At 48.3% G+C, this 572,139-nt stretch overlaps 11 protein-coding genes and 2 non-coding genes across 33 annotated transcripts; 5 read left to right on the top strand and 8 right to left on the bottom strand.

Moving 5' to 3' along the window:
• Positions 1-156: 156 nt before the first annotated feature.
• SLC6A7 (solute carrier family 6 member 7) lies at positions 157-17,178 on the bottom strand. The gene is made up of 14 exons (XM_008152209.3): positions 17,146-17,178; positions 12,310-12,493; positions 10,549-10,680; positions 10,158-10,392; positions 8,484-8,622; positions 6,746-6,880; positions 5,771-5,874; positions 5,527-5,651; positions 4,745-4,857; positions 4,264-4,395; positions 3,685-3,784; positions 3,393-3,493; positions 2,662-2,829; positions 157-479 (listed from the first exon to the last, which is right to left on the bottom strand). Exons 1-14 carry the CDS (start codon positions 17,176-17,178, stop codon positions 270-272), a joined length of 1,911 nt encoding a protein of 636 aa, XP_008150431.1. The 3' UTR covers positions 157-269.
• A 6,638-nt stretch (positions 17,179-23,816) lies between these two features.
• Positions 23,817-39,180, bottom strand: CDX1 (caudal type homeobox 1). The gene is made up of 3 exons (XM_008152208.3): positions 38,742-39,180; positions 24,583-24,728; positions 23,817-24,029 (listed from the first exon to the last, which is right to left on the bottom strand). Exons 1-3 carry the CDS (start codon positions 39,178-39,180, stop codon positions 23,817-23,819), a joined length of 798 nt encoding a protein of 265 aa, XP_008150430.1.
• A 10,780-nt stretch (positions 39,181-49,960) lies between these two features.
• Positions 49,961-87,377, top strand: PDGFRB (platelet derived growth factor receptor beta). The gene is made up of 23 exons (XM_028161557.2): positions 49,961-50,419; positions 65,748-65,793; positions 66,881-67,204; positions 67,723-67,989; positions 68,673-68,800; positions 68,917-69,082; positions 69,642-69,834; positions 70,535-70,650; positions 72,221-72,344; positions 72,706-72,917; positions 73,752-73,846; positions 74,776-74,908; positions 75,406-75,510; positions 75,864-75,974; positions 77,960-78,119; positions 78,938-79,095; positions 79,653-79,771; positions 80,297-80,419; positions 81,173-81,284; positions 81,716-81,815; positions 82,387-82,492; positions 83,594-83,826; positions 85,446-87,377. The coding sequence occupies exons 2-23, from the start codon at positions 65,754-65,756 to the stop codon at positions 85,627-85,629; spliced, it is 3,309 nt and encodes a 1,102-aa protein (XP_028017358.2). The 5' UTR covers positions 49,961-50,419; positions 65,748-65,753; the 3' UTR covers positions 85,630-87,377.
• A 17,344-nt stretch (positions 87,378-104,721) lies between these two features.
• CSF1R (colony stimulating factor 1 receptor) lies at positions 104,722-130,670 on the top strand. Its single transcript, XM_008152205.3, has 21 exons — positions 104,722-104,908; positions 108,432-108,692; positions 109,130-109,414; positions 111,149-111,285; positions 111,966-112,125; positions 113,458-113,644; positions 116,315-116,430; positions 116,568-116,688; positions 116,772-116,962; positions 118,523-118,638; positions 123,128-123,254; positions 123,365-123,469; positions 123,970-124,080; positions 124,621-124,771; positions 126,735-126,826; positions 126,908-127,002; positions 127,938-128,060; positions 128,138-128,249; positions 128,739-128,838; positions 129,572-129,680; positions 129,775-130,670. Exons 1-21 carry the CDS (start codon positions 104,860-104,862, stop codon positions 129,898-129,900), a joined length of 2,874 nt encoding a protein of 957 aa, XP_008150427.2. The 5' UTR covers positions 104,722-104,859; the 3' UTR covers positions 129,901-130,670.
• A 139-nt stretch (positions 130,671-130,809) lies between these two features.
• Positions 130,810-175,428, bottom strand: HMGXB3 (HMG-box containing 3). 2 transcript variants are annotated; one of them, XM_028161546.2, is made up of 21 exons: positions 175,121-175,165; positions 172,524-172,662; positions 171,309-171,483; positions 166,944-167,441; positions 165,794-165,892; positions 164,084-164,215; positions 159,451-159,597; positions 159,182-159,354; positions 157,364-157,539; positions 157,115-157,212; positions 155,053-155,151; positions 153,362-153,511; positions 149,201-149,502; positions 148,549-148,676; positions 142,346-142,477; positions 141,294-141,478; positions 137,499-137,718; positions 136,029-136,162; positions 134,897-135,013; positions 133,128-133,337; positions 130,810-132,170 (listed from the first exon to the last, which is right to left on the bottom strand). In XM_028161546.2, the coding sequence occupies exons 2-21, from the start codon at positions 172,658-172,660 to the stop codon at positions 131,703-131,705; spliced, it is 3,780 nt and encodes a 1,259-aa protein (XP_028017347.2). In that variant the 5' UTR covers positions 172,661-172,662; positions 175,121-175,165; the 3' UTR covers positions 130,810-131,702. The 2 variants fall into 2 exon arrangements, with proteins under 2 accessions (XP_028017347.2, XP_008150425.2); XM_008152203.3 differs by having other exon boundaries at positions 159,182-159,597; positions 175,121-175,428.
• A 321-nt stretch (positions 175,429-175,749) lies between these two features.
• On the top strand, positions 175,750-194,977 carry LOC103295788 (ferritin light chain-like). Of its 4 annotated transcripts, XR_008556405.1 has the most exons (3): positions 175,750-175,858; positions 179,117-179,369; positions 181,599-183,041. XR_008556405.1 is itself a non-coding variant. In XM_054718037.1 (2 exons), the coding sequence occupies exon 2, from the start codon at positions 194,317-194,319 to the stop codon at positions 194,836-194,838; it is 522 nt and encodes a 173-aa protein (XP_054574012.1). In that variant the 5' UTR covers positions 175,750-175,858; positions 194,229-194,316; the 3' UTR covers positions 194,839-194,977. The 4 variants fall into 4 exon arrangements, 2 of the variants coding, with proteins under 2 accessions (XP_054574012.1, XP_054574013.1); XR_008556406.1 differs by lacking the exon at positions 179,117-179,369; XM_054718037.1 differs by lacking the exons at positions 179,117-179,369; positions 181,599-183,041 and adding an exon at positions 194,229-194,977.
• LOC114235384 (small nucleolar RNA SNORA71) lies at positions 193,873-194,008 on the bottom strand. Its single transcript, XR_003621590.1, has one exon. It is a non-coding gene; the product is annotated as a small nucleolar RNA SNORA71 (small nucleolar RNA).
• Positions 194,978-199,263: 4,286 nt separating the features above from the next.
• Positions 199,264-210,019, bottom strand: SLC26A2 (solute carrier family 26 member 2). Its single transcript, XM_028161553.2, has 4 exons — positions 209,938-210,019; positions 205,924-206,101; positions 203,507-204,236; positions 199,264-202,470 (listed from the first exon to the last, which is right to left on the bottom strand). The coding sequence occupies exons 3-4, from the start codon at positions 204,209-204,211 to the stop codon at positions 200,941-200,943; spliced, it is 2,235 nt and encodes a 744-aa protein (XP_028017354.2). The 5' UTR covers positions 204,212-204,236; positions 205,924-206,101; positions 209,938-210,019; the 3' UTR covers positions 199,264-200,940.
• Positions 210,020-222,434: 12,415 nt separating this feature from the next.
• On the top strand, positions 222,435-273,333 carry PDE6A (phosphodiesterase 6A). The gene is made up of 22 exons (XM_008152199.3): positions 222,435-222,911; positions 228,907-229,059; positions 229,725-229,814; positions 230,451-230,591; positions 233,243-233,317; positions 238,323-238,387; positions 243,009-243,075; positions 244,318-244,365; positions 247,611-247,760; positions 248,341-248,484; positions 249,490-249,555; positions 249,788-249,934; positions 250,796-250,903; positions 252,886-252,995; positions 254,973-255,060; positions 255,239-255,339; positions 255,747-255,854; positions 268,103-268,166; positions 268,461-268,535; positions 270,178-270,261; positions 271,222-271,369; positions 273,019-273,333. Exons 1-22 carry the CDS (start codon positions 222,435-222,437, stop codon positions 273,096-273,098), a joined length of 2,589 nt encoding a protein of 862 aa, XP_008150421.2. The 3' UTR covers positions 273,099-273,333.
• Positions 273,334-283,737: 10,404 nt separating this feature from the next.
• On the bottom strand, positions 283,738-381,578 carry PPARGC1B (PPARG coactivator 1 beta). Of its 2 annotated transcripts, XM_008152197.3 has the most exons (12): positions 381,470-381,578; positions 308,878-309,051; positions 302,238-302,453; positions 298,680-298,796; positions 295,944-297,078; positions 294,991-295,027; positions 294,325-294,389; positions 292,466-293,252; positions 289,604-289,679; positions 287,618-287,739; positions 284,713-284,867; positions 283,738-283,838 (listed from the first exon to the last, which is right to left on the bottom strand). In XM_008152197.3, exons 1-12 carry the CDS (start codon positions 381,545-381,547, stop codon positions 283,738-283,740), a joined length of 3,063 nt encoding a protein of 1,020 aa, XP_008150419.2. In that variant the 5' UTR covers positions 381,548-381,578. The 2 variants fall into 2 exon arrangements, with proteins under 2 accessions (XP_008150419.2, XP_054573004.1); XM_054717029.1 differs by lacking the exon at positions 298,680-298,796.
• MIR378 (microRNA mir-378) lies at positions 378,913-378,994 on the bottom strand. The gene has a single exon (NR_128927.2). It is a non-coding gene; the product is annotated as a microRNA mir-378 (primary transcript).
• A 70,786-nt stretch (positions 381,579-452,364) lies between the features above and the next one.
• ARHGEF37 (Rho guanine nucleotide exchange factor 37) lies at positions 452,365-487,796 on the bottom strand. Of its 3 annotated transcripts, none has more exons than XM_054718036.1 (13): positions 487,525-487,796; positions 476,685-476,881; positions 474,710-474,833; positions 472,689-472,836; positions 469,576-469,775; positions 468,099-468,229; positions 467,314-467,418; positions 465,026-465,136; positions 463,705-464,034; positions 462,146-462,274; positions 457,953-458,148; positions 456,358-456,515; positions 452,365-455,683 (listed from the first exon to the last, which is right to left on the bottom strand). In XM_054718036.1, the coding sequence occupies exons 2-13, from the start codon at positions 476,868-476,870 to the stop codon at positions 455,474-455,476; spliced, it is 2,028 nt and encodes a 675-aa protein (XP_054574011.1). In that variant the 5' UTR covers positions 476,871-476,881; positions 487,525-487,796; the 3' UTR covers positions 452,365-455,473. The 3 variants fall into 3 exon arrangements, with proteins under 3 accessions (XP_054574011.1, XP_054574009.1, XP_054574010.1); XM_054718034.1 differs by lacking the exon at positions 487,525-487,796 and adding an exon at positions 478,914-479,010; XM_054718035.1 differs by lacking the exon at positions 487,525-487,796 and adding an exon at positions 478,914-479,010 and having other exon boundaries at positions 463,705-464,031.
• A 25,272-nt stretch (positions 487,797-513,068) lies between these two features.
• Positions 513,069-551,318, top strand: CSNK1A1 (casein kinase 1 alpha 1). Of its 14 annotated transcripts, none has more exons than XM_028161537.2 (12): positions 513,071-513,792; positions 514,415-514,521; positions 528,082-528,208; positions 530,914-531,012; positions 533,318-533,401; positions 537,331-537,470; positions 538,690-538,768; positions 540,016-540,090; positions 542,474-542,580; positions 543,525-543,673; positions 545,378-545,407; positions 550,111-551,318. In XM_028161537.2, exons 1-12 carry the CDS (start codon positions 513,670-513,672, stop codon positions 550,116-550,118), a joined length of 1,128 nt encoding a protein of 375 aa, XP_028017338.1. In that variant the 5' UTR covers positions 513,071-513,669; the 3' UTR covers positions 550,119-551,318. The 14 variants fall into 14 exon arrangements, with proteins under 14 accessions (XP_054574008.1, XP_054574007.1, XP_028017338.1 ...); XM_054718026.1 differs by having other exon boundaries at positions 545,378-545,411; XM_028161538.2 differs by having other exon boundaries at positions 513,072-513,792; positions 543,525-543,637.
• The last annotated feature ends 20,821 nt before the right edge of the window (positions 551,319-572,139 follow it).

Here is a 572,139-nt window from a genome sequence, read left to right as displayed (position 1 = left end):
CCTCGGTTTATCCATCTGTGAAGTGAGGGCCAAGCTAGATCATTCTCAGCTTGGAGAGTGTGTGTGTGTGTGTGCGTGTGTGTGTGTGTGTGTGTGTGTGTGTAGGGGGTAGATAGAGGTTTCAGGAGAGGCAGAGACCACAAAGAAGGACTTGCATTGAGGACTGGCATCACCATGGCAACCTCCCACAGCCTCAGGCCTCCCAGAACCCCAGAGGTCGCAGCTGCCTTTGCACTGGGGCAGGACCTCCGGTCCACCCGCTTCCTGCCTCACATCATAGACTCCTCCTCCTCGGCAATCTCTCGGTCCACCTCGATGGCCGTGTTCTCGAAGCTGGTAATGCCCCCGTACTTGCGCATGTGCACCATCAGCGGCTTGGGCGACTGGCTACCTGCCAGCGTGGCCACGTACATGCCTGTCCGGTTCTCCTCCAACGATGGGCCCCAGTCCATGGCGGGCCGGCTGGCCTGCTGGAGCCTCTGCAGCAGAGCAAAGACAGCGGTGGAAACAGTCCGAGCTCGAGCAGTGCTTCCTGGGGCCCAGCACCCAGCACCCGGCACCCAGCACCCAGCACCCAGCAAAGACCTTCCACATCACCTGGGTTAGTCCTTGCCACTTGGAGAACTGAGGCAGGAATTAGCTCTGACCTTCCAAGTATCGGGCATTCGGCCTCATTCTGACTCTGATGTCTGACCTTTCCCTCTCCGAGGCCCCACTTCCATGGAAGGAGGAAGCTGACTAAGAGGATGAGTAAGCCTGGACATTCTAGGTTCCTTCTTCCTCAAACCACATTTCTGAAGCCCTCTGCCCTGCCAGGAAAAGGGCCCCAGACTCTCCAAGGAGGAAAGACAACCGACAGTAAGTGGAGCCCAGGGGGTGAAGGTTCAGGGGCGAGAATGTATGCCATGCCCTTAGCCCAGGGCCTAGCCTGGCTCTGCACTCAAACATGGCGACCCTTATTAAAATCTATGGAGAGCATGTCACCCCGCTGCTCAGAAACCTGTCACTGGCTTGGCACCTCACTTGGAACGAAATCCTAAGTGCTCAGCACGGCCTCCGTGTCCTGGCCCTGGTCTTCCTCCCTGACTTGGCTCCTGCCACTCTCCCTCTCCCCTCTCTGATCCAGTCACACTGACCTCCTTGCTGTCCCCAAACATGCCAGCCCCTCCTGCCTCTGGGCCTTTGCACTAATTGTTTTTCTGCCTGGAACGCTCTCCCCCTTATCTTCCATACCGATCACCTTGTCAAGTTAGTCAGGTGTCTGTCAGGGCTAGAAGCCCTGGTCTCTGAAGGTGTCACTCTGGAGCTGGACAATGACTCCTCTGCAGTGCTACCCGCCCCCTCGCCCCCGCCCCCAAGACATGCCTCTCCAACCAGCTGTGAGCAGGGCAGCAGAGCAAGGCTTGGGAACCATAATCTTCCAGGGGGACTGGAGCCCTTCACCTGAGCAACCCCTCTTCCTCCTTCCCTTTACAGACACCCTGGCTCTCAAGCAAGAAGACGCGTTTTCTGTAGTAGCATGAGTGGGGCTCCCGAGGTTCAGAGAAGGCAAGGGGTTTGCCCCCAGTCACACAGCAGCTGGACTCCAGGACCCCTGTGGTCTGGGCAGAGTGGCCACAACCCACTTCTGCCAGGAAAGGGCTCTGAGCCCTCTGAGGACAGCGGAAGGGCAGTGCAGCTGTATGGGGAGTGGGGAGGAGTGTGCTGGTAAGCAGGCTGCGGAGGAGGGTGAAGGGTACAGGAGGCCTGATGGGTAGCCAGGTTCCGTGGTGCAAATATCCCCACCAGTGTCCTCAAGCTATCAATGGTTTGACAAGCGGCTAACGGCATCCCCGAATATTTCACAACTGGCTATCATGAGGCAGTGCTAGCTGGATCCACACATCTTTGATGGGGGTAGGAGGTGGGGTCCCCTGGCTCTCTCTGCTCGCCTGCAGGCTGGTTCAGCTCTGCTCCCAATGACAGCCTCTTGCTACCAGAGGACTCCACACCCATGGCCTCAGAGGTGAAGGGCTCAGTACAAAGAGGGCACCCTGAGGCTCAGAGAGGGGCAGGATCTCTCCGTGACCACACAGCATCACAGCAAGCCCACGTGCCCACAAAGGGTCACTACTCCCCTCTTCTGAGGTTTGCAGATCCCCGTGGGTCTCTCCACTAAGCCCTCGCCATGAGGAGGGCTCCCGCCATCATCCCTTTCCCAGGAGCCCCACTGCAGGGCTCCTGGACACAGGAGGAAGGAGACAGTCCCTTCCCACCCCGGGGTCCTTCAATGTTGCCTTCTGCCCCTGAGTCCCATAGGGAAGCTCTAGGCTGGTGACCAGAGTTCAAGTCCTGACCCTGCCTGACTCACTGTGGGGCCAGTCCCTTGTCCTCTCTGCAAGACAAGCAGTCGTTGGCTGACATTGGTGGTCTTTGGATTGTGGCCCCCAGAGTCCCTGTGTGATATGAGGGGCCACAGGGCAGGCCTGCAAGCCTACCTCAGCCCAAATAGGTTTGAGCTGATTCATAGCTCAGGGTACGGGTTAGAAAAACTGCTCTTAAAAGAAGCCTGCAAAGCCCTGGATAAGCTATTGGTGCAAGTCTTTTCTGTTTTAGCAGGTGAGCCAGGGCCTGGCCACAGGTCGGGAAGGCTGGGGGTAGGCAAGGTTGCGGCCGACTCACCTCCCAGAGTGAGCCCTCCTCTCGAAGCACAGCCACCAGCATGCCGGCTGGGATCAGGAGGCAGGACAGCAGGCCCATCAGGATGCCCAGCAGCTCTGCCCAGGCTGGGAAGCGGTAGGTGCCGTACTCTGAGGGTTGGTACTTGACGATGCTATACACCAGCAGGGCCTGCAGGGAGGGGGCTCCCAGCATCACAGTGCGCCTTCTGGCCCCAGGACTTAGGATAGCCCAGGGCGGAGCTACCTTAAGGCCCGAGGAAGCCCATCCCAGGGCCATCCCAGGGCCTGAGACAGCCCAGCCGAGACACCCAGTGTCTGAGATAGCCCAGGCCTAAGTGGTTCCAGAAACCGCGATTGTCCGTCTTTGTTCTGGAGCCGGAGCTAGCTCTGCTCAAGCTCACCCAATGGCCAGGCCTGAGACAGCCCAGCTCTGAAGAACCCTAATTTCTGAGATGGTCTGTCCCTGGCCTGCTTCCACCCCAAAGCTGAGAAAGGAGAGTCTCAAGGCCCAGCCGTAAGGCCCAGAGGCCTGAGAAAGCCGCATTCATTTTGCCAACCAAACTGAGGACGAGGCCCAGCACAGACACAAAGGCTGGCAGCATCTCGGGGGAGGGGAGTAGACCTGATCCCGGTGCCCAGCCCACCCCTCGGCCCTACCAGACTGAATGCTCAGAGGGGCCCTGCTCTCAGCCCTGGGCCCCAGCCAGCAGCCCTCCCACCCACCCCAGTTACCAGGAGGGTGGCCGGGGTCAGGAACAGCCAGCAGGCCCTGAAGTAGAGGCCCGGCTTGAAGCCCAGCATCATATGGATGTCCCGGCAGAACCTCTGGATGCCTGTACCGGGAGGAGAGGAGCATGGCCTCACCCACAGGTCCCTCCCACAGGCCCACAAGTGCCAGCAGCCCCTCCTCCACCCAATGGCCTCCACCCAACACCCTGGCCCTTGGGAACAGGGACTCAGTTGCCGGGGGACTCCCATCTCCCACCGGGGGAGCCTCAACTCCACCTCTCCCGGCCCCTCTCACCGTACACCCGGGTGACAGCGAGGCATGTGGTGATCACCACCACCATGAGGCCGAAGCTGGCGCTGTAATCGTCTAGAAGGACCAGCCAGTACATGCCCCCCTAGAATACAAGTCACAGCTCTGGGGTCCCCTCACCACGGCCAGGCTCCCTGCTGCAGCCCCTTCTCCAGGCAGGAAGCAGCCAGGCTGGGGAGGGGGGCGACGAGGGTGGGGGAAAGCCAGCTGATGTCAGCATACCCCTGTCCACCCGCCACGCCTATTTGAGTCTGACAGCAGCCTTAGATGCAGGCCCCCGTTTAACTGATGGGAAAACAGACGCAGGGAGGTGAAGCCACTTGTCCTGAGTTCACTCAGCAAGTGCAGGAGCGAGGCTTGAACCAGATCATTCACACTCCAAAGCCAAGACTCTGGGTCATAGGCCAAGGTGCCCCTTGGGAGAGAGGGTCTGGGGTGGTCTAGGTTCCTCCCAAAGAGGTCAAGAAAGTGGGTGGTTCAAGGGGTGCACGGCCTGGCCACAGACATTGCCAGCGGCGTCCTCCCAGCCTCGCCCACCAGCCACCGGCCCCCAAAGCCACTCACGTCAGTGGTGAGGACCAGCCCCATCAGGTACATGGCCACGCAGATGAGCCCTGAGAACACGACCTTCTTGGGTCGCAGGTAGTAGGGGAACTCATCCGTCACAGCTGTCACAATGGTCTCCAGAAAGGCAAACTGGGGGGGAGGAAGGGGGGTTTCAGAGTTCCGTCTCCACCACACACATACACTCACACAGATACGGACACACACCACACAGACACACACATATACTACACTCCAGACACATTACACATAGACACACACAAACATCACACACATCAAAGACACACACAGAGACACAGACACACATGTCACACCCACAGACATCACAGACACACAGAGACACAGACACACATGTCACACCCACAGACATCACAGACACACACAGATCACAAACAGATCACACACAGTCACACATCTCACGCACACACAGACACACACAGCGCACGTGCATGAGGCACCTGTTGGAATGGACAAGGCTCACCTGACTGTCCAAACCGAGAGTCAGCAGCATGAAGAAGAAGAGAAAGGACCAGAAGGGCGACAGAGGCAGCATGGTCATGGCCTGCGGGTAGACGACAAAGGCCAGGCCGGGGCCTGGGCCAAGGGCACACGGGGTCAGCAGCCTGGGGCACGTGGCAGGCCCCCACAGCCATACTCACACACTCATGGTCGCTTACACCCACCTGAGCAAACCCAAAGATGTCCACTAACTGCACACTTCTGATACTTTATTAACTCCTAGGACACATGCCAGCACATTGTCAGTGCTCAGTAAACACAAGTTGATAAAATAAATGAATTAGTAATGAATAATGAGTAAATTAGTAATACCTCGTTTGAACACACTTATGTACACAACCATTTGCACAAACAATCCCACTAACACACATGCTTAAACATGTCCCGTGGTACAAGACACGGATTCCCAAGATCACTCACAACATCAATTCACTTGCACACAGACATCTCAATACAGGATATGACTCATTTGGACAAGCAAAGAGAGTTACTAATGTGACAAATATAAGACAGCCTCATACAGAAGTTCCTTCATCTCCGGACACAGGTTAATGCACACTCACTTGTACATGGCCACCCAGAGACCAGCCGAGACAGGTTCATCTGTGCGTACATGCATGCATGTGTGTACACACACTCAGCACGCCCATCTACAACCTTGCTGGTCCACACTCAGGCTCACTTTCCAGACCCAGCTGTGCCCAACACACACCCTGGCCTACCAGGGCCGGGCAGCCTGCCCACCTGCTTTGGCAACTTGGTCCACAGGCACATCCAGCTCCTGAGACATGTAGCCCAGCACGGAGAAGATGGCGAAGCCAGCCAGGATGCTGGTGATGGCGTTGCCCAGAGTGACGATGAAGGTGTCTCTGCCAGGAGAAGTCCAGGCGCAGGCCGGGTGAACCTCACCGGAGAAGTCCTCCCCGCCCACCCCGCCCCGCCCCTCTCCTCCCAGCTCCCGCCCTGGGGTCCAGGAGGCTGCACTGACCGATAGATGTTCTGGTGAAACGTGTTGTAGGAGGCAAAGGTGAGGAGACCCCCGAAGCCCACACCCAGGGAGTAGAAGATCTGAAGGGCAGCTTCGATCCACACCTGTGGCGAGAAGGATGCGGACGGAGGACAAAGAGAAGCAGCTGGCACACCGTGGTGTCAGAGCGCCAAGGAAACAGGAGGAAGGAGGTGGGGAGAGAGCCAGTCCATAGGTCCAGGGATGGCGTGGGCAAGGGCCTGGCTCACAAGTGACTTGGGCTGGGAGCAAACTCAGCTTCAACACTTAGACTGTGCCTCTCAGGGCCTCAGTTTCCCCACGCAGGATCTAGAAGGCAATCTCCAAGTTTGGTCTGGTCTGAAGGAAGTAGTTCTTTATGTAAAATTTTCAGGAAATTCAGGTGGACAACAAGCCCATGTAACCCTTAATCTTCCTTCCTGGAGTCAGAGGGACCTGGGTTTGGACCCAGCTCTACCACTCTCTGGCTGTATAGCATGGGAAAGCCACATCACCTCTTCCCTCTGCAATAAGGGGATGGGAGTAGGGTGGTGATGAGGATTAAATGACTACATATATGCAAAGTGCTGAGAGTGTCGTTAGGCACAGTCACTTGTTAATAAATAAGAAATGATAGCCATCATTGACTAATACTACTAATGCCCTCCGTGGGGTTTGGAATCAAACAGATCTAGGTTAGAATCCCAGCTTTGCCACTCCCTATGTAACCGTAAGCTGATCACTGACTCTTTCAGGCCTCAGTTTTTTCTTCCATGAAATGGGAGAATAATGTCTACTTCATAGAATTGTCGAGAACAATAAATGAAGAAGACAGGACTGAGCACAGTGCCTGGTACTGGAAGCTGACCTCATGAGGGATTCCTACCCCCTGGCCACTCTTTTCTCCAGGGATCCCTATTTCCACTTCCCAGGTCAGGCCTGACACTTCCCTCCGCACCCTAGTCCCAATGGCCTCACCTTGGAAGACAACAGGTAGTGGAACTGGGGGGTGAGATAGAACTGGATGCCCTTCCAGGCCCCTGGGAGAGTGACTCCGCGGATCAGCAGCATGACCAGAATGAGGTAGGGGAACGTGGCCGTGAAATACACCACCTGAGAGGCGGCAAGTGGGAATGGAAGGCAGGGTGACTTCTTCTGCCCTGCTCCTCTTCTAGAAACCCCCATCTTATTCCCAAGATGGGAAACAGCCATCAATCTATGATGCTTTTTTCCCCTCCCTCCCTCCCTCCTTCCCTCCTTCCCTCCCTCCCTCCCTCCCTCCCTCCCTCCCTCCCTCCCTCCCTCCCTCCCTCCCTCCCTCTTTTCCCCTCTCCCTTCCTCCCTCCCTCCTCACACCGATCCCATCAACAAAGTCCTGTCACTGCTTCCCAAGGCTGTCCCAAATCCATCCACCCCCTCCGGCTCCACTGTGGCCCAGTCCAGGCCACCATCACCCCGCCCCTGAAGGTCAGAAGAGCCTCCTGCCCCCCGGCAAACCCACCCCATGTGGTCATCGGCCAGCATGATCACCAGACTGGAATTCCCAGACTCCCCGCTGCCCTGTCTCCGCCCTCAGCAGACACCATCGAGTCCCAGGCTCCCCGCTGTCTCGGCTTGCACCACGATGACCTCTCCTCTCTTTCTATAGGCTTTCTTCTCTGGCTTCCTAGTCTTTCTTTTAATGGTTCTCTTCCAAATGGACATCGCTTCTGAGTACTTTGCTGAGGGACAGTTCTGATTTATAAATGATTAAGTAAACCATTCAGGTTTCCAAGTCCTTCCAAACAGCTTTATGGCCTTCTCGCCCTTCATAACCTAAAGTGGACACCTGTGGCTTAGTCTGCCCAGCATCTCATTGACCTTCTTCAGATAACAGCCCCCTGACTTTCCCCAGCTGGGGCTGACTCCATTCCTGGCTCCTGGGGTGGGCACGTGATCCAGGCCCCGCACTCTACCCTCCTGGCCACAGTGACTGGTTCAGGGATGGGTGTGGCGATCAGCTTACCCAGTAAGACTCACTTCTAGGATTCTGCAAACTGGGGAAAGGGGGAACCCTTCACTAAACATGTAAAGTGTAGCCCAGAGCTGCTAGGCATCCGCATAAAGAATGAAGCCTGAGAACACGGCTGGGAGACGGGAGAACCACAGCCCTAATAACATTAATCGAACCCCTAGACCTCTTTCCTGCCGAGGCCCACTTGGCTACTTAAAACATCATTCGTAGGCCGTACAAGATTACCAACTTAAAATGAGCCTGCTCTATTTGGTCAAACATTTCATTAACTCACCCTAATGCTTTGGCAGGGCCAGACCAAATGATTTCTCGGGCCTTATGCGGCCCGTGGGCGGGATGTTCCCTCCACTTGCCTCCTAGGCCCAGTCATGCCTGAAGCACACACTCTGCATTTTCCAAATCTGGGTTCTGGCCACTTGCATCTCAAAGGGCTCTGATTCACAGCCACCCTCCGAGCTTTCAAGAAACACTGGCGGAGCCTCTTCAGAGTGCCAGCACTGGGTCAGGACACAAACCTGAATAACAAATAGGTCCTGCCCTTGGCAAGTTCCTAGTCTAGTCAACCAACCTAGCCACTGCCCGTCCTTACCTCCACATCTTCCCCAGCTCCATGCCCTTCCTCTTCCCCTCACACTCTTAGGTTCAGTCCATGCCCTGCCTCCTCCCGGAAGCCCTCACCCCTCCCCGCCCCTCGGGCCTCACCTTGCCTGAGGACTTCACACCCTTGAGGATACAGAGGAACACGATGACCCAGGCGAGCAGCAGGCAGAGGCAGAGGTTCCAGCGGATCCCCCCGGGGCTGCCGATGCCCTGGCTGCCTTGGATGTGGAGAACGTAGCGGCTGTGGGAGACGAAGGTCTGAGTGTCCGCTGGTCACGCTCCACTGACATGGAGGAAAGCCGTGGCCAGCCTGCGAGGCGATCCTGGCTAGCTTCCGCTTGATTTGGTCTGTCCTTAGACCAGCTCTGCACCTGGAGGCTGCCTCTACAGACCACATCGCCCAGGCTGCCATCCCCTTTGATTTCCACTTGGATTTGGCTAGTGGGAGGCAACAGTAGGAGACTGGAGGGTGGGAGGAGTGAGGGGTTGGGGTATTTGCACACACACGTGTGCACATGCTTACACATGCATGCACGCACACACGCATCAGAAGGCCTGGCTGTGACTGCCTTCTTCCATAGCAAGCTCTGGTTGGGCAGCCTTTCCTCCAAGGCTCCAGATCTCCCTGGCTCCAGTTCCCTGGGTCCCTCCGCTTGCTCCTTGGCTCAGGGGTGTTACAGCCAACCCCCTTGCTAGTTCCTGGTGCCTCACCATCCCATGTGGATTCCCTCACACTGTCACCTCCCTCCACTGAACTCCTTTTGCTAAAGTCTTGGGAGAGTGCTGTCTGCTTTCTGCCTGCACGTCCCCTGACGCAGTGGGTCACGGTGCTTCCATGGAGACCCCAGCAGCTGCTGGACCCCCACGCCACACTTTGGCTTTAAGCTGCAGACCCAAGCTTCACCTTTCCCACTGGCCAGACATACATACTCCTCAGCAGGTGCACACGCTCTGGGTGGACTTGACACGGACAAACGGGGGAGCTGCATAACAAATCTAGGTTGGAGACCAAAATATTTCAAGACATGGGGTCCATCTGGGGGAAGAGTCCTAAGAGCAGCCCTTGGCAGATGAAGGGTAGGGGTACCTGGTCTGTGTCCTCTGGTCAGCCAATGGATGACATCCTATGGAGGAGGCACTATTCTCATCCCAAACCTTTACAGAGGCAGAAACTAAGGCCCCAAAAGGTTACTGTCACTGTTAGTACCTTCACCATCGTCAGTATTATCAGCTAGCATTTATTGAGCACTTGCTATCCACCAGACTGGATGGCAAAATTTATATACCTTCCTTCCTTCCTTTACTCCTCGTGGCAACCCTCTGAAATACGATTATCATGCCCACTTTAAAGCTACAGCATCAGGCCCTAGCCAGCTTTTCTCAGTGGATAGAGCATTGGCCTGTGGACTGAAGGGTCCTGGGTTTGATTTCTGGTCAAGGACACATGCCTGGATTGCGAGCTTGATCCCCAGTAGGGAGCGTGCAGGAGGCAGCCAATCAATGATTCTCTCTCATCATTGATGTTTCTGTCTCTCCCTCTCCCTTCCTCTCTGAAATCAATTATATATATATATATTTTTTTCCCTTTTTTTTTAAGATAAAGCATCAGAAGCCAAATAAGTTGTTTAAGGCCACATAGCTGGTCAGGTGAATATCTGGGATTAGAATGCAGAGTCCACCAAATAATAGCATCTTTGAAGTGAACACTGGGCCCCTTGGGGACTCGGGCTCATCCCTGCCCTCCCCTGACCCCCCAGCGTGTGGGCCCCCCCAGACCTCCAGTACTCCTCGCTGGGGCTGACGGTGCTGGTGAGGTTGAGGGGCAGGGCCCCGTTGCCATCCTTGGAGCCTCTGTGCTCAAGGCAGAGGTCTGTGTTCCACCAGTTGCCACAGTGCTCCCAGGGCAGGTCGCTGGTGAGGGAGGCGAAGAGGTAGAAGAGGACGTAGGCGATGATCATATTGTAGTAGATGGCCACCAGGCCCACAATGAGCAGCATGGCCGCGCCGGCACCTGGCGTGGCGACAGGGGCTGCCCTTAGGCCATGCCGTCCTTGGGGCCGGCTGTGTTAACTCCCAGAAGCCCTCCCTTTCTGGAGGTTAAAGGGTAGGGGGCAATCACCTGGCCTCCCCCAGGTCCAGACCACTCCGGGGACCCCTGATGCCTCACCTTTGAAAAGGGGGCTGATTTTCCAGACGGCCAGGGGTCCCAGGCTGGAGAACTGGCCCAGAGAGAGTTCGAGGAAGAAGAGAGGGATGCCGCAGATGGCCAGCATGAGGAAGTAGGGCACGAGGAAGGCACCTGCGGGGAGGGGTGGAGGCAGGGTCGCAGGGGGTCAGCTCCCCTAAAGCCCAGCTCTAGCCCCGCCCCACCCCTGACCAGTGGACACCACCTGTGACCTGAGGGAACACTTCTCCTGTGGCTTGGGACTGTCTTCTTTTTTACCATCAATCACTGAGGGCCAAGGGGTGGACAGAGATTCGCTCACCTCTATAGCCCCAGTGCCTAGACCAGGGCTGGGCTCAGAGCAGACACTGAATGAACAAATACATGAATAAACGAGTGACTTCCCTGCCGAAGGAAGGGCAAACTCCTCAGGGCCGAAATCGAAATCGAGCCTCCCATCTACCTGCCCACCCCCCTCCTTTGCCACCTCAGATGCTCGTGGCTGCCACCTGTGGTCCCATGTGCCCAACATCTCTCCCCCATTTCTTCACATATTGGCAGCCAACTCCTTAGAGAACTTCCCACCACCATATGGCTCTGGAGGGGCTGCCAGTGACAGCAGCCAACCCCTGCCCACCTCCTCATGGGCACATATCCCAAGCCAGGCCAATTAGAGACCTTCTCTGCAATTCTATACAGATTCATTCGGATGGCACTTCTGAGGAGGAAGTCATTCCAGAGTTGTCTCTGGCCACCCAACAGCAAGGAGGAAGCCTGTCCCAGGAAAAAATGAGGCCAGCATACAGAGGGAAAAAGAGCCGGGAACCGGGGGATGGGGTGGGGGTAGGGGGGGCGTGCAGAGAGAACTGGGGATATTATGAAGTTCCTGGAGCTTCAGAGCCCAGCTCCAGACCTCCCCTTCCCAGTCATATCACTCATCTGTCGTTGCTTCGTGTACATTTATTTGGATTTCCATCGCCCTGACAATACGAGCTTCTCTGACAGGTTTGGTAGAGATGGGAGGAGATACGGATCGCTGGTGGGCGTGCATTGGCTCTGCAGAAGATTGTCCTGGGTGGGATGTTGGGTCGGCCACTGTGTGACCTTGGGCAAGGAACTGGCCTCTCCAAGCCCAGGCTTCCTCACCAGGACAAAGGTGCCCACCCAGGAGGGCTGTTGTCAGGGTTGAAGGAGACAGGCATGGAGAGCATCAAGCCCGGGGCTGGCAGATGGTGAGTGCTCAACCCCAGCTATTGTAATAAGACTTACAACAGTCACTTGATGGAGAAGGAGGGACAACAGATCATTTGTTTAAGATGGCAGAGACTCTGTGTTCGCAGTCAGAATGGAAGGAACCAGGAGAGGAAGAGAGATAGAGGATTCACGAGCAGGAATTATTGATATAAGGATCTGGAGGAGGTGGGGGGGGGGGATATTGAGAGTGCAGGGATCACTGACAGGCAGATACAGCTCTTCCTCATGAAGTAGAGGCAGCCCTCTGCCCATCACTCAGGGCCCAGGAAATGCCAAGGCTTAGGGCTTCCTGTGTCATACCCATGAGGGAGGGGGAAGAGGGGCCTGGGTGATGAAAGGGACAAGGCAGGCGACTCCCTCTTTCCAGTCCCAGGTTGCTATAAAACCACTTTCAACTAATTCTGCTCAAGGTCCAATAGGAGTCGGTAGCTAAGGCCACTTCAAACCTCAGTCCACCCGGAGCCTTGACCCATCACTCGGCCGCCCCTCAGGCAGACCTCAGGCCCATACCTCCTCCGTTGGTGTAGGCTCTATAGGGGAAACGCCAGACGTTCCCCAGGCCCACACAGTAGCCAATGCAGGACAGCAGGAAGTCCAGTTTGCCTGTCCAGTTCCCCCGGTCTGCGGCAAAGTCCACATCCAGGTCTACATCACCCTGGTCACTGGGGGTCATCAGCAGGTCTGGAGTGACGGGCTGCCAATAAGAGAAATCAAAAGGGTGAAAGAGAAAGGTGAGGCTAGATGGAACTGTGACCACCAATACAAGGATATAGACTAGAATAGGGCTCCAAGAAAGACATTCTGTTGGTTCAGATGATCAATTCCTCTCATCTGGACTAACATGGCCCATAAGCAGGAGCCCCTCGAGGTTTCCGGTGACTGCAAACTTATGAGACCAGCAGGGTTGCTCGGGCACTAAGAATGCCACCTTGATCTTCGTTTGGCTACCGCAGAGGTCAAATCAAGGGATGGTTCTATTTTGAAGATGACAACAAGGATGATAATGATGGTGATCTTACAAGAGTCACCGTGCATTGAGCACTTACTATGATTATGCACTAAACATTTTACTCCCATTACTTGATTTCATTCTCAAAACAACCCTGTGAGCTAAGTATTCATCTAAGCTCCATTTCAATGACGGGGAAAACTGAAGGTCAAAGAGGAGTCCTGCCATAGCTGAGGTTTTCACAAGGCTGGGGAGTGGGAGAGATTCCTGCAGTCCAAGCCCCTGTCTTCAAACACAGCGCTGAAGTTTAGCATTCTGGGCACCATATTTTAGAAAGACACAGGCAGTTTGGAGCGTGTCCAAAGGGCGGGTGGCCAGACTGGAGGTTGCTCAGGAAAAGCGGTTACTTGAGGACAAGAGGAAGGAACTGGGAACGCTGAGCACAGAAAGGAGAGGGCTTGGAGGGACCCTGAGCTCCCCTGAGGAAGGGAGTAGATTTACGCTCAAGGGGGCCTACAGAGGACTGTGAATTTTAGTTCACCAGCAGGAAGTCGCTATTTAGGCACCGATCTGTCTCAGAAGTCATAATCTTCTTGTCACTGGAGGGCAGATGTATACAGAGGGAATGGAGGCCAGCTGTCCCTAAGGGCCCCCTGGTGATTCAAGGAGGGCGGGAAGTCCACCGGCATTCTCCCTTCAGGCTGGGGCTAGGAGACGGATCAGCTGCTTGGAATCCTGACCCCAAGGGATGTGAGTTAGCACGTCCATGGACTGCCTGGGCTTCGGGCCTGGCATTAAGCCCAAAGATACCAGGATGACCTCCTAAAACCCAGAGAGCAGCTTCCATACGTGACTCCAGGAATGGGCCAGGAGAAAGGGGCGATCCTACCTTTCCTGCTTGCCTCTGAAAGTCTGACCTTATGGCGGGAAAAGATGGAGCTGCAAAGAAGGCCAGTTGTGAAAGACATCCATGGTTTTCAGAGAGAAAGAAGCCCCTGCTCCCCACTGAGGAATGGTTGTGGGGAAGCAGTGATGCCACTGAACTGGGAGTCAGGAGACCACAATTCTAGTCCGGGTCTGTGCCAATTCACCGTATGACTTTAGGGAAGAGTCTCCTGGGCCTCAGTTTCCCATCTGGACACTGGGGGGATTAGATAGGCGAGTGTTTCCAAAAACACATCCCTTGATAGTCAGTGGAACAAATGACTCTTGACTCAAAGGACTTGGGAAAAGCTGGGTTAACACAGGTAAGACAGGCTTCTTTTCACGGACTTGTCAGGTCCTTTAATGGACCAATAGGCACTGTGACTCTCCAAATAGGGGCTGGGATAGACAGTATTTCCCAATCCTACTTAAGAAAAGGGTTTCAAGGAGCTGGCCTGCCATGATATACTTGGGGAAATACAGGTCTAGACAATCTCTACCTAATAGTCTCTGGCTCTGATGTGTGAGGCAAGATTCTTCGCTGGAGACACCTGCAGTGGTCGAGGACCAGGCCAGATTCACACAGAGGGGCTCAGGAAAGAGCTACCAGTCAGGGTTGTGTTTTGCCCTAACATCGCCCTTCCTGCCACCAGACCAAGTAGGTGTCTACACACAAATCAGCTGGCGACGGAGGAGGCTTTGCTGGGGATTTGTCACATGAGCATTGCTGGGATGAGGAGTGCAAGTGTCAGAGGACTGGATGTGTCTGGCTGTGGTGACAGGGTTGGTGCAATAGGCTCGGGTGGCAGAAATGGGGTAACAGTGTTGGGTTGACTCTCAGTGATAGTGAGGAGCATGGGGGTGATCCTGCCTGAGGAAGGGTAGTGGTGACCGGGACAGCCTGGCGCGATTATGGGTGATGGTGACAATCAAGAAGAACATGAAAAGCTGCTTTTTAAGAAAATGGGCTCCCAGGGTTGAAATATATGCCTGGCGGTTCTTTAGCTGTGACCTCGGCTGGGGTTAGGGTAGCAGCAGCTCTCAGACCTATCTGAAAACTGCCCCTTCCCCCTGATGCCTTTTCCCTCACCACCTGGGTGAGCATCAGCCCTCCGGAACCACGCCCTCTTAGGTAAGCTCCAGGAGGGATGGGATAATGCCAGATGACACGGACGGTTACTGAGTGGTGAGGCAAGCCTGTCACCCTGAGAGCCCCCCCAACCCCATCCCGGCCAGCTGGCAGGAAGGCCCGATAATGAGGTTCCTCTGATCCCTTCTGAGAAGCTGCTGCCCTTTCTATGTTCACAGAGCGGCCCGGCTCTCTGTTTCCATGGTGACAAGAGTTCCAAGAGCTGGATGCTGCCAGCTCTCAATCCCTCTCTTCCCCCGATCAGAGGAGGCCTGTTTCTGCTCCAGGGGCAGGGAATGGGGTCCTCCATCGCTGGAGGAGCCCCCAACCCCACCATGGAGTGAATCCCAGGGGTTGGAACAGAGGATGGAACCAATTGGGAGACAGCGAGAAGCAACCACATCAATGGGGCAGGGCTGGAAGCTTAATGAGTCAGTTTACACTTCCACTGGGTGTGAGGCTCCCACTCCAGATTACCCCTCCCCTCCATTCCCCCCCCCACCCCCACCCAGAGTCAGAAGGAACACACCTGAGTTTGGCAGACCTCCACCTCCTCTTTTAGGGACCAGCAGATATAGGTCACCAGCAGCGCCAGGGGCTGGGAGAGGTAGGACCGCCTAAGCCAAGGCTCTCATACCTTTTTCAGGATGAGAGGCGATAGGAATCCCGAACCCACGTTCATCAGTGTGCTGATGAGTTTCAGGGAGGAGGAGGGATGAGCCCAAGGTCAAACAGCAAGTTAAGGGCAGAGCAAGACCAGGACCCAGATCCCTGACTCTCAGCCCAGTACTCATTTCTGAACATTGTTGCTCCTTTGCGGATACCTGGCATTTCCTGCCTCCCTGCCCCCTTCTCCTTCAGACCAAGGGAGGGGACCCTGAGGCTAGGTGGCCCCACCCCTGCTCTGCTGGTCCCAGGTTGCTCAGCCCACCTTCAGGAAAGCAGTAAGCTACACCCCTCTCTGCCGTGGCTTCCTTGTCTATTAAGTGGGGATAATAAGCTGTAGCTCCCAGAATTGTTGGGGGATTACAGGAGATAAGGCTTCACAAAACATGGCTATTTACATAATGTGTGGCCCGACAGCAAGGAGGGGAGGGATTCCTGTGGGGAGGGGAGGAAAAGGAAGAGAAGAGAAAATAGCCAGGCAGAACTCAAGACCCAAGAGACCCTCAAATGGCCCAAAGAAGTTACTCATGTCAGGAGGAAAAAGGACCCACTTATCGCCGTGGTCCCACGCGGCTGACCAAGGGCAGAGAGCTTGAATAAAATAGGGGAGAGCCTTGGAGGAAGGGAGTGGTCAATAACGCCAGCCTCGATGGACAATTGTCTGGCATCCACCAGCACCTGTGACAGGGGTCCTGCTTTGGTGCTGACACGGGGGATGGACAGGCAATGGTCCAGGTTAGAGAATGGACTTGCCCAAAGCCACAGGGTAAGGAGCATCTGCAGAAATAGTGCCCTGGAGTTCTGACTCCTTGGCTGGGACTGGTAGTTTTAAGCCCCAAGCCAGAAAACATGGCCAATACTCTCCCGCCCCAGGCCTGTGCCACTTGGCTGGGAGGTCCAACCCCACAGGACAAGGTGGGGAGGGGCTGAGGGCTGGGCCCAGGGCCCAGGAACACACAGATTTGGCCGCCTCTCTCATGCCAGCTCTCACCCCCATATCCCTTGGGTCTCCAAGTTCCTCACTCCTTGCCTTTGCCTCCTTCTGCCCTGCTGAGGGGCAGCCTGGGGTCTTAGCAGGGACACTAAGCTGCCTGGGGAAGGAAGGGAGTGGGGAGGAAGCAGGTGGTGGGCCCCGGCAGGCAGGAGCAGGGGCTGGATGGCAGAAGCTGCTTCAGCTCAGGGTGCACCGGGGAGGACCAGGCCCATGTCGGCACACCGCCCCCACCCCCATCCCCACCCCACCCCCACCCCCCCACCCCCCCGCCCCACCTCCCCTACCCCGAAATTAGTCCAGCTCAAGGCTGGTGCTCAGCAATTCTACCCACCCCCACCCCCACCCCCGCCGTCGTCCCCCGGGGGTTAGGGGGATTGGAGAGGGGTGGGTGCCTGGCCCTAGCCACCCCTACTTCCCGCCTCCTGGGCTGCAGACACCTGTTCCCAGGACCTGGCCCAGTGAACCCCAGGCCTAAACACACTACCTCCCGACCCTCAGAAGGGGTTGGGGTGGTATGGGGTGGCACAGGCCGTGACCCGTCCCTCCCTGCTGTCCAACTCAGCCCGGCCTTCCCCAGAGCTCGGAACTGGGTCCTGGTGCCCCCCTGCCTTCCCGGGGCCTCGCTGGGGGCGGGCCTCTGCACTCCCCTCTCAGGTGCGCCCCCAGCCCGCCCTGGTGCCCTACCTTTCGTAGTTGAGCTTCCTGGAGCTTCTTCATCTTGGAGGGCAGGTTGCCGGGGCTTCCCGGCTTGTCTTCCCTTCAGCGCAGAGCGCAGGGAGCGAGCGACAGAACGGGAGATGCGCCGCCGGCCAGCGCCGCGCCTGTGCCCCGGCGGCTCCGTGCACCGGCTTTGGGGGCGCGAGCGCAGGCGCTGCCGTCTGTCGGCTGCGGGTGTGGGGCGCAGAGCGGAGCTGCGAACGCCAGTCTCTACGCAGGGCCGGAGGCTGGGGAGGGGTGCACCGCTGCGCCCGCAAAGACACCCAAATGGACAGACAGCGGAGGGGTAGGGATGGGGGGATGCGCGTCCCCTCGCGCAGAGCTACGATTGGAGGGGCCAAGCGCGTAAGGTGGGGGTGTCTGCGATGGAAATCCTTGGAGGTCTGGAGGCCTCCGTCACAGTCTCCTGCGTGACCTTGGGCAAGTAACCTCCCCTCTCTGGGCCTCTCTTTCCTCAGCTGGGCACCAACAGTCCGTTGTGGGTTCCAGCATCCCAGTGCCTCCTCTTTTTGGCTGTGTGACCTTGCCCACATTGCTTAACTTCCCTGCACTGCCACTTCTGCATCTGGAAAATGGGAATAAGAATCTTATTTCCCTGCCCTAGCTGGTTTGGCTCAGTGGATAGAGCGTCAGCCTGCGGACTGAAGGGTCCTGGGTTCGATTCCTGTGAAGGGCACATGCCTGGATTGTGAGCTCCATCCCCAGGAGGGGGCGTGCAGGAGGCAGTCAATCTATGATTCTCTCTCATCATTGATGGTTCTATCTCTCCCTTCCTCTCTTAAGTCAATAAAAATAAAAAAAAATAAAAGAATCTTAGTTCCCTTATGAGGAATTCAGGGAGATGGTGCATGGAAAACATTTAGCATGGGGCCAGGGACATAGTAGGGGCTCAACATTTGTTGCCCACTCCTGCCATTGGTCAGGTACGTACCCAATCATCCAATCCACCAATATTTATTGAGTACCTAAAGTGCATCAGATCCTAGGCTAGGTCTTAGTTCATCGACACAGTGACCTGGGGCGGCAGATGGTATTATCCCTGTTTTACAAACGAGGAACCTGAAGCACAGAGAGGTTAAGTTTCTCACTCAAGGTCACACAGCTGGTGAATGACACCAGTGGCAGAGTCGGGCCTCACGGAGATTCCAGGCCAGTAGTGGTCCTGACCACTCCCTTTTCCCTTGGGATGAAAGTGAAACAGGGAGGTTTGGGCAAGAAGAAACAGCGCAAGCGCCACTGTGTCATTGTGATGGTTTGTGACGTAGATCATGAGCACCTGGGCTCCTGTCCACCACCAGCAGTATGACCAGGGCAATGTTATGATTGCACATCTGTCAAATGGGCCACCAACCAGCCCTCGCCTGGCTGACCTCATACAGCAGCGATTTTCAACCTTTCTTCATCTCCTGGCACACATAAACTCATTACTAAAAGTCTGCAGCACACCAAAAAATACATTATTTTTTGCCAATCTGACAAAAAAATAAGCATAATTTTGTCACATTCACATAAGATGGCTATTGTTGTGCTGGCTGTTGTCATTTTTTTATTTGACAATCTAAGGGAAAAGAGGTCAGTGCCCCTGACTAAATAGTCAGGTATTACATGTTTTAAAAATTCTTGCAGCACACCGGTTGGAGATTGCTGACTTAGAGTGTTGTAAGGTTCCAGAGAGCCTGTGGCTAGGATGGGAAATTATTAGCTAGAGTGATTATATGCATTGGTTTTGTGGGACTGAATCAGTAATGCCAGTGAACCTGGCATATGCATTAAAAATTGTTCCCCTTTCACTCTTTAAAAAAAATTTTTTTTTAATTGATTTCAGAGACGAAGGGAGAGGGGGAGAGAGGGAATCATTGACCGGCTGCCTCCTGCACATGCCACACTGGGGATGGAGCCTGCAACCTGGTCATGTGCCCTGACCGGGAATGGAAACGTGACCTCCTGATTCATAGGTCGATGTTCAACCACTGAGCCTTGCTGGCTGGGCCCCTTTCACCCTTAAAAGTGTCCCAGCTCAGACACTATTTCATAGGGTCATCCTACCATCAGCCAACATGGGGAGGCCTTGGAGGAGAGTGAAGATAGGAGCTGCTATCTACACCCCTGGAGCCTGGCAGGAGGTGGGAAGGGTTAAATCAAAGCAAGAGCTTGGGGAAAAGGCCTGGTCTGGTCCATCTCGGGCCCACCTCCCCTCCCCAAGTTCCACCAGCTGCTCCTTCCTTGAACCTGGCCCCCCAGGGCAGGCCGGGGGCTCTCCGGACCCAGGAGGAAGGAGCCCCTGGGCCATGAGTGTGAAGGGAAGGAGCATTCATCCAGCCCTGCTGTGTGTACTGGATGAACTCGTATCCGATATCGATTTTCGACTCTTTCTAGCAGCCTGGGAGGACAGGTTTGTGCAGCCCCATTTGGCACCTGAGAACACCGTCTCCGAGGCGTGAGGTCACTGAGCCTCTGAGTTTTGAGATAAAACAAGAGGGTCATGGGCTGTGCCTGGGGATCCCAAGGAGGCCTGGCCAGGACCCTCCTTCCTCCTCCCTCGACACAGCTTTACTGAACCACCCCCTCCCATTGGCACCCTGGTTTCGTTAGACCCCCATGGAAGGCACAGAGAACCATAGGAACAGGGAACAGAAGCAAGGCATTAGCTCCAGAGCCTCTTGTGGCCCCTTTCCAGCAGCACCTGCTCTCCCTAGATCCAGCCCTGGAGGGAGCCAGCCCTGGGGGACCGGGAGGGAACAGGGCCGGGGCTTCAGCCTTCCTGAAGCAAATGCATCATGGGGTGACTACTGAGCATCAGCCGAAGTCACAGGGCACACATGGTCCTGGGCCCACACCTTTCATGTGGGGAAACTGAGGCCCGGAAGAGGTAGGACTTCGCAAACTCACTCTGTGGAGTAGAGCAGGGTCAGGCCTGGAGTCTAGGGGTCCGGCCCCACCCAGGCTGTACCTTGAGATCACACCTTTCTGCTGTCCTCTCCCCACCACAGCTGCTGCGGGGAAAATCTGTACTTTATAAAACAAACAAAGCCCCAGCATTGGAAGACATGGTCCATATAAGTCAATCTACCCACTGAAGCCCCAGTTTTATGATCATACAACTGACCACGCAGTCAGCTACCAAGCATGGGGGACCATTGCTAGCATCCCAGAGGAAGTCGGGGTACTACTTGGCAAAGGAACTACTTAGGAAACCAAACCAGTGAGTGCTCAGTCTATCTCCCTCTTCCCCTCCCCTCCTCTCTCTCTTCTGGTCTCACATCAAAAGTGAGATGGAGATGTGTGCTAATTTAAGGAAAGTGCCAGATGAAAATGTACTTCCTGTTATTATATAGGGAGATATTTTTAAATGCACATAAATAAACATTTTTAATTTGCTTTAATGTTCAGACTTTATAGCTGTAGAGCATGTGTTTTGTTATACCCGTGAGTGGCGACTGTGAAAAATGAGGATCCAGATTGCTAGCCCATCTGGTGTGATTCTGAGGAAGTGGTTCCGGAGCAGCCATGCTAGGATAGGATTGCCCTCCAAAGCTGCCCTGTCCCAGGCCTGCTGTGCCCCAGGCTCTGCATTCCACTCGCTGGGCCTCTCAGCCACCCAGAGCCAGGTTGGTTTTCTTGGAGCCCCACAGTCCTCTGTCTCCCCATTGTAACCTGTTACACACACACACACACACACACACACACACACACACACACACACACGGGCTGCTGGAGACTTCCTGTGTGAGAACACGCCACTCCCAGCCCTGAGCTGGGTCCTTCCGAGAGCTGGGCTGTGACCGTCTCTGCTCAGCCCACACCAATCCTGGCAATCAGTGATGGCCTCCACTAGACTGATGTTCTCAGCATGGCATGAAGGGTCGAGAAGGGAAATCATGGTGCTGATGGGCATGTTTCTGGTTCAGTAGAAGCCGTGACCAGGCCCAGGGCCTTCAGGGGCCAGGCTAGGCCAGATCTGACTTTTGTCTGGACCCCGGGTCTCCAGTATCAATGCAGAGCCTGCCAACCGGCGGGAACATCCCTTAGCACGGGGGTCTATGAGGACATGAGAGGTCCCTTTCCTGAGTCTTACACCTGGTGGAACTCTCCAGGTGATGGGGAACGCACTACCTCACACGCCAGCCCGTGGCGCTGCTTGGAAGTTGTTTTAGAGAAGTTTCCTTTTTCACAGCATTCACACTACTTGGCAGGTGATCGCCAACCCAACCTGCGGGCCCCACCCAACCCCTGGTCTCCCATGTAGGTAGCAGCTGCGGCTCACCCAGCCTGCCAGGCCTGGCCACTGACCTCCTGCCAGGAAGGTCTTCCGGTAGCTGGGGACAGGCTCGTCCCGCCTCAGATCTTCCCAGCCGCCATCTGTCCTCAGCATTGGGGGTGGGGTAGTCAAAACATCAGTCAGGCCTGGCAGCCTGTCACACGGGGATGCAACAGCTCTATGAGCAGGTGGCAGAAACCCAGAACTTACTATGTGTGAGGCCCTGTTCTGAGGTAGGTTAGAGTATTTTTTTTTTCCTTCCATTTGACAAATGAGGAGGCTGTGGCTCAGAGAGGCTAAGGAACGTGCCTGAACTCTCACAGCTTGGACGTAGTTAGGCTGGAGCCCCGGCCACCTGGCAAAGCCTGCTACTAAACGCTGAATCACAGCTGAGGTGTGGCCCTCCAGCCCACGGAACCCCCACACTCCAGAGCGTAGGGTGTCCAGTGGGGCGCTGGCAGGTGCTCGTAGGGGGCCCCTGGGTAGTGAAGCATGGGGAATGCCGGACTGAAGAAGATTCAAGGGGTGTCTTTGCTGCGGGACTTGTCAGAGCCTTTGCTGTGCTGGTGCAGCACCGTGACTCGCCCAGAAGGGTCGAGTCTGCAGGACTTCCCAAACGTATTTGACCAGAGCTCCTTACTTTTAGTAAACCAGCTCCCCAGTTTTAGATGGGACACAAGGCCCCGAGAAGGGAAGTTGCCCCCCTCCCACCAACCCTCTTCTGCTCCTGGGACCCTGGTCCTTCCCCTGGCACACCTGGTTCCCCTGCTTTAGGTGCCCAGCACCTTCAGTGAGGCCACCTCTCCCAGGCCACCACCGGGAGGAGAGAGGAGTGCCTGCTGCCTTGCAGGGGCTTGTGTGTGGGAGGGATCCGCCTCGTGCCTTGTTGTCATGTGCCCCGGAGCAAAGGGCAGGCTGTGCACACCTTTTATGGCTGGGCCACCTCCCAGAACAGTAAACAGAGGGGCAGGCAGCTGGCACTGGAGCCCTCCAGGTAGCAGACTCCTGGCCACCTCTGAAAGGGAGTTGAGAACAGCAGCTTTCCTCAGGGGTTTAAAAAATTATACGTTAAGTTCATACAGCTCAGACTCTTTATTACCATTCCTCCCTTCTTGGCCTGACAGCACCCACTAGTCCTTTAGGCACCTGCTCAGACCTCACCTCCTCCAGGAAGCCTTCCGGACCCTCCAGGAGACGCTCAGTCCCTGAATCATGCTCTGCTCTCCGAAGCCCAGAGCATAACTCAGGCTGGGGACTTCTGGGGGGCACAGCCATGCCTGGCACGTGCGGGTGCCCAATGAATATTGTAAAATCCTGAGCTGAAAGTGTTTGAATAAATTCAGAAGACTGCTACATTGAGTCTGATGATTCTGCTTACAAAACAGACTTAAAATTTTACATGGTCTCATAGACTTACTCTAACAATGTCATGTTTTAATCGTTCGAATGCATTTTAAAGGTGACCTTGGTGTAGGCCGACGGAGACTGAAAGGGCTTATGCAAGTGTCAGGAAAGGGGGAGGATGACTTATACTTAACATGTCCTTTAATGCTACGTAAAATGATTTTGATGCATCTTTAAAAAGAGGAAAAAAGTTTATTCTTGAAGCTGTATCCAAGAGATTCCACTCTATGTACAACACTTGCCCAGCCGTGAGCTCTGCTTGGTCCAGAGAAAGTCCTGCGAGGGCCCACTGCGGCCGGGGCCCTGAGGGACAGCCTGAGGGACAGCCTGGTGAGGTGGGGCTTGGCAGGGCGGGCTCTGACCTCTGTCCCTCTCCAAGCCCCCACCCTGGAGCCCCATTGAAAGTACTAGTGAGGGGATCTGGCTCTGCAGCCCAGAGGGGACAATCAGCAGAGCCTCTCGGGCCCATTCCTGTGGGCTTTTGCTCTGCGTCAGCCTGCAGGGGTTCAGGGTGTGTTAGGATGGGGGCAGGTAGAGGCGAGGCTGCAGGACCAGGCAGGTAGGAGCTGGTCACATTCCTCCCCACAGGTCAACATTCCATCTTCCCTCAGCTCCATCTCCTTTCTCCAGGATCAGTCTAGTCCCTATAGCAGCCTTCTGCCCTTGAACCTACGGAGAAGGAGATAGGGATGGGGACTTATCTTGACTCCCTCACCCAGCCCTCTAGGGATTGAGACCTCCCACCCTGGGTTCCTTTATCCCCCTGAGGCCTAGGAAAGGAAAATGTCCTTATCCAAAGAGCTCACTGCACAGATTGGCCAAGGGCACACAGGGGCTGGGTGGGTGACTCGTCCAAGGTGACTCAGAAGGTCAGTGGCAGGGCTGGGACTCAGACCAGGCCTCCTGAGCCCCCACGGGAGCCACATTCCCAGCATCTGAGTCCCCAGGCCCCCAGCCCACAAGGCTGGGCAGGGGGCTAAGGCAGATACTCCTCCTTGACAGGCATTGGGGAGGAGGCGCCCAGGAGGCTAGCGGAGCTGGGGCACAGGCCCCCCAGGGGCGGCCCCGCTGCGGTGGGGGTGACTTCGTGGGCTGGCAGTGGTGGCTGTGGGGGCTGCTGCTGCTGCTGCTGTTTCTTCTTGTTCACTTTGCGCTCCTTTGCCCGCCGGTTTTGGAACCAGATCTTCACCTGTGGTTGGAGAACAGAGGTGGGTGGTGCGGAGACCCAGGGACAGTGAGAGGAAGAGAGGGAGGACAGCTGAGCTCTCACTTTTAGATGTGGTGTTTGTGGCCTCCCTCCTGCTCCCGCCACCCAGACCATTCGTGGACCCCGAACACATTTCCTTTCTAAAACATGCTCCCCGACTCTAATGACAAGCTTTCCTGTAGCCTTCTTCTTCCCCATCTCCCAAGGCCATACTCTGACACCCCTCCTCCAGGAAGCCCTCTTGTTCTGCCTGTGACCGCTCCCTTGTCTGTATTTAAACAGCACTGATCGTAGCCGGCTTTGGTCTATAGCTAATCAGATCCCCTATTTCCCTACTGGGAGTTAGGGATATTGGGTTTTGTTGAGGCAGGAGAGGATTTGGCAGTAGCTCAGTTTTTGCTGTGCTGTGTGACCATGGCCAGGAGGCTCAACCTTTCTGTTCTCCTCCTTTGACGGAGCTCTGTAATCTGCCTGACAGCCTGGAGGCCAGACTCCCAGAGCTGCTCCTGTGGCTGAGGTGGGGGGTCCCACACACCTGCCGTTCGGTTAGCCCCAGGTTGGCAGCCAGCTCCGATTTCCGCCGGATGGTGATGTAACGGCTGTAGTGGAACTCCTTTTCCAGCTCCAGGCGCTGGTGGTCGGTGTAAACCACGCGGTACTTGTCCTTGGTCCGGGTCTTTCCTGGGAAGCAGAGGGGCCCGGAGGAGAGGTGAGTGCGGAGGGGCAGCCTGCGAAAGGCACAGGCAGGGCCCCCAGCCCTTAGAAGAAGGACCCTGAGGTGGGGAGGGAGGTACACCCCTGCCCTGGGGGTGACAGTCATGCCCCCCAGGCTCAGGCTTGGAGACTTCCTGCGAGGCAAGCACTTTGGGGAGGTGCTGAGGCACAGAGAGGGAAAACAACGTTCTCGGGGTTACCCAGCGAGCTGCTGGTGGGGTTGGGTTTCAATCCTGGTCTCCTGACGCAGAGCCCTACTCTGATCACCAGCTCCCCCGGCTTTAACCCAGCCGCTTGTGGACGTGGCTGCGTGACAGAGAGTCCAGGAGCCTGTGGAAAGCAGCTTCCAGGGCATCCCTGGCCATGTGGGTCAGAACGCCTGGGCGTACAATCTGCATTTTTAGTATGTTCCCCAGGTGGTTCCATTGCAGGTGCCCAGACCACAGGTGTGAACACCAGTGAGATGGAGGGACATCTGGCAGGCAAGGGCAGGTGGAGACTAATGATGGCAGCTGTTCCTTTCTCCTGTGCAGAGAAGAGCAGGGAAGAGCCACTGTAGGCAGGGCGGACGCTTGCCGGACTGTCCTGGGGTGTTTGGCACCTCGATTCCTGTTGAATGTGGCTGCTGGTGACCCTTGAGGACCTAGAAGTTACCTTAAGAAGCCCTAGCCCTGAACACCAAGCCCTGAGCAAGGGGTGGATAGGGGCTGGTCTTCCTGAAGCCATCCACCCTTCTGCCTGTGCCTGGGCACATAGCAGGAATGACTGCTCAGCTCACAAATACTTACTGAGCCCCTGCTGTGAGACAGGCACTGGGGTACACCAGTAAAAGCAAAACGGAAAGATTCAGGGCTCCAGGCAGAGTGAACAGCACGTGCAAAGGCCCTGAGGCAGAAACATGCCAGACATCTGACATGTGTGAGAAACAGTGAGGCATGGCTGGAATGCACTGAGGAAGCGGGGAGGGGTGGCGGCCCAGAGCCTTACAGGCCATTGAAAGGACTCCGGGTTTTCCTCTGTCTGGGATGGGAACCATTGCAGCGTCCTGCGCAGAGGAGACACGAGGTCTGAAGTACGTGTCAATAGCTGATGCATGGAAAACAGATTGGCAAGAAGAAGCAGGAAGCACAGAGAGACCTGCAATAACCCAGGAGAGAGAAGGCGGTGGGTTGGCTTCTACATGGGGCTCAGCCTGGGGCCAGGAACTGGATTGGAGGGCCGACTGGGGTTAATGTCAGGGCTTATTTTGGGGCTGGGATCAGAGGTCTGTCTGGAGAGAATATTAAGAGTCATGCCTTTCTAGTGACCCTTTGTGAACTTCCCGATTGTGTAACACCGTATGTACAGTCCACTTTGGAACTCTTTTTATCACAGTGTTATTTATTGCTTTCTTTCAATAAAGCATTTCCCACTGCCAGTGGGCGTGGGTGGCCTGCCCTGTGCGCCTCAAAAAAAAAAAAAAAAAAAAAAAAAAAAAAAAAAAAAGAGTCATGCTTGGCCTGGCTGGTGTGGAGGCCTGACTAAACATGAGTTTTCTTTGTAAAAAGCTGAGCACATGGCTATAAATAGGAGGCACATGCAAGCACTTTCAGACCCACACATGCGTCCCACCAGGGCATGGTGGGTCTCTGAATCCCCATCAACCCCCTCCTGCCTCACCCAAGTGCCCCCACGACACCCTAGCCTTTGCCTCTGTCTGGGTCACAGCACCCCTGTCCTAACTACCCCGTACCCCGATCCAGCCCCCACCCCCTCCACCAAGCCCACGCAACTTGGCAGGGCAGCACTGGGCTCCTCAAGAGCCAAATGGTTTTGTGGAGAATGGGAGACAACAGATATTACTGGGCTCTTTTCCCTGGTTTCCTGCCAGAGCAGCGGAACCGCGCTGGACGCTCCCACATCCACGGCCCTCAGCTCCCTGCCCGACGCAGCACGGGACAGCCTCGGCTGGCCGCCAGGCCTGGCCCAGGAAAGGGACAAGGGAGTGGCTGCTAAGGCTTTGGTCCAGATGGAGCCCCTCCTTGGCCTAGAAAATTCAACGCCAGCGCAAAATCAGTTCTGCCTAATGCCACCACCGCCGGAGCCCAGAGCTCTGCCTCCTCGGCCCACTGGGCTCGCCGGGCTAAACCCAGAGGGGTCATGGGAGTTTAGTCTCCTCCCGTTTTATAAATGAAGAGACCGCGGTTCAGGATGGTTATACAGCTGCCAGGGATCCAAATAAGAGAGGCCTGGTGCGTCCTTCCAGTCCAGCCTCCCTGTGCAGTCAGGGTCACTGAAGGCCCTGGCAGTCGAACTCGCCCAAGACCACGTCCCGTGGCCTAGAGCTCTGGCTCTCCGTTCTCATTCACGACTCCCCGCCATGGAGTCCACCAGGTTTAGGGGCTGCAGAACTCGCCATGGAGCCCACCTAAGCGTGGGCAGCAGAAGCTCAAACAGCAGACCACCCATTTAACTTGTACTTCTGGGAAGGGAGGGGCCTGTCCATAGTGAAGGGAGACCCCTGAGAGCCCTGGGCTGCAGCCCGAGGGTCTAAAAGCTGGGGGCCTTGGAAATGCCCAGAAGACCCACAGCCTGAGGCTCCCTGCCCACCCAAACCTCAGCCTGAGATTCCAAGCAGTGGTTATACCGTTACCTGTCCCCCAAGACACCCAGCTCTCACTCCCCATCCTTTCTCGTGAGCAAGCAGGGATCCATCACACCCATTTCATGGATGGGGGAAACTGAGGCTTAGAAAGGGGCCCTTGCTTAGGGCTATTCTGCCTGGTAGTGGTATGAACCCGGGCTCAGGTGTCCCGACCTCTAGCCCAGCTCTCCCCAGAGTCCAGGTTGGGGGAAGGGGGTGGGACCAGTGGGGAGGTAGGACTCTATCTGCATAATTAGTCCTCTCTGTTCTAGCACGGCTGCCAGTGAAGACGCAGCCCATGGACCTGGTCTTCCCCATCCCCCTTCCCCCTCTGGGCCCGGGAGAGGGGCTGGTGGGCTCAGGAACCTACTGACCAACTTCTATTGATAGAGCTGCTCAAAGCACAGAGTTTCATTGCTAAGAAAATGGCTCTGCTAGAGAACAAAATGTTTGCTGTCACACCGTGTGGTCCAGGAGCCAGCGAGTCCCACAGGAGCCCAGCTTGGCGATGTGTAGCCTCATTGAGCATCGCATACCCCTTAGCCAATCATCCCACCTCCAGGAGCTGATCCCACAGAGAAATGTCCAGAGCTGTAGCTGTGTGAAGCGACATAAGACTAAAATCACCGTACATGCTACAAGTAGAGAACATGTTAAATAAAAGATGGCACATCCATGGAGACGAGCTTTATGCAATCATTCGAAAGAGACTGTAAAGCTCCATCTGTACCAATATGGAGCAATGCCTGAGATATTTTGTTGAGCAAAAATAAAAGCAAGATATTGAATGTTGTGAATAATGTTACTGGTTTCGTGTAAAAATGGGGATACACACTCACATATACCCCATCACGTTTGTGCACCCGTAGGGTTCTTTCTGAAAGAATGTACAAGAAGCCATTAGCAGGAGCTGCCTCTGGAGAGAGACCTGGGGAGCCCCAGGCAGGAGGGAGTTTCAGGGGGGCTTACATTTTTACCATGTGCAGATGTGAACTTGTGTTTTTAATGACAGGATCCCTGGGCTCCAGTCACAGCTCTGGGCCAGACCTCCTGAATGCCTGAAGCTACCCTTACTCCCTCCCCCCTCCTATGAGCACCTGTGCCACCCTGAAGCCCAGGAGGGAGGGAGCAGGGAGGTGCGTGAGAGTGGCGGGGCGGGGAGAGGGCCCAGGATCAATGATTTACAGGCCGCTGGGATGCTGGGGCTGAGGGGGAAGTCCAGGCTCCAGTAACAGGTGTCTGATGGGGGCCTCCGCGCCCAGCCACCTAATAAATAACCCTCTGGGCCAGATGCCAGTGTGAGTGGGCAGGGGGAGGGAGGGGGGAGCCCCCAGATCTTCAGGGGTGAGCATGGCAGGGAGAGCCTTGGGTAACTCACCCAACTGAGAGGCTCTCTCTTGCTGCCCTGGCTTTGGGACTTAAGGAATGGCCACCCATGTGCACCAGACTGCCGTGGAGGTCAAGTTCCCCATCCCCTCAGTGTGCACGGCAGAGGCCCTGGGAGCTCAGGCTAATGGCACAAACGCCTGAGCAGCAGCCTCAGAACTGGCTCGGGAGCTTTTTAAAAAAAAAATAATTTTATTGATTTTTTACAGAGAGGAAGGGAGTGGGATAGAGAGTTAGAAACATCGATGAGAGAGAAACATCGATCAGCTGCCTCCTGCACACCCCCTACTGGGATGTACCCGCAACCAAGGTACATTCCCTTGACTGGAATCGAACCTGGGACCCTTCAGTCCGCAGTCCGACGCTCTATCCACTGAGCCAAACCGGTCAGGGCTCGGGAGCTTTTGAGAAAGCACAGATTCTAGCCCAGAAATTCAGACTCAGTGGGGTTGAAACAGGGCTCAGGGATTTGATAGTTGAAGAGCTCTCTGGTGACCCTGCCACGTGGTTGTGCCTTACAGCTTCTCACTGGCTGGGTGATCCACAACAGTCACCCCACCTCTCTGAGCCTTACTTTCTTTACCTATAAAATGGGGATAACTATTATTCTAGTAAGGGCCAACATGTCCACGGGTCAGGCAGTCTGTATACGCCTCTCAACAACCTATGAAGTTGTGCAACTTTTATCCCTATTTTATAGATGGGGAAACTGAGGCTCAGAGAAGTCCTCACATCTGGCAGGTGGGATTTAAACGCAGGCCTGGCCCTAGCTGGTTTGGCTCCATGGATAGAGCGTCGGCCTGCAGACTGAAAGGTCCCAGGTTCGATTCTGGTCAAGGGCACATGCCCGGGTTGCAGGCTCGATCCCCAGTAGGGGGCGTCCAGGAGGCGGCTGATCAATGATTCTCTCTCATCACTGATGTTTCTATCTCTCTCTCCCTTCCTCTCTGAAGTCAATAAACGTATATTTAAACCCAGGTCTGTCCAGCCTCAGAGCAGCACTAGCACCTACCACAAAGTGTAAGTTCTCCTGTAGCCACCCAACCGTGGTATGTCCAGGGGATCACTTGAGATGGATGGAGGGTGCCTAGCACAGTCCCTGGCATGCAATGGGTGTGTGGGGAAGGACAGATCGCATTCATTTCCAATAGTGGCAGGACAACCATATGGCAGGAATGTTGGGGAATGATTTGTGCAATGGGTGGTGCGTTAGACGAGACTGTTTATTTATAAGGTCCCTTCCAACTTGGAAACGCGAAGCTCCCAATGTTTGTTGATTCTCTGATTGTGTTTGTTATTGTTGCTGAAAGAATTCTAAGACCGATTTCCCTGTCTGAGAGTCTAGATGCAGAGCCTCCCCAGCTGGAGGACAGGGGGCAGGAGCCGCACAGCCTTCAGCGGGGCCTCCGCATCCAGCCTGGGCCAGGGGAGGACAGAGTCCAGACTCTGCCTCAAGGGCGGGGTGGGGAGCTCCAGGAAAACCAAGTGGACTCTGGGTCAGCACTTCCTTTGCCCTCTTGTGGCCCTGAGGGATGACACTGCCAGCTCTGGCTCTCAGAGCCTGGGACACAAATCCAGCCCTAGACCCTCTGTCACCCCTCCCTGTGTGGTCCAGTCCTGGCTATGCACCCAAATTCCCCCCACACACAGGAGGTCCACCCCAGATCTCCTGCATCTGGACCATCAGCTGGAGTCAGCAGGGCCTCGTCCCAGTTCTGTGTCATCTGTATGGCCTTGAGTAAGTCCCTTTCCCTCTCTGGGCCTCAGTTTCTCTTGTGCATCAGAAGAGGGTTGGGGTGTCAGCTTTGAGGGCCCTGTAGTTTGAGGGCTCTGTGCAGCTCTGAGCCCTTTCATAAGCACCAGACATCCCTCCTCCCCCGCCCACCCCTCATGGGCAGCACCCACAGGGAGGGCATAGCCTGCACATCCTCCGGCCAAGTGCCTCAGACACATGAGGGGCAGGAGGCACCTGTCTGTAGCGCTGGTCTGGGGAGGACAAAGAGAAATGCAAGCTTTGGGACCTTTGGCAGGAGGGAGCTCGGGGAAGGGGGAAGGACGGGGTGGCGGTGGAATCCCACTGCCAGGAGTCCTGAAACTGGAGTGGGGAAGGAGAGCCGTACTTCACTGAAAGGGTGGTCAGTTTTCAGTATACGGAGGAGGAGGAAAGAATTACAAATATGTTGCGCATGCAAATAACTTTAATATAAAACACGAGAGGTGTTATCCAGATAACATATATACGAGGGCTGCAAAGGTGGCAGGGTAGCCCTGAGTGGTGGCGCTTCTGCAGAGGCCCTGATCCTAGCAGCTTTGCCACTGTCCTGAGATTTGGGGAAGGCTCCCTACACGGGAGTGGGCTGGGGGAGGGGGCAGGGACAGGGGGAGTGGTCCCCAGACCTGGCCCCTGTCTGACCACCCTTAGCTGAAGGAGTTGACAAGTGGCTGAACCTCTTTGGGCTTCCTTCCCCCTGGGGAACAGATGGATGTGGAAGCAGTTTGTAAAGGGCAAAGAGCTGTGGAGACGGCAAGGAGACCTGAGCTATTTGTAGAAGCGGATGTCGGAGGCTCCCCTGGGAGAGGGAGGAATGCCGCCTGATGGGGAGCAGCAGGGCAAAGAACACGCTGGCCTGGGTGTGGGGAGATCTGGCTGGGCCACCGGCTGCACATGTGATGTTCGGTTTGGGTCTGTTTCCTCATCTGTGCTGCCAGGGGTGGGACCTCTGCGGTGGCCGCCCGGACCCGGCCAGTTCCATGATGGATAGACATGTCTCGTGGGCCGTGAAGCTTTCTTTTGGGCTCTTGACTGGGTCCTTGTTCCTGCTCATTTGTGAGTCCTGGGATGCTCTATCACAGTTCCTCATTCAAGCCCTGGAGCAGGGGTGAGGCTGGTATGGGGTGGGGAGACATGGCCGGGCCAGCCACACCAGGATCCTGGCAGCCTCAGGCAAGATTCTCCTCCCCACTGTCACCCTCCTCCTCCCAGGCCACCTGTGTGTCACCCCTGCCCTGTCTTCTTCCTGGAGGCCCACAGCCTGACTTGGCTCTGGGGGGCAGCGAGGAGGACAGAGCCTTCAGAGCCAGACAGACCCGATGGCTCTCACCCCGCCCGGCCACGGGCCAGCGGTGTGAACCCAGGCAAGTCACCGGACCTCTCTGAATCCCAGTTTACTCATCTGTGAAGTGGGGACATGAATTCCTCCCTATACACCGCGGTTGCGGAGATTAGATGTGACAATCTACTTATCAGGTAATTACTGAAAGCTAGCTGTGATGAGGAAGATAACGATGAAGAGCACTTCGACACGGAAGAGGCCGGAGAGATTCCACGATGGAGAGTAAGGAGCCCATCTGGAGTGGATTACCACCCTCAGAACTCTTGAGAGGGACTTTCCCGCACTGTCCCCTGTGACAGCTACTAGCCACACGTGGCTATTTTATGCTTAAATTAATAAAACAGAATTGAAATTCAGGTCTTTGGTCATATCAGTCATATTTCAAGTGCTGGAATATGACACACGCAGCGAGTGGCTAGCATTCTGGACAGCACAGATAGATAGCATGTTCATCACACAGCAAGTTCTATTGGACAACCCTGCCCTTTTCTAGCTTATTTGTGACCTTGGCAAGCCCCCTCCCTCCCGGTGCCTGGCCCCTCCTATGCCCCATGAGGGCAGGCACCATGCCACCTTGCTCGCCCAGTCCGGTAACAATGGCTGGCACACTAGGAGTACTTGCTGGATCTCGTTGAATACAGAACACAAACCCGCTGACCTGGTCTTCCTGATCTAAGCCAATAGCCCCATCCTTCAGCCACGCAGGCCAAAAGCCTTGGCACTCCCCCACTCCCCACATCCAATCCATCAGCTGGTCAGCTCAACCTCCAAAGGACACCTGTCTGTCCACCTGCACTGCTCCCACAGCCGTCCTCAAAGCCACTAATCTAATGCACACATGCGCTGTTCTGGGGTCAGAAATACCTGCATTTGAAAAAATGCTGAGCAGTCGATAGATGCTAGTTCATATTATTACTATGGTAGATGCTTGGTATGTATTTGTTAAATAATTCATTCCCCTCTCTCACGGGGGGAGGGGGGGTGAGCGGCACTGATTAAAAACAAACAAATGAAATAATTACAAACTGATTAGTATGAAGGAAAGCAAGCATAGAGCTGAGAGCTAGGTTCAGTGGCGGGAGGTGGGAGGCATACTTTGTTTAGTGTGGGTGAGGTCTCCGGGAGGAGGCAACATTTAAGCCAAGACTTGAAGGTTGAGAAGGAGGTTTCCATGTCACCGATGGGGACGAATATTCTAGGAAGGGAGAAGAGTGTCTACAAAGGCCGCAAGGCAGAAATAAGCAGAGTCAGGGGCAGACAGTGCCAGCTCCCTGAGGGGACCCTGTCTGCCTTGTTCTGGATGGAATCCCCAGCACCTAGAAGAATGTTGGGCACAGAAGAGACACTTGGAGAATATTATTGCCCACAGGCCGGCCTGCCTGAATGAATGAATGAATGAATGAGGCACATAATGAGTCTGGAGAGGCTAGCAGAGCTGAGCCCTGGGATAAGGGGTTTGGATTTGATTTCAAGAGCAATGGGAAGTCACTGGAGGGTGTTGAGCCTGGAGCATCAGCCTGGGCTTTCGCTAACACCTGCTCCCTCTCCGTCATGCAGAGGGATCTAGACGCCCCTTTACAAACGTAAGGGGTGAGTGTGGAAAGCGGGTTTAGCTTGTTAACACAATGATGGACCTGACTCCAGATGCAATTGTTTCCAAATCCCAGGAGCTCCCAGACAGACATCTGAGGGGTCAGCCCATTAAGATAACTTCCTCCTGACAAGCCAGACACCGCTGCTAACAAAGCCGTTTTGGACCTTTGGAAAGACTCCCTCGGCTCTCAGCAGCAGTATCTGCCAAAACGGGGGCGAGGAAACACTCGACCAAAAACAGCCTTCTGCCACCTCTAACTGGGTCATCCCCCTTCCCAGCTCCATCTGAGAGACGAGGTGTCACATGGAGCTTCTGCCTTGAGAACCAGTTTTAAACAGCTCGGCCCCTGCTGTGCCCACCCTCCCCCTCCAGCCTCCACCGCTCTTCCCTGACTGGCCTCCTTTTCCCCACCTGGGCTGGGACGCACGTGAAGGGGGCTTGGGCTCCTGTGCCCGGGGTGCTGCTTTATTTGATAGATGCTCCTTAGGCTGCAGGGTCCGGGCTGGAACCCTGCGCTGCCCGTCTCAGCTGTGTGAGCTTGGCAAGCCACCTTACCCTCTCTGAGCCTCATTAACTTTATCTGTAAAATGAGGCTAGTAATAGAACCTCACACCTCTTAGGGTTGTTATGAGGCTTAGGTGGAATCACTCAGGCAAAGTTCTTGGCACAGTGCCTGGCACAGTCAAAACCACAGTTATCAGGTTTATCAATAGCTCCTACTATGGGCAAGGTATGGCGTGAAGGACGGAACTGATAAAGATAAATACAGTCGGTGGTAAATGTTGTTAATGCAAGGGCCTGATGAAGTGCCGGGGCGGGGGGGCCTCGGGGGGGAACCAAGGAGGGCTTACTGGAGGAGGTGACCTTGGAGAAGGAGCAGCATTTGAACAGGTGAAAATGTAGAAGAGGAAAGGGAGGGTAGTTCAGGTTGAGACACCTGCTAAGGACTAGAAGAGATGGTCAGAGGTACCGATGGTCACTGAGCACCTACTTTGCCAGGCTTGGGGATCTAGGTACCATTGCTTCAAGGTGCAATCCTATTGTTATCCTTATGTTACAGTGGGAGAATATGAAGCTCAGAGAAATGATCCAGATTAGCGTTCCCGATGCTCACACAGCTTCTAACAGAAATTCATTCACAGTTAAGGCCCAGATCTTAACTGTTGCAATTAAGCATCTCTTATCTAGACAAACCAGTGGGACAGTAGCTTCAATAGTGGGTTGGGGGCCAGTTCTCAAAAGGGCTTCAAATGCCACAAAAATGGGGCTGGATTTTATAGCAATGAAATGGCATAAAATGCAGTGGCGATTCCAGTGGGGAGCTATGCAATGCTCTTGAGCAGGGGGTGTGTCTGGAATAGGTAAATCTGTTAATGGTTTAGAAGACAGCTGGGGCGTCAGAGAGGCTGGAGTTGAGAGGCCAGTGTGGCTGTGGCAATGGGCCAAGGAGAGGGTCTGGAATGTGGTGGGGAAAGGAGTGGTTCATCCCTCCATGGGCCTCAGTTTCTCCATCTGAAAGCTGAAGGGGTTGGACCAAGATCTAAACCCTGTTACAGCCTTCTCATCATCTGAGTGAACATCTCCCTGGCTGTGTGGGACCTCAGCCACCCTAACGGGTCATTAACCTGTGAAGCCCTGTTTATCGACAGAAGGCTGATTTAGAACGCTCTTAATGAAAAGGCTGGTATGTATAGATGCAAAGGGGGAAGGCAAAAAAAGAGAACCCCTTGTAGTCACTTCCTACCCTGGCCTCAATCAAGTGACAATAATCACTTGGAACTGTTTAATATTTTGATCGTGGAATGAAGGGCAACAGCCTTGCCCTTATCTTCCCCATTTTCACTGGCACCTCCTTAGAATAAAGCCAGGACTTAGTCCCAGCCTTAGCCATGCCAATTCTCAGGTGAGGATGCCACCTCACTGTCCCAGCAGGGAGAGAGGAGCAACCTTTGGCATGAGCTGCTCGCCTGGACAGTCATAGGTCCCATCTCCAGGGTCGGGACCTCAGAAATCTATGTCAAAGCCAAGATTTCACACTTGCCCTGTTCATTTATTCAACAATATGCATTGAGCACCTGCTAAATGCCATACACCGAGCTGGGTGTCTGGAATGTAGTGACAGGCCAAATAAACATGGCTCTAGACCTCATAGGTGTTTACCTTGGTGGGTGGGTAGGGGAACAGACCACACACAAACACACAAATAAGTGAATAAATTGCAGTCAGGGTTAGTGCTCTACAGGAAATATGGTAAAGATTATTGGTGGGTATGGGGGGTGGGTGTCTTCCTTGAGAAATCATGGAGGACATCTCTGAGGAGGTGACCGTTAAGCTGAGACCTGAAGGGTGAGAAGTCCAGGAAAAGGTTTCTGGAAAGAAGGAACAACACATGCACAAGACCTGCAGTAGGACATGGCATATCTGAAAAGCTGAAGGAAGGCTGGAGTGGCTAGTTTGGTGGCCAAAGGGAGAGTGGCCGAGGATGAGGTCAGGAAGGCAGGAAGCTCTAGTCTCAGAGCTCTCAGAAAGGAGTGAAGATTTTGCCCTAAAAATGATGGAAAACCTTTGGAAAATTTTTAACTGACTCATCCAACATCTATTCTAGTCCAACTTCCACTTGTGTGAAACTAGAACATTCCTTCCAGACTCTGGGCTTCAGTTCTCCATCTGTATGTCTGGTCTCTAAATGTCCAGTGCAGATATTGTGAAGGCGAGAGCCTCACGAGGGAGGGAAAATGGGCTGGCCAAGACGGTACCAGGAGACATGGTGACCAGTGAGCCACATTTGCAGGAAATCCAGCCGGGGGGCGGGGGTGGGTGGCATGCACTGACCTTCCCTCTGCCATTTGAGACAACAGCGTGGACACAGCAAACACCCCTGAGAGAGCCTGTATCTTCCTTGCCCAGAAGGAAAAACTGAGGCCAAATAGGGCAGGGACTTGGCCTCTTTCTCAGGGAGGGTCTGTAACCCCACCCCAATTCTGCCTGAATCTCAGGAGCACTGGTCAAGAGCCAGCTGCCCCCTGGGCCCACGGGCAGCAGTGTCTAGCTTTCAGAAGGCCAAGGCTCTTGCCTCCTTGGCAGAACGGGTCCCACCTGACTCCTAGGGGCAGCCACTTTCCTCAGGAGGCCCCATGCCTCCCTTCGCCCTTTCGTCTCCTGTCTGGGAGTAAAGGGAGAAAGGTCTTTTGCCTTTAGGCAGAGTTACTCCTACGCCCTTTTTCTGCCTGAGAACAACATCGTCCAAATGACTTTTGAGGCCAGAGGGTGAGTTGGGCTCTCGGCTCCTGTGCTGAGAGAAGAGGTGATTTACCTGACTGACATCACACGGCCTGCAAGCTCCCCCAGGCCTCTGACCCCCACTGGCCCACTCTCTCTGCCTCACACAGTGAGGGCCTCTCTGCAAGTCCCGCCCCTAGGGAACCTCCCCATCCATCTCCAACGCCACCCAATCAGCAGGAAGCAACAACTGGAATCATGGAGCAGGAAATGCGGGCTTCCTTCTCCAGGGAAGGCACACAGAACTGCAGGACCCTAAGGGTGTGGCCCCACAACCCTCTCTCATATAATCTAATGCAAGGATCTCAACTGGGGTTTATGGATAAAGCTTCTGGGGCCCCTAGAACTCCTGAAATTGTCTACCGACTTTAGGCAAGACTCTTTTCTAGAGCTAAGATTTGTACTTTCCATTAATTTTTCAAAGGGGTCCTTTGGTAACTCAAACAAAGATATGAGACCCTTCCTTTCCTGTCAATGGTAAAACAGACTCAGAGAGAGATGACAGATTTAAGAGAAGCTGTTTAGAGAATTAGCCCAGAGGCTTGGGGGTCAGTCTGCCAGGTTTCAAGTCCCAGCCTCACCATTTGCTGGTTATACAGCTTTGTGCAAGTATTTAACCTCTCTATGCCATCATTTCTCCATCCCAACACTGGGGGTGACAACAGTACCTACTATAACATAAGAATTAAATGAGTTAACACATGCAAGGTCTTGGGTCAGTGCCTGGTCCATTAGTAAGGGTTCTGTAAATGTTAGCTGTCATAATTTAGCCAAGGCCACTGAAACAAGGGGCAAAACTGGGCCATAAGTCCCAGTCCTCTGAGGCCCCTGGGGGCAGTTAGGAGGTTATGTGTCCCTGAGCCTCCCAAGAAGGTGGTCTGATTGCAGCCAGACCTGTAGCTACTGATCAAGCCTTCCCCAGCATCTGTCCCTGGGTGAGCTGGGCATGTGTGGAGACATGGGGGTGAAGAGAGAGAGGAGGTGGGGAAGTCCCAGGCTCCCTCCCAGCTGGGGGAAGGGGAGGAGGGGCTGGACATCAAAGGGTGGGCAGGCCAACTTCCCGCCCACCAGGCCAGGTGGCCTTTGTCAGGACAGGCCGGACACAGTCAGGACAATGGGGTATCGTGTTCACTTTCCGGCCAACAGGAGTCACTGCCGAGCCAAGGCGCAGCCTGTTACATGACAAAGGGGGGACCTATAAAGGAGGTCAGGCCGCCCCTCATTAAAGCTGGGCCTTTGTCCTGCCCCCTCCCCTGCCTTTGAAGAGGGTGGATCAGAGAGGCCTGCCTGGGGGCAGGAGGTTCACAGGCTCAGGAGCCAAACAGCAGCCACCTTCCCAACTGCTCCTGCTTTCCCCTCCCCCAGGGTCAAGAGTTCAGGAAGGACCCTGGGATGGGAAGGTAGGGAGCCCCCCCAAGCGCCAATCTAACCAAAGAGACTCTTTTTCAGTCCAGATGATATGATCCACTGATCTCTTCACTGTGGGGGGTGGATTGGGACCGGGAAAGGAAAGTGCCCTGACCGCATCCGTACAATCAGGGCACCTTCCCTTCTGGGGTGGTGTGCAGCCTCCGCTTGGGGTTGGGATGGGGGTAGAAGAAACCGGTGAGGACCGGGGCCGGTGTGGCTAAAAGAGCCCTGGGATAAAAGTCTGGGGCCGCGTTCTGGTTCCAGCCGTGCCAGTACCCACACTGCAGGTATCTCTACTCCCCAGGGCTCAGTTTCCCTACCTAGACAGACAGACAGACAGACAGACAGACAGGCTGTGCTTCCGCAGGCTGGGATTCGGAAGGGGAAGCTGAGAACGCAGTGCCCAGGGCCAGAGTGGTGGGAGGCTGCACTCCAGGGACCCAAGCAGGGCCAGAGCAGAGGTCAGCTGGGGGCAGACAGGGGGTCAGACAGGGGGCAGCCGGGCCTCGCCCTAGCACCTGCCGGTGCCCAGGGGAACCGGAGGAGGCACACGGCCAGGGAGGGGGGGTCCTTACCGCTGCCACCGCTGCCTCCGGCCGCCACGCTGCGCCGCATCCACTCGTAGGGAGTCCGCCTTTGCGCTCCGGGCGAGGACGGTGCGCCCGGGCCGCCAAGGGGCTGCGCCAGGAGGCCCGGGCCCGGTCCAGGGGGCGCGGGCACCGCGCTAAAGTCCGGAGGGGCCCCGAATGCCAGCGGGACTGGGCTGGCAGCCGGGGCCGCGGGGCCCGGGCCATAGGCGGCGGCCCAGTCGTCCTTGGGCACCGAAAAGGGCGCGCTCCAGGCCGCAGGAGGCGCGGGGGCCGGCTCCACATGAGAGTAGCCGGTGAAGTCGGGGTACTGCGGGGGCCCCGGGGGCGGGGGCCCGTAGGCTTGCGGGCCCAGGCCGAGACTCGGGGGCCTGGCGGGGCCGGGGTACACGGGAGAGTCCTTGTCCAGCACATAGCCCACGTACATGGTGGCCGCAGGGACCCCCGCGCATGCTGGGCCCGGGAGCCGCCGCTGCGGGCCGCCCCGGCGAGCACAGCTCACCTGAACTCGCCGCCCGCGGCCGGCGCCCCACCCAGCCTTTTATAGCCCCGGGCCCGCGGCCCCAGCTGAGGCGGGTTTGCATTTCAAAGCGGGGGGAGCCTCAGGGCCGCGAATCAAAGGGGGAAACCCGTCGGGGGCGGGGGGTTCAAAAGGAGACAAATTGCCACCCCAAGTGGGAGGTGGACGGGCCGGGGCCTGAAGAGGTGGGGACGCGGAGGCGCCTCCCGGGCCCGCGTCGAGGCGCGCGAAGCGTCGGAGCCTCCGGAGAGGTCGGCGGCCTAGCGGCTGGCCTGGCACCTCCATCTCCCCGCGGAGGAAAGGGATCCGGGGCTGCACCGGGGCTCCAGGCCAGGGTCACACAGCCACCCGGCCTGCGGCACACTCCGCAGCGACCAGCTCCAGGGGAGGGCGCAGCCTGACTTCAAACAGGGTTCCTGTCTGGAAGGTAGAGGAATTCTTAATCTTTTGGGGGCAGGGGTCACGACCCTTCTGAGTCTCCGATGAAAGCTGTGGATGTTTTTACCGGGAAAATGCACATATGCACATACACAAGTTCTTTCAAGAGGTGGGGAGGGGCATCTTCGGGAGGGACATTCTAAGGAACTTCTCACAATTCTCTTGGCGATCCCCTGCCCCCTCTATTTTAATGAGAGGTTACACGAACGTAGAATTGTGTAGTGAATCGCTGTATACCCGTCACCCAGCTTCAGCCCTTATCAAGATTCCTTTCATCTCCTCCCCTCCTTTTTCTGCTAAAGTATTTTAAAACAAATTTTAAACAGCCTGTCATTTTACCCCCACATACTTCCGCCTGCAGCACGTGGGCATTTTCTTACATAATTTGCCATTGTCACATCTAATAAAATTAACACAAATTCCTGGGTATTACCTAGCACCCACCACTCCAAGACTGGCAAGCATTTCACTGCAACCCAAGTGGAGGGGCAGGTGGGCAGTTGAGGGGCCATGAGTGAGCTGGGAGTGGGATCCGAGGAAGAATTCCTGAAGGACAGGGCTTTGGGTCAGAAAGGCTGCGGAAGGAGGTTCAGAGCCAAGGAGCTGCTCAGAAGCCCCCTATGGGGTTGGACCTCTGACATTTCTTGGGGCCCCCAAATGTGCAGGGACATGTGGCCCCAGAAGTAGACAGAATGAGACAGATTCTTATCTATGCAGCCTGTCTCTCCCTTGAGTCACCACATTGGCCCGGGGCAGGTCAGCGTATCTCAGGGCTAGACAGGCGTGTCAGGATTAGGACACCATTGACGGGGCCCAGTGCAAAATGACAATGTGAGATCCCGCATTCAAAAATTACTAAGGGGGAGAGATCAGCCAAAGGACTTGTATGCATGTATATAAGCCTAACCAATGGACACAGACACCAGGGGGGTGAGGGCATGAGTGGGGGGTGGGGTGGGGAGGCAATGAGGAGGATAAGGACACATATGTAATACCTTAATCAATAAAGAAAAAAATTATTTAAAAAAAGAAAGAAAAAAATTATTAAGAATTTCAAAATGGCAACAGCAGAGAGTTCAACCAAGCATAGGGCCCTTCTAAACACGGGGCCCTGTATGACTGCACAGGTGACCCACCCATGAAGCTCGCCCCAGTCAGGATCTTATTTTTGGGGGGCTCTGATGGACACAGAGCAGGGACAGTAGGCCCAGGGCTCCCCTTCCTGCTCAGAGGAACTCTTCCCATTATACAGGTGGAAGCACTGAGGCCTAGAAAGGAAAGAGGCAGTGCCCAAGTTTATGCGATAAAACGAAGGCTGCTCTTGGAGAGGGGAGCAGAGACTGCCTGGGTTGTGGCTGACGTGGATGCAGACATGGCTGCCTCAGCAGGGAAGGCCCCCTTCCCGTGTCAGGAATTGGATGTGTTGGTAAAATTTTACTCAGAAGTCATGTAAAATCTTTCACAGGGTCCGTGAGAAACTGGAAAGGTACAGAGAGAGGAGGACGGGGCTCTACTCTCTGATCTGAGGTAACTGGGACTGCTCCGGCTGGAGGAAGAGAAAACCTGGAGTGGCACTTGAAGGTCTGAGTGTGGGGAATGGGACGGGGCAGAACTGGGACCTGAGAAAGAAAGAAAGCTGCAGGCACAGACATAGATTTCAACCCACCCACAATAAAGTGCTCTCTAAAGGGCCATCCATCAGGAAACGGGTTGTCATGAAAAAGAGTGAGCTCACCATCACTGGAGGTATGTAAGGGACTGCTGGAAGTCCCTGGTCAGGGATGCTGCAGAAGAGGCCTATCCTGGGGGGTGGGAGGTGGGGTGGGAAGGTCAGTGACCTCTGACTCCAAGAATATGCTAAATCAGATCTCAATGGAAGGCTTAAGGGTTGGGAAAAGGCATAGGTATTCATTTGTGTTCATTCATTTGACAACTATGTATTAACACTCCTCCTTCGTGCTGACACTTTTAGGTACAGGATGAGACCCTGCCTCAAGGTGCTTACAGAAATGGGAAAGGGAAATGCAGAGATGAATCAAATAACCACAAATAAAGGTAAAATTACATCTTGGTGAGGGCCAGGAATCCACAGATTTGGCCCAATTGGAGGAGACAGGAAAGTCTTGCAAGAGAAAGTGACATATGAGTCAAGGCCCTGGGAGTAGGGAAGGACATTGTGGGCAGAAGGACAGTGTTGAGGCCCAAGGGGACACATGGTCCCCTGGAACTGAAGCACCAGTTTGGTGTTAGTGATGGGGGCAGGAGATGAGGGGCAGGAGATGAGTCCGGAGAGGGGTGGGGCAAGGCCCAGCAGGCCAGGCATGATGAAGGATGTTATCAAGGGTGAGAGTGGGAAGATGGCTGTGGCTGGTGTGTGGAGAATGAGCCAGAGGAGTGAGGAAGATGGTGTCCAGGACTTGGGAAGTGGCTGAGAAATGGGGGACTTTTCAGCAAAGCAGGGTCTATTTCCCTGATCAGGGAGAGTGCAGAGCCAGGGAGCCCTGAGGTCTAGGGGAGCCATCCCAGTTGCTCCGTGGTCCCCTCAGTGCTGTCCTCCCCCAGGGTGAAATCTGGACTTGCCTCCTATTCCACACACACCCCTAGGGTGAGCCTCCCCAACCTGCTCTTTCCTGAGCCCTGGGTGTTGGGAAGGATGGGGCAAATTCATTCCATTTTCTGGGTGATGAAAGGAAGCACAGAGAGGTCCAGGTACTTGGCCAAGGTCACACAGGTGCAGGGCTGGGTACAGAAGCTGGGTTTCCTGACCTCACTGGCCGTTCTCAATGCCCAGATTACCCGAGGGGTCCTCAGCCCAGCCCTGCTGATCCTCCAGTCCACCTCGGGTAGCAGAGCAGGGGCGGCATGGATCCAGAGCATCCTGACCATGGAAGACCCTCAGAGAGCCAGCCTGCTCACATGACAGCAACATGAAGGCCCAGAGCTTACAGAACGAAGGTGGGGTTTTTCTATTCTATGATCCCACAGCAGGTCAGTGCTGTATTGGAAATAGACCCAGGTATTCTGACCCCCAGCACAGTGCCCCTTCACTGCATCTCTCTGAGATTGCAGAGTTGGACCCTTTGCCTCTCCTGGATAATAATAACAACAGAATGACTATTGAGCATCAGTAAGTGCCAGGCACCATGCCAAGTAGTTTGCATGTACAGGTATCCCCCACTTTTTGAAAGTTCACTTTATACCACTTTGCTTTTAGGAAAGACCTACATTAGTTCCTGTTTTTGTTAAGGGACAGATAGAGGATTTTCGCTTTTATGAAAAAGGCAAAGAATCAAGTAGCTTTCAGCATTTGTTTTGCCATGAGCCCTCAGAGAGGCAGTGTGTACCCTGAGCAGCGAGGGTGGCCTCGCCAAGCTCCTTCCCCAGGAGCTACGCTCAGCATCTCCGCATCAAGCCATCATAGCTTCGATCTGTGTCTGAAGTACCTGTGCTTCATCCCAATTTATTTTGTGCATCCGTTAGTAAGACGTGTCCTGAGGTTAATTGCTTCTCTGCTTTACGCTGTTTCCGCTTAAGAAATGTTTCATAGGAACATTCTACTTTCCGATGGGGGTGGGGACCTGATTATCTCATCCTCCATGAGGTAGAGTTGGATTGTTATCTCTCTTTTGCAGATGAAGCACCTGCAGCTCAGAGAAGTGAAGTCACCTGCCTGAGGCCACCCAGCAAGGCAGCGGCCTGCGCCTGCGTGGAAGTTCTTTGCTCTCCAGCTGAGCCAGCCTGGGAGGATAGTGAGCCTGTGTGTGCCTCACAGCACCCCCCACGCCCCAATCCCAGGGTTTTGCTTAAACAAATAGCTGGTTCTTCCTCTTTCTCTGGCTTCAACGTGCAAAAGACCCTCAGGAATCCCTTATGACCACCTCTGGGTGGACCACCCCCCATCGGAGACCTGAGCCAGCCTGGATGTGACACCCCCAGCTTCTTCCCAAGGACACTGTGACCTTGTTTGAAAGTCCCAGGCGGGGTGGCTGAAATGGCAGGTCCTCCCCTCTGACTTGCCCTTACCTCCCTGGGCCTCAGTGTTCCCAGGTGGCCACTAGGGACTGGGTGGTTTAGACGGGGGTCCAGCGATGGCGCCGTGACCGTGTGCGGGTGGAGAAGCACCACCCCCTCCGTCCACCACGTCTCGTTGGCGCAGCCTCTTCCTCTCTGACAGCCCCTTATCTCTGGGAGCGGCTGTTTATTGGACCGCTCCTTCCCGCTGGCTCCCCGGGAGGGCCCCTCTTCCCTCTGGAAGTCCTCCCTCTGGGCTGCTCCCACACCCCCCACCGGGGCCTCCTGGGTGGGGTGCAGAGAGGATGGCCTCATAAAGATCTGGGTGATAACCTGGTTTTTAAATCAGGTTTATGGCCCTGGGAGAGAAAAGGTTCTGGGCTCAGCTTTCTGTTGGAAGTGGTTTACTTAAGAGTAGCTGGTGGGCACCGGGGCCAGCATCAGGCCGACCTGGACTGTGGGCTCGTCCCAACCACGCCTCCACCTCACTCTGTGACCCTGGGCAAGGAAATCTCCCTCTCTCAGCTGTGCCTGAGGTGCCAGCAGGGGTGGTAATTCCCACCTTGTTCACCTTCAGGGGGCAGATGCGAGGCTCTCCGGTGGGTGCTGGGGCTTCTGTCAGGTGTCTTTGCAGCCCCTCCCTTCCCCTGGTAGTACCTTTCCTTTCCTCTTCCTGCCCCTCCAGAGGCTGGGGCGCCATCTGCTGGCACTGCCAGGTACTACTGAGGGGCTCACTGGCTGCCTGGTCTCAATCATGGTCCCAGCTTTGCTGATTCTCCTTCCTCTCCCTGTGGGGAAACAGTGCCCTGGAGGAGGGAGGCAGTCCCCCAGACCACTGCCACTTAGGGAGCAGAGGGGACAGAATGTCCTTATCCAAAGGAGCACTGTGTCTGACCCTCTGTTCAGAGGAGATAGAGAAGTCAGGGGAGGAAAGGAAGCTTCCAAGGTGAGTCCGTGGGCAAGCATGGACTGGGGCCCAGAAGTCCCAACTCCCTGTCAGGTGCATTCCTGCAGCCGCTCAGATGGTTGGGGGCAAGCAGTCAGCCCATGCTGGGCTTCAACAGCATCCCTGCTAGCCCACCCCCTCGCCTCTTGCCCCCATTAGCAAGCGCACTTCAGTGACCTGATCTCATTGGTCTCCTGTTTAAAATCCTGCAGTGGCCCCTCCTGACCTTCAGGATTAAAGTCAGACTCCTCTGGGGCCCAAAGGCCCTGACACCTGGCCCCTGACTACCTCTCTAGCCTATACCACCCCCCTCCCCCACCATGTCCTCTCTCTGGGTCTCAGCCATTCTTTTCTTTCTGTTCAAGGACTCCAAGCTCTTCCTGGCCTCTACACTTTTGCACATGTTTCCTCTACCTAGAACACGGTTCCTGTCCCTGCATTATGTGTGTCCTCTTGACCCCGGGTCTCCGTTGAAATATTTCTTCCCCAGGGAGGCCTTAATCTGCCTAAACAAGAACCCCCACCTATCCAGCCCATTATTCTCTCTCTTTCATCACACATCACAATTTGATATTATTAAGTTGTGGTTTCCTTGGTGTTATCTGGTGAGCTGTAGGAAGACAGGGCACACAGTAAGTGCTCAATTAACTTTGGTTGCATGGAGAAATGGTGAGAGGAATAGGATGGTCTTGGAGTCAGAGTCAGAGGCCCCATTCTAGACTTGCTGTGTGCCATTGGAGCAGGTTCTGGCCCTCTCTGGGACCCAGTGTGTCCGGTGCGGGGAGATTTGTGGCCTCTGAGGGTCCTGCTGTTCTGATGACCTTGAGACACCTGTGTAAGGCACACAGGACACACCCTTGTTCCCTGGGGCACGGGCTGAGGCTAGCTGGAGAGACTGAAGTAAGCAGGGTCTTTTATTTTTTTATTAAGTATATTTTTATTGATTTCAGAGAGGAAGGGAGAGGGAGAAAGAGAAATATCAATGATGAGAGAGAATTATTGATCGGCTTCCTCCTGCACACCACCCACTGGGGATTGAGCCTGTAACCTGGACATATATCCTGACCAGGAATCAAACCATGACCCCCTGGTTCATAGGTCGACACTCAACCACTGAGCCACACTAGCTTAGCAGCAGGTCTTGAAGCTCTTATATCCTGGGACCCTGTCAGGCCTTGGTGGCTACAGTTTGGCCCAGTAAGAGCAGTCCTAGGTGTCTGGGGTAGGAATGTGGCCTGAAGTCCCCACTGGTCCCTGTGCTCAACTAGACAGCCACTATGCTTAGTGTCCAGGAGGGAAAGGGGCAGTTGCCACTGCATGCCTCTTCTGGCTCCCCAGCTGCAGGGATGAGGACCTTCCTGCTCAGGGTGGGCAGCGGGGAAGCGCACTGAGCCAGAGGTCCGGTGTCCTGCATTCCAGGCCCTTTCTCTCTCTGCTAACCTCCTCCAAGTCCCCTGTGTGCTCTGGGCCCCAGTTCCCATGCCTGTACAATGGACTCACTCTTAGGACTCTTGGGGCCCTGATATCCATCCAAGATGACTGTGCTGATGCCTGGGACATGTGTGCTACTTCCTCGGCCCAGGAGGAGCCTGGGGTGGGGGGTGGGGGGCGCAGTGCTGGGAGCGTGGGAGAGCCAGATGTGGTGGCCGCTGGCCCTGCCTGAGTGAGTGCTGAGCGGCCTCCTGGGAAATCTCCCACTCAGGCGCCCTTTCCGGACCCCGTTCCCCCCACCCCTAAGCCCGCCCCACTGAGAACTGTGGCTTCCGGCTCTTACAAGGGTAGTTGGGGGGGCGGGGGAGATCGAGATGGGGGTCAGTTCAGCCTGGTTCCCTACTTCAGGGAAGAGCATGGGCCTGAGAGTATAGACAAAACACTCATTTCCAGTCCTGGTCACACACAGTCACTTGAGTCACTGGGCCCCCGTCATCCAGGCTGTAAAGCGAGGGGTTGTCCCAGCTTCCGGAGGACTTCTGTGACAGCAGCTCCCTGAGAATCTGTCACCTTTCGTGGATTTTTCTTGCTTTTCTCTGTTCCTTGCATAAAGTGCCTTCTATGCATCACTTATTCAGGCCTCTCAACAACTCTGTGAAGTAGGCACTTGTATCCCCATTTTACAGCTGAAAACACTGAGGCTGAGACAGCTCAGATCAGGTCATTTGTCCAGGGTCCCACGGCCAGGAAGAGGCAGAGCTGGATTGGAACTGCCCACATCAGAGCTCCCCTTGAGCGTGCCACCGTGCAGTGGGGAGGGGAAGTGCTGAACCCCAAAGCTCAGAGCTCCTTTCTCCCTCTCCTCCGCATCCCACTCCACCTTGGGAAGTGCTCCCCACACTCTGTGCTCACCCACTCTCAGCCCAGCTTCCCCCAAGGCAGGGCTCCCAGCATCTGGGCAGATGGGATACTACTAATGGCTCCTCCTGTTCACTGTGGGGCTGGGGCCATGCTGACCACTTCAGAATGTCAGTGTTGTATGGCCCATGGGCACTGCCCACTGCCCACCCTTCAGAGTGCACAGAGGAAACAGGCCCAGAGAAGGAGAGCTCAGCCCAGGGGCACACAGTGATGGGTTTCAGCCAGAATGAGGGAAACCCACTATCCCAATCGTAACACTTCCAGACACTGCGCTAAGCCCTTTAAGTGCATTGCTATTGCTTCACTCTCCAGAGGAGCAAACTAAATGACTCAGGAGTCTAAATGACTTGCCTAAGATCATGCAGCTTGGAACTGCAGAAGCTGGGATTTGAACCCAGCTCAATCTCTAGTTTCTGAACCTGCCCTGTCAGTCATGACCCTTCTGCCTCAACTGTCCAGCCCTCGGAGAGTGTCCTATGGTGTTCTGTGTGACTCTGCACCCCCGAACCCCATCCCAGCTGAGAGGAGGTGTAACAGCCCTGATGCCTGCCAAGGGTTAATGGTAATAGGGGCTAAGTGATTCCAGATGGGCCAGCCGGACGGCTGGGCTGGCCGGAAACTGGCGGCCGCCAGCTTCCCAGGGGAGGCACCACCAGCCACCCCCTCCCCTCTGTGCTGCATCTCTGGTCCCCAGCTGTCCCCTTGCCCTGGGGCCCACTAGCCTCCTCTCTTCAGCCAGAGTCCAACTCCAAGGAAGTTGCAGACAGAGCATCCCAGGGGCCTACCAGCACAGTGAGTCCCATGTACAGTTGGGGAAACTGAGGCTCAGGGAGGACAAGGTACAGGCCACATGACAAGTCCTCGGCTAGGTCTCCTGACTCCCAGACTAGTTTTGGGGGGACGAGGGATTGAAACACCTCCTTACTGGCCCTGAGCTAAGGTGTCCCAGCAGGTAGGCCAACACTTCAGAGGTGAATGACCAAGGCAAATGCCAGCAAGGGGGAGGGGGGTGGTTTGTAAAGACTGATGGAGTTTTGGGCACAAGAAATCCCTGTGCGGGCTGACCCTATGGTCTTTAAAGTGCCCTGTATTCCCCTATGACCCGCTGCCACAAAGCTGGGCCAGGCCCCTTCTCTTGGAGGCTGTCTTGGCCCCCGGCCTGGGGTCAGTCTGAGAACCCCTCTCCCTGTGTGGCCCAGCCCAGATGCTCTGCTGGGCAACCTCCACTGGGACAAGACCAAGAAATGACTGCAGGAGAGGTTCCTATGGTTGGCACAAAATCCCAGCTCAAGCAACCCCCTGCCCTGTGAGCAGGGCTCAGGAGGAGGGTAGACAGAGGAACAGGCTCTGTCTTGCGTGACCCGGGGACACTTTCTTCCCCTCTCCAGATTCAGTTCCCTTGTAGTAGTGGGGTAGGGGTGACTCAGATCAACCCTCTAAGCCCTTGTAAAATGGTGCCTGGCTGGCCGGCATGGCTCAGTGGTTGAGCGTCGACCTATGGACCAGGAGGTCACGGTTCGATTCCCAGTCAGGCCATATGCCCGGGTTTCGGGTTTGATCCCCAGTGAGGGGCGTTCAGGAGGCAGCCGATTAATGATTCTCTCTCATCATTGATGCTTTTATCTCTCTCGCCCTCTCTTCCTCTCTGAAATCAATAAAAATATATTAAAAAAAAATAAAATGATGCCCTTTGGCATCTAAGGGTCAGGCATTTGTGACTAGAGACATCTTGTCTGAGGAGATGAGGCTGGGAGAAGTGAGGGGACGAGGACCCAGCAGCAGTCCTGGAGGAGACGCTGGTGTGGGCGGCGGGGGGGGGGGGGGGGGGGGGCGGCGGGGAAGGCAGGAGGATGGAAATGGAATATAACAGGTACTCGACATACCTGTTGAGTGACTAATGAGAGACAGAGAAAGGGATAACCTAGAAAGAAGGCAGGACAGGAGAGCGGTTACCCTGCAGTGTGGGTCTTCCGCTGGGGTCAGGTCACCTGCGGCTGTTCCAGCGTATCACTCACGAGACCTGATTTTGCTCCAGTTCCACCATTGTGGTGTGAGATTGGGAAGCTCAAGTCTCTCCTCTGAGCTTCAGTTTCCTTGTCTATCAAATGGGGAAAGAATCCTTCCCTGGAACTCCAAGAGCTTTGACATAATAAAAAGAAATATGTCTTGAAATCTGAAGTATGCTGGTGACCTTAGTCAAGTATTTCCCCCTCTCTTCCCCGGTTCACCCCAGGGCCTTGGTTTCTTCTTTTGAGAAGTGATTGACCATCTTGGAAGGTCTTTTCATCTTTTCCAAGTCACCTCTTCTCAGAAGCCCTCTCTGATTTCCTCCAACCTCAGTTAGATGCCCCTCTCAGCCCCCTGCCCTCCCTTGGAGTACCTGCCTGTGCATTGTCTCTCTCCCACCAGCCTGGGCGCCCCTGAGGTCAAGGACTGTATCCTACTGGCTACTGCATTTCCAGCACTCAGCACAGTGTCTGGCACATAGTAGGTGTTCAACATACTTGTTCAATGAATGGATGTTGAGTGAATCAACTGTATAAGTGATCAGAGTTCTCTTTATAGATGGGGAAACTGAGGCACAGAGAAGGGACCCACGCCCAGGTGCTATGGCAAGCGGAGGCTGCCACCCGAGACAGGCATTAGGCTAGTGGGGCTGGGGCACTCTTTAATAAAAGTGACTCAGCGGCTGGCGTGGGCTGTGGAATTTCTAAACATCCCCTCACATCCTGAGAGAGCAGGCGACGGGAGGGAGCAAGCAGAGGGAAAGGAGGAAGAAAAACAAGAAACTTGGGGGAAAAGAAAGAGAGGAGGGAAAAAACTAAAATTGAAAACAGACACACGCGGCGTCCACCCTCCCAGCTCCACCACCCCCCCTTCTCCAGCTGGGCCAATCAGAGGCCGCCCTGCAGCCTTTCCCCCTAAGTGGGGGGGCAGGGAAGCCCACAATGGTGTGAGCTCCGGGGGCTGCCAGCCGCCCTGCAGTCCCCGGCCCGCCCCGTCTGGGACCCAGGATCGCTCAGTGCGGAACTTGGACCGGGAGAGGAAGAGGACAAGGAGAGAGCTGGGCCTTTCTGACCAGCACCCTCCGGGGCAGCTGCCTGTGTGGAGCGACACAGACAGCCAGACCCAGGGCGGCCCCTCCTGGCTACCCTGCTCCTCCCAAAGGATGCTTTGGGCGTGAGGCCACTCCTCACCCCGCAGCCCCCCACTCTCTCCCCTCTCCAGAGGCTCCCGCGGCCCACAGCGGGTCGTTCCTGCCCTCCTACCCAGCGGCTTCCCCGTTTCTGGCCAGCGAAGACTTTCTGATATCAGGAGAGGGCAGTGAGGAGGACTTCCTGGAAGGGGTGACAGCCCAGGGTCTGGACCTTGCCCACACCCGAAGGCATCAACAGCAAGGTAAGTGCTCGTACAGGGGGGAACCCCAGCTCCTTGTCCTGCCCCCCTACCCCAGCCTGTGCCTTCTCAAGTAGGTCAAAAAATGTAAAATATTTTTAACAAAACCAGATGGGAGGAGACTGGAGGCTGTGGGCAACACCAGGGATGGAGGAACCAGCTTTCTCCTCTCTCCTGCTTAGGCTGCATCTGGGGGAGAGTGGCCCAGGCCTCCTCAATCCTGCTATCCCCCGACCTCATCAAATAAACCCCAGAAGTTTCTGGGTGCCATGCTGAGTGGGGGTCTCCAAAGCACAGCAGCGCCTGTTGGAAGTGGGGACTGCGGGGAGGGGAGTGAGAAGGAAATTGGGAGATGGCAAGCAGGGCACACGGAAAGGGGTCCTGGCAGGGGAACAGGGGACCTCAAAGCCATAGCCCTGTCCCCAAGCCTTGTCCCTAAGAATCTGTTTGGCTTTAGGCCAGTAGGGCGCCAGGCAACCTCTGGGGATTTAAATGGATTTGCAAATTTTCCAGATTCCTAAGATGTCCTTCCAAACTCCCAGTGGCTGGGAGAGTTCGAAGGCGAGGGGGCTGGGGCTTGGCAGGCCATGTTCACGCAGCTGGGGCTGGGGGTCAGGGACCCGGCCCTCAGATCTGGGGGCCCCTCAGTGAAGAAGGGGGATCGGCTGCTGGGCCCTTTCCCCTGGTCCCAGGCCGCTGCTCAGGCCTCCGGGCCAGCTCCCTCCTTCCACTGCTTCTCCACTCTCTCCTAAAACAAAAACCGGACCACAATTCCGCGGTGCGTCTTCGTGTAGAAAGCCCAGCTCCTAAGCGTGCTTCCCCTGATGGTCACTCCCTGCAGTCCGGGACTATGTGGAGTGCTTTATAAGTGTGATCTCGTGTAATGCTGACCAGCAACTCCCGCCTTACGTGTGGGGAAACTGAGGCTCACAGCAGCAACACGACTGTACCACACAGCAAGTAAGTGGCAGAGCGCTGGTACACAGTAGGCTCCCTGCCCTGTCACTCCAAACTTGTTCCTGGTGTTCCCGTTCCTTCCAGTCAGACACCAGGATCCCCCCAAGGAATTGGCACAATCTTGCCTGTGGACACGTCCTGCACATTCCCTTCAAGGAGCCTGCCCACTCCACCTCCTCCAGGCAGCCTTCCCAGGTTCTTCCGGTCTTTCAAGTGCTCGCCATGCCCTGCTCACTGGTGACTTGTTGCTTGGCCCTTTCTTCCCCTTTGTGTTCTGTTTGCATATCACAGACCCTTCAGGCCCTGGGCTTCCCTGTCTTGTGTTGTGTCCCTCATGTCCTCCTATCGGCAGTGGGGCTAAGACCATGTCCTGGTGAAAGGGAGGAGGGACTGGCTGAAGAGCCTCTGCTCTCAGGTGTGAGACCAGAACCCCTTCGCTCAGGTAGCCCTCCAGAACACCGTGCTGTTCCTCCAGAAGTCTGCGTTTGTCTCTGTCAAACAGGGAGGGGGGGGTCCCTGCCTGCATCTGTGATCCCACAGTGCACAGAGGCCTCCAGCGACATCTTCTGAAGTCAGGTAGCCCTCCTTGCCTCCGAGCTGAGCCCACAGCACTCGGGGACAGGAGGACCATGTTGGTCACTGTCACTGAGCAATTCCAGGCACAGAGCAGGCCTTTGGGTCAGTTTTGCTCCCCCTGCTTTGCCGACAAGGGAGCCAAGGCTTAGAGAGGCTGAGTGACTTTCCCCGGGTCACACGTTAGAGTTGGTATTGGGACCACGGTCTGCCTGAATCCAAAGACTTAACCCCCACGCTACCCGGGTCGGAGGGGAGAGTCTCCATCTTCCCACAGAGCCTCTCCTGGCTCCAGCGCCAACAGCAGCAGAAAGTTCTGCATCGGGCCTGACCTGCTCCCAGGTCCACCTGGCCCTGGCTTGGTCCTGAATGAGGGCCATCTGGTCAACACCCTCCCTTCAGCAGTGCTCAGGCAGCCCTCCCTCCTCTGTGGGAAGAAGAGCTGAGACTTGTAATTGCCCACAGATGTGGGGCAGCGGAAACCACCATGGATCCAGAGTCAGGAGACCTGGCGCTTGCCCTGGCTCAACTCAGATCCATCGTGTGGCCAACCTCAGGCCCATGTCTTCTTTCTGGGCTGCGTCCGCACCTGGGAGGCAGTGGGCACCATGGGTAAACAGCGCCAGGTGTGGGCATCCGCTGACCATGCGTTACCCCCCATTCGGCTTCTGGCTGACTGCGTGACCCTGGGCCAGGGCTCTGCCCCTCTGGCATTGGTCCCCAACCAGTGTGTGAGCTCCACGAGCTAACGGCGCAGGTAAGACTGTCCGCACGGTCCCTGCACTTCGTGGGCTGGACCCGATGTCATTGTCTGGGCAAGGGCCACGCTCTCCTGCCTCCTGCACAGAACAACTTGGCTATGAATTTCATCTGCAGTCTGCAGAAAGCTGTGCCCGTGGGAGGGACCTGACCACCACTGGCATTCTAAAGGCCCACCGCCATCTTCCAGGCACGGTCTGCCTGAGACCAGCTGCTTCTCGGCTGAGGGAAGGGACTCGGGGTGTTTTGCTCAGGACAGGCAGCTGAGTGTGGTAAAGAGGAAGGAAGGAATGAGAGGGTCCCCAGACATCCCTGAAATACACCCCCTGCCTACCCCCCATTTTTTGCACATGGTTCAGACCCTGCAGTCAGTGGACCTGGGAAAGGGGGAGACCTTCCTCCACGGCTTTCTGCCATCCCCCACCCCCACACGCACCCCCAGGAGCCACCCCAGAGGCTCCTTGGCCGGAAAGCCGTGTGTACAGGATGATATAACGGACCAGCCCTTTCTGAGCGCTTCCATCGTGTTTTACATCCATTCCCTCGAAGCTCACTGCCGTATTTCTCAGCGCTTAGAACAGGTCAGCATTCAGTAAGTGCTCAAATATTTGCTGAACTAATTTAATCATTACATCAACCTCCAGGAGTAGATATAAATTCTCTCTGGGTTGCAGATGAGGACATGCCCAGAGAGGTTAAGTCAGTTGCCCAAAATCCCACAGCGAGGAAGTTGTGGAGCCAGGACTTGCACCTGGGTGTTTGTCACTCCAGCGCCCTGATGAGAGGCTGGGTGGGGCTTGGGTCCCCCCTACAGATCCAGCATAAACTCTGAGAATGTGCCTCAGCCGTGAGGGTGGTCCTGAGACCCTGAAACTCACCTTGGATGCCTGTGGGGGAGTCAGTCCCTCTCGGGGCCTTAGTTTTCCCATTAGCAAAATAAGGAAGTTGACCGAGACGATCTCTAAGCTCCTTCCAGCCCTAAAGCAATTCCAGGATTCCGGGCCGATGCAGCCCAGGTTGGCAGCCGCAGCAGCCCTGTTGTGTACTCAGGGATCATGCATATTTAACTTCACGGTGGAAGGGTTTTTTTCTTACCCTTTTTCTCCATGTTGCAGAAAGTGGTCGGGATCGATGACCACTAATGGAAAACTGTTACCTGCAATAACTAGGAGAACTTTCGGACAATGAAGAGCAGCCTGTCAATGCACTCCGTTTCTCAGGGAGCAGAGCCCGCGTGCCCGTTTTCCCGGGACACTGAGGAAGGAGGGTCGGGAGGTGCGCCTGTTAGGGTGTGTGTGTGATGCTGTGACCATTTAGGTCTTTTCCCATGCTGATTTTTTTTTTTTTTTTAACCTCCTATGCTCTGATTTCAAGAGGAAGTAAGGCTTTGGCCAGTGGTAGATGGGCACACGATGGGGTCCAGAGGCGAGGGAAGGGAGGCCGAGACGCACCTCTGCTGTGAGGGTTGCAGAACTCACACACTTGTTGATTCCAGGGCAGACGTCCACCTCACGTCTTGGGAGGTGGGGGCAGCAGAAGTCGCAGGCAAAGAGCTTCCTGAACCCTCAGGCCCAGGTCTCAGGCCTGTCCCCCCTTCCCAGATGTTTTCAGGGCACCCCGCCCCCAGTCTAACCATCGAAGTGTATTGCTTTAGCTGCATTGATGCCTTCTCCTCGCCTCACTTCAGATCAGCGCTATTTGATGTCTCAGGTGCCCGGAACCTTTCATCTGGAGGCTCCAGCTTCTCCGCCCTCTGATGGGAAGGGCTGTCCCTGGGGAGGTGGGGGCAGCAGGGCCAGGGGGTCAGACAGTTCCTGAAGGTCAGAGATGAAAAGGACGTTTGTGGTCACTGTTCACCTTCCTTATTGTATGGGTGGGAAACTGAAGCCCAGAGAGGGGGGATGTGCCTCGGGTTGTACGGATGACAGCGATAGCACTGTGCCCAGAACCCAGGCGGCAGGCATGGCCTTTGCTCTATGCCACCGAGAGTGCGCAGGCTGCAGCTCTCCCCGCGCGGGGGCCACAGGGCAGAGCTTGGGTTGAAGAGGAGCGAGGCCATCCTGACAAGTGGTGGGAATCCCGCTGGGTAGTGTTTGAGCCACGCAACCTTTGGTTCCGTGGCTTCTCCATTCTGGCCATAATTTCCTTTTATGTAAAATGGGGGGAGGGCCAGGGAGCAGCAAGGTGACCCTAGAGGTCCCATCCAGCTCTGCCCTTAGCCCCTGAGAACCCCTGGCGGGCACAGAGAGGGATAAGCAGACGGGCGGGTAGATGGAAGGGTGGACGGACAGATGGCCTTCCCTTTAGTCCAGGGAGCAGGGGTGACTTCATGAGCATCCCACCAGCGCAGTCACAGAGGCCTCCATGCTCAGAAGGGTCCTGCACGTGAAATCCTTCATCATTTTTTAACAAGGGGCCCTGCATTTTTGTTTTGCTCTTGGCCCCCACAAATTACATAGCTGGCCTTGCCAGGGAGTTCAGGCTGGGTCTGAGATGGCTTCATCCCCAAACTTGGTCTCACTGCCTCCTGCCCCCATTCTAATTCATGCCCTCTCACAAAATGCCAACCTGCGCCTGCCACTCTCCTAGTGGAGTCCCCCACCCTCCATAGTGCTTGGAGTTGCACCATCATGGCTGCCCAGCCAGCAGCTAGCCCCCACCCTCACTGTCAATGTTCTGAAAATTGGCTTCCTTGTACCTTCAGGCAAAGCCCAAATCCTGGCTTGGCACCCCAAATCTTGCCCAAAGTGACCTCTGTCCTCCTTCCCTGCCTGTCACCTACCTCTTCATGGAGGAGCCGCGGTTTCTAGCCTAACAGGTGCCTTTCTGCCATTTCTCCCAATTGACTTGAGATTGCCCACTTCCCTCACCCCTGTGGAATGCCCTTCCCTGGCATCATCCCCCAAAGACCCTAAACCTGAAGGCCACGCTCAAGGTCACCCCCCCATCTCCATTGGAGTCATCGTAATCATGCTAGTTACCATCTACTGAGCACCTGTTACGTGTCAGGAGCATTTCGTCATCATCTTTAGCTCTCACAGCAACGGAAAAGCAATCTCTTCTGCCATTTTCCGGGAAATTGGAACTCAGGGAAGTTAAAGTCAGAGGTCACACAGTTGTGAGGGAGCAGGACCGGCACTTGGTCCTGGATTAAGTGGCTTCAAGCTGGGACTGCTGCCCTGACCGGGCTGGGATCCCATGCACTTCAGTGTCCTGGGTGGCATCAGGCACAGCGTGCTGGCATCGGGGTTCCCTTTGTCTGTTCTGCCCCTTCACCAGCCTGTCCCATCACCTCCCTGGAGGAGGAGGGTCACCCTCACCTGCCCACCCCAGTTCCCCAGTCTGGTGAGTTCCGCCTGATCGGGGGCAGCTGAGGCCCCAGGCATGAGGACCAGAAGAGCTGACCCTACCTAGCCATTTGATCTTTCATGCTGTGTAAGCATCTATTGAGCACCTCCTGTAAGCCTAATCCCTGCTTAGGAACTTGGAGACATCCCAAAAAATTGTTAGGTAGGTTTCCTCATTTGTGGGAAAATCGAATGAAGGGACTAAGACGAAGGTACAGGAAAGAGCTTGCTGACAAACAGTGGGTTGGAAGGTCATTAGACGTGGGTTCTGGTCCTGGCCGGGTCTCTAAACCCCTGAATACCTGGGAGGAATACCCTGCCCCCACCCCAGCCGTGCCTGCTGACAACACCAATAACAGCAGCAGCGCCCCTTCCTGAGGAGCCCTTCTGGGGAGGGGGTTCCTGCGTCTCATTTATCACATGTATCCCTTTGCTGACAAGCCTAACCGGCAGGGTCTCGGCCGTGCACTCAATGCCAAGTGAGTGAGTGAGTGAGTGAGTGAGTGAGTGAGTGAGTGCGTCTCCCCTGAGTGAATAAAGAATAATAATATCATGACCACTGACTTTGCAGAGGGCTGTACGCCAGGCCCTGCTCTCAGCCTTTTACTTGTATTAACTCATGCGAGGCCTCCACGAGCTCCCACTTTCAGATCAGAAAACCGAGGCCCAGAGAGGCTGAGGAAGAGTAAATGGGCGAATTGGGGGTGAATGACTGAAGAACGGGTGCGGGTGCGGGAACAGAGGCAGAGACGGTGAGAAGGAAATGAAACATGGGAGCTTTCTCCCCTCCGGCTCTGCTGCCCAGGAGGGCGCTGAGGGGAATCTCAATGCTCTATAATTGGCACCAATTAATAGCTAGCTACCCGGGACCTTTTGGGGGCTCTGGGCTGGTGGGGGAAGGCCGCGTGCTGGCGGGTCAGTCCCAATGGCCTGAGGCCTGCCTGCCCCTGCCCACTTGGCTCTGAGAACCCATTCTATTTGTGGCCCCCACCCCTGCCCAGGGCTGATCCGGGGCTGGCAGCAGCCCGGGGAACAGAAGGTTTGCTTGTCTGTGCCTGCTGCACCCCCACCTCCTCCCCAGCCTCAGCCAGGGACCCCTCTCAGGGGCTCCTTTGGCTGCCAGGGCCTGGCGCTCTCCGTTGCCATGGCACCGCCGGAGATGAGGCTCTGGGGGTGGGGTGTGAGGCAGGGCAACCGAGGGATGGCAGAGGCCTGGAACTCTGGAGCTACAGAGAGAGGCCCCGGCCCCCTGTGAACAGTGGTAAGGAATGCTGGGGCCCAGCAGGGCCAGGCCTGGACCCCGGCACAGAGGGCCTATGGCAGAGCTGGCACACACCCAGCCCGACTGTGGGTGCTCCATCTCAGAGGCCCTTGGGACAGGCCTCAAGGCAGGCCAGGGCCCCACTGGGCACTGCCCCTGCCGCCCCAGGCTGTCCTCAGGAAGGCTCCTCGCTTGCACCCATGGCTGACCCTCAGGCTTTGCAGTGAAGTTGCAGAAAGATTCTGAGCTCTATCCCCAGCTTGACTTTCAAATTCCCTGGTGAGCTGGAGTAGGCCCCTTGTCACTCTGCACCGCAGTGAGGGGAGGGACAGCGCTCTGAACTCTGAGGGTCCTTCCATCCCTGAGAGCCTGGTTGAGGGTGAACCCACGTAGGAATGTTTCTCGGGGGACAGACCTGCTTCTGGGTGGGAGACAAGCAGGCTAGCATGGCAGTTAAGAATACAGGTTTGGAGTCAGACAGGCCTGAGTTTGCACCCCAGCTCCGTTGCTTGTTGGCCGTGTGACCTTGGGCAAGTTACCAGACCTTTCTGAGAGTCTGTTTCCTTCTCTGTGAAATGGGAATAAGGATCGTACCCACCCCACAGAATTGTTGTGAAGATAAAACAGAACCGATGGGTCATCTCATGTAGCAGAGTGCTTAGTACCAAATTAGTAGGGGCCTCTGTTTGTGTTCAGATTGTGGGGCATCAGGACAATGAATGAGAAGAAAGATGTCCTGGGTTGGTGGGGTGGTTGGTGGAAAGAAGCAGGACCCGTGAGTAGAAGATACAAGGAGACAAATTGTGCCCGATGTAATGAAAATTTCTGAATAGCCTAACATCTGAGGACCCTGAGCTGGCCAAGAATGGAATGGGGCTCAGGTGAGGGGGTGAGATCCCTGTCACAGGGAGGTGTGCAAGTGTAAGATGGACGACCTCTTTGTTTGCAGAGAGGGTGGGGGAGATGTGAATGGGGAGTATTTACGGCCCTCCCAATTCTAAGACTGTGGGGCTCTATGAAAGATGGCACGACTGTCTCCCCCCTTGCCTGCCAGCTGTAGCTTCACTCAGCTGAAAGGAGAGGCCAGGAAACAGGGTCAAAGAGCAGGGCTGCTGACTCATGTATTGAGCTGGTACTGTGTGCTGGTCATCTTCGCCTCCTGCCTTAGAGAGGCTGTCACCTGGCCGTTGAGCCTGTGTGGCTCTGAGGTCAGTCTGCTCAGGATTGAGCACTGGCTTCATCACTGGCCAGCTCCTCGACCTTGGGCGAGTGGTTTAACCTCTGGGTGCCTCACTTTCCTCATCTGTAAAATGGAGAAGCAACACTGACCTCATGGATTGCTCTGAGGTCATTCCCATAGAGGGCTCAGCCTAGGGGTGGACGAGAGGAACTAAATCAGTGGTAGCTGTTATTATTCTTGCCGTTATTGTCAAGGCCTTTAAGTCCTTGTTCTTTTTTGAAGGGCCTGTTGGGGGCCTCGTTGGGATCCAGAGGACTCCGACCCAGGGATCCACTGGGCCTGGGCCTAGCCAGGCCACACGGCCTGGAGGGTGGCTGCGGGGACGAGCAGGGAGGCCAGCGAGGCGCCTGAGGAGGCAGGAAGTGCTTGCTCTCCAGCAGGTGGACCGGGGCGTGCAGCTGGCCTCCCTTCCTCACAGACCTCCTTCTCAGGCTGGTTCCCAGCCTGTGTGGGAACCCAGGCCCCCTCCTCGGGGTCACCAGCGACCGTGAGGCACCCACTGAGTGCTTTCCCACGAACCGTTCCAAGTAGCAGGGGCCCCCACAGCTCCCCTACCCCCAAGCGCTCACACTCTAGCAGTTGAGGGGGTGTGCAGCAGCAGGAGGGGGGGCTCAGGCTGGGGGGATCAGTCCGTTCTTTATCAGCCTGGCTCCGATCCAGACAGATGTTTCATTTTATTCTGAACTCCCAGAAAATAGGTCATTTCTTTCCATTGTCTCCCTGGGGAGGCCTCCCGGGGAGAGGAGCACGGAGTGAGTGACGAGTGTGGGGGCCTCGCATGGGCCCTGGGGAGCTGGGAGGGCAGCACCCTCCCTCCCTCAGTCATGATGAGCTGTCTGCAGGGCCAGGGCGCAAGGGTTCTTCAAGGCTGGGCTAAGAAGCCGGCCTCTAGCAGTGGTCCCCCCGTATCCACGGGGGATGCATTCCAAGCCCTCAAGTGGATGCCCGAGACCCCAGAGAGTACCGAACCCTATATATGCTATGTTTTTCCCTGTACATATGTACCTATGAGAAGGTCATCGATCAATTAGGCACAGTAAGAGAGTGACAACAATAACTAATAATAAAGTAGAACAATTGTAATAACACACTGCAATGCAAGTTATGTGACCGTGGTCTCTCTCTGATAACTGATCTGATGATAACGGAGGCAGCTACTAAGTGACTAGTGGGCAGGGAGCATGCCCAGTGTGGATACGCTGGACAAAGGGATGATTCACGTCCTGAGTGGGATGGAGGGGGGAGGTGCGAGATTTCATCGTGTTACTCAGGACGGTGTGCAATTTAGAACTTAGGAATTGCTTATTTCTGGAATTTTTCATTGAATGTTTTCAGACTGTGGGTAACAAACCGCGGAAAGCCAAACTGCGAATAAGGGAGGCCAACTGCACCTAGGGGTGATGGAGAGCCGGGGGAGGGCCAGGGAGGGCATGGTCAGACGGGTGTTTCCGAGAGGCTGAGGTGTGAGAAGAGGAGGGAGGGGACAGACTGGAGGTGAGGAGAGGGGTGCAGTGGGGCAGAGGGGGTAAGGGTAGGGTTAAGGGGGTCAGAATGATGGTCCATGAAACTGGCACTGTTCTTGTACCCACTCGGACTTCCAGAACAGCTAGAGTCTGTGCCAGGCTCCAACTTACCAATTTCTGCTACTTTGTTTGGGGGACCTGGCAGGGACCGGGCAAACGCGAAGGGCCTCTGGTCCAGCCGCAGCACGGCGGGTCAGGCCTGGGTGACCGAGCTGCACCCCTGTGTGATTTGGGCCACGTTGCTCTCCCTCTCTGGCTTCAGTGTGATCCTGGGGCTTGTGGGGAGATTCATTGTGTGGATGGGATGCTGAGCCTTCCCTAACAGGTAGAAGTGGGGCATAGGATTGAGGGGGGCAGGTGGGAGCCCCACAGCCTCAGCCCCTTCCCAGGTTTCTACCTCCCACCTGTAACTGACCCTGCTCTCCTGCCTGGCTCCCGTGCTGCGGGCTCACACCTATATCTCAGCCCACTCCGGGTGAAGCCACATGGGCCACACGCTGCCACGTCCAGCCTGTGCCGCCATCACTGCCATCACTCTCGCACTCTCCCAGCTGCTGGCGGGAGGACTCGATCTCTGGCTCCAGATGCCTCTTGCCCCCACACACTCCCAGGCCTGGAGCTGGCTGCCTTCTCGGAGCTGAGTCATGACATCCTGGCTAGGGCCCCTCCCCAGCATCCCTCCCCCACCCTCACCCCAGCATTCCAACTCAGCACAGCTGCCTTCTAGAGCAGGGACCTGAGAAGGGCTCCCAGGACAGCCTGGCCCACCCCATGTACAGATAGGGAAACTGAGGCCCAGAGTGGGGCAGGTGGGTGACAGAGCAGAGACTAGAACCCACATCCTCTTACTCCCAGCCAGGGATCTGTCCCCTGAAGTTTGTCCCAGAGGCTGTGACGTGCCCCTGGCGTGGAGGAGAGAGCACTAGCCTGCTGGTCAGGAGACCGGAGTCTGTCCCGTTTCTGCCAGCATCTTAACAAGCCACTCCTCTGACACTGTCTCCAATCCCCGCTTGGCTGGGACGGTGCAGGAAACGTGACTTCGATATAAAGGTCTGTGTAGAGCAGAGGAGGGGGGATCCTGTGTGGAAGGAAGGGGCAGCTGCTGTCATCTGAACCCTGGGGCCTTGAGCCACCAGACTCACATCCGAGGCCCAGGCTGGAGGCAAGGGCTACCCAGTCAGGTGAGCTTCCGCTCCCCACTGGCCACCTGAGCCCAGTCAAAACGCTGGGACCTGCTGCTGTTCTGCTCTCAGGCTCAGTTTCCCCATCTGTACAATGGGGCTGAGGAAGGGGGTTGGATAGGTAGATGATCCCCGAGGGCCATGGAGCTCTGACATTCCAATACTAACCCCACGACCCCATGCCAGGCCTCCTCCTCCCTCTGGCATCTTATTTATTCAGAGCATCCCTGGCACCCCCTTCCTCCTCAAAGCAGGGCTCCCTCCCACCCCCATCTCAAAGCTATTTCTGCCCAGCCTGTTCCCTGCTGCCGGGCTGAGTGTCCCTCTGTCCCCTCAGGTGCCCACAGCCCCTCCATAACTTTAACCAGCTCAGTGGCAGCCCTTCATCCTGGTCCTCTGCTTCATTCTCATCTGAGCATTGCCCCAGTATGCACCCACCAAGCCAGAAGCAGGGGTGGGGCTCATTTATGACACCTCCCTTTAGCCCCCCAATATCTAATCAGCAGGTCCTGCCGTTGTCAGCTAGATGAACCTCAAACCCAATTGTTTCTATCAGTTTCACCACCCTCTCCCCGGCTCAAACCAAGTCAACAGAGAAATGCTGGTAGAGCTCTCACCCTGGCTCAGTCTCTGCTCTCTGTTCCTAGGCAAGTTCCTTAAGTGCTCCCTGCCTCAGTTTCCCATCTGAAACGGGAATGATCACTGTATCTATCTCATGGAGTCAGCTGAGGAGCAAGTGAGTCAAACGCATGTCGGGTGCAGCAAATTCACAACACCCTGGCTTTGTGGCCCGTCTGCACACATATGGATGTGTGTTCAGAGGAGTTTGGGGGTCCCATGAGCACATGTTCTGTGTGCATGTTGTACGTGCACAGGTTGTTTGTCCTGGGTACATATGTGAGGTGCCACACACGTGTGCACCTCATGTGGGCACTGTGAGAGCACACAGGCAGTAGTCTGCTGTGTGTGCATGTGTTGGGCACAGTGGGAGCTGTATGCATGCGTGTTTTGTGTGGACGTTGCGTGCACATGTTGAGGGTCTGCCTGAGGGCCGGCACACACATGGTCCGCCGCGCACGGATGTGTTTCTGAGGAGTGTGTGAACGAGTGCGTGGGCAGGAGTCTGTGCTGTGTGCGCACGTGCTCGCGGTGCGCAGGCCTCCGCCACTGGCAGCCGTGCAGGCCCCCCTCCCTGGCCTGCCTGTGTCGTGGGAGCCTCAGGACCCCGAGGGAGGGAAGCTGCTGTCGGCGGATGTGGCCAAGATGGACTGGATTTATTTAGATTAAGGCGGTGGGAAAGGAGTGGGGACTCGTGTGTGCAGGAAGGAAAGAAGGCTGGGGCTCTGAGAAAGGTTCCCCAAGCATGCTTGCTCCCCTGGACTTGGGGTCTTCACTCTGCTCCCCCAAGGGGTCCCTCTGATTCACTGTGAGGAGCTGGGCAATTGATTATTCCATCTTTGGACCTCTGTCCCCCAACCTGGCTAAAATAAAAGAAATCATGAGGGCTCCCTGGCACACGGCATTCTTCTCATGGGCAAAAGGGGACTCCCTCTCTCTGTTTCAGGGGCCTCCCTGGGCATGAGAGTACGGCAGGTAGGGGGATGTCTGTTCCCTGACTGGGACACCCACCTTGTGGGGAGTGCAGCCCTCCCCCTGAAGAAAGGAATTGTTGCAGGCAAGCCCCACTGTCCCTCAAATCAGCTGTCTGGCCCTCTCTGGGGTTGGCTGGACCCATGGCAGCCTCTGGGAAGCCCAAAGAGGTCCACAAAGCGTTGGGTGGACAGCTGGGGGTGTCGGGGGCTCATCCGAGATGGCCCAGGAGGTCATGTCCATGTGCCTCAGGCCACACTCTGGTCCTTCCCAGGCCTGTGGCCTGTTGTCCATGCCACCCTTCCCCTGCCGCCTCCTGGATTTCCATGTCACCGGTTTATCTGTCTGAAAGTCACCTGAAAAAATGAAGCCCAGAGAGGGAAACAACTTGTCAAACTTCACACAGCGAGCTTGTGACTGAGTGGTCGGGGAAATGCAGTCCATGAAATGAGATGGTTATGAATTCTCACATGACTCCAGCCTCAGAAATGCAGCCCCTCCTTCTCCTCAGCCCCCAAAACCACTCAGCAGCGGGAATAACAGTTGCGAGAGCCTTCTCCTGGCAGTTTTAGAGCAGGGATGGCTCTTTGAGATGGGCCTTTGTGAGGGCTGCTGGCTCCCTGTATGGATGGAGACACAGAGTCCCAGAGCGAGCTAGAGACTTGCTCAGTCTCATGGGGGGTCTGAGGCCCCTGTGACCAGAGCCAAATGCCCATTTCATAAAGAGAGAAGCCAGTCCCAGATCCCTGGGCCATCCACTCTCTCTAAGGTGTCAACACTTTCCCTGAGCTCCTCTGACCAGCCTATCTATCCTCTCCCCAGAGTCCGATTCTTCTGCCTTTTTGCTGTGTGACTGGGCCATGATTCTGTCCATCTCTGGGCCTCTGCTGCCGGTTCAAGAAGACCCCTCCCAGCTGAGAGTCTCAGAAACTCTAAGCCGCCCCCAGCTCAGGCCCAGCAGGAGAGGAGCCAGGGTCAGGGGCTGCTGGCCCAGGGGGCCCAGCCCACACAGCCCAGGCTTCCAGAGCCAGGCCAGCCCCAATTGCAGTGACCTCCCATCTCCAGGCCAGCCCACCGAATTCCTCCTTTAGAATAATAAACAGTGTGGCCAGCCAAGGAGGCTGAGAGGCGAGGGGCAGGGAGGCTGAAATGACCCCCTCCCCCAGCCGCGGCTGCTAATGATTTTCTTTGGCTGAGATCTCTGGCAGGAAGGGGGGGAGTCAGAGGGGCACCCACCGAGGGGCAGATGGGCCTCTGTGGGGGCTGCTGGCTCCACCATGGCGCTGCTCCCTCCCGTTGGAGGAGGCCTGGCATCCAGCTGAAGGGGCTGGGGTAGGAGGGAAGGGGGAAGGAGGGGGTGCATCAGAAGGGCTGGATTTTCAGCCTGGAACAATTGGGAGAGGGGAGTAATGAGGGGACCCTTAGGCAGGCTGCTCTGAAGGGATGGGGAGAAGGAGGAGAAGGGTAGACTCACTCAGAGAGCTTATCAGGGTACTGGGCAGAGCTGAGACTGGGGGTCCACAGGCCAGGATGCTTCCCTCTGTCCCAGCAATGAGTAAATGCAGCTTTGTAAGTGGTACACTCAGCACCATTTGAGAGCTGGAGACCGAGGCCACAGAGATAGTGATGGCACAGAAGGTAGCCCTGCTGGGGCTCAGGCCAGGACCCCAGCCTTGGACTGGAAACTAAAAGGGGTGAGGTTGGGGGTGCAGTGGGGGTGGACTGGGTGTGGGCTGAGGAGCAGGCCAGGCTGGGCAGCCACTCAGGGAAGTCAGCAGACCCACGGCACCGGGAGGCTCCTCGTTGCCTTGTCACGTGGCTACTGCCCACATTTCTTGCTGTGACTCCCATCTGCTTCTGGGCTCCTTCCCGCCCATGCTGCAGGCAGACCCTGGCCAGCCTGGCTCTTGGTGGTTGTTTGGGACCCTTGGATGCGGCGGCCACAGGAAGAGATAGAACAAAGACGCTCCCAATTCAGTCTGTCTTTCAGGGAGTGTCCCTGCTGTTGTCGCTTTCTGTCTCCATCACTGTCTCCCCTCTCTCCGTCTCTCTGTGTCTTCATCTCTCTCTACCTCTATCAGTCCAGGTCTCTCTGTCTCTCTCTCAGACAAGCTCTGCGGTGTAACCTCGGGCAAACTTCTTTTTCTCTCAGAGCCTCAGTTTCCCCATCTGGACACTAGGGGTGGGATGGGTTCAGCAGTCTCCACGGACCTCCCAAGGCTTGCTGTGCAGTGGGGCCTCCCCGGGGCCCAGCCCCCAGCCCCTCTCCCCTGGGCCTCCCTGTGCAGTTCAGGACGGAGGGAAGGGGGGCCAGGTGTGGGGGTACTCCCCCCACATTCCACAGCCCTGACTCCCCCGCTTCCCTTCCCACAGCCACCTCCACTTCCTGTTGTGCTTGTGGAGCTGTGGGAGTTCTCTGGGTTCTGGCTTACCCCCTCCTTCTCCTCCAGGCCTTTCATCACACTTTCCCAAATATTTGTCCTGGCAGATAAGAGCCTGGTATTGGAACTGTCACCCGGAGGACAGGCTGTTAGAGCTGGCGGGCCCCTGGACACCATCCAGTCCAAGCCCCCCGCCCCGCCCCCCGTGAATATAGAGAAACTAAGGCTCAAAGAGAGGGGCGGGGGGGCTCAGCCAGGGTCACCACGGAGCCAAAGAAAGGTCGGAGCCAAAGAAGGGTCCAGCTCCTCGAGGCTGCGCCTCGTGCAGCGGGAGGGGACCTGTGGGCCGGGGAGACCTCTCGGCCATGGGACACGGGTAGCGTTTGACTTCGGCGCCATGGACACGAAGGCTCGGTGGCCCAGGCTGGGGCTCACTCTGCAGGACCCAGGTGCGAAGATGGGCCCTGGCACTGCCTCTGCCCGCCCTGGGCCCTGACTGGTCCCTGTTTAACTCTGCAGGACACCATGCTGCTTCTGCATGCCATGCCAGCTCCTGTCCTCAAAGGTAGGTAGACGGGGGGGCCTGGGAGGGGCCCGGGGGAGTCGCTAAGCAGGACCCTGGAGCTGGCAGGGTGGAGCATCAGAGCCTGGGAACCCAGGGGCACTGCTGTGCTCCCAGCCTCCATGTCCTGCCGTTCCACTGCCCACCCCTCAGCTCACTAACCCCAGTGGGTGCCCTGCTTGCCCAGAGCCTTTGGCTCAAATCCTTTGCTCGGCCTTCCACCCCCATGCCCCTTCACCAGCTTTTCCACCCAACTCACTGAGAGTCACCCAGCCTCCCATCTCTTCTCAGCACTGGCTGGTATTGGTCTGGCATCGGTCTGGCCGGCCTGCTTCTGGTCTGGGACTCCCCACCCTGCCTGGCCATGCACTCATTGGCTGTGCACTCCCAAGTCCTCGCTGGGCTTCTCTCAGCACTCCCTCCCCTCACTCCTGCCTGGTACATGTACTCGGCTCTCCAGGGGCTGGGCAGCTGACCAGGCAATCAATGGTCATTGGCCATCGATGACTAGGTAAAGCTTACTAAGGATGGCTGACTGGCTGGGGGGGTGGGGGGTGGGGTGGCTGACAGAATCCTTCCCCCGGGGATGTCAGCATGGGAAGTGGAACCAGTCACTTGGCAACCCCCAACTCCCATCCGCCTGCGTTCCCAGAGGCCTCAGCATCTCTCCTGCCCCAGTCTGCCCCACTCTGAGCTACCTTGCCCCACCCTCCCCAAGCAGGGCCACCTCTGGGCTTCGGGCAGAACCTGGGCAGCGGAGGCAGCTGCAGGGAAGAGGCTCCGAAAGTGACCTGGGAAATGATGCAGGAACTGGAGGCTGGGAATGACTTCCCGAGGATTTCCTGCCGCCTTTGTGAGGACGGGCCACAGCCTGAGGCTGCTGCTGAAGGACTCCTAGGCTGGGGGTGGACAGGCACCGAGGTCCGGAGGCCAGGAGGCCCCGGGCCCTGGGCACTGAGCGAGCAGGCCTCCGCGCCGGGGGCTCCCGGCTGTGTTTGGATTAGGGAGGTGTGGTTCTGTGTGTCAGCTCTGGGAGAGGTGCGGAGGCTCCTGGCCTCTGGCACCTTATCGGACGCCTCCTCTCCCAAAGGCCAGGCGCTGTTGCTGCCCCTGCTGGTGTTGCTGGGACCACAGGCTTCCCGGGGTCTGGTCGTCATTCCTCCGGGGCCGGAGCTTGTCCTCAATGTCTCCAGCACCTTGGTTCTGACCTGCTCGGGTCCAGACCCGGTGGTGTGGAAACGGATGTCCAAGCAGCCTCCGCAAGAAATGGTCAGGACCCAGGATGGCAATTTCTCCAGCATCCTGACGCTGACCAATGTCACTGGGACAGACACGGGAGAATACTTCTGTGCCTATAATAACTCCCATGAGCTGGAGGCTGGTGAGCAAAAACGGCTCTACATCTTTGTGCCAGGTAAGGCCCCCGGCCTGTGCTCCCGCCCTTACTCCGCAACTGCAGGCATCTGGGGAAGCTCAGGGAGTGCTTTAGTGACGCGGTGAAATGCAGGCAGCTCAGAAATGCAGGCGAATCGTGGAATTCAGCCTGGCTCAGCCCAGGAGTATGTTCATTCCCACCCCTTGGTCTGAATATCCATCTGCTCCCTGCCAGCCCACCCCATTCCTGGCTCCCAAGAACTCTGCATTCTCAGCTGGTTCCAATACACTCCCTCTTGGCTTCTACGTCCCATCGTCCCCATTCTACACATGCCAGGTACCAGCTGCCCTTCAGCTGGGGGCTTCCCCACCCTGGTACTGTCTGCATGAAATGTTAAAGCTCAAAGGGACTTCTGAGAGCATCCTTATTCTGTAATGGGAAAACTGAGGGCCAGAAAGGGAAATAGGCCTGCTCAAGGTCACACAGCAATTCAGGGGCTAGCCAGAAGCCCAGCTCCCCCTGACCCTCATTTTTAACCCCACCCTCACCCCTGGCAGATCCCACCATGGGCTTCCTCCCGATCTTCCCCGAGGAATTTTTCATCTTCCTCACGGAAGTAACCGAGACCACAATTCCATGCCGAGTGACGGATCCACAACTGGTGGTGACACTGCATGAGAAGAAGGTGGATGACCCACTGCCCATCCCCTACGACCACCAACGTGGCTTCTCTGGGACCTTTGAGGACAAGACCTATGTCTGCAAAACCACCATTGGGGACAAGGAGGTGGATTCCGAGCCCTACTATGTCTACAGCCTCCAGGGTGAGCCCCCTCTCTGGCCTGATGCCCAGCAGAGGCAAGTAGGAGCGTTCACAGAGGTAGAGCCCTTTCCAGCGTGTGTGGCTCCATTTGTCACGGGATTATCATTACGGCCTTTGAAGGCAGCTCATGTTTCTCCATCTTACAGATGAGGAAAGTGAGGCTCAGAAAGAGGATGGAATTTGCCCAAGGTCACCGGGATGTGTTAGTGGCAGAGCTGGGTGGCATGTAGCAGTGGGCAAAGGCACAGGCTTTGGAGCCTGTGGGGTTTGAATCCCAGCTCTGCCACTTCCTGCCTCAGTGACTTTGCACAGAGCACACCATCTCTCCGAGCCTGCTTCTCTGCTGTAAAATGGGATTACTGGAAAGATGAAATAAAACAGAAGACGGAGGGGATCTGGTACGCAGTAAATTGCCTGAGAGTACTTTGATTTCCAGACTGTTATCCCTTCTGGAATGTCAGCTTCGCAAGGACAGAAATTTTGTCTGTTGTGTTTACTGCGAAAGCCCCAGTGCCTAGAATAGTACTTGGCATAGAGCAGATATTTAATAAATATTTGTTGAATAAATGAATCTTCCACATCAAATCATCCCTTCCCTCTCTGGACCCCGACCCCATCCCCAAGTTGAAGTGCTGGTAGCCAGCTGGTGGTGACTTCCTAACGAAGCCCGTCTCTCTCCACCAGCGTCATCCATCAACGTCTCAATGAACGCAGCGCAGACGGTGGTCCGCCAGGGTGAGAACATCACCATCACGTGCATTGTGACCGGGAACGAGGTGGTCAACTTCGAGTGGACATACCCCCGCGAGGAGGTAATGCTGGGCCAGGGGTTGAAGGGAGGGCCAGGCAGGGATGGCTAACTCGACTCGCAGCCTGCCTCCTTGGACGCTTCCTGATTTGGGGGGACTTGCCCTACCTGTCCCCACAGAGTGGGCGGCTAGTGGAGCCAGTGACCGACTTTGATATTCCCCACATCCGCTCCATCCTGCACATCCCCAGTGCCGAGCTGGGCGACTCGGGGACCTACATCTGCAATGTATCTGAGAGTGTGTACGACCATCAGGATGAAAAAGCCATCAATGTCACCGTGGTGGGTGCGTTCCTCGGGCTCAGCCCCAACCCTCGCTCTGAGCTGGATCCACACCCTGTCACAGCCCCGGGATACCTTCAGCCCAGCTCTAGCCACAGGGATACCTTCAGCCCAGCTCTAGCCACAGGGATACCTTCAGCCCAGCTCTAGCCACAGGGATACCTTCAGCCCAGCTCTAGCCACATTTCAAACCAGAGCTCCATGTCCTGGAGAAACCCAAACCAAGACACAGATCCAACCCTAATCCCATCTAGACTTTCCTCCTCGCTGAAGCCTGGCCCCACCCCAGTGTCCAATCCCAGACTCCATCCCAGGCCCAGGCAGCCCCATCCCTAAATTCAACCAGGCTGCAGCTCATCTCAGCCAACAGCCTGGGTGAGATCTACAACTCCAGCCTCCATCTTAAACCTGGTCTCCAAACCAATGTCAGCCCCAAATCTGGCTCAATTCCAGCCCCAGCCCCAACTTCAATCCCAGCTCAGGTAGTTCCTAAACCTGATGCCCTGCCTCCAGAAGCCCCGCCCCCAGAGGCACAGCCCCGCCCTGACAGCCGCCCCTTGCAGAGAGTGGCTACGTGCGCCTGCTGAGGGAGCTGGACGCTGTACAGTTTGCGGAACTGCACCGGAGCCGGACCCTGCAGGTGGTGTTCGAGGCCTACCCGCCGCCCACTGTCATGTGGTTCAAGGACAACCGCACCCTGGGCGACTCCAGCGCCGGCGAGATCGCCCTGTCCACGCGCAATGTGTCCGAGACTCGGTGAGCAGCCGCCTACCCGCTCCATTCTGGAAGTTAGGGTCTGCAGCTGCCAGGCAGCCCACAGCCTTCAGCTACTCCACAAACCTAGGCCCATCTTTCCTGAGAGCCCACTACGTGTCAGGCACCCTGCCGGGCGCTGTGCCAGGCCCTGGGGATGCTGCGGAGAACTGAACACACAGTTCCATGCCTCCTAGAGTTTCCTGTCTAGTGGGGAAGCAGACACTGGTCAGATGACCTCCCAGATGTTTAGTTGTCCTTGTGACGGGTGGAGCCGTCAGGAGGCAGCTGAGGAGAGAAAAAGCAGGATGACTGAGGAAGAGGGTGCCAGGCAGGCCCCTGCCACCCATGCATGGTGGGAGCCCTGAGGCTGGAGATCGGCAGGCTGGCCTGAGGTGCCAATGCTGGGATAAAGCAGTGTCAGGCCTTTCTGAAGGAGAAGAGATGCAGAGGAGGAGGGAAATGCTGCTAACCCTTCCTCCCCAGCCCTCCTACCCGCCCTCTTGGCGCAGTGGAACTGCCTACAGGTGGGGAGCCAGGAGACTAATTCTATGGGTGTGAGTCCGGGCCCTGCTACTGACACCTGTGTGACCTCGGCAAACCCCTTTCCCTCCCGGGCCATGTCTGTACAAGGAGGGTGGGGAGGGCTGTATGCGTTCTCCCAGCGCTGACAGTGGGCCTCCTGGCCTGGCCTGCTCCCCAGGTATGTGTCAGAACTGACCCTGGTGCGGGTGAAGGTGGCTGAGGCTGGTCACTACACCATGCTGGCCTTCCACGAGGACGCTGAGGCCCAGGTCTCCTTCCAGCTGCAAATCAACGGTGAGGAGCCCTCCACCCTGCTTTCCCTCCCCTGCCCTCCCACCCCCATTTCCTCTCCCTCCCTACACTGTCCACCCACCCCTAGGAGGAGCAGGAGAGGGAGCCCGGGACTCAGGAGACAGGGTTCCAGTCTTAGTGCCAACGCTGACCCACTGCTCTGTGCACAACCCCTCTCTGGGGCTCAGTTTCCCCAGCTGTACAAGTTGGCCATTGGGCTAGACTGGTGTTTCAAAACCTCAGGCATTCATGGGCCAATGCCATGATTTTCCCTTCTCACGTGCCACTTAAACTACACTACTCATTAAATAGGTATTTATTGAACAACTCCAGTATGCCGGTCTTTCTTGAGGCCCTGCCTTTATGTGGCTAGTGGGGGAAGACAAACATTCAACAGTAGGGCTAAAACCCCCAGCAAATTATGTAAGGTTAGAAGGTAACAAGTGCTGCCGAAACCGGTTTGGCTCAGTGGATAGAGCGTCAGCCTGTGGACTCAAAGGTCCTGGGTTCGATTCCGGTCAAGGGCATGTACCTTGGTTGCGGGCACATGCCCAGTAGGGGTTGTGCAGGAGGCAGCTGATTGATGTTTCTCTCTCATTGATGTTTCTAACTCTCTACCCCTCTCTCTTCCTCTCTGTAAAAAATCAATAAAATGTATTTTTTTAAAAAGGAAGGTAACAAGTGCTGAGAAAGAAAAAGCAAAAGCTGCCGGGAGGGATGTGGGGGAGGATGGAGAGCTCTGGGGGCAGGGACAGTGAGGGTTGCCCCTTTTACCAGTAAATGGCAGGGATGGGGTTGGCCTCACTGCGGTGACAGTTGCGTGAAGACCTGAAGAAGGTGAGGGCATTAGCCGAGTGGCTGTTTGAGGAAAGGGCATACCAGGCAGTGTAGACAGGAGTAACGTAGACAGGAGGCAGAAAGGCCTGAGCGGCCGGAGCAGTGTGATGGGGAGAGTGGTGGGAGACGAGGTCAGAGCTGGGACAGGGCAGTGGTGGGGTGGACGGGACAGATTGTGTAGGTCCTCGTGAGCTCTTGAGTGGACTGGGGCTTTTTCTGTGACTAAAATGAAGAGTCACTGCAGGGTTTTGAGCAGAGGAATGACATGATAGTGACGTAATGTTTTGTCCATTGACTTTCTAAAAATGTGTTTTGAAAGAGAATTTAACCTCTCAATTGTGGATGGAAAACGCTCTTAAGTGTCATAAACATAAAGCCCCACTAAATCGACGCCAAGACAACAAAGCAATGCTATTAAATTCGAGCTCCCTGCTCTTGCCTTCCCAGGGCCCTGATCCGGAGGCCTGCTCTCTCTTTGTTAAAAGGGAAGATTAGCAAGTCTCTGAGAGGTGTTAAAGACAGACTAGCACCCTGCCGGGGCTTCCCCTTTGAAGTACCCAGAAGGGGAATCCGCCGGTTTTCACACGGGGATTCCTAGTATTTATGTTCACCTGCAGTCTGCAGCTCCCCTCCCCCAGGGGAGACTCTGGACCTTGCCCTGCCTCCCTGAGGATCTTGCTCACTACCTGTCTGTTCTGACCTTCCCTCCGCCTGGCCCCATGCCTTCTCCATGCAGTGCCTGTCCATGTGCTGGAGCTGAGTGAGAGCCATCCTGCCAATGGGGAGCAGACAGTCCGCTGTCGCGGCCGGGGCATGCCTCAGCCGCACCTCACCTGGTCTATCTGCAGTGACCTCAAAAGGTGAGCAGAACAACTGCCTCAGTCTCCCAGGGAGCCCACAGCTGGCTGGAAGGACCCACTGAAGGTCATCTGGTCCAGCCCCTTCCTCTGGGCACATTGTTCCAGGCTAGAGTCACGTCCTAGAAAATGTGGCTTCGTGGAGATGCCCTGCATGACCTAAATTGCCCCCTTTTCCTTAACTTTATTCTGAGGGTCAAAGGAAGGGAATGGAATTTGTGAATTGGGCTTCTCAGTTCTGGGGTAGGAGCGCCCCCTGCTGGGCAGTCGAGGGACCGCAGAAGAATCCGCTCAGGGTCAGGAAGCGGGAAGTATAGTTGAGAGGGCAGGGCCTGGAAGCTGACCTGGCTGGCTCCCCTGGCAGATGTCCGCGCGAGCTGCCACCCACGCTGCTGGGGAACAGTTCCGAGGAAGAGAGCCAGCTGGAGACTAACGTGACGTACTGGGCGGAGGAGCAGGAGTTCGAGGTGGTGAGCACGCTGCGCCTGCGCCGCGTGGACCAGCCACTGTCTGTGCGCTGCACGCTGCGAAACCTGCTGGGCGATGATGTGAAGGAGGTCACCCTGGTGCCCCAGTGTGAGTCATCCAGCCCTACTGGCCCCCGATGACCCCTTACCCCCACCTCGAGCCTGCCATACTTGTGACTGTGCCAGTGTGCCAGAGTCAGCATGTCCATGGGCGCTCCGGAGCCCTGTGAAACTCACCAGAGCATGTCCCTACACTTACACAACAGCACAGTATTGCCACACGTGTACACCTACAAGCTTATGTCTGTAAACCATGGCTATGAATAGCACTATCTCCTTATGCCTAGTGTATGTACACTATGTGTGTGTCGTAAGCCATGCACATGAGCATGCCTGACCCTTAGACATGGGTACACACCCTCCAAATGTAGGTTTGTAAACATGTAATGAAGAATGCACTCAGATCCATGTGTAAACCCACGAGTGTTTGTCTATGCATGTACTTGTGGGTGCACAATCCCATACAAGTGTGTAAGCATGCATGTACAATTCCTGTGCATGTGGGCAGCTGGCATGGTGCATGTCTGTAAGCATGGAGAGGACCGGTGGGCCGCAGCTTGGCCGCCAGGAGCTTGCATCTGGTCTGGAGCCATGGCAGACAGGCCACACTGACCCCTGCAAGGGCTGAAGGGACGGGGAGGCCGATAGTGATCTGAGCAGCAGGTAGTTACTGCAGGGCATGGGTATTTATGGGAGAAGCTGAAGGTGTGGCCCAGAGGGAGAGGCTGAGGGTCTGACATTATAGCCTGTGGAAAGGAGTGAGAGGGGGCTTCTGTTCTGGGCAGGGTGGGCAGAGGGGGGTTTGTGGTACTAGAGGTGGGGTGAGAAAGGCAGCTGCCAAGTGCCCTGTTGGCTTATGGCCAGCTCTTGTCTCTGCCTCCAGCCCTGCCCTTCAAGGTGGTGGTGATCTCGGCCATCCTGGCCTTGGTGGTCCTCACGATCATCTCCCTCATCATCCTCATCATGCTCTGGCAGAAGGTAAGCCCCGCCCTTGCCTAAGGGATACAGACCAGCACACCATTGTATTATACGGACCACCCCCCCCACACACACACCCCGCCCCGTCCTTGAATCCCGCAGGATCTGGCCATGTCTGTGGCCCAGCATGGAGTTCAGGTGTAAAATGATAGAGTGATGCTGGATGTCTGAGCTACCTCCATCCGCAGCAGCCCGGTCTAGGCCATCAGGGTTCCCTGTCTCTATTGCTCCCCTGTCGGGTCCTGCTCAGACTTCACTCCTGCCCATCCCAGACACAGGGTATGGGACCTGCTGGGTAGACTACATGGGCCTCAGGATCCTTCCAACTCTTACCCACAGACTTCAGGATCCTGCTGAACCGCATTCTAATCCTGTTACTCTGTAATTTCCATGTTCTGTTCTGAGATTTCATCATCCTATGCTTCTGACATTTTAAGATTCCTGAATTAGGATGGCAGTACCGCACAGTCTTATCTTTCTAAGATTCCAGTCCAGTGATTCCAACACTTCATGGTTTCAAGATCCCACCGTTACGTCTTTCTGAGATCCCTGCTGTGACTGACCCAGCATGGAGAGGGGCTGTCCACACCCCGCAGAGTACCCCTGCCTGTGTCACGTTCTGGGGCTGTGTGCTCCTTTATTCCCATCTGAGGAGCAGCTGAGGCTCTGAGAGAAGCTGGGCAGGAGGTTCTGATGAGCTGGGCCCTTGGCTGTCAGCTACTCCTCAGCCACTTCTTAGCCCCTTGGCATCGGTTCCCACTGAACCCCTGAAGGCCTCGGCTCTATCCATAACTTGCTGTGTGACTTCAGCTGTGCCCCTGACCCTCTCTGGGCCTCTGGGTCTCCTGCCCCATCCGTTCCATAAGGGACTGGACCTAGTGGGCCTCAAGACCCCCTCTGATGACCCACCCCTGGTCTTGGTCCTGCAGAAGCCCCGCTATGAGATCCGATGGAAGGTGATTGAATCTGTGAGCTCCGATGGCCATGAGTACATCTACGTGGACCCTATGCAGCTGCCTTACGACTCCACCTGGGAGCTGCCCCGGGACCAGCTTGTGCTTGGTCAGTTCGAGGAGACCTCACGTGGCCGTGTGTGGACTTGAGGCGGGCGGGAAGATGATCTGAGGTCTGGTCCCAGCTTTGCTGTGACTAGCTTTGAGACTTAGGGCCGATGGATGTCTTGCCCTCTCTGGCCCTCAGTCTCCCCGTTTGTACAATGGGGACAAGACAATCCCCCAGGGACCATCCAGCATTGAGGTCCTATGATCCCATGACTGTGTGACGAGAAAGAAAGTGTTAATTGAGGACAGGGCTGTGCTTAGTCTGGCTGGGAGGCTGGGGGGTGCAGAGGAGCTGTGCTCCCCTCAGGGGAGGGAGGAAGGCTTCCATGGACCAAGATGGGCCAGAAAGCAGCTAGGACTTAGTGAGACACCAGGAAGGACTGTGAAGCGCTGTGATTTTAGGACCCTCATTGGGGGGAACACCTTAAGCCCAGGGTGGCTGAGGGCGGGGATGCAGCTTCCTGGTAGGTCAGGAGCTGATGGGTCATCTTTTCCCAGGACGTACCCTCGGCTCCGGGGCCTTTGGGCAGGTGGTGGAGGCCACGGCTCACGGCCTGAGCCATTCTCAGGCCACTATGAAAGTGGCCGTCAAGATGCTGAAATGTGAGTCCTGGGAGCATCCGAACCTCTCTCCTGCCCCTCCCCCCACACCCGGCACTCCCAGAGCAGGGCAGGCCTGTCTCGGATTTGGATTCGCTGTCACGAGGAGTACAGTCACTCTGGGGCCAGCCCCACTCTGAGGAAAGAGACTTCCAAACCTGCTCCCACCTCTGGCAGCCTCTCCCCTCCCCTGCTCCCCCCGCCCACCTCTTCCCCTCTCCTTGCATGTGGGTCCTTGCCACCCTTGGCCACCTGTGTCTTACAGCACAGACTTGGGCAGAGCCAGAATAGGCTCCAGTGGGGCCTCCGTGGGGCCTCAGTGATGGGCCAGGCCTGAGGCCCCCTCTCTTCCTCAGCCACAGCCCGCAGCAGTGAGAAGCAAGCCCTCATGTCAGAGCTGAAGATCATGAGTCACCTCGGGCCCCACCTGAACGTGGTCAATCTGCTGGGAGCCTGCACCAAAGGAGGTACAGACCCAATTGCCCAGAGGATTCTGGGAAATGCCAGTGGCCAAGGCCTGGCCCTCTCCACCGCTCCTCAGTCCAGGGACATGAGGACACTCCAGTTGGAGCATCCAATACCCTCACTTGACAGAGCCAGATGGATATGGGATTTAGAAACGCACAGCATCACAACACTGCCAAGGCCAGAGGACTGTTCAGGCCATCAGTCCATGGTTCCCAAATGAAGGGATCCTCTGACATTTTTAAATGTTCACAATATATTTTACTAGAGGCCCGATGCACGAAAATTCATGCAAGAGTAGGCCTTCCTTCCCCCGGCTGCCGGCACTGGCTTCCCTCCGGGACTGGCTTCCCTCCAGCACCCGGGATCAGGGCTTCCCTCCTCCGGCCGCCAGCAGGCACCTGGGACTCTAGCCAGCTTCCCTTGGGCCGCCCGCAGGCACTTGGGACTCAGGCTGGCTTCCCTCAGGCCACCCGTGGCTGGCTTCCCTCTGGCCCCAGCTTTGTCAGGAAGGATGTCCAGAATGATGTCCGGAAGATGTCCAGTCTAATTAGCATATTACCCTTTTATTATTATAGATAATTGAATTTATTGGGGTGACATCCATCTATATAAAACCCTAATATGCAAATCGATCGAACAGTGGAATAACCAGTCACTATGATGCGCACTGACCACCAGGGGGCAGATGCTCAACGCAGGAGCTGACCAGCGGCGGCGGGGGGCGGGACTGGCGAGTGGGCAGTGCCAGGCCAGCCAAGGCGGGTGCAAGCGGGCCACCACCCCCCCACCCGATCGCCCTGCCAGTCGCCCCACAGAGGGAGGTGACTGACAGTGGGGGACAGGGCCAGCAAGTGGGTGGCAGCAGGCCAGCCAAGGCAGGTGCAAGCAGGGGCCCTGATCACCCCACCGGTCACCCCACAGATCAGCCCTGATTGCCGGCCAGGCCTTGGGACCTTACCCATGCGTGAATTTCATGCACCGGGCCTGTAGTTGGTTAATAAAACCATACAGGTTTCAAGTGTGCAACTCAATGAAACATCATCTGCACACTGCATTGTATGCTCACCACCAAAGTCAAGTCTCTTTCCACCACTGTTTATCCCCCCTTTTCCCTCTTCCCCCTCCCCCTCCCCCCCTTTTCCCTCTGGCCATCACCATACTGTTTTCTGTGTCTTTTTTTTTTTTTTTTCTTGATACATTTTTAACAACTGTAATAAATGATAGCTCATGCGACACTGAGCTGAGTTGTGTCCCCACGACTGGAGACCACCAGCCTGCTAACTGGGAGCTGCCTTCATTCAGGTCATAGAATCAAGCCTTTCTGGCTAAGCATGTTTACTTGAAACCGTGATTACAAGTTAGGCTGCAAAAACAATGTTATTGCCATTTACAGTTGCTTATTGTGAGATCTGGGATTTTCCTCAACATTGCACAACCAAAATAAAATACAGAAGTACATGGCACACACAGGCCAGTTTATGTCTGTAGTGGTCACCCCATTTCACAATTTTTGCTCCTCCCATTAATATCTTCAAGTTCCCACGATTGACCTTAAGTAAACGTATCGTATTTGAATTTGAGCAGTAACCTGATGCTGAAGAATTGCCACTATTTGCTTTATAAACTGGTTCCAAAATAAGCTTCAGTTTGAAAACCTGTCAACAACAGCTAACACTGTGTGCTTGCTACGGACCAGGTACCGAGCTGAGCCGACAAAGGCATTATCCCGTCAACACTCACGACAACTCTTTGTGGTGGGTATGACTGGCCCCCTTTAACAGATGGGGAAAGCGAGGCTCAGGGAAACTCCGTACCTTGCTCATGGTTACAGAGGCAGGTGAAGAACCCAGGTTTGCCTGGAGCCAAAGCCTCTTCGCCTTTGTACCAAGCTGCCTCTCCCACGTGCAGCCTGTCACTACTCTCATGGCCCTTAATGGAAGCCGTGGCCTCCCTGGGGACCGTCCCTGAGCCTGTCCCTCCGCAGGACCCATCTACATCATCACCGAGTACTGCCGCTACGGGGACCTGGTGGACTACCTGCACCGCAACAAGCACACCTTCCTGCAGCACTGCTCCGACAAGCGCCGCCAGCCCGGCGCCGAGCTCTACAGCAACGCTCTGCCCGGCGGGCTCCCGCTGCCCAGGTACCTGGAGGGAGGTGGGGAGGCCCGAGGAGCACCTGCTTGCTCCCTCCTTGTCTAGTACAGGAAGCGGAGGCTGGGGAGGGTAGAGTGAACCTGGGGCTTGGCCACCCCAGAAGGCGTGACAGTCACGCTGATGATAACGGTGGGGTCTGCTGCCACCTACTGGCGGTCTGCAGTGTGCTAGGCCCTGTGCTAAACACTGCAGGTGGGACCCCCTGGTCCCTCCCCATGGTCCCCAGGCCTGACTCCACGCCCTACTCCTCGCTGGAGCTCCCGCGCCCTCTGCACACCAGCCTCTCGGTGCCCTGAGGTCAACCTAGCCCCTTCCTTCTTCTTTTCCAAAAATAACACAAAAGCAATATGCAGTTATTGCAGAGACAAGAGTAACGTTAGAAAAGCATTAAAAGACAGTAAAACTCATCCCGGTCCTCCCCAACACTTTGACCCATTTTCTTCCAGTCTTTTTTCTACCTATAGAGACACGTGTCTATAGTTCCACAGCTCTTCAAGGGGCTGATGCCGCAGGCAGAGGCTCCATTCAGATCATAGCTTGGCCTGAGCCCTCTGAGGACACACACTGGGTCTTATGTCATCTTGGCAGGCCCAGGGCCCGACTCAGGGCCCCACAGGTTGGTTGAAAGGGCTCTCGAGGTCATTCACATGACCGTGACAGACTGGAGGAGGATGACTGAGTGAGGGAGAGAAGAAACACCTGAGTGACGGGGCCTTGAGGCCCCAGCGGTGAGCAGAGGGGCAGGAGGGGGCCAAGAAGGGAAAGCCTGTGACCTCTCCTTCTGTGACGCTCCTCTCGTCCTCAGCCACGTGTCTCCCGGGGAGAGTGACGGTGGCTACATGGACATGAGCAAGGACGAATCGGTGGACTACGTGCCCATGCTGGACATGAAAGGAGACATCAAATATGCAGACATCGAGTCCTCCAACTACATGGCTCCTTACGATAACTACGTCCCCTCTGGTGGGTGCGCGGTGTCCTCTCACCTGTATGGCCCTCACACCTGCGCAGTGATGCCTTCTTTTCAAAGCCTTTCACATGTCCAGCTGGAGAACAACCCTGGGAGGAAGCTGGCCTTGTGCCCATTTCATAGATGCAGAAACTGAGGGCAGCCACCTGGCCAAAGCTGCTGTGGTGGAGCCTCAATACGAACCCCAGTTTCTGGGTCCAGACATATACATGCAGCCTACATGGAGGGGAAGCTAGGGTGGGGGAGTACCTGGCCTCCTGGGCCTTGGGGAAGGGTGATCAGCTCGGAGTGGGCCCCAGGCTGATCTGGTGCCCTGAAAAGGGCAGGCCAGGCTGAGTGGTCCAGGGCAAATGCTGACAGTTTTTCTGGACAAGAAAGGCTCCGGTAAAGTAGGAGAGGTTCCAGTTCGATATTTGGAAATTGCTTTCCTTTGGGGGAGATTTAGAGGATCAGTAGCCCCTGTCTTGGACAGTTAGCCTCCAGGAGCCAAAGAGCAGAGGACCATGGGCCATGGGAACACAAGACCTGCTGACCTTCTGCTCTCCTCTAGCTCCCGAGAGGACCTGTCGAGCGACCCTGATCAACGAGTCCCCAGTGCTTAGCTACACGGATCTTGTGGGCTTCAGCTACCAGGTGGCCAATGGCATGGAGTTCCTGGCCTCCAAGAACGTACGTGTGGTCCCAGTGGGCAGATCGAGGTCCTGGGGAGGTGGGTCACCCAGCCACCCAGGGTCCTCCAGGTACACCGCTCTACACAGTAGCTTCGCCCCGTCGGGTGGATGAGGACAGTGAATGCTCTCACCACGTGGCCCCTCTCACCTGTGTGGTCCCCCACACCACGTGGCCCCTCTCACCTTTGGGGTCCCTCACACCACGTGGCCCCTCTCACCTGTGTGGTCCGTCACACCACGTGGCCCCTCTCACCTGTGTGGTCCCCCACACCACGTGGCCCCTCTCACCTGTGTGGTCCCTCACACCACGTGGCCCCTCTCACCTGTGTGGTCCCCCACACCACGTGGCCCCTCTCACCTGTGTGGTCCCTCACACCACATGGCCCCTCTCACCTGTGTGGTCCGTCACACCACATGGCCCCTCTCACCTGGACAGTGATGCATTTTTCCCAAAGCACTTGACACAGAGGGTCTTTCTCCACAATTGCCCCAAGGCCTCAGCTCCCATCCTTCCCTCCCCCAGTGTGTCCACCGAGACCTGGCAGCCAGGAATGTGCTCATCTGTGAGGGCAAGCTGGTCAAAATCTGTGACTTCGGCCTTGCTCGTGACATCATGCGGGACTCGAACTACATCTCCAAAGGCAGCGTGAGTACCTTCCCCGCCCCTGTGCGTCTCTGCCCCTCCCGGTCAGCCTGGCTTCGGCTCAGAGGGGATCAGGTCAGGGCTTCTTGTGGTCTGACCTGCCCAGCAGTGACGGCTCTGCCCGCCCAGCCATGTGTGCAGCGACAGGAAGGGAGCCACGAGCTGTGCATGGGGTGGAGCGGGCGGAGATGCTGAGGCTTGCAGGGTGAGCTTGGGCTCAGATTTGCTGGTCATGACAGGGGGCCAGGGACCAGCTGTAATGGATCCTGGGGAGTTTGGTGGCAGGAGGCAGAGGAAGAAGCCGAGATGTCAGCTAAGACAGATGAGTAGGTGGCAGGCGGTATTTGGTTAAAATATGACCACCCTGCCTCCCATGCGTGTGCCCACTTTCTACATTGGGACAGTGAACCCCAGAGCTGGAGGGACCCTGGGCCCCAGAGATTGGAGGCAGCCAGGATCAGAGCTCTGCCCTGCTAGCTCAGTCAGGGGCTCTCCAGGTCAGGAAGGAAGCCTGTTCCCTGAGGAGCCTCAGACCCTGGGGTGACCATGACTGCAGCTGCGGGCAAAGAAACTCAGCCTCCTGACCCTCTGGCCAGCACTGGGATGGACATGGGAACCGTGTGCCAGCAGATAGGCCCTCAGGGACCAGGGAGGGACAGGAGCTGGGCTGGGAACTGCCAGGTCTCCCCGCCCCCGCCCAGGTGCAGGGTGGGGCTCGGCCCCTCCTCGCCCTCAGACGGACCCGCCCTCCCGCAGACCTTCCTGCCACTGAAGTGGATGGCCCCCGAGAGCATCTTCAACAGCCTCTACACCACCCTGAGCGACGTGTGGTCCTTTGGGATCCTGCTCTGGGAGATCTTCACCCTGGGTATGCCTCCTTCTCCCCACAGTCCTCAGCGGCCTGGCAGGGCACCCTCCCTGACCACTTACACCTCCAGCCTGGAGGGGCTGGGAACAGACTCTGGGTCAGTGATCGGGGCTCAGGTTCAAGTCCCTGCTCTGCTGCTTTCTTACTGCTGTGTGTCCTTGGCAAGGCTCTTGCCCTCTCTGGGCCTCTTTACCTCCCTATCTGAGCATCTAGGGGTTGGGACAGTGACATCAGAAAACCTGTTTGGCTCTGGTATTCTTTGGTTCTCTGATTCTGGGGAGGGTCGTAGTCTGTCCAGAGCCATGAAGGAGCCATCTTTCTCAGTCCCAAGGTCACCTTCCCTTCCACCCAGCCCTGGCACGAGGGTTTCTCACCACTTTTCAACACGCCTGAGCCCGTGTATCTTTTCTCTTGTCTTCGCTCCCTGGCAGGTGGCACCCCTTACCCGGAGCTGCCCATGAACGAGCAGTTTTACAATGCCATCAAGCGGGGTTACCGCATGGCCCAGCCTGCCCACGCCTCCGATGAGATGTGAGTGGCGCATTTGGGAGAACTTTTTGGGTGCAAACCATAGATACCCAACATTACCAGCTTAAGCCAACAATAGATTGATTGGTGCCTAGAAAAATCTAGGTCTGGCTGAATCCAGGTGTGCAGCTGAGGTCATCAGCGATCTCTCCTTCTACCCCGGGCTCCGCTCTCCTCGGCCCGGCCTCCTGTTCAGGCTGGCACTGCTCAGTGGCTGCGTCCTGCTGCTTTCACCCCAGTTCCAGCAAAAGACCCAGAGCTGATTGTCGTGGCTGAGCTGGGGTCATGTGCCCACCCAGAACCAGCCACTGAGCTGAGGGTATGCAAGCACCTACTGGCCAGACCCGGGTCACGTGCTCACCCAGGCGTGGTCAACCTCACTGAACCACTGAACCGGGGCCAGAGGGAGGGCTTCCCAAGGGGATATCCAGGTGCGACAAGGGAAAGCAACACCTATCCACCTCCCTTCCCCAAGTCCTTCATGGCTCCCCTTTCTGGGGTGGCAGCCCCCCCCTCCACCCCGGCCCCGCCGTGCCCTGTGTCAGAGACCCTGACCCCTTGCGCCTCTCCCCAGCTACGAGATCATGCAGAAGTGCTGGGAAGAGAAGTTTGAGATTCGCCCCCCCTTCTCCCAGCTGGTGCTGCTTCTGGAGAGGCTTCTGGGCGAGGGTTACAAAAAGGTATGTCGAGGCAGGGTCGGGGAGGGAACCGGAGTGTTCTGGTCCAGAAGTCAGACACTGGTACAAGGCTGGTATAACATGCCGGCATTTGGGGGACCACCCCGTACCCTCACCTGACCTCAGTTTCCCTTCTGGTACCAATAAGGGATGGGCTGGAGACGGGAGTTTATTTTAGCAGCACAGAGAGTTCTGAAATGAAACCCACATGGAAGCTGATGGGTTTGAAGTAGAGAAGGGAGCCTACAGCACCCGTCATCCTGCATCCTGCCTCACACCGTCTCACCTGGGCCCCAAATCTTGCGTCTCCTTTAGAGGCTTGAACTTCCTGAGGCTACATGACTGCTGAGGGCCTGGCCACTTGGGCCCCATCCAGGCTCCGACACGGCAGATGGAGCCAGCTGGGCCACGCCTCCCTGCCCACAGCAGGAACTAGAGGAAGGAGATGCCCGTCTCCTTTGGCCCAGACACAGCCCATTCCCTAGGCTCGTGGTCGGCAAACTGCGGCTTGTGAGCCACATGCGGCTTTTTGGCCCCTTGAGTGTGGCTCTTCCACAAAATACCACACCTGGGCGCGTCTATTTTGAAGAAGTGGCGTTAGAAGAAGTTTAAGTTTTAAAAATTTGGCTCTCAAAAGAAATTTCAATCATTGTACTGTTGATATTTGGCTGCAGTTGACTAATGAGTTGATATTTGGCTCTGTTGACTAATGAGTTTGCCGACCACTGCCCTAGGCCCATTCCTTACCCTGATCCCGCCCCGGGTCTGCTTATACTCAGGGACCAGTGATCCCCATTGGGAAGTTTGGGAAACAGGACCCACGGAAGGAGGTTGAGGCAGGATGAGACAGCACCTGTCTGGTCTGAAGTGGGTGACATGTTAGCATCTCGGGTGCTGGTCCACTGACTGCCCCCTCCCTGGGTGGCGCTAAGCTCACCTTGTCTTGTGTGACTTTGGACAACTGTCCTTCCCCTCTGAGCACCAGTTGCCTAATTTCCACAAGATGCGAGGGGCTGGGTCAGCATCTAACTGTTGGACGACCCCTAAAGGCTTTCCTGACCTGGCCTTCCCTGTCTCTTGGGTTCCCCCTGCCCCTCGGAGCAGAAGTACCAGCAGGTGGACGAGGAGTTTCTGAGGAGCGACCATCCCGCTGTCCTTCGGTCCCAAGCCCGCTTCCCTGGCTTCCATGGCCTCCGATCCCCCCTGGACACCAGCTCAGTCCTCTATACTGCTGTGCAGCCCAACGAGGGTGACAATGACTATATCATCCCCCTGCCCGACCCCAAACCTGAGGTTGCTGATGAGGGCCCATTGGAGGGGTCCCCCAGCCTTGCCAGGTAATCACTGTGGCCCAGGGTGTGCAATAATGTGCACAATGTGTGTGTGTGTGTGTGTGTGTGTGTGTGTGTGTGTGTGTGTGTGTGTCTATGGCATCAGGCTTGCCTTAGAAGTAAGTTACTAGAGTGAGCACTTATTCCTGCCAGTGAGTAGAAGAGAGAATTGAACTCATTTGACCTCTGATGCCCTCAAGTGGAAAGGGCAGGTTGGTGAGAGAAAGAATGGGCTGGGATTTATCTGCAATGTAGTTGTTTCCTTTAAAGGAGCCCTCCTAGGCCCGGCCAGCGTGGCTCAGTGGTTGAGTGTCAACCTATGAACCAGGAGGTCACAATGTGATTCTGGTCAGGGCACATGCCCGGGTTGCAGGCTCGATCCCGAGTGAGGGGCATGCAGGAGGCAGCCAATCAGTGATTCTCTCACATCATTGATGTTTCTCTCTCGTGCCCTTCCTCTCTGAAATCAATTAAAGTCTATTTTAAGTTGACTAATTGATTTCCGAGAGGAAGGGAGAGAGAGATAAACAGAACCTGCAACCTGAGCACGTGCCCTGACCAGGAATCAGACAGTGCCCTCCTGGTTCATAGGTCGATGCTCAACCAAGAAGCCACACCAGTCAGGCTCTCTCTATATTTAAAAAACAAATGAAGGAGCCCTCTGCTCTCTCATAGGCCATCTGCCCTCTCCCCTATAGGCCCTGTCCTAGCCATAATTAGCACCCCAGCTCCCAGGTGTTACGTGGGACATTGCCAGCCCCAGGCCTGAGGCCTGTCTTTAGAACCACGCCTTGGGGGCTCTGAGGAGCTGGTGTGGTGGTAGGAGGTGCCTACAGTTCAGGCCAGAATTCAGACTGGGAAGCAGATTCATGCTTTCCTTTGCCTCGGGATGTGGTGACATTAGAGTATGGGGAGGGCTTTGGAGGAAGTCCCAGCTATTGCCTGGACTTGCTGTCCAGACAGCGTCCTACCTTGGCTGGAGAGAAGGGTTCCCCATGAGGCCAGACCCCGACTCCCTCCAATCCAGACCCAGCCCACGGTGAAGTGGCAGGAGCCCCACCTGGGTCCCAGCTCTGCTTGGAGACCTGCTGGCGCCTGCTCTCTCTGAGTACCAGGAGCACACAGGACTTCGAAGGCCCCCGGCCTGTGGAAGCAGCTAATAGTCCAAGGCTCCGGTAGACAGCGTGCAGAGGACTTAAGCTCAGGGTTCAAACAGCTTAGGGTGTGAATGCTGCCCCGATTTGTGCCCTCGGGCAAGTTGCTTGCCCTCTCTGAACTTCAGTTTCCTCATCTGTAAAATAAAAACCATAAGCACTTCAGTTTGGAGGTTGTTGTGAGGGTTAAATGAGACAGCATATACCGTCAGGAGTGCAGGAGGTGGACACACTGAGGAGTGAGGAGTAAGCTTTGGAGCAGCCGGAGCGGCTATGAAGCTGTGTGGTGCCGGACAATGACAGAACCTCTCTGAGCTGCACTTTCCTCTCCGTGCCTGCCCTGCATAGTCCTTACAAGGACTCAATGAGCCAAAGTGCGTAACGTGCACAGTGCCGGGTCGGACACAGAAAGCTCTCGAATGCCGTGGTTGTTTTCCTTCAGCCTCTCACTCACTTGCCTTCTCCCTCCAGCTCGACCCTGAATGAAGTCAACACCTCCTCGACCATCTCCTGTGACAGCCCCCTGGAGCCCCAAGAGGATCCAGAACCCGAGCCCCAGCCTGAGTCCCAGGTGCAGCCAGAGGCAGAGCCGGAGTGGCTGCCGGATTCAAGCTGCCCCGGGCACCGGGCTGAGGCAGAGGACAGCTTCCTGTAGGGGGCTGGCCCCCACCCTGCCCTGCCCGAAGCTCCCCCTCTACCTCCCAGCACCCTGCGCCTCCTGGCCTGGCCTGTCGGGCCTCCCATCGCTGTCCTATCAGCTTTTGCTCCTGACATGTTGCACCCCAACCCCTGGGGCTGGCTTAGGAGGCCGGAGACCTGCAGTGGCCATGACCAGCCCTCTGTTCTGGGGAGGCCACGTGACTCTGAGCCAGAGTTCTCCCAAAGGACTCAGTTGGCCCATCTGTAAGATGGGGAAGTCGGACTTGGTGACCCACAATCTGGGATTCTCCCCCTGGCTGATGGGGGGTGGGGGTGGGGAAGCTGGAATCCCAGGAGATTCTCAAGGTTCATGAAGTGATAGGGGAACTTTTTTCTGTTCTGCCAGCTACCCCTCAAGGAGATCAGCTCTCTCCTTGTACTTTATCTGCCCCAACGCTGGGGAGGGGACCTGGTGTCCCTGGCTCCTGGCTTAGCTGGGGCCTGGCCTCGGACAGTGTTGCCTCCTCCCTCGATGCCAGTCTTCACTCTCCCAGGCCCAAGCTGGTCTGGGGCCGTCCATGCTTAATGAGAGGTAGGGGCTGAGCCAAAGCCAGGACATTCTGGCCTGTAGCCCCTGCGCCAGGCACACGGAGCCACCTCCCCATACAGAGTGCCCTGTCCATGCCTCCGGGCTCCTGCGTCCTGGAGTCTTTTCCCTCATCACTGCCAGTCTTATTCCAGGGCCGGACAGACCCACATCTGTGATGAGTGTGTGACGTGCTGTGCGAAGTGTCCACACGTGAGGACCAGTTTGTGGATCGTATGCGCACTGGACCCGCCGAGAGACCTTGCAGGAATCCCTGGCCCTCTCTGGGCCCATTTTCCCTGTTGACATGAGCAGGGTGGACTCACTGACTTCTGGTGCCTACCAGCATGAACATTCCTGGGGGTGCACACTTGCCCACCCCCCCACAAAGCCACACACCCCAAACCTCCATCCTGGGGGTCAGCTGGGATCTGAGATTCCAGTCCACATACCACACTCCAGGCATTCAGCAACCGTGCCCCTTCCCCAGGCCCCGGCAAGTCCCCAAAGGCCAGCTGCCCGGGCCTTGACTCGAGAGACAGCAGGGACCCGGGAAGACCATGGGAGCCCCTTCAGCACCCACAATGACCTCCGGAGCTGCCCGGGGCCAAGGAGGCGGAGAGGGCAAGTCAGAGCACCCGGTGCGCCTCCCGCTCCAACACTGCCGAAGCCTGCCAGGGCTGTGCCGGAGACAATGCACAGGTAGGGCCCCCGGGGGCCCTGGAAATGACAAGAAGTCTTGGAGGGGAGCCTGAGAAAGGGGTACAAGAGGTGGGTACCCTGAGCGTTGCCTTCTCACCTTCCAGCTGCCCCATCCCTGGGGTCTGGTTTGTCACTGCCCAGGCCCACTCACCTCAGTGTCTCTGCCAGCCCCCCAGCCCAGTGGGCATCGAAGTGCTCAAGGAGTGAGGGCTGTGGCCAAGACGGCAGGGGGTGAAGGGGGTGGCACCACCCCCTGTGCTGGTTGGCACCTCCCTGCCCCGGGCCCCCGAGGAGAGGGACTGGGCTCTCACTACGGTACCAAAGATGTAATCACCTAGGTTTACAAGTATTTTTAGGACTCACATTAACTCACATTTATACAACAGAAGTGCTGTTTTATACGCCATCAAAATTTCCTATCCGTGTACTATTTTGTAAGGGAAAGATTTTAATATTAAACTGGTGCTTCTCACAGACTTGGAGATCTCTGGCGGCTTTGGGTCCCTGCGTCTGGTTGGTGGCAGGAGTGGAATGGGGCCAACAGGCCTCACCCCAGCCACAGGGACCCCACGCAGGTCCCTTCAGCACTGAGTCCGGTTTCCAAGTAAGATGGGCATTTTCACAGCCCACCCCACCCCGTGCTAATAGCTGGGTGACCTGGACACTGGGCTTCGGTTTTCCAAGTTGGGAAATGAGGCTCCTCTGGCTCTGCAGGTGCCTGGCCTCGGGTGGGCAGGACTGTTCACAGGCTCAAACCTGAGCCCCTCCCGCCGCTCCACCCCACCCCACCCCACACCACCATGTGCTTTGGCTTTGGCTATTAAGCTTTCCCCCGCCCCGCCCTCCCCTTCCACTCTGCCTGGGGCCAGATTGCGTCCGCAGTGACTCCTGAGAGGCGGCCACTACAGCCCAGGATCCAGGCCCCGTGAGCAGTGGTGGGGTCCCAGGTAGGAGGAGGGCAGACAGAGCACCCAAGGGGACAGAGCAGGAAGAAGTGAGGAGACAGGGTGAAGGAGAGAGGAAGAGGAGCGAAGAAGGATGTTGGGGGCGTGCAGCCAGGGCGAGGCCAGGGGAGGGAGAGGGGCCTGGCTGTGGCTCTGAGGACAGGCTCGCCAGGCTGGGCAGAGGGGTGCACACCTGGTAGGCCCCCCGCCCCTCATGACTGCAGGAGTTCAGTGGTGTGGGGCTGCCGGGAGCCAGGCGTCCTGGTACCTGTTGGTCAGCTCAGTTCCTCCCATCGGCTCCACTGCCCAGCCCAACTGGGAGACCCTGGCAGGAGCAGGGGCCAGAGGCCATAGAGCTACCAGGAGCAGGGGGCCAAGTGCAGGGATCCTGGGCCCAGGTTGGACCTTCCTGGGCCTCCCACCTGGGCCGTTTGGGAGAAGTCACCTGAGGTGGAACCAGTTTGTGACCTTGGCCATCCCTTGCTCTCTCTCAGTTGGGGAGGGGCATCTTGTTGGGGGAGGGCACCTTGTTTTGGAACCTCTCCCTGGACTGCCTCCAGGAGTCTGGGGCTGGGGCTGCTCAGGGGAGAGGAAGGGAGACGGGGCAGCTCTGACTCACGTCCCAGCCCAGCCGCCAACTCAGGAGCAGCTGAGCCAGGCCAGGGAAACCCCGCCAGAGGCAGGGCCCAGCCAGACCAAGCCCACCCTCCCGGGGTCCTGACTTCAGAAAACACCAGAGCCCGTGACCCTTCTCTGCTGGCTGTGGTAGCTGATGAATAAGCCAATACCCGTATCCACCCTGTGACCCTGTGAAGAGAATAAACAAGCACATTCCAGACAGGGATTAACCTCCCTCATGGAAAAAGCCTCTGTCTGGAGGGCAGGAGGCCTTGCTCCTGCCGCCTCAGGCTGCTCCATACTGGACCTGGGCGGATCACCACAGCAGGCCTCCATTACCCCAGCAGTAAGTGGAGCTAATGATGCTATGCAGAGATCAGGGATGATAAAGCACAGCTGACCACTGCTGAGCAGTTACTATGTGCCAGGGCTGTCCTGCTTCATGCACGTTTTCTCATTTGACCCTCACAAGAACCCTATGAGCCAGGTACCACTATTACTCTCATACTAGTGACCCAGTGCATGGATTCGTGCACACTGAAAGGAAATTAGTTAGAAGAAATATTTTAATATTGCTTTTCGCCCTTTCTCTACAATAGAAGTGTCAACCAAATTCACGATTGACAATGACAGATGGAAACACATGTGTGCGATTGGCGCCAGTGAGAACTTTATACGTATCGCGCATGCATGAGTCAACTTAGCCTTTTATAGATATAGAATAAACTTGTTTAATTAGACCTGCTTTCTGATGTAGCTAAACTTTTTCCAGCCCAGTGAAGCACCCCAACTTCTCTTTCAGGTAATTGTCAGCAACACAGCAGTAAATAACACAAAGCACATTATTATTGTAGATCACACAGGGAGAACACAGGGTAAAATATCTAACTGCAGCAGTGTTTGACTATATTCTGTGCAGTGAGGACACCTGAAGTCATTTTCAAGATCTACCATTTCTTCTTTTCAGTCGGGTCAAGTTTCTAAACTTTAAATCTCCATTTTCTGGCTAATGAAAAGAAAATAGGATTCTACCGAGTCTCCTATCTACCTACTCCAGGATTTCTGTGAGGATCAAATAAGATGAGGCATGGAAAATGCTTCACAGACATTTAGTTAAAGTGTAAAATGTTTGCACCTGGCTATAAAGCAAGTTGTGTTCCTGGGCTGAAGAAACTGCAAAGGGGCTAGTCACTAGGGAGAGGAAGCTGGGCGTTGCTATGTGACGTCATTACCCAGTGCCCACAGCCACTGTTTCTGGGCTGGGCTGGGTTTGGGTAGCATTTTGCGCCATAGGGTCTCAGCAGCGTTGGCTCTGATTTGATGGGCTGTCACTCCAGGGTGGTGGTGGAACCTATGTCCCACTTGGGGGAAGCCAAGTGTTGCTTTGTGGGCGCCAGATCCACGGTGTTGTTTCTTTGTAAATGGCCAGTGCGCTTTATGGCAGCTCCTGCATTGAGCATCTGCCCCCTGGTGGTCAGTGGATGGTCAGAGGGACACTTAGCATATTAGCCTTTTATATACACTGAGTGGCCAGATTATTATGATCTCTGAATGCATAATAATCTGGCCACTCAGTGTATTTGTATCTCAAATGGGTACCAAAAGTATTCTAGACTTTTGCTGGAGATCAACCACCTATTTGCCCTGAGCTTTCTATCAGCCAGTGCAAAAGGGAAAACTGATCAGGTGCACGATTTATAGTATCTTTGATATCAAATAAATGAGGTACTCAAGAGAAGTACACTGAGTGGCCAGATTATTATGTGTTCAGAGATCATAATAATCTGGCCACTCAGTGTATATAGACTAGAGGTCCGGTGCATGAAATTCATGCAAGAGTAGGCCCTCAGAGCTGCAGCAGCTGCCTCAGCCCTCGCAGCCCCGGCTTCGTCCAGAAGATCGTTCGGACAGTCATTCCGCTGTTTGGCAGTTTGGTCGATTTGCATATTATGCTTTTATTATAGATTACAAAGGAGAAACCAGTTGAGGGAAGTTGTGAAGTGTCTTCCCAAGGTCATCTGGTCAATATGACAGGGATGGAACAGGGGCCTGGGCCTGGCCAAGTCCCACGTCATTGCTCAGGGAGGTAAAGCACCCAGCCAAGGTTATAGGGCTGGGGAGTGGGGAAGCCTGGGTCCCAACCTGTCTCCTGACTCCTGGCCTCCCTGGTGCTGTGTCCCCAAGAGAGAGGTAGGAACGTGCTGATAAGGGGAAGGAGCTAAGTGAATCTGAGGGCTAGATAAAAAAGAGTTTGCTGGTGGGCTTGGACCTCACAGTCCCCTGTGCAGAGGTGATGGGAGCCGGGGGAAGGGGTGTGGGAAGGGGAAGAGGTTACCCCAGGTCAGCCCCAGCTGGCTCCTGCCTCCCCACCTCGCCACTCAGGCAGGCCCAAGGGAATGGGTGAGCTGGCATTTTCCTCCCAGACAGATGAGCCACCTGAACTACACTGTTCTTCCGCCACCCTATTCACCCAGGGCCCTTGTTCCTGGAAAAAGAGGGAAAGAAACTGCTGCTCCTGGGCCTGACCTTCAGTGGATAAGGTGCCTTACAACCTCCCACTTATGTCCCTTCTTTGAATTAGGGCACTGTCTCTAAAAGTCCTCTTTTATTTTAGTTTCTTATCCAGCATCAAAATAATTAAACGTTACCTTTATAAAACATGCAGCATTTGCCTGCATTTAAAATATCCACTACCAAAATACATAATAGAGAAAGAGAAAGTCTGTATTTTATATTTTAGGCTCCAGTAACATTTCTAGTACTTGTCTTCCTTATTCAGCAACTCTGTGTGTAGGAATTTATCTAGGGAGACTCACTGGTAATTGTTTAGTTATATTCTTCCAGGTCCCCCATCCCTTATACCCATACTAATATTTGCATTTTGTGTCTATAGTTAGGTATATAGAGGCATAATGATAATTTAAAACACAATTAGCACTATCGTTCTGCTACTTTTTTATTTTCACTTAATACATCATGAACACACTCCCAGGTCAGTGGTACATACAGATATTCATTCATTCATCCTGAGAGCTGCATATAATTTAAAAACGTGCCTGGGCCATACAATATTTCACACACCCCCTACTGATGCAGTTTAGTGTTCCAAAGTTATCACTTAGGCTGGAATGGCCACTGTTTTTTTTTTTTTTTTTTAAATATATTTTATTGATTTTTCACAGAGAGAAAGGGAGAGGGATAGAGCTAGAAACATCGATGAGAGAGATACATCGACCAGCCGCCTCCTGCACATCCCCCACTGGGGACGTGCCCGCAACCAATGTACATGCCCTTGACCGGAATCGAACCCGGGACCCTTCAGTCCGCAGACCGACGCTCTATCCACTGAGCCAAACCGGTTTCGGCAGGAATGGCCACTGTTTATGAAGCACATTTATAATTGCACATTCTTTTCCCATGGGACAAATACCTGGACACAGAGTTGCTGAGTAAAGGGAATAGACATTGAAAATGGTACTGGAGCCTGAAAGTTCCCTTTTAAACACACACAAACTCATAGTTTCTGGGAGGCTAAGACAATCAAGCACAAAAATGATGAAAATGGCATTATTGAATTCTAGAGAGGTGCTGTGGCCTTCTGGAAAAGTCTGGAGCCTCTTCTGTCTGAAAACACACACACACACACACACACACACACACTCACACACACACACACACACACACACACACACAAAAAAAAAAAAAAAAAAAAAAAAAAAGAAAAAAACACCTGCAAACAAGGAAAGATGGAAGGGCACCTGGCAAAACCAGAGGGCTTCTGAGGCTTCAGAGGCGGGAGCTTTCCTGAGATTCAACTCTGGAAGGGGGGCTCCCAGCCCCATGCCCAGAGAGGGCATTGCACCCGCTGGGAAACCCAAAGTCCCCCCTCTGCCCTGGACCCTCACTGTTTAGAGAGTGTTTCTATTGATGGCCCAGGTGACGCGATAAACCTCCGAGACCAGCCACGGGGAGATCAGTTCCCCATCTGCGGTGAGGAGGCTGCGGCTCAGAGCCATGGCGTGCTGGCCCGCGGACACACACGGCCTGGTGTCCTGGCTACCGCCTCCCTTAGGGAGTCTCCAAGTCCAGTCCCTGGACTCAGCGGGAGCAGGCGGGGCCCTGGGGTCAGGGTGTCGGCTGCCCGCTCGGGGTGTGACTCCTGAATTCCTATGGGAGGGGGAGCTCCTCCTGGAAATAGGGCCCTGGGGTTTCTCTAAATTGTGACAAATCCCCACAGCTTAGAACCAATCTGCCCCTGCAGCACAGGGGCCTGATGAGGGGACACGGCCTAGGCCAGGGACTGTCTCTTCGCAGGATCCAGCAGAGACTCAGGGACATCACAGATGCCAGACGTCTCCCTGTGACCGCTTCCCACCGGCTCGGCCCCTGCCCTGCTCTCTGGGCCCCCTTTGCCTGCCCTGGCAAATGGTTCCCCTCGAGATCCTCTCCTCCTAGCGGCTTGGAGGTAGTTCCATAGTCTCTGGTTTGGGGTTTCAGGGTAATCACAGCAAGGAACTAAAAAAGACACCAGTGCAGGGAAGTAACAGCTTCTGTAAAATCACGGAGTTCTCAGAGGGCTCGTTCCCTTTCTGCGGGGACAAGATGGAAGCTCCCACACATGAGCGTTTCTCTTCTTTGTTTGCTGACCTTCCTGGAACAATCTATAATCTTGGCCCTCTTCTGCTCAAACCCCTTCAATGGCTTGCCATGGCCTAACAAAGTCCAGACTCCCTCCTGTGGTCTTCAGAGCCTTTCCTGACCTGACTCACACCTCTCCTGCTGCCTCTCCCATTGCCCTCCAAGGCCTGCCTCCCCCTGGTGGGCCACCAGCCTGCCAGCCCTCCAACAGAGCACAAGGGTCCGCTTCTCTCCACATCTCGCCAATCCTTGTCTGGTGGATGCAGCCGTCCTGACAGGTGTGAGGCGCTGTCTCATGGCGGTTTGGATTTGCATCTCCCCGATGCTGGGCATCTCTTCATGTACCTGTTGGCCATTTGCATATCTTCTTTGGAAAAATGTCTATTCAGTTCCTCTGTCCATGTTTAATTTGTTTGTTTTTTTGTTTTTTTTTGCTATCAAGTTGTATCAAGTTCCTTATATATTTTGGATATTAACCCCTTGTCAGATATATGATTTGCATATATTTTCTCCCATTCGGTAGGTTGCCTTTTCATTTTGTTGATCATTTCTCTGGCTGTGCAGAAGCCCTACCTCTGCACTTCCATTGGTGCTGTCGTCATTACTTAGAATGCCCGGCTATGGCTAAAGGGCAAACTCTTGCTCAAACTTCCAGGCCAGCACAAAGCCACCTCCTCCAAGAAGTCTTCCTGATCTCTCAGCTGGAACTGATTTCTCTTCCTAGTCCATTATTGGTGCCTTTGATGGGCCCTTTTGTTTGTTTGACATCCTCAATCCCTAGATGTCCTATGCACTCTCTCACCTCCAGGCTTCACCATGCGTCTCTCCTTCCTGGAATATCCCCCACTCCGCCCTGTACCTCCCCTCAACTCCTCATGCTCCAGTCTCAGCTTAGGCAGGCTCTTCCTTGTCTCCCCTCTTCAGTGCTCCAAGGATGTCCTGCATCTGCCCCTGTCCTGGCTCCTCTCCTGGCTCTGCCTCCAAGCTGTGAGCTCCAGAGGGGAGGGCCATGCCTGCCATGCTCACCACTGTGTTTCTCGGGCCAAGCACAGAGTAAATGCTCAATCAATGTTTGTTCGATGCATGTCACCTGCATTATTGTCTCACTGGAACTGAGTCAATAACCCCTCTCCCGTTTTACAGATGAAGAAACAGAGGCCAGGGACCTGGCTGGGGTCACACAGGTAGGAGTGGGGAATGCAATTCCTGGTCTGTCTGGCTCCAAAGCCCAGGCCATCCCTCTCTACCTTGACCTTTGAGAGTCCCGGCCATTGCCAAAGGCAAGGGTTTAAACACATTGGCTCTTGGACTGAGCTCCTGGATTCAAGTGCAGCTCTGTCACTTATCGGTTGTGTGGCCCTGAGCCTGTCTTTCATCACCTGGAGCATGGGATAATTGTAGTGTCCCCGAAGGTGAGAACCAAGCGAGAGGATTTGTACAAAGAGCGTAGTCCAGAGACTGGTGCAAAGAGAGTGCCCAATGGACAGGGTGACTCAGAATGGTCCCTCTTTAGGACCTGGAGTTAGTGCAATTATTAGTAGCATCCCTTTTGGTCTCAAAGGTCTCCAATGTAATGATAAATCATGTCCATATCAATCCATGTCAGAGTTATCACCTGCAATATAATCCCACCTCGGTGCCTGTCTTACCTCCCAGCAGGACGGTGAGGGCCCTGCCAGCAGGGAAGAGCCCTGAGCCTTCTCCTTCCTGGGCCCCAAACAGGGCCCAACCCACAGAGCATTTGCCCAATGTTTTCTGAGAGCAAAGAATTCCTTCTATTTGTTCATCCGTTTACCCACTTATTCATGTGTCCAGCACTGACCCGAGTTCCCATCTGCCAGGCATGGGCTGTCCCAGGGCAGGGGCTGGGGCTAAGGTTGAAGGATCAGAAGCATGGGCCGAAGCTGTCCCTGCCATGGGGTCTGGAGTTACCAGGAGCCAGGCAGGGAGGTGAGGGTCGGGCCTCAGTCTGGGCAAGAGCGTGACATGGCCCACACAGTCGCCTCGGGATTTCCTAATCCTTGGGCTGACATGCAAACCCTCTCAGACTTCCGCTGCCACAGGAAAGAGTGATGTCAATCTGGGGTCCCTGCTCGTCACCATCCCAACAGGATGGCTGTGGCTTCCTCAGCCAGGAGTCTCTAGCCCCAGGGCACTTGCACCCACGTCCCCTGGTGGTCGTCATGCTGCTGCTGGGGAAGACCCGGGGTCACCTGGGCAGCATGGTGGTGGTTAGCATAGGCCAGATCTTCATCTGCCAGCTCTGGGATTTGGGGCAAGTGGCCTAAGCTCCCTGAGCCTTGGTTTCCTCGTCTGCAAAATGGGATAATTAATAGAACCAGCTTCATGGTGGACAGAAGTAAAGGAGGTAAATATGCAGAGAGTCTGGCATGGTGCCTGGCTCAGAAGCAACACTTAGACAATGTTGAGCCTCCGAATGCCATATTCCCAGGAGGACCGAGTACCTTCCTGTTCGCAGAGCTTTGCAACACAGCATTCATTTGTTCATTCATTCATTCATTCATTTACTCATTCATCCTTCAGACAGCTAAAGTCAGTGGGTTAGAACAATCAGGTACACCACATGCTCAGGAGGCAGAAACACCCTCCCCACCTGTGTGATCTCAGGGAAGTGACTTAACGGCTCTGAGCCTTGGGATAATAACCACACATACCTCTAGGGTTGAGGATTCAATGAGAAATCTCCAAGGAGCGTTTGGCACACTGCGGGACACGAGTGAGGCTGTGATCAACCTTTGAGGCCTGCCGAGTGAGAAATGTACTGGAATAGGAGGCCTAGGGTGCACAGGAAGGACACCTGCCCACCTGCCAGGGGCAGGGAGGCCTCCTGGAGGTAGGGAGTCTGAGGAGCTCCAGGAGTTAGCTGGGTAGACAAGCATAACAGGGCGAACAGCTTCCTCTAATCTTGGGGACAAAGGTGGGTTCTGCTGAGGTGGCCTAGGCCCCCCCCTCAGGGCCACTGTGGCCTCCACCCACCTCTTCCAACCACATCCCTTCTTCACCTCAACACCCTCCACCTGAGAAGGAGCTCTGCCAGCCTGGGTCAGGGACTTTGTGAGAATCCCATGAAAGCCAAGCATCCTGTCCTGAGATCAGACACAAACCTCACCTACATGTTAGAGATGATCAGGTTTCCTCAGGGCCGTCGGTGAGCTTTTAAGGGCAATGGCCTCAGCTGAGAAATGAGCATCGGAATCCCCTAGAGCCCGTTACCTGTGCAGGTTCCCACCTTCCAGCCCTCATTCAGCAGGCCTGGAATCTGCATTTTAGCAGGTCCCCCTGTGATTCTGAGGCTGGAATCTCTGGACTATACTTGGAGGTCCCCCCTCTAGAAGCTCCTATTAAGAACCTCAGCCTACAGGATGCAGCCTGAGCTCCCAGCTAGGTGGAAGCCCTTGGAGCTCACCCCTTCTCACCTCCACTGCTGCTCCATTTCTCTGGCTGGCCACAGGGAGCCCTGACTCCTCACCTTCTCTTGTTTCCACTCCAGTCCCTCTGCTGGATTTCTTTTTAACTATAGGACTCAGCCAAGGCCCAGCTCTAAAGCTGCTGCTCTGAAGCCCTGGCAGACTGTCCATCCTCTGTTTCCCTGTGGCATCCAAATGTATCCCTGTCATCACATGAAGGGGCTCCCTTTAAATGGGTTGAACTTGAAATAGTGAATGTCACATTGATGAGCCTGCGCATGGCTGAAGATCTGATGAGAGTGATGATGACCAGATGTGTTTGGGAGACCATGTCCCAGGAGGACCTAAGAGATCAAAGTGCTCAACCTGGAGAGGTGGTGCCTCCTGGAACCACAGGGTGCCCCACATTGCTGGGGGCCTGTGGAGGGACAGGGAACAGAGTTGCCTGGGAGTCCAATGTGCAGCAGGCAGGTGCCCCAGGGAAGCAGATCTGTCCCCCGCAGGGAAACAAGGGCCCCAGCTCTCCAACAACAGGAGGCACGCAGGTGACCTGCCGGGAATGCTGTGGGGCTGTGGGGAATGGTATTGCCCAATGACCTGGGCAGCAGGAAGTAGTGACTTGGGTGTGAGACCCCAAGATTCCCAATTCCGGCTCTGAGTCTTCCCCAAAGTAGCTGTGTGACAAGGGATGTCACCCTCTCCGACCTTCCCTTTTCTTATCTCTACAGTGGAGACAATATGTACTTCACTGAGTCCCAGGCCCATATGAAAAAATCAAAATGAAAGTGCCGGGTAAACAATAAAGGGTTCACTCCTCCTAAGCCAGTCACGAAATTCAGAAGCCAGAAATGAAAAGACGACAGATTTGACTACTTGCAAAGAAAAATCTTCTGTGTAAATAAAGACACAGAAAAAGAAAGGTAAAAGAGAGGTCATAGGGTAATAGACATAATGCAGAATATAAAAGATCCCAACAAATCAATAAAAGACAAGAAACAAATAGAAAAATGGACATAGGATATCTGTAGAAGAAATCCAAATAGCCAATACACACATGAAAAAAAAAGTTCATTTCACCACTAATCCGGGAAATGCATTTGCAAAATCTCAATGAAATAAATTTTTTTCTATCAGTTTGGGAAATACTGTAAAGGTCAATAATATCTGATATCAGCAAGAATATAGTGAAGCTAGGTTTCCCACACACTGTCTACATTCATACCGTCTTATTTTTGGAGGGCAGTTTAACCATGTTCCGCATTTTAATGTACTGACCCCTTGACCCAGGACCCCCCACTGCTAGGGTTGGATCCTGCTCAAATGATGGCATATATGCACAGATTCATGTGTAAGGATGTTCACTGCAATATTGTTTACAAGGGGAGGAAATCTAAAGTAACAAAGGCATCCATTCAGTAGAGGAATAGTGAAATAAATTATGATAGCTTCATACCATGAATACAGTGCAGCAATTTTAAAAACAAGGTATATCTCTATGTACTGACATGAAAAGATTTCTAAGATGTGTTGGTAAGTGATAAAACCGAAGCCCCAATGCGACCAATAGCATATGATAAAGTATGGAGATGTGGGTGGATGGATGAATGCATGAATGGGTACATGGATGAGCCTGTGTATGCAGTGCAAATTTTGGGAAGGCTACATACATACTAGTAACTCCTCGCAATGGTTGTTGCTGGGAAAAGGGCTGTGGTTGGAATGAGAAGCATTTTGGGGGCGGGGACTTCCATTCGGGGGCCTAGATCCTATTTATATATGAGTATCTTTCAGTGAGCATTCATGTAAAAAAAAAGGGGGGGGAGGGGAATGTGAAAGCAAATAGTACTATAGAATGGTGTTTGCTGCTGCATCCTAAAAGAGTTTGTGTAGAATTGGTATTCTTTCTTTCTTAGCTATATGGTAAAATTCACCAGCAAAATCACTGGGCCTGGAATTTTGCAGGGTTATTTTTGTTAGAAGCTTTTTAATTATAACTTTGATTTCTTTAATAAATGTAGGACTATTCATGTTATCTGTTTCTTCTTGAGTGAGCTTTGGCAATTTGTATCTTTCAAGGGATTTGTCCATTTTATCAAACTTGTTGAATTAATTGGGCTAGAGTTCTTCATAGTATTTCCTTATTATTCTTTTAGTGTCGGTAGGTTTGGTAGTTGTTAGGGTCACAGAAGGAGGAATACATGAGGCCAAAAGGGGTAAAGAATTATGAATTTATTAGGTCATCTGAAAAATCAGGTTGGCTGAGCCCCAAACTGGCACCAGCACCCAGGCACAGGGAGTCAGAGATTTTAAAGGATTCTAGGCGGGCTTTTTCTGGGTAGAGAATTCTCTGGGCAGGTCTGCAGGGGGAAGATAATGGTCTTAGCAAGTGGAATGTGGTCTAAGCGAAAGGGAATGTCAGTTGTGAAGTGTTCTAAAGGTCAGTTCCCAGGGGAGGGGATATCAATTCAATTATTTGGATTCAGTTATTTGATCAGACCTAACAGTAGTGATGCCAATTCTTTCATTCTCAGTATTTGTAATTTGTGTCTTTTAAATTTTTTCTTAGGTATTTTCTTATGTTTTTTTTCAGTGAAACAGGTTTTAGTTTTTTTGATTTCTCTCTTTTTTTGTTTGTTCTGGATTTCATTAATTTCTGCTCTTATCTTTATTTCTTTCCTTATAGTGGCTTTGGGTTTAATTTGTTCTTCACTTTTCTAGTTTCTTCAAGTAAAACTCAGGTGATTACTTTTTCATTCAATTTAAAATGTTTTCTAATTTTCCCTGTGATTTCCTCTTTGACTCAAGGTTTATAAGTTTATTGTTTGTTCAATTTCCAAATATTTGAGATTTCTCAATATCTTTCTGTCAATAATTTCTATTATGGTACAAGAAATACTTTGTATAATTTAGTTATTTAAACTTTTTATGTTTTTTGGGTTGGCCCAGAAATGGTCTAGCTTGGTGAATGTCCATGTGTCCTTAATAAGAATGTGTATTCTGCAGTTGTTAAATGGAGTATTCTTTCCTAGAGCTTTCTCCTGTTCTTTTATTTGGGATATGTTTCTCTCTCTCCCCAGTTTGGCTGCCTCTCTCTATTTGTTTCTATGTATTAGGGAGATCTGCTATGTCTCCCAGTCTTGGCTTGGTGGCCTTATGTAGTGGGTATCCCGTGGGCCCCAGTGACACAATCACCATGATCACCGGAGCTGTGTGCTCCAGCAGTGTCTCTTGTGTGAGTGGCGTTTGCCCTCCTGTCATAGTTGACCTTTGATTGCTGTTGTCACATCGGTGAGTGGGACTGACTCTCAGGCTGACTGGCTATGAGGATTGGCCGTCACCACAGTGTATGGTCTGCTGTGGGGGCACAGACCCCATGGAGAGGGATTCGCCACGGCAGGGTCTGGTGCCGGCTGAGACTACCCTTTGGGTGTACTGCTTGTGGAGCTGGCCGGGTGGAGCTCTGTGGTGGTCTGAAGCTGGCCACCAGGGGTGTTGGTTTTGGGGGAACTCTTGCGGGGCTCCAGTGCAGTTCAGTGTGATATACTGCCTGTGACTGGTTTGGGGCCACCTGCTAGGAGCTACAAAGCGATGCATGGTTGGTCACTGCCTGTGCTGGGCCTGGACGTCCATGGAAGAGGCCATGTTGTGAACCAAGGCTGGCTGCCACCAGTACTGGGCCCGCAGCAGGTCAGCAAAAGGCCCAAGGCACTCCGAGAACTGCCACGACCAGCCAGCTGCCGGCAAAACTCAGCTGCCTGAAGAGTGTAATGTGTTACACAAGTTGAGTGAGGCAACATCTCAGGGAGTCGCCAGGGTGGGGTAATGGTGTTTACAAGGTTAATACAGATTTAAATGTGGCCCCAGTCCTGAGCCGGAGGCCACCCAGCAAAGGTCTCAGAGTACACTGCGCCCAGCCGCCACCAACGTGGGGCCAGCAGACCTTTGCAGTGGGTCAGTGTCTCAGGGAGTCATGAGGGCGGAGCGAGGGCAGCTCGCCAGGCTAAAGCAGAATCAGATTGAGTGTGTGGGAGGAGGGCTCCACACAGGGACCATGGCAGTTGTCCCTCCTGCTCTTGCCCTAAAGTCGCACAACTCAGTTTTCCCCTGTATGTTTCTGGATCCTCCACGCTTGACCAAAATTCCTTGAGATTTTTAAGAAAGATTGCAGAAATTCCTTGAGAGTTTTAAGAACGATGGCAACACAGGCCCAGGCTGATTGTCGCTGGAAGAGCCTTGGGTCGTGCAGGAGTAGTGACAGGTTTCAGATTTGGTCATGCGGAGGGAGGGCTCCACACAGGAAAACAGTGGTTATCCTTCCTGCCTCACGCTGAAGCCATACACCTCAGGTTCCCCCTCTATGCCTCTGGTGCCCCTGGAGCCACTGTTTCTCTGCTGGAGCCCAAGGTGAGTGCCTGCAAGTGAGAATGTGTGCACTGGCCTTTTAAGAAGATGCCTGAGTTTCCAGCAGCCTTCCACCTTACCGGGACAGGTGAAATACCTCTGATTTTCACAGCCAGTTGTTACGTGGGCTCCTCTTCCTGGCACTGGTGTTCCACGCTGGGGAGCCCGGCATGGGGCTGAGTCCCCTTGCTTCTAAGGAGGGACCACGGCAGCTGAGATACCCCTTCAGATTCTCAACTGCCACACATGGGTGTAGGGCCAGCTTGTTGTGCGTCTCAGCCCCCGCCCTACCAGTCTCTACCTGGCTTCTTTATATCCTTGTAAGTTATAGGACTTCTATTCAGCTAGTCTCCAGATAGTTATTCAGGTGATTGTTCTGTAATTTAGTTGTGATTTTGGTGTGGTCATGGGAGGAGGTGAGTACAGTGTCCATCACTCCACTGTCTTGACCAGAACCTTTTAACACCATTTGTTGAAAAGATGGTTCTTTTTACATTGAATGGTCTTGGCACCCTTGTTGAAATCAATTAACCATAGATATAAAGGTTTATTTCTGGACTTTCAATTTTATTTTGATGATCTATATATCTATCCTTATGCTGACACCACACTCTTGATTTCTGTAGTTCTGTAGTGAATTTTAAAATTGGAAAGTGTGACTCCAACTTTGTTCTTTTTCAAGATTGATTTGGTTATTTGGGGTCTCTTGAAATTTTATGTGTATTTGAGAATCAGCTTTTCCATTTTTCATTTTCTTTAAAAAGGCCACTGGGATTGCATTGACTCTGTAGATTACTTTGGGGAATATGCCATCTTTATAATATTAAATCTTCCATTCCATGAATATAAAATGTCTTTCCATTATTTAGTCTTCTTAATTTCTCTCAGCAGTGTTTTGGGTGTTCAGTGTATATGTCTTACATTTGTTTGGCTAAATTTATTCCCAAGTATTTTATTCATTTAGATGTTATGGCAAATAAAATATTAAAAAAAATTTTTTTGATTGCTCATTGCTAGTGTAAATACCACATGGTTTTTTTTTGTGTGTGTTGATATTGTATCCTGCAATTTTGCTGAATTTATTTATTAGCTCTAGTAGGTAGAGTTTTTCTGATAGACTAGAGGCCTGGGCCCTCTCGCAATCTGGGAACCCTCAGGGGATGCCCAACTGACGGCTTAGGCCCACTCCCTAAGCTGCAGTCTGGCCTCCCTCTGCAGGAGGCGACCAGTGAGCTGATCAGGGGGATGGCACTGGCCAGGAAGTGGCCAGCTCCACCCCCCATTGCCCTGCCATTGCCAGTTGCCACCCCCAATTTCCGTCCCCTCCCTCTGCCCACTGGCACCCACCTTGGCTGGCCTGGTGCCTCCTGCTCGCTGGCCTTGCCCCCCACCAACCAGTCATTCTGCTGTTTGGTCAATTTGCATATTAGGCTGTTATTATATAGGACTAGAGGCCCGGTGCACGAAATTCATGCATGGGGGGGGGTGTCCCTCAGCCCAGCCTGCACCCTCTCACAATCCAGGACCCCTTAGAGGATGTCCGACTGTCAGTTTAGACCCAATCCCTGTGTGTGTGATCGGGCCTAAACCAGCAGTCGGACATCTCTCTCACAATCTGGGACCGCTGGCTCCTAACTGCTCACTTGCCTGCCTGCCTGATTGCCCCTAACCACTCTGCCTGTCTGCCTCATCACCCCTAACCACTTGCCTGCCTGCCTGATTGCCCCTAACTACTCTGCCTGCCTGCCTGATCGCTCCTAACCACAGCATGATGCTGCTTCTCAAAGAAAATCAGATGCACAGACTCGAACTGGCCATGGGAGCAGGGCAGAAATGGGGAAGGGGGGCACGATCAGTGAGTGGGCACACCTGGGAAGGGGCTGCCAGTGCGGCTAAGGGAAGCCAACGGTTCATGGCCAGACCGCTGGTGGTGTCTTCTGGGGAGGCTGGGGTCATGGGTGGGCACTCTCACTAAGCCACTGTGTGCACTGCCTGCCTGATTGCCCCTAACTGCCTCTGCCTCGGCCCCGCCATGGCAGCTTCATCCAGAAGGTCATTCAGCTGTCCTGTCTAATTAGCATATTATGCTTTTATTATTATAGATTCTTTAGAATATAGAATCATGTCATCTATGAATAGAGATCGTTTACATTTTCCTTTTTAATTTGGATGCCTTTTATTTCTTTTTCATTGTGACTGCTCTGGCTAGAACTTCCAGTACAATGTTGAACAGAAGTGGTGAAAGTGTCTTCCTTGTCTTGTTTCTGACCTAAGGAGGGGAAGCTTTCTATCTTTCACCACTGAGTTAGCTGTGCATATTTTATGTATGCCCTTAATCATGTTAAGAATATTGCTCTTTATTCTTAGTGTGTTTGCTGTTTTATCATGAAATCATGTTAGAGCTTGTCAAAGACTTTTTTTGCATCAATTGAGATGCGCATACAGGATTTTTTTCATTCTACTAATTTGGTGTATTAAATTGATTTTCATGTGTTTGGCTATCTTTGCATTTCAGGGATAAATTCCAATTGGTCATATGTATAATCATTTTAATATGTTTTTGGATTTGGTTTGCTAATATTTTTGTCGAGTATGTTGCATCTATATTTAGAAGAAATATTGGTCTAGTTTTCTTTCCTGTGATGTTTTTGTCTGACTTTAGTGTCATGGTAATATTGGTCTCACACAATGAATTGAAAAGTAGTCCCTCACCTTCTATTTTTTGAAGGAGTTAGAAAATAATTGGGATTAATTCTTCTTTAATTGTTTGGTAGAACTCACCAATGAAGCTATCTAGTCCTGGGCTTTTCTTTCTTGGGAGGTTTTTGATGACTGATTTAATCTCTTTGCTAGTTTTAGATCTATTCCAATTTTCTATTTCTTCTTGAGTCAGTTTTGCTTGGTATTCATGATTACCAAAGGTTCAAAACACATTCTTGAAAAAAAAAAGTATATATAAAATACATTACATATATCTCAGTACATGGAAAGAATAATCATTTTCCTGAGTTAATGTTATATTGGGATTTTTTTAGTTTTGGGAAGTAACTTTACAACCATGTTATTTAGAAATAGGAAAGGAAATGCTAAGCAATCAACTAAAAGGGATAAAAGCAATTGTCTCCAGGAAAGGGAAGGGCAGAGGAATGCTATTTTTTCTTAAGAAATATAGCAGCACAATTAGACACTTTGTTAAAACAAGTAACTTTGTGCATCCGTGAAAAGGCAGTTCTACAACCAGGCTGCCTGGATCCAAATCTCACGTCCACCATTTGGAATTGTGTAATCACAGCAAGTTTCAAGTGTTTGGTCTCTCTGAACCTGTTTTTCCATCTGTGAAATGAGAACGATAACGGTACCGACCACACAGAGTTCTCGTGGGGACCGAAGGAGGTCATGACTGTAAAGGGCTTGGCTGACGAGTGTCTCGCAAATGGAAGCTTCTTGCTGCTATTATCAGTTTCTCCCAAACCAACCTCACCTCCCTTGTGTTTCAGCCAGAGCCACCTGGTCACCCTGGAAACACGTATCTGTGCTACTGACTGGCTGACTGCTTGACTTTGGGTGTATCTCCTCCGCCAGGGCCCTTTGAAGGTGACTTCAGAGGGCACCAACCTTCACCAGCTCCCTCAGACTCCGGCTGGCCCTGCCCCAGACTCCAACCCCTCCCCCTGGGGGTCATGGCTTTGTTTTCTTCTAAAGACCCAAGATTTCCAAACTCTGTGGTTGCCTTGCCTAGCTAAAAGGGGAAGAAAAGGATGAGCCCAGGAGGAGGAGGAGGAGGAAGAAGAGGGAAGCAAGACAAATAGCTGGTGCGTGAGAGGAACGTGTCCAGCCAGTGTTCCTGGTCCCTGCAGAGCTAGCAGCCGGGAGCCCAGGGCCTGCGCACCCCCAGCCCTGCGTCAGCCTGCCGCCTCCCCGCAGAAGCCATGGGCCCGGGGCCTCTGCTGGTCCTGTTGGTGGCCACAGCTTGGCATGGTAAGAGCAGAACTGAGGGCCCTGGGTGGGGGTTGGGGGCTGTGACAGAGAGGTTCCCTGCGGAAGGACTCTAACCCCCTGCCCCTCACTGGGTGTACCCACTCTGTGCTTCCATCTCCCCAGCCTGGGCTGCAGGTTCGGGGCTATTTGCTTTGGAAAGGTGCCGAAGGGGCGGAAGCAGCCTGGCCAGGACTGTGGATCAGTCCCAGCTCAGATGTTGACTCACTGTGTGACCCGAGCAAGCCCCTGATGCTTTCGGGGCTTCAGTGTCCACACCTATTGGATGGCAGGTGTCGGGGGTGGTGACGGACTAGACTAAAGCAAAGCGTTTCCAACGTCACTGTGCATACAAATCACCCGGGAATCTTGTTACAACGCAGATCTGACTCAGTAGGTTTCGGGTGCTGCCTGAGACCGCATTTCTACCAAGCTCCGAGGAGATGCCAGTGCTGCTGGGCCAGACCTACACTGAGTGGGAGGCCCTGCAGAGCCCTGAGGGCTCGGCCAGCTCTGCGGGCCTGCGGCTCACTGGCTGTAGGCAGGGCCTGAGTCGGAAAGGCCCAAAGAGGCAGGGGTCCTTCCTTGAGAGGCTTGGGAGACTGAAGAGGCGAGTGAGCAAGGCTGTGGGGTGCTACTGCGAGGGAGTCGGGGGACGGGGTCAGAGCACCCTAGATGGGGAGAGGCTTGCTATGACCCTGGGCTAGGGACGGTGTCCCAGGCCTTGGTGTGTAGTGTGTGTGTGTGTGTGTGTGTGTGTGTGTGTGTGTGTGTGTTGTGTTAGGGAGAAGAGTGAGGTCGAGGGACATCCTGGGAGCTGATGATGGAAGGGTCCTTCAAATAAGTGGGAGGAAGGGACGTTTGGGGCATGGGGAGGACGGAGAAGCTGAGAAAAGAGGGTAAAGCCTGGACAGGTGTAGAAGGGGGCCTCGGTCAGTGTTCACCCTGCCCAGTCTCCACCCTGGAGGACGGGGCCTGAGCAGGCCTTCCTTTCCCAGCTAAGCCAGCGGGAGGGAAACTGGGGCAGAGGCGAAGTGCCGGATGTCAGCCCTGTCCTGCGTGAATACCCAGGACAACAGGGCAGGACAAAACAGGACGGATGCCTCTGTCAGACCGCATTTCCAGGAGACCAAGGCGCCTGCTAGGCTAGCGGGACGGGGCAGGGGAGAGGGAGAGGGAGGCGCCTGTGAGACCAGATGAGATCACAGATCAGTCTGACTCTGACCTTTAAAGGCTGAAAACTTGAGACATCAGAATGTCAAGACCAGAAGGGAGGTTAGAAATGTAGCCATTGAGGCAGCACCCGGGGCAGGAGCTGTAGCTCACTGAATTGTCCCAGAGGACAGGGTGGCCCGAGGGGCAGACGGGGGATGGCACGTACCCAGCCCGTGAGGGAGGACCAAGTTTCCAACGCACACAGTGTAACCACAGTCCACGCTCTTCCCTGCAAGAAGCCGCCAGCCCGGGGCCTGCGTCGCTGCGGCTGCACCAGGGCAGCGCCAGCTCTGTGGGGGTCAGCGGACAGCCTGCCAGGAGTGACACTGCCGCCCTCCCCGCCCTGGTCACCCGGCACAGGAGGGCTGCTCCCCACCCCCACCCCATATTGGCCTTGGCAGTATCCACCGGTTCCTCACCCCCTTGTGCTGATCAGAAGCTCTGGCAGGCCCGAGCCGGTTTGACTCAGTGGGTAGAGCGTCGGCCTGCCGTCTGAAGGGTCCCGGGTTCGATTCTGGTCAGGGGCACATGCCTGGGTTGCAGGCTCGATCCCCAGTAGGGGGTGTGCAGGAGGTAGCCGATCAGTGATTCTCTCTCATCGTTGATGTTTTTGTCTCTCTCTCCCTCTCCCTTCCTCTCTGAAATCAATAAAAATATATAGGGGGGGGGAGGGGGAAGAAACTCGGGCAGGGAGGCTGCCCACCTCTGATGCATACAAACTCAAAATATAAATTAAATCTCCTGAAGTCATTTTTCAAAATCCTCACCTGAGAATATGTTTTTCATTGATTTTTGAGAGAGGAAGGGAGAGGGAGAGAGAGAGAGAAAAAAAAACATCAATCAGTTGCCTCCCACACATGCCCCAACCTGGTATGTGCCCTGACTGAGAATCATGCCCGTCACCTTTTGGTGCACAGACGACGTTCCAACCCACTGAGCCACACTGGCCAGGACCAGGGCCGTCTGCAGTCTTTGACAGAGAAGAAATTTCTGACTCTGGGATTGATGGCAGGGGTGGGGTGGGTAGATCCATTTACGATGCTTGTGGGAGGGACAGTGGGGACGCCCTGAATGCCCTCAGGGCTGAAGTGTCCGGCTCCCCACCATCAGAGCCAAGCGGTTGCACTCAACAGGGGCACCGGTGGGTCAGCGGCAGAGCCAGGCCCGAAGCCCCGGGTGCTCCGCCGCCCAGCAGGTGGCATTGCCTCTCCTGGGAGCCTCTGCCCCAGAGAGGGGTCAGTGGCCAGGAGGGTCAGGAAGCAGAAGTGAGAGCATCCCAGGGAGAAGGGCCACAGGTGGAGCGGAAACCGGGGGCCCGGCCGGGCGCCAGCAATGTGTTTCCGCCGGCGCAGGCCAGGGCGCCTGGCAGCCCCTCCGAGGCCTTAAATCAGCTCTCACTTCCCTCCGCCGCCCCTATTTTAGGCCCCGGAGAAATGCTGACACTGCAGAGGCAACGGGCCTTCTTCCCGGAGGGCCTGATACGGGTTTCAAGTTCTCTTTTCTCCTTCAAAAAAAGTTTCCTTAAAAGAGATTGGCTCTCCTGTGCACACAACAGTGCTAGGGGTCGGGCAGACCGGATCATAAACGCAATGCTCACTCGTACTGAGTACTCATTTGGTGACCTTCTAAAGGCTTTCTATGCATTTAAACCTCCCGGCATCCCAGAACGTGGGTACAAGTATTGTCCTCGTGTTAGAGGTGGGGAAACTGAGGCACAGAGCCTCTGAACCATCCCACTGTGCTGCGGACCAGATGTCCAGTGGTGGGAGTGGGCACACAGAAGAATTAAAACCTTTTAAATTCTGCTGGGCCAAGATCCTACACCTCTTCTCCTTCCCCATGTGAATTACGTGGGAGGACTTTGCCGTGAACTTCCCATCCATCTGTCGCCTCCTTTCCTGTTTGAGCGCCCGCTTTGAGCCAGGCCCTGCGTGTGGCACTGAGTGTGCAGCCCCCTTCAGGAGGCGGGAGGACGCTGCTCCTGGGAGAACGATGCAGTGGTAGCTGGGAAGTCCGAGCGAGGCAGGGGCTAGGGGCCCCCGAGGGGCAGCGGCTGGTGAAAGGCCGAGAAAGTTTCCAGCCCTTCTTTCTCAGAAGAGGGGCCTGCTGGGGGCCAGAGACGTCAGTCCACCCCGAGCTGGTTCGGGGCAGGGGTCTGAACAATGACCAGAGAGGGGCAGAGACTTGTTCAAGGTGATCCTGCAAGTCACAGCTGAACCCCTGCCCCAGCACCACCCACCTCAGAGGCAGGGAATGGCCCGGGGGCTGACACCTGAGGCCTCACTTCTGTCTGTTCTCTTCCCTCCACCAGCTCAAGGGGTCCCGGTGATAGAACCCAGTGTCCCTGAGCTGGTCGTGATGCCAGGCGCGACCGTGACCCTGCGGTGTGTGGGCAATGGCAGCGTGGAATGGGTCGGCCCCATCTCCTACCCCCACTGGACCCTGGACCCAGACGCCCCCAGCAGCATCCTGACCACAAACAATGCCACTTTCCAAAACACGGGGACCTATCGCTGCACGGAGCCTGGAGACGCCCTAGGGGGCAGCGCCAGCATTCACCTCTACGTCAAAGGTGAGGACCCGGGCCCATTCCCAAGAGGCCTGGCCTCGCAGCCCCAGCAGGAATGGGCAGGAGGGCTGGGCCTTAATGCTCCCAGTCATAAAACACCAGCTGCGCATTTATCCAGAGTCTGCCGCAAACGAGGACCGGTGGCAGTGCTTCTAATTCAACGTAGTCCTCACAATAACCCCGTGGGGTAGGTTCCACGTGATGCCCATGTTTCAGAGGCTCCGAGGGGCTGAGTAACGTGCGCGAGCTCACACAGCAGCAAGTCGTAGGGCTGGACTTGGCTCCGAAGCCCCCGCGCCTCAGCATCAGTGAGCTTCCCGGTATTGGGTGACCGCAGGCTAATGATCAGCGTCTCTGGGCCTCCCTGGCACCAAGGTCCAGAGACTGCTTGGCCTGGTGGAGGGAGGGCAGCCGTAACCCTGTATCCCGCTGTACCCCAGACCCTGCTCGGCCCTGGAATCTGCTGTCCCAGGAAGTGAAGGTGTTCGAGGGTCAGGATGCCTTGCTGCCCTGCCTGCTCACCGACCCGGCGCTGGAGGCAGGTGTCTCGCTGGTGCGGGTGCGTAACCGGCCTGTCTTGCGCCAAACCAACTACTCCTTCTCACCCCGACACGGCTTCACGATCCACAAGGCCAAGTTCGTCGAGGGTCAGTATTACCAATGCAGCGCTCGAGTAGCCGGCAGGATGATAACAACGCTCGCCATCCGTCTCAAAGTGCAGAAAGGTGCGTGGGCAGGGAGGGGCAGGCCAGGCCTGGAGGGCAGGGACAGAGGCTGGCCACCATGCTCGTGGCAGCTGGGCTGGGCCTGATGGGACATGCGGGTACCGCCCCTGTGGCACGTCTTCCTTCCAGTGGTGCCCCAGTCACCTAGGGGCCACCCAGTGGGGCGAGACAAGCAAGGTGTGCTGGGCGGGAGACGGACCACATGCAAGTAATTAACTCAGTGGGCAGAACCGGCTCAGTCCACGGAACATGCTAGGAAAGCCATGAACAAGGTGATGGAATCAGGTGTGTGGGGACGGGGGAGGGGAGCCTTGTTGAGAGAGTGACATTTCCTTTGAGCGGAAATGTGAATGATGAGAAGGAGGTGGCCCTCAAAGGTATAGCTCAGCAGAGGAAACAGCAGGCACAAAGTCACGAGGTGGGAAGACGCTCCGAACGTTCCAGGAACGGCAGGAGGGCCCGAAGCTCTCCCACACCCTCCGACGTGGATTTCCCACTCAGTGCCAGCCTGGTGCTGGGCACTGGGCAAATGAAGGAGGGGTGATGAGGGGGAGGTGGTGGTGGGCAGGTAGGACAGCTTGAACTGGGGGGGGGAGGGGTGGTGGGGGCAGTGGTGGTGCAGGCTCACTGTTTCCCTGCTGGGCTGGGGGACGAGATTCTAGTTTCTGGAAGGACTGTGAGGAAGGCGGCCCCGGGCTCAGGGTCAGAGCCGCACGGCCAGCCCAAGGCCCTGGGCTCAAGGCCACAAAACCTGCCCGGGAAGTCAAAGGACCCCGCTCTGCAGACGGAGGCCCTTAGGGTGCTTTCCCCAAACTTCATCTTGCAGAGCCCTGGGCTGCCCTGGACCCCGGTTCTGTCATGACCCCTTCAGGGACCTTGGAGGTGTCCTGTGGTATTTCTTAGGAAACTGGATTCGATCAACTTTCAACAACAGCCACAGATATTAATTCAGTGCCTGCTTTGTGCCAGGCACTGGGCTAGCGGCTGGGGATATCCACTAGAGAGAAAGTAAATAACGTACCAGTTGTGATGAACAAGAAACCCAGCTGGGGAAAGCTGGCTGGGGGGGGGGGGGGGGGGCGGGGGAAGAAGTGGGGGGCAGGTAGGGAAAGGTGTGAAGGCTAACTGGTCACACAAGTCCTTTCTGAGGAATTTTTGAGCTAAAGATCTGAAGGGTGGGAACAGGTGCCCATTCAGAGTGTGGGCGAGAGAGCATTCCAGGAGGGAGGGTCGGGCACCAGGGCTGCCGTGGGAAGGCCAGTGCGGCCGCAGTGGGAGCGCAGGGTGGCAGGTGGTCAGGAGCAGGGCCCGGGGGCCTGGGGATGTGGGAAGGACGTTGACTTTTATTCTGAGAGTGACAGGAAGCCACTGAATATTGGCACAGGAGAAAGGCCCGACCCAATTTCCGTCCTCAAGTGCTCACTTTGGCTGCTGTGAGGGTCCAGGTGGAGAGGGGTCGGAGGGGAAAGAGGGAGACCTTCCAGGTGGCTGCTCCAGGGGCCCAGAGCAGAGAGGGCGGTGAGGCTGGGGAGAGGTGGTGATGGAGGGAAGTGGACTTTTCAAAGTCTCTTTAGGAGATAAGACTTGGCGGCGGGGAAATTGAAGCATCAAGGGTGCCTCCCAGGATTCTGGATGGGAACGTGGTGGGGGTCCTGGCCAGCAGCCTGGCCCATGGCAGGGAGCAGAGCAACAGCTCTGGCCTGAGAGTTCATGGGTCCCTTCCCCTGGCCTCAGTTGTTCCAGGACCCCCGACTGTGACCCTGGAGCCTGCGGAGCTGGTGCGGATCCGAGGAGAGGCTGCCCAGATCGTGTGCTCAGCCAGTAACGTTGATATCAAGTTTGAAGTCTTCCTCCAACGCGGAAACACCACGGTCAGCCCCCCGGGGGGACAGCAGGGTGGAGCCTGACCATCTCCCCAGTACCAGGCCCTGCAGGATGTAGCCCAGCCCCACCCTTAGCTGGCCCTCTGGGCTGAGCATGTGGCCCAGGTCCGGAGAGGGGAGTGGACTCACCCAGCATGTCACTAGCGATCATCCAAAACCAGGACTCCGGCTCATGCCACTGAAGATTGTGGGGTGGCAGGGGAGGTGTTACTCTACTCCCTTGACCCATGACCTCTGCCCCAGCCTGTAGACAAGAGCCAGGTGTTGGTTCACTTCTGACTTAGCAAGGGGTTTCTGGGCCACCTGTGAAGCCCAGGGATATAAGGGCTACTTCAGAAAGACTTTCTTTGGGAGAGGGGGAGGAAAGGGAGTGTTCCCAGGGGAAAATGGCATTAGGCTGCTTCTGAGAACTCCCTCCCATCCCCCTGTGCCTACCATGTGTCTGGCTCGGACATTTGCATAGAACATCTATTTTCCTCCTCACTGCAGCCCTCGAAGCACGGGGCCAGTATTAGTCCCATTTTACACATGAAGAAACTGAGGCACAGAGTTCAGTCCCTTGCCCAAGGAAAGGAAGATAATAATACTTAAAGGATGAGGATTTGAACCCAAATCTTTCTAACCCCTGAACACCCTTGGTATACTATTTCCATTTCTTCTGGCTGCAGCTCAATATCTTTGAACACAACGACTTTCATGATGACCGTTACCAAAAAGTCCTGACCCTCAACCTCCATCAAGTAGACTTCGAAGATGCCGGCAACTACACCTGTGTGGCCACCAATGCCCAGGGCGTCCGCTCCACTTCCATGGTCTTCCGGGTGGTGGGTGAGCATCAGGATGGTGGGGGAGGGTTAGCAGGGATCCTGGGGTGAGGGAGGCACATCAGGGATTGAGGAGGGAGCTGATGGCAGAGAAGAAGAAGAAGAATATTGCTGCTAGAATCCCCTTACCTTAGGCCTGGGACACTCACGAAACATAAACATGTGAACGGACAATGCTCACCCAGTGTGATCATGGGGCAAGTGCAGGGTGTTCTACAACACCGAGGGGACTTAGGGCCTCTGGAGCTCCCTCCCTCTTCTGCTTCTTTCCTTCTCAGATTCCCAGAGTAGCTTGATTTTAATTTATGCAAGATTTAATTAGAAGAAACTAGTTGTGACTCTTTTAGGTACAGGTAACAGAAACCAACTCAAACAGGCCTATTCAAAGGAGTATATTATAGGCCTTATAGCTAAAAAGGCCATGGATATGAGCTTCAGGTACAGTTGGATCTAGGTGTTCAGATGATGTGGACAAAATTCTGTTCCTTCTCAACTCTCAGCTGTACACTTTTTTTTTGTAGAACCCCCAAAAAGCACCAGGGATGATAACCCCAGTAGAATGAGGTCTTCTCTTTTCCCAGAATCCCAACACACATCATGAAAATGAGTGTCACGAATTCATGGATTCACGTGCCTACCCCAAACCAATCAGTGGTCCAAAGGTGACACATTACTCTGATTGTCACCTTGCTCACTTTAGAGCTGGATATGAAAGCCGCATTGACTGAATTATTACCAGAAGAAGGGGAGATGGATGGGGGCATGTGAAAAAAACAGACTTTTTTTACTGCTATAATTTTTTTAAAAATATATATTTTTTTATTGATTTCAGAGAGGAAGGGAGAGAGAGATAGAGATAGAAACATTAATGATGAAAGAGAATCATTGATTGGCTGCCTCCTGCATGTCCCACACTGGGGATGGAGTCCGTAACCCAGTCATGTGCCCTGACCAGGAATCGAACTATGACCTCCTGGTTCAACCAATGAGCCACATCAGCTGGGCATTACTGCTACAATTTTTTTCAAAAAGCGATAGCCACAGATATATTCAAACTCTTAATTATGCAAATAAGGAGAGAGGATAGGAGTTTTCCCAGGGACTCAGGGAGAAGAAGAGTTTGGAGCCCTGGGCTTCTGTGGCGGGTGGTGGGTGGTGAGAAGAGAGATGTCAGAGGGCAAGCACTGGTTAGGGTTGGGGACTATGGGCCTGATATGTTGTAGGCACACAGGAGGTTCCAGCTGAATGACTGGATCAATGGGTGGATGACCAAATGAACAAGCAAACCAGGACATCATCCCACTAATGCCAGATCTCTGTGTGTTCTGCTTTCCAGAGAGTGCCTACTTGAACTTGACCTCTAAGCAGAACCTCCTACAGGAGGTGGCCTTGGGTGAGAAGCTCAATCTCCAAGTCACAGTGGAGGCCTACCCGGACCTACAAGGCTTTAACTGGACGTACGGGGGACCCTTCTCTGACCATCAGCCCAAGCTCAATTTTGTCACCACCAAGGAGACATACAGGTACCAACCACAGCTCCCATCTGCATAGCCCCACAGCTGGATGGGGAATACTTCAGCCAGGAGTCAGGACATTTGGGTCATGTCTCAACCTTGCTATGTGACCTGGAGTGAGTCCCTTCCCCTGTCTGTCACGTTCCCTGACTGTGTAGAAACTAAATCTCAGTCATCTGTGTTTGAGATTTAGATCAAATTTGCATACCCCTCTGCCCCACATCTTTGGGAAATGCCCTCAAGAATTCTACCATTTCTTGGGGATGTGCATTCTCATGGTTATGCAAGGACTCTCAGTCTCTTTCATCCTCCTCCTTTGTGGCTGATCCAAATGTAGAAGATAATACCCCTGATTTCCACTCCTTGACATGTTCCTAATAATGACTGCACAGGGTATCTGCTGGATGCACAGGTTTTGGGGTGGGGCAGAGGGAATTCACACCACCCAATCACAGATACATCTAAAGTTCTTTAAAGGCCTGTGGCTACCCAGCCCCGATAACTTCTCACAGGCCACTCCACAGCAGGCTCAAACTCTTCTCATAAAGTGCTATTTGACAGCATCTTCTCTTCTCCAAGAATCCTGCTCTTCCCACATGCACAACATTCTAGGAATCTATTTGTCCTGACTCTTTGCGGACTGTGTCCTCGGGTCTTATTTTCCCTCCCAAAGTGGTCTAACCAGGTAGCTTTCTAAACAAGTGTTTCCTCTGTAAGGGGAACACTAATACTCTTTAATGATAAAAAAAAAAAAAAGATTAAATCAGTATTTCTTTACCCTGATCTATTTGAATGAGAGAGTACAGTTCGATCAAGGACAACAAGTATGTAGTGTGTGTGTGATAACATCCCCTTTCATACTCATGACAGATGTCCCTAAGCCGCTGCCTGCAGAGTCTAGATGTAGCCTCAGAGTCCTCCTCAACAGTTTCCAGGCAGTATTTCCATCACGTTTGGCTCACGAGAGCAGGCCTGTTTGCTATCCCTGGGCTAGAGAATCCCTTAGACACCTTTCTAATCCCAAACTCTCTGGGGTTCTTTCTAGCTCCTGAAGCCCAGACCTCATTGGCTCCTGGACTCTTGCTTGTCAGTCCTTAGAATCTACAAGGATGTTCCCTTGTCCTCATCTTCTTCCTCCCAGTTCCTTTATCCTTTATGGCCAGAATTCCTAGCTTCCTCTCACCTAAAGCAGAAGTTCTGAATCTGGAGTCTGAAGAACCCTGAGAAGGGGGTTTATGGACAGATTTCAGGGATCCATATGCAACAGGAACATTGCAGAAAGGAACCAGGGGGAGCCCTCAAACACAGTAGTCTGCGGCCATTCATCGCAAGGCAGTCAAGCCTGCGCACCAAACAGCCACAGCACTAGGCTCATGTGATGGGTGTGTTCCTAATGGTGACTTTGAGTCATCCATAGAAGTTTAGTTCTTTCAGTTTAAGAGGTAAATATTAGTTATCACACAAAAATGACCCATGTAGAGAGGTTCAGCCAAAGGTCTGGGTGAGATTGTCCTTTGAATACCACCCTATATAATAATACTAAAAGTGTAATATGCTAAGTGTCCGACCAATCGTTGACCGTTCAGTCGACCCCTCAACCAGTCGCTATGACATGCACTGACCACCAGGGGGCATACAGTCCAACCGGTAGGTTAGGTTGCTGCTGGGGTCCGGCCGATTGGGACTGGACAAGAGGGCCCGACACGCCCTGGAGCCCTCTCACAGTCCCTCCCCAGCCAGCTAACCTCCCACGGTCCCTCCCTGGCCGGCTGGCTGGCCCCCATTGGCCCTGTCAGGACTGGGTGAGATGGCCCCAATGGGCCCTGATTGCCGGCCAGGCCGAGGGACCCCCACCTGTGCATGAATTTATGCACCCGGCCTCTAGTGTATTATAGTTTTGGTTCGTGGCTGTAGACATTTTATAAAGAAGAGCTGGTAATTTGCTATAATTTATTTTTTAAAACATTTTCATGGCCTAAACAATACATGCTCATTATGGATAAATTTTAAAATAGAGTAAGAAAAAAAAAATCACCTGGAATCAGCTGTTTAAATTTAGTGCATACAGTGAGTCAGTGTGTCAAGCACTCCGAATACATAGCTCTTTAATCCTCAGACCGAGTCTGTGAATTAATTTCCATCAGTGTTGCCTCACAGAAAAGGAAGAGAAGGATCAGAGAGGTTAAGTACTTGTCTAAGGTCACACAGCTGAGAACTGGCAACACCAGGATTTGGCCCCCGGTCTCTATAGCCCCATGACTACATCCTGCTTCTCATTCCTCTCCCAGTCCCTCCGGGCGGGGCTGGAGCTTCAGGGATGGCAGCTGGCCTGGTGCTCGCGTTTTCCGTGGCGATGGCTTAGCTCAGTGGTAGTGGCGGGAGCAGGTACACTCAGTGGGGCCTGTGATGTGCCTCCCAGGGTCGGCACTTTGCAGACCTCTCCTCTACTTAACCTCAGAATAAAACTGCTTTACAGATAAGAGAACCAATTAAGAAAATCGGGTTGATGGTTTTCCCATGTCTCCTGGCACCCAGCCTGGGTTCCTGGCTCAGCCAAGGCTTCTGTGCCCTGGACACTTCACCAAAAATAAAACAACGCCTGTTAGGGTGGTTGTCTGAGCCCGCTGTCCTGGCGGGGGCCACACTGGGCTCACCCAGACGTCTGCCCCTCTCATGCAGGTACACCTCCACCCTCTCCCTGCCTCGCCTGAAGCCCTCTGAGGCCGGCCGCTACTCCTTCCTGGCCAGGAACGCCGGAGGCGAGGATGCCCTGACCTTCGAGCTCACCCTTCTATGTGAGTGATGGAGTGGGGGCTGGGGACATGGGGTCCTGGAGAAACCAGCTGGGAGAGGAAGCTCAGTGCCAGGGGTCAGGCAACAGGACTTGGGGCTCTGGGCTGATCCCTCCCTCTTCCACTCCTTTCCTCCTCAGACCCCCCTGAGGTGAGGGTCACGTGGAGCCCTGTCAATGGCTCTGGTGCCATACTCTGTGACGCCTCTGGGTACCCCCAGCCCAACGTGACGTGGCTGCTGTGCAGGGGCCATATTGATAGGTAAGTGGACTCCTCTCGCCTTCTTCACCTGGAATGAGGGGCTGGGCACCCTGAAACCCTGAACCACACACTGCTCTTCCCAGATGCGATGAGGCCCAAGCGCTGCTGGTGTTCGAGGACCCACACACCAAGGTCCTGAGCCAGGAGCCCTTCCACAAGGTGACTGTCCAGAGCCTGCTGGCCATTGGGGCCTTGAAACACAACAGGACGTACGAGTGCAGGGCCCACAACAGTGCGGGGAACAGCTCTCACGCCTTCCAGCCCATCTCTGTAGGTGAGCCTTCGTCCACCCCTCCAGGCGGGACAGGAGCGGGGCCCAGGAAACTGCCCAGCTCAGGGAGCCAGAGTTCCAACATGGAGCTGGTCCCAGCCGAACCGAGTCTTACCTCTGTGGGTCCCACTCCAGGCCCCTCCTGAAACGGCCAGATGGGGAGTCCAGAACCCCCAGGACTGGAGGGAGGGGTAGAGGGGAGGGGAAGCAGATAGATGTCCCGAGAGACAGCAGCCTGAAGCCAGCACACCCTCACTGGCCCCTCTGCTCATGCCCTGCACTTGAACTCATGTATTACTTTGCGGGGGTATATTTGGCATCTGCTGCATCCCAGGCACTCACAAGGTGCAGGGGAGCGTGCCTCCATGCAGCGTCGAGTCTGGTGAGGGAGGCAGGCAATGGCAGGTGCACACAGTCCAAGCCCACCCCAGGCCAACCTTGGTGGCCTTCTCCATCCCTCCCCGAGCCCCTTCCTGCCAGACACTGTCCCATCCTTCGGGGCCACTGTCTGAGTGTGGGCTGTCCGCTGTCCAGCCCCGGCTGACGCAGGCTGCCCCTGTGGAGAGGAAGGGACGCCTTTCTCTGGGTTGCTCCAAGGCTCCATGTGGGTAGCTCTCCGATCTGTGCAGAGGCCCACAGCACCCTCGGCCTTCTGACAAGCAGGTCTTAGCACCCGTGTGCCAGGCCTAGCAAGCTCTCTGGGCCCAGAGAGGACAGAGCGGGAACCTCTGCCTGGCTCAGAGCTGGCCCCTGAGCAGGGCCGACTCCACACGCAGCTGCTGCGGCCGCCCTTCGTCTCCCTGTGCCAGGCATTGTGCTAAGCTCTCTGTAGGCATTGTCTCAGGAAATGAGACGATGCACTTGAGGCTTAGGGAGAAGTCACAAGTTCAATGTCACACACCGCTTACATAGCGGAGGTGAGATTTGGCTTCAGACCCATGCTGTTGATCTAGGCAAGGTGATGGAAATTACGTCTTTCGGAACATTGAGAGAACCTGGGTTACTGACCTGGGAAGAGGAGACCCAGGGGCCATGAGCCTGGCTTCCAGATCCTCAGAAGGGCCGCGTGGTTCCAAAGGGCACGCAGGGAAGCAGCAGGGGACAGCAGGAAGGTGGACTTCGGTCCAAAGTCTTGGTCTTTGTGTTCAAGCTGCCCAGAGGTGTAGGTGGTGAACCCTGTCAGGAGGGGAGGTGTGTGTGTGTGTGTGTGTGTGTGTGTGTGTGTGTGTGCAAGCCAAGGCTAGACACTAGGCCAGGCTACTGCAGAGGGGATCCTTGCCCTGGCGGAGGGTGGGGGGGTGTGGGGTGGGGGGGGGGAGGGGAAGGGCGGGGGAGGAGGGCACTGTGTGATAAGGGGCTCCCCCAGACATAAAAGGCTGTGACTCTGGGCATGAGCAGAGCTGGGGGCCCATCCTCCCTGCCCCTGGCTGGGGATGGTCTGAGAGGATACTTTGTTCAAAGCATTTACTGAGAACCGACTGTGTTCCAGGCCAGGCACTCACCTGTTCTCAGTGGAGTCAGGGGGTCACAGAGGCCCACTCACTCCTCTGCCCGCCCCCCCAGGTGCCAGCACGCAGCTCCTGGATGCGCCCCTCTTCACGCCTGTGCTGGTCGCCTGCATGTCCACCATGGCCTTGCTGCTGCTGCTGCTCTTGCTGCTCCTGTACAAGTACAAGCAGGTGAGTCTGTGCAGGGCGGGCAGCCAGGCCCCGAGTACGTGGGCCTGGGCAGCACCGCCAGGCCGCCCGCAGGCCGCCCGCGCCCCTTCAGCCCTGAGCACCCACTCATTTTGCCAGCCAGTCATTTAGCCAACAGCTCTTCAGTGGGTGCCTACTCTATACCAATGTGGGCTGGGTGCTGGGATCCTCTGCCCTCTTGGGGTTCACTGTCTAATGCAGGATGCGGTCAATAATCAATTCACCAGGACAGGGAGGACGAAAGATGCTCTGGGGAGAGGGACGGGTGCTGGGAAAGCGTCAGCACAGGATCCTGTCCCAGCCGGGAGCTCTCAGGCACACAGAGAGGGCTACAGGGCCAGGCCTGTGTCTCACCCTCAGGCGGCGGGAGGTCTAGTGGAGGAGGAAGGCCTGACCATCATCAGCCTCTTCGTTATTTAATATTATTATTCACAGCTGCTCTTTATCGCACGTTGACGTTTAGTGCACTGCCTGTCACTTTGAGTGCACCATCAGTAACAGTGCTTTCAGGGGCATTTTTTATGAAGTGTGTTACCTACACCCTCTCATTCAGTGCCCTCAGCAGCCACGGCGTGCAGATCGTATCACTAACCCCACTTTACAGTCGGAGGCTGAGGCTCCGAGAGGTTGAGACCGCTGCCCTGGTCTACTGCTGGTCAGTGGCAGAGTGGGGTCTGTAAAAAGCCAGTTAGCAACCATGATGTGAAACGTTGAGTCACCTTATTTTGTCCTCACAACACTTTACAATAAGGAAACCATTGAGGCTCAGGGAGGTTGAAGAACCCGCCCGAGGGGTTCCAGGCACCTCCCACACCAGCTCTGGGGCCTCGGCACCTGGCCTCCCTCCACAAAAGGTCCGGTGTGATCAGCCAGAGGTTGTGAATTGGATGGATCTGGGTCTGAATCCTCCTTCTGCCTGTGTCTCTGGCTGTGGGCCTTGGAAAAAGTGTTGTCTCTAAGCCTCTGCTTTCTCCATCTGTGAAATGGAGTCAATAACGGCAGCCACCCCACCAGCTGTCTCCGCAGGGACTCGATGGGGTGCTGGGCACAGACAGCGCTCAGCATGGAAGCTACATACCCTTGTCCCAGGAGGAAGTTGCCCGGGGGCCCAAGTGAGCTCATGCATCTGGGGATTGGAGGGGTGTCTGAGGTGGGGCATCTCCTTGACTACACACCCAAAGTGGTGTTGGGCCTGCTCGCCCACCTCCAGGGGCAGGACCTCACTCACTCTGTGGCCACCCGTTCCTTGTCTGAGCAGCTCTGACTTCAAAGTTCCTCCTTATATGGAACTGAAACTGCCTCCCAGTGCCCCACAGAGCATCCTCCTCTGCCCAGGGCAGCGGCAGAGATTCCAGAGAAGTGTCCAGTTCCCCTCCAGCCCTTTGTCCCCTCGGCTAGCCGTGGCTTAGGGACACGCTATCCTCTCTCTGTGGGACCATTTTTGGAACATGTAATCCCAGTCAGCTCATTTCCCATCCAGGAAATTAAACTGCCCCCTGAGCCCGCGCAAGGCCAAGGAGGGCATCCCATGGACAAGACCTCGAGGGGTCAGGATGGTCCATCCCCGTCTCGGGGCCTGCAGTCCAGTTCTCCTCGGTTTTGCCCCCTGGGGTTCTGAGACTTGCCCCTGCACTGGGGACTCAGCCCGGTCAGTCCTCACTGCCCAGGATGGGGGTGGGGGGTGGCCCCGTCTGGAGGAAGGGCTGTTTCTGCCTCAGGCTGAGTCATCGCCTTTCTGGCCCCCAGAGAGACCACAGGGTAGGAGGGCTAAGGGGGAAGAGAAAGGCAGGAGTCAGCAGGCAGGGAGGCGGGGCACAGGAGGAAAGGCGGAGGCAGGGAGGAGCGAAGGGGATGGGGAGGCTGCGGGAGAGGCCGGGATTCTGGGGGTCAGAACTGAGCTGTGGGGACCAGGGACAAACTGGGGTGAAAGGGGGGTCCTCTAGGTATCTGTGGGAATTACGAGGTCTCTACCTTCCTGAGACCGAGAACATCCACCCTCCCAGCACCAGCAGGCCTAGCGGGGAGGCCGTAGGTACTGCTGTGGCGGCAATGACCGCCACTGCTGGGAGGAATCTGGCCTCCCGTAAGGGTTCTCCCTCAGAGCAGAGGCCCCTCGGGGTGGAAGCCCTGGGAGGAGTCTGAGCCCTTTCCAGGGACAGCCTGCGTGGTATAGGGCAGAGCTGGGGCCGCCCACCAGGAAGAGGTGAGGAGGTGCGTGAGGCAGGTTGGAGGGCCTCCTCCTCCAGGTGTGGAGCCTGGCATCCAGGGACCTGAGATTCCAGCCAGACCTCTTCTTCCTCCCCCGCCCACCTCCTCCCCCAGGATCCCTGCCGGGCTGGGCAGCGGTGGGGAGGGGGCTGACTCAGGCCCAGCTGCGGGGGACAGAGGAAGGAGAAGTGGTGAGGAGACAAACAGGCCTTGGCCACAGAGGCTCCTGGAGATGGAAGTGGCCTGGGGAGGGGGTGGGGGCGGGTCAAAGACCCCCCTCCTGGCTCCCTCGCTGTCTTTTGGGTTGGAAAGGCACCATGTGCAAGGTTTGAGTCCTCTGAGATTCAAAAGTCCCTCCTTGCCCTGCCAAATAGCTCTGTTGGTTAGAGGGTCGACCCAATATGGCCAAGGTTGTGGGTTCGATCCCCGGTCAGGACACATTCAAGAACCAACCAATGAATGCATACATAAGTAGATAAACAAATAGATGTTTCTGTCTGTCTGTCTCTCCCTTCCTCTCTAAAAATAAGTCCCTCCTCTGTCCCATTTCAGACTTTCCTCCCAAGCCCCAGCATGGGAGCGTCTAAGTTCATCGGTGGTCTCCTTCCCGCCCCCGCCCCCACCCCCACCCCCGCAGAACCCGGAAGCTCTTCCTTACGTCTAAATGCACATTTCTTCCAAACTACCTCGGAAGTTCTTCCCCGGGGCTGTCTGGAGTCTTGCTTCTAACCCAGCGAGGCACACAGCCACAGGCCCCCTCCTCCCCAGCACCCACTCATTCGCCCTGTAGCTCCCGAGCTGGGTGCCCAGGAGGAAGCCCAGCTGCGCAGCACAGCCAGCTGGTCCCCGGGCCCAAGGGGACTGACAGGAAAGAGTGGGACTGCTGACCCGAGGCCTCCGTGTCCTCCACTGCCCCGGCCCAGCCTCCACTTTCCCCCGCACGCCATCTTCCATCAGCACTTCTCCTGGGCAGCCCCTGGCATGATGCCCCCAGCAGCTGCCACTCTGGGCAGGAAAGAGAGAGGCCTCCACTCCTCCTCCCCAGAAACAGCCCTGCGCCAGCTGGCGGTCGGCACAGCATGAAAAGCCCGAGACAGGGCCAGGTCCTCCAGACACTGTCTGTGGGCCGAGCCTCTCACCACAGACCTCAAGGCCTTCCTGACTCTGGAACCTTCCCCTGCTCCCCTCCAGCCACGTGGATGGGCACCTGGCAGGTGCTAGTCACTCAGACTTGCCGGGACCCTTCCCACCCCGGGCCTCCGTGTCTGTTCACTGAGCTCCCGCCCACGGCCACGCGGCTGGGCTGGCTCCTTCTCGGCTCCTCGGGCCTTCCCTGACCTACCTGTCACTCTCTACCCCGCTTCCCTGCTTTATTTTCCTCACAGCACTCTGAAAGCTTCCTACCGGTCTAGTTGTTTATTGGAAGTGAATGTCTGTCGTAGCCACTAGCAGGCAGACTCCGTGGGGGCAGGCACCTTGTCTTGCTCAACTCTGAATCCCAGTGCCGGGCACAGCGGGTGCTCAGTGAAGGCTTTGAAAGGACATGTTATTCAGATTGGAAAAGGAAGGACATTCGGTCCCAAGGTTCAGGGTGAACCTTGGAGATGTGCTAAGTGTCACACAAGCACAAATACTGCTTGGTTCCGCTTACATGAGGCACTGGAATGGTCAGAGCCCTGAGCTGAGTGGAAGGAATGGTGGGGGCCAGGGGCTGGGGCCGGGGCTGAGTTGTTTAGAGTGTGGAGTTTCAGTTTTGCGAGATGAAGAGTTCTGGACGTCGGTATGAATGTGAACGTACTTAACACTACTGAACTGCACCCTCAAAAGTGATCGAGGTGATAAATTTCACGTTATGTGTATCTTACTGCGATTAAAAAACAAAAACAAACAATATTTGGATGAGAGGATGGATGGGTGGATCTCGAGTTCCAACCTCCCTCCCAGCTCAGGAATTACCTAAATTATCAGATCCATCAAGGCCCTCGGAGGAGATCCCGTCCAAATCTTTGAATACACAGGTAGGGGAACTGAGGTTTGGGGAAGGGACGGTCACACGGTGAGGCCAAGCCAGGAAGGGTCTGGACTCTCAGTGCCATGGGCATGAGAAGACACGGCCACTCTCACCAGATATCTCGGGCCCCACGCTGCCTCCTCGTGCCGAAGGCCATGGGACTACCCACTCCCCCTGCCCTCAGGGGTCAGAATGAGATCCAAGATCCTGCCAGGTCTGGTTGCCACGTGCCTCCTCCCTCTCCCTCTGCAGAAGCCCAAGTACCAGGTGCGCTGGAAGATCATTGAGAGCTTCGAGGGCAACAATTACACGTTCATCGATCCCACCCAGCTGCCCTACAATGAGAAGTGGGAGTTCCCCCGAAACAACCTGCAGTTCGGTGAGATGGGATCTCCCGTCAGAGGGCAGCATGGGCTGCAGGAAGCCCGTGGCCCTTAGAGAAAGGGCCCTTCGGCGCCCAGGGACCTAAGGAGCCTGTATGTTCGGCAGGTAAGACCCTTGGAGCCGGCGCCTTTGGGAAGGTAGTAGAGGCCACAGCCTTTGGTCTGGGCAAGGAAGATGCTGTCCTGAAGGTGGCTGTGAAGATGCTGAAATGTGAGTAAGGGGAAGGGGCCCGGGGAATTTAGGGAGCCGGTGGGAGGTGCTGCAGGCTAGGGGAAGGGCTGCATGCCCTGTTGTCACAAGAGGGATCATGCACATTTTTGGCCTGTCAGAGCCCGGGGGACAGAACCTGGGGTTTGCAGTGAGGACTCCTGGGTTCCTTTGCAAGTTCCAGGCTCCCTCTAACTCCTGGGTGTGGGGGGCTTCTAAGCTGGGGTACATAGAGGCTGGGGTACACAGAGGCCAGCCTGGGCCATGGCCTGGCCACAGCTTGACTTCCTGCCACCTGAGAGCAGCTCAGTGACTGGCCATCTCTCCTCTCTCTCTCCCCAACACCCACCTGTGTGTCCGCATTTCTCCTCCCTCTTTTGGCTTCTGATTGCTTCGGTGCTCTGGGTACCCCTTCCTGCTCCCCTGCTGCCCCCTGTCTGTCTATGTGGCCCTCCATGTCCTGCTCTCTCCCCGTCTGTGGGACCTGTGGTCCCTCCTTGCAGCCACGGCTCATGCCGACGAGAAGGAGGCCCTCATGTCGGAACTGAAGATCATGAGTCACCTGGGCCAGCACGAGAACATAGTCAACCTTCTGGGAGCCTGTACCCACGGAGGTGAGGGGTCCTGGAGGGCATGGGGCCCGTGGGCTTGGGGCCTCCCAGGTGTCTGAGGGCCCCAGGGCACCTCAGTCCATCTTCCACTTCCCACTTCCTCCTAGTAAAGGTGGGACCCCTGCCTCAGCGTCCCGTAAATTCCAGACACCTGAGCTGGTCAAGCTGCTTGTGCAGGCAGGTGGCTCTGGGAGCTCTGAGCAGCGGCTCTCAGACCCAGTGTGCGTCAGTCACGTGGAGAGGGAGCTAACAGTGCAGATGCCTCGGCCCTGTGGGTCCAGAGTGAAGCCCCAGGGCCTGTCAGGACTCCATGTCCACCCCATCCTCTTCTAGAGGAGCTTTGACCTTTATGGAGCGGCCACAGATTGCCTTTGAGGGAAGAATTCTTTGACTATGGCTTTTTTTGTTCGTTTGTTTGGTTGTTGAGATTCCTCTGCTTTGGCCAGATGGGGCTCCTAAGTCCCAGTCCAGGGTGCCTCATTGCCCCTGCCCCATGGGGACTGTGTGAAGGGGTGCACTCACCCCACTTTCTTGGCTCTCTAGGCCCTGTCCTGGTCATCACTGAGTACTGTTGCTATGGAGACCTGCTCAACTTTCTGCGAAGGAAGGCTGAGGCCATGCTGGGGCCCAGCCTGAGTCCGGGCCAGGATCCCGGCTACAAGAACATCCACCTGGAAAAGAAATACGTCCGCAGGTAGGACCCTGGCTAAGGACAGGAAGGAGGCTACGACTGGGAGGTGGGGCCTCAGGTCTGTCCCCAACACCAGCTCAGGGTTGGGTAGCTAATGGCCCTCACATTCCCATCTGCACCATGGGGAGTAGTCATACCACATTAGATGGGCAAGTGTTCTTCCACTAATTACCTCCAATATTTGAGCACCTACTATGTTCTAGAAACATCGAGGCGAAGATAGGCAGCTCATAGTCTGGTGGAGACAGATGTTAATGAAATCCTCACTTTAACGTATGTAAAAGATCAGCCAAGACTGTCCGGGGCCCTAGCCAGAGACGGGCAGATCTTGGGGTAATTGCCCTGTTTCTCCCATAGATTGTGCTGCTGGGGGCGGCAGAGAACCCTTTGTACTAAGGAGTCGCCAGTGTCAGGTCCCCACATCACCACCAAGTGGGGACAGAGTCTGTGGGTTGTTGGGTGAAAGGGAATACTTGGGCCTCAGTTTCCCCAGGCGAGTCATCAGGAGGATGAACCTCTCAGGGTCTTTCCGGCCTTGTTGTTCTGTAATGCTGATATTCCTGGAAACCACGCAGAGGCAGATGGACAGAGCCACATGGGGAACCAGAGAGAGGAAGTGGTCAGTTTGTCACACATGAGTCAGAGGCAGAGGTGGAGCCTGGACCCCGTGCTGCTGTTTTGACTCCTGGTCTGTGCTACCTGAGCCACACTGCTCTCCTGGAAGTCTGTTTTGGGGCTTGTGGAGTCTCAGGACCTGGCTGTTTTGGGGCTGGGACAGGATCAAAATGAGAAGGATGTACACTGGGCCCCTAACCTAGCCACTGTCAGCTGCTAAGCCTGGGGAGGCAAAAGGGGAAGGAGGGTATTGCACCCATCCAGTGTCCTTGAATATGGGGGCTGGCTGGATCTACTTCCTCTTCTGATTCTCGAACACCCCTCTGACACTGGGCCTCTGCAGGCTGGAACCTCAGGCCAGATCAAATCAAAATGAGAACCAAAGTAAAGCATTATCTTCCATCCTCAAATCTGCAGGTGGGAAAAGGATTCACCGAGTGGGGTGATTATAGGGCAAATGGCATGTGAACCAATCTTGCCAATGGGATTCCAGGCTACAATAGAAGTATAGTTTCTAGACCAAGGGAGGGGATGCTTTTGCCAAGGTCAGCCCATAGATGAAAAATTAGGTTCTCTTTTGGGGAACACTAAAGCATGGACATTGTCAAGGCACACATCTCTAACTGCACAGGGGACAGGAGGGTGAGAGGCCCAGAACTCGATTGGTTGCTGTCTTAGAAGCAGTAGTGGCTATTCATTCTAGAGCAACGACTCTCAAACTTGCCTGCCCCCCAAAGCATGGGCTCATAGGCATCACCAGAGAGCTGTTAGAAATGCACACTCTCAGGCCCACCAGACCGGCTGAATCTCAACCTGCATTTAAATAAGACTCCCCAGGTGAGTCTATGCACATGAGTTAGTTTAAGAAGCAGGACTCTAGACCAGTGGGCCTCCGTCAGGCTGCACACTGGAATTGCCCGGAGGGAATGAAAAGACTGAATGACTGAGCTTTGCCCCTGGGCACACGAGTGTTTGAAGCTCCGCAGATGATTTTAATGTGAGGCCGGGGGTAAGAGCCACTGTCTAGACAGAGAGCGCTCACAGAAGCTCTAGACTGTCTCAGATCCCTGCAGGACTGTTGTGAGGAAGAGGGAGCCCACTTCTCTGTGTCCCTTAGGGCAGAGTAAGGACCAGGAGGAGGAAAATCCCAGGGGCCGACTGGCATTAGATGAAGAAATTTCTAACAGGTGGAGATGCCCAGAGAGAATAGGCTGTTCGCTCCCACATGATGGCCAAGCAGGGACCAGTGATCAGAATGTGGCAGTCTCTTCCCTGCTGAGTGGCTGGAGGCCAAGGCCCGAGCTAGGCAATGCGTAATGGGAACTGACTGCCCGTGGCCCTCTCTATGTAGGGACAGTGGCTTCTCCAGCCAGGGTGTGGACACCTATGTGGAGATGAGGCCCGTTTCTACTTCTTCTTCAGATGATTCCTTCTCTGAGCAAGGTGAGGAGGAAGAGGGAGAGGAGCTGCTGGGGGCTGGGCAGGGGGTGTGGTGGGCTGCCCTGATGCCTCTCCCCACACCAGACCTGGGCAAGGACGAGTGGCCCCTGGAACTGCGGGACCTGCTCCACTTCTCGTGCCAAGTGGCCCAGGGCATGGCCTTCCTCGCTTCCAAGAACGTGAGTTGGGGATCAGGTTCCCCATATGGTCACCCAGTGGGGTGGGGGGCCATGGAACCTCCATGCGTCTGGAGGGTGTGGGAGGAAAGTGAGCACGAAGGGGCAGGTTAGGAGCCAGAGTGCCAGAAGCAAATGGGCAGCGGCCACAGCATCTGGGCTGCAGCCTCAGGGCTTTGGGGGGTGGGGGGAGGTGGGATGGGAGGCTGTGCCAGAGCCCCCGCAGGGAGCCTGCGTGCAGCAGGCTGAGGCACACCCATTTTCAACAACAGGCTTTAGTTTTAGTCAACAGTGGAGATGTGACAACTGTTGTGTCAATGGTGTGAAGCACGGTCTCGGGATAACAGAACTCCCTGCATAGGTGTGGGCCACGAGATGATGTGCACAGTGCACTCCGGCCAGGAAGCCGTGCCTGGGAGTGGGAGCGGTGACCGTCCTCCTTAATTAGGAGCATGACTTGGACGTCGTTTAATGCTGGCCCTGCTACTTCCTGTATGACTTGGAGCAATGAGATTCTGAGCTTCTGCCTCTACATCCATTAAAATGGGCACCATCACAGGGTTGAGGTCAGAACGGTACAATGTGTGCAGATGCTTAGGGAAGGGCCTGGCAGGGTAGGACCCTGAAAATGGCAGCTGCTATTAGCTGATGTGGGCCAGCAAAGGTTTAGTGCCAGGGCTCACTGCTTCCGGGCACACCCAGCTCTAATCAGCTGTTGGTCAGGGCAAAAGGCCCCGAGTAATGGTGGTTTCTAAACACTGCATTGTCTGACCATGTAAAAGGTAGGGGCAGGAATCAAGGGCAGGGTCAGGACTAGGACTGATGCCCACTCCCTCACAGAGGAATCTGAGGCCTTCTAAGGCCTGGCTGCTCCTCCTGCACTGTGGGCTCAGAGAGGGGAGGGAGAGGCCAAGACTAATCCTGTCTCACTTCCCCAGTGCATCCATCGGGATGTGGCAGCCCGAAATGTGCTGCTGACCAGTGGGCGTGTGGCCAAGATTGGGGACTTTGGGCTGGCTAGAGACATCATGAATGACTCCAATTACATCGTCAAGGGCAACGTGAGTGCTGGGAGGGATGGACCCAGCTGGGGAGAGGGTGAGCCAGGGCCCAAGGTGACTGGGGTCTGCTGTGCCAGGCCCGCCTGCCCGTGAAGTGGATGGCGCCAGAGAGCATCTTCGACTGCGTCTACACGGTTCAGAGTGACGTCTGGTCCTACGGCATCCTCCTCTGGGAGATCTTCTCACTCGGTGAGCACTGGCCTGGTGCAGGCTCAGCCAGGGGCGTGTGTTTGGTTCCCTGCAGTGTCTTATGCCTCGAGGAGGCTGTTAGTCAAGGATGCTTGGGGCCCAGGGCAGACCCTCCATCCTGACAACAGGCATTCCGTCATCTGTCTGCTTGTGCCATTCTGCTTCTGAGAATGCGGTTTCCCCTCGTCCACAATATACATTACCTTGAAGACACAGCTCCCCAGTGCTCTGGAGTGCTCAGCACAGGGACTTGGGCTCAGCCCTTCAACACACTCCTCTAAGAGCCTCTTACTCCGAGGGCTGTGCTAGAATTGGGAAGTGTGATGGCTCCCGGCTTCCTAGAACCTAAGCCCTTTGCAGTGCCCAGCACATAGCACTCACTAAGAGAAGCTGCTGTCTTATCGTGGAACCCCAACCTCATCAAGATGTGTGGGGGATGGGGATGGGGATGGGGGAGTACTGAGCACGGTGTGATCTTGGCCTTTGCAGGGCTGAACCCCTACCCTGGCATCCTGGTGAACAGCAAGTTCTATAAACTGGTGAAGGATGGATACCAAATGGCCCAGCCTGCATTCGCACCAAAGAATATGTAAGGGAAGGGCCCCAGGGAGGGAGGACACCCTACTCTGGTTGAAGGGCATGGAAAGGCATGTGACCCAGCTTTCCCAGCCCAGTACTCCAGGGCCAGGCTTCGTCTCCCCACAGTGGACTACATAACAAGTCCCTGTTGAGTTCAGGGTTACCTCTGGTTTCCCAGGCAGCACAGGCCGGTCCTAACTCAGATAGTTTTTGAACTCAGACTCTGTTATTATGACCTCAAGGAAGACTCCCTCATTCTTTCTGTCCTGGTGATCTGTGGGGTAGTGATACCTCACCACAGCGGCCCACCATGGGGAAGCTGCTCACTGGCTCCCTGCATTCACCGCAAGCCCCCTGGCCATGAAGTCACCTGCTCCCTTTCTCCAGCCCCTCAGCACAGCCTCCCTTCTCTCTGCCAGGGTGGATTCATGCCGCTGGCAGCCCTCTCTCTCTTTAGTCTCTTGCTGCAGCCAAACAATTGCTCATTCTTTCAGACCACCTTTCACACCTGCTGGTCATAAGAGTAGCCCCTCTTGTTTTAGGAGCTTGAGCAACATGCATCTCTGAGCTTCTCCCCAACTGTCACAATGGGCATGATGAAGATGCCTTTCTCCAAGGGCTTAGCACAGGCCTCGTGCTAAGTTCATTTGACTAGGTTTTGAGACCTCCACTGGCAGGACTCTGTAGGGGACGTGCACGTGCAATGATCCCCAGACCCACAGGTGGCCTCTGTCCTGTCTCAGATACAGCATCATGCAGGCCTGCTGGTCCCTGGAGCCCACCCACAGACCCACCTTCCAGCAGATATGCTTCCTCCTTCAGGAGCAGGCCCAAGAGGACAGCAGAGAGCAGGTGAGTGCGGCCAGGCTCAGGGTGGGGCTGGCAATAGCAGGCCAGGCGGGGCTGTCCAGTCAGGACTGACCATCCCCGTCTCTCCTTCCCTCAGGGCTATGCCAACCTGCCCAGCAGCGGCAGCGAGCAGGAGGAAAGCTCTAGCGAGCAGCTGGCCTGCTGTGAGCAGGGGGATATTGCCCAGCCCCTGCTGCAGCCTAACAACTACCAGTTCTGCTGAGGTGACACCAGGGGGGCACTGCCTGTCCCCTCCTCCGAGCTTCAACTCCTCCGTGGATGGGGCGCCACAAAGAAGACATAGACTCTGTCTCTCTGGTCATTTCAACAGTCCAGCCCTGAAACTCAGGAATGTGGGACCCATGAGATATCAGAGGACCCGCTTTCAGGGCCTGGGTCATCACTGCCAGTCGGGCTGGGGCTGAGCCCCTCCCCTCCCTCTGTTCTCAACGCTGTGGCTGCATGTTCGCTATGCCAACTGGGAGAACCCTCAGCTCACCCACTTAACCTTAGTCCCATTTCCAGGAACTCCTTCCCTACCCTCTCCCGTCTCGATGGAAATGGACTGGTTTCGCACCTACGACATCCCCAGGAACTGTCCCAATACTGAGAAAACAAGGCTCCTGGGCCTCAGAGTGGAGGGACCCCTCTCTGAGTGGAGCAGCAAGAGCAGACAGCCGCTCAGAGGCTGCTAGGCTCAGACTCCTCGGAGCAGGGTGGCTCCTCTGTAAGAATCTAACTTACATGCCAGTCTCTCCCTCTGGTCTTCTTCCCACAGCCCCATCCCACCCTGGATCTGGTACTGCTGCAATGAGCCAGTTGGCAGCTAAAGTTTGGGGTGTTCTGCCCAGTCCTCCTGAGCTGGAAGACAGGCGACCCGTGTGGCTGGCCACACCAAGCAAGCAGCACGCACTTCCCCCGAGTTGACTCATCATAACTAACAGTCACGCTGCGGGATGCCGCCGTCAGCATTAAACTAACAGAATTAACACAGCTGGCCTCTGGTTCTCTGTGCCTCATGGGGGACTGCCCTGGGCCCTCCTACCATCCCTCCTTCATGTCAAGTGACCAGCTCAGCACTCCAAAGCTGAACCACTGTGCCCCCCACAATGAGCATGAAATTGACTCTTGCTTCACCAAAACCAGATAATTTAATAAACTTTATCCTTGCTGGGGAAAGAGGGAGGGGAAAAAAGCCACCTATTCCACTCCTCTCAATAAATTAAATAACACATGGCCAATTCCTGTGCCCTAAGCAAACCCTGGGCACTTGAGCCAGTCCCGCTATTTCCTTACAGCCCATCTGCTTCCCCTTCACAGAAGGGAGTTTTTCCTACTGCTGCCAGGTGATGTCAGGCCATGGCCACATCCCCTCTGTGGTGAGGGTCCAGTGGCAGGGAAAGGAGGAAGAGGACCCTCTTCCTCAAAGCTCGGGCAGAGGACAGTCCTGGAAGAGAGCTGTGGCTGTTTCTCCCTCCTCTGTCCCCCAGACCTGGGTGCAGGAAAAGCAGGAGGGAAGTGCGTGCGTCCTTCCTCTGGGAGAGCCCAAAGGAGTCCCTAGAGCTAAGGAGGCCCCCAAGGCCCTGAGTCAAAGGCAACAGGCTAAGGAGCTCATGTGGCTGTGGAGCAGGAAACAGCATTCCCAGAGGCGGGAAGGGCCACCTTAGCAACCTGCCCACCTAGTGCCGAACTCAGCCTTAGCCCATCCCGCGACCTCGGCCCTGACCCGCAGCAGGCCCCAGGCAGCCTTCCCTCGGCCTCCCTTCCCCTGTTGAATATACTATGTCCTCCAAGTGCTTTCTCGGGGCTGTAGCGTCCTGGTACCTCTCTCGACCCCCAGAAGGTGAGAACCAAGAACCCCAGGCCCCACTGTGCTCAGAAAATGGGAGCTCTTTGGTCAGTGCCAGCATCAGAGGCCCTCCCCACAGGTGAATGCTCCTGCCGGTCCCCTGGATGGATCTGCCTTGGGAAAGGGCATTGCTATGGCTTGAGAGAGATGGTGCGGTCCCTGTACAAAAGCCTGGCTTATTCTGTCACTGCGGCCACCTCCTCGTCCTCACCCTCCTCCTCTGTCTCCGTCTTGATCTGAGCAACCCCAAGGCGGTAAAGGGTGTCGCGGATGACCACCTCGCCAGGCTGGCAGCTCTGCACAATGTCGTGGATCTGCCGGTTGACAATCTCACGGCTGGTGAGGAAGTCCATGAGGCGGTTGTAGAGGTAATAGTGAGTGGCATTGTCAAAGGCAATGGGCCGCTGGCGGACACTGTTTGGTTTGCTGTCTGTGATAGAGGCCAGGATAGTTGCGTAGGGTGCCAACTCAGGACACAGGGCCAAAGAGTGGTGCCCAGCACTGGAGTCACCAGGACTGGGCTGTGTGCCTGCATGGACGATGCGCCGTGTGGCCGTCTTGGTGACCGGGTGCTGGACCGAGTGCTCGGCCTCCGTCATGTCCACAGTATAATGCTGATCCAGGAGTTCTGGGCAGGACACACTCTAGAAGAGAGATAAGCCACTCTGACATGAGGGAACGACAGGTGGGACCTGTGCGGTGGGTGAGAGTGAAGGCTGTGGGGTCATCAGCCCTGTCCAAATCCTCCCGTCAACACACACCGTGCCTCCTGGGGCAAGCCCCCTCTCCTCCATCTCTGTGCCTCCATTTCCTCATGTGAGAACGGGGACAGTAATCAGAGCAGATGTTGGATTACCTGAGCTGCTGTTGTTTACTGTAGTGCCTGGTCAACTGAGGCAGGGCTGCAAGGCAGTGGGGAGGGAGTGGCTCCCACTGAGGCTCAGACGTCTGCTGCAGTGCTCAGCACAAGCCCCCAGAGCCAGTGAGCCCCAGGGAATAAGGAAAAGGTGAGTGTGACAATGATGCCCCCTTTCTCCTATTGTCTGTACAGGGTTCAGCTGGCCTTGGAGGGCACATGCCTCTGGTAATAGCCATTGCTTGGTACAATGTACCAAGACACAGACACGGGCTCTGTCACGAACATGCTGTGTGACACTGGACAAGTCTATTTCCCACTCTGGGCCTTACTTCCCCCTTTAATAAAAGGAGAGGGTTGGATAAGGTGTTTTCTAAGCCATTGTGCCTCCAGATCATAAAAGACATGCCATGCAGTATATTCATGGTTAAATCCAAGACGGGGCTGATTGGGGCCTTCAGTATATCAGTGGCCATGATGACTATCAAAGGAGGCAATTTTCTAGGCTTATCAGGAAGGCAACCCTGACCCTAGGATAACTGTGGCACCTTAAGTGACATGTTGTGGCCACACACACACAGGGGCTGGTCAGTAAAATTTATGGAGTAAATAGTTCCAGAACATCAAGGCAAATACTGATGGAGGAAGGATGCTGGAGATAAGACCTTACCGAAGAACCAGGGGGGAGGGGGCGGGAGAGACATGACCTGCAGAATTTATTCCAGGTCCTCAGAAGAAAACTCACCACAGGCGGCTCCATGGGACTAGAGAAACAGCCCTGGTTCCTCCCCCACATCTGATTGGTCAGCTCTGGGTAGCAGAGGTCAGCACAAAGGGCCACTCGTGTGGCCATGTCCACCACATAGACAGGTGGCCAGTGGCGGGAAGAGGCCAGCAGATCCACATGGTCCCGGGCACTCTCGCCCCTCACAAGGTACTTGGAGCCACAGATCACCTACAGATAGATGGAGGGCACAGCACAGGACACAATGAGTGGAGTCCTCAATGGCTTCTTCCCAGGAAGATGAACAATCAGGTTTTGTGACTGAAGCCACAGCCATCCTGCCAGACAGAGCCCAAAACATTCTGCTTCTGTCTTCCTTCTGTCCCTAAATGAAGTCGCCAGCTCATCCCTGACCTCCTGAGAGGAGAGTTGGGAACGTCCGGTCCTCAGCTGAGGCTTAAAAACTCCCAGGTCATCTGCTCCAACCTCTCTCCCCACCCTGCCACCACATCACCCTACCCAGTACCAACACCTAGCCTAGTGCCTCCCTAACCCGGCTGCGTAGCACCGGCAGCAAGGAGCTGGTTAAAAATGAAGCTCCTGGGCTCTACCCCAAAACCAAGGCAGCTGTATTCTAAGCAGCTCCCCACCAGATCCTGATGCAAGCTAACACCTCCACTGACAGGGCCCCCAAGCGCCCCTCCACAGCCAGGCAGCTGTGTGTACACTGGAGAATTCTGCCTCTGCCTCCACCTTCACCTTCATATCCACCAGACCTGGCTGCCGCCTCCAAGTGATATGGCTCTTCCATCACAGCCCTGCGATCTCTAGCTCTCACATCTGTCCCTGTGTTGTCATGAGATGGCCTGAGGCACATGAACACACTCCTGGGAGCAGGCTCCACTCTGCCAGGCTGGAGGCATCCAGCGTCTCCCACAGACACAGCTTTGTTGAAGGAGTTGACGACTTGACTCTTTTGACAGCGAGGTCGCCCTGCCCACTCACACATCTCAGTGAACTGAAGCTCTGCCAGTCTCCACCGCCGCCCCCCACCCCTCACCCCCGCCCCGCTATGTAGTGCTTGTGCACGGGGTGTTATACCCTTGTGTTCCTGTGCCTACTCTGTCAAACTACACGACCTTTCCAGAGTGACCCCGGTGCCTGCCCTTTCCACACTCTACAGACAGACAGTGACCTCCCTAAAACCAAAACCAGGCCATGTCTATCCCATTTCCCATTCAAAACCATTCAGTGGGTCCATCATTGGTCTCAGAAAAAAAATCCAAACTGTTGCTCTGGCCTACAAGGCCTTACATGGCCCCTCAGCCTCCCTTCTCTTGGCTCACTAGGCTTCCCCACTGAGGGCTTAGTGGCTGCTCTTCCCTCTGCTGGAACATTCCTTCCTTCACTCATCACTGGGCCCTCAGCCTTCTCTGGCTGTCGCAAGGACAGGAAGTCCCTCACTGTCACTTCCTTTGTCCACAAGCTGTGGTGACTTTGTTTCCTCACTAAAATGAGGTCAACTAGGAAGGAAAGACATCGTTGCTCACCTCTGTACCCTCAACAGCTAAGGCGGGGGCCAGCACACGGTAGGGGGCTTGGTAAATACTCACTGATGATAACCCAGGCTCCCCGCTTGGCCGAAGTGTGGCACCTGACACACGTGGACTTACTCCCCAGGCTGCCCGTGAGCTAAGTGCCAGCTCCCACAGGACGAGCGGGCTCAGTCAGACTGTGGGCAATGTGTTATGAGCAAATTCACCCCAGGCTCCTCCTTGTTACCCTCTTACCTGATGGGGGCACACCTTGTAGATTTTACCCCCTGTGAGATGAGGCGGGGGCTGTCTGCTTCTGGCTCCATTCTGTACAGATTCATAGAGGGCCAACAAGGAGAAGCAGAGCTGGTCCTGGAGCAGAAGTCAAGATTAGAAACAGCAGTGAAGGCTAAGGACCAGGCCTGCGCCCAGCACCACACGCTCCCTTCAATACCCAACGCAAGAGAATCAACCGTCAAGGCCGCGGTGGGCCTTGGAGCCTTGCCAGCCCAACGTCCTCTAGGTAGAGATGAGGACCCCGAGGCCCAGAAAGGGTCACAGACAGAGACAGCCTGGCTGACGGAGCTGCCACTCTGAGGCTTGCGTTCCTACTTTTTACAGGGAAAGCTTCAAAGAGAAGCTAATATTTGAGTCTGAACTTGAAAGAAACATAAAATGTTCAACAGCTTTATCAGTATGAAGGGAAGTAAATAACGTATGAATAAAGCACTCCTACACACACACACTCTATGAACTGTCACAGCACGCACTCTTTAGGAGCCTGGATAGGTGACAACCAGGCACTATGCAAAGTGCCTGCCTTCCTGACGACAATCTCTCGAGGTCGGTATTTTAGTTACTTCCACTTTGCAAAATGAGAAAACCAAGGCTCAGGAATAGAAGGTGCTGTCCGGCTGGCATGGCTCAGTGATTGAGCGTCGACCTATGAACCAGGAGATCATGGTTCGATTCCCAGACAGGGCACATGCCCGGGTTGCAGGCTCGATCCCCAGTGTGGGGCATGCAAGAGGCAGCCAATGAATGATTCTCTCTCATCACCGATGTTTCCATCTCTCTCCCTCTCCCTTCCTCTCAGAAATATATATATGAAATATAAGGCGCTTACCCAAGGTCACACACAGTAGGCAGGAGACCAGGATGCCCAACCCCAGATTCTGAACCCACTACCATCAATAGATGAATGACTGGAGGGAAAGGCCTCACATGCATGTTACAATCGGACTGCTAACTACATCCCAGGCCTCCCTGACTGCCAGCATCCTCTGTCTAACACAGGTGCCCAGTCACAGGTGTTCATATTCCTGGCCAGAAGAATGGACCACCAGCCTGCTCCCAACGTCCCTGTCTACTGCTACCCAACACTCACCTTAGAGTCTTCTGCCCCAAAGGGGATGCCACATTGCCTAAGCAGCTGCTGCAGCTCCTCCTCGCTGTAGGAGCCCATCTCCTCCAGCTTGCAGGTGCCCTCCTGGAGCAGCCTCACCAAGGCACTGCCATTGCCTGCAAGAGACAACAGTGCTGAGCGGAGGGCACTGCCTCAGCCACAGAGGTCATGGGCAGCACCTGATGCGTGAGGATGAGAACAAGGGGGCGAGGCCTACAGTACAGCAAGGAGTGGAAGCAGGCTCTGCCCTGAGCACTGCCCTGGGTGCTGCGAGAGGTGGACTCAGGGCAGAGCTTATGACTTCTGCAGAGATCTGAAGTTTCTCAGACTGCTTTGTGCCCATGAACATCTAGGAGATCTGGCAGAGTGCCCTTGCAAAGAACTCCCAAATGGGCCAGCTTTAACCTGGTAAGGTTTTTCAGAATCTCAGATGCTTACCACAGCCACAGCAACAAGCAGCAGCAACTCCCATTTTAAAATGTTCTCTATACACTGTTCCTGAACCTGCCTCATCAACAGAAATATGTGGGGGCCTTAAAAAAACACTTTCTGGGCCTTGAAGCAGCAAATAGGAGGTGGGCCTCACATCTAATGTTAGGAAGCACTGTTTGAGAACCAGTGGATCACAACATGTTAAATACTGAGAAAAATTACTTCAGTGGGTCATATCCAAAATTTTAAAAGTGAAATAAAGTAGAAAACAAAGTATAATGCACTTGGCAAGAAAAAAACTGTTTAATGAAAGTTTTGCTTTAGTTACAGATACACACACATGTACCTACTTATGAGTATCATGCTGGGTCATGATACAGAACCTATTTCTTATTGTGAGTTGCAGTTTTTTTAAAAAAGTAGGAGGCTATCCTCTAATTAGATCACTTAATCTTCACAACAGCCCAGGAGATGGGTAACCATATCATGCCCCGTTTGTGAATGAAGCAACAGAGGCTCAAGGCAATGAAGGGACTTGATGGAGGTCACATGGCTACTAATGCTAAGTGGCATAGCTGGGACTCAAACTCTTGGTGTCAGAAACCTATGCTCTCAACAGCTAGTCCAGGGTGTCTCAATGTACGCCACAGGGCATCTGTAAAACTGTCTTAAGGACTGTTAAGAAAGCAGACTCCCTGGCCTCCCCGCAACCCCCACACTTATCAGTGAGAACCTTTGGGTTTGGAGCCTTATCAGCATTTCTCGGAGGACTTCCACTGTTCAGCGCAGTGCATCCCCGAAGGCTGACAATGGGCTATACAATATGGCTGGCAGCACTTCAAAACTCCACACCATGACTTTCATCTCTAGGGGATCTGTCACAGGTTGTTCTCTCTTTCCAGAAGGAGCCCAGGGTGGGCCTGGCCCCCGCTCTGCCATTTGTGCATCTTGCCATGGACAATGTTCTAGACTCTTGACTGGGCCCTTCCCTGACCCCAGTCAGCCACCAGGTGGCCTTACCAGGTACTGGCTGTACATCCAGGTTTTTGTCTTTCTCAGTGTTGACGACCACAGCTCCTCTCATGAGTGGTGGGAAGAAGGGGGCAATAACAGAGGCATCAAACTTGGTGATAGGGATGCTGGCAGGGAAGGCCACCTGCTCAATCACCTCTGTCTCCATCGTGGCCCAAAAGTCCTCCACGTTTACCTCACTAGAGCCCAAGAACTCAGGCCAGGTGAACTAAAAGGTCAGGATAAAAAAGGTCAAACTGTAGGAGCCACAGAATATTAGCAACACAAAAGCCTACCCTCTTGATACGCTCAGGGCAACCAAGGCTGGGGAGAGGGTTTACGACAGCCATGCACTGCTGGGATGCCCCCAAATCTGACATCTCAGTACCTAACTGTCCTTTGCCACATACAAGCCTGAGGTGTCTGAGTGAGACCACTGGAGCAAGATAGAACAGAATGCAAACAAAGGTCGAGTTCCAAAGCCCATGCCCTTAATGCCTATACTGGCTGGTAGGAATCATCAGAATAAAATGTAGTGATATTCTACCTACTTCCAAGGCCCTGTTGATCCCTGACCTCCTGTAGAAAGGTCTCCAGGCCTTGCCAGAACACAGCTATCTCCTCTACCTCATGCAGCACTTACTTACCTATTGTAGGCACCTCGTAGTTGAGTTACTCAGTTTTTCTCCTGGTATCCCCCTTATATGGTCCTCAAAGTGTGACCCAGATCCTATTACTTGGAGCAGTCATTTATGTTACTTATCAATGCTAATACCGGGGCACATGTCGATCTGTATGAACTATATTTATAAGTGTGCACTTTAAACAGATTCCCCATGTGCGCAGTTCTCAAAGTGTAGCCCCTGGACCAGCAGCAAGAGCATTAATCACCTGGGAACTTGTTAGAAAGGCAAATTCTCAGGTCCACTCCAGACCTACTAAATCAGAACCCTTGTGGGTAGGGTCAAGCAAGCCCTCCACACTAATAAGACTGAGAGCCACTGTCCAATGTAATTTCTGTGTCCACTAATCCTGAGGACCACTGCTCTACACAAGACATCTATCTCCCCATCTTACTCCCCTTTCCTTCCCCACCTCACAGGGCACGAGCGCATGCTGCGAGTACATGACAAAGTCTCCCACCATAATTTCATAAGGAACTCAACCCACCCTCTTCACCAAGAACAGGGGACAGGAAATGCCAACTAAGTATGCTGTGTGAGCAACTGACATGGCTGCTGTCATTAGTCCAGAGGGTCCTCCTCTATACAGTCCCTGAGGGAAGGGGCCAACCCGGCAGTCTCCTAATAGACAACTGCATATTTAAGCTTTGTCAGTAACTTCAGGACACCCCCTACCCCTTCTCCCCACATGCACCACACTGCTGTACATGCACAAAGGGGAGAAAATAAAGTAAGCCCTGGTCTCTAGAAAGAAATAACCAATGCCATGGAAGAGAAGACTCATACACACTAAGAATGAAGGGAACGCTTGAAGAAAGAAACCATGAAGAAAGAGCCCTGGTGGGACTAAGAGCAGTGAGCCTTGTGGGGAAGGGGGCTTCTGTCTATTCTGGAAACCTCTGCAGGCCAATGTGATTAGAAAAATCAGAGCTCAGAGACCCAGGAGGTACAGGTGAGCATGGCAGTCTTTACGAGCTCAGACTCTGGAGTCAGACAACCAGAATGAGGCCAAGTCCTGGCTGAATGAGCGTGGGCAAGCTCTGGGCTTCAATCCCTTCATCTACACAAATCTCACAGAATTGGGGTGAGAAGTCAGTATATATTAAAGCACTGAGCACAGAGTAAGAACTTGGCATATGTAATAAAATGCTCAATAAATCGTAGCTGCATTACTGTTAATATTACCATTAGGCAAGCAGATTTGAATGAATGAAGAAGAGCCTCTCGGTGAGATCACATACAGAAGCAAAATTTTTTTCCGTTCACTTTATCCACAAGAAACAAACTCCAGCATGCAGTATGCTTGTTTTCGTATGTCTTATTATATACTACCATTCTTCAAGTATAAATACTTGATCAACATATGAATATTTTTTAACTGGGAAGAAAAAAAGAATATGAACTAAATCTCAAATATGCTCCGCTGGCCAGGATAAAGGTTTTCTCGAAAGAGCCCACACCTCCCCTGGTGGTGAACAGGCAGAGCTACAGGCCTGGTGCCTTAAGAGTCACTTCCTGTTCCGGTCCTTGGGTCAGAGTTCAGAGATGGAAACTCAGAACATCTATGAACCCCAGAGCGACTATGTGCAGACTCAGACTAACGGCACATGATTGTGGGGAAGAGCTAATCAAACTATGGGATTTTTTTAAACCCCTGTACTAGGTTAAGGAAGATTCTCTATTATTTCCAGTTTGCTAGGAGATTTATCATAAACAGGTGTTGAGCAACACTGAAAGCCTCTTTTACATCTAATGAAATAACCATATGGCTTTTCTCCCTTAATCTGTTAAGGAGTGAATTACATTAGTGTATTTTCTAATATCGAAGCAATCTTCCTTTCCTGGAATAAACTTAGTCACAATGGATTACTTTATTTGTTGTTGAAGTTGATTTGCTATTATCTTATTCAAGACTTCAACATCTTGCCGAAACTGGTTTGGCTCAGTGGATAGAGCGTCAGTCTGCGGACTGAAGGGTCCCGGGTTCGATTCCGGTCAAGGGCATGTACATTGGTTGCGGGCACATCCCCGGTGGGGGGTGTGCAGGAGGCAGCTGGTCGATGTTTCTCTCTCATCAATGTTTCTAGCTCTCTATTCCTTCTCCCTTCCTCTCTGTAAAAAATCAATAAAATATATTTAAAAAAAAAAAAAAGACTTCACAACATCTATATTCATGAGTATAATCAGTCCCAATTTTTTCTATTATAGTAAACATCTGGTTTTGCTTTAAGGTTATATGGCCTTATACAATGAGTTGTATATTTGCTGTTCTTCTATGATTGGAATCAGAGGTTTCTTGGATATTTGTTAGAATTAATATGTAAACCTATCTGAGTTTGGTGTTAGGTTCTTAACTAAAAAATGTTCACACAAAGATAACAGATCAGATCAGATCCTCAAAACCCGTAAGAGACTCTCATTTCCCCCACAGCATATCCTCAAAATGGCCCACACGACCCCACAGAGTCCAGCCTCCTGAACCTCACTTATCCTACCACTTTCTCCATTGCCCACACACGCCAGCCACACCCTGGCCTCCTGGCTGTTCCTCAACCATGCCCCGCAAACCCACCTTAGACCCTTCCTGCTCCCTCTGCCTGGAATGTTCCTCCCCCAGAAGAGAACATGGGCTCCAATCTTTATTCAAACACCCTCCTATCAGAAAGGCCATCCTCGACTACCCTGTATAAAAGAGGAATTTCCTTTCCCACCACACCCTGGATTCACTGTTACCACGTTTCTTGTAATTTATTCTTTATAATATAGGCATATAATTTATTATTATAATAAATTGTTAATGTTTGTTTCCTGATTACCCAAACCAGAAGGTGAGCTCCATGAGCACAGAAACTCTGTGGGTTTTTTCTTAACTGCCATTTCCCAAGTGTCTAAAAAGTGTACCTAGTTCATGTTTGATAAATTTGTTGAGTGATAACAAATGCCTCTATTTCCATCTGATCTTCCTTAGATGAAATCCTGGGCAGTGCCAGGAAAAAGCCACTCTTCTCACACAGGACAGGACTGGAGTCGTCTGTCCCTGGGGACATACATCATGCAGAAGGTGGCAGCGAAGTGTGAGGACAGTTCTAAAGGTTACCCACGGTGACTGAGAGGCACTTACCTCCACACTCTTCAGTGCCAGCACGTTTTCTTCACTCCTCTGGGCCATTTCCACTTTGGGGGCCACACCACAGATGCCACAGATCATGTCATTGTAGTCTCGGACAGTGAGGCACTCAAAAGCCCAATAGCCATTGCACAGCAGCTCCTGCAGCTGGCTTAGCTCCTCTGAGGCCAGCGACTTCTCTAGAAGAGCAAGAGCTCTGAGTAGGTCACAGAAAAAGACCCCGAGGCCACTGGGGATGAGCTAATGGCCAGCAAGAACAGCAATTCTGCGATGGCTTCTCTTGCAGAACACCCAAGAGTACTAACCACTCCAAGGGTCAAGCACCCTGGCCTTCAAGTGCTCAGGTGGCAACCTGGAGGGCAATTCCAATCAGTTATGTCTGCCTGTACTACTAAGCACCTACTAGGCACTAGATAATGTGCAGAGCTTCAAATTTTCTCATTTAACTCATATCTTTCTGAATGAGGAGCTATTATTTTCCTCATTTTATAACTGGAGAAACTGAGGCACAGAGAAAATAACTTGGTTAAAATCACAGTGCCACTAAGTGGCAGAGCCAAGACTCAAACATAAGCCTGCCTGTCTGGCTCTAGCACCTTTGCTCTAATACCTCACAGCAGGAAAAATGCAGGAGGACTGGAGTCTATAAGAACGGGATGGTATGGTATGGGATGGGAAAAGAACAAACAGAAATAATTTCTAATAGTGAGGAGGGTGGTCCCTCAGCATGAGCCCTGGGACCTCCAGAAACTGTGTACTCAAAATGAGTCTGATTAACATGCAGTCTACCTATGACCAAAGGACGAACTTCTAAAGTCAGTTTAGCCTCATGCTGAGGGTCCCTGGATGCACGGATAGACTCACACTTTCTAAACTTAGTTTGGCATTTGTGAAATTCAAGAGGAGAAGTGTTAGGAGGCCAAAAATGTTTCCTTTTCAAAATATCAGCCTTGCCCCCAAGATGACTCTTTCAACCAAAGCCCATCACTGAAAATTCCCAGGGAGCTTAGACCTAACCTTGGGAAAGGGAGGGAGCCATCCTTTACCTGCCTGCTCCTGCACCGACTTCAGAACAGCGTTGACAGACACTCTGGGGTCCTCTCCCAGCTTAATCTGGTTTCGGATTGCAAAAAGCAAGTCCAGGCTCACTAGCACCTTGTTCCCCACATTAAAGAGACCTGAAGATTAAGAAAAGGCAACAGGGAAATTCACCATAACATCATCCACAATGGCAAAAAACTGGGAACTAAAAGCCCAATCGGGGAACAGTTAAATAAACTATGGTGCATTTATAAAATAGCAAACTCTGCATCATTACAAAGAATAAGGTAGACCTAAATGCTATGACATGAAGTTGTCCATAATACATTATTAAATGAAAAAAGCAAATAATAAAATAACACAAGAAAAAAAAGAAACATCTTCCTACCACCCAGTTCAGTCCTCACGACCTCGCACAGCTGCACCGTGGGGAAAGACCAGGGGTATCTTTTAACCCAGGGATGTGTAGAGAATGTGAAACAGGCTAAAAAACCACCCAAATTTTGAGTTAAAAGACTCAGAGAAATTTAAATGCAGTCAGTTTAAGACAAATAAAAGAGGGTGATTTTACATTTGCACAATACATAATGCACAAAAGCATACTATGGAATATAAGCTTGTATAAGGAATGGGGAAAGTATTACTCATGTCCCCTTTTCCCCCCCTTTCTAAGCATGATACATTTTGAAGCCATAAAAAAGATCAAAACAATGATTACATAAAAATTAAAACAGAAAGCAAAAAAATTACAATTTTAAAGACAACAGATAATGAGGAATCTCAGAGGGAAAGTGAGGGTGAGTGGATGGGTGGGAGGTAATCAATCAAAGACCTTGTATGCACATATGCATAACCCATGGACAGAGACAATAGGGTGCTGAGGCCTGGGGGGGGTGGGGGAGAGGGGGGCTGGGCTGGAGGGGGTCAATGGGGGAAAAAGGGGACATGTGTAATACTTTCAACAATAAAGATTAAAAAATAATAATAACGTTAGACTTGAACCAATTAAAATAAAAAAAGGATAACTGATAAACTGAAGAAGAGTTCTGTCAACAAAATAACCCAAAACAGAATGAAAATATTCACAAGAGAAATTCATGGAGGAGAAAACAGAAAACATACACCTAAGACAGACAATCTTCTTAGTAATCAAAGAAATTAAGAAACTATATACCAGCTTTTACCTATTAAATTGATAAATTTTAAAAACTATAATAATCTATAAAAAGTTACTACAAAAAATACTTAGGTATAAATCTAGCCCCGGCTGGTTTGGCTCAGTGGATAGAGCATCGGCCTGTGGACTGAAGGGTCCCAGGTTTGATTCTGGTTGAGGGCACATGCCTGAGTTGCGGGCTCGGTCCCCAGTGGGGGCGTGCAGGAGGCAGCTGATCGGTAATTCTCATAATTGATGTTTCTATCTCTCTCTCCCTCTCCCTTCCTCTCTGAAATCAATAAAAACATATTTTTAAAAAATAAATCTAACAAAACATGTGTGGACCTATATGCTGAAAAGTATAAAACACTGATAAAAAATAAATAAAAGAAAACCCAATAAAACAGAGAGGCAGACCATGTTCATAAATGGGACAATTAATATTTTTTAATCATGTCAAACTTCCCCAAATTGATGTATAGATTCCATACAATCCCAATTAAAATTCCAGCAAGATTCTGTAGACACTAACAAGCTGATTCTCAAGTTTATATTGAAACTAGAGGCCCAGTGCACGAAATTAGTGCACGGGGGAGGGGAGTCCCTCAGCCTGACCTGCACCTTCTCCAATCCGGGAATCCTCAGGGGATGTCCTACTAATGGCTTAGGCCCGCTCGGGCCTAAGCCGCAGTCTGGCCTCCCTCTGCAGGAGGCAACAGGGCTGATCACGGGAAGGCGCCGCACCCATCACCCCGCTGTTGCTGCCACTGCTGGCTGCCACAGCCACCAAGATGTTTTCATCAACACGGACTCCAGTCCCTTCACCAAGAAAAAATGACAACTTTCTTTAGGCATTTCAAGATGTCTCTTTCATATTTTCTTTCTTTCTTTCTTTTTTTATCCTCACCTTAGGATATTTTTCCATTGATTTTTAGAGAGCGTGGAAGAGAGCGGGAAAGACAGAAACATCAATGTGAGAGGGACACTTCGATTGGTTGCCTCCTGCATGAGCCCTGACCTGTGCCCTGGCCAGGGAGGATCCTGCAACCTAGGTACATGCCCTTGATCAGAATCGAACCTGGACCCTGCGGTCGGCAGGCCGAGGCTCTATCCACTGAACAAAACTGGCTAGGGCAGGATATGACATTTCTTAGCCCCTCCAGAAGTGGACCTTCATTTTTTCCTCCAGGAGTGAGGTGGAAAAACCCTAGATCACCTTCTTGGATTCTTATGACGCAAGTTACCAAGAACACTGCGAGTGGCATACCAGGAGCTTAGCCAATGAGCGGTCAGAAAAGGTGTTTCCTCTGCAGCTCACATGCAGAGGCGGGACTGCTGGTGCACCCCGGCTGGCAGACCCTGTTCTCTGCAGGCCTCCTCACCGCCGCCGAGGCTGGCAGGCCCTGCTCCCTGCTCTCTGCGGGCCTGCTCGCTGTGGCGGCGGCTGGCAGACCCTGCTCTCTGCAGGCCTGAGCCACCCGTAGCTTGCCTCACCATGCAGCAGTTCCCTCCCACCCACCTGCGCGCGCAGCCTCCTACTGAGTGGTCATGACTGTTACGGTGTCCTGGCTAATTTGCATATTACCTCTTTATCCATAGTAATCAAGAGAGTGTGATAGGGACAAAAGAATCTATACTAATAAAAGGATAATATGCTAATTAGACTGGGTCAACCGGCCATCTTCCAGACGTCTGACTTCCTTCCAGACAAAGCCATGGTGGTGGGGGCTGAGGCAGAGGCAATTAGGGGCGAGATCAGGCTGGCAGGAAGTTAGGGGCGAGATCAGGTTGGCAGGGGGTTAGGGGCGATCAGGCCAGCAGGGGAGGGCAGTTGGGGGCAAGATCAGACCGGCAGGGGAGGGCAATTGGGGGCATTAGGCAGGCAGGCAGGTGAGTGGTTAGGAGCCAGTGATCCTGTGAGAGGGAGTCCAACTGCTGGTTTAGGCCTGAATTGGCAGTCGGACATCCCCCAAGGGGTCCCAGATTCAAGAGGATGCAGGCTGGGCTGAGGGACACCCCCTCCCATGCACAAATTTCATGCACCAGGCCTCTAGTAAACAACATAAAGAAATGGAACAGAATAGAATGCATAAATAGACCCATATGTATATGATGATTTGATTTCAACAAAGAAATGAAGGTAATTCATTGAAGAAAGTACTACTTTTCAACAAATGGTGGTATTGGAGATCCACAGGCCAAAACAAAAATGAACTCGATCTGAGCCTCACACTTTTTACAAAAATTAATTCACAGACCTAAATGTAAACCACAAAATGATAAAACTATTAGAAGAAAATATTTATGACTCTCACCCAGGTAAAGAAATCTTAGATAGAACATCAAAAACATATTTCTATCCCTGGCCTGGTGGCTCAGTTGGTTGGAGCATCATCCTGTGCACCAAAAGAGTGCAGGTTCAATTCCCGGTCAGGGAACATACTTAGGATGCGGTTCCATCCCCAGTCAGGATGCATACAGGAGGCAACTGATCGATGTTTCTCTCTCTCCCTTCCTCTCTCTCTCAAATCACTAAAAGAAAAAATTGATAAAATAAAACAACAAAAATTTTGATGAATTGGTCTTTATCATAATTAAGAATGTTTGCTCTGTGAAAGATTCTGTTAAGAGAATGAAAAGACAAGCCAAAGATCCTAAGAAAATATCTGCAAATCACTTATCTGGCAAAGGACTTGTATCCAGAATATACAAAGAACTCTCAAAACTAAACAGGAAGAAAATGAACAACCCAATTCAATGGGCTAAAGATCAAACAGATACTTCACCAAAGAACAAATACAAATGGCAAATAAAACCCATGAAAATATCATCAACATTAATCATCAAGTCAATTCAAATTAAAACCACAATGAAATACCACTCACATACCTATTAGAATGGTTAAAATACAAAAACAAACAAAATATAGACAATACCAAGTGCTGGCAAGTGGAGCAAACCAGAACTCTCAGCCATAGTTGGAGCGCTTGCAAAATGGTACATACATATAATCAGGTAAATGGTTTGGAAAGTTCTTATAAAATTAAATATACATTTACCATATAGCCCAGCAATAATCTGACTCCTAGGTATTTACCAAAAAGAAACGAAAATTTATGTTCACACAAAAGCCTGCCCATGAATGTTTATTGCAGCTCTATTCATAACTGCCAAAACCTGGTAACAATCCAAATGTCCTTCAACTGCAATGAGTGAACAGATAAACAAATTGTGATACTGCTTACAATGCAAAACTACTCAACAATAAGAAGGAAAAAAACTATTGACACATTAAAAAATATGAGTGACTAAAAGGCCTTATGCTTGGTAATCAGACTAGAAATTCTACATTCTATGATTGGATTTATGACATTCTGGAAAGATGCAACTATAAAGATGAACAGCATATCAAATGGTTGCTAGATGTTAGGGGTAGAGAATGGGCTTGATCACAAAGAGAAAGTAGAAGACAGTATTTTGGGATGATGAAACTGTTCTATACACTGAGTGGCCAGATTATTATGATCTCTGAACGCATAATAATCTGGCCACTCAGTGTATATCCTATATAATAAAAGGCTAATATGCAAATTGTCCCCTCGACCAGGAGTTCAACCAACAGGCAGGCTGGCCAACTGCCCATGTCCCCTCCCCCTGGCCAGGCTGGCTGGACCCCACAGATATCATCATAATCTGGCCACTCAGTGTATACTGATTGGGGTGGCAGTTACACAACTCAGTGCATTTGTCACGACTCATAACTATACAATAACGAAGTAAATTTTACTATGTGTAAATTTAAAAAAAAAGTTAAAATTAGAAATATACATATATACATATATACATATACATATACATATACATATACATATACATATACATATACATATATATACATATACATATACATATACATATACATATACACATATATATATATATTCCTAAGGTACTACTGGCCTAGACAGAATGCAGGGAAATGGCATTCTTTTAATTGTGGGCAAGAGCATAAAATAGTACAAACTCAATCTGGCAATGCAAGACACTGAAAGTATGAATTCAAAATCAGGCACCATAAGGTTCTGAAGACAGAATAACAAATACTTTTTAATCTTCAGCACCCAATTCTACATATAAAACTCAAGATTCAAATTCTCACAATGGTTGGTACATAATGAATATTGAATAAATGTTTGATGTTGATGAACAGAGGAGAAATGGGTGAATACGCAGCAATTTCACTTTTGAGCATTTGCCCTAGGGAAATAAGTAAGGCTGTGTACACAAAGATTTAATTACAAAGAGGACTCTAAGTTGGAGTGCCACTTCTTTAAAATGTCCATGTATTTCTCCACTTCCTGGCACAAGAAGATGCCAATGATGTACTGCTAAATTTTAAAAAGCACATTCCAAAGCAACATCCAGCACAACCACATTTTTGTTGGAAGAAAAGCTATAAACCTATAAATCCTTCCACACTTTCTTATATTCTGCAGTGATGAATAACATTCCTGGAGTTAGAGGGCATAATGTTAAGTGTTTATCTCATGGTAGTATTAATACTGATTTTCAGTTTCCTCTTTCTACTTGTCAGCATTTTCAGTTTTTCTATAATCACGATCTATTATTTAAAAAGTAATTTTGCTTAAAGATCCTGAGCTCGGCTGGAGTGGCTCAGTTGTTGAGAGTCGACCTATGAACTGGGAGGTCACGGTTCAATCCCAGTCAGGGCACATGCCTGGGTTATGGGCTTGATCCCCAGTAGGGGGTGTGCAGGAGGAAGCAGATCAATGATTCTCTCTCATCATTGATGTTTCTATCTCTCTCTCTCCATCTCCCATCCTCTCTTAAATCAATAAAAAATATATTTTTTTAAAAATCCTGGATAATCCTAACACTTGAGAGATACACGTATACTGGGGCTGAGACATCCAGGAGGAAAAATCCCCATCTGAGAGAAGGTCTAGGGCTCACAGGACCAGAGTCTGACCCCAGGGGCTGTTCTCAAACCTGCTTTGGGGGCCCACTGAGGGAAGAAAGGCTGGCACCCACCTGTATAGATGTCCATGAAGCTATGCAGGGCCAGACAATGGGGATTCAGACACATCTTCACCTGGGCAGTCACCACCTGCAGCCGGTTGGCTGTCATCAGCCAGCACTCTTGGGGCCCAGCTGGGGAGCTAGTACCCAAAACATCACCAACAAAAACAGAAGGAATATCAACCTCTTAATAATTAATCAGTCTCCAAGACTCAGAGATGAATAGCAAAATTCTCAAGACTTTACTGCAATAGGAAAATGAAGGTGCTAGAGCTTGTGCCCCAAGTTTTTCTAGGTGAGTGTTCCACTTTGTTGGTACCTGGTCTGTGGAATCATCCTCAAATTTATTATAATTCTCAATTTGTTAACCAATTTAACCAATCCCACTGAACTCCCAAATCCAAGCATTATGCTGGGCAGTCCAGATGTAAACTAAATCTTAAATTGGTGACAATAACTTTTAGGCATTTTTCAATGGAAATAATAGATGACTACTAATTATTATTATTAATTAGCAATTGGAAAAGTAAGGGAAACCTAAGAAACACAGAGAATAACATGTTCAAAGGTTAGAGCTTGAACATTGTTTGAAGAAAGAAAGTTGTTTGTACAGGCCAAGTGACACGGAGCCGTTAGGGGCAGGAAATGTGAAAGGGCTGCTTACTTTTGTTCCCCTTTGAATAATGGGCTGCCACAGAGAAGGCACTGCGTGGATGGAGACTCATAATAATTTGACCAAGAGGTTTGCTCGATGGTGACTGTCTCCTCACTGACGCTGGACAGAATGAGTCGAGAGCTGTTGAGTTCGTGAATCAAGGCAAAGACCTCGGCCAGCTCAGACTCATTCTCAGGAATCTGCAGGACTTTGCGGAGCAGCTGCAACGTGGACTGGCGTTGGATCTCCCTCTGGGCCGCGCTCAGGGGCTCTGTGACACTCAGCCCATCTGGGAGTGCTGAGCTTGCCTCCTGGGAAGAGAGTGGATTGATCACCAAGCACCCAGGGCAAGAAGAGCCAGCTGTGGGCTACATCAGGAGAGGCTGTGAGTGACAGAGGGATGGGCGATGACAGAGGTGGGAAACCTAGGTTCCTAACCAGCTCAGCTAATAACTCACTTGTGACTTATGGCAGGAGCTTTCTCCCTCTGGCACTCAGTTTCTCTATCAATAAAATGAAAAAAACTATACACAATACACCTCTTAGTAAAGGTTTCAAGTGTCAGCTCCCATTCACCAGGTAGGGGATTTGGAGGATAACAGGCTGGTCTTCAGTTCTGCTTATGCTACTTAACAACTGTACAAGTGTGACCCAAAGCAACTTACTTAATCTTTCTAAGCTTTAATTTCCTTGTGAAATGGAGGATCAAAATACTAGTAATCTCCTAGAGTAGTTGTACAGAGTAAAGAAGATATTCTAAGTAAAGCACTTAGTACTGTGCCTGGGATGCAATGAAAACTCTATGAATGGTAGTTTTCATATATAAACAAATATCCATACTAAAGTATCTATCTATATATATAAAAGCCTAAGCGACCATTTGACCAGTACCTATGACGTGCACTGACCACCAGAGGGCAGATGCTCAATGCACAGGCATGGAGACATGAAACAGACTGATGAATCTCAGAGGAAGAGGTTAGGGGAGGCCAGGAAGAGATTAACCAAAGATCTTATATTCATACTAGAGGCCCGGTGCACAGGGTCCCTTGGCCTGGCCTGCGGGGATCGGGCAGAATCCATGCCCCGGCCTCCGACATCTCCCAAGGGGTCCTGGATTGCGAGAGGGCGCAGGCCAGGCCGAGGGACCCCACCAGTACACAAATCCGTGCACGGGGCCTCTAGTTTATCTTTAATGCTTTGTGGCTTCTAGGTATAAGAGGACTTTATATATAATCAGAGGCTTCCAGGAACAAGGTTCTGAAATGCTCATTAGGTTCCTTGTGCCAATGCAGCCTGAATACTCCCTTCTCCATGCTCCCAGAGTCCATTCCTTTATTGCAGAATGCACCGTCTCACAGTTGGTAAACCACTGTCCCCGCTCTTCAGTGAGTATAGGGTCCCTGCTTATTTACTAAGTCCCAATACCTGCATGAGGTCAGAGTACACAAAAGATACTAATTCATAGTTGCTGGACATAGTATACATTGCTTTATAGAAGTTACGTGCTTAATAAAAGAAGCTTTCTGCCGAAACCGGTTTGGCTCAGTGGATAGAGCGTCGGCCTGCGGACTCAAGGGTCCCAGGTTCGATTCCGGTCAAGGGCATGTACCTTGGTTGTGGGCACATCCCAGTAGGGGCTGTGCAAGAGGCAGCTGATCGATGTTTCTCTCTCATCGATGTTTCTAACTCTCTATCCCTCTCTCTTCCTCTCTGTAAAAAATCAATAAAATATTTTTTTTTTTAAAGAAGCTTTCTATTAACTCTACATCCTATAACAACTCGTCTCACTGTCTATAATAGTTTGGTTCCTTATCTTTCGCCTGCACTAGAGCATAAGCTCCTTAAGCAAAGGGACTATGTCCTACTCAGCTTTGTATCTCCAAAAGCCTGACCCATGGTAGGTATTCAGTATATGAAATGCCTGAAAGAATGAATGAAGAGCTGAGTAACACTAGAAATGCGTTGCCCTGGGAGGTGTGTGTTCCCCGTCATCACTATGTTGAACCATAGGCTGGCCTATTAAGTTGGCAGGAATACTATCCTTTGGCTCTGAGCCACAGCTGGAAGGTGGAAAGGAATGAGAACTGTTCCAGCCAAACATGTTGCAATCTTACAGTCCAAGAAAAATTGCATAGGAAATGTATGGCTGCCAGGAGGCTCCAAAGAGCAATACACGCCACGTTCCTAACTTTCTGACCTATGTATGTTTTATGTTGTGGAAAACCATAATGACATTTATTTCTCCTAAGGATTTTGGAGGGTAAGGGAATGGCTGAAGATGAGGGTTCTTGGCGTAGTCAGCTAATCAAAGACAGAAGAACATAAATGAGAGTGGAATTTGACATAAACTGGCAAGAGGTCCCTAGACAATTCCTGCCTGACCTGGAAAGTTAAGTGACCTCATCATCCAAGACCTAGAGACCAACACCCACTTCCATGATGCAAACCAATAACTATAGAAAGAGAAAGGAATGTTCAGAGCGTCTACCGACACAGAATGCAATTCCATCCCATAGTTACTGATCAATACATTATTGTATTGTGTACGCAAGCTCCAGGGTTAGAAGGTACGGGGGAAACAGATATACTTGGCCTAAAGGAGATTCTAGTCTCACAAGGAATTAAAAGAGGGAGTCAAACAGGGTGTGATCAACGCTAATGAAGAGGAACAAGTAAATACATGGAGAATTCGGGAAGAAAGCTCGCTGCCAGCAGAGGGCACCAGTGGAACAGCAGAATGTGATGGAAACTGTGGAGCCATTTACATGCTATTTCAGGGGGTTATACATTGCTTGATGCTCAATTCTGAGTCTTCCCTAGGGCTCATGGCCCTGAGAATAAAATGCCCAAATCTAATACACCTTGCCACCTTGCTTTATTGATGGGGAAAACAAAAGCTTCCAGCTCAGGGTCTCTTGGCTCCTAGTCCCAGTGTTTTTTTTTCCCACTAAGCCATGAACGTCCAGACTGTAGTTCCACTTCCCTTTCTCACAAAGACAGTAACCTCAGAATACCACCCCAAGCACAGAAACAGACCTAGAGACAAGGGGATGAGACTCGCCTGCTAGAAAGGACCCTCCCCATATGCAAAGAAACCTTGAAGCCTGAAGCAATTCTATCCACTTCTCAGTTCTATCCATACAGGTATCTCTCCTCACCTAACCTTCTTCTGGGCCTCTCTCTGGCTCAAGGACATTCAGTGGGACCCCAGGACTAAAAGACACACTGCCCAGTCTAGCATTAAAGATCTTCCATGATAGGGCCCTGACGTGCCTTTCCAGGCTATTTTTCATACTCCTCCCCATACACCCTCTCTTCTGGCCAAGTAAACACCCACCACCTCTCTGTCTCTTCATTTTTGCTCATGCTTGTCCGTGAGAACAGCACGCCTACCCCTTCCATCCAAATCCTGCCCATTTTGCAAGACCCAGCTTAGATGTGGAGTGGCCAGGCTCCAACTCAGACCCTGACCATGTGTCATCCTTCCCCTGCAAGGCAGATCAGTTGACATTCCTCTAATTACTCTCATCCTAGTCATTCTATTTGCTGCCAAAGATGTTGTCACTTCCTGTTCACTTAAGAAAACTCACATATGGAAATTCACAAGACCTCTGAAAAAGCCCATTTTTTCCTGGTTCTAATAATAAAAAGCAAGCCCTAAGGATACCAAGTGTTTTATTACTCAAATAGTTTGATTTAACTTCAGAGAGTAGGCTTGCTAACAAAGCTGCTAGAAGTAAAGCTTTGTGATTAGTCAAAGCTCTGCAAGGAACATAAGAGGCAGCAATCTAATCCAGTCTTAGGGTTGGCATTCTCTAATTACTAAAATATTATTAACAGGCCCTCTATCAGACCTCAGAGCTAAAAGAATGTAATCTTTCCATCTCTTCTTATGAATCCTATTTAAGGCCTGTGTTACCATTCTCTTTGGTTCGTGGGGCCAGAAGGGTCTCAGAGATCAAGGTATCTGGTCAATCCCCTCACCCTGGCAATGGTAAGGAGGTCCACAGAGAAGGCACTTGCCCAGGTTCGGAACCTATAACTTGTTTCCAGTTCTGGTGTTCTAGGTACTATCATGTACTAAGGAATCCTTTTATTTCTACTAAAACAGGTTCGTTAACAGAGCCCAACCCAAGGCCAAGGGATGTGTTTGGGGAAGGAACTCACGAGAGCCTTGGTGGTTTTCTCAGTCCGGTCTTTGGCAAGGTTAAAACCACAACTGGGGCAAATCCGTGGTTTATGCCGGTTGGTGTAGACATAACTACAAGAGGGATTCTTGCACTTTCCCCGGCCTCTTGATGTAGCCAGGCCCAAATCCTAAAAAAGTAAGACCAATGTTCAATTCTTCAAAAATTGAGTTATACCTGGACAGAGCCAAGAACCAGGATGACCAGCTATCAATAAATTAGAGAAGAAAGTGGCAAATGCAAAACCAGATTTAGACTAATTTCCAAAGAGGCTTGAAGCAAGATCCCTTTTCTGCATTTTCCCCTTTACTCTTAATACAGCCTGTATAATTTGGTCAAGTCCTTCTCCTGCTGTCAATCAAGTGAGTTGACTGTCAAAGGTCAGAGATTCAAATGCCTCCAAGGCTCAGGCAACTGGCAGAATGAAGCAGGCCTGTTCTAATGAAGAGTGTAAGAGATTGTGGTGTACTAAACACTTCCAGCCCTTCCTAAATACAAATTGTAACTTCTAAAATACTGAAGCTAAAAGCTCTAGCATTTAGTCTCCTATGACAAGATGCTATCTAATCAGTCAAGAGAGGGTCAGTCCTGGGCCGTTTGCACCAGATGGTAACCAGAGTGGCCAACTGTAGCCAAAAGGAGCGGGTGATGAGACTATGCATGGCATGCAGAAGGTAGTAATTAAGCCCTTGGAAAAAGAAAACTGAGATCTCGGGATAAGAGACACATTCTCCTTAAAGATCAGGCCAGACTACGTACTAACCTACCATCCTGTGCTGTCTTGTTCACTACTGAATCACCAGTACAAAGCCTGGCACAGAGCAGGTGCTCAATACATCTTTTTTTGAGTGAACGACTCTTTATCCGGTAAGAATTTATAAAAATGTAGCTGCTCTATCAAAAGTTATGTATCTTACTCAACTTAGCCAGAGAACCTGTCAAAGGTATTTGGCTGGTTGACATCATAAGGATCAACAAAATTAGAGAATGTTAAGAGCAAGAGAAACCAACGCAGCATGTTAAAGACAATAAAAACTGAGGACCAGAGAAGGAAAGAGCCTTGCCTAAGGTCAGAGAGCATGCTAGCAGCAGAGCCAGATCCACTTCTGGACTAGGATTTTTAAGTATCAAGTGTTTATTCCACTGTTCCACAATGCTCACCCTCCAAAAGAATGACCCCAGAGTCACACATCTGTGTTATGTTAAAAATAAAAAAGAGGGAAAGGGAAAACCTTGGTGGGAAATGCCAGGCTAAACAAAATAAGTTGCTTTACTAAAGTACTTTTCAAACCCTTTAAGATACTAGGATTGAATGTGATTCTATTTTGGGGAGGAAGAATTCATTTCCCAAACTTGTATATGGAACACACTTTTGAGGCTAAAAGGTCCAAAGATTGCTGAATGCTAAACTGGACTAGATTCTCATCTCCAACTACTTTCAGTGAGATACCCTGACCTCGGCTTTATAGATCTCTCCTGGGAAAAACAAATCTAGCTGATTCGCCCAGGAGCTATCATTTATATTAGTGACAGGGTTTCAGAATCAATGATCTATCCCTGACCCTCCTTTCACTCCTGACTACCACTACTTCCCACCCACCAGACTTCTACTCACCCTAAACCACAAAATCAAACCACCTCTGGGTCAACCCATCTCCTGGCTGCACTTACCAGTGTGACAGTGCAGCTGTACTTATATGGAGGAAACATATCAGGCTTGACTTCTACAACTTTCAACTGAGACGTCCTGTTGGCCAAGCCATTTGGTATCTGTGGATCAGAACAAATTATTTAGTGTGTCTGAACCTCAAACTCCTGAGGTCCTGTGTTTGAAAACAGCTTGAGGAAATAGTTCCCAAGGAAATTTGCAGAGCCATGCTCCAAATGAGCAGGTTCAAAGACTGCCACACTCTTCTGTGCAGCTTCTAACACTGCACATTAGAAACACTATGCATCAGATTTACAAATACTATCAAGTGAAAAAAAGCATATAATAGCTATGTGGTTGAATAATATTGGCATAGAAAGAAATCTGAAGGATTATTCACTAAAGTACTGGGGGTGAGAGAGTATCATGACTGTTTCCCTTTTGCCACTATAAAATGTCAAATGTTCTATACTGAATGTAGATGCTACTTATGTAATTAAAAAAGAAAAGATGAAGAAAGCATTCTAAAAAGTATTTTGTAATACTGAAATTAAGTTGATTTAAAGAACAAAAAATTTCATGTATTTAAAGTTTAAGACTAGAAAAAGGGCTTATTTTAACAAATAATTTTTTAAACCAAAGAAAGCTATTTACAGAGAAGACTAGAAGTTTACAAAGTAAAGGGACGAATCTAAGGGCTGGAAATCTACCAAGTGGTGCTCTCAGTGCTGACAACACCTGGATGACAAGCAGGTGAGCTTTCAAAGTAAAAGCCAGTTGATATTTTTGTTGTGGCAAATTCAGAACTATCAGACAAAGGAAGTTACCCAACAGTGCACATGGCAAGGGAGATGGTAGACCAATTTTCCTGTTTCAATTTGGTTCATGACAGGGTTTTCAAGCTATCAGACATAATCCACTGAGGGGTTGTGAAATTTAATGAGCTAAAATTAGCACTTTGAAAAAAGAAATGGAAAACACCTAAGTGACTGCGAACAATTAAGGGCATTGCTTCATTAAACTTTTTTTTTTTTTTGCTTCATTAAATTTCTAATGTGTGGCTGTATGTATGTTTAGTGGGCTGTGATGTAAAAATGTGTTTCCTATTGAGGATCTTGGTTAAAAAGCAGTCTGGTGAACAATGCTGATTAAGGGAAGTTTGATTATTACTATTCTAGCCACATATGGCAAAGGAACTAAAAAATAAATCTAAGAATAAATGTGCTTGGAATTTTGACACCTCGGAAATCTTAAGTAACTATATATCGTTAAATCGGACTGAACTGGCTACAAACCAGTACACAGAGTAAGAGCTATATTTTTTTAGTTTAAAAAATTGTATTAAAAAAGTATACATACACTAGTGCCGAAATGACTTGAAGGCTAAAGGAGCACACACTGGACTGTTAATAGTAGTTCGTTCTGGGTGGCAGAATCTCAAGGGACTTATTTTCTTTCTGCCTTACCTGAATTTTCTGTATTTTCTAGAACCAGGCATTCATTTTTTTAAAGGAGGCTAAAGAGACATGACAACTAAACACAATATCTAATCTTAGACTAGACCCTGTACTCGAGTAGAAACATGCTATAAAGGACATAACTGAATAAAACTGACAGGACTGGAATACTGTATCAGTGTTTCAGTAACAGAATATCCTTATTCTTAGGAAACACATACTGAAGCATTAAGAAGTAAAAGGCCATATAGCCATAACTTATGTATATTTTATAAATACACATATATGGGAGGACACACGAGTACATTATAAAGCCAAATGGACTAATACGTTATCAATAGGTGACTGGGTAACGAGTACAGGAGTGCTCTGTGTTTTTGCTAATTTTTACTCGTGCAAGTGTTTTCTAAGTTTTCAATTATTTCTAGATAGTTTTAAAACAGACATTTATTTTAAAACAAGGAAAGAAATGAACTAAAAAGCAGTAACTCCTCTATGCTAAACCTCCGCCCAGAGGTCCACCAGTGTGAGAATAAGGGCCTGCTTTTGGCATAGGTCTTTAGGACACTAAATGGAACCCCTGTTCTTGGAGCAACAGCTCCTCCTTAGGGAAGGGAATGCATCTTACCTTCACCTCACCAGCGTTAGATGGCTGTTGGATGGGCTGGCCCAGCTGCTTCAGCGTGCTTGGCTTCAGGCCACAAGTCCTCACAGAGGGAGTCTTATCTGGGACAACCAGGAGCCAAACTAGTAACTTAAGTGCATTCTGTCTCCCTAAGTCTCTCATCTCTATTCTCAACCCACCCCATCCCCGGCCCCCGGTCCTGTCCCCTTCCCATTAGACAGCCCCTCCTCCCAGGTCTGTCCCACTCCTTACCGCTCAGGGGAAAGGCCTGCCTGGCCCTGGGCAGTCCCATGCTGCTGCCGCGGCCCACATTAGCTGGAGCTGGGAGAATTGCTCTCATGGGTCTTGCTGCAGCCAGTAATGAAGGTTTGCCCCGTGCTCTGCCTTTAAGCTCTGAAGCTCTGGGACCAGGGTTGATCAGGTCAACTCTGAAAAAAACAAGAAGGAAAATCTAGAAATTCAGGACCAAGATTAAGAAAAAGAAAAGTGCAGTCTCTAAATAGCACTTTATTGGTGGGATAATTTAGGTTAAACTGTCAGGCTTTAGACAGAAGGGTTCAAATAAAACCTTGAAGTAGCTGTGTGGCCCTGGGCAAGTAATTTCACTCTTCAGTTAACCTCATTCCTAATATGTAAAATGGGACAGTAATTACATATACTTACTTCATGGGGTTATTATGAAGATAAAAAGGTGCAAAAACAGTGCCTAAATAATGTAACATCTAATCTGCCTGGAATTAGACTGTATCAATCTCCCATATGAGAGCAGAGACCCAGGAGAACAGTCTGTTGTTTTGTGTGTTTTTTTCATCTTTGTAGCTCACATATTGAGCACAGAGCTTGTACCATAGAAGGCCGCAATCCACATGTGCTAAAGTGACTCACTTGCCCTAACAAAAGGTCTGAAGTGCACAGCTTCATCCTCTAAGGATACAGAACCATCTCAAAACATATTGTTCAGGATGTTGAGAATACTGATTGTCTCCGAGAAATGGATGACTGAGGATGGGACAGAAGGGTGACTTTTTTTTCCAGTATATATTCCTTATACCTTTTGAGTTTAACCATGTGAATATATTTCCTACTCAGCAATAAAATTTTAATTTTAAATTTTAATTTTAGTTTTAAATTATAAAATTTTAATTTTAGTTTTAAATTATAATAACATAAATCAGAATTTCTAAACATGGGCAGTATTAATATTATGGGCCAGAAAATTCTTTGTTGTGGGGGCTATTCTATGTATTGTAGGATATGTAGCAGCATTCCTGGCCTCTACCTGCTAGATGCTGGTAGTAACCCTTACCCTGAGTCCCAGTTATAACAACCAAAAGTGTCTCTGAACATTGCCACAATGTCCCCTGGAGGCAAAATGCTCCCCATTGTGAACCACTGTATGAATAAGTAAGGGCTTTCAGTTACAAGACCACAATCCCCTCTAGGAAGGGGCTATATGGAGAATACAGTCAAGCCTTAAAAGAGGTAAAGGGGGAGGGGGCGGGGAATTAGCTGACACTTATGGATTTCCTCCCATCTGCAAGGCCTACAATCTTTTTTGGTCTATATGGTCAGCCACTGAGGATAAGACTTTTTTCAATACTCAATTCAAGATTTTTCAGAAGAGAGAACTGAACATAAGAGGCATGAAGTGACTATGTCCAAGGTCAAATGGAAGCCAGGGACAGAGTCACAAACAACTGAATTCTCTGACCACCATGACAGGAATCTTTCTATAAGGTAGCCTTAACAGAGCTTCTCTTTCCAAATCTAGTATCAAGACTGAATAGCAGTTTATAATATTGCCTATAGCCTATACCAACAAGACCCTGATAACAGCTTTAGGGAAACTGACAGGAAGAGATGTATAAGGAACCTAACAGCAGGGCATGGACAGCAGAGTATAAGAGGAAAGGTAAATCATTCCATGTTTCTAGGCCTTCGTTTTTGTACCTCCAAGACAGGAGCCATTAATGGCTCTGTGGCCTCCCAGGAATGCTGTAAGGACATGGGACAAAACAAACATGAGTTAGTCTAAAGGCAATCCTATAATGTATAAACACAGTGGTTTACCCTGTAAGCTTTTTAGAAGCAGGGAGTGGGCTGGAAGTGCTGGTCCCCTCGGCTGGTGGTGGTATGTCTGGGCTAGGACTGTCATTCTCAGTTGTCCTCAGAGAGACCTCAGGCTGCACACCACTCTTGACCACTGGCGTCTTAGTGACTGCTGTACGATTCCCAGGAGATTCCTTGACCAAAACATGGGCATCTGAGATGATCACTTCTTCCCACTCATTCTCCTCACCCACTTCTCTTGGAGGAGCTACACTTAAGAGCTGGCTTACAGCTTCCGAGTTCTCCAGAGTCAGTTTAGAGGTGGTTTCCTTAGAGGAATTTTGCTCAGTGAGGACAGGCTGCTGATTTCTTTTAACCACAGAGCCTTTAGAGGAGATGCCAGAAGCCAATTCCACTTTGACTTTGGCTGGCTTTTCCTAGAAAAAAATAAAAATACCTTGTATGCATATGCCATTTTACAACTGACAACACATTCACAAATATTCTCTCATTTGATCCTCATAACAATAATGTAAGGGCAATAGATAAGGAAGCTGAGCCCTGAGAGAGGTAGAAGCTAATGTAAGGTCCCAAGTATGAAACTGGCCTGAATCTAAGTCTTATGACTCCAGGTCCCTTTCACTACAGTATTCAATGCCAGAGTTAGGATAAAGCTCTTCTCCTAACAAACTTCTTACTGGCATGCCTCTTTAGGTTTCAGCAAACAAACACTGACATTTTTTACCTTGACCTTTGACTGTTCAAAGCCTCCTTTTCTCTATGTCTAGGAAGAGGCTGGCATGCTGTCACATTGGGCCCAGAAGTCCTAACTTGTTTATCTTGGTGGTCCCTTTATGAGTCTCAGTTAATCCCAATGTGCTCACAATCTACAGAGATAGACTTGAAACTTCCAACTCTGTTGGGGAAAAGTCTATCTTTTGTCCCCAGATTCAGGTGAATATTAAGCCTGACTTACACATAGGCTACAAACTTCTCCCTGGGTCAGTTTAACTCATATACTTATTATTTATGGGCTAGAAAATATTCAAAATCACTAAAAAATACCAGCTTCTATCTCAGATAGAACTACTTTTAAAAATTCCTTGGAGCTTTAGCTTTTATGCAATCAGCATATATACATACATGTATACACAGGATGGAGCAAAAGTAGGTTTGCAGTTTTTCATATGGAAAGTAATATAATAATTAATAAATAATTGAAGAATAAACTCTGTGATTCACATACTCACAATTGGAAACCTACTTTGCCCCACCCTATAATTATATACATACACACTCTAAAGATCTTTTAAATAGTACTTGTCTCCAGGAAAGGTCTCAGAAAGGTTTCTTTCTTTTATATGTGTAGTGAAAGGCACTGTAAACTAGAGGACATGAAACATAAAAGCTGGGTTCCATCTAGGCTCAGCTTCACTCCTAATTACTCAAGTGGCCCAAGGCAAGCTCTATCTGAAGCCTCATTTCCCCATCCTATAAAAGGCTAATATGCAAATCGACCGAATGGCGGAACTAATGGTCACTATGATGCGCACTGACCACCAGGGGGCAGACGCTCAATGCAGGAGCTGCCCCCTGATGGTCAGTGCGCTCCCACAGGGGGAGCGCCACCCAGCCTGAAGCTGGGCTCAAGGCTGGTGAGCACAGCGACTGTGGGAGGAGCCTCTCCTGCCTCCGTGGCAGCACTAAGGAGCAGTGAGCCAAGCAGTAAGGAGCAGCGAGCAGGCGGGTGGTAAGGAGTGAGGGGTCCCAGACTGTGAGAGGGCACAGGCTGGGCTGAGGGACACCCCCAACCAGTGCACGAATGTCATGCACCGGGCCTCTAGTTATAAAATAAGAGAGTTGGGCTCTCAGTGTTTGTCAACAGCAGCAAGATAGCCTTTCAGGTGACCCCTGCTCTACCAGCATCTGTGCTGTCATTAAATTTTATCACTACCTTCCAGTCACTGATTTGCAAAAACCCCTCACCCTTCCAAAGCCCCTCAGGCAGCGTGTCACCTCTAGCTAAGAACTTTAAGAAATTTTAGACAACCTTTAAGAAATCTCCATAAAGCATTTTCAGATTCTAACACCCACTAGCCCATGAGGATGAGTAGAGAGATACAAGGCTTACTGACTGCTAAAGAGGGAAAAGTCTGCAGAAAAATAGGAGACAAGTTAAACTAAGCTTCTAAGATGAGATCTTTGAGCAAAACACTGCTCACGTAAGTAGACTATTTTAGACGAAGATCCTTTGCAGGAAAACTGGATAACTTAAGCAATAAGCTAAAATTCTAGTTGGTGATCTCAGATTTCCTTACTCAGCCTCCCCTTTTTAGACGTCACCTTTCTTTCAAGATGAAAGACAAATACTACCAGTTGCCCACTCAAAGACCTCAATTAGCACCATCAGAGAACCCAAAGGAGTGCAGTGCTGAGCTACAGGGCCTTCTACGCCATCCTTTGTTCCATCCAACTCATTGGGAACCGTGCCACACGTCTTTTGGGGCTAATTTTAGCCAGTATGAGCTCCAGAACAATACAAGAAAAGGTGAGTCATTTCCTGATTGGCATGGACATATTTGGAGCTTTTAGAAACTATTTATACTTGCTTCAAAAAATCAGAACTAAAAAGATGTTAGCAATGCTTAAAAAGTGTGGTTTAGTGGAAGAAAAGGCACTGGCATAATTAGTGAACTTAACAAGTCACTTCCCTTGAATCTATTTCCCCTCAGCTAGAAACCTGGAGTTGAACTGATAACCAAAGTCACTTTTAACTCTAAAATTCAAAGTACATTAATGCTAAAATGTTACTCTTTTTCTTTTTGTACTCACTTATTCATTCCTATGAGGTTTAGAAATCATAGAATCTACTCTTCACACAGTAACTCCTGGAAAAACCTTTGAGAAAAAATTCTGACTTAGCAAGTCAATATGGGGATGAGTAGCTAAAAAAAAATTGTCTTCACGTCATGAGTTTGAGCTCAGAAAGAGAACCAAGGCACAAAGTTATTTTAATCAAAGGTGGGGAAAAAAGACATAAAATGAAAAAGAAAAGAAAGCCGAGTAAAAACATAATCTGAAGAAGTGAAGGGCACAGGATCAATAAGATTGTTTCATGCAAAAGCACAGAAAATAAGGTCAACAGACAGACCTTCTGTGCATGAGTGAAGAAAGGCCAAGGAAGGTTCGAACACTATCCAACTCAATCTCCCTACTGCAACTGGGGAAGTACTTTTTGGGGAGACTAACTAGGGTGGGAATAAACAGGATGGCTTCACAGAGGCACACCGGAAGTAGGTACAAGACACTGGACAAAACCTCCTGAGAGACACTAGCACTAGATCCTTCCTGCCCCTTGAAAGATCAAATTACTAGCAATAACAGAGACAATAATTATATTGCTGCCAACAAGGACAGGAATGAAGCCTCACTGAGGATTTAATATATGCCAGGAATGTGTCATCCACTTTACATGAATAATCTTACTGGACTCCTGCAACAACCCTAATGAGTTAGGTAGTGTTGTTAACTTACAGTTACAAATGAAAGGAAACCTAAATCAAGAGTAGAAACATAAAATGACTTGCCCAAGGTTGCATAGCTAAAAACTTGGGAAGCAGGGGTTTGAACTGAGGAAGCTGACTCCAGGACTGTTTTCCTAATTATTATCCTATTCTGTTTCCTAGAATTGGTACTACCCTGAACTTCAACACGGAGCCAGAGGGCAAAAATCATCATCCCAATTATTTTCAAGGAGATGTTGTATGGAAATTGCCCCAGATAAACTTAATAAGTATACTGCAATATAAGTTTTATCTACACAAATAAATCTGGACTATGCTGAATTAAACACAGTACATACACAATCCTAAACTATTTTCACAAAGACAATACCCTTTTTCCTCTTCTATCTACCCAAATTCTACTTATCTAGACCATCCACTCTATAAAACCATCCTGACTATTTTAGTCTTTTTGGCCCTGAATAATTTACAGACTGATGTAAAAATGTGACAAGCATGTATGATTTATACAGTAAGTGCAAAGCATAAAACTGGTAACAAAATACATGTGTTGAACTAAACTTCACAGGGGCTTTGATGCTCATGTATTTACTAAGCATCAATTATCTAGAGAGATGGTATATATTTGGAAAGTTAGATTATGAAAGATCTTGAATATTAGTTAAGTACCTCCACTCTTTTATTTTTTTATTTTTATTTTTTAAAATATATTTTATTGAGTTTTTACAGAGAGGAAGGAGAGGGATAGAGAGTTAGAAACATCGATGAGAGAGAAACATCGATCAGCTGCCTCTCGCACACCCCCCACTGGGGACGTGCCCGCAACCAAGGCACATGCCCCTGACTGGAATCGAACCCGGGACCCCCGAGTCCGCAGGCCCACGCTCTATCCACTGAGCCAAACCGGTTTCGGCAGTACCTCCACTCTTAATAGGAGCATAGATTGAAAGGACTTCGAGCTAAGGAGTGAGAAGATGTGAGCTACACATCTGAATAGCAAAACAGTCAGTGTAAAGGATGGGCTGTTAAAAATTTAACCCTACTAGGAAATGAATAAATTAACATGGGATAGTCATCCATGGGAAATTATAAAACCATTACAGATAATGTTTCTGAAGAATATTTAAAGACATGATATATTAAATGAAAAAAGGGAAGATACAGAACTTGTATATTAACACAAAAAAAAAGACCAAAATATTAACTAATAATAGCTTTTCTTTGGATGGCATAAGATTATGGGTAACATTTTATTCTTTCTTTTTAAAACAGTCTACAATGAAATTGACTTACTTGTATGGTCAGAAAATGAAAATAAGCATTAATTTTTAAAGTTATCTGTTCTGAAGGAAAATCTACTTTGTGGACTTCCAAATCAGCAATGGCCAATAGATTTTACCTTTGGGATCCACTTCCCTCCAAGGAAGTTACCACACATAGGGCACTTAGGTGGTTTGTGCCTTGTGACATAAGTAAAGGAGCAACCTGGGCTGGTGCATGTCCCATGGCCTCGGCGGGTATATGTAGTGGTCTGTAAAAATTAAAAAAAAAAAAAAAAAAGGGTCAGAATCAACACCACAGTCTAACCTCTCTCAGATCCTGATGACCATTATCACAACAATGCCAGCAGGATACTAGCTTGTAGAAGGATAGGCAATCTATAATAATAAAAGCGTAAAATGCTTAATTAGACCGGACTTCCTTCCAGATGACCTTCCAGACGAAGCCAGGGTCCCAGGTGCCAGAGAAGCCAGTGCCGGCAGCCAAGGGAAGGAAGGCCTACTCTTGCACAAATTTTGTGCACCGGGCCTCTAGTTCATGGTATAAAAGGTTGGAGTTGGAAAGGTCTGACTAGCTACAACTAGTGCACTTTTTAGAAAGTTCAAATGAGAAAAGAGAGCTGTCCAAGGTTATAGTTAGGCACCAGAAAAATAAAGATCGTAATAGCTGCTATTTTTTAAATTGATACATAACTGACATATAACGTTAGTTTCAGATGCCCAACATAATGATCAATATTTGTATATGTTGCATAACAATCACCACAATAAATCTAGTTAATATCCATGAGTATATATTTGTAATTTTTTTTCTTGTGATAGAGTGGTTGCTATTAATTGAGCAGGGAATCACACAGTGCTGAACACTTTACATAGTATCTCATTTAATGCTCTTAGCAATGCTCTTAAGTTTATCACTCCTGAGGTTCAGAGCGGTTAAATGCTTTGCCTCAAATAGTAGTAATTCAAGGGCAGAGGTAGACCTAGAAACCAGATCTCTCTATTTCTTGGTCCAAAATTTCCATGCACCCAGCTGCACCCTATGGCTTTGAATACTTCAAAGAATGTGCTTCATCTTCATTCTTTATTAGTTAAAAGTCAGAGAACTTAGGGTTCAGAGATAAAAAAGTAGACCATGGTCACTAAAAAATGAGAGGGAACTCCAATAGAAACCAGAATTTAAGTACTATTTTCGATACCTGGTTGGCCATCCAAGTATGCAGAGGGCAGACTTGTTTGAGTTATACCTAACATTTTCAACTATACAGGTGGTCAACTTTGTTATTCAAAGGTCCATTTTATTTGCATATGAATATACTCAGCCACTGGCTCTCACCATCCCTGCTGATTTCCCTTTCAACAGGCTATATTACAATGGGTTGTTACATTGCAGTTACAAGTAGAAATTAGCCATAAACCATTTCTAGATTATTGTTGGAAAGAAAACATTCCCTGTCAGATTTGTTCTGTCACTAATGAATGTGTATTCAGCTATCAATCCCAGCTTCCCTAGCCTGGCCAAAAATAAATAAATAAATAACCTCCCTTGAGAAAACACCTAGCTGCCACTAGGCTACCTCTTTCAGGACACCTAGGAAAAGGTGATTATGACAATGATAACAACAGGGCAAAAATGAGTGTGAAGTGGTGTGGCACCAGGAAAAAAGACCAAGCTGTGGATTAAAGCTTTGCTACTGACACACTGAATGACCAGATAATCCCTGAGAACTTTGCCAGTCCCAGCGTCCGAAGGTCTAAGACTTCTAGGAAACTACCTGAAAGAGAATTGTTATGGAGGCCTAGTCTCCATCAATTCCCCACACACTGACCAGTTTGATAGAGGTGGGATTTTCCACAACCGAGTAGGCAGGAAGAGGCAACATGATGAACTGTGTGGCTGGCGCAGAGGAGCTACTCTCACTGGAATCCTGTGGGCAAATGGAGAGAGACAGAGTGAAGTACACCGAGGACCTCCCTCAACACCAAGACTACATCGAGTCCAATAACCACAATGTGCTTATTTAAAAAAATAATCTACAATTGTTTCAAAATAAGTTTACTTAAGAGCAAATAAAAGTAGAAAAGAAACATTATGACAGGGAATGTACTATCCTCATTTTATAGATAAAAAACTGAGGTTCTCAGAGACTTCGGACTCCTAAGATCACATAAGCAGTTAGTGAAAGAACCCAACCCTTCCGGCCCTATCAAATGTCCTTACCCGGCCAGTGGCATGCTTGGCTATTATAAGCAGCACTGAGACAACAAACAATAAAATGGATTCAGGCCTGGCATGGATTCTTCTGCAGAGGTACCTGCTCTCATCTTTACAGGCCATAGGGCTACAGCATGCTGGTCCTACCTCTGAGGATACCATCCTACCAAGTGTAATAAAGGGCATGGTGGCATATTCCTACTTCAGGGGTCCAGGCTGTGGATCACTGAAGCTGCTCTTCCCCCTCATTTGGGCGTGACATGTAAGCTCTGGACAGAGACTTGCCTCTTCTTCCTCAATGATTAGTCCCATCAACCTGAAGAGAATTCCCTTCTTCCTACCTAACCTGTACCCATGAAGACCATTTGAAAATTCTCCTACACAGTTCAAGGTGCCACTCTGTTTGTTGAAACAATCTTCAGGAAACATAAAATCCTGACTGATACTAATACCTGACAGATCCTGGCTTTACCTCATGGTAGCCCACATACCATTTCCTCCTTCCTGCTAATGTATTATGTACTACCTCGTATGAGGAAAGTTCCACCTATGCTGGGCAAGAGGAGCTAGCAAGATGCCTGAGAAACAGGGAACAACTTGGAGCAAGCCCAGGGTTAAGAAGGCTCAAGAGGACTGCAGTCCCACTGGAGGTGCCCCGTCAGCAGCTCTCTCCATTACCACAGCTCCAAGGTCACACTGCATGGCGCTGGCTGCCTTTTTAGAAATTCTCGAGGAAGTAAGACATCAGCACCAAAGCCACTTACCCTCATGACTGTTACCACGGACATGCTCTCCCCCACCGGGGGTTGAGGCACAGCCAGGCTTCCGGTGGGGAGGTCTGGTGAGCCGTTCACTAAGGTCTCTTCAATTACCAGGCTTGTCTGGTAAGGCTGGTGGCTCTCCCCTACCTCCAGGGAAGCCTCCTCCAGGAGCACATCCTGGCTAAGGATCTCTGAGGTGGTGATCTCCTGTACAGCACCCGGCTGGGCAAGGGCTCCCACCTCCTCAGCTAGGGCCTCCACAGCCATGCACTGCTCTGCCATGCCTGCATGGCTAGGCACCGTCTCCAAGGCTGTGTTGGATACAAGAGATGGTCCTTTTGAGGACACCTGGTTCTGGGCCACACACAGTTCCAGCTGAGGGCAGCTCCGGTCCTCCTGCAGGCTGCTCTTGGGGATGATGATGTAATCCGAGCGGGGCAGGATCTTGCGGAAACCTGGGATGTCCGGAACCACAGCGGTCAGTGTAGAGAGCTTAGAGTTCTGAAGATGAGGAGGCCAGAAAAGGGAGACAAGCAAAGATAAATGGAGTAAAGTAACATGGATATATATATGTATGTATGTGTGTGTGTGTGTGTGTGTGTGTGTGTATGAGCTTTTTTTTTCTCCCTGCAAAAGGGACCAGAAAGACTCTACTCTCTTGACTTAAGATTTAGATAGGTTCAGCCTCTGTAACAGCAATGCCATCTTCATTTGAATCACACTTTAACCAATGTAGTTTCCTTGCTCATTCACACAGGAAACTGAGAACATGGATTAGACTCTGCAAAGGGCACTGATCTTGGCATCCAGGTGTGGCATAATCTCGAGCAAATCCGGTCCCCTTTTTGGACTAGCTACCCAAACTGTAAAACGAGGGATCTGAATCTAGCTACTTATGAGTTCCTTTCCAGCTCTGATACTTTAGGATTCCACAGTAGCAGAAAATTTAAACAACAGAATTTATAATGTGCAATAAAAGAGCAAAAAGCCTAAATTACAAGTCAAGGCCTAGTTGGAACTCAAGGCAGCAAGAGTTCAAACACTGTTGGTTTCTCCCAGATTACAAAGAAAAGGATGATGAGATCATGGAGCTAAGAGGCCTCCTAAGAGAATGTACCTTTGGGAGGGGTTATCTGACAAGGGCCTAAATAAATTGGGGGTGGGGAGAAGAATACAAATATTAACACTGACCTAGGGTCTTCAAATTTAGAAAATAATTTCCTAACCAAAAAACAACACTGTTAAGTTAGATACTATTATTATTCCCACTCGGCAATGAAGGAATTGAAGCTCATGGAGGTACCCTTTCCCAAAACACAAAACTAGCAAGTAAAAAGCTGGGACTCCAGGCCAGGTCTACTAAAATGTTCTGCTTCCTCTCCCCCTATAAGGACTGTTTCCCAGACTCACAGTTTATAAACAAATTACCTGGAGGAGGGAGTACACAGTGGCATCTCCAATACTGTAGGTAACACAAAGCTGTTCCTGGGAGAGGAATGCCAAGCCAATAAGGACAAAATATCTAAATGGCAGTGGCAGACAGGCTCCACTAAGGGAAACCAGGTACTAGAAGCACAACCCTGCATGACTAATTGGCACCAAGAAAAAGGTGCTTTTGTGTTTGCCCCCTTTTTCAATTTAAACTGAAAGTTACCCAATAAGAAAAATAGAAAAGTTCAAAGTGAGAACTGAAATGGAACAAAAAATATTTCAGAAGCATTCTTTAAAAGAAACGCTAAGTCAATTATAAAAGGATCTTAAAATCAAAAGCAATAAAGTCAATGAGTCTACTTAAGGTACAAAGGAAGCACTCAGATGAAACAGGAAAGCAGACAGACCGAATCCTTTATGGAACCTTTACTGAAGAGATAATGGAGAAATGATATTCTCAAGTCATCCTTTGAAGCAGACAGGTCAGGAGAACAAAACTAACTAGTGGCAAATGCACAGGATGGTCCGGACTTAATCAACAGATTCAAGGATAGAGAAATCAGGATGGCCTAAATCAGCGGTCACCAACCTTTTGGACCTCACGGACCACCAGTTGGCAACCACTGGCCTAAAAGACATTCATCTTACAGGCTGGAAGGAATAACACTGGAACTATGGGCTCTACTCCTTGGTAGGAGACCTGAGGGGCTGCTGAGGAGACAGCATGCCACAAGTACTCTGCTAGGCTTTCCAAGTATGCAGAAAGAGGGTCTCACCTTCACACCAGGCAATGTGGGTGAGGTCAAACACAGCATATAAAGCAGGGGTGGGGAATGTCTGGCCCATGGGCCTTATAAAGCTCTCGAAATCATTTGGTCTGGCCCTGCCAAGGCATTAGGGGTGAGCTAATTAAATGTTTGCCCAAATATAGCAGGCTAATTTTTAAGGTGATACTTTTGTATGGCCCATGAATAATAACATAAATATCCAAATGGCCATTCACAGAAAAAAAGGTTCCCAACCCCCGACATAAAGCCTCACCCAGTCTTGGCATAGTCCAGATGCTCATTAAATGCCACCTTTTATTATATGGTCACTGAACATTGAATCTACTAAAGAGTGATATTTATTGACCTAGTCAGTATGTGCCAAGAACTCAGCTACGTGCTTTACATTATCTATTTTAAATACTATGAGTAGATACAATTATCTCCATTTTACAAATGAGAAAACCAAAACTCAAAGGTTAAGTGGTTCTTCCAAGGTCACAGCTAGTTAGTATCAGAGCTAATCTATTCATGTTCTGGTGGCAGAGGTAAAATAATGGTAGATATAAATTAAAAATGGATAACAAAGAATCATTGCAGAGGATTTATTTTATGTTTTTTAAAGTCTTATTAAGACCTACAATAATGTATTTTTAAGAACCATATCTCTACTCCATCCCTGGCTGGTGTGGTTCAGTGAATAGAGCACCGGCCTGAGCAACGAAAGGTTTCAGGTTCAACTCCCAGTCAAGGGCATGTACCTGGGTTGCAGGTTCGTTCTCGGCCCCCTGTGGGGATACACACAGGAGGCAGCCAGCTGATATGTCTCTCTCACATTGATGTCTCTCTCTCTTCCTTCTTCCCTCTTTCCCTCCCTCCTTCACTTCCACTCTCTCTGAAAAGCAATAGAAAAAATATCCTCAGGTGAGAATTAACAAACAAAAAAATCACTACAGATTAGGTGAAAATTTTTTGGTATCATGGGCAAAAAGATTGTTGACTTTATAAGGGCCAAACCAAAGGGAGTATGTGTACTTCTTCTAGACTCCACTTCCTTTCCCCCCCGCCCCTCACCCTCCCACAGTGATTGTTTCCCAGATTCACAGTTTATAAACAAATTATCTGGAGGAGGAAGTACACAGTGACATCTCCAATACTATAGGTAACACGAAGCTGTTCCTGGAAGAGGAATGCCAAGCCAATAAGGACAAAATATCTAATTGGCAGTGGCAATGAGCTCCACAAAGGGAAAAATACAGCCTGTTCTGCCAAACAGTTGCATTCCTGGGGAACCTTTGCTTTACATTATAAAAAAAAAAGAAGTTAGAGACAATTGTTTTCATTTAAAAAAATGGAGTTAAGGTTAAAAGGTTTCAGCATGCCATAACAAGGTTATTTTCCTAAAGGTATTTTAGTTTAAAAAAACAAAGCAGTGTTAACAGTTGTCAGTTAATTTTGTTATTGTGAACTAGAATAACAAAATCGCTGAGGGACACAAACCCAAATGCCTCCTTGCTTATTCTTTAATCCATGCACCCAAACCTTCAGTCTCCTCCATCATCTTCTGCTTTAACCTTGCATTTCTGCTTCTAGCAAAGTTCACAGCCATCAGTGGTGATATTATACAAAGCAACTATACCTATCTCTAAACAGAGTCCAACTGCTGATCATTATACCTGACAGTAATCATTAGAACACAAATTAATTATATTACGTTCAATTTATAACATGATCATTCATGATGTAGGAGAAATGCCTATAGTGGGTGGGCAAAAGTAGATTTACTGTCCTAAGTACATGAAACAGAGTTTATTCTTGTATTATATTTTTCCATACCAACTGTAAACCTACCTTTGCCCTGTATAAAGAAAAATATTTACTACCCACAAGAATAAAGGGGCTCCAAGATATGCTAAAATTCAGAAAAAGAGCCAAGGCTCACTGCAGATAACTCAGAAAATGCCATCTCCATGTATTGCTGCAACCAGAGGACAAAAGAGTACATTGTATCTATCGTCAAAAGTAAAGCAGGCAATATCAGACAAAAGAAAGAAAAATGACTCAATTCAAAGTTTTCCCAAGAAAAGGAAACAGGAGAACAGAGGTTGATCTCCCCTAGGCCTTTACCATTGAACCAACGGAGAAATCAGTTGGGGAAAAAATTACTTACAGGATCCAAACCTTCTTTCTCTAGTTTGGCTTTCTCCAAGTAGTAACTCCTTTCAGCCACACTGAGAAGCCTCCAACTCTCGCTAATCTTCTTATTGATCTCAGACTGTGGGAGGTGGGGCAGCTCCTGCTGAACTTTCAGGTAGATGTCATAATAGTACAGAAGGTAAGCCGACCTGAGGAAGTAATGACTTCTTAAGGTTTTCCCTCATTTAACTAGTAGATACTACAATGTTAGAGTTTGGATAATGAAGAGGTAGACACAAAACTCAGTATTTCATTTCAAAGCATTTAACTAAATAAGAACTGGAGCAAAGAAACATTTAAATAAGATCCCTAGATGGTGCATCAGAGGTTTCTCTCTTTAGAAACCAGGAAGCAAAGGCTTGTCTGGTTTACTTCCATGGACCTCTTTTTCTGCAGGGATGAGTGGCTTTAAAACCCAATATGAGCAAAGACAGACACAGATGCCCTGTCATTCCACCCTCAGGAAGGTTAGCTAGGGGGCTGATTACATAGTCGGGTCACCACTCACAGCCTTTACAGACTATGGTTATCTCAGGCTGAGAGAGGGCAGCAAGGAGAATTATCAAAGTGACCCAATGCAGCAAGAAGTTAGGAGTATTCACAATTAAGAAGGAGAACAGAGCTATAACTTGAATAGTCTTTACAGGTATCTTGGTACTATTTATAATGCCACGTTTTTATTAATGTTTTATTTTAAATATATTTAAATACTAACAATGGTAATAATAAATAACATAGTTATTTTGTACAGTAAATCTTCCCAAGAACACTGACAGGTTCTTGGAATTGTGGCAAAACAATGTATAATGAAACCAATTTTATCAGAGGCTAATTGATATAAACAAGAGTTAAGTCCCTATAGCATCCCATCAGTGGTATAATGAAACGATATTGAAAAAACTGATGTTATTCGAGGATCTGCTTACACAGCTTCCACCATTGGTATGGTACAATTTCTTCTGACAGCCTGGAAACATGACCAAAATCTAGCCAGGAATGGCAACTGCTGGCATCAGTCTCCCACTTACCACTCCCCATCTCCCTCTCCCACAACCCCAATGGCCATCTAGAGACTTCTACTGACATGGCACTCTCAGTAAATATGGATGCAGCTTTAAAGTCTTCCTCAATATAACTCTCCAAGCAGCTACTGTTGATAAATGCCAGCTACCAAAACATGTTGACTTACCTGGGTTTCTTGGCTTTTTCTCCATGTATTTTATACTTTTTCTTCTTCTTGGGTGGCCCAGGGGAAGTGTAACAGTAGGATTCCTCAATTTCCTCCATCACAACAGTTACCTCAGTACCATCATATGATGCATCCATGGCTAGAAGACAGTCAAACACAAATATGTTTCAAGAATCCACCTTAAAGGGAACAGCAAATGACTCCTTATCTCTGCCAGGGCCTTAAGGCTGAGTCATTTCCCAAACTCAGTACTCCTAAGAAATTCCTGGGGGGTACTTATTAGACACAGATTTCAGGATTCCCCCTGGCCTTCTGAATCAGAATCTCCAGAGGGTATGAAAATGTGCATGCTTAATGAGTGCCCTAGGTGATTCCTTTGACCAGACAAATGTGGGAACACTAACTTAGCCCTTTCACTTATAGGATACTCACAGTAATCCTTTGGCTCAAAGATTTTAGTGGCACATTATAAGAATCCCAGAAGTTCCCTTCCTCATGCTTCATCAACTTAAGCAAACTGCTTAATTCACTCATTCATTCAAACATGTAGTAAGTGCCTATATATGAGAGATTTCTTTACACTCTGCCAACTTGTGTGACTCCGGGCAGGTCCTTTAGCTGCAGGTTCAGTTTTCTCATGCCTCACCCACCTTACTACAGATTTTTACTGGCAAGGCTCAAGGACATCATAGCAACAATCCTATAGCAACAATCCTATCTGAGAATAGTCGATTGCTATACAAAAGAAAGGGTTCATTATGAAAGATGAATCATCTTTGGCTGAGGTGCTAACGACCTGCCCAAGGCCACCACAGCAAATAGGACTTGCATTACAGATTTTTTTCCCCCCCAATTCAAAAACTCAATTATCTAGGCCTTTTTTCATTATAATACACTGCTCCCCAACTCCACTGGTAACCCTCTAAACCAGCACAGGTCAATAAACGTTCTGTGATGACAGAAATGTCCTATTATTTGTGCTCTCCAATATGATAGCCACTTATGGCTAATGACCATCCGAAATATGGCTGGTGTGACTAAGGAATTAATCTTGTTTAATTGTAATTAACTTAAATAGCTACATATGGCTAGTAGCTATGGCACTGAGTAGCACAGGTGCAAACAGTAATCTGACAGACCAACATTAGCTCTCTGCCACTGGTCTAAGAAACAGAAAATCTACTAACAGCTCTTCCTAGTTAGTAAAAGAAAGGCATACAACAGCTGAATGAGTTAGTTGTGGCTACTTTCTAAGTTGGAGTTTCACTCACGAGACTCAATCTTGGAGGCAGAAAGGTTCCCAAAAACCAAGTGAATTTTATGAGAATGAAATAACATGTTGCTCCTGAAAATCTGTCAATTTTTGGAGAGAATTTAGGATTCTGGGAACGAGTTGTGGTAGTAAACCCAGGGCTGATCTGTGTATTACAAAGCCCACTCACATCTCATTTAGACCTCACTACACAAATGGTAAGGTACCATATGGGGTATAATGAGAAAGACAGCACAGCATGTTGAGTCAGGAGACCTGGATCCAAGTCTAACGCTCTCACCATGTCATCTCCGACAAACTGTAAATTTCAGTTTGTTCCTCAAGTGAGACAAAGAGACTGGAATCAGTGGCTCCTAACTTTTTGGGAGGCAAGAATCCCTTTGAGAATGCTGTGAAAGCTAAAAACCCCTTTCATAGAAAATACAGACAAAAAAAATATTTCACCTATAATTTTAAAGATATACTCTAGGATAAGAACTCATTATTCTATTTCTATTAAAGTTATTTCTAGTTCTGTGTCATCTCTAAATTATTTCCCTTCTCATTGTAACACACACACACACACACACACACCCCTACATACTGTCATAGTGCAACCCTGGAAGAGAACATAACCCACAATTTGGCTGGGTAAGAGGCCAGTGCCTTCAATGAGTAAGGGAAGCTAGAGTTCAAATCAAGGCCATGTGAGTACTGTACTTTTTTGCCCTTAATAACTGATTTCTCAGCCCTTCAGAGTCTTGCAGAGAAAAGCAATAATTGCAAGAGAGCACATAGGGTTTTAGCACCCAGAGCCTGGGTCTACGATTGTCTTCAGATCCTAGGCCTCAGTACAGCAATGCCCCCTTCCCCCGCCCCCCCCCCCCCCAAAAAAAGGCAGGACAATATAAAGGTTAAAACCAGGGCTCTGAAGGGCAGAAAAACAGGATTCTAATTTAAGGTACACATTTTAACAGCGCCCGCAGAGCTCTATGACCTTGGGCAATCTACTTACTCTAAGTCTTAGTTTTCTCACCTGCAAAGCAGAGTTACGGGCAGTACTTGAAATCTGCGAGAGACTTCCACTGCCCCATCATATTCTCCTCCCAACCTCATGAGACAGCGCTGACGGCTCAGCTATGGACTATGGTTTGACTCTGGAAGAGTTTCTTTCCCTCTGGGTCCCTCATATCTCAAAGGTACCGAATGCGAATGCGGGAGGAGACTACGGTTCCCAGCTCCTACTTTGCAGAAGGCAACAGGGCTCGGGAGCCACCCCACCCAGCTCGAGGTCGCCTAGCCCGTCGCGGCGCGGAGCAGCGCGGCGCTCAAGGGCGGGACTTACCCCGAGGAGCGTGGACACCGCGCGGCTCACATTCCCGGAGGCACCCGGCCCGGGGGCTCGACGAGCGGGCTGGCCCGCGCCCTCGCGCTCCCCGCTGTCGGCGAGAGGCGGCTCCAGTCGTGACAGTGGCAACAAGGAAGTGGAGGCGAGGGCTCGCGCGCGCATCCCGGGGGCTGGAGGAGCCCAGGACCCGCGGCCCCGCCCGGCGACACACGGCGCGGAGTCGCGACAGCCCCTTTCGCTGCTCCTCCTCCTCTGAGTCGCGATAGGAGGTCTTGGAGGGCGGGTGTGGGAGCACAGGTCGCTCCGCAGGGTCTTCAGCGACGCCTGCAGAGGGCCCGGGGGTCAGGCCCCGGGGAGCCCGAGGAAGACAGCAGAAACGCGGGCGTCGCCGCGGCACCGGGTCGGCGCTGGGGGCGGCAGCAGCTGTAGCAGCAGCAGCAGCAGCAGCAGTAGCAGCAACAGTAACCTCGAATCGCCTGGGAGACCCGTCCCGGCGGCCCTCGCGGCGCACCGGAAGCGGCTGCCGGAGTGCCTGCGTGCACCCCTTGCGCAAGCGCAGCAGTCCAGCCCCAGCTGAGGGGCGGGCCCATAGGAACTGCTAGTAGATGTAGAGGGGACCGCTAACGCGGACGAACTGCTTCCGGCCGGAAGTTCTGGAAGGGGGAGGGAGCTGCGGTCGCTCGCAGAGGGAGGTCCTCGCTGCCCGGCCCCCAGTCATTGACATAGGGCTTTCAGGTAACTGGGGCGGGGCTGTGCCGAGGGTGAAGGATTCGAGGCCCCGCTTCCCCCCTTAAAGCTGCGTCGGGCTCTGGGTAGCCAAGGCACCACAACTGTCAGCACCGCGGCCAAGGCCTGCCCCTTGCCCTCCTCATTCAGTCCCCGCTCGTTCAGGATAGGGTTCTCCTTAGTGTTGCACCAAGCCGTCCTCCTCACTGCGGCGTTCTGCCCTCAACCCGTCCCTCTCACCGCTCCCCACACAGTTATGGTTGTGAATTTCCTGGAGTGCTTCAAACTGAACTGAATGACCCTATGGAAGGCTCTGGAATCAGATGTGGATTGTATTGTCCTTTCCCGCCCATGTCACAGATTGTGATTGTCCCATATTCGTACAAGTCCCCGCACGACCCTCACTATCTTTTTTATATATTTATTTTATTCTTTTCCAACATCATTTATCCCCTCTATGCCTTCTTCCACTTCCACCCACCCAGGACCATCGCTATCTTGCAAATGTGTTTCCAAAATGCCTACTCTTGTGTAGCTACCACTGTCACCCAACCTTCTCCTAGTCACCATCTAATCCTGCCTGGACTGATGGAATTTCTTCCCACCTCCCTCTTTGTCCCTCTACAGTCTATTCACACAATAGCCAGACTGATCTTTTTGCACTGTAATCTGATTAGGCACTCCCTGCTTAAAACCCTCTAGAGTCTTTGGGTTCACTTAGACTATAAATCAGGTTTCTTAGCTTTGGACCTACAACACTTTGGTTTGGCTCTTGCTTCATTCTCTTTCCATGTCAATTCCCAGAACAAGCTATATAACACTCTATAGTATTAAGAACACTGGTGAGCCTTACCTGGGTTTGAATTCCAATCCTGCCTCTTGTAAGCTGCACTAAGCATGTAAAGTAACAAATTATGTTTATGAAGTAGATCCTCAAAAATTGGTTCTCGTTTCAGTAAATGGCACCACCATCCACTGGATTACTCAATGCTCAAGCCAGAAATCTGGGAGTTATCTTTGGCTCATGCAATTCACATTCAGTCCATCAGCAAGATCTGCAAAAACATAGCCCTGAAATGACTACTTCCTACTATCCCCACAATTACTCTAATCCAAGCCAGCATTATCTCCCATCTGAACTCCTGCAGCAGCCTTCTAACTAGTCTCCCTGCTTTTTCTATGACACCTTCAGTTCTATATTTCACACAGCAGTCATCTTTCTTCTTGCTTAAGATCCCGTGGACTCAAATGAACATATCCAAACTCTATGTGGCCTGCTAGACTAGCCTTTAGACTTAGGGCCACCTCTTAGGAAACTGGACTTTACCCATTAGGTTCTCCACTTTGCAACCAAAGGACTCTTTGTAAAGTGCAACTCTGATCATATCATTTTTTAAAATTAACCTGTAAAGGCCTATTGTTTTCCCATTATCAGCCTAAATTCCTTCTTAGGCGTTTCTGTGGTTTTTGTGTTCAAAGACTTTTTTTTTTTTTCTATAGTACTTCATTGCCTTTACATATATTTCCTTCTATCTCATGAAGGAAATATCCTTACCTAGTTGATCATCCCTACTTCTATGTTCTAGTCATAGTATTTTGTAACCTTTCTTATAGTATTCCATACACTCCGGTTTTGTCTTCTCTTTTTCCTTGGTAAGCTCCTCAAAGGTGGGCACTATACTCCCTTTCTGTATCACTGGCATCGAACACAGTGAGGATGCCATGAATAGATAGACAGATGTGTGGAAGTGGTGGTAGAAGCCATTTCTCAGAAGAGGCAGTCAGCATAATGTCACAACAGCTTTTCTTGTCCTTTGAGGATTCTCATGATAAAAGGTCTAAGCAGGCAATTACCAAAACTGCTACAGCTGGATCGTGTTTATTTCCTTTGTAGAACATAACACACTCTAATTCAGGCGTCCTCAAACTACGGCCCACAGGCCACATGCGGGTGTTTTTGAATTTTGTTTTTTTACTTCAAAATAAGATATGTGCAGTGTGCATAGGAATTTGTTCATAGTTTTTTTTTAAACTATAGTCCGGCCCTCCAGCGGTCTGAGGGACAGTGAACTGGCCCCCTGTTTAAAAAGTTTGAGGACCCCTGCTCTAATTTATCTACTTACTTGTTTTTCTCCCCCACCACCACATTATATTTCATAAGGGCAAAGACCTTCACTATGTTGTTCATCACAGAATCCTTACCACTTGGCACTTGAAAATATTCATTAAATGAATACATGGCTACCATAAACATCTTCCCACAGTGAACATCCTTCCCAGCCAAATGGTGGTAGAGCTTTGAAGATCTCATTTTTGTGGAATTTCAGGCAGAACTATGGAGTGGCAGAAATAATCTGAGCCAAAAAATCTGAGCTATATTAACCTAGATAGACGCCTTCCCTGGGCCTCAATTTCTGTATTTATAAAACAAGTCATATAATCCCTTGAATTTATACAGTGCATTGCTATTTGCAAATAACTTTTACCATCTATTATTTCAGTCTATTCTCATAGTAGATGGAGCAGACATTGTTATTATTTTTATGGAGGCTCAGGAAGTATAAATAAACTAGATTATTTGTAAGATCTCTTCTTGTTCAAATGTTCTAAAGTAACCTCTAAAAAAGTCAGTAGCATGCCGAAACCGGTTTGGCTCAGTGGATAGAGCATCGGCCTGCGGACTGAAAGGTCCCAGGTTCGATTCCGGTCAAGGGCATGTACCTTGGTTGCGGGCACATCCCCAGTGGGGGTTGTGCAGGAGGCAGCTGATCGATGTCTCTCTCTCTCATTGATGTTTCTAACTCTCTATCCCTCTCTCTTCCTCTCTGTAAAAAATCAATAATAAAATATATTAAAAAAAAAAAGAAAAAAAAAAGTCAGTAGCATGAATCCTATCTTCCCTTGACTTTGGCCTTATATTATCATTTCCTAATAGAATTTTTTTAAAAGGATTTTTTAATTGATTTTTAGAGAAAGAGAGGGAGAGGGGAGGGGAGAGAAAAATCGATGGGCTGCCTCCTGTATGCCCTCTACCAGGGATTGAGCCCATAACCTGAGCAGTTCCCTGATTGGGAATCAAACTGGCAAACTTTTGCTGCATAGGATGATGCCCAAACTGGCAAACTTTTGCTGCATAGGATGATGCCCAACTAACTGAACCACACTGGCCAGGGGTCCTAATAGGATTTTAAAAAAAATTTGAACCCATCTGTTAGGGTCAATTCATTATCTTTAGTTCCTGATCGGTACTCCATTTTGCCTTCTCAGTTTTCCACACTTGTGGCAGAACAAAACACGAGAAGGAAAGGATACAGCCTGGTAGTTGTGGCCCAACCCTCATTCTGCAAATGTGGCAAACAAGGGGAACAAGAAATGTCAGCAGTTCTCCCTGGAAGAGAAAATGAAGTTGTAAAAGCTACAGACTCAGGCAAGAGGAAAGATGATGTGGCAAAAATAATTTGGTATCACTCCTTCTACTTTGTCTACATTCTTAAGGGATCGTGCCAAATTTGAAGAAAAGGTGAGGAGGCATTTGTGGAACCCCAGTGGAAAAGGGTGAGGAACACTCTCAATGACGACATCGATAAGGCTGTTTTGCTTGGGTTCAAGAAATTGGTGCCAAAAACATCCTCGTGACTGGTTCTGTCATTTGGAAAAAAGCACTAAATTTGGCCAACGTGCTTAGCTATGACAATTTTCAAGAAAGTGTGGGCTGGCTGAACAGATTTAGGGATCTCCAGAAATTGCTTTGAAAATAGTCTATAGAGAGAATAGTGACAGATTAATGAATGGTCTAGGACAGTGGTTGGCAAACTGCAGCTCTCAAGCCATGGTTTGCTGCTCTGTTGATTAATGAGTTTGCCAACCACTGGTCTAGGAAAAGATAAGGTTAATGAGTGGCATGCAAGGGAAATTATAAAACTGACTAGTGGCCCGGTGCACAAAATTTGTGCACATTAAAAGGGGATTAATTAGAGAAAATAATTTAATATTGCTACTTGCCCTTTATAATAGAAGTGTCAGAGATGAAAGAAAATTAGTAAAATGTATATGAAAACCTTCCTTCTGTCAGAGTCTGGGGTGCACCTTCGGGACCCAGAGTCAAGTCCCCACCCACCCACATACACCTCAAAATCGCATAAGACCCAGACCCAGCTGCGCCCCTCCCCCCAATTGGGCTAGATCCAGACCCAGCCAGTCCCACCCTTGTCAAGCCCTGCCAGGCAGGGGGCATAGCCTCAGGTCCCCTGGCGTGGTGCCAGGATGGGGTGTGTGGCCTGAGGTCCCCCAGCCCAGACCAGGGTGGGGGGGGGGAGCATGCCTTGAGGTCCCCTGTCAAGACCCTCTGGGTGGGAAGCATGGCCTGAGGTCCTCTGTCAAGCCCTGCTGGGTGGGGGGATACAGCCTGAGGTCCCCTGTCAAGCCCCACAGGGGCGGGGAAGGGCATAGCCTCAGGTTGCTGAGATTTGGATTGCTCGTTAAGGCTCCTTATGGGAACTTGGCCTCAGCTGTGGATGCAACCAACTTTGTGACGGAGTGATGGTCAATTAGCATATACCCTCTTTATTACCGTATTTTCCAGCATATAAGATGACTTTTCAACCCAGGAAAATCTTCTCAAAAGTTGGGGGTCTTATAGCCAGAAAATACGGTACCTGTATCCCCCGCAAGCCGCTGTCCCAGTGCTGGAGCTGAAAGTGAGTACCGTATTTTCTGGCTATAAGACCCCAGACTTTTGAGAAGATTTTCCTGGGTTAAAAAGTCGTCTTATACGCCGGAAAATACGGTAGATAGGATTGCTGACTATAGCCCAGATGATATCTTTAATGTTAACAGGACATAAGTGTTTTTCCAGTTGCTTCCATAGCACATGCTGGTTGCTAAAGGGGACAATTATAGAGGGGACAAGAAAGCAAAAATAGTGATTGACAGCACTCCTTTGTTGTAATGGGGGACAGAAAGAAAAGATTGTTGGTAGATCAGCCAACCCATACTGCCTTAAGAACAGCCAGACTGGTTGGAGTGACTCAGTGATTGAGTGTTGACCTAGGAACCAAGAGGTCATGGTTTGATTCCGGGTCAGGGCACATGCCCAGGTTGCAGGCTCTACCCCCGATGGGAGCCGTGTAGGAGGCAGCCAATCAAAGATTCTCTCTCATCATTGATGTTTCTATCTCTCTCTCCCTCTACCTTCCTCTCTGAAATCAATAAAAAATATATTTTAAAAAGAAAAGCCAGCCAGTGGGTACAGATGACACAGAATCTGTTTTATGAGTGGCTGATGCAAGTGGATGCCAGGATGAAGTGGGCGGAATACCAAATCCTCCTGCTGTTTTGACAACTCCACTCACAGCATGCTTCCATGCTTGGAAAGGATTCAGGTGGGGTATCTGCCCTCAAACTGTACTGCTGTGCTGCAGCCACTGAATCTTGGCATAATTCAAACCATGAAAGTGATGTACAGGAGCCACCTTCTAAAACATTCTCAAACTCAACAGCAGTGAGGATCAAGGAAAAGTGGACATCAAGCAGGCCATTGTCATGATTGCTGCAGCATGGTGGTCAGTCAGGCAGTTCACAGTGGTGAAATGCTGGCAGAGAGCAGGCATTGTCCCCATAGATTTAACAGGTTCTGACAGAGAAGCAGCAGTCAGTGAACCAGATATTGCCATTGAAAAGTTGTAGCCCTCAGTGGCTATTTCCACCTGTGTTTCAAACGAAGTAAATTTCCATGATTTTGTCACTATAGATGATGACCTCGTCATCTTTCAGGAGCTGATGGACACAGAGGATATCCAGGGCATAGAGGCTGGCAAAAATACTGGTGAAGTTGGAAATGAAGATGAGGGGGAGGCATCTTTTTACCACAGCAGCCAAAAATCACTATCACAGAGGCCATCTCAACTGTACAGAAACCTAGATGGTTCCTTTCCACTTGTGTAGGCATTCCTGATGCCTATTTTGGACAGCTAAATGGCATAGATGAATATTTAATGAGAAGAGTAGCACAGTCTTGTCAACTCCAAAATTATAGATTTCCTTCAAACAAAATAATGTAGGCATTATTTTGCCTCTTACTTTGGAAGATGTGGCTTATAAGAATCTTTAAATCTTTAGATTTCTTTAGATAGGATATTGAACTTACGTTTTAAGCAATAAAATTGTAACAACATTCTAGTCCTCTGAAATAATCAGGAAACTTCCTTGAATGGAATTTGGAAATAAAACTTGATGAATATGTGTGTTCTCTTTTGATTAATCCAGTGGCTCCCAAATTTGTCTGAACCTTAGGATCACTTGAGGATTTTTTTTTAAATTTCCAAAGCCCAGACCATATCCCTGTCCAATTAAATCATGATCTCTGATGCTAGGTCATAAGCATTAGCAGTTTTTGAAGCCTCCTGGGTGATTCCAATGTGCAGAAAAGTTTGGAAACTACTAGATTAACCACAGGAAAATCAAGCATACTATGGGCCTGGAGCCAATTTCTTCCCAGTAAGTCTAGCTCAGTGGTTTCCAAATTTTAGCTCACTTCAGAATCACTTAGAAGGCTTGCTGAAACCCACATTGCTGGGCTCTACCTTCTAGAGTTTCTGATTCAGTGGGTTCTAGGTGGGACCCAAGAATTTGCATTTCTAACAAGTTCCCAGCTGATGCTGATGTGGTTCAGAGTCCATACTTTGAGAACCACTGGTGTAGCTGGATTCTAGCATTTCTTTTTTCAGCTGGCCATCTGAATACTTCCATCACTGTTAAAAAAAAAAAAAAGAATAATCTGTTCCTAATACAAAGCTGTTAATTCCTTTCTGCTAATTTGGTACCTTCAGAACCTTTTTTGCTATTCTCTTCACTGCTCAGCCAGTTAGCCAAGTATTCAGAAAAGGTACGTTCATCTGTGCCCAAAGGATTAACAGGAGCCATCTAGCCTATTAAAATGTCTGTGGTACAAATATCACATGATCTCACTATTTTGTGGAATCTAATGAACAAAAGGAATTGACCAACAAAATAAGACCCGAAGCATGGAGGCATGGAACAGACTGACATACCTTGATACGGGTTTGGAGGGATGATGAGAGATAAACCAAAGAACTTATATACTTATATGCATAGTCCATGGACACTGGCAATAGGGTAGTGAAGACCTTGAGGAGTGGGTAGGGGCTGGGAGGAAGGGGGAAAGAAGGTGGAAAAATGGGAGATATTTGTAATACTATCAACAATAAAAAATATATTAGAAAAATAAAATGTCTTGTGGTGCTTCAGGCTTACTATTAATAGGGAGCTGGGTACAGGGGAATTAGGTGCATTTAAGAGGAGACATATTATCTGGGAGGCAGGTTATAATATCAGATAATATTGTTAATCAGGATCATGGGAGAAAACATAACCCAGTGTTCCTTTCAATTTCCAGACAAGGTGAAAGGAAAATTTGGAGTGAGATAGATGTGTGGGAGTGTTTGGATTGTCCCCCATCCCCATTTGGATTATTCACAGTGTTCCTCTCCACACCTGTAATTCAGCCTGGACCATGTAATTAAGATGAGGCCACATTATGTTTGCCTTCATTAAAATTACTTCGTAAATAGCCTTTATTCCTTTGTGTTTGTTCTTCAGAGAAGTCCGCTAGAGCAAATTTGATTTTAAACTATATAAATTTATAATCAGATTTATATTAAAATTTTTCTCTTGCCGAAACCGGTTTGGCTCAGTGGATAGAGCGTCGGCCTGCGGACTCAAGGGTCCCGGGTTCGATTCCGGTCAAGGGCATGTACCTTGGTTGCGGGCACATCCCCAGTGGGGGGTGTGCAAGAGGCAGCTGATCGATGTTTCTCTCTCATCGATGTTTCTAACTCTCTATCCCTCTCTCTTCCTCTCTGTAAAATATCAATAAAATATTAAAAAAAATAAAAAAAAAAATAAAATAAAATAAAATAAAATTTTTCTCATACAGAGAGGCATGTTCAATATCCTTTATAACCCTACTAGTAGTATCCATTTATATAATAAAATCCTAATAAGTTAAGTGTCTGGTTGTCTGGTCATCTGTTCAACCAATCAAAGTGTAATATGCTAATGATATGCTAAGACCGCTCAATGGCTCGCTATGACATGCACTGACCAGTAGGTTAGCTTGTTGCTGGGGTCTGGCAGATCAGGACTGAGCAAGATGGGCTGGACACGCTCTGGAGCCCTCCCACACTCCCTCCCTGGCTGGCCAACCACCCGCATCCCTCCCCAGCCCTGATTGTGCACCAGTGGGGTCCCTCGGCCTGGCCTGTGTCCTCTCACAATCTGGGACCCCTAGGGGATGTCGGAGAGCTGGTTTCAGTCCGATCCTGCAGGCCAGCCTGAGGGACCCCACTGGTGCACGAATTCGTGCACCAGCCTCTAGTTCTTAAGTCAGATAAATGTCAGTTTCATTTTTCAGAAGGTACACATAATACCATTTTTCAGAAGGTACACATAATAGTATTGTAATGTAATTTTTTCCCCTTCAAGTTAATTTTGTGGTTATTTCAGAAACCCATAGCAATTCACTTTTCTTGATGTACTTAATTGAAATGTGTATAGCAGATTAATCATAGAAAGCACAGCTTCCACCTGAACAAAACAACAATCACAAAACACAGCAGATGTTTTTGGAAGCTTATTTTGGCTGTTTTTCCTTTTAAACTAGTATAATTTGAATTAAAGGTACTATACATATTTAAAAGTTTTAACACTTAGGAGAAGAAAACAATGTCTTATGGCTAAGTCCTGTGCTTCTATCTCATTGTCAGAACCTTAATTGCTTTCATTACTTTGTCAGGATGACTGACTCAATTTCTAATATCTTTCCTCAACCTTCTCCTGACATCTGTTTTGCACATAATATTAGATCTATTTGAATCATGCCATTTCCCGTGCCCACTTGTCTGTGGTGGTTCTCAAATGCTTACACATAGACACAGACAACAGTTTGATGATAACCAGAGGGAAAGAGGGCTGGGGGTAGGCGGAGGTGGGCAAAGGGGGGGGGGGGGAACAGAGAGAGACTGCTTGGGACAATTGACATACAATGTAGTGTGCAGATGATGTTTTGTTGAGTTGTACACTTGAAACCTGTATGGTTTTGTAAACCAATGTCACCCCAATAAATTTAAATAAATAAAAATAAGGCAATCTGCTGTATTAGATTAAATGCTTAAGATTATATTAATAGCACAGCCAGTGTGGCACAGTGATTGAATATACACCCATGAACCAAGAGGTCACTGGTTCAATTCCTGGTCAGGGCACATACCCGGGTTATGGCTTGATCCCCAGTAGGGGGCATGTTCCTATCTCTCTATCCCTCGCCCTTCCTCTCAAATATCAATAAAAACCTATTTTTAAAATTCTATGAATAAATTTGTGATCAATGGGAAAAAAATAAAAGACTAGATTATTCAGCTGAATTTTAGCACCCTCTAGAGTTGACCACAATCTGCATTTCCAACTTGGTTACTCCGTACAGTTCAGTGTGCGTGCTGCCACAATAGACCATTGGCTTCTTTCACTCCATACCCATGTCTGTGAGTTTGCCTTTGCCAGGCTGCCTGGTCCTCCTCTCTACCAAGTTAGGCCACACATTCTTAAAGAATGTGAGTCCTCTTTCTTCCAGCTTTCTTGAGATTCTAGTACTTACTTTACTCTTCTTTCTCTCAACTCCTCAGCACTTTTTGTCTCTACCACTCAGTTAAGCACTTAAATGTTTTATCATTGTTCTGTGGCTCTTTAACTAGACTGTAAGCTCCATGAGAGCAGGGATCAGTCCGTCTTTTGTGACCTTAATGGTGTCTAGTACTGTGCTGGGCACATCACAGGTACTTCAATAAATACTTGTGTATACATTGATACATACATGTAATATGCAAAGCCACCTTTTTAATTTGTATGAAGCATTGATTCTACTAGAAAATAATTTGGAGATAAGGTAGAGTTTCCTCTATTTAGGAGAATTTGCAAAAAGTTTCCATGAATATCATTGCCTAATATATTATTCCAATCCAGGTTATAGCATGTTCTTTGATAATGAAGAATCCTATATAATAAAAGGGTAATATGCAAATTGACTGAACAGTGGAACGACTAGAACGCCCATGACCCCTTGCCCCTGCCAGCCCCACCCCCGAGTGGGCCCCCCATCCCGAGCAGGGGAGGGGCCAACCGGCAAACTGCCTGTAGCTCCTCGCCCTGGCCAGGCCCGCCCCCGAGCGGGTACCCAGACCCGGATCAAGGGCAGGGCCAGCTGGCAAACCATCTGCAGCCCCTCGCCCTGGGTGACCCACCTGATGGCCCCCATTGGGCGGGCCAGCTGGACCCCACCAGTGCATGAATTCGTGCACCGGGCCTCTAGTTCTAATATATAAGTTAAACGGTTTCCTTCCACTGAACATCATTGCAGGAGTCTCCATTTATACACACAAGACTTTAGTATTAAAGGCTTTGTCTAAGTGCCTTGTATTAGTAGTATTCAGTAAATATGTGCTTAAATTTGCTTTAAAAAATAACTCACATTCTTAACTCATTTCACCTATCATATGAATTAGAGCCCAGTAAATGGAAATGATATCCAAAAGAGAGCTTTTGCAATCTGGTTTACATTGGCTAAACCAGTGGTCGGCAAACTGCGGCTCGCAAGCCACATGCAGCTCGCGAGGCACCATTTGCCGCTCTGTTGACTAATGAGTTTGCCGACCACTGACCTAGACTCTTGATTCCAATAATTACAGCTGTTGTTCCTTGTGATTAAGCCCCTATCCAGTGGTTGGCAAACTCATTAGTCAACAGAGCGGCAAACCGAGGCTCTCGAGCCTCATGTGGCTCTCGAGCCGCAGTTTGCCAACCACTGGTAAACCTTTGATTTTATTGGGCATTAGGGTTTTGTTTGATGCATTGTTTTTTAAACTGAGAGGTTATTAATCCTTTTTAATCTGCTGTCTTTGTCATGCTCTCTCTGGCTTCTCCCTGCCCCTCTGGTCTCACCAACCCTACTTGAGGACTTTTTTTTTTAATTCTCAAAAAAGTAGTTTTTGGTTTAATTGATTTTTTTTTTTTTGCTATCTTTTTTATTTTTTTTTTAAATGGGGATGTTTTTATTTTATCTTTTTCACATTCAATATTATTCTGTATTAGTTTCGGGTTTACAACATAGTGGTTAGACAATCTTATACTTTCCAGAGTGGTCCCCCTGATATTTCAAATACCCCCCTCGCCTGTACATACCAATATTATTTTTCCCCATTGACCTCTCCCCAGCCACTCCCACCCCCCAGAACATGCCCTCACCCCCCCCCCCCCGTGTCTGTGTCCATTGATAATGCTTACATGTATGCATTCAAGTTCTTTGGTTGATCTCTTACACCCCACCCACCCCTCACCCCTGCCTTCCCTCTGAGGTTTGACAGTCAGTTCGATGCTTCTCTTTCTCTATTATTGTTCATCATTTTATGTTGTTCATTATATTCTACAAATAAGTGAGATCATGTGGTATTTATCGTTCTCTGACTGGCTTATTTCGCTTAGCATAATGCTCTCCAGGTCCATCCATGCTGTTGCAAACGGTAAGAGTTCTTTTTTATTGCAGTGTAGTATTCCATTGTGTAGATGTACCACAGTTTTCTAATCCACTCATCTGCTGATGGGCACTTAGGCTGTTTCCAAATCTTAGCTATTGTAAATTGTGCTGCTATGAACACAGTACATATATCCTTTCTGATAGGTGTTTCTTATTTCTTGAGGAAACTCCATACTGTTTTCCGCAGTGGCTGCACCAGTCTGCATTCCCACCAGCATTGCATGAGGCTTCCTTTTTCTCCATGTCTTTGCCGGCACTTGTTGTTTGTTGATGATTACCATTCTGACAGGTGTGAGATGGTACCTCACTGTCATTTTGATTTGCATCTCTCAGACGATTAGTGACTTTGAGCAATTTTTCAGATGTCTCTTGGCCTTCTGTATGTCCTCTTTCAAAAAGTGTCCTTTGCCCATTTTTTGATTAGATTGTTTATCTTCCTCTTGTTAAGTTGTATGAGTTCCCTGTAAATTTTGGAGATTAGGCCCTTATCGAAGATAACATTGGCATATATGTGCTCCCATGCAGTGGGTTTTCTTGTTGTTTTGTTGATGGTTTCTTTTGCTGTGCAGAAGCTTTTTATTTTGATGTAGTACCATTTGTTTATTTTCTCTTTAATTTCTATTACCCTAGGAGCTGTATCAGTAAAGATATTGTTATGACATATGTCTGATATTTTGCTGTCTGTGGTTTCCTCTAAGATTTTTATAGTTTCCCACCTTACATTTAAGTCCTTTATCCATTTTGAGTTTATTTTTGTGTATGGTGTAAGTTGGTGGTCAAGTTTCACTTTTTTGCATGTATCTATTCAATTTTCCCAACACCATTTATTGAAGAGACTGTTTTGAATCTATTATATACTCTTGCCTCCTAATATTAATTGAGCATATTGGCTTGGGTCAATTTCTGGGTTCTCTGTTCTGTTCCATTGGTCTATATGTCTGTTCCTATGCCAGTACCAGGCAGTTTTGAGGATAGTGGCTTTATAATATACACTGAGTGGCCAGATTATAATGATCTCTGAACACATAATAATCTGGCCACTCAGTGTGTGTGTGTGTGTGTGTGTGTGTGTGTGTGTGTGTGTGTGTGTATTAGAGGCCTGATGCATGAATTCATGCATGGGTGGGGTCCAGCCAGCCTGGCTAGCGGGAGAGGACATGGGCAGTTGGCCGGCCTGCCTGCTGGTCGAACTCTTGGTCGAGGGGACAATTCGCATATTAGCCTTTTATTATATAGGATATACACTGAATGGCCAGATTATTATGCATTCAGAGATCATAATAATCTGGCCACTCAGTGTAGCTTGATATCTGGTATTGAGATCCCTCCTACTTTGTTCTTTCTCAGGATTTCTGTGGCTATTCAAGTTCTTTTTTTATTCCATATGAATTTTTGGAGAGCTTGTTCTAGGTCTATGAAATATGCTGTTGGTATTTTAATGGGGATTGCATTGAATCTATAGATTGCTTTGGGTAGTCTGGACATTTTAATGATGTTCATTCTACCAATCCATGAATATGGCATATTCTTCCATTTGTTTATGTCTTCCTCTACCTGTTCCCCCCCCCCCCCAATGTCCTGTAGTTTTCCAAATACAGGTCTTTTACCTCCTTAATTAAGTTTATTCCTAGGTATCTTAATTTTTTTGTTCTTGCAATGGTAAATGGGATTGTTTTTTATTTTATTTATTTATTTATTTTTAAAATATATTTTATTGATTTTTTTTTACAGAAAGGAAGGGAGAAGGATAGAGAGTTAGAAAGATCGATGAGAGAGAAACGTCAATCAGCTGCCTCCTGCACACTCCCTACTGGGGATGTGCCTGCAACCAACGTACATGCCTTTGACTGGAATTGAACCTGGGACCCTTGAGACCTCAGGCCGACACTCTATCCACTGAGCCAAACCAGTCAGGGCTGGGATTGTTTTTTAAATCTCTCTTTCTGTAAGTTCATTACTGGTGTATAAAAAAATCCATTGATTTCTGGGTATTAATTTTGTACCCTGCTACATTGCCGAATTCATTTATTAAGTCTAATAGTTTTTTTATGGAATCTTTAGGGTTTTCTATGTACAATATCATGTCATCTGCAAATAAGGACAATTTTATTTCTTCTTTTCCAATTTGGATACCTTTTATTTCTTCTTCGTGTTTAATTGCTATGGCTAGCACTTCTGTATCATGTTTATTGAATTGCGGATATTGTACCATCCTTGCATCCCCGGAATAAATCCCACTTGGTCATGGGTGTATGATTTTTCTAATGTAATGCTGGATCCAATTTACTAGAATTTTGTTGAGGTTTTAGCATCTATATTCATCAGAAACATTGGCCTTTAATTCTTTTTCTTTGTAATGTCTTTATATATGGCTTTGGGATTAGGGTAATGTTGGCTTCATAGAACGAGCTTGGAAGTGTTCCTTCCTCTTGAATTTTTTGGAATAGTCTGAGGAGGATAGGTTTTAGTTCTTCTTTGAATGTTCAGTAAAACTCCCTGTGAAGTTGTCTGGCCCAGGGCTTTTGTTTGCTGGAAGTTTTTTGATGACTGCTTCAATTTCCTCTGTAGTTATCGGCCTATTCAGATTTTTTTTTAGTTCTTCCTGATTGAGTTTTGGAAGGTCGTATTTTTCTAGAAATATGTCCGTATCTTCTAGGTTGACCAGTTTGTTGGAATAGAGTTGTTCATAGTGTGTGTGTATATATATATATTTTTTCACAATCCTTTGTATTTCTGTGGTGTCTGTTGTTATTTCGCCTCTTTCATTTCTGATTTTGTTTATTTGGGTCCTGTCTTTTTGCTTCTTGATGAGCCTGGCTAGGGGTTCATAAATTTTGTTGATCCTTTCAAAGAACCAGCTCTTAGTTTTATTGATCTTTTGTATTGTTTATTTGGTCTCTATGTCATTTATTTCTGCTCTGATCTTTATTATTTCCTTCCTTCTGCTCACTCTGGGCTTTTCTTGCTGCTCTCTTTCTAATTCTTTAAGTTATAGAGTTAGATAATTTATTACAAGTTTTTCTTGTTTTTTTGAAGTAGGCTTGTAGTGCTATGCACTTCCCTCTCAGGACTGCTTTCACTGTGTCCCATAGATTTTGGATTGTTGTGTTTTCATTGTCATTTGTTTCCAGCATGTTTCTAATTTTTTCTTTGATCTCTATGGTAACCCAATCATTGTTTAATAGCATGCTATTTAGCCTCCAATATTTGAATATTTTTATTGTTTTTATTGTAGTTGATTTATAATATAATGTCATTGTGATCTTAGAAGATGCTTGATATGATTTCAATCTTCTTGAATTTGTAAAGACTTTGCCTGTGTCCCAATATGTGGTCTATCTTTGAAAATGTCCCATGTGCACTTGAGAAGTATATTCTGTAGCATGGGGGTGAAATGTTCTGAAGATGTCAATTAAGTCCATCTGATATACTGAGTCATTTAGGACTACTGTTTCTTTGCTGATTTTTTGTCTAGAGGATTTACCCAGTAATGTCAATGGGGTATTAAAGTCCCTTACTATGCCCTAGCTGGTTTGGCTCAGTGGATAGAGTGTCAGCCTGCAGACTGAAGGGTCCCAGGTTCAATTCTGGTCAAGGGCATGTACCTTGGTTGCAGGCACATCCCGAGTAGGGGGTGTGCAGGAGGCAGCTGATGGATGTTTCTCTCTCATCGATGTTTCTAACTCTCTATCTCTCTCCCTTCCTCTCTGTAAAAAATCAATAATATATATTTAAAAAAAAATAAAGTCCCCTACTAGATTGTATTGCTACCAATCTCTCCTTTGATATCTTCCAGAATTTTTTTGTTTATTTGTTTTTTATGTATTTGGGTGCTCCTGCATTGGGAGCATATATGTTTACCAGAATTATATCCTCTTGTTGTATCGATCCCTTTAATATTATGAAGTGGCCCTCCTTATCTCTTGTTATGGCCTTCACTTTGAGGTCTGTTTTGTCAGATATAAGTATTGCTACCCCAGCTTTTTTATCATTTCCATTTGCCTGAAAGATATTTTTATTTAAAAAAAATTATTTTATTGATTTTTTTTATAGAAAGGAAGGGAGAGGGATAGAGAGTTAGAAACATGGATGAAAGAGAAACATCAATCAGCTGCCTCCTGCACACCCCTACTGGGGATGTGCCCGCAACCAAGGTACATGTTCTTGACCAGAATCAAACCTGGGACCCTTGAGTCTGCAGGCCAAGGCTCTATCCATTGAGCCAAACTGGTTAGGGCTGAAAGGTATTTTTCCATCCCTTCACTTTCAGTCTGTGTGAGTCCCTTGTTCTGAGGTGGGTCTCTTGTAGGCAGCATATGTATGGGTCATACTTTCTTATCCATTCAGCCACTCCATATCTTTTGATTGGAGCACTTATTCCATTTACATTTAAGGTTATTATTGATAAGTACTTATTTGTAGCCACTTTTATTCTTTGTGCCTGTGTTCCTTCTTGCCTTTCTATTTCTTCTTTTTACAACAGTCCCTTTAGCATTTCTTGCATTGTTGGCTCAGTAGTTATAAATTTCCTTCGCTTTTTTTTTTTTTTTGTCTGTGAAGCTCCTGATTTCCCCTTCAATTTTGAATGATAGCTTTGCTGGATAGAGTATTCTTGGATTCAGTCCCTTGCTTTGCAACACTTTGTATGCTTCATTCCATTTCCTTCTGACCTGATGTGTTTCTGTTGAAAAATCATTTGATAGTCTAATGGGAGTTCCTTTGTAGATAACTTTCTGTCTCTCTCTTGCAGCCCTTAAGATTCTTTCTTTGTCATTAACGTTTGCCATTGTAATTATGACATGTCTTGGTGTGGGTCTCTTTGGGTTCACCTTGTTTGGGACTCTCTGTGTTTGTGTGACTTTTTTCTTCCCCAAATCAGAAAAGTTTTCTGTCATTATTTCTTCAAATAGGTTTTCTAATCCTTGCTCCTCTTCTTGTCGTCTTGGCACCCCTATTACACATATTACTTCATTTCATGTTGTCCCCAAAGTCCCTTCGACTCTCCTGCTTTCTAATTTTTTTCTCCAATTGCTGTTCAGATTGGGCGTGTTTCTCTGCCTTATCTTCTAACTCACTAATTTGGTTCTCCCCTTCCTCTAGTCTACTGTTGAAACCTTCCATCATGTTTTTTTATTGTAGCTATATCACTCTTGATTTCCTCTTCTTACATAAGTTGTTGATTTTCTCATCTATCCAGTTTATGAACTGTATGACCCTTACTCTGAATTCTTTTTCTGACATATTGCATGCTCCTGTTTCATATAGTTCCTTTTCTGGTGATTCCTCCTTTTCTTTCCTTTTGGGGTTGTTTCTTCTTCTTTTTTTAAATATATTTTATTTATTTTTACAGAGAGGAAGAGAGAGGGATAGAGAGTTAGAAATATCGATGAGAGAGAATCATCGATCAGCTGCCTCCTGCACACCCCCTACTGGGGATGTGCCCGCAACCAAGGTACATTCCCTTGACCGGAATCAAACCTGGGACCTTTCAGTCCACAGGCCAACGCTCCATCCACTGAGCCAAACCAGTTTTGGCGGGGTTGTTTCTTTATCTCCCATTTTTGCTATCATCAGTCCAAGGCTCCCTGGTGGGATGTGCAGGGTCGGGGCTGATGCCGTGGGCTTGGCAGGTGGGGGGCACAGTTCAAAACTCACCGGTGGATTGCATAATGCCTGGGAATAACACAGTGGGCAGACAGGAGGGAGGCGCACTTCAGGACCCACAGAAACCCATGTCCGGGGAGGTTGAAGTCCTGGTGTCTGTGGTTCTGCACATGAGGCAGATCTTTGGCTAGAGTGCCTGTAGGGTCAGGGATAGCATCTGAGGCTGGTCTGGGTTGAGGTGAGGCTGGACTCCTAGTCACAGGAGCTCTCCCCTTTAAGATGGTGTGGTTTCTGTCAGAGCTGGCTGCCCCGGGAGTGATTTCAGCGGTAGCAGGGGCTCTCCATCTAGGAGAGTCTAGTCTGCCAGCCCTCAAAAGTCCTGCAGGATCTAACTGTCTCTCTCTCTCTCTCTCTCTCTCTCTCTCTCTCTCTCTCACACACACACACACACACACACACACACACACACACCACACATCCACACACTCCCCTTTTGCTCCCTCACTCAGTCACTCACACTCTCTCTCACTGCTGGCCGCCACCTTCCTCCCCTTTATTTCTTAAGGACTGTTTTTCCCCCATTGATCAATCTACTCCATAAGCCAATATTCTGGGATTAGGCACTTACCTCAACTGTGTTGTCATGAGAATAAAAAGGTGTACTTGTTCTATAAATACTATTGTCATTACTATCCATCCTTGTCTAGAACTTTACCAGTACCATCTAGAGACTGGGACCTGCCTTACCATCCTTTTCTTTTCTTTCTTCCCTCCCTCCCACCCTCCCTCCCTCCCTTTCTTCCTTTCTCTTTTCTACTGTTTGAAAGTTCCAGGGTTTGGAAGGCACAGCTGGATCCTTCAAACATGGGGAAAACTCCTTTCAACAATCCTCTCCCTGCACTATCAATGATCAGGGTACATACCATCCCTTTCTAACACTAACAGATGTTGGTGTTGTGTTCCAGAACCACCCAATCTGATAACAGAAAATAGAAAACACTAGGAGTTTTCTTTGCCCTATTCCTAAGAAGGGCTCTTTAATTAAAAAGAAGGAAATTGGCAGTGACCTCAGCGTCCCCTGGCTCTGTTTCTTGCCTTAACAGTGTTTGGGAAGAACAGACACAGGGACACTTCTTCTTCCAGCCTCTGACCACCCTCCAACCTCTTTTTCAGTTACCACCTTCGGAACCATCTCAGCCATCCTCAGTCCCTGAGACCAGCCAACAGTTTTTTGAGCTTAACTTATTATTGCCAAGCAGCCATGAGCTCCCAAATTCATCAGAATTATTCCACCAGGGTGGAGGCTGCTTTCAATTGCCTAGTCAACCTGCATCTGCAAGCCTTCTACACCTACCTCTCTCTGAGCTTCTATTTCAGCCACCAAGATATGGCTCTGGAGGGCGTGGGCCACTTCTTCCATGAGTTGGCTGAGAAGCACAAGGGTGCTGACTGTCTCTTAAAGATGCAAAACCAGTGCAGCAGCAAGGCCTTCTTCCATAAGGTGCAGAAGCCTTCTCAAGATGAGTGGGGTAAAACTCAGGATGCCATGGAAGCTGCCATGGCCTTGGAGAAAAACCTGAACCAGGCCCTTTTGGATCTGCATACCCTGGGTTCTACCAGCAAAGACCCTCATCTCTGTGACTTCCTGAAGAACCACTTCTTGGATGAGGTGAAAATCATCCGGAATATGGGTGACCACCTGACTAACCTCTGCAAGCTGGTCAGCCCCAAGGCTGAGCAGGTTGAGCATCTCTTCAAAAGGCTCACCCTCAAGGATGACTAGGAGCCTTTAGAGCCTAGAGGCCTTTGAGGACCCCTCTGCATCCCCCTAGTGTCTGGCTTCTTGTTTGAGCCTCTCCCTGAAACCATTAGGCATCTTTTTAACTCTCCTATGTTTTGAGCCAAATGTTAATAAAGTTTTTTTGCAGAAAAAAAAAAAGGAAAGAAACTAAGTTATTGACTGCCTATTATATCTCAAACACTGTTTCACTTATTAGTATTTCAGGAAAACCATAATACAAAAGGACAAATAGGCTCAGATAATGTAATTCCAATGTTGTAGACCTATTGAAGAACTGAACTGTTCATGCTGAGGCCAGTTCTTTGAAATAGATTGTGGTAGCATATTCTGGCCACCAGATGGCAGAGATAGACTACATAAAGGAGACAATTTAGCCAACTGAAGAAACCTTAGGAGAAGTCACTTGTAATTTCTCTTAAGGTAGAGATTGAGAGGAAAAGTACTGTAAAAGGAAGACTGAGAACTTTCCTTACCCCTATATCCACACTTCTACTTCTTCCAAAGAGTTGAGAGATGTAGAAAGGGGAGGACATCTGGGAAGAGGCTTCACTGCAGGTATGGGGAGATGGTGAGGTGCAGATTATTCTCACAAAGTGTTGCGCTCTAGTTAGGACTTCCACTCCCAATTCTCTTAATCAGCATAAGATGTTATCCTCAATTGACTGATGAAAAAAATGTGACTCAAATTCACTTACCAAAATGCAGAGGTTGGGCAGTAGTAAAACATGAGTTAGATTTAGGAGTCATGCAACATGAAAACTGGAAGGGTCCTCAAACAATCTAGTCCTCCTTCCCTCTTCACTGATGGAAAAATTAGTACCCAAAGTGTTGACCTAATTAGGATCAAAAGCAAAAAGGAAAGGGTTTCTTTATGCTTTATGGCTTTCTATAAGGACAAATCCTCTTGCTACATTGGGAAAAATTAATGACTGAATCACTCTCCAAAGGTAGAGATGGTATTTTAAAGCTCACTGGTGACCTAAATGTACTTCTTAGTTAGAACCCCACCTTGCACTTAAATAATTTAGACACAGAATATTTTATTAGCATAACAATTTATTAGCAAATGAAATAACACATATAGGATCTTATGTAGTAAACATTATGAACATATCCTTCCAGAGAAAAAGGATCTGCTATTAACCAACTCCCCCTCTCCTACAATAGGCTGCAATCATCAATAACCTATTCTCATTCCATAGAGCAGAGGTGGGGAACCTTTGTTCTGCCCACGGCCATTTGGATATTTATAACATCATTTGCAGGCCCTACAAAATTACCAACTTCAAAATTAGCCTGCCATATTTCATCAAACATTTAATTAATTCACCCCTAATGTTTTGGCAGGGCCAGACCAAATGACTCTGCAGGCCTTATATGGCCCTTGGGCCGGACATTCCCCCCACTGCCATAGAGGGTTAAACATGGTTTATGTGGAATAGCATCAAGGCACTTGCTTTAATTAAAAAAGATATATGTGGTATAAAACATATTCCTAAAAGTCATTGGCCTTGAATAATTGAAAAAAAAAAGGCAGTATACTCTTTTAGTGAAGTGACAAAACTAAGAATTTGAGTTAATTTATATATTACCCTGATATTGTCTTAATTTGTATATAAAATTGCAAGGAGACAAAAGGTAGCATTTTATAAAGATTGATTTGTTCACACTAATTTTTGAGAAATCATGGCAGCATCAGAATTCAAACAGTAATTTCCCAACTGATTTGAATTAAAAGACAACAGCTGTTTCACTCCAAGTATTATCTTATTATTTTAGGGATAGAGACTGTGGCAGGGGAAGAGAACTCCTTAAAATAAGTTTATTAAACCTGCAATTAAAAATCTTTTCTGGCTTAGGCTGCTTGTCTGTGTGCCAACTAAAAAACCTTCAGTTAGAAATTTAGTCACTGGTATTTTGTAATAAGATTGTGATTATTTGGCCTTTTTCAGAGTCATAATTCAAGTCCAAGAAAGGTTATATGCCTGGTTCCAGTGTAGATTTACAAACATGGTATCTCCAGTAAAGGCATTTGGTGTCCAGTTTTCATAATTCAATATATCCTTCCTATTTTACATCACTAAGAGGAAAAGAAAATACATACCAACCCCCCTACAATCTAATATAGTGCTTATTTAACATGCTTACGTCAAAATTTAAAGTGCAAAAAAACTTTTAAAAAAATAATCCTTGTCAGGATAAAAATTACCTTATAAAAATAAATCTCCCCCACTCCCACATCCAAATTCTCCATTCCTAGTTACTAATAAATTTAAAAAACAAACAAACTAAAATGTACCTTTAAGTTACAGTATTTCAATAGAATTTTACTTTAATAATAGGCTGATAACAAACCAGCTGGTGTATTATTTTGGCCTGTCCCATTATAATTTTCATTCTTGTTATGAGCACTCAAATTAATGATTCCATTTATGATTATCTAAAATCTTTCTACCAGCGCTCTCCTCTTGGAGCATGCCTGAGTCTTTTCCTTCCTCCCTCTCCCCACCAGGCAGTTACCTTTGCCTTTCTTTCTCCTGAGCTCCAAGGGCCCTTCTTTTGCTTCTGCAACATGTTTCCTGAGCTCAGGCAGCCCCGCTGGCTCACTTCTACTACCCCTGTAACTTTCTAAATAAACCTAATCTGAAACAAACACACACAAAAAATCTTTATTAAAAAAAAAAGCCAAATTACTTCAGAGCCTAAAAGCTTTCTAGATCTAATTTCCTCCTTTTGCAGTTTTTAAGCCATTTCAAATAAGGCATCACTATAACAGATAAAGAAAACATTGCAGGGCGGGGGGAGAGAAACATTAAAGAACAGAAAAATTAAGCAAAGTCTAAATCCTATTGAATGATGTCACTGTGGAATCATTCCCTGAATAGACGGAGGCATCCCTGCCTCCTTCTTTGCCTCGATTGCCTGCCTCCTGCTAAGACCTCTGTCCAGGCTCAGTTCAGCTCCTCCATAAAGCATCTCCAAGTGCCACTGTGTGTCACTGAGTTACCACATGGTTCACCTACTGGATTTAGTATCAGAGTCCCAGAACCCTAGAGTTCTGCATAGGTCTTCAGGAAGTGTTTGAGGAATTATCTACATTGATGCAAAAAGAACCTATAGTTCATCTATACCACTACATAGAGGAAAACAATTCATTAAAAACTTTAATAAGGCTCAAGACCTTGAATTTATCATTATAACTCCTAGACTCAATTTTAAGTTCCCAAGAAATACACTGCAGCCCTTTTCTAAGATCAGGGCTAACACCCAGACAAATTACTAAGAGAACACAATATACATTTAAAGACCATTTACCATACTGTAAATTTAGCGACAAATCTGGCTTCAATGTCTACTGTTGTTTAAAAGCTAAGTTAGTCTACCCAAATCTTGTTTTTCTTTGGTTCTAATGAAATTTTTTTTAAAGTAATTGTCAACTAGACATCTGTCCATTTTACTGCCATCAGAGGCACAGACAGTACTATCGTCACTAGTGCTCCACAGTAGGTCAACCTGGGCTTTTGTCCCAACGCTGGCTACTGCATGCTCCTCAACTCTCTCATCTTTGGTGAATCTGTGCCCCTCTCCTTCTAGAAACAGAACCCAGTTTTGACCTTGCTCTCAAACTAAGGTGTGGCTTCTAATCCTGACCTCCCTACTGATGTGCAGGGTTAACCAGGGATTGGATCCTATTCAACTGAATGCCTCTGTTTTCTCCCTTGTTTAGTCAGAGGTGGTCTTTTCAATGATCTATTCCTTTCACCCCTCTCCTGAATGTCAATCCTTAGTCTCTCTGTGCATGAGTACCCTCCACTCCTCTTATTGTATCAAATTTAAAAATAAATAAGGTTGTAAAGTTTTAACCATTAAGTGTGTACACAATACATTTCAATTAAATGACCATTTTAAGATATTCAGAATTTTGTACATTTGTCAATAAGTAATGAGAAAATTTCATTTAGACACTGAAGTTTAGAGTAAGTAAGATATTTTTGTATCAATAAAACTTGTAAAATAACACATAGTGAACTAAAAATCCAAGGCTTTGAGCAAGAAAGCAAAGGAAATGAAAACATTAGTTTTGCTAGTGAATTAAGCTTTGGTTTCACATTTGATTTCTTCAAATACCAGGAAAAAAAATTTAAGACGTGTACATATAGGCCAAACTCGACCCAAGCAGAAAGTGTAAGATATAAATTCTTGGGAAATCTTAAATGTTTTTACAACTAGTTACCAAAAGCAGAATCTCTTGTTTGTTTGAGTGGGAGAGATAGCACAATTCAAGACTTTACTAAATGCATAAAGCTCCAGAATTGTTCATATTCACATATGAAGAGAAAGGTTAGGTTAAGGTCAAATTCTGTTACTCCATTCTACTAAGGAGTTTTTCAAATTTTTTGGACTGACTTTTTTTTTTTTTTTTTTTTTTTTACTGTGCTAGTGTTTGCTAAATTATAGAGTTGTCTTAAACATGTACTCTACTCTGACAGGCAACATTAGACATCCAGAATGGTCTGGATTCAAACCTAGCTTGGGGAGGAAGGCAAGAAGGATTAAAATCAAATGATTAACCAACAGAAAAGAATGCACAGAAGCTTCCAAAGGAACATCAATAATTAATCTGTACATGTTTTAGTGAAAACAAAGCTAATGCTTACTGCCATGCACTTCTATTTCAGAAAGACTATCAGTCTCCAACTGACCCTTGCTAAAATGCCATGGGAAGGAAAGAAATCACTAAGTAACAAATTCTTAAGGCAAACTGTCAATCATTCCTATTTGTAATCTGTCCTTAACAGTTTGCCTCAAGCTCATTTAAAATACTATATAGAATTGCAGAGTCAGCATTCTGCCTTTTATCTAGCAAGCTCGTCACCGGTAATGAGACATAGCAGTTTAGGACAGATTCCATGGAAAATACACTAAATTACTGAAAGCTAAGGAATTACCTGCATTGATGCAAAAAAGAACCTATAGCTCATCTATAGCACTACCAAATTCATTAAAAACATTAATAAGGATCACAGACCCTGAATTTATCATTATAACTCCTAGACTCAATTTTAAGTTGAGAAACACTCAGAAATAGGGACAGAGATTACAGAAAAGTCAGGGAAGATTCCCATTATTTTTGCTGGTTATGAAGAGCTCTTTGCTTACCTCCTTACAACAAAAAGATATGACAAAAAACTGATTTACAAAGAATGTTCTGTATAATGTGAAGTTAGCTGGTAGGATTTCACAAACATGCTCAACCATCAGTCTCCTGATGGGTCTGTGCCTATGGTTTCCTGCCTTTAGGAAAGGAATACTTTCCTATTAAAAGTCAGAGATCTCACTGCCATCTGGGGAGCAGAAACTGGGTATGGAGAAGTACAAATAAGGAAAAAACTTGAATAGTTATTACCTTGTGCTCCAGAGGTCTCTTGATCTGCTGGTACAGTATCAGACACAACATTCTTTCCCTGCCTCCTTTCCACTCTCTCTCCAAAGAGCCAATCATATAGGCTAGACGTGCTCTAGTAAATGCCTATGTAAATGCCAACGTCACTCCTTTACCTCCTAGAGAAGGAAGAGTCCAAATGCATATCTCCTCAAAGAGGATGGTCATACCTGGGCAGTGTGGCTCAGTTGGTTGAGTGGTGTCCTATGCACCAAGAAGTCACTGGTTCAATTCCTGGTCAGGGCATATGCCCAGGTTGCTGACTTGATCCCCAGTAGGGGGTGTGCAGAAGGCATCTGATAGATGTTTCTCACATCAATGTTTCTATTTCTCTCTCCCTTTCCCTCATCTCTCTCTAAAAAAAAAAATCAATAAAAACATTTTTTTTAAAGACGATGATCATTAAGGTTAAGGGCTACTTCACAGTTCAATTCAATAGATATTTAATTCTAAGAGCATTCCCTATTTGCAAGAAAGCTTAAAACCACAATATTTTCTTCTTTCTGATTCTGCCCAAGTATAAGCTCTGCTGCACTTCTGTATCTATGAAGGCCATCAGCTTCTAAGAATAATGACTAGCCAATAGGTTAAAATTTCAAGTATGCAAGTTGCTATTGGCTAGACATTATTCTTCTTTTCATCTACTTATCCAATTGATCACTGGAAAGACTCAGACCATTGGGAAAATATATTCCTTTCTGATTTTGACATTCTTCTGCAAAAGCTATCGCTTCATATACACTATAAAAGAGGCTTTCATCTTCCTTTTTGCAATACTCTCCCCGGGCCAGGGAATCCTTCACAGAGGGATTGCATTGAGCCAGCAGAACTTGTATGCCAATGGCTTCATAATCTCTGCGAACTTCTTTCAGTGTATGGATCCCTGCTGTATCTAAAAATTGGATTGCACTGCAGTCAATCACTATGGTATGGAGTTCCAAGGGATCTTGGGAAAGTTGCACTGAAACTTCATCCTGAATTGCACTGAGAGTCACTGTTTCCTTTTTTATCTTTCTCTTTGCTGCCTTCTTCTGAGCAGCCTTTACTAAGATTGGGTTGAGAGTTTTTTTGTATAAAGCAGATTTAAAACATTCTTTGTTTATGTAGTAGAGAGGGGCTACAAAGCGGAAAATCTTGATGCCTGGCTTAGCCTGAAGGTTTTTGTAAGCAGATGTGGATTCAAAAATTCCTGCTTCTTCCACTAAGCCAAGCAATGAACTCTCCGGCTTCTGAGTACGGAGGATGACACAAAACATAGAAAAGCAAACGCCTATAAGCAGGCCCATTTCAGTACTTATCAGTGCAGAGGAGAGCATAGTTACAAACCAGATAACTGTATCCATTCTGCTAACCCTCCACATCTTGGGCAGATCCTTAAATTTACATAAAGCTCCCCGGAGATTTACAATAGTGATCACACCAAGGACACTTTTCTGGAGGGAATAGAATAGAGGAGCTATTACCAGGAGGACCAACAAAAGAACCAGAGCTGTCACTACACCAGAAAGCTGAGTTTGACAGCCTGTTGATTCTTTAACCAACGTCTTTGCAAGAGCTGCGCTAGTAGTAAAACAGTGGAAGAAGGAAGGGATGATATTGCAAAAGCCAATGGCATACATTTCCTGGTTAGCTCTGACTGGGTAACCATGTTTCTTGGCAAACATCTCAGAAAGTGATACAGTGATAGCAAAACCAATGATAGACATAGCTATTGCATCTATAGCTACACTAGGAATTAAGTTCCAGTCTGGTGCTTTGGGTGGCATAAACCCAGTGGGAATATGTCCAGCAATGCTGGTATTGTATTTCTCATTCAGTTTTCCAAAATGAGAGGCTAATGTCGCTGCCACAACGACAATGAGTTCAGTAGGAATCGGTGCCTTAAGCTTGGACTTGAAGTGCTCATTGAGTTCTTTGGTTGGCAAAAGAACCAAAAGGCACAAAAGGCTGGTGATGAGATCACAGAGATTGGTCTTATGGATGTTCCTGAAGATATGTATCCAAGTAGTGATGAGTGAGCCCACGCCACTACTCCGAGGAAGGCTGAGCCCAAGGAGATACTTGGCCTGAGATGTAAGAATAGTGAAGGAGGCACCAGTGACAAATCCACTCAGCAAGGCATCTGAGAGGTAGACGGAAACAAAGCCCACTTGAAAGAAGCCCATCGCTACCTGGAAGGAAGGGTATACAAGTGTTAAAATATAAATGGAAAAGAGTCACTAAATCCTGTATTACCCTGGCATTTTTTTTGCATGGAGACATATCAGAGCATCACAGAATATCAGAGCTAGAGAAAAACACAATCATATGTCAATCCTCTCATTTTAGAGACAGGGCTCATTTTACTGACACTCAGAGGGCTAAGCACACTATTACTCATTAGCCTACAGGAGGCAGTAACTTAGGATTCCTACCTTCTTAAACTCCTAAAACAACTCTCTGTACACTACCTCTCCTCTTCATCCAAGCCCCAAATAAAGCGAGCTACTCTTCCTCTTCCCTTATTGGTTTCAAATGCCTGTAATAGAGAGGAAATTCTGGCAATGACTCCTGATGCCAGAAGGCAGGGGCATGATGATTATGGCAGATTAGTGGATTCTATAGGAGACCCAAGAAGAATTTCATTTCTAATCCTTTCTCCTGGTTGATAATATAACATAGTGTTCTTCAACTTTTTTCCTGTGCAACAAACCAAGAGAACTACTATCTTAGCAATTCTATAGGAAAGAGTGGGTGGTCATCTATAGTTTGAAAAACTCCTGCACTCCTCAAAACTCCTGCACGCCTCCTCTCCTAATTCCCACTATGTTACCATTCCTGCCTGCCTGGTAATGCTGACTCTGCCAATAACCAACCTGCATAATCTCAAGCAAAGCAATTTTTCCTAACATATAAAATCAAGGAGTTGTATTAGGTGGTCTGGGGTCCCTTTCTGGTCTCAGTTTTTACAACCAAATAATTAAAATCTGGTTGATTGAAATCCATTGGTTAAGGGGCAGCCTAGAGTTGAGAAAAGAAAAGCAGCTTTATTTTTCCTAGAGAGTCAAACCAGGGTTTGAATTTTGGCTTTACTCCTCACATATTTTGAGCATTCAATCAATAATAGTTTTAATTATTGTGATATCTAAGATCCCTTACAGATCTGAGATTTCTTGCATAGTGATTTCTCTGGTCAGAAACCATCACTCTCATTCCATTGTTTCTTACCTGATAAACTCCAGCCATAAAGGTTACGGTGCTGCCCACTGTAATTGCATAACAACTTCTGTCACATATCCTGTCCGATGTCTGGTTTAATGATGTGCTCCCATTCGAAACCATTCCTAACGACAGGGTAATATGGGCAGTGTCAAAGCCAGCTTTGATTAGTTCTCGGTCAACTACCTCACCAATCATAAGGCACAGTATTCCAAAAATGCCCACAGATATGTGACGGGAAGTCCCCAATAGGAAATAAATGATGCTTGCAAAAAATGATGTGTACAGACCATAGATCGGTTCTTGGCCCGCTAGAAGGGAATAAGCAATGGATTGGGGCACCAACAAGATGCCCACAATCAAGCCGGACATCACATCTCCTAAAATGTTTTTCTTCAGGTCATATTTTGGGAGCCACTGCAAAAAGGGAAGGAAACCAAAAATCGTATGTTTTGCTTTGGTTGGGCTGCACTGGCAACTCTTCTGTAGTTTTTTGATGACGAATTGCTTAAAGTTAGTATTTGATTTCTCTTGAGGCTCCATGTGGATCCTAGGGTAATGTCTGCATTGATTTGTGGCTTCAAGTTGCTGGAAGTCAGTACTTGATTCCTTCTCAAGCTCCACATGGATCATAGATGGAGGACTGTATTGGTCTTTTCCTTCAAGTGATCCCTTGGGTGAAAGGTCATGTTGCTCTGTATTTTCCGAAGACATTTCTGAAGACAGATGCTTTAGCCTCCTACCCCAGAGAAAATACCAGAGTTACCTCATTAAGTAATTCTCAGTGCTCAACATTTTAACAGCCCTACTTGTCATTCATGAGAGTTAAAAGGAGTTCAGTTTTGTGGTTAGGTATCTTATAGTCACATTTAGTTGAGCCTCATTTGTCTTGATAAAAAACAAACAAAAAACAAAACAAAAAAAGAACCAGACCATAAACAGCCAAGTCAAAGCAAATAATTCACGGGATATAGGAATTCCTGAGAGTAAAAATCATTCAAGGATTCTTTTCCATCCCTGCCTGGTTCACCCTATAGTTTTTTCCTCCAGAAAGGGTATCAGGGTGGCCTATTTCCTCCTTTCTATATGCTATCAACTATCTTCTTTACAGGTTTTCACACCCAGATATACTGCAAATAGGATCTGGTCCCAAACCTTCATCCCTACTGCAAGTCCCTAAAACAAGGAAGGTGGTCTTTTTTTTGGGGGGGGGGGGGGGAGGCTCTTTAAATAACTCCCTAATTGCTGAAAATAAACATAAAGAAGAAAAAGCAAGTGAAAGAGTAAATATAAATGTTTTTTTAAAAAAAGAAACTAGGGCAGAATGCATTTAGGCCTTCGAACAACACTCCTTCACTTGGTAGGAAAGAGGATAGAGAAGTTGATACAAGATTATTAAAGCATATGAATGTCAAGAGCCTGGGTGGGCTGATTGAGCAAGTGTCCGATATATGCTCTGGAAAGTTTTGGTCTAATCTACTCTCTTATAGTGTAGTCATATCTGCCCTGTTCATGCAAATAACGATTCGCTTTACTATTCTAAGTACACACACTGAAGAGAGGTATAATGTTGCTCTGTACTTCTACTTGGAGGGTAACTAGGTAGTCTTGCATCTCTGGGTCCTAAACTACAGAACTGGTGCCATAAGACCTTCCACTAGTAACTATAGGAAAGAAGATAAAATTGACCAAAAAGAAGGGGCAACTGTAACAACAGAAAAATCTTGTAATAAGAGTAAAAGAGGAGGAAAAAGCAAGAGGTTCTCAAAGCATTACACTGTTTACCAAATACTTCACAAATCAGTGTCTTTGTATTAGCTGCTTGCTTAACTTAGCATGGCCATCCACCTCTCTGCCTGTCAATCATTTTTAAAACCCATTTAGAATTCAACCTCTTATATAAAGCACTGACCAATCTTTCCTAGCCCAAACAAATCATTATACCCTCTCTGTCCCAAAGCATTCTGCACTCTGTTACAGTACTAACCACACTCTTGTATTTGTTCAGTAGGATTCTCTCCAGCTCTGGGAGGAAAGGACATCTTGTTCATCATTGTAATCATCAATTAATGAAATATTGTAACTCTCAGAGAACAGGCTTACAAAATGTTTGAATGAATAAACAAATTTATGACTATAGCCAGAGAGAGATAAAATATACTAGATGGAGGACTCAGGAAGTTTTCTGTTTTGGAACTGACAGAAAAATAGGACCTTGTGAGGTTCTATAAACCTATTATTACCAAAATGTCATAATCCAGGACCCAAGACCCATTTAAGAACACAAGATACATACGTAAAACTACCCCACATTAATTTTGTTTAGGATGAATGGTCATCCCACTAAACAAAAGTAAAATAATAGATACTCTGATAGCTTTTTAAGTAAATAAGGAAAAAAAGAATAGATTTAGATGGCCACATACCCTGAACAAGTCAATCAGATTGGTGGATACATACAGGTCTTCATTCCTCAATGCAACCAATCTGTAACTCTCGTCTCACTTCCTACTTTCAGGCCACTCTCTAGTGCACTTCTTATGTTCTGTCATTCTGTTTTGGAACAACTCTTGGTGATTTCTGGGTCAAAAGGCTTTTCCAAATCTAAGATATGCAAAAGAGACATAAGAAAAACGTAACATATAACTATTTAGCACTTAAATTTATGTGTCTCTCACACTAGAGTAACTAGAGTATACATTCAAGGACAGACACCAAGTTATTCTCATTTCCACATAACCCAGCACTAACACGATGCCTCACGCCTGATATGTATGGCTAGGTATCTGTTTATTGAAATGAACATTTGGTGAAGTTTCAAGTAAATATAATGAAGACAAAAAATCTTCCTTATATTCTGTTATCACAAATTATTAGCAATGTTCATTTATGTCTGTGATGCAAAAAGAGCCACCATAAGGCTTATATCAGTAGTACAAGCACTATGACATACTGATTCTAGTATAAAGCCCAATGTAAAACAAAATAATAAAATACCCAAGAAGAAAATAACTTAATGTAAAATCATGATCAAATATATTAAACTAGAGGCCTGGAGCACAAATTCATGCACCAGTGGGGTCCCTCAGCCTGGCCTGCGGGGATTGGGCTGAAACCGGCTCTCTAACATTCCCCAAGGGGGCCCAGATTGCGAGTGGTAACAGGCCAGGCCGAGGGGCCCACCAGTGCATGATCAGGGTGGTGAGAGACTACGGGAGGGCTCCAGGGTGTGTCCAGGACGTCTTGCCCAATCCTGACTGGCCGGACCCCAGCAGCAGGCTAACCTACCAGGCGGAGCATCTTCCCCCTGATGGTCAGTGCGCATCATAGCAACTGGTTGAAAGGTCAAAAGGTCAGACACTTAGCATATTATGCTTTTATTATATAGGACTAGAGGCCTGGTGCACAACATTCATGCACTGGCGGGGGGGTGGACCTTAACTCGGCCTATGCCCTCTCGCAGTTCAGGACCCCTCGGGGGATGTCCAACTGCCGACCTAGGCAGTCAGACATCCCACAAGGGGTCCTTAGCGCTGCCGCCGAGGTGGGAGAGGCTCCCACCACCGCCGCTGCACTCACCAGCTGTGAGCCGGGCTTCTGGCTGAGTGGCGCTCCCCGTGTGGGAGCACAGTGACCACCACGGAGCAGCTCCTGCATTGAGCGTCTGCCCCTTGGTGGTCAATGCACGTCATAGCAACTGGTAGTTCCGTGGTTCCGTCAATTTGCATATTAGGGTTTTATTATATAGGATAGTTCCTTGCACAGTAATTCGCTGCTTTCAAAAAGATTTCAAATACACCTCCCATTTGCCTCCTCAATAAATTTGAGGACAGCATATGAATTCTATCTCTAATATGAGCAAACTCAAAGTTTAGTCACTTGCTCAACTGGTAGAACCAGATTCCCAAACCTCATCTTCCAATTTCCAAGCTTAACTCTCTAAAGTGCCACATAGCCCCTGGCAGGGAGTGGGCTATAAGGGGTCAATGGGAGAAAAAGGGCACATATGTAACACTTTGAACAATAAAGATTTTAAACAAATAATAAATAAATAAATGGTTAAAAATAAACTACCAAATGGCCCCAAAATTTGTTTCCTTGCTAAGAGGTCTAGGAGCTAGTTCAAAGTAATACTCTGTGGCCAAGTTCTCAACTCATTTCTGGATTATGGTTAATTTTAATTGGTAAGGGAGCAAACTGCTTGACGTAGGTTTGGTAAAAGGTTAAGAATGAAGTTACTTTTACCTTTCATATTACACACCTGCATTGGTAATATTTTCATTTTATTTTGCCATTAGGAATAATGATGTAAAATTTATGTCTATAGCTACATTTTGGTTAGAATAATTTGTATCCCAGGCAATAGTCAAACAAGGCAAGCGGGCTCTTGCTTCCATTTACTTTTGCTGCCCCTCTAACTGGAATGCTAGAATTTTTCTCAAATGCAGCCTTAATCAGTTCCTTGCTAGACAAGATATATAAAATAGCACTACTGCCGCCACCATGCTGCTCTCTGAGCACATCCCTGCCTTCCACTCCTATCTCCTTTACTTTGCTCTATTTTTCTCCCTGACCCTCTCACCATCGCCTACCATGCATTTATTTTTTTTTCTATTTTTCTCATGAGAGCAGTAACTTGCTGTTTTATTAAATTCTTAGCAAATATTGTTGAGTAAATGGATAAATGAAAGAAATGTTTTTTAAAAAGGAGTTACCACTCTCTGTCCACCCCCCCACACACACACACACAATAACCAAGCTTGTGTCAAGACATTATACAGTTTGGCAAGTATCTGCCTGGGGGTTTATGCTCACTATAAGTTATGTCAATAACTAAAAAATCACCCCTAGTAAATCTAAACTAGATCTCCGAAAAGCCCTGTGTCATTTCCAGATCTTCCCCTAGGAGGCAGCACATTACAGTACTGTAACTATATTAAACCAGAGTTCTATTAAAATGCAGGTTCCCAGGCAAGTCCAGGGATGAGATCTAAGATTCTGCAGCCTGATGATTCTGAGCCAGTGAGCTGAAGGCCAAACTTGAAGAAATACTGGGTATGATCTGGAGTCAGACAGATCCCAGCTATACTGTCTAACAACAATATGGCACTGGTGAAAAACTTCATTTTACTCAGCATCAATTTCTCACCTATAAAATGGGGACAGCATCACCTAACTTGGAGGGGTGTTAAAAAGCTAACACAAGTAAAGTACCTAGCACAGTGCCTGACATACAGCATTTGCTCAATAAATGATATCTACTAGTCTCTGACCCTTGAGAGTTGTGAAGGGGGGAAAAGGGCTCATTTCCTTCCAAACAGGTTTAGCTCTCCATTTCTTGACTCAATTATTTATTTAATTTTTTTTTTGTGTTAATCCTCCCCCAGGATATTTTTCCATTGATTTTTAGAGAGTGGAAGGGAGGGGGAGAGACAGAGAGAGAAACATTGATGTGAGAGAGACACATCAATTAGTTGACTCTCCTATGCCCCTGACCCTTCAGTCCACCCACCCCACTCTATGCACTGAGCCAAACCAGCTAGGGCTTGACTCAATTTTCAAAAACAAGAACTTCTGCTTAACCCAATATTGGATAATCACATTAGTTCCAGATCTCATATAAAGAGCCCTAGCACAAAGGTGTGTGTGTGTGTGTGTGTGTGGGTGGGGGGGGGTTGTGGTGGTGGTGGTAATAGAATAGGTACCAGAAATGCTTCTAACTCACCATAGTCCCCAATCCGTGCAAGGGAAGGGCCCAGTTTGACATTCTGTGAGTTGGGGAGTACAAATCCTAGCTCTGCAAATGATCTGCTGTGTAATTCTAGGCAAGGCCCTGGTTCTCTCTCTGTCCTTTCAGTGTCCCTATCTATCCACGAAAGAATTTCAAGTTCGTCTATGAATCTCCAAGAAGTACGTACAGGTCCTGATTTATATTTAACCAGGTGTGTGATTTTAAAAACCAAGATCATCCAGTCCTCTGTGGTGTCCAGGTCTCAGTTGCCCCATTTGTGGGGGAGGAGAAAGAGGGTAGTGGTGGCAGCTCATTCTCCTGGGTTCTGCTCTCAGAAACCTGGGTTGGACATGGCATGACGAGGGCTCGTCCGAAGAGCAACACTTTTATCTGCGACGTGCTGGAGGCAGTCTGTGCAAGTGTGGGCTGGAGGGAGGAGCCAAGCACTCAGCCGGAGGAGCAGGGCGGGGCCGGCTGACCCGGCGGGGCGTGGGGCTTTGACACTTGCCCTGCCCCGCCTCTGCCTACCCACGGAATAAGCCCGACCACCGACTGCCCTCGACGCCCACGGCGACGGCTGGTCCGGGCTTCCTCCCAGCACGCCTGGGACCCGGGCCAGGACCACCCGAAGAGCAGCCGGCGGACCGCGTGGAGGCCGGCATCGCTCCCCCGCCCGCCGCCCTGCTCGCGTCCCCTCCCCTCTTCTCACCTCTCAGGTCTGGGCCGCCCCGCGCGATGAGGCCCCGCGCAGCGTCTTCCGCGGTGCGGAGCAGAGGGCACACGACCGCGCGGGCAGCGGCAGCCGGCCTCCCTTTTACCGGCTCGTCCCCTTCCCCGCCCATCTTCCGGCCCCGAGGAGGCGGGGCCCGGCCGGCCAGGACTCAGGGGCGCGAGGCCAGGTAGCCGCCGAGGGGTGCGGAGAGCTAATCCCGAGCGAAAGCCCCGGCCGTGGCAGTCACGTGGCACCGCGGGCAGGAGACGCGGCCGCCGGCCAATGACCGGGCCGGGCTGGAGGGGGTGCCGCCCCCCCGCTGCCTTCCCCCTCGCGATTGGCTGTCCTGGGCTGGAAGGCCACGCGTCCCGGATTCTGGGGAGGTCCCCGCGCCCTTCTCGAGGTGGTGAATCATGTAAGTGGGTGTTCGCGGGATCTCCACCTTAACCCCGGGAGTGGAGCGAGGAGACAGTGTCCAGAATGGCGCGGAGGCGCTCTGCCTCGAGCTGGAAAGGGCTCTGCGTTTGCGAGGGGCATCGTCTTTGCATCTGACGCCTTGGGACCCGGTTCCTTCCCACCCCCCTTTACAGATGGGGAAATGGAGGCCTGAATGCGAAAGGCCGGCTAGAAAGTTAGATTTTCTTACCCGAGTGTAACTTATTCTCCATCAAGAAGGGTCCAAGAGCCAGGGGCTCTTTATAAAATGTAAAAAAAAAAAAAAAAACCAAAACGGTAAAATATAAAATGTCATTCCAATTCTCCTCAGTGGCTTTCCTTGACATTTATAGGTAAACTAAAATCGTCCCCATTATCTTTCAGGTACTGGATGTTCTCTGGCTCCTTCCTCCTCACCTCCCATCCCTCCCTCTCTCCCCGCTCTCACCCCCCCAGACCTCGGCAGGCGGGGGCCTGTGAGTTTCAGTTACCCCGTTTCTTCTTCTTGTGTCTCAGGTCTCAGCCTAAAGGCCTGCTCTCTCCTCAGCGACACATTCCTTGCCAGTCACATCCTATTATGCCGTCTTGATTTAATCATCAGCCGGAACTGTCCACTCTCTGATATATATGTATTTTTTATTAAAGGTCAAACTTAAAGGCCAAAGTTTATTGTTAGTTTTTTTTTTAATTTCTTTATTGACTGTGGTATTACATATGTGTCCTTATTCCCCCATTACTCCCCAGTCCCCCCATTCATGCCCTTACCCCCCTGTTGTCTGTGTCCATTGATTAGGCTTATATGCATGCATATAAGTCCTTTGGTTGATCTCTCCTCCTTACCCCTCCCCTCCCCTACCTTCCCTGAGGCTTGACGTTCTGATCGATGTTTCTCTGTCTCTGGATCTGTTTTTGTTCATCAGTTTATGTTGTTCATTATATTCCATAAATGAGTGAGATCATGTGATATTTATCTTTCTCTGCCTGGCTTATTTCACTTAGCATAATGCTCTCCAGCTCCATCCACGTTGTTGCAAATGGTAAGAACTCCCTTTTGTTTTTACCGCAGCGTAGTATTCTATTGTGTAGATGTACCACAGTTTTTTAATCCACTCATCTGCTGATGGGCACTTAGGCTGTTTCCAAATCTTAGCTATTGTGAATTGTGCTGCTATGAACATCGGGGTGCATATATCCTTTCTGATTCGTGTTTCTAGTTTCTTGGGATATATTCCTAGGAGTGGGATTACTGGGTCAAATGGGAGTTCCATTTTTAGTTTTTTGAGGAAACTCCATACTGTTCTCCATAGTGGCTGCACCAGTCTGCATTCCCACCAGCAGTGCAGGAGGGTTCCTTTTTCTCGGAATCCTGGCCAGCACTTGTCATTTGTTGATTTGTTGATGATAGCCATTCTGACAGGTGTGAGATGGTACCGCATTGTTGTTTTGATTTGCATCTCTCGGATGATTAGTGACTTTGAGCATGTTTTCATGTCTCTTGGCCTTCCTCTGTCTTCTTTCGAAAAGTATCTATTTAGGTCCATTGCCCATTTTTTGATTGGGTTGTTTAACTTCCTTTTATTAAGTTGTATGAGTTCCCTGTAAATGTTGGAGATTAAACCCTTATCGTTGATATCGTTGGCAAATATGTTCTCCTATGCAGTGGGCTTTCTTGTTGTTTTGTTCATGGTTCCCTTTGCTGTGCAAAAGCTTTTTATTTTGATGTAGTCCCATTTGTTTATTTTCTCTTTATTCTCTTTAGTTTCCATTGCACTAGGAGCAGTATCAGTGAAGAAATTGCTTTGGCATATGTCTGAGATTTCGCTGCCTATGGATTCCTCTAGTATTTTTTTTTTTAAATGGATTCCTCTAGTATTTTTATGGTTTCCCGTTTAAGTCCTTGATCCATTTTGAGTTTATTTTTGTGTATGGTGTAAGTTGGTGGTCTAGTTTCATTTTTTTTGCATGTATCTGTCCAATTTTCCCAACACCATTTATTGAAGAGACTGTCTTGACTCCATTGTATGTTCATGCCTCCTTTGTCAAATACTAGTTGAGCATAGTGCTTTGGGTAGATTTCTGGGTTCTCTATTCTATTCCATTGATCTATATGTCTGTTCTTGTGCCAGTACCAGGCTGTTTTGAGAACAGTGGCTTTGTAATACAGCTTGAGTTCTGGTATTGAGATCCCTCCTACTTTGTTCTTCTTTCGCAGGATTGCTGCAGCTATTCGGGGTCTTTTTTATTCCAGATGAATTTTTGGAAAGTTTGTTCTAGATCTGTGAAATATGCCATTGGTATTTTAATAGGAAGTGCATTGAATTTATAGATTGCTTTGGGTAGTATGGACATCTTGGTGATGTTGATTCTACCAATCCATGAACACGGTATGTTCTTCCATCTGTTTATGTCTTCCTCTATCTCTTTTTTTCAGTGTCCTGTAGTTTTCTGCGTATAGGTCTTTTACCTCTTTGGTTAAGTTTATTCCTAGGTATCTTTATTTTTTTTGTGCAATGGTAAATGGGATTGCTTTTTTAGTCTCTCTTTCTGTAAGTTCATTATTGGTGTATACAAATGCCATAGATTTCTTGGCGTTAATTTTGTATCCTGCTACATTGCTGAATTCATTTATTAAGTCTAATAATTTTTTGATGGAGTCTTTCGGGTTTTCTATGTACAGTATCATGTCATCTGCAAATAAGGACAGTTTTACTTCTTCTTTTCCAATTTGGATGCCTTTTATTTCTTCTTCTTGTCTGATCGCAATGGCTAGTACTTCTAGCATTGTTGAACAGGAGTGGTGAGAGTGGGCATCCCTGTCTTGTTCCTGTTCTTAGGGGAAATGGTTTTAGTTTCTGCTCATTGAGTATGATGTTGGCTGTGGGTTTGTCATATATGGCTTTTATTATGTTGAGGTATGATCCTTCTATTCCCACTTTGCTGAGAGTTTTTTATCAAGAAAGGGTGTTGGATTTTGTCAAATGCTTTTTCTGCATCAATTGATATGACTATGTATTGTTAGTTTTATGAGTTTTTTGTTTGTTTGCTTTTTTAGCTTTTCATGAATAGACAGATGTGACTGGAACCTAATAGTAATTTCAGGCAGATCTGACAATTTACCAGCAGAATGACTTTGATGCTTTTGAAAATATAGCTAAGAGCAGACATCTCAACGAGGGTCGTCATTAGTCAACTGTTCAGCTTGACAGTCTTTTTCAATGTTGAGTCAAGAGTGCACAGGAGTGTGTTTTCAAGTTTTCTTTGAAGAGTCTTTATATTTTCCCCAGTGTGCCTGCTTTTAATTTAAAAATATATATGGCATTCTAAATTTAGGGCTCAAAACATATCTTTACTTGATTTTGATGTTGAGTATAAAGTTGTTCGTTCTTCTCCTTGTTTATAGCCTATGGAAGCCCACTGGGTGGTAAAGGAAGAAGACTTGTGAAGGAAGCAAAATGGTTAATTTCCTTTCCTTCCCTTTCCAGCGAATCTCTTCACAGTCATTTAAGGAACTCCCTTTCTTATCTAGAGATGATCCTCAAGTTTCTGTCACCCACTACATACAGAGCTTCCAGAGCCAGAAGCCATATCAGGAAACCAGAACACCTGGGTTCACTCCTGACTCTACCACTTATGACTAGAGACAAATCACTTCATTTCAATGGACATCAAGTTCTCACCTTTTATAGAGCCTGCCTCCAGAGTCTTGAGGGTTAAGTAAGACTCTATAAGCTTCAAGATAAGCAGAATGGCAACAGCTGCCAATTTCTGGATATTTACATATGGATGCATAAACTCTTCACATTCATTTTCTTATTTAATCCTCGCAGTAGCTTTTGACAAAAGGAGGTATTATATTATGATCTTCCTTTTTAGGTGAGGAAATGAGACTCAGAGATGTTAGGTGACTTACCCTAGGTCCCATAGTTAATAAGTGACAATAGCATGATTTTCACCCAGTTACATCTGACTGCAAAGCCCACTCTTAACCACTACACTCACTGTGTTAGTCAGATGGAAGAATCCACCCCCATGTTTGCCTGGAATAGACACCAATAAAGACTGGCTCAATTTAATAATGGTTATCATTTTCTTTCTCTTATTTCAGATGATTCAATCTACATTACAGATGAGGAAACTGAGGCTCTGAATATTAAATTACTTAATAAGGTCATGCAACTGACAAGTAGTGAATTTTGAGGTGGCCTTTAGAACTGGGCGCTATCAGATGCATGTGTCAATGACCCAATGCAAGGGATGGTTCTGGAGAGGAAGCTTTGGGTCAGCCTATCTCCCTTCCAGTCAGCCACCCAGGCTGCTATTTAGTGCCATCTCCCCATGTACACATCCCTGGGACTCCATGGAACTGAACTGTGGTCTGCCATTCCTACCTTACCTTGATCAAAGCCCCAGCTCTTTGCAGTGGGAATCTAAGGTGAAACAGATAACCAAATCCCTGCTAATGGAGAGCTGGCTAAAAATCTGCTTTCCCTTGATAATAGCAGGTCAGCACCCCAGCCAGCCAGAACCCAGATCGCTTTACCCCTCCCATCTAAGCCTGAGTATTTTTCCTCCTGTTCACAGGGGTGACTGGCAGCCGGAGGCTCACATTTTACAGTCATTACTCTGTTCCAAACTGCTTTCCAATGAGAAACTAATGGTGTAGTAAGTGGGGGGTGTTTGGGTTGGCAAATAAGTCATTTCAGGACAGAGGCCACTTCAGGACTCACCTCCTCAGCACTATTCCCAAGAAGGACAGGTTACTTCCTCTGAGGCCCCAAAATAGTGGGCCCCAAACTGACTTCCATTATTGAATGGGTTATTCCTAATTTGCTATTCTCATTCATTCTCACTGTACACGTGCTTTACTTTAAAAACACACACACAGCCCTAACCCGTTTGGCTCGGTGGATAGAGCATCGGCCTGCGGACTGAAGGGTCCCAGGTTGGATTCCAGTCAAGGGCATGTACCTTGGTTGTGGGCACACTCCAGTAGGGGGTGTGCAGGAGGCAGCTGATCGATGTTTTTCTCTCATCGATGTTTCTAACTCTCTATCCCTTTCCCTTCCTCTCTGTAAAAAATCAAATAAAATATATTTTAAACACACACACACACACACACATTTGTTCTTGGAAACAGGTAATGTGCAAGTATATTAAATTTAAAAAATCAGTATTTACAACGAAAAGTAAATCTCCCTCTAACACTTCCCATTCTTATCCCAGTGTCCCTTTCCGGAGACAAACATAGCATCAGTTTCCTATGTTGCCTTCCAGGTTATTCTATGTCAGCAGTTCTCAATTCTGGCTGCACATCAGAATCTCTTGGAGAAGTGTTTTTATTTTTAATTTTTAATTGATTTTTAGAAAGAGAGGGAGGGAGAGAGAAACATCCATTAGCTGTCTCCTGCATGCCCCCTACTGGGGGTCAAGTCTGAAACCCGGTATACACCCTGTCAAATAATCTAATCTGGCAACCTTTCGGTGCATGGGATGACACTCAACCAACTGAGCAATACAGGACAGGGATCTTGGAGAACTTTTAAAAGATAACAATGTTTGGGTCCCATCCCCAGATATTATGATTGAATTGGTGTAGAGTGGGATCAAGGATTGATAATATTTTTTAGTCTCTTCCCACCCCCCCAACCAGGAGATTCTAATGAATACCCACAGTTGGCAAACCAGCGATCTATGCAAATACAAGAATACACACACACACACACACACACACACACACACACACACACACACACAAAGTGGACATACAATATACACTATTCTAGAGTTTTTAAAATTTAATATTATATCTTAATGATGTTCCATATCAGAGCAGCTTTCTGGCTATCTATTGCTGAGTAACAAATTACTCCAAAACTTAGGGGCTTGTGACAACAATAAGCATTCTGTTATTTATCGTGGTTTCTGTGGGTCAGGAATTTGGTAAAAGCTTGACTAGTGGTGTCTCATAGAGCTATAGTGAGATAGTGGCTAGAGTTGGGACAGAGAATGGGGGATGAAGCAGCTGAAGGCCGTCTGGACAGCTCTCTGCATGTAGTCTCAGGGCTTCTCTTTGTGTCTCTCTGTGTGGGCTGGTTTGGGCTTAAATGACAGCTAGAGGCCTCAAGAGCCAGCATTCCAGCAGGCAAAGAGGATGCTGCATAGCCTCTTATGATCTAGTCTCAGACGTCACCTAGCCTCACTTCTATTGCACATTGTTGGTTGAAAGTTATAAAAGCCCACCTGATTTCAGGGGAGGGCAATAGACCCCAAGTCTCAATGGGAGAAGTGTCAAAGCCACATCGTAAGAAGAACATGTGGTATGGGAAATATTGTGGTAGTCATCTTTGGCCATAGTAGCTGCATGGTATTCCATTGTTTGGGTGTATTGTCATTGATTTGGAATATTCATGTTGTTTTCTAAAAAAAAATATTACAAATAGTACTTTGAATGATTATGGGTATTTTTCCTCTGCCACCTCTGTCCCAATCCCCAGAGGAGGCTTGGCCCTTCTAGATCTCTTGCCTCTCAGGGCCACTGTGTGACAGGGCAGGAAGCAACCACTCCCAGGCTCAAAAAGAGATCCCCTCCTGCTTCGGACCTTTGAGGGAGATTAAGCTAATTGTCCTGGAGGGGGAAAGGCAGGAGAGCCATGTAGTCAGGGGAAAGGAGATTTTTGAAAGCCTCCGCAAGACTGAGATGGGGCCTAAGTTTTTCAGGGTCCTTGAGTGGCAAGAATCTGGGCCTCTCCCTGACATGGGAAGCTGGAGCTGTAACAATTGACCCCTGAGCCTAGTGAAGAGCAGAACTGTTGGCCTGTCTGGGTCCATACCAGCTTGGACAAGGGGCACATTCGTGGTAGCAGGGTGGACTGAAGGCCAGAGGGCTTTTTCCCGGCTGGACTGAGTTAGACCAACAACTCTTCACATGACCCTGGGGTAAGCCAGCAGTCACCATAATTACCAGGATTGAATATTCTGCTAGAATTGTGGGATGGGAGTTTGGAACATACAAAATTTGATTTGGAGAAAGAAAGGAAATGTGACTCTTATACCTGGGGTGGAGCAGAATTCACTTTCGCCACAAATATTTAGGTACAGAAAGAGATCTGTTATTTGACGTCTCCTGGCTATCACAAGCCTGTGTCCCAGATTTGTTTTTTCAGGGATATGTGCTAGGTTCTATGGGAGATGGTCATTCAAAATGGAACATGATCTTTGCATTAAAATATTGACTTTTCCATTATTTTTTTACTTAAACTATCACATTTTTAAATAGCCAGGACAACTTCTTAAAGAATTAGTAGTGAAATTGTTCTGTCTTTCTGGACAAGTTTTTTATTAAGAAGATAAGAATATAATCAGCCCTGGCTGGTGTTGCTCAGTTGGTTGGGTAGCATCCCATGCACTGAAGGGATACTGGTTCCTTTTCTGTTCAGGGCACATGCCCAGGTTGCAGGCTTGATTCCCAGTGAGGGGCGTGCAAGAGGCAACCAATTGATGTTTGTTTTTTAAATTAATTAATTTTTTAAATCTTTATTGTTGAAAGTATTACATATGTTTCCTCCAATTGATGTTTTGCTCTCACACTGATGTTTCTCTCGCTCCCTCTTCCTCTCCCTTCCTCTCTCTCTAAAAATCAATTAAAAAAAAAGAATATAATCAAGCAAGTGTGTAAAGATTTAACGACACAAATGTTCATTAAGAACATCAATATTAGAAACAGGCTAAATAACCAATAATTGAAGTATGTTAAATAAATTATGTTACAGCCACCCAATGGAAATCTATGGGGCCATTAAAAATCACATGGTAGCCCTAGCTGGCTTGGCTCAGTGGATAGAGCGTCAGCCTGCGGACTGAAGGGTCCCGGGTTCGATTCCGGCCAAGGGCACATGCCTGGGTTGCAGGCTCGATCCCCAGTAGGGGGCATGCAGGAGGCAGCCGACCAATGATTCTCTCTCATCATTGATTTCTCTCTCTCTCTCTTTCTCCCTTTCTCTCTGAAATCAATAAAGAAATATATTTTTTTAAAAATCACATAGTAAAAGAATATTTAATGCACAGAAATGTTTACATATATTGTTCAACAAACAAAATATATATATTGCACAGTCACAGTTTTGTTTTAAAAATTATATTTAGATGATTGGGAAATATATAAAAATATTTTTCTGAGTGGTAACCATTCTTTTTATTTACCTGCATTTTCTCAATTTTCTACAACACAAAGAAGTATTACTTTCCAAAGAGAAAAATAATAAAAGTTTTGGTTTAAAAAATAGGAAAATAGCCCTAGCTAGTTTGGCTCAGTGGTTGGAGTGTTGGCCTGCAGACCAAAGGGTCATGGATTCAATTCCTGGTCAAGGGCATGTACCTTGGTTGCAGGCTTGATCCTGGGCCCTGGTAGGGGCATAGGCAACAAATCAATGTATCTCTCTCACATCGATGTTTCTCTCTCTCTCTCCCCCCACTTCCCTTCCACTCTATCTGAAAGCAATGGAAAAATAGCATTGGGTGAGGATAAAAAAAAAAAAAAGGGGGGGGGAATATATTTGCATTACTTCTGCTTTTTACCAAATATCACTGCTTCATACTTAGCTTACATTATCATTATTAATGGCTACATTTATTGCAAACTGCTCATCAACCAAAGTCAATACATATACTGCCTCTAATCCTCACAACAATTCTCTAAAATAAGTATCATTGTTAGTCATTGTTAGCAAATGAGAAAATTGAGACCAGAGATTAAGGTGTACCAGTTAATAATGTGGATTTTTTTCAATAGATGGAGTTACACATATGTTGATATATATGCTATTTGATATGTATGCTATTTTGTTGTATTGACAACAAGCTTCAAAACTTCATATGTCAAATTTTGTGAAGGTGTTAACATCATAGGTATTTTTACGCTTAAAAATGTCTAATTTTGTGCCAAAAAAAGAGCATTTGCAGGAAGTTTTAATTCATTACTTTATTTTGAAGAAAAGTGCTGCTGAAAGTTATCATATACTTCGGGAAGCTTATGGTGAACATGCTCCATTTCAAGATACTTGTGAATGCTGGTTTAAATGCTTTAAAAGTGATGATTTTGATATGAAAGACAAAGAACATCTAGGGTCAATCAAAAAAGTTTGAAGACCAACAATTGCAAGCATTATTGGATGAAGATGCATGTCAAACTCAAAAACAACTTGCAAAAAGTTTAAATGTTGCTCAGCAAACAATTTCCGATCATTTACAAGCAATGGGAAGATTTTAAAGGAAGGAAAATGGGTGCCACATAACTGAACGAAAGACAAATGGAAAACCGAAAAGTCATCAGTAAAATGTTGCTTCAACGGCATGAAAGAAAGTCTTTTTTGCATCGAATTGTGACTGGCGAAGAAAAGTGGATTTATTTTGAGAATCCCAAACGCACAAAATCATGGGTTGATCCAGGTCAACTATCAACATCGACTGCAAGGCCAAATCGCTTCGGAAAGAAGACAATGCTCTGCATTTGGTGGGATCAGGAAGGTGTGGTGTATTATGAGCTTCTAAATCCAGGTGAAACCGTTAATACTGATCGCTACCGACAACAAATAATCAATTTGAACCACTCTTTGATCGTGAAATGACCAGAATGTTCCAGAAGACACGACAAAGTAATTTTGGTTCATGATAACACACCATCACACACTTCAAAAACAGTTAAAGACACCTTAAAAGATCTTGCCTGGGAAGTATTAACCCACCCGCCGTATTCACCAGACCTTGCTTCTTCAGATTACCACTTGTTCCGATCGATGGCACACGTACTTTCTGAGCAGAACTTCAAAACATACGAAGAAGTGGAAAATTGGGTCTCTAAATGGTTTGCCTCAAAACAAGGGAAGTTCTATTGGGACGGTATCCACAAATTACCTGAAAGATGAGGAAATGTGTAGCTAGCGATGGACATTACATTGAATAAAGCCCTTTTGATGTTTCTCTTGAAATGATTGTGTTTTCTTTGACTACAAAATCCGCATTATTAACCAGTACAATGTCAAAGTTTGTAAATTACAGGAGAGGATTCAAACTCAGCTCACTCCAGTCCTAAAACCCAAGTATACCCTTCTACCTGTTGCCTTCCTACTAGTATAATCACAAAGCTTGTTTTTAGGAGCCAATTTTACCTGATTTTTCAGGATTCCCCAAAGTTCTTAACTGCTTTTGAGTTACAGATCCCTTTTAGAATCAGAGCTTTCGAAAAATGCACAGAAGGTTAAAATGCACATAAAGACACACTTTTACATGGCTCATCTATTGACTTAGGTTAGACCCTTCCGGTAAAACAAGGAGAACTTCACAGACTCGCCATGCTCCAGGGACAGACCCAAGTAACTGCAAAGTCACTAAGTCAACAGGTGGCTGGACTATTAGGAACTGCTATCAACTCCAGGTTAAGAGTAAAAACAAATGAAATATGGGAGTGCACCAAGGTAGTATAAAATGAGGGCACAGACCAAGCAGGCTGTTCCAGCAATTCTTAGGGCTAGCTGATGGGGCCAGAGGACATGGGGTTTGAAGAACCAGGAGGGGAAAGGCCTTTGATTAGGAAATAGAGGCTAAATCAACATTTAATGCCAGTGAAATGTCTTGAAGGGGGACACGCAGTGCCAAGTTTACTATTGGGGCCCGAGGACTCACAGATTACCCACTGTTTCTCACTACCCCCGTCAGCCACTGTGCCTTTCACACTTTTCTTGCTTCTACACCCACTTCCTTCCCTCCATTCTCTTAACCTCCATCCCAGGCCAGTTCCTCATATTTCTGGAAAGGTTGCAACAGCTTCCTTACTTTCTATCCCCATATTCAACTTCTTATTTAAATACTGATGTCTGAATTCTCTCTCCCGTACCTTCAATGACAGGGTAATCCAGCTAATATTTGATAGTTAGGATAACTAATAATGATTAGATAATTCATATTAAATTGAACAGTATGAAATTGCCACTTGAGTAGGATAAAAATAGTCCAAGGGGGCAATTTCATATGCTTCAACTTAATAGACTCTGGGTGCATAGCTTTGCACCGTTCAACATATTATCTCATTTAGTCTTCACAACAGCCATCTAAATAACTCTAACTTTACAGATAGTCAAAGTGAGGTCTAGGAAAAATTAAATAATTTATACAGATAGCAAATGACAGACTCAGTTCCATGTCTAACTCCCCAAATCCCACCTTTAGCAACCTGGAAACTGTCTTTTTATAATAACACATATCTCTGTCCTGCTGTTGTATTTATGAGGGCCCTTTGAATCCTAAAATAAGAGAATCATTGAAATCTAAAGCTGGGAAAGACTTCGATGCAGAGATTGTGAAATAGGGACCCAGAGGGGCCAGACCCACAATGTACATGAGAGAAGCTGCCTGAGTGGTTAGCATGCAGCCTGAAGCCCCAAATTGGGGTGGCTCTGGGGAAGGGGCCATGGAGAGGAAGGGTGAGGTGCTGGGGGATGGGAGCTGGGTGGGCAGTGCCTCTCAGCTCTAACCATTCCTGCCATGGAGGAAAGAGAACACAATTACTAGGTCTTCCAATTCACCAAGAGAAGCCAAACAAATCTAAACAGTAAATGAAGGATTCTGTCAACTGTTGAGAAACACTACACAGGGCAGAGAAAACAAATCTACAGGAGTAGATGGTCCCTGTGCCACCTACTTTGCAGCGCCTGCTTCGGTGTCTGTTTTTTCAGTTGATTCACTTCCTGCTCTGTGCAAAAATCTCTTCTCAGTTATTAGTGGGCCAAGGTGAAGAGAGAACACTCACCTTCTCCCATCTGGGGCCCAGTGGCATCTGGAACACTCTGATCCTCGTAATCCTTGTTCTTAGGAAATATTAATGATTTAATCTCCCAAGCTCACTCCCTGTCCTATGCAGCCACATCTGTGAGATTTGCAGACAAGACCCAGAGAGAGTCCAGGTGGAGCAGATCGCATCCTGACTCAGTTTTGCCACAGACGCCCAAACTGTCCTCAGAAGGCCAGTCTCAGCCCCTCCACGGAAGTAACCATCGGACTTCCCAGCCATGGAGGACGAGGTGACGGAAGAGGAGGTGGAGAAGTTTCTGGACTCAAATGTCGGCTTTGCCAAACAGTATTACGACCTCCGCTACCGAGCTAAGGTCATCGCGGACTTGCTGGGGGCCAAGGAGGCAGCCGTGGACTTCAGCCACTACCACCCGCTGAGCAGCGTGGAGGAGAGTGAAATCATCTTCGACCTCCTGCGGGACTTTCAGGAGAACTTGCAGGCCGAGAAATGCATCTTCAATGTCATGAAGAAGCTGTGCTTCCTCCTGCAGGCAGACCGCATGAGCCTGTTCACGTACAGGGCCCGAAATGGCATCGCGGAGCTAGCCACCCGCCTCTTCAATGTCCACAAAGATGCGGCCCTTGAGGAGTGTCTGGTGGTGCCCGACTCCGAGATTGTGTTCCCCCTGGACATGGGCGTGGTGGGCCACGTCGCACACTCTAAAAAGCTCACCAACGTCCCCAACACAGAAGAGGTACCCTCTTCCCCATAGGAGGGAGGGCAGGGAGGCATTATTCGGGGGGTGGGGGGGAGCGGCGGGTCTGGGGTACCCATGGGATGGGGAGCTGCTGGCCACTATGACTGGGCTGGTGATGACTTGGTGCTTCTTTTTATTTATGACTTTTTATTTGGGGGGAAAAACTTAACAGTTGAATTAAAAAAATAGTACAGAGAACTGTATACCTTTCATCTAAAGTCACCAGTTGTTTATATCTTGCCACACTTGCTTTATGTCTCCATTCTTTCTGATCCATTTGGGAGTCATTCGCAGACAAATGCCCTTTTAACCCTGGGCACTTTGTTGCGTATTTCCAGACCAGGAACAGATCTTAAGTATCCACAGTACAGTGATCAAATTCAGGAAATGTAACATTGGTACAATACTATTATCTAATGGACAGTCATATTCCATTTGGCCAGTGGTCTCAACTGAAGCCCTGTCTCTTCAGTGTCCTTGAATCTGCAGGAGTTCCCCAGTCTGTCTTTGTTTTCCATGATGTGGATGTTTTTGAAGGGTACAGGCCAAATATTTTTCATAATGTCCCTCCATTTGGGCTTGTCTGACACGTCTTCATGACTAGATTCAGGGTATGTGTTTCTGGCAGGATATCACCGAGGTGATGTGGTGCTTTGCTTCGGGCGTTAACTCAGGAGACAGGATGGCAGTCTGCCTCATTCCCGGACATGTTAGCATCCATCACTTGGTTGAGCACTTGGCTCTTTCTTCTAAGAGTCCAGTGTTGTGTGGGATTCTACTGGCAGCTCTGACAAAGACCTCTTTGATTTCCGGGGGTAAATCCCTTGAATACAGTTCTCCACATAGCCCTCTGCCAGGACCAACTCCTACTCATCCTTCAGATCTCAGCTTAAAGGTCACTTCCTCCGGGAGGCCGTCCCAGATCCCTGTTACAGTCTCCTTCCTAACACCCGTTATCACAATAAGTAAGTCCTGGGGGCCAGGGACCATGCCTGCCTTCTTATCTTCTTTATCTCAGGACCCAGAATCCAGCAGATGCCTAGTAAACACTTGGCATGAAAGACTCACAACGGAGTCATTATGGCATACACTTACTTGACCCTTGAATTGTGCAGGTTTTAAAAATCCACATATAAGTTGACCCATGCAGTTCAAATCTGTGTTGTTCAAGGGCTCAATTCCTTTAACACATGTCTCACCTGAAAGAATGTTTGCCCCATGATAGCCAGGCCCATGCAGTTCTCATTTATTGCCGTACTGGCTAAACCAGGAGCCTGTGTTCGGGTATTTCCATGATCCAGCCTAGATATTGGTGTCTTTGTGCTCACCTTATCTCTGACTTTATTTCAAATTAAGGATTTTAAGGTTAAAAAGAGGAGGAGCAATGGGGCTTCAGAGATCAGCTCATTGAACATTTATTTAGTGAATGAGAAGCCTGAAGCCAGGAGAGCTTGAGGAGGGGCTTGCTCAAAGTCACTAAGGAGTTACTGCAGGCCCGGGACTTCACACCCATACACGAAGAATTCAAACGGGTCATCTTTTTGACCTGGGTTCCTTGGCAAGATAAGAAGCACACACTTGGGCCTGTGCGGGAGATGGTTTTCTTTGAAACACACGGGCCTGGGCCTCCCATGGAATTCCTCTCTCCCTCATCTCCCCTGGACACCCAGGGCTAAGGGTAACGGTTCTGCATCCAGGGAGCTTTCCTGGGGGACTCGCCTATCACTGGATTGGGGTGTGTTCTCCCTTCACGCCTCTCTAGATTTTAAGTGTAGCCAACACGGACGGTCACGGTCTATGACATACTCTGACTATACCTGCTTTACAGAGGATGGAACCGAAGCCTGGAAAGGTCCGTTAAGTCACTTGTTCAGAGTCCTGCAGGGAGAAAGGGGCAAGTGGGGATCGGAACCCGGGCACTCTGGCCTGTGCCCACACTCTTCACTGCCCCACTATTCTAGACCTCCTCCTTATCTGTAAAATGACGGGCACTGGACCAGGTGCTGTGTGCCAAAGGTCACTTCAAATCATACGGCGGAAAGTTAGGGTGTGGAGCTTTGAGGTCCGATCTGGGGTGAATCACGACGCAGTCACTTTCTAAGAACATGGCCTTGGCAATGTTTAGCCTGTCTGGGCTTGCTCACTTGCTAATTTATAAAACGGGTGAGAATACCTACTTCGCAGTGCTGCTGTAGGATTAAAGGAGAGAATTGTTTCTCATCCAGTAGGTCCTGGACACATTGTAATGGCTCATAGTGGCAGCTCCCGCTTCTTGTTACTATTATTACTGTTTTGTTGTTGTTGGGATGGACGCTGCGCCAGGCCTGCATGGGATTTGGAGAAGAATCCAGTCGTGCCCCCTTGCCCTCTGGAGCTTTCGATTTAGATTCTATTTACAGGAAAAACAGAGAGCAGAGGTACCAAGAGCTTCTCTGGACCCTGGTGTTGCAGGGCTGGGACTTTAGTCCCCTGATTTCAAAGATCCCAGTCCAAGAGTTTGCTGAGCCCTGTCTAAGGGACAGCCTGCCGTTTCCTGTTCCACCTCAGGGTTCACTCTGGAAGTCATGCCTGTGTTTCTCTGGAAGTTGTCCAGCCTTGGGCAGTCACTGGGCTGGTGGCTCAGGCCTGGCAGTGAAGTCAGTGCAGGCCAGCAAGCCTCGCGTACTTGGCATTTGCATGTGTTTGCTTCTCCTGTTGTTCCTGCTTGAGAAATCTTACTCTATTTGGGACTCTGACAGTGACTGGGGACTGAAGTTGGGTCAGTGTTAAGGGACTGGACCTTAACTTGTGGGATCTGATGATAGCTCCAGGTAGGTAGTGTCTGAACTGAACTGAATTGTGGGGCACTCAGCTGGTGCCGGAGAATTAGTTGGTGGTGGAAAAATACTCACACATCTGGTTGTAGAAGTGGCATAGGAATGTGGCAATGTGACAGTAAAGGAAAACAGTGAGTTTTCCCTAGACACGGACAAATCCCATTTCTGAGGTCTGTCCTCTCAAGGACTCTTATATCTGGTATCCAGCTTTCCTGCTCTCCTTCTCTTCCTATGAGACTGGGAACCCAGCACTCCACATCAGAAAGAAAACGCAAGGAGAACCTGTCCCAATACTCTGCTTCTTACCAAAGAGGAAGCTGATGCCCGGAGAGGTTTCAATTACTGACAGCGTACTGGTGGGCCCCTGCAGCCACTCAGAGAACAAGTCTCTCCCTCCTGGGGGCTCCAGGGTACCACTCATCCCACGGGGGCATCCTACATTATGGTTGGAATTGTGGGTTCATGTTTTACATGATGTCCCCACTATACTGTGAGAACCCAGTGAGGACAACCTCAGCTTTCTTACTAGTCTTGGCATATCCAATGCCTCTGGCAAAGTCAGTGCTTGGTAAATATAAATGAATGAATGAATGAATGAATGAATCAATCAATCAATCAATCAGTGTATTAATGAGTAAATGAAGTCACTATACCACTTGCCAGCAAGGGAATTGTCTGTAGAACAGGAAAAGTGACAGTTCTAGATGGCAGGTTGATATGAGAGATAATGAGATGAGATATGTAAATTGTCTGGCTCTGGGCCTAGTACATCATCATTATTCAATAAATAGTAGATCTCATCATGAGACACAATGGAGCTTGGCACTGTGAAAGTTTGAAAACAGGACCTGAGGAACCTAGGAACGAGAGGCAGTGTTGCATTGCACTGGAATAAAATCTAAACCCTGTACGGTGGCCTCCGAGGCCCTGCCAGGTAGGCCCTGCCCATGTCTCTCCCTGCCTCGCCCTCCACTTCCCTTCGCCACCCTGTGCTTCAGCCACACTGGTCTTCTTTCTGTTTCTCAGGTCATTTTCCCCGTCCACCCCTGCACCCCCGCCTTTGGCCTTTGCCTTCTCTGTGTTTCCTGCTTGAATGTGCTTCACTTGCCTGGCTCCTGTGATTCCTCAGCTCTCAGGATTACCTCTTCAGAGAAGCCTCCCTGACCATCTGTACTAATGAAAGTAGCTTCAGCCTGCCACCCCTGTCTATAGCATCACCCCCTTTTTCCTCCTTCAAAGCAATTACACAACCTGGAGGGAGAATGCTTGGTTGTTTACCCACTTTTTGTCTGCCTACCCCATTTCACCAAGGAAGAAGTTTACCCATCTTGTTCATTGCTGTAGCCCCAGGGTCTAGAACAATACCTTACATACTTATAGAAGGTGCTCTGTTCATGTTCGCTGAACAAATGGATGACTTGGGGCTTTCCCCAGCTGGGCGTCTGATTCCTAGACTTTAAAAAATAAGCAATCTGAGCTAAATGGCTCCTAAGGCCCTTTCTGCCTCTGAGAATCTGAGTTTCTATGACACAGTTTAGAACGCTTTATATGCTGAAAATATAAGAATGACAACAATTGTGCAAGTGTCAGTCAACTGGTAGCTTTATTATGTGTAAAGGGCATTCCAGGGATGAGAACTCAAGGGAAACATGGTTGTGGTAGACTTAGTAACATCAGCCTCAGATTCAGGTGAGGCCCAAACACTGCTTTCCCTGGTAGAGGTGAAGTGAATATCGCAAGGCTGAACTGACCTCATGAAATAATCCTGAGCATGCCCCACGCAGACCTGGGTTCAGGGATTTGTCAGTGTCCTTAGAGAAGGACATGGAAAATGCTCTGTGGCTAATGCCTCTTTGGAGGTTTCGTCTAATCCACCAATGCTGATTCAAGCACAGCATGACAGGCTTCTCTTAATTCCTTTACCCTTCGCCTGGTTTGAGACAGCTTCATTGACAACGATGCTGTTGCCAATTTATTCAATCCCACTTCATCTGGAAGAAAGCCAAAGATGCAGAGCTTCTCACTCTGAACTTCTGAATCGAGAAAAGATTCTGCACACTCACTTCTTGCAAAGCTCTCTCAGTTGGCTCTGTGAAGTACACCTCCATCCTCAGAATAGCATGAACTGTGCATGTCTGGGCTGGCATGTGTCCCAAGCAATGCTGACTGTTGGTAAACCTTGCAGTGTTACCAGGAAACAGGAAGGTGGATTCTTTTGGAATTAAGACAACAATTTAGGATCTGTCTCCTCTTTCTGACCATACAGACTGTGCCGCCCTATACTGGTCTCCCAGGCTGCTTTAGGGTTGGAGTGTAGGGAGAGGAGTGCTCCTCTGTACTCTCACAGCTTTGAGCCAACCACTATGTCCTGCCACTATTATTGATCTATCAATGAACTGGCCTGAAATTTAGTCTCCCCATATATCGCCAATGTTCAGTATAAGGCCTGATGCCTAGTGGGCCTCCCATTCAGTTTTGTAGGAGGGGGATATCCATGGGACTGGCTGTGTGGTGCTAGAACTGGACTATCAGAAAAGCTGAAAGTAACACATTCTTTTGTTCAATGACCTGGACCGAGGTCTAACCTTATCCAGGCTCCCCCAAAAGGCAGTGGAGCTGAGGGCAGGTTTTGGAGTCACACACACCCAAGTAACAAGTAAAGTTAACCTTCTCGAGTTTCAGTTTCCCCTTCTATAAGATGGGGCACTAATGGTCCCCATCTCATAAGTTATTGGGAGAATTAAATTGAGATGGTGCAGTTGAAGTGTCAGGCACGATGCCTGCTAGCAATTGTGCTTATTATACTCACGGAGTTCTTTTTCTCATTAAGTTTCTGTTTTGGACTTAATTAAACCTTCTCTAAACCTCCCTCCCCATGCAAAGTCAACTCCCCACGGCCCCATCCCAGGGCTCTCACGTGCTTTGTTCTCATCTCCACAGCCCTTAATAGGTGCATCTCGGGCTTTCTTCTCCTACTGGACTCTAGAGGTTTTCAGGGCAGACATTCCCTCTGATTGCCTTGCTCTGCTGAAGGGGAGACGATGGAAATGTCTTCATTCTCTTGTCAACGGAGAATAGGGAGCCCCCTCACCCCATCCCTACCATGGAGCTCTGAGGCATTTTATTGTCTTTGCTCTTCATCTGCCCACCCAGCTTGTCTCTCTGCCTCCTTTCAGGATGAACATTTCTGTGACTTCGTGGACACCCTCACAGAGTACCAGACCAAGAACATCTTGGCTTCCCCCATAATGAATGGGAAGGACGTGGTGGCCATAATCATGGCTGTGAATAAAGTGGGTGGGCCCCACTTCACCAAGAGAGACGAAGAGGTAAGAATGCTTTGGAAAGTGAGGGGGTGGCCATGCTAGGCCATTCTCCCAGCTCATGAAGGCTTCTGAACCTTGCTATTTGGCTTGGCCTTGGTTTCCCCATCCATAAGACAAAGCAGTTAGTCTGACGCCCTCTGAGGGAGGCACGGCGGGATCCTGGGCTTTGGAGCCAGGAATGTAAGGGTGATTGTTCTGGCTCTGCTAATATCTAGCTGTTTGACTTGGCCAAGTTACTTCATTTGCCTGAACCACTGTGTTTTTCATTTGTAAGAAATAATGACGTGGGGCTTTCCCCAGTTGGGTGTCTGATTTCTGGGCTTTAACATAAACAGTTTTAAAATGGGGATTACTTTACAGCTTTCATCTCTTGGGGTATTTGTGGTGATCAGATAAGATAACATACATAAATGGCTTAGCACAGGGACTGAAAACACAATAAATAGTAGCTATTTTTCATTAATGCACCCCCATCAACATTGACATTCTACATTCTGTGAGTTTTATACTCTTATAATGCAACATGCTGTGAGTCAGCATTCCACGGTCCATCTGCTCAAATTTCCTTCGATGAAGCTTTTAAAATATTCAGGCGTTTGCTGATGGTAGAAGTGACCAGAAGAGGGATTTCTTCTCATCTATTTCCTCACATGCTCTTTGATTTTCAGATTCTGCTCAAGTACCTCAATTTTGCAAATCTAATTATGAAGGTGTTCCATCTGAGTTACCTGCACAACTGTGAGACTCGGCGTGGCCAGGTAAGGGGTTTGGCTCAGGGAATGGGCTGGACACATGTTTTTCTTTTTTACTGAACATTGATGTGATCAGGCAGGTGGTAATAAACATGGTTGAGAACCATCACACAGTTTCTGCCCAACACCCCTGGTGTTAGGAGGTAATAGATGTTTATAAAGCTCTATTCCAGAGTGATTATATGCACCAGTTTTCAAGTCAGATAGCTTGGATCTGAATCCCTGCTAAGCCACTTACTAGCTGTAAGACCCAAGGAAACCACTTATTCTCTCCAAGCTTCAGTGTCCCCATTTTACAAATGGGGATCATTATGGGTTCTACCCTCAAAAGATTATTGTATAGAACAAGAGACAAGTGGAGAGCACTTGTGCTCAATCAGTGTTTGTTATTCTCCTTCTCTTTAACAACCTATGATATCAAAGAAGTGGAAAGAGTGGTAAACTGGCCAATTATTTCACCTCCCTGGGCTTCAGTTTCTCTGTCTATAAAGTGGGGATGATTACCTTGTCTCTATCTCAGCATTATTGTGAGGGTGAAATGAGATAAACTCTAGAGAACTTGACAGAGTTGCCATTCTCCTCTAGCTCAGTGAGCTGCTGCTTTGTACCTTGAAAACTTTGACTGTTTTGGTGTTTCTTCAGATACTGCTGTGGTCTGGGAGCAAAGTCTTTGAAGAGCTTACGGACATCGAGAGGCAGTTCCACAAAGCCCTGTACACGGTCCGAGCCTTCCTCAACTGCGACAGATACTCTGTGGGGCTCTTAGACATGACCAAGCAGAAGGTGAGAAAGGAGTGAACCTTTCCAAGAACAGGTTAAATATACACCGAGAGGAGCCAGACTTGTGTCACCGAGTCATTTGCATGGGAGGATGTGGATAGTTGTAGAAAGTCTGTCACAGTTTTACACTGAGGAGAGGAGCACCAACATTTAAAAGGGGGAAATCAATCTAGGGCACAGGTGAGTAAAAACAACCCATATCTTCCCTCGTCAGCTAGAAAAGAAAGTGTATGGGAGAAGAAGGTGTAGGTGAGTGATAAAGAGATTTCTATATCGAGTGAAAATCCAGAAAGAAGAAAGCTGCCAACTTCAGGAATTCTCAGAAAACGCACTCAAAGGTGGGCAAAAGCCTGTCCCATGGTTCGGAGAGCCCGGGGCTGACCCAGGCAGTGGAAGTGGGGGCAGATGCTTCGGTCTGGTCCCTCAGAATGCTCAGGGGCCAGGTTTGCCCCAGATACGTTGGCCAAGGAGAAAGAGACTGAAAAGGTTCCTGGCATTGTTTTTCAGCTGCGTTTCCCCACGCGAACGCTCACCCGGCTCTTTCTCTGTCTCTGCCTCCTGAGCCTAATCATGTTCTGCCTTGGAATAACCAAATAACATTCCAGAGTTATTTAGATTCGTGATTTCCTATCCCAAAGGTCACAGGTACAGGATTCCTGTCAGTTTCACTTTTATGCCTTGTCATGCTGAGCATGGCGCACAGAGCAATGGAGACTCTCCCAATATTTGGTTGAATGAGTAGGTGAATCGCAGAATCTGGGGTTGGAAAAGACCTTAGATCTAGTGTAGCAATAAACCCTTAGATAATCCTTCAGAAAGTAGCATATGAATGGATTCATACAAATGAATGGTTCTTTTTTAAATCCAAAGAATTTCTGAGTAGCTGACTTAGAAAAACTCCATCTTAAGGTGCCCAATTTGTACCTTAAAGGATCTGCCCCCAGGTGCAAGCTGCTCTATGCTGTAGCATTCTGCCCTCCATTTCTTTTAAACTCCCTGTGAAAGGGTAAGTCACATTTCAGCAGGAATATTCTAATTTAGTCATCCCCCAAACACGGAACACCCTAGCAATTAGAGGTGGGTTGGGCTGCCTACAATCACTCTAAGAACCTCTCCCCCAGGTAGCTAAGCTCTTACCTGAGCTATTGTCATTATGAAAGAAGTAAATAAAGCCACTGAATTTTACACTTTAACAGGGAGAACTGTATGGTATGTGAATTATATAAACCAAGCTGTTTAAAAGAAAGAAGAGAGAAAGAGAAAGAGAGGAAGGCAGGCATAAACATGCCCCACTTTCCACCAACCCCTTGCTGACAATTTCTGCTTCTCTTCAGAGCCACTCAGTGTTTGACACAGGCAGTGTCAGCCCAGAGCACCTGTCCTTCTGGGTTCCTCTAACACTTGTATTCTCCTTCCATTACTGTTGGGTTCTTAGCCCACCCACCTGACCAGTCCTCCAGTACTTGATTGTTTCTTCCATGAGACTGCAAGTTTCTCCAGAGTGCAAACTGTGCCTTACCCATCTCTGTATATCTAGCAGAAAGCATGTTGTGGGGCTCAGGCAGGGCTCCAGTTCATGTTTCACACCCAGAATTGAATTTCATCCTGTTGTCAGTAGTCAAGAAGAAGCTGACTCCCTCTACTTGTCCTCTGGATGATATTAGGATAGGCCAGTGGTTGGCAAACTCGTTAGTCAACAGAGCCAAATATCAACAGTACAACGATTGAAATTTCTTTTGAGAGCCAAATTTTTTAAACTTAAACTTCTTCTAACGCCACTTCTTCAAAATAGACTCGCCCAGGCCGTGGTATTTTGTGGAAGAGCCACACGCAAGGGGCCAAAGAGCCACATGTGGCTCGCGAGCCGCAGTTTGCCGACCATGGGGATAGACAAACCACCATGACAAGATTGTTCAAATAAGAGAGAGGCCAAGAGCAAGAGGGCTTGGCATCCTACCCACCATAACCCAGCACTCATCTATCACTGACCCTAAAAATTCACAAATGAGCAGAGAGGGCACTGGAGGACTGTGCAGCTCTGTGTACAGTGGGAAACCAGTCGAGGAGCAGCAGGGAGAAGCTTGTTGCAGTGTCCCAGTCGGTTTCTTCTCCTGAGTCCAAGTGATGGTGCCGTATCTTTGCTGGCTCCTTCTCTCTGCCCAGGTCTTTCTTTGTCGGATGTCTTCAATGTCATCTTTCTTGTTGAATCTCAGATACAAGTCTATCTATCCATATTTGGCACCATTGCTTTTTCTTTCTCATTTGGAAAAAAATATTTTTTTTCCTGATTACAAAAGCAATATGTTTTACTATGGAATAACTGCTAAATAAGTTATAGTCTCATTCCAATCACCCAGGGAAAACCAGTTGTTACTCCTTTGCTGTGAATTCTTTGAGAACATTTTCGATATATAGTTAAACATGTGGGTCACATGATCTATATTCTTTTGTCACCTCACATTTTTCACTTGTCATGGACACCTTTTTAATCAATACATACACTTCTGTAGCATCATTGTCACTATATGCTACAACAAACTTAGGTTGTTTCTAAGTTTTCACTATTATAAATGATACAGCAAAGGACATTGTTTTAGCCAAACCTTCAATCGTGAATTTTCAAGACATGTAATTATTGTTTTCTTCATGCCTAGGAATTTTTTGATGTGTGGCCAGTCCTGATGGGTGAAGCTCCACCATACACTGGCCCAAGGACTCCGGATGGAAGGGTAGGTCTCTCTCTGGCCTGCTCAATATGATAAAATGTTGGATGAAATGCAAATGTAAAGCACTATAAAAACTGCTGACTTAAAAAAAATCACATGGGTATCTTTCTTCTCTGGGTTGGGATGTCTCCCTTAAAGTTACAATTTCACACTATGGCCAATTCCTGTAATTTACAAGGTTCTTTAATGTCTTGTTGGAATTTCATAGTAACTTAGTGGGTTGAAAAAGAAGGAATCAACATTCTCATTCCACAAAAGAGGACATAGCCCCAGAAAGGTCAAGCAACTTGTCTAAGAATTCACCCAGCAGGAGTTCAGATAATAAGACCTGGAAATATCCTTACTGTCTAATTGAGAGTATATAAATTGGTAGCCAGAGGTCAATTCCAATGCATAAGTAAACTTGTTTGACTGCATACATTTAAAAATCTATCTTTTTACTTTAAAAAAATTGAATTGGTAGCTTAGCACTTAAAAAAAATCAAGATATTTCCCATACATATCTATAGTCTCAGTTTCTTTTAAAAAGGTAGAAGATCAGTCAAAACTGGACTCACAATCCCATAGGGTAAATTTGATTGGATCTGGGTAGCAGCTATTTCTGTAAAATGTGGTCTGAGTTCTCCAGTTTGCCATAGTCCTCTTCTGTGAACACCTGGCCCCCCCTGCTCACATTTTTGTTTCTGTCAGGCCTCTAGGCATTCGAGTTTGTGACCGCTGGTCTCATACCATTGCTTTTTTTCAAGATGAGGTACAAACATTTGAGAGAAACTGATATGATATGAGTGGGAATGTGGAAATGGTCCAGGGTAAATAGACTGAGCCCTCAAATGGCCTATAGAACCTGTGGAATAACTGAGTGACCTTAGCTGAGGCCACACAGGGTAAGTAAGCAGCAGAGTCATGCCCTGGAGTAAGTTTTAAACCAGTGCTTTCCTACAAGCCCTTTTAGCCTGTTTGAAATGGTATGCCAAATTCTGCTAGGAGGCTTGATCCCACCCAGCCAACCCTAACCCTACTCAAAATAAAGGTGTGGGTCTGTGTGTGTGTCTTCGCAATAGACTCAAACTCTGGAAACTCAATATGAACACCCTTGCCTGTAAGCTTTATTTACACACCAGAAGAGATTTCAACTTTGGAATCCACATGGTCTGCTGTGCTTTATCCAAAATGACCTTTATCCCTTACTGTCGTCAAGTTTCAAACTATTCTTTTACCCACACAAGTTCATTAGGAAAGACGGAGTCTTCAAGGATTGCACCCTATACCACTCTCACAAACTATTTGGGTACACATTTCCTTTTTAAGTACAGCTTTTCATGTTAATATAGCTGATATGTTATAAGTTTTTGCTCCAAAATATGAGCTGGACTTGTAGCTCCTGGAATTTAGGAGGGGAGGAACTACAATAGAGATCAGCATAGCTTTCAGACACCATGAGCTTCAATTAACTTCAGTTTCTGTAGCTGCTTTGATATTCAGCTCTCTGAGCTGAGCCCTGAGATCAGAGGTCATGTCTAACTTCCGGGTGGCCAGAGAAATGTCGTGTTCTACCTTATCTGGCTCTTCACTCTCGAGTACCCCGATCTTTCAGATTGAACTGAACAGGGTATTTTCTCACTGAGCGCCAGCCCAGGAAGAGCTGCCCATCATTTGTTTAATTCAAGAAGTTTTGGTTTCACTGAAGTAACTAGCACAGTCATGGCTAAGACTTTTCCTTCCCCAAACCCTTCTCCATCTCAGGTAGCACAGGCTCAGTCAATCCTTGCAAGACTATGAGTCATTACATTGAGATGGAAAAAGGCCAGAAGGCAAGGGACGTTGGAATTGGTTGGTTGCTAACTTGTAAGGTGAGCTTGGCCAAATAGTTCCTTGGACCTTTCATTTTCCCATCTACGGGGGAGCTGCCACTGAACTCATCTCCTACGTCAGTTCCAGGTCTCGGATAGCTAGTGAGGACAGCACACAAAGGCCTGAGCTAGAGCCCAGACACAGCATGATGAGATTGGCCAAAAGTGAATCTTCTGAAAAGAGCATAGGCTTGGAGGAGAAAAGCCCGAGTTCAGATCCCTGCTCACCAGCTAGTTCTGTGGCCTGGGGGAACCTCTCTAAGCCTCACCTTCCTCATCTGTACCGCCTGGTAATCAAGCTGATCCAGGAGGGCCCTGGTAACTAAAGCGAATCATACACTGACACACAGTAGGCACACTAGTCATCATGGCTACTTGGGTTGGCTCTCACTATCTGCCAGGCACTAACGTGGATTACGTCATTTATTCTTTTCAATGAGTTTTCGGAGGAGGTCTCCTCACTTCCCCCATTTGGCAGTCGAGGAAGTGGTCAAATAATTTGCACATATTCAAACCCAGAATGCTTTTCTTTCTGGTAACGGACATCACATCATGCTTTTGAACATTCCCTTTTGTCTGCTAACATCACTCCCTCACTTTATCTGCCACATTCACATTAAAAATAGAGCTTTTGTCTAGATTTTGTCTAATTAACCTCCCCAAATCTTGGGTCTAAAGCTCCTCAATGGCAGTTACCCCTCACTTTATCTCCTTTTAAAAATAAAATATTGTGTGTGTGTGTTGATTATTAAAAAATTATAGAGGCTGACTAGGCATTATAGGGGGCGGGGGACAAAACAAAAAATAGCACTTGTTTTAAAACTAGTACATTTCCACACACGATGATTTGGCTATGGCTGTATTTATGGCTCTTTCAAAGACCCCTGTGTTGTAGCCTTAGCTGCTCAGGTGGAAGGTAACAAAGGTGCTCATTGATGGCTCAGTTTTGACTTTCCAAAGACTGAGAATTCTTACATGAACATGGACTTGAAGGCAACTTGGCTGAGCTACAGTGTATGGAAAAAGCCCTATTTACCTAGGGCACACTGATCTTTTTGTTGCATTCTGTGAAAGCAAATTAATTTTCCTGTAGGTTTCAAAAAACCCACGTCCATTTCTAACCTTTCTAAAGGAGTCTCATGAACTCCCTCGATAGGACAGGCTGTGTGCCCAGGGAGCTGGCAGCTTGCCTAGGAGTGCAGTGAGCAGCCCAGGCCCAAGGACAGATAGCCTTCCAGCAAAGACCTGCAGAAGGTCGAGAAGGTCATGGAAGTCAGCCTCCTCCTCCTCCCAAGTGGAAACTTAGCTTTTGACCAAAGTCTCAGCAACTAATGCAGCCACCTTTGCTTTTTAGAACTGCCTACAAGGTACTGCCTTTTATGCCTAGATCCCATGCTTGGTTTGGGAAAAGAGTTCTGGTACCTAACAACAACAGCACACATGCACTACAGCTGGGGAAACTGAGGCTCAGAGAGTACACCTAGTCAAACCAAGAGTAGAGCATGAGCCTTCACTCTAGAGCAGCGGTCGCCAATCTGTCAGACCTCACAGACCACCAGTGGTCCGCAGACCACCAGTTGGCGACCACTGCTCCAGAGCATTTCATCAAGCTGTGGAGTTCATCCAGTCTCCCCTTGGATGCTTCCTACTCGAGGGGGCTCCTGTCTACCCTGGGGCAGCTGTCATCCTTGGAAGAACTTAGGCTTCTGCCTCCTGATTAGCCAGAGTGCGCCTCCTGGAAGGACTTAGTCACTGTAGCTGCTGCCAGTGCTGGTCATTGAAGAGCAGAGCCTCCCATATGAAGAAGCTCATGATGGCCTGCCAATCAAGTGGACCTTCAGACACCCTTGCCTGGATCGGGAAGTTTTCTTTGTGGAGGTTCTGAGTCAGGAGGTTTGGGTGGGGCCCATGTTCCTACATGTCAATATTTAGAGCAGTACTTCTCAAAGTATCTGGAGTGAAGGAACTGTTTTCTTTGCAAATTTCTAATCCATTTTGGACTGATACTTTCAAAATGTGTTAAAAATATATAACTAGAAACAATGAGAATTTAAACAAACATGCAAAATGTCTTTTGTTTTGTTTCAAGAGACCTAACTTAACTCAGTCAAATTGCTATAAAAGTTTCTAAATGCCAACTCTCAATTTCTGTTTTCATATAATCATGGAATAGCAACTAATAGTTTGCAGACAGGTATCAGTCCAGGGACCCCCACTTTGAATGGCCCTGTTCTAGGTGAGCGTGATGCAGAATACAACACTGTTTTAAGCTGGTAACCGTAAGTGATATGGCATAATGAGCACTGAGCATAAAAGTCAAGGTTTTGATCCTGGCTCACTAGAAATGAGTCCTTTCCTCTCTCTGGTCTCATTCTTCCCATTGTTGAATGCTTACTGACTTGCCTGTCACACCTGGGAGTTGAAAGGATCTGATCAGGTATTGGAACTTGCCCTGGAGAGCTAAGGGAAAGGAGCCGTGCCAGTATCCAAATGCATGTTAGGAAGTCATGTAATTGAGCAGATCTATTCTAAGAGAATGGGAGTTTGAATGGTGCAAGGAGGTGGGAAGGATGAAAGAGGCGGAAAGTGAGTTAGGAGGCATGAGGCGTGATTGGGCAGACAGGTCTGAAAGAGCTGACATAGCAAAGAGAGCAGTTGGATGATAGGAATGAATGAGAAAGGGGGCCATGACCATAGAGCTGAGCCCTGTATAGAGGCTGGCTGGGTTGACAATGCTTCTAAATGGGACAGGAGCCTCCTTTCAACTTCCCTTTCTCCCTAGACTCCAGCAGCAGTCTCTCTCTCCCTCTTTCTTCTTGGGCTCAACTTCCAGATCCTCTTAGAACACTTCCCATCCCTCTTACCAGCCCTAGATCCCAGCCCCTGCTTGGCCACTGTGAGCTGTGTCTAAGGAGAAGCACAGTAAATCCTGAGAGTCAGCTGAGGACAGTGAGCTGCAGAGGCAGCTGGGATACACCCTTGGAGAATCAGGCTGGTGCTTCTGGAAAACCACGGAACACAGAGTGAAAAACACGCCCTGTGTCATGGACAAATCCCTCCTGAAGTTCTGTCTCAGACTGTGAAGGTATATATATATATATATATATATATATATATATATATATATATATATATATTTCTCTATCTCTTTTGCTTAGGAAATCAACTTCTACAAGGTCATTGATTACATCCTGCACGGCAAGGAAGACATCAAAGTAATCCCGTAAGTCACATGAACATACCTAACTTCAAGTGGACAGGTAATGCCACCCTATCATGTTACCAAAAGGAAGTGAGAGAATAGTTGTAAGTATCCTGAATGGCTGCCAACGTATATGCCATTTAAATTAATAAAGGGGGAATATGAATAGTAAATAAATGCTTTATCAAACCAGAAGAAGGCAAAATAAACATTTAGAAAGGACATAAAGCAGGTGCAAAAAGTACAAAGATATTTCAATCTAAACACATCCCTAATTACTTTATCTAATAACATTCAGAAATCAACTGAATGTTCCAGTTAAATGACAAAGGTTGCCATGTTGGGTAAGAAAGAAATCCCTCCCATCTCATTGACTCTAAAATATACGGTTTCCTACTTGTTTACATTTCTGAAATAGAATCCATGACATTGTACAATTGCTGCCACTCAGACAGTAGTCAGATGTAGTTACTATTGCCTGCCTTGCAAGAACTTGGTCATAACCATTCATATTGTTATGACTTCATTTGAGTTATATGCATTGTTGATTATATCCATATTAAATTTAATTGCCTTATAGAGTGACTTAAAGAAATTATACTATGGCCTGGCTGGCATGGCTCAGTGATTGAGCATTGACCTATGAACCAGGAGGTCACCATTTGATTCCCAGTCAGGGCACATGCCCAGGTTGCGGGCTCGATCCCCAGTGTGGGGCGTGTAGAAGGTAGCCAATCGGTGATTCTCTCTCATCACTGATGTTTCTATCTCTCTCTCCCACTTCCTTCCTTCCTGAAGTCAATAAAGACATATTTAATGAAAAAATAAATTATATTGTGATGCAGCATTGAAACCAAAAGTTGCTTTGTATGGCACAAAAAGACAGGAAAAATGTGTAATCTATGATAAAAATCTATATCTAAATTCTAAAAGAGCTGTGTTGACATTAATAAAGTAACTAGAGGCCCTGTGCACGAAATTTGTGCACTGGGGCAGGGGTCCCCCAGCCTGGCCTATGCCCTCTCACAGTATGGGAGCCCCGTGATTGACGGCTCCAAAGAAGTAGGCCCCACCCACCCATCTGGGGCTCCTCCATGGCTTGCCCCAAAGAGGTAGGCCGGAACCGTGGGACCCCTGGCCTCACTGTGAGGAGCTGCGGGACCACTCAGCATCAAGCCCCTGCCCACTCACGTGCTCACACAGCCCCACCCACCCATGCATGCCCGCTGCACATGCAGCCTCCTGGTGATTGCTCGTTACAGCATGAGGGCATCACAGTGTGCGGGCATCATGACCACATAGGCTTTTATTAATAGGATAATTTATAAGGTCAAAAAGCATTGCATTACCGATTAATTGGAAGCATTTTATCTTTCTCTGTTGCATATAAGAATAGTTTTTCAAAGAACTGATAACTTCCTAGAAATGAAGAAATACTCTATATCCTGTTCACAAGAGATGGATCTAAAATAGTATAAGAATACAGAAGATTGACAGTAAAAGAATGGAAATAACAGTATATCATGCACATATCAATCAAAAGAAATCTGATGTAACTATATCAGATGGCCTCAAAAAAAAGCAAAAGCTGACAGAAATATAAGATACAGACAAATTCATGTTGCTAATTGATAAGAGGAACAGACTAAAAAAACAAATGTAGAATCTAGAATGTTTATTAACACAATTAACAAACAATAACAAAAAGCTAATTTTAAAAATCCTCATAGACAACTAGAAAATACTCTTCTGAAAAAAAAGGAATGCACTCCCAAATAACCATGAGAAAAAGAATATCTCAATGGAAGTTAGGATATATTCTGAACTATAAAACAATGAAGATAGTTCATATCAAAACCTATTTGATGAAGTAAAATTATGCTTAAATAGACATTTACAGCCTGAAATATACATATTAGGGAAGAGTAAAAGCTCAGAAATAATGAACTATGTATCCACCTGTGTCATTCACGGTCTCAACAGATAATAGGCGTCATATTCAAATTAGGATAATTCAAGGAGGGATTCTTTACAAAGAGACAAATTACAGAGGTGTGGATGGAGTGAAAGAAGCCCCAAGAGAATGTGCTAGTGGTGATGTTGTAACCACTCCTGGGCCCAAACGGGATGTTTCTAGAACCTGGGAGGCGAAGAGTCATATAGAGCAGGCTGCCTTCAGAGGAGCATTGCCCTTCAGTCAAGGAACAGTGAACCAAAACAACCTTGCCAGGGGGGCCCAGGGAAATAAGTAATCCGACCTCACTATTCTAGCTTCCTCCACTCTTTGACCAGGACTTCCCACTGGGTCAAACTCAGCCAGAAGCTAGAAGGTTAGGGCCCCTGTTGATGTAGTTCATACAGATTGGCCTGTTGAGACTTGGAGGAGCTAGTTGGCAAATAGATCTAGAGGGGCAAATAGAAGCTGTTCATTACATCAGCTCAAGAAATTAACAACGAACAAGTAGAAATATAAATTTTAAAAAAGATAAGCCCAGAAATTAATGAAATAGAAAAAGGTAAATGCTGAACAAATGCCAAAAGTTTGTTTCTTGAACAGATTAATAAAATTGACAATTTTCTGGCAAGACCAAACAAGAAAAATAGTCAAATGAGCTGTAACAGGAATGAAATGAGGATAACTACAATGACACAGACATTACTAGGATAATAAGGGGATATGATACCAAAAAAATACTTTAAATCTGGATGAAATAGGAAAATTCTTAGAAAAATAAAACCTACTAAATACAAATCAAGAATAAGTAAAAAACCATAATCCTATCTAATAATAGACAAATATGCAAATTGACCACACCTTCGCTACACCCAAGTCACACCCACCAACCAATCAGGACGAGTATGCAAATTACCCCAACAAAGATGGTGGCTAATTTGCATATCAAGACAGCGTCGAAAGAAACCAAGAGCTGCAGAAGGGAGTAAAGCTTCGAAGAAGCAAGCAAGCCGGGGGGGGGGGGGGGGCGGGGAGGAGAAGGGAGGAGCGAAGTCAGGGCCGGGGGTGAAGGGAAAAGCAGGCGGGCTGGCAGAGAAGGCGGGGCGGGCGACAAGGGAGGAGCAGAGGCGGGGTAGAGTGCAGCAGGAAATCCTATTGCAGGATTTTTCCTGCAATGGGAACACTAGTAGTCTTATAACAATACAATAAATCAAAACCTTCCCACAAAAATACTACAGGCCCAGATGTCTTCAAGGGAGAGTTCTACTAAATACTTAATGAAGAAATAAAACAATTCTAGTACAAATTATCCAAGAGAACAGAAAAAAAGGTGGCTATTATGGCTATATAAAAAAGGAAAATTCAGATAAAGTTCACTTGTGAGCATAGATGAAAATATCCTATATAAGATTTTAGCAAATAATAACTAAAAAGGATTATACATCATGACTCAATTGGATTTATTCCAGGAAGGCAAGGTTGGCTTAACATTTTAAAACATCAGTCAATATAATTTGCCACATGACATAATTATCCTCATATAAGAGAACTTCCTTAATCTTGCAAAAATAATTTTTTTTAAATGTCTGAAAATACTGAAAGTATTGACAGAGATGTGGAGCAAAGGAACCTCTAATATGCCACTGACTGGAGTGTAAATTGCTACCACCTCTTTAGAAAACAGTTTGGCCTTACCTAGTAAAGTTGAAAATATGCACATCTTTTCTACTCCTAAGCATGTTCCATGTAGAATTGAGAGCACATTTCTACTCCTAAGCATGTTCCATGTAGAATTGAGAGCACATATATATCAGATTGGTCGTAGCATCACTGCTTATATGAGACCCAAACTGAGGGGGAATGTCCACCAACAGTTGAATGGGTAAATTGTGCTACAGTCATGTAAGGGAAAACTCGAAGTGAATAAAAAGAATCAATTACAGCAACATGAAAAAGAAGCCAAAGGAAATAATATATATTGTATAATTCCATCCAAATGAAGTTGAAAAACAGACAAAATTAAACTAGAGAGTACTGGAAAGCATACTTAGATGGTAAAACTACAAAAAAGCAATTATATCACTTATAAGATCAGAACAATGGTTATTTGGGGGGTTAGGGAGAAAGCTACCATTGGAGGGGCAGATCAGGAGCAAACAAAATTGTTCTTGATGTGGGTGTAACTTCATGGATGTTCACTTTCAAAGGACTGGTGAAGATTTTAATGCATTTTTCCACTTGTATATATTTTTTCACAATAAACAAGTAAAAGATAATATTGCCAAAAAATTGTAATATTATTGATGAATCAGCATATAAAGCACCCTTGGTATGTGTTTTCCCACTCTCTATGGTATTAAATTATAACTCTCTACATAAGTATTAATGGAGGGAAATGTTGGTACCTGTTTTTGCTCAGCAGCCAATAACAATCTGTTGAATGAATGTTGTCTCTTTTCTTGGATAGTCAAACTCAGTGTGCAATCAAAATTTAGTTATCACCCTCGCCTCAGTGTTTTAATTTATACATTAAGATGCTTAGTTAAGATTTGAGACTCCTTCAGGTATAGAAATGTAAGCAGGTGCTGGGAGCAGCCAGAGCATGGAGGGAGGGCAAAGACCCAGATTCAAGTTTTTAGCCCAACTGTTCTTACAGCAAAAGTTACCATCTGTCTTTGGCCTTTACAGGAATCCGCCTTCTGACCACTGGGCTTTAGCAAGTGGTCTCCCCACTTATGTTGCCCAAAATGGCTTGGTAAGTAATACAACTTTGAAGCAGGAGAATTTTAAATCAGGTGGAAGAGTGAAAGGATTTCAGTTCAAGAGTGGGGGGAAATATGATGAGAAGTGGGGATGTCTAAAAGCCCGATTCTCTCATTTCTCAATTCACTTGAGAGTTGGCCCAAGGAGATGAACAGAATATTGACATTTGAGAAAATATGCAATACACAGAAATAGTCTCACTGACCAAATAAAGATACTTACGCATATGTCCAGGGAAAAGTCATGACTGGCTGGTCATCCAGGCTCACCACGGACCAAACCACAACCTTTCCTACCAGAGGCTTAGCTGCCACTCCCAACCCCTCATCTCTGCTACATTTCCAGCCCTCCCATGGATAGCAGAGCTCAAATGCTCTGTCTCCCACCATGCCCCACCCGCTCAGGATCAAGGGTGGAATAACAGCATCCCCTGCTCCAGAGAGAAGGGTCATATATGCTAGCTGCACATCACCCCCATATTTGAGCCTGGTTACCCCTCTATTATCCCCCAGGTACAACACAGAACTAGATGGAGGTGTCTAAAGACTTAGGAGAATGTAGGAAATAAAATGGAAACCAAGGAAGTAAAAAGTTTTAACAAGAAGAGAGACAACCAAATGCAACACAAGTGATCTTGTGAGCTAAGAACTAAAGCCCATTGGGTTTGGCAATGAGGAGGTCATTGTTGTGCTCATTGAGAGCAGATTTGGTGGCGAGGACAGAAACCAGTGTGTGGTCTGCTAAGGTGTGGATGGGTGATGAGGAGGTTGAGAATGCAAAAGGAAGAGGAAAAAACCTGGATGGTTGCAATGGAAACAACATGGGGTCAAAGGAGGATTTTCATTGTCAAAGATGGGAGAGACTCAAGCATGCTCATGGGCTGAGGGGAAAGAACCCTGAGAGAGGTCAGAGATCAGGAGAGAGCCCTGAGAGAGGTCAGAGATCAGAGGTCAGAGTACAGCACTTAATAATGGCAATTTGTAGCCTTTACTTTTTCGCAGTTTGGAAATGACTCCGGAACAAAGCAAATACTAAGAAGTAATGTTTACAAGGGAGCTTTTCTGTCCAGTAGCCTCAGTTAATAATTCAAAACCATCTAGAGCGTGTCTACCTGATGAAAAGAATGTGAAGGCCTTGGGCAAGGACGCAGTGTTTCTGAGAGAGCATGCATTGCTTCACCGGGTACTTTGTCAAGTCTAATAACAGCTCCATTATTCCTTTTCACGGCTTTTAGATTTGCAACATCATGAATGCACCTGCAGAGGACTTTTTTGAATTCCAGGTAAGTAATTCTTATTTTCTCTATTAGTCACATGATATTTCCCCCTGAAAGAATATTAGAACACATTAGACCCCATCTACTTTATTGGAAAGCATTCTCAACAAAGTGAAAACAAGGTGGGAAAAAAAGGTCATGTGCCCAAGGAACTGGGGAGGGAGTTAATTTGGTGAATTCCAAAGTCCCATTCAGTTTAACATTCATACCCTTGGCTTTCTGGCCTCAGGACCTTTGCTTATGCTGTTCTTTCCCCAACCACCATCTTCGCCCAAATCCCTTCTGCCCTTCAATGACAATCTCAACTGCTCTGAAATTTCAATGAAGTTTTATTCTGTTTTCCCTAGCTGAATATTATTTCTTCCTCCTTGGGATTTTCATGAAATATTGTTTAGTATTCCAGTTGATTTTGTTTGTCCTTTTCACAAATGTTTATTTCACAAATTGTGTCAGGCTTATAGGCACAATGCTACCCTGGTCAAAACGGTGGACCAGACAGGTATGGTCTTCATCTCCAGACAGCTCAGATCACATGCAGGGCGAAGCTGGTCAGGACAAGGGCCAAAGGATAGAGGAGGGAATCTCTCTCTCTCGGGACAGGGGTCGGGCTGACTTAATCTGAGAAGAATCAAGGAATGTGTCCCTGAGACATTATGTTTGGCAGCAAAGAAAGGAAAGATTCCAAGAAAGAGAAGGCTTATTGGAAGCAAGTAAATAGGCCAGTGAGTCTGAGAGAGAGACTGACGTGGGGAGGAGCAGGGGGAGACGCAGACAGGGGCCAGATCACGCAGAGCCTGAAGGCCACGCCAAGGAATTTTTCTCTCTGTTAATGTACCTCCTTCATGTTTTATGATCCTTCCCCACCTTTTAGACTAATTCCTTCCAGCCAAATATTGTCTTCTTTTGGTCAAAGTTTAGGTCTTATCTTTCTTGACCTCTTCAGCTCTAGGCATCCTGTCAATATATGAGTTTCCTATGCTAAGTTTAACAAAAATAAATCTTTAGTAATTAAGGAATAATTAATAAGGAAAGAATAAAACCACTGCTAGGACAATTATTGAATTACTAGAGACCCAGTGCACGAATTTGATGCACAGGGGGGCAGTCCCCTCAGCCTAGCTTGCACCCTCTCCAATCTGGGACCCCTCGGGGGATGTCCGACTGCTGGTTTAGGCCCAATCCTGGGGATGGGGCCTAAACTGGCAGTCAGACATCCCTCTCACAATCCTGGACCACTGGCTCCTAATTTCTCACCTGCCTGCCTGCTTGGTTGCCCCTAACTTTCCCCCTGCCCCCCGCCAGCCTGATCACCCCTCACTGCCTCTGTGTGCCGACCTGATCGCCCCTAATTGTCCCCCTGCTGGCCTGGTCGCCCCTAACTGCCCCCTGCTGGCCTGGTCACCCCAACTGCCCCCCCGCCAGCCTAGTTGCCCCTCACTGCCCCCCCTGCCAGCTTAATCACCCCCAACTGCCCCCCTCTGCCAGCCTGGTTGCCCCTAACTGCCCTCCCCTGCTGACCTGGTCACCCCCAACTGCCACCCCTGCTGGCCTGGTCACCCCCAACTGCCCCCACTGCCAGCCTGGTTGCCCCTCATGGCCCCCCCGCCAGCCTGGTCACCCCATGAAGCCTGCTGTTCAGTCATTTGGTCATCCCTCCCTAACCCCCCTGCCGGCCTGGTCGCTCCATGCAGCCTGCTTGTTCAGTCATTTGGTCATCCCTCACTAACCCCCCTGCCGGCCTGGTCATAGGCAGCCATCTTGTGAGGGTGTGAGGGTTAATTTGCATATTACCTCTTTATTATATAGGATTTTGTACTCCTTAAAGAACATTATGAAAGAGCTCAGAGGGAACATACCTCCAAAGTTAAAATATACCACCTTCTGGTGTGATTTTGTCCATATCAGTGCAACAAGCCCAAAATGTTACTGAGAGTTGTTACCCTGATTATAACCATGACAGGACTTGGTCTTTACCCAAGTCATCTGATGAATTATAGTTTACCCACATTAATAAATGAAATCTGCTCTTGTTTCTAGATTCTAGTCTTCCGTCTTCCACTCATCCTCTGTAGGATGCATATTTTGTTTTAAAACATAGGTCACATCAACTAACTTGTCTGCTTCAAAATCTTTACTATTTTCCCATTCAATAAAATATGTTTCCTTATCTTGGCCTTCAGAGGAACAGGATTCCCTGAAGTCTAAGTAAAGAGTTGGGAGGAAGGCAGGTCTTGAACTCGTTTTGTGACCGTAGCTCTATGCTCCTTGGGGGATGTTCTGTGTCTCTCTGGGAACACCCTCCCACAGGTGCTCAGTTCCAGTGTTATTTAAATAGTAACAATGATCTCTCCGCCTTAAGAACCTTGGGAACATTTGAATTTGAACCGAAAGACTCTCCAACTCCAGGAAGCCTTCCTTGACGTCCTTCCCTCCTCTGGCTTCCTCAGTACCACAAAGAACTCCCCACGTGCAGTGTAACTGCTCATTTCACTTCCAGGTTACGAGCTGCCTTGAAACAACATCTGTGCCTTATTTGCCTTGGTTTCCCCAGCTTCTAGCTCAGTTCCTTGCACATAAGATGTTTGATAAACATTTGATGAATCAGTGGGCAGAGAGTCTAGAAATTATATAGCCCAGTGATCCCCATTTTATAAAGGGAGGCTCAGACAGATGGGAAGTGGCTCACCACGGGCACCTAATGATTGACCAGGAAATGTCACCTCTATTTTCTTGTTGGTGCCACAAAGCACATACTCTTACTACTGCCCCCGTCTGTAGATGAGAATATAGAGGCCCAGGGAGATAAAATGGCATGCCAAAGCAACACAGGAAGTCTGCTAGAGAGGCAAAGGCACAGGTCTGTATCTACCTGATTAATTCAAAGTTACAAGAATCCCCAGCATGGCCGCTTCTAAGCCAGTCCCTGTGGCCGGCGCCCGTATCAGAACATCAGCTCCCTGAACTATTTGTGCACATCAGTGTATCTCCAGCACACAGCAGCCTGCCTGGCATACAATGTCCCCGACATCTTAGGAATAAAAACAATATGACCATCTGGCTAAAGGAGCGCCAACCAGATGGGCTATCTGCTCTTAGTGTTTGTTTGGTGACTGAAACTATGCAAAACCCAACAAGGTCTATGCGCTCGCGGTCCCCTTAGCCAGTCCGGGCCATGACTCGGCATGCAGTCCATCGCAGCTCCCTCTGCAGCCTGGCACTCAAGGAAACCGACTCTGGTTGTTGTCTTGCAGAAAGAGCCTCTGGACGAGTCTGGGTGGGTGATTAAAAATGTCCTTTCTATGCCTATTGTGAACAAGAAGGAAGAAATTGTTGGGGTGGCCACGTTTTACAATCGCAAAGATGGGAAGCCCTTTGATGAAATGGATGAGACCCTCATGGAGGTATGGTTTGCAAGGAGGTCTTCTGCCATTGAGATTCAGAGCTTCAGAGTCAGCCGCCCCGAGCGTGACCTCCGGAGCCCCGTGATGGAGACCCCACTGTGCTGCTGCCCTGTCTGTGGAGGGCGGGGAGCTCACCTGTCCATGTGACCCTGACTTAACATCCAGGTCTTCTTTCTTCGCTCTCCCTTCTGCACTGTGTTATTAGAGAAATCCGCATTCCTTTTTTAAGAAAATCAATAAACTTTACCTTTAAGAGCAGCATCAGGTTCACAGTAAAATTAAGCAAAAGGTACAGAGCTCCCATCTACCCCCGCCTCTGTCCCCATGTACACACAACACATTCCCTTTTGTGGCATTATTATCTACAAGAATGAAGCTTTATGTATGTTAGTGCTTTGTTGAAAGTGCATTTCCATGCATTACTTTATCCTCACAACATCTCTTTGTGAAGGGTTTATTAAACCCATTTTATAGCTGAGAAAATGGAGGCTTAGAGAGTCTTGCCCAAAGTTACAGAGGCAGGGTCAAACCTGGCTGTTCTGCCTCTCAGCTTTCCTTTTTTTTTTTTTTCTTTCTCCAGTCTTTGGCTCAATTCCTGGGCTGGTCTGTCTTAAATCCTGATACTTATGAGTCAATGAACAAACTTGAATATAGGAAGGATGTTTTCCAGGATATGGTAAAATATCATGTGAAGTGTGACAATGAAGAAATCCAGAAAATCCTGGTGGGTAAAGCCCTTTTCTTGCTCCTTCTCTCTATCAGAGACTTTGCCCTAGAGATGTGGCCAGAGTGAGGGGGGACTGAAAACTCGGAGATGGGGATGGGCTGGGGTGGGCTTGCCGCAGACCCTCAAGTGAAATGGACGAATAGATGGATCGACCAGTGCCAGAGGGTTGTACATAATGGCTGCTGTGAGGCCTGGGGACTCATAATGGCTGTCCCTTGCTGGGTCACTTCAATTTACTTTCAAGTATTAAAAAAAAAATTAAAATATATTTTTATTGATTTCAGAGAAGAAGGGAGAGAGAGGGAGAGAGAGCTAGAAACATCAATGATAAGAGAGAATCATTGATCAGCTGTCTCCTGTATGCCCCACACTGAGGATTGAGCCCCCAACCCAGGCATGCGCCCTTGACTGGTATCGAATGGTGACCTCCTGGTTCATAGGTCAACACTCAACCACAGAGCTACGCTGGCTGGGCCAGTTAGTACTTTGACCCCATTTTACAGATGAGGAAATGGAGGATCAGAGGCATTCAGTAACACTGCTAGTAAGTAGCAGAGTTCAAATTTGTATGCCAGCTCCAAAGCCCACGACTCTGAATTTGCTCATCCATGAATGTTAAACAGCAGCCTCGCCCTAGCCGGTTTGGCTCAGTGGATAGAGCATCGGTCTGCAGACTGAAAGGTTCCAGGTTTGATTCCGGTCAAGGGCACATGCCTGGGTTGCAAGATTGATCCTCAGTAGGGGGCATGCAGGAGGCAGCCGATCAATGATTCTCATCATTGATGTTTCTCTCACTCTCTCTCCCCCCACTCCCCCTTCCTCTCTGAAATCAATAAAAATATTTTTAAAAAAACAACTCCCCCAAAACCAGCAGCCTCTCTGAGTTGGTGGTCCTCTTGCAAGGACTTCAGAGGAAGGAGAAAAATGAAAATGTAAAAGTGGAGGCATATTTAGACCTTAGATGTAGTAACCTATTTTTTTTCTCTCTGCTATTTTGTGCAGAAAACCAGAGAGGTGTATGGGAAGGAGCCGTGGGAATGCGAGGAAGAGGAGCTGGCTGAGATCCTGGTGAGCACTGGCCCTGACATAACAAGCACAAGGTGTCCTCTGAGCATTCGAGGGTGGGGAGTGTGGGGGGGAGGGAGGGGGGGAGGGGGGAGGAGGTTTGCAAAGAGTGACCCTTGTGGCTCTGCTCTGATCCTCCCAGCAGACCTGGGACCAGGACAGGCCTGGGGGGAGACTGGGAAAGACACAGGAACACTTGATTTGTCCCAATCACTTGACTACATTCCTTCCACAGCAAGAAGAGCTGCCAGATGCAGAGAAATATGAAATTAATAAATTCCACTTCAGTGACCTGCCCCTGACGGAACTGGAGCTGGTGAAATGTGGGATACAGATGTATTATGAGCTCAAAGTGGTAGATAAATTTCATATTCCACAGGAGGTAAGGTCAGATCTCTTTGATTTCCCTTTTTCTTGCTTCCTTGCTTTTAAAACTCAATCTGGAAATTTAAACTTAATCTATACTTAAAAAGAGTACACCTTTGGCTTTTGGGATTTAAAGTATTAGCCATGTTGCACAGATGAGTCATTTATCAAAAATGAAACACACAGTTCCTCTGCATTTGGGGTGCATTGGCTTCTTGAGGTGGGTTCTCAGGCACTGAGTTCTGAAGGCTGTGAGTTCATGGGATGCAAAAAAAAAAGATCCTGTAGTCAAATGAGACTGGGCAACATGGGTTAAATCCATTTAAGAAGGACTTTCCCCCTGCAGAATTCCTATTGTAAAACGAGGGGTATGGAGATGGATAGAGAAGGTGGAGGTGGGAGTGTATTGTGTGCAGAATTTTCTAGATTTGTTGGATTCAAAGTATTACCCCAAGCAACATCAGCACAGTCTGAGAATGTATCAGAAATGCAATCTCTCTCTCCCAGCTCTAGCAAATCAGAACTTGTGTTTTAACAATCTCTCTGGGTGATTCTAATAAGTTTGAAAGCCACTGATTTAAAGTCCCCTTTTGTTTTCCTTCCCTGCAAAATTCATGTTAGCTTCTCCCCGGCCAGTAGCAATCTGGGGCACAGTTTGGGAATCACCGATGAAACCCAATTGGTGGAAATAAACCGAGTGACTTCTATCCACCTGATTTCATAATGTCCATTCCATAGTGCTTAGCAGTTGCAAAGGGCTCGCACAGCATTATCCATCAATGACTAGTTCCCACCTCCTGGTGCAGCAGGCAGGGTACCAGGGCGGTGGGGGGGAGGGGAGGTCCTTGCTGCCTCGCTGATGTGCGTGTGTTCACAGGCGCTGGTGCGGTTCATGTACTCCCTGAGCAAGGGCTACCGCAGGATCACCTACCACAACTGGCGGCACGGCTTCAACGTGGGGCAGACCATGTTCTCCTTGCTGGTGGTACGGCGACGACCGACCTTGTGCAGCAGCAGCAGTGCTGTTGTCCATCTCTATTTATTGCTTTTTAAGATTATGCAAAAGAGTACATGCTCAGCATAAATGAATTCCAAGATTATAACCCCAGTCCAGTTATTTGGAGATAATCCTGGCATAGCACCATCCAAATTTTCTACTGGAAGCTTCAAAACTTATTTGTACGCGTGCACGTGCACACACACATGTACCTTATCCATGTATATAAAAGCCTAATATGCTAATTGTCCCTCCAACCATCCAACCAGTCGCTATGATGCGCACTGACCCCCAGGGGACAGACACTCCGACTGGTAGGTTAGCTTGCTGCTAGAGTCTGGCTGATTGGGACTGGGCAAGATGGCTGGACATGCCCTGGAGCCCGGTGTGGTCCCTCAGCCTGACCTGCACCCTCTCACAATGATTTCGCCTGATCCCCACAGGCCAGGCTGAGGGACCCCATGGGTGCAGGAATCCATGCACCAGGCCTCTAGTTTTGTTTATAATCAACTAGAGGCCCGGTGCACGAATTTGTGCACAGGTGGGGTCCCTCCGCCTGGCCAGCAATCGGGGCCGATGGGGGGAGCGGGGGCAGGGGGCTGGCTGGCTTGGGGGGAGGGACCATGGGAGGGTGGCTGTGGGAACGCACTGACCACCAGGGGGCAGCTCCTGTGTTGAGCGTCTGCCCCCTTGTGGTCAGTGCACGTCATAGCAACTGGTTGTTCGGTCATTCTGTCACTTAGGCTTTTATATATATAGATTAAATACTATTATTCTATAATATTCTTTTTTATTTGAAAATAGATAAATATACCAATCACACTCTTTATATATTTTTTATTGTGGTAAAATATACGTAATGGAAAACTTTAATCATTTTTAGGCGCTCTATTTAGTGGCATTAAATACATTCACTATGTTGTGCAACTGTCACTACTATCTATCTCTAGAACGTTTTCACATTCCACACAACTCCCCGTTCCCCACACTCCTGAGCTCCTGGTGACCGCCATTCTACTTTCCATCTTTACGAATTTGAGTAGAATCAGGTTTATTTTGCTCAGCATACTATTTTCAAGGCTTACTCATGATATAATTGAATGGCTGCAGAGAATCCTGTATTGTTTAAATATACCATATTTTTTTACTCAGCACTAGTGTTGGACATGGGCTTTTTTTACCTTTCCCCCTTACAGACAATGCTACAGTGTCCTTGGGTAGATGTGCTAATGTGCGTTGGTGTTCCTCATTTTTGGCTCAGAGGATTCAGAGTGCTTTATATTTCATTTAAGTGATTTCCCATGCAGATTATGATGCAAATCTCTGCCCCAGCTTCCTTGTTCTCATTCCTTTCTCAGGCCAGAGTAGGCACTGGAGCCTGGAGGCAGGAATTCTGGCCCTGTCACCAAATATAGTGACGGTGACACCGCTTAGACTTGACTTATTTTTTAGAGTCACAGAGCCAGCATCACCTCTCCAGGCTCTTCCCCACCCTCTGCTCCGACACTCAACAAGGAGTTAAGTATTTGAGGGAGACTCAGGGGAAGATTCCTCTGGGCTGTGCTTGAACCGGTAGACCAGGTTCGGATGGCTAGCTTTACCAGTCTGGCCATGTTCAAAAGCCCTACGAATCGTACAACCTCGCGGCTGCAAGTTTCTCATCAATCATCTAGCCCAATGCCCTGCACCGTTAGTGTGCAGATTGGGATACTGAGGCCCAGAGAGAAATGGGAACAGCAAAGGTCTCTCAGGAGTAGGGAGGGTGACCAGCCATCCCTGTTTGCCTGGGACAGGTCCAGTTCCAGCATGGAAAGTCCTACATCTCAGGCAAACATCTGGTCTCCCTGCGGCCACAGGGGCAGAGCCAAGATCAGATTGATGTTTCCAAGCTCGAGGCCCTCCACTTGCCCTGCAGCCCTGCTTCCAACCTTACAAGACAGGAGTGAGTGGACCTCTGATTGCCCTTCTAGACCGGAAAGCTGAAACGATACTTCACAGACCTGGAGGCCTTGGCCATGGTCACCGCTGCCTTCTGCCACGACATTGACCACAGAGGCACCAACAACCTCTACCAGATGAAGTGAGTCAGCCCTTCCCAGCCCCTCTCCCTACCCCCAACCCCAGGATTCATTCCCCAAGTCTGAACAGCTCCTAGACAGACTCACTGGCCAGGGGGTAAGTGCCACTGTCCACAGTTCCCCACTTCCTCCTGCCCTTTGGGTCTGGGTAAACTCCTGCAACAAACAGAATAAATGATCCCCAACTATTTCCATGCCCAAATGCCTGGAGCCTGGGAATATGTCACCCTAAATTCAAAAGGGACTTCAAAGCTAAGATGAAGTGAAGGATCTTGAAATATAGGGATTATCCTGGATCATCTGAGTGGGTCCCATGTAATCAGAAGGGTCCTTATAAGAGGGAGGAGAGAAGTAAGAGAGGAGAGAAGATACTACCACTGCAGGCTTTGAAAGTGGGAGATAAGCTACAAAATCCAAGGAATATAGGTGGCCTGTAGAAGCTAGATAAAGCAAGGAAATCGGTTCTCCCCTGGAGTCTCCAGAAAGAAAGGCAGTCTGAAGACCCATTTTAGACTCTGAACTGTAGAGCTGTAGATAATACATTTTTAGTTTTAAGCCATTGAGTTTGTCATCATTTGTTATAGCAGCAACAGGAAACTAATACATTAAACTCCCTCACTCTCTTCCTTCCCTTCCTACCTACTGAACTAGTTTAAGCCAAGTGGTTAGTAACTGATAATCATTCATCCACCTTGTATTGATAATGCTCCTAATATAAGTGTGGTAGGCCCTAAGCTAGGCAAAGGAGGTACATGCTGAACATAACAGACACAGTCCCTGTCTCCTCAGAGCTTATATTCCAGATAGACTCTGAAGCATAGTCCTTGAACCATGATCTTGGTGGACCCACATGACCAACTTGTGGGCTGGGCAGAGCAGGAATGAATGTTATACCCATATTACAGATGAGGAACTGAGGCTCTCCCTAGCGCCCATAACCTGTAAGTCATTAACAAGCACCAGAACATGCTCCTCTGAGTCTTCTCAATACTTGCATGCTGCTCCACGGCCAGAGACTGTGTTTACATCTTATCTTGTGAGAAGCTAAGTACTGAGGTCACTGCGTGACCCATAGTAAATGCTGAATGAATATTTATTAAATAAAGACGAGAAAAAACATACTGCTCTGAGGGATTTAATGGCTTCCTTTAAGACTCAGGTGCCAGGGTTCTTGTCCCAGCATTACAAAGGGTTCAGCAATCGGAGAAAGTAGCTGCGCGTAGATTCAAGGAGTCCAAAGATGAAAGATAATTTTGAAAGGCATTGGGGGTCAGAGGTGCTTCAGCTAAAGGAGCTGAAAGACTACCCCTTGTCTAAGGACCCCGTGCTATTTATTAACACAATTTTTCCTAAGACAAGGTGGAGACATACACTTCAAAGGGTAAGATTTACAGAAGCATTGTCAGTTTTGGGAATAGCCTACAGCTGTTCAGGTGTTTGGCCAACAGGAGGCAATAACATGCAGATTTAAGATGCCCTGAGCTGTCTGGCAGCAGACGATTATCCTATTCAGGTTTGGGGGAAGTGCCATTCAGCCATCTCAGATGATTCAGCCCTTCTGACCTGCTGGAATTGGCTTCTGGCACTCAGGTATGGAGGATTTAGGGCTTGGTGACCATTAAAGAATGGGCCAGTGCCAGTGTTTATGGATGACTATAGGAGATACATGAATCTTAAAACTGCACTTGGCATTGTGTATGTTTGTGCCTTTTTTCTTGGGATGAGAATCAACACTATTCAACAGCTTCTCTAAAGAGTCCATGACCCCAGGACCTGCTGAATCCGCTAAAGCCTAAGGGCCAGGAGACTTGATGTCTAGTCCCAGCTCCCACTCTGTCTGACAAGTTCCTCTTATTCTGGGCTTAGCCTCTCTGCCTGTAGAATTAGGAGGTGGCAGGACTGGGTGATGTCTTTAACCTTCATCTCCACCATTCCATGTTGATTCTCTGTGTGTCTCTCTCTCTTTCTTTGCCATTCAGATCCCAGAACCCACTGGCCAAGCTCCATGGCTCCTCCATCTTGGAAAGACACCACTTGGAGTTTGGAAAAACATTGCTGCGAGATGAGGTAGGAGGAGGGCCCTCCGCACAGGAGCCCCCACCTCCCATGAAGCCCGTATGTGGCCAGGCAGCGCTCTTCCCATTGGCCGGGGCTGCCTCTCCCATCATCTGGGGTGACCATCAGTAGTTGGGTGACTTTACCGCCAGCATCACTTCTCACACCTCTCCTCTGATTTTCTCCTTAGGGCTTAAACATCTTTCAAAACCTCAATCGCAGGCAGCACGAACATGCAATCCACATGATGGACATAGCCATCATTGCCACAGACCTCGCCCTGTATTTCAAGTTAGTATTTCTTCTCATTTTAAGAATAAGAATAGCAATAGCAATGATTATTACAGTAAGAAACATCATAGCTCCAAGTGATTCATATGTACTGTGTGCCAGGCACAACCCTTGTGCTATGGACCACTACTTCTCACCACAGCTCCGTGAGTTAGATAGTATTGCTCCCATTGTACAGATGGAAAACTGAGATCCAGGGAAAGAGATTTGCTAAGACCAGATAACAAACAAGTCTGACAGAGTCTGGATTAGAAACCTAGGTCTTCACTCCCAGGCCCTGGTTCTTTTACCGTTGTTTTATTAATCATGTTGTTTTAAGAAGCCTCTATCTGAAATAGCCGATGTTAGAAGCCCAGGCGTGTCTTATTCTAAGATTTGCTCCATTAACAAATCCGTGTATTTTGTAGGAAGAGGACAATGTTCCAAAAGATCGTGGATCAATCCAAGACATTTGAAACGCAACAGGAGTGGACGCAGTACATGATGCTGGAACAGACGCGGAAGGAAATCGTTATGTGAGTTGTGATGGGGCTTAACCCCTGATCCTCTTATCCCAGGGTCATAAGATGAGCTACTGAAGTGACAGGCCTTGCTGCCCTCAGAAGACCCCTGGGGCACTGTCCATTTTGGAGGCCTTCAGCATCTGGGGGAAAATGAGGTTACGCCAAACCAGAATTGTAGAAATCATGGTATATGATTAACCTTTTTTTTGGCACTAAAATTCAAAACAATACAGTGTTATTTTATTTCTCTGTATAAAAAAAGTATAATATTCGAAGTGTTTCTTTCATATAATTTTGAATTGGTAAAAAAAAAAAAAATTTTTTTGAATTGGTGATAAAATTATAACTTTAACATTTTTTTTTTTACAAAACAGAACATTGTGCTAATTATGATTTGAGTGATAACCATGTGTCACTCAAAATATGTGGCTTCATTTTAGTATTCCTTTCTATATAGCAACGTTCTGCAGTCTAGCTGTGCTATTCATGAATGATTCACCTGATTTATATAGAATGTATCGTGGCCTTGTTAGCATGAGGTCTGGTAATGGGACTCAAATAGAAGTTTTCTGGTAAATACCTTCTTTCATGTCTGGCAATGTGCTTCCATGAGTCACCTCAATTGATGATGGGGTGAGAAGCACAAATGAAAGGCCCTTTGTGAATACGTGGCCCAAGTCCCCTGGCTCCCCTGTGATGGGTCCTGGGTGCTGATGGTCAGCGGAGACCAGGCCTTCCCAAGGAAGTGTCAGGTTGATTGTTTATCTCCAGAGGCTTCTGTGGAGATGAGGCTTGATTAAGTCACAAATGTAGCAACCTCTGCAACAGAGAAGGGGCAGCCACTGGGACAGGCGCAGGGAAGAGGGGACAAGTGGCAATTTGTCATTCCCTCAGCCCTGCAGTTGTCCAATCAGGCCTCCACAAGGGTCCCCTGATCCTTGGGAGCTATGGGATCTGCTCCCACTGAGCAAGGGGCACATCCAGACTACCGACCAGGGAGCAGCCTCACCTGACATTTCAAAATGGCGCAGTGGAGAAGTGAACAAGTGGAAAGAACACCCTGTTCTTGGGTAGGGGGACTTTACACTAAATGTTGTCTATGCTCCTTAATTCATTATTCATTTAAGGTCATTTCAAGGAAAACACTTCATTTTTGGGGATAATTGATAGAATTAAAAAGAATAACTTCAGAGTACGTGTTTCTAAGTGAGACATAAAATTCGAAAGTCATAAATTGATTTGTAAACGTGACTACCTAAAAATTAGGGATTTCTGCACAACACACACAGGAATGCATAGCTGAAGTCAGAATGCATGTGATAACCTGGGGAAGAATATCTGCAGCACTTCTGACAAAAAGAGAGAGAGAGAGAAAGAGATCTAATTTCTTAGTAAATAGAGGGTTAATACAATTCAAGAAAAAGACTAATCCAATAGAAAATTGAGCAAAAGACATGAACAGTTATTTCCCAGAAAAGAATTACGGAGGGGTGTAAACATGTGAAAAGAAGACTACTCATATTAAGAGAAATGCAAAATCAAATCACACTGAGATATAATTGTCTCATTTACCCTCCTCCTGGCAAAGATTAAACCATTTGGTAGCACACTGCGGTTGGGCAGAGAGAGTGGCAACAGGCAATCTCATTCACTGCTGAGAATGTACATGGGTGCAGCCTTTACTGTGGGCAACACCCCCGACAATTGTGAATACTCTTAGACCCAGCAATCCACACCTAGGATTTACCCTCTAGTTGTCCTCCCACCTGTGTGCCAAGGAGTATGTACAAAGTTATTCATTGCAGCATTATTTGTAATCACAAAAAAGAAGGAAAGCAACTTAAATACCCATTTGGGGGCACAAAAAGTCAGCTAGATATTTTGCCAGCAAAATAGGTTGATTCAGGAATAACAAAGAATTGCAATACAGAACAAGCAACCATGGCATACAAGTCTGCTGAAACAAAGAGGAAACTATACTGAGTGGCCAGATTATTATGATCTCTGAATGCATAATAATCTGGCCACTCAGTGTATATCCTATATAATAAAAGGCTAAAATGCAAATTGTCCCCTCGACCAGGAGTTCGACCAGCAGGCCGGCCAACTGCCCATGTCCCCTCCCCCTGGCCAGGCTGGCCGGACTCCACCCATGCACGAATTCATGCACCCGGTCTCTAATACACACACACACACACACACACACACACACACACACACACACACTGAGTGACCAGATTATTATGCATTCAGAGATCATAATAATCTGGCCACTCAGTGTATTTTATAGAGGGGAAGAGGAAGTCGGGAGGACTACCATAAACAGAGAGCTCCTTGTTATGCTTTGAGGTCTATGTAGGGCGTGAGAGCTCCCCCTTCTGGCCTCCCTAGTACTTTTTTTTTTAAAATATATTTTATTGACTTTTTACAGAGAGGAAGGGAGAGAGATAGAGAGTTAGAAACATCGATGAGAGAGAAACATCGATCAGCTGCCTCCTGCACACCTCCCACTGGGGATGTGCCCGCAACCAAGGTACATGCCCTTAACCAGAATCGAACCGGGGACCCTTGAGTCCGCAGGCCGATGCTCTATCCACTGAGCCAAACCGGTCAGGGCCCTAGTACTTTTTTATTGTTTGTTTTGTTGATCCTCACCTGAGGATATATTTTTCCCATTGATTTTTAGAGAAAGTGGAGGGAGGGAGGAAGGGAGAGCTGAGAGAGAGAGAGAGAGAGAGAGAGAGAGAGAGAGAGAGAGAGAGAGAGAGAGAGAGAAACATTTATTGGTTGCTTCCTGCATGTGCCCCGAGACCAGGGCTGGGGATTGAACCTGCAACTCAGGTATGTGCCCTTGACGGGGAATGGAACCTGTGACCCTTCGGTGCACAGGTAGACGCTCTAACCACTGCTCAGGCCCTACTACATTTGAAATGAAGTTTCTGTTTACTAATTTTTTTGCAAATACCTATGCTACTTTTCAATGGAATGCCATACAGCCTTTATAGAAAAAAGATAGGAAGGATTTTCAAAATACAATTTTTTCAAAAAGGCAAAGGCCAGACTTCAACCACTGAAAAAGCCCAAGTAGTGTTAGTGGAAGTCTTCAGACTGAGGCACACAAACCCCTCCTGCCTCCTCCCCAATCCAAAGCCTTGCGAGATGTATAGCAGTGTGGTTGGCCTCGCAGGAATCAGTGTTCTCTTTCTTAACAGTATCTTCCTAAGAAAGCACAGTGGGTGAGACATTGTCAGTTCCCTCACTCCTCTCGCACTTTACAAAATAAAGGCAAACTTGCCCTTTCTCGAATCTTCCTACGGAGCAAAGACCTCTGTGCCCTCAAACAGAGGGACTATTTGAAAGACTCGCAGTCAAGACATTATTAACCCAAGGAAGGGCTTCAGGCCTTCCCCGACTTATATATATTTTTTGTTAAAAGCAAAACAAGGCATTAGCAAAAGAGAATGTGGATTGAACAACAGGGCAGCAGGAGCTGAGACATTTTACAAACTTCCTTCCTTCAGTGAATGTACCACTGTCAGGGACGGCCCCTGATATCAGGACAAAGGTGCACCAATAATAAGTACTGAAGGTCACTGCACTTGATTTCATCCACATCACTATTGTCTGTCTGTCTACCTATTTATCTATCTACCTATCTATCTAGTCTCCCTACACATCTATCTACTTGGACCTTTCTTAGAATTAAGAATGAAAAAATAAGGTGGGTATGATCAGGATGCATTCTAACATGCTTATTTGAGTTGAAAAATAAAATCAGATTCTTTCTGACAGAAACAAGTCTGATTCGCCTGCTTTCATTGACAGTAAAGGACTGGCATTTCCAATTATGTTTATGGCAAACATTCCCACAAATTAAATGAGTCAAATCTGCAGCTTCAGCTCGGCCGTGGTGGTTCAGTGGTTTGAGTGTAGACCTATGAACCAGGAGGTCACGGTTTAATTCCCGGTCAGGGCACTGGCCCGGGTTGTGGGCTTGATCCCTAGTGTGGGTTTTGCAGGAAGCAGCCGACCAATGATTCTCTCTAATCATTGATGTTTCTATCTCTCTCTCTCTCTCCCTTCCTCTCTGTAATCAATAAAAAATTATTTTTAAAAATATTGTAGCTTCAAAGTTTTGATGAAATAGTTAAAAATTGTTATTCGATACAAGCACTTTATAAAAAATATAACACGGGAAGCTATAACTAATAATGTTTTAATAGACTTAACCCAGTCTAAGTATCTTGGGTTTACCGAAGTGCTGCAGAGAAACTGTCAGGGGTGTAATTCACAGTCATGTGAAGAGTCTCAGTCAAATCTTTATGGCATACTTCCCAGAAATTGAGGAAGTGAATGATCATAATGTTAGCTTTAAATAACATTGAAGGAGACTCACACTGAGTCATCAGCTGATTGACCATTCAGAATAATGATTACAGTATGACTGTTAACGGTTAATTTGGAAGAATTCAAAGAATTGGGTGACAGTGTTGTAACAAAACTCCATCCATTCCCAAGGTTTCTAATTACCTGCATCTATACAAATTGAAAAATGGGCCCTAACTGGTTTGGCTCAGTGGAAAGAGCGTCGGCCTATGGACTGAAAGGTCCCAGGTTCGATTCCGGTCAAGGGCATGTACCTTGGTTGTGGGCACATCCCCAGTAGGAGGTGTGCAGGAGGCAGCTGATCAATGTTTCTCTCTCATTGATGTTTCTAACTCTCTATCCCTCTCCCTTCCTGTCTGTGAAAAATCAATAAAATATATATATTTAAAAAATGGCATAAAATAGCTGTTAAATCCTATTTCAGCCTAACAATAAGAAATATTCGTTCATTAACTGATTTTTTTTTAAATAGTCCCATCCTGTCTCAGTAAGAGATGAATTTCCAAAAATATTTACTTGGAGTGTTTAGTAATTATTTCTAAAAATAGGTGATGTGTATATTTTATTGTGTTGATTAATTGCGTAAAAGTAATAGCTTAATCCAAAAGAAAAAATTTCAACACTTGGAGGCCTATGGTCAAAGAAAAAAATCTTTATATAAGTTCAATTAATGGATATATTTGGTTGCAGATAAATATGAAAGGGAGATCAACGAAAGACTTTTAATATATATTATACATATACATGCTCAAAAGTCTTTCATTGATATATATACATATATACAGACATATATGCATGCATATATATAGACCTACGCATGTATGCACACACATATATAAAAAATTAGGAAAGCTCTGGCCAGTGTGGCTCAGTTGGTTGAGTGTCATCCCATGCACCAAGAGGTCACCAGTTTGGTTCCTGGTCAGGACAGATGCCCAGGTTGTGGGCTCAATCCCTGGTAAGGGTAGGACACCCAATTGGTATTGGAATTGGTTGTTGTGAGGGGAAAACCCATCACCCCTGTCCTGTACTTTGATTATCTTGGCTATGTCAGTGAGCTTCTTCCAGTCGGAGGTCCAGACCTAGCTGACTTTGTACAGCTTATGAGCTAAGAATGGCTATTACATGCCCTAGCTGGTTTGGCTTGGTGGATAGAGCCTCGGCCTGCAGACTGAAGGGTCCCGGGTTCAATTCCGGTCAAGGGCACATGCCCAGGTTGCGGGCTCTATCCCCAGTCGGGGGCTTGCGGGAGGCAGCCAGTCAATGATTCTCTCTCATCATTGATGTTTCTATCTCTCTCTCCCTCTCCCTTCCTCTCTGAAATCAATAAAAATATATTTAAAAAAAGAAAAGAATGGCTATTACATTTTTTAATGGTTGAGGGTAATTTTTTTAATGGTTGAGGGTAAAAAAATCAAAAGAAGAAGAATATTTCCTGACAAATGAAACTTAGAAGAAATTTAAATTTCAGTACCCATAAACAGAAAAATTTATTATTTTATGGAGGGCTGCATTATGCGTTTTTGTGGGCCCTGGGTGCTTTGCCTTCATGGCTTCTTTCTCCATTAAGATAAATAAACTAATTAATTAATTAAAATTTTATATTTTCTGACTGTGTTGGTATAAAAACAAATGTAATCCAGGTTGAATTCATTATTATATATCCATCATTATTATATTCTCTTTTTTTCTTCTAATTTTAAAAGAAATTAAAATTAAACATTATCACGGGCCACTAAAAGCATCATGGGCCCTAGGCACTGAGCCCAACAGATGAGTGGCCCTGACCTTGTGGCTGCTTTCACATCACATCATGATGCGGTTGAGATCACTGGGGTAAAGATCACTGGGGTCTACAGAACCTAAAATACTGACTATCTGGCCCTTTACAGAAAAGTTGCCAGCTCCTGGTCGAATGTTTTTCAAATGAGGAATGTCAGGCCCAGAGAGACAAGATGACTTACCGACTGTCACATGAGCATTAGTGGAGAACCAAGGACCGGACCCCAAGTCCCTCCACCCATCTCCTGCACACCCACAGTTTTCTCAGGCTCCCTCAGACCCCCCCCCCCGCCCCAGGCCACACCCACCAGGCCAGGTGTAACGCCAGGGCGTGCCTGGTGCCCGTTCAGGTTGGCTGGGATGTTTTCAGGGTCAGGGAGAAGGGCCACTGAGCTGCACAGCTGCGAGGAAGAGACATTTGCTCTGGGGACGGGCCAGGTGGGCAGGAGCTCAGCTTGGTTCATCCAGGCAGCCCGACTCACCTGGCAACCCTGAACAAATGCTTAATGTGGTGAAGGTAATGATAATGAAGATGAGGAAAATGCGTGCCCTAGCAAAATCACCTTAGGACGGATTTATTACATTGAACCATATGAAATAGCTGATTTTTTACTGTTTTTAATCCACAAAATCTGAATTTCATGATCCAATATAATATGATTATCTCATATAATATAATATATACATTTTTATTGATTTCAGAGAGGAAGAGAGAGGGAGAGAGAGGTGGAAACATCAATGACGAGAGAGAATCATTGGTTGGCTGCCTTCTGCACGTCCCCTACTGTGGATCGAGCCTGCAACCCAGGCATGTACCCTTGACTGGAATCAAACCTGGGACCCTCCAGTCCACAGGCGGACACTCTATCCACTGAGCCAAACCGACTAGGGATTATCTCATTTTACAAATGAGCAAATGGAGACTCAAACACATTAAGTCACTTGCTCTGGGTGCAGCAAGTAAGAAGACCGAGGATCTAATTATGTCTGATTCCAACGTTCTGCATGGCATTTTATACTGTTCTCCCATTCAATTCCATCCCCTGCTCTTGAAGAATTGCCAAGAGGATATGGTACAAATTTCTCAACATGCAAAGTCTTCGTGACATACTCCTACTCTCTTCTACAGGATAACCATGTCCTCCCTAACTCTCCACCCAGACACCTCCCTCTTCCTCACTTTGCATGTCTAATCTACTCCCCAAGCCCTGCTGAGCTTACTTCTCAAATGCCTTGTCTATCTGGACACTTCTTTTTATCATCACCTTCATCTCTTGTCCTTGTAATGCCTTGTCTTTAGGGCACGAGGCTTTGGATTGGCTTTTCTGGTACCCCAGTGTCCTCTCCCATCCCCTCCCCCCCCCACACACACACCAGATCTCTATCTATGAAACACTTAGGCGTGTTTCCCCAAAAGCTGGGAGTGATTTTCACATGATCTCTCCAGCCGAGCACAGTAAACGTCTAGTGCTCTCCTGAAGCCACACCTGTGGACTTAAAATGTGGACATGGGCAGGTAATAGGAAGCCAGTGACAATTGCATGCAAAGCTGAGCATTCATTTGCTTAATCTATTGGACGGTCAGCATAAGGTAACTACGACACTTACCATTAAGCAAAGGTCCTGCAAAGGCTTCCTCTGTGGGCTGTCTGCTGGCATCCCCGTCCCCTCCACACGGAAGCCTCTGTACAATGCAGATCTGACTCCGTCATCCTTCTGCTCTAGCGCTTCCTGTTGCTCTTAGCATGAAGACATCCCCTGCCACTGCCTGCACTCTGAGGGTCTGCCCCTGCTCAACTCCTGGGCCTTCTCTTCCCCCCTCTCCCACCTGCTCCCTGAGCTCCTCCCACCTCCCAGCTCTGTGAATGTGCTGGTCTTTCTTCCCCCAGGGCCTGGCACACATACTTGCATTAGGATGGATAGATGGATGCTCCCTACAGCGCTCTGCACCTTGGACCACCATCTTCTCCCTCCTCTTGGAGAGCTCCTATCCACCCCGCAAGGCCCTGCCCCTCTGTCACCTCTTGGAAGCCCTCTGAGCTGAGCTGGCTGCTCTCACCTTTGGCTTTTTTTCTTTCTCTGCACCTCGTACTTCTTTCTGCCCCCCACTGAGCACACTGTGTGACAGTATTTTTGCTCTGTTCTTTGAGTGACCATGGGCTCCCTGTGGGCCTCTGCATCCCCAATGCCTAGCATGGCATCTTGGCCCCAGAACACGTAAGGGGGTGGTGCTGAGGCGAATGTAATGCCTTGTCTTTAGGTCACGAGGCTTTGGGTTGGCCTTTCTGGTACCCCGGTGCCCTCTCCCATCCCCAACACCAGATCTCTGTTTATGAAACACTTAGGCGTGTTTCCCCAACAGCTGGGCGTGATTTTCACATGATCTCTCCAGCCGAGCACAGTAAACACTCAGTGAAGCCACACCTGTGGGCTTACAATGTGGGCCCTGACAGGTAACAGGAAGCCAGTGACTCTTGTGTGCAAAGCTGACCGTTCATTTGTTTAATCTGTTTGACGGTAAGCACAAGGTATCTACAACACTGAACATTAAGCAAAAGGCGCGTCTTCTGAAGTTATTACAAAATATAAAGGTGTTTCTAAGAAATGTATGCATTTCTGAAAGCTTATTTACTTGAGGGTTTGCTTAATTAAAGATATTTAGAAAAGAACCAAGATGGCAGCATAGGTAACCGGCTGTACTCGCCGCCTCCCACAACCACATCAGAATTACAATTAAAATACAGAACACCATCATTTAGAACCGCCTGAAAGCTGCTGAATGGAAGTCCTATAACTAGAGAAGCAAAGAAAAAAGCACACTGAGATGGGTACCAGGGCCGGAGGCGCAGAACCGACGTGTGCTTTTTTTATAATCGGGAGGGAGATTGTTCCTGCGGAGGCCGCCCGTAAGGAACAAGGGGTCCCAGCCCCACACCAGCCCCCCAGCCCAGGGTTCCAGAGCTGGGAAGAGAAGTCCCCGCAATTAAGGGCTGTAAAAACCAGCGGGGTTTGGGGCTCAGTGACATGGAGGCTGCTGGAATCCCAGGTGTTCCTCTTAAAGGCACGCACAAACTTACACTTCCGGCTTCTTCCAAGTTCCAGCACCGCGGGACCCAGACACATAAGGGGAGGAACTGGATTGTCTGGCATCCAGGCAGGAATTCCAGGGCACTTTCTCCCAGATGAGGGTGTTCCAAGGGGTCATTGTGCCTGTGCTGGGACCTCCCCTCTCATAGGGCTGACTGGCAGCCATATCTGAGTTTCCATCAACATGGCCCACATTGTTTGCTCCGCCCTGGGGATTCCCTGAGACCCCGCCCCATCCAATTTGTAGCCCCACCCAAGCTGGTTGAAGCAGCTTTTCCATATGAATGGCTTGTCCTGGCACAGGCTTCAGACTTTACTAAAATCTCTCAAACAAGCTGCAGCTGGTGACAGCATGCCCCACACCTATCAATGAAAGGCCCAAGACCCGGCACTAGTACCAGCCTGCCTGGCTTCATAGCTGGGCCTTGCGTGGGCACCTCCACCCTGAGCCACTGGGCCCTACAGGACACCTACTACATAAGGCCACTCTACCAATTCCAGGAGACATAGCAGCTCTACCTAATACATAGAAACAAACACAGGGAAGCAGCCAAAATATGGAGACAAAGAAAAACAGGTCACAAATGAAAGAAATGGAAACAAGTTAACTACTGGATACAGAGTTCAAAACCATGGTTATAAGGTTAGTCAAGGATCTTCATGAGACTTTCAAGGATCTTAGTGAAAACGTCGAAGACATGAAAAAGGACCAGTCAGAAATTAAACATACACTAACTGAAATAAAGAATAATTTACAGCCCTGGCCGGTTTGGCTCAGTGGATAGAGCATCGACTTGCAGACTGAAGAGTCCCGGGTTTGATTCCAGTCAAGGGCACATGCCCAGCTGTGGGCTCAATCCCCTGTAGGGGGTGTACAGAAGGCAGCCAATCAATGATTCTCTCTCATCACTGATGTTTCTATCTCTCTCCCTCTCCCCTCCTATCTAAAATTAATAAAAGTATATATATTTTTTAAAAAAGAATAATTTACAGGGATTCAACAGTAGAGGATTCTGAGAATTACTGCAGCATCTCCCCTCCTTCCTTCCTACCCTCTCCATCCTACAAGTGTTGCCAATCTGCCTCCCTACAGCTCAGCTCTGAAAATGTTATGACTGGGCCCTAAATTTTCAATAGCTCTCCATGCATGTTGGATACAGTCTACACTCCCCAGCACGGAATTAACACCCATACCACTTGGCCCTGGATTCCCACCCCAGATGTTCATGCCACTACCCCACCCTGTCTCTGAAACACCTTCTTGAATTCTCCTCTCTTGTTCCAATTCTTTGTCCATTCCCCTCCCTTTCTGTCTTATGTTGTACCTGCCTATGTAATAATACTTATCCTACCTTCCTATTACTATGAAACTCCTTTAAGAGTTCATCTTTTAATCCTTTCTTTCTTTCCCCAATTCCTTCCTCAAGAGTTCATCTTTCAATCCTTTCTTTCTTTCCCCAATCCCATCAGTTCACTTTTTATTTGCATCAACATTTTACTAGGAAAAATTTTCAGACACACAGAGAGTTGAAAGAATGTTATGCCCACCATCCAGATTCTGCACAATATTGTCAATTCATCCCTTTATCTGTTAATTTGGCTTATTTGTTGGATTCCTTTCAGAGCAAGTTGCAGACATCAGTGCACTTTCCTGCAAATACATAGATGTATCTCATTAACTAGAGGTCAATATTTGTTTACTGCTCTTTTTTTTTTCTTTTAAGGCAAACATTACCTACAATGAAATGTGCAGATCTTAAGTGTACCACTTATAAGTTTTGACAAATCCTTCCTCTACTTCTTTTTAAAAAAAAATATATTTTATTGATTGTTTTACAGAGAGGAAGAGAGAGGGATAGAGAGTTAGAAACATCGATGAGAGAGAAACACCGATCAGCTGCCTCTTGCACAACCCCTACTGGGGAGGTGCCCGCAACCAAGGTACATGCCCTTGACCGGAATCGAACCCGGGACCTTTCAGTCTGCAGGCCGACGCTCTATTCACTGAGTCAAACCGGTTTTGGCCTTCCTCTACTTCTTAATGCAAAGCTTTCTCACAATGACTGAGCCACACAAGCAGTGCCCAATGAGGCAAAAGTGGTTCTTGGGAGATGAGCAAAAAATCTTAGATGTTTCAGTGGTCGGTGGCCCTCTAAACAGATACACAGTATGTCCGTGGTAATTAAATTTTTATGGTGGAGCAATTATAGAAAAACTTTGTCTAAAAGGGATTTTTGGCAGGAGACGGGGAGGATGATGGAAAAGGTTGACAAACATTGTTATACTAGACAGGAACTCTGAAGATGTGATGAGATTGAAATGAAATTGATGTCTACGAAATGCCTAGAACAGTGTGTGGTATATCATAAAAACCCAAAATATGTTCATGATAATTACCAATATTTATTGTGCACATACTATGTCCAGGCGCATGCTAAGATTTTTTTTTGCTAAGATTTTTTAAAATATATTTTATTGATTTTTTTTACAGAGAGGAAGAGAGAGGGATAGAGAGTTAGAAACATCGATCAGAGAGAAACATTGATCAGCTGCCTCTTGCACACCCCCCTGGGGATGTGCCCACAACCAAGGTACATGCCCTTGCTGGAATCGAACCTGGGACCCTTGAGTCCACAGGCCGACGCTTTATCCACTGAGCCAGACCGTTTTCGGCTTTTGCTAAGATTTTTATACACATTATCTCATTCAATCTTGCACCCACTCCATGCAGAAATTACCATTATTATTGCAGACAAGCACACTGAGGCTCAGAGAGGTTGGTTTAATTGCTCAATGTCAAACTCCTGGTAATTGACAGAGGCAGGATTTAAACCACCATCTGACTTCAAAGCCCCACCTCAGATATACTGGGGAAGTGACCCCCCCTCCTCATGATGAGGTGAGGTCAGGTACTGGTTGGGGTACAGAAAGAAGAGATGGATGGAATTAACCAGAACGTGCAGCCTTAAATGGCTCTGGACTGATGGGTGGTGTCCTGTGCCCAGGGCCATGATGATGACCGCCTGTGATCTCTCAGCCATCACCAAGCCCTGGGAGGTGCAGAGCAAGGTATGGACTCCTGAGCCTAGAGGAGGGGGATTCCAGGACTGCTGGCAGCAGTGAAGGCGGCTTGGGATCCCCAGCTCCAGAGGCAGCCCACTTTGCCCCATCATCCCCTGGCAAGACAAGGAACTCACTTTAGGCCCCTCCCACGATGACCGTGAAGTGGGGTGGCGGGGCCGGGGTGGGCTTTATGCTTTTGTCGAGCTGGAAATCCAAGTGGAGTAGAATAGAATCGTGGGACACGGGCAGGAGGACTGGGGCTGGGGCTGACTCAGGGTTGGGGGGGTCTGCCTGTTGCAGGTAGCTCTGCTGGTTGCTGCTGAATTCTGGGAACAAGGTGACCTGGAGCGCACGGTGCTGCAGCAGAATCCCATTGTGAGTAGAGAGTCCCGTCAGCCTGACGTGGGTGCGTGACCGCTTCCTGATGGACATCTGTGACCTTGCCTTGACAGAGAAACGTGTCCACTCCCCACCCCCTGACATACAGAGGACCTTTCCCTAATGTAGGGTTGCTCCCCGTGCCGCCACCGTCAGCCTCCTTACTGGGGAACATGTGAGAGATGCAAATTCACAGGCCCCACCCCAGACCTCCCTAAGCAGAAACTGTGCGGGTGAGCCCAGCAAGTGTGCCCTCCTAGAGGCTGGGACCCTGCTCTAATGTGCATGGCCTTAGCCCACGCTGCTAAGTAGAGACTGACAAGTGGACACCACTACTTGGATTTCCCTTTTAGTTCCAACAGTCTGGGCGGCCACCTCCCGGGCCCTGTTCTCCCAGCACAGAGCGTGCCGGGGAGAAAGGTCTTGTTTGTCAAGCTGAGAACCCACCGACGTTGATAGTTCAACCTGACTGGACAGTCAGCCAGCTCCCCACTGGAGGCCAGTTAGAGGGTTCACCGAGGGCCCTGTGCTAGGGCAGGGCTAGGAGGTAAAGGTGGGGTAAAAGAGAGAGACCTTTTGGGGACAGACTCACAGATGTGGGGATGGGCTAACCTGTGAAGTGCTAAAAGGGCTGAGTACCACATGAGGCCCAATGGAGCGTGGCGGTGCTGTGAGGAGCCAGCAATGAACATGAACAGCAAGGGCTGGTGGGATGTGCGACTCTCTTCTTCCTTAAACACCTTACGAAGTACAGAGCAGGGCTAGTGAACTCTCTGTAGCCAGGTCCAGCCATTAGCCACAGCCTGCCATGGTTTTATCTACTCCCCTTCCCCGTGCATTTTTTATCTTTTGGCTGAAGTGTTTTAAGGAAGTAACTCTCAGAAGTCATTTCTTCCATGAATACATTATAGTTGTATCTCAGACAAGAACTTCATTTTTTTTTAATTAAAAAAATATATATTTTATTGATTTTTTACAGAGAGGAAGAGAGAGGGATAGAGAGTTAGAGACATCGATCAGCTGCCTCCTACACAACCCCTACTGGGGATGTGCCCGCAACCAAGGTACATGCCCTTGACTGGAATTGAACCTGGGACCCTTCAGTCTGCAGGCGGACGCTCTATCCACTGAGCCAAACCGGTTAGGGCCAAGAGATAAGAATTTAGACAAACACACACAACCACCGTACCATTGTCACCTCGTGATAATGATTAGTAACAATTCATGAGTATCAGCTAATCCCCAGCTCCTTCACTTTCCCTGCTGAGTAATGAAAATCATTTCGTTTGATTTGTTCAGATCAGAACCCAATCAAGGAACAAAGGCCCTCCTGTTGTTGCTGTTGCCTGTCTCTTTTAATCAGCAGTCGTTTCCTCGTCCTCTCTTTTTTTTTTTACCTTCTGAAGGTCATTTATTTGCTGAAGAGGGTGGGTCTTCTGTTGTGCAGTTTCCCACCTCGTGGTGTTATTTAATATGTCCCTCTAGCCCTGTATTTCCTGCAACCTGCTAGTTAGATCTGGAAACTTGATGAGTTGGAGGCTTGGTCTTGGTTTGGCAAGAATGCCTCAGGGCAGGTGGGGCCCTGACCGGGTGCTGCCAGGAGGGGCCAGCGCAGTTAACTCTTTCTCCCCCACGACAGCCCATGATGGACAGGAACAAGGCGGACGAGCTCCCCAAGCTGCAGGTCGGCTTCATAGACTTCGTCTGCACCTTCGTCTACAAGGTGGGTCCTGTGCTTTCTCGGGCCCAAGCCTTTGTCTCTGATAAAGCTGGATTCCCAGACACCAGTAGGAATAATAAACCCTGGCAAGTGGCCAGCGGGTGGTATTTTACGAAGCCCTTCTCCTGCAGTGGCATCTGGTCCCCAGACAGCCCTCGGGGGTCTTGTGGGACCAGTGACTAAGCAAGGTTTCACACAGGGAAGGGGAAGCATCGCAGACTCACAGCCTCCTCACTGCCCTGGCGGGTAGAAATGTGACGGGTCAGGGTAACCCAGTGTGGGAAGATAACCTGGAATTCCTCTTTGAGCTCTTGCTCACTTACCGCCTCCCTCTTGAGAAACCCACTTTTATATGATCTGTGCCACTGTTTACCTCCCACGTGTTACCTTTACTCAGGCCATGTTACACGTGATGAAACAGAGGTCAGAGATGAGAAATGGCAGGCCCTAGGTCACCGGGGTCAGCCATGAGATGGGATGAGAGCCAGGGTGCCTCCCCCTGGGTCCAGGGCCCTTTCTGTTGTGTGGGCTGCACCCCTTTGGTTAGGAAGAAGTTCAAGTGCTCCCAGAGGTGAGCAGGTGCCTCTCTGACGTAACACAGGCTCATGGGGCCGGGGTGTGGGGGGTGGGGGTGGCGGAGCATGCTCTGAGCACCAGGGCAGAGTAGCCGATGCTCTCTGTTATCCTCAGTATGTTATCAAAGAAGGAGGCTGGGCTAAGGGCTTTATGCATGTTACCAGCCCCATGAGGTAGGTATTATCTCTGCAGGCGACCTGCCCAAGGTCACACAGCTGGTGGCAGAGCCTGGATCTGAACCCAGGCAGCTCTGAGCACAGCCCGCCCTGGATTTGCCCTTCTTCCCTGGGCGAAGCTACCCATCAATCAGCAGATCAGTTTCCTCACCTAAAACTCTGCGGGGGGTGAGGGGGGGGAGGGTGAGATGAGCACTTCTCTCTCTTCCAGGAATTCTCCCGCTTCCATGAGGAAATCACTCCCATGCTGGATGGGATCACCAACAACCGCAAGGAGTGGAAAGCACTTGCTGACGAGTATGAGGCCAAGATGAAGGCTCTGGAAGAGGAGAAGCAGAAGCAGCAGGCAGCCAAGCAAGGTTCTCAGCAGCGGGGGAGGGGAGCCCTGACCTCCAAACCCAGTGCTCACGCTGTGCCTGGCCTGACCTGGCTGCAGAGCCACACACACGGGGTCCCATTCAGACCCCGCCATCACCTATTACTGTCCCCATTCTACGAAGGAGGGCCCTGAGGCTGGCAGAAGTACTGTGGCCAAGTCACACCCTTAGTAAGTGGCAGAGCCTGGTTCCCAGGATTGAGGGTCCCAGCAAGGATTCCCTGACTGCCCGCAGCCGGCATTGGACAGAGGGTCCTACCCGGGGCCAAAGAAGAAAGCCCAAAATGGTTGGTTGGAAGGAGTTTTAGAGGCACATTTCCAGCCTTCTGTGTGATGTCTGAGTCCTATCTAGGCCACCATGAGCCTTTGCTTGCACACTACTAGTGACAGAGGGCTCGCTACCTTACACGAAAGCCTCGTTCAGTCACTATTAGGAAGCTCTTCCTTGAACTGAAACTGTTCTCCTGGTTGAAACGTCCACTTAATGGCCATAGTCCTGCCTTCAGGAATGGAATGGGATTCGTTTTTTCCATCTCTTCCCAGTCCCGCTCCCCCAAGTCATTTCCTTTACTGGTTGTGTGGCTCTAGTTCCCTCGTAGGATACGCCTTCTGGTCCCCGCCCCACACTAAGTGTCCTCCTCTCCTCTGCACACGTCCCTGTGCCCATGGTTCTTTGCCTGGACAGGTCTCCTGCTCCGCTCTGCAGGGTGGGTGATTCTGAACTGGTGGCTACAATTGTGGGGCCACCACTCAGGGTTTTGTAAGTCGTGCTTTCACAGCTCCAGGATTGGTATGACAGCCACCACAGATTTGTACCATACTTACAATTTTCCAGAAAATGGCAGTCAAGTGTCCAGCGGAAGAAGTGTCTTTTTCTAATTTGCACAAATTGTCTTATGGGCTAGTGGCAGGGCTGTGCTAACTTACAGCCTGCAAGATGTCTTTTGTTTGGCTTGCATTTGTTTCAAATGTGAATTTGCTGCCTGTATTTTACAAATGGAGAGAGTTCCAATTTTAAAAGTTTAGATTTCTGGCATGTCTTTTGAAAAGATCAACATCTGGATTTCTGCATGGGAACAATTAGCTGGAGCTGAGGGGCACCCCCTCCCACCCCTTTATTTTATTTTTTAAAATATATTTTCATTGACTTCAGAGAGCAAGGGAGAGAAAGATAGAAACATCAATGATGGGAGACAATCATTGATCAGCTGCCTCCTGCACGCCCCCTACTGGGGATTGAGCCCACAACCCAGGCATGTGCCCTTGACTGGAATTGAACCTGAGACCCTTTAGTCCACAGGCCAATGCTCTGTCCACTGAGCCAAACTGGCTAGGTCCCTCCCCACCCCTTTAGATGGGACAGGGGAATCTCTCCAGTTTGCCACAGTCCCCACGACTCCCTGCTGTCTCTCAGACATTAGTGCCAAGTGTGGATTGCCGTTTTTCATCATGATTGCTGTTATTTTTCTTAGTGTAGAGAAACATTCTTGCTTTCTCTGATTCCCCTTATACTTGGCTTGCCTTCTTCATGTGTGGTTAGCTGTTGGCCTCTGAAAGCCCTTGAATTTGCAACTCTTGGTCGATGCTGCAGCCTCCTCTCACCTGGTGTGCTGTCTTTCTGTCTGATTGCAGCAGCCACGGGAAATCAGCCTGGCGGGCACCCCGGCCCTGGAGGGGGCGCCCCTGAATCCAAGTCCTGCTGCATCCAGTAGCCCATGGGGGACCCGCTGACCACAATGGCACTGCCCTGCGTGGGACGAGATCACCCAAGCCACGGGCAAACAGGACACCTCTTGAGAAGTGAACGTCAGAGGATTTGCAAGTTGAATGAGAATTTAGCTTACATCTTACCGAGGGCCTTTCAAGTTCTCAGCCTTGAGAACCTTTGAGCTGAAACCAACATCCTAGCGTCATAGACATCAATTAAATATGTAATGAACGCCAGGTTCAACTGCCCACGTCGAGTCATTTTTTTGTCCTTATGCTTTCATTTCTACTTTATTCTAAACACTTTCCATCATTCTCAAAAGCAGAGAATTATACAATGAATCCCCACCTGTCACCCTATTCCAGTATGGAGCTTCTGCCACATTTGTTTCATCTGTCCTTTTTATACTCTTCAACTTTTTCTTGGCTGAGGTATTTAAAAGAAAATTCCAGACATATCATTCCAGACATTTGGGCGTTTTCTGATGTAACCACCACATTATCACAAGCAACAAATGAACACCTAGAATCCAGGGTGGTTATGCTGTGTCCAGACCCTGTACTGTGGGGAGGACTTGTGGTCCCAGCGGCTGTGAGAGCTGCCGGCAGACAGCCCTGTGCCGCCCCTGTGGGGATCACCTCAGCTGCACGGAGACGCTTCGCCCAAGGTGTGTGGCCTTCCCCTGGGTGGCCTGCAGCCAACGACTGATCCATGCCCGGAGTTAAGGTCTGGCCCTGTTGGCCCAACACGACACAGCTCTCAGGGCCAGCCCAGCTCCAGGACTAGGTCCACTGCAGAGGCTGCCTTCTGGGGAACCCAGCTCCGGACAGCAGTTCCCCCCATTGTCGCAACTATGTCTTTAAGAGCTGGTTTGCTCAAATCTGACCCAGACACGTTCTACACTTGTAGCCGTCTCTTAAGTGGGTTTAAATCTTTTTCTTGTTGCAGAGTGTCAGCTGGCCCATGTTCTGGATGTGTCCGTTTGTTTCCTCGGCCCCGGGTTCTCCTACAAGCGGGTGTTGGCTCTAGGAGCTCAGAGGAGTACACGGTTCCTCCGAACTGTCCGTAAACCACGGATCTGCTCTCACCTCCCTTTTTTTAGATAAATGAGGAGGTCGTGGGCCAGCCAGGGGATGGGCTGGGCGAAGTTCACGGCACCGCTCCCTGGCTTCCCTCCAGGAGCCGGAGCCCACGCTCAGAGAACACAGTGTACGGGGCACGGGTCCCTGGGACTCCCACAGCAGGTCAATCGGAGCGCCTGACGCACGAGCCCTGCCCAGGGTTTCAGTCATGTCAACAGGGAGCTGGGCCTGGAGCCCTCATCTCTTACCTCCCACGCTAGATTTTCTGGCCTCCTGAAGTGGACACTCTCAGAGCAGGGGTCTTTTAAGCAAAGGCATGTCCCTACGCACGTCACACGTAGTGGTTACGTGGCAGAGTACAGAAGGGGAATATACAGGCGGTGCTGCTGGTGCAGGCTCTGTCCCGTGGGCAGGCTCCCTCCACTCTCCGTAGTCCTCAGCCTTCCCTCCTGGGTCATGATCCTTGCCACGCGTTTATGGTTCGTCCCAATGAGAACGCGCACGATGAGGGCTGCACCTCATGTTGACAAAGTGCCTCGAATGTCCTAGGTACGGTGCACGGCCTAAATTCATCCTCACAAACAACCCGATAGGGTGGGAACGATTACTAGCCCCATTTATCACATGACGAGGAAGAGACTCAGAGAGGTTAAGAAACCTGCCCAAGGACACCCAGCTGACAAGTGGTGAAGTCAGGACTCAAAGCCAAGCAGCCTGACACTCGATCCTGGCTTACCACCGATTTGCCTGCAACGTGCTGCTTCTGAGAATCCGCCTGATTTAGGACCTTGGAGTCCATCTCAGCGGGTCATCTTGTTTCATATTTGGGGAGGCCAGGGGCCTAAGAGGTGCCTTGTCTGAGCTTGCACAATACTGAGGTGGCAGAGCCAGGTCTCAAGCACAGGCTCCCATTCTATTACTTGCACCACCGACTGCACCTGGGACCTGGTGGCTTGGTTGCCTCCCTGGCTCTGCACAGTCGCCAGGCCATGGACAGGCGCCTCTCACTCACCCATTCATGAGTTCCTGACGAGTGGGGCTGGGCACGCTGCCATGAATGGAGAAGCACCCCGTTCTCCTGGAGGTGAGCATCTAGTAATGGGGTGACCGATACTGAGTAATCAATCACATAACCTCTCTAAGGACTCTCATTCCTGCCAGGGAACCCGCCACTAAGTGTAGGCACCCCAATCATTTTTATTTTTTTAAAATATATTTTATTGATTTTTTTACAGAGAGGAAGAGAGAGGAATAGAGAGTTAGAAACATCGATGAGAGAGAAACATCGATCAGCTGCCTCCTGCACACCCGCTACTGGGGATGTGCCCGCAACCAAGGTACATGCCTTTGACCGGAATCGAACCTGGGACCCTTGAGTCCGCAGGCCGACGACGCTCTATCCACTGAGCCAAACCGGTTTCGGCATCACCCCAATCATTTTTAAAGGGAAAAATTATGATGCGTTCCCTTCCCACCAAAAAAATCCAAATTCCAGATTGAAAAAAATAAATCCCCCCAACAATGACAAACTATTTCTGTAGGCAAAAAAACACACAAACACCACATCAATCTGAGAATCGTTTGCACATAAGATGGAATGGCTTACTGTACCTGTTATTTGTATGTGATCTTCTTCACCAGTGTTACAACCCTCTGGGGGCACATGGGTATCATGCTCTCAGACTGCACTTAAAAATACGAATGTTAAAAAACAAAACATTAACGCAGCTTTAGGGCAAAATAAAGGCTAGACACAGAGTGCTTTGAGACTGAGGACATATCCACACACCCAAGGCTCAGTCTTGGGAAATGCCACTTCGGCGCTCCGGCCGGGGGTAAGTGAGCAAAGGGAAACGTTCCTAGCTCACCTGAAACTACGGCGCACAATTCAAACCTGTTCTCCGCCGCCTCTGACCGAAAGCTGCTTTAGAGCCGTCAGTTGGTGAGTGTTTCTGCCTGAAAACCACAATGTCAAAATACCGCATCCAGCACACTCATTTAGTGTGCCCGTGTGAAAAAGCTGCTACACCCAGACAAGGGAGTCCTTGTGCAGAAAGAGGCAGAGCTTTCTAAAAGTCACGGCCAAAGCCGGTCATGGGACATCTGTTACGCGAGGGGAGTCTGAATGATTCATTATGAGCCAGGAAAAGCGCTGTGAAGGAAAGCAAAGTGAGCTCGGAAAATTCCGGACGGGGTGCCGGACACACCTTGACCGGGGTCTTTGCTGAGAAGGTGATGCCAAGACCAGAATCCTTTCCCCAGCCCCTCAGTGAGCACGCAGGACCCACAAAGAAAGACACACCTGGGCAGGGCGGTGGGTGGTATTTCCTTTTTAATCTCCATAGTGTATTTGTTAAGTTTATTTATAAGCAGATCACTTCACTATTTACAGTACATGAGCATAGAGATTCTACAGTTTCTGTGATGTAAACAATAGCTCCACAGTGGGAGTCAGAAAAGAAGCCAGTTCTGAAGTATTTACAGACGTTAAAATAGAACTTTATACTCACAGAATAATAATACATAGAGCAATCTGGTTAAATTACCTATGAAACTATAGAATCTGACAATGTACAAAGACAGGGAAACATTTTCTCATTTAGAAGGTAAGACGGATGAATCACACCAGAAATAAAATAGGGACGGTGACGACCACGAGAATTAAAAGCAAAGAAGGTTTCTTCCTTGCCTCGTACGGACAAAGTATTTATATAAATAAGGACACAACCCAACAAAATGGAAAAAAAATATATAAAAATCCTCTACCAATTAAAAAAAATAGCAAAACTAAAAACTCGAGATTCCCAATCATTAGCAGTGTCCTTTAAAAAATTAAAATTTAGCTTTCTATTATAAATAACAAAGCGATGTGTCCCTCTGTGTAGGTGAAATTCTTGCACCTTTCTCAAGAAATGCATCAATGTAATTCCACACGTACACGTACACACAGACAGGCATGCGGGTGCACGCACACACAGACACACACACGCGCGCACACACACACACACACAGCCTTGCACTCACGCACCCCAGGCTGTAGTTACCTTGTTGAGCTTCCTAATAAATAATGCCCCCTACAAAGTACCCCTGGGGATACCCAAACCTCACAAGGTTAGCCATTCCCTGGTTTGACCCTGTCACAGAGCCGGGGAAAGCCCTGGCTTCCTATTGCTCAGAATTCTCGAGGGCAGGCTGCATGGTCACACCAAGAGAAAAGGATTTGGGTCCAAGATTTGGAAATGCTTGGAACGTGGGGACCACCTCACCCAGTGGATTAAGGCTAGCTACAAATACTGTCTCTTTAGAAACCTGGGGTTGGGGAGAGAGATCTGATGTTGGTTTCCACATCAGCCGCTGCCCCTGGAAGAAGCAGATGCTCAAAGCCAACGCTAAGACCGTGGCACAAGGAGGTGTAGGGGGTGGGTGTGAAGTTCCGGAGCAGATTGCACTGAGCCGGACTTCTGGATTGGCCACTGTCCCCAGAAACCACCTGGAGAGCAAAGTGGCCCACCTCCCTGTCCCACTGACCAGCCTGACCACACGCCCCTTGAGACTTCCAACCCGTTTCCCTCGGAATCGGAGCATCCCTCAAGAAACAAAGTTGGGAATAGTTTATGACTTTTTATTCCTAACACAAAAACACTTGACAAGATTTTTAAATACAAAACACAGAAACAAAAACGAACTAGCAACACAAGTATATAAACTGTTTGGCTATTCGGTGGACCCTATCAAAGGCCATGGCAGCCCCACACAGAATCCTGACACCCAATCTCGCCGCTTGTCCCGAGGGGACAGCGCGGGCCACCCAGCAGAGGCTCACTTAAGGTCAGCAGCTGGGCGGCCACTATTGCAGTTACAGTAAACCCCTCCCGGGCACCTGGACACGGGGCCCACTCCTCTGCCCACAGGAGAGTTAGGGTGCTGCTCAGTCCGTGTGCATCGAGGTGGTTGCTTAATTCTCCTGAGCAGTGTTCACCGGGCTCTAAATATTATAGACAGTTCACTCATGACATTACATTTCATTCCCAAACTGGGTGTTGGACAGCATAGTGGCAGAAAGGATTTATTTGCCTTCCATCTGGGTAGCTGGTGGATACAGTCTTTGGCCACTAGATGGCGACTAGACGTTGATAAGGCAAAGTGCTGAAGTGGAAGCGAACCAATCCTTTCAAAAATCACCCAGAGCAAGGCCAGCGAAGTGGAAAAGGTTTTATTAGGCTTCCTTGAAGGATCCTTTGACAAGAAAAAATACAGCACAGAGGGGCTTCTGGCTGCATAAACACCTTTTTGAGGTGCTGCTGCCCAGCCCGGGGACTGACCACCTACAAAACTATTTTCCCAAGCTCCCGATTCAGGCAGTTGGGTCTCTGAGCTGCTTCCAGACGTGCAAAGTGTTCTGATGAGACAGAATATCTGATCAGCTGTCCCTCCAAATCACGAAGCTCCAGTCACCGCCGCAATACCATTAAAGAAACGGAAAACAAAAGCTGCCTGAAACATACGCAGCGTGATCCAGGCCTCCTGTTGCCCCGTATGCTTTACAATCATTTGAAAAAAAACAACAATGTGTGAAAAGTGCCTAAGTTAAGCTGTTTTGGAAAAAAAAAAAAAAAAACAGTGTATTGCTAGTATTGTCTGAGAGCAAGAGAGAAACAGCCATGTGGTCAGGACATTCGGGGTAAGAGCTGCTTGGTGGGGACGATGACAAGGCTAATGTGAGATGGCACATCGCCACCTAGCCACGCTGGGGTGGGACGTCCCACCCTCCCCACCAGAAACTATGGCTTAGATCTGTCCTGCGGAGCCGGCCTCCGGGGATACGGCAGCCCTGCCAGGACCGTGTGTGTTTGAAACTGCTGCTGGTTGGTTCCCTTGCAGAGAACTTCACCCTGAACGTGAGCTGGGCACAGCCAGAGAAGGGAATCGGAGCCTATTGGATGAACTTAAGCGTTCGTCCAATATTCTCCTATGTCGGATGAGGAAACAGAGGCCCAGGGTCACAGAGCAGGGAAGACACATCGACTTCCTCAGTCTGAGATGGCTTATAGTTAAATGACTTGGTCTGCAAATCCATGTCAATCAGCTGAGCTGCTGTAATTTAAAGAACGAAAAGGTACCGAGGTCTACACTCACCGTTCCCTGTTTCTAGGGCCTCCAACAAAGAGGCCAGCAAAGGGCTAGCCCTGGGATTGGCTCTCCTGCCGCTGATGACTCAGAGGTATCTCCGCTCTCTCCTCCCTCACACCAGCCCCCTTCCCTGCCCAGTCCCTAGGCGAGCACCTCACCCAGCCAGAGGCGACCCATATTTGCCAGTGCAGACACCTGCAGCCAGGCTGACGTGCTGTGGTTTCCTCAAAGTGCTTTCATTGGTTCAATGCACAGTCAGGCAGCCTCTGCCTACTTCCTGGGCATCGTGCAGCAGGTTCCCACGGGCTCTCCTCCCCGCCTTGTTGTGGGCCAAGGGCATCCCTGTGCCAGTGGGTTTCCCAGCTCCCAAGCCCTCCCTCCATTTACCCTGTGCCTCCGGCGTTGGCAAACAGCCCTGGAGCCCATCTGTGTGTGCAAACGCCTCAGGGACTTGGGACCAGCTTGAACATATTGCACGTAAGTACTAAGCGGCTTCCTTTCGCCCCAATGGGAAAGGGTGAGGGGGGGGGGTCCCTCTTCTTTGGCCTATGAAACCATTAGGTTCACTTTATTTGCTACTGTACATCCAACTTCCTGCCTTGATCATGCCTGAAGGTGACTGCTAAACCGCAAGTGCTAAGAAAACTACCGCGGTTCTGACGTGAAGTGAGTCAGTCAGATCGACAAATCCTCTGGGGTGGCTTCTGCTTCACAGTGGGAATGACCCATCTCTCGAGCTGCAGGCTCAGCTGTGAAGTCAACTGAACTTGAGCCCAGGGTGGGGTTCTGACCCGTCCAGGCATAAGAATCTTGCTGCCCATGTCCTCCCTGCTCCCTCCACTCCCCACCTGCACAGCGGCCTGGGCATGAGTATGGCAGGCACGTGCCTAGAAGAAATCGCTGTCAGAACATCTAGGTGCGTAGGCTGTGGGCAATGAAAGCTTCTTACTGCATCATCTCTTCCCACATCAGGACTTGGGTGTTGCGCCTTTGAGCTCAGAGCATTCCTCCCTCCTCCTCCCGCCCCCGAAGCCCTGCCTCTCTCCCGAGCGCCTCCCAAAGGCAACGCTGCCAGATCTCACGGTAGGTGCAGACACCCAAATGGTGCTTTTTGACTCCAAGCAGTTTTCTGATTAGGGGGACAAGGTGTGAAGGGGCCAGGGGGTGGGGGCCTTAGCTACACTCCATCCACTCATATTCTTTACCTCTTTGATGCATTTTCCTTCGGTAACCAGAGCCCCCGAGAGCGAGGATTCTGATTCAGCCTTGTACCGACTGAGGAAGGAGATGGAAGAATTCCACTTAGCGGTTGGATCGGATATTTTTGGAAAACATCAGCACGGCACAGAGATGGACAGTACAACCTGCCCTGCGTGGGCGGCGACCGACACAGTCTACAGGAAGCTTTATGGCAATCACATGTAAACATCATCGAGAGCAAACACTAGGACAGAGCGACAACGAGATGGTTGCCAATGGCAGCTGCTCCCTCTGGGCGACTCCTTAAGTTGGTGGGAAAGAGCCCCAGGGTGACTAGGTTTTCTGAAGAGACCCTGGAGTCTCCTTGGTGATACACAGCACCGAATGAGTCTTCTGGAGAGAGGAGGTCTGCAGGCCAGTCAGCTTTAGAACCTGTGGTCTTTTATGGAGAGGGCGGTGAGCAGAAACTGCTGGTTGTCCTTGGCAGGCTTCCTCTCCCATCAGCGGCCCCCCAGCTCTGACCTCAGGCACATCGCGCCCCCTCTGCCATGCTCAGATCTCTGCTCTGCTCAAGGGCCAAGTTTAAGTAACTTCAAGAGCCCTGTGTTCATCTGAAGGGAAAGGACAGCATCAGCTGGCCTGGCAGAGGGGAGAGGCCTGTCCTTCACTAAATCTGCATTTCTTTACCCTAAAGTACCACCTGCCCATGCCAGAACCTCTGGCCTAGTGCAATCGCGGAAGAAGCCCATTGGAAGGGCTTAGAGATGGCCTAGTCCAACTCTGAATCTAGAGTTCTTTCCTCCTGGCTACCACAGGGCGAAATCTCGAGGGCCTCCTTGGTGCAAAAGAGGACTCGGGAGGCCTTAAATTCCATTCCATAGCCATTTATTCTGTGCCTACTGTGTGCTAGGCAGTGAATAGCTATAAAAGGAATTTAGAATGTTCAGGTCTGAGCTGCGGGAAGTCCCTTTATTTGGTCCATCCTCATAAGCCCTGCCTCCCCCAAACAGGTTCACGCCTGCTGGTTCCAGTCTCCACCCCGACCCCAAATTATGTGTCACAGTAATATTGGGAGTCCTGTGCCAAGCAATGACTTTAGGGAAATTTTCTCTCATAGGTCAGGACATGATTGACAGGAATGGGCCAGCATGAAACCCAGCCACCATAACTTTTAAGACGATTAGACCAAGATGTCAAATAGGTTAAACTCTGATCAATCAGTAATGTCTGCCCAGAGCACTGTGATGAAGATTCTAATAGCACAACCAGATTCAAAGAACTTCAGTGCTGTGGTCAATTAGTTATGTCTGCCACTGGCCAAGGATGTGGCTGCAGTGGCACACATCTGGAGCTAGATACTGCAGAAGCTAAGGCTGTAGAGCTGGCAGGGACCTTGGGGACCACCTTGCCTAATTCTCCCCCAGTCTATTTCACAGAAAAGGAAATTGGGGCCCAGAGAGACCAAGTGACTTGTCACACAGGAGCTCAAATTCCCTCTTCCTTCTAAAGCCTGCCTCCGCCAGCCTTCTCTGTGGGCCTGGAGTATGCTCACCACCCAGGACAAGCTCATCGGCTCAGTTCACCTACTGAGGTATTTGAAAACCTTAAAAAAACAACCACCAACTATCAATTCTGAAAGGACTAGGCCTGGCGTTAGCAATAGATTAACTTAGCTTGTTTAGTTTAATGACTCAATCTCAAACTTTGTTAAAGCAGCAGGACCTGTTTTCTTTTATTTTGCAGTGTGAAAATTTACCAAGGAACACTGGTGTCTGAAAGGGAACCAGCGGGAGCTGCTCTTTCTGCAGCAGAAGCCACATGCTCAGCCCCTGCCCGGCCATGCTCTCCCTCCCGAATGGCCCCCAAGGCACCTGCGGAACATCCAACCCCGACATGGCTTTGACATCACCCGAGAACACAAAATCTACAGTAAAGCCCAATTAGCAAGTTTTCTAAGTTGAAAAGGAGCTTGGAGATTGTTTTATCCGTCCCCAACCCTCTTCCTGCTTCCCTGTCCCATGCCTCCCAAACAACTTTACAGCTGAGGCCAAGGAAAGACCAGCTGGAGGGAGTAAGATGGGGTGGCGACTGGCCCAGGAAGGATGACTGCTCCCAGGTCACCTGTCCATGACGCTCCAGGTGTGTCACTGAAGCTCTGGTGGCATGTCCACGGGAACAGGCAAACCGCAGGACCCGTGGATCAAAACGCACGCCACAGCTTGGACTCACCCGATGCTGCCGAAATGGCTGTTGACATAACTCCCGTGATGAGCCTGTAGGTTTCTAGTTTGTTGCCCAATGTAGCTGACCTCACCTCTCAGCAGCCCTGGAACGTTGCATCTGTACCCCGGCTATGGTGGCAGCGTGGGACCAGGAATCAGGAGGCCTGGGCTGGGTCCCTGCTCTGCCTGGGCGAACTCGCAGGTCTTTCACCTCTTGGGGAACTGCCTTCCTCCTGCGGATCCGAGGACTCATGGCCAGGCAGAGACTCTAAGTGTGAGCTGGCCACCAGACGAGGGCTCTGACTGTCATCGGACCCAAACCCGCTCCATGAGAGACAGGGCCGGGCTTGGCAGGTCAGGCCCCGAAACCTCTCTTTGGGACTGCAGGCCGCACTTCCCCAGCCCCCCAGCACCCGTGGGGCATCCTCGCAAAGGGAGCAGAGCAGCTCAGTGGCAAACACCTCAGGACAGTGCATAGTTAAAAAATCAAGGAAGCGATACAATAACCCCAGGCACAGCACATCTGAGCCATAAATACATTGTTTTAAGGATATACTTTTTCTTCAATTAAAAATGAGTTTATAATCCTGATTCTATTCACAAGTAACAATTTCATCATCACACGCTACAGACAAGAAATGCTATGGTGAGTACGGCTGCACGTCTACGAGGGGAAGTCAGTCGGGGAGGGAGGGGCGGGTGGGTGACTGACCCAGCACTTGGAGACGCACCCGGGACAACCCGTCGGAAGCGAGGACACTAATGTGGCAGTGGAACGTCAACACCATGGAAACTCACAGACAGAAGCAGCTTTGTTCAATGTAAACATTGATTTTTTTTTTTAAAAGGACAGCAGTTTCAAGTCTCTCTCTCTCTCTCTCTCTCATGTGTATTCTCTCATGCGCTCGCTCTCTCTCCTTCTCATATACTTATTTTCTTTGAAAGCGTAAACATATTGAAAGGGCCTTGTCTGAGGTATTGAGGTATTCCTCGAAGGTTAAGGCTGTGATCAGTGCAGGCTCTGCTGGGCCTCCTTCAGTAAGCTGTCAAAATCCATGGCTTCGTACTTGCTTTTCACTGACGCACGAAGGGCCTCTTCGGAATTGGAATCTGGGCAGGGGGTGGAGGAGTCGGTGAGTGGGGAAGGCGGTGAGCAACTCGGGAAGGACGTACGATCAGAAAATCTGCCTCGGAGAGCCCTGGACAGCGGGCACCAGCTCTGCCACGCTGCTGTCACACGTCTGCTGGCTCACCAACGTCTCGGGGCCATGGCTGCCACTGGTAGAATGGGGGGCTGACCTAGAGCACCCCGGGGTTCTTTTATATCCTATAATTCTACTTCCCTCAAGAGCTTCCTGCCCATTAGCAAGCCGTTGTGCATGTCGGCTAAGGCAGCCTACAGAACTAGGGTGCCCTCCCTGTCTGGCAATGAACCCGGGTCCCAGAAATGGGCATGTGCCCAGTGGAGCTCTGCCCAGCCCGGAACCCTCCCAGCCCCCTGACACGCAGCCCCGTGCTAAGGAGGCTGCAGCGGACTCTCCCCTGCAAATAATTCTCTCCCAGACTACACTTCTTTGTCTTTCTCCACCATCTTGTCCCCAGACGGGGAGGGCATGGCCACAGTATTGTTCATGGACAAGGCTGCTACCTGTGGGGGCCACCGTGGAATGCCCCTCCAGGGGGGCAGGGCAGCCAGTGGTGCTGCCACGTGGCTGTGGGCACAAGACTGGACCTTCCGAGAGGTCCCGGGAGACCTGAATCTCTTTTTGGTGCCGGTCCTAGGACAGGACGAGATGGGCCAGAGACCAGAAGGAAAGCAAGACGGCAGCCGCGAGGGAAGTGGCCGCAGAGCTGTCCGAATTGGCACAGGGAGCCGGGGTTGGGAGCTGTGTCCAGACGGGCCCTCCTTGGGTCTGGGTTTCATGAAGGGAGGTCTCGCCCTTTGTGCTTGGGTCTCAGGGATCGTGGGGGCCTGCGGACTTACCGTAGTCCGTGTACCTGGGCCAGCAGAAGCCCCGGAGCCCCCCGCAGCTCAGCCGGAACGAGGGCTCGTTGTGCTTGCGCAGGGCGGCGCCGTTCCGCAGGGAGAGGGCGGCGTGCTCGGAACACCGGTAGGTGATGAAGCCGTACTTCTCGCCTCTGCGGGACAGGACAAGGGACTGTGACCCTGGGCCAGCTTGGTTGACCCTGTCAGACCACCCATGACTGGATGAGGGGTAGAAAGCCAGTGACCCAGCACCCATGTCGCATGACCCCCCAAACAGAGACGAGGACAATGGCTAAGCTGACCTCCGCGATGTAACAACAGTCAGAGCAGGCGCTTTACGGGGTGTCTGCCAGCGCTGGCCGCCACACACCACCCACCCCCCCTCAGCGGGGGCTGCTGCCAGCTCAGCGCAGGGAGGAGGGAACAGGTCAGTGGGCTCAGGGGGTCCTCACTCAGGCCTCCCACCATGAAGGCTGCTGCTCTTCACACCCCCCTTCGCCCCAGGACTCCTGTTTTTTGGGGTTTGCCATGCCTTCCCCCCCATCCCACCACTTCCTTGGCTGCTAACTTGGCCTCACCCTCCCTAATATTGCTGTACGCATCTCATCCTTCATGGCAGACATCTGTGACATTTGCCAAGGCTCGGGGAGCCCAAAGTCAGTCCTACCCCACCCCCAGCTCTTCGAATCCCGACTGATAAATCCGCTGCTGTGCAGACTCGGGGGCAGAGACAACGTGGAGGTTCCCCTCGCCCTGCGACAGGCTTACCAACAGCAGGTGCCTAATAAACACTCCCCTGAATCCCGGGGCCTGACACTTGTCTGAGCCAGGCCAACGTCGAACCCCTTCTGCCTCTTTAAATATGTCTGAGACTCGTGTGTGCATTAAAAATATTAACAAACTGACCCTCCTCTTTAAAAATTAATTTGCGCCGAAACCAGTTTGGCTCAGTGGAGAGAGCGTCAGCCTGCGGACTGAAGGGTCCTGGGTTCGATTCCAGTCAAGGGCATGTACCTTGGTTATGGGCACATCCCCAGTGGGGGGTGTGCAAGAGACAGCTGATCGATGTTTCTCTCTCATCGATGTTTCTGACTATCTCTCTCCCTTCCTCTCTGTAAAAAATCAATAAAATATTAAAAAAATAAAAAAATAAAAATTAATTTGCTTTTTGCTTTGGCATGTGATCTACATACGGTATCCTAAAGACTGCACAGAACTTTAAAGAGTTCCATTTGTATGATGGCTCTTTTAAACAATTGTGGTAAAAACACATCACATAAAATGTACCATCTTTACTATTGTTTTAAAATATTTTTCTTAATTTTTAGAGAGGGAGAGAGAGAGAAACACTGATGTGAGAGGGGAAACATTGATGGGCTGCCTCCTGCATGGTCCCAACCAGGGGTGGAGCCTGCAATCCGGGAGTGTGCCCTGAGCAGGGATCAAACTGGCAACCTTTCGGTGCATGGGCTGATGCCCAACCCACCAAGCCACCCCAGCCAGCGCCATCTTTACTATTTTTAAGTGTCTAGTTCAGTCGTGTTAAGTACATTCACATTGTGCAACAGATCCCCAGAACTTCTTCATCTTGCAAAACTGAAGCTCTATACCCATTGAACAACTCTCCCTCACCCCCTCTCCCCAGGCCCTGGCAACCACTATTCTACTTTCTGTTTCTATGACTTTACCTGGTCTAAGGACCTCAGACAAGTGGAATCATACAGTATGTCTTTGTGAGTGGCTTTATTCCACTTAGCAGAATGTCCTCAAGATCCATTCATGCTTATAGCATATAACAGGATTTCCTTTCTTTGTAAGATTGAATAACATTCCATCGTATGCATATACTATTATTTTCTTCATCCATTCACCGTGGATGGACACTTGGGTGTTTTCCACCTGTTGGCCATGGTGAATCATGGTGCTATGAACATGGTTGTGCAAATATCTCTTTGAGATCTTGCTTTCAGTTCTTTTGGGATTGCTGGATCCTATGGTAATTCTATGTCTAATTTTTTAGGCAATTTCATACTGTTTTCCACAGTGGCTGTACCATTTTATATTCCCACCAAGAGTGCAGAAGGGTTCCCTTTCCTCCACCTCCTTGCCAACACTTGTTATTTTCTGTGGCCATCCGAATGGATGTGAGGCATACAATGATTTTTATGCAGACGCTATTTTTCTCATTGAAGCTTTAAAAATTATGATCAAATTAGGATTTAAAAACTTTAATAACGTAGCTGGCAAGTATAATAGGAGATACTTTGGAATTATTTCAAAACTGAACACGTTTTTGACATCTAAGTTGTACCTTTATATACAACCTAGTTTTGCAGACCCCTGACAGAGGCAACACTGCTTGCCCAGGTGAGTGAGGCAAAACCAGGCTGCCCAGGAGAACGGACGGTCTGTGCACGGCTGCTGCAGAGAAAGGGGGAGGGGTGAGCAGCGTGGAGCTTGCAGAGCAGCGAGGTCCCAATGCATCGAAGCCGTTCACCCCCACGGGCTGTTGGCTGCCCTGTCTCAGTTCTAGGGCGGGGAACCTGGAGCAGACACGTGGGCTGCTGATCTGGCTCTGCCACGAACCAGCTGCTCAGGTACCTTGTCTGAGCTCCCCAATAAAAGGTCAGCCCTAGGAAGAATGGGTGTATATGTCACAGGCACAGTGTTGGGGAGTTTAGAGAATGCACGGAAGCTGACTGGTACTTAGCAAACCCTCAGCACGTGCCCCCTGCTGTTACTGGGCTGCACGATCCTTACTGGTCCTTCTCCAGGTCCAGGCTGTGGATTTCCTCAAATTTGTTCCACAGACCTTCTAGGGCATCTTCTGTGTGGCCAGCCCTGGATGGGGACCTCTGCCCCTCCGCACCCCCCTCCTCTGCCAGAGCTTGATTCCACCCACCTCTTGCTTCTCGTCAGCACCTGGCACTCCACAATCTCGCCAAACACTTCGAAGCGCCTCTTCAGCTCGTGGGAGCTCATGTCGCTGGAGAGATTTCGAACATACACCACTCGGCCTTCGCCCTGCTCGAGAAGGGGGACACAGAGGGACCCCGTCATTGCCTGGCTTCCCGCCCCCCCCCCCCGGCAGGCTCCCAGGGATTCCTGGTGCCCAGGCCATGACGCCTGGCTAAGCGAGTGGCACCAGCGGGGGCTGGAGTCAGAGAGGGCACTGATGGTCGCTCTCCCAGAGGACCTGTCCTGCTGGAGAAGGGGGCTTCGGGGTAGGAAAGTGACCCCCAAGGGAAGCAATTGCTTCCTTGAAGAATATGAGCAGAGACTGAGCGGAGAAAACAGAGGGGCTCATCACTGTCACTATAACTTCGTACTCAGGAGCTCCCACATTTGTTTTGAGTTTGAGACTTTTTTGGGAAGTGGGGGAGGTGAGGGGGTGGGAAGGCCAGGTGGTAGTGGGCACCCTTGGGAGCCAGGTCGTCCAGGGAGTCAGGTGGGCTGGGAGGAAAGGGATGGGATAGGAGACACAGGGCTTCTGGAGCCAGCATTACCCTTGGTTCTGCCAGGGCCTGTAGACACCCTGCCGGAGGCCACCTTCAGGTGAGCTCGGGACCATGCCCAAGGGCCCCTAGAACCGCCCAGCAGAGGGCAGGGGTGGGGAAGCCCCGCCTCTCCTCTTCGACCTGTGGCTGCGCCCAGCTAAAGCCACTGCCAATGGACGAGTCACTTGGACCTGCTTTGACTCCAGCTATGTCCCTGGGGACCTGGGAGCCGGTGCCTCCAGGGGCAACAGGGACAGGTTCTGGCTGGGACAGGCTTTCTCCAGGAGCAGGTCAAGGCCAGCGACCCTGGAGCCCTCCCAGGCTCTGCCGTCCAAAGTCATGGGAACTGTGCACCCCACACCAGGACACGATGGGTCTCAGTTAAGCTCGGTGAGTAAGCCCCTCTCCGGGCCTCTGGGCGATTCCTTGAATTCATCACACTCTTTCCTGCCTCTGCCCCTTGTTCTAAGTCTTTGCTTGGTTGGTACCTTTCATCCCTCAGGGCTCAGCTCCTAGAAGAGGCCCCGCCTCCAGACCACCATATACATACATCCTCCCCAACAGTCAAAACAGTCAGACGGTCTCCTTGTGACGGGATCACCCTCACGGCGCTTCTCCCAACCTGTAATTACAGTGCTTATTTCTTGTTTATGAGCCTGTTCTCACTCTCTCTTCTGCCCTCATCTGTCTTGTTCATTGTGGTCGTCCAGGGCCTAGGACCGTGCCACACATGTCACAACTCCTGCATGGTCGGTCACAGCTGGATTCTAAGACGACACTCCACACACAGCTGTGGGGTTAAGCACCTGCTGGCAGACAGCTCTGTACCTCTGTGGCAGGGATACCCCGTGTGTGCCCCCTTTCTCCTCCCCGAAGCACCCGTCATGCGGAAAGCAATTGAGGGGGAGTCCGTTTGTCTTTTTGTGCTTGTCTCACTCCCCCTTCCCTCCTTTCCAGTGACATGGAGGCACTGGCTGACCCTCAAACCCCACCCCCAGCGTCCCGATTAATGTTGTGGGTGCTTTGCAGTAGGCTCACCAGGCAGGCTGGGTCTGTGCAATTTCTCTGGGGGAGGATTAGAGAGGTGCGTGGGGAGCAAGGGACGGGTTCTCTTGGTCCCTTAGACCTGATCAAGCTGGGGGATCCTTAGGAAGCATAAGGCCCAACTCTCTTGTGTACAGATGAGTAAACTGAGGCTCAGGGAAGCAGGGGTACCTGCCCAAGGTCACACAGAAGGTGGAGGCGGGATTAGTGTGTGGCCTGGTCAGCCTGGCTCTGTTCCCCCAACCACACCTGCCCTGAAAGAGCTTCAGGCCTACAAAGTCCCGGTCCTTCCTGACACCCCTGCTGGTTCCCATTTGCTCTGGGCTCCGGGGCCCCAGGTCACTTACAATAGCCTTTTCCCGCCGCTTCCTGGCATGCCGGACGCTTGGCGTTCCGTCTGAACACGGCCCTCTGCTCTCACATCTGTCGGTGAACAAGCAAAGCAGAGGGACTCACTCTCAGAAGGGACCGTGTGGGGTGGGCGGCAGGACTATGAGGACCCCCCTGGGCAAGGGCAGCCAGTGCCTCATGTGGGGCTGAACACTGACACACGCCTCCTGCCACCTTCTGGGACTAGATCGCCGGGAACCACCACCTTGCTGCCAGGCCCTTATGGATAAAAAGGCCCTTTCACTTCACTCTCGTAGTTGATCGGAGGAAGAAACCAATGCAGTCTTATGTTTCCCCATTTTCTAGATGAAGATCCTGAGGCTCAGGTGCAGGATGGGATTTGCCGAAACTAGAACGTGCAGAAGCCAGAGGAAGAGGGAGGTCTGCTGAGTCAGACCCACTGCCCTCTGGTGGTTGGTGCCGGGGTTGCCATCACAGCCCCATGTCCAGTCCGGCTATCAGGCTACTCAATCCAGAGGCACAGCCCGAGGAAGCCCCCACGCCTGTGCCTTCCTGCCTGTCCGCACGCTGCCCTCTCCTCCGGAGGGAGCATGGCACGTGAGGAGTGGCTGGGTCTGGCTCTCCCACATGCTGTCTGCACCCTTGGGAATGGGATACAGCACAGGGTAAGAGCAGGGCTCTGCAGTCAGACGGCCTGTGCTGGAAGCCTGGCTCTACCGCCTCCCTGCTAGGTGACACCGGGCCAGGTACGTAAGCCCTCTCAGCTTCAGTTCATCCGCAAAGCAGGGAGATCGATGGTATCCACCTCCTCAGCCTTTTGTGAGGGTCCAATCAGAAAACGCACGTAAATGCCGAGCCCAGGATCTACATGCATAATAACTGCTGGCCCTGTATTTCTGCTGAACCTCTTTGAGCCTCAGCTTCCTTGTCTATAAAACGGGGATAGGAAGCAGATGCACTCTCCAAAGGCATCAAATAGGGTAAGAGAAGGGGACGCGACCGGCGAACTTTAAAGTGCTCTGCAAGAATAGCATCATCGTCCATCTGCAATGGAACTGGCAGTGTCCCCTGAAGAGCTGAGAGTGACTGGAAGATGCTGTGGGGCTTGGGGTTTGTGTTGTTAAACCAGCTCAGAACGCTTCCTGTCGAGCAGTGTTTGATGGCGGAAGCACAGGGAAAGAAGTGTGGTCCTGGAGGAGGCTGACGACTAGTTTACCAGGCTCACCAGGTGCTGAGCTCTGCCAGGCAGCCAAGCAGGAAGGCAGTCAGCTTCCTCCAGTGAGCAGAAAAGCCAGGCTGAACTTGGCCAAAAGCGAGCGGAGAAAAGAAGTCCTGGGGGTTTCTAGAAAGGCTCCCAACTCTTCGCCAGCCAGCCCTGAACGCAGACCCTGCCTGAACACCCCAGAACCTGTCGGCGGGCAGGCGCCTGGGCAGCCCCAGCTCCAGAGTTGGGGGATGGGTTTGACAGGAATAGAACCTTCAGTAGCTTTGGAACCAGGAACAAACGTGGCAGAGAAACCGCCTAATGTAAACCCGGAGTCATTTAGCTCCCAGCAGCCCCGGGGGGAAGGAGGACGGAGCGGGAAAGAGAGCGGAGAGAGGTCTAAGGGAGCCGGTCCTGACTGATCATCCTGGCTTATTATAGAGAAGGGCTTTTAGAGAAATCGCTGGGGAGCTCATTTTGAGTAACATAGTCCAGGGCTTCTAAACATCAGTGCCTGGGGAGTCCCATAAAAATTGAATGACCAGTTAGACGTATAAGCACATTTTTTAATGGGGGAGGAGCCTTTGCATTCATCAGATTTTCAAACAGTGAAGAGCTGCTGGTGTAGACCTGTAAATAGGAAGCTGAAATTTTCTAAGAAAAGGTATCTTTCTATTCCTGAATTCTGGTTCTCAGAGTCATACTCTGGGGACTCTGGGCATCCTCACCTGGGAACTTGTTAGAAATGCAAATTATCTACCCCCAGACCTACAGAATCAAAAACTCAGGGGGTGGGACTCAGCCATCTGCTGCTAACAAGCCCTCCAGGTGACTCAGCGGCACTGCTCTAGACCCAATAGCACCATCTAGTGGCCACTCAGGTGCATCTCAGACAGAGGGTTTGCGACCTGCACCAACCCACCTCAGGCCCCCCTCCCCCTGGAAGATCCTGCTGGGATCAGGGAGAGAAGCAACCTGCCTCCACCAAAATATGCCAGACCTCCATGCTTTCTGCCCAGCAATCCACTGACTTTTGGACCGGCTCCCTCTGCAGGCCGGTTCAGTGAGCACGGGATGAGCAAACAGGCTCATGACGCACCATCGCACCATCGCACCATCACACCATCCCTGAGCAAAGGTAAAAGGGGGGTTGACTGGAAAGTCACAGTGCAACTCAGGAGCACCGGAAAAGGAGATAAAACCTCATCACTGCTTTAAACCCAGGCATGTTTCAGAACACAGAATAGAATCGTGCTAATTTTCCTTTTACATGTAAGTGTCACGTAGGTATGAAACTGTGTGGGTATGTATATGTTTCCATAAAAACCTACCCATCTTACAAGTATATAAGCAGAAAACAGATGAATAAGAAGTAAGTTCATTTAGACATAACGCTCCAAATGGTGGAAAGTAGAGGTTCTTCCCCTCCTGAGGCCAGGAGATTGGGGCCACTCCTGGCTGGCACTCAGCAGGCTCTGCTTGCCTCCAGGACTAGCCCACAGCTCCCCCGAGGAGACCACCCTCAGGCCTCTAACCAGGTCATGGACCACACAGGCAAACGCAGACCCAGTTTCAAGGCTCCTCCCTCCCCTGGTACCCTGGGAACTGGGGTCTTCAGCTGCCCGTCGTCCCTCCTGAGGCCACCCACCCATACCTGAAGGTCCTGCGGATGGCTGGTGACCGGGAGCGGCAGGATGAGGAGCCAGAGCTGGAGCGGCTGCGGGAACAAAGCTGCCGACTGGCCTTGCTCGGTGGGCTCTGGTAGGGGCAGTAGTCAGAGCGAGGGGGGCTGACCCCTGAGTCTTCATCATTGTCCTCCTCCTCCTCCTCCAGGAGGAAGCTGCTCTCGCCACTGCTGCTGCTGCTGTCCTCAAAAACAGTGTCGTACTCGGGGCTCTTGCACAAGGCCAGGTCTTCGTCCTCCAGGGCGGTCTCCAGGAGCCCAAAGTGCTTGGTGAGGCTGGCGCGGATCTCGTGGTCTCTCAGCAGCAGGCTGTCCTTGGCGGGTGCACCTGCGTCACCGCTTCTGTGTTCCTCCCAGCCAGAGGCCTGCGCCTCAGCCTGCAGGGCACCTTGCTGGGGCCAGTCCTCCAGGTGGACCCCAGATGGCTCCCAGGACCTCAGCACCTTCCTCTGCAGGGCACCCTCGGGCTTGAGCACCTGGCAGTAGTCATGGTCTCCAAAGGAACAGGAGAAGGGGCGCTTCTGGCCGGCCTGGGAGGCGGGCTGGGCTGTGGCATGCCGCAGGTGGGACAGGAGCTCACTCCGCTCGGGGTGCTGCTTTGGCAGCTTGTGGGCCGCCCCTGTGGCAGCCCTGAGCTGGGGGCCCTCCGGGGTGGGGAGGCCGGGAGCTATGTCTTGGCCTGGGCTGTGCTTGATGTCCGGCTTGAAGGGGTCCTCCTCTGTGGGCTTGTAGGGAGGGGTGGTGGGTGGGGTGAGTCCTATCCATGCGAGAGGAGAGACATGTGAGGTGCAGACAGATCACTTCTCCAAGAGACACTGAAACCCTAGTTTGGGATGGCAAAGTGGGACCCCCACTTCCCAAACGCTATGGGATGGCAGGCATCACTAATCGGTTACTGCACTTCTGGCTGAGCCTGGGCATGGCCTGGGACTCCGCAGAGTCCACCATCCATTTTTCGGAGCTGACGTGATGAAACCCATTTGCCATCCCTTCTGTAGCCTGGCAATGGCAGCCGAAGCCCCCGACCATCCAGGATAACTTCCTGCTCCCCATCCGGTCATTCAACAGGACCTCCCAGCTGCCTCCCACCTGGGTTTGATCACCACCGTGTCCTTAGTGCTCCTGCATCTGACCTTGGCCTCCATCCTCCCCCACGCACAAGAGGGAACTCGGTAAAACACCACAGATCGCTTCCTCTCTTGGGCTCCCGAAGTCTATAGGATCAACACCAAACCCCTCAGCCTGGCCTTCCTCTCAGCCTCTTGTGGTTGCTCTTTCCTGACCCCCCAGGTCTGCCATGTCACAACGCCAGGGGACCGGCCTCCTCCGGGGCCTCTGTACTTTCCCTCCTCTTGCCTTTGCTCGTGCTGATTCTGCTGCCAGAGATACCCTTCCCCTTCTTTGTCTCCCCAACTCCCACTCATCCTGCAAGGCCAGCTCAAATGCCCCCTGCAAATCTGCCCAGGCCCCACTTCCGCCCCTCTGCACCGCCCCCTGTGCTGCCAGAGCTCTGCATATACTTTGGAATTAGTGGGAATGAAACAGTGCTGGTCATGGTGTGGGTCTGTCTCCCACACAGGACTGCGGACTCCTTTGGGGGAAGACAGTGGCTCTGCCTTTGCTGACCCCGACATCAGCTCACAGGCCAGTTGGCCCCTGAGTCTGCTCCTTAGAACACCCTCAGTATGCATCTCATGACCCGGCACAGCCTGTGTCACAGTGGCAGGGAGAGCTCAAGGGGGCACCCCTCACCGCCCGAGGGGCTGCTCAGTGTGGGGGACTCGTTGCTAGGCATTGTGCCAGCTCCCCCAAGGGCAGCCCCGGCTCACCTGCCGTGCCACAGAGTTCCACTGTCAAGGTCTGCTCAAAACTCTTCTTGCCAAAAGGAGGGTCACTGGTGGGCGGGGAGGACAGAAAGGAAAGAGGCCAGTCAGCAGCAGGCCTCACCTCCCCAAGCATGGGAGAGGGCAAGGGGACACCGTGATAGACCCTGGCCCTGCTGCCCATGGAAGTGAGGCCTGGGGAGAATTTGCTGGGGACCCCTCCCCCCCGCTTCCTGGCTTTTAGAGGAAATTCAAAGCTGCAAGAGAGATCTACTGGAGAGTGGAGAGAGGGCAAGGATCGTCAGCCTCCTTATTTTATAGATTGAGCACCTGAGGCTCAGAGAGGGAGATAGACTTGCCCAAAGCCACACAGCATTTCCAGCTTTCCCCCATAGAGAAAAGAACTCCCTCCCTGGTCCTGGAGAGGACAGCTTACAAAATGGTGGAGGCCTTGATTCCCCACCCTTCCCTGCAGAGACTAGTGCCTAATAGCCAACTTCCTTCTAAGGGAGCCCAGCTCCGAGGGCCCCGGGGCAATGAGGGCACGGGCATGGGGGCAGGGCCAGGCTCAGGACTGATGGACCACCCAGCTCCCTCCCCCCCGCCCCCGACGTACACCCCCAAAAGGCCAAAGTCTCATGGAATAATAAACCGATAATTTCCAAAACCTACCTTTGTGACAAGGTCAGCGTGAGGCACCTGGAAGAGTCTGAAATGCAGACAAAAGAGAAAAAAGTTAAGATCCCTCAACACGGCACCATTAGCAAAGGCTTCCCTCAGGAGGAGACCCCAATTGGTACCAAGCACAGCTCCCTTCAAGCACGCGACCCAAAAGCCTCTGCCATTTTTAGGGGACAACCCAAAGACACCTTCATCCCAGGGTCTCAGCAACAGGAGCCCCTGGAAGATTTACTCCATTTCCCAGAAAGAGCAGATGAGTGCAAAGGGCGACCCCTCCTGGCCATACAGTGTAGCGCAGGGGGAAGAGCTGGGAGCCGAAGGCCAGCAGCTAGGAGCTCGGGCACCCATGGATGCGGGACTAACTAGCTGAAGGGATCATTAGATATCTCTGTGCCTCCATTTCTGTGTCTCAAAATGGGGATTATAACAGAGTCATTATATCCTTGCGAGGGGTCAGTGGGGATCATCCGTGTTAGACTAGTGCCTGGCACAGTAAGCACACAAGTACACAGAAGAACAGAGAACTCATAATATTATCACCACCACTGTTACCATTTAAAATTCACCTTCATTGTGGAGCTGAATTTATAGACACACCTTCTGTCACATCATCACCCACGAAGTCTTCTTTAGAGCACTGATCACAATATGTAATGATCTTCCTTTCGTGCTTACTCTTTGGTCACCTGCCTCCCCCACTGAAACACAAGCCCCATCAAGGCAGGCATCTCACTCCTTGTTCATTAAGTGGCATCTGGCCCATGCCTGGTGTACGGGTAACTCCTGAAGATCTGCCCAGCTAGCCCATTGTACAGAAAGGAAAGTTGAGATCCAGAGAGGAGAAGGGACTTGACCAATGCAGGGCTCCCGGCTCCCGGCTCCCAGCACAGGGGGGTTCACCACATCCCACCCCTGCCCCTCTCCTGCAGACGGACTCCGACTACCTCTGGAAGGGAGCCGCGGGCAGCTGGGGTCCTCATCCGTGTCCCCACACCCACTCTCACAGGGGCTCTCCAGAGCCGGGATCTGGGGTCCCCGGGGTTGCTGCTGGTCTTGGCCACTGTCCTCGTCCGTGGGGCTGCCCTGCTCCCCCTCCGTGTCGTAGGCCTCGGGAGCCAGGCTCAGCGAGGGCAGAGCTCCTTCTCCTTGTGACTCTGAGGGGTCCAGCGACTCATCGGTGAACGTCAGCCAGGGGCCAAGCTCCGGGTTCAGTCTCCTGGAACGCCGCACGGGGCACACCGAGCTCTCCAGCTTCCTCCCCAGCTTGGTCCACGGCAAGCCTCTGCCCGGCCTTTTCCAGCCCCACTCTTCCTCCTCCTCCTCTTCTTTTTCTTCTTCCTCCTCCTCCTCCTCCTCCTCATCTTCCTCCTGCCGCTGCAGCCTAGCCAACCGGCTGACACGGCCTTTCACCTCCAGCCGCAGTGGGCGCAGGCTGCGGCTGGGCCCGGTGCTCTTGGGTGAAGCTGCGACCCTCACCTCCTCCACGGGACACGGGCGGCCAGGGGAGGCCTGACCGTCTCTGGGCCTGTGCTGGGGCCTGAGGGAGGCGTAGACAGGTGTGGCCAGGCGGTAGGGTTTGCTGACATCACAGAGGACATCTTGAGCCAGAAGTTCCCTCAGGATGGAGAACTCAGCCCACGTGGCTTTGGAGGGGTGCGGGGACCGGGGTCTGACCTGCTTGGAGGCGCTGGTGCAGGGCTGAGGGGCTGGCTCCGAGGCCGGCGTGGGCAGCTTCCTCTGGGGGAGGCAGTAGGTGTGCATGTAGCGAATAAGCTGCAGCACGGCCTGCATGTCCTCCGGGGAAACCTGGGCGCCAGGGCCTGCCCTGCCCGGCGCCGCCGGGGAGTCCCAGGGAGAGGATGGAGCTGGCTGGGGGCTCAGGCAGTCCTTGCCCGGCTCCTCATCCTCCTTGGCGGGGAGCCGGGGAGGCAGGGGGGCTGGTGGCTGCAGGCCCCTCTCTGGGGAGTGGGCTTTCGCCTGGAGGCAGGATGGCACCGAGGTGAGGTGCTTATGCAGTTCCGAACAACTCCGGCTCTGAGGCTGCGTCGTGGGGGCCTTCTTCTCTTGGGTGCTGTCCACCTGGGAAGGAAAAGAGACCCGAGTGAGGAGGGAGGCCCACCCTGCTCCTCCCCTCGGCCCCACCCCTGCAGCCACTGGCCGGGCTCAGGAAGGGTCACCCAACACTGCCAGGTTTCACGCATTGTGTCCCCAGCGCAGAGCCCGGCACCTGGCTGTGCTCAGGCGATGAGGGACGAAGGAATGACCGGCCTCCTGGCCTGGATTTCACCCCTTCCAGAGCCACAGCAGAGCCTGCCCTGCCGCCCCACAGCCCTGCCCGCTGCCTCAGTAACAGCGCCAGGAAGACATTGTTGGTTGCCCGGGGCAGGCGTGGGAACAGGGATTAACTATAAGTGGGGCACGGGATCTTTCTGGGATGGAGGAAATGTTCTAAAACTGGTTGTGGTGATGACGATGAGACCCTGCAAATTTACTAAAAATCATTGGGTTGTGTTTCCAAAACAGGTGCCTTTTATATGTAAGTGGCACCTCCATAAAGCTGTTAAAAAAATACAAAAGAGCCCGGCTGGCGCGGCTCAGTGGTTGAGCATCGACCATGAACCAAGAGGTCACAGTTCCATTCCCGGCCAGGGCACATGCCCAGGTTGCGGGCTCAATCCCCAGTGTGGGCTGTGCAGGAACATCTCTCATCATTGATGTCTCTCTCTCTCTCCCTTCCTCTCTGAAATCAATAAATATATATTTAAAAAAAGAAGAAGATAAACTCAATCGCTTCCCAGTGCCCATCAGATAAAGGGAAGACCCCTTGGCCAGGTACTGGGGGGCCCTCTGAAATGTGGCCCCAGAGACTCTGACCAGCCTCCCTGTCCCCATTGGTCTACCCAGGGCTCTCCTCCAGGGCACCTGTGTCTGCTGGGCCAGATGGCTGTCAGGCGTGTCTCACATCTCTGGGGCACTTCCTAGCTTCCCGCAGGACAGAGAGCCTGCTCATCAAGGAGCTGAGCTGCTGCCCGCTCCACAGAACAGAACGTAAGGGGCGGTCCTTTGTTTTGGAACTCAGCCAGGGAGAGGGCATGGGGACAGGTTCCTACACAGAGCCAGGGTCCGAGAGAGGCCACCCCACTCTGCCGTGAGGTGGGACTGCAGGCCAGTCCCTGCAGGAGTGTCCCATGGCGAGAGGGGGAGGGCTGCGTGCAGGCTGTGAGTAACAGGGGCGCTGGGAAATCGCCCCCGAAACTGAAACCTCTCCTGGGAAGTCTCGGAAGACGGAGCCCAAGTGGGGGAAAGGTCTGGCTTAGCTCCTGGGTGTTCATAATACAGCTGCCAACTCCCCACGGCTCCCCCAAAAGAAACCCAGCTCCTTACTGTGGTCTCCAAACCACAAGATCTGTTTCACGCTGTCACCACATAGGAAAAGCCCCCTGAGGACAGGCCACGCCTCCCTTGTCCCTACTCTAGCCCAGTGTCTGACACTGCCTGGAACCCCAACCTGGCCTGGGTCTCATGAAGTGCCCAGCACACCAGGTACAAGGACTGCGGGAGGAGGAAGGGGGGAAGGTGGAAGTCGACTGAACTTGAAACCCCTAACAAGAGCTGAAGGTTGCACCCCCACCCCCAGCCACCTGGGGGCCAGATGGGTTTTAGGGCGCATGCAGAAATACCTTGACACAAGGCCGCTGACTTTTGGACCTGAGGCTGGTCCGGCGCCAGGCAGCCCCTTCCTTCTGGGAATCGGAGCTGGACGCTGGGTAGGATGTGGCAAGCAGGAGCTTCTGCAGCTGCGGGAGAAGCAGAGAGAAGAGAAGCTGGGCTGAGCCACAGCCAGAGGCCATGGAGGACGGAGAGGCCCGAGCCCCAGCAAGCCCCTCGGACTGATCACGCCCTGACCCGGTCATCACAGGACCTGGGAAGAACATAGGACAGGCATTCAATGACCTAGACCCATGGTCGGCAAACCGCGGCTCACGAGCCACATGCGGCTCTTTGGCCCCTTGAGTGTGGCTCTTCACAAAATACCACGGCCTGGGCAAGTCTATTTTGAAGAAGTGACGTTAGAAGAAGTTTAAGTTTAAAAAATTTGGCTCTCAAAAGAAATTTCAATCGTTGTACTGTTGATATTTGGCTCAGTTGACTAATGAGTTTGCCGACCACTGACCTAGGTCAGTGGTCGGCAAACTCATTAGTCAACAGAGCCAAATATCAACAGTACAACGATTGAAATTTCTTTTGAGAGCCGAAAACCAACTTCTGCGGATGGGCCATGAAGTTTCAATCGCACTGTACGTGCGCGCCCGCACATGGCATTTTGTGGAAGAGCCACACTCAAGGGGCCAAAGAGCCACATGTGGCTCGCGAGCCACGGTTTGCCAACCACTGACCTAGACTATGTTCCCAATATACAGAGTGGGGCAAAAGTAGATTTAAAGTTGTTTGTATGGAAAGTAACACCATAATGAATACATAATAATAATAATACAAGAATAAACTCTGTGTTTCGTGTACTCACAACTGGAGACCTGCTTTTGCCCTACCCTGCACATCGTACTAACAGAATGGGCAGACATGACTCAAGATCTGGTTGGGTTTCTCAAAGTCACAGATAGTCTTCTTAGGTAATTAGTTTTGAAAAGGATTTACATTTTATTGGGATGCTTGTGTGTGTCTGGGGCTGTTAGACAATCAGCTCTCTGTACTTAATACTATACACATAGCGCCTCCGGCCACCCAACGTTTCTACACAAGAAGAAGCATGTGACACTTCAGCTTGTCTGGCTTTTCTAGTGTTTCTATAAAAACTGCTGAGACACTTACACGTCTGCATCCAGAGGGCAGGCACACAACGTATCATAGCCGAGCTAGCAGGGAGCTGAGTGCAACTGGAGCCCTACCAGGGATCCGATCTCGGCCACGGCTGTGAGCAAGCCAGGAAGTATGGCAGGTTTTTGCTAAAGCACCGAGTGCTGCCTTGGGGGTCATATCCCCCAGGTTGTCCCAACAAGGAGTGCCAAAGGCCCAGGAAGCAGAGAAAAGGCCATCCCACACTCCTGTAGGAGCTGGAGGATCCCCACCTGGACCCCAAACCAACACACACACACATCTGTGATTCTCTGACGTGGACAGGAAACGTTCTGCGGACTGGAGGGAAGGGGCCTGGTTCTGGCCCAGCTCAGCCCAACTCAGCATGAGACCTTTCCCTCTCTGGGCCTTGGTTTCTCCATTGGAATAACAGGGGCAGGTAGATTAAATAACTATACCTGAACCTTTCTTTCTTTTTTTTTTTTTTTTACTCAGGAGTCCCTCTAAGAATATGCTGGAAGCTGCTGACCTCAGAAAAACGCACAGGTTTGTAGATGTCCATGGGCCTTTGTCAAGCCAATGGTGGGCTCTCTGGCATCCACGACTCCAGGTTAAGAACTGAGCCTGTGGACATCTCAGGGCCTTTCTAACTCGGACAGTGTACTAGGAGTCTGTTTCCCGTGTGCCTAGCTCAGTGCCCGAAACACTGCTCAAAAACGTGTGGGATGCAGTCAAGGCACAGGAGGGAACAGTCTGTGACCAGCAGGGGTCGCTCTCTGCCTCGCAGAGGTTTGGTCCTGCTCCAGAGCCCCACACAGAAATGGCACTGAGAATTCCTCTTGTTACGACTAGTAACGGTCGTGCCAGGATCATGACTTAGAGAGCATTTATTGAGCAACTTCTGTGTGCCAGGCCCTGTTCTAAGTGGTTTACGTGTATTACCTACTGCCTTTGAGATAGGCACTGTTTTTGACCTCACCGTACAAACCAGGAAGCTGAGTCAGAGAGGTTAAACGGTGGGGCGGGGATTCAAACCCAGGAGGTCTGATTCTAATCTTACAGGAAGCAGGGCCCTCTCGCAGGAGCCACAATGTGGGACTGAACATACTCATATGTCCAGCACATCCAAGGTGCTCACTAAATGGTTCACACTCCTTTGGGGAACTTAAAAGAAGCAGGAAAGAAGGAACGGCGTCCTGGGTTCTCGTGTTCATGGGCACACCGACTTGCTGTGCCACAGAAGGGGCCCTCCCCACTCTGGGTCAAAGGCCTTTCTAGCTCAAAACTCTCCATGACCCAAGACCTCCCCAGTTCCAACAGGCTGATTTTCCGGGTCTCCCCAGCCTCCAGGAGCCACAGCACCAAGGTAAGGAGCCGGACACAGGTGAGTGAAGCTGGACTTCACACCCCAGTACATCTTGGCATTTGTAACCTCAGCCTGAATCAAGGGCAAATGCTATGAGCAACTCGAGGTCCAGACCCCTTTGAGGATCTCATAAAAGCTGAGACCTTCTCCCCAGAAAGCTGTGACCCCATGTGCACATTCCCACATTCCGCACAGACTCACACAGAGAGCATTTAACTTTTGCTGATGGAAGTATAAACCAGTCCAACCTGTTTGGAGGACAATCTGGAAGTATCTGTCTAAACTGGGAAAAACAAACAACCATGTATCTGTAGACCCGAGAATTCCATTTCTAGGAAATTTATCCACTCACATGTGGCAAAGGCCACTGAGCCAGGGCAGTGACTACAGCACTGTAGCAATAAAGGAGTTGGAACAACATAAATATCCATCCACAAGGGGGCTGGTTACATAAGCCATGGTATGTCCTTACAAAGGAACACTATGCAGCCAAGAAAAAGGACGGAACAGAGCGGCCTGTACCCATTTGAAAGCACTGCAAAGACACGCAGTTACACTGTGAAAAGCAAGGTGCAGAGCAGAATGCAACGCAGGCTCCCTTTGTGTCGTAAAAAATTAAAAAAGTGGAAGAGGAATGTCATATAACAGATCAGTAACCACAGTACACTCTGGGGAAGGAAAAAGCAATCGTGAGACAAGTAAGGAAGTTTTGCTTCTCACTGTCACACCTGCTTGATTTTTACGGTGTGTGTGTTTCCTAATATTTAGGAAAATGCTTGCATGTAATTTCAAGGTTTTGCAACACAATCAAGGTCAATCCATGAAACCTCCAAGGGCCTACAGATGTGTGTGAAGACTCTGTGGCTAGCCCAGCTGTACGGGTGGTGAAGGTGAGGCCAGGGAGGCCCCCCATCAATGTCTTCTGTGAACCCCATTGTCCCTGAGGCACGGAGACCTCTACAGGGGCTGCAGCCGGTTTCCCAAAACCCACCAGCCCTTCAACCAAGCACCACATCCCAGGCCACCACCGTCTCTTTGACTGGAAATAGGTTCTCACCAGTGAGAGCTCATCCACCTCTGGGGCCCTGGCCGGGGGGCTCTCCAGGGAGGGGCTGGGGGGCGCAGATGAGGGGGCAGGCGAAACGGAAGTGCAGGATGGTGTGTCCCCACCGTCCAGGGCCGGGAAGGCAGCCAGACCCACGTCATCTTCAGGGATGTCATCCAGGGTCTTGGTGAGCGCCGCCAGGAGGGCCTCATTCTCACTGTCGATTATCTGAAGTAGGGAGCACGGGTGGAGCAGAGAGGGAACACGGTTAGTCATACCTCGGCTCAGCGGTTTTCACGGCAGAAGCCTGCTGTGCACACGCTGCTGCACCATCATCACCCTCCTGCCAGACCCTCTAGGATGCTTCCCCCATCAGGTTCTCACAGAGTGCTGCGGGAGAAGATGCCCAGGAACTGTGTTATCAACGCCAAGAACCTCAGACGTTTAGGAGCAGGCAGCAGGAGAGAGGAAAATGGTCTTGCCCTGGGAGTCCCAGTCTGGGCTGTGCTCCACCAAGACCTGTCCCCCCTACCAAGGACAGCAGCTCTGCACCACAGCCTCCCGCATTCAACCCCTGGGACATAGCCCCGAGGTCCGTCTATGCCCCTGGTAGCAGCACCCCACTGCGGGTCCCAGCGGCTCTAACCCTTGGGCCCAGGCAGGCAGTGGAAAGGCTAGAAGCTTCAGGGTTCAACTACGACAAGGACAACCACAGCTACCATCTCCCTGCAGGTTCCCAGGGCCTGCTTGCCTCACTCACTCACTCACAGAGAGGTAGTTAGTGTGGTGGTTAGGGGTTTGGGCTCTGGAGCTGAGGTTGAATCCCAGAACCCATACTTTTCAACTACGTGTCCTTAGGCAAGTTCCTTAGTTTTTTTCACCTGTCAAATGGTAATACCTACTTCATAAGGTTATTATTGAGGACTAAATAAGTTAACATCTAAGTACTTATTACTACCACCACCACCACCACTACTACTTAAACTACTTAAATTCATGTGATAATGGTGGTGATGATGATGATACGGTGGTGATGATGGTGATGGTGATGAAGATGATGACAGTGATGGTGGTGATGATGATGACATTGATAGTGCTGATGATAATAAAGATGATGATGGTGGTAGTGGTGGTGGTGGTAGCTACCATTCTTCCTTCATCTCTTTCCTCCCTCCCTTCCCCTAACACATACGGACCGAATGGCTACTCTGTGCCTGGCGCTGTCTGGGCACTGGTGACACAACATGCCAAGACCGATACAGCCCCTCACGGAGCTTACACTCCCGTGGAGAAAAGAGTGAAACAAGGAAACAAACAAGATCATTTCAGGGAACGCGGAAGGCTGGGAAGAAGATAAAAGGAAGCTGTGATGCAGAATAAGAACAGGGTGAAGATTCACGGGTTATTTTGGGGGTCAAAGAAGGCTGCGCTGAGCAGCTGAAACGTACACTAGGAGCCCTGAAAGATGAGAAGGCACCAGCCAGGCAGAAGGGGGAGGAACGAAGGTTCGAGGCAGAGGGAAAAGCAAGTACGAAAGGCCTGGGACAAAGAATGTGGCTTTGTAAATACTGCCTCACAGCAACCTGTAAGGGGGGGGGGTGCCATTCCAGTCTCTGTCTCACAGTTGGGGAAACTGAGGCTCGTAGAGTTTGAGCGAGGTGTCCAGGGTCACACAGCAAATCCAGGACAGAGGCAGGGCACCGAGCACTCCACGCACAGATGAACCAGACCCTTCGTTCTCTGATGTCTAAGATCCACAGCAAGGAGGGTCAGTGAGCACACTCCCAGCCCACCAGCCCACGCCCAGGGGCCTGGACTGCGGGGCTCACCCTGCTTCTCGGCGAGGCAGCGAGGACCTCATTTAGTAATCCCTGGTCGCTGGGCCTGTTCTGGCAGCACATGCTGTCACATGATGCCTCCCCCAGCACGCTTTCCCATCCCAGGTCAGGCTGTTTATCCTTTCTTCAGGAAGTTCATCTGAAATACGCATCTCGTGACAGCCTTTTGGCCCCACTAAATCTGTTCCAGGCCTTGCAGCCGGAGCAGCAGCTGAGTGATTCGAAGGGGGGCATGGGGAGAAGAGAACAAACGCGTTTGTCATTTTTGGAACACAGCTAAGAATAAAAGAAAGGTCAAAAGGAGGTTTTGCTTGGGCCTGACCCAAGCTCTGGGGATGGGGAGGACCAAGGGTAGATCTGGACCCATGGACTCTGGCTCAAGAATGCAATGGAGCTCACTTGACTCCCCTCCCCCCACTCCCAACCCAAAGACCAGAGCCCCCTTGTTCCCAGAGCAATCTTGTCTAGCCTGACGGGGAGTTAAGGCCTTGGAACCTGGGGCTCAATGACCACTCTTGGGGCTGATCGCTCGGGGCTCTGATCTAAGCCTCACTGCTTTGCTGTAAAATGGGAAGCCATGATCCCTGGCCAGCCTCCCTCCAGTTCTACGAGGAAGGCAAGTCTGGAGGTCATGATGAAAGCACTTCCATGCCCAGACAGATCCTGAAGCATGGGAGGCACCCGGGCAGATTTTTTGCGTGGAAGAATGAATGACCCACACGATGCATTCTGGCCACGAGGAGAGACTGAGATTAGGGTTTCAAAGAATAGATTCTAGAGGAATGTTACTCAGAAATGATGTCATCAAGCACTGGATGGAATGAGAATTCCCTTTCACAGAGGTGGCCGATGGCCCAGAGATACTATGAATTATCACGAATATCAGCTGATCCCTCTCGGATCACACAGAGACCAGGGATGTCAACCACGTGACCTAAGTGCTACCACGCCCCTTACTGCTAAGCAGATGTGGCTGTTCCTTCCTCGCCAGCATCTCTCTCTGCACAGCCTTCCAGGCAACAAGGGCCAGTGCCGCACAGGTGGCGCTCACAGGGAATCTTACTTGCTGTTCTTTTCAGGGTGGGGGAATGAAGGTCCAGGAAAGACACTTGTCAAGGTCACACAAGACAGCCAGTCAGAGGACGGGGTCAAGGACTTGCTGTGTGCCAGGCGCTGTGCTCAGATGGACACAGAAAGGCAGAGACCTCAAGAAGCCCCCAACAGGTTGGCATCAACAAAATGACTAACAAAAGGCCTCCACCATCTCCTCAGCCCTCCCTGGGAAGAAAGGCTATTCCTGCCCACAGCATCATCCCATCAGCCCGGGAGGATAATACAGTACAGGGGGCTGTGCCACCCCGCTCCCCTTCCTGGCCCATTAGCTCGGCTCCCCCAGCTCTGCTTGGAAACGGAGTGTAAATTAATGGAGAGTTAATCAGCGGAGGAAGGGATATTAATAGACTCAGCCCCACCCCCAACCTTCCTGAGCCGGTTTCAAGCTAGAGGAAAGGCGTCTGTACGAAATCTGGGGGAAACGCTTCATTTTGGGCCTAGAGTGCTTGAAGGAATGTCACAGAACAGAATTTAGGCATCAGGGTGGGAAGGACACTCTGAAATCCTCTATTGTCCTGGGAGGGGATAAGGCGGGGGGTGGGGTGGGGAGGGCTTAACGGGAGCCTGGGAAACCCAGGAAATTCGTTTCCCCCTTTTTTACTGGGAGTTGGTCCATAGATTTCATCCGAATCTAAAGGACCCTGCGACTCTCCCCCAACAGATTAAGAACCACTGATTGAATCCATGCTCCCTCTTCATTGCTCACGTGGGGAAACTGAGGCCCAAACAAAGGAAGCTAGCTACTTGTCCAGGGCCACACGGCACAGCATAAGAGAACAACCAAACGCCCGCTTCCTCCAAAAATGCTTACAGAGTGCCTGTGTGGCCCCAACCCTAGGCCTCGGGGCAGACAGAGACATGGAAGGCACGGTCCCTGCCCCCGAGGCGTTGTCAAACCTGTCCCAGTAGCTTGTTCTTCACTCTCCCGGTCTGTTTCCATAGCAATGGTGTCATTTGACTGTTAGTTCACACCTGTGACACAAGGCAGCACTGCTCTGAGTCCCACTGGTCGAGTGCGGAAGCTGCCCCAGCTAGTGGCAGGAGGGGGAAGAACCTATGACCCCCGAGTCCCCGCTCAAGGTTGTGGACCGGCTCACACCTGGCCTTGGTAGGAAAGAAACATTACAATCGGTGCCTTCATACGATTGAGTCCTGACAGTGGGTGAGGGCCCACACAGACGAATAAAATGCTGTTTGTCCTCCAAGGAGCTTGAAGTCTAAAGGACACATATAAACACACACGTGTGCACACATATGCACATACACACACACAAGATGCGAACCCATGAGAGGAAGTAACTGACCAAGTTCCTTGGAAGGAGCCAACATGAGAGCTGGGCACTGAAGGATGTAGTCATTTGGTAAATATGTATTAAGCCTGAGAAAGTGCCAGGCTCTGTGCAGAGCGCTGGGACTGTAACAATGCACAATGCCATCAGGTCCCCACGCTCATGGGGCTTACGAGGGGGCAGGGCGGGAATCAGGCACCGATCACATAATCACAGGCACAGAGGTGCATTAGTGTATAATGGGTGGAACTGGCCTAGTCTTGGGAGCAGGTGGGGAGCACAGGCCAGCAAGGGGAGAGGGGCTGGGTGGGCAGAGTTCTGCATAGTCCTAAGCATCTGTGAGGATTCTGCCTTCCTTGCCAGCTGGGAGCCCGGGGGGCCGCACCAAGCTGACTTGTGTCTGAGACCATGCCATGCACATAGTAGGACCTTGGCAGGATCTTGCTAGTTGGACCGGCCAATCTCTGAGTAAGCAGGGGATGGTCTCCTTGCAGCATCTAAATCCCTCTCACTCATCAGTCTCCACACATAAAAGCATTTTCTGGAAGTTGGCACCTTCTGAGGGAGGGAGCAGCATAGCGTAGGTCTCATTCCCTTTTTTCACGTAAAGAATGAAGGTCACCAGATGGAGCCAGACCTGGAGTCCAGCCCTGCTGGTCCTCATGGGGTTGGCAGAGAGGCTGGGTAGCAGTGAGGGGTACGGGTTCCTAGGTTAGTCTACACCTTGACCCTTCCTAGCTGTGGGACCTTGGGCAAGTTACTTAACCTCTCTGAGCTTCACTGTCCTCACCTGTAAAATGGGTTATTAATAGTCCTTTACTTATATATCAGAATAGCCTGGGGAAAAAAATCAAACTCCTTACGTTAGCCCACAGACCCTGCGTGATCTGGCCCTGCCTACCTCTCTGACTATCTCCTGGTCTCCCCTTAGCTTCTACCCCACAGCCCTTCTGTTCCTGCTCCCCAGCTCTGCACTCACTGTTTCCTCTGTCCCTGCTCGTTGGTCTCCACGAGGCTCCTCCTCCCCACTGTTCAGCTGAAGCATCTCCTCCCTGAGGCCTTCCCTGACACCCAATCTTTAGAACCCCTTTTCGTCCCAGTTCATTTCCTTTTGTGCCCCCAGTGCAATGACCACAGTTTATTTACGTGTCAGCTGATCCAGGATCCCTCTCCCCTCTAGGCTGCTCTGTGCACTGATGAACACAGTGCCTGACACACAGAGTGAGCTCGTAAACGTGTCTGGAGGCAACGATATCATCTTCCGGACCATCCGAGGTGACGCTATGGCGCACCTGCAGGGCAAGTGGCACATGGGATGCTGCTGTGGTTATTACTACAGTGCCAGACAGGTGCAGGGAGCCAGGTCTCCTCCCCCGAGTCTTCATGGGGGAGCACATTTCAAGGAAAGAATAATGAACTTGAATGTACCCATCACCCAGCCTCAACAACATGGCCAATCTCCTTTCATCTGTTACCCTCCAGGTCACCAACACACCCACACACGCAAATGCACGCAGAGCTTGCCTTATTCTTTTTTGTGTGGGAGTTCATTTGAGCCAAACTGATGACCTATGCCAGGAAGCCAGATCTCAAATGTTCCTGAGCTTGCTTTATTCTGAAGCAAACCTCAGACATCCTAGTATTCCACGTTAGAGGGCTTCTTAAAGGAAACATCACCCAGTACGTGCCCCGGGGCTGGGAGCTCGCAGGATGAGAGGCGTATGTGTATACACAGCGGTTCTCAGCACTGCCTCTTTTAAAGACCCTCTAGGCTCCAATTGAAAAATGGAGATAACTGTACTTATGTCTGAGAGTTGTTCAGAGAATTAAGTGAATTAATATACGCAAGCAGGGCAGTCCTGCCACGGAGCAGCTGCTCAGTAAATGTGAGGCATTCCCCTTATGGCATCATCGTGGCTATAAAGCCCTGGCTTGGAAGGCAGGCAGACTGGGTTTGAATCTAGCTCGTTACTGATTAGGTAATTGGCCCTGGCGACATGCCTTCAACCCTCCGATCCTCAGTCTCCTCATCTGCAAAATGGGGAAATAATCATGCCTGCCTCACAGGATAGAGAAGAGAATTGAGTGAGATATCACAGGGAAGGGAGGACTTGGAACCTGCCCTGACCTGCAGAGGGACTGGGTTCTGATTGGGATTGGTGGGGAGGTGGGGGGGAGGATAGAGGGAGCAGCTCTTCCCAACCCTCACTTTCCAGAGGCCTGGCAAGGATGAGAGCTGCCGAAGATCAAGTGCAGATCCAGGGCAAGAGACACAGTCGTAAGAGCTTTGTAGTCCCAAGAGGAGACCTCTTTGCATGAGCAAGTGCAGAAGAAGGTGGTGCGAGCGGAGCCAGGCTTTCAGGGGCAGAGAGGGCCACGGCGGGGCAGGGGCAGCTGCGCGGGAGGTCATACCTGGAAAAGCTCCTGGTCGTCGGGGCTGTACTGGCTGGGCTCGGTATCGGAGCTCTCGGGGCACCACTGCAGCTCCCCGAAGCAGGTGGCCGAGTCGAAGTCGCTGACATCCAGCTGGGAGAGGTCAAGCTCTGGAAAGTCAGCGCAGAGTTGCTCCTCCTCGGACCCCACACCCTGAGGAGACAGGAAGGAGGGAGGCTGGTCAGAGCTGAGCTTGGCTAACCCCAAGCGGGGACCATCCTACTCATGATGCTGCCAGTCCGGCCGGACCTTCAGCCGCCCTTGGCCAAGGCCATTTTGCCAAATGACCAAGAAATGTCAAGTTCTGCCCCACTCTCTTGCATCTTTTGAGTGTGCCAGGAGCTAAGCCAGGCCCTGGCAGTGCAATCCTGCCCGCTGTTCTCTCCCCTTCTCCTCTCACTCCTCTATATCCCTCAAGGCCCTGCCCACGTAGCACCTCTTTTCTCTTAGCAGCAATGTTTTGTTGAAAACTTTACGAGGACCTGTAAATAGAGACCTACTCCTTTCCGTGCCTGCCCCCAGCTGAAAGGAGATTTCTGGAAGACAACAATCCCTCCATATCCTATATAATAAAGAGGTAATATGCAAATTGGCCATCAGTCCAACACACAAGATGGCCACCCCCATGTGGACACAAGATGGCCACCACAAGATGGCCAGCAGGGGAGGGCAGTTGTGGGTGATCAGGCCAGCAGGGAAGGACAGCTGGGGATGGGGGGGGAACAAGCCTGTAGGGGAGAGCAGTTAGGAGGGACCAGGCTGGCAGGGGAGGGCAGTTAGGGGCAATCAGGCCAGCAGGGGAGCAGTTAGGTGTCGGTCAGGCTGGCAGGGGAGTGGTTAGGGGGTGATCAGGCTGGCAGGCAGAAGCTGTTAGGGGCAATCAGGCAGGTGGGCAGGCGCGTGGTTGGTAGCCAGCAGTCCTGAATTGTGAGAGGGATGTCCCGGGATTGGGCCTAAACGGGCAGTCGGACATCCCTCGAGGGGTCCCAGATTGGAGAGGGTGCAGGCTGGGCTGAGGGACACCCCCACCCCCATGCATGAATTTCGTGCACCAGGCCTCTAGTTAATAATAAAGCAACAAATATCGAAATAATAATAATGGCGGATGTTATCGAGTGAGTACTATATTGTGGACAAACACCCGTGTTCCCAGGGACTTTACAGGAATATCTGTAAAGTCTAACATGTGGAAGACCACCCATTATTAGACAACGTAAATAAAACTAGTATCACCTGTATCATGGAATCTTATGGTGCTATTGAAGGGAATGAGGTAGCTGTATATTATATACTCTTTAAGACATGTTAGACAAGAAACTAAACTGCAAAATACCCGTAGGCATTCCACATGTGTAAAGAGAAAAACCAGGCTACACGTTTCTCTGGGTACAATAACACGTATGCAACACACGGGAAAAGGTCTGGAAGGCCCTGAGCCCACCTGCCAGTGGGGGTGCGGACTCTGGTAGCAGCACTGCCTGAACCAGTGCTTCTCAAAGTGTGGTCCCAGGACCGGCGGTGTCAGCAGCAGCTGGACCATGTTAGAAATAACGCAGGTTCTCAGGCCTAACCTCCCCTCCCCTCCCCCCCTCACCTCCCCTCCCCAATCAGAAGGCGATTGCTTTCTCACCCCCATCTCCCAAGTTTAACAGTTACCAATAGGAGGGCTCCTGCCAACTTGACCCTGAAATGGAATACAGTAGGTCCAGAGGTCTGGCGGACCTGAATCATGACCCCCGGTCAGCCGCTGTGAAACCCTGGGCCAGTCCCTTCACCTCCAAATCTCAGCTGCCTCACCTGTGAAATGGGAAACCCCTGCCTGCCTCATAAGGTTAAGATGAAAGAACGGTATAGCCTGGCTTGGCAAGTGCTCAAGCAATGGTAACTCACAGCAATAGTAACACATTTTTTTTAAATAATAAAAACAACAGCATTTCATGGCAGGCAGAGGGGGCAGAACGGCATTCGAGAACAAAAGAAAAGAGCTTATGTGACAGGAGAAATAGGTTTGGCGAGGCCTTTTCCTTAATTGTTCCCACTTACTAGGCCTCATAAATTATGAATAAATGTATATTATTAGCTCAACTTGACACAGGAAAAAGGCTTTTATCCGAATTTAGGTCAAATGTCTTAATTGGCATTTTGTAAGAGGCATGCATGGGTAGCACCAGGGCAAGCTTCTCTCGAGTGGCCCGTCCCCTGCTCAGGCCAGGGAGCACGGTGCTCGGGCAGCCTCTGCCTCCAGGGACACCCCAACCACCTGAGCCCTCCACCTGCCCAGCCCACGTGCATTCAACAACCACGAATACTGAGCACCGTGTCACCCCAGGCCCTGCCAACACCCTGACCACCACTCAACTGCCTCGGCCGCAGGGACACTCGGGTGGATTCTCAGTCCCTTCTTGGGGACTTCCTTAGATGGACAACTGGTTTGGTTTTAGTTTTTAGCTATTATGAAGTCTGCAATATTTGAAGCCTTTGTGTGGGCATATGTCTTTATTTCTCTTGGGTAAATACCTAGGAGTGGACTTGCTGGGTTCCATGGTAAGTGCGTGTGTGACTTACAAAAGCTACAACTTGTTTTCCAAAGAGGTTGTACCACTGGACATCTATCAGCGGTGTGAGAGTTCCAGTTGCTCCACACCCTCACCAGCACTGAGCACCGTCACTCATTTTAATTGTAGCCATGCTGGTGGGTGCACTTAGTAAATGCTACGAGCCAGGCACAGTGACACAGAAGACTCAGTTCATTCCTTCACGAGTGGACATCTTTGTGGGGGAAGAAAACACATAAGTATTTCATTATAGGTCATGGTAGGGCTGCTGAAACAAACCAGGTGCGCTGATGGAGGCTAACGGGGCGGGTATCTATCTTACTTTGGGGTGGGGGGGTCAGGAAAGGCTTCCCGGAGGAGCCGATATCTGAGTTGACACTGGAAGGAGGAGCCAGGTGGTGAAAGAGGTGGGAAGAACGTTCCAGGCAGAGGGCCCAGCAAAGGCAGAGGCCCAAGTGGGGACCAAGCCCAGAGCATGAGGCACTGACCAGATGCCTTCAGAGAGGCAGGTGGAGGCGGATCAGGTAGGGATTGTAAGAGATTTGGGGTTTGCTCCAAGTACGATGGGGGCGGGACCAGCTTAGAAGCAGGCAGGTGGGTTCGGCTGGTATAGCATCCAAAAGAAGGGCAAGGAGGGACACAGGAGGGCCTGTGGAGTAGGCGGAGGGCCCAACACAGAGACACAAGGGTGCTGGCCGCTGGGGCATCCCTGGCCAGCAAAACCCCCAGCAATAACCTCTGTGGGGAGCTACTCCTTTATGGTCAGGTCCCCTTCATCCCAGCAACAGAGCACCTGGCTCTGTAGGACTTGCTTCCTGAGGCTGAGCAATAACTTTATCATCAGACTCCCAGACGGGCCAGGAATCAGCAGCCCTGAGAGGCTGTCCAGGCGAGTTATTGTGGACAATTTGGGCTTCAGAGGCCCCTTCAGGAACCAAACAAAAGCGATGGAGAGCTTTGATGCTCTCCATGAAATACGTGTGTGCGATGCACACGTGTGCAAGGAATTGGTACTTAACTTGTAGGCCTTCAGAGATGCTGCCTAAGAACTCCTGTCTCCCTCCTTCACTCTGCAGACATGGAAACTGAGGCCCACGGAGGATAATGGATTCACTCGGGGTCACCCAGTGAGTATCCTTCCCATCAAAACCATGTCACCTCCTTCACAAACACCCATAAAATGCCCATGACTACTGCCCTTATTGATTACCCATAGCAGCTCGACACACTCCAAGTGTGTCCAGGACATAAAAATGCAGAAACCTCAGCTCTGCGGCCTTGTCGATTAGGGCTGAGGCCACTCTGGCAAAAAACCTTTAAGCACTGCATGAGCAGTGATCTCCCGGCCTTCTCCATATTTGGAGAGGTTTCTGAAGGGGCGCCGGGATGACCCAGTTCTCTCGGAAAGGTCTGACTTGAGGCCTTCTTGCTCTGTACCGGCGCCTGCCGGGGCCCCGCGGTGGAACTGGGAGGTCACAGCACAGGACCAGGCCACTGCTATTATTTGAGCGCTCACTACCTGCCGAGGGCCACGCTGAGGGCAGTGCAGGCATTTTCCCATCAGATTCTTAAAACAACCCTTCAGGGCAGGTGTCCCAGTCCCCACGTGACTAATCAGGAAACTCGGAGATGGAGTCACTTGTATGAGCTTGCCGGGGCTTGAACAACAGAAACGGATGGCCTCACAGTCCCGAGGCCAGATGTGGGAGATCCAGGTGTTGGCAGGTTGGCTCCTGCTGAGGCCTGTCTCATGGGCTCGAGGACAGCTGTCTTACCCCTCTATCTATTCACATGTTTTTCCTCTATGTCTGTCTGTCCCGGTGTCCAATGTCCCCTTTTAATAAGGACACCAGTCATACAGGCTTAGGTGCCACCCTAGTGACCTCATTCTAACTCGATTACCTCTGTAGAGACCCTATCTCCAAGTGAGGTCACATTCTGAGGTCCTGAGGTCTTTTTTTTTTGGAGGGCACAATTCAACCCATAGCACCCAGGATCCCGGGAAGGTGAAGCTGAGGTTCAAATCCAACTCTCTTGGCTCCCTACAAAGCCTGCTATCATCCGACATCCTGCTTCTGAACGTGAGAAGGAACATTCAAGACCAGTTATTCCCATTCAGAGATGGGGAGACAGAGCTTCAGACGAGGGCTGAGAAAAACCCAAGTCACACCACAGGTTCAGGGCTGAGCAGGACAGGTGTGGGGCTAGATATGCTGAACTGTGCACCGGCCTCACCTGGACGGCTCCTCAGGCCCTCAGCCTCCCCCCACCCCCCCACCCCCATAGGTCTGCTCACACCCCTGCCATGGGACCCATCTGGTGGCTGGGCCTTCCGCACCCATTTTTCCAGCAACACCACACCCTGCTCAGATAAGGGCTGTGGCTGCCCCAAGCCAGGGAGATAAATGCCCCTGGCAGTGAATTAATGGTGCTACCTCCAGATTCACGTAAGTGGCTTCGTTGGAAGCCTGTGTATCTTGGTGGAAATCGATTCCCTGCTTAAGAAAGAATGCATCTTCCAGAGAAATTGGTGGCTCCCCTTTCCTGACTGCAATCAGCAGATCGCCTCGCTGAGTGCCTGGCCTAGCGAGCGTTTTCTGAGTTACTGAGTGGAAGGAAGCAGGAGGGGGAGGGGTGGCTACAGTGACAGAGCTTGGCTTCTGGGTCCGTCCCTCCTCACCATGCATCCTTCAATGAGTCACCGCCTCAGTCGGGTTCTCACTGCCCCTTCTGGAAAAGAGCACGTCAAACAGACCGACCATATGGACCCCTCTTGCTCAAGCATTTGATACAATTCTGATCGTGTCTAATCTCTGAGATCCACACAGGCTTAGAGGAAATGTTTAGGTAAAACAGCATTTAATGAACAAATAATTTACAGAGGGAAGTGAACGGTGCAGAGGGAAGGACTGTCTTGGAACGGAAAGAGGCCTAGACAAGGAGGACAAAGAACTAGCCCCTGGCTTTGCACTAACACTAGTCCTTTGAGGTCAGGACACACCTTTTGCCGCCTCAGTTTCTACTGACAAAATGGGGAGGAAAAAAGTCTCCTACCTCACAGGAATTTTACAAAGATAAAGTACCACGGGTGGGAGCCTCGCACGTGTCAGACACCCCAGCAATGACGGTCAGATACATCACCTGCAGTTGCCATTCAAGTGACATTCGCAGCCATGGTCTCATTGGTACCTTCCCAAGATGCAGGAAGCAGTCAATGGTCGGCATCCCCATTTGACTGATGGGAAATCTGGGGCTCTCAGAGGGTCACGGCTTCTCGAATTTGTCTTCTGACCCTTCCCCTCAGTCCTAAACCTACTGGTTCTTTTATCCTGGGTCCCTTCAACCTCCACCAACCCCCCGACCCCAGTGTCATCAGCGCTCACAGTATCTGTCGAGTGCTCATGACTCTATTTCCTGCTGAGCCTGAGCCTTGCCCAACCTGGAGCCTTAGCAGCCACTACTCATCGATTAGACCTGGCCTGGTCTGGCCCTGGGGCCCTGTGACTTGCCTTCTAGGAAGGAAGTGCGGTGTATTCATGAAGTCCCCACAAAGCCATTTCATTATACAATCTTCTCCTCCCACCTCTGCTCTTCGGCTGGTCCCCCACCTATGCCCTTCCCAGTGGTGGCAGCCCAAGCCACCCTACCCCTCTACCGGGAGGTCCACGTAAGCACAATCTGGCTAATTTATGTACTTCATCCAAGGACCACAACTGGTTGGATTGGTTCAGCGGTTGATGGGAGGGAACACCAGGAATTTGCTGGAGCATTTGGACAAGGGGGCTGGAGAGGCGGGCAGCCATCTCTGTCACCACCCACGAAGAGCCTGACTAAGAACGAAGCCGGCACGGGGAATGCAGAACCACGACGTAGAGAGAGAAGTAGATTCCCCGCATTAAACAAATAACTTAAACACTTGGATCCAGCTGTGCCCGAGCCAGGCTAGTGCCCGTGCTCTGCAGTTTGTGAGTAAATTTCCTTTCTAGATTACATGCCAGTTGGAGTTTCTGTCACCTATCAGTGAAAAAAGTGGTGACTAATTCATCTCTCTTACATTAAAAAAAAAAAAATCTAATCTTTCCAATCTATTAACTTAGTTGAAAACTTCTAAAGAGGCTTCTAGGAGAACAGTAGGAAAAGTAATTGGTCTTAGCATCCTCTGAAATAAGACTCGGGAATCCTCAACACAAGGTCCGCTCCAGAAAAGTTAAGTAGAAAACGGAGGGGCCCTGAGCCCAGCTTAAAAGAGCAAGAGCCTGAACTTAGAGGTGAACCAGACCGTTGAAAGGATCTCCCACAAAAACACTCACACTTCAGCCTGACATTCAAGACCTTTCCCATGTGGAAGCATCTGGCCCCACACCGGCCGGCACAACCTCGTGATGCTCAGCCCTTTAGAGTGCGGCCCCAAGCCCCAGCCATGCAGCTGTGAGGCGACCCCACAGAGGGTCACCAGGTCTGGCGAGAGTGGGTTCTCCAGCCCAGAGAGCAAAATGGGGTGCAGTGTTCAGAACTGAGCTACAAGGCCAGGCCAGACCCAGCCAACCGGAGAGGATGGCCAGTTACCAGTGACCTGGGGAGGGCAGCTCTGCCAGGTAGGCAGGGCAACAGGATGGAGGAAGTTGGGGTCCCAGTGCTGTGACATGCCAAACTGGCCCTGGGACATCTGCCTCTGATGTGACAGAAGAACTACTTGGAGCTTGTTGAACCTTTTGGTGATTTGGGGGGGGCGGGAGGGGGGTGTTCTGTTATTTGCAGCCAATGCTAATCCTAACCAGGCCCCCTCTCAGGCCTTTGGTACAGCGGAAGCTCCCCTGACCAGCCTCCACCGAATCAACCAGCCAGGTTAAGCAGCATCCTCCATCTCCTCCAGTAAAAACGTCCAAGGTGACCTGGAGCCGCAGGAGATGCTCTAGGTCAGTGGTCGGCAAACCGCGGCTCGCGAGCCACATGCGGCTCTTTGGCCCCTGGAGTGTGGCTCTTCCACAAAATACCACGTACCCTAATTAAGTTAATAACAATGCACCTACCTATATAGTTTAAGTTTAAAAAATTTGGCTCTCAAAAGAAATTTCAATCGTTGTACTGTTGATATTTGGCTCTGTTGACTAATGAGTTTTGTCCACTGCTCTAGGTCACCCGCACATCTGCTCCCACCACTGGGTTGTTTGTTTACTGGGAATCAGTTGTGTTTCTGCCCAAACCCATTGATTACTATAATTACAAAAATATAATTAAATGGTTCATACACAGAAAATACGAGTACAAAAGAAGTGATTTCAAGGGAAACTATGTTGAAGGCTGTGGAAGGATTCAATAAAGTTGAGATTTTTTTTTTTTTTAAAGTGCTGTGCCCAGCTGGTATGGCTCAGTGGTTGAGCATCAACCTATGAACCAGGAGGTCACGGTTCGATTCCGGGTCAGAGCACATGTCCGAGTTGCGGGCTCAGTTCTCAATCGGGGAAAAGTGCAGGAGGCAGCCAGTCAATGATTCTTTCTCATCATTGATCTCTCTCTCTCTCTCTCTCTCTCTCTCTCTCTCCCTTCCTCTCTGAAATCAATGAAAATGTATTTTTTTAAATATATTTTTTATTGATTTTTTACAGAGAGGAAGGGAGAGGGATAGAGAGTTAGGAACATCAATGAGAGAGCAACATTGATCAGCTGCCTCCTGCACCCCCCACCCCCCACTAGGGATATGTCCACAACCAAGGTACATGCCCTTGACCAGAATCGAACCTGGGACCTTTCATTCCACAGGCTGACGCTCTATTCACTGAGCCAAACCAGTTAGGGCTAAAAATGTATTTTAAAAAATAAATAAAATATGCCCTAACCGGTTTGGCTCAGTGGATAGAGCGTCGGCCTGGGGACTGAAGGGTCCCAGGTTCGATTCCAGTCAAAGGCATGTACCTTGGTTGCGGGCACATCCCCAGTCGGGGGTGTGCAGGAGGCAGCTGATCGATGTTTCTAACTCTCTATCCCTCTCCCTTCCTCTCTATAAAAAATCAATAAAATATATTAAAAATAATAATAAAATAAAATTTTAAAGTGCTATAAAAAAGTATGTGTTGGTGAGATAATAGTAAAAGATTAGGAGAAATTGGCAAGAATCTGGAAGGACTCTGCACTCAGATTTGTTTGACAAGATCCTAAATTCTCGATCCCACTGACTGAATCCCCACTCTGGAACTGGGAGCCCTGGCATTGGGGGTGTAGTCTACGCAGAGACGTCCTGGATTTTCAGTGCCAGCACCAGTCTACAGCGAAAGACTGGCAAAATGAATGGACGTGACATACGGCTTCATTAAAAGATAATATTAGGTATTATGTTTTATGATTTTGTGTTTTCACTGACACTTCCCTCGGAATTCCCCTCTCTATACCTCCACCTCCAGCCACAGTTCCCACTCTCATCAGATAAGGTGACTATTGTATAGGATTCCCACCTCCACAGCACAGGAAATAAATCCGCACAATGGACTGCCAAGCCGCAGAGCCAGGGGGTGGGGCCCTGGAAGAGCCTGCATTCTAGAGACTAACGCCTTATTTTGCAGGTGGAAAGAGTGAACAGGGAGTCACCCAAGATCCGCTTAGCCAGCTTCTTCCTGGCAGGGCCAGGACACGAACTGGGATCTCCAGGGTCCCCATCCAAAGCTCTTTCCAAAATGACCGGCCACTTCCTCAACAGCTGAGGCCTGAACACCAAAATGTTTTCTGTTAGATCTTTTCCCCTTTTAAAGGCAAGGGAAAGTAAGACCCGAGAGTCTCCTGGGACCGGTGTTCTCTTACTCAGGCATCTCCTCTCCCACTCCCTGTTGCCTGCAAGCAGCCCTTTATCCAATGTGTAAAGCGTGCCCAGGTGAGGTTACCCAGGATGGATCGGCTCCTGGGTATCCTGGCAGGCGGCTGTGCAGAACCCAGACTCCTCTCCCAGGGCACTGATGTCTCACAAGTTGCCATCAGCTATGCCTCCCTTCCCTCCTCCCCTGCCCCACTGCAGGTCCTGGTACATGTTGGGGCTGTATTTTAAGGGGTAAAGGCTGCCTCAGGCCTGGGAAGGTGGTGTGAGTTTCATTTTTTTTTTTTTTTTTTAAAACAAAAAAAGCTTGAAATATACTCTGTGACACAAGCAAGCCAGCGAGCTAAGGTGTTTTAGGGCAGTGTAATACACACAATTGTATTCACCTGTGATTGCAGTCAATTTTATGCACTTGAATTCAAGGGCCTCTTGAATTCAAAAGAGAGTGGCAGGAGAAGTGCTTGGTAAACTGCAAAGCCTGTGAGGTATCCATTGTTAAGCTCTGTTGAGGCAGGGCCGCCCTTGGCTCATCGCTTGCTGGTTATGGGGCATCTCCAGAGACCAGCTCCCTCAAGAACTGTAGGAAAGCTTGAGTTTCCACCCTGGGGCCTCTGCGCTGGCAGCTCCCTGGGCCTGCGCCGCCTCCTCTGTCTTCCATCTTTGCACGGCTGGTCCCTTCTTATCATCCCCGGCCCAGATTAAGTGTCCTTCCCAGATGGGCCTTGCTGACCACCGTATGCTCAAGTGGCTACCCCATCTCCCTGACCCATCCCCCTGCTGTCATTCCCTCAATTAGTGCTTCTAATTCTCTGACATCTACCCCTATTTCCCAGTATTTTAAACAATGATGGCAAAGTCTGCATGACAGAAAAGTTACCATTTTAACAAGTGTGTGACTCAGTGGTATTAAGTATATTCACATTGTTGTGCCACCATCACCACCGCCCCTCTCCAGAACTTTCTCCACTTTTCAATTATCTACGTGGGTGTCGTTGCCTTCCCTAGAGAGTAGCTGCATGTGAGCAGGGCCCATGTCCGTCTGGTTCCCTGCTGTTTCCCCAGTGCCTGGCATGATGCCCAGCACATAGTAGGTGCTCAATCACCCAAGTGAAATAAACGTGGCGGCACCTCGTAAAGGGCAGTGCACAAAAGCAAGAGAACGCAACACAGACCTTTGGTCTGTAGATGAGGCCAAACGGCCTGGCAGCCTGTTACCAGACAACGCTGTGAGTTCTGTCCAGCTCCGGGGGAGCAAAACCAACGAGAGCTACTTTGCTGGTTCCAGGCCCCTTTGCGAGGTCAAGAATGAAGATATCCGATCACACAAACCACCTGACATCGACACTCACCATTTCAGCACATCAGCTCTACCGAGAGCAACATTTTATCAGTCGCTGAAGGGCAGGCACAAAAATAGACTGCCAGGATCAAATGCCACCCTCAGCTGCTCTCCTGACACTCAGGGGGGGGGGGGGGCTGCAAAGGCCTTAGCATATGAGGACCTGAGGCTGGGGACCCGGAGGGGGCTCCTCTGTCACAGGAGGGCACAAAGATTGGAAGTGGAATCAGAGCCAGGATTAGGAGAGAAAGGCACCTGACTTGGGCACCAAAAAACTCAGTAGTCAAGACAGATCATATTTAATGCAATATTGTAAAAAATCAAAATCAATGCAAAATTTAAAAAAAACCACAAAATCCTGTGCTGAGCAAAATATAAAAAATTATGCTGAGCAATATATCAAAATATAAAAAATTATGCTGAGCAAAATATCAAAATTCTCAGTAAAGATGGGGTCAGTGATACTGATTTTTCCTTTGGCTGTAGGCGCCTCTATACCCGGGCATGGCACTCTTATTGTTGCTATCCTTTTTCTTTCTTTCTTTTTTTAAATTTGATATTTTGTTCAGATTGGATATTTTGGCACCCATTGTTATTACTTTAAAACGCTGCATTAAAATGGGATTTGTCTTGATTACTGATGTCTTGGCCTCTCTGTAAATTTTACGCCTGATCCAAGGCATCTCCTTGACCTTACCCTCATCCTGGCCTGGGTGGAATGAGACAGTGAGAGTTACAATAGATGCAAATGACTGAAATGATATTAGATCACATCCTAGATCACTCCGTGCCTCAGTTTCTGTATCTCTACAATGGGGTCCATAATTCCCTGGTTGTTGGGGAATGAACTGTCCCAGCCTGGTCCAATGAGGTATTTTGGATGGGAGAGTGTTTGGGAAAACTCTAACATGCTGTAAGGAACTATCATTAAACTTTTATCAAAGGTATAATCAATGATCCAACAAAGTGGTGAGTAGCATTCAGTTTTGCAAAATACTTGCCCTATTTATAAGGAAAGGAATAAAGTTTGATAAAGGAATAGATTTTGCTTAAGAAGAGAGAGAGAAGAGCAGATTCAAGGTTCTCCCTGCACCCAGGACATCCTACACCCCCCCTCCCACCGCCCATCGCACTCACTCGGGTTCTGATCCTCTTCCTGAAGTGAAGGAAGGCAGAGGGTACCACTGGCCCTGGGAAACCTGCCCATCCCACACTGACTTGAAAGGGGCAGCCACCGACGTTCTAATCGAACCGTGGCAATCATCAACCGGCAGGCGCCTTCCTTTTGTGGCGTTTCCTCAAAATCTGAATATGCCCGGGGGGGGCAGGGGAACTGGCACATGCCAGCCATCCTCATGTGTCAGGTGGACGAAAAAAAGACCTGCCTTTGGATAATGAAAAATTTCTGGGAATGGAGAGCGATGACTTTGACCAACATTGCCTGTGGACTTACTGCCACTGAATTGCCCACTTAAAAATGGTCCAAATGGTAAATTTTATGTTGTGTATGTTTTAGAACAATAAAATAAAAGTAAATCTAAAAAAAGTGCCAGAGACCTAGAAAAGAGGAAGAAAGAAAGAAAAGAAAAGAAAGAAAGAAAGAAGAAAGAAAGAAAGAAAGAACCCAGCACACTCCGTCGGCAGGTGTTCTCTGGGGTCCTATAGTGTCCGTGTTCTTGGGTTCTATTTATGTGTCTCTTGCCCCGGCTGCCAGGGGAGGCTGAGGGAGTGGGGCCAGGACTCGGCTGGGAAGCCTTTTTTTTTTTAACCTGTTAACACTGTTATAAATAACCCAGAAAGAGGCAGAAAGGGGGTCCTGGCAGGAGAGTGAAGGTCAGGCAGCCCCTTCGTGGCATTTGAGGAAATGTCACGCTCAACAGGCCAGCATGCTGCCAGCTCACATCTTCAGCCCAGAGCTGATGGTAGCCTTGCCATTGTGCCAGGAGCCCATGGGGAGGCCCTGCCACCCAGGAAGGGCAGCCCCAAGGTGGCTGGCTCCTGCGGGATCTGAGCAGAGAAGGGACTGTCACATGGGTGAAAAGGCAGTAGATAGCTAAGGATTCCCCCAGCCCAGTGGACAGGGGCTGAAGTCAGCTCCCCAAGAATCCAGGACCAGGGTTCTGCCACTAATACGCCAGTCTCGGCTCGTCAGCCAACACACGACCTGACCTGCAGGAGAGATGACTCAGCAACATTCAACCCACAACTGCCCCTGCTGAGGCTGCTGCACAGCGTGGGAGCCAGGAGGGGCCTCACAGCCCATCTGGCCCTGTGGTTCCCACGCTGGGCTCCCAGGGGAACCCCCTGCAGAATCTCCACCCCCACGGCCCACCAGGACCTTGGGCTTTGAAGTGGGAGGGATTATGAGGAAGCTGATGAATTAGGTTTCCCATTTTTATGAACTAAAAACCATACAGGGCAACCCATCGTACTCTTCTTTAGCCTGAGTGAATTGAACATTATGAACTTGGCAAAAAACAAATACATATAAAACCAAATTTCTATTTCTTTCTTACATATTAGAAATACGGTGACATTATATTTTGCACACGAATGCTATATCCTCCCATGCCCATGTACTCATAGCTATTATTCATACACACTATTTCATGGGCAATTTAAGGGCTTTTCCAGGCTAATTTGAATCCTCAGACTAAGAAGCCATTCCCTCAGTAGCCGTATCCACCCACTCAAAGTGCCTGAGTGGCACATGGGAGCCCAGCAAAGTGGATATTTAAAATCCAGCCATTCTGCCCTGGCCCGGGAGCTCATCCTGCACACCAGAAATGTTTCTGGGCACATACCTAGGTTGCAGGCTTGATCCCCAGTCAGAGCGAATACAGGAGGCAACCAATCCATGTTTCTCTCTCACACTTCCTCTTCTCTCTCAAATCAACTTTTCAAAAAGAAAGAAAACATATCCTCAGGTGAGAATTAAAAAAACTGTCTTTAATTCACCTATTTTAGCCCTGGCTAGGTGTGACTCAATCGGTTGGGCATTGTCCCTTGCACCGAAAGGTTACTAGTTCGATTACGGGTCAGGGCACATGTCTGGGTTGCGGGCTCAAGCCCCAGGAAGGGGTGTGCAGGAGGCAGCTGATCAATGTTTTACTCTCATATTAATGTCTCTCTCTAAATACATTACTATTGTTTTAAATTCACCTGTTTTACAGAAGCAGCTAAGGCTCAGGAACGTAGCATGACTTTGCTAAGCAAAATGTGAATCCAGACTCAACCCCCTAATTCTTTGCTGCCACAACCTCCAGCGGTCTATCCAGGTTGACCACAGCTGAGAATAACACAGTGGGGCAGGGGAAGAGAGCTCTTTCCCTTGCTCTGAGCAGGTTTATCTACTGAACTTTGAAATTGGGCGGAGGAGGTGCAGGGGGGCGCAGGAGGGGAGTCTCAAAGCCCTGCTAGTACTTTGCAAGTCTTTATGAGTTTAGGAAGCCCAGGTAGCAAGTCGCTGGTTTGGACCACGGGAGAAAGAGCCACGGCAGGGGACACATCCACCATCGGCAGGGAGCTCGAGGCAGAGCTGAGACTAGAGATTGTTGCTCACTCTCCACATAAAAGCCTTCCCTGACTTCTCACTGACAGAAACCCGAAGTCCTCACTTGCCTGCAAGGCCCTGCGCAGCCTGGGCCTGCCTCCTCTCCCACCATCTCCTGGATTCTGCTGCCCTCCCCGAGCGGCAGACAAAGCCGTCTTCTTCTCCCCTTGGGCCCCACCTGGGACACCTAGGCCACATACCCAGCATTCAGTCTCGGTGACAGAGTCCTTCCCCAACGTACCCCACCCGGTCACTGTAGCTTGCAAGGCCGTGTGTTAGCCACAGCATGAACCCAGGGTCTGTGTCCCCTTAGAATGTAAGCTACGTGAAGGCAGGGTCCCGGGCTTGTCCTCTGTTGACTCCCGGCACCTGGAGTAGTACCTGGCACAGAGTAGGTGCTCACTAAACCTTTGTGGGGTAGGTGGGGGCAGGTGGTGGGTGAGTAGAGCTCCCATTTCCCAGGTCGGTTTGGGCATCTCTGCTTCACATTATTGTGATGCCTGCAAGGTCTCCCTCTCATGCACTCCCCTTTACTGGGGCGGGGGGGTGGGTAGTGGTGGTGGTGGTGGTGGTGGTGGTGGTGGTGGTGGTGGTGGAGGAGGAGTTGGTTTCCTTCCCCATCCATTTATTCCCTTATGGAAACTTCTGCCTTTCCTTTTCCAGTAGTCAGATGATGAGAATCCCAGATCTGTGAGCTCCCAGATAAAGCTGGTGGGAAACAGATTCTCTTGGGCCCCAGCAGGCCCTCCCTGGTCATGTGGTCAGTGAGGGCCAGAGAAGGGAGGCAAGGAGGCCTGCTTAGCAGACCCCCACTGACTCCTGTCCCATGTAGCCACAGGTGAGTCTGCCTTATGTAAAAAAGCACGTTCACTGAGCACATAGAGTAAATGTATGTCCAACAAATAACATATCTTCATTCCCTTCTTTCGTGTACCAGTGATGTGTCCCGTGGGGTGGTATTACCACAGCTTCCCCCCGCCCCCCCCCCGCCCCCGCCCCAGGGCCAGGTCCTCTGTATTATGCACTAGCGATGGAATTACAGGCACTGAACTGAAGAAGGGGAGCCATCTGACAATGCGTATCACCAACGCCTGATGGAAGGCAGGCAGGAAGTGTGGCGCTCTCAAAATGAGAACAGTGAGATCTGTCAGGGAGTGAGGTCCCCGCCACCCCAGCACCTAAGTGCCATCTGAACCTGCTTGTCTGCCCTACTAGGTTTCTCCCACCTACTGAGATTGGGGGTCTTGGGGCTCATAAAAACCCTTTATGCTGTAAACTAGACATTCTCCCATTGGATCCTCAGAACAGGGCAGAGGTAGAGGCATTTTTCCGATGGGGATGCTGAAGTTCAGAGAGGGGAAGTAATTTGCCTAAAGTCACACAGCAAGTTAAAGAGGGGCAATACTAGAACCCCGAGACCTCTGGCTCCTAAACGAAGCAATAATGGAGAGCACTGATTGGGGGCCACAAGCCTGAATTTTCTGCACTATTGGCATGGGGCCTCCATTCCCCACATTCCAACAGTGGTCAGCCTTGAAGACCGTGGTCTGTCCGCACGGAGTCTGGGACATACAGAGTCAGCCTGGGATGTCTAAGCATGGTGGAAAGCCTGTGGAGGCGGCAGGCACTGAGGGATGGAGCGCCATGGTGGCGCGCGTCTGCACCGATGTTGTTGGGGAGGCAGTGTGTGTGTGTGTGTGGGGGGGGGGGGGGATCTGCCAGCTCCTTGTGATGCTACTCAAAGCGTGGTCTCCGGATCAGCAGCATCAGCCTCCCTGGAGCCTGTTCAGTTCCGCAGAATCTCACGCTGAGTCCCTGAACACCTGAATCAGAATCTGCATTTTAACAAGATCCCCAGGTGACTCACATGCACAGTTTGGGAAGCAAAATATTTTAAATCAGGAGTCAGATCGTAGCATGTGACCTTGGGTCTGACACCTAAATCCTTCGAGCCCCAGTGTCCCCATCTGTAGCGTAGAGATGATGTGTACACCTCACGGGACCGCTGTGAGGGTTATGTAAGATCACGCATGCCCACAGCTTAGCCCAGTGCCTGGCAGGTAACAGCTGCCCGAATTGCCAGTTTCTTTCCTTCCTGAAAGACCAGAAGGAAGGAGGCCTCTGCTTCCATCCCACGTCCTGCCTGTACATCCGGGAGGTGAGGAAAGACCCCCATGGGGCAGCAACAGATGGGGACAGGGTGGGAGCAGAGGGAAAGAAGGAGAGGAAAGGAAATAAAGAAGCAAAATAAAAACAAGCAGCAGAGACTGTGTGACTCCCCCGGGGGGCAGGCGACATGTGAAGCCCAGAGAGGTGGCCACTTCAGCTCATGTCTTAAAGCAGGGCTATCAAGCACTGCCAGAAACCAGTGGCTGGGAGGGAGGGATGAGCGAGGAAGGGCCATGGGGCTGTGTCCCTTCAGGTCACACATGACAATGTCTTTGCAGCCCAGCTCTGAACCAGTTCTCTGTGTGGCCAGGGCAGACCCGATGCTGAGGGTCACTACAGCCACAGACAGAAGCCGAGGGCTGGGGCTCTGAGGACACCAATCCCGGGGACTGTCAGCCGAGAGGGGCTGGACAGGGCGGGCTGAGCCATGTGATCTTCGCTGAGTGATTTAACCTCTCTGGGCCTCGGTAAAAGGGCATAAAAATAGCCCCAGCCACTGCCTTAGGGTTCTAACGAGCATTTAACGAGAAGGGCTTTGCATAGTGTCTGGTGCAGAGAAAGTGCTCAAAAGACAACGGCCATTAGGGAGATGACTGCATGGGAGTCTTGAAGCAACTGCTGGAACAGCTGCAGCTTCTCTGGGCGGCTGGAGTGTCCTGGCCACCTAATCCGGGGGTAAAACTCTTCAGGCTCTGATGGACTCAGGGCATCACAATCAACTCGCCCCTTAATGGCAGCCACAGCCTCTGCTTCCACTCCAGCCTTGTCCAGGCTGCTGGACACAGAGCAGCCACATCCATCTTCCCAAAATGCAGATAAGCCTGCTTGGGATTTCTCCCAGATAAAGACCAAAACCCTCCCTCAGGCCCGTGGTCTGCGTGATCTGCCTCCTGCCTACCTGTCCTGTATCATTTCCCAGAATTAACACACCACGCTCTATCCCAACTTTTGGTCCCACTGGCTTCTTTCCACCCTGGCGTGTGCCAGAGTCTCCCCCCACAGGGCCTTTGCATGTGCTGTTCCCTCTGCCTGGAACATTATCCCCACACGTGGATCCGCTTTGCCTAGTTATCTCCTATCTATTCTTTACACCTTGGGGGAAGCTTGCATTGAGCCCCAAAGACCAGATGAGGAGCCCTACTTCACCTGGTCTCAGCCTTCTGGAGGTCCTGGGCCTTCTAGAGCCTATCACAATTGGTAAACATTTATTTGCATGGGCATTTGATTAATGCTCACCACTGTATTCTCAGCACCTGGTGCATAATAAGTGCTTAATAAATACTTGGGGGAGTGAATGAATAACCCCATTCTCTGGCCACCACCTCACCCCCACCTCCTAGGAGGTCCCACCTTCCCTCTCACTTGATATCCTAGACCTTAACTCTCCACACGCATGGGACAGTCCCCCATGCTGCCTGATCCTCAACTTACATCCATGACTGGCAGGCCCAGCACCAAAGATCCAAATGTTTCTAGATCTGATTTTCTTGAAAGCAGCGTTGGGCCATGGCCAGGGGAGATGTGTGCTGCCAGCCTCAGCAGTAAACGCTGATGAAGCTGTCTGGACCAGCTAAGCTGAGATGAGAAAATGCCAAGATTTAAAAGCACCGGAACCCATTTATTTATTGTTGTTCTTGTGCTTCCCGGCTATTTTAAGCTTCAGATCGATCTGTTGGCCCTCCTCTCTCTAAATATCACTCCAGAAACACCGAACATGCACCTGGCCTTACCTGTCAGCCTCAGCTGCCCCTGCCCCATCCGACACACAACAGCGACAACCAGCAAAAACGGGGGCCTGTTTGCATGTGCTACCTGCCTCTGTGAGGGGTAAGTGCTTTCCCTGAAAGTCCCCAACAGCCCTAATGGGAGGTATTATTAGCTGCTTTTGAAAGGTGGGGAAATTGAAACTCAGAGAGGTGAAGAAACTTGCCCAGGGTCACACAGCTGTAAAGTGCTAGGATGGGGATTCAACCCCAAATCTTTCTAATTCAAAGATCAGGCTCGGTTCCTAACCACTTGGCAGAACTGCTTCCCTCATTCCCTGCCCAAGCTCCTCTTGCGTACTGTGGGTTTTCTTATCTGGTCCATGCCCTTCCAGCTACCTGCAAGGCCCACACCACGGTCAAAGCCACCTGCCCCATGTGCATCTCCATGGGAAGATCACCAAGCGGGGCTGTTAAGAAAAAAGGGGAAGTTAATGTTATATGATCCTGTTTGTACTTAAAAACACACACACACACATGGATGGAAGGACAGATGGATGATTTAGATGTTCAGAGATTATTGCTAAAAGACTACACAAGAAAATATTAACCTTTTGCACTCGGATGTCGAGTGTGACTCGACACGGTTAGCATCGGTAGCAGCTCGTATGTCAAATTGTATTGAATGTATCAATAATTTGAAATATAAAAAAATCCAAATAAATAAGTTTGTATGAAAAGAAACTCCAGTTTTTTATTCTACTGCCGCTCTTTGTAAAATCTGGGGTATTTAAAATATTAAATCCCGAGTAGAATAAAGGAATCGAGAAAAAAGCAAGCGAGTGCAAAGGGTTAAGAGTTCGGCCATAGGACTAAGGAATTGGCTGGAGACAGTGGGAGGTCAAACAATTATTACTTTCCATTTTATGTGTTTCTTTCCTCTTTGAAGGTTTTATTTTTATTTAGTCATACACATGCTTCTGCCCATCCTGCAAAGCCCAATTCATAGGCCATCTTCGCGTGGATCCTGCTCCGATTGTCCCAGCTTTTCCTTCTATCAATTCCTACCGTATTCTGCCTGCATCTCTCTGGGCTCATAGGCCACTGAACCTGTGTCCTCAACATGCATGTTAAGCTGGGAGCCCCCATTCAGGCAGGAGCCCCAGGTCCGGGGTCAGTGTCTCAGGCCTCTGGGGTCTCCCCCGACACTGAACCTGAGCCTCTGATGAGGTGGGGGCATGGACGGCGCTAGTGAATGAATAGCTGTTTTGCTTTCTATCTTGGTCTTTGGCCTTCTGAAGACAATGAAGTTGGAGACTCTATAATGGAGCTTGGGGGTGGGGAGGAGGAGAGGAAAGCAGAGAATCGGAGGGTAAATTCAGCTCCTGGAAGCCTGCCCAGCGCTCGTTCCTGGGAAATGACTCAAGCACCACTTATGCCAGCAGACAGTCCATTTGGGCCCTGAGGTCACCAAACCTTGTCATGGTCCTGCTTATTAAATATAGAGGCGCGTGAAATGAAGCCGCCATTCTGGTGCTGGGGCTCTGAGGAAGGGACACAGAGTCAGGGATAAGAGGCTGAGTCTGTCCCCTCTTCCCGAGTCCTGACTGCTCACCTAGGAAGCATGGGGCTATGGCTACACCCCAGGTTGGACTTGGCTCTTGGACTTGGCGGGAACGTGGTGACGGTCCCATCTCTCCTCCCAGGCAGCAAGGCGGTCCCTGCCCTCCTCAGCACCCAGCCCCTGCCTGAGAACCTCTGAAAATTTGGCAATACTTGGCCCATGATAATCACTATCCTTTGTTGAGCCTCTCTTTTGTGCCACGCATTTCACAGTCATCTCCTTCATACTGTGTAACAACCAAGTAAAGACAGGTAGACACACTGGCCAGTCCATTTCACAGATGGGGAAACTGAGTGCCAGGGATGGTAAGTAATGTGCTTGAGATCCCGCAGCTAAGTTTGTGACATTGGAACCGGACCAAAGCGGCAGCCAGGGAAGAGCTTCAACTAGAATTGCATTGGCTGAAGCTACATGGCCGCAGGCAAGCCACCTGATAGCCCAAAGCCTCAGTTTTCTCATCTGCTCAAGGGCTGCCAACAAGGAAGCATGAGAATGAACTGAGCTGAATCACGCTTCTCTGTCTCTTGTCACATACCCACGGGGGTCACAGGGGTGGGCTGAGACACACTCAAGGACACAGGATGGGCATGGTACCTCTTCTCAGACTTCCATTTCCCTCCCACAATTCAGCATCACAGAAAATTAAACATTCTCACTAGTAAGGAAAACTATCTTCTATTACTAAAAAACACAAGTGTATTCTAGGAACTAGAATGCAAAAGCTGTTATTTTTTTTATTTTTTTTTTCAGATAAAATATGAATGGTTTTTGTGCTTGTAGATACTGCTTAAATTGGTTGTGGGTTTCACTGATGGGGCCACTGTGGAGGCAGTGACAGGACTGTTTGAACATCAAATTTGGAATCAGAAAGATCTGCATTAATGTGGGCTCAGTCACTCACCAGCTGTGTGACCCCGGCCATGATACTCAACCTCTCGGAGACTTAGCATCTTTATCTGTAAAATGGGAATAAGATCATGCTTTAAAGCAGGAATCCTTAACTTTTTTTGAGCCATAGGTCCCACTGGCAATCTGGGAAGCCTAAAATAAAACAGGATTATAAAGGAAACCTATAATATTTAAAAAACATTCATAAACTATTAAAAAGAGTATATTTATGTTACAGTAATAAAACAGGCTTCCTTATTGCTGTAATATCTAGTAGCAAGTGCAAAGATGACCGGTAATTTCAAAGTAGCGATGAACATAAATAGTTCTAGATGTCTGAAAAACTGTAATGTGATATGAAAATATCTATGATTTCCATTAGTGACAAAAATCACAGGTACCACTCATACTTTTATGGTTTGTCACCTACATTCACAATGAAAGAAAACGCTAAATTTCACTTAGAGGTTAGGGAAAATAAAGATGTAATTTTTTTTTTCCATCAAAGTTCACAGACCCCCTGAATTCTATCCGCTGGGATTGGTTGATGGACATGAGGTTAAGAAGTTTCGTTGTAAAGCGTATTACACATGCCTGGCATACTCTGTAAAGGTTCTTCAGGGCTAGCTGCTTCAAGCTATGCCAGCGTCTGCCCCCAAACACAATAGGGCCCAAGGTTCCACCTGCATGCCTTTAGGAGTCCTCCAGGGTTGTGGTTTGAGCAGCCTTGAGCCCTTCGGGAGCTCAGGGAGGGATGTGGGTCATGCCGGGCTGTTGGGTGAGTGGGGGAGGCCCTTAAAGCTAATCCAGAAGCTTAGGGCTGGAAGAGGGTTAAGCCCCAGTTAGATATGCACTCAGGCTGTCTCAGCTCAAAACAGGCTGTGTCCTGCCTGTGTCCTCAGCTGCTCCTGCAAAAAAGCCCTTTCAAATCTGCCTCTTTGACACCTCCACTTGGGGGGTCTATTGGCATCTCAAGCTTATATCCAAATGGAATTCTATTTCCACCCAAGGCAACGTTTCCTTCAGTCTACCCCGCCCCCCATCCCCCGCCGTCAAGTAAATAGCACAACCTTCACCCGGCTGCTCAGAAGCAAAACTTAGGATTCCTCTCTCCCTCACCTTCACATTCAATCCATCAGCCAGTCCTGTCCACGTCCTCTCCAAAGTCCTCTTCTCTCCATCGCTGCTGTCACCATGCTATAGCTCATGCTGTCACCATCTCTTGCTTAGACTCTTACAATGCTGCCTAATGGGTCTCCCACTTCCATACCTGCCCATCTCATCCCAAGCTGGTCTCTCCTAAAGTTGCCAAAACAACCTTTAAAAAATGGCAATCAGACCATGTCACCCCACTCCCTATTCAAAACTCTACAAAGACTCTCCAATTGCATGTAGAATAAAATCCAAACATCTGGGGCTTACAAGGCCCTTGCCTATCTTGCCAGCATCCTCTCCAGCCACTTTCTGCCTCACTCCCTATGCCCCCAGCATCTTGGCATTCTTTACTTCAGAGCATAAAAGCTGGTCACTGCCCCCAGGGCCTTTGCACAGGCCATTTTTGCATGGCTGGCTTCTTCCAACACTTTGACCAAAATGTCACGTCTTCAAAGAGGCCACCCCTGACCACTCACTATAAAGTGGCCATCCCTCCCTACTCTGGTACACTCTCCAGCACATGGCCATGTCTTATTTTCTTCACTACCCACATCACTGAAATGATCTTGTCCATCTTTTCATGTTTGTTATCTGTCCACCCCCACTCGCATGGACACTCCTGAGACCAGGAACTAATCTGTCTTGCTTCCTACTCTATGTTGGCACATATTAGATTTTACTGAGGGAGCTTATTTTGCGTGGGAAATGGGCTGGGCTCTTGACATACACTGTCATTTAATCTTCACGGCTTGCTATTATTTCCATTTTACAGAGACAGGAAGAAACTGAGGAGGCCCACTGAGGTTCCTCAGCTGGTTGAGGTCCGTCTGAGGCCGAAGCCAGGTTCTTAATCACTGCACTATACTGCTGTAAAAAAACAACCTCCCAAAAGTGATCCCTCCACAGAAGACAAGGGAAGGATGATTCTACAGAAAGATGCAGAGGAGCAGGGCTAAAGCGAGGATATCCCAGGTCTCATGATGCTGTGGCCTCATCCTATTCAGAAGCCATTCCCTCCGGGACCGCTCTGCCTAGAGGAGCAGCTGGCAGGGATGTGGCACCCACACCTGGACTCCCTCTGCCTGCAGTGCCCTGGAAAGTCCCCACTCTCCTTTCTCCTCACCTGCCTCTTCCGGGACTCTAATCTCCCCATCAGGTTTCCAGAGCTGTGGAGTGTCCTCTTAGGAAATTCCCTAGTCACACTGGGGCCCAGGAGGCCGCAGATGGAATCCTAGAACCGAATGTAGGAAAAGACCTTGACAACCACATAGTCCCACCCCCTCCTTATGCTTAACCAAACAGTAGCTGCAGGTACTTCCTGGGGTAGGTTCCCTCTGTATCTCCATTTTACAGATGCAGAAACTTGAGGCTGACAGGTATGCTAACTTCCCTGGGAGACACCCAGGTAAATAAGTCTTTGAGCTTGGATGTAACCCAGGAAATCTGACTCTCTAAGCTGTGACATTTAACCCTCATGCTAGAATAAAAACAAAACCCTTTTTGCCTTAGCCAGTTTGGCTCAGTGGATAGAGCATCAGCCCGCAGAGTGAAGGGTCCTGGGTTCAATTCCGCGCAAGGGCATGTACCTTGGTTGCAGGCTCAATCCTGGGCCCTGGTCAGGGAGCATGTGGAGGCAACCAACTGATGTGTCTCACATCAATGTTTCTCTCTCTGTGTCCCTCCCTCTCTCTTCCACTCTCTCAAAAAATCAGTGGGAAAATATCCTTAGGTGAGGATAACAACAACAACAACAAAAAACCTTTTTGATTCAGAGCCTCTTCAAAGGAGGCACAAGTGCCAGAATTAGAGAACAACAGAATGAAAGGGGCCCTTAGCACTGGTTCTAACGCTCCTATTTACCATGGGAGGAAACTGAGGCTCACGCCTGCTTGATGCTGCTTCTGGTGAATGCCTCTAGGCCCTGGACACAAGGCAGGGCAGAGGTGGCACGCTGGGGGGTGGGAGGCACTGAACCTCCCCCCCCCCCCGCCCCCGCAACGACCCACTCCAGGACTGTGCACCCCTGGTGCCTGCATTCCAATCTGGTTACGGCAGGAAGGGCAGGTGCTCAGCAGACAATGCTGCATCCACAGCAGGCGGGAGGCAGCTGTCGTGCAGGAGCTGGTCTTCAACAGAACTCCCTGTTTCCATTTAGCCCTGTTGCTATGGGATGGGCCAGGAGGGGACAGCGGCCTCCTTATGTAGGGCAAAGCAGGAACCCTTGCCCCCCTTCTCCTCATGCAAAGGCAACGGACACAGAAAAGACAAAATAAGCAACTGCCCTTTAGAGGCAAACACGTCTCTGCCATTTTCCTGCTTAGAGAAGTGTGTGTGTGTGTGTGTGTGTGTGTGTGTGTGTGTGTGTGTGTACGCGCGCAGGCGTGTGCCATAAAACGGTAAATCAGAACCGAGTGCTCTGGCCTGGGTTTGAGACTGAGAGCTGCCACCTATGCTCCCAAGCCAAGTCCTCCTGCCTCCCCAGGCCTCAGTTTCCCCATATGGATATGCAAGAGTCCAACTAGACACTGTCTGACGTCCTTCTTGGGCTTAACATTTGATAATTCTATGAAATCCAGACAATCCGAAACCTTCCCCACTCAATTAAAGCCCCAACACATGAGTGACAAGCCATTAGCCAGTCTTTCTGCAAGTCCTTCCCCAAGAGACCTCACACCTCCTGGGCTTGCTCTAAACTCGGGCTGAATTTTAACCCTTCCTTCATAACTCACATCATCAGGGGCTGGCAAACGTTTTCTGTAAAGAGCCAGGTAGTAAATATTTTAGGCTTTTAAGCCATAAATAGCAAGCTGCTCAGCTCTGTGGCAGGAATGTAAAAGTAGCCACAGACAACATAGAAACAAACGGGTGTGACTGGGTTCCAATAAAACTTTATTTACAAAAACAGGCAGCTGATTGAATTTGGCCCTCGGGACCTTCGTTGTGAATCCCCAGAACCATTGTCTTAACCACCACCCCCTCAAGGCAGTCCTTTGCCCTGACACAGCACTGCTCTGCCCCTTGGGGCCCTGGGGTCTTCAGAGCTGCTGGTCTCTGCCCTTCAGTCATCACCTCTGGCCTTTGGGTTCTTGGTTTGCACGTCTTCCTGCTGTGGGCCTGCTGTCTTTGAGCTCCACTTCTCTCTGCGTGGGCGCCGTTTCTAATCTGCAGTGGACTGGTCAACCAGATCTCCACGCTGAGGCTCTGTCTAAACCAAGAACCAGTGGCCTCTGAAGGAAAGCCCTTAGGAACAACAGTGCCTGGTCTCCACCGCAGTGGTTTTGGCTACCACAGGCTCTTCGCTAGAATCCGAAGGCAGAGGCTGCGGGATGAGATGTGTCTGAAGGCATGAGGAAGCCGGGCTGTGAGCTGTCCTCCCCACAAACATCTGTTGCATGGATGCCAAGTGCAGCAGTGCAGGGGCATTCTTTTCAACAAGGGGCTACTTATGCTATTATTAATGGAGCCCTGGGATTTTCAGAAGACAGAGGATGCTCTGATGAACCAACTTCCTTCAGTCGTTCCCCTGGGACTTGTCACTATAACCACTTCTCCCTTCTGACAGGAAAACACCGCCTATGAGTCAGGGGCTTCTCCTGGCGGGCAGAAACCACTCTCCTGCCCAAGAAGACCCTCCCTTCTGCCTCCACCCAATTCTCAGGAAGACGATGAGGAAAGAGCAGGCAACAGCAGCTGCCCCCGCAGGCTGTCCTGGGGGAGACCCAGCAGACCAGCAACCCGGAGCGAGGGAGGGCACACCCACAACCAAACCCAGTGGCCTGGGCTCCACCTCGCCTCTGACTAATAGCAGTCCTTCAGAGGATGTCCGGTCCCAACCCTGTGGTCATTGTCCTTTTATCTGCACATCTCTGAAGGTCTTCAAAGAAAAGGCACGTGAACTTTTTCCACGGAGCCCCAGGGGCAGATCCAAGACACCAATGGGTGGAAGTCCTATTTTTCCCCGTATGAGAAAGAATGCTTCAATGAAGGCGGTGATGTCCTCCACTTGGCTGGGATTTATAGAGGCCGGCAGAGCGAATTGCAAAGGGTGCGCACGCACCCAAAATGCACGCTGCTTTAATGAATATAACCGTATATCAAGTCTGTGCTCTTCCATTCCTTATCCTTCATCAGTATATTCTTTAAGGCTCACAACAATCCTCAAGGCAGAAATTAACAGTCCCCCTTTGCAGATGGGAAAATTCAGGCTCAGTGATGAGAGGGGAAAGTAGGGTAGGAAGCCAGGATACGACTGCAACTTCCTAGCATCAGTGTCTGCACAAAACCATGCTCCCTGAATGACGCTAGAATCCGAACTCCATCCCCCTCCATCCCGAGTACAATGAATTCATTGGGGAGGTGGTCTGGGTCTTTCTTTGACCCTTCCTGTGTCTGGGGCAAGCTGCTGATGTGGGGAATGATGGGATGGGGACTCCACATCTTAGATGCCCCAAGAGGAAAGACTTCCGTGCACACACACACCCCACCCCACCAAGGATCAGAAGTCTCCACCGGAGACCAGGAAAAGCCCTGCTGGCTCCAGGACTTTCCATGCTAATTCCCATTTTACAGCTTCCTGCCCTGCCCCTCCCCACCCTTTAAACACCCTGAATGTTCCCACTTCAGCACCTTTGTCCATATCTTCCACCACTCAGTCCGCTCCTGCCTTCCCTGCTAAGGTGACTTTGTTCTCTGCACCACGTCTTCAAAGCCCTGCCCTTCCAAGTATCACCCAAGGACACCCTCTGCCCTGTTTCCACCCCTCCAAGGCTTTAGCATCACTTCCCAGTGGGGAGAATTGGAACCCAAGGCCAGGGGATGATGGCATGTGTCTTGGGGTCAGCTGCAGGGGCGGAGGGGGGCGTCCTGGGACCAGCAGGTACTCATTCATCCCATGTTTATTGAATAAGTGAAACTTTATAGATGTATCCTTTTATATTTGAACAGAAAAACCACCAGGCACTGGGATATGGGCTGGCACTCGTTATCTTAATCTGCGAAAGGCTGTAAAAAGGGGGGAAAGGGACTGAGTAGCTCTCCTTGTCTCCTTAACTCATTGGGTCTTCAGGGAAGATTCTGTCCACAGAGGAAAGAAGAGCATTCCTGCAGTGAAAAAAAAACACAAAAAACTCCCTTCTCGTTCCAACATCCACTAATCACCACCCATTCTGCAGATACTGACTTTTGCTCTAAAAGACTAGCCTCTCCAGGCAATGAAATCACAGAATCGCAGAATCAAAGGAGACCTTGCACTTGGGTGGCGCCCTCGCCCCAATCCGGAGCAGGAACACTCTGCAGGTCCTTGCAGACTTTCTGGGATGGGGAGCTCATGAAGAAGCTGGGGGTCATCTTTAAAAACTTGTAAGAGGGAGCTCTGGGCATCTTGCAGGGTCTTTGGCTGCCCCAAGAGTTGAGGGTAGGTGGCTCCGGGAAGGGAGCCCAGGAGAAACCTCATAGAATCAAAGGACAGCTGTTGTTTTTATTGAGGCATATCTGACATGTAACATTATATTGGTTTCAGGTACACAACATAATGATTCAATATTTGTACACATTGTGAAATGATTACCTCAGTAAGTCTAGTTAACATCCATCACCACAGTTATACATTTTTTTTCTTGTGATGAGAACTCTTCAGATCTACTCTCTTAGCAACTTTCACATATGCAAAACAGTACTGTTAACTATAGTCGTACAGCACAATACATACAGGATTTATTTATTTTATAACTGGAAGTTTGTACCTTTTGAAGTTAGGGACTCAGCATTTCCCAAGGTGTGGTGTCTGACCCCCTGCTGTAGAATCTCCTGGGGAAGTCCTAAATCCATCTCTGGAGGAGACCCAGGAATCTGCTTTTGAGGCAAGCTCCCAAGTGATGAAACAACCATTACTGCCCACTGTCCAGACTCCTGCCCCAGCCCAGGAACCTGTATGTGTCACATATTCCTTTTGGATCACCGATTCCATTTCACAGTGGAGTCACTGAGATCCACTCCCAACAGAAGGAATGCACCCAGGGTGATTGACAGGAAAGCAAATCACCAACAAGCTTTGTCATTCATGTCTTTGCTTATTTCATCTGGTCCAAAGACAAGAGCACTCGTACACTCTCAAGATGCCTCATCGTAGCATCAGACTCTCTTCCGACTGTGCTCCTTTTATTACAATCTTGAAGCCTCAAAGGCCCCCAGGAAGCACAGGCTACAGAGCAGCTCACTCTGGATTTGGATGGTTTGGGCTGTTGCCGTGTAGCAGGGTGGGTGGCTGCCTGTTGAGCTGTCTGTGGACAGAAGGTGGTCACAACAGCATCCATCAAAGGAACCCCCTCAAAGGAAAGCACAGTTGAGAGATGGCGCTTCTGGACCCAGTAAGTTCCCTTTCCTGGGGTGGGGTTGTCGGGGGATGACTCTGAGACAGCTCTCTTTCACTTACAACCAAAACAATCCTGGCAGTTACATACTCCCATTCTGATGTGGGTGGAAAAACATCCAGCAGGCATGTGGCCCCGCAGCTTCCTCTTATCCATAGCTGCTAACGAGGGGAGTGAGCCTGCATTCTCTTACATGCATGTTGGAATAGAATTTAAAAATCATTGAGTATAACCCCGTGGGTTTTTTCTGATGTCTTTTTTCTTTTCTAGGCACCTAATAATATTGATAAGCCGAGGGGGCTCGTGCTCTGCTTCTGAGGCCTGGGAGAGGATTCTGTTTCTGTTGGCCAGAGAAGACCTTTATTCATTCATTCATCTGTTCATTCATTGCTTTATTCATTTTCCTGACATTTACTATTACTGCTGCTGGATGGTCTTCACTTCAACCCTCTGATTTCTTCTCCACCTCTCCTACCACCTAGACATTCCTCCTGACTGTCTCAATTTCTGGTTTCTGCAGCATCGGCAGCATGCAGGCAGCTGGGGTGTGACGTGAGGTCATGCCTGTGACAGAGTGTCTGGGAAAGCATCTGCACAGATACACCTGCCTCTAGATCCTGGATCCTGCCCCTGGAGTGTCTTCCCACAAAGAATGGGTATCAGGCTCAGACCTCAGTTTGCCTTTGCTCTGAGCCAAGGCTGGCCTAGACCCTTGGGCAGCTAGCCTCGTAAATGTGGGGGGAGGGCGAGTGAAGGATTCTATTCTCTGGCCTCTTTTAGTGTCAACCTGGGTTGGAGTTGCCACCAGCCCCCAACAGTCACAACTGTAAGCCAACAGCAGGCTCCAGAGATGCACCTGGACCACTCACATGGCACCACCAAGTAGAAGGCAAGACCAAGTGCACAGCAGGCCCTTTGTAAATACTTGGCACTAAAACATATGGAGAGAAAATAATTTCTGAATGATAAAGATTTATGAGTCACTTGAACTGCCACGTTCCATCATCAGACTGTAAACTATGAAGGCGGGAGCCCCTGTTTATTGGGTGCTTACTAAGTGTCAGGCCCTGTGCTGTATCATTTGAGACAGTAGAAATGATCATTCCACCCTCTCCTTCACAGAGGAAGAAACCAAGGTTCAGAGAGGCCCAAGATCACCTGGCCAACAAGAGATGAAAGCCAAGATTCAAGATTCGGTCTGTCTGGCTACAAAGTGCATGCCTTTAGCCTCTGCCTTTTTCCTGTCCTACCTTTAGAACTAAAAGGGCCCTCGGACAAGGGCATAGGGCCCAACCCCTTGCTGCACAGGCCAGACTGAGGCCTCAAAGGAAAAGGTCTGCCTGGGACCGGGGTTCCTGCAGCCCTGGGTGAGGCCTCTCTCCAGACCTCCTGAACCCTGACTATCAGTATGGAGAACTCTCTGTCACTGAAAGTATCTACACTAATAAAAGAGTAAGATGCAAATTGCTGTACCTTCGTGACGCCCACCAGCCAATCAGGAGTGGGTATGCAAATTAATCCAACAAAGATGATGATTAATTTGCATATGTAGGCCCCGCCCCAGCCACTCCAGGCCTCTGGGCAGCATGGGAAGGCAGAAAGGCGGCTCTGGGTCAGAGCAAAAAGGCAGCTCCAGCTGGAGCGAAGGCAGTGCTGGCAGCCAGGGGAAGGAAGGCCCATTCTTGCACGAATCTTTGTGCACTGGGCCTCTAGTTATATATAAAGACCTTCCCCTTTCACAAACAGCTATTTCAGCACTGACCTGTGCCAGGCAACTACCTAGCACTGGGACTATAGCGGTGATAGAAAGATGGGGTCCCCCACCATTCAGTCAGGTGGGGGAGCCCAGATGATCAGAACACGAGAAGGAACTGAGAGCTCAGTTGGCTGGAGTGGGGGTCAGGGAACCTGGGAGGGATGAGGGGAAGTATGTGGGGCCAGAGCCTGAAGGACTTGGAGGTCACGGGGGCGGGCGGGTACAGTTCACCTTTGCCCTAATATCATGGGGCTCCACTGAGGGGGGTTTCTGCAGGACAGTGACATGACAAACCTGGACTCCGGCTGCCATGGGGAGATGGGGACACGTTGGCAGCAGGAGCTCCAATTAGGAGGCTGTCTCATGGGCAGTGTGACAGAGTGGCCTCTGAGGAAAAAGGAAGTAAAATGAAGAGAAGCAGGTAGATTGGATGGATTGTGATCTGTATTCTGGGGTGGGAGTGAAAGACTTGGTGAGGCCAGGCTGTGGGCAGAAAAGAAGGAGGTGGAATTAAAGAGGGCTCTCTGGTTCAGTGCTGCGGCAACCTGGGTGGAAGAGGCAGGGGGGATGGGGCTGGGGTGGGGGTGAAACGCAATAAGGAGCTGTACCCTGGACCTGCTGGGTTTGGGGCACCTGAAAACAGGTGAGCAGTGCAGCCAGCCTCGGCAGGCAGTCTCCTGCGCCCCATCTCCGGGCTGGGCTGAGCACCTGTGTGTGTGCATGTACACGGTGGGGGTGTGAATAAGGCTGTTGCAATGCTCTTATTTATATAATGCTATAGAGCATATTCAGACCCTCTCTAATCCTCTCATCTGGTCCTCAAAGCATCCCAGTCAGTTCTCCCAATTTTACAGAGGAAAAACCTAAAACCCAAGAGATCAGATGAGTTCCCCAAGGTCACAACTCCAGCCCACGTCTGCTGTCTTCCAGGCCCCATGCAGACACCATGAAGGTCACTGATCCCCTTCCCTACTCTCTTTATGAAAAACTCCGCACAGCTTTAACTGAGTTGCCAGTCAGGCAAAATGGGGCAGGTGTGCTGACTGGTCAAGACAAGTTCCCTAATGCTGTTGGTGGCTGTGAGTCTCAGTGAAAATTAACTAACTGGCTTCTAGGGTGTTGAGTGTGGCAGGAGGGAGAGGCGTGTCCCCAGGGTGAGGAAGGCCTGAGTGGGCCGACAGTCTCTTCGCTCTGTCCTATTCCAGGACCCAGGAGTTCAGGTGCCCATTCCAGAACCTCTGCCCTAAGCACCCTGACCTTCCGTCCACCCTGTGAGCTCAAAACCAGTGGCCTTCACACAAGCCCTTTCTTCTCTTCCTCTTCTCTGCCCCCTCCCCACCTCTGTCCCAGCAGGCACTTGGCGGCACCCCAGAGGCCTGCTGGGAGTCAGGAGGGAATGTTGAGCATCTGGCTAGAGCCCAGGCCAGCCCTGTGGGTTCACGTTAGGGCACCTGCTAATATGCAGGACCCTGGGGCCAGCCATCCTCTGATTGGCTGGAAAGATCTGGCATCTGGCCATCCTAGCACCCAGGGCCCCATGACCCCAAATCCCAGCTATAAATAGATGAGAACCTGTCAGCCCCCTTGCACATACCCAGCCTCCCCGTCCTCTTGGCCAAGAATGAAAGGGCGCCTTGAAAGGGTGCAGAGCCCAGACAACTAGCTCAGCTGCTCTGGACACAAACCTTCTGCCGACCTAAGGGAAAATGCTCCATCCTCCAGAAATTCAGGGATCTGTCAAAGCCCAGGTCCACTCAGCCCACATCTTGCTTCTTTACCCAATAACTATCCTAGTATAGCTACTGCTTCCAGCCTCCAGATTTCTGAGTCATTTGAATCACACTTTAATATGCTGCCACCAACAAGGTATTCATTAGGGACCCACTGGCCACTCTTAGGGGAGTGTGTGTGTGTGTGTGTGTGTGTGTGTGTGTGTGTGTGTTGGGGATGCTGGTCTTTGCAGAAAAAATTTTAGAGCTTCTTTACAGCGTTGAGGATATAAGACCAACTATTGTCCCTTACCTTACACAAAGGGACTAAGCTTTATTCAAGGTTACACAGTAAATGACTTGCAGAGCAGGAACCCGACTCACAGGTCAGCACTCACGCAGCCTCAAGCTGATCACGAGCCCTACTCCCAGCATCACTGGGGTTTTTGCTTATGCCGTGCCAATGGCCCAGAGTGCCCTTCTTGCTTCTCTCTCCTTCTCTTAATCTCACCCCTTCTTGGGTTTAGCCCAATACCACCTCCACCAAGAAGCCATCACAGCTGTCCTGACCCCCTCTCCCCACCAATACATACACTCCCCTTAATACTGCATTTACTGAGTCATTTGCTTGGCACTGGCCAAAAATGTCATTAATAATTATTTTCCTTTATTTAGGAGTGGTGAATAGAGTCTATTTCTTAGGCCAAATCCTAACAATTAACAATAGCTGGGTAGGGGTTGTGAGGCCATATCCAAAATCAGCAGGAATGAGTGCGGTAATTGATTAGTGATGTCTGCCCTGGCCACAGAATACGTCAACCCTCATGCCAGGTTTTGCTATCCCTGCTTTAGTACTTATTCTTCACTCTGTTGCCCCCAAAGACTGAATTCCTTAAGGCAGATCAGTCCACTTCAGCTGTCAGAATAGGGATTCTCCACTTCCTGCCCACCACCCAATGTCAGCAAGGGGGCAAGCAGATGATGCAGGGAGGAGGGGGGAATGATAATTATCCCCTGCCCACATCTGGATGCACCACACAAAGAACTCTACAGCCACCACCTCAACTAATCTGGAAAAGAAGCCTGAGAGGCAGGCAGATATTCCCTCTCTTTTTCACATGAGGAAACTGAGGCACACAGAGGTTAAGTGACTGTCCCATGTCATGCTACAGGAGTTGGCAAGTTCAGACCTCCACCCAGGTCAGAGAATGGCAGCCATCCAGAATTGGCAGGAATCATCCAGTCCAGTGCCCCAAAGGACATAGGACAGCCAACCTGTCAGGTGACCGCCCACGGGCCCTCTCCTATCTCTCATGACAGGAAACTCCCTAACATCCAATGCAGGCCAGCCCATTCCATCTGGGGGCAGTTCTGACTGTTTGGCAAGCTCCTTCTTAGCCTGAGCTGGAACCTCTCCTCATGACCTCCATTGGCCAGTACCACCCCTCACCCATGTCAAATATTTGCAGGCAGCTCTCGTGTCCTCCCAGAAGCTTGTTTCCTCTAAGTAACACACTTCTACAGCACCTGCCATTGGGAAGAGCAGCTGGTTTAGAGTCATCTTGCTCTCCATTGCTTTCTCTGAGAGCACATCTGTTTGCCTACTTTGGTGACCGAATCATCTCCTCCCTCATTCTAGATCCGAGACTTCTATGAATACAGCCAAATGTTTGAAACCATCAATAATTTTTTGAGTTCACCATGCTTCACACTGTACATCTCTTTCCCAAAATACCCCTTCTCTACAAAACTAGAACAAACTAGAATAACACTGTCAGAGCAAGAAGGGCCTTAGAGACCCCTAGTTCAAACTCCTCAGATGAGTGAGAAGGGCCCTGTCTCAGGTTCGATGCTGAAATGATGAAGAGCCAGACTAGAACCTAAACATCCTCCTCCCAGTCTTGGCTTCTGCCCACCAAACACTAGGTAATGTTTGACTTGAAATCCTGCACCCAATTCAAGGTCAGGAGAGCCGACCTGGGTCATACAGAGGACTGCTGACAGGTCAGGATGAGAATCTGAACTCTGCAGGCCTGGGGCCAGGCCTGGGGCTCCCGCTGGTCTCCACATAGGGCTCATCCTGTGTTAGCACTCATGCTTGGCGCTTTGCCCTCCTGGGTGGGCTGAGGATGCTCCAGCCTCACGTGGCTCTGTTCCTCCTTTCCTGTGTGCCCTCAAACAGGAGGTCTCAAAGTCATTCCTGGAACAAGCCTTCCCTGAAGGCCATGCCCCTCATTTTTTCCTCTTTCTGCATCTCCTCATTGTCCCAGAGCTTGTCACCATTTTGTCTTTGTGTCTCTAGAGAGCATCATGGATGCAGCGGTCTATCCGTCTTTTCATGGAGTTGTATCTTCAGAGTCCAGAATAATTAGATGTTCAATAAAAACCCAAAGTCATGAATGTTCCATGGTTACTGAGGAGGTCCAATGATACTTTTGGGGAAGGGGATACCAAAACTTGACCTTGAGGACAGAAGACGTGTCCTCTCCCCCAGACACAGGAGTGCCTGTTGTTTTCCAGTTACTGAGCACTTATGATGCGCTGGGCACTTGCACTCATCACACAGATTCCTAACCACCCTCATCGCCATCTAAATGATGGGGAGACTCAAGCTCACAGAGGCTTAGTGACGTACACCCAAGATGTGGCAGAGACAAAACAATTCAAAATTCAGGCCCCCACTGTATGACGTTTGAATTGTCATATAGATTTTGGAATCAGCTTGAAAATTACTATCAGCTTAAAAATGCCTGCTGAAATTTTTATTGGAATAGCTTTAAATATATATATATCTATCTATCTATCTATCTATCTATCTATCTATATTAGTTCAGAAAAAATTAACCTCTTAAAAATATTTAGTCTTCCTATCCATGTATGTGGTATATCCCATTTCTTTGAGTGTCCTTCCTTATCTCTCATTAATGTTTTGTAGTTTTCAGTGTATAAGCTTTGCACATCTTTTGTTAAATTTATCACTAATTACTTTATATTTTAATATTATAACTTATTGTTTTTAATTTTATTGTTTATTGCTTGTATACAATTGTTTTTATTGCCTATAAATAATTAATTTTTATGTATTCAACATATATTCTGAAAACTTGATAAACTCATCCATTAGTGTTTGTACCTGTTTTGATTATTTAGTATTTTCTACAAATACACTATGCCATCTTCGATAATGACAATTTTATTTATCTTTTCCCAGTTTATATGGAAATTTTTATTGCAGTGGCTAGGACTTTTAGTACAATGCTGAAAAAAAGGCGTTGAGAGCAGGTGTTCTTAACTCCCCCCCCCCCCCCAACATAGGGGGAAAGCATTCGAACTTCACTATTAAGTATGTCGTTAACTGTTAAGTTTCTTAATAGAAGCTCCTTTTCAGGTTGAACATGTTCCTTCTATTTCTAGGTTACTGGGAGTTTTTAATCATGAATAGACAATGAATTCTGTCAAATGTTTTTTTTTATTTTTTAGTCTACTAAAATGGTAAGTTCCACTGATTGACTTTCAAATGCTAAAGGAACCTTATATTTCTGTGATTAATCTCATTTAATTATGCATAATGTATTAACCTCTTTCTATAAATAAAATTTGCTAAAATTTTGTTAAGAAAAAAATAAAAACATAAAAAAATTCAGACCTCTTCCATGAGCTGCACTCAGATTTGGAGCCTGGCCCTTATCTGGACTTTACCTAGTAGTTAATGGAAATCGAGGAAAGACCCTACCGAGGAGGGGCTGACGTGAGCCCTTCAATTTGTGACATTCAAAAAATAGACTTATTGGGGGTAACTGCTCTCTAGGGCACCTACTCCATAAAAGACTGGTCTGTGAATAAACTCCCTGTCAGACACTAGGCACAGGTCATCTCTCTCCTGTGAGATGTTTCTAGAACCTCTGGATACTATTTATATATATAAAAGGCTAAGTGTCTGTCCGACCGGTAGCTATGATGTGCACTGACCACTAGGGGGCAGATGCTCAATGCAGGAGCTGCCATAAAGTGCACTGGCCATTTAAAAATAAATGGCACCACTGACCTGGTGCCGACAAACCAGCACTTGGCTTCCCTCAAGTGGGACACAGGCCCCGCCACCACCCCGGAGCGACACCTCACCAAATCGCAGCCAACACTGCCAAGACCCCATGGTGCAAAATGCAGCCCACAGCCCAGCCCAGCCAGGAAATGGTGGCTGTGGGTGCAGGGTAATGACGTCACGTAGCAACGCCTGGCTTCCTCTCCGTAGCAAGTAGCCTCCTTGGAGTTTCTTCAGCCCAGGAACATGACTTGCTTTATAGCTGGGTGCAAACATTTTACAGTTTAACCAAATGTTTGCCAAGCGTTTTCTCGTGCCTCATCTCATTTGATCCTCACAGAAGACGTGGAGTAGGTAGATAGGAGACTCGGTCGAATTCTATTTTCATTAGCAAGACGTGAATAGCGATATTAAAATATTTCTTCTAATTAATTTCCTTTTGATGTGCATGAATCTGTGCACCAGGACACTAGTCTTTCCATAAAATCCTGGAAACTGAGGGATGGTTCTAAGATGACAGAGTCAGTCACACTCCCTTTTTTTTTATTATTTAAATTTTTATTGTTTAAAGTATTACATAAGTCTCCTTTTTCCCCCCATTGACCTATCCCCAGCCGCCCCTACCCCCCAGCACATGCCCTCACTTCCCCCCTCCCCTCATCTGTGTCCATTGGTTATGCTCATTTGCATGCATACAAGTCCTTTGTTGATCTCTTACCCCCTCACCCTCTGCTTTCCCTCATAGGATGGACAGTCTGTTCAATGCTTTTATGACTCTGGTTCCATTTTTGTTCATCAGTTTATGTTGTTCATTCTATTCCACAAATGAGTGAGATAGTGTGATATTTATCTTTCTCTGACTGGCTTATTTCGCTCAGCATAATGCTCTCCAGTTCCATCCATGGTAAGAGTCCCTTCTTTTTTATAGCAGCATAGTATTCCATTGTGTAGAGGTACCACAGTTTTCTAATCCACTCATCTGCTGATGGGCACTTGGGCTGTTTCCAAATCTTAGCTATTGTAATTTGTGCTGCTATGAACATAGGGGTGCATATATCCTTTCTGATTGGTGTTTCTGATTTCTCCCTAGAAGTGATATTACTGGGACAAATGGGAGTTCCATTTTTAATTTTTTGAGGAAAACTCCATACTGTTCTCCACAGTGGCTGCACCAGTCTGCATTCCCACCAGCAGTGCACAAGGCTTCCTTTTTCTCCGCATCCTGGCCAGCACTTGTTGTTGGTTGATTTGTTGATGATAGCCATTCTGAAGGGTGTGAGGTGGTACCTCGTTGTTGTTTTGATTTGCATCTCTTGGTTGATTAGTGACTTTGACCGTGTTTTCATATGTCTCTTGGCCTTCTGTATATCTTCTTTCGAAAGTGCCTATTTAGGTCCTTTGCCCATTTTTTGATTGGATTGTTTATCTTCCTTTTGTTAAGTTCTATGAGTTCACTCCCTTTTTTTAAAACAAGGAAACAGAGGGCACAAGTGCCAGGTCTTGCCTAAGATTCTAAGCCATCTCTGGACAGTTACAGATACAGAATGTCTGGAGGAGAAGGGTGTTGGTGGGGAACCTGGGTGAGAAGGGCAGGAAGAGCTGTGACTTGTCGGAGGGGGGAGCTTCACTCTGAGGTCCCAGGAGGCTGAGCCAGGGCCAAGGGAGGGAGCTGAGACTGCAGCTCATGTATCCTAAGGAAGCACCTGTGACAGTCTGTCTGCCCAAAGATGGCCACAGGCAGCCCTGGGAGGCACTGAGGGCACTGGGCCTGGGCGTGCGCAAACACAAGCTGCTTGGTGGGATGGGAGGGGCTGCAAGCACTAGATGGTGGGCGGTCTCCATGAGACAGCCTTGAAAGTCCCCTTGACCAGAGAGCCCTGCTCTGAGCCTCTCCTCACTCACTGCTTCTAGGGTCCCTCTTGCTGCTGGAGGTCTAGGAAGCCCCACAGACCCCCTCCCCCTCCTGCCTGCCAAGGTCTAGGCTGAGGGTAAGAGACTAAAGTTTTCCTGCCAGGAGTGTGGGCCTCCCCACCGCCTTAGTTCGGGGGCATCTGCTGAGACCCAGCTGATGCTGGTCCATGCATGTAAGCATCTGGATGCCGTGTGTGTGTGTGTGTGTGTGTGTGTGTGTGTGTGTGTGTGTTAAGAAGAGAGTTTTAAATCCCCATATCCGAGTGTCCTCCTCATGGGAAGCGGGAGCTCTGGGAGGAGGATGGGGCGGTGCAGCCCTCATGGGGAGAGAGGACCAAAGAAGGCAAGAAGTTAGGACAGAGGGGGCGGGGGAGGCCACAAGCAGTCTCTTGAGGAGACCCAGGCTGTAAAAGGAGTGAAGAGGCCTCTGTGATCCATGAGGGACGAGGCAGACACTTAACTCTTCCCTGCCAGCGTGGGACAGTAACAGAATTTCCCAACACATTCCGGGCACTGAGCCAGCAAACCCCCTCCCTCTCCCGGCTGTCAGTATCACTCCGGCCAGGCCTTACTACTGGGCAGGGCTGGCAATGGCCCAGGGTGGTGGGCTTTGGGAAGAAGGTGGAAGAGTATGGGGACGAGGGAAACGAGCTCTAAAGAAGGTGAGAACGGATCCTGACTATGCCAGCCTGGGGAACCTGGGCATGCGCTTGGGGCCTTCTCTCAGAAGTTTCTCCATCTGTAAAGTGAGCAGCGTGTGTGTGTGTGTGTGTGTGTGTGTGTGTGTGTGTGTGTGTGTGTTTCAGATGATTGAGAAAATTACTCTAAAGCCCTGGCGCATATGAAGAGCTCCATAAAAAGTAGATAAAACAAACCACAGAACTTCCTGGGCAATAATGACAACAACAAAAATGGATGCCGACTGAGTTCTAGCCCTGGCCTCGCTGCTTAATTAAGACAAGTCCCATCACCTTTCTTAGGCCCTGCATCTGCAAAATGGAGATAATAACCTCCCTTTTGTGAGCCCAGTGCAACAGACCAGGAAGTGGTTGTTTCTGTTGTCAAAGAGCTGGGCAGAGGGTGAGGTTAGCACTCAGGGCAGGAACGTGAGGGTGTGTGCACGTGTGTGGGTCTATGCACGTGCAGAATACAAACAGCCCAGAGAGCCTCACCCTGTCTGCTGCCAAAGGGAAAAAGTTACTAGGCTATTCCCATCCTCAGCTGAGAACCACACACGGCCCTGGTTCAAACCTGCCTGAAGCCTCAGAGCTAGCGGCAGAGCAGAGATAGAAACTCGGGTCTAACTGCTCAGGTCTCTGTTACCCTACATCGCTGGCCTCTGGGTGGGTCAGTCCCAGGGCTCCTGGATGAATTCATTGCAGCCTAGCTGAGGCTGGCACCAACACCCACCTCACACATGATCTCAAGATCCCCTCGTCTACCAGTGCCAGCCATGGATGGTACCACTGCCCTTGGGGGGGCGGGCCTTTGGGAGTCCAGGTTGGTGCAATGATTTGATTTGGGAGCCTGGAATGCTGTGTGTCCTGGATACATGGGCAGTCCCAGACAACAAAAAGCTGCCCAGCTTGAAAAGCTTTTGGCACTTCTTTTGGGAAACACTGAACACAGGCAAACTTTTCATGGTGCAGATGGGGAAACTAAGGCTCATAGAGGGAAAGGAATGTGCTCATGGTCACACAATAAGGTAGCAATGGAAATGAGGCTCTTCCTACTCCCATTCTGTGCTCTACTCTGCTGTCTTTTCTACAACATCTGTAAGGGTTAGAATGCAGTGCAGAAGGGGTCCAAAAGAAATATATATGTATGAGGAAGCTAATAATGATGGAGGAAAAGGGGTGGGGTTATGGTTGGTCAGGGAAAAGAGGAGGTGAAGGGAAGAGGGCTGGGCAGTCAGCGCTCTCTTGATGCTAACCACTAGGAGGCAATGTTGGCCTCAGCCAGCTTGGTTGTGTTGGAGACTGTTAGGAGGAGGCAGGGAGGGGAAGACGGGAGGACCCATCAGTTAATTTATTTCTATCTCACTTGATTTACTTTCCTTACAAACTATCCAGTGTACCTAATGCCCCAACTCCCTTCAGTGCTGCCTGTAGAGAGAGGTAGGAGGAAATGAATGAATTGGAGAGACCCATTGCCCTGAGCACTTCCCAGCTCCCATGCTAGGACAGAGGAAGAGGAGTAGGTATCACTAGCTGAAGCCTTCAACGCAAGATATGCCCAACTGCAGACTCAGCATCCCTTTCTAGATTTCTTAGAAAAGGCCTATCTCAAGTGTCAGCTCTGATTGAAGCACTGTTTTGCAAAGGATTCTGAGGCCTGTCCAGATCCAGGGGGAAACATGCGGTGATTGATTAGTTCTGTCTGCCATGAGTGCTGAAAGGGAAGTTTCAGCTCATGTACCATCTCAGAGGCTTGACTTTCTCCCTTCCAAGAATCCTCCGCAGGCTTCACTCTATTGCATCCCTCAAACAACCTGGGTAGTGGGCAGAGCAAGAATGATTGGGTCCCGCCTGGCCAATGTGGCTCAGAGTTGAGCATTGAACCATGCACCAAGAAGTCACTGGTTCAATTCCTGGTCAGGGCACATGATTGAGCCCCTTTGAAAGAAAGGAAATTGAAGGCCTACAAGTCCAGGGAAACTGTCCAAGGCTACACAATGCGTCAGTGATGATTACAGGGACAAGAACCTGGGACTCCATCTCTCTTGCTATTACTGCTCCGTCCCTTGCTCCCTGGGGACCCACAGAAGTGCCTTCTCAGCAGCCTCATGAACCTGTAGTCATGGCTTCTGTAGGAGGGGTGAGAGTTCAGCCACGTGAGGCTATCAAGAGACTATTAGAGGCCTCCACGGCAGGGATCTGCCCTACCTCACCCCTACACACCCCTCAACTGCCCATGAACACACCCCACCAAAAGAGGAAAGGGGAGGCCGGTTCAGGTGAAGCTGTGTGACCAGTTCCATCCATCTCTGCCACTCACCCACTCTGGCGCCTGGCCAAGTCCCCACCCCACCCCAAGCCTCAGATCCCTATCTGTTCAACGAAGATGCATGGCCCCAGATGCCAGTACGTAGACCAGCCACCTCAGAGCCACCCATGCATGGGGACTTGTGAGCACACATAGGCCAATCCCAATCCCTGACCGGAGCCAATACCTGGGCCCAGAGCCTGGAATCTACACTGTGCACTGGTTGCTCAATGGACTCAGATCTAGGGACAGAACACAATCCCTGGTCAAAAGGCCCTCACAGCTCCCAGATCAGCAGCCTCACCTCCATGACTCACTCCATTGAGTGGGTCCTAGAGAATCTCAGCCACTTTCTGAGTAGGCCGACAGGGCCAGGGCCTAGCTACAGAGGGGAGTGTCCATGACCAATGCAGGGCAGAGGTGAAAGGGAGAGGAGGTGAGGCTCAGACCCTGCCCAGTCAGATCACATGTGGGGCAGGGACCCAGCCACACACATCCTTGAACACCTGGCACCTGAAAAGGGCCTGGCTTCTAAGGGATACGGTCTGCATGCCGAATGAATGAATAATGTCACAGCTGGAACCTCAGAGGTCATCCCATTCCTCCCTCAATGCTCAGATGTGACAACTGTAGTCAGGCAGGTCATCATGGGACCAGACCCCAAAAGGATGACAGCAGCAGCAAATCTTTATTGAGCCCTTATTCAGTGCCAGGCCCACTGCTAAGCACTTTACCTGTATCATCTCATTTAGAGGATTTGTCCAATGGTGTTAGTGGGGTATTAAAGTCCCCTACTATAACTGTATTGCTGTCAATCTCTCCCTTGATATCCTCCAGAAGTTTTTTTTTTTTTATGTATTTGGGTGCTCCTGTATTGGGTGCATATATGTTTACCAGAGTTATATCTTCTTGTTGGATTGCTCCCTTTAGTATTATGAAGTGGCCTTCCTTATCTCTTGTTATGTCTTTCACTTTGAGATCTAATTTGTCAGGTATAAGTATTGCTACCCCAGCCTTTTTTTCATTTCCATTCGCCTGAAATACCTTTTTCCATCCCTTCACCATCAGTCTGTGTGAGTCCTTTTTTCTGAGGTGGGTTTCCTGTAGACAGCAGATATATGGGTCATGTTTTCTTATCCACTCAACTACCCTATGTCTTTTGATTGGGGCACTTAATCCATTTACATTTAAAGTTATTGTTCATAGGTACTTGTTTGTTGCCATTTTTATTTTTTATGCCTGTTGTTCCTTCTTCACTTCCTATTTCTTCTTTTTACCGCAGACCCTTTAGCATTTCTTGCATTGCTGGTTTGGTGGTGATAAACTCCCATAGTCCTTTTTTGTCTGTGAAGCTCCTTGTATCATCTCATTTAAATTTTACAACCCAGGAATTTTACACAGGCCTCACTCTACTGCACCCTCAAGCAACCTGGGTAGAGGGCAGAGCAAGAATGATTGAGCCCCAGATGGTGTGGTTCAGTGGTTGAGCATTGGCCCAGGTACTATTTTCAGCCCCATTTTGCAGATGTGGTGAAGTCAAGGGTTTTGAGATGGGAGATTATCCTGGATTATCTGGGTGGGTCCCATGTAATCACAAGGAATAAAGCAGGGGCGTCACAGTCAAAAAAGGAGATGTGACAATGGAAGCAGAGGTCAGAGCAATGTGACCACAAGCCAAGGAATGTGGGCAGCCTCTTGAAGCTGGAAGGAATGTAGCCCTGCCAATATCTTGATTTTAGCCCAATGAGACCCACTTTGGACTTCTAACTTCCAGAACTATCCTATATAATAAAAGGCTAATCTGCAAATTGTCCCCTCAACCAGGAGTTCGACTGAGAGTTCAACCAGGGGACAGGGCAGGCTGGCCAACTGCCTGTGGCCCCTCCCCCTGGTCAGCCCGGATAGGCCCCGATTGGGGCGGGCTGGCCACACCCCACTCATGCACGAATTCCTGCACAGGGCCTCTAGTAAGATAATAAATATGTGTTGCTTTAAACCACTGAGCTTGTGGTAATTTGCTGCAGTAGCCCTAGAAAGCTAATACAACCCTCATTCCATGTTAAAGTGAAAAAAACCAAGGCCAAGAAAGAAGAAGGGAGCGGCCGGTGTCCCTCGACTGTGGGACAGGGAGGACCCACCTGTTCTGCAGCTCATCATTCAGCCATCTCAATCATCATTTGTAAACAGAAACCGTAAGAGAGTACAGACAATATAAACAAATGCTAGAGAGTTCCAGGGGAGCAGAGTGCAGCTCAATGAAGGGAACACCTAAGCTGTCCGATGCCCAAAGGGAAGGCGATATGCCCAGTGGGAAACAATGTCCTTGGAGGTGACAGCTGAGTAGGTGCGGCATTTCCAGGAACGCTAAGAGAAGCGTTCTCACTGTGGGAAGAAAGGCAGACCAAAGGACATCCACAGAAATTCATGATTGGAGAAGATTCTAGATTTCAGAATTCCGCTACACTGAGAACAAGCCTCTAGAGAACCCTGCAGTTTGAGACCCGACTCTGCCCTTCAATAAAGTCTGAGACTCCTGCCTCTGAGACCCCCTGCCTCTGAGACATCCCAAAGCCATCCCACCACACACCCTCAAAGCTTCCAGGTGGACTCAGAGAAAAAGGCAGGCAGACTCGTCCCCCGGGAACCCTAAATCAACCATCATTTCTAAACAACAACTTTACTATCAAGGAATCTTTACAGACCGCCTCCCCCCCCCCCCACCCCCCCCCCAGCAGGGGAAAAGGCTGGAGACACAGGATTGTCTCTGTGGGCTCTTGTAGCTCCCTGCACAAACACCCCGTCAGGCCCAGGAGCCCACCTCCCTGAACTTGACACCCCAGCCCATACCCTTCCCTCCCAGCCAGGCCAGCGTGGGAAATGGACCGAGACGTCCAGTGTCACAGAAAGAGGACTGTTGTTCCCTAGCGCAGGGCAGACTTCCTCCCCTGGCGCAGGGCATCCTTGCCAGGGGCCAGGAAGTTGCTAGGACAGCTCTCCCCCCACTCCAAGCAGGGACCTTGCCCTCATCTCCACACCAGCCACGCCAGGCCTGCACCACCAGCCAAACTGACTTGGAAAGGAATACGCTGGTTTTGCTTATTCCTCACACCCTGCCATCTCCCCCTGAGAGCGGGCTGGGTCCACATTCAGGTTCTCAACGTGCAAGCAGGTACCTGCTTCTCTCTCAGAGCCACTCAGTGAACGTCCACCTTCCCCAAAGAGGCCAGCCACCTGCCCTGCGGGGGTCAGGAAGTAGGGGAACTGATCATTGCATCATCTCACACTTGCCTTCCGTGGAATCCAATGAAACCACGATGGGTGCTACTGTGCTCTGTGAAGGACAGGGGCAGAGCCCTAGGGTATGAGCCCAGGTTGGGAGTGACACGTGGCTTCTGTAGGCTGACTGCAGACAGAAACCGAGAGCACGTTAAACCCTCTGGGATCCAGGAGCTGGAGGGATACTTGGTCTGGGTTTGGTTGAGAGGCAGTAAGAAGATGAATACTCCTGGGTATTTATAGGAAGGAAACAAAAACACTAACTCAAAGTGACAACTGCATTCCCGTGTTCCCTGCAGCATTATTTATAATAATCAAGACATGGAAACAGCCTACGTGTCCACCAGTGGGTGAGTGGAGAAAGAAGAAGTGGTACGTACATACAATGGAATATTATTCAGCCATAAAAAAGAAGGAAATCTTGCCATCTGTGACAACATGAGATAAGTCAGACAGAAAAAGACCAATACCATATGATCTCATTATATGTGGAATCTAAAAAAGACCACAAACTCAAAGATACAGAGACCAGATTGGTGGAAGCCCGTGGCAGGGGTGGCAGGGGTGGTGAGTAACGGTGAACAACAGGTACTTCCAGTTATAAAATCGGATGTAATGTACAGCATGGGGACTAGAGTTAGTGAAACGGTATTATATATTTGAAATTTTTACTTGAAAAAAAAAAAAAAAGAAGGTTAGGATCACACACAAGCTTTGGAATCGGACTGCCTGTTCGGCTCGGGTTCTGGAGAGAAGCCCTATAGCCCTAGCGCTGCTGGGCCCCTCCTTCTCTGCATTGTTCTCGGGAGGAAGCCCACCCAGGGAGGGAAGCAGGAGCATGGGTGTTTGGGCCCCCTCCTTTCCCATCCTCAGAACCCAGGGGTCAGCCTGGGCCCAAGGCGTCAGTCATCGGACCAGAGTGGTGTGGAGTGCCACGGTCCCCACGTCAGCTGCCCGAGTTTTACCGTATCTTTGTACCCCACCACTCTTTTTTATTTAATATTTGTTTGCCTTTAAATCCACTCATTTTTTGCTCCTTAGACATATCCTTAGTGACAAGGTAGGTGTACCAGCTATATTTCCTCAGATGTGCACTTCAATACTTAGCTATTAAGATAAAATTGCCATCCCAAATCACCAAGCAGACCATCCCTGCCCGGCCAACCCAAATCACCAAGCAGACCACCCCTGCCCGGCCATCCCAAATCACCAAGCAGACCACCCCTGCCCGGCCATCCCAAATCACCAAGCAGACCACCCCTGCCCGGCCATCCCAAATCACCAAGCAGACCACCCCTGCCCGGCCATCCCAAATCACCAAGCAGACCACCCCTGCCCGGCACACTGGAGACTGAATACACTCCTGCACGTGCACTGACTTTATCCCAGCTACTTGTCCTTGCTGAGCCTCAGCTCCTCTCTGGGGAAATCCTGAAACGGTGGCATCTGAGGTCTTTCCAACCCAATGCCTTGTCTCCCTGGGTCTGTTACCTTCACTGGCCAAGGATCACGTCATCCTTGTACCAGAGCCTGTCTTAATTCGACCATAAATCAATTCACTGGCTCCGTATCTTTCACCAACTCCCACCACCTCTCTCTAGCCTGCATGACGGACCCAGCCTCCTCTGCAGGGCTGGAGGCCATCCTGCCGGGCCGATGTCCCTCCGGGTCCTTGTCCCTGCTCATCTCCCCATTGACCCGGTCCCCGCACACACTCCACCCCACCACCACCTCTGCTCCTGATCCGCAGCCCCCGCCCCTGCCCTCCTACCAATTACTGTGAAGTGTGGAGTGCATCTCTGGGCCTAAGTTTCTCTGCCCAATGAAGACACAAGGACTCCAATAGAAGTTCTTATTTTGGACCTGCGCCTGGCTATCGGTCTATGAAATTACACGCCAACTATTTTGTGTTTTGAGATTCTTATCTAAAAAGAGTCCATACTGTCTTCAGAGCCCCGAAAGGAAGCTCTGCCCATGAAAAGGGTAAAAGCCCCAGGAGCGATGGAGTCTGAGGCCTTCGGGCTGTCTCTGGACTCTAATGTCCTTATCTAACGTCCTCATCTCTAATGTCCACATTCCACACCTGGGACCAAGTGCAAGGGGCATCAATAAGAGCAAAACACCCTCTCTTTGCCCTGAACTCCACCCTGTGCAATCAACATGCCCTGACTCCAAGAAGAGAAAGAGAAACACAGAATGTTTGATGCCTTTCATTCAACTTAAAAGCCAAAGCGAGCGATAACTTTAATAGGAGAAAAAAAGAAAAGGTTAAGAGTCATCCCAGGACCTGGGGTCATGATGACACTCTCAATTCCACTGTGGCTCCCCCAGAAATCCAGAGTGGAAACTGCAGGACCAGGGCCAAGGGCCAGGGATGCAGAAAGGGAGCAGGGGGGCAGGCAGGTTCGGAGCAGAGGGCTCGAGGGAGAGCCGGCCAGAGGACAGGAGTTACAGATTCAGCTCAACGCCCACACGTCACCAACACTGTCCCCCAAATATAACAGGGGGCCTCCAGAGACAGTGAGCGCCCTGACCTTCCACGTGTGCAAGCAGCAGCTGGAAAATGCAAACCCTGCCAGGGAGGATGCTGGATGAGATGCCTGCTAAAATCTCTTCCACTCTAGTGAGAGTGTTGGAATCCTCCCTCAGGGCCAAAGAGAAGGCTGGGGCCTGGGAAAGCGGGAGAGACTTCTAGAGCTGCGGTCGCAAACCTTTCAAACCTCACGGGCCACCAGTGGTCTATGGACCACCGGTTGGTTGGTGACCGCTGTTCTAGAGAGTCCCCGGTGGGTGAATCTGCAGGGAGGCTGCCGCAGGGACTCCTGACCAAGTCACTGCACCCGCTCCTCCAGTTGTCACTGTCCTTGCATTTACACCCAGCATCTCACCTACACCCTGGCAGGAACCCAGAGAGGACGAGGGTCTGGCCAGAGAACAGGATGGGAGTGGACGGAGCTAAGGGGGGAACAGCAAGATAGAGGCAGACATCCTAGTTGTGAGAGCAAAAAACGAGTGCACATGGTGGCAAGCACTGTGCAAAGCTCTCTAAGTACGTTTTATCCCAGTTCACCCCCAAGGCACCACAATGAGGCTGATGCTCCTGGCATCCACAGGGTAAGGTGTGCTCCCCTTGTTAAGGAGGAGGAGTCTGAGGACAGCGGGGACCCGCAGCCTGTCAAGGTAATAAGCCACAGAGGAAGGATTAGACCCCACGCCGCCTCTGCAGAGACAACGAAACCAAAACAGCATTGTGAAGTGTGAGGAGCCGGATGCTGGGCTAGTGCCAGTCACGGATTCACCCAGGTGCCCGTGCTGCTTTATTAACTAGAGCAGCAGGAAATGTGCCCCGATTCCAGAAGCTTTCCTGCTCCCCGCAGCCTGCTCCCCAGTTCAGGGCACGAGCCTTTTCTTTCACATTTACTTTAAGGTGGACAGGCTCTCCTTGAGTGCTCAGCTAGGTGTGCACCTGGGACCAGGTCAACTGGGACCTGCTACCCCTCGGGGCAAATTCCAAAAATGACTCCGCTCCTCCCCTTCTTAAGAGGCAGCCAGGCCCAGCAGGCCTCCGTCCCTTCCTATTTGTGTGGCAGGTGCATGAGATTGTTAGTAGGACAGTGTCTGTCATATTTGCATAGCATTTGGGCTCCACTTACATTGTACTCCACAAGGTACAAGCAATGCCAATGCCAAGCGGATCCCAGACTTCCGCACACCTGCTGTCACCGCCGTCAGGGACAATGACATAAAGGAGGCGTGATGATAACCACATGGCTGCTGTAGACACATTAGGTCCCTTCATTCTCCTTTCATTCTTACACCCTTTAAAACAGGGTAGGAGGCTCAGAAAAGCCAAGCCACTTGCCCAAGGTCACACAGCATGTTAAATGGCAGAATCCTCAGACCCAGCACTTACGTGGGTCCGAGTGCAAAGCCCTGCCCTTAGTGACTATACAGTGCCAAGGCCCTGCCTCTGGCTTCAGGGGCACTGCAGCTAGTGTCCAGCCCAACACCAAGTCCCACCCAAGAATTCAATCTTCTCCTGCCTGGGCCCATCAGCCTCGACTTCCCGACAGCTGGCTGATTGTTGGTCAATGTGGTCTGCTGGCCCAAGGCCATGTCCAGGTGCTGAGCACGGGGACTGGCTCGGCATATGGCTACGGAAAGAACCAGTGGGCATCCTGGCCATGGCCTTGACCCTTGCAGCATCTCCAGTGTTGTGTGTATGTGCCGGTGTGGCAAGGACCCTACTTTGTCTGTCTCCGCCCCCCCCCCGCCTCCCCCCCTCCCCAGCTCCTTGCATGAACAGATGCTCCATCCCATGGGGTGAAGGAATTGCAGGGAAGGAAGACACTTTTCTCTACACTCAAAGTTCTCTTGGCTGATCTAATAATCACATAGACATGAGACCAATTAGCAACAGAAAATAAGCAAATGTAATTACATACATATGTATGGAACCCCGCATACATGAGAGTCACACACACACACACACACACACACACGCACACACACACACACACCGCATGCACGCCCTGCCCCATAGATAAATCAAAAGAGGTTATCTCTGGTAATCTCTTATGAGCAAGGCCCCTAATCCAAGTCCTACTAGGTAGTTCAGGGTGGGCAGAAGTTTCTCTTGAGCCTCAAAACAATCCGCATACCACAGAGACACATCTTGGGGTGGCTCATTCTGAACCCCCACAGAACCTAAGATGTGGTAGGAAAGCCCTGGGTTTGAATTCCAGTTCTGCCACTAACACACTGTCTGATGGGTCGGCAGCTTAGTCTCTGAGCCTCAATATCCAGAGCAGGTGTGGGTGGCCCCCAGCCTGGGGGGGCTCTTGTCGGCCAGGCCCTTCACCAACTCCCAAGGAGTGCCCCAAGCTGCTGCAGGAAGCCTGCCTGGTGAGGGATGTGAGTCATTCTTAACCAAATGCACTTCCCCTGGTGGGTGAGGAGGAGGGGGGAGCAGCAGGCGTGCCACTTTGCCCTGAACCGCCCTCCAGGTGCTGCTTAAATCCCATTCCGGTCAGCAGCTGCTTAAGGCAGGTGACTTAATGGTGGCAGCACCTCTTCCCTCAGCTCCAGGCTAGCAGCTACTGTTACGGCTGCTGGGTAACCCTCCCACATCTACTCCAAGGGGCAGACAGTCATTTCCCATTTTTACCAAAAAATGGGAGACAAAGGAAGAGTCAATTACTTGCCTGAAGGTGTGAGTAAAATCTAAGTGACTCACTGGAGGAGAGACCAAACCACACAAAAAACAACACAGAATCTCAATCAACATCCTCAAGGAACATCACCTGCTGTCATCAAAACAGCGAGTTAAAAAATGGAAGGCCATGGACAAGACCTTCCATAAACCTTAATAACGATAAATGAGACTTTAATGAAGATCTAGCATCCAGTATAATGCTAAGTGGAAACGTCACAAAGACAATCTGACTTTTTTATAAAGGAAAAATGTATATGGCAAGAAAGACAAAAGAAATATTCAAGGATGGTAGCTTCTAAATAGTGAAATTACGGGTGGTTTTTATTTCCTGTTGGAGGTTATATTTCTTAAAAAAAAACAATTTTACTATTTTTTAATATATCTTTATTGATTTCAGAGAGGAAGGGAAAGAGATAGAAACATCAATGATGAGAGAGATCGAGCCTGCAACCCGGGCATGTGCCCTTGACCGGAATCGAACCCCGGACCTTCAGTCCGCAGGCTGACGCTCTATCCACTGAGCCAAACCAGCTAGGGCTAATTCTTTTACAATAAAAAAATTTTAAACACTTAAAAAACAAAGCAGAAGTTACTCATATATAAATCAGAGTGATTGTGAATGTATAAAATTAATGGCCAATTCTTCAATTAATTTTATCTGTAAGTAAAATGTGGAAATTTTATAATTAGTAAATATTTGTTAACATTTTTTTAAAGCAGGCTATAGCCCCACAGCAGAGACACAGGACGTCATGGAGCCTGGGAGGAAGGTCAAGTACAATGGCCAGAACTAGTGACCACCCAGGAGATGCCATATGGATTCGGATCCCCCAGCCTCAAAAGACCTGGTACTTGTCTTCTGAGGTATGTCTCATGACCGTACTGACATGTGCCGTTTCAATGACAAGTATAATCAAAATGATGTTAATATGTGCAATGCACCCACTTCTCCTGTCGCAGCAGTCACTAAGCTCTAAGACAGTGGCATGGTCTGTGCTGTTGTGACTGTGCCCCTAGCACCTATCACAGAGCCTGACACGGACTATGGCTCCATAAGTACTTGCTGAATGAATGAATGTCAAAAGGATGTAAGTGAATAAGGTGAGAGGCAGGTTACCCAGCCAGAATCCACCCCACAGTGGGATATGAGTTGGCGGAGTGACCTTTAGCCTTACACCATGTTCCCTCACATGACCATCATGGTCCCCAACACCCGCTGGCACAGACCACAGACAGTGTTATGTGTGGGATGGGGGCAAGAATCATGGTATAAAGGGGGTGGTGGGGGAGAAAAGGTCCCCATCACCCAGGCTCTTACTAGGAGAGAGTAATCCAGGTGAGAAAATGCCCCAAGCTGCCTACCTGGGCAGTGGCGTCCATGAGAGTCCGACACCTGCACATTAATCCGTGTCACTTCAGCTCTGTGACCAGCAGCTCCCTCTGGCAGGGCCTCCCTTCCTCCTCTGAGCCTATCCCCCCAGCCCCGAGAGGCTAGCCCTGCTGGTTTCTCTGCATCCTGACCCTGCCCCAGCCCAGCTATTCCAATTCTAAGAACCTCTTTCTTATTAAGCCACCCAATTAGCCCCCACTGACCTCAACTCTCTGCAGCTATCTGAGCAGCCAGGCGTTAAATCGCAGATCCAAGAGTGGAAATTGACTTTGTGTCCACCGTGGCTGTGGATGCTGACACCATTAGATGGAGAGCCAGTGAGCAAGTCCTCATTCGTTAAGACAGCCTGCCGGAGCTACTCGGAACTCGGGAAGGCCTCGACTCTACAACTCACCAAGATCTTGAAGATTTTACTCATTTCAAAGATATACTATAGCTCAAGCGATGACCTAAAATGCATTTATTCACTCACCTCACCCAGGCTCACTGGGCGATCCCCTCAGGTGGGGCCTGCTCTGATTTATAACTAGCACATCACCTGCTCGGAAAAGAGGCTCAAACACCCCAGGTCCCCACACGGCCTCCCCTTGGATCTGGTTTGCTAAAGTCGTGGGTATATTTCGTGAGAATGATAAGCTCAGCCACTCACGGCCACCGTCCTTGCTGTCTTCAGTGCCTTGAACCCCTTTCCCCCAAAAGGTTCCTTCCTTTCTGCTTTCTCAGGCCTCAGAGTGAATATCACATCAGAGGGCTTTCCAGACCACCCCTCGTCGCATGTCCTTGTCTTACTGAGTCCCTTCTCAGGACTTATCCTAGCTGAGGTCATCTGGCCTATTGCCTGCCTGCCTGTGCTAGCTCGCCACCGGCAGCCCTGGGTCTAGCTCACTTGTTGTGTCCCCAGGTCCAAGCTCGGTGGTGGCACACAGGAAATGTGCATTAAATATGGGCTGGATGAGAGGGACACCCCCATTGGCCGAACAATCGGTTGGACGTCCGATGAGACACTGGACCACAGGGCTGGAGGGCCCAGTCAAGGAAGCTCTGATCACAGGTGAGTGGGTGAGGCCCACGGGAGGTCAAGAGAGGCAGGCCGAGTCAAGTTCCCCAAGGTTACTGGAAGTGACCTGCTGACTCTATAGGGACAGGAGAAAATCCCCGAATCCCCTCAGCATGTGTGTCCTGGAGTTTCTAGGCAGGGGCTAAGCAGAATCTCCATCAGAACCTAACACTGGCCAGAAGACTACACTGCCATTATGACCAACAACAACGAGAAACATAAAGCAACAATAAATTAGGATGTACCTTCCCCAAGGCCAGAGCCCCTGCTTCTCATCTGCTAAATCCCCAACATCTGGACCAGGGCCGGCACATAATGGGCACTTCTGTAAATATCTTTCTAACAATTTATTCTTTTATTAACCCTTTGCACTCGCTTGCTTTTTTCTCGATTCCTTTATTCTAATGCTAACCATGTCGAGTCACACTCCACATCCGAGTGCAAAAGGTTAAGTGACTTCTGCGTGGTGAGTACTTTTTATACAAAGTCCATTGGTTCTTCCAACCAACCCTGTACAGCCAGGACCCCTATCATTACCTCAGAAAGGTGAAGTCAGATGCCCAACCATCAAGGGAGGGCAGGGCAAGGCCTTGAACCCAGGGTGTCAGACCCCACGGTGCCTGGATCCCTGACTACAGGCAGCATGCCTCCTGCAAAGCCAAACAGTAATAATGACACCATCAACCAAGCCCTACCATGTGCCAATGGAGAACCACTGTGGTCACAGTAATCCTCTCAGCAGCCCTCTACGTTCCACAGAGAAAGCAACTGTGGCCCAGCAAGTGACATCTCCTGGGGTAGAGTCTGCAGCCAACAGCAAGTATTGTTCAGTTCTGAAGTACCGGTCTCCCGGGGCTGTGCCACAGAGCAGTCCCATGGCAGGCAAAGGTTGTTGTGGAAGTTGGGACCATTTACCATAAAAAATCAGGCTGCTCTCAAAAATACTGCACGTCACCCCTGTTCCTACCATAGGAAGATCCTACTACAGCCAGGCAAGGACCCCCTTCCCGGTCAGGCCCGCCTCTGGCACAGGACTCCAGCAGGTCCATTCTCTCTGGCCTCCCTTTGCCCACCTGTTTAACCACATGCCTGGGCTCCAAAGTTTTAGGAATTTAAAATCTTATCACTCATTTGAAATTAAGTAGATATTAATGTGATGTGATGTTTTCACAGCTTTCTACAGTTTACACAACACTTTTCCATTGATTATCTCATCTATCCAACAACCTTGCAGTAGAACTAACAGCCTCACCTTTCTGGGAGACAGTGAGTGACTCAAGAGAGTGTAGGTGAGTTGGTCAAGGTCCCACAGTGGGTAGGTGGCAGGACGAGGATCTAGATTCCTACCCGAATCCCAGTGGGTTTTCTCCTCCAAGCCAGGCTGCCAGAGCGGGAGGATGGAGCCTGAGAAGGTCCCAGGGTATTGTGAGGGAATGTTGGGGAAAACGAGTCAGTAAGGAAAGAATTAACAGCAAAATAGGTAATTAATAGGAGAGGAAACAAAAACTCCAAAGAGACCACCAGATTGACAAAGATCAAAAAAGTTTAATACCATTCTGTGTTGGTGAAGGTGGGAGGAAACAAGCATTTCTTATTCATTTCTTTGGGAATGTAAAACCGATGTAATTTCATGACGGGGAATGTGGGGCAATATTCATCATAATTTTAAATGCACCCACCGGTTAACTGGGCAATTCCCCTCTGTGGTATTTACCCTATACATCCGCTCACACGCAGACAAAACGACACTCAAAGATATTCATGCAGACTACTAGTAACACTAAATTAGGAATAACCTAAATCCCTGACAGAGGACTGGTTAAAAGGACTACAGTTGAGCCAAAAAATGAAGTGGACCTCTCTTTGAATACTGGTATGAAATGACCTTTAAGATATATGATTAGAAAAAAAGCAATTGGCACAGCAATGTTTTTAATTTACTACCATTTGTGCAAAAAATGGAGGCAGGAAGTCAGACTACACACACACACACACACACACACACACACACACACACACACACACTGGTGTCTGCATGGTTTATCTCTGGAAGAACATGTTAGAAACTGATAGCAGGGTTGCTCTGGGGATAGGAACACAAGAATGGGAGAGGGGACTTCTATTTGTAACTTTTACAAGGGCTTCCATTTGTACTTTACAATGTTTTTCAAGAAGGATCATGTATTACATGTTCAAAATAAATACAAAAGCAAGTGTATTGTCTCTTGCCCACTGAACAACACTGTATGTCGAAACCAGTATGAAAATTAACGTGTTCGGTAGCTGGCTCTTCCTGGGGTGTGCTCTGCATGACCCTGCCCCCCAAATCTCTTCCCCTTGGGTTGGCTCCAATGGCAGCCTGAATCACAAGGTGGATCAGTTAACACTTCAAACAGCCTGGATGAGTAATAGATTCTAAATCAGGAAGCCTGGGTTTGAATGCCTTCTCTACCAGCAAGAGTGTTTATCTTGGTCTGTACATATTAACAAATGTATATATAGACGGTTGCTGTACACACGCAGTGTGTGGAATAGACGCCAAATCTCGGGGGTGATTAAATTCTGGGGTATAATGGTGATTGGTCATGGGAAACGCTTAGACAGTGTTCAAGCCAGATACACAGCAGCAGTCGCTGAGGTGGTCGCAGGCTGGCAAAGGCCTAGCACGGCCTTCCCTCTGTTTATGACTACAACTCTAGAGAGCTCTGAAATCCGTGACTCGTGCATCCTCACAGCAATGCAGGGATGGTTCGCATTTCATGAAGAGGAAGAAAGGCTGGAGAAGGTCACAGGGTGAGCCACAGTTAAACCAAGACTGTAGCCTAGGCTCGCTCCCTCTCAAGGTCACAGGCAGAAATGAGCCCACAAATGACCTCTGGGAAACAGGAGAAGTGTGTCCAAGGAGGGAAACATGGCTGGAGATGGGACCGATGTTACTTTAAAAAAAAAAAAAAAAGGCACTGCTTTTGACTGATTAATTCTCGGTGCTGGGTTATTGTTTTTTTTTGGGTGTGTTTTTTTTTTTTCCAAATTGTATTCTCTCAAATTGCAGTAAATTAACACTTGTCACTTCTGTAATAAGAAAATACAACATATATAAAAGTTTTAAAAAGCAGATAATCAGATATTCAATTGAAAGGTGGTCTCACTTTCTCTAAGTTAGTTCTTAACACTGGAATTTTTAAAAATTATTACTTAATTTTTTTATTTAAAAAGATTTTTAATATTAATTTAAAAATATAAATTTGTTGAACAACCAACAAAATATAATATGAAGAAGGAACTTAAGACAATCAGTTATTTCTCCAAAACACTTTGGGGTTAATGGTGAACTATGAAGCAATTAAACAAATGTCTGAGTTAAAGCAATAGACAATTTTTGTTTTAAATTCCATAATTTTTAGCTTCCCTTAAACCCTGACAAAACTGTTTTTAAATTAACTTGCCCTGTAAGGCTCAGAGCAGAGCTTCCCCTGGATGTAGGCAGAGCCTGTCTTCCAGGCTGAAGCAGGGCCAGGCCGCCTGCGGGCACCCAGGGCACCCACCATGTGCACATGGCCCTGCCCGTCAGTCCCGCCCGTCACCTAATCCATCGGCTGCAAAACTCGGCAGCTGGTGAGGGCCGGAGGGAGTTAGGTAGCTCTGGTGTTGAATTGCCTACTGGCCACATGGTATGGTAAGTATGGCCGCTGTTTTTCCACTTGATGTGAGCTTTCTTTAAATAATTGCAGGCCTCAAGGTTGAGCCAGCAGCGGCTCTGCTGGGTCCAGAGCCCAAGAACCGCCATCCTGAGCCTCAAAGAGCACCCAAGGCCAGGACTGCAGACCCCGGGGTACCTGCAAATTCACTGACACCTTGCCTCCCCTATTAAAATAGGTTTTAGCTGAAACAGAGAGCTGAAAGGCAGCTTTCCAGATTTAAAATATATATATATGGTCCAAGATGGATAAAACAGTACTGTGGGGAAAAGGAAGAAATCAATTTTAGATAGAATCTATCAGTAGAGGATGTTGAATAATTGGCTCCTTGAAAAAAAAAAAATCTGGCCTGCAGTTCCTGATTTTCACCCAATCTTTCCACCCCCATGAGTGACTTATCCAAATGTTCCGTGATTCACTGGGGAGGTTGGAAATCGGGGATTCTCTCGCCTGGAGTTCCTCCTCCGTTCCACCTTCTCCTCCTTCCAAACCCACTCATTTAAGGCACATGATCCCATGACAAATTTCTTCCAACTTGCAGTTCAAAGAGAAGTCAGTACCTATCACCAGGACAGGGGATGCAACGGGGGAGTCCAGAACCTGCAACTGGCTTTGCACACTGGATGTAGGGAAACCATGTTGCCCGTTCCAGATGTGACAGTTCCCTCACTCCTCCAGTCTTCAGTAGCCAACCTCCTCCCTCTCTATCCACGACCTGGCGGTTCTGCCCCAAGCAGAATTGACAAAATTAAGAGACAGCCCCCACGAGAGTGAAATAATGAATCACAGCATGGCAGAGATGGCAGGGATGGCAGGGATGGCAGAGATGGGAGAGATGGGGAAACTCAAGTCCAGAGAAGGGGCCAGACTTGTCTAAGATCACACAGCAAAGGGGGACAGGCAGGACCTGAACCCAGACTCCCAGGTACAATCCTTTCACCATCTCCAGTGCAGCTACAAAATTCTCTCAACAAGACTTGTCTCTTCCCAACTCTAATGTCAAGGGGAATCTATGGAAGTCACACTCTTCTGGGAGAGTTGCAACTATTGCAAAACCACACAATAGAAGGATGTTGCAACTCCAAAAAGATTACCTCCTTAGAGCAATGGGGATCACTGCTCTAAGGAGATAATCCTGGGAACTCGGTCTAGACAAGGCACAGACATGAATGGCTGGGGGCCCCGGTCAAACACCATCCCTCCTCCAACAGGTGGACTTGGTGGGTGAGTCCCCGTCGAGTCCCTGCAACAGTGACCTTATTGGGCAAGACACTTCAATATCCCTGGGCCACAGTTTCTTCATCTGTAAAATGAAAATGAAAACCCTCGGGAGGATGTGAACCATGGATGTGAAAATGCTCTGTGAATTTCACAGTCACGTGCTAACGGGATAACAGGAGTAACGATAATTATAATTATGGTAACAATTACCATGATTGCATTTATTGAGGGCTTACTCTGTAGAGCTACTAACCTTCTTGTGTACCTGGTGGTTGTGTGGACCTGCCCCTACCAGCCACCAGGTATGCGAGACTGCAGCTTTATTGGGCAAAGGACCTCAGTCAGGACTGCAGGTGGGAAGCCGTGCCCCAGCCTTGCACCTCCACTCCACGCCTAGGGCCTGGGTTCGAGCTGCCCAGATAGCAGGGTGATATCACTCATTCCGTTCTGCCTGTGAGGCCCGGGGAAAACCTAGTCACTGTCAAAGTCACCCTCCCCAAGATTTCCCCACTCCCCCAGAGCAGCCTCCAGCTAGATTCTTGGGCTGGAAATCGCGGTGCTCCTGCTGGTGACTCTTCCGAGCAATTAGTATATCTGTTTGCTCTTCATCCTCACGGGAGTCTCCTCCAGCTCATGTCTCCCCCCAGTCATCGCTGCTCATTCACCAGCCACAGGACGTGCTGGGCCTTATGACAGGCTGCTCTCTGCCTAGGATGCCCTTCCCCATCGTGTCAGCAGCCCCTGCTCATCCCTCATACTCTTTCTGCTACCCGAGCTGTCTGGACACCCCACTGCACTGGCCACCCGAAGAGGCCACCGCAGATCTGTTCTTCCCAGGACAGGGAATGAGCCTTGTTCAAATCTGCAATCCTAGCTTCCCTCCCAGAGGGAGTGATTGCTGCATGGATGGAAAAAGAGGCATCAAATGAGAATCTGGGGGTCTGTAACTCACGGGGTCTTCCAGTTTCCTCCAACAAACTGCCATCAAACCATTATTATTGTTACTAACACCCAGACACTGCACTAGGCTCCTCAGACAATGTATCTTCTTGTCATTTCAACCACCCAGTGAAATACATATTATTATCCCATTTCACAGGTGAGGAAACTGAGGCCCAGGCAAATTAAAGGACATGCCATAATTCATTCAGCTGCTAAATGGCAGACGCTGCCTGACTCAGAGCTCTGGCCTTCATCACTGTTCTAGCCTGCCTCCCACTGACCCTCAAAATCCAGACCTGGGCTGAGTCTATCACCTGGAACTGGCTGACACTGCTCCTCCTCGGGTGGTCCCCCAACTGGATCACTAAAAGTTTGCAGTGAGGTCATCTGAGCAAAGGAGGTCCTTTCTTGTCATTCTGGGGTGGATTCTAAATCCCCCTCCTCCCTCTCACGCTTTTCACCACATCCTCCACCCACCTTGCTCTTCCCACGACTTGATTCACTAATCTGGGCCTACTTCCGCTCTGGGGAGAGGGCCTCTCCCTCTTTAGGTTCACCTGCTATCGTGCCCAGCCTCCAGACCACCCCCACCTACAGACCACCCCCACCTGCACCCCGAGAGGTGGAAGACTGCCATATTCCCACGTAGCACTGGTCCACAAAGTGCACGCCAGGCAGCCACGCCCTCAGCCACGAGGACAAAGAGCAAGTGCTGGAGAAAGCTGGAAGGCCCGCGCGCTGCTGAGCAGGTACCCGTGACTGCACCCACAGGACCGGGAGGAGCGGCTGCCCCACCCTAAGGAGAAAGTGGTGTGAGGTCAACAGGGCACTGGGGCATGGCTCCTTTAGGGCAAGGCCCTAGTCACACCAGCCCGCAGGGCCCCTGGGGCTTCTGCATGGGTTGGTCAGCAAAGGAGCTAAATCCCCAGGCCCGCGACTCACCCTCTGAGCCTCAGGACCCTCATCTGAAGATTGGGGCTAATACTATTTATCTCCTGGGGTTGCTGGAAGTGAGCTCAGCACAGTGGCCAGTACAGATTAAGAGCTCAACCAGAACTGAATGAACTCATCCATTCAAGAAACATCCAACAAACACCAATCATGTACCAGCCCCTAGTCTCGGCCCTGGGGATACTGGGGAGCCAGACAGGCAAGTCCAGTCGTCATGGAGCTTCCGTTCCCACAGGGGCAACAGGTAATCAATGAGGAACAAATGCATAAACAAGAAAGTGTCTGGGAGAGGTACATGCCTTAAAGAAGACAAACGGGTACTAGATAGAAAGTGGACGGAGCTGGGTGGGTGGGGGGTGAGGAGAGGCCTCTCTGAGGAGGTGATGTCTCAGCAGATGTGGAGGTGAAGGAGCAGCAGGCCACGGTGCAGCCCCGCATTCCCAGAAGAGGGAACAGCAAGTACACTAGCTCTTGAACTACTTCTATTATCACTTAAGCCACGCCCTGCCCATTGAGCAAAAGCGAACATAGCTGGTCGAACAGCAAACTGGGCATCAGGATAAGTGGGTTCTAATCCCCTCGCCTTGCTTTCCCTAAACCGCCCTACAGCCTGGGACTTGGAGCACTCTCTGATCGTTAAGGGTCCCGATAAATAAAATGATCTCCGTTCTGAGCATCCATAGATGGCTTGCATTCCCCCAGGCTCCCTCCTTTCCCCCTCTTCCAACCCACTCACCTCTGAGGTCATTGTAACCCCGCCCCCCCACCACCACCACCTCCCGAGTTGTCCCACAGGCAGATACATGGCTGAGGATCAAAGAGATCAAGATACAGGGATAAAGACAAATATTTGAAAAGTGATTCACTTCAGGAACCGATCAAATCTTTCCCTGGGCCTCCATGTCTCCATCTATAAAATGGGAATATTCCTCTCCTCCCGCCTACAACGCAAGATTGATGTGAAGACCAAATGGATATGCCAGCTAAGGAAGGCACCCTGCTTTACACAGGCCTTATACAGATCGGTACGGCATGGTCATCTGTATCCTAAGTGCTACCCTATAATCTGGACAAAGGCAGGAAGGACAGAGGGAGGAGGGGACCAATAAAGTTAATGCCAGACACTCTACAAATAGTACCTGCTTGTTTAGGACCAAAGCAGGGGCCGCCATGAGAGGGAGCTTCCTGAAAACAAAGAAGCTTAGGGCCTGCTCTCAAAGATTCTCAATCAGTAAGTCTGGGGTGGCCCCGATGTAGAACTATTTTTTTTTTTTTAACTACATCGTTGATTCTGATAATGCACTCATGGTTGACAACCACTGATTAGTTCTACCAATGGAAGGAAGGAAGGACCTATTATGATTCCCATTTGGTAGCTGACTAACTAGAGCACAGAGCAGCTGTCTCACTCCGTGGATCACACAGCGATTAAGTCATAAAGCTAATATTTGAACCAGATAGTCGGTGCTCATTAATCACTAAGCAACATGGTTTCTTGAAGCCAGTCAGCATTTTTCAAAAATGATTTGAGAGAGAGAAACACTGATTTGTTGTTCCACTCACTTATGCATTCATTGGTTGATTCTTGTACATGCCCTGAGTGGGAATCGAATCTGAAACCTTGGCATACGGGGATGGTGCTCTAACCAACTGAGCTACCCAATCAGCATCTGCCACATACTTTTTCTACCACCTCGTGCAGCCTTGGAAATACAAAAGACAACATCTCACATTAGGAGACAGCATTCACTTTCGAAGAAACTTTTTATAGCTACACCAACTCCTTAATCATCTGGCATTCTCAAGGAATAATGTGTTCTTGCAATAGCTAAGTTTATAGCTGACTATGAAACTTTTCCTGTTTTTAATAGACCTCCTATTTCAGACGATAATACCCAAATGTATGTCACTCTTCCTTGCTTCCTTGCGCAGAGAACACTGAACAGAATACACCTTTCCTTGGGGAGGACGCGCTGTCGCGGACCCATTCGCTCTGTACTTGCACACAGTGAGGGACTCAAGACCAAGGGGCCTCCTTGCCCCTTCACTTAAAGGACCCAAATGGCCTTCGGAGCCACAGTCCACGTGTTTCTGACTCTAGTGGAACCACACCCCTGACCCGTGCCTACAGAGACACACACTAACAGAACTAACCTGCTGATTCTAATGTCACAGAGGCCAGGACAAGACTGCCAGGCTTGTAAGAATTATGCCTAAACTAAGAGCTAATTGGTCCTAAGCAGAAAGGGTGAGGGGTGATCAGATGTGGGAGGACCTGAGTCTTAAAGGGAAAGATTGGTATGGCATGGAGTTTATCTTCTTGGGCTGGAGAGTGGGTCACTGGTCTCAAGTGCTCCCTCACCCCTTTACCTCCCTGAATCCCCCCTTTTTTCCTCCAGAGTGGAGGCCAGCCTGCCCAGTCTCATTGGAACCAGCCACTGGGCAATGGGCATGAGCCCAGTGTAAGGTGCTGGTTTCAATCTCTTTGGAAGGTGTAGGGACATTTGACCAGATGCCTCCCTGCAGATATTGAGACTCCGGAAGCTCTAAGCTCCTCCCCAGTTGGGTCTGAGCAACGCCCTACAATAGACTGGATTCCTAACAGTGGTTTAACATTCCACAAAAACCTGCCCGCTGGAAGTATGTTCTGATAGAAGGTTCTGGACACTCCAAAAAGTGTTTGCCTTTCATTCCTTTGTGGGCAAGACTAATCTTGGAGACAAGGCAGTGGAGTCCTGTGGGGACTGGTACAACCCCCCTAAACTTCCTTCACCCATACATCCCAACTCAGCTCCAAGCACAGAGACCGGGCCTCTGGAGCCAAGCAAATGGTTGGTGAATTTTTTGAAAGATCAAACAGCGTGTGTTTAGTGATTCAATATTCAACAAATATTTATTGGGGAGCCTACAGTGTGCCAGGAACTGTGAAGGCACTGGAGGTTTGATGGTGAACCAACTTGATGAGGTTCCTTTCCTTAGGCTACTCCAGTCCTGGCTGGGTAGAGAAGAGTAAAGAATCTATATATATATAAAAGCCTAAGCGACTGAACCACTGGACCGATTGCTATGATGCGCACTAAGCACCAGGGGGCAGACAATCAATGCAGGAGCTGCCCCCTGGTGGTCAGTGCACTCCCACAACCAACCTCCTGTGGCTGGCCAACCTCCCAAGGTCCCTCCCCCTGGCCAGCCGGCCCCCAATCTGGCCAACCTCCCTCGGTCCCTCCCCCCGAGCCAGCCAGCCCCGATCTGGGCGAGAAGGCCCCGATGGCCCCAATGGCCCCAATTGCCATCCAGGCCAAGGAACCTCACCCATGCATGAATTCGTGCACCGGGCCTCTAGTAACTACATAAACAAAGGTTATCACAGGCTGGGATCAGAGTTTTGCATTTAACAAAGTTCCAGAAAGGCCAGGGATGGGGAAAAACCTGGCACACAGTGGACCCTGAATAAATGGTTATTCCCTCCCCATACAGATCCCCCCAAAGCAAATCCTCTTCTGCAGCCTTATCTCAGCTAGAGGGATGCCACTCTGAGCCAGCCCCTTGCACTCCACCTTCCTCCCACATCCCACTCACTTCCACCGAGCCCCCCACCAAAGCCAAGAGCAGATGCCTCCTCCCTGCTACCCAGCACCCCCATTCCAGTCCTTTCTATGTGCCCAGCCAGATTAGGGACACTGCAGTGGTTTAGGCCATGTGCTCTGAAGCCAGGCAGACCAAGGTTCAAATCCCAGCCTTTTTACTTACTATCTGCCTGGGTGATTTAGGGCAAGTCCCTGGACTTCTCATAGCTTCAGTTTTCTTGTTTGTCATAGGACCAACCTCACCAGGTAGTTGAAGATTAAACAAGAACTGGGAACACCTAACCCCAGTACCTGGCACATTCCAAGTGGTCACTTAAGGTGAGCTATGTTCTATGATTACTGTTATTAATAACAATATTAATGGAAACCTTTGCTGACTCCTCACTGCCTGCCAAGTCCAAACTCCTCACCAGGACATTCAAAGCTCTCCCGTGAGCTCATTTCCCCTCTGTTTTGTTTTTGGTAGGTCGGAGGACAGGGTGATAGATACAGAGTGCAGGCAGAGCATACAAACTGTGGATCACAGAGCAAAAAGGAGGCCACTTCTGAGAGGGGGGATTTGGGGAGGTGTCCTTGAAGGGGATGAGGACAAAAGTCTCATGGTAGAGACCCTCATGGTTGCCTAGTCTAGGGAAGGAACTGCAGAGCAGCAACAGCATCATAAAGTCTGGAGTTGGCCTCAGTCTACTCAACTGTAAAATGGGGATAACAGTGGGGACTACTTCCTGGGGTTCCTCTGAGATTAAATGTGATTGTACATGTGACTAATTCACTCAGGGCCTGGAAGAGTAATTGCTTGAAAGGGTTAGCAGTTGTTAGCTGTTCTTATCACCATAATTGTTAAAGGATGAGGTTGAAGAGGACACCAGGCTGAGAACACCTAACCCCAGGGTCTGTGTTAAGAATATTATGTTGTTCTGCTCTTGCAGCAGTGGGTCACACAGTATTTGATGAGTAGTTGGATGGATATGCATTTGAGGCCTTGAATGCCATACCCAGGAGTCTGTTTTGCCGGTTGTGCAGGGTGGGCCTGCAGATGTTTTGACCTGGGGTTGCTGTGGCCTGGGATCGTGGCCAGTCATCCTCAGTGCTAAGGAACCAGGGCAGGGTACCACACTTCCCTGAGAGGAGCCTGAGACCAGAAATAAAGGCTCAAGCAGCCACGTTGCCAAGGCTGTTTGCCATGGCAACATCAGGGCCCGGTTTCTACCGTCTCCTCGCTCTCCCTCTGCTACATGACTATGTTCTGCCAGGCAAGCACAAGGAAAAAACACAGCCGCAGAGCTGCTGGGGAGCATCCATCTCAGCCAACCAGGGCTCGCCCGGCTGAGTTCCCAGACAGTGGGTCCCAGACAGTTGAGTCCCTGCCACACAGAGCCAGCCCTGGCCACGCAGACAGCAGATGGGGGTCTTGTCCTGCCGGGGCTGGGTGATCTGAAGGCATCCCTAAGTCTGCTCCCAGTCTGTTTTCCTCACTTCAAGGTAGGGGCACTGAGCAAGATGGTCTCTAAAGCTCTCTGAACTCCCTGGAAGCTCAAATTTACATTAATGTATTTACCTCACTGTCATGGTCATCATCATAGCGGCTACCATTTACTGAGCGCTTACTATAGGCCCGGCAATGCTGCAGGCATTACTTATCCTCTGCAGTTATCCTAAGAACCTACTATTATGATGTCCAATTTTTAGGAGGCAACTTCAGTCAGAGAAGACACGTGCTCAAGGTCACACAGCTAGTAAGTGAAGACCCCCTGATTTAAAGCCTTGGCAGTTAAACTCCAAAGCCAGAGCTCTTAACCACTATCTGACATTTCTTCTCCTCACTTGAAGTGGCATCTAACTGAATTTGGTTTCCTCAAAGTCAGTATTATAACACTTGCTAAGGCTGGATAGATTCCTCTTCAGTTCCCCCCCAGAAGTTTAGGGGGAAGAACATAACACTCCGAAAGAGGAACCCAGGGGGCCCAGACAGGATCAAGGGCCTAGAGTTTGGGTCTGCATGACATTTGACTGTTTTTAATACTAACAATGGCTCCTATTGACTGAGTATTTGTAAACACTTGACAGGCATCAATTAGTCATCACTAAAACCCTTTGAAGTATGTGCTACTATTAGTCCCATTACCTAGATGAAAAAACTGAGGCACAAAGAAACCTTGTGCCAAGGCCATGGAGTTCAACCCCGGGATGCAAAACCCTCAGCTACCAAAAGGAGTAATAGGGCAAAAGTTTGTTTTCTTACCTAAAAGACTGAGCAGTAATTACAGCCTTTGAGGATAACTGATCAATGGCTTTGCCCTCCCATTTGTAAAAGTCACTCTGGTCTCCTAATCTAGACCTGGCAGCAACTCAGTTCCTGCCCTAAGGAAAGGGCAGGGCGGGAGCCCATGAATCCAGCTGCCACCAGGAGCCTGGCAATCCTATGCCTAGCCCAGCAGTGTGACCTCAGGCCAGGCCCCTCCTCTCAGCTCTGTGAACCCAGGCTGCTGACCCTGCAGCCCCGTCTCTGCCATTGGGTGGTCCTGAGCATCCACTGAGAAAACCCAAGGGCAAATGCAAGGGGAGAGGTGAGGCCTTTGGGATGAGAGCAGAAAGAAAATGATGCAGCCTGTCCAGGGCTAGTGGGTGGGCTGCACCCCAGGGTCCCATAGCCACCACAAAGCCCTTGGAGAGACTACCCACCCTCTCTCTCTCTCTCTCTCTCTCTCTCTCTCTCTCTCTCTCTCTCACACACACACACACACACACACACACACACACACACACACAAAAGTCCTGATACTGAAAAAGAACTGGCCAGGGAGTCAGGGACCTGGGCCTCCTCCAGCTGGGTGTCTTCTCCTGGGCCTCCGTGCCCTTTCTTTGGGTAGATCTGATGCTCTCTAAGGGCCCTCCCAAGCCTGGGAGGAGAGGGACCTGCTCAGGGGCCAAGATTCAAATCCCAGGTTAGATGCTCACTACTGCAAGACTCTGAGTGACTTGCCCTCTGTGCCTCCATTTCATCACTTACTAAACAGGGAAAATAGAACCGAGCTCACAGTTACTGGGGAAAACCATGCAATAGTACTCAAAAGTCTTCTGGCAGATGCACACTGCAGAAGTCACTGATGACAGATGTGGTGTGAGGGTGGGTGGACAAGCCACGGGTCTAAAACGCCTAAAGCCGAGTGATGAGGCCGTGGGGATGTCCTACACCATTTTTGCCACTGGCTCCTTCTGTGTACGTTTGACAATGTCCATAGTAAAAGGTTTAAAATACCAAGTTCTTTTCAGAGAACCTGACACCTTGTCATATGAAACTTGCTTCTGCTCAAAACCTCGTCTCTTTAATGGATAACCACAATGCTAGTCTGGGTTAAAAATGCTAGCGATTTCTTGCCCTCCTAGATAGAGCTGTCTACCCGGTCGTAAGGATAAAGGAATGCAGGTACCCTAGGACAGTAAGTGGCACTCTCCACATCGGAGGTACCGGCAGAAAAACAGGTAACTTAAAAGTTAAAAGGCTTTCCAGAGAGGACAGGTGTGAGCAGAGGCTTAAAGAGCAGGTAGACTATGAATGCATTATAATGGTGAGAGTGGGGGTCCGGGGAGGATATTCCAGGTCATTCCACAATCATCGATTAGTCTGTCCCTTCTCAGGAACACATGGACTGAAGATACAAAACGAGAAGCAGTGTCTACCCTGAAGAGGCGCATGGCCTAGCACAGTGGTCGGCAAACTCATTAGTCAACAGAGCCAAATATCAACAGTACAACGATTGAAATTTCTTTTGAGAGCCAAAAACCGACTTCTGCGCATGGGCCACGAAGTTTCAATCGCACTGTACGTGCGCACCCGCACGTGGTATTGTGTGGAAGAGCCACACTCAAGGGGCCCAAGAGCCGCATGTGGCTCGCCAGCCGCAGTTTGCCGACCACCGGCCTAGCGTATCTGTTCACTCAGGGAGGATGTTGAATGACTGCTGTGTTCAGGCACTTGTCTATTCACTGTGGGGAAAACACACCGAATGAAAGAAACAGCAGTCCTGCCCTTGTGGAGCTTCACAATCTGGAGTGATTTCCTGAGTAACACTTAATGTGGCCTGGATTAAATGAGATGCATCTATTGTTTGGGGATTATTGTTAGGTGCTTTACATCCATTTTGTCATCTGATGTCCACTGACTCCCTGCAACAACCTTAAAAGGGAAGTAATATTTATCTTTACCTTTACAGATGAGGAAAGAGATGCTCAGAGAGGTTGTGGGACCCACCAAAGGTCTCCCAGCCAACAATTTGTAGAACCAGGACTCAAACCCAGGTGGGCTGACTTCAAAGTGAGTGCATGCTGCCGCACATGGGATGCAGCTATGCCCGGAAGTGAGCGAGAAGGTGTCACCAAAACAACGGGTTGGCAGCTGGGGCTTGCAGGCTGATGGAAATGGTGGGAATGGAGACAGTGCACACAGAAAAGAAGAGATTGAGCCGAGGCTTCCAGGAAGAAAATGCATAATCCTGTGTGGACCAGGATCCCAAAGGGAAAAGCACACAACTGAGGATAAAGGTGGGGGCCTAACTCTCCAACTTCAAGGACCTGAAGGCTCTTGAACATCAGGTTTACTTTAAAAACTTTAATTTAATTTAACTTAGAAGCACTGGGGAGCTATGGGTGATGTGTGAGCAAGGGAGTGACTTCAGACATGCACTCTAAGAGAACTGATCTACCATTAGGGCCAAGGACAAGTAGAAGAGGGTAAAGTCTAGTGTGGCCAAGATCTGTTTGGTAGTAACTGCAGGAATCTAGTTATGAATGGGCAAGGACCTAGACCAGAAGAGGGGGAGAAGAACAGAAAGTTCAATCCATCAACTGCGATCTTACATCGACTGAGTGTCCATAGGATGAATATGAGGTGTATGACTATCCTGGAGGAGGAGAGATAGTAAACAACTCTGCTCATTATCTTCGAAATGACTTTATTTGGGTTTTCTTCACCCTCGCATAACAAGAATTATGCTTCCCATTTTTTACATAAAAACAAAAAAAAGATTGAATGGGCCAGCTGAGGTGGCTAGGATGGCTCAGTGGATTGAGTGTGGACTCATGCACCAAGATGTCAGTGGCTCAATTCCCGGGTTGTGGGCTCAATCCCCAGTGGGAGGCATGCAGGAGGCAGGAGATCAATGTTCCTCTCACATCGATGTTTCTATCTCTCTCTCCCTCTCCCTTTCTCTCTCTAAAACCAACAAAAACATTAAAAAAAAAAAAAAAAAAAGACTGAATGGATGGGTGTTAGCTCTCTACTGGATGCAGCCCTTCTAAAGTGCTTCAAAGAGAGAATGCCAAGTTTTCTGAGTAGCAGGCAGATGCTCATTTTATTTACATTACCTAATGCCCAACCCTGAGAGTTAGGGCCTATCAGCCCCATTTCACAAATTGAGAAACTGAGGCCTAGAGAAGCAAAGAGATTTCTGAGTTCTGTCTTCACTCTATACACTGTGCCTCCGTTTGCTCAAGGTGCTGGACATACAATGAAGACAGAAATAGAAAGCTGTCCCTAGCTTCACAGAGCTTGGAATCAAGCAGTCTGGAAACCTCACCCATTGATCCGGCTTCTTCTACTTACTCTACAGGTAGTGTAGGTAGAGGGTCATCAGCTGGTCAGTGAGTTCTCTGAGACTACGATCCTCATCCATTTAATGGGGATACAGCACCTACTCTTTGCAGAATATTTATGAGAATGAAGCATAATGATGCACGTTGAAAGTTCCACAGAGTGCGTGGCATCTAGAGGATGCTCAATAAATGTCGCTGCGGATGATGATAGTGATGAAGTGTTACCTGCAATGCTCTTGCTATGGCCTAACTTCTAAGCCCAGGCCCCCATCTGCAAGGCTGCTTCTGACCCACAGCAGTATCCTATTATTCCAGAGAGAAGGAAATGGGTGACTCACATCCAGGAGCTTCTGGCTGGCTTGCACCAGCTGGGAGAGGATGGCCCCAAGGGGAAGGGGAAATATGAGCCCCCCCCCCCCCCCCCCCCAGTTGCTGGGCTATTGCCTTTCCTGGGTTCATAGGCATCCTGATCGTTAGCACCAGTGAGAGAGCCCCAGGGAAAGGAGCCTCTGGGCTTCTCATAAAGCCAGCAAACACGTCCCCTTCCGGGCTCAGGTGAAGAAGTGACTCCCCCTGACCTCACACAGGTGAAGGGTGGACAAAGGCACCCAGCTAACGCTGCAACTTCAAATTGGACCTACAGATGATGGCTAGGCTAGAACTGAGACTTGGAAAAGAAACTGTTCCAGACCTCGCAAGTGAACACTAGGACTTCAACCCATTTTTTCAATGCTCCATGTGGTTGAGGGGCCCCTTCTGAGAGCTCCGATCCAGTTTTAGAACAATGAGGGGAGAGGATACCAATTGAAAAATGGGCCAAGTTTTTACAAACACAGCATTTTACAGAACAGAACCATAAATGATCCATAATCATATGGGGGAAAGGTTGAGCATCACAAGTAATCAAAAACAAAAATACACATTAAAACAGTAAGAGTGACAGAGAATTTATTGATGAACAGACTGGTTAAAATGAAAATACCAAGAGTTATCTGGGAATGGTGAACCAGGCATTTCCACACAATGCTGGTAAGCGTGTAAATCAGCACAATCTTTCTAGAAAGCAATCCAGAAATGTGTTTACCAAACGCCTGCATAGTTCCTTTGACAGAGTAGTTTCACTTCTAGGAATTTAAATGAAGGAAAGAAGACATATGCAAAGACATTCATTTCAGCATGGCTTACAATAGCAAAAACATAAAAAAGCTTAAATGACTAACAATAAAGGACTAATTAAATACATTTTGGTTCAACCCTCAAAGAAATACTATATAACCATTAAGATATTACGATATTAAGTAGGATATTTATTATTGAGGAAAGGTAGTCACAGTTATATTGTTTGGAAGAGGGGGGAAAAAGCAAGTTATGACAGTGTGATCCCAAGTTACAATTAGTATATAAAATAATGACTCCATTTTTCTACAAAGATATCATCAATAGGAATCAAGAGGGAAGAAAAAAGTCTGGAAGTATACATTAAAAATAACAGTGGTTATCTTTGGGTAAGATTACATGTTTTCAATTTCTTTCTCTATGCTTGCCAGTATTTTCTACGAATTCTACAATTAAATATTTTCAAATGATAAGGGGTTGGACCATATGATTTATAAAGTTCCTGCCAACCCTGACATTTCGGCCATATATGATTGATGTCCCAAGCGACTTCAAACAACCCATATTTAGTGTGGGCTTCAGCCTTTGGAGCCTAAGTCCTTGCCCACAGCTGCAGCCCTCTGCATTCCTCTCTCTTCATACTCGCTGCCCAGCTGTCTCCCCAGCCAGCCTGGGAGCTTCCCCTGAAATTCATGTGCCTCGCCAAGAGCTGAGCAAAGGAACTCAGCACAGTGACAGGTGCCATGGGGGCACAAAGAGATGAAAGGCACAGCTCTAGCTCTAGAATCTTACTGGGACACAGGACTCACAAACAAAGAGCCTGGTGGTATAACACAGACTAAGAAAACCAGAGGAAAGAGAAAGAAAGCAGGGCAAGCCAGGCGGGGAAGGCCTGCGAGAAGAGGCCATGCAGGGTGGGTGGATGAGGGCATTGCAGGCAAGGGGCACAGCCTGGGCAAAGGTGAAGCCAAGCCAAAGTCCTTTGGAATACATGTTCCAAACCTTTCCAAGAAACTTTCCCAATCCTTGGCCCGCTGGGTTTCTGAACTTTGGCCCGAATGAGTAAAAGCTATCTCCTAAACAACTCTTCCCTCCGTCTAACCCTGGATTAGCCACCAAAGGCGACTTAAGTCTTTTGGATAAAGACAACACGTACCTTCCCTTTTTATTCACTTACCCCACCCCACCCCCTTCCAATGGGAGAAGAGGACGGAGAGGAAGGGTCTGGGGAGGAAAGAGAAGTGCAGAAACCAGACATCTCACATGCAAAGAGAGCTCACCCCCACCACCAGGCAGCCTTCGCCTCTCTTACCGACACACCAGCAGCCCCATTTGACAGATGGAGACAAGGAGGCTCCCAGGTTAAAGGGGCTTGCTCCAGGGTCACCCAGCCAGAGAGTGGGGAAGGCGACTCCACTCAGGCCTTCTGACTCCAAGTCCAGTGCTATTTCGAGGTAACACACAGGACCTGGAGTCAGGAGCCCTGGGTGGCTCTGTCACCCACTGGCTGCATGGTCCTGCACAAGTTGCTCACTCCTCACAGCCTCTATCCCCAACTGTAAAATGAGGAGGCTGGCGATGGCACGCCCAAGTCCTCTTATGCTGAGCTCCATAAGCCTTCTAGGGACGGCTGCAAAGCTCTCCCTATCAATTACATTTCCCAAGTTGGGCCGGCAAGGATCGCCAGAAGATCCTCAGCCTGTCACGTGGTTAAATAAAAAAAAAAAAGCAAACGTCCCAGATTAACTTTCACTGCACTCCTTCTGCTGACACCTGATTACCCAATTTTCTGGTCTCCTTGGGTGAAATATCCCTACTGCACAGGCCCGCTGGGCGGCTAACGGGGCAAATAATTCATTATCGGTGAACCAAAGAACACTGAAGATGGAGTTAAAACCTGGAGTCGGGTCCAAAACGGTCAGTTCTTGCTCTGGGCCCCTGAACAAGTCTCCGGCTATTTCAGGCTTTCTTCACCCGCGTCTCAGTCGAGAGGCTTGGAAACACTCCCAGACAAGTGCGACGGCGGAGGGCAGAACTTTCCCAGGGGCGACTCCGTCCCGCCCGCACCTAGTGCCCCCGGCCCCCCGTGGTCCGCGGGGGTGGGAGACCAGGGGAGCCGCGGTGGTGCTGGGACTGGGATCTGCAGTCCGCGAAGACCTGGGCTCTGCGCTCCGGGCGTGTGACGGCGCCGGTGACCGCCACGGAAGCTCCACTGCGGTTTCGTCAGAGGTAAAGGTACGCGCCCGGCGCGCGCGGCGTGTGCACACACACACACACACCCGCGCGCAGCCCGCTCAGCACACGCTCCCCCTCGCCCTGGGAAGCGCGATCACCCGTCACCAGCCCCCTCGGCCCGACCAGAACCCACCCGAGCGCACCCGCCACCGACCACGAGGCCCCGCGGCTCCCTGACGCATGGTCGTCTGCAAGGGACGAGGGCTGGCCTTCTCCGGCGCGTGGCGGGCTTCCTCGCGGCGACACCCAGCCACGCCGCGCCATCCTAGCCGCCAGCCGGGAGGTCGCCTCCCGGAGTCCGCCCGGAGCTGAACCTCTCGGCCGCTGCGTCCCCTCCAAGTCGCGTCTCTCGGCTAGGAGTCAGCTTGCAAGCCTCTCCCCGCCCACCCGGTCCCATGACAGCTGCTGCCGCCCAAAGACAGGCAGATTACAACAAGAAGCAAAGTTTCCCTCTCGGCCCTCCTGCCCCCGCCCCCCGCCGCCCCCCCCCGCCCCCCCCCCCCCGCCCCTTCAATGTTATGCAAAACGAGCCGGCACTGGCGCTCCGGCTCCAGGTACCAAACCAGCCTTCGGGAGCCGCGCCCGGTTCCGCCGGGCGGCCCCTCTCCCTCGCCCGGGCGTGCGCCCGCATCCGGGGTCTCATTCTCGGCTCTGCCGCATCCCCATTCTCCCGGCTTCCTGCAGCCTGGTGCCCAGAGAAAAAGCCCTAACTATGGGGCCAAACTTTATGCTTTCAACAGGCATGGGGTTGGGTAAACCACGGGAAGGGGTGGGGGGCGCGCACGCCGTGTTCAGGCATTTTCCGCGGCTGCTGGAACCAGCAGCCCCCGTCCCCTGCCCGCCGCCTCGGTCTCTAAGTCACCAGTTTCCGAGGCGCCCACTCCCTCTCCCCCCGGCACACCAGAGCACCCTCTCCTGTCACGCGCGTGTCGCCGGTGGGGCTCCCAGGCGCTGCCAGCGCCAGGGACTGCCGCCTCGGCTTCCCTTCCCCCAGCATCGCCGAGCGCGCACCGGGGCCGCGCGCCGCAGGGGGACCCAGGCGCCCCCAGACAGTCCTTCCGCCCCCATCCTGCCGTCCCCCGCCCCCCCCCCCCCACCCTGGGCGCTCCGCCGAGAAGCGCAACCAGGAAGGTGCTATACCCGCCCGCATGTCCACGTGCCCCTTAGACCCCTATGCCTTTAGCGGGCAACTGGCTGGAAACTCCGCGCTGCGGGCGCCGATGAGGAGCACTGGGCCGATGGGGAGTCGAGGGGGACCCGGAGACTGGAAGAGCAGGTGACTCCGAGGACGGGGGTAGGCGCCCGTGCCGGGGCCACAAGTCCACGTGAAAGTACGGCAGCAAGTGCCGGGAGCCTGAGGGCGCGCCTCCAGCACCCAGAGCTAGCCCGAGGGTCCCCCACACCTTGGCGCGGCTCCACCTCCCCAAGGAAACGCGGTACACCCCCCTCTTCCAGCTCCGCTGGCAGGAGGGGGGGTGGCGGATTCCAAGAGACCAAGGCTAGACCCTCCTCAGCAGCCTAGCGCCCACCACGCTCCGGCTCGCGCGGGGGCCGCCAGCCCCCGGCCCCCTCAACTGAGCGTCTCGCAGGGTGCACGGAAGGGGGCTCTGCAGCCTGGAACCCCCTATCCCCTCGATGCGCCCACCGCTGTCTCCCAGCCTCCGCGGCTGCGGCGGCAACCCCCGCAGCTCAGCACCCCTGGCCCCGGGCCCGCGGCCCCAGCGGGCCGTACCTGCGTGTCGGCGAGATAGTTGAGGAAGAAGGAGGAGAGCTCTTCGTCCAGCAGCGCGCCGCAGTCGTTCCCCGCCATCTTCCAGCCGCGGCTGCAGCGTGCGGCGGAGTCAGCGCCGAGCCGGCCGGGGGGAGGGAGCGAGCCGGCGACGGAGGGAGGCGGGAGGAGGGAGCGAGGGAGGCGGAGGGCGGAGCTCAGGCCGCGGCTGCCGCAGGGCCCGCTGGCTGCGGGGGCGGGGCCGCGCGGAGCCGGAGCCCGCCGGGGGTCGCGCCCCCACTTTCTTGCTCCAGGTCTGGAACCGTGATCCCAGCCGGCAGCCCCCGGCCCGGAGAACAGCTCCTGAAACGGGGTGACGGTGCCCCAGCCTGCAGCCCGATTTCTGCGCAGCAATGCGGGCAGCCCCCAGGTTTTGCCAGAGCGAATCACGTTGCCTTAGCGCTGGGCGGGTCCGTCTAAACAACCTGCTTCTGCACTGATGGGGAAACTGAGGCCCGGGAAAGCCGCGGGCCGCGTTTGAAGCTGCAGTACGCTTCAGTAGATGAAAGGCAAAGCCTAGATCAGACTGCCCCAGAGTTTCTCCAAAGCCAGAGAAGGAGGGATACCATAGTTCAAAGGTGGAGAAATCAGGGAAGGCTCCTCAGAAGGGGTGGCATTTTTACCTTTAACTTGAAGGTGTGTTGATTCATATTGTGTTAGGGTTAGGTTTGGCGATCTCTCTCTCTCTCTCTCTCTCTCTCTCTCTCTCTCTCTCTCTCCTCTCTCGTCTTCCTTCAATCCCCTAAACCCCTTCCAAAACAACAATAAAAGAAAAACAACAACCTCTCTTACCATGGCCCACAATATCTTGAAGTGTCCAGGCTTCTGCTGACTTCCCAGGGCCACCGGCCTTCTCTAAGTTCTTTGGATGAACCATCTCATAATGGGCCTCTACACACCCAGTACCATCCCCTGCCCAGTGACCGTTCACCTAATAACCACATCTTCAGGGCATCCTCCCCGCACTGCCCCTCAGGCTGTCTACCCGATCCCTCTTTCCCCACCCCCACCATGATGGGCTTTCTTAGCTCTGCAGACCTTCATTTAAAACACTTGGTCCTATTTGCCAATTTACATTTGTTTCAGTAAAAATCTGGTCTACATATCTCTCCTTACTAGACTCCAAGACCCAGGGAAGCAGGGCTTGAATCGGCTTTCCACTTGCCACGTCTCCAGTGCCTGGCACAGAGTGGGCAGTTCATAAATAATGTGTTAGCTGAAAACCGGCATGGTTTTGATTCCCACCACCCACTACCAGCACCACACATTGTATAGATAAGAAACCTGCCCAGAGTCAAAAGTGCACATAGACTGAGTGCCTGAGCCAGAATCTGAACTCGGGCTTCCTGGCTCCAGCCTTGAACTCTCATCATCATGACCTGCTGTTTGCCAGGCAGGAGATGAGGGCATGGCCAGGATAAAGTCAGGAAAGGCGGGAGGATTTAGACCTGGTTTATTGGGCATGCCTGCCTCCTGCTCTTCCCCCACCTCCACTCCCAGGCTGCCCCACCCTGCCCTAGCGTGGACTCCCTCCCAGCCAGAGGAAGAATCGGGGAGAGTCCCAGTACACCTGCTCAGACTTGAACACCAGGGCAAGAAAGAGCCTCCTTCTCCCATCTGAACTTCCCAGAACCCCAGGGTGTGATTTCACTCTTTGGGCTTCAGGCCAACGCACTTTTAAGGAACAATGACTCCAACAGAGCGTTCACATCCAGCCTGGGAGTCAGGAGTCCTAGCTGCTGGACCAGCCCTGCCATGTTTTGTTCCAATCTTGGGCAACTCAGAAAGTTCAGCACACGGGGCCCTCTAGTCAGACTGCTGAGTGTTGAACCCCAACAAGTCATTTCGTCTCAGGCCTCAGTTTCCTCATCTGCACAAGTGGGGATCGTAGAGTTACTTACTTCATGGGGCTGTTATGATGACTGAGCAGATAATAATATGGAAAATGCTTGGCATGGTGCCTGACCTCATGGGAAATACACGAACCTCTCTGGCCCTCTGTTTCCTCATCTGTAACAGTGGCAATACAATACGTATCCCTTGAAAGCACTGGTTGGTGTTCCTTGCCTTCCTTCCAGCGCTTACGGGCTGCTGGCTACCTCAGACTCCAGTAGATCTAGATTTGAATCCTGGTGCTCACCAGCCGTGTGCCCTTGTCGCTTACTTAACCTCTCTGGGTCTCTGTTTCCTCCACCCGGGGGTCTTGGGAGATTTGCACGAAGCAATGCGTGTAAAACAAATTGCTTGACTCTGAGCCTGGCAGAGTGGAAATTCTCATCCCCACGGTCACCGTCACCAATGTCATCACCATTAGCAGTAAGGACTCGAACTCTCCAAAAGCCCATGGACACCAGTCAGAGCCCTGCAGGACCGTATCCAGCGATGTTTCTACGAGACCCAGCCTCAGGTTGTGTCCCTTACAGCCCAGAGGCCAGACTTGGAGGGTTCCCAAGGCCAGCCATCTCCGGCCGTGACCTTGCAGAGCTGCCAGATCGGATAAGGCCTCCCAGGGAAGGCCTCAACAGTGCTCACCCAAAGGTGTTTGTCTTTAAAATTGGGGTTGATAGAAAAGCCAGAAATTGCCCAGCTTCAGGAACTTTCGCCCCAGTCACTGTGTCCTCAGGATGGACTTCTGGCTGGCAGGAAACTCAAGTGAGAAGGCACCTCACCTGAGATATCTAGCTTCCTTTTCAAAAGCCTCTTATCCCAGGAATTCCTTCATCAAGGCCTCCCACAGCGCCAGCCTCGTCACCCCCTCTAGTCTATGGAGGAATTGGAAATTCTTCATCGAGATGAAAAGCTCTCAAAAAATCTAAGGCGCTGCCTGCAATTTGCTTACCCTCTCTGGGGCCATTTCCTTACCTGGAACATGAAAGGGCTGGGCTAAATGACCCTCTACTGAACCTTCCAGCCTGAATAGGAAGGCAGTCTACAGGTAGCAGCCAAACCTGTGCAGTGTTTTCTGTCCTGGGCGCGTGCCAGACACCTGAGTTCGCATCTATTTGACAATCTCGAGAAATCGACATTGCGATGTCCATTCTGTGACTGAGGAAACTAAAGCTTAAAAGGAGTTAAAGAGATTAGCCCAATGCCCAGCAGTTAGAGACACGCTGAGGTCTGAACCCGGGTCTGTGCCTGTTCCAAGGCACAGTCCCTGGAAAGGGATTGAGAAAAGCCTCACGCTAGGTAACCACTCTCAGGAACGGTGGCACATTTCTTATTTTATGACTTTCAAGTGAAGGACAATAATAATGCCAAGCCTGGATTTCATGTGGCTCAACTCCTATCGCCTCAGCCTTTTTATTGGCCTCGCCTCTCCCGAGATTAGTGAGAGTTCGCCCTGCGCATACTCCGGGCGAAGCCCAGACTCCTCCAGGCTCCGCGGAAATGGCTACAGCGAGATGAACCTATTTGACTTGAATATTACAGTCACTACCGACAAATGCTCAAAAGTAAAAACATCAGCATTTTCTCCCTTCTGGTAATAGGAGAATGCTTTCATCAGACACACACTCCAGCCGTGGCTCTCCAACTCTGGAGGGCATGACAGTCACCTGGGCCCTGTCGCTAGAGAGTATTATTTAGAAGTAGTAGGTCTGAGGTGGGCCTAGGAATCTGCATTTAACACGCTCCCCTAGATGACCTGTGGCAAGGAAACTACCCATCGTTCAGCAGATGGTTAAGGAGCCCCTACTATGTGCCAGCCACTGTGGTAGGTGCCATGGGTAAATTGGTGAACACAACAGCTGCCATCCCTGCCCACATTCTATTCAACGCTAGTGCTTAGTACATTTTTGCTGAATGAGTGAGGGAGGTAGGACGTGAGTCTGGATAATCACTGAGGTTTCCTGCCAGCCACCCACAACTCTGTAATTCCATGACCCAGGCCAGGGAGCCAGACACACACCGATTTCCCAGCTTCTGTCCAGGAGGCAAGGGACTCCAGCCAAGATGAATTTAAAAGGCACCTGTACTGTATTGTTAATTCTGAAAGCCATCTCTACCTTCCATTGAGGGATAAGACTTACGGACTGTGGAGGGGCAGTGCAGAGCCTGTTAGCCACTGACTTTACTGTCCAGGTTCAAGAATGTGGAATAATGAAGTGGGAGGCATAGAAACGTGGTTTTTTCCCCCCTCATCTGCCCTCAGAGCAAAAAATATCCTAGACAGGGCCCTGCTTAAGCCCATTTGATAGATGGAGAGAAAAAGCCCCAGATATGTGAGGTTTTTAAATAGAAGCATAAATACTATCAGTTTATTTTATTTATGTGTGTATGTGTGTGGCGGGGAGGGGGGGGGGACGGGGGGGGGTGCGGTATGCACCAGAACAGCAACACTTAAAGAGACAAGTCAACTGACATGAAAGGGCAACATCTAAATTTAGCAGCCCTATCAAATAAGGCAAGAGTACTGGACTACCTGTTGTTTACACTGTCACTTACTGGATTTGGGACCTAGTGAAAATCAGTCCTTGGTGAGGATCATCCTATCTGTACTCCCTGACCTAGAGTTTTGTGTGGATCAAGTTCACTTACAAAGAGCTTTGAACTTTGCATTCATTATCCTAAGTCATCAATAATGCTCCTTTGGGGGAATTTATACTAAGGGTCTGATTCAAACGACGGGAAAACTATAGCATGATGTATACTTTGATAGATAGATGTATATATACTTTGATTCAATAAATAGAATCAAAGTATATATATTTTAGAGTCTGCTACATGCGGGCACTGCTGCAGACCCACAAGTGATACAATCTTTGCTCATGTGTAACTCACAGCTCTGATCTCCACAATGTGCAGGAGAGAGGCCGGTCAGCATGCAGTTTGCTGGAGGGGCAGGGGGCGGGGGTGGGGGGGTGGGGTGGGGGACAAATTCTTCCCTGGAGGAAGTTGTGGGGCTGGAGAGGATGAGGGACCAGTTAGGAGCTGAGAGAGGAGCCCAGGGGAGAGGTGGAGTCTGGAGCCAAGACAATGAAAGGAGGAGTGATGTGGAGAAGAGGATGTGTTAGAGCCATTGTTTGGAGCGGGAAGCAATAGGCTTGGGTCATAGGTGAAAAGTGGTGTTTCTGTCTTCAGTGGATGATGGGTCTTAGAGGAGAGGCAACTTGTGTGTGTGTGTGGTGGGGGGAGTCCCTGTCGGGGGGTTTTCAGATGACTGTGGGCCATCCAAGTGGAGGCATACAGGCAGAACACACTGATGCCAAGCAAAAAAATGAGAAATAACCTCAACATCGAGGAAGACAGACAGCTGGGTTGTGCACCGAGTTACACACAGTAGACAAAAGCTCACACGTGCACAAAGAGCTGTGTTCACTGCAGTGTTTTTTAATTGTGGTAAAAAAAAAAATAGAAGGTACTGGAAAAAATGAACTGTGGTGAGATCACACACTGGAATATTAGACAATAGTGAAAATCAATAAAATCTACACGCATCCACACAGATAAATCACAAAAACAATACGTGAGGTAAGCAAGCTGCCTAAGGACACACACAGGATTATGCCACTTATGCAATATTTTTAAATACACAAAATAACACTCCATAATGCTGGCCAATACCTGGGTATGAAGTAAAAGCATAAAGGTGGGACCGCAGAGACCCAGACCAGGATTAGGAAAGGCAGAAGAGAGGGGGAGCCAGAGCTGGCAGCAGGGCTGCGGCCTGTGCAGGTACACCGGGCCCTGCACTTAGAAGGACCGTGCTGGGTGGAATGCTCTGCTGTCACCCTCTTAAAATTCATAATGATTTTTGAGAACATCCCTGCATTCTCATTTTGCTCTGGGCCTTGCAATCTATGTAGCTTGTCCTGGGAGGATTGGAGTACATTGCACAGAAGAGAGCTCAAATGATACCTGTAATGCTTCATTTCCTTAACAAATCTCAAAAATATTTTAAATATTAATATTTGCTGAATCTGTGCAGTGTATTGTTCCTTATGCTCTTCTGTATGTTTGAAGTAGTTTATAATATAAGAACAGTGACAATGCAGTTATGTATGATGAAATACCCTGCAGAAGGTAGAATGCTATACAGAAAACGCCCAGAAAAACATGTACAACATGAAGTGAAACGGGATTATAAAACATTTGTAAATGATTATAGCTCTATGCATAGATGCACATGTAAAATGTGTATTTTAGGGTGACATAACTGTGAACAAATGAAAGATGATTAGGATGGCGGGAATAATTTCTTTTAATATTTTCACTTGTGTTGTTACAATTTTGTTTTTATAATAAATCAAGTAAAATGTAGCTGGCTTTCTGCTTTTTATATTAAGAGCCAGCTCCTCTGATAAACTGTTTCAGGTGCTAAATGTGTTATTTAAGTAACAGTTACACACTGGAACAAATATTTTGTTGACTCAAGATCTCAACATAAAGGAAGAGCTATGAGGGTGGACCTGTAGGGAGTCTCCCTTCAAATAAGCTCTAACTGGGACTCAGGTTGGAGTCCCTCTGGCACTGAATTCACATTTGGATTATTCTCTTCTCCACTCTGACACTCAGATTCCCAGTCTGCACAACGATGGGCTTACCCTGGATCAGCCATCCCAAACATGCCTCGGATGGGTGTCTTCCCCGGGCCTCTGCCCTGACGGTGAGGTGCTCTGATTCCCTCTCCCGTTTGCGGGAGAAATCATCTGGGCCACGTGGAGTTTGGCAGCAGAGGTGGTTGGAGTCAGGATACTGAGAGGAGAATCCAGGTCAGTAGGCCACCCCAGGACCGCTTTATATGGGGTGGAATCTCCTTGGCTCCTGGAGCAGCCAGAACTGCAGAGTCCTAGGGAAAAGGCATGGCCTCACAGGCATGGCAAGGTATCGAGGGCACAGCATGGCATTATGGGAACAGCATGGTATCATGGGCACAGCACAGCATCATGAGCTCAGCATCATGGGCTCAACAGCACAGCATCATGGGCTCAGCAGCACAGCATCATGGGCACAGCCCTGCTCTTTAGCTTTCCTGAGAATACTGACAGATACCACAGGGGATTAAAAAAAAACACACAGCTTCTATCAGAGTTGCTATATTATTTTTCCATTTTAAATTACACAAGTGGCCCATATTTATTTTATTCTTGTATAAAAAGTGTAAATTAATTACACAAGGAACGGCTAAACTTCTGTGACCAGCCCACCCAATACCACTCCCTCCTCAGAGGTGCCCACTGATCGTGTTTCACGAGTGGCCCTTCAGACCTTTTCTTTGATTTACATACTTATTTTGTATAAAAAGGCTCAAAGTTTTGCGTGGGAGATTTTGTTTTTAATGAAAAGGGAACCTTATTGTGATTACTGTTTTGTGATTTTCTTCTTAATGTGTTTGCAGGTCTTTTTATATCAGTACGTACAGATCTACCTGATGCCTTTACATTGCTGTGTGGTACTCCCCAGAGTGCGTGTGCCACGGCCCTGATTTGTACCTGTTACCTGTCCTAATTCTGGATTTGTGTTCTCCAGGTGGTTATATGGTCCTGGTGATGTCACTGATGAATATGCAAAACTGGGGATAGAAAAGGATGACAGTGGACACTTTCCTTTATTCATTCAACCAATGGAATGCTTACTTTGAGTATATCCTTCACCTTTTAATACAGAATCAAGCCAGATCTGCATGTAAGAGTTTAGCAAATAATATTAATCATGTGGCTACACTATTTGAAATTCATTCATCATTCTTTCATCAGCAAACTACTTTGTGTCAGGCATTCTACTAAACTTTGCAGGATGTTAGCTGCAACTGTTCTTGTTGCAATGACGGAAAACCCTACTGAAACTGGCTTTAACAGATAATGTATTGGCTTCTATAATTAACACATTAAAAGGAGGAATGTTGCCAAGAAGATGTGGATGATCACTTCTCAGTTCTGCTTTCCTATGTGTTTGCTTCATTCTGCCTCTTGGTGATGGCAAGGCAGTGTGCTCCAACACTAAGCCCCATCCCCTTAGCAAGTCCAGCGGAAGGGATTGTCCCAGTTGACCAGCAAAAGTCCAGAATTCATTCTGATTGCCTCAGTTTAGCTCAAATGCCCATCCCTAAGCCAATCCCTGCTTTGATTGGCCAGCACTGGGTTACATGCCTACTTCTGAATCCAGGAATCAAGCAGTTTTGTATAAACCCCCCAAACCAAGGTTTCTCAACAATAGACCATTAATTTGAACAGGAAAAATGTATCTCTTTTTGCTAACTTTTAACTGAAATTTAGCATTTCCTTCTATTATAAATGGGCAAATAAGTCATAGTAAATTAGTAAAAGTACCTATAACTTTATCACCAATAGAAATCACAGATATTTCATTTTACATCACAGTTGTCATAGATATCTCAAAATACAATTTATGTTCATCACTATTTTTAATTGATGATAGTTATTAGACCAACCAGATCTTGTTATTTAATGTGTTAATAAAGAAATATATTACTACATTATAAACTTGTTCTTCTAATCATTTGATAACTATTTCAATATAATTGACTTCTTTTAAATCACATGTTGTTGATATTATGTATTTAAAAAACATTCATCTGAGGAGAGGTCACTAGGCTTCTATAGACTGTCCAGGGGTCCATGACACACAGAAAAAGGTGTCAATATAATATGGGGAAATCAGGCGCCTTTAGCAGAGGGAGAGGTGTTGAGTAGGCAGAAATGACAGATGTCTACTCCACAGGGGTACAGAGAAGTGTCAGATAGAGCCTGTTAGAGAGAGAGAGAGTTAGAGAGCCAGTTAGAGAGAAATGGATGTGAGAGACACATTGATTAGTTGCTTTCAGCACAGACCACGATAGCAGGGGGCGGGGAGGTGGGGGCAGTGAACCCACAACCCAGGTATGTGCCCTGATCCAGGAATCAAACCCAAGAACCTTTGATGGGCAGGCTGACATTCTAACCACTGCACAACACTGGCCAGGGAGGTGGGTATATATTTTTGATATAAGGTGCCAAGAGGAAAATAGTGAACTTGTCCTCATTCTGTAAGATTCTTGAGACAGGGACCGTGTCTGTCTGGTTCATGGCCATCTCAGCGTCTGGGCCACTCAAGTAGGTGCTCAATGCGTGTGTGATAAATCAATGACACCATGCCTGCATCTCTGTGATGTCAGAGTTCAGGGTGGAAGTTTCCCTGAGCCCTCTGTCCTACCTACCCACTCCCTCTCCCTAATCACCCCTAGCTGGAAAGAGTGCGCTTCCCTGTCTTCCGAGCTTACCTTACCACTATTAAAACACCAATACCTTCAGTGAGAAAAATTTATTTTATTTATTTTTTTAAATATATTTTTACTGATTTCAGAGAGGAAGGAAGAGGGAAAGAGAGATAGAAACATCAATGATGAGAGTCATTGATTGGCTGCCTCCTGCACGACCCCACTGGGGATTGAGCCCACAACCCGGGCATGTGCCCTTGACTGGAATGGCACATGGGACCCTTCAGTCTGCAGGCTGATGCTCTATCCACTAAGCCAAACTGGGTAGGGCAGTGAGAAAATTTTATAAGATCAAGACCAGGGACTGGGTCTTCTTCTTGTTGTCCTTCTTCTTCTCCTCCTCCTCCTCCTCCTCCTCCTCCTTCTCCTCCTCCTCCTCCTCCTCCTCCTCCTCCTCCTCCTCCTCCTCCTCCTTTTTCAAATTGGTCCATATAGCCCAGCTGGTGTGCTCAGTGGTTGAGCGTCAACCCATGAACGAAGAGGTCACAGTTCCATTCCTGGTCAGGGCACATGCCCAGGTCACAGGCTTGATCCCCAATGGGGAGCATGTAGGAGGCAGCTTATCAATGATTCTCTCTCATCATTGATGTTTCAATCTCGTCCTCTCTGAAATCAATAAAAAGAATGTATATATTTTTAAAAATTGGACCAGACAAGAAGAATATTGATATTGGGCTTAATTAAGGAAAATGCCTGTGGTGAAGTGGTAGGAAGATGAAAGGAACAAAGACAAAGATGGAAGTTAGAGTTTTTAAAAAGTCAGTTCAAATTTTAGCTCTGCCACAATCTGTGCCCGGAGGCAACTGGATCTATCTAAGCCTGTTTTCTTTCTGGATTTGAGCTCACTCGTGTTACCCTTGTAACAGTCTGAGCCTTTTGTCACTGGTGCGTGCCTTTTAGGCCATGCGAGACCACACGGGTCCAGGCTGAGGGGAGAGGGCCACATGGTTGAGGTGCTTTGAGGGTCTGGATTTGGCTCCATAAGCTTCCCTGGGTTTGCTCAGCTGGGCCCAAAGCTGGACAGCTTGACAGTCAGGTGCCACCACACCCAAATCTTAGGTATCAGGGAGCAGAGAGATGGGGAAGGATCAGCACCTATTCTGGAGTAAGGGCATCAAGGAAAATAAAACTCCTCGATTCTTTCTGCTTCTAAATTTTCTACCCAAGTTCTGCCCAAATGAAAAAGAGCTGAACTCTTCTTCAACCTGTCCTCCCCCATCTACTAGTGTTTGTCTGGTTTTAAATCTTTCTGTCTTTGTTTTGACAAAACTCTAAGTGATCAGGACATAGGTGGTGCCTCTAGTCAGGGACTGGGTCTTAATGTTAGATAAATCAGACCTCACCGTGAATGACATAAAGTAAGTGATCAGGAAGTATTTGTTAAATTGAAATAAAGCCATAGAACGTGGAATTTTTCTAACAGCAGAAAATATTGTTTTTAAAATTACATGTGTTTATTTATTTATTTTTTTACAAATAACAAGCAAGGACATGGAAAGATGCTCTACATCATCAGTCATTAGGGAAACAAATGTCAATCACAGTGCAATACCGCCACCCATTTTAATCATTTTAAAGTGTACGATTCAGTGGCGTTTAGTATATTCACAGTGTTGTACCATCATCACCACTAACTAGTTCCCCATGGTGACTAAAAATTTAAAAGCATATCAAGTGTTTGCGACAATGTGGAGCAACTGGAACTCTCAGGCAAGATTGACAGGAATACAAAATGATACACATGCAAAATGATGCCACTTTGAAAAATAGGTTGGCAATTTTTTAGAAAAGTTAAGCTTTTACCTTCTATATGACTCGGAAATCCCATTCTAGGTATTTATAAAATAGAAACGTTTAAAAAGTAGGTGTACCTAAGTGCATATGTAAATTATCATAGCAGCTTTGTTAGCAATATAACAAAAACTGGAAAGAACCTAAATGGTGGGTTGAATAAACAAACTGAGCGGATGAACGAGTGGTGCTAAAAGCCGTTCGATGGAATACTATTCAGCAATCAAAAAGGAACAGGTTTCATGCAATCACATAGATGAATCTCAAATGCATTGTGCTAAGTGACACGTACCAGACTCAAAGGACTAAGTAGCATAAACTCCCTTCAAATGGAATTCTAGAAAAGACAAAATTATCGTGACAGGAAGTAGAGGCCAGGGGTGGGAAGAGCAGATTGGCTACAAAGGAGGACAAGCAAACGCTGACACAATGGAAATGTTCTGAACTGTATTGTGGTGGTGGTCACATAACTGTATTCATGTGCCAAACTCACTGAATTTTCCACTTACGTTGGTGCATTTTATCCTATGTAAAATATGCTTCAATAAAGATGAGCTTAAAAATTCGTAACTATTGTTTGTTTTAAATACGGATTGCTCTTTGAAGTCGTGAGTATCCTGTCCCTGGGGAATTCCAAAGACAGGCCAAATGAATATCCGTCAGGCCTGCTGTAGAGGGGATTCCTGAGTTGGTTGGAAGCCCAGAATAGCTGGCCGTTAGAGTACTCAGGGTTATGGAATTTAGGCTTAAGGTCAATATTGCCTAATGTGTAGTAGCAAAAACAATGGTCTAGGAGTCGAGAGCCATTCATTCTATCATTCATTCATCATTCACCAAACACATACCATATGCCTAACGCTGCTCAACAGTGTTGAGCTTGAGCTAGTTTGAGTTGGGTTTCTGTGCAATCATACCTAAAAGAATCCTAACAAATATAAGCCCCTTACTAGGTATTGAATTGAGTGGTACTGACTGTAAGTGCCAGAGGAGATCAGTGAGGGCCTGAAGGAGTGAAGGAGACCACCCACTTACCTCCATCTCCATTGCCACAGCCTCGGTCCAGGCTGCCATTGCTTCTCACCCGGATGATTCCAGCAGCCCCCTCAGTGGTGTCCCTGAGTCCACTCGAACTTCTCACATAGGAAATTCATTCCATACATAGCAGAGGCTTTCAGTGGCCACCTGAAATCTACAACCTGACCCATTGCCCTCCCGCCTAAAACTTCTTCCATGGCCTCTCATTGCCCCTGGTTAAAGTCCAAATTCCTCAGTGCGGTTTATAGGACCCTTTGTGACCCAGCCCTGGGCCAAAGGAAGATCCACTGGGAGGTGTTGTGGCATCCCTGTGACAGGTGTGGGAATAAGGACAGGAAAGGATGGCATGGAGAGATGTTTAGGACGCAAACACCGCCTGGGTTCTGGCCCTGGCTGTACTGCATTGGTCTGTGCCACCTGAGCCTCAGTTTCTCCCGTCGTGGCTGATGACACAGGTGATCTCAAAGAGCTGTGAGTGTATGCTCTAGGTATGCTTCCTGGCTGCCCCGCTGCCTCTGTCTCCCTGGGTGTCCCCCTCACTGAACAGACATGTTTATAGAAAGATTTTTATCTGCAGATATGAGTCACAGATTACAACTGGCTCAATCTGCAGGAGGCTTCACAGCCCATCCTGCTGACATGATTCTCTGCCCAGAGGAGCTCAGGGGTCATGTTACTGACCTGAAGTGCAAAAGGAAACCTGGTGAGTGTCCTTTGAAATGGGAGAAGAAGGAATGCACTTCTAACCACTGGCACTCTCCTGAACATAGTTCCTGGAATCTAGCAAAAGGGAGTGAACGGGAGAGAGAATGCTCCAATTTTTTTCAGATATTTCAGATGGTGTGTGTCCGAAGCACTCAGAACACGACTGGGGAGGTATTTCCTTCCAGTCAAATGGAAAGGTCACCGAACTGGCCGTGAATCAATGGGCCACTCCGCCTTGGCTTGACCTTGACAATGTCACTTCAGCTGCAGCTCAGTTTCTTTACCAGCCAGTCAAACGCAGCAAAGACAGCTCAAGCTCATTGAGTACTTCACATTATTTTTAATTTCATAGGCATTACATGTTCATTAAAGAAAATGCAAAGCATAAATAATCATAAAGGAAAAACATTCCTTAACCTCACCATTGCAACAAGAACAGATGTTTTTCTACTTTAACCAAAATGGGGTTGCAATTGCACATTCGGTCCTGCACCCAATTATTTTCCTTAACAATATATTGTGGACCTCTTTCCACATCATTAAATTTTCTTCTACATTATGATACTCAGATGTGACTGGATACCCATGGGTATTCTCTGATTGAGGCCAGTCTCTGTATTTCATTTCACCCTTCAAAAAACATCCAATCCCCAAAGCACTGCCAGGCACCGTATATTTTACTGAAGACTTTGTGAGCCGTGGAGGAGAGACTTACACTGCGCGTCATCCAGTAAACACCCTCAAACATCCCACTTGATAGCTCTCTTCTCTCTAGAAGCTGACTTTCCTGCTTCCCCCCACCCACAGCCTCTCAGAACCGCTGCTAGCTCTTCTAGTCCATTTGTACATGCCTTGCAGCAAAACAATCGTCAGTGGCATTCCTCCAGGATGTCCCTGGGAAATTAATTTACAGCATTTATTTATTCATTCTTTTAATAAAACCGAACCCCTATGACAGGTATTGTTTTGGGTGCTGAGAGATTCATCATTCAACAAGAGAAAAATAATTTGGTTCTCACAGGACTTGTATTCTTCACTGTTTACAACCCTATTGAAGGAAGTCTCACAATATGTTTCAACAATCGTCTCTTTTTGGGCACCTATGTCATTTCCCGCTCTCCACCTCCCCATGGCAAACAACACTGAGGTGAGCATCTTTGTGGTTTAGGTTTGCATTGCACTATTTTTAATAACCTTTCCCTTGACAGGTCTTGCTCTTGTAAAGACAATCGAAAGAGATTGTACTGAAAAGAAAGGTAAGGGCCAGGAAAAAAACATTTCCTCAATGTTACATATTTGGCTACTGGGTGGCAAATAAAAAGAAGAAGAAGAAAGGAAAAATACTGTTTCAAGAGGAAAACTGAAGTCACTAGAGCTCGAGCCACGTGAGCTTTGAGTCCTTTCCCCTTGAGCAGCAGCTGTCACTCACAGAGCACTCACCATGAGCCACCAACTCCACCCATACATGCCATTTAACCTTCTGTAAGAATCACCCCCATTCCACAGATGGGCATCTGAGAGCGAGTGACAGTCAGGGCGTGGAACCAGGTGGGTCTGACACCAAAGCCCGCACTCAGAAGTACTCCTCTACCCTGCCCCCCTACTCTGTGTCTGATTCCAATCCTAGCAAACTTGTCTTAAAAATTGCATAGGAATTTACTAGTGCTTCTGGCAAAAACCTTTCCTAGGCAGACCAGTAGCTGTTAGTCTAAGTGGGTTGTTGTTTTTTTAGCATCATAATATCTTAATAATAAAGATCACTCTCGGCGACTTTGTTGCACGTTACAGATAATCTCACACGCTACTACTTCATGGGCCCCTCACCGCAAATGCTCATCCTTCAAGGCCTCACCAGAATCTGTTTCTCCAGAGAACCCTCTCCAAAAGCCTCCAACCAACACGTTCCCCTCCTGAGCCTCATGGGCCACCGTACTGTTGTTCTTTCAGGTTGGATTGTTATTGTCTACTATTTCTACATGAAATTTCGTGCACTGGGGGGAGGGGTCCCTCAGCCCAGCCTGCACCCTTTTGCAGTTGGGGAGCTCTTGGGGGATGTCCCACTGAGGGCTTAGACATCTTAGCGCTGCCATGGAGAGAGAAGAGGCTCCGCCACCACCGCTGCGCTTGCAGCCATCAGCCCGGCTTGTGGCTGAGCGGAGCTCCCCTGCACTGACCACCAAGGGGCAGCTCCTGTGTTAAGCATCTGCCTCCTGGTGGTCAGTGCACATCATAGCGACCGGTCGTTCCTGGTTGTTCTGCCATTAGGGTCAATTTGCATATTACCCTTTTATTATATAGGATGCCTGAGAATTGTGACAGTCTTTTTTACCCCTGACATCAGGCACGAGGCCTGGCTCACAGCACCCACTCTACAAAAGTTTGGAGGCACTATTGCTTGCACTAGGTTCCTGGAAGGGAAATGAGGATTAGAAATCAGGGTTTGGGGAGGGAAGAGGACAGGGAGCGGGCTGGAAGAGGTTAGCGGGGAGTGGGGGGGTGGGGAAGGACCTATGTAATACTTTCAACAATAAAGATTTTAAAAAAAAAGATTTCAAATTAAAAAAAAAAAAAGAAATCAGGGTTCTAACTCCACTTCTTCACCATAAGATTTTTTTCCCTATACCACTTGCTTTGAGCTCAGCTTTTTCAGGTAGCGTGAACTCTGCCTGATGTAAAAAAAAAAAAAAAATTAACAAAATACTAGCAAACAGAATCTAGCAATATATGATAAGAATTAGACACCATGACCAAGTGGGATTTAGCCCCAGGAAGGAAATGTTGCATTAACATCTGAAAATCAAGTAATGCATATGCCATTTATCCATAAACTAACAGACAAAAACCACACGATCATCTTGATTGATGCAGAAAAAGCAGTTGACAAAATTCAAAACCGTTTCATGATATAAAAAAACAACAACAACATTCTGCAAATTAGGAATAGAAGAGAAAGTCCTTAACTCGATAATGTGCAGCTACAAAAAAACCACAGTGACTTCAGACTTACTAATGAAACACCAAACGGCTTCTCCCACATCGGGAACAACGCACGTCTGTCCTCTCTCACCATTTCTATTCAACATTGTACCGTGAGGTCTTGCCGGGGCAATTAGGCAAGAAAATGAAATAAAAGGCACCAGATTGGAAAGAAAGAAGTGAAACTATCTCTGTTTAATTTACCTTTTCTACTAGTATGTCTTCGGCATGGTGGGCAGGAATTAATTCATTCCAGCCATGCTTACTAATTACCTTAAGGGACAGGAAGGCCTGCACTGCACTCTGAGGACACAGAGATAACCCAGATTTGGGGACTGTCCTTCAGGAGTGTCTGGGCTGTTTGGGAAGACGGGGTCAACAAAGCCTATAAAACGAGGTGGAAAGTGACCAGAGCCACGTGAGGGCCCAGATAAGGAGGGTCCACGGGATCTCAGAGGAAAGGGAGTCATTTCTCTCTGGGGCTGGACCCAGGGGTGGTCCCGGAGATGGATTTCACCAAATTAACACAGTAGCAAGAACAAGGCTGCCTGGTTCAGGCGCCAGGAACAGCCCAGCGTGCCTACAGGGGGTGGTGAGGGAGGGGAGAGGCGGGATAGGGTCCGGGCAGGAGAACTGGAGTCCAGCACGCCACACTCAAGAGCTGAGGCTTCAGTCTGAAGTGTGGGAAGCTTTTGAAGGCTTTTGAGCACAGAGAGATCTGAGCAGATATCATTGGGGTATGTAGCCCCTATGTTTCCTTCATTCACTTGGTGGATGATAAAAATCTTCCGGAGAACTTGATAAAATACAGAGTTCCAGACCCAGCTGCAGAGGATTTTGAGTCTGACTTTCTGGGAGGTGCTGGTGGGTGGCGGGGTGACCGAGGGAGTGACACGAACGGTTGGATCCATTCCTCATATCAAGGCTGAGCCTCACCTCCTGCTAAGTCCTCTGCTGCTGTGGGTCAAAACCTACCTCCTTCAGGTGTATCAGGGGTGGGGTAGTAGACACGGCGTGGGGATCATTCCTGTGATGTCATGTGTGAAAGGGTCAACTGGGAACTATCTCCCACCCCCATGACCCCAACACCAGTGAACCCGCCCGAAACACAGGGGACCGTGATTACCTCCCTCCCCTGAGCCTCGTGGGTGCTGGAGAGAGGCAGGCTGGCCAACTGGCAAGAACTTTGGCCTAGTGTTATCACTGTTCCTAAGAATTTCAAAGGTCTTTTATGACCATGAGGACAAAAGTCAGCTCCAGCCATTAGCCACTGATTAGTCGTCACCACACCTTGGGCAAGATCCTTGCCCCCTTTTACAGAGAGTGAGGTCTCAGGGTTATTCTAACAGGCCTCTCGAGGATGCCAAGATGTCTTATCAGACTCCCAGAGAAAATCAGCTTCTAAACTAAATAAATGTGTGTGTGTGTGTGTGTGTGTGTGTGTGTGTGTGTGTGAGAGAGAGAGAGAGAGAGAGAGAGAGAGAGAGAGAGAGAGAGAGGGAGAGGAGGACAAATTTACACTTAAAACCGGGATTCTCAACAACACAATGGTCATCACATGAGGCAAAGGAGTTGTTAACTAACCTTAAACATAACTAACCTTGTAAACACTTCACAGTACATACATACTGTATATCAAATCGTCCCATTGTACACCTTAAACTGACACAATGTTCTATGTCAATTATATCTCAATAAAATGGAAAGTAAGTCAACAAACAGGTCAACAGAAAATCAAACCAGGAGTCCTCCTCTCTGGCAGGAGTGGCAAGAGCAACCTGTATCAACAACTTTAAAAGGGTCTAGACCTTTGGCCCAGCATTTCCATTTCCAGGAACCGCTCCTAAGGAATTAATCTTTAATGTGGACAAGGCTCTGGACACAGACGTGTTCAGTGTAGCATCATTCACACTGGCTGAAAAACGAAGTCAACCGTGGCGATGCCGGCAATAGATGAATTGCTAACACTGATGGCATTGGGCTGTTGACAGGGCATTTGTCCTGCATTATCTCACTGAATCCTTGCAGGAGCCCCGTAAGGTAAATCCTGGTATTAACTCCGTTTTGTAGGTAAGGAAACGGGGGGCACAGAGAGGTTAAGCAACATGCCCAAGATTGCATAGCACAGCAGAGCCAGGATTTACAGCAACATAAACAAATGCTTCTGTTGAAATGATTTTTATTAAAAAGAATCAAAATTGATATATGGAATGATAATACTATAAAACAACAACAATAGAAAGGACTCCGGGATTTATTTTTAAGGGCTTCAAAGAAATACTCCATAATATTACAGCAGTTCTCTTTAGGTACTGGGTGTGTGACTGTGGGGCCCGGAGGTTCTGCTTTTTTCTGCTTTACACATTCTACATTTTTGTAATTCAGGGGAGGGAAACAACGTTTTGTTCATTTTTAAATTGGAATTTAGAATTGGAAATGCAAAAGCCTGGTTCTGAACTGGACGAAGCTTAGGCACTGGAGGAGCTGTCCAGGGACAGCCGGACCTTCCCAGCAGCACCCAGAGGACCGCGGCGGTTTCTGATGGGCCCACTTTGGTCTGACCCAGCATCACCTCGGAAATGTGCGGGGACAGCAGAGCAGAGAAGCCGAGACAGGGAAAGGCTCGGAAAACATCCCAGGAAAAAACTTCCAAACCCGTGGTCTCAGACCATGGGAACAACCTGGGAGGTTTTCCAACCACGTGTCTGAGGACAGGGAGGCAGAAGGCATCTTTGTTTCCCTCTTCTGTCTGCGGGGTGGGGACTGGCAGGCGAATATCAAGGTCCCCCATGGTGGCCACACCCGGGGAGGGGGGCAGGGCAGGTGGTCTCTGGGCTAGCCACCTTCTCCTGTGTCCCCCAATATCTGTGTGCCCCTTCTTTTTATTTTAATCCTCATCCGAGGATATTTTTTTGTGTTTTTTTTTTTCTTCTTTTTTTAGAGACTGAGGAAGGGAGAAAAAAGAGAGAGTGAGAGAGACACAGAGAGAGAGACAGACAGAGAGACAGAGAGAGAGACAGAGAGAGACACAGAGAGAGAAACATCAATCTGTTGCCTCCTGCATGTGCCCAGAACATGCCCTGCATGTGCCCACAACCTAGGTATGTGTCCCGAATGTAACAGAACCCGAAACCTTTTTTGGTGTACAGGACGATCGACTGAGTGGCTCAACCAACTGAGCCACCCAGCCAGGGCTGTGTGCCCCCTTCTTTAAAACGGACAAGCAATGTTTGCTCGACCTAACACAAAGCATGAATAAAAAATTCTCTTGCAAACTTTGTTTTTGTTTGTCTGTTATACTATTAGAGTAAAACACTGTGCTTGTTGAACACACACACCTTGCAAACAGCCCCACGGCCCTCCTAGGGCGGAATCCGGAAGCACTGTGCCCTCTGCGTGTCCTCGCTCCTCCAGCCAGTCCTGAGGGCTGGGGACTGGTGAGCAGCTTGGCAGGCCGCGCAGGCCGTCTGAGGGCAGCGGGAGCGTCTGGGCCAAGGAGGCTGCAGAGAGCAGGCCAGAGAGAAGGGTCCAGGGCTGCTGGGAGGTCAAGGTCAGGCCAGCACTGTTTCACCAGCTGCCTAACACTGGTGGCTTTATGTTCGACAACTCGGTTACTTGCAGAGCTTTTCCAACAGAATAAATGTCATTAGAGAAAATGCAGGGGGGGAAAAGGAAAAAGAAAAATAAAAGTTTAAGAAAAGACCAGTTCTCTGATACCCTTATTTTATTTAAAATACATTTTATTATTAAATATATTTTCCCTTTGAGAATAAGCCATGAGGAATGTTCTGTGTTTACTTTAAACATGTGTGTTGTTTGAATGTCAAAAGGAATACCTGCCTTATTTATGTTAAGTCCTGTCTGTTGTTAATTTGGTAAATACAGAATAGGGTAGAAACAAACAAGAAGTGTTTTGTTTTGACTTAAAAATATTCTGTCCTATGTTTTGAACCTTTGTGTTGATGACATAAAAGCAGAAAACAAGTATAGTCTTTAAAAGCACACGCTACCAAATTCAAAAAGTACAGAGAGGGGTGGCTGCCGTGACGAGTCAGCCTCCTTCCCTTCTTGTCCTGCTTCCCAGCCACCCAGTTCCCCTCCCTGGGGAAACATATTCTTGAGGTTTTTAAATTCATTTGGCAGAGAGTATGTCTGCATTCGCAAATGTATGTACATACGTTCTTTAGTAATTGTGTGTGTGTGTGTGTGTGTGTGTGTGTGTGTGTGGCACTAACTGTGGCACTATGTTCTGAACTTTGCTTTTTACACAATATATCTTCAAGATCTTTCCAAAAGACCTGTAAAGAGCTCTGTTGGCTGGTAGCTTCACCCCTATGGACCTAAAGGGTCCTAACTGATGTCTACACAGAAACTCCAGCCACTCATCTCCACGTAGGTGAGAGAGACAAAGAGGGGGGTGGCTCCGGGGCCCTCCCTTTTCCTTCCTTCCTTCTTTTTTCCTTCTTGCTTCCCCAAATGAAAACAACTCATTGTGGCTTTTTCACTCTGGTTATTAATGCAAAATATACTTATTGTAAAATGACCAGATATACAAAAAGAAGAAAAAAAAAAAAGAGTGAAAGTCACTCCTACCGTTACCCAGAAAATCCTAAACATGTTAGCATCTGTGCTTTCAGTTATTTTTCTGGAATATACACAGTTTTTTTCTCTATGTTAATCATTTTAAAGTGTACGATTCAGTGGCGTTTAGTATATTCACAGTGTTGTACAATCATCACCACTAACTAGTTCCCCAAAATTTTCATCACCCCAAAAGGAAACCCTGTACCCATTAAGGTACTTCCTGTTCTCCTTTCCCCGCCCCTGGTAACCGTGATTTGCTTTGTGTCTCCATGGATTTGCCTATTGTGAGCCTTTTATATAAGTGAAATCACATAATATGTGGCCTTTTGTGTCTGGCTTCTCTCACTTAGCATATTTTCAAGGTTCATTTATGGCACATATCAGTACTTTATTCTTTTTCTATAGCCAAATAATATTCCATTGTGTGGATATGCCATAATTTGTTTATCCATTCATCACTTGAGGCACATTTGGGTTGTTTCTACCTTCCAGCTATTTTGAATAGTGTTGCTATAAACATGTCTGGATAAGTTGTTGACTAAATAGTCATTTTCAATTCCCTTGGGTATATATTTAGAAGTGGAATTGCTGGGTCAAATGGCCATTCTATATTAACTTATTTAGGAAACACCAAACCATTTTCTACAGTGGCTGCACCATTTTACATTCCTACCAGTGACAAAAATTCTAATTTCTCTACATCCTTGCAAAAACTTTTTTATTGTCCACTTTTTGTTTTTATTATAGCCATCCTAGTGCATATAAAGTGCTATCTTATTGTGGTTTTGAATTATATTTCCCTAATGACTAACAATAAATGATACTAAGCATCTTTTCCTGTGCTTGTTGACTATTTGTATATGTTACTTTTTTAAATCTTTTTAAAAAATATTTTTATTGATTTTAGAGAGGAAGGGATGCCTCCTGCATGATTGGGGATCGAGCCCATAACGTGGGCATATGCCCTGAATGGGAATTGAACTGTGACCCCCTGGTTCATAGGTTGGCACTCAACCACTGAGCCACTATGGCCGGGCTGTATATATTCTTTGAAGAAATATATATTCAAGACCTTTGCCCATTAAAAAAAAAATGGTTAGTTTACCACTTTGTTGTTTAGTTGTACAACTTGTTTACATATTCAAATAAATAACATCAGGTATATAATTTGCAAATATTTTCTTCCATTCTGTGGGTTTCTTTTCCCCTTCTTGGTAGTGTCCTTTGATACATTAAAAGTTTTTTACTTTATGGGTGAAGGAAGTCAAAAGGTACAAACTTCCTGCTGTAAAATAAATAAGTCATGGGGATGTAATGTACACCATAGCAACTTTAGTTAACAATACTGTATTACATATCTGAAAGTTGCTAAGAGGGTAGATCTTAAAAGTTATCACAAGAAAAAAAATCCATCACTACATGTGGTGATGGATGTTAACTATACTTATTGTGGTGATTTTTTTTCACAATATATACAAATATAGAGTCATTGTATTGCAAACCTGAAACGAATATAATGTTATATGTCAATTGTATCTTAACTTTTAAGAAATTTTAATTTTTATTAAGTCCAATTTATCTATCTTTCCTTCTGTTGCTTTACTCAAGATTATGAAGACTTACCTCCTATGTTTTAATCTAAGAGATTTTATAGTTGGAGCTCTTATAGTTAGGTCTTTATCCATTTCAAGTTAATTTTTGTTTATGGTATAAGGTGATGATCCAACTTCATTTTTCGCATGTTGATAACCAGCTGTCCCAACATCATTTTTGGATAAGACTATCCCCTCCTCCCCCTCACTGAATGGTCTTAGCATCCTTGTGGAAAAACAATTTACCGAAGATGTATAGGTTTATTTCTGGTTTCTCAGTTCTATTCCATTGATCTATACATAAAATTTTCCTTACACCAGTACCACACTATATTGATTATTGTAGCTTTGTATTAAGTTTTTAAGTCAGGAAGTGTGCATCTTCACACCTTGTTTTTCTTTTTAAAAATTATTTTGGATTTGTTTTTTGAGATTCCTTACAATTCCATGTGAATTTCAGAATCAGGTTGTCTGCTTCTGAAAAATGGAATTTGTGGGATTTGGGGATTTTTTTTTAGGGACTGCATTGAATTTATACATTGCTTTGGGGAGTGTTGTCATCTTAACAGTTTTATGTCTTCAACCATGAACACGGATATCTATTTATTTAGGTCCTCTTTCATTTCTTTCAGCAATATTTTGTAGTTTCAGTACTCAAGTCTTGAATCTTTGTAGTTAAATTTATTTTTTAAGTATTGTATTCTTTTTTGGTTACTATTGCACACAACATTTTAAATATGGCAGAATACACATAACAAAATTTACCATCTTCACCAGTTTTAAGTGTACAGTTCAGTGGTATTAAATGCATTCATAATGTTGTGCTCTCCTCAATATTGTCCACTTCCAGAATTCTTTTCATCTTATAAAGCTGGAACTCAATACCCACTAAACAATAACTCCTGAGAGAGAGAAACCAAGATGGCGCCATAGGTTAAACACCTAACCCGCAGCCGGGCACAACAATTTCAAAAATACAACTAGAGGTCAGAACGGTCATCGTCCAGAACCACAGGAAAGCTGGCGGACTGAAATGCCCACAGCTGGGGAGAAGGAGAAGGCCACGGGGACAGTCGGGGGAGCCGCAAAAGCCTGAGGTATGGAGAAACGGACGGAGACACGAGCACGCGCGCCTGCGGGGAGGATGGAGCCGGAGAGGAAGGGGCGGCTGACGGCCTGGCCGGCGTTCACTGGCAGGAAGGAGATAAAGGCTCCGGATTGCGCTGAGCGCCGGCTCCGACTGCACTGAACCCCGTTCCGGGCGAAACCCTGGGAAGCCAGGCGCAGGCTGGGGGAATGAATCTGGGCTGTGGGGCGCAGGCACAGAGGAGCGGCGGAAGGCAGAGCTCCAGAGGCGCGCACAGGAAGGGGCGCAAAGGACGGACTGTTGCCTGCGCCACTGAACTGCCCTAGCGGGAAGGAGACAAGGGCTCCGGACCGTGCTGAACCCCAGTTCCGACTGCACTGAACCCCAGTTCCGGGCGAAACCCTGGGAAGCCAGGCACATGCTGGGGGAATGAATTTGGCCTGTGGGGCAGAGGCACAGAGGAGCGGCGGCTCCAGAGGCGCACACGGGAGGGCGCGCAGAGGAGGGACTGTTGCCTGCGCCACTGAATGGCCCTGCTGGGAAGGAGACAAAGGCGCCAGACTGCGCTGAGACCCAGTTCCAACTACATTGAAACCCAGTTCCAGGCAGCGGGCGAAACTCCAGGGCGCGTTTCTCTCAGAGGTGTTTGCAAAGAATACAGAGGGACACAGACACAGGAGCCTCATGTCTCCTGCACAGCAACTCTTCCTATATAGACAAAGAGGGTCCTCATGGACAATTGGCCTGGAGGACAATTCCTCCTAGTGACACCAACAACAATCAAGACTTAACTGTAGATACTCACTCAGTTTCGCAACTGCGCCGCCCCCGCAGGCCGCCCGGCCCAGGGCACTGGGGACGCCGCGGCGGCAGCGGCGCCCGGAACCCGGCGGCCGCCCAGCGCCCATCCCCGCCGCGAGGCCCCCGCGCGCCTGGTTCCGCGGGCCGCGCGCCCCGCACACCGGACGGAGGCCCGGGCGCCCTCTCCGTGCACCTCCCGGCGCCACTAGACCTCAGTAGAGTTGACTGAATTCAAGGGATTAAGAAGAACAAATTGGGGAATTCGAAAAAGATGACGGCGGAGGTGAAGGCTGATGTGTTGCCTCACATGGCAGTTTCGGAAATACAACTGGAACATGGACTAGTGAGGGTGGCGACTGCTGCTCGCGTCTCCCCAGACCGGGCGGCTGCTCCTCTCAGTCAGCACCGCAGCCGGGGCCATGGGCTCGTGGGCGCCGCAGCAGCTGCTGTGGCGGCAGCCACGGACTCGGCGCAGCGGCTCTCTGTGAAGGAAGAGACCATCTTTCTGCAGGAGGGGCGCATCCGCGCCACCGACCTGGCCGAACTGCGCAGTGAGATCCTCGAGGCCCCGGAGGCCGCCAACACCGATTTGGAGGATTCTTAGGAGTTCTCATCTTACATTCAAGCCCTTTAAGCCATTTTGACAGAGGAGAATCAAGAAGGCGGCTAAGTTAAACAAAGGAACTGCGAACTCCACCGCGCACAGCAATTTCAGGGGCACGAATGGAGGACAGAGCCTCTGCCATCCAGAACTACAGGAGAGATGGCTGAATGGTAGATTTATAGCTAAGAGGGAAGAGGAAACCAGCGAAATCGGAGGGGATGAGGTGTGGAGGCGCGTGGGTCTGGTTGGTGGCGGGGGAAAGGGGCTTTTGTTCCAAACCTAGGGGAGATTAGCTCTCCATCACACTGAAATCCAGCTTCTGGGGACCCGTGGGAGACCCAGATGCCTGCGGGGAGAGGCGGGACTCTTGCGGAGGTGCCAAGCGCCCCTGGGTCTGGGGGAGGCCGCGCTCCCCTGGGTCCGAGTGAGGCCAGGGGTCCATAGATCCAGGTGAGGCCTCGCGCATCTAGGCCCGGGTGAGCCCAAGTGGCCCTGGGTCTGGGAGAGGCCAAACATCCCTGGGTCCAGGTGAGACCATGTGTCCCTGGATCGGGTGAGGCCTCGTGAACCTAGGCCCGGGTGAGCCCAAGTGGCCCTGGGTCTGGGAGAGGCCAAGCGTCCCTGGGTCCGGGTGAGACCATGTGTCCCTGGATCCGGGTGAGGCCTCGTGCACCTAGGCCCGGGTGAGCCCAAGTGGCCCTGGGTCTGGGAGAGGCCAATCGTCCCTGGGTCCGGGTGAGACCATGTGTCCCTGGATACGGGTGAGGCCTCGTGCACCTAGGCCCGGGTGAGCCCAAGTGGCCCTGGGTCTGGGAGAGGCCAATCGTCCCTGGGTCCGGGTGAGACCATGTGTCCCTGGATCCAGATGAGGCCTCGTGCACCTAGGCCCGGGTGAGCCCAAGTGGCCCTGGGTCTGGGAGAGGCCAAGCGTCCCTGGGTCCGGGTGAGACCATGTGTCCCTGGATCCGGGTGAGGCCTCGAGAACCTAGGCCCGGGTGAGGCCACGTGCCCCTGGGTCTGGAAAAGACCAAGCGCCCCTGGGTCCGGGTGAGACCATGTGTCCCTGGATCCGGGTGAGGCCTCGTGCACCTAGGCCCGGGTGAGCCCAAGTGGCCCTGGGTCTGGGAGAGGCCAAGCGTCCCTGGGTCCGGGTGAGACCATGCGTCCCTGGATCCGGATGAGGCCTCGTGCACCTAGGCCCGGGTGAGCCCAAGTGGCCCTGGGTCTGGGAGAGGCCAAGCGTCCCTGGGTCCGGGTGAGACCATGTGTCCCTGGATCCGGGTGAGGCCTCGTGCACCTAGGCCCGGGTGAGCCCAAGTGGCCCTGGGTCTGGGAGAGGCCAAGCGTCCCTGGGTCCGGGTGAGACCATGCGTCCCTGGATCCGGATGAGGCCTCGTGCACCTAGGCCCGGGTGAGCCCAAGTGGCCCTGGGTCTGGGAGAGGCCAAGAGTCCCTGGGTCCGGGTGAGACCATGCGTCCCTGGATCTGGGTGAGGCCTCGTGCACCTAGGCTCGGGTGAGCCCAAGTGGCCCTGGGTCTGGGAGAGGCCAAGCGTCCCTGTGTCCGGGTGAGACCATGTGTCCCTGGATCCGGGTGAGGCCTCGTGCACCTAGGCCCGGGTGAGCCCAAGTGGCCCTGGGTCTGGGAGAGGCCAAGCGTCCCTGGGTCCGGGTGAGACCATGTGTCCCTGGATCCAGTTGAGGCCTCGTGCACCTAGGCCCGGGTGAGCCCAAGTGGCCCTGGGTCTGGGAGAGGCCAAGCGTCCCTGGGTCCGGGTGCGACCATGTGTCCCTGGATCCGGATGAGGCCTCGTGCACCTAGGTCCGGGTGAGCCCAAGTGGCCCTGGGTCTGGGAGAGGCCAAGCGTCCCTGGGTCCGGGTGCGACCATGTGTCCCTGGATCCAGATGAGGCCTCGTGCACCTAGGTCCGGGTGAGCCCAAGTGGCCCTGGGTCTGGGAGAGGCCAAGCGTCCCTGTGTCCGGGTGAGACCATGTGTCCCTGGATCCGGGTGAGGCCTCGTGCACCTAGGCCCGGTGAGCCCAAGTGGCCCTGGGTCTGGGAGAGGCCAAGCGTCCCTGGGTCCGGGTGCGACCATGTGTCCCTGGATCCAGATGAGGCCTCGTGCACCTAGGTCCGGGTGAGCCCAAGTGGCCCTGGGTCTGGGAGAGGCCAAGCGTCCCTGGGTCCGGGTGAGACCATGTGTTCCTGGATCCAGATGAGGCCTCGTGCACCTAGGCCCGGGTGAGCCCAAGTGGCCCTGGGTCTGGGAGAGGCCAAGCGTCCCTGGGTCCGGGTGCGACCATGTGTCCCTGGATCCGGATGAGGCCTCGTGCACCTAGGCCCGGGTGAGCCCAAGTGGCCCTGGGTCTGGGAGAGGCCAAGCGTCCCTGTGTCCGGGTGAGACCATGTGTCCCTGGATCCGGGTGAGGCCTCGTGCACCTAGGCCCGGGTGAGCCCAAGTGGCCCTGGGTCTGGGAGAGGCCAAGCGTCCCTGGGTCCGGGTGCGACCATGTGTCCCTGGATCCAGATGAGGCCTCGTGCACCTAGGTCCGGGTGAGCCCAAGTGGCCCTGGGTCTGGGAGAGGCCAAGCGTCCCTGGGTCCGGGTGCGACCATGTGTCCCTGGATCCAGATGAGGCCTCGTGCACCTAGGCCCGGGTGAGCCCAAGTGGCCCTGGGTCTGGGAGAGGCCAAGTGTCCCTGGGTCCGGGTGAAGCCAGAGCCTGGGTCCGGGTGAGGCCGTGTGCCCCTGGATCCATCCGGGTGAGGCTGGGTCCCAGGCCCGGGTGAGACCACGCGCCCCTTGGGTATGGGTGAGGCCACGTGCCCCTTAGTCCGGGTGACGCCGTGCCCCTGGGTTCGGCCGAGACCAAACCAGAGGGAGTCGGACCTCCGTTACCGCCATTTGTCCACCATCCAGAGCTGGGGGGTCAGTGCTGACATGTACACATAAGGAACTACTGGACATTGATATTGAGTCTCAAAAGAACTGTTGGTCCAGGGAGAAGCTCGCTACAGACTGATTCATTTGCCTGTCAGCATAACTATTATTGCTCGTCTCACATTCAGTGCTTATTAGTATATATCTAGTGACATATGATCTCGCTCATCTAGGGGAAATGATGAACAACATAGACTGAGGAACAAGAACAGAACCAGAAGCAAGGAGGCATCGATCGGACTATCGGGCCTCAGAGGGAGGATAGGGGAGGGTAGGGGGAGGGTGGGGGGGAGGGGGAGAGTTCAACCAAAGGACCTGTATGCATGCATATAAGCCTATCCAACGGTTAAGTTCAACAGGGGATTGGGGCATGCGTGGGGAGAGGGGTGGGATGGGAATGGGGGGATGAGGACAAATATGTGACACCTTAATCAATAAAGAAATTTAAAAAAAAAAAAAAGAAAAAGAAAAGCAAAAAAAAAAAAAAAAAAAACAATAACTCCTCATTCTTCCCTCCCCCCAGCCTTGGCAGCCACCATTCTTCTCTCTGTCTTTATAATTTTTACTGCTCTAAGTGACTCATATAAGTGGAATCAGACAATATTTGTCATTTTGTGACTAGATCATTTCATTGAGCACAATGTCCTCAAGATTCATCCATGTTACAGCATGTGTCAGAATTTTCTTCCTTTTTAAGGCTGAATAATACTCCACTGTGTGTATATACATTAATCTGTTCATCTGCCAATGGACACTTGGGTTGCCTCCACATTTTGTCTTTGTAAATAGCGCTGCTATAAACATGGGTGTACAAATATCTCTTCAAGACCTTGTTTTCAATTCATTTGAGTATATACCAGAAGTATACTGGATTATATGGTAATTCTATTTTTAATTTTTAAAGGAACCGCCATAACTCTTTTCCACAGTGTCTATACCATTTCACACTCCCACTAATGGTACACAGGAGTTTACATTTTTCTGCTCACAACTTTTAAAACCAAACATTTTAACTTAACATATGGGCATCTTTCCAGTTCAGTGGGATAGAGGGCTACCTAATCATTCCATAGCACTTTACGAATATACTACCATTTGTTTCAGCAACCCCTTAATATTGGCTATCTTGGTTATTTCATGTTTTTAACTATCATAAATAAGGAGGCGATGAGCTTCATTATACTGCACATCTCTGTGCACGTATCCAATTATTTCCTTTGGGTAAACCCAGAAGCAGACTTACTAGGTCAAAGGAGAGACACACTTTTAAAGCTCTGGTGAATGTTGCCAAATTGTCCTCCAAAAATGTCAGACCAACACCCACTCTGAACAGCAGGACGAGGTGCCTCTTCCTCACACAGGCTCCGAAGACTTTTCTCCACTGTCACACCCAGCGGCCCTGATGCCCTCCTTCCCTGGGCAGAAACCTGAATGAGATCATACAGTCCCACTTCAACAGAGAGCTCCTACTCTGAGATCTGGGAGGGCCCTTAGCAAACCTTGATTGCAATTTCTATTGTAAAGACAATTTGTCTGGATTTTTTTTTTTTTCATCTGTTACTTGTCTGTTTCTAGACAGTAAGCTGCACACATGGCAGGGACTGTGTCTGGTTTGTTCAGCCATGTCTTGTCAAGTGCCTGGCACAGGGAAGATCTCAGAAAACGTGAGTTATCATCAGGATGGGGTCCAAGACAGCTCACCACAAGCCGAAACTCCGGGAGACAAGGTGCATGCAGCCTGCTGTGCCTCTTGTGCTAGCACGGTCTCTGCCATATAGGGGCTGCTCAGTATTTGTTGGGTGATTAAATAAAAATGCCCGGCCCTCGAGGGTCAATGGTAGTGGCAGGTCTGAAGACTCCTAGTTCAGTGCTCTTTCTGCCTGCTACCCCCTCTTGCTCACTTTTAGTGTTTGCCCTGGATTTCTGCCTTTATGGTCCCTTGGTTTCTGCGTGTCAGCGAAACAGTCACATTTCTGCTGCCAAACAGACGAGCGTGGGGCATCATCTGTCAGCAGCCCTGACGTCCCATCTAACATTCTTGAACGATTTTCCAGTGTGAAGACCGGGAAGGGGATTTCCCCGTGCGTGCCCAGCTCCGGCCCATCTGTGCCCCCTGCGCCTGGATGCTGTTCTGTGGGCTGGAGTCAGCATGAGAGCTATTTTTGACTAAGTGGCTACCTAACCTTACATAACCCTCAGCGATTCAGGCCAAGGTCATTTGGCTTAGTGCATGAAAGACACTTCAGAGATAATGATCTCCCTTCCCCAGAGCCCCTCCTGAGACCCAGTGCTGAGGGGGTAGTGCCCCGATGGTGGCTGCGGGTCTCCACTGCAAAGCCCAGATCAGCTTTTGTAACAACCCCTGGGAGAATTCTCCAAATGTCTGCTTCCCCAATACCCTTAGCACTCGGGTGGAATTACAAGTCCAGGAAGCAGGGTGTTGGGATCCTACTTCTCTAACACGCGTCCAGTCTTGCTTCTTCCCCTCACATGGAGGTGTGTGAGCTAAAGAGACTGGAGAGGGCCCGGGGATGGGGAAGATCGTTATCTCTCATAGGGGAGAAGTGATAAATTCACATTTTAATCTCAATTTTGTCTTATTGGAGAAGCAATAGAATGGCATTCAAGGTCCTTTCCAATCTCACCAGTACGCCCTTAGCCAAAAGCCTGACACACAACAGCTGCTCACTAAATGCTTAGGGGATGGAATCCACCACCTGCTCCCTCAGACCTGCCACACCCAACTACCTGCCAACTCCAGTCCTGCTGACTCCGAACCCTCGCACACGCTGTTTCCTTCACCCGACAAGCCCTTTACTTCAGGCTTCACCTTCGGGGTGCAGTCCAAAGCCCAAGACCACCTTTCAAGAGCCCCCTAAACAGAATATGTTACTCTCCGATCTACATTTCCCTGGCATGCTTCCCACACTTCCGTTTTGAGATTCTTATAACTGATTAGGAAATCATTTGGGGGTTTTTCTGCCAGACCGTGAGCTCCTTGAGGGCAGGGTCTGACCCTTAGTTGTCACTGTATCTCCAGCATGGATTGCTGCCTGGCACGTATGGGGCTCCTGGTAAACATCTATTTGTTGGATGGAGGAATGACTGGAGACACAAAGGAGCCCTGCAGTTCACAGATCTGACAATGGCCAGCTGAAGGCAAGAGACGCGACATTCCAAACACTCGGGAAGTCAATATAGTTTTTCTCGCCTAAAAAAATGTTTTGATCTCACAAATAATGGTTCAGTGTAGAATACACAACACAGCTGCAAGAAAATCACCTTTAACATGTTGGAATATCTTTTCAGACTTCTTTCTCCTATTGCATCTTCCTTTCTGCTCCACATTTTCACAGCAATGGGACCTCACTGTGCTTATTGTTTTGTTTCCCTTAACAACAGGTAGAGGATAACTGAAGGTTATCGGCCCAGTTCCCTTTCCTGGGAAATAATGTTCTTCTTTGTTTCATTAAGGAGCTCCCATGTTAGTCAAGGAGACCCCTCCACCGGTCTTAGTTGATTGGTCCAGAGGCAGGTCTTGACCCCAGCTGGGCCAGTCCCAGTGCCTAGCTGCCCTGCTCACAGTTGACTGGTTCCGATTTGGGTACTTGCCCTGAAGTGGCCAATACACTCCTGGCTTGGGACTTTTGGATTAGGGGCTAGAGAAGCTTCAGGTAGACTCTGTCCTGTGTCCCAAATCTTGTTTCCCACCATGAGTCTGCAGTGAGACAGTGAATATGCAGGAGAGGCAAACATGGCAGGTGAGAGGGAGCCTTGGAGCTGCCCGAGTCCAGATTCCAGCTGTTTCTAAGGTCTGGCCACACCCGTGGTCCTTCCCAAAACTTGGTTGTCCAACTCCTCTTTGGATTCCATGGACCAACAAATCCTCCCTGTGCTTTTTCCTTTCTGAGATGGATTTCTCTCACTTGCCACTGAATAGCTCCTAACACACACACACACACACACACACACACACACACACACACACACACCATAATTCCATGTCAGTAATATACATGCACAGCTTCATTTTTAATGGTCTGGATTTCCATTTTTAACCAATCGTCTGTTGTTGGCTATCTAGATTATGTCAATTTTTTCATTGTGATGAGCAGTGCCGTAGTAGACATCCTCATAAATTCATCTTTGCTCCCATGCGTTAGTTTATCAGAATGAATTCCGTGAGGTGGAATTGCTGCAGCAAAAGGCAGTCGTGTTTTTAGGGCTCTGTGACACAGCTTTTGGTGCTCTGTGACTATCGCCTCTCCCAGGATCACTGGCCACACTGTTGACACTGTCATTGAACAACCTCATGAGATTACAGTATTTCAGACTGAGTTGGCCTCAGTGTGTTTGACCCTAATTAGTCCTTTGCAAGGGTATGGGGGGCAGGTTTTGGCTCCAATCTGCCTGTAAACTGTGTCCAAGTGTTGTGTTAAAAAAGTAGGTATGGGGTCAGTCATGGTCATGAGCATTTTCAGGGATGTTGAAACACAAGGACAAGTCCCTGAGTGCACAGTGGATGCTGGGTCTCCGAGCTTCAAGGTCATCAGCTGGGTCCCGAGGGTTTATTCCAGAAGGCAAAGAGAGAACATGGCTGTGAGGACAAGTTTGGCACCTGATGCTAGGGAGCAGGGCACAGTCCTCAGTCGGGGAGGTCATGGGACAAATCAGTCAACCCTCCCTGTGCTGAAAGCACTGTGTCAGGTTACAGGGGACAAGAAGGCAGACTGAGTCCCCACTGCCCTGGAACTCAGTCTGGTGGCCAAGACAGATCTGAGCGTGTCCTACTATAAAGAGAAGTGAGGGTCACATCGGGCAGTGCTGGCAGCCTCGGGTAAGCAGGTCAGCAGCTCATCCTGCTCAGGGAGTGGGCACGCCTTCCTGAAAGAAATGGATTAGGCCGAGACGTGGAGAATGTGTCGTGGTAAGCCCAGTGAAGAGTGAACAAGTACCCAGGCAGAGGAAACAGACATGAGAAGTCCTGGAAACGGGGACGCACACGGGGCGTTCAGTAGACAAAAAGAAAGGCCTGCATGGCTGACACATGGGGAACCCAGTCCACAGAGTGAAAGATGAGGCTGCAGAGTTGGTAAGGCCTCTTCCCAACCAGGCCTAGTGGCTGATGCTAGGAACTCTTCCCTGAGGGTATGGGGAGCTCTGGAGGGTCCAGCAGGGGAGAGGTGTGATCATGGTCTTCAGGGAGAGGCAGGGACGGATGGAATCAAAAGGTCACAGGGCCCATGTTTCTGGCACTCGTGGCCTGTTTGAGGCGCCCAAGGATTAAGGGCTAGAGAGAGCTACAGGTGGACTTCTCTTCCATTCCACTTGGGTCTCAAACCTCTTAGGTCAGCCCCACTGCAGTGAGAACCTGATCCAGGGCCTCCGCCAGCCTTCTCATCATGGCTGATGCCTCCTGCGGGTCAGCCCAGGCTCCCACCCCAGGGCCTGCTCTTTTAATAGAGAAATATAGCATGTTTGCGTAACAGCATACACCGGAATATATCTCTACTTTCTGCAGAAAGAAACAACATTCCCCCAGTCCCCACCCTCCACCCCCCGCCGCCCTTCCTTCTCAAGTAACAGTCTTTGTCATGAAATTAAATGGAAGGAGATAATGGAACTGAAAGTGCTTTGTAAAAGGAAAAAGGGCTAGAATGGTGGCTTTTGATTTTTCTCTCTCTGAAGCAGCAGAAGTCTTTTTATCAAATGAATCTTATACTGTACATTTGTATATCCATCTGCTCCCATGATGTTGCCTTTGGAAACATCTCAAATTTTACATGTCCAAAACCAAGGCCTTGGGTTCTGCCATCGATCTTTAAATCAGTGCCTCCCCCACTTTTCCATCTTTATTCTGACACCTCCTCCCACCTAGGTGCTCATGCCAGAAGCTAGAGAGGCAGCCTGGATTTCACCACCCCTCTCCCTGCTCATAGCCACCTACTCTCCCCACCACCACCAGTCCCATGGACTCTTCTCTCCAATCCATTCTCATCTCTCCATCGCCGCCCCCACCACCCTCTGGGCCACCCATCACTCACTTGGATTCTGCAATAGCCCTACCTTGTCTCACCCAGACTGTGCTGGCCCCCTTTTCAGTTAGTTCAACTGCTCACACACTGGCCAGAATGCAGCAGACAACAATCATGCACACATCATAACGCTAAGCTGGATGAGTTCGCCTAAACTGAACACACCTGTGTAACCAACACCCAGATCAAGAAGCAGAACATCACCATCATCTCAGAAGCCTCCTAGGTACCCCCATTTCTTCCTCAGGACAACTACTACCCTGACTTCTAACCGTAGATTAGTTTCTCCTGTTTCTGAACTTTATGTACATGGATTAATGCAATGTTTAGTGTTTTATATCTGCCTTAATTCACCCATCATTTTGTTTGTGAGATCCATCCACATTGCTATATGTAATTATAGTTTGTTCATTTCCACTGCTGTGTAGTGTTCCATTGCCTGACTATATCATTGTCTATTTAGTTGAGTAATGAGAGTCATTTGAGTGGTTTATAATTTGGGGCTATTACAAAGAGTGCAGTTGTCAATATTTTTATCTTTGGTGCACATAAGTTCTACCTAGGAGTAGAATTGTTTCATCACAGGATATGAATATGTCCACAGAGTGCTATTTTTGAAGTACAATCAGAAGCAGCATTTCTACCCTCCATGGCTTCCCCCTGCCTTTAGAACTAAGTCCAAACTTAATCTCAACCTCCATGGGTCTTGCATTCTCTGGAATCCCTTGACCTCTTGCTCCCCACCTCAAACATTGCACAAGCCATAATGATCTTCTATTCCATTCTTGAAGCCTGCCCACTTGATGTGCCGCAGTTTCCAACAGCCTAACTCTTACTCATTCTTTATGTCTCAGGTCAAAGAGAATATCCTCAGAAGGGCTTCTCCTAACCCCCCAATCTAAAAGAGCTATCATCATTATTGTCTCCATTGCACAGCTCTTAATGGCACTTAACTACAATTTGAAGTTGTCTGTAAGCAATAAGAGACTGACACTGTCATGTTCACTGGGCAGGAACATAGTAAGTGTTCAATAAATGTCCATGTGGTATAGAGAGTGGGTAAGAGAAGAACCAAGGCCTTCAAGTCACACAGGGACAGGGGTGCAAATCTCGTGTGCTTTTAGGCAAGTTACCTAAATTCTCTGGGCCTCAGTTTCCTTCTCCGTAAAACAGGGATGATGAGGCTGGCCTCTGAGACAGGTTTCAGGGACAGGGAGAGAATGTATGTATGTGCATTGCCTACAGTGTTGGGCACATGGTAAGTGCTAATTAAGCAGTTGCTTTCCACGCACCAGCTCCTTGAAGCCTCATCATAATCCCAGGGGCAGGCACTGCTCTAAGTTCCCATCTCATAGATGAAGAAATTAAGAAACTAAGGTCCAGGGAGGTCAAATCTTTTGCCCAATAATTCTGGCTCCAGATCCTAGGCCCTCGCCCATTACAATAGCACGTGAAAGGTCAATAAGGACAGAGGAAGGAGCTGTGGTGAGCTCCTAACAGCCAACAGCCCCATTCACCCCCACCCCACCCCGCTTGACATCCATTCTTCCCCATGAAACCCAAAGGTTAGGAGCACAATATGAAAATCACTGGGTTACACAAACATCCGTGGTTATTAATAGCTATGAAGGAAACACGGAGAGATGATTACATAAAAATCTTAAACTTCTATATAGCAGAAGACATCACGAATGGGGTCAAATGATAAATGAGAGTATAGGAGAAGATATTTAAACTTCATATAACAAAGGTTTACTATCCCTGCTCTGAACATGCTCCTACAAATAAACTGGAAAAATACATATGACCCAATGGAAAACTGGGCAAAGAATGTGAGCAGTGTACAAGAGGAAATGAAAATGGGAAACAAACGTGTGTGTGTGTGAGTAGGGAAGTGAAAATTAAATAATGAGCACCCATATGTCTCCTAATATTGGGGAAAAAATGAAAAATATTGGTAACAGTCATGGCTGATGCAGGCATAGAAAACCAACACTAACATACCCATTGTTGAAATATTTTTTTTTAAAAAAGAAAGACTTTTAGGATAATTTTCCCAAAATACTATGGCAAAAAAAGAAATGTGTGACAATTTCCAGACATGAAAACAATAATAGTGATACAACTAGATAGACAGATAGACAGACAGACAAGAATAGTCATTGCAACATTTTTGCAGTAACAAGAACCTAGAAATACCCTGATTGCATCAATACAGTGGCTTATTACAGAGCTATTAAAACAAATGAGGTAGATGCTTGTGTGCCAACGTAATATTATCTCTAAAACTTATAAAGTGAAAAGAGGATGTTAAAGAACAATGCCTATGATTTGATTCTATGTTCATAGAAAACAAAATAAACATATGCAAATCACCCAGAACCCCTGTTTAAGCAAAGAAAATTGTAGGGAAATCAAATTTCTAATTACAGTGTCGAAAGAGTTGAACTGAAGGGTGTTAGTTTTGCTTCAGATACATCTTAAAGTTTGAATTGTTGCAATGAGCAGTACTTTATTAAAAATTTAATTTAAAAGCCCTGCTCATTAATAATGACTTTGTAAGTGTTGTCTGCCTGTCTACTCTTGCAAACCCTTTTCTGCTTTAACACTTACCTTGCTCCAGTTCCTACAAACAAGCTGCTGATTGGAGAGAAGGTGCTCATTGTCTTATGAATAACTTCCTCTGGTTAACCTCTTGGCTTGCTCTGCTGCCCAGCTTTCTAGGGGAAAGACACCTGCTATTATTATTATTCTAAAAATACATGTAAGTTCATATCTTAATTTTAAAATACTTTGCTGCTAAAAAAAATGCTAGCCACCATCTGAGTCTTTAGGAAGTCATAATCTTTTTGCTGGTGGAGCGTCTGATCTTGGGTATAGGTGGCTGTTGACTGCTCAGGTGATGGTTGCTGGCATTTGTGGTGACTGGCAACTTCTTAAAATAAAACAGCAATTAAGTTGCTGCAAGATAAATATAAGTTCTGAATATGCAACACATGCACATGGTAGAAAATTTAGAATGAATAAAAGAGTATGCAGTGAGCCCTGGCTGGTGTGCTCAGTGGTTAGAGCATCGGCCGCGCACACAGAAGGGTTGCAGATCCTTTCCCGACACATGGGCGCCTGCGGGAGGCAACCAATTGATGTGTCTCTCTCACATCAGTCTTTCTCTCTCCCTCCCCCACCACCTTCCTCCCTCCCACTTTACCAAAAAGCAATGGAAAACTATCTTTGGGTGAGGGTTAAAAAATAAAAAATAAAAGGAGTACTAGTATGTAGTAAAACGTGAGCCTCATTCCCTCCCTCATATCCTAGCTACCCGGTTCTATAGCAGTTTCTTGTGTATCCTTCCAGAGACATTCTAGGCATATACTAGCAAATACTGTCTCTCATCACCTGAAGATTTGCTTTCTTTTTTATTGATGAGAGAGAGAGAGAAAGAAGAGAAACATTAATTGGCTGCCTCCCACATGCACTCCAACCAGGGATTGAACCCACAACTTGGGTGTGTGCCCTGACCAGGAATGGAGCCTGCAACCTTCCCAGTGCATGGGACGATGCTCCAACCAACTGAACCACCTGGCTGGGGTTATATTCTCTCTCTCTCTCTCTCTCTCTCTCTCTCTTTAACATAAATGTTGTATATAATGTCTATACACACAAACAAATATGTTCATATGGAAGATACCTTTTGATTTCTTCCAGCCAGAACCTGATTAGTTCCAAAGGTATAGTTCTCTCCTGCTTGAGAAGCTGAATGTCCCCAACTGAGTCAGTTCCCCATCCACCCATCCATCCATCCATCCATCCATCCACCCACCCACCCACTACCACCCACTAACAAGTACTTGGTGAAGACTCACTTTGCACCAGCCACCTGGCTAGCAGCTGGACATAGAGAGGTGAAAGTAAGTTATGTAGATAAAAACAAGAAATAGAAAATTAACCAATTTCAGATGATGGAATGTGCCTTGGAGAGGCTCATTCTCTGTTAAGAGAGGGGCAGGGGCAGAGGCAGAGGGGCAAGGGGAAGGGAGGAGGGGACAGGGACCTATTTTAGATGGAGGAGCCAGGGAAGAGCTGACATTTAAGCTAAAAACTGAATGACAAGTAGGAGCAAATGTTACCCGTTTCCTGCTCTGATGACTTTCCAATGAGAGATTCCTCGGCGGAGTTTCCCCGGGATCCTCGTGGTGAAGAGGGTGGGCTCTGACGTCCTGGAGCGTGCCGTCGAATCCCAGCTCTGCCACTGAAAGTCTTGGACAAATTATTTAAGCTCTCCGTGCCTCAGTTTCCTCCTCTGTAATATGCGGTTATATAACATGCGGTACCACTTTCATAGGATCACAGTGAAGAGTAAATGAGTTAAGCATCGGGGGCTGACCAGGCTAGCACTAAGGAAGTAAAAAGAAAATAAAAAAGAATGATGGCAGGCAAAGAGTTCTCAGACAAAAAGTCAGAAGTATGATCTATTTTTTTAAAAAAGCACTAATAGAAAATTTCTCCATCAAAATTAGAAATTCTTGTTCTGTGACAGAAAATGCTAAAAGAATGAACAGCCCTAGCCCGCTTGGCTCAGTGGATAGAGCATCAGCCTGCAGACAGAAGGGTCCCAGGTTTGATTATGGTCAAGGGCACATATCTTGGTTGCAGGACCCTCCCTGGCCCAGGTCCTGGTCTCGGGCTCATGCAGGAGGCAACCAATTGATGTGTTTCTCTCACATCGATATTTCTCTCTGTATTTCCCTCTCTCTTCCACTCTCTCTCTCTGAAATTCAATGGAAAAAAAATATCCTCGGGTGAGGATGAGAAAAAAAGAAAAGAAAGATGAACAGACAAATTATAGTCTGGGAGAAAATATTTACAAATCACACATCTGACAAAAGGCTGATGATATACAGAATATAAAAAGAACTCTCAAAACAAACAACCCAATTAAGAAATGGGCCAGATACTTGACCAGACACTTAAGATAAATTATAGCAAAAAGACACATATAAAAAGATATGCAGCAGCATTAGCCATTAAGGAAATGCAATATAAAGCCATGATGAGTATTACTACACACCTATTAGAATGGCTTAAAAACAACAAAGTGAAATTCTGACAATACCAAGTGCTGGCAAGATACAGAGAAACTGCAACCCTCTTGCATTGCTGGTGGGAGGGCAGAGTGGTACAGCCACGCTAGGAAACAGTTTGGCAGTTTCTTATAAAGCTAAACCTACACTTATACACTGTAATCCCATTCCTAGGTAATTACCCAAGAAATGAAAACTCATATTCACACAGAAACAGATGTTTATAGCAGCTCTATTCGTAGTTACCAAAAGCTAGAAGCGACTCAAACGTCCTTTGAGAGGTGAACAGATAAACGGTACTAAATCAATACTGATAGAAAGTTATCAGGGGGAAAATAAAAGGTACAAACTACTGATACACACAATGGGAAAGAAGCCAGTCTCAAAGGTGGCACACTACATGACCCCATTCTCGAAAAGACAAAGCTAGAACTACGGAGACAGGTCAGTGTTGTCAGGGGTAGGGTTGGGGGAAGGCTGGGACTACGGAGGGGCAACTCCAGGTGGCTGGGGCAGATGGACATTATTTGTATCCTGATTGCGGTGGTGGTCACCCAAATCTACACATATCTTAAAATCCATAGAAATGTACACAAAAAGTCGGTTTTACTGCATGCTAATTTGAAAAATAAGCAAAATAAAAAATGATCGATATGTTTATTCTAGCTCAGCCACTCACTTTCAGTCCCTCCTCCCTCATTTCCCCTCATTCTCTGCAACCAGAAACTTCTTAAAGAAACATGTCTACCCCCTCCATATTTGAAGACATTATTCTTTTGGCTTTGTTACTCTGCATACAAAGGTAGTACATTTTTGTTGAGGACAAAAATGAAGGGAGGGAGGGAGGGAAAAGAGGAAAGGAGGGAAGGAGAGGTCAATCCTTACAGAAATGTGTGAGGTAGAAAGCAAAGGCCCTCAGGAATCCCACCGTCCAGAATTCACTGCTGGGAAAAGCTTTCCACCAGAACCATTTCAAAGCAGTTTCATGCAGTTGTTTCCTCACAAGGTTCAGAGCCCATCGGGTGGGATTTATTCTGATTGATTGCTCAGGGAAACATGGAGGGCCCTGGGGAGATGGCCTTGAAAGGGGAACATCCTGGACGCCAGCCCATTCTCACATCCAGTCAAAGCGTTTCACAGTTGGACAGAATCTTAGGGTGATCTAGCGCATTAAAGGTCAGCCATCCCTTCCTGTCCCTCTCCACCCCCACCCCCCCCACCCCCAACAAGGCTCCGTATCTCAGGCAGCCTCGGCCCCACACCCCACGCTCCCCTCTGTGTCCTGGCTGCCTCTTCCCATCCAGCCAGCTCCACTTGCAATCACTGTTCATTGAGTCAACATTCAACAAATCGCTCACGCCTCTGTTCCTTCCTTCATTCCAAAATACTTGCTGAGCACCTCATATGTGCCGGGCGCTGTGCGGAGTCACAGAAATTCCGTGGTCACCAAGACCCACACAGCTCCTGCCCTCCCAGACAGAGACAGCAAGGAACGACAAAATGAGTCTAACACGTCGTTCAATAACAACTACTCAAAGCCTAGGAAATGGAAGGGCACGGGATGGTCAGAATGGACCTGGCCAGACCAGGCTTCCCTGGAGAAAGGGGCCAGTAAGATGAGACCCTGCAGGATGAGCAGGAGTTGGCCCTGGGCAGAGTAGAGGGGAGAGCATTAGAGGTGGAGGGATCAGCACATGCAGAGACCCAGAGGTCAGAGTGGCTCATGTGTGTTGCGGGGACCGAAGGGAGCTGGGGTCTCAGCCGTGGACAGGGCACAGTAACAGCTCTCGAGGGAAGTGTTTTGCCCCTGGCTTTATGGCTTCCCTGGCCTTTTCCCTTAGGGTCCTGCATCTGAAACAGAATGCTCCCTACGGAGGGTACGGGATCTGGAGTCAGACTGATAGAAAGCCATCAGGCCGGGCTCCATCGTTCACTACGTGTGCGCAAATGGACCCCGGCTTCATGTCCCCATGCCTCATTTTTTCCAGCGGTAAAATGCGTATGAAGCTATGGCACGTGAGGGTTTAACGGGATGATCACACACAGTCATGTGAAGCTCTGATCGCTACGTTTGGTGCTTCGGCAGAGCTCAGGTCATGGGAGGTAGCGTTGTTGTTGTTTTTACGGGCACGAGGGTGCCTGGCCCTGGAGGCGCTGTCTCTCTGTAGTAAAAGATGCAGTGAACACAGAGCCAGGCAGAGTCTCCCAGCCTCCGATTCCTGTAGACAGAGGCCCAAGCAGTGATTCCATTGGAACGACATTCTTGGAATCCGTCACGTATGTTTTGATTGTGGACCCACATTTGTCAATGACACAGGCTGGAGAGGAGAGGACAGATAGGACCCAGGAAGGTCCCTTAGTTAACAGGTGGGTGCTGACGGTTGTCTGTAGCCCACTCCCACCCCCACCTCCTGCCCTGCAGGCTGGACTCGGTTGCAAAGGATTCCAACGACGCTGGCGGTAATGAGAGCCCCACGAAGTCCTCTCTGGGCAGAGGAGTCACGGGTTCTGCCTTCCCAGAAAAGCACCTTTGCTCCAGTGGGAGCATGCCTTTGGACTGATAAAGACTCGCCCTGTCCAGTTATGGGTAGGAATATTGCAAGGGGGTGAAGCTATTTTTTGCCACATGCTCTATCTCTTGGGCAGGCACAGTGACACTGCTTGGGATCCAAATAGCCCAGCCTTAGAAGGTCATGGAGCTGAAGGCTAGAGGCCTGGTTCTCAAAGGGCCGGATCGGGATGTGGGGATTATTTGCATCACCAATTGGGGGTCCTACAACCTTTAGCTGTCACTCCTTCCATCCCCGAGCTCAGTCCCAACCCACTGTCCGCAGGACTCGTGTTGAACTGATTTCCCCAGGCCTAGAGTCCGGTGGCAACTGTCTATTTTTAGCCTATGATTCCCCAAGAATGCGGTGGGCCACTGAGGAGCAAGGGGAGGGAGGAGGGAGGAGGAAGAGAAACTTCAGGGCCTGGAGGGCTAGGGAGGACAGGGCTCAGCTAAGCCCTTAGCTTAGCCCTGTGACAGCCTCCTGCAGGGACAGGGCCAAGTCCCCTCCCTTCTGGATCCACTCCAACTCAGGACCAGGTTGGACTCATGTCCCCGAGTTCCCCTTTTCTTTGTCCCTGAGGCCCTAGGGACTGTGGGCTTTCTATCCCTCTTTCGAGACACCCCCATGCTCTTGATCCTTTGGGGCTGTCATACTTTACCAAAGTGAGTGTGGAACAGGACTCCTCAACACCCCTTCCTCCTGCCTCTGCAGAGGTATCCCAGGCACATTCCCGTGGGCCTGCCTGTCACCAGAGAAGTGTCATCAGAGAAGACAATTAAACATGTAGAGTCAGAAGGACGAACCTCACTTCTTCTCCGTATAGGCAAAAGGCCTGAATAATGTAAGAACCAATAAGGGGAAATTATAGGGGCTTAGAAACTTATAAAACCCTGAAGTCAGTGTCACTGGCTGCTAATTCCTGTCTCTTTTCTGAGAAGTTCCCTGGAGTCCCCGGGGCCTCATCTTTGCCTCTGTGATCCAGAGACAAATGCATCTACCCCTTCCTCTTCAATGCTACCTCCAGTCTTCCCTTGACCCTTCTCCCCAGGATACCCAGGCCCTGCCCCACAGCCCGCATGGGAGTCTGGCAAAAGTCTGACCGAGCTGGCTCCAATCCTGGCTCCACCACATACTAGCCCTGTGACCTGGGGCACGGCGGCCTGCCTCCTGGGACAGATTGTAAAGCTCTCTTGTGGGGATGTGCTGAGGACCAGCAAGAGTGCCTGTAAAATAGCTAGCACATAGTAGGTGCTTAATAAACGGCTGCTGTTGTTTTAGTATCATGCAATAAATGGTGTAGAAAAACCAAGCTTTCCTTTTTAACATCTTTCATGCTACACCTGATCGTCCTTCATATTTATAGAGTGCTTTAATAATTTATAAAGCACTTACACATCCATTAGCTCATCTGATCCTCACACAACCCCTCAAGCAGAGCTCAGTTATTTCTACATGGTTATTATTCCCATTATACGGATAGAGACACTCACGCTCCAATAAAACATGGGTGGGCCTTCTTGTCATTGTGCCGTCAGTGCCTGATGCGGGGCCTGGCACAGGGTAGGTGCTCGAAGCAAAACCCTCTTGAAGGCAAGGTCTATGGGCTGCAATCCTGTATGCCACTTACTCATATGCTGGGCTTTGGTTTCTCCAGCGGGAAGCTAAGTTTTGGAGAGACGATGGGCCTGAGTGTGTGTAGTCGTGGGAAGCAAATCCCAGAGGAAGTGGGAAGCGTTCCAGAGGAGAAATTAACATTCCCTCTGATATTGACACAAGGGGAAAGGCTCTGCTGCATTTGGAAGCGATGGGGTGGGATGAAAATGTAAGCGAAAATTAAAATATTTGCCATCTTTATTCAGGTCAAAAATCATTTTATTAATTTAGGAACATAAAAATGTATTATGTATAAGTTGATCTTGCTGCAAATTATCACAATCAGTATGTTACATTTCAAAGTATAATTCTAGTTGTCAGGCAATAATTTTAAATCTGCGGTTGACTTTTAATATATTGAATTAAAAAATGGAGCTTTCGCTGTTCAGTTTTTTTAAAAAATATATGTTTTTATTGGTTTCAGAGAGAGGAAGGAGAGGGAGAGATAGTAACCCAGGCATGTGCCCTGACCAGAAATGGAGCCGGTGACCTCCCAGTGGATGGGATGACGCTCAACCAACCGAGCCACACCAGCCAGGCTCAGCTGCTCAATGGTAAGGGGTCTCTTCAATTTGCCTGTTGAAAAAAAGCAGCACCTGCCACACCTGGCTTCAACAAGGCCTCTGAGGCTGTGAATCTTAGGATCGATAAAGAGGCCACACATCTTCGAGTTTCCAGGCCAGTGTAGAAGGAAAAACCCCAACTCACTGATGACAACAGCTGTGTCTTGGAACTTAGCTCATCATTGTAAGTGTGTGTTTGTTTTCCAGTGACTGTAACTCACACTTTTTTTTTCTAAGAACAATTTGCAGTGCTCTTAGATTGTTGAAATCTAAAAGGAAGCTGATGTTTATTGAGCATCTGCTATGTGGCAGCCACGGATCTAAGGACTTTCCATGCCTTGGCTCACCAATCCCTTCTGACAGCCCCGTGTCATAGGTACTTTTATTACCCCATTTTACAGATGAGAAAACTGAAGTTCAGGGAAATGAATGGCCTGCCTAAGGTCCTATGGCTACCAAGCGGCAGAACTAGGATTTGAACCCGGGTTGAGAGCAAAGCAGTGGATGGTTCAGTATGAAAATCAGGCTCCAATCACCCCTCCTCATTTGGTGCAGTTCCCGCCTCACAGTGAACGGGGACAACGCCCCTCCTCCAGCCTCACCATCCCACGGAACCACGCGGACCCTCTTGTTCTTCCAGGTCCTGCCACGTTGGGAGCACTCTTGGGGCTTAAGCCGCTGATGGAAGCACACCAAAGCTCCCAGAACATTGCTTTAGATTCTTGAACTCAGAGCGATTTTAAACTCTAAACTTTCATTTTGAAAGGATCCTCCCTTTCCTCCCTTTTATAGATGATGAGGTCACAGGAGGGTGAGGGGGGGAGCCAATTTCCAATTCCCTCCCAACTCCATATTTCTCAGTCATGCTCTAGCTGGTCTGTCTCGAACCTTGTGAGGAAACCCACAAAAAGGGTCACATTTCTGGCCCTTCCCTGCAGCCGTTTGCTCCACACTTACTGATGGAGGGCTGGAGCCCGTGGAAGGCGGTGGGGGCTCAGGCAGAAGTCAGCACTCGGCTTACCTTCTAGGGGTGACAGCTGACAAAAACAAAACAAAACAGGAAACAGAGAGATGGATAAGTTACGGCCACTTCCCCTCAAGGACATCCCTGTTTGTCGGTCAGGCAGTGCCAGTGCCCCGTCAAGCTCCCCGCCACCAGGGCCTGGGGCACGGGCAGGAGCACATCCACCGCCATCGAGACGGAGGGTGTGTAAGAGGAAGCCCCCACGCGGGGCACAGAGTTCTCAGTCTTGCGACAGTGGCCATCCCACGGCCACAGAGGGGCCGCTTCCCCTTGTTGACCCGAGGGGTCACCCTGCCCTCTGTGCCCCAGGAACTGTACTGAGGCGACGCTGGCGACAGCGTGACTTTCAGAACCTCCCCCGTGGCTTGATTTTCAGGCATCCCTCCGGGAGAGCGAAGTCTACCTGGTCGTGTTTGGACAACTTATCTTAAATATTTAATCTTTGGGGAGATTTGGGTTTCAGGCTTAATTTCCTCAAGGAGCCAAAAAGGTCTCCAGAATCAGACGGCACTGATCGCACCCCACACCTCTGATTCCTACCTTCCAAGCCAGGGGGAGGATTGGGCAGAGGCCAGCTCCTCTAGGAGCCTGACACAGGGGCTGTGCCTAGGGCCCTCCTCTCTGGCCTGCACCTCCGAGTCTGGGAGTCCTCCCCAGCCGGTCTTCAGGGCACGGGAGAAGCAGAGCAGGCCACCTGCTGAGCGCACACACACACACACACACACACACTCACACACACACACACACACAGGTTCTGACTCCCCGCTCAGTGCTCTCTGCCATCCCTGTCCCCAACCCTCTGTCTCTCAAGCCCTCCCTCTGACTCTGTCCATATCCCTGGACCACCTGGACCAGGATTTATTTCGTAACTTGTAAGAATTATTAAGTTAGTTTTAAGAATTCCCCTTCGCTTAAGTGCCTTCATTGAAAAATGAAACTTGATATCATTGCACTCCTTGGATATCTGGTTTCACTTACCGTAAGTGGAAGGCAGGCCTAGAACTAAATGCAACCAAATCTTACCACACCCCTGCTGAAGGCTGTGAGCCTGGGCCTGCTCTCTCCCTGTAAAAAAGGGAGAATTCAAGTGTCCGGTGGTAGAGACAGACTAGCAGCCACTGAGGCTTTCTGCTGGAGGGACTGAAGGAGACCTGAGGAAGGGCGACCTTGCTCGCTGTGCGTGAGCCTGTGCCGGGCCTGTATCTTGGATGCCGTCCACCAACAGCTGTGGTCTCGCTCTTGGGGAAACCTGTAGTATGGCACCCCTTCTTGGAGAGCAGAGGGTTCACCCTTGGCAACTCTCAACTTGGTTCCCCCAAACACCACCCCAACAGCCACCCTGACCTGTCTCAGAAGCTGTGCGTTGCATGTCCTCCTATCTCTGCCTCCCCCTGTGAGCCTCCCCCAGGCTCCATCCCTGCCCCTCATGGCCTAGCCCCGTGGTCGGCAAACTGTGGCTCTCGAGCCACATGCGGCTCTTTGGCCCCTTGAGTGTGGTTCTTCCACAAAATACCACGGCCTGGGCGAGTCTATTTTGAAGAAGTGGCGTTAGAAGAAGTTTAAGTTTAAAAAATTTGGCTCTCCAAAGAAATTTCAATCGTTGTACTGTTGATATTTGGCTCTGTTGACTAACGAGTTTGCCGACCACTGCCCTAGCCCAAGCTCATTGCTCTAACCCGGCCTCTGCCTCTGCCCCTGCCTCAGCCAGACGTCAGAGCTCTGCTTCACGGCTGCAGCCCCTTCCCCCTGCTCCCACGTCCTCACCTCACTCTGTCCTCCACGCCCCGCAGGTGTCTTTCCAAAGCTCAGATCAGATCTCGCTGCCTCATGGCTAAACCCCTGCGTGTCTCCCACTGTTCTCGAGACCACGACTATCCTTGCAGGCCTAGGAGGCCCTGCCTGCCTCGCCTGCCCACACCTCTCCCAGCCTCATTCCTCCCCACCTCCTGCCTCTGGCTCTCAGATGGCGCCATGTGCGGCTTCTTCATTTCCAGGCTCTCCCTTACTAGGGAACTTCATAAACAATGTTCCCTGTGCTTGGAGCACTGCTTCACACCATCACCCACACGTTCTTCCTGTCTCAGCTTAAATGTCATCCTCTCCTGCTCTCCCTGGGGCAGTCCCCGCCCCTTTGATGCCTCTGGGCTTCTCCCATTTCTCACTCTGTGGGGATCACCTGTGTCAGTGCTCTGTTGGACTCACCTGTGTCTGTCCGCCACTCTAGAAACAGCGCCTAGCACAGGGCCGGAATTGTGTGGAGCCACAGAAATTCCTGTTGATTGTTATCTATCCCCACGCCCACTTCCTACTTGCCCTGCCCCTTGTCTTCATCTACTAAATCCCCACTGTCCCAGCCTCGGTGCCCCAGGCCCAGGTCAATCCCCTCCCCTCCCATGAAGCCAGCCCTTGATAACTGTAGCCCAGACAGAATTCGCCTTCCAGAGAACCCCTGTGGCAACGGCTTATCTGTTGAATGAATGAATGCATGCGACATATTGTAAGTGGAACACAGTGAGAAAATGATGTCATTTAAAACTCGCTGTTATGACTTCTGCTTTCTAAGAGGGAAGGCTCCATTCCTGTCAGTGGGAACAATAAATCTCTAAACTATGCACTTCCTTCGAGAGGCTGGTGGGAGGTGAGACAACAGGCTGAGATTACAAAGCCTTTTTTGTTTTTTCTCTGCAATAAAGGTGGGGTCGTAAGAAGAAGGCCTCTTTCAAGAAATTACTTGTTTTGGGGGAAATAAATAATCATTTGCACATGGTACAAAATTCAAAAAGCAGATGGCCTTTGCTTTGCACATACCATGAAGGAATCTTTGAAAGTGCTCAGATAGGTGCGGGTGTGGGTGGAGACTCCATTGCCTCATTGGAATGAGACAGTGAAGGACACTGCATTCCTGGGGGAGCCTTCAGGGGAGGAAGGGGGGACTCTATGGGTGAAGGACCAACCATCCAAATGGAGGTCTAGCTGGCCAGCACTTTGTCGCTGTTGCTTGCCTGTTAGCCACAGCAAGCCATCAGTACAGGTGGCTGCACTCAAATCCCTGGAGGGAGGGCTTGAGGGCAAAGCACGAAAAGATAGGTCTTGGTGCCCTGGAATTAATCAGAGCCGAAGAGAGATTATGAAGCTAGGGCCTGGGGACCCAGGGAGGACAGGGGCCCCTGGGAACTTGCAGGAACCTTAAGAGGGTCCCTTCCCACAGAGGCGGGACATAGTTCCAGCCAATTTTATTTAACCTCAAAGGACATATGATCTCAGCTCACATTGGAGTTACAAGGAGCTTTGCTTTATTATATTATTACTAGAGGCCTGGTGCATGACATTCGTGCACTGGGCAGGGGGTGGGGGGGGGGCCCTCAGCCCAGCCTGTGCTCTCTCACAGTCCAGAACCCCTCGGGGAACATTGTTTATGAAGTTCCCTGGAGCGGGCCTAAGCCAGCAGGCGGACATCTCCCGAGGGGTCCTTAGCGCTACTGCGGAGGCAGGAAAGGCCCCCGCCACTGCTGCTGCACTCTCCAGCTGTGAGCCCAGCTTCTGGCTGAGCGATGCTCCCCCTATAGGAGCGCACTCACCACCAGGGGGCAGCTTCTGCATTGAGCATCTGCCCCCTGGTGGTCAGTGTGTGTCATAGCGACCGGTCGTTCCGCCATTTGGTCAATTTACATATTAGCCTTTTATTATATAGGATCTCTTTCATTTATTAACACTCTGCATTCCTGACTAGACTATAGGCTCTCTGCAGCCAGGGCCTGGGGCTCATTACTTCTTGTTCCACACCTCATTTCCCCGGCCAGTAACAGTGAGCTCAGCACTGAATCCATCTTTGTGGCAACCCACAACATTCGCATTGAGAGAGGACTGTGACCAAATGATTCGAATCGACCCCCTGCACACACACACACACACACACACACACACACACACACACACACACGGAGAACTTGGAAACAGCCCAGAGGAGAGGGCGAAGGAACCACCAATGTGCCACTTTGGGCAACCTTGACTAACTCAGCTTTTGTTCCCACACCCTTCAGTCAAGCTCCAAGAAACCACAACGCAATCTTTATGGCTGTTGTACTAGCTAGATTGTAGGGAGTACAAATAAGGCTGTTTCTAAATAATTCCCAAACCGTTGAGATATGAAGGTTGTAATGGGCAGAGGCTGGTATGGGCCGGGGAGCCAGGCCAAGCAAGATTGCCAGAGGCCTTTGTAACTGCTTACTGCGGCTGTACTGGTCTGGAACCAGCTCCAAGTCAAATATATGTACAAAGAGGAGGCTCGAACCCCGCCTGGTGGGCCAGGCCTGCCCGCCTTGCTGCCTCCACTGGGGAGATAAGGAAGCAAAGACACAGAGAGGTTAACACAGTCACATGAATGTAAATAAGGTAGTCAAGAATTAACCTCATTAGGAAATACCTAATTCCTGACTTCTGAAAGGATTCAAGCTACTGAATTTCTGCCAACCTGAGGTTTTCATGAGCTTCCAGAGGAAAAAAAAAATGCTCCAAATGATGTCACCATTATAATGACAGTGTGGGACTGCAGGGGTCTCAGGGGCAGACTGGCTGGCCATCAGTTGGTTACTCTGGATTCTTGGCATTGTTTAGTTAAAATTTTTGGTTTTAGTTTTTGTGAGTGAACCAGAATGCTCGTGGCATGTATTGATTTGTCATTTTGCAGGGCCCAAATTTAAATCACAGCACTGGGAAGCTGGCGTACTGGAAAGACTAACAGCCAGTAAGTAAGCCCAGCCTGCTTCCCAGCGGCTACATTTCAATATTGCTGCTTTGGTGCCACTTGTCATCAACCTAGAATTCTCAAGAGACAATATTTTTTTAAAAAACTTGGCTTTCTATAAAATACTAGAGGCCCAGTGCTCGAAATTTGTGCATGGGTAGGGTCCCTAGACCTGGCTGGCGATCAGGGCCAATCAGGTTCCCGCCTCCTCCTCTCGCTCCCTTAGCGCCCCACTGCCACTGCTGGTCACCCACCATGTTCCACGCCACCCCCTGGTGGCCAGTGCATGTCCTAGTGAGCAATTAAACTTCCGTTCTCCCGGTTGAACTCCCGAGGGGACACTTTGCATATTAGCCTTTTATATATATATATAGATGGTTCCTTGAAAAATAAGTCAACTTGTCTTGGTGATAGAAGGCAAGAGTAAGAGAAGTTTAAATTCATGTGGGTCTTTAAGCCAGAAAATGGAAGTTTGGGGTAAACTAGCATAGTGAAAGATTGAGGACATACAGAGGGCCGAGAGGCATATGAAAACATGCTCAAAGTCACTAATCATCTGAGAGATGCAAATCAAAACAACAATGAGGCACCATCTCACACCCTTCAGAATGGCTATCATCAACAAATCAACAAATGACAAGTGCTGGAAAGGATGCGGAGAAAAAGGAACCCTCTTGCACTACTGGTGGGAATGCAGACTGGTGCAGCCACTGTAAAAAAACAGTATGGAGTTTCCTCAAAAAGTTAAAAATGGAACTCCCATTTGACCCAGTAATCCCACTTCTAGAACTATATTCCAAGAAACTAGAAACACCAATCAGAAAGGATATATGCACCCCTGTGTTCATAGCAGCACAATTTATAATAACTAAGATTTGGAAACAGCCTAAGTTCCCATCAGCAGATGAGTGGATTAGAAAACTGTGGTACATCTACACAATGGAATACTACGCTGCTGTAAAAAAGAAGGGACTCTTCCCATTTGCAACAGCATGGATGGAACTGGAGAGCATTATGCTAAGTGAAATAAGCCAGTCGGAGAAAGATAAATATCGAATGATCTCACTCATATGTGGGATATAATCATCAACATAAACTGATGAACAAAAATAGATCCAGAGACAAGGGAGCGGGGTAGAGATCAACCAGAGGACTTGTATGCATGCATATTAGCACCAATGGACACAGACACTGGGGCAGTGGGGGCTTGCCCTCGGGGGTGGGAGTTGCAGGGGGAGGGGTCAATTGGGGATAAAGGAAACATATGTAATACTTTAAACAATTTTTTAAAAAAGAAAGATTGGACTCAGTGGGTGTTCACATCTCAAAAGTGACAAAGTTCACCTTCTTTTCTATACAGTAATTTTAAAGCAATTTATTAAACCATAGCAGTCAACAGCAATAACAATAACAAAACAAAAAAATCTCCGCCTCTTTGGTGAACAGGAGAAGAAATTTTACAGTGGTTGAAAAAGTATTTGATTGTGTAGCAGGAAGATGTAACCATTGATGGAAATGGGGTCTGGAGTAAGGCCATTACCCAAGCAAAGATTTCCATATATACAAATTCAGGATTCACAAAGGTCTCAAGCTATTAGTCTGGAAAACACTGGAGGCCCACTGGGAAGTCTGGCCTCACCCCATCAACCTGCTCATTCTTCAATTTTTACCCCCACTCCCAGCCCATCCCAAATAGGCTGTCATGGTGGAATGCCATCTAGTGGTCAAGATGATCACTGCAAGTAGCTGCCTCAGGCTTTATGGTTTGATTTCATTACACCGTCATTCATTCATTTGTTCATTCAATGGATTGTTATTGTATGCCTGATAACATAACAGAGAACAATACAGACATGGTCTTTCCTTCAGGAACCTCATAGCCCAGTGTGGGGATCAGACACAATATACAATATGAAGGTAGGTTCATGGCATATTATAGGGAACTAACCGAGAGCAGAGGAGGGTCAGGGAAGACTTCCCAGAGGAAGTTCCACCAATGCTGGGACCTGAAGGATGAGTAGCAGTTCATTAAGCAAAGGGGGGTGGGGGAGTGAAGAGACAGTCTTCCAGGCAGAGGGAACAGCATGCCTAAAAGCCAGGAGTGAAGACAGCACTACCAGCTCACACTGGGCTTTGGGCTTTGTTAAGAACTTTGAACTCCATCCTTGGGAGCAGTGAGAGCTATTTCCTTTCAGAAGAAAATTAAGGAAGCATATAGAATTTTAATTTAAATATTGACTGTTATCTAGAGTTGGCAGAGCTGAGCTTCCTATCAGATTCTCTGAATGTTTTGTGGAGATTTTACTTCCACTCCCTTTTGCTGTGCAGAGGCTTACACCTCTTCCTCATAGGGTCCATACCCTCACCACTACACCTCCTCCAAGAGTGGCATGGTGTTGTTCTTTGATTTTTTGTTTTTTCCCAGGCCTGAGTTCCTCGTCCCACATGCCCTTGATCTCTCTGTTCTGTCTGTCAGCAAAGAAGTTTTTCTCACATTGTAATCATTCCTGAGCCAGGGCAGAGATTCAGCTCCTGAAAAAATAGCTCTGGAAATGCCAAATTCCTTTTGAGGGCCAAAGTCCTTGATTGGGGGACAATGGCTACTCTCAGGGTGAGGTCCTGGGACCCTTGTGCATCAGCATCCTCTGGGGTGTTTGTTAAAGAGGTGGCTTCCCAGATCCCAGTCTGGGCCTGCTCAGTCCTCACTCAGAGCGGGGTGGGCCTGGGAGGGGCACCGTGCCGCAGATGACTGCTGCTCAGCTAGGTCAGAAGCACAGGTGCAGTCAGTCGACAAGAGCACAGGCTCAGGATCACTCCCTCCATGGTCCGGTCCCAGCCCTGCCTTAGCTTGCGTGTGGCTCAGCTTAGGCTGTTACTTCATCTTAACCTTAGGCCAATTACTTCATTTCCCTAAGCCGCTGCTTCCTGTTCTTGAAAATGAGAATAATAATCATAAACGTACCTGATAGGGTTATGGAGAGAAGTAGACACGGTTAAAGCATTCAATGCACTTGGTTCAGAGTCTGGCATACAGGAAGTGCTCAATAAAGATTAAAGAACAGAAATGGTCATGTCTTGAACCTCTTTTCAGTCATAAATGGGCACGGGGGCTAATGGCAGCAGACCTGGATAATCAGGGGCCAGAATCTGGGATTGAACACACCCAGAGGAGTGGGCTGGTGCGGAGGGAAGGAGGCCTAGGGGTGTCAGACAGGTTGCCCAGAGAGGAGGGGGAGAGCCAGCAGACCAGACAAGCAGACTGTCTTGGGGCGGCTGGGAAAGGGTAACAGAGGGTCCCAACTGCACAGCAAAAGGGAGTGGAAGTAAAATCTCCACGAAACGTTCAGAGAATCTGATAGGAAGCTCAGCTCTGCCAACTCTAGATAGCAGTCATAATTCTTGCCACTATAAATTAGCCTAAGGGGGAAAAAAAGGACTATTTGGTTCATTTCACTAAAAAAGGCCAGGGATAGTTGAATCTGCTTTTAAGCAGTATCATTGCGAACCAATCTCCAGTCCTTGGCTCTACTTCCTTCTGTCTTAGCTTTGTCCTCAGGCAGACTTGCTCTTTGAAGTGGCCAAAGCCAACCAGCAGCGCCAAATGTATTTTTGCAGGTAGCAACCCCGGTAAAGAGACAGCACTTCTTCTGCAATTGCTCCAGCAAAATTCCTGAGGCTGACAGTGATTGGCTCGGCTTTGGTCACATGCCCATCTCTGAACCACTCACTGTGACCAGTGAAATGGAATGTTCTGATTGGCCAGGCCTGTATCATGCATCCAATCTGGTGTCCAGGATTGGGTCAGCCCCACCCAAACGACATGAACTGAACAAGAAGAGTTCCCTGAATAAGATAGGGGCCCAGCTTCTGGAAGAAGGGATGAGAGCAAGCCTAACAAGGGGTGTCCTCAGTTTGTGTATGAGACACTCGTGCGGCCGGCTGTGTCTGGAGCCGCGTACCTGGGCACCTGAACATTCACGTAGCTCTGCTGTGGCCACCACAGGCGTGGTCCTTGGGTGGGGGACTGTCGCAGCACCGGGCGGCAGGTAGGAGGAGTCTCTCCCGAGACAACGATGGCACCACAGATGGTGCTTGCTGAAAAGGCAGTTCCAGGGAGCAGCAGGCACAGCTGGTTTGCACAAGCCCTCAGCTAGATTCACCTGGTGTCCTTCAGGAGAGGTTGTAAAGGACAAAAACTCAGCGACCTAATGGGGGTGGGGAGTAGGGAGAGGCTGACATGCCTTCAGCTCTCCAGGAGGCTAGAGCTTCTCAACCAGGGCACCCACAGTCCACAGGAAGCTGGCAGCCGTGGCTGGGGAGGCGTTAGGGATAATGTCCCTGCTCAGCCACTCTTGCCCGCCTCCCCTTCTTCCCAGGCCATCCCACCCCACCCAGCACCCTCTGAACTATGCATTCCTTCTCTGAGTGCATCCCTCACTCCTGATACACATCTCTTGGACCCTTGTATTCATTCAACAACTAGATTGGTGCCTGCAGTGGGCCATGCCCTGTGCCTGCAGCTACACTGAGTCCCCAGGCACAGTGCACAGCTTCACAGAACACACAGCTTTAGAAAGTGTGCATTCTTTATTTTTAATTGCACACGTTATACATGACATGATTCTCCTTGTAAATTATTCCAACGGCATACTTACTACTGAAGCTGCTTGACTCCCAACTCCAGCCAGCCTTTCTCAAAAATACTCAAGAAGTATTTTAACAGCTATACAGCAAATAAGTAACCTCAGATACTTGTCTACGAATGGACGTCCTAATACGTTCACATGCAGAAATATAGTGCTTTTGTTTTGTGGATGTTTTATAAACAGGTCCAAAATGGGTACACCATGGAAAGTCTTTCCCCTACCCTGTCCCCCAGCTACTCAATCGTCTCTCAGAGCAGTTGGTGACGGTCACCAGTTTCCTTCAGATAAGCAAGGCCAGAAGTCAGCAAACCTTGTCTGTAAATGGCCAGATCATCAATATTTTAGACTCTGCAGGCCTACGGTCTCTATCAAAACTAATAGACTCTGCCATTGTATTGAGAAAGTAGCCATAGACAGACAATGCACAAATGAATGAGCATGGCCGTGTGCCAATAAAACTTTATTTATGGGCATTGAAATTTGAATTTCAGGTCATTTTCACACGTAATGAAATATTATTATTATTTTTTATTGTCTTCCAACTGTTGAAAATCTAAACACCATTCTTAGCTCACTGACTACCAAGACAGGCAACAGGCTGGATTCGGCCCACGGGCTGTAGTGTGCCCACCTGGTCTGGCCACAAAAAAGCAAGTGTACACGAGCATTCTTTCCCCTCACTTTTACATGAGGGGCGCATGCTGCACACATTGTTCTAGAGTCACCTTGATTTTCTCACTTGGTGATATGTCTTAGAGATCATGCCACGTTAGTTCAGACAAAGCTTGTGTTGTCTTCTAAGCCTTGAAGAAATCCAACTGGTCCAGGGAGCATTTCGTGACCAGCAGAACGACTCGGTCAGACTGGAACACAGGGGTGTTTCAGAACAGGTCCTAGGACCCTGGGAAGCAGGTCCTTTTGCTGGAAACATCCACACAGCATCATTCAAAAAGAACTGGGGGAAAACTTGGGTGTCAATTAAAGCCATCCCATCAGGAGGCTAAGGCCCTCGCTAGGGAAGTGACTTGTTCCAGGTCACACAGCTAATCGGGTGTGAAGCTACGAGTGAAGCCAGGTTCTGATTCCAAGCCACTGCTCTCTCTTGATACGCGTGGAATCAAAGGGTTCACCTCTAAACCCCTCCCTGAGCTCCTCTACTCCTAATTGGAGACCATGACCTTCCCCAGAAGGCAGCATAGAATGGAACTTAAGGGCCCTGGTTTTCAAACCAGACAGCCCTGGATTCAAATCCCAGCTCAGCCCCTGAGGCCTAGCTACTTTACCCTTTGAGCATCAATGTCTTCCTCTTTGACAGTTAATGTTATCTGCTTCACAGGATTATAGTCATATTTAGCATTTCCTGTCTCACAGTTTAATGTCAGATTTAAACGAGCCAAATGCATTGCCGGGTTATACGTAAGCACACAATAAACAGCCTATTATTTTTCCCTCTCGTTCTCTTCTTGGTGAATCAGCTGTAAGGGTATAAAGATAAATTTGTCATAGTGTAGGAAACACGCTGGTCAGACTCCATGGAGGTGGGTGGATCACTGTTACTTCATTTGGCTTGAGTTAGTTGCTGCCTCCCAAGTCCTTTAATGAATCGCCATTCACATCAGAGGGACTGTCCGCACCCTCCTGTATCGCCACTGTGTTAAATTAGAAAGAGCTGAAAATGAGATTTCCTCTGAGCTCAGCGGTCTCTCAACCTCGGTCACTGTGGGAATCACTTAGGGCAGTGGTCGGCAAACCGCGGCTCACGAGCCACATGTGGCTCTTTGGCCCCTTGAGTGTTCTAACGCCACTTCTTCAAAATAGACTCACCCAGGCCGAAAACCGACTTCTGCGCATGGGCCACGAAGTTTCAATCGCACTGTATGTGCGCGCCCGCACGTGGTATTTTGTGGAAGAGCCACACTCAAGGGGCCAAAGAGTCACATGTGGCTCGCGAGCCGTGGTTTGCCGACCACTGACTTAGGGGAATGTTTCCAAACGCCAAGGACTGGGCCCCATCCCCTCTCTTATCCTGATCAAATTGTTTGGGAGTGGGGTCCACGCAGCTTAAGCTGCCCCAGTAATTCTGATTGAAGTTGGATGCGAGAGCCACTGGTTTGAAGACCACTCTGAGTGTATCTGAATCACATGGAGGGTGGGGCCCCTTCCATTCAGTAGGTCTGGGCAGGACCTATGAATTTGCATTAACAACTTACCATGTGATGTTGATGGTGGCAATCCGGGGAACACACTCTGATTACTGCTGATGCCGATGAACCTGAGGGGACCTCTGTGGGTGATTCCTTCCCAGCATCCTTTCCCCTTCGGGTAAGAGCTGCTGACTTGCCTTTAGTGAACTACCCCTCCTCACCTCTTAGGTCATAAGGTGTAAGTGATACTCATCCCACCTCCCAGCTTCAGGAGTGGGAGCATGACCAAGTCTGGCCAATCAACAGAATCCATATCCCAGCTCTCGTGAATGACTGGTTCACCCAGGGGCATGTCATTTAGCAGAGTCCAGTGAGGCGTAGCCCTGGGACTTGGCGGGAGCCCCGGGGAAGAGGCACTAGGCTAACAAGACGTAAGCCTGGAGCTGCTGCCGACCGCTTGCCTTTGTGTGAGAAGAACCTGCCAGGGGATGAGGCAGCCACAGGAAAGCAGAAGAGACAGAGAGACCAGGTCCTGATGACACCCTCCAGCCAATCCTGGCCCTAGGCCTGAAATTTTCAGTTGTGTGAGCATAAATTCCCTTTCTCGCTTAAGCCCGTTTGGGGTGGGTTTTTGTTCTGTGCAACTTAGAGTGCTGACTACATGGGGCACTTTAGTATCTTCCCCCCCAGAGAGTGGGGCTCTAGGCTCATCAAGCAATGAGCTTCAAAAAGGCCCCGAATTGAGCAGCAGAATTCTTGGAGGTCACTTAGTCCCACCCCCTCCTTGTTTATGTGGGGAGACCTGGGGGACAAGAAGGGGCAAGGACTTGTCCTAGGTCACGCATTCATCAAAGCCAACGGGATATCAACCTTTGGTTCTGTCAATAAATACAGCCCAACCAGTGGGGTGATAACAGCCAGGGTGCGGTGCCAAAACACCAACCAAGTCTCCTTCTCAAGGACACCCCCTTCCCCCAGGGACAGGGACTCACTCTTTCAGCATCAAAAGGGCCTTATTGTCCTTTTCTCAGTGTCTCACTTTCCCTAATTACACTTGAACCAATAAACCCATAATTATTATTGTTTTTAATCATATTTAATATTGTTTTTAATAAAAAATGGAGGGGATGGACATGGAAACAATTTTCAGGGGACAAAGATGCACAAAAAGGGGGAAATGAAATCCTCCAATAATCTCCCCACTTGCACTGATACTGAGATTTTGGTAGCGTATTCTTTTGTGTTTGTTTGCTTTTTCTATGAAAACTAGAGGCCTGGTGCATGAAATTTGTGCACTCAGGAGGGGGTCCCTGAGCCCAGCCTGTGCCCTCTCGCAGTCGGACATCCTTAGTGCTGTGGTGAGCCTGGCTTCTGGCTGAGCAGCGCTTCCCCAGTGGGAGCACACTGACCACCAGGGGCAGCTCCTGCGTTGAGCGTCTGCCCCCTGGTGGTCAGTGCGCGTCATAGTGATCAGTTGTTCTACCGTTCAGTCTATTTGCATATTAGCCTTTTATTATATAGGATTTATATCAGGCAAGGTGGGGATTAGCTCTGGGGGACCTAAACTATTCTCCTGAGGAAGGAATGGGGTGGAGGGGAGGCTTGGAAGTGAGAGTGGGAGAGCGATCTTCCACTCCTGGGGGTTGTATCAGACAGGGCTCTGGTGCGAGCATTAGAAACTAAAGTGAAGGGGATTTCTTCCGAAGGCCGAAGGCCAGTGGAAGCCTGCATAACTGATGAAAGACAGCAAGAGCAGGCGAGGGTCAGCAGGGATTAAGGGAACTCTGAGGGCCAGGAAGCAGGAAGCAGGCAAAGCAGTCATTGCCTCTAACGGGGACAGAGGCGGGGATGCTATCAGTGACCCCACAGCTGCTATTGCCACAAACGGAATGGCCAGAAACCATTCCCTTGTCCTTAGAGTCAACATCTTTAGAAAAAGCATTTTAGGTCACATGTCCCCACTGATTCACCCAGGTGAGGAGAGGAGGCAGCTGACCCCCTTTGACTTCAACCGGAGGAGGCCAGCTGTGAGAGGAAGGAGCCAAGAATGACCTCCTGTCTTAAGACAGTCAGGGAGCGGCAGTTTCCCTTAATGAAACTGGGGTGCTTTTAGGAGGGGAGTGGGTGCTGTACTGTCCCAAACCAAGAGCCTAGTGAGCCTAGAGAGAGCCAGCGCTTGAGGCTACTGCTTCTAGGGACAGTGTGCATGCGAGTCAGGAGTCTTGATCCTTGGTCCCAGCTTGGCCATTAGCTTGCTGTGTGATCCTGAGCAAGTTGCTGGAGCTCTCTGAGCCCCACAGCCCTCCTCAGACAAATAACATCTGCACTGCCTACCCAAGGGCCTGCTCACCGGTTTGAATGAAGTTAAGGTTGTGGAAACCTAGAAAAGACAAGACAAAGAATTATTAACAAGATGTAACACAGGGAGATCTGCTGCTGCAATATTGGCTTTTCTGTGTCTGCAAAGTTGAGAAACAGGGTTCTGGTTTAGAAAAACAGCTATTCAGGTGTGTGTGTGTGTGTGTGTGTGTGTGTGTGTGTGTCCCTCTCTGATTCCATGTTCCTCTCTGTCTCTGTCTCTTCTTTCACCCCCTGCTCTCTGTCTCTCTCCCTCCCCCTTGCCTCCCCCACCTTCTCCCACTCTTAGCCAGGCCAGAGCTGAGGTGTTCTCACCAGTGGCAGCTTAGGGCCCTTTTAGACCAGTTCTTCCCTCCCCTGACGGCTGTGGTTGGCAAGATCAGACCAAGTCAAGACAGCCTGTGTTTTTCTGGGGCTCTGGTTCAGGATTGGAAGGTGGGGCATTTCAGTCTCTTGCACGTCCCAGGAGTGTGTGCAAAAGGGACCTCAGTGACAGATGGGGGCAGACAGACCCCAGACTGCTGCACTCAGCTCCTGGGGAGGAGAGACGTGAGGGGATCGTCCGGCACTTGGTGACTGATGGCTTTGAGCCAAGGTAGGCGGCACTGATGCCCTCAGCTCAGCCCTGCTTCCTGCCCATCCGGGCCTCTGCCAGCTGTCCTGCCGCTGCAGCCTCTGGGGTCCAATTCTGACTCCCACACCTCCTCGCTGTGTAACCTTGGGCAAGTCATTAACCTCTTCTCACCTCGATTTCTTTGTCTGGAGGATGGAGGTGATAAGAAGCGAGTTGTAAGGATCAGGTTGATCAATAGCATAGCATGGAGCAGCAGTCGGCACACAGCCTGCCCGCCAAATCTGGCTCACCACCTATTTTTATATGACCTGCAAGCTAAGAAAGGAGTTTGTATTTCTAAATGGTTGGAAGGAAAAAAATCAAAAGAAGAGTAATATTTCGTGACACTGAAGATGACATGAAATTCAAATTTCAGTGTCTCTAAATAAAGTTTTATTGGCTCACAGTCATGCCCATTTATTCATGTACTGTCTGAAAGTGCTTTTAGACTGGGTAGTTGAGACAGAGACTCAATGTCTAAAATACTACTGGCCCTTTACAGAAGAAGTTTGCCTATCCTTGGCACAGGTTTAAAAGTGCAAACCGCCTGGGTTCGAATCTCTACTCTGTCACTCATTTTGTGATTTTGGAAAGGTCACTTAATCTACACATGCCTTCGTTTCTTCTTCTGTATGATGGGAATAATAATTGTTATTATGGCTTCTTTTGAGGATTAAGTGAGTTTTTATCTGTAGAGCACCAGGACCATGTCTGTACATAGTTTTATGGAAATAAAAAATGAAATCATATGTATAAAGAACTAAGCTTATATTGTGGGTTTTGGAGTTGGTGGACAACTGTTGTTTTTTGTCAGACACTCGAATGAAGACCTCTGATAAAAGCTGGTAGCATACATTGTGGGGGGGAGGGGTGCAGGTGGGTGGGAGCCACCGGGGAGAGACACATGAGCCACGAATTGGATTACCAGAGGCTCTGTCTAGATCAAATGCACTGAGTTACAGGTGATAATTTGGAGGCATAAACCTAAACCTAAGTGAAGCCAGTTACTCTACAAAGATATCAACGTGTGTTTTGTTTTGTTGTGTTTTTTTGTTGTTGTTTTTTTGCTACGTTGAAGATTCTTTTTTAAAAATAAGAGCTGATTTCTTGTCTCCTTCCTAACCACTTCATCTCCCCAAGAGGATAAGATTTTTGACCCATGGAGTCTTGAAAAGCAGTTGAAAATGGAATCAGTTTTCTCAAGGGGGACGAGGGATTAGAAGACTTGAGGTGACCAGGGAGACTTGTCAGCAGCATGTGTGACATCGTTTAAATACCAAAGTGAGTGCAATCTCAGGCTGCATTAATGGAGTAGGTCTTGTAGGTAGAGGGAGGTGATGTCCTTCACCCTACTCTGCCCAGCCTGTATCCTATTCTGGGCAATTTAAAAGGAAAATGGACACAGTTGGTGGTATCCCCAGACCTTCTCATCAGTTGCACTGGGTTTCTCCCCACCCTTATCATCCCTGGCCACCAGGAGCAATTGGTAAGTGCCATTAGCTTCTCTCTTCCAAACATTCTCATTTACGTAGGACTCACCCAGTTCTCTCCTGGTGAAAGCATGCCTGGAAAATGAGTCCTGCTGCAGGTCAAGAATTCTACTTTATCAGCAGCTACAAAAACATTAACCCGGTCCCTGGGGGCAGAGTTCAGCCTGTTTGGCAGCTCCTGGCATCACCTGGCCTCAGGAGATCCTGCGTCCCCCCGCCCCCCCCCCCCGCCCCCCGCCCCGTGGTTTCAGAGACTGCGCGGTCCATCTCTAATTCTTCAAGGCCCCCTGCCATGTATCTGCAGCCTAATTTCCCAACCTTACCTTCCATTACCCCCTTTACACATACACAACTCAGCCAAAGGCGAGCACAGTTCAGCTTTTTCAAAAAACATGCTATATTAGTTGTTTTTTCATTGCAAAGGGCAGAATGCCAGCTCAGACCGGGTTGACCAAGAAGGGAAAGTTTATTGGCTCATGTGACTGGGATATACAGGGTTGTCTGGCATCAGGCCCAGGTGAATCCAGCAGCTTAGGGTCTCTCTGTCTTTGTCTCTCAGCTCCATGTTAGCTTCATTCTCAGACCAGCTTTCCCCTCAGAAGTTGCAAAAATGGTTGCTAAAAGCTTGCAGCTCAACAGCCTAAGTAGAAATAAAATTTCTCTCCCCCAAGAGTTTTAGCCTAAGGCTCAGGAATTGACTCTCATAGAACAGACTGGGGTTCTGTGAGAACAACTGTTATTCCCATTTTGCAGAAGAAGAAACTGAGGCACATATATAGATTAAGTGGCCTTCCCAAAGTTATAAAATTAGTGACAGGACAGAGATTTGTCCACCCCAAATCACGTCCTATTTCAAGAGGCATTAAACACAGTGACTGAACAGACCTAAGTCACATGCCCAGGCTGCAGGGGAGGAAACCACCTAAGAGTGGGGACACCAAGGGGGTCAGTGTTGCTTACACCACAGGGCTTGAGAGTGGGAAAGAGTGAGTCCCTAAGGGACTATGTGCATTCTGCAGTTAGGAGCCGGAGAAACTGGTGATGGACAGGCAACAGCACGTGCCCACCACAGCATACGTGGTATCCGTCCTCCCAACAACCTACTAGGCTGGTAGTAAAGGAACTAAAGCCAGGAAGAGGACTCTGGGTGCTGGAGGGAAAGTCCCACGTGGCTATAGGAGAAGACTAGAAGAAAGGATAAGGGAGCCATGGGGAGGGTTTTGAACTTTGAAAGTCGACCTTATTGCAAGGATCATGGCTAATGAAAAGTGAGATGCCTCTGGAGCTTGGGCCCAGCCAAGGAGCAGGAGAGAAATTGTGCTCAGACACCACCCAACACCTTTTCTTCCCTTCCTTCCTTCCTTCCTTCCTTCCTTCCTTCCTTCCTTCCTTCCTTCCTTCCTTCCTTCCTTCCTTCTTAAAGAGCCCTGTTCTATTCAGGTATGCACTTAGCACAGGGGAATCATGATTGGTTCAAGCCCGTCACGTTGCTCCCGCCCCTCTTGCCAGTGATTGGATGAGATATGAGCATGTGATGAGATTCTGACCAATGATATACATACACAGAGGGCTTTTCAGAACCATTTTCTCCACTGAAAGAGAAACACTCAAGAAGAAACAGACCAGACTCCTATGCTGGACACTGTCATGTCTGAAAGTGGAGCAGCTATCTTTTAACCAAAAAGAGAGCCAGTTGAAACCAGAAGAAAGCAGAACAGAAAAATGGAAAGGACCTGAGACCGTGATTATGACACTGAACCACTGAATTAACCAACCCTAGAGTCATTCTATTTTGGGACTTCTTAGAATTTTGTGTAATAACTCTCCCTTATTGTTTAGGCCAATCCCATTGGTGTCCTCTCTTATTGTAGCCATAGCACATTAAGTGACTCAAATAGGCTTTGCCTATTGAGAGAGTTCTTAAAGAGAGAGGACTGAAATTTCCAACACCAGTCATTGAGGCTCTAGGCAAGCCACATGGCCATTCTGGGAAGCGTAGAATGGTGGAAAGAAGATGTGCTTCAGAGACTCATGCTTCTAGATCCATGCCCTTAAACACATTAATTCACCTCTCTGGGCCTCAGTGTTTATATCTATAAAATGGAAGAATAATCTGCAACTTTATCAAATTGTGAGGATTGAGACCATGCATGGGGTTTTGACATACAATTACAATGGCTAATTATGGAAGGATAGCTTTTGTCTACATATCCTTGGACCAGGATCTCAATGATGTCCAAACAATGACTTATAAAGTGGTGACATTTTACTAGAATTCCGTCAAAAGCTTTTTGAAAAGTCCATATTTCTGAACTCCATTCGTGGAGGTCACATTCAATAGATCTGAGATTAGATCTGTGAATTAGTCGGGATTCCCTCAGTTGCAAGTGGCAGAAACCCAACTCAAACTGGTTGAAGGGGGGATGGAGGGAGAGGAAGGCAATTTATTGGCCCATGTGTCTGAATAGCCCAGGGGGATAAGCATCTGACATGGCTGGATCCAGGTGTTCACAACAAGTCAGGAGGCAAGTCTGTCTGTCTGTCTGTCTGTCTCTCGTCCCTGGTCATGGTTCGCCTCTGTGTTAGCTTCATTCTTAGCCAACAGTTTCAACCTGACCGCTGTCAGCCTAAGGCATCTGGAAGAGAGCATCTCTTCCCCTACAGCTCTGCCAATCCCGGGGCTGCCATCCAGCCAGGCTTTGACTTCGGGCTGACCGTTTTGTCTCTGATTGGCCCGGTCTGGGGAACATGCTCACCCCTGGAGACCAAGTGAGTAGGGTCTCCAGCCAAACCACACGGGTTGTGTGTGGGCAGGGAGGGCTCTGGAAGAGAACACAGAGGCCATCCTCAGGGGAAGAGAAGTGGGTGCTGAGCAGGCAAACATGGCTCGGAATCCGTATTTCTTAGCAACTCCTCCAGTTGATTCTGATGCACAGACATATTTGGAAAAGATTAGAACACTGGTTTTAGGACTTCTTAGAGCCACCGTATCCCTTTCTTCCTAGGAAATCTTAAACAGGAGAAAATAAAATAGATCCAAAAATAGCCCTGAGCTGCTGGTGGAAGGCGGGTTTCGGGGACTTCCCATCACCCTCCCCGCGCCCCCCCCCCTCCCCACAGCCGCCCTGAAGGTCCCCAGGGGCTCCCCTGAGCTCCCTCATTTCATTGCTCTTTGAAGTCCCTTTCGTTCTGATTCCAACCCTGTATTTGGTGAACAGGCAGGGCAAGGGCAGGGAGAGTCCCAAAGAGCTCACCTAATGCTGTCTCCTCTCCAGCACCCACCCCTCCCTTAAAGCCAGTGCCAGAGGGTAAACAGGAACAGGAGGGGCCCGTGGCTGACTTAGAAGGGGCATCAGACAGGCCACATCGGGATGTTTCTGGCTTTGAAAGCCCATCCTGGCTGGAGGCCAGCCGGTGGCTTCGTGGGCTCTGCAGAGCACCAGGCCCTGGGAGGCGTGGGCGTTGATGACCGCCTGTCTGCCGGTGACAGAGGGGCCGTCGCAGCGCCTGCATCAGTTGCAGCAGAGGGAGTGCTACAGGGACACACTGGCTGGGGAGGAGACGTGGTGGAGGATGAAGTCAATTTCACACTTTATTAGTCAGTCCCGGGCCAATTGAGGCCATCCTGAAACTGGGCTGAGGCCCCAACTCTCCCTCCTCCCTTTACCAGCAAGAAAGGCCTCTATCGCCTGAAATTCTTCCTGTTGAAGGAGCAACATTTTTTTTCTATTCAAAATCCCGAAGCATTCAAACAAGGAGTTGGGATCCCTTTTATTCTGCAAGAGAGGCCTGCCAGGCTGAGAGCTGAACAAATCTGATGTGTGTGGACCAGCAAAAACACAGGGCCGCTGGTTAAATTTGAATTTCAGATAAACCATCAGTAATTTTTCCACATAAGCATGTTTCATTTGGCACACACTACAGAGGATGTGGACTTAGCATTGAATAGGATGGATAAAATCCCTGTCTTTGAGGAGCTTACTTTCCAATGGGTGAGTCAGACAACAAACAAGAAAATAAGAGGGAGTGATACGGTGGATAATGACAGTAAGACAGGGTGATGTGACAGTGAGTGACAGGGATGGAGGTGGGAAGCTTCCCAGGCGGGGTGGCCAATGAGGCAGCACGGAGAAGCTGACGGAGAAGGTGACCTGTGTGACAAGAAGCCAGGCCTGGGTAGATCTGGGGGAAGAGCGCCCCAGGGAAGGGAAGAGCCAGTGCAAAATCCCTGAGTCAGAAACGGCTTAGAGTCTTAGGACTAGGAAGAAAGCCTGCAGGAGCACAGGAGCAGGGAGAAAACCACAGTACCTGGTAGTGGTGGGGCGGGGGGGGGGGGGGGGGGAGTGAGAGGGAGGCAGGGCCCATCACACAGGGCCTCTAGGGCAGAGTTAGGAGTTGGAGTTTGGTTCTGTTTTAAGCAGAGATGTGACATTTCTCTAACTTACTTTTTCCAAGAATCACTGTGCTCTTCGGAGAGGGGGCTGAGGGTGAGGGAAGGGTGGGAACCGAGAGACCCGCAGGAGGCCCTGCAGGAGCCGGGTGAGAGGTGACGCTGCGGTACCTGCAGTGGAGATGGTGGAGCAGGAGACGGAGACCAGGTTGGGGAAGGGTTTGGAGATCTCGCTGAGGGATTCAATGTGAAGGGCTGAGAGGAAGGGAGGAATTGGGGTGAATCCCGGGTTTTCATGGGAACAACTGAGTGGATGAGGGCGCCATTTACTGAGGGAAGACCAAGGCAGAGTAGCTTTGGGGCCGTGGCTGCAGGTTAGGTATTTGCTGGCGCTATGCCTTACAGGAGTCCAAGAAGTGTGACAGACTTGGGGGAGGAAGTGATGTAATTCACATTCCATATTCAACTGTATTAAAAATAATGTATTAAACGCACACTGTAACACATGAAGAAACACAAGAGCACAGCACTGGCGCAATACATGCCGCAGGGAGTAAATCTGGACCTTCTGGCGGGTCGCTGATTCTGGTTGGGGGTGGGGACACAGAAACCCTAAGGGGAATGCCAGACCTTGGATCTCTGGCCTGGGAGGTGGCCAGGGGGCTGCTATGAGGGGAAAGAGGATGGATGTTGAAATTTTTTTCAATAGTTTGTGTATGTGTCATTGTAGGTGGGTGTTTTTTTATGTTTTTTTAATTTTTTATTTTATAGTTGCTGTTCTGACCTATGGCTTCTTTCTTTCTTTTTGATCAGGAAGGAGAGATGAAAAAGAATGTGTGATAAAAATATTTAGAAATGTATGGGTCGGGGGAGGGGACAAGCAGGGGGGAGGTAGACCCACAAACTCTGGTCTTATCAGGAAGGCTACCCACAGTGCGCCGAGGAAGAATGAAGTCACGATGGCCGACTAATCACAGAGACTATCTGAGGACGTGGCCACAGTGACAACCTTTGGCCTCTTATGACATCCACTTGCTTTCAGTTTGGAAAGAGCGTAGGCAGTGAGGGGCTATTTTCCAGAGTCTGAGGGGGTGAAGGGTCAGCAGCACACGGCATTAGAGGAAAGTTGAAGGCACGGGGAGTGTTGGCCCAGAAAACCCGGGCGCAGGGTCACTCTCTGCCTGCAAAGTGGGTAGGAATACGGAGGAGGGGCAGGAGGGAGCAATGCAGCCTTGTGTGATCGGGGATCAATCATTATTAAGCACTCATACGTTCCCAATACAGGACCAAATGCTTCTATCCTTATCCCGTTTCAACATCCCAACAACCCTTTGAGGTAGGACTATTTCCTGGTTTACCCACAAAGAGGAAAGTGAGGTTTTTAAGAGATGAAGTAACTTACAGTAACTTGTTCAACGAGGTCACACAGCTGGTCACTGTGGAGTCGGGATTGAAACTCAGGTGCTTTGCAATGTGAAGTCTGGGCTTCTGACCGCCCCAGCCTCTACCTGAGCCCTTCTCCCAGGTCCCGCCCACCTGGCTCCATAGGTGCCATCCTGGCCTCGCGTGGGAGGGGTTTAGGCAGCACCTCCAGGGCTCGGTAGGAAGCCCCCTGCATTAGAAGCTGGCCCCCGGCCTTGTGCCCAGCTCTCCGTCTTGTCTCCTGCCATGATCTCCATATCCCTGCTGCCCACTCTGTGACCTTGATCTCTGTCCTGCCTGGACACTAAGAGATACTTGTCATCAAGTGCCCCCTTGGGGCTCCAACTGCCTGCTGGGTACTAGCTGCCTCCCCTACACCCCTGGGGAGTGTGCCCTGGGATCACCATGCCTCCCAACCTCCCAACTCCTTCACCTGACTTGACCTTCTTGTAGGACTGGCAGCTGGATCTGTGTCCCCAGCCCTGGCTCTGCCCCAGGGGAGAGGCCAGGACCTCAATCCCAACTGTGACACCAGCTTATCCCGTGAAATGCCTCCAGAATGAGGTTCGAGGTGGCTGGGCTGATGGAGAGATTCATGCTCGTTTTTCAGCTTGCAGCTCTTGACACATAGGAAAATGTGTCAGGCACCGGGTTCGTTGTGTAACTCCCTCCTGTAACACCCCACGAGCCCCACGAGCCGCGAAGAGAAGCCGCAGAGAGTGCTGTCAACGCGCTGGCCTCTCCCCAGGCCACAGGCTGGGCTGATGTGCCCAGAAGCCCAGAGACCCCAGAATCAAGACACGCAGCCTCTTCCCTGGCCAGAAGCCCCACTGCCCATCTCCTTTGCCTGGACTCACTGCCCACCCCTTCCCGAGCCAGGGCCAACGCAGATGCTGCTGAGACACCGTGACTGGAAGGAGGTGACCCTCTCCCCCTGCCCATAGCCTGGCCCTGCTCTCACACAGCGGCCCTGGGCCCTCCTGCGTGTGTGTGTCTGCGCTGGGCTCTGCGGGAACAGCCTCAGCTGGTCAAAACGAGGAGCGGCTCAGCAGACTCACAGCCACTGGACCTGAGTGTGACCCACTCGGCCGCTGTGTGCTGCTGAAGACACATCCCCAAGTTCTAGGTGGGGAAGGCAGGATGGTCCCCTGACGCAGGGAAGGTACAGCCGACCTGGAGATGGTGCCGTCCTCCGTGAGGGTCGGGCAGCCTGAGGCACAGAGGCACCTGGGAGCCCCCCAGTTCCACTACCCAGTCCCACCTGTACCCCCAGCTGCTGAGCAGCATGCCGGTCACTGTCCATTCAGAAAGGGAACCACTCTATTCATTCTGAACAGAAGGAATTCAATACAGGAAGGAGGTCACACAGGTGAATGAAGATCTGAGATGTGCCCCAGAGATTAATAGCAAAAAGACACTCCAGTTCTTAGGCTGCAGGGACATGGGGAAGAGGCAGTGTCTGCGGCCACTGGACAGAAATGGGACTTCAGCCAGACCTGTCCAACAGGACCTGAGGCCTTGAGGAAGGGGCTGTCCGGTGGGAGCTAGAACCACAGAGAAGACCAGCCACAGGCAGAGATGCTGCCTGAAGCAGGGAGAGAGAGAAATACCTTGGGTTCTCCCCGCCTCCTGCCTGCCAGTGCTTCCCATTGGCCAAACCCACCAGGAAACCAGAGGGCAAAGGGGCCTGGGAAATGTAGTTCCCTAAACTACTGAGCAGAGCAGGGCAGGGAATGACTGTGAGCGCAAACAAGCAAATAGCCATCCTCTGGAGATGTGAGATGCTCAGAGGGTGGCAGCAACTCCTATGCCCACGCTAGTCCAACCTCCCGGGGCTCGGGGCTTCCCAAACCTGCAGCCACTGCTTAGAGCTCTTTCCACTCACAGGGCCCAAGGATGCCCGAACCCCTGACAACAGACAAATGGGCCCGAGGCAGGGAATGCAGAACCACCTGAATATCCTGGATACACTGGGGCTGCCTGAGACCTCAGGATTAACTGAACAGCAGCTGCTGATGCTCATGAGCCCAGCCATAGTCAGAACCTATGACAAGCCTGGCCACCTCCTTCTCTTCACTCCCTAGTGAGGATCCGGGGGCCCCAAAGCTGCTGGGTCCCTTGGGAACACCCCAAGAGGATGCTCCTGGCTGCAAGGCTTCCAGCAGTATCAGTGTGCCTGATGATTCCCTGAGCACCTGCCCAGCATGTAAGGGTGCAGTGGGCAGCAGGAAGCCCTATGGCTGGAGAGAGGCGGGAGAGTCTGGGCCACTGGCACCCATGAGCATTGTCCCGGATGGAAACCTGGCCACCATGACCCAGCTGGCAGGATCAGTGATAGCCAAGGAGGGAAATTCTCAGGAATGTCTTCGGAGTGTGACAGCCAAGTCCAGCCAGGCCCTGGGGAGCCAAGACCAAGGGGCTTCATCGACATAGGGGAATGGCCAGGCCTCGTCTCCGTCCCAGAGAAAGATCGGCCCTGCAAACCTTTCTCCAACGTCAGGCCATCTCTTCCACAGTCCCCATAACAACGATAACTGTGTTTGCTGAGCACTAATGAGCCAGCTGCTGAGCTAAGTGATTTTACATCAGTATCTCATTTATTCCTCAACAGAGTCTTGTAAGATAAGTGCGATGGAGACCCTCACAGGTGAGTCAGAAAATATGGTGCACAACCTAATAAAAGCTTGAGACAACAAGTAATGGTGGCATAAAAGGAAACAGTTCTCCCCGGAGATCTAACGTAGAGAAAGGAATGTGTGGTGAGTAAAGTGGAAAGACAGGAAGGCGTCTCACAGGAAATATAAAGGTATGAAGCCAGTTCTTCAGAAGAGATCCTCCACCAGGATAGTCAACCCACACTCCGGCAGAAGATACAAAGAGGGGCCAGTTGAGGGGCCAGTTCTGGCCCGCACAACCTGCACGCAGAAGACTTCCCTCACATCAAAAGAGTCAAACAAAACCCTTCCAAGTTCTAACCAGGCCCAACCCTGCTTAGCTTCCGAGATCAGATGAGATCGGGCAAGTTCAGAGTTGAATGGCTGTAGACCCTGTAGCTCAGCTGGTCAGAGCGTTGTCCCAATGTGCTGGGGTTTCAGATTCATCTCTCTCTCATTCTCTCTCTCTCTCTCTCTCTCTCTCTCTCTCTCTCTCTCTCTCTCTCTCTCTCACATCTAGTTCCTGGCTTCTCTCGAAAAGCCAGACTGTCTGGCACCACTGGGGCCTCATTATGATGTGGCAACATAGGCTGGAGCCAAGAAGCTGCTCCGTTTTTCTGAGCCTGTATGCTTGGGAGCGGCACAGTCTCCACCACTCCCTAACGTCTTTCACCTGGTCCTTCCTCTGATTTGCACCATCTGCCCAGTTTGACTCCATGGAGCGGCGGGTCCTCCCACAGCTGAATTGTGTAGTCCTGCTGCCACCTGGTGGTCACAGTTCACATTTCCTCGTTGCACAGCCGTGATGCTCCTCCTGTGATACCATTTGCGCTGATTATTTCATTTACTCCTCTCACCCACCCTGTGAGGACAGGAATTGTACCCATTTTACAGATGAGAAACCAGAAAGGGCAAGTTCAGAAATTACCAATAAGAAAGCAGATGAGCTCTGGGGGAACACCTTGTAAAGTATATGATCGTCTAACTACTAAGCTGTACACAAAATAATATCAAATATAATTGAAAAAAATAACAAATACATACATACATATATACATACATAAGAGAAAACACATGAGCAAGGTCAAGTGAATGGGTTGTTCGGGATCCTTGCTCCTTGTGATGTTGCCAGGAGTGGAAACCGGCTCTGCCTGTACCCTCGTCCATGGTATTTAGTCTCTTCCCTGCCACAACAGGCCCTAAACTGACTTCTATACTGTAAGTTAGGTCCTGGCGAAGGGATCCAGGACTCCTAGAGATAAGCCAGAACTCTACCATGAGCACTTTGGAACTGACTGGGGAGGGCAGGGGAGACTGGGGACCTTATCAAACTTCACATGCAGATAAGTGTGTTTGCTACTGCCTGTGGGCAGGTAGGCCTTGAACTCAGGTTTTCTAAGGCAAAGTTCTGGACACTTTCACACCACCACACTGCCTCCCCAGGCCTGAGAAGGCCTCTCTTTCCCTTTCACCTTCCCCCGTCCTACTTATCTCACATGGCCCCGCACCTGCCCCAACTCTTCCAAGACGCCTCCATGACCACCTCAGCCCCCTCAAACCTCCCTCTTGTCTCCTGCCCTGTGGGGCCAGGTAACTGTGTGATGCTCATATGTCTTGCTTCTCCAGCTGGATGGGAGATTCCTCGGAGGCAGCGCTTCTGTGTTCTCCTCCCCTCTGGCATGTTTATCTGAGCAATAGGTATAGAACATCTATTACCTGAGGCTCCTGCACACTCAGGGAGCTTCCAGGATGCACCAGAGCTTGCACCCTAACATACATCCCTGGGCCTGTCACTGCTCTACTTTAAACCTTTTAGTGCCCCCCCCTCCCCCCCCCGGCTGCTGCATAGCCCTCAGAAAACCAAAGCTCCTTACCATGCTGACCTCTCTGTACCATCCCTCACTGCACCCACCACCCCTACACACAGCATGTTCTCTCTCCGCAGCATTTCAGTTTCCTGACCAACAGAGCTAGCTCTTACCTCTGGGCCTTAGCACATGCCCTCCCTCCCACCTTCACTCAACCCTAGTGACCCATCAGGCCTCAGCTTGGATACCACTTCTCTCAGGAAGCCTTCCGTAGCCGCCAGGTCTGAGTCAGGGCTGGACAACCCTCCCCTCCCCACCCTCCCCCAGCCCCGGGCTCTGGTGGCATCTATTATTGCCCCAACACTCACACTGCATGTAACTGACTGTTGACTGGCCTCTCTCACCAGACTGTGGGCTTTGGGAGGCCAGGGCCCCCAACTGTCTGACTTCTTGCTGTATCCCCACCAGCTAAGGCCAACTCCAGGAGGCACCCAAGGTGCGCTGTAGACACTCCTTAAGTGAACACACGAATGAAGGAGGTGCCGCTTTTAGGTGTAGCAAGTGCCCAGAGAACCAATGTCACCCTGGGGAATCTGACTATCCAATGGTTAGAGACACTCAAATTCAAGAGGCATTTTTATCTTTGAAGTCCTTTATTCCCATTGGTTCACATCAGTTATTCACCAAGCTAGAGCTCATCACATTCACCGAGAATCCACTCATTCTCCCTTTGATATTGTAATCTTGTCCTCGTGTCCAAAACTGGGCTGGGGCCCAGAAGGTTAGAGAGGAGTCACTCCGCTGCAGGGAGCAAGGGACACCCCTGTGATCGGTCTTCCACTCTTAGAAGTATTGTTCGGTTCATGGGCAAATACCTTAGCAAGCTCAACAGGGAAATAAACAAGACACAGTGCAGTGGTCCTGGGCATTGGGGGGAAGGAGCACATTATGCAGTCCCCGGAGAACACTCAGGCCATTCTCCATCTTCTCAAGACGCATTTTCTCACCCTTCAGTGACTTTCACTCTCACCCCCTGGTCCACGAGATACCGTACCCCATGTGCTACTGATACATTTTTATTTTCCCTTCATGAGAGCCATTTAGTTCCAAGTGTATTTCCGTGTCCTCCCCTGTACCTACAAGAACATCCAATTTTGTGCAGGTCCCTTTTAACGGCACTTATTAAATATACATTCTGGGACCTGACAGAACAGGCTGTCCTGTCACAAACCACCTCTGAAGCTGCCTGTTCAAAGCCACTGAGCTGGCACAAGGCACAGAGGGGCACGTCCTGGCTTACAGCTCGTGGCCATTTCCGATCCCAGGGCTCTCCTGTCCACCACTGCGTGCCTCGGGCAGAGGTTCCCAACCTGGCCGCACACCAAGCACCTGGAGAGCGTCCTGAGGTCCTGAGGCCCAGACCACTCCCCAGGCCAATTCCATCAGAATCTCCGGGTGGGCACAGTGGAGAGCTGCCCAGGTGACTGCAGTGAGCGGCCCTGAGCTGAGAAACCCTGAGCGAGGGTTCTAGCCCAGGGCAGGCTCTTGGTAGGTACGGTGGGACCACAGGTGGATTTATTTTATTATCTGCTCCCCTCTGCTTCCTATTTGTATCAGAAATCTGAGCAGGAGAGAGAACGGAAAATGAATCAAGAGCGTCATGTAAAGTGAACTGGAGCCGGGAAAGGAATTGTGGGGACCAGGTCCCCTTGCATTCTGCATTCTTCACGCTTTCTCAAGCCCAGAGGAGGTGAGGTGCAGACTGTCTGGCACAGGCGTGTACTAGTATACACATCTCAAAAGCCCTCCACAATCCAGGCACTGCGGTTATAACAACAGAGATGTTCTTGGAAAGAAGTCTCAACTGCCACCCGTTTTTACAGACACACTAACTTGGGTTGGCCCCAAATTCTGTCGTTTGTATTCAAGATCATGCTGGGTCACCCTTGTGTTCTCCTGTGAGCCTCACCATTTATCTTAGCCCCACAGTGACATCCTAGAGGTGATTCAACAGCAGCTGCATCCAAAATTGCCCCAATGGGTCAGTCTTTATTGAGGGGCTTCCATTTCCAGGTTCTAGGAAGCGATGACAATAGGTTTGATCTCACCAAGTTCACGAGTTTGGCTCCTGGACTGCAGCATTGAGAAGGAGCCTGCGGCAGACCCTGGGTTTATGGGAAAGAATGCCGAGTGGATTAGCAATGCCTGCCGAGGGCACGGGAAGTAGCAGAACAAATGCTGATGTGGGGGCCAACCTGAGACCACTTCCGGCACATCCTGCTACCGACTCACATTTATATGCACTTAAATGTAACTTACATTTATATGCACTTATATTATAAATGTAACTTATAAATGTAACTCACATTTATATGACTCACATTTATATGCACTTAAATGTAACTCACATTTATATGCACTTCACCATTTGCAAGGAGCTTCCATGTCCTTCGCCTCATGCCAATCTCACCGCAGTCCTGTGAGTTAGGGCTTTATGGACGGGAAACCTGAGGTTGTGTCCCAAGTGGAAGGTCCCACAGTCACCTGACATCAGTCCACTGGTGCTCCAGGCCCTCAGTGGCCTCCTGAAACCACCGGGGTTCCCCCGCTTCCAGAAACAGGAAACCAAGCCATGACCTAACCTCCCCACCCACCGGGCCTGTAATCACCTGCTTCAGTTTCCTTTGGGATTTGCATGTCCCTTTGTCCCCTATTCAGAGAACACAGCAACAGTGTGCAACTGCTTGGCAACAGCCTCGCACACCCCACCTAACACACCCTCCAAATCTCTTCCCTGGAACGGGCTCTGAATGTACCTACACACATTCCAGAACTGTGACTTGGCCACACCCACTGCCAGGCCTGGGCAAGACTGTCCTGGGAACCTCTCCGCTGTCCCAACAAGAACCTGCTTCCCAACTAGAGAGGGCTCTCAGGGGTTCACTGCCCAAGATGCCTCACTCCCAGCATGGAGAACTGAAGACGACCGACCGGTCGGCCGCGGTGCCTCCTGGTACCACGTGTAGGAAGTGAACTGTCAGGCCAGCAGCCCTGGGCTTTTCCAGCGCCCCTCCCTACACCCACACAGCACACAGGTGACATTTACCTGGGTGGCCCTCTCCATGGGCAGGCCCAGATGGGGGCCCCGGTAGGACTGGCCATTAGCTACGGCAAATCCTTATCAACTTGACCTGCCATCCTCCATGCTGTGACTACAGGCTGGAACAACCTCTTCAGGAAGACATCTAAGCCGTCCTGGCTGGAGCCTTCCGCGCCCGCCCACACCAGGCATTGTGCAAGGGCAGCGCCCAACTCTTCTGGCTGCCCTCTGGGTGCCCTTCACCCACCCCATGCTGGCCTCTCTCCCCTCCACCCTGCCTGCTCTTTCTTCTCTTCCCTCCTGGGATCACAGCCCCTAATCCTCCTCATCCCTTGGCAACTTGGGCTCCAAGGAGGGCAGCCTAGGAGGGCACACTCCAGCCCCAGGGAGCCGGGCTCGGGGCCCTGGCCAGGAAGCTGGAAGGCACATATCCCCTCCGTCCGTCCACTTCCACGAGGCTCCATTCCGGGTTCCCCTTCTTGTCCGGGGCCTCCAGGACAGTCACTGGCCGGCCTGCTTGCAGACTCACTTCATGGCTGTTTCTGGCCACAAAGGGGTACATTGCGACCACCTGGAACGTGGGAGTGACACAGCAATGGTCAGGGTGGGAAGACGGACAGACCCCACCCAGGAAGGCTGTTGATCCCTCCCAGCCAATCAGTCCCCACTGCTGGGCAGGCATCGCCTCCCAAGCACATCCTTGGTCTTTCTGTTTCTGCTGCTCCCCCCGCCAACACCCACAACGTGGCAGGCTCTGTCCTAGCGCTTTGCCTGGTTTTGATTGTCACAGTTCTATGGCTCCATTTGCCCCATTTTTCAGAAATGGACACTGAGACTCAGAGAAGTTAAGGAACTTACTCAAAATCACACGGGTAGTTTTTAATGTGTTCACATGGCTGTGCAACCATCCCTACTGTCGAATTCCGGAACATCCTCATCACCCCAAAAAGCAACCCCACACCCGTTAGTGGTCACTTCCCCTCCCTCCCTCCCTCAGCCCCTGCCAACCACTGACCTTTCTGTCTCTGAACATTTCATATGCACACAATCACACAATGCACGGCGTTCTGTGTCTAACTACATGTGGGAGCATGCACTGGCACTTCGTTTCTCTGGGCCCCACCCCTGGCCAGGACCCTGGTGTGGCCCCCAATCGAGGCCCAGACTCATTGGCAGTGGCCCCTCCAGAGAGGAGAAAAATCAGAGCCCCGCTCCAGACAAGCCCCCCTGCACTCTCACACTCACCTGGGTCCCGGTTGGGACGGCGGCAACTAGGGCTGGGGTGGGCTCCGGTGTTGGATGCCGGGAGTCCTCGCGAGGCCCCGCCTGCCCCCTGAGCTTCTCCTCCCGGGGGACGGTCTGGTACGGCTCCAGTTTCCCAGCTGGCACGTACCCTCGATGTCCTGTGGACATAGCAAACGTTAACTGGCTACAGGCCACCTTCTCCACCCCTTTGAGAGAAGAAATCACTGCCCTGCGTGGATGTCAATGCCGCCAACACAGCTTCTCAGCACTAAAAGGACATCTAGGAACCTCTCAGCCCCCCCCGTCCTCTCCCCCACACTCACTGTCTCTACCTTCTGCTTGCACACCCCCAGTGACAGGGAGCTCATTCCCTCCTGAGGCGGCCCACTCGGTTCTGAACACTCTGACAGAGAACACGTTCTTCTCGGTCTGGGATGAAAACTGCACCCCTGGTCCCTTTCCCCTGAGGCAGCTGCTTCCTTACCCAGGACAGCCTTTCCGAGGCAGAAACTGCCTTTCCCTTCTCCAAGTGCCCGGCTCCTCCTCACGTGGAACTACTCCAGTGCTGTTCTGGCTGCTGTCGTTAGGAATGGCCAGCCCGGCACGGATCATCTAGTCTTCACACCAACTCCCCATCTTGCTGCTGAGCCCGCCGGGCTGTGGGGGCGGGGGGTGGGGGGGGAGGCTCTGACACTTCTCCAGCTTTAAGCAGCTAGTGAAGTGGTGGGACTGGCGTCCACACTCAGTCCTCGCCCACCTCCCTCCCCCGGGAGACTTGCTTTAATCCCCACTCAGTTGTTTTCAGCCTGAGTCATGAGACTGTTCTCCCATCATTTCTACTGTACTTATACTCTTTTCTTAATGTTTTCATAGACTCACTTTTTAAAATCTGGTCTTGTACCATACAATAACAAATAAAGGCATGGGTTTATATACTAGTTATTTTTTCCAATAAAATTAACATCCTCAAGTAGCAATAGGGGGGGAACTGTCCACAGACCCCTCCCATCTGATGGGGGCGGGAACTGTCCCCAGACCCCTCCCATCATCCTGTGTAACCCCCAGCCTCTGGGTCACATATTCTTTGGGAGATGCTCCTCTGGTCCATCTCTTCCTGGGTTCATGGTGCCCCTTACCTCCTGCCCGGCTACACTGGGGCACCCAGACCTGAGCACCACACCCCCAGGTTGTGACCAGTGCACAGGAAACTCCCCCTCATTCTGGACATCAGACGTCTGTCCACGTAGCCGGAACCAAGCACCCCTTTCTCTGTCTCACAGGGTGATGCTGAAGTTCTGTCCACCCCCCTGGTCTGTGAGGTCCCCAAGGCAGGGTCCTTGTCTCCCTTGCACGGCGCCCAGCACACTGGGTGCTGGGTAACAGATGTGGCGATGAAAGACTGAACTCCTCTTTTTGGCCTTTCATGCACCACCCTGACCTGGCTATGCTCCAAGCCCTGCATTTTCGCCTGGGCTCAATTCCCACCTTGGATTTGCATGGCCAGACTCTGACCTCTGAGGGCACCTGTGTCTCCCACTGGTCCTGTTGGGTGGTTTTCCCAGAGGGAGGGGAAGGGCCCACAAAGTCCCACATACCCCCGGTGTCCACCAGCCAGCGGCTGCTGTTGCCTTTGGTGTCCTTGTTTTGCAGGAGGGCCACGATTTGGCCCCGAGGCAATGACAGGTCCAGAGTCCTAGACCCGCTGGTGTTGCTTGTCACCTGGTACAGCTTTCCTGGGCCATACTTGGTCAGGAGAGCCTGCACCTGACGTTCAGCCCCTGGAAGGAGTGGCTGGGGAGAGGAGGGATAAAGACAGTGCTTGAGTTAGCGTGTCAAAACTGGGGCCAATATCTGCCCAATAGGCAGTGGATCAGATGAGAAACACATGCAATTAGTATCCAAGGGAATCTCACCTCATTCAACCTCTAAAATCCCTAGCCTGTTTGGCTCAGTGGGTAGAGCATCAGCCTGAGGACCAAAGAGTCCTGAGTTCGATTCTGGTCAAGGACACATGCCTTGGTTGCAGGCTCCCCCTTGGCTCAGACCCTGGTCAGGACGCGTGCAGGAGGCAACCAATCAATGGGTTTCTCTCACATTGATGTTTTTCTCTGTTCTTCCCTCTCTCTTCCACTCTCCCTAAAAATCAATGGAAAAATATCCTCAGGTGAGGATTAACAAAAAATAAAATAAAATCCCTCCCAGGTCTAACCTTATGGAGTTTTCCAAGTTCTACTTTCAGGTTCTGAAATTGCTCAGGCACAGAGCTCCAATTTAGGTGCTCTAAATTCTGCCCCTTGCACCAGGCTAAGTTGACCCTCAGGGAGGTGCCTGGTTTGGGGCTTTCAACCCATTAGATTGTGAGCTTCATGTGGCACCAGATCTTACTCATTGGGCATCTCAGCCAGCACAGGGCAGACACAGGGAGACCTCCCACACATGGGGAGGAAGGGAATGCTACCTTTTACCCCATGAGTTTTCAGTCTACAAGTATTTATTGGGCACCTACAAGTGTTTACTGGGCACAGTAAGTGCCGGAAGCTAATTCCAGCATGTCATAAATGCAAGAGTTTCATCAAAAGGTTGATGGAACTTGAGGACTCAGCAAGAGCTGAATCACATATGTTATTGCCTGTTGGAAATGGCTAAGGGCATTTCCCCAAACCTGAAAAGGATGCATAAATGATTGCTTGCTGCCAGACAGCTGAGGGCATCTTAATCTACATGTTATTGCCTCCTATTGGCCAAATACCTTAACAGCCATAGGCAGTTCTTCCAATCTGACAATGGATTCTGTATACCAAACCCTGGCCTTTGGTATGTATATCTACCTTGCTTTAAGACAATTTGTGTTAATAAAAAGCAAGGGGTCGAGAGAGACAGGAGAACTTGGTTTCTTTAGCCAAGCTCCTCTGGCCCCCCAAAAGCCTTCCAAAATTATGTTTCATCTCTTGACTCTTGATTAATTTACACACAGTGCCTTCTCCAGATTCCTGAACCCTTCTATATGCTGGAACAAAACCACCAGCATTAATTGGCGCCCGAACAGGAATGTGAATGGTTTAACAGAAACACAGGAGTGAGTGAACTGCCACCTAGCTGGGAGAATGATTCAGCTCATCCCAAAATCGCCTGGCAGGACCTTTGTTTTTTCATTCACTGCTTCCAGCAAAAGTATTAACAAGAGGGGACTCAGGGGTGACTGTCCCCTTTTTATAAAATAAAGAAGAAACTAAAAATGTTGAATATAGATTTCCAATGTATTCTCTTTCTCTTACTATACATATGGATGTATTCATATTCACCATGTTTCTGTGGTTAGTTATTTCTGGGTAGGGAGGTGCTGGGTATAGGGAGATAGACAGAGATGCCCTCAGGGACGTTTGGGCACAGACTCTGCCATTACCCATATTCCAATGGGTTCACTGAGTCAGGATCAAGAACCAGGAGAATGCAATGTTTCAAACAGGCCCTAAATTGGAAGTGTAGAGATGGGGCCGCTTATTTCAGACCGGTGGTGTTAACTTGAGTGTAAAAGCCAGTGGTGTAGCAAACATTTGCCTTCTTTCTCAAGTCTGGCAGCGCCTACCTGTGTAGAGAACAGCAGCTGTCCCCGGATGGGCCACCTCACTTCTGTGGATTCTGTTCCCTTAGCCAAATAAGGCAGGAATTTACAGGAGGGTGTGTGTGTGTGTGTGTGTGTGTGTGTGTGTGTGCGCGCGCACACCAATTTTCAACACGCACTGGTATTATTATGTTCCCATTTGTTTCTTCCTTTTGTTCTTCCAAGTCTTCTCTTTTTTGTGCAATCAGCATAGATTGCTTTTCCAGTAAAAAAACAAAAAACACACCTGTCATTTTGTTTTAAGTAGAAAGAGAGGGGAGGTTCCTGTGACTCAATTGAGGGCTGCTCTGTTCTTCCTTTTCTGCACACTTCCTCTCCCCGAGTTGCAGGGCCCATGTCACCCCCCAAGAGACCTCTGCTGGGGCAGCCTCAGTGTGGGGGGAGTGGGACAGCTGTGGTCCAAGGAGTATCAGCCCCAGCCCTTCAGAGCGGACACGCATCTCCGATGGTCTTTGACGGTCTCTGCCCCGTGGACAGGTGCGAAGGCTGCCGGCATCTGCCAGCGCTGCTGGGCTCCTTTCCTCGTCTCTCTGTGTCTCTGAGCCCCCGCTTCCTCCTGGGGAACGTGGGGGCTGACCCTTCACATCTCACATGTGATTGAATACACAGTTTCCATTTTCTGAAACCCTGAGAGCCCCGTATCCCTTCAGCTATGTCAGTTACTTTTAAAACATACACTACATGTGTATAGTCAAGTGGACTGACTGAAAGATACCCTTTCCTCATATTTTAGAGAAATATACCTTACCAAAGACAGCACTTGGCCATCCAAAGTTCTGTAAGCCATTATGGAGCATACAAACTTCATTTAAAATAAGTCACATGATATAATGTACAACACAGAGAATATACTCAATAATATCATAATAACTTTGTACCGTGACAGATGGTCTTACCATGGTGATTATATATTAAGGTATGTAGATTTTGAATACACCTAAAACTAATATAATATTGTATGTCAACTATACTTAAAATTTTTTTTTAATCCTCACCAGAGGATATTTTTCCATTGATTTTTAGAGAGAGTGGAAGGGAAGGGGCGAGATAGAGAGAGAAACATTGATGTGAGAGAGACACATCTATTGGTTGCCTCCTGCACACACCCCAACTGAGGCTGGGGATTGAGCCTGCAACCGAGGTATGTGCCCTTGACCAGAATCAGACCCGAGACCCTTCAGTTTGCAGCCAATGTTCTACCCACTAAGTGAAACAGGCTAGAGCAACAATACTTTAATTTTTAAGAAATTCCATAGTGAAAAGAAAATTTAAATGTCTTAATTTTTTTGTAAATTTTCTTTTTTTTTTTAATCCTTGTCTGAGAATATTTTTATTAATTTTAGAGAGAGATGAAGGGAGAGGGAGAAAGAGAGAGAGGCAAACCTGAATTGGTTGCCTCCAGCATGCACCCCGACAAAGGGTTGAACCTGCAACCTGGGTATATGCTCTGACCGGGAATCGAACCCCTGACCTTTCAGTATACAGGACGATGCTCCAACCAACTGAGCTACACTGGCCAGGACTGAAATGACTTCTTATTTAAACATCTTACTCAGTCTGAATGCTGGTATTTGAAGCAGGTTCAGTGAGAAGGTGATAAGGAGACAGTAAATTTATATGAAGATTTTGAAGAAGTTCCAGGTTTTTGGATGTTAAATGCCACTTGCTCATTATTATGCCTGATTTCACTTAATAGTAAAATGTATGGGCTTTCTTTTTTTTTTTTTTTTAGATTTTATTGATTTTTTACAGAGAGGAAGAGAGAGGGATAGAGAGTTAGAAACATCGATGAGAGAGAATCATCGATCAGCTGCCTCTTGCACACCCCCTAATGGGGATGTGCCCGCAACCAAGGTACATGCCCTTGACCGGAATCGAACCTGGGACCTTTCAGTCCGCAGGCCGACGCTCTATCCATTGAGCCAAACCGGTTTCGGCTTATTCTTGACCCATGGATTCTGTTCTCTGATGCTTATTGGCCATGAAGAGCATGTGTGGATGGGAATGTGAATCCCACCCACCCCCACCCCCAGCTCTCAGAGAGAAAGGAGAGAGGGAAAGGGAGAATGTGTTCCCGGGTAACAGCAAACATTGAAACTACAAAAGGGGGAGGAAATAGGGGATTGAGCCTCACCCCATTACAGAGGGTCAAGGAGGGTCACTTACTTGAACAGTGGGAGGTGTCAGCACTTTCTCGAAGTTCTCTTGAAAGGAGCGAAGCTGGTGACCGGTCTGGCCCAGTGCCTCCTCCACCAGCTTCCTGAAGGCCGGCTCCGAGAGGTGGTGGTGGGGCAGCTGGGTAGGGACAGACACTGTCAGCCCACAGTAAACCCCGGTGTGTTAAGATGGGCCTTTGTGTCCTGGTCAGCCATCGTTTTTGTCTGCCTAGTGCCCCACCTTCCTTTGAGGAAGTGTCCTTCTATGGGGTCCAGTAGAACTGCCCATCCTGGTGCTCTGGCCACAGAAGTGGCAGTCATGGCACCCCTTCTCCTAGGCCCCATGATTGGCCCAAGGATCGGACAATGGATCCAATTGGGCCAATCGGAGTCCTCCCATCAGATTTAGGCCGTGAAGGCTGGGAATGAGAGGGCCGTTCTTCCTTTGGATTCTGAGATGGAAAGGTAAGAGCTTGGAGCTGTTAGGAGCCATCTCTCCCACCATACAGAGAAAGGCCTGCCTGAGAACAGAGCCAATCCAGAGAGGGAAACAGAGCTAGGGGTGGAGTGAAGTCAAGCCCTGCGAACATCATTAGTACTGAATGCAGCTGGGTCTCCGGCTCCATCCACTCAGGGTCTCCCAGTTATGCAAGACCATACATTCTTCTTTATGCCTGACCTGGTCTGGAACCCAAGTTCTGAATAACGCTCTGCCCAGAGACTTTGGCCCTGTTAGGCATCTCTTGTACTCTGATCAGATAACCTAGGAGTGAGTCCTCTCTGTTAACAAACTTGCTGCTCTCATTCTGATTTAGAGCCTCCTTTCCCCCGTCCCCAGGATGCAGACAGACTGAGGTTCTACGATGCAGGTATTTCCCAGGCTCCAAGGACAAGTCCATCAATCACGGACAGGCTCTAACATTCTACATTACAGGACCCACCAAGACGTCCCCTCTTTCTGCTTTTATAAAGTTGACCTCCCCTACTGGCATCTGTAACACTCCCCAGCCCAGCACATCCTAGCCTAAATACAACGGGGTCTGGAGAGAACCCTAGAGGGCGGGAGGAGAATGAAAATATCATCTAATCAGATTTCCCCTCTGCCTTTAGGAAAGATAAATGCTTCTTCCTGCAGTTGGTTCAGGCCTAATTCAATTCAAAAAGAGTATCTGAGAGAGAACTCTATACTAAATGCTGTGAGGGCCAAAACGAAGAAAAGCCTCTAGTCCCAGACCCTCTCAAAGAGGAGAGACAGCTTTATCCATCACCCCAGGAGGCAGGCTCTGTAAAGTGCTAGTCTCCCAGCAGAGCCTCTCTGCTTCTGAGTTCCAGAGCCTGGAAATGGCCTGGAGTTCCTGCTCCATCCTTGCTTTTATGATCCGACTCTACTAATGGAAGGAGAACAGGCATGAGAGAGATCCAGAAGGTCCCCCACGGCCTCCTCCTCAGCACCTGATGGCCTGTTTGGAAGGCCCAACCTCCCTCCTGGCTCCTGCAAAAGACGGCTGAAGGGGCTGCATGGCCTTGCCAGGCTATTCCCCAGAGGCGCCCCAGGCCCGGAGGCCTTACCTGGGCCAAGCTGCTCTCTGCCCGCTGCAACACTTGCTTCGCAAGGTCCCTCTGGAGAGCCACGAATGTGCCCAGGATCTGGCCCAGCCACTGCACGGCCAGCTGGTTAAACTGCGGGAGCTCAGCCACCAGCAGGGAATTGAGTGCCTGGTACGTGTGCCGGGCCTCCTCCTCCTCGTAGGTCACGCTGCCCTCCTCCAGCAGCTTCTCTTCCAGCCGCTCAAAGTCCAGTAGTTTGTCCAGGCGTTTCTTGATCAGGTTCTGAGGACCGGCCAGTGCTTTGGCCAGGCTGCACAGCGGCTGCCCCACCAGGTCTTCCAGCCGCTGCTTCTGTGGGAGAGGGGAGCTTGGGAGTCCAGGAAAGAGGTGGCAGCGGGTGGGCACCGGGAAAAGGGAGCTTGGAAGGTAGGCAGGCCTGGGCTCCAGCCCTACCCCCACTGACTAGCTGTGGCCTCTAGCACGCTAGCTAACCTTTCTGGGTCTCAATGTGCCCATCTGAAAAATAGGGACAGCGCTGGCAATGAGGTTAGCAGCGTGCCTGGAACAGAACAGGTATTTAATATGTCACTTCTTTTCTTAAAAAAATATGTTTTTATTGATTTCAGAGGGAGAGAGCGAGAGAGAGAGCGAGAGAGAAAGAGCGAGAGAGAGAGAGAGAGAGAGAGGAGAGAGAGAAACATCAATGATGAGAGAGAATCATTGATTGGCTGCCTCCTGCACGCCCCCCTACTGGGGATCAAGCCTGAAACCCAGGCATGTGCCCTTGATTGGAACTGAACCTGAGACCTTTCAGTCCGAAGGCTGATGCTCTATCCACTGAGCCAAACTAGCTAGGGCTAATAAGTCGCTTCTTAATATCGTTACTGTGCTTGGATATTGAAAAAGATTTTGAAAAAAAGAAAAAGAAAAAATATTTTGTATAGAGTGGTGGTCAAAAGCATAGACTTTGAGGCTCAGATCCAAGCTTGTCACCGACCATCAGAATAACGTGGGTGGTCAGCCCCTCTGAGCCCCAGTTGTCATTTGCAGAATGGGGCTATTAATAGTATCTACCCCTAAGCCCGTAAACAGTGTTGTGAGGATTAAATGAGGTGAAGAATGCGAAGGGCTTAGCTCAGTGCCTGGCAGACAGTGAGGCTCAGTAAACATTAGCTGGGGCTATTTTTATCGGTAAAACACACTAAAAATAATCTCTGCCTTGCTGACTACCCAGGGTAGTTACGGATGTGACAATGTGTGAAGGACCTGACACCTAAATATTATCCTTATAGGTGCTGTCACCTGCCCAAAAAAGAAAGAGGAAGGGAGAAATTCCACTCACAAACTCAGGGAAGGCCTGGAGCTGAAGGTCTCTTGCCAGGTTGCAATACTGCCCCACAGGCCCCGCGGGCATGTCCAGGTCATATTGCTGCGGCCGGAAGCGGAGGAAAGCCTGGACCAGGACAAATGAGAGACAGAAAATCATGGCCCGTCACGGACATCTCACACCTGCATCCCCTCCACCAGACCCCGGCCGTCTGCACATCCCCTGTGACAGGGAAGCACACCCTATTCTGTCCTTGGAAAACTTGGTTGATTAGACAGTTCCTCCTAGACAAGTGGTCGGCAAACCACGGCTCGTGAGCCACATGCGGCTCTTTGGCCCCTTGAGTGTGGCTCGGCGTTAGAACCACTTCTTCAAAATAGACTCGCCCAGGCCAAAAACCGACTTCTGCGCATGGGCCACGAAGTTTCAATCGCACTGTACGTGCGCGCCCGCACGTGGTATCTTGTGGAAGAGCCACACTCAAGGGTCCAAAGAGCCGCATGTGGCTCTCGAGCCACGGTTTGCCGACTACTGTCCTAGAGTAAGCTGAGCCCAGCTGGCGTGGCTCAGTGGTTGAGCGTCGACCTATGAACCAGGAGGTCACAGTTCAATTACCAGTCTGGGCACATGTCCGATCCCCAGTAGGGGGCATGCAGGAGGCAGCCGATAAATTATTCTCTCTCATCATTGATGTTTCTATCTCACTTTCCCTCTCCCTTCCTCCCTGAAATCAATAAAAATATATTTTTTTAAAAGAGAGAGACTAAGCCGACATCTTTCTCCCTATTCCAGCACTGCCCAAATTCACACATCTGCATACCTCCCTTAGGATTTTTTTTGCCATGTCTATATTCCACATGTTCTATTAACACTTTTCTTTAAATCAACTAAGCATTCCTACTTAAAACAATGCATTTAAAAAAACAAACACCTTATGACACTACCCTAAAGGGAAAGCCAGTAATAACTGCCATAAATAGTCATGGAAGAATAATTGCTGTGAAAACAAAATTATTAAGTCTGCCTGGATGTCACTGCCTGCTGCAGGCTCCGAGCCCAAGACTGCCTCTGCCATGTTAGCAGCATGCCAGCCAGTGAGGCTTTTCCTGGACTCAGAGGATGAACAGAGGGAACCACTCTGTCCCTGTGGGATTCCATGTAACACTGGGTCTGTCCCGTAAGTCCTGCCTCCAGGAAAATGCAGCCCGAGAGCCTCCAAACATGGCCCTGCTTGACAAAGCCAGACGCGTCTCTCCTGTGCCTCTGGCTTCTCTCCCTCGCGGCCCTGAGTGTTTCCCTTCCTTCTCCCTGTGCTGCTCAGATCCTTCCACTGGGGGGCCAGGATGAAGCAGGAACAAGCAGGGAGACGTGTCCACAGAGGAGTGTGAAACGACCACCCCCCTCCTTGTACGTACTTCCGGTAATGCCACCCCAAGTCCCATTATCCAAATAGCCCATTGCCGTGTGACCAAAGCTGGGTTTGCGCAAATGGACATGCCTGAGAACAAAGCCACGTAAGAGGGACACAGTAGATGGAATGAGTCAGCATCGATGACAAGAATGAGCAGGGGATTTGGGCACAAGGAAAATAACATGCCGGATGGGCATGCAAGCTGCTGTTCCTGTGGGCTGAATTCAGTTTATAGAAATATATTTCCTCGGGCCTGAATAACACTTAAATTTTCATTTCATTCGCTATTCCCATGGGCGCATTGTGAGATTTCACCTAAAAGTCTGAATTTCCAGTTTTCTTTTTTTCCTTACAATCAGAACTGGCTGACCAGGGCTCACAGCAACCACTCCCCTGAGACAAGTAATAAATGCCCCTTTAAAATTTGTTCATTCATTTGTTCATTCAGTCATTCAAATTCCAAATATTATTACATATTGATTTAATTACCTAAAAGGTCTCATAAACAGACATCAGGCTTTGTATACATGGACACTTCACTCAGTAATGTTACCTACTTGGCCCCTTTAAACACCCGAGTTTGTCACCCCTGCTCTGGGTGCCAGTCTGACAGGGTTCTTCTGAGGGCTCTGACCCCAGTGAATTTTTATCCTGCCTAGTTGGAGCCCCAACCTCTGAGAGCTCAGTGGGCTCAGGAGCTGCCCCTGTCCTATGGCCCGTTGGCCGAGGAGTGCCTGCCCCTGGGCCCGCTTCTGGCCTGCAGCCGGGGATAGACCTCCTCCATTTGGTTCCTGCAGCTGGTACCTCTGCCAGCTTGTAGGATGGGCCCTGCACGCCTTCTGCCCAGGGATCCCAACCCAGCCCCACCCATTATTAACTGCAGGATGCTCACCTCCAGATTGTCCAGGTAAGCTGCCACATTGTTCTTCAGCTCAGTCACACACAGCGACACCCAGTGGAACCTCTCTTCCAAGTCATCAAATTCCTTGTCTTCTGTCTGAGAGTCAAGTTATTCTCGTGAGAGCCATGAAAATCCACAAGGGGGCAGTGTGCACCATAGGCCTGCATCCTCAAGTTTTCACTGGGGACCACCTTTCCTCAGATCTGCCCCAAAGCTGAGTGGGACAGTTAGAGGCAGGGAGTGCAACTTAGTGGTTTTGTATTCAGACCACAGAATCAAATACACAAGCATATGAGTCCTGGTTCCCCTGCTTCCAAGCTGTGTGACCTTGGGCAGGTGTTTTACCCTCTCTGAGCCTCTCATCTGCAAAATGGGGGTGGCGGGGGGAGGGAGGGGCGGGGAATAGGAACACCAACTTCATTGTATGGACCAAGTAGTGCCTGGTTCACAGTGAGTACTTAATCAACCTGAGCTGCTATTGGTAGCCATCAATCAAAGCTGGTTCCATGCCCAGACCCAGAGATTAGCTCTGCTATCTGTGTAAAGAGGTCCCAGAGAGAAAGTAGTACAAGGTGCAGTGGAGAAACCCTCCCCAGGCTCCACAGAATCAAGTGGGATGCCAACTCTGCCTGTACCTGGCTATCAATGCTGGGAAGTCATTCCCTCCCTTAGCCTCAGTTTCCTTGTCTCTGAAAGCAGTCTAAGCACCCTGACCCACCCCCTGCACAGTGTTGCTGGTCCCTTGAGATGTGACCCTTCCTCCTGCTCATGCTCACCCTCAACACGAGCCCCGCCTCCTGCTTCAGCAGCTGGCTCAGCCGGGTGGTCTTCTTGGAGAGGGTGTGCGTGTTGATGCGGGCCAGCCGCTCCCGGAGGGTGAGATGCTCCACTTTGGTGTACTTGGAAGCTGCACCGACAGAGAGGGAGGGCGTGGGGACAGAAGCTGAGCCAGGAAAGCAAGCATCCAGCACAGCTGGCTAGACACCTGACTGGGCCCTCTTCTCAACGTCAGGGTCACACCCATGAAAAGGCGGTGAGTCAAGGAACATAGACACAGGGCTGAGCCCTCACTCCGAGGTGTGAGCCCCGGCTGAACAGCCTGCTTGACTTGGATAAGTTGTCCCTCTCAGGTCTCAGTTTCCTCATCTGTAAATGAGGTCAGCCAGCTCGTGGGATGGCTGGGAGGATCACCTAAGATGATAGGTCTAAATCTACTTTCTAAAGAAGAAGCCAAGTGAGAGGTGATTTGCCTGAGGTCCCTCAGTCACGGTTAGCCTGGCCAAACTGGGCCCATAGTTTCCTACTCCTGGCTCAGAACTTCCTACTGATTGCCTGACCCCAAGCCTGAGTTTTGAACCTGGCTCTGTCCCTTATCGGCTCTGTGACCTGGAGCAAATGACTAACGCTTCCAGTTTACCCAACTGTGAAATAGGACTAGCAGTGCCAGCCTCGAGGATCAAACAAGATAATAAATGAAAAACATGTCCTGGTTAGCCCTTAGTAATAAACCTTAGCTAAATTATCGTTATTATACTGTCTCAGTTGTGCAAATGAGTTTCTCTCTCCTTGGGACATTGCTTTATTTCCCCCCAAAACCTTTCTGTTTTAACAATCTGAGAGGCAGGATCCCCACTTATCCCCCTTCCCTGCCTAGGTATATACACAGCCCTTTGCCTCCCTGCCCTCCCCCATCATTTCTCCTCCACAGTATAGCAGCCATGTGGTTTGGATGGAACTGCTCCCACTTTAGTTCAAGGGGTGGGTGCTAAGTGCTATAAACCAATCCATATAATCCCATCCCCTTGGTGACAGTGATTGGTTCAAAGACCTAAGCCAATCAGCTCATGGCATTTCCCTAACCATAGTGATTGGTTCAGGGTGAGCACATGACCCAAGTGGGTCCTATCAGAGTGAAGCTCCAGTTTAATTTTTATGGCTAAGAGGAAAAAGGCCCAGTCTTATCTTGGGGGGTGTGGTATGCAGATGTGTGTCTTGGAATAGCAATAGCCATGTAGTGCTATGAGGGAGGCTATCTGAAGATGAAGGTGACACACAGTAAAGAACAGAGACAAGAGAACTATAGGGAAACTGACCCAGCAACCGGATCAAACCCTACCCAAAGGCCACTTACCTCTGGACTTGTGGTTACATGAGCTACTACCTGCCCTTCATTGGTGAAGCCAATCTGATATGAGCTTTTTATCACTGGAAGTACGCTCACTGATGTATCCTCTAAATTACCCAAGTCCTTACCCACTTCCTTGCGCCGCTTGTACTCGTTGATGTTGGTGTTCACGTCCTGGAGGGCAGAGGTAGCCCTCTGGAGAACAGAATAGGCTCTGGCATCGGGAAGTGTGTTCTCCAGAATTTTCTGCAGCAGCAGTGGGTACTTGGTAATCCTCTGCAGAGGGATGACCAGTAAGAAACTGAGGCCTGAGGGTCCAGCTTGTGGCCTGAGGGAGAAGGCTGGTATTAGGTAGGTAAAGCCCACCCTTGGGGGCACCAGGGGGCCTGCCTTTGAACTCACTGAGTGATCTCAGACAAGTCACCTCCTTCTGTGGCTCTCAGTTTCCTCATCTGTAATGTGTGAGGTCCAGAAGTTAGATGGATGCTGCTAGTTTTCATTTTACCCCCTTTATGGACCTTGGTTCCCCATCTGTACCAATCCCAATGATCAGCTTTCTGCCCTCAGCTTATTCACTCACCCAACAGCAAACACAGATGACCGCTCCCTCTTTACCGAAACACTTTTATTTGGCCTCAGAGACTCCCTCTGTCCGTCTCCTAATCCACAGACCGCTCTCTTGGCCAACTCTGCTGGCCTCTCTCCAGTGCTGGGGTGCTCTGGGGCCTCCCCTCCTCCCTCTTCACCCACTCTCTTGCTGACTTCATTTAGTCCTATGGCTTTAAACACATCCAAAACTCAGATCTTCATTTTTAACTTCTGCCTGGAGTTCCAGATTCCCATGGCCTATTTAATATCTCCACTTGGATATGTCCCAAGCACAACTCTCTATATTGGGCATCCACATGATATGTCATTTAATAAAATGGTTCTGCTACTTCACAAAAGAAAAGCCTTTAAAATTATAGGAGCTTAATGTTTAGAGATGCATTTGAAGTATGTAAGGGAAAAAGTCATAACATCTGTATTTTCCTTTAAGTAGTTTAGCATAAAAATAGATGAAGCAAACAGCAAAAGATTAACACTGGTACATTTCAGGTAGTGGGTATGTGAGTGTTCATTACATTCTTCTATTTTTCTATATGTTTGAAATTTGTCATCAGAAAAAGTAAAAAATAAAGTACAGGAGCTAATAGTGCCAAGGTCCCTTCTGGAGCTCTGGTTCATGACTGGATGACTCTCTCTCCAATCCCCTTCTTGATGATGGCTGGTATTTGCAGAAAGAGTGCCCAAGTCAACGGCACCTGGGACATCTAGGTTATCTCCAGCAGTTTTCCTTGACCATGACTTGTAGCCCTCAGCCCTGGCTTTCAAGAAACCCAAGAGGGTTCCAAACTTCAATGTCCAAGCACGCCTCCTCCATGAAGACTCACAAGTGCTGCTCATGACCACTCTCCGGCCGCCCTCTCTATGAGATCCTAGCCTCTTGCTCTTTTTTCCTAAGGAAAAAGCTCCAGACTAAATGGCCAGGAAAGATCAGCCATGAGGCTAAAAACAGGCGAGCAGGTGGGAACCCTCCTCTCCCCCACTTGCAGGGAGTGGGCAGGCAGGGCTAGGATCAAACCTTCAGGACACACCTACGCCGACCATCTGCTTTCACCAAAGGTTTCCTAGTGCTTGACTGACCATGGGCAAGGGAGGTGGAAACAATTGCCAGATTTTGGCAAAATCTGTCCTCTGGGCTTACTTTCCATACGAAAGGGCCAACTGTTCATGAGGACAACTGTCACCTCACGAATCAGATGGCAGGGGGTCCTCAAAGAGATGATCACTTCTCTTCTCCGCAATTATCAAGTAACCCTGTCACCGCAGAGTAACAGCAGCCTCTTACCTGAACAGTCTTTCTAAGGTAATTGGGAGAAAAATTTGTATGCAGCCTTTCATATAGGCAACAAAAATGACAAGATAATACCCAGAACTAGGGGAATGGGAGGAAACAGACCCTCTTGGTGGGAGTATCAATTGGTGAGATCTCTTTGGATAGCAGTTTGGCAGTATGTGAAATGTACAAACCCTTTGTTCCATCAGTCCTCCTCTAGTAATCTACCCACATAAATATCAACTCACGTGAGCAAGGTAGAAGTTATTCAGCAACTATATTTATGACAGTAAAAATTTGGTAACAACCCAAGTATCTCCCAACAGGATAATGGTTAAATAAACCATAAACCTGCCCTGGAAAAGAACTCTATGCAGCTATTAAAACACACAACACACACACACACACACACACACACACACACACACACATACACATATATATATTTTTTTTTTTTGAACTTGCTTGTATATGCATAAAGGAATTATGCAAAGACCCATTAGAATTTTTTAAGTGGTTACCTTAACCTTGGGGATTGGAGTTGTAATTGAGTGGATAAAGGAGGAAGATTGGGAAGATCATTTTTACTGTATAAATTTGGATGTTTTAAAGATTTTTGAACCATGTGACTATGCTACCCATTCAAAATTTCAATTTAAAAAATTGTTCTCTACATATCTCTACCTGGAGCTTCCACCCACTGGTGTCAGCTCTGGCTGTGATGCCACCGGGGCAGTTCTGAGCCTTTTCCATGGGGCAGAACTTCAGCTGTCTGTAGAGAGGCCTCGCAGGTGTTACACGCCTGCCTCCTAACACTGTTGCTGACAGCATGGGGTTCCCCCCGACCTCACTGCCCTTCCTATGCTAGTCATAAAAGCTGTTCACCAAATGTCTCTGCTTCTCCACTCCTAGACACATGGCAGGACAGCACATCCTGGCCTCCTGGTAGTTGGATAAAGCTATGGGATTAGTTCTGGCCCATGAATTATGAGAAGCGATGGATATCATTTCTAAGCTGGAGCATTCGGTTACCAGCCTTAAACCCTCCAGAGTTCCTTTTTCCTTTGCCACAATTAGTGACAAAATTCTGACCAGTGGCTGCTGTCAGCTTGGATCCCAGAGGGAGGATAGTGCAAAGAGCCCCATGTCACCCCGCAAGGAGGAAAAGGAAGGCATAAACCTTTGTGGTCTGAAGCCACTGAGAGTTGGGAGTTGTTTGTTTCTGTAACATAGCCTAGCATAGCCCTTGCTGACACACTCCTGAAGCTGTGTGAGCAGCACCAAATGGAGGTGAGACCTCAACGGTCCCTGACCTTGGGGTCCATGCACGAGGAGCAAATTCCCACTGGTCATACTACTCACACCACTGCCTCAATGATGGCCTGGATCTCCCGCTGCAGCTCTGGCTCCCTTCGGTACGACTCCACCAGCAGCAAGGCCTGGTCATAGTTGGCACAGTAGACCTTATAGACTCGCTCCAATTCCTCTTGGAATTCCAGGAATAAGTTACCTGACAGTGGAAAAGCAACAAGAAGTTCACAAAGGCATGTCTGTGTGGCCCCTTGCTTGGGACAGGGAGGTAGTGAGGAAGACAACTGCCTGCTTAATCTACTTTCTCGCCTTGGGCAAGTTACCTCATTTTCCTGAGTTTCTATTTGTTTCATTTTACTCCCATCATTTTTCCAGAAGGACTGGGTGACAGAATGATGCAGAGCTCAGGCTAATGCACTGTGAGTACTTAACAAATGGTAGCTATAATTAGAGCAATAGTATTGATAAGGCTCATATTTGTACAGTGCTTTACAGTTGACAAAACGTGCTCATGTTATGTCTTTACAGTGACTGTGTGTGCCAAGTACAACCAGTAAGGCACTAAGCATGCTATGTAGCACAGACATGCTGTAGCACAGCCCAGGAAATGACAGGCATGGATGGGTTTCGGGCTCAGGGAGAACTAGGGCCAGATTTCCAGTCAACCCTTTCCCAGTTGTGCAACCTGGGGCAAGCCTCCATTTTCCCATCTATAGATTGGAATAGAAATAGTACTCATGCCCTGGCTGGGTAACTCAGTTGGTTAGGGCTCGTCCTAATACGCCAAGGTTGTGGGTTCCATCCCGGGTCAGGGCACATGTAGGAATCAACCAATGAATGCATGAATAAGTGGAGTGGCAGATCAAAGTTTCTCTCTCTCTCTCTCTCATTTCTCTCTCTCTCACTCTCGCTCTCTCTTTTTCTCTCTCTCCCCACACACACCCTTCCTCTCTCTAAAATCAATGAATTTTTTTTAAATTTAAAAATATTACTCAACTCCAAGTGTTTTTTAATGATTAAATGAAATAATGCATGTAAAGCGTTTTATACAAATTTCATTCACCAAATATTTACCAACTGCTCATTTATTGACTATATGCCCAGCACTATTCTAAGCTCTGTGAATGAAACAAAGCTCCTGCCTCATGGGGCTTATATTCTAGATTGTCTAGAAGAAGACAGACAATAAATAAATATCATACATATGCCAGGTAGTGACGAGTGCCATGAACCAAGACAAAGCCAGAAAAAAAGACTTAGAGAGTGGTAGGAGATCTAAGCCCTCTATGAAGCCTTTTTACCAGAGATCTCCACTAAGACATAACTTGGGTGTAGCCATGAGACCCAGGGCAGCTCCCACATTCTCCCCAACATGGATGCTTCCACAGGAATGTGACTGATGCCAAAGAAACTGCATCATATCAGTATGGCCAGGGATAGGGGCGTGCCAGTAACTGAGGGGCAGGGGAAGACAAACTCTCAGAGAGCAGAACTGTCCAAAGTGGGAGGAATGCCCAGGACACCAAAGTAAAGACTTATTTCCTCTCCTCTTGTCTTTCTCCAGTTACAGAGAGTAAAGGAGTAACAGCAACAAAGAAGTTACTCCCAGTGTCAAAGGGTACTCGACCTGTAGCTGGGATTAGTGAAAAAGAAGAGTAAGGGAGGCAGGATGGTCAAGAGCTAGGGTTCCAGAGTCTGAAAGAGCTGGGTTCAAATCCTCATTCTCCCTGGTCAAGCCGTGTGGCCCCGGGAAAGTTATTTAACCTCTCTGAGCCTTGGGTTTTTGTTTAGTAAAACAGGGATAATAATAATCGATAAGTAATGGCGTCATGAGAATGAAAAGGGCTACTACATGTTAAGTACTTGTATCTCCATTTTGTAAAGTGGTGGGTTGGACTAGATATTATCTGAGGGTCCTGCCAGCTCTGACATGCTAGGTTTCAAGGGTCCCAAACCCAGACTCCCATTGAGCTGCACTTCCCTGAAACTCTGAACACAGTCCAGCAATGACCCCATGCTGAGGACAACTCCACAGGAATCTAAGGCTGACAGCTGCCCTGTCTTTTGCTTACCAATTAGCTGCACTTGTTTCTCTTCCATGGCGTCTGTCCCCTGCAGATCCTGAAGAAATCTGCTGTTCACCTTGATGACGTCATCGATGTTTGAGAACAAGACATCCAGATCTCCCTGTGGCAGCTGGAAGGAACAAAGAAGCCATGGGAGGTTGCTGGGAGGTCAGTGGAGGGACTTGATTTGTAGGCTTTGGGGAACAGTCCAGTACACTCATGCCCCCAGGGGCCCATCACTCTTGGGAAGATTGCCCCAGTGGAATGTTTGCAAGGACTTTGAAATTTTATAAATTAGGTTATTTCCATTATTCTACAAGAGAGGAAAGGGCACTCAGCATGGAAGGGAAGCTAAGCTGGGGTTTTACCCTAAGTCTGCTGCCAACTATCATTTTTCTTCCCTCAGTTTCCCCATCTGTCATAAAAGGGTGGAAAGTTGGATTTCTTTCCAGTTCTGATATACATGACACCTTCCATCGTGACCTTGAGATGTATTCTGAACTCCAGCCCCTATTAACTAGGCCAGTGGTCGGCAAACTGCGGCTCGCGAGCCACATGCGGTTTGCCGCTCTGTTGACTAATGAGTTTGCCGACCACTGAACTAGACTATACCATTGTAAAAAAGGATGCGGGGCCCTGGCCAAGTTGGCTCAATGGTTGGAGCATCGACTCTCGGACCAAACAGTCTCGGATTCAATTCCCAGTAGGGGCACTTGTGGGGAGGCAACCAATCGATGTCTTTCTCTCTCTCTCACATCGATGTTTCTCTCTCTCCCCCTCCTCTCTCCCTTCCACTCTCTGAAAATCAATGAAAAAAATATCCTCAGGTGAGAATTAAAAAAAAAAAAAAAAAAGGATGCTGGACATCTATAGGGTGTCCCAAAAATATGTATACACACTTTGAATAATTATAAAGGCAGTGTTTATTCAAATACATTTCATTTTAAAAATTGAGCTCTCAGCTATTAAAATATGTATACATTTTGGGGGGATATCCTGTATTTATGTGCAGGGACATACACAGGAGATAGATATGTAGAAAGAGATGTCCTGGATGCATGACCAAGTGGGAAAAACGAACTGTAGAAAAATACCTAGAGTATGATCTTATTTTTGTTAAAATAAGTAACAATCTATTCTTGTTTGTTTAATGCCTTCAGAAAAAAAATCTTAATTTCTGGAGAGTAAAATATGAGAGAATTTTCACCTTCTACATTACCTACGTTAGTATTTCATTCATTTAAAAAACACTAATTGTAGCCCATTATTTATATGTCAAGAACTGGGATATATTGCCCTAGCTGGTTTGGCTCAGTGGATAGAGTGTCAGCCTACAGACTGAAGGATTCCAGATTCTATTCCAGTCAAGGGCACATGCCCCATTGTGGGCTCAAGCCCCAGTAGGCAGGAGGCAGCCAATCAATGATTCTCTCTCATCACTGATGTTTCTATCTCTCTCTCCCTCTCCCTTCCTTCTCTGAAATCAATAAAAATATTTTTTTAAAAGAACTGAGATATATTAAACTAAGTGGTCTTTGTTCTCAAGGAGCTTACATGTTAGGGAATTCTTGTAGTTTTATAGAGAAAGCTTGTATTATTTCTGCAATCAGGGAGAAAAAGGCATAAAAGTGAGTACTAAAATAGAAAGCTAGCATAGTAATAACCTCTCCCTCCCACTATCCCCCAGATGAGACAATGAGAACGTAGGTCGGTTTGAGCAATCTGCTCTAAACTTGATAAAGGGCTATTTTACCCATTAGCTCACTTAATCTCTGAGGTGATTATCCCTCTCCCCATTCAGCAGATGAACACACTAAAGCTCCAGGCCTTGCTGAACATTCCATGGCCAAGAAATGGAAGTACAGGACTTCCCATCCACCATGACTTTTTGTCCATCAAGCCTGTTCCAGGAGCCACTGTGAGAACCGAGGACCCATTTTGCCTCCAGAAAGACAGGCTGTGTGTGGCTCCGCCCAGGTACCTGCTTCAGGCGGCTCCTGATGTCCAAGGCGCAGAGCCGGAGCATGTGCAAGTAGGAGACCTCGGTGTCAATGAGCTCCCTGATGGCCAGCCTCTGATGGAGTGACCACCTGTCCTCAGAGACCCGACTTTCTCCATCCGGACTCTCTGTCCTGGAGGATGGCTCATCGGCCCCACGATCGGCCATGCCAGCAGGTTCTGGGGAAGACAAGCACATGCCAACTCATTTCCAGGAGCTCTCCTGGGACATGCTGTCTCTAATCCAACGCTAACTATTCACCCAGCTGCCAGAAAGCATCTTTAGCAGCATACAGAGTCAAGATGAACTGTGTATTAGCATTTGTGGGAGGTATCTGAACAACCTTAAAAGGTAGAACACAACTCAGGACATTGTTGACATTTTAAATTCATGGCCCAGGACAATGTGCTTGTCTGGCTTTTCTTCTATTTTTTGCCCCAGCTCTTGACCCAGATTTCTGTATCTGGTTCAGCTGAGTCAGTCTCTCTCTCTCTCTCTCTCTCTCTCTCTCTCTCTCTCTCTCTCTCAACCCCACCCATACCCCAAGTGGTTCCCTCTCTGACCCCTGTCTTCCCCATTCAGGCCATACTACATGTCATCTGGGCTATTTCCACAGCCTCCAAGATCAACTTCCTATATCCAAACCCCTCTCCCACCTGCTGCCACCCAAACCCATTCATCCTGAACAAGGTTCCAGTTTAAATTTCCTGAAAGCAAGCTTGTGACTACAGTAGTCCCTGCTGTGAGATGTCCCCTATGGCTCAGGATCCTGCTCCAACCTCATTTTCCCCTTCCTAGACCACTCCAGCGAAAAGTTACATGCATTTCTCCATACATGCATGGTCACTTCTGGCCTCCTCTGCTTTTGCACCTGCTGGGCGCCCTCCTGTGTCTATATCCTCCAGCACTCATCTTCTCTGAGGCCTTTCCTGATCTTCCCAGCCAGATGTACCTTCTTTATCTCCAAGTTTAAAAAATACAAATGGCAATCGACAAGATGGCTTGAAAATCCTCCCTATCACAAAATATCAAAATGCTAGACCAGCTATAACAAGCTTCCTTTTCGCTATACGGCACGGTTTGCAAGAGAGTAAAGGAAATCATCAGGGCCCCCAAACAGAGGGAACTGAAAACCAGAGCAGGAGCAGCTGAGCTGTGCACCTGTCCCAGTGGCTGGAGTGGGCAGGGCAGAGGGCATTGCCGAGCTCAGTGAACCAGGGACTCGGGCAATAGTGCCCAGGCAGGATCAGGAGACAGTCTCCTTCACAGAACCGGGGTCCCCAAGGACTCGGGTGAAATAGTGAATCTGAAAACAAAAACAAAAAAAAAAACAACAACCATCCCCCCACCCACACAGGCCCTTCCTGTAGTACTGCTCTGGGATTCATTCCTAGAGGCCCACTCTGTGGCCTGCTCCTCCAGCTCCTCACTAATTTGGTAAACACATAATGCCCTCCGGTAAACCCCTTTCTGGTTAAAAATAGAATGGTTTGTGTTCTCTCCAACTAAACCCCATGATTAACACAGATAAGAACAAGTAATACACAAAAGAAAAAATTTAAATGGCTAATACACAGTTGAAAATATGCTCAATTCACTAATAACTAGAAAAATATGAATAATTAAAACCACAACGAGATACGATTTCACTCCCATCAGATAGGCAAAATATAAAAATAAAATGTTGGTGATACTGTAGATGGAAAAATTGGTTGAAGGGTACATGGAAACTCTGTATTATTTCTTACATCAACATATGAGTCTATAAGTATCCCAAAATTAAAAGTTTTTTATAAAGCGTCAGATACCACTATATCCTCTTTGATACTTGCCCTAATCCCATTCCTCTGTCATCTTTTCCAGAAGTTACTACTATCCTGAATTTTTACAAAAAATTAATGCCTGTGCTGCACATGTATGTATCACTAAACAATAAGTAGCATTGTTTTACATACTTTAAACTTTAAAAAAAATAGTATCATACTCCATGTACCCTCCTGGGACTTGGTTTTTGTTTTTTCCCTCTTTGCAATGTTTATGAGGATGTCCATGTTGATACATGAATACAGTATTCATGAATTCATTTTCACTACCGTTCAGAATTCCTTACATGGCTATACCACAAGTTATTTATCCACTCCCCTGGGGACATTTAAGTTGTTTCTAATTTTCTGTTATTATCAACATCGCTACAGTGACCATTTCTTGTACCTTCTTTGTTTAACTCTGGAGAAGTTTCTTGAAGGCAAGATGTATCTAGGAATGGAACTCCTTTGCCTGACGTGGTGAGAAGGCTCATATTCTGAGATGACAGTGTAAACTGTTACAACTACTCCAAAGAGCAAATTGGCACTATCCATAAAAGTTGAAAATGCACACACTGTCAGGGGTAGCAATACCTGCATCAGACAAAATAGACTTTAAAACAAAGGCTATAACAAGAGACAAAGAAGGACCCAGCATTTCTACTTCTGGGTATTTATCTGAAGAAACCCAAAACACTGATTTGAAAAGACATATGCATCCCTATGTTCACTGCAGCATTATTCACAATAGCCAAGATATGGAAGCCACCCAAGTGTCCATTGATAGATGTGGTATATACACACAGTAAAATATTACTCAGCCATAGAAAAGAATGAAATCTCGCCATTTGTGACAACATGCGTGGATCTAGAGGGTATTATGTTAAGTGGAAGGAAATCAGACAGAAAACGACAAATGCCATATGATTTCATTTTTATGTAGAAAATAAATGCATAAATAAACAAACAGAAACAAACAAAGACACAGAGAACATTTTGCAAGTTGCCAGATGGGAAGGGGGCCAAGGGTCTGGCTGAAAATAAGAGATTAAGCCATGCAAACTGCCAGTTATGAAAACAGTCACAGGGATGTAAAGTACAGCTATAGGAATATCTATACTAATAAAAGCCTTGGGGGTGATCAGGCCAGCAGGGGAGGGTATTTGGGGGCAATCAGGCCCGCAGAGGAGCAGTTAGGTGTCAATCAGGCCAGCAAGGGAGCAGTTAGGAGGCAATCAGGCAGGTAGGTGAGTGGTTAGGAGCCAGCGGTCCCGGATTGTGAGAGGGATGTCCAACTGTAGGTTTAGGCCCAATTTCACAGGAATTGGGCCTAAACCTGAAGTTGGACATCCCCCGAGGGGTCCCATATTGGAGAGGGTGCAGGCTGGGCTGAGGGACACCCTCCCCAGTGCATGAATTTTGTGCACCGGGCCTCTAGTAGTCAATAATATTGTCATAACTATGTATGGAGTCAGATAGGTATTAGACTTATCAGAGTGATCACTGCATAAGGTATATAAATGTCTAATCACTATTGTATACATGAAGCTAACATAATATTGTATGTCAATTGTACTTGAAAAATAATACACTATTTTAAAAAGACAATATCACAACCAGGAGATTGACATTGATGGTCAAAATACAGTACAGTTCCATCACAAAGATCCTTAATGTTGCCTTTCACCCTTGGCACCAGTCCCACGCCATCCTTTACCCCTGACAACCAGGAATCTGTTCTCCATTTCTGCATTTCAAGAATGTACGTAACCATACAGTATGTATATATGAACCACACAGTATGGAGCCTTTGGGACTGACTTTATTAAATCAGCACAATTCCCTGGAGAGTCATGTAAGTTGTTGGGTGTATCAATAGTTCCTTTTTATTGCTGAGCATCTAAAGTGTTTTATTCATTTTTTAAAAACTAAAGTAAATATGGCAAAATGTTAAAATTAAACAAAGCTAGGTGTGAAGATCATAGGTATTTGTTTATTGTTCTTGTCTTGATAGTTAAAATATTTCCTAATATTTAAAGTGGCATGCATCCCATTCAGCCTTGTACTTGGTTTATTTAAGGCTACGTCTCATCTTCCTGGCTAGACACTAAGCTCTTAGAGACAAGATGAGCACCAATTCATCTGTGTCCTCCTCTATGCCTTGTGATACTACATATTTGCATACATAAAGGGTCCATTTGGATGCATTAGTGGCAGAAGTTTCTGTCCTGTGCCATAAACACTGACCCAGGGATCAGATAATATGTAAACTGAGTGTTTGGGGACAGCGAGGTTGTTCAGAAGGCAAAGGGCCTAGAAAGGTCCTGGAACACATCTGTTGCTGCACAGATCTATTCCAGCTTCTGAACACTGCCTGTGGTCTGCTGAGCTGTCCCTGGCCGGAATCACGGGCATTCACCACCCCACGCCCAGCTTCTCTAGAAAGATCCCAATAGGATTTCAGGAGAACTACTCAGATCCCACTCTTCATAACTGTTGCTTAAATAAACAAAAAGCATACATAATACTTTATAGGGAACTTCTAAACATTAAAAATAGCATTAATTAGTAGTTAGGTTAATTGCAATCTAGACCTTCAAGCAGGTCTGGCAAAAGCTCTCCGTAGCAGCTCTCTGTTTTATAGACTTGCCTAGTCCAGACATTTTCTAGAAATGTTTTACTTGTTTTTTAAAAACAGAAAGTAGATCAGTGGTTTCCAGGCAGAAGGGATAGGAGCTTAAGGCATGGTGGCCACTGGGTGCAGGGTTTCTTTTGGGGATGATAAAAAACGTTCTAAATCTGTTATGGTGATGGTGCACAACTCAGTGCCTACACTAAAAACCACTGATTTGTACACTTTAAATGGGTGAATTATATGATGTGAATTATATTGCAGTAAAGCTGTTACCAAAATAATATTCCCTGCTGGCAAGGATACGGAGAAACTGGCTCTCTCGTACATTGTTGGTGGGAATGTGAAATGGTACAACCACCCTGGCCAGTGTGGCCAAGAACTAGAAACAACGAAATGTTTTTATAGGTGAATATAATAGGTGAATGGTTTTTTTCAGATGTGATATATCCAATATCACTGAATACGCAGAAGTAAAGTGAACTATTGATACACAGCAACAATGTGGGTGGCTCTTGAGGGTATCATGCTGCCTGAAACAAACCAGTCTGAAACGGCTACATATTGTGTGACTCCATACACATAATACACAAAATTATAGAGACAGAGAACAGCTTAGTGGCCATCTGGTTAGGGATGAGGGTAAAGGGCAGGTAACTGTTCTATTAAAAAACAGCACCAGAGTGGACTTTGTGATGATAGAACAAATCTATTCTCTTAACTGAGGTGGTTACACACGTAATAAAATGGCATAGAACCATCATCATACCCATATATAGTACAACAATACCAATTTCCTGGTTTTGATACTATGCGATATTTAAGTTGTAACCATTGGAGGAAGCTGCTGAAGAGTACACAGAACCCCACTGTACCAGCCTTACAACTTCATGTTGATCTAAAACTGGTTCAAAAGAAGTTAAAAATAAACAGAATCATATATAGCTTAAGTGATCCACTATCTTTGCAACATTCTCAGGATAAATGCAGCTTGAAAGCCCGGAAGAGTTGTTCCTTGTTCCTTTTCCTGGTGGGCCTGGGAGGGAGGCTTGCCTTGGAGAACACACTCAGGGGAACGTGGCTTTCCCTATAGTCCAGTCCATGCGCCTTCCTGAGATCTCCTTGATGCCCTATGAGAGCCAAACAGGAACTAAAATCAGTCTGGCAGCAACTGCTATTGACTCTGAGATAGGATAAAACAGTTAACTCCCTCCTCTCTCTTCTCCTTTGTCCACACTGGCACAGAAGAATTTGGGCATTCACAACAAATATTTGGAGCAGCTGCTTGATGCCAAGCATTCTCCTAGATTCTGAGGATACAAGGATCAAGAAAAAAAAAATGACTTTACAATAAATCCTTAAAGGTGTAACCATTTAAATTATCTGGCTATTTGTTCCATGTTTCAGTCCTCTGAAAGAAGAGGAACTAAATAAATAGGATGGACATCCTGACTATTTCATCCCTTCAAGACAAAGGAAGTAACAGGGGAAATTAATACTCCTAACCCAATTCTGACAGGTTGGAAGAACTGGAGAAATGAAAGTAAGAAGATCTATATGGAGAAGTGAAACCATCATCTTGAAGTTCTTTTAGAAAGTAAAATGTCATGGTAAAGAAAGTTGAACATCCATCCTCTTACCTCAAGTTTTAGAGGTAGGTCAATTTAAACATTTAAGAGGGGAAAAAAGGAAGTAAAACCCCCGGGTTGAGATTCTAGGGATTAGGGAAGGCTGTCAAAAATAAAGTTCAAGCCGGGACCGGTTTGGCTCAGTGGATAGAGCATCGGCCTTCGGACTGGAGGGTCCCAGGTTCGATTCCGGTCGGGGGCATGTGCCTTGGTTGCGGGCACATCCCCAGTGGGGGGTGCGCAGGAGGCAGCTGATCGATGTTTCTCTATCATCGATGTTTCTAACTCTCTATCCCTCTCTCTTCCTCTCTGTAATAAAATCAATAAAAAGAAACCTTCCAAAAAATAAAGTTCAAGCATCATGATAGCCAAGACCCTGTTGAAGAATAAAGGGAAGAAACACCTATAGAAACAAGAGTGGTCACATGGGGATCCTGGTTAATGAGACTGGTTTGTAAAGATATAAACACAAGCCGGAGGGCAGGGTCCTCTACAAAGAGCTTCCAGAACTCTCACACTCAGAGGAGCTAGAATATAGAAAATTGTAAGAACTTCCAAAGCTCTGCCCCTACTAGGACTGCCAACTACATTTTAGGGTTCGTGTTCAGAAAAAGTAAGACATGGGCACACATTTGATGGCTCTGCTTCCCTCTTGGCCCTAACGAGTGACTGTAGGAGGTACTGTGAAGGTTCGGGGCCCAGATCCTGGAGCCTGAAACCCTGATTTCAAATTTGGATTCTGCAATCAATTGGCTGGCTTTCCTGGGATAATTATATAACCTTTCTCATAATTAGATAATCCATGTAAAGTGTCTAACAGAGTGCCCGGGACATTGTAAGCTCTCAATAATAGTATCTGTTGCTTTTGCTATTATTGTTACATTGGAAACCATTACATTACCATGGATCAGATGAATGAAGAAGCTGTCTAAGGACACTTGACAGGTCATGTTGAAGCAGATGGTGAGAACAGGTCATCATGATGATAATAAATAATAAGAACAACACACCAGAACCTGACTGAGAACACAGCTGACACCAAAGAAATGGAGCTGAGAGACAGAGGGACCACGAGACTGAGCCCTGGTGGCATTACTCAGTCCAGCCATGATGAAATCTGATTCCCTTTGGACTTTTTAATATTTTCATCCCCCACCCTGCTTTGATGTAATCCATGCTGAGTTGGGTTTTGGCCACCTGATTAAAACAGATGGTCTGTCAACCTTGGGAAAGGAAACAGAGCCCTTGGAGCCAGCATAGCTAACAGCAACAACAACAAAAACAGGTCATGCTGAGCTATCCTGATTTCTTAAAGTTAACTAGATCAGTAGATCAAAGGAATGCTGTAAGCTAGTGTAACTGGACCAGCAAGATGTTGACGTCCGTCTCGCCTGACATCCTTACAAATAAGGAATAAGGAAAAGAAGGCTGAAGGTGGGAGAGGCAATAGGACAGTAATGTAAACTAATGGATAAAAACTACCAAATTCAAAGAGCATTGATCAGTATCAACCTGTGGGATCTGCCCTCTTATTAAGGATATCCCTTAGTGCTTTCCATCGCTAAGACCACCTGAATCTAAACCTCTATCACCTTTCTCCTGACTGAATGCACAGCCCAAGAGTGGAGTGGTCATTCAAAAACATGGAACTGCTTGCTTTACTTCCCTGCTGGAAACCCAGACAAGTCCTCCCTGACTCTCATCCCCCTTCCAAAGAACCACTCCTTTCCCTCAATTGTTACTTTTCTTATTTTACTTGTTTTACTAGTTCATTCAGTAGAGTGTAAGGTCACAAGGCCAGGGGTCATATCTCTTTTATTCATCAACACATTACCTAGTGTCTACTATAGCTTTAGCACATAGTAGGTGCTAAACTAGTTGAATAAATGAAAAAAAGTGGATAAACATTTGGCAGAATAATGATCAAATTGCCAATGACACTATTACAAGTGGCGTTAGACTAATATAATCATACACACAACTCTTGAAAGCCACCAAAAGTTTGAAGTCAATTTTGTATAAATGGAATTGTACAGCATATACTCTTTTATTTTTTTGGTCTGGCTTCTTTCAAAAAAATTATATTGAGGTTCATCCTCATCCATGTTGTAGGATGTATCAATAGTTCATTACTTTTTACTTCTGAGTAGTATTCATTATATGGACATACCACAGTTTGTTTATCCACTGGTCACTTCCCATTTGTCTATTACAATAAAGCTGGACCTAGTAATGGAATGTCTGTGTCACATGATAGGTGCATATTTAACTTTTTAAGAAAATGTAAAACTTTTTTTATATACTTCACCTGAGGATATGTTTTTATTGATTTTAGAGAGAGAGGAAAGCAGAGGGAGAGAGAGAAACACCAATGTGAGAAAGAAACATCAATCAGTTGCCTCCCCTACATGCCCCAACTAGGGATCAAACCTGCAACCTGGGACAACACTCCAACCAACTGAGCCACACCAACCAACTGAGCCACACCAACCAACTGAGCCACACCAACCAACTGAGCCACACCAACCAGGGCAAAAATATAAAACTTTTTAAAGTGGTGGTGCCATTTTACATTCCCACCAACAGTGTATGAGTTCCCGTTCTTTCACAACCTCATTAACACTTGGTGTAGTCAGTCTTTTTAATTTAGCCGTATCTAATAGGTATGAAGCGATATCTCATTATAAATTTAGCGTGTGTTTCCCCAATGATTCATGATCTTGAGCATCTTTTCAAGTACTTATTTGCTACCCATACATCTTCACTAGACATCCTGGGTGGTTTGTTTACTTTGTTTGTTGAAATTACAAAAGAGGCTCTCACTCATTACGTAACTAGACAAAGAATACAGAAATTTAAAAGAATAGTATCCCACTACTAATCCCCACTGCCCAACTCATGTAACCAAAGGTGTATAGGAATCACCAGGAGCACTTATTAAGCATGCACATTCTTGCCCCTCGCTATTTGCCCTAAGCCATCTTTCCCTGGCTATAATTATAAGGCCTAAAATGGTAGAAAAAAGAAACAACACTGTATTTAGTAAAAGCAGTTCTTTTTATAGATAGGCCTGCCTGGGCCCTGTCGCCACAATTTTGGATCCACAGATTTCTTAATTCTGAAGCTTGTCAATAAACAAGCTATAGACTTTGGAAAATCACGGTCAACAAATGCCATTTTGCTTCAGTTGCAGCATCCAAAGACACCCCCCTCCCATTAGTTAAATAAAAAGCCATTTATTTGATCTGGAGGAGAATCAACCAGAGCACTGTTTTCCATAGCAAGCAGCTGACCCAAAAGGGATGTGAGCCAACTGCCAGCAACTCCGGTACTCTGGCAGGAACTCAGCTGAATCTCCATTGCCAGGCAAGACTGGATATTACCTAGGTTCCCACCTATGTCTTCCTCGTTCCTCTCATTTAAAAATTGTAAGTGCTGACCCAGTCAAAGAGGGAAGTGAGGCCCTATAAAAATGCTTGTTAGAATAAACAGTGCTTGTCAGGTAGTTTCATGGGGTTTTTGTTTGTTTTGTTTTGTTTCCTCTCTCTCTTTTTAATGTCTGGTTGTTTCTACTTTCAGCATTTGACCTTGGGTCAAATATTAAGTCTACTGCATTATCCTAAATAAGTGCACTCTAATTTAGATTACTACCACCAAGGTATGTGCTGCCATTTGTAAGTCATAAGGTTGACTTTATATTCGCGGGTTTATAATGTTTTAAAGTTTATTTTATTTTGGATACAGACCGATTTTCTCCAGGTCATCACCCTTTCCAAATGGCACAGCTGTGATTCACGGGGCTATGGGCACTTACTACGAGCTCAGTACTCTGCATTCATTCTTAAGTCTGTCAGTAGCCTGAAGTATGAAGCAGACAATCTTACCTCCATTTTACAAAGAAAACTGGGCCTTGGGGAGGATCAACTATATGCCCAAGATTACACAGCTGGTGATACCAGGACGCTGTCTGGGCTCACAGCAGATACTCTGTAACCAGCTTTAAAGGAGAAGATAAACTGTTCTGAAAATGCAGCTGAGTGACAGCCTTGAGCTATTCCTCAAGGACAGCAGGGATGCTTCATGTCAAATCTGAAATTGTATGCAAAGTTATGTGTGAATCCCTCTGTGGGGAGGGCACCAGACTTCTAAGGGGTCAGTGATCCCGGGGTTAAAAACCAGTGTCTGGGCAGGCTCACTTCTCCATTCCCCTCTAAGGTCCAGGGGCTCACTGGGCAGGGAGCCCTGCCGCAGTGCCCGACGTTCTGGCTTCCAGTCCCAGCTTTGGCACTATTTTTCTGAGGGCCCTTGGCCAAGGCAACTCACCCAATGAACATCAGATTTCCCATTCGCTTGTCCCCTGGCCTTGACTGTCTATTTATAATCATACTTTCCTTGGCAGGGATTCTTTAGCATTGTTTGTATTATTCCATGGGTTCTTACTAAAAGTCGGCCCATATCCTACACTGAAGTAGGCAGGGATAAACAGAAACAAGGCATGATGAGTTTTTTCTAGGCATGATGAGTTTTTTCAGCTTACCTCTCTAGGGCCTCAGTTTGCCTGCCACCTGTAAAGTGACTCTGTTGGGTCACATGGATCAGGTGGCTCGCGTTACCTAAGGCTCAAGACACAAAGCTAACTACAAAGCAACCTGGGACTGGGCGTCCTTGCTCCCGCGCTCCCCCATCACCCCTTTCAGATCTGACAGCAGCTGTTTGCCCGCACCCGTCCCGGGCCCTGTCCTGCCAGGCAGACTCACCGCGCCTGCAAGGTGCCGGAGCTCACGCGCGCGCGGAGCTCGGCCGCCCCGGGGACTGCGCAGCCAGGGCGGAAGGGGCGTCGGGCTGCCGGGACCCACGCCTCGCCGGGCCTCCGAGCGGCTGTCCCCGCGGAGGGCGCGGGCTCACACGGCTCTGCCCACGCTGCGCGCGTGCGTGCGGCAGGAAGGGGCGGCCCGGTCTCGCGCCTTTGTTAATTGTCTAAGTGGAGCCAGGTTGTTTTCCTCTCGCTGCTCCTGGGAGTTGGCCTCAGCCGAGGTGGCCCAGCTGCAGCAGCAACACCCCTGAGAGGCCGCAGCCGGGCGTGAAGCATTACAAGTGGGTGTTACCGCCACGCCCCGGGGCACACCCACCCATGGCTTTTCATTAAGCAGCCTTCTCTTTGGGTCTTTCTTTTGGTCGTCACCCCAAAAACAGGGGCGGGCACTTAGGCCACCCAGTGGGAGTGTTGATGCCTGGATCACTAGATATCTGTACTCTTGCCTGAATTGCCAAACGTTAGGGCTGGACCTTGATTTACTTCTGCGCGTCACCTGCTCAGTACCTCTGGTTCTTGTCCCAGCTCTCCTGGGAGCCCTATGCACAACCTTAGACAAACCTGCCAGGCCCCGCCCCCTGCACCCCATTTTCCTTTTCTATGATATGAAGGTGTCCATTCTCTTACTACTGTGTATGGGACACTGTTCTGAAACTAAGTATTCAGCAGTCAACTCGCCCTCTTGGGGGTGGGTCAGACATTGAAGACACAACTGAAAGTGATAATTACTATAAAATGTATGGGAAGTTTCATATCAGAGCAACCAAACCTTATTTATGGAGTCATGAATTGAATAGATTCACATTTCTTTTCTTTTTTAAACATTTTTTAAAATTGATTTCAGAGAGAAGGGAGAGGGAGAGAGAGAAACATCAATGATGAGGACCATTGATCAGCTGCCTCCTGCATGCCCCTTAGTGGGGATCACAGACAACCTGGGCATGTGCCCTGACTGGGAATCTAACGGTGACCTCCTGGTTCATAAGTCTATGCTCAACCACTGGGCCACACCGGCGAGGCTAGATTAACATTTCTAAATCCTCTGGGTTCTAACATTTATTCTTATGCTCATTATTAGAGCTTATATATGTATTATTATTAGTGACAGCAGCAGTAATATTGCCAGGTACTATACTAAGCATTTTACTTGTGTTTTTTCATTTACCTCTTAACAACTTCCCTAAGAGATAGGTATGCTGCTGCTTATGATCTTTTTTATTATCCTCCTTTTAGAGAGAAAATCAGGCTAGAGAAATGAAAGTAATTTGCCCACTGTCAAACAGTTAAGTGACTGGATCAGTATTCAAATTCCGACTGTCTGAGGCCTCAGAGTCTGAACCTCTACTCCACATCCATAAAAATATGAAGCCCAGAATGGTGTTGTTATCTTGAATGTGATGGATGAGAACAATGGAAGAGGAGGGGGTGGTTGTCGCCTGTAGAGGAGACAAGCAAAGGAAGTTGAGAGCTTTCTTAAAGAGCTGTCCATGGATTAGACTTGACCTTAGAGATTACTACCATGAAAAAAGCTATAGGGAGACACATTGCAAATATGTGAGAAAGAACTTCTCTATCAGAGCATTTCAAAATTGACATCTGTCACCTGGAGAAAGCAATCATCCTTTTAATAAAGGTCAGCATTCAAGCAGATTGGGGATTCTTCAAAGAAAAGTCAAGTAAAAGTTAAGGACTGATTTAGATCATCTCCAAGTTTCCATCCAATTCGGAAGGAAGTCTGAAGGGAAATTGAGTCCTATAGTGGTTAAATGACTTGTCCAAAGTCACCCAAGGAGTGCAGACCTGACCCCCAAAGTCTGACTTCTGGATCAAACTTCCTGCTTGTGGGTGAGGGTCTTGTGTAAGCTCCTGTAAAGTAAGTGCGGTGTATGTGACCAGTCTTTCCTTGGATGTGTGGAAACATCTGCTTTACCCACTTTACGTTAGTAATGTGTGCCCTTCTTCCTTGATTGTGCTGAGTATTCTGTTTTCAGATACAAGTGTCAACCCTCCTGGGAAATTCCTGTATTATAGGGATCCCAGAGGTAACAGGGTCCCCACTTCCCTGGAGAAATATTTATTTGGTAATTTAAGGAAAAGGAGACAAACTGGATAGTATTTGTATGTGAAACTGATGTTTCCTTGATTCTATGTTAGGATTCTGCATTATCTGGAGTTAAATTTCTTTTTTAAAAATATATTTTATTGATTTTTCACAGAGAGGAAGGGAGAGGGATAGAGAGTTAGAAACATCGATAAGAGAGAAACATCGATCAGCTGCCTCCTACACACCCGCTACTGGGGATGTGCTGGCAACCAAGGTACAAGCCCTTGACCGGAATCGAACCTGGGACCCTTCAGTCCGCAGGCCGATGCTCTATCCACTGAGCCAAACCAGTTAGGGCTGGAGTTATATTTCTAATGCACTGGCACTAATTCCCCATCTCTCATCCTCATCACAAATATTTTGATGAGCAGCAATCTAGTTGTCAACTTCAAAAGAGGCATTTTTTTATCTGGCTGGTGGCTCAGTTGATTAGTACCTTACACCAACATGTTGCAGGTTCCATTCCTGGTCAGGGCACATACCTTGGTTACTGGTTTGATCCCCAGTCGAGGCACATAAGGGAGGTGGCTGGTTGATGTTTCTCTTTCTCTCTCTCTCCCCCTTCCTCTCTAAAATCAAGTTTTTTAAAAAAGGTATTCTTTTCTCAGTGTTCTAGAGAACTACTTGTTTCTTTTCTACTGGAAACCTCTAATAAAGGAATGCAGTTACCTTTTGGGATTTATTTCTGGAACATTTACAAAGAAATGGACATCACTTTGCCCCCAGTGATACTAAATCAAAGATAAAAAGAGTTCCCTGTTGAGGAGAAACCAAGATGGCGGCATAGGTTAAACACCTAACCTGCAGCCGGGCACAACAATTTCAAAAATACAACTAGAGGTCAGAACGGACATCGTCCAGAACCACAGGAAAGTTGGTGGACTGAAATGCCCACAGCTGGGGGGAAGGAGAAGGCCACGGGGACAGTCGGGGAAGCCGTAAAAGCCTGAGGTATGGAGAAACGGGCGGAGACACGAGCACACGCGCCTGCGGGGAGGATGGAACCGGAGAGGAGGGGGCGGCTGATGACCTGGCCGGAGTTCACTGGCAGGAAGGAGATAAAGGCTCCGGAGTGCGCTGAGCGCCGGCTCCGATTGCACTGAACCCCATTCCGGGCGAAACCCTGGGAAACTCACTCACTTTCGCAACTCCGCCACCCCCGCAGGCCGCCCGGCCCGGGACGCTGGGGACGCCGCCGCAGCGGCGGGCGCCCGGAGCCCGGTGGCCTCCCAGCACCCGTCCCCGCCGCGCAGCCCCCGCGCGCCTGGTGCCGCGGGCCGCGCGCCCCGCACACCGGACGGAGGCCCGGGCGCCCTCTCCGTGCACCTCCCGGCGGCGCTAGACTTCAGTAGAGTTGACTGAATTCAAGGGATTAAGAAGTATAAATTGGGGGGACGCTGCGGCGGCGACGTCCGGAACGCGGCGATGGCGGTGCCTGGAGCTCTGCGGCCGCCCAGCGCCCGTCCCAGCCGCGCGGCCCTCGCGCGCCTGGTTCCGCGGGACGCGCGCACCGCGCACCGGACGGAGGCCCGGGCGCCCTTTCCGTGCACCTCCCGGCGGTGCTAGACTTCAGTAGAGTTGACTGAAATGAAGGGATTAAGAAGCACAAATTGAGAAGTTTGAAAAAGATGGCGGCGGAGGTTAAAGGCTGTTCTGTTGCCTCGCACCCAGCGAAATCGGAGGGGATGAGGTGTGGAGGTGCGTGGGTCTGGCTGGTGGCGGGGGAAAGGGGCTTTTGTTCCAAACCTAGGGGAGATTAGCTCTCCATCACCCTGAAATCCATCTTCTGGCGAACCACGGGAGACCCAGATGCCTGCGGGGAGAGGCGGGACTCTTGCGGAGGTGCGCCCAGCAATCAGTGTTTGCTGCGCTGGAGTGCGGAACGAGGGGACTTAGATACGTGGAAGGCAGAAGGACCAGACTCACAGGCATCGCGGCTCGCCGCACCATGGCCTGTTGGCGCCCTGAGACCCCGCCCCGCCCTGGGACCCGCCCCTCACGTTTTGAAGACCCGCCCTGCAAGTCTTGCAGGCACACCTGCGCCCCAAGCGACGGCTTATGCATGTGGGTGGCCTGCCCTCTGGCAGCGGACCAGATGATCTACTGTTCTAGTCGGACTGCTCCAGGGCCACTCAGACAGGAGGAAGAAACTACAGTTTTTGCTGTAATCCTTGCTGAGTGCCTAAGGCAGTAGCTGATCTACACCCCATTGGAGACCCAGAAACGAGGGCATCTAGTGGTCTGTGGGAGATGACACCAGATTTCAACCACGTGCATAAGGGACACATTCAACAGGAATATTCAGTGAGCGCCAAAGCTTTGCTGCACCAAGACCCGGCCCATAAACGTGTCTCCTGCACAGCAACTCTTCCTTTATAGACAAAGAGAGCCCCCCCAGTGACACCAACAACAATCAAGACTTAACTATACAAAGGAGGACCAAGATGGAGGCATAGGGCGGAAGCCTGATTGTTGCCTACCACAACAACTTTGAGACTACAACAAGAGAGCAGAGCAGACACCATCCAAGACCACCATAGGGCTGGCTGAGTAGATGCTCTACAACTAGAATAAAAGAGGGGTATGTGGGATGATGCTGATGCCGGTGACCCAAAGACCACACTTTAAGAACTACAGCTCAGGCGACACAAAAGAACTATGGCTCAGACGATACAACAGCGGCCTGGAACGTGCTCGGCGCAGTTCCCCCGGCGGTCTCCGGCTGAGGGGACGGCTCCACTGGCAGCCAAGCATGGACAGACGAGCCCCTATGAGACATGGGGTGGGAGACTCCGCGCTTGCTGACCTCTGAGTCCGTCAAGAATCTCAACGCCCCGGAAGCGGCCAGGTGCGCATGCTCGGCGACCGGCCACCGATGCAGACCCAAGGGCCGACGCAGCGACGCCAGACTGGCCCACCGCCATGCACCGGGTGCACCGGAGCTTCGCCGAGCCGCCGCCCGACGAGTTCTGCAGCAGCCATACTGGAGCTCTGGAAGGATGGCCAGGGGAATTGCTGAGGGGGGATTGACCGGCAGGAATTGGGATCGGGAAGACGGGGCCCCGCTGAGACCCGGGTGCGGGCGGGGTTGCGCGCCTCTGGGCTCGGGTGTGGTCACACGCCTCTGGGTATAAGTGAGGTCTCAAGTCCCTGGGTCTAGGTGAGGCCACATGCCCCTGGGTCCAGGTGAGGCCGGACTCCGGGTCCGGGTGAGGCCAAGTGCCCCTGGACCCGGATGACGCTGGATCCCGTGCCCGGGCGAGGCCAAGCGCCCCTGAGTCTGGGAGAGCCCACACACCGCTGGGTCCAGGCGAGACCATGTGTCCCTGGATCCGGGTGAGGCCGCGTGCATCTAGGCCCGGGTGAGCCCAAGTGGCCCTGGGTCTGGGAGAGGCCAAGCGTCCCTGGGTCCGGGCGAGATCATGCGTCCCTGGATCCGGGTGAGGCCTCGTGCACCTAGGCCCGGGTGAGCCCAAGTGGCCCTGGGTCTGGGAGAGGCCAAGCGTCCCTGGGTCCGGGTGAGACCATGCGTCCCTGGATCCGGGTGAGGCCTCGTGCACCTAGGCCCGGGTGAGCCCAAGTGGCCCTGGGTCTGGGAGAGGCCAAGCGTCCCTGGGTCCGGGTGAGACCATGCATCCCTGGATCCGGATGAGGACTCGTGCACCTAGGCCCGGGTGAGCCCAAGTGGCCCTGGGTCTGGGAGAGGCCAAGCGTCCCTGGGTCCGGGTGAGACCATATGTCCCTGGATCCGGGTGAGGCCTCGTGCACCTATGCCCGGGTGAGCCCAAGTGGCCCTGGGTCTGGGAGAGGCCAAGCATCCCTGGGTCCGGGTGAGACCATGTGTCCCAGGATCCGGGTGAGGCCTCGTGCACCTAGGCCCGGGTGAGCCCAAGTGGCCCTGGGTCTGGGAGAGGCCAAGCGTCCCTGGGTCCGGGTGAGACCATGCATCCCTGGATCCGGATGAGGCCTCGTGCACCTAGGCCCGGGTGAGCCCAAGTGGCCCTGGGTCTGGGAGAGGCCAAGCGTCCCTGGGTCCGGGTGAGACCATGTGTCCCTGGATCCGGATGAGGCCTCGTGCACCTAGGCCCGGGTGAGGCCACGTGCCCCTGGGTCTGGGAGAGGCTAAGCGTCCCTGGGTTCGGGTGAGACCATGTGTCCCTGGATCTGGGTGAGGCCTCGTGCACCTAGGCCCGGGTGAGCCCAAGTGGCCCTGGGTCTGGGAGTGGCCAATCGTTCCTGGGTCTGGGTGAGACCATGTGTCCCTGGATCCGGGTGAGGCCTCGTGCACCTAGGCCCGGGTGAGCCCAAGTGGCCCTGGGTCGGGGAGAGGCCAAGCGTCCCTGGGTCCGGGTGGGACCATGTGTCCCTGGATCCGGGTGAGGCCTCGTGCACCTAGGCCCGGGTGAGCCCAAGTGACCCTGGGTCTGGGAGAGGCCAAGCATCCCTGGGACCGGGTGAGACCATGTGTCCCAGGATCCGGGTGAGGCCTCATGCACCTAGGCCGGGGTGAGCCCAAGTGGCCCTGGGTCTGGGAGAGGCCAAGCGTCCCTGGGTCCGGGTGAGACCATGTGTCCCTGGATCCGGATGAGGCCTCGTGCACCTAGGCCCGGGTGAGCCCAAGTGGCCCTGGGTCTGGGAGTGGCCAAGCGTCCCTGGGTCCGGGAGAGACCATGTGTCCCTGGATCCAGGTGAGGCCTTATGCAACTAAGCCCGGGTGAGGCCATGTGCCCCTGGGTCTGGGAGAGGCCAAGCATCCCTGGGTACGGGTGAAGCCAGATCCTGGGTCCGGGTGAGGCCATGTGCCCCTGGATCCATCCGGGTGAGGCTGGGTCCCAGGCCCGGGTGAGACCACGCGCCCCTTGGGTATGGGTGAGGCCACGTGCCCCTTAGTCTGGGTGACGCCGTGCCCCTGGGTTCGGCCGAGACCAAACCAGAGGGAGTCAGACCTCCGTTACCACCATTTGTCCACCATCCAGAGCTGATGGGTCAGTGCTGACATGTACACATAAGGAACTACTGGACATCGAAATTGGGTCTCAAAAGAACTGTTGGTCCAGGGGGAAGCTCGCTACAGATTGATTCATTTGCCTGTCAGCATAAATATTGTTGCTCGTCTCACATTCAGTCCTTATTAGTATATATCTAGTGACATATGATCTCGTTCATCTAGAGGAAATGATGAACAACATAGACTGAGGAACAAGAACAGAACCAGAAGCAAGGAGGCATCGATCGGACTATCGGGCCTCAGAGGGAGGATAGGGGAGGGTAGGGGGAGGGTGGGGGGAGGGGGAGAGTTCAACCAAAGGACCTGTATGCATGCATATAAGCCTATCCAACGGTTAAGTTCAACAGGGGATTGGGGCATGCGTGGGGAGAGGGGTGGGATGGGAATGGGGGGATGAGGACAAATATGTGACACCTTAATCAATAAAGAAATTAAAAAAAAAAAAAGATAAAAAGAGTTCCCTGTCACTTCTACTCTCAACAGAGAGGTCAATGTTTACATTTACTTTTTGAAAAGAAAATATATTTACCGGGTTCAAATTTGAAAGTATTGTCAGAGCTACAGCTTATTGGTCTTGGAGTCCTCTCAGTGCCTGGCATATTGCCTTGTATATAGTAGGTGCTGAATAAGTGTTTATTGAGTGAGCATGAATTAAGAAGTTGTGGAAGACAGAGAAAGAGGTGGTGTAGGGCGGGGCAGCAGACATTTTACCTGAGGTGCATGAGTTTAAAGGAAGCTCAGACAAAATTCCCAGACCAGGTGCAAATTTAAAAAATATTTTTATTGATTTTTAGAGAGAGAAAGAAACATCAATGTGAAAGTAAAACATCAATCAGCTGCTTTTCTGCACACCCCCCATCTGGGATCAAGCCAGAAACCTGGGCATATGGCTTGACCAGGAATCGAACCGGCAAACTTCAAAGCACAGGACGATGCCCAACCAACTGAACCATACCGGCCAGGGCCCAGTTGCAAATTTGACCATGACTTTATCCAGTAGCATCATACTCTTTTGGGTTGAAAATTACCTAAAGACTATGTGTTATCCAGAGTCTTTAGGTTGCAAACAACAAAAATTGAATCTAGTTAACTAAAGCAGAAAAGGAATTTTTTTAAAGAGTAGTGGGAGCTCAAAGAATCAATGAAAAGGCTAGAGAGCCAGGCTAGGAATACAGGCAGGCACCAAGGGAGGATGGGTGGCTAGATCCACAGAGGAAATCATGCCATGAGATGCTACTGTTGGGCACTAGCAATGCCCTGGGGACTGGGTGCCATAGCTGACCCAGCTGTCGTCGCTACTACAAGATACTGGATGTCACTGCTACCAGCATAAATTTTACACATTGCCTGCTTTTCTCAACTCCTATCTCTAGCAACCCAATCCAGGAAGAATTAGCTCACCAGTCATGCTTGGGTCCCAAGCAGTCAGTGATCAAGAAAAATTGATACCAGGACCCTGCCTTACACAGTGGCTTATTCCCCAAACTTATAAAGGCAATTTGGGGGCTGGGCAACCAGAATATGACAAATGTCCACTATGCAGTTATCTATCTATATAAAAGGCTAATATGCTAAGTGTCCTTCCCATCTTCCGACTGGTTGCTATGATGCACACTGACCACGAGGGGGCAGATGCTCAACGCAGGAGCTGCCATGATGCACCCTTGCCATTTACAGAGAAACGGCAGTGCGGACCTGGCCAACAAAGCAACACTGGGCTTCCCCTAAGTGGGACACAGGCCCTGCCACCACCCCAGAGCAACAGCCCACCAAATCACAGCCAACACTGCTGAGACCCCATGGCCAGCCTGGAAACACTTGCTGTGGTAATGATGTCACATAGCAACATCCAGTTTCCTCTCCCTAGTGACAACTAGCCCCCTTGCAGTTTCTTCAGACCAGGAACACGACTTGCTTTATAGCCAGGTGCAAACACTTTACACTGTAACCAAATGTCTGTGAAGCATTTTCCTGTGCCTCATCTCATTTGATCCTCACAGAAGTCCTGGAGAAGGTAGATAGGAGACTTGGTGGAATCCTATTTTCTTTTCATTAGCTGGAAAACGGAGATTTGGAAAGCTTAGAAATTTGACCCGACTGAAAAGAAGAAATGATGGACCTTGAAAGTAACTTCAGGTTTCCTCACTGCACAGAATATAGTCAAACACTGCTGCAGTTAGATATTTTACCCTTTGTTCTCCCTGCATGACCTACAATAATAATGTGCTTTGTGTTGATATTTACTGCTGTGTTGCTGACAATTACCTGAAAGAGAAGTTGGGGTGCTTCGCTGGGCTGGAAAAAGTTTAGCTAAATCAGAAAGCAGGTCTAATAAGCAAGTTTATTCTATATATATAAAAGGCTAAGTTGACTCACACATGCACGATACATATAAAGCTCTTGCTGGCACCAATCACATGTGTGTGTTTCCATCTGTCATTGTCGATTGTGAATTTGGTTGACATTTCTATTATAGAGAAAGGGTGAATAGCGATATTAAAATATTTCCTCTAATTAATTTCCTTTCAATGTGCACGAATTCGTGCACTGAGCTACTAGTCTTCTAATAATTTGTAGGCCCAAAACAGAAAGAATTAGAGTATAATCTATATAAAGTACTTAATACAGTACTGACCTGAACTCTCAAAACCAGAGAAGATGCTCAGGTGGATGGCTCAGTTGGTTGGAACACTGTTATCCGGTTTAATTCCTGGCATGAGCACATAACTTGGTTGCAGATTTGATCCCCAGTCAGGCACTTACTGGAGGTAGCTAATCAATGTTTCTCTCTGTCTTTCTTTCTCTCTCTCTCAAATCAATGAACATATCCTCAGGTGATGATTAAAAAACAAAACACAACAACAACAAAAAACAGAGGGGGTGCCTATCATGGTTATTACTCACCCTTTAAAATTTTTAGCTCATCAAGAACTTCTTTACAACACCAATATTTTCTTTCAACACCAAGCCTCTCCTTTTCTTTCCTGTTGGAATCACAATTGCAGAGTAGAGCAAAGAAAGGTGGAGAAGAAAGAGGTAAATTGTGCCAAATGTGTACTTACCAGAACAATAGGGGGGGCAGGGAATGAGACTAATGAATCCAACTTGTTTTTCTGATATATTTTTTTAAAAACTGCCTACCTTGCCCTAGCTGGTTTGGCTCAGTGGATAGAGTGTCGGCCTACGGATTCCAGTCAAGAGCACATCCCTGAGTTGCGGGCTCGATCCCCAGTAGGGAGTATGCAGGAGGCAGCTGATCAATGATTCTGTCTCATCATTGATGTTCCTATCTCTCTCTCTCTCTCTCTATCTCTCTCTCTCTCTCTCTCTCCCCATCTCCCTTCATCTCTGAAATCAATAAAAAGATATTTAAAAAATAAAAATAAAAACTGCCTACCTCGCCCAGCTGGTGTGGCTCAGGAATTGAGCTTTGCAGGTCACAGTTCGATTCCCAGTCACAGCACATGCTTAATCCCCAGTGGGGGGCATGCAGGAGGCAGCTGACCGATGATTCTCTCCCATTGTTGATGTTTCTATCTCTCTCTCCCTCTCTCTGAAATAAAAACAACTGCCTTCCTCTTTTAGAGTCTCAGTCTTGGGATCATATCTATTTTTTCATTCAACTTTGTGAAATCTACCACTCTAATTTATACAGTAGTAATAAAAATAGATACTAGCTACTGCATGCCTTGGTTCTAAAGCTTAGGAGAGTCCCTCTAAGTTTACTTTGCTGGAACTCCATTACTGAATAAATGCCTCTGTTCTAGCATTCGGCTTTAAGGTCATCAAGAAGACATGACCACCAGTTTGACCTGTGAGCTGGACCTGGGCAATTAGAGGCTCCCCACTCCCTGTCCTGTACACTCTACTTGTCTTCCCTGAAGCTAGATAGAAGCTGCCCAAGGACACAGCCTTAAGATAGTAATGTAGTGATGAGACTATCTAAACTGGGTACATGACTAAACTCTGTTAAAGCCTCCTATGTACATGATAGACCCCAGTTAAGGTCTTTACATAAACTTTTAAGATTTAGTGATGGGCCCTGGCCAGGTAGCTCAGTTGGTTAGAATGTCATCCCGATACATCAAGGTTGGGGTTCAATCCCTGGTTGGGCACATACAAGAATCAACCAATGACTGCTTAAATATTATTCTATGTTCCCTGACTCCAGCCCTTTCCTGGGCATTTACCATTTGATTGTTCAGATTCAACTAGGCAATTCTGGCCATGCAAGACACCAGGCTACAGAAGCAGGATAAAGTAGTAACAGCAAATGAGCATATCCACAAGATGGCAGCATTGTATAATTATTGAAAACCGGGTGTGGCCAGGTTCTTGAACATACCCCTCAGTGGCATATTCTGTGATCTATTAAGGGGATGCCTGTTTTTATAGCTTCACTTACTTGTGAAATATATGGGCAGTTTCCTTCCCCAGAAGTCTTACTGTTCTGAGATGCATGGACCAGAGAAATGAAAGAGCAGTTCATTTGGGAGTCAGAAAAACCTGAGTTCTGATACAAGATATCCCCAATTCATTTAGTGCACTTGGGCAAGTTAACTAAGATCTCTGGGCCTCAGTTGTCCTATCTAAAAATTTAAAACGATGAAATTACTTTCTCCACAATATTTTTTTATGACATAAGATGCTGTATAGCCCTGGCCTGTGTGGCTCAGTTGGTTGGAGTATCATCCAGTGCACTGAAAGGTTACTGGTTTGATTCCCGGTTAGGGCATATCAGGATGCAGGTTTGATCCCCAGAGGTGGTGAGCCAATCAATGTTTTGCTCTCCCATCCATGTTTCTCTCTCTCTCTCTCTCTCTCTCTCCCCCTCTCCCTTCCTCTCTTTCTAAAATCAATAAAAACATACTTTTAAATGCTGTAGAATTATTACCAATCAGGGTAGATGCCATCTGAAAACTCAGCATCTTCAAGTTGTTTGGAAGAAAGGTTCTGATGCCTTTAGAACTGCCTAGAATATTTGTTTCCTATGACACATCTTAAAAGCCTAGGATGGGGACCTTCTCAGAAGGAATAATCTACATAATTCAACCAATTGTGGTAGTATCATAGTTATTACACTTTTTGTTGTTGTTATACTTGTCTTATTTGGGCAATAATTGTAAAGGTCCTACTTCAGCTAACAGACTTTTTTCCTCCACCAGGAAGGTTAAAAAAAGGTCACCTTTGGCTTGAATTGCCCAATAATAACAGCAGTAGAGTATATTTGTACAAGGGTTATGGCTTAAACAAAGTGCTTTTAGATATCCTATTTCAACTAGAGTAGAACCTATGGCAATCAATGATTGTGATGGACAAGAAAATACAGGCTTAGAAGGTCAATAGAATTTGAAATTCTAAGCAACGAAATATTAAAAAGTATGAATTTCATATAGATTACAGGTGGCTGACAGGTAAGTAGAAAGGGCCTATGTCTATCATTTGCCTGGCCTACACAACAGATAAGAGGTTCTTAGGAGTTCAGATCAGGTTCAGAGTCCAACAGGAAGTAAAAAGGGTCTAGAAAGTCCAGGAGGTAGCTAAGATTATTATTAAATAGATGAGCTGGCTTCAGAATCTCAAAAGATGAGAGACAGGAGTAATTAACACTGGCAAGGCAGGAGTAAGCAGCGTTGTCTAGGAGGGATGGCTGGTGGGGACAGGAGGATAGAGGTAAATAACTGAGATCAGGTAGCCAGGATCAAGGAACCAGCTAGAGAGCCGGGGACTACGTACTTGGTTTGAGACTCAGCAATGGAGGAGATGGGTGTCAGCCCTCAACATTGTGGGAGTTCAGACACAGTTGAAGGTCAGAACCCAGACCCTGACTGAGCACCAACTTGCAGAATATGGACACTGAGAGATCAATTGAGTGGCAGATGAGCTGAGCCACTCAGTTGGAGGGGGGTGATTTAAATCGAATGTAGGTCTACTGTGGTGGTGACTGCTAATACGCTCCCTGTTCAGACCTAGCACGGCACCAGGGTCTGGACAGGACACACTAACTTCAAGGATGAACAAGCACACATCACAGAACAGTGGTGTGGATGATGGGGAATTCTCAAAAGCTGGTGATGTTGGATAAGTTACCACACCCTTGCAGCTTCCTCACACGCAAAATGAATATAACAATAGCTGCTTTACCTGCCCCGGCCAGCGGGGTCTTCTAACGGGGGTACCGAGGCGGCGCACCTAAGAGAATGAGAGACAGACAAGGGACGCAAAGAATGGAGGCAAGACAAAGGGGTTTCTGATCAAGCCTCAAAACTTTATTTTTACAGCGTTCCTTATATGTGATTTCTAGAAGGGTGGATGCCTAGGAGGGGTGGGGGCTGACCTAGATCTACAGAAGAAATGCTTTGTCCTCAGGCAAGAGGAAGTGGGCCTAGTTACAGTAACTTACTGAAGGTCAGAGTTAATCCTTTGACCGACTCTTGGTCCCTGACATCTCCTCCCTCTCTGTTTAAGAAACGGGAGTGGGCATTAATCGACCGAGGAGACATTGACCTGGTTCCTCCCGTGGGCTTTGCATACCCACCGTGTGTGGCTCTTGACATCTTTTGGGGAGGAGAGGCAGAGCCATTGTTTTTATCGATGTCAACCTCTATGCAAACCAGGTATACTCTCAGGGAAATCCAGAGGAGGTTGGAAAAATATCCCAACGTTCCCTTGCAATGCTTTGCTCTGCACCCGGTTCGATACCCATACCTCTGGCTCTGGCTAGAGCGTAGGTAAGCATCCCTCTGGTTAAGATGCTGTCCCCGTAGGGAAGGAGCGAGTCTGGGTCTGGAGGTGCTCTCGCTCTTGGTAAACTGAGTCCCACCTATCGGCCACTTCCAGGCATTGATAATGAATCTGAATGGGTTTTGCTAAAGCTGAATCTATTTGCTGTTTTACGAGGTCGGTTATTTTTCTAAATGCCCAAGGGTCAAATGTAAGAATAAGGAGAAAACCAACAAGGGGACCAAGGATGGGGAGGAGGTAGGGGAGGAGTCCATTCTTGACGAGGTCTTCTTGTAGCTTCTTGATCTTGTCTCGGACGATGCCAGACTTGTTGGTGTAGAAGCAGCATCATTCCTGTAGAGCCAAACATATCCCTCCCTGTTGTGCCGTGAGCAAATCTAACCCTCTTCTATTTTGTAATACGACTTCTGCTAAAGAATCAATTTGGTCCTGAAGATCACTAGTGGTCCCTGAAAGAGCTTGGACATCATCAATTAATTGATTAGAGAGTTTTGTGTAGGAGTGTATTGCTACTCCTAGACCTGCTGTGCCGGAAGCTACGGCTCCAGAGATCCCTAGACCAACGAGTAAGGGGATGAATTGGACAGCCCATTTACTACGCCCAGCAATGTAATTAAGACTGGGTAAGGGAACAGGCTCATCCCCTGGAATAATGGAGATGTCTGGGAGAATGTTAGCTTGTAATCAAAGTCCAGTCCAGTTTGTTGGCAGGGCTGTATAGGCTAGATTATTGCCACAAAGGAAAACTTGCCTGGGGGCAGGACATAGGGGCTCAGAATAGTTAGTGATTTTGGAGCAGTTAGAAAAGGTTAATGTTCTTTGATAGCAGATAGAAAGGTTGAAACCTACGGGTTGAAGCCTAAAGGGGACATTAAGACTACAATTGGTACCTTCAGTGATGGAGGAATTGGATGCCGGAATAGCTGTAGGCATGGGAGTTCCAATAGTCATGCATAGCCAGCAGTCTCCAGCAAGGTGAGGGTTGGAGGCATTTAAAGCTATGAGAGTGGAACCCAATAGATATCAGAGGAACTGAAGGCAGAATCCAACCTAGGTTGTTGAATATTACTTTTATTGGTGGAGTTTAGGGGAAGTAAGATAAGCTGAGAATCTGCCCTGTGTAATCATTGTTAATGACCCCTGGGGTAACCTGCTAATGCCTGGGCGGGAAGGATCTGTTGTGGGACGAACCTGATGGCCCCTTGGTTCGGCACCGTGTTCGGGGCCAGGGGCTGGCCCCTCGAGAAGTTTCCCTGCCGGGGTGGAAGGGCTTTACCCTCGATATCTGTTTTTGAGTAACATTCCTTAGCCCAGTGGAAACCGCGTTGGCACCGAGGGCAAGCGGTCTTTGGGGGAGCCCGTGGTTGTTTGCCACTGGGGCAATACTTTATGAAGTGTCCTGGCTGTTTGCAATTAAAGCAGGTTTTTTGTTGTGTATTTGGCTGTTTTTGGGTAAAATTTTCTAGAGCCGCTCCTATAGCCAATCCAATGGCGTGGGAGGTACCTATTCCAGAGCAGAGTTTAATATAATCAGAGAGATTGCCACATCGATGAGGTCTTATGATCTCTTGACAGATAGGGTTAGCATTCTCATAAGCGAGATGCTTCACAAAGGCACTTTCCGTTTCACCTCCCCCAACTAATCTTTCAGCGGCGTCCGTGAGGCGGCTGATAAAATCACTGTAAGGCTCCTCAGCCCCTTGGCGAATTTTGGCTAGCGAGGTAGTGGCAGAATCCTTAGGGGGGAGACGGCGCCAAGCCTTAAGACCGGCGACTTGGATTTGGGCTAGTAAACCAGGGGGAAATTTGGCCTGGACTTCATTGGTTTCATAGGGGGGTCTGCCAAGAAGTTTATCTCTGGTCCACGAGCGGGAGCTTTTACTTTCATTATTACGTTGGGCTGTTTCTCGGCAGTTTTCAACAAAGTCTGTACGCCAAAGGACATAATCACCTCCTGAGAGCGTGGCTCGAGCTAAGGATAGCCAGTCATTAGGTGTGAGCCATTTGTCACTTAAGCTTTCAAGAAGGGCGATGGTAAAGGGGGCCGTAGGGCCATAGTTACTGACCTCGGCTTTAAGATCTTTAAGATGTTTAAGATTAAGGCGGCGGTATTTTTGTTCAGATGTGTTACTCTGGCTAGGGTTGGGGTCTTCAGTGTCTGAAGCTTCATTGTCTGAGTCTGGATTTTGAGTTTGAGAGTCAGAGCCTTCTTCTTCTTCCTCAACGACCATAGGGCGGGAACCCTGACTGCGGGTGACGGGAAAAGCGTGGAGGGTGGTTTTTGATTTCAGGTTTTTTGGGACAGTTTTGGAAGGGTTTGGGTTAGTAGAGAGGGTGATAAGTTCTGCCTCGAGGGCTTGGACTTCTTTAATAAGCTGGAGGTGTTCTCGTTTCTGTTGGAGGATTTCTTTTAAAGAGGATATGTCTCGGGTAAGAGAGACTTTAGCTTGTCTGATGGGGTCAGAATTAAAGGATAGATTTGGAGCTGTCATATTTAAATCTTTAAGTGAGGGATAGATACCGGGGACTTTGGTACTGGGGGTAGGATGGGGTTTTTTGGTTTTTTTCTTTAGATGGGTCATCTGGTATATCTACCTCGACTGATGGGCAAGCTGAGGATGGGCGGGAGCTGTCTTTTAAGACTGTCTCTCCTGTTTTTATTATATCTTTTATAAGGTTCCAGTAAGACAAAGCAGATTCCCTTACTCCTCGCGTCCTGAGGGACTCCTTAGGCCCACCGAGGAATACCTTGTGAGAACTGAGAGAGGTGCCCATGTTGATGTGGGAGCTTCTCAATTCTTTGCCTCCTCCGCGTAAGCCTCTGGGACGTATAAACCCCGTGCCAGGTCAGCCCTGAGTTTCCGATGCCTAGGACAGTTGTCTCGTCAACAATCTCTGTTTGCCCAAAGGCCCCTGCTCACGTATCATAGGTCGGGATGTATAAGCCCCATGCCAGGTTAGCGACCACTAAGACAGAGTGAGCTCAGGGTTTGCGAGAGACGTGACGAGGAACCGACCAAAGACAAATTACTCCTCAGAGTGATTCAGAGATCTCGCTCGGCCAGATCTCGGTACCTTTCATTCTTCCCGGATCGGCGAGACGAGTGCTTATTAGCGGACTGGAGGTTGAATCGAGAAGCTCAAAGTGTAGGAAATCCGTCAAAGGGCACAAAAACTCATTCTCACAAGGAATTCACTCTTAAATCTTGTCTGAAAAGATCATCTGCAATACTCAACTACAATCAGATCATACTCACGGACGGGCAGCTCCGCGGCGATCAAGTGACAGAGTCTTTCTCGTGGCGTTCCACGGCGACTCAAGAGGCGAGTCTTCACTCGCGGCGTTCCGCGGCGACTCAAGAGGGTGTCCGGCCGGACCGATGTGCAGATGTTCCCCGGAGAGCCGACTCTCGTGCCCCACGTCTGGGCGCCATTATTTCCCCGGCCAGCGGGGTCTTCTAACGGGGGTACCGAGGCGGCGCACCTAAGAGAATGAGAGACAGACAAGGGACGCAAAGAATGGAGGCAAGACAAAAGGGTTTCTGATCAAGCCTCAAAACTTTATTTTTACAGCGTTCCTTATATGTGATTTCTAGAAGGGTGGATGCCTAGGAGGGGTGGGGGCTGACCTAGATCTACAGAAGAAATGCTTTGTCCTCAGGCAAGAGGAAGTGGGCCTAGTTACAGTAACTTACTGAAGGTCAGAGTTAATCCTTTGACCGACTCTTGGTCCCTGACATTTACCTACTTCTAATACTGGTCATGAAGAGCACCAGTTAGTGCAGCACAAAATACTTTATGAATTGTAAAGGGCTATATAAATATAGTGTGACTTTTTTTTTTTTTTCAATCAAACCCCTGGCTTTGTTGACTGTAGAAAGTCTTTCTGGGGTGATACTAGGCTTAGCCAGAATCAAATGCAGCAGCTATTCCATTTCCTGTGATTTCTATCACTGATGCCTGGCATTAGCATGGAGAGTTGAGAGTTAACAGGATATGCTCTTAGGACTGGCTTTTCTCAGGAATGGCAACTCAAGCATCTTCCAAATTTAGTCTCACAAGGAAGAATAGATTACTATAGTGAGTAATAATGAGTCACAAGGAACACAGTTTCATGCCCTTGCTAATGAACAATGCAGAGAAAGAGAACAGGGCTGAGAAAGAAAGGGGGGACAGAAATTGCAGAAACTTCAACACACTAATAAAATTCTTCCAAATAAAAATAGCTAGCACAAATATCCCCAAATGCCATGCATCACAGTGCATTTCCAGGAATTAATGGTTCATCTGATTAAAACAGAGATTTTAAAGTACAATTTGATTATCTAAATATTGCCAGGTCAGACAGAGTGACCAGAACAAGATAATGGAGTTGGGTTGGGGAACACACGGGAAACTCAGGAATTACATCATTTAAGTGCTTTTTAAGTCCTGGCCTTAGCAAGCTTTTCAATGAGTGCATGGAACATCAATGATTTGAATTTCCTCCCTGTCGGGACATATCTCTGGCATTTAAATATTACACTGCAGAATGTTCACTGCAGACAAAAGAGTTAAAGCCATAGGCATAAATTCAATGCAACTCTTAAGAGGCAGGGGTGGGGCTAGTGGAAACAGTAATATAAGAGGAGAAAAACTAGCTTTGCTTGATTTTCACTATTAAATCTCATTCCTTGCCAAGAATAAGACTGTTGAAAAGTAAAATCATTTCAGACTTTTTCTCTATGAAAATAAGTAAGGATTTTTTTTTTTTAAGACGAACAAGGACCATGGAAGAGATGGGTGTCAGCCTTCAAAATTGTGGGAGTTCAGACTCAGCTGGAAGACAGGACCCAGACTCTGACTGATCACCAAGTTGCAGAATATGGACACTGAGAGATAATGTTTAAGTGAGGCCCCTCCCTCACCTCCAGAGAGAGCTGTACTGAAAACTAAGATACCATTATAGTTGGCCCTCTGTATCTCCGGTTCTTCATTCACATCCGTGAATTCAAACATATCAAATATATTGGGGGAGGGGATATGACGTTGTTGCTGAAACGTACTATGTAGTTAGGCCTACAATGGTCGTCTGTACTGAACAAGTACAGACTTTTTTTTCCCTATCATTATTCCCTAAACAATACAGTATAACAACTATTTACACTGTAGTAGGTATAAGTAATGTAAAGATGATTTAAGGTATATGAGTGGATGTACATAGGTTATATGCAAATATTACACCACTTCATATAAGAAAATTGAGCATCTGTGGACTTTGGTATCCTTGGGAATCCTGAAACTGCTAGCAGCGATCAGGACCAGATATTAGACTTCAGTCCTTGAGTTCGGCTAAGAAAATAATTCAGAGCCAAGGAACTCAGATACAAGTGAAAGTTTATCTAGAAAATCACAATGTAGAAGTGAGCCAGGGAAGAAGTGAGCCAATTAAGGCTGTGTGGACTCTGGAAAAGAAGGGTCCTTGGAGCTTAGGAGAAAGAAAGGCAAAGAAAATGCGCCTGGTGGAAGGAGAGGGAGAAAGATCCCAGCCTGGTCCAGAGAGAGCTCTAGCCTGGAGAAAGAAGGTGGTGGGGAAAGGTATGTGCCAGAGAGAGACCTTTGTCTTGTGGACGAAAAGGGGCCACATGCTGACTAGCTCAGGGAAGCCCTTCGTGGTGGCCTTGCAAACTCAGAGACCTAAAGTAACCACAAGGATAGTCTAAAATTAAAACTTTTTAACTAAAAGCAATTTATGGCGGGTAGTCATGTCCTAGGCCAGTATCTTCCCTGACAAAGGTCAATCTTTATCTTAACTGAGCCTATTGTCTTTTTGCATCTACAATAACATATCATTGGAATGTCAAAGTAATTTTTCTTTTTCTGAACCCCTCCAAAACACAGGCACTGCTCTGCAGAGACCACAAACCCCCTCATTGAAGGATGTGTCTATCATTTTACTTTTTACCCAACCCCAAAGGTTCCCCCTCAACCCCCTGCTTTGCTTTCTCCCGCCTCCTTAATCTGGTGATGACCAGTGGATTTCATGTAACCCACTTACATCTCCTCTTTTGATTGTAGTTATAAAACAAGTGCAAAACTGACATTCTCCAGAGCATTATCTCAATCCGTTGAGATTCTGCTTCCCAGCATTTGTTGACAGTTTGGCTCAAATAAACTCACAAAAAATTCTTCACAGGTTTGAATGTTTCTTACGTGTCTTGAGGGTTTTTATCTGGCGGTCCCAGGGGAGGATCTCAATAGAACATTCATCAGCTTTCCAGGTGTGTCCTTTCAGGGTCCTGGTCTCCACTGATTGGTAGGTGCTGGGGCAGGGGGTCATTAGTCATGGCAGCCGGTCCTGCTGGCAGCCAGTCCTGATGGCAGCCATGGCATTGCACTGCCTGGCCTTGCTGCATTTCTGGGTCTGGAGTTGAAACACAATTGACATCTACGTAAATGTTATCTTTAAGGCTTAACGCTTAAGGGAGTGCTAGTGCAAGGGCTTGTATAGAAGTAGTAGGAGGCTATTCTCCGGGACCATGAAAGGTGTGTGTATTGGGGGGGGGGGGGGGTCTAAATCACATGACCAGCAGTATGCTAGGGGAGGAAAGGTCACCCTGGAGGAGACATCTCACCTTGTAAATGTTCCTTGCTAGATATGGGACCTTCCATACTGGTCATGTCTAACTGCCGTCTACAGAACCAACATCCCCCTACCCACCATGGCTACTGAGGGATGACTGTATTGCCTTTCTTAAATATTTTTAAAAGATATTTCCCAATCCTTTCTAATTTGGGAGTCCAGAGTATACGAGTCATCTTCAGTAAATAGCATAATTTTTTTTCCATTGAGTTTAGTGAGAGCAAGGGAGGACAGACAGGGTTCAATTGGCTGCCTCTGGCACACCCCCTACAGGGGATCCCGCATCCTGGACATGTACCCTGACCAGGAATTGAACAGATGACCGGTTCATGGGTCGTGGCTCAAACACTGAGCCACACTGGCCAGGCGTTAGCACAATATTTTTAAAGCTAGAATCTGACTTTTTTAAAAGATTACAACACTGAAGTCTAGAAAAATATTTAAGGTAGAGTTGTTACTGGGAAGGGGACCTGGCCCTAAATGGGTCTGCCTAGTGCCAGTGGGTAGTGTATGGGTTCTTGATTTCCTGCAGAAAAATTTCACAGCATGAGTCCAGGTGAGTTTTAGAGGACATTTATTAAAGCAGGGGACAGTGAAACAAGAAAGGGCTGGGGGCACATCAATTGGTTGCCTCCCAAACTCACCCTGACCAAGGCAGGGGATCGAGCCTGCAACTAAGGTACTGCCCTTGATCAGGAATCATACCGCAACTCTTAGGTCCATGGGCCATGCTCTAACCACTAAGAAAACCAGCCAGGGCTATTCTCTTAACTTTATGTGTCCTTCGGTATGGTTGGCAAATGGCACTAATTGGATTTCTGCTATCTGTCTCCCTGAGCAGGGTGATTTAAGCTATTTACCCTCTGGTTGGAGTGAAGTGTAAATCATTTATTCTTAAACTAGAGGCCCATTGCATGAAGATTCATGCAAGAATAGGCCTTCCTTCCCCTGGCTTCACTCCTGGCCGCCCGGGAGCCTGCAAGTCCTCGCTCCCAGCTGCCGGGGAGCCTGCAAGTCTTCGCTTCCGTAGCTCCCTCCACCCCCTGCCCGCCCCCTCATAGCAGGCATCCTGCCCCACCTGGCCGCTCCACACCTGTGTATGCAAATTAACCCACCATCTTTGTTGGGTTGATTTGCATACTCGCTCATGATTGGTTGGTGGGCACCATGGAGGTATGGTCAATTTGCATATTTCTCTTTTATTAGTGTAGATGTCCCTGGTTTAGGGAACACAGGGATTTTCTAGATGGCTGCACATTGCTATTTAACTATCTGGTCTCAGTTTCCCTATTCCACTTGTCCTGGTTTACTGGCCTGTCTCAGTCACAACTAAAATTCAGATTTCTTGACAACTTAGGTCAGCATATATTTCCTTACACCATTTAACCTAGCCCTTAAATACCCAAATAAAGAGATACTTTGGTTTCTCCTCTCCCACCCCAAACTACTTTTTAAAAATAAAATAAATTTCCACTACTCTTGTATTGTTTCCATGGTTCTTGCTTAAAGTTAGGAAAACTTACTGGTTTTCTACTACTCTAAATGTATACGGCAACATTTTATTTGTAAACAAAAGGTAGAAAAGGACACATTCTCATTTAACAATGTACACTGAAATGCCTAACTCAAAATGTAAACTATTTCTGTAGTAAAGCCTGGGTTAATCCGTTTGGAACAGTGACAAGTTGAATTCTTCCCCATCTCTAAGACCTTGCACATTTATTTCTGTGGGAAACTTGAGCTCATGCAAAATATGAGAGATTTGAACATATATGAGATTATTCTGTTTTCATACTTGATTAAATATATTATTGATTTTGAGGGTCCTTTGACCTCTTACAGGAAACTAATCCCTCCACTCTTCCCCCCACCCTCTCCCCTCCTTCAACTAAATCTAAATATCTATAAAACACAATTGTTTCACCAATGGCCAAGCCAACAAATGTGTCTTGTTAGCTGTGTCCATAAAAGGGACATTCTCAATTGTATGAGCACATCACAAACCACAGACTTGCAAAATTCTTGAGATTTTGAAATGTGTGGGGAAGGGAATAGGGGAGTTGCAAAGAGCTCTTCTAAGTTTATTGGGTTTTACAACAATGGGTGGTCAGACAAAATCCAACAACCACTTTTAAGAAAGTAAAGGGTTAGAATTTAAATTTGAAGATAAATTTAAGAAAGGAGAAAATAGGATAACACATGAACATAGTTTTATCCATCACAAACTGTACCAAAACAGAACCAGAAGTTGTTATTATACAAGGGGCTTTAAGACCAGTAGCATTTCCAGAAATGTACCTTAACCAATTAATTTTGTATATGAGCAAAGATTTACTACAGGAATATTCATTAAAGCATTGTTTATACTACTAGCAAAAGTTTGAAAATAACTACAACACTAAATTGGGATTGGTTAAATGTTCCATCAATACAATACATATTTAATATATAGACATTAAAAATGATATTTTGGAAGATTATTTAGTCATAAATGAAAAAAAACAAGTCTCAAAATTGAATGTGCACTATGATTACTTGTTGCAAGTTTTAAGAAATAAAATCAAATATATGTATACACACATATACATACAACATACACACATGATATGCACAGAAAAAAGACTGTACATTTATATAACACAAAATGTTAACATTTGTTGATTATCTCTAGAAGATTTTTGTTTTCTTTTTTCTGATTTACCTAAAATTTTCAAGTGAATATTTGTCACTTTTATAAGGAAAAGAATAATGAATATTTTATATATACATATGATTATTACAAGATCATTGAGTAGCATACACATGGAATTTATCAATCTTTAGAGTCTTGAAGCCTTATGAGTCAAAAGCATAAGTTCAAATAAAATTGATTGAAATAAATGTGTGGTTAATGACTACATAAAAAGTAAGAAATGTTCATGGAATATCTCAAATGTGTTTGAAGTTGCTATTATAGATGCAGCAGTCCACTTTCACAAAACCTTCTGAATAACAGCAGAGGAGGGAAGGAACTGAAACAAGAAAGGGACACAGAAATTGCTGTCGTAGTCAATGACTGGAAAACAGGCTGAATGGATTATCACTCTGACCCAAAAGGACATTTCTGATGTTCTCATGTTTTCTATCACTCCACTAACTTATCTGATAACCGATTATACATGAGGCTGTGTAACAGTTAACACCTGAAACAGTGACATATTCTAAGGCATTCCATTTTTTCTACTTATTTGCACCAAACAACTCTAGAAATTGGCAGGCTGCCCTCGTGTTTTATTTTCCTTCTTACAACATCTATCTATACTTCTGGTGCTTGTCCTTATCATTTTACTCAAAACATACTCTGGTTACCAGTGACCTTTTCTTAGGTAAACACTAGGGCTTAAAAATTTTTTTTCAATTCATCTGACCTCTCTATGAACATAGAAGTAATCACTGTGGCATGACTGTCGCAATTTGCATCCTATTCTTTCCTTTTTATCTTTCTGTTAGAGGTTGGGGTTCTAGTCCTTTCTTTGCCTCTAATATAATCTGTATGATCTTGGGCAAGCCACTTTTGTCCTAGTAGGGCATAAGTGATATGTGGAACTTGTAAAGCATTTAAAAATATGATTATTGAACTAGATGTGATATCTCCCTCAAAGTCTAAAATTTTATCCTATACTTTATTACAGATGTCCCCTTTTCCCATGCCCCCCCCCTCCTTCACCCAGCCCACCCTAGGCCTACACTTTTGATTATATTTTTAGTGAATTCATCTGATCCAGGAGTTAGAAATTGCATTTTGGCACATTTTAGAAGACTCCTTCCATTACACCAAAGCTGCTGCTGATTCAATAAGCACAGAATGTCTTGTAACTTTAAAATAGCAGGACCTAAAACAGGTAATTCTTCAACTGCTGAGGCTGAAAGTTACCATAAATGACACATGATTTTAAGGGAAAGGCTGAGTCATAGCTGACACCTAAGAACTTCACTTTCTTAAAAAACAAACAAAACCCAACCTTTGTCCTTCTTAAGTCTGGCAAATTTGAATCTTAAGATGGAATAAAATGAAATAACATTTGAAAAGGCTATGGCCACTCATATCATTTTGCTGGGTATTGTCAGTGCTGGAAACAAATGAGGAGACATCAAATATATACACAAAATCACAGAATCTCAGTTGGAAGGCCTTCTAAAAGTCATTTAAACTAATGGGTTCCAGAGTGTGAGATTTCAAAAGCTTATAAAAGTAAAAAAAAAAAAAAAGAGGGCAGATAAAATGTCAACTTTAATTTTGTCAAATAAGGATATTAACAAAACAGCTACCTACCATTAGCACCATTTTATAAAACCTCAGCATAAAGTACAATTTTATTTTTTTTAATTTATTTATTTATAAATATATTTTTATTGATTTCAGAGAGGAAGGAAAAGGGAGAGACAGAAACATCAATGGTGAGAGAGAATCATGGATGGGCTGCCTCCTGCACGCCCCTACTAGGGATGGAGCCCACAACCCCGACACGTGCCCTGACCTGGAATCCAACCCTGACCTCCTGGTTCCAAGGTCCACGCTCAACCACTGAGGAACACTGGCTTGGCTACTTATTTATTTTTAAATATGTTTCTATTGATTTTTGGAGAGCCCCGAACAAACCCAGCCAGTCCTGGGCTGCTTTTCTCTACCTCTCCACCAGAGGCGACAGCTCCTTTCAAAACAAATTGAGCCGGACTAGGTCAGTCGAGGGCGGAGGGAGTGGCGGAAAGATCAAAGGTTTAAAACCGCTTCAGAAAGCAAAGGTCAATACCCAACTCCAAGACCTGAAGCTTACATCTTACAAGAAAAATGAAGGTGACTCCTCTCTAACTGCTCTGGAGGCCTGGCGCCGCAAGGCCTTTCAGGGACCGGGCGTTGCCGAGGTGACTAACAAACAGGTAGCAAGAGTGGAACAGCCGGCGACCGGAAGTGAAAATGAGCCGGGGGGGGCGGGAATGAGGAGCTTGCCACCACGCGCCTGCGCAGTCAGCCGGGCTGTAGTACGCATGAGCAGTTGGGCGGTGACGGGGTGACGCTTGGAGCGTGAGCCGCGACTTTCACGGGTCCGGTTCCGCCCTCTTCTCACTGCCGACCCTCCGGGGCTAGTGCTGAGAAGTCTTTCCCAGAGTGCTCTGCGCCGTGAAGAAGCGGCTCCCGGGGACTGGGGGCATTTTGCGTTGGCTAGAGCCGGAGTAACAAGATGGCGGCGTCGGCGGAGTGACAGGGGTCCCTCCGGGCGGGAGCCGGCGGCAGTGGTGGCAGCGGTATCACCGCCCTAACTCACCGCGCCCCTTTTCCAGCCCGCGACGTCGCCGCGGAAGCGAGGCAGTGGCGGCCGCCCGGACACAAGTGGCCCAGCCCGGGAGCCGCGAGAACCCCGCTTAAACTGCAACCTAGCCAAAAGAAACCGGACTGGGCGGCGGCGATCGGGTTCCCCTCGGCGGATTCGGGGCCCTGTGACGCCAGAAGCCGACGTGCTCGGTTCCCTGCCGCCTTCCTCCGCCGCCTTGCTCAGGGGACCAGCCCAGAGGCCCGCGTCCTCCTCTCCGAGGTGTCGGGGCTGGGCCCCAGCCTCCGCCTTCGTCTCCCACGATGGCGAGCAGCAGCGGCTCCAAGGCCGAGTTCATTGTCGGAGGGAAATACAAACTGGTACGGAAGATCGGGTCTGGCTCCTTCGGGGACATTTATCTGGCGATCAACATCACCAATGGCGAGGTAATCTCCTGGGGTGGGGTTCGCGACGACGCTGCGCCAGTCCTCACCCCCCGCCCCAACTGTTCGGGCCTTTCCGCCCCCACCCCCACCCGCACCCGCACCCCCCCCACCCCCTCCGCACGCACCGAGGGTCCAGAGCAGAGGGAGCCCGCTTCCCTGGCTTAGGAGCCTCTCCCACGCTCTTGCCCTAAAAGGGAAAGACCACGATAGAAAGCTTGGGTGAACTGGGAAGTTTCCCAGGATTGTAATCTGTTTTACCGTCGTTTTAAGGTGAAAACGGCAAAACCTTTTTTTCCAGCGATTATTTTTTTAATTCGACTGGGCTTCTTGTTCTAATTAGGACGGCTTCCGATCGCCCGATTTCTTCATAACCTCTCACTACGTTTTCTGCATGAATCATTTCCCTGCACTTGAGAGGACGTGCGGATTTCGTCACTGCCCCCCTGAAAAGGCCTTTGAGGCTGGAGCCTCCTTTTATAATGACAAAGAGAGCTTTCTCTTCCCAGCCTCCCACTTTCACCTTCTGGTCACGAGTTGGAGCTTTGCTCATGTCTCCCTTCCTTTCCGAGTGACATTGAGTCCACAGGGATGTTGATGCCATTATCCCCTCTCCCCTCTGCAGGAAGTGGCAGTGAAGCTAGAGTCTCAGAAGGCCAGACACCCGCAGTTGCTGTACGAGAGCAAACTCTATAAAATTCTTCAGGGCGGGGTTGGCATCCCCCACATACGGTAAGAACCCCAAGCACACGGGTCGGGAATGGGGCAGTGGCCGAGGCAGGTAACAGGACCAGCTGCATCCGGGCCCTGGGATTTGAGTCATACCTGGCTTGCCTTTAAGCCAGTGGTTTCCTTTGAACCGTTCGTCACCACCATTACAGAATACATTTCAGTTTGTCAACTTAATGTCGATTTTCAGTGGATTGCACTCTGCCCCGTTTAGCTTGCGTCGCCCTCCCCGAGGCGCTGCGGTTAGTGAGCCTGCGGGTCAGCTCTGATCCCTGCGCGGCAGGGTCGGAGGCTGCTTCCCTCCGCCCGGCACCTCGGATGCGTTAGGTTTGTGCCGGGAGGTGGGTTTGAAGGTGCCGAGGGGACCGGCTCAGCCAGCGCGGGCTGCTATTGGAGCTGGCCTGGGAAATGGCTGCTCTTTTGTTGTGTTTTTGTTCCAACATGTCTTCCTCCTCCGCTTAGAAAATGGCGGAGCGACGTGACTCAACCGCATTTTCCTGCCCTTTTCTCTGCGTGGGTTCACAAGTGAAGGTGCCTGGATTCCCCCGTTAGCAGTCCCGAGTGGATTAAACCTTTGAAAAGCCAAGAAGAAAGCTGCGGGTGGTAGTGGGGTTCAAGAAAGGAGGTGGCATAATGACAGTCTGATCTCTGCAGCAGTTCGACGTGAAATTACTAAATGATACTATGCGAAGTCCTTCTCAAGGTGTTAATTACTCTTTCAAGAATGGCAGTGTTGGCTACATTTCAGTCGAGGTACTAAATTTCTATGGGTAATGGCAAAGGCAGTTTGAGCGCAGCGCTATGTTGAAATTTATACTCATATCTCAGTTGTATTAAAAGAAAGCTTAATCACGAAACCACAGTTTGATAAGTAACTTTAACCTGTTGAGTTGTCAGTAACTCGTCAGTCACATCAGGGAAAATGTTTAAAGGGTTTTAGAATAGTTTGGCTTTTGAGATTCAAGAGTCCTTTCCTAGAATAGATACTAAAAGATAGCTAAAAACCCAGCGATTCTCCAGCAATTACTCAAAAATAACAAAAAAGATCCAGGGATAGTTGAGAATTAAGTGGAATTGGTATGTACTGTGGCTTCCATTTCCAATTTCTATTCCTCCAATCTTGAATTTAAGAGCTAGATTACATACATTCATTCTGATGTGGAAACAACCAAATTAACACTATCCTGAAATAATTTCCAATGTTGATAGACATTTTAAACGGAAAAATTGAATAATGAAATGTTCTGTTGGTTGTTAAGTGATAAAGTAAATTATTTGGAAGAAATGCCAGGTTTATCGTTTGAGATAAAGATTAATGTGAAATCTAAAATGATCCAGATTTGAGATTTTAAATTATTCCCATCCCTAAAAACAGAAAACACCCTGCTTTGTGGGAAAGTAAGTTTGTTACTGTGGAAGAATGAAATTTTTGATTTAAATACCTACGTGTTTTCCTTCTCAAAGAAAATGTCAATTGCATTAGCCTAAAAATTTTAAACTCTTTTTCCCTTCGAATGTAATCTGTCTATCCCTGGCACCCATTGATTTGCTTTCATCACTAGTTTTTCCTAGAATTTCATGTAAATGCAATCATACTAGTATATGAGGTAACATTTGTGTCTGGCTTCTCTCACTTAGCATAATACTTTTTAGGTTTATCCATATTGGGATATTTTGTAAATTTCACAAATCAGGTTGAATTTAATATATCTGGAATCATTTTCAAAAGGCATTTTTTAAAAAAGGCATTAAGCACCTGGCATTTTCAGTGCTAAACCCAAATTAAATGCATGCCCTTTTATCCAGTAGCTTTTATTTAATAACGACACTGGTACCTAACAAGAGTAATGGTTAATATACTGAATAAGCAATGAGTAAAGGAAATTAACTTGTGAACAAACTAATAGGCATCTATTATAAGATGTGTACAGAGAGTTGTGGTAGTTATAAACTGTGTGTGGGTAGAGCTAAAAGAGATTAACCTGGCTTTCAAGTTAAGGCTTTCTGGGGGAGGAGATGGGATTTCAGGGTCTGGCTCTAGGTAGGAGAGCTTGGTGAACTGGTTGGGGCAGGCATCCAAGAATAGAGTGTGGCTTCTGGGAGTAGTCTCAGGCAGAAATGTAGTAATTGGATGAGGGTGGGGAAGGAGTAAATTTGTTTTAGGAATGGTAGAGTCAGTACATAGACACAAAAGTGGTTCATTGGTTTTAAGTATGGGAATTGTTTTCCCACTGAAGCAGTAAGGACTAAGAAAGACTTAGGTAAGTCTTTCTTTGGGTGGCAGTTTTTCCCCACATTACCTACATATCATATACACTCAAATATTTATTTGGTAAATAGTGAATTAAACTGACTTTAGTTTAGCTAGATTGAATAAGGCAAACTATATGTTATCCTTTGTTTTAGATGTGTTGACACCCCCTGATCCCCATTTTCTTTAATATACTTTGATAGATCTGAAAAAAATAACTGCAAATTACCTGACCTACATAGCAGATCTGCCTGATCAGGTCCCCTTACCTAGTAAGGACCTTGTTAAAGTATCTATTGTTACCTAGAGACATAGCATCCAGTGTAAAGAGCAAGAGTGAGAGGATGACATTCAGTCTCTTGATATTTTTAAGAATCTGAAATCCTTGGACCTTGTGAATTGGCCTCTGGGAACTCAATTAAAATTACTGTATTTCTGTTACAACACTCTCTTTCTTTGTGACACTCTGAATTAATGTGTTCTCCAAAGAAACAGTTATGGTATAACCAAGCTCTAGATCTGCCATGTGCAGACTGAGTAATCTGGGGTTAGTCAGTGCCTTAACCTCTTTGGGCCTATCATTTTCTTACATCTGTGAAATAAAAAGGATATTACCAACTTAGTAATTTACTAATTTTGTTAGAGTGGGAAAGGAGAGTTCCGGACAGAAAGGTTTAAAGTTTCCTACTCTTCTGGAAAAAGTTTTGCATATGAGCTTTTGAGTAGGGATTTGTTTGAACAAGTTTCCCTTCTTAAAGTCACTGGCCTAGTTGATTTCAGAAATTTCAGCCCTGACATTTTAAGACTTGTTTTCAGATAGAAGCTAAACCATTTCATCATAGTTTGATGTCATGTTTAGATCTTACCTTTGAATGTTCTTTAGTAACTAGAGGCCTAGTGCACGAAATTCGTGCACTCGAGGAGAGGGGGTGTCCCTCAGCCTGGCCTGCACCCTCTTGCAGTCCGGAGCCCTCGGGGGATGCCCTCGTGGGGAGTGGACCTAAGCCGGCAGTCATACATCCTTAGCATTGCCTCCGAGGCAGGAGAGGCTCCCACCACCGCCTCTGCGCTCGCCAGCTGTGAGCCTGGCTAAGGGCTTTTTGCTGAGTGGCGCTCCCCCTGTGGGAGTGCACTGACCACCAGGTGGCAGCTCCTTCGTTGAGCGTCTGCCCCGATGGTCAGTGCCTGTCATAGCGACCAGTCGTTCTGCTGTTTAGTCGATTTGCATATTAGCCTTTTATTATATAGGATAAGACACCACTAAAGATTCTTAAAAATGACATCTCTGTGAGGGAAACCATAGGTTATCGTTTAGAAGGAAGTAAATTAGTGGAATCTACTTTTATAAGGAAATCATGAATAAAGAAGTTGGGAGGGGCATAGGAGAATTGTTACCTCGTATTCTTAACTTTAACTTTTTTTCCCCTCTGAATGTCAAGTATTCTCTAGAAGATATTTTTTAAGTGCTAATTAATCCTTCCTCTTCAGTTTTAAAAGCAGCTTAAATTTTAATCTTAGCTTTTTGGCCCTGAGGAAATGTCCTGTAAATAAATTCTAATGCTGTTATCAGAGAACAAAGGTGACATCTGTACTGGGTATGTCTTTATTAGAAAGATCACTGAATGCACGAGAAATGTGATTTGAACTCATAGGGTAACTAAATCACGGTATACTAAAGAGGCTTTATTGGCTTATAATGGATTCCTAGTTGTGGAATGATGTAATGATGCTTAGGTAGCATTTTTGACTGGAAGAGACCTGAGAGATACAGCCTAACACCTCATAATACAAATTAGACTGTTGACTTTCAGAGGGGTACTAGAGTCTTCTAACTCTGAATTTTCCTGTGAACCACTTTCACCTTTATGCCAAGGTCAAGTCATGCCAGTTCACATGCCCCACACCTTTTCATTTGATCCTGCAGAGCCATACTTTGCCTCCTTCACTTTATGGCATTGGCCTCACACAGAGAAACTGAAAAGCTCTTCTATAAATGTATTGCTTGTATTATTGTTTAACTAGATGCTTATAATTCTTCTCCCTTTTCAATCTGTGGATTGCAGGATGAAAACTTTTTTTGTATTTTAAATTGGAGTAAATATTTGTGAACCCATGTGTAGTATATAGTACATGGATTTTACTACCTTGGTTTATTTTTAGAGTTAGATCAGTTTGTTTCAAAATATATTTAAGCTGTACCTAAAAGTAGCATTTAGTAAGGTTTTCTCATCTGTCAATGTTTATAGTAAGAATGTTAATGTCAAGAACGCTATAAAAACAAAACTAGAATTTGAAGCACATATTACAAATTGACTATTTTACACTTATTCTGTTTATATTAAAATTAGTCCTTGAGTTTAACAGAAGTTTTTCTGAGGTTAAATGAGTACCTTAATAGCTTTCATAGTACAAATGATTACCTAGTTTAAATGATGCTTTTTGTTATTTTGTTTCCAGTACCATCTCAGGTGGTTCTTGAAAATTTTGAATGACCAATAATCATACAACATGAACAAATGCATGTCTTAATGGGATTTTTAAAAAATGAGGTGTAATTTACAGAGTGAATGTTCAGATTCTAATGTGCCACTGAGTCAGTTTTAACAAATACATGCACTGGTGTAGTTCCTACTGAGAGAAAGAATATTTGATTAAAAAAAAAATACTGCTAATCTTTGATAAAGCTACTCTCTGTGACAATATAGGTTCCTTTTTTTTTTTTTATAAGTTGGTCTTTTGGATTACAGTTACATTATTATTTTTCTGAACTTTATGTTATTTGTCTACACAGGGCTGCAGGTTAGTAGTATTTATTAACATGAAATATACTGTTAGACTTACCTAATAAGATAATCAGTTGGGGTGATGAATGCTTAGTAGCAGTTGAGCTCTTTGCCTTACTCTTTTGAAGAACTAGAATACTGCTTTTTTTCTTTTCTGTAAGGTATCAGTGGAATGCGCTGTTTTAATGGGGACTTTGGAAGTGCTGTTCAAAAAGGTTTAGCATATTCCAATCCTCAATATAAAGGGAAAATGGGAAAAGTTACAGTGAGAGTTAGGATTCTGTCTGTGATGTCACATAGATTTGAACCTGAAATGAAGACTGTAATTTGTAATGTCAGCTTTCATTTATAAAAGGGATTTTGTAAGACCAACTAGGTCTTAGAGGTTTTTTTAAATGTTATATAAATTGATTGGATGATAAGGATAAAAGATACCTCTTTCATTCTCTGATGTAGTAATGATGTGTTCTAACTTTAATGTATGGTTGACACATTGATAAATACTATTGAAATAAGTGGGTAGTTGGTTCACTTCATTGTGGCTAAACATCCCTTTTTATGTCTTCATGCAAGAAAAAGAAATACTTGCCCATTATTCAAGCATTGTCCTGGTCTTATTTAATCATTACAACAATCCCCTAAGTTGGGGTTTCATGTAAATTGTGAGTCTAGGTGGTTCATTTGCTTAAAGTCACATAGCTAATATGTTATTTGAATAGATTTTACTGCCTTTCAGTTACACCAGTGGTTCCCCAACTGTGCTGCATATTGGAGAACTTTAAAAAATATTGACACCTGGCTTCTAGCTAACCTGAACTAATTTTGATTTAATTGGTGTGGGGTATTACTTAGTCATCATAAGTTATAAAAGCTCTGGTGTGCAGCAAAGTTTAGTAACCACTGTACTGTACCATATTTCACAGATTAATAATAGTGCTTCCCTGTTCACACCCACCGACCCCCATTTTTTCTTAGAACTACAAATGGATAAGGATTCTTACTTGCTGCCTCCCATGAATTAGATTAATTCAGAAACCCTATACCAGGAAACATAGTACTGGAAAGTACACTGTAATCTCATACTATCAAATGCTTTGATTTCTGAAAACCAATATGTGAATCATTTTCCTGTTCACTTAGATGCATTCCTACAGGAAAGCATTCTAGAAATTTCTTGAGGGAAAGAATTGTGTCTCGTTGATGAAAGTATCTTTTATGATTCTTAGCATAGTGCTGGGTAAAGAGAAGGCATGATTCATTTTATCTATGTGCATTTACTTTTTTAATGGAGCCCTGTAGAAAGTTATGGCTCACACATAGAATTTTAGGAGTACCATGCATCATTAACTCCAGTTCCTACTGGGAATATTCATCATCGTTGTATTATTTACTACTAGAGGCCCGGTGCACAATCTGGGTGGGGAGGGACTGCGGGACAGTTCCAGGATGTGTCCGCCCATCTTGCCCAGTCCCGATTGGGGCTGGCCAGCCAGGGAGGGACCGCAGGAGGGCTCTGATCCGTCTGGCCCAGTCCCGATCAGCCGAACACCAGCAGCAAGGTAACCTACTGGTCTGAGCATCTGTCCCCTGGTGGTCAGTGTACATCATAGCGACTGGTCAAACGACGGTCGGACACTTAGCATATTAGGCTTTTATTATATTGGATTTCTTAAATATTCAGCTGAACTCCCTAACTGGCAGCCAGTTTACAAAATGTAAACTAGAATATTTAGGTTTGAATTTCAATCATTAAATGCCAGTGTCCGTTAATTTCACAGTAAAGGCTTGCTGTTGACATTCATCAGTTTAGGTGTCTATTAGCATCTCAGTGGTATTGGCATTTTGGAATTTATTTTAGTTCTAGTCCAGCAACATCAGGAAGTTAATTTCCCTATACTGCCAGATAATGGAGGGGGTCAAAAAATAGCTTTTCTCCCACCTTCTAAGTTTTAGCTGAGCTTATCATCAAGGTAACATGAGAGATTAACAGGAGAAAATATCCAAAATTTATTGTGGATGTATGTGCAGGGGTGCCATAAAAATATGAGACCCAAAGGAGCATTAGGCTGTTGAGGTTTTTACCAGTATACCCTTTTGGACAAAGGAGAAAGAAATGGAGGCAGAGGTCTGAGATTTTAAAGCCCACAATTTGCAGGTAGGTGAGAAAGAGCAAAGATGGTAAACAAATTCTTGTTGGCCACCCAGAAACAATGGTACACAGAATAAAGTTCAAACAGGCATTGCTAGGTTTCTCCCACTCTGCCACATTGCATATTATGATACTAAGAATGTTTCCTTCCTTTAAGCAGGAGTTTCTATCTGCATTTCTTTAGGCAGGTAAGGGGGAGAGTGAAAGGTTAATTCGGAATCTTGTTTTTTAATAACTAGCTTAAATCAGTATCCCTAAAGGCATATTTTGGGGTGGCAAAACTTTGATTTTCCTCACAGACTATTCTGTCCTTTAGGTGGCTTTTATGAAAAGACATGTTGAGTTTAAAGTGACAGGGTAACCCAAGTTTAGCTCATTTATATAGTGAAGTTAGTAGCAGAAAATACAGAACTAAACTTAGGTCAGGGAATTAGGACTGGGTTTAGATCCCAGCAAAATCAGGATAGAAGAGATAGCATAGAAAATAAATTGAGAACGACTGGTGGAATTCAAAGTTTATCAAGGGGAGAGTTGGGATAATGGGCTATTGAAGTCACAAGAAATCAGTTTTTAGGAAGCGGTAATAATATACATCCAAGAAACAGACAGGAAATGAGATTTTTAAAATGTTTGGGGTTTTGCTATGGAATGAAGCCCAGTATATAATGATGTTTAGTAAATATATATTTACTAAATATATTTAGTTGACTCTGGTATGGTCTGAGAGCAGTTTGGATGATGATGTCTTGTCAAGAGTAAACTTAAGAGACAGGGTCTTGAAAATGCTGTGAACATGGGTATATTATGGCACTGATTCAGTGCTTATACTTTTTAATTGTTTACTGAGGACTGACATGAATAACCTAAAGATGGGAAGATAAATGGCATAGGGGAAAAAAGACATTTGCCTATAAAAACTTTCACCTTTAAAGTTGTGTAATTATTTGGCTTATTTGAATCAAAGGTGAATAGGTGCTTGCTGATGACTTTAAACTTTCAGTGCAGAGTATTCTGCACTCCTTTTGTTTTCCTTATCTGTCAAATCAAGCACTTAGCGTTTTACAGCCTCTTACTTGGCTTTTCATTCTTTTTTTTCTTTTTTTAATATATTTTATTGATTTTTTTTACAGAGAGGAAGAGAGAGGGATAGAGAGTTAGAAACATCGATCAGCTGCCTCCTGCACACCCCCTACTGGGGATGTGCCCGCAACCAAGGTACATGCCCTTGACCGGAATTGAACCTGGGACCCTTGAGTCCGCAGGCCAACGCTCTATCCACTGAGCCAAACCGGTCTCAGCGTGGCTTTTCATTCTTTAATTCAGCAAATGTTACTGAGGTTCCTGTATATAAGGCATTGTGCTGGATGCTGGGAATATAGAGTTGTGAACAAGACAGATACAGTTTCTGCCTCTACTGTATTAGGATTTTCTTTTTTTGTGTGTTAGGATTTTCTAGAGAAACAAAACCAATGGATTACATATAGGTATACTGAAAGGGATTAGGAGGGATTGGCTCACACAGTTATGGAGATAAATCCTGTGATGTGTTGATCTGCAAGCTGGAGATCTAGGAAAACCAGTTTAATTCTAGTCTAAGCCTAAAAGCCTGAAAACCAGGAGTGTGGGTATCCTGAAGAGAGTGAATTCTCCCTCCCTCCACCTTTTTTGTTCTATTCAAGCCCTTTACTTTGGGGAAGATGACCATCTTTATTTAGTCTGTTATTCAAATGTCATTCTTGACTCATGTGCTAGTTGTCATTGACACCACAAAATAATGGTTTACTTAGCTTCCCTTAGCTCAGTCAGGTAGACACATAAAATTAACCATTACACATATCAAGTTGATACTCTAAAGGGGAGGACCTACATTAAACAAATACATTTTATTTCTGTTGTTGTCCTAGTCATAGGAATGGAACATAATTGGGTGTTTTAATATGAACTGCATACTTAAGATAATTACACTGATTTGTTGCTCTGGGAAGTCCTTAGGTCTCATAGCAACACTTAAATTTGTTTGTTTATTTTTAATTATTTTAATTATTTTCTAAGGTATTTCCATTTTTATAGAGAATCCTCAAAAAAAAAACACCTTGCCTCAAATCTCCAACTGTAATATAACACTTCTAGTTGGTCCCCATGCCACTGTCATTCCTTCCCTTACTTTCTATTTTCATATTGCATTCTGATGCCAAGGCTAACCCTAAAATATTGATTTAATTATATTATGTTCCAGCCACACTCTTGATAATTCCCCTAGTTATTTATAAAATTTAAAAGCTCTTTAGCCTGGCTCAGTGGTCGGCAAACCGCGGCTCGCGAGCCACATGTGGCTCTTTGGCCCCTTGAGTGTTTTACCGCCACTTCTTCAAAATAGACTCTCCCAGGCCGAAAACCGACTTCTGCGCATGGGCCACAAAGTTTCATTCGCACTGTACGTGCGCACCCACACATGGTATTTTGTGGAAGAGCAACTCTCAAGGGGCCAAAGAGCCACGTGTGGCTCGCTGGGGTAGGGGGGGGGTGTTGCTGACCACTGGCCTGGTTAATATAGCCCGAAGCTATCAGCCACCTTGACTCTCCTTCTATAGGTCTGTTCTTGCCCCTATCTAGCATGCCCTTTTCTACCTTTCCTTTCAGAATATTGTCCCTTCTTCAGGATCTGACTGTAACAGATCATTTTCATGAGGCTTCTTTGGACAAATTTTGTTCCTGTGATGTTTTGGGTCTTCTGCATTTTATGTTAATTATGTTAACGTTTTTTTGTCGGCCCCAGTGACTTGTGAATGTATCATCTTACATTTGTGCTTTTATGTGTGTCTTAATATTTTAAACTAGATTTAGTCTAGATATGGATTTAGGGGAAAGGAGATGATAACAAAGAGGTGGACCTTGCCTTCTCTTAGCACAGTGGTTGGCAAACTGGCTCGGGAGCCACATGTGGCTCTTTGGCCCCTTGAGTGTGGCTCTTCCACAAAATACCACAGCCTGGGCGAGTCTATTTTGAAGAAGTGGCGTTAGAAGAAGTTTAAGTTTTAAAAATTTGGCTCTCAAAAGAAATTTCAATCGTCGTACTGTTGATATTTGGCTCTGTTGACTAATGAGTTTGCCGACCACTGTCTTAGCATATTCTTCAGACCTTAAGGTATCTTTTTTTTTTTTTTTAAGATGCAATAGAAGCTCCCAGAATAGAAATGGGAAATATAGAGGTGAAGGTAGAAAGTGAATAAATAGGATTCAGATAAACAGAAGACTGTTCCTAGCTTCTAATCTGTGTGTAATAATGTCTGGATGAGTTAGACAGGTGGAAAGCACAGATGGGGAGGGTATGAGGTGTTAGCTTTAGAGAAATAAGCTATATTATAAATTCCTTGAGACCAAAAGGAAGTATAACCGACATACACACAGCAGGAAGATCTAATTATTTTAGAAATGCATGGTTATTCCATGGGGGGAAAATGCCTTTGAAACATTTACTTTAAACTATTTTTTTTATGGCTGATTTATCTTCACATTGAGAATAGTGGATATGTCTTAATACACTAAACAAGTAAGGAGAAAAATACCCAATAAAAACTTTATTTATTTTTTAAAATATATTTTTATGTAGTTCAGAGAGGGAGGCGGGGAGAGATAGAAACATCAGTAATGAGAGAGAATCATTGATCAGCTGCCTCCTAAACACTGCCCACTGGAGAGCAAGCCTTCAACCCTGGTATATGCTCTGACTGGGAATCAAACCTTGACCTCCTGGTTCATAGGTGGATGCTCAACCCCTAAGCCACACCGGCCGGGCAAAAAAACCTGATATATATATTTTTTAAGCTCATTTAATTCTCGTTTCTAATAACTATAAGAGTATTTTGTTAAGGCTTATTTTATTTTTTTTTTTAAATATATTCTATTGATTTTCTACAGAGAGGAAGAGAGAGGGACAGAGAGTCAGAAACATCGATGATAGAGAAACATCAATCAGCTGCCTCCTGCACACCCCCCACCGGGAATGTGCCCGCAACCAAGGCACATGCCCCTGACCGGAATCGAACCCGGGACCCTTCAGTCCGCAGGCCGACGCTCTATCCACTGAGCCAAACCGGCCTTGGCAAGGCTTATTTTAAAGCACTTCTCAAAAAGTGTTTGTGAAATTATATGTAATTAATTGCATGAATATACGAAGTATGAATTTGTGTTTTTTACATTTCAGGTTTGGATTTGGGCTTGGATGGTTGTTTATTGCAGCTTTGTCAGCAAGCCATTGGTGCAAATCTGCTGATGTACAGAGGAGATGGGGTCTTATGAGAGTTATTTTATGTTTTCCCTTTTGCCTTTGACTTTTTGTGCTTTTCCCTAATGCCTTCACTCTTTCTGGATTTGGTGGTGTTGTATAGAATAAGTTCTCTTTTTTATAACCTGAATAAATTAGGTTTATGTTAAAATTTTGCTACAGTTTTTATTATTGGGCATTTATAGTGGCCAGAACTGATTTTGGAAGTTTCTGACAACTCTCTAGCACAAATTTGCCTCTGCGATTAAGTAATGGAAGAGGAAAAAAAGGTGGGAAAAAAGGGAAGGAGAACATAACCTATTCACTTGGTTCATCATTTACCTTTTAATATTATTATTATTTGTTATGTTTTATTCACTTCTTCCTATTTCACCACTGCAAGCTTTCCCTTCAAGTAAATATTTGAAGGAATGTGAAGTGTTGAATTCCCATATGGAAAATAGGGAAGGAAGAAGGAAAATTATAGAACATTCTTGTACAGCAGGTTCTCAAATAATGTTTTGTTCAATGTCATTTTGTTAAAACATTGATGATATACCGTAGGACCTTAACTCTTGTTTATATCAAGAGTTAAAATGTCATATTTTGTTTTGCTTAATTTTTGCATAAACTCAATCTGTTGGCAATGTTAAGTGAATACTTACTGTAACAGTTTTGCGTACAATAAGGGCAGACCAACTCTGCCATAGCCACATCTGTTGCTTTTCTTAGGCTTAGTAGGCAAGATTTCTAGAAGTTTAAGCAGAAACTCTTTCCCCACCAACATACCTATTTCTGTAAAGAGGGTGTGAAATGAATTCCTTCTGTGTTTGATGGCAGTTATTCATGCATCAAGTTTTCAAGAACAGTTGAAGCTAAAGTGTAGAAAGAAATATGAACTTTCGTTTTTTAGTTTTTACTTTTTTTATTGATGAGAGAGAGAAACATCAATTGGTTGCCTCCAGCACACGTCCCAACTAGGGACTGAACCCACAATCTAGGTATGTGCCCTGACCAGGAATCAAACCTGGTCAAGGGATGATGCTCCAAACAACTGGGCCTGAGCCACACAGGTTAGGGCAGTAATGTTTATAGTCATACTAGTGGCCCAGTGCACAAAATTTGTGCACAGGGGGCTGGGGGAGGGTCCCTCAGCCCGGCCTTCACCCTCTCCAATCTGGGACATCCCTCTCACAATCCGGGACCACTGGCTCCTAACCTCTCACCTGCCTGATTGCCCCTAACCGTTTCTGCCTGCCAGCCTGATTGACACCTAACTGCTCCCCTGCTGGCCTGGTTGCCCACAACTGCCCTCCGCTGCCGCGACAGGCCTCCTCCACACCGTGGGACCCCCAGGCCTCACTGCACGGAGCGGCTTCCGCCCTACCTCCGCTGTGCGTGCAGCCATCTTGTGACGACGTTGTGCGTGAGGCCATCTAGGCTTTTATTAGTATAGATAGAAACTTGAAATCATTTATTGCAGTGATTCCAAGCCCTTGAAGTCTCTGAAATTAGCAGTTATTGGGGACAAATTTTTTCACAATACAGCATGGGATAAGGAAAACATGATTCCCATGGAAAACAAGTTTCATCTTTGTGGTAATACTGATTGTTACCTGTAATCTGAAACTAAACAAAAAATGTGACCCCTTTAAAGAAAAAGGATAAGTAATTATTGATTAAATACTTGGTGGGGAATGGGATAAGAGATATAATATTAGGGATCTTTGCTTTCTGAAATGTTTTGAAATGACTGATATGCATAGTCTTCATTTCTTCAATTAGAAAGTAAGACCAGGTGAGATTAAAGAACTTGCCCAAGGTCACAGGAATCAGTGGCAGATGTGTATAAACTTCAGCTGCCCTCATAAGAGGGGTATTAAGGCTGCCAGGCAAGACTTGTCTTAATAGGTCAATGGGGTCACTTGACAGAAGAAAAGTCTCCTTACCCTTACTTTGTGTTCAACAATGTACTTACTCAGTGGGTTCATCTTCTGAACCAGAGGGGGAAAACTTATTCTTAAGGTTTAAGAATTTTAAAAAATTTGGTGATATTAAGTGATAATCAGCTTTTCATAATGCCTTTGCTTTTCCTTTTCCCTTTTTGTTTTGTTAGGTGGTATGGTCAGGAAAAAGACTACAATGTGCTAGTCATGGATCTTCTTGGACCCAGCCTTGAAGACCTCTTCAATTTCTGTTCAAGAAGGTTCACAATGAAAACTGTACTTATGTTAGCTGACCAGGTATGTGAAGTTTTGATGAGAATACGACTGTTCACCATTGTTTAACCTTAGGATCAGCAAATAAGATAAAATAGTAGGATGTACTCATTCAAGTGTACTACTCTGATATGACTTGTAGATGTTTTCCGATCAGCACAGGACAAAAAATGGATTATGCTGGTTTACTACTCCCTCTAGATTACTAGTTTTCATGGTGCTCCATCACATGAAGTGCATTTGTTTTAGTGTTGAATGTAGCAAGTTTCCTTATAAGATTTTGTTTAAAGAAAGGGTTCAGATTGTAGTATATAAATATAGATAAATGTACATATTGAAATTTTGGTTAAATTAAACAGATTGAATGCCATGTATTAGGTCTGGAACCTTATGAAAGCTTTATTTTAATAAATAAGGCACTAAAATCAATAACTTTTTTTTTTTTTTTTTTTTTTTGCCAGATAATGTTTTTCCAAGTGATGGAAACTCAGCCATTGGTAGAATTTAAGCATAGTTGGAATTTTTTGAGGTGTCATGAATTTGATCCATGCATTGGCTAGTGTTAGATTAAATTGTTTTAAAGCCAGAGCTTAGGTTTTTCTTTTTTTAATCTTAGAGAATAAGAAAGAAAATTTGTGTTAAAGAATTTTAAGATGTGGGAATGGAGTCAGAAACAGATAATATGTATAATTTTAAATTTTGGTCAAGATACCTTTAAGGGCAGGAAACTGTTGGAATTGGGTCACATTAACTTAATATGTAAAATTGCTGAGGAAGAGAAAAACATTTTAAAAATTTAGATCAGATATCATAAGAAAGTAAAATGAGATGATAAACAGAACTAGCATTTGAGGTAGATTTTTAGGAAAAAATACATTCAAAGAATTAGAAAGTAGTGCTCGCTTTTTTTTGTAATCAGTGCCTGATATTCCCCAAGTTTAACATATTTTTAAAGTATTGTGTTCTATTTGTGGCATATTATGGGCTCAAACATTAATACCTTTTAATATGCTTGAACTAACATGTAAGTGAATCCTAATAAAAGTTTTATATTCTGTAGCCTCAGTAACACATAGGCATTAATAAGGAAACATTTTAGGGCCTGCTACTGTAATTAGCACTGGGGGGAGGGGGAGGTATGAAGAAACATAACTAGTTCCTTCAAGGAGCTTAGAGTTTACTAGTATTAGAAAAAAATGGAAAAATACAATGTTCTAGGTTCTGTGATAAAAGTATATTCTGGGTACACTGGTTGCGAAGGATAAAGAATAATTCAGGATGCAGGAAAGCATTTGTTTTAGCAGGTAATAGCTAAGTCTTGATGATAGGCAACACTCGAATTAGTCTAAAGTTTGTGCCATTGTCTTTTCCCCAGTGTTTTCCCAGTGAGTTAATAGTCACAGTTTAATGAAGGGTATTATTTAGCTAGGACGAATGTGTACATTAAGTGAGCCAAATGGTTTATTTCCTCAATGAACAAGGTGGTACTTGGACATTGCATATATCTACTTCCTTGAGAGTATAAACAGTGTAAGCCAGAGATTACAGATTTGGCTTCAAAAGATATTTGTCAAGGTAAACAAGTTTTAGAATCTTTATATTCATAGTAATAAAAACTCGGGAAAATGAGGGCAAGTAAAAAAAATATAATCTTGACACGTACTACTGAGAAGAGCAAGAACATGGAAAGAAAGGTAATGTTGGCAGTCTGGCTATGGCAAACATTGTCAAATAAAACTATTTCTAAGTATCTCTTACAGAATAGGTAGACATATTTGATCATTTGAAGTTAAAACTATTTTAGAAGAGATATAAATAGTTAAAAGACAGGTTTTTAAAAATGTAAATCTATTCACATAATAAATTACAAATAAAAGATTATTGTATACAAAGAATTTTTGAAAAATTGACAAGAAAAGAACAAGTGAAAAGAATAATGGACAAAAAATATATATTGATAGTTTATAGACTAGTAAATTGAATTGATCGGTACAAATGAACAGATTTCCAAACTAAGTGTTAGGGAATAATTGTCAAAGTTGCAAAATTTAGAAAGAACTAAAAATCACTTTACTAGTGGGGGGAAAAAATACTCTCATATACTCCTAGTTAAAAAATAAATTGTTAACCTATTTTAAAAGGTACCTATCAAAATGAAAAATACCCTTTAACCCAGCAACTCTCTGAAATGGTGTGGGACTTATAGCCCATAGAAATAAAAGCACTAGTAGGTAGGATATTTAAGTTTATTAATAGCATTATTGCTTACTGGAAACTAGCAATACTGTGAGTTGGGGATGATGGGGGAAATTTTCATCTATACCATAGAATATTTGTAGCCGTTAAAGAATGCTAAGACCTATACCATTTGACTTGATAGAATTTTCAAGAAAAACTTGTCAGAATGGCATGTTAACAATTCAGATTTTGAATATGATTATATTAGTGTGGAGAAAAAAATGGGGGGGGGGGTGTCCAAAAATGTTTTTTCAAAAAAAAAAGGAAATTTAGCATGTATATGTCTTCCTTTATATAAAGTCATATGCTTATTTTGTATGCTACCAACTTCCAGGAATGTTTTGGATATGTGTAGTTAAAAATAAATAAGCAAACAAAAATAAAATTAATAAAGTGCTTCTATTTCAGTTTAAAACAATCAGAATTTATAGCTTTTATCGTTTAATTCAAATCGTTCGACTCAATTTTCTCTTTCCTTTTTCTTTCCCCAGATGATCAGTAGAATTGAATATGTGCATACAAAGAATTTTATACACAGAGACATTAAACCAGATAACTTCCTAATGGGTATTGGGCGTCACTGTAATAAGGTTAGTCAAATGTTCCTTGCATGAAAGAACACAGAGTAAAAACACCAAGAATTGCTTTGGTAAACTTGCGTTTTTTAAAAAGTTATAGTAAATTTAATTTGCTGTTGATAATTGCTTTAAAATATTGTACTAGAAGAATATCAGCTAACTCTTATTAACTTAGTAACTTGACATAAATCTCCAACTTACCCAACCAAGGTTAGTTATCTATATAAAATATAAAATTCCCAAGGGCTTTATAATGAAATGTAACCATCTGTTACTGAACTATTGAACGGTTTTAGCGATTTTGTATTCACATGTGCTTGTGCCAGCATGGAAACCATAGTGTTGACATTTGCTGACTGAGCATGGGTTGGTAATGAGCATTCTTCAGTCCTTGGACTTCTGTATTCAAAAGGATAACTTTTGGGCCTGCTTCAAAAGTAGTTGACATTTTTTGGGGTGCCAAGTTGGGTGGGTTCTCTATCCTTTCTCCCCCTTTCAAAGGAAAATATTAAGTGGAATGAATATTCATACAACAAAATTAGTGTTCATTGGTGTCTCAGGGCGGTTGAACTTTTTGGTTTGGGATGATTGGGTTTTAGCTAGTGACGCATGATTGAAGTTAGAAACTAAATTGTGTTAACTTTTTCTTCAATTATTAGTGTATTGAGTGAATTGCTTTATTTATCAATTGATTCAATGTTGAGCTCGGGCAGACAGGCAGCATTGGCAATACACTAAGCATTATTGTGATCTAATGATCTGATAGAAATTCTCAACTTCAGGACAACTTGGGGGCTTTTTGTTTTTTATGTTTTGTTATGTTTTTGGAAGGAAGATTCCCATTTGATTTATTAAATCATTAGGAAATGTTTGGTGTTTTAGGTCTAGCTATATATGTTTACCTTTGTTTGCCTGTATGAATGCCAACTTGGAGCTATTACCATTAGAACTGGTGTTATTTGTTAATGTGTGAGACATTATTAATGCTGGTCTGACCAAGTTTTAGGAAATTAAATTTTTTTGTTGGAAGCTGAGTTAAATATTTAAAAAATAAAGGTATTTAAATCTATATATAACTTACCTTGCCATTCCCAAATTGCATCATCTTTTTTTTTTTTTTTTTTTTTTAAATATTATGTTGCTTCTCTCTTTGAAGCATCCAGGTTCTTGATTGTTATTGCCAAACCTGGTTATACAATTGAAAGAATTTACTGGTCTTAATTTTGGGGCAATTTTGTCAGTTTGACCCTAATCTTTTGGGCATTTCCCAGCCCTCTCCTTCCCATTTCCGCAACCCCCCCCCCCCCCCCCCATCTAAGATCTGTTATCCTCATGTGATCCGTATTGACATTGAAGGACATGGTTTTTGCCTTAAACAAAATTATGATCTAGATAATTCCTCTTTGCTTCCTCCTTTCCCCCCTATAAAATAGCTTGTTAATCACATAGTTGTGTTAATCCAAATTGCCCGATGAAAATCTTTAGGATTTTGTGTCCTCTTTAGAGATATTAAATAGGATACTGTGGAGCTACTTGCTGTTACAGATTCAGAGAGCCCCTAGGGTAGAAGCACAGTGTTTTAACTTAGCTAAGACTCAAATTCTAAATGTTCTTGAACATTTTAGACTAGTGTTTTGTTTATGTAGTTGGTTTTTAGTGTTTTCTGTATTGTAGTTTGAAAAATGCCAGTTGTATGAGACTGGATTCTTTGGTCAGCTTGTTCCAGTAGTTTTCTATTAATTGGAAAACATAGTTTTGGGGGGCTTTTGAGGTTGACTTTTCAAGTAAAATTTATTATTTTGAAAATTGTTCTGAATTTGATGTTTAGGAGTGGCCACTCCAATCTTAGTGAATTTGCTCATCTCTTCCAGTAATCAGCCCTGCATGCTTATGAAAATAAATTTTTTAAGGTGACTAAATGCCTTCTACCTCTTCCTTACTGAAGATTCCCCCCCCCCCCAACCCCCATATAATTTTTGGGGAGAGAAGGGCAGATTATGGTTCTAAAGATTACAAATCCAAATTCCCCATTTTTGATTAAAAAATTAAAGAGCCAAATGTCACCATTGCTATCCCTGTTTCAGGCAGTGACACATTATAGCGGCATTAAGAACCCGAGTATTTTCCAGAATTCAAATGTTCTTGAGCATGTGATTCTTATTTGGAAAACTGAGAAGCTCAGTGCTTGGTGGAAGAAGGATGGCATTTGGCTACCCTGTTCTTTCTCTAATGCCTCGGTGTTGCCTGTCTGCGCCGGCCATTGTTGCAATGTAAGCAATACTGTTTGATGCACTGCCACCCTCTATTGTCTGTTTAGTGTTTAGAATCTCCAGTGGGGAAGAGGAAAAGAAGCATGACTGTTAGTACTTCTCAGGACCCATCTTTCTCAGGATTAAACCAGGTCTGAAACTGTCTCCTATTCCAAACTCAATCCCAAATTCATGTGCTTTTCTTTTTTTATTGTTTTATTTTGATTATTTTTGTTTTGTTTTAATTCTGGAGAATGTAGATCTTTCTCAAGCACCTCTTACGTTGGCATTATTCAGACATACTTGGCAAACATAACATTACTAAGATGTTTCTTTGTGGCTGTCGCTTAAACTTCTAAAGTTTAGAAAAAACCTAATGAAAACAGGATTGTGTTTAGATCTAACATCCATATGAGAAAATGATATGTTAGTCTTCTATGGAAATTCTTTACTTAGTGATAAACTTGAGATAGACTTTTTAGTTTAAAAATGTATTTGAAGTTGCATAACTCAGTGCATGAAATACATCAGTACTGTATGGTGAATATATTATGCCTTAACTCTCTTCTCCTTCCCTAGTGACCTTCAGGTAAGTGTAGGTCAGATTTCAGTTCTAGAGTTTCTATAATTGATTTACCTCAGAACATATGCTCTGGAAATAGAAGACATTGCATTCTAACAATATAACAATAACATAATTAAACAATTGCCATTAATAACACAAATTAAGTGAAAGTATAATCTGATGAATTAGTGTTTGGCAGGCTAGATAAACACCCTCATAATTTACTATTTTTAAAACGTAAGCAGAACTCTTCACAATCTTTTACATTTGTAGACATTAGATAGCTTTTTTACTGGATGAATTTTCAGACAAACAAGGGGCAAGAGGTGAGGTTTTTTCTTTTTAAATAATAGTTTTTTTAATCATAAAATTTAGGTAGATAAATTTTGAAGCTCCAGAGCAAATGGGTCTTTATCAATATAAGATAACCGAGAAGGAAGTATTGCCATGAGTAATTTTAAAAAGAAAATTGTATTTTATATGTGAGCCTATGTTGTAGTTCCTTAATTATCACATGCATCATCTGAGTGATGTTTAATTTTTGTCCATATTACCCAGCATTATTTTAGGGACCACCTTCTCCTGATGTTACAAAGGTTTCATAAATTTACATTTATTTTTATTCATGGACAAAGAAGTAGTACCATCTGTGGTGACTAGGTTTGGTTGAGGAAAGAGGGAAGTGTTGTAAGTGTATAAGGCACATTGTAAGGCAATTTTGGTTCTCCTTTTTTACTTATTCATTAATTCACACATTTTACTTATATTTTGTACCATAATTATTTAATAATTTCCACTAAATTTTTTTGAATTGTTTATATTCGCTATAGGTTAGCTGGGTTGTGAGGAAAAGTGACTTTGTTAAGTCTTTTGGAAGGGCAGGGTAATGTGACCCTGATTAGGAGAAATTGTTGCAAATACTAAAAACTAAAATTGGCAGTAGTGTTTCTGAAGAAAATACACCTCTACTGAATAGTTATCCCAGTATATCCAACATTAACTCATTTCCACATGCCTTTGAAGAATCGTGCTGTATTCTTTAAGACAGGTAAAAATTTTACTTAGAACATACATATCTTTAAAACCCACAGAAAATATGCTGGACTCACCAAAGAGATTAGGCCTCTCTTTGCACATATAAACCTATAAAAATGCATTATCTTATGACTTACTAAATAATGACTTCCTTGTTTGTTCTATCTTTACATATCTGTGGCCTTTTGTATCCTTGGAATCATGTGGTTTCATGTATATACTTCCATTATATGTTTACATTCATTTTTAAATTCAAAACATAGAGAGCTACTAAAGATGCTTAACAGGTCCCAGAAAATGATGAATTACCAAGAAATTTAAAAATTTTTTTTAAACTTTAGTTTTTCAATTGTTTGCTCTTAAAATAGGATACCTTTGTTTGGCAGTGACGTTACTTTTCCTGACTTCGATTTTACAAGAGAAATTTTTAAATTGATTTCCTTTGTAGTATTTTGTTTTGATACCAATGATTGAGATGTTTAAGAAGATAGTGTTCGAATGTTTTTTTGTTTTCTTCATTACATTTCATCCTTTATAGTTGTGGAAGGAAAAATACTCTAGTGAACAGTTTATAAAGCAGTCTTTTTAGTTGTGAGAAAGTGTCTGGTTATTGAATTGCAAATGGAGCTTCTGATTGTCGATTTAGACAGGAATGAAGCTATCAGACATAATCATGTCAGAGATGTTCCTATTTTCTCTACTTTGAAGTAATGAACGAAGAAATCCTGGAAAATAGCCCTTAGAGGAGATTCTATGTCCTAATTATTTTTTATTCAAAATCCACATAATTCTTAGGGATATTTTTTAAATACCTTGAGGCTGGATGTCCTTTTGTGTTTATTTTTCCCTTGATTGATTTTCAATGTGAATCTCCGGAGCTTAAGTCATAATTTCTGTTTTGCCTAAGAGAAATATTTTGCTCATTTTGATACTTGTGTACTAAACTGATATTCATAACAAGACAAACAGCATGAGTTTTTGTGTGTGTTTTATAACACTTCATATTTCTATAACTCAGTTGCTTAGGTTAGTATTTTTGTAAGAGAGCTTTCTTTATTCAATTACATTTTACTAAAAAATTTAATCTTCATTTTTTTATAGTAGTAAATCAAATAAATATTGTTAACATAGTTACAGAAGCTCATTTTTGATCCAGCTTAAAGCTGAGACTAGGTTAACAGTGCCTGCCTGAAATAGGTATTTTTCATCCTTCTAAGAGAAACACTTGGTCAGATCTTTTTCATTTAAATCAATAACTTGCTTTATTTTCTGACATAAACCCTAACAGACTAGGTAATCAGGTTTTCCAGCATTTAACAAATTATAAACTGTGACAGAAGGAACCCCAATGTCAGCCTAATGGAAAGAACTACAAAATTTAGGCATAACTAGTAAAGAATAATAGTCTAGGGCTATGTTAGTGTAAGGGCATGTAGACTTGCTTTCCTTAATAATCTTAATGTGATTTTATGATAAAAACTACACTTTTAAGTAAATATTGTTTATTTTGCTTTAGAAGCTAGGTAAATGTGAACATATTTGGATTTTTTTATAAAAATAGTTTTGTTTTTAAAGGTGTGGGTTTTTTTAATATATCTTTTTATTGATTTCAGAGAGGAAGGGAGAGGGAGAGAGACAGAAACATCAATGATGAGAGAGAATCACCGACTGGCCGCCTCCTGCACACTCCCCACTGGGGTCTGAGCCCGCAACCCGGGCACTTGCCCTCAACCGGAATCGAGCCCTGGACCCTTCAGTTTGCAGACTGATGCTCTGTCCACTGAGCCAAATCTGCTAGGGCTCTTTTAAAGGTTTTAATTATGGGGAGTAAACTCGAATTACTTAAAAAATCAACATTATAAATGAGTATCTTAATCTCTTTGTACCATATATATGAGAGAGCACTAAACTTTATTTTATAATACAATATTAGTTTGGTGTTTGGTTAGGTTATCTAAACTGCTCATTGTAAGGCACCTTGATATTAAGTACTTTTTAAAGATTTTAGGTCAACTTGTTATAGTTTCTAGAAGTTTAACCTGATCACATGCATAAATGTCCCTTCACGTAGTAGAATGTAATGCATTTGTTTAAAAAATGCTTATTTTTTGTTAATAAAAAATCTTGTTTTTTCTTGTCAATATCAAACTTTGAGAGCTGTCTTGTTTACCAATAGTAACTGGATATCGGGTTCCATTATGGCACACAGCACACAGGCTTTTGGGTGTGGAATGAACTGAGCCTGTGAAATTGTTCAGTTGACAGAATCAAACACTTGACCTAACTGGGTTTTTTTTCAAACTTGATTTATTGGTTAGGACTAATAAAAGCTTATTGGAGTGTTAAGTTTGTTCATTATCTGTTCTACTTATGATACTTTGATGTATTTGAACAAAGAAAGTAGATGCCATTTAATGAATAAAAAGTAGTTTAATTAAACAAGGTGGAAACCTAATAATGTCTTTTTATTTTCTTTTAAAGTTATTCCTTATTGATTTTGGTTTGGCCAAAAAGTACAGAGACAACAGGACAAGGCAACACATACCATACAGAGAAGATAAAAATCTCACTGGCACTGCCCGATATGCTAGCATCAATGCACATCTTGGTATTGAACAGAGGTGAGTTTGACATTTGAATGTGTTAATAAAACTCATAGCAAAGGCCATTAATGTGTTTTTTTTTTTAATATTTCACTTAGTTTCTTACAGTATCTAAAGATGTCTCTTGGCTGAGGATTTGAAGGGTGCTTATTAATCCTCTTACTCGCTGCTTTAGCCAGTGCAGAAAAGCCAATTAAATGAGGCCTTTTTGTTTTCTTTGTTCAAGTTCATCCCTTGGGAAGAAAAATATTGCATGATAAAAAGTTATATGCATAAATGCAATTTTATCATGACGTTTATATTTGCAGCTGAAGATAGTACTCATTTTCTTAATGCTGATCTTGGGCTTTTATATTGTAGTGATGCAAATTGAGTTTGGAGGAAGACTATAGGTTATTTTTACAAGGAAAATGTTATCTGAGTACTAATGAACCAAAAGGGGTTGGTGGATTATCTTCTGTCCTACTCTTTCATACCATAAATTAATAGCATCTAGTTTGAATAAATCTTCATAATCTCTGCTGTTTCTTTGCTTGAGTTCTAGGTTTTCATGTTCTCCTTCTTTTATAAATCATCTTTGCTCCTTAAACCAAGTTTAGAAAATATCCATGAATATCTGAATACCCTGGGTTAAACTGATTTCACATTTTCTATAGGTCAAAGTATTACCAGTTCTTAAATATATAGATCTGTCTGAATATATATATGTATGTATGTATGTATGTATGTATGTGATAGTTGACCCTTGAACAAGTCAGGTTTGAACTACTCTGGGTCTGTTCTGTTGAATGTGGTCAGTTGAAAAAAGTCTGCATATAAGTGGAGCCTTGCATTTCAAACCTATGTTGTTCAAGGGGAGAGAGAGAGAGAGAGATCATATAGATGTTTAATTAGGTTTACATTGTTAATTTATTTCAGCCTCGATAGTTACGAGGTTCTGCAAAACTTAACAGGCATCCTGCTCTTTGGTTTGGAAAGTTGTTTAGCTAAATCCTTTTTGCTCTTCTCTAAAAATTAAGTTGCAAGGCAATGTTAGGTTTTATAATTGGGGATTCTATGAGTTTTATTTAGAAGTAACCCATTAGTGAACTTTTTTATTACCTTAACTATGTACCTTCTTGTACAAGACACCAAATTGCTCTCTCCTCACTTGACAAAATTCTTCTGTGTACCTGGCTTTCCTTTCACATGTTTTTCACAATAATTTCAGCTTATACATTTACATTTTCTTTTCTAGTCGCCGGGATGACATGGAATCATTAGGATATGTTTTGATGTATTTTAATAGAACCAGCCTGCCATGGCAAGGATTAAAGGTAAACCAGACTCAAATAACCAGTTTTTTATTTTTAATTTATCTTTATTGTTGAAAGTATTACATATATTTCCCTTTTATTCCCCTCTTGTTTTAAGAATAAAAATAATATTGGGGGTGATCTTTAAGTCTCTTTCAAATATGAGGTGTTCTAAAATGGAATTATTTTATTTTTACTTTTTATTGGGAAATAAAATCTGATCATTTCAGTAAGAATAAGCTAATAGAATCCCACATTCACACCTGAAGAACAATTTTTTGGGAGACAGGAAGCCAGGTACCCATTGGCAACCAGAAGCTTTATCTGGATAGAAGTTAACATGGGCTAAAATATTAGGTGGAGACGTTCTCATTTTGATGTGTTGCCATTATACTTTTGTGTACAGTAAAACTGGTTTAGCCAGTAATACTAGCTGTATTATTTAATTATCCTAACATTTCTTTTGTGTGTATTAATGATAAATCTCTGTCTTAGAATTGAATGGCTATGTTAATATTTTATTCATCCTTTAAAGGAAAATGATTTCTGTGGTTTTTTTTAAGTTATCTCTGAGACTAGGAAATTGTCTTGTGTTTATGTGTGAGTAGCTTTATTCACTATTAATATTTTTCATTGGAAAAGTATTTTGACTTAACACCAGTTACTTTTATATATTTTTTATTGCTTTTTTTTCTTCTTTTTAAGAGGAAGGGAGAGGGATACAGGGATAGAAACATCAATGAGAGAGAAACATCATTGATCGGCTGCCCCCTGCATACCTCCCACAGGGAAGCGAGCCTGCAACCCGGGCATGTACCCTGACTGGGAATTGAACCTATGGCCTCTTGGTTCCTGGTTCGATGCTCAACCGCTGAGTTACACTGGCCGGGTGACACAAGATATTAATGTCACTAAATGATGGGTTCATTTTTTTGTGTTGATTTGCTTATATCTTTGCTCTTGTGTTGACAATGGATTAAGGAAATTTCAAATTTGACCACCCATGTTTTATTTAAATCATATATACCTTCATGTTCCTATTAGACTCACCCTCTCTTAATAGCTAAAAATGTTATTGAAATAGAAACTCATATAGAAATTAACAATTTGGAGGGGGGAGGGGACTTAAATATGTTGTACTTCGGGGGTTTTTTAAATCTAGGTTATGATCTCTTGAATCTTAAGTTTATATTTATGTCTCGTATGTTAAACTATTAAGGATCTCAGTAGTACTGAACATGTCTGTGTGGTTTGATTCTTTTCCATAGGCTGCAACAAAGAAACAAAAATATGAAAAAATTAGTGAAAAGAAGATGTCCACTCCTGTGGAAGTTTTATGTAAGGTAGGTGTGCATGTTCGATTTTGTTTTTAATATAAATGATCCAAGAACAAAAAGAAACACTTTAGCCCTAACTGGTTTGGCTCAGAGGATGGAGTGTTGGCCTGCGGACTGAAGGGTCCCAGGTTCGATTCTGGTCGGGCATGTACCTTGGTTGTGGGCACATCCCCAGTGGGGGGTATGCAGGAGGCAGCTGGTCGATGTTTCTCTCTCACTGATGTTTCTAACTATCTCTCCCTTCCTTTCTGTAAAAAATCAATAGAATATATATTTTTTTAAAAAGAAACACTTTACTTGCCAGCTTTGGAACTTAAACATCCTTTTAGGAGCTAGCCATTTGCCATTAAGTGTTTTTTTGTTTGTTTGTTTGTTTGTTTTACTGTTTCTGGTTTCTTTGAGCTCTGTCATCTGTTAAAAATTATAGGGAAAATAAGAGAGCGGCAAACTTTTCTAATAGAGCCTCACTAATTTATGAGAAAAATTACATTTAAAAATATTCTAAATAAAAAAAGGACATCAACAGTTGTACAAAAGGAGTAGGGAAACAAAGGCTAGCAGATCAGAACAATATAAAATACCACATGTGTGACAATATAAATGAATCAGGCTTATTTCACTGAAATCTCAGACTTTGTAGAGAAGCACGTGAGTTTAGAATGGAAAGATGTTCTGTGGAAAACCATGTTAGCCATGGTTTCCCACAGAAAGAAGACCACATGGTTGTCTTTTAGGCTACTGAATACCTAAAATAATGAGAAAATAGTATGTAATTACATAATTGGGTGATAGAAAGTAGAAATCAGCATGAGTTGAAATAGTACTCTGGAGGGAGTAATTGGTAATATCTTTATGTGTCTCCCCATTCACAAATTTGCTTTGCCCTTTTATACATACCCGATATAGTAAAAGGGTAATATGCAAATCGACCGAAAGGCGGAACAACCGGTCACTATGACACACACTGACCACCAGGAGGCAGGCACTCAACGCAAGAGCTTCCACCTGGTGGTCAGTATGCTCCTGCAGTTAGAGCACTGCTAAGCCATAAGCCAGCTGATGGTTACGGCTGGTGAGCACAGCAGCCTGCCTCCGCAGCAGCACGAGGGCTCCCGGACAGGCTGAGGTGTACACACACACACACACACACACACACACACACTGCACGAATGTGGTGCACCTGGCCTCTGGTTTATAATAAAGGAGCTAATGGAGTGGGAGACTATGATCTTTCCTGAGACACCTTGGGATTCATTTTTTCAAATTATGAAATATATTTTAGGTTAATAAGTAAAACGTTTTTATGTTATAATTAACCAAATAACTTTAAAGCCTATATGCTTCAAGAAGCAAAACATATTTTCTATAGACTACATTTCCATGGAACAGAAAGATTCATTTGGCTCATTAGAAAAGTCAGTTATTTTTCTGGAAGAGAAAGGATTATAATAGTCTCTACGTGTGGACTACATCTTAATTTTGTTGTAGAATTTGTGGGCTATGACTATCTTGTTTGGATTAGCCACATACAGTTGATTCAGGGTGTAGTAAACACAGAAGTATTAGGTATTACCATAATTTTAGTGAGAATGTTTTAAATCTGGTTAAGAGTTTAAAAAACAAAGATGTATAATATATTCATGACTTTATTTTCAGATGTTCACCCTAGAAAATAAAGAAGCATAAGAATACTTTGTAAAACTTAAAACTGTTTATATCAATACAATCAATAATAATAAATGTTGCAAATAAATCCATTCTATCCTGCCTTGTTGTAGATGTGAGAAATTCATTGAAATCGTAAGGTTGTGCGAAGAGACTTTTAACTTACCTCCCTTCACTTTCACATTTACTGAAGGAGAGGAGATGTAGGGATTTTTGTTATTTTAATGCTTCGCACATTTACATTCCTGGTGGCAGAATACTTTTGATGACTAATATCTACAGCCTTAAAATGTTTATAAACATCTTTGAGAATCTTGGTGTGATTATTAGTATTGTTTATAAAAAAAGTTGGGCTCCCCAAAATGTCTAGTTAAAGAGTACAATTTAATTATGATGTATTCGTAAGGTTGATTGTTATGCAGCCAACTCAGAGGTTTATGAAGCAGTTGGAAATAACAAAAGGATGCTTGCAATATAATGTTAATGGGGAAAATATTTCTCTACCAGTATTAAATGATAAAGTAATAATAAGGTGGTCAAGATTGTGAACTTTTGTTAATTTTATGAGGATACCAAGTCAGTTATTTTACTTTCAGATCATCCAGTAAAGTAATAAACCCCCTCCTCAAATACATATTTTGCTTGTATTTAAATGCATTTATTTTTCTATCTTGAAATAAGTTTGTTTGTTTTATAACTTTGTGTTTTACTCTTGAACTTACAGGGGTTTCCTGCAGAATTTGCCATGTACTTAAACTATTGTCGTGGGCTGCGCTTTGAGGAAGCCCCAGATTACATGTATCTGAGGCAGCTATTCCGCATTCTTTTCAGGTCCGTTTTTAAGGTGTTTAAGACTCTAAAGTCCAGTGAAGGGGGATTAGTTAAATTTACTCAACATATCTATTCTGACAAGTGGAAAATTAAAGTGGGCCCAGCCAACATGAGTAAAATTTTAAGAAATTGATTTTGTTTGGCTTTTTACCACTTATAGTATTAATGTACTTGAAATTATTTTAGTTTGGGATGGATAAACGGTTGAATCAGGCTCAAAGTAGAATCAAACTTTTCCACAATAATTGCATTTTACATTACATCTAAGTGTCATTGGTGGCCCATGGAAGTCTCCAACTTTGGTACAGGACCTTATTCAATACCAAAATGAAAAGCAATTAAAATATCAATCATAGAGTATTTGATAGTGTGGAGGCAGGCCAAACTCTAGGGTTCTCTTGATGCAACCCCAGAAGTGGGGAGGGGAGAGATACAGTACACGGGGTTGGATATAATAAGAATTGGAGGTAATCCTCTAACCCCAGAAGAGTCTTCCCAAGCCACCAGCATAGTTATCTCTCTCACAAACTTGGAGACCCATTTCTATCCTATTTGTTTTCAGCAGTACCCCCTTGTTATGATTATCCCCCCAAGATAATTGACAGTGTTTTTGCTATTCATGCTGCCTTCCATTCCCACCCTCTTGCCCCTTTTAAGAAAGTTTAAAGGCAGCCTTTTTTTTTAAGGGTAGAGGATTTATTATCAAATATAGCAGACCAAATGTGGTGACATCATTTTCCTCCCACTTTATCATGACATGTATAAAGTGAGAATTAATTAACTGAATGGTTAAAAAAAAATCAATAGGGAAAGAAATCTTTTTGAAGTTATCACTCTTAAGAGAAAATATTCATTTCCTTAAAAAAAATGCTGTCTTGAAATTTCAGTTGTATATGAAACTAGAGTCTTATTGAAGGATTAACATATAATTTTATATTTTTCAGAACCCTGAACCACCAATATGACTACACATTTGATTGGACAATGTTAAAGCAGAAAGCAGCACAGCAGGCAGCCTCTTCAAGTGGGCAGGGTCAGCAGGCCCAAACCCCCACAGGCAAGCAAACTGACAAAACCAAGAGTAACATGAAAGGTTAGTAGCCAAGAACCAAGTGACGTTACAGGGAAAAAAATTGAACACAAAATTGGGTAATTCATTCATTTCTAACAGTGTTAGATCGAGGAGGTGGTTTTAAAATACATAAAAATTTGGCTTTGTTTAAAAAAAAAACAAAAACGTCCTTGGAAAATTTGACTACTAACTTTAAACCCAAATGTCCTTGTTCATATATACATGTATATGTATTTGTATATACATATATGTGTGTATATTATATCATTTCCTCTTGGGATTTTGGGTCATTTTTAACAACTGCATCTTTTTTACTCATTCATTAACTCTTTCCAAAATAAACATTTGGTGTTGGGAATATGGTATAGTCAATAAATCCAAAATCCTAGACCTAACACTTGTTGATTTTTAATAATGAAGCTGGTTAGCCATGATGTCTTGACTTTCTTTCAGACTAACAGTGTTAAGAATTTTTTCTGCATGTTAATGCTTTAGCATTTAAAATGGAATATTGTGAACATGAACTGATTTCAAGAGGTGAGTCTGAGTTTGGCATTGCCCCCAAAGTGTCTATCTTCTCAGTTGTAGAGCATCTAGTTTAAGCTCTTATATGCTCAAATAACTGAAAAGCTCGACACATAAATCTCTTAGCTAATATTTACCTACATATGTTATTTAATTTTCAAATGATCTTTTGCTTTTGGCTTTATTTTTTTAAATCATGCTGATATTCAGCATCTAGGAGTCCGATGTGGAATTGAATTCTGCAGTTAGGCCTTACAAATTGAAAAAAAAAACAAAAAAAAAAAACTGGGGCAAATGCCATTGAACTGCTAGTCTGTTTTCTTTCTGTCTTTCTCCAGCACTCTTGGTGCTATAGGAGTAGAACTGTTAGGGTACAGCTCCATTTCTTATTGCTGTTGTCATACAGTTCGACTCCTGTGTTTCATATTTTTTGTTTTTTCCCCCCTTTCTGGGGCTTACCTCCTAACACCTGCCTACTTTCTAGAAGTAGTGGGCAGGTAAAGTTTGGTTTGGGGGCTTTAATTATTTAATTTCTGAATGACTGCTCTAGTCTGAACTTGGTCTTCTTTGATCCATATTTTTAGTGTTGTGTTAAAACTATTTTGTAATATAAAAGTAGGCTCTAATCTGAGGATACTTTAAGAAGTATAATTAACTGATGTCATCCTCATCCCAGCAGCTCATCTATTAGGAATGAAGTTGAGATGCTTCCGTATTGGGCAAGATTCACAGTAGAAGTTTTAATGTAGTGAGGATTCTTAGACGATGAAATTTCAGCTCAGGATAGCAAACACTAATGCTTGCCCAGTGTTCTGCCTGTGCATCTCAGTTGGGACTTAATTGCCCCTTTTGAGTGTTTTAATCATTGTAAAACTAATCATAGCACCAAGAATGTAGAAGAACTTAGAGTCTCTAAACTGAGACCTTGTTATATCTGACACCTATAGTATATTTGCTTTTTCTCACAAAATGAAACCATTTTTGCCTAAAGCTAGCTGGGATAATAGGATCATCATGATTTGCAGTTTCTAGAACTAAAATTAGATTGAAATCTCAGCTGACCTAGAACATTTCACTTCAGGCATTCAGCAGCCTTCAGAAAGAATTATACCTTATTTTGAGCTAGTTTCATTGTTAGTTTACTCTGTGTTTCTTACTCAATAAACAAGTAAAATTTTTGTCCTGCCCTGCCCTATCCAGGTCTTAAAGATGAGCAATTGGATCCACTGAGTTAGTATGTTTCCTTGGGAAAAAAATTAAACTTAAGTTTAATCCTTACTTTGTATGTAGCTATTTTTTATAAAATGCAACTTAAAAATCTTATAAAAATCTTATAGCATTACGACACAGAGGTTATACGAATTGTTACATTAAAATGGACTTTGCTTAAAACACATCACATGTCATTAACTACTTTCAGAGATGAATGTCCATGCGGTATAATTTGACTCCAAGCAAAATATTTAGTTGCTTGCAACTAAAATGTGTGATTCCACAGAATACAAACAACAAAATTCTTTTTGATCTTTGACTTCTTGAAAACATTTATTTTGGATATAGAACTTAGTGCCCCAGCAAATTTTACACAAAACAGGGTTTTAATGGGTTTGAAGGTGACATGAAATGAGTAAAGGGAGCCAATTCCCCTAACCTTTACCCCAGCCATTTCTGGGTCATCCATCCATTAAGAAATTGTTGAAGTATGGAGTTTGAAAGTCGGTCTGGATTACTTATTCCTGATTCCATCTCTAGTTGGGGAAAGAGTGAGAAAGAAACATCAATTGGCTGCCTCCTCACGCGCCCTAACCAGGGATTGAACCTGCAACCTAGGTTATGTGCCCCGACAGGAAATCAAACCCGAGACCCTTCCGTGCATGGGATGATGTTCCAACCAACTGAACCACACCAGCCAGGGCTAGAAGGTGCTTTTAAAATACATCTTGTCTATTTGTTGTGCACGGAGTTGTATTTTCAGAGTTTCTCACATCAGAGAATTCAGTTTCTTAAATGAATCTTCAGCAAGTAAAGCTTTGTATCACAGGAATATGTATTCCTGGAAAAATCCCCCAAATGGTGGCATTCACTAGTATATTTTATGTGATTATTTTTAGTTTTGAAAAATCTATATCTAATGTTTCTTCATAGAAAGGTATAACGACTTGTTTTAGCAATTCACTTAAAAATGTCCAGACTTTTAAAAGTCTAAATTCAGCTAAGAAAGGTTTATTCTATGTAATAGGCTTCTATCCTAATCACTTTGCTAAAGAAAAGATCTTTTGAAATGTTCCATTCCAAAGCCCATCAAAAGAATGATGTAAGAAACAAGGTGTTTCTCCTAATGCCTACTGTGCTCTGTACTAGTTTTCAGTGCTCAGGTATCACACGATTGTAATTATTGTTCTTATACATGTTAGAGAGAAAAAGAGAAGATTCACTCTGATACACTTCCAAGTACTTTTCAAGACATTTATAAAGTAAAGGAAAGGAAATATTTGTAAGATATTACCAGTCCAATTAAGTTGCTCATTTCTTTAGTTAAGGGCAGAGATGGGAGAATTTCAGAAGGAAGTAAATCAAAGGTTGATCCTCACATAAGTCTACTGTTCTTATCACCTTAACCCATCTATCAGTCAGTTCACTACTCCAGCCATCAGTACTAAGCATAGTTTTGTCATAAGCACCTGGATGTCAAATTGTTGGCATTCAAAAGATTAGAAATGGTTTTCCATCACATTATCCTACCATATCTATGGTCTTCCTTGAATTACCTTCCAGTATTTACTGGGCTTCACCTACCATTTATGTCTAGCTTAACTTTTTCTGACTTCACCAATTGCTGCTAGGAACGTGGCTGGTCACTTAGCAACGTAACCCAAATCACAGGGGAAGACCTTGAAATATGTGGAGCGAGTGGTGTGCTCTGAATACACTCAGTTCAAGGAAGTACCAGGGAGCTGCATCTGCTTGCTGAAATTTTTGTCAGCTTTTTTCACTGTGGAACAATAAACCTGGAGAGAAGAGAACTAACGCAAATGAACAGGAAATGAAGATGAGTGTGCAAGAGTTGATTGGTGATGATTTGAAGCCCACATCTTCAAGGCTTGCTGGACCTGTCAAACTTTGCAACCTGTCAGATTGTCTGGATGATACAGTGGTTCAGAAGACCCAGAAGAGTACAGTGTCACTGTGACTCAGTGGCGTATAATGCAGACCATCTACCATTTGGGGAAGGAATCAATTGTAACAGGTATTTTAAAATTCTGCAAACTCAGAAATCTGTAGCAGAATGAATTCTGTGACAGGGAAGACAAGAAATCAGATCATCAGTCTGTTTTTTAATGCAGTTTAGGGATGATGTATACCTGGTATACTTAAGTTGTCATTTATCTTATTTGCAGTGATAAAAATAAAATCTTTTTCCTTTATCTTTCCTAATATAATGCTTTTCTGTGGAGAAGGGAGAGTTACTATAGGTTTTTTGTTTTTCTTTAACTTTTATACTGCCAATCTGCTTCACATTCTGTCCGCTTATTTCTGTGTGACCAAAAAAAAAACAACCACATAAGCACGTTATAGGAAAAGTTAATTAATATAAATGACATTGCTTAGTGATTAATATGAATATTATATTTTAAAAAAAATTTAAAGTTAATGTCATACTGTGAAAGGATTTTAAATTTTAAAAGCCCATCATAAACTTTTAAGCCTTACTATAATTTCATAAAAATCCCTTTGAACTAGTTTGTGGGTCTATAAAAAATATTCAGGGACATCTGAATTTAATTCACAAATAGGAGCAGATAAATACTTTTCATATTAAGGGGTAGAATCTCCTGTTTAGTTGTATAAAAATAAATATTTTTGCTTTCGCAGATTTGAAAAGAAACTTAATTATAGCTATTAACTCTTGAATCTGTCACATTAACCCTCCGAACCTGTTTTAACTTTTCTTTCCCCTCTTATTTTAGGAACAAAGGCACCCATTTTTTATTTTAACTGTTGTTGCAGTGAAGATGGGTTTGGACTTTGAGAAGCCTGGAGACGCCACCTAAACTACAAGATCAAAACCAAGCACACTGGGGAAAAGAATGCTTAGTACTTGAAGTTGGAATGTCGGATACCTCCTGGATGCTCCTATTGAGATTTTTTTTTTTTTCTGAACAAACTGTAGTAACATCTTAGGACAATTCACTGGAGAAACATTGATCTCTGGGCGGAATGTCCCACCTACTACCAGCTAACCTGAAGAGTTAAATCTGGATTTGATGCTGTATTGTATCAGGAATATTGTTAGGCTAGCCTTTAACCAATCCGTAACAATTGTAATCATTAATTGACCCAGCAGTTCTTCAAATCAGATTAAAAGATGAACAGATAAAATTCTTACCTAGATATAATTTTTATCCCTGTTAAAGAAGTTTTTTTTTCATATTTTGCCTCCAATGTAACATATTTCCTTTTTAGTTTGTTAGTGACTATGGTTTCCATTTAAAACTGTTTGGATATTCAACATAGTAATTATTCCATATAATTATGTAAGCAAGCTATGATAAAAGAAAACCCAACAATTTTCATAGTTGTGAAAACTTTTTTTATGGCATTTAACAATAATTGCAGTACTTTAAATCAAATGCTCGTCACAAAAAAGGTCATTTTATTTTGCTAATCCATACATAGTTTTAATTTGCTTTAAAATACTCTATTTTAAAATTGGGATTAGATTACAGAATATGGTCAGATTTGTTAAATCAGGTTTGATTCGATAGCTTTTTTTTTAATGGCTTACCTTGCTAATCCTATCAATAATATATGCCAGATAATGATATTCCTTTTGGTAAAGTACATTTTCAGAAAGTTCCTTATCTTTTATTTTTGGCATTTGGTGTATGAACATAGTACTTGGGATAGGCAATAAAGATCTGTTCTGTTCCTAGCCTTGTGTTAAGGCACTATGGAGAGACAAGGAAGTGTAGCACTGACATCTTGTCCTCGGGGCTTAGCACAATATATTTGTTAAATGAATGAAGATGACTTTCTGGCTTCAGATAAAAAACAAACTCCTAGTTAGCAAGTGAGAGAATATTTCAAAAAAGGAGCAGTTTGTGATTGACAGAAGCATGGTTTGTGCTAAGAAAGTGAGAGATCAAATAGAGCTGGCTATCAGGGTAACATGCCTTTACATGGAAGCCCAGCAAGCATGTCAAACATGCGGGCCACTGGCCTAGAGTCTAAGTGTGGCTGAGAGGGGAGTGTTTGCAGGGTGGGAAGGCATGAGAAGTAAATAAAGCCAAAAGAGCAACTGGCCCACTTTTTCAAATCAGAGACAATACCTAGCCTTTTTAATGCAACTGATGGAGATAAAAAAAGTTTTTAGAGTCTGAGGTTTCTTTAAAAAAACCATAATCAGTTTTGTGTTCAGTGGAATAACTCAAATAATTATGCCTTGAATACATTTATTAAAACTTATTGTTTCTTATTTGTATCAGAAATAATGTGCAGAAAAATCCTACTCATACATAGTATGATTAAAACTATACTTTCCATTTGTTAGAGCAATCTGTTTTTTATCTATTTGACAAATAGTTGTAAACATAATATGTTCTAGGTACTAGAAACACAAATTTTAAAAAACGGGCTTATAGGAATTACCATTATTTCTCTAGCTTGAGGATTGTATGCTGATTGGGAGGCTTTAAGTCACTGCACACTATTCCTACCTAGAAGTATCAGGAACAAAATGTTTCTTGTTTTTCTGTTTTATTTTGTTTTTAAAAAGAGCTCATGATTTTTAAATAGATAAAAATCAACAGTCACAATTCTAAAGTAATCATTGGCTCAGATTTACCTAATTTCCTTAATTTGGGTGTGGCTTAAGAGGTTTTTTTAACTTGGAATTTTAACCTTTTATTCCTGTTTTTTATTTTTTTTAACAGGTTTCTAAGCATGAATCAAGGAACAGAAGAAGCAGTGCAGATGATCGGAGCAGCATTTGTTTCTCCCAAAATCTAGAAATTTTAGTTCATATGTACACTAGCCAGTGGTTGTGGACAACCATTTACTTGGTGTAAAGAACTTAATTTCAGTATAAACTGGCTCTGGGCAGCATTGGTGATGCTGTGTCCCGAGTTGTAGCCGCTGTAATTGTGAATATTAACTGAGATAGTGAAACATGGTGTCCAGTTTTCTATTGCATTTTTTCAAGTGGAAAAGTTAACTAAATGGTTGACACCACAAATTGGTGGAGAAATTGTGCATATGCCAATTTTTTGTTAAAATCTTTTTCTTTGAACTATACTGCTTTGAGATCTCATTTCAGAAGAACGGCATGAACAGTCTTCAGCCACAGTTGTGATGGTTGTAAATGCTCACAATTGTGCATTCTTAGGGTTTATCCACCCCTGGGGTTTGCAAGTTGTTCACTTAAAACATTCTTAAAATGGTTGGCTTCTTGTTTGCAAGCCAGCTGATATGGTAGCAACCAAAGATTCCAGTGTTTGAGCATATGAAAGACTGCCTGCTTACCTGTGCTAGGAATAACAGCATCTAAAGTGAAGACTTAAGAAAAACTTAGTGACTACTAGATTATCCTTAGGACTCTGCATTAACTCTATAATGTTCTTGGTATTAAAAACAAAGCATATTTGTCACAGAAATTTAGTTAACATCTTAAAACTGAATATGTATGTATGTTGCTTAGATAAATGTAATCACTGTAAACATCTATATGATCTGGGATTTTGTTTTTATTTTGAAATGGGAGCTTTTTTGTTTACAAGTTCATTAAAAACTAAAAACTGTTTCTGTAAGGAAATGAGGGTTTTTTTTTTTAAACAACAAAAATGCCTTGCTGAGTCACTATGAAATCAAAACCTCCCCAATTTTTTAATAGACTACTTCAAGCCACTTGTTACATAAAACCCCTTTGCAAATCATTTTAGGTTTAGTGTTAAAACTGTTACTCAAATTAACTTTTTTGGTCTGGAGGAGAAAGGCATTGTTCTTTTTGTTTGTTTGTTTTGTTAATGAATTGCAGGCACAAATACCTAGAGCTACCACTGCTAGGACTTGGTTATTGTAACTCCAGCGCCTCAGACGAACAGCGGGACTGATTCTGAATAAATGAAAGCGTTAAAGGGTTTAACTGCAGTATGAAGTTTTTCTTTAAATTTTTTGTTAATTGGCTCTGAGCAGATTGATTCTTAACCTTGGAGAACATCCTATCATGTGAGATTAATGTGATCACTACCGTCCCTAACCCGTTCTTTTTCTGTAGTTTTTCTGCACTTCCCTCAATCTTATATGCCACTCTTCTTTTTCTGACCCAAGAGAAAGAAAGATTTGTTGACAGTTTTTTTAACTGTAATTTATTCATTTAGAGCATGTCAGAATAAATTTAAAAGTACTTTCGTCTGAAAATGCTGCCAGGAGCCTATTGTGTAAAAAAATGTAGGTGTTTTGTAAAATAATCTTGAAATTGTAAATTGACACTAGTTTGGTCAGATTGTGTCAAGCTTAATTTTTCTTTTTTATTTGAAAACTACTTTAGCAATAATTCCGTGATTACCACATTCTGCTATTAAAGGATGTATTAGCACCATCACACTGCAGAAATCCTGAGTATGAACTTGTGGGGTAGGCAGCTTCGCTTCTTTTCTATCAGTTAAGGTGTTTGTTTCTTGACTAATAAACCCTTTGAAACTTTTAGCCAGAAATCAGTCTCATAAAGCTATTTTTGAGTATAGCTTGTGTAAAATAAAGATGTTTAGCTTTGGTAATAACTTCCAAGCTGAACTCCCTCTAGCAAGATATTTTTCAGTGCTTTTATTTACTATGCACTTAGACTATGCACTTTTTCTGAAATATTTTTGTAACACTTTTTTGTATTTTTGCCATTTGAAAAGGTTGTGGTGTAGTTGGTCTGTAATTAAGTTGCAGATTTATAACTGCTGTTAGCTTTGTAAATCAAAATATAGGTGTTTTTGTCCTGGTATATCGTCATTCCATCTGCAGCTGGAGCTGGAATCCCATTGATCTTCTAGCTACCATTCATTTTCTTCACAGTTCACAAAAGAAGAATGTGAAACTCAGTGAATGCTGTTTACTAATCCTGTTGGGAGATGAATCTCATTTCACCAAAATTAAATTATGTTTTTCCACTAAAATGATGATACAAGTTGAAGACACATCACTCTGAAATTGGAAGACTCACCACTTAAGGCTCCACAATGGCTCGCTCAGCTGAACTCTAGGTTACTACTATTTACTTTGTTCACCCATTACGGAGGGGGGAGGCGGGGGGGTGTACAGGTTTTTTTTAATGTTGGGAGATGGCCATTCTAACTACTGTTGAATGTCTCTGTTTTGGGAAGGTATAACAAGAAAATAAAAAAATATATATGAAGGGAGAGACTGGTTATCTCCTCCCCATATGGTTGTGCTCATACTCCTAAGGCCTACAAGTAGAATCTTGGGGGGTTGCTTTTATTATAATATATCAGCAAATATTAAGAGATATTTTAATCTCTACCAGTCCTTGCAGTACTGTTTAATGTTTTAAGCAGAGTATACTGTAACAATTACTAACTTAATTTCATTATAATAAAAGAGAACAAACAAGGATTTTAGGACCCGAGCCAATGAGCTAGTTTTCCCTGATGTTTGCCGAACCAGCTATCAATAAGTTCTTAACAACTTGTCTAGAGTGAACCATGAGAATTTCAAGGAGGGGTGGCCTAGATGCTTCAGCTCAGCTGCATTTCAGCAGTCTGTGGTGCATCTCAGATGTGCTCTCCCCTTTAAAATAGACTCGTGAGACTACTTTTCTTTAATCACATTTCTATTGCTCACAACATTTTGGGGATTAACTCCCAAAACAAATTTTTCCACTTCCTCAGAATATATTTAATAATGACAAACTTTTTAGTCTACTTTTTATCTGGAAAGGCTAGAGATGGTGAATCAAGTATAAGTTTAATCAGGCTATGCATTCTGTATTTAATCATTAACCAGTATATAATTGAAGTAAAACGATTGTTTTCTGAAATGAGGATACTGTATATGCAAAAATGTAATGAAAATATTGAGCAGTATCAGAACTATTAGAGTAACTGTAAAACACATTTCAAGTTGTTGATCAAATGCCTTTTATTTTGATTGACACTGTGGACCCACAGTGACCGAAATTCTGTGGTACTACAGATTCAGCAAGTTTAAGAGACCTGACAATTCCCACTTAATTTTTTTGGTTTGGTTTCTGCTCCTTTCCAGCCCGGTGAGGTGAATGGGTTCAGTGCTCCTTTCCAGCCCGGGGGGGGGGGGGGGGGGTGAATGGGTTCAGTCTACCTTTTACCTTTGTCTAACCAGATCCCTTGAAGAGGTTTTTTGAGGTACTCCTGTTGTCTCTAATGTACAATCAGAATAATGAAGAAATGTTTGTAATATTGGTTGCTTTAAGTATTGGGAGCAGTGATGAGTTAATTGGTGTCCGAACTACCCCAAGAGTAGAGTCAGAGCACCTGATACATTGGGTGATTTCTGAATGAATGGAAGAATAAAATGGATGTGGAGAAAGTCTTATTAGACCAGTAGGTCCACATTCTTCATAGTGAGGTGGCCACCCAGAGTATATGTTATAGTTATTTAAATTTAGGATTTTCTGTTTTACTTAGTCATTTAGCACTCCCAAGCATGTCTTTTTCATAGGTAAATATATGCAGAAGAGTTTGAAGAAATGAACTGAGCTGCTTTGGCATCACAGTGTACCTTTGGGCTGTCTGGAGCTGTGCCAGCTATAGGGAACTCAGAAGTGATCAAAACAATCTCATCCTAACAGTTTACGGTGTAGAAAAGAGCAATTTTATACCACAGTATAAACATTGCAAAGGAGGAAGTATTAGGGTTCTATTGGAGCACCTAGCAAGGACAGCCAACTCAGTCTTGAAGTTGTTTAGGCTTTTGGAAAGAGTAGGTTAGAAATCTAGACAGAGGTGAGAGCAACAGATGAAAAATCTGAACTAAGGATAGGACAGAATGTCAGGAAGAGAATAACTGCAGGGCCATTAAAGGGATGGACAAAATTGGAAGTGCCCTTTGGAAGGAAATTTAGACAAAAACGGAGAGGATTGGCTCATCCATTGGTAGTGAAAAGAGGACAGGGTGGAATCTGCAGCTTATGCCTTATTCTGTCAAAAGCGTGAAAAAGACTGAAGCATCATCTTGGCTGAAGGTGACAAGAATCGTAGTTGGGTTTAAAAGGGGTTTGTGTCTGTTTTCGTTCCAAATCTCAGTTCTCCAACTTCAGTTATCTCATCTGGGGGAAGCTTGAAAGGATCATTCCCTGTTAGGCTGAAATTGAGCAGCTGTATGGAACTACTTCCAGTTACTCTCAAAAACTGCCCGTAGTAAAATGTAAAAGTTTCTTTTGATACCATTTTAAATATTAATATAAATTGTTTTAACTTTATCCTCAGTTAAGATAAAAGCTTTTGTCTCTGAAGAAAGAATAAATTGCCCCATTTATCTACTAAATAATGAATGCGATACGGGTCAAACTTTCACAGAACAAGCCTCATACTAGGGCATCTCAGTGATCTGAGTCATTACCCTTAGAAATAACATGTGGTTCGTAATCCTTCAGTTTGCAAGTTGCTTTTAAGCTTTTTGTAACTTTTAATTTTGATATTAAAATGCAAGAATAGTACAGTGGTTCTCCCTTAGGCTGTTTAACATTTTGTCTCATTTGTTCTGTAATTTTTAACCATTTGAAAATAGGTTACAGATCTTGTCCCTTTAAACACCTAATATTTTTAGTGTGGTTAGTACAATTACTAAAATCAGGACACTTTAGTATTGACACAGGTTTGTAGTTCAGTCTATTCAGTTTCAAACTCTGTCTAGGATCCAAAGCAAGGATCATGTATTGTGTTCAGTTGTTGAGTGGGTCTGTGTAGTGACCTTAATTTGTCTTTCATGACTTTGCAATTGTGTATGTAATGTTTTATTTCCCAGCTGTGTTCACTGAGGACCTAAAACCTGTAGTAACTACAGCAGCAATGAGTACACCTAATACCCAGATCTCAATTTCTAAATACAGAAAGGAACCATGCTTCTTGGAGAAATGTCTGACTTCAATCCCGGGACAGAGAAAGTACAAGATGAACCTGTAACATTCTGTTGTTCTCGGGAAGAAAGGAAATCTCAAAAAAGGATGGGTACATGTCCAAAGGGCATGGGAACCACTTGAAGGGTTCTTATTAGCCAAATCTACATCAAATACATTATTCAAATAATGGTAGTAACATCACTCAGTGAATGAGAACCCAAAATTCTCATCTATATACATAAAAGTGCAGCGACCGGAATGGTGGAATGACCAGAACGACTGGTGGCTGTGTCATGCACTGCAGCAGCCAACCAGCCTGATCCCGGCCCAGATTGGCTCCCCCACCCGGCCAGCCCAAAACACCCCAATCGGGGGCAGGGCTGCCTAGCCAACTGCCTGCAGCTCCCCACCCCCACCCCCGCCTGTCCAGTCCAATAGGTTCCAATCTGGGCAGGCCAGCCGGACCCCACCCATGCACAAGTTCGTGCACCGGGCCTCTAGTATTGATATAAAAAAAATGGGGAGAAGGGAAAGCTCTTAGAATGTCAGCTAATAAAGGTAAATGTAATAATGCATCAGACAATCATTTACCTAAAAGCAAGTACAACTTTGATGAGAACATTTACATTGTCTTAAAAATATCTATACATCACATTACTTGTTGAGGGAGTTTCTTTGTTTAAAATTTTTTTAATTTTATTGATTTTTAGAGCGGAAAGGAGAAACATCAATTTGTCCCACTTATTCATGCATTCACTGGTTGATTCTTATGTGTGCCCTGACCTGTGAACCTGAAACTGGCACATCAGGATGACACTCTAACCAACTGACCTACCCAGCCAGGGCCATAAAGGGTCTTACTTGCTTAAAAATACTTGGCCTGAACACTTCAGACATTAACATTTTTATCCTCATTCTCAGTGGGGAAGTATGATCATCCCCATTTAAAGATTGCTATGCTTTTATGGAATATCTTGCAAGAAACGGTTAACTGTTATTCCCATTAGATAACCAAGAAAAGTGTGGGACTACTTAAGCTGAAATGGGTTGGTAAATTTTTCATAGCCAGGACTGAACCTTGATTTCCTTAAGTTTTCATACAGTTAAAACCATGATGTCCCCTTTTTATTTTTTATCACCATTAAAATTCAAAGTGATATATATCACTCAGGGCTATCTGCCAGGTATTTTTCTGAGTTTTTTACAAGTATTAATTTACCTAATCCTCAGCTTCCATGAGGTAAGTCTGGACCCACTTTACATTCGAGGACACCGAAGCACTGGATTGGAGGGGGTGCTTAAGTTCTCTGGTGTCTTAAATGAATATCAAATAGGATGATGTGATGGGAGGGTTTTTATAAATAAGTCATCCACTCAAATGATTGTCAGGGTCCACATTTAGGACTAAATGCTAGATCTTGTTTTCTTGGGCCTTTTGGAGATCAGTTTGTGAAAGTCAAGCCCAAAAAGAGGTACAGGTGTGTTAAGGTTCCCACAACCAGGGCCAAATAGTACTGTTCACATTTTTAAAAAAAACCAAAACATTTTTAGTGACACCGTTAAGCCAGAGCAATTATTATATTGCAATTGTCAGTCAACCTTTACCTACTTATCACAAAGTACCTCAGCTGTGTATTGATAGCAAAAAAAAAAAGCCAGTTTTGCTACTACAATCTTAATAAAAATTGAAATTAGGGTTTTTTTTAATCAGTTAACCGTTGATGAAAATTTTTAATATGAGGTGGATTTAAGATACATTATGATATTCAGGAGTAGGATGCATTAATAAAATTTCTATTCTCCTAGATAAATTTGATCGTTTTGCTTGCATTGTGAATATTTTATTTCCACGTTTGGAGCATTTCCATGTAACTAGGATTATATAGGCTATTCTAATATACTGGTATTTACTGAAGGAGGCTTCTCTCCCCCCAAGTACTAAAGTACTTTACTGTCCTGGTAATGTCATTTATGGAATAGAATGTCTGGGTAAAAAATGTAGCCTTTCTTAACATTGCCATATTAAGTCAGCAATGTTACTGATTCAAAGAAATGAAATAGTTTGAATAACCATTGGAAACAATTCCTGGGATGTCAGGCAGCCGTCCATTGGTTCTCTGCCAATGGACAGTGGCACAAGTCATAGTGGTGATAAAGTGCTACGTTAGACATTTAGGATTGGAAGAAAGGGGGAGATGAATATTTTTAGAAACTGCTTTCAGCAGTTGCTAAGTAAATATTTTTTAATTGCAAGACTGGTTTGCACTGTGCTAGCATACAGCTCTGTTAAGAGTGGTGTTTTAGTATAGATGTAGACAAAAACATAAATTAGTCTCTGGATTGTGTGTGTGTGTCCACCAAAAAAAAAAAAATCTGAAAATACTTTGAACAATTTTTAAGTCTTTACCCCGCGGCCCTTGTCAAATAGTGAAAAACTGCTTCTTTATCTTGAATTTTGTGGCAGCATGCATTTTTTTAGCCTATATACAAAAGTGCAAGTTCTGCACAAACAGTGATAAGGATTAATTTTACTCACAAATAGTGATTAAGGAGCATTTGCTGAGTCTCAAGTGCCAGAAACTGCTACTCCCTGGGGTATCTGCAATATGGGATGTTTGCCAAAATGAATGCAATACTTGTGGAGCAGATGGAGACCAGAAAAGATAATCTCAGAATTGCATCTAGAAGGATTAGTATGATTTTACGAGGCCAAGTAGACTCACCTTGAAGAAACTAATCTTGGAAGAATGGTATAGCAAAGCACACCCACGTGAATAGTGTAATAGAGCCAAGATGAGTGATACAGGTGGTGAGTGCTAGACATTCACATCTATCAGGTAATGAGATTGTCCTGAGTAGTATGTAAGTCAAGTTTAGAGTAAGAGGAAAAGTCTCAGCCAGCCATGTCTATTCAAAGACAATGTCATTGGTCTACAAGGAGATCTGAATGATAATGAGGTAAATGGTGGGGACAGAGGAGGTGGATAAAGTGAAAACAGCCTCAAATTTGTGGTGAGGACTCCTTGGGTTCAATCACATTGAAGCAAGTCTGTTGGATGCTAAGGCTGATAATCTCATATGGTCTAAATATATTCTAATGTTTTAAATGCCACTTGTCCATCTTTGATTTCTATCTTTAGCAGGAAATGTGCTATATTTATAACTGGGCATCAGGAAGGAAAATTCCAGACATTAATTTTACTCAAGTGTGCATTGTCAGGAGCCTTAAGATTTTGCAGCTTTCAAAGTCTCGAGATACCCAACCCTATGCCTTTTGTCTCCAGATACTATATACAGAGTGGTAACAAGCTAAAATGGATAAGCAAGAAAATAGCAATGCATGGAAAGTAAACAAAGATCATTGCATTTTGAAGCTCTGATCTATGAAATATCCTCTTCAAGGTCACATCTGATTAGTGGCAGGGCTAGGACGGAACCCAGCTGGCGCCTTTTTGTCACTAAACTAAGCCCAGGGCAGTTATCCTTAGTTCCGGGACCAGCAGCAGCTGGGGACTTGTTAGAAATGCAAATTCTCGTGCCCTGCTCCAGACCTGCAGAATCAGCACTAAAGTGAGAAACACTGGCCAAAATGAACTGGCAAGAGACCTAAGTGTAAAGATCTATTATTTCAGTTTCCTCATCTATAAAAGGGGAATAATCACTAGGTTGTCACCATGCTGCTGGTTGAGTCTGGAGTGGTCAGAAAAACCATATACATCAAAAGGTTTGCCCCAGACAGTGGAAGGCTGAAGCATCCCTGCCCAGTTCCACACCTAGTGGCACGTTAACTCGAAGTAGCTGTGGTGGGAAATGGGAAAACCCTATATAACCAGGGCTGCCCGCCCACTCCCACCCCCAGCAATCCACTGGCTCGATTACAAAGTTCCTTGTCCTGGTTTGTAACTCTCAGAACTTGAGTTAAAATTACTTTTTAAGTGATAGTTAGAATCCTTGTAAGATGCAAACTTTAAAGAAAGTTATTTTAGGAGAAAAGTCTGGCTTACACAACCTAAGGACTTCATTTTCTATCAACTCCTCTAAATCCTGTGAAGCCTCACACTTTTTAATAACTAAGGCCTGGGGCCAGAAGTGCCCCGGGTGAGAGATGTAGTAGAGTGGAGAATTGTCACTACAAGGGCGAGAGTTGGAACTAGGAGTGAGTTTTTCCAGCTCAGTTTTGATCTGGATGTGAAGAGGTTGAACACAGAACTCTGGGGCATAGGAGGATAAAGCAGGATGAATTACTGAAAGGAGGATGGGGAGTAGTTACAAAAGAGGACCTCCAGAAAGTCAGCCGGGGGTGGAGGAAGAAGCTGTATTAGTCAAGGTACTTCGTGCTAATTGCCGGCATGGACAAATTCTAGAATAGTGACTTTATGAAAAATGCATTTCTCCTTGGATCTGGAGGCACACCAGCAATGAACTGCCTCAGCAGGAGTGATGTGTATCCCTCTTTTTTTTTTTTTTTTTCAACGACCATTGGCCAGACCTAGTCAGACCTAAAATGTATCTGCCAAGAACCCTCATCAATATAGGGAAAAGGACAAGTATTTCGGAAGTTCTAACCTTCTTGGTCACGGATTGTTTGCAAGTGCTGTTGTAGAGAAAGTTGGGTGTGTCAGGGACCTGCTGTTGGAACTGGCGGGTGTGCAGGCTAGATCCAGGAAGGCAGAGCCTGGAGTTTAACCCTGACGGCTCTCTGGCCCGGCTCCTCGCCTCTCCTCAGGGCTTGTCACACAGGAAAGCAAGCCATGCATTCCCGTTGCTAGGAAATGTGTAAACACAGCAAGAAATAACCTGCCTATTTGCTGAGGGTTTAGCCTTGCAACTTTCCCATAAATGACCAACAGCTGCTTGACGCTGGGGGGAGGTGGCGGCTATCGTTCTATTTTGGCATAAGAATTCGGAAGGAAAGCCTGTCTCCCCTGCTGGAAGAGTCTTTTAGGGCAGAAGCCATAGCTTCTTTTTTCCCTTGTGTTCATAGAGCCTAGTACAAAAAGGTCACCCGTAAAGCTGCTGTTGAATATTAATGCAGATTAGAATAATATTAGCTTTCTTTCCACACCAGTAAGCTGTTGAGTCATTGGATTTGCGGTCAATTAAAATCCTGCATTATTTCTTTTCAAGGTCTGTTGCCAGGCCACATCTATCTTGGACCTATGCAAAAAATATAAAATAAATACTTACATGTTGATTTTAGATTCAAAACTTTTAAATGGCTCCAACATTAATCAGCACCATCCCCAAAGCAGACCTAAACTCCCCAGATTCAGCTTCCTGAATATAGAATTGTAATCTCCCTTCTGTGAAAGGAATTTGTCAGTGCCTGATCCTGGGCATGTGTATGTATATGTTGTGTTTAAGTTTTCAAAGGGTCAGTGTGTTGCAGGCCTAATCTGACAACTTCCATTCTCTCCTCCAAACTAAGCTGCCTATCCTCGCGTTGTTGCGGAGGTCTGGAACCGAAGCCGCAATGCCTCCTGTGTACACCTCAGACGCCAAAAACCACTTAGAGCGCTTTGATCCAAAATCAGTGAGCAACTCCATTAGATCTTTCTTCAGTGTTGTGCCAGGACCTCTTTTCTCTAAGGCTGCTTCCCTGAAGGAGCTTCTAGAACAAGGTGGAGCAGTTTTACAATACACCCACTGGCTGGAGGCCCCGGAGAGGGGCCCGGCTGCCCTCGGCCCTCAGGGTCCTAAACCCTCCTGGGGTCCCTGAGACTCTTCTTCCGGTTCTGTCCTTACTCCTTTCCCTTTCCAGGTTTAAATCTCTGGATCTGGTGCTAGAAACTCCCTTGAGCTGAAAACCAGGATTGTTCTCTGCTTCCCACTCAAACCACCTCCAAGTTGACTCTCTCTGCGAGACAAAGACTCACCCTGTCTAATTAGCAAATCAAAGCAGCCATCTGAAATGATGGTGTGGCTCTCAAAAACAGCATCCACCAAGAGGTGGCCTCTGAGAGCTCACCTACCACATTCACCTCCTGAAAGCTTTCGCTGTCAGCTTTTTGAGCCATTGACAATCAGCTCTGACACAGCATAGGGAATTAGCAGGCTCTACCCCATTCACTAGACCCGTGGTCGCCAAACTGCGGCTCGAAAGCCACATGCGGCTCTTTGGCCCCTTGAGTGTGGCTCTTCCACAAAATACCACGGCCTGGGCGAGTCTGTTTTGAAGAAGTGGCGTTAGAAGAAGTTTAAGTTTAAAAAATTTGGCTCTCAAAAGAAATTTCAATTGTCGTACTGTTGATATTTGGCTCTGTTGACTAATGAGTTTGCTGACCACTGTACTAGACCACTCTAGAGAATTGTGGCGCTGGCCCCAACTCACCCCCGTTAGCATTTTTGTTCAGGGCATTAACTTGGCTTTTGTATCTGAACCTGGATTCTTGCCTCTTTCTGACCACATTCATTATCTCGGGTTTCACCAGGACTCACTCTCCTTGGCTGGCTCCCATTTCTAATAAAGATGAAGTCATAACATCAAAGCTGTGTGTGTACATCAGTAACTTCCTCTTGCATTAACCTTTGATCTGAAACAAAAGCAGAATCCTCTGAGCTTCTGGAAGGCAGCTTGATTGAGACCTTGGAAATACTAGTGGAGACAGAAGATGAGGTTTGCTAGACTTCACTCTGTTCCCGACCGTAACCCAGGTTAGCTGCCGCTCCACTAGAGACTCAGGTGTTGCATCTGAACAATTAAGATACACAATTTTGCTCTGTGTTATCCTCCTACCTGGGATCAAGGGGAAGGTGAAAGCTTTGCTATGTCCAGAACAGTGCCAAGCACACAGGGAGCTGTTGACTGTTAGCTGCCAGTATTAATATCCAAGAGGAAGGCGCTGCCCAGAATTTGAGGCCTGGTTCACTAGGAAATCTTTCTCATGATCTTGGGGAACATGGTAGATTAGGTGGATTTTGATGGATTGAAATGTTAAGTTTATCATCGTCCAAGTTTATTATCAGTTGGAATAGCAAGGGCCACATGGCTGAGGTCTGAGCTGGTAGGGAAAGTGGGCAGGCCAACTGCTTTGCCAGCTGGACCCACCCAGCTGGTTTCCCCAGCTCTCAGGGGGCGGCTGGGGTGGTGCCCTGCTGTGGATGAGTCACGGGCGCTGCATGCCTGGGCAGCAGTTAGCCTTACCTGCCTCTTGGAGAAAAGGCTGGGGCCACCTGGGAAAGCCAGTCCAGCCCGGGGTGGCTGCCCGGGGAAGAGCCTGCTCTCAGCCCTGAGATGGGCAATGGGAAATGCTCCCAGCGGCACTGGGGAAAGGGCACGTACTAGACAACCATGGGCCACACCCCGGACAACTCAGGTCTATTGGAGCAGAGAGACCCACCTGCAGACAGGAGCTGGGAGAAGCTTGTGTGCGGTCAAGATCTCAGCACTGGAGTCTCTGGTGGCGGGGAGGGAGGTCTGGGCGTGGCTTCCAGTCCCCCACACACTAGCTGTTTGACTTTAGGCAAATCACCCAACTTCTCAGCTCTAAAGGAGGGGATGACACTTACCCCATGAAATTTTTATGGGAATTTAATAATGTTTTGTAAAACAGGTCAATATAAAGGACTTTGCAAATGTCTCGCTGGTGGAGTTGAGGGCTTTCCAGGCAGAGCCAAAGCAAGGGCTGAGGGTGGAAAGGGATGTCCTCTGAGGGTTGAGGAGGCCAAGGAGAGTTCTGAGTGCAGGTGGGGAAGGGGAGAGATGGGGCGGTGCCTCAACTGGGGGGCTCACGAAGACCAGATGATAGAAACAGGCTTTTACATCGTAGACCACCGGGAGCCTGTCAGTGTGTCTGCAAGGGGTTAGGGGTGACCTCAGGGCTCTGGAAGGCAGGGCTCTACTGTGTCTTCAAATACAAGGCTTGGCCTGTTTTCTTGGGGAGTTGACATGGACCATGAGGACAAGGCAAAACACCTGGACACACCCACAGCAGGTAACAGCCTCACCCTTCACCCTTCAGGAAAGATGCCAGTGGGTGACCCTAGGCTCGGCTCTAGGACACACCTGGACCGAGTTCCTTTAGGCCCAGATCCCAGGGTAGAGACCAGGGGTGCAGTGGGCTCTCTGGATACGGTTGTAAAATGAAAGAAAAAGTCCCTGGAGACTCTGGCCAGGCCCTATATTTTGCAGGAGGGAGAAGAGCCCAGAATGGGAGCTTGGTTACCGGACTAAGGGGGTCTCTGTTCACCTGGGTGCATCAAAGTCCAATCATACGCAAACAGGAGTTTGTAGCTAAGAAAGTAGTTTATTAGTTGAGAAAATGGTGCCAAGCCTGAAGTCACAGGTAAGCCAGTCTAAAAGACCTGGTTCCCTGATGGCTTCCAGAGGATGAGTTACATAGGGCAGTGGTCAGCAAACTGTGGCTCACAAGCCACATGCGGCTTTTTGGCCCCTTGATATTTTAGCAAAGGCCAGCTTAGGAGGATCCTAATTAAGTTAATAACAATGTACCTACCTATATAGTTTAAGTTTAAAAAATTTGGCTCTCAAAAGAAATTTCAATCGTTGTACTGTTGATATTTGGCTCTGTTGACTGAGTTTGCCGACCACTGACATAGGGGAAAAGACCATTAAACCGTTAAAGGAGTTGGGGTCATGGGCTCGACTGATTGGCTGGGGCTGTTGGAGATGGTGAACCGGCACCAAGTGTCTGACCAGGGGGGTCAGACCAAAACTGGGTTCAGCAACCTTGGTTCTTGGGTTCTGGATAGAAAAGAATTCAGAGCCAAGACTCAAACTGTAAAAGAACATTTATTTGGTAAATCATAGGGGTAGAAAAATAATTCCTAAAAGAAATGGACATAGGAAACAAGTTATAGAGGTAAAGGAGGGGCCCTTGGAGCTTGGGAGTGAGGGAGCTAATGGTAAGTGCCTGGGGCGGGGAGGGGAGAGGGGAAGGGAGAAGGAAAAAGCTTGAGCAAGAGAGCGTGTTCCCTGCAGCGAGAGCACACCTGGTCCTCCTCTAAAAGTTTTAAGGGTGGAGAGTTTAGGGGAGGTCCTGGGGGAAGATCTCAATAGAATATTCAGCAGTTTTCCAGGTGTGTCCTTTCAGGGTTGTGGTCTCCACTGATGGATTGGCCGGCACCAGGGCAGGGGGTCTTGATTCAATGCAGCTGGTCCTGAGTCTGATTTTGAGTATCTGGGCCTGGAGCTGAAATTCAACTGAGGCCTAGATGTTCTCTCTGGGGAGGAAATGTCAGAGGGTCCAAACCCCACAACCAGGGACATGCTAGGGGAGGGAGAGTCACCCTGGGGGTGAGGTTCCCCCTACAATTGATTGTCCATTGCTAGACACTTCGGGATTTCCACCCTGGTGACCTCTGTACCTGGCCCATCATCCTAGCTCTGCTCATGTCTAACTGCCTCCACAGGGCCAGAGTAGGGAGCAGTAGATCAGGTCTCACGTCAGCCAGGGCAGTGTTCTGTCTGGTTTCATGAGGGTGTGGTCCGTAGGATTGTTCCACTTTCATGGGCCTTGGGCTGAAACACGACTGAAGTCAAGAAGTTATCGTTAGCTTGACCACAGCTCTGTTTCTGTGGTCAACAGACCCGAGGCTTTGTTCTTAAGATAGTTTGATGCTGACCTGACTCTGATGTCCTAGGGTTTAATGATTAAGGAAGGGAGTGGATGGACAGAAAGGAGGAAGGGTCACGTTAAAGAGATGAAATTTCTGCTCAGTCACAGCTTGATGTCCACAAGCCACAGGGCAGGCAGGCAGGCGGTGGGAGAGCCAGGCCTGCAGATGCAGGGGTCCTCCCTTCAATCCAGACTTCCCTATGAAAGAACACCTCCCGGCCCTTGGAGAAAGAGCCTTGCTATAGGAGGGATCCCTTTGTCCCGCCCCCACAGGGCTCTCTGCACCTTTCCCACCTGGAGGAGGAGAGGTGAGGTCAGCAGTTCCTGAAGCAGGGGGAGGGGGCCCTGCCTGAGGTGATGTCAGTCTCCATCTCACCTCTGCTGCTCTAGCTCCAGCCAGGAGCCTTGTCAAGCAACCTCTGCCTCCTTGGAAAGCCTCCAGGAGAATCACAAGGAAGCAGTCCATGTCTGCATTTTGCGTTTTCCAAAGGCCTTCGCACACCCTGTCCAGAGAGGCTCGGGGCTGCTCCTCCCCCTCTTCTAGCCTGTCCTGTTGGCCTCCACAGGGGACAGCAAGGCCCCTTCCTCTTCTCTCAGTGCCTAGAGGTCAAGGTCCCCCTGGAGAAGCACAGGTGAGAGAGCAGAGACGCCGCGCAGTGAGGGAGCCCAGAACTGGCCTCGGGCTTCCTGGCCTTCCTACAGTCTCCTTCCAGGGTGGCAGCCGGCAGCGGTCTCCCTTTACAAATACTCAGCCAGATCAGCTCAGCCCTCCATCCAAAACCCCACCTCAGTCTGGTAGAGCCCAAGTCTGAACACCCTACACTCTCTCTCGCCCTCTGTCACTTCCCAAACCTCAATCTATGGCTCTCCCTCAATCACCCTCCAGCCGCCCTGACCCCTCACTGCTTCCCCCTGGCCAGAGGCATGCCGCACCTGTCTCAGGGATTTGCACTTGCAGCCGACCTGGAGCACACCGCCAGGATCTTTGCTGAAATGTTACCTTCTCAGGGTCTTCTCTGACCACCCTACTTGAAGATGCAACCTGCCCTTCACGCCTCACCCCTTTCCCTGTTTTTCTTCAACAAGCATACTGTATACTTATCATTTTAAAGGAACAATAATCTCAATCTTGGCTAGGAGGACAGCAACACGAGATGTTCTTGTCAGATCATTTACTGCTGTATCCCCAGGATGCATGGTGCCTGGCACGTAGCAAGCCCTCTACAAAAGCCGGTTGAACACTGAAAAGATAAACGAGGAAATGCATAAATGAATTTTAAAAGTTTTTAAAATCAATTTTAGAGAGAGAGGAAAAAACATCCATTTGTTGTTTCACTTACTTATGCATTCACTGGCCAATTCTTGTATGTGCCTATGGGAACCCTAATCAGAGTACACCGGATGATCAAGGCCAATTTGCCATAGGCATGCATGCAGGTGAGGACACAGCAGTATTATTAGGTGAAAGGCCCCTTTGCCCTACACATGTGCGAGGGCAATGACTCCGTAGTAGCAGTATATGTACTGCTCACGCGCACCCTTATGCAACCTGTTTATGTTACCGTAGCACGAGCATCACGAGCTGGCACAAGGCCTCTTCTGTTTGAGTGTGTATCACTAATTGGCACAAGGCCTCTTGTGTTTGAGCGTGTATATAAGTTGCTACTGACCAGCCAGCTGGACTGGGCTGCTTTGTGGGGCTGCTTTGAAGAACTACTTTGTCTGATGGCTCCTGTAGAAGCAATGGCTACTCGGTCTACAATAAAGTCTCTTCTGTATGTGCCTACGACGTCTCATGTCTTCGTCTAATACCTGGCGTCTGAGGAGCTGTGCTCCTACAGTGCCCTGACCCGGGATCAAACCTCCAACCTTGGCATATGGGGACGACACTCTAACCATTGCCCTATACCTGGCCAGGACCACACTTTTGCTATTGAAAGGGAGCTTAGTTTATCCCTTTGTTCCCAATCACCACTCTTTATTGAATCTTCTCTGGTTTCTTTTTTATTTATTTATTTAATCAAGGTACAAACTAAATGCAATAGAAGCTCAAATCTGGAGCATGCAGCTTGATGACCTTTCCCACTTATGTCCACCTGGGTCAAGACGTGAGCAGTTTCTATCACGCAGGAGGCTTCCTCAAAGGCAACTACTCTCCTGATGTTGTCATCTCAGGACTGGCTTTGTCCCCGTTAGAACTTCACTTAAATGGAATCACATGGGATGTGTGTTTGCGTCTGGAGTCTTTTGCCCAGCATTGTGTCTGCAAGGCTTCCCCACATTGTCCTGTGTCACAGGAATTGGTGTGTGTGTGTGTGTGTGTGTGTGTGTGTGTGTGTGTGTGTATAGATATATATTCCTCTCCACATCTTAAGGCCTAACAGGGACACAGGAGCCTTCACACTCAGCCCTCTGGGCTCTGGCTTTTCCTGGATGAATGGGCTGGAGAAATTCAGTTGCTTTGCTCCAGCCTTGGGGACCTCATCACAGCCCAGCATCAAAGCCAAACCAGCATCGTGGAATCAGGCTTGAGTTCAAATTGCTCATCTGCCACTTCTTGGCAAGGTGACCTTGGGCAAGCCACTAACCCTTCATTTCCTTCCTTCATCTGGAAAATACACATATAATTATACGATGACTGTGTGGCATTGCTGTGAAGATTAAAGAACACGATCCATGAGTCTGGTACTCAGGAATAGTAGATGCTTGCTAAGTGCTAGTTATTTTTATTATGGCTTAGACCACCAGACACTCCCCCATAGTTGTCTTTTTTTGGATCTTTGCCAATCCACAGCTATTTGCTGGCTGTCTCCCCTCACCCCTAACACTGCCTGCTCAGGCCTCAATTTCCCCAACTTTTAAAACATTTTTATAAATGGGCACAGAAAGCAACCGGAATCCGGAAGAAATACAAGGAAGCACACATATATAGGGGCCTTTTACAAGCACCATAAGGAAACCATTGTATCCTCCTTGGAGAGGATTCATTATCAGATCTTTCATTCAGGACTTTGAACTTGAGCTTCACAAAGTGCTGAGTAAAGAAATAGCTTAAAAGCAGAAGGCAGGCACCAATTTGAGACTCAACCTGCTCTTGCAGATGGAGAAGTCTGAGCCACTCACGCCCACTTACAATGGTCTGATGCCTCCCAGCCAGAAAGCTGCCATCCCTACCCACGCAGCCACACACCAAGCTCAGGCCCACGGAGGGGGCCTGGGTACATTATGGGGATCCCAACGTCACCTCATGACTCAGCCTGACCACAGTGACGTGGCACCACGGTGGCTGTGTCAAGGGGTGCCTTGGGAGCACTTATCCCGCCCCCCACCAGCGATGACCATCACCTCCCCTACAAACCATTACAAAGGACTGATAACAACAGCAAGAGTATTTGATGTGGGTGGATCATTGACAGTTTCAGAGCCACACATTAAGTGTCTTCAGAACCATTTCTGTCTTTGGGGATTCGTACGTGAGATTTCAGAACTGTTAGTGAGCATGCTAACTCCCTGTCACCCTTAAGTTCATCCTGACTGAAATTCTGGAGCCACCACCGGCCACATTCCAGGGATACAGTCACTCTGTCCTTGTGGCAGTCACCTCGCCCCACAGGACACGCTGGCAGCCACTGCAGTGAAATAACACTGATAACGAAGAACATTTGTTGAGTGATTACTTCATGTATTAGCTCTTTTAATCCAGTCAACATGTCTGCCTGGCCGGGTAGCTCAGCTGGTTAGAGCATCGTCTAGATGCATCAAGATTGCGGGTTGGATTTCCAGTCATGGCACGTACAAGAAGCAACCAATGAATGAATAAATAAGTGGAACAACAAATCGATGTTTCTCTCTCTCTCTCCCCCCTTTTCTCTCTCAAATCAATAAGATTTTTTAAAAATCCAACATTTCTGGACGTGGTGTTATGGGTTGAATTGTGTGTCCCCCAAAAAGACATTGCAGCCCTAACCCTCATTTCCGGTGACCGTGATGGTCTTTGGAAATAGGGTCTTTACCAATGATTAAGTTAAGATGAGGTTATTAAGGTCGGCCCCAATCCAACGACTGGAGGGTGTTTTTATAAAAAGGACACACACACGGGGAGAGGGCCACGTGATGATGAAGAGAGAAATTGGGTGATTCGTCTAAAAACCAAGGAACGCCAAAGGTTGCCAGCAAAGCCCCAGAAGCTATGGGAGAGGCCTAGACCTTGATATTAGACTTCTACCCTCCAGAACTAGGAGGCAATCAGTTTCTGTTGTTTAAGCCTCCCCCCGGCCCTGTTGGTGGTCCTTTGTTGTAATAGCCCTAGCAAGCTATTACAGGTGGGGACTATTTTTATCCACATGTTACAGGTGAAGAAACAGGCTTGACTCTGACTCTGCCAGGGCCTTAGAGAGACAGCTGGGATGATGGAGGAGCTGAGGTGGGCCTAGGAGAGTTCTGGAGGGGCTGTGTGCTCCTGCCCCTCCCCTGCTATGGGCTACACTCCCACAGCAGCAGGGAGATCGGGGCCCAGGCCCAGGCCCAGACCCAGACCTAGACCTATGTCTTCTCTGCTTCCCCTCATCCTTAAAGGCCACAAGAAGGAAGGGCCGAGCCAGTGGTTGAGGAAGGAGCTGCAGACACAGCGAAAGGCTGTTGTATTGGATGAATGCAGTGTGCATTATCTTGTCTAATATTTAAGAGTGGGATGCGGTTGAGACTGCGAGATTGTGGCGCAGTAGGGGGCCTACCAGGTTCTGAGCTGAGCTCTTTGAGACTACATCTCCGGTTTCTCTCTGTTTCTCCTGGGTTCTCAGGTGTATTCTACGTGTTAGTCCCCTGTCTGCTTTTGACAGTGGGTACATCTCTGAGTCTCTTTGTCTAGGCCCTTTCCTGCAGGTGTTCTTTGAACTCAAATCCTGAATTTTGTTATAATCAAATACTTGTTGAGTTTTGTTTAATGCATTGTTCCCTGCCTCAGGGTCACAAAGATGTCCCCCCCCCCCGCCCCATTTCTTTCTCCAACTGTACAGCTTTGCCTCTTCCGTGGAGATGAACCCCTCTGGAGTCCACCTTTGTGTGGGGTTAGGTCGGGGCCCTCAGGTAGCAAACGAGTCATCCCAGCTCCTAAATGCTCTGGTTTCTAACAAGCTAAGCCCCGAGCTCCTCATTCAGGAGCCTTTAACTACAGCCATTTCCTTATACCCGGCCCCCTTCCCTCATTTCTGTTATCTATCTCCTTCCACAGGTGGGTGAATTATTTTTTAACGCCTATGTAGTCCATCTGTCAAAATAAGTCCAACAATTTGAGGAAGCCCTGCACATTCTGTCCTGCTCTTGATGCACAGATGACGTGAATGTATTAAGGCAGTGGTCAGCAAACTCATTAGTCAACAGAGCCAAATATCAAGAGTACAACGATTGAAATTTCTTTTGAGAGCCGAAAACTGACTTCTGCGCATGGGCCACGAAGTTTCAATCGCACTGCATGTGCGCGCCCGCACGTGGTATTTTGTGGAAGGAAGAGCCACACTCAAGGGGCCAAAGAGCCGCATGTGGCTCGCTAGCCGCAGTTTGCTGACCACTGTATTAAGGCACTGAGAAGTCCTTCGATTTCCCAATGCACAATGGTCCCCCTTTGATATACTGGGTGCCTCTGCAGACAGACACGCTGGTCCCTGTGCCTTTGGGGTGGCCCCCACCAGGGTGATGTTTTAGTGCCTTCTCAAAGCCCAGGGCAGATCTCAGTGAGCTGGCTGAGGAGCACCTCTGAGCTGTGGGGAAAGCTGCCTGTTTGAATCACTGAAGAGACAGAGACAAAAGGAGTTCAGGTGATGAACTTCAAACCCAGAGCCAGTGAGTCAGCATCTCACCCCCAGCGTCGCTCTTGGCTTGGGCCAACCCTCACAAGCCTGGCCCATGCCAATATCCTCAAAGTTAGGGGCCCTTAGAACCTCCCCTAGGATCACTGACCCCTCCCGGCCTGCACATTCTACTTAGAGCGAAGCGCTGACTCAGGCTCAGGCCACACCAGAGCCTTTGGGCAACTCCAGAGATTGTCCCGTCCTGTCTCCTTCTTTCATGTCATCTGGAATCTCTTGGCGACTGCTTCCTGGAGTCTATCTGATTCTGTGCTCAGCTCAGTGAATGGGGTGGAGTGCGAGTGCTAGGATGGATTGGTAATGCCTGCCATGGTTACAGAGTAAGAGGTGGTGGGTTTGCACCAAAATCACATCCTGACTCTAATCTATGGGGCAGTTCAGAGGCCCTTCCTGGGGTTGAGGGGAGCCACGGGAGGGAACTGGGCTCTGCAGTTTATAAGGAGAGCTGAGACGTGTTGGCAGCACTTGTCCAAGCCCGCCTCAGCCTGCCCGCCACGCCCACAGCCTCCTCCGAAGCAGTCCTGTGTGCCAGGTGACCCCACCTCCCTGGTTGCAGCCCATTGGACGGTGGGTGAGGACCCAATCTATAGGCAGATTCACCAGCCTTTACGGTGGCCTGCTGGGAAAATTAACTTCCCCAAGTAGACCCTCTTGGGAAACACAAATTCAAGGCAGAGAGTAGGACAGTTGACCACAAAAAACAGAAGCTGCACGATCGACAAAGAAAAGTGGAGAGAGAGAGAGAGGTTAAGGATACACCCAGGAGTGACAACCCTCAATTCCTCAATTCCTCAATTCCTGACACACCAGTCCCCTGGGAGTCCCCTGGGGCAGGGTGTGGGAGGGCAAAAGCTATGCCTGCTGATTTATCACTGAGGTCCCCAGAGCCCCCTGGACCTGTTTCTGGCCAAAGGGATTGTTCCTGCACTGAAGGCTGAGGGTTGGGGGCTGAGCCCACCTTCCAGGCCTGCTCCAGTCCCAGTCTCCAGCTGTGGATGTCACGGTGGGCTCCTGAGGACATGTCACGAGATCACAGAGTCGGGGTGACTAAAAGGACAGCCAACTCCAGTTAGAACTTGTTTCCTGGGCCATTTGGGTGGATGGAGTATGGCATCCTCCCTGTGACACCTGCCCTCAGTTGGGGGCCTAGTAACAGATTTCAGTTGGGGGCAGGGATGGGGCTTTAAGACAACATGTGTGAGTTTGTTGCGGGCTGCAATCTAGTTTTAGCCTTTCATTACTTATCTAAGCACTTAGAATGGGGCCTGGCACATAGAATAGAACAGAATAGAATGGGGCCTGGCACATAGAATAGAAAAAACAGAAGCTGTTCGGTGGACAAAGAGCAGCGGAGACAGAGGAATCCAGGCTTGTGTCAGGAGCTGAAGGAACAAAGTGGATTTGGCCCCTGCCCTCATG

This window comes from Eptesicus fuscus, chromosome 6, assembly GCF_027574615.1.
Source record: "Eptesicus fuscus isolate TK198812 chromosome 6, DD_ASM_mEF_20220401, whole genome shotgun sequence".
NCBI lineage: Eukaryota > Metazoa > Chordata > Mammalia > Chiroptera > Vespertilionidae > Eptesicus > Eptesicus fuscus.
This window is presented reverse-complemented; position numbering and strand designations above follow the sequence as displayed.

Bases quoted from the DNA above. Each gene is read 5' to 3' on its own strand.
- SLC6A7 (XM_008152209.3), bottom strand. From the start codon at position 17,178: ATGAAGAAGCTCCAGGAAGCTCAACTACGAAAG. The intron at 5,875-6,745 runs GTGAGGCCATTG...TTCTCGCCACAG, and splicing joins ACTACCTGTTGTCTTCCAAG to GTGTGGATCGAAGCTGCCCT. The intron at 3,494-3,684 runs GTGAGAGGGGCC...CTCCCGGTACAG, and splicing joins CGCTGTCACCCGGGTGTACG to GCATCCAGAGGTTCTGCCGG.
- CDX1 (XM_008152208.3), bottom strand. From the start codon at position 39,180: ATGTACGTGGGCTATGTGCTGGACAAGGACTCTCCCGTGTACCCCGGC. The intron at 24,729-38,741 runs GTAAGGACCCCC...TCTGCTTCCCAG, and splicing joins CGGAGGCAGCGGTGGCAGCG to GAAAGACCCGGACCAAGGAC. The intron at 24,030-24,582 runs GTGTGTGGGACC...CTCCAACCACAG, and splicing joins TGGGGCTAACCGAACGGCAG to GTGAAGATCTGGTTCCAAAA.
- PDGFRB (XM_028161557.2), top strand. From the start codon at position 65,754: ATGCTGCTTCTGCATGCCATGCCAGCTCCTGTCCTCAAAG. The intron at 72,345-72,705 runs GTGAGCAGAACA...CTCCCCTGGCAG, and splicing joins ATCTGCAGTGACCTCAAAAG to ATGTCCGCGCGAGCTGCCAC. The intron at 78,120-78,937 runs GTACCTGGAGGG...TCTCGTCCTCAG, and splicing joins GGCGGGCTCCCGCTGCCCAG to CCACGTGTCTCCCGGGGAGA.
- CSF1R (XM_008152205.3), top strand. From the start codon at position 104,860: ATGGGCCCGGGGCCTCTGCTGGTCCTGTTGGTGGCCACAGCTTGGCAT. The intron at 123,255-123,364 runs GTGAGATGGGAT...TATGTTCGGCAG, and splicing joins CCGAAACAACCTGCAGTTCG to GTAAGACCCTTGGAGCCGGC. The intron at 126,827-126,907 runs GTGAGGAGGAAG...TCCCCACACCAG, and splicing joins TGATTCCTTCTCTGAGCAAG to ACCTGGGCAAGGACGAGTGG.
- HMGXB3 (XM_008152203.3), bottom strand. From the start codon at position 172,660: ATGGATGCATCATATGATGGTACTGAGGTAACTGTTGTGATGGAGGAA. The intron at 142,478-148,548 runs GTGGGTGCCAGC...CTTAATCTTCAG, and splicing joins CTTCATGGACATCTATACAG to GTCTCTTTAATGTGGGGAAC. The intron at 133,338-134,896 runs GTAAGAGGGTAA...ATCTATCTGTAG, and splicing joins ACAAGGTGTGCCCCCATCAG to GTGATCTGTGGCTCCAAGTA.
- LOC103295788 (XM_054718037.1), top strand. From the start codon at position 194,317: ATGAGCTCCCAAATTCATCAGAATTATTCCACCAGGGTGGAGGCTGCT.
- SLC26A2 (XM_028161553.2), bottom strand. From the start codon at position 204,211: ATGTCTTCGGAAAATACAGAGCAACATGACCTTTCACCCAAGGGATCA. The intron at 202,471-203,506 runs GTAAGAAACAAT...CCTTCCTTCCAG, and splicing joins TTATGGCTGGAGTTTATCAG to GTAGCGATGGGCTTCTTTCA.
- PDE6A (XM_008152199.3), top strand. From the start codon at position 222,435: ATGGAGGACGAGGTGACGGAAGAGGAGGTGGAGAAGTTTCTGGACTCA. The intron at 229,815-230,450 runs GTAAGGGGTTTG...GTGTTTCTTCAG, and splicing joins GTGAGACTCGGCGTGGCCAG to ATACTGCTGTGGTCTGGGAG. The intron at 271,370-273,018 runs GTTCTCAGCAGC...GTCTGATTGCAG, and splicing joins GCAGCAGGCAGCCAAGCAAG to CAGCCACGGGAAATCAGCCT.
- PPARGC1B (XM_008152197.3), bottom strand. From the start codon at position 381,547: ATGGCGGGGAACGACTGCGGCGCGCTGCTGGACGAAGAGCTCTCCTCC. The intron at 297,079-298,679 runs GTATTTCTGCAT...TTTCCTTCCCAG, and splicing joins GTCAGCGGCCTTGTGTCAAG to GTGGACAGCACCCAAGAGAA. The intron at 294,390-294,990 runs GTAGGTTTTGGA...CCCGCCCACCAG, and splicing joins ACGCTGACCTTGTCACAAAG to TGACCCTCCTTTTGGCAAGA.
- ARHGEF37 (XM_054718034.1), bottom strand. From the start codon at position 479,001: ATGAGCCTTCTCACCACGTCAGGCAAAGGAGTTCCATTCCTAGATACA. The intron at 474,834-476,684 runs GTACCTGGGCGG...TGTTCCTTCCAG, and splicing joins TCAGGAGCCGCCTGAAGCAG to CTGCCACAGGGAGATCTGGA. The intron at 468,230-469,575 runs GTAAGGACTTGG...CTGTCGGTGCAG, and splicing joins CAAGCGGCGCAAGGAAGTGG to CTTCCAAGTACACCAAAGTG.
- CSNK1A1 (XM_054718025.1), top strand. From the start codon at position 513,670: ATGGCGAGCAGCAGCGGCTCCAAGGCCGAGTTCATTGTCGGAGGGAAA. The intron at 531,013-533,317 runs GTTAGTCAAATG...TTGTCTGTTTAG, and splicing joins TTGGGCGTCACTGTAATAAG to TGTTTAGAATCTCCAGTGGG. The intron at 543,674-548,145 runs GTTAGTAGCCAA...CTCTTATTTTAG, and splicing joins AACCAAGAGTAACATGAAAG to GAACAAAGGCACCCATTTTT.